This window comes from Arctopsyche grandis, chromosome 5 (genome assembly GCF_051622035.1).
Source record: "Arctopsyche grandis isolate Sample6627 chromosome 5, ASM5162203v2, whole genome shotgun sequence".
NCBI lineage: Eukaryota > Metazoa > Arthropoda > Insecta > Trichoptera > Hydropsychidae > Arctopsyche > Arctopsyche grandis.
In genome coordinates, this window is record NC_135359.1 from 5,598,509 (window position 1) to 6,141,730 (window position 543,222).

The 543,222-nt window shown below is 34.9% G+C and overlaps 24 protein-coding genes and 3 long non-coding RNA genes across 32 annotated transcripts; 12 read left to right on the plus strand and 15 right to left on the minus strand.

Annotated features, from left to right (window-relative positions):
* Positions 1-1,284: 1,284 nt before the first annotated feature.
* LOC143912273 (uncharacterized) lies at positions 1,285-5,809 on the minus strand. The gene is made up of 3 exons (XM_077431556.1): positions 5,512-5,809; positions 5,159-5,277; positions 1,285-2,367 (listed from the first exon to the last, which is right to left on the minus strand). Exons 1-3 carry the CDS (start codon positions 5,807-5,809, stop codon positions 1,285-1,287), a joined length of 1,500 nt encoding a protein of 499 aa, XP_077287682.1.
* A 52,584-nt stretch (positions 5,810-58,393) lies between these two features.
* LOC143912274 (uncharacterized) lies at positions 58,394-71,536 on the minus strand. The gene is made up of 15 exons (XM_077431557.1): positions 71,406-71,536; positions 65,333-65,393; positions 65,095-65,203; positions 64,756-65,026; positions 64,596-64,692; positions 64,429-64,530; positions 64,268-64,356; positions 59,702-60,138; positions 59,495-59,593; positions 59,167-59,419; positions 59,008-59,104; positions 58,838-58,939; positions 58,671-58,759; positions 58,531-58,597; positions 58,394-58,456 (listed from the first exon to the last, which is right to left on the minus strand). Exons 1-15 carry the CDS (start codon positions 71,534-71,536, stop codon positions 58,394-58,396), a joined length of 2,067 nt encoding a protein of 688 aa, XP_077287683.1.
* A 110,946-nt stretch (positions 71,537-182,482) lies between these two features.
* Positions 182,483-440,869, minus strand: LOC143912468 (uncharacterized). Its single transcript, XR_013260640.1, has 2 exons — positions 440,135-440,869; positions 182,483-182,699 (listed from the first exon to the last, which is right to left on the minus strand). It is a non-coding gene; the product is annotated as an uncharacterized LOC143912468 (long non-coding RNA).
* Positions 189,030-194,159, plus strand: ric8a (ric8 guanine nucleotide exchange factor A). 2 transcript variants are annotated; one of them, XR_013260607.1, is made up of 9 exons: positions 189,045-189,263; positions 189,348-189,487; positions 189,759-190,224; positions 190,296-190,498; positions 190,573-190,717; positions 192,081-192,327; positions 192,399-192,625; positions 192,739-193,049; positions 193,891-194,159. XR_013260607.1 is itself a non-coding variant. In XM_077431372.1 (8 exons), the coding sequence occupies exons 1-8, from the start codon at positions 189,186-189,188 to the stop codon at positions 192,904-192,906; spliced, it is 1,674 nt and encodes a 557-aa protein (XP_077287498.1). In that variant the 5' UTR covers positions 189,030-189,185; the 3' UTR covers positions 192,907-194,159. The 2 variants fall into 2 exon arrangements, 1 of the variants encoding a protein (XP_077287498.1); XM_077431372.1 differs by having other exon boundaries at positions 189,030-189,263; positions 192,739-194,159.
* On the minus strand, positions 193,896-197,615 carry ND-39 (NADH:ubiquinone oxidoreductase subunit 39). Its single transcript, XM_077431374.1, has 7 exons — positions 197,389-197,615; positions 196,813-197,012; positions 196,520-196,743; positions 195,109-195,312; positions 194,852-195,013; positions 194,594-194,780; positions 193,896-194,528 (listed from the first exon to the last, which is right to left on the minus strand). The coding sequence occupies exons 1-7, from the start codon at positions 197,450-197,452 to the stop codon at positions 194,340-194,342; spliced, it is 1,230 nt and encodes a 409-aa protein (XP_077287500.1). The 5' UTR covers positions 197,453-197,615; the 3' UTR covers positions 193,896-194,339.
* Positions 199,108-200,122, plus strand: LOC143911763 (small ribosomal subunit protein eS10-like). Its single transcript, XM_077430784.1, has 4 exons — positions 199,108-199,190; positions 199,414-199,614; positions 199,701-199,941; positions 200,015-200,122. Exons 2-4 carry the CDS (start codon positions 199,415-199,417, stop codon positions 200,048-200,050), a joined length of 477 nt encoding a protein of 158 aa, XP_077286910.1. The 5' UTR covers positions 199,108-199,190; position 199,414; the 3' UTR covers positions 200,051-200,122.
* trsn (translin) lies at positions 201,164-203,585 on the minus strand. The gene is made up of 7 exons (XM_077430837.1): positions 203,462-203,585; positions 203,233-203,320; positions 203,067-203,163; positions 202,884-202,999; positions 202,724-202,806; positions 202,566-202,657; positions 201,164-202,494 (listed from the first exon to the last, which is right to left on the minus strand). Exons 1-7 carry the CDS (start codon positions 203,528-203,530, stop codon positions 202,365-202,367), a joined length of 675 nt encoding a protein of 224 aa, XP_077286963.1. The 5' UTR covers positions 203,531-203,585; the 3' UTR covers positions 201,164-202,364.
* On the minus strand, positions 204,831-208,374 carry Tsr1 (Tsr1 ribosome assembly factor). Its single transcript, XM_077431749.1, has 12 exons — positions 208,170-208,374; positions 207,794-208,064; positions 207,150-207,719; positions 206,906-207,071; positions 206,549-206,659; positions 206,204-206,472; positions 206,008-206,131; positions 205,658-205,933; positions 205,496-205,585; positions 205,316-205,423; positions 205,122-205,242; positions 204,831-205,049 (listed from the first exon to the last, which is right to left on the minus strand). Exons 1-12 carry the CDS (start codon positions 208,300-208,302, stop codon positions 204,892-204,894), a joined length of 2,397 nt encoding a protein of 798 aa, XP_077287875.1. The 5' UTR covers positions 208,303-208,374; the 3' UTR covers positions 204,831-204,891.
* Sec61alpha (SEC61 translocon subunit alpha) lies at positions 218,791-222,784 on the plus strand. 2 transcript variants are annotated; one of them, XM_077431758.1, is made up of 10 exons: positions 218,791-219,030; positions 219,195-219,262; positions 220,217-220,282; positions 220,362-220,572; positions 220,646-220,807; positions 220,883-220,978; positions 221,050-221,216; positions 221,292-221,432; positions 221,518-221,766; positions 221,847-222,784. In XM_077431758.1, the coding sequence occupies exons 1-10, from the start codon at positions 219,024-219,026 to the stop codon at positions 222,102-222,104; spliced, it is 1,425 nt and encodes a 474-aa protein (XP_077287884.1). In that variant the 5' UTR covers positions 218,791-219,023; the 3' UTR covers positions 222,105-222,784. The 2 variants fall into 2 exon arrangements, with proteins under 2 accessions (XP_077287884.1, XP_077287885.1); XM_077431759.1 differs by lacking the exon at positions 218,791-219,030 and having other exon boundaries at positions 219,188-219,262; positions 221,847-222,781.
* On the minus strand, positions 224,552-235,849 carry stx (ubiquitin-like domain-containing protein stuxnet). Its single transcript, XM_077431745.1, has 5 exons — positions 235,384-235,849; positions 232,158-232,245; positions 230,299-232,085; positions 227,044-227,188; positions 224,552-226,964 (listed from the first exon to the last, which is right to left on the minus strand). The coding sequence occupies exons 1-5, from the start codon at positions 235,584-235,586 to the stop codon at positions 226,407-226,409; spliced, it is 2,781 nt and encodes a 926-aa protein (XP_077287871.1). The 5' UTR covers positions 235,587-235,849; the 3' UTR covers positions 224,552-226,406.
* Positions 240,781-257,453, minus strand: Abcd3 (ATP binding cassette subfamily D member Pmp70). The gene is made up of 15 exons (XM_077431750.1): positions 257,264-257,453; positions 246,580-246,837; positions 246,443-246,512; positions 246,278-246,375; positions 246,015-246,195; positions 245,719-245,788; positions 244,663-244,757; positions 244,461-244,578; positions 244,272-244,369; positions 243,978-244,185; positions 243,770-243,902; positions 243,502-243,676; positions 243,257-243,430; positions 242,225-242,329; positions 240,781-242,138 (listed from the first exon to the last, which is right to left on the minus strand). The coding sequence occupies exons 1-15, from the start codon at positions 257,392-257,394 to the stop codon at positions 242,004-242,006; spliced, it is 2,049 nt and encodes a 682-aa protein (XP_077287876.1). The 5' UTR covers positions 257,395-257,453; the 3' UTR covers positions 240,781-242,003.
* On the minus strand, positions 259,978-293,550 carry LOC143911596 (uncharacterized). The gene is made up of 3 exons (XM_077430551.1): positions 293,423-293,550; positions 267,620-267,706; positions 259,978-261,587 (listed from the first exon to the last, which is right to left on the minus strand). Exon 3 carries the CDS (start codon positions 261,517-261,519, stop codon positions 260,920-260,922), a length of 600 nt encoding a protein of 199 aa, XP_077286677.1. The 5' UTR covers positions 261,520-261,587; positions 267,620-267,706; positions 293,423-293,550; the 3' UTR covers positions 259,978-260,919.
* Positions 297,576-301,813, minus strand: Calr (calreticulin). Its single transcript, XM_077430847.1, has 7 exons — positions 301,403-301,813; positions 299,580-299,681; positions 299,056-299,489; positions 298,767-298,976; positions 298,470-298,682; positions 298,253-298,396; positions 297,576-298,166 (listed from the first exon to the last, which is right to left on the minus strand). The coding sequence occupies exons 1-7, from the start codon at positions 301,485-301,487 to the stop codon at positions 298,149-298,151; spliced, it is 1,206 nt and encodes a 401-aa protein (XP_077286973.1). The 5' UTR covers positions 301,488-301,813; the 3' UTR covers positions 297,576-298,148.
* On the minus strand, positions 305,467-308,202 carry Ns1 (Nucleostemin 1). Its single transcript, XM_077431395.1, has 8 exons — positions 307,986-308,202; positions 307,446-307,744; positions 307,165-307,351; positions 306,851-307,084; positions 306,588-306,771; positions 306,291-306,516; positions 305,936-306,211; positions 305,467-305,858 (listed from the first exon to the last, which is right to left on the minus strand). The coding sequence occupies exons 1-8, from the start codon at positions 308,002-308,004 to the stop codon at positions 305,502-305,504; spliced, it is 1,782 nt and encodes a 593-aa protein (XP_077287521.1). The 5' UTR covers positions 308,005-308,202; the 3' UTR covers positions 305,467-305,501.
* On the plus strand, positions 313,616-340,151 carry LOC143911663 (uncharacterized). Its single transcript, XM_077430652.1, has 4 exons — positions 313,616-314,348; positions 339,135-339,193; positions 339,317-339,517; positions 339,603-340,151. The coding sequence occupies exons 1-4, from the start codon at positions 313,796-313,798 to the stop codon at positions 339,792-339,794; spliced, it is 1,005 nt and encodes a 334-aa protein (XP_077286778.1). The 5' UTR covers positions 313,616-313,795; the 3' UTR covers positions 339,795-340,151.
* Positions 341,848-342,411, plus strand: LOC143911949 (DNA polymerase epsilon subunit 4-like). Its single transcript, XM_077431049.1, has 2 exons — positions 341,848-342,129; positions 342,206-342,411. Exons 1-2 carry the CDS (start codon positions 341,944-341,946, stop codon positions 342,347-342,349), a joined length of 330 nt encoding a protein of 109 aa, XP_077287175.1. The 5' UTR covers positions 341,848-341,943; the 3' UTR covers positions 342,350-342,411.
* On the minus strand, positions 344,285-347,670 carry LOC143912275 (maltase A1-like). Its single transcript, XM_077431558.1, has 10 exons — positions 347,517-347,670; positions 346,859-347,038; positions 346,041-346,204; positions 345,844-345,969; positions 345,319-345,774; positions 345,137-345,244; positions 344,813-345,061; positions 344,639-344,736; positions 344,423-344,563; positions 344,285-344,348 (listed from the first exon to the last, which is right to left on the minus strand). The coding sequence occupies exons 1-10, from the start codon at positions 347,668-347,670 to the stop codon at positions 344,285-344,287; spliced, it is 1,740 nt and encodes a 579-aa protein (XP_077287684.1).
* LOC143911448 (uncharacterized) lies at positions 348,366-354,229 on the minus strand. The gene is made up of 10 exons (XM_077430315.1): positions 354,083-354,229; positions 353,625-354,006; positions 353,469-353,552; positions 353,304-353,393; positions 352,446-352,911; positions 350,504-350,721; positions 349,681-349,814; positions 349,290-349,403; positions 349,153-349,215; positions 348,366-349,079 (listed from the first exon to the last, which is right to left on the minus strand). The coding sequence occupies exons 2-10, from the start codon at positions 353,858-353,860 to the stop codon at positions 348,862-348,864; spliced, it is 1,623 nt and encodes a 540-aa protein (XP_077286441.1). The 5' UTR covers positions 353,861-354,006; positions 354,083-354,229; the 3' UTR covers positions 348,366-348,861.
* On the plus strand, positions 358,768-376,570 carry pcm (5'-3' exoribonuclease pacman). 2 transcript variants are annotated; one of them, XR_013260638.1, is made up of 30 exons: positions 358,768-359,005; positions 361,159-361,385; positions 361,530-361,743; positions 361,816-361,980; positions 362,059-362,341; positions 362,435-362,595; positions 364,111-364,230; positions 364,309-364,381; positions 364,462-364,537; positions 364,671-364,863; positions 365,698-365,871; positions 365,946-366,236; positions 366,317-366,483; positions 366,573-366,731; positions 367,638-367,705; positions 367,790-368,001; positions 368,082-368,220; positions 370,895-371,019; positions 371,094-371,266; positions 371,862-372,060; positions 372,139-372,231; positions 372,311-372,483; positions 372,567-372,633; positions 372,716-372,852; positions 372,931-373,201; positions 373,283-373,474; positions 374,705-374,835; positions 374,901-375,009; positions 375,092-375,241; positions 375,604-376,568. XR_013260638.1 is itself a non-coding variant. In XM_077431744.1 (29 exons), the coding sequence occupies exons 1-29, from the start codon at positions 358,928-358,930 to the stop codon at positions 375,185-375,187; spliced, it is 4,566 nt and encodes a 1,521-aa protein (XP_077287870.1). In that variant the 5' UTR covers positions 358,768-358,927; the 3' UTR covers positions 375,188-376,570. The 2 variants fall into 2 exon arrangements, 1 of the variants encoding a protein (XP_077287870.1); XM_077431744.1 differs by having other exon boundaries at positions 375,092-376,570.
* Positions 378,676-381,464, plus strand: LOC143911707 (maltase A1-like). The gene is made up of 10 exons (XM_077430712.1): positions 378,676-378,829; positions 378,947-379,126; positions 379,200-379,363; positions 379,446-379,571; positions 379,645-380,100; positions 380,170-380,277; positions 380,351-380,599; positions 380,673-380,770; positions 380,993-381,136; positions 381,215-381,464. The coding sequence occupies exons 1-10, from the start codon at positions 378,679-378,681 to the stop codon at positions 381,282-381,284; spliced, it is 1,746 nt and encodes a 581-aa protein (XP_077286838.1). The 5' UTR covers positions 378,676-378,678; the 3' UTR covers positions 381,285-381,464.
* Positions 383,352-390,178, plus strand: LOC143912467 (uncharacterized). Of its 2 annotated transcripts, XM_077431764.1 has the most exons (7): positions 383,352-383,462; positions 384,404-384,500; positions 384,570-384,700; positions 386,217-386,426; positions 386,502-386,571; positions 387,830-389,293; positions 389,655-390,178. In XM_077431764.1, the coding sequence occupies exons 1-6, from the start codon at positions 383,460-383,462 to the stop codon at positions 387,925-387,927; spliced, it is 609 nt and encodes a 202-aa protein (XP_077287890.1). In that variant the 5' UTR covers positions 383,352-383,459; the 3' UTR covers positions 387,928-389,293; positions 389,655-390,178. The 2 variants fall into 2 exon arrangements, with proteins under 2 accessions (XP_077287890.1, XP_077287891.1); XM_077431765.1 differs by lacking the exon at positions 389,655-390,178 and having other exon boundaries at positions 383,361-383,462; positions 386,502-386,642; positions 387,830-389,223.
* Positions 390,191-393,962, minus strand: LOC143912460 (ATP-binding cassette sub-family G member 5). The gene is made up of 13 exons (XM_077431752.1): positions 393,711-393,962; positions 393,422-393,539; positions 393,164-393,348; positions 393,022-393,084; positions 392,869-392,950; positions 392,667-392,798; positions 392,447-392,587; positions 392,168-392,375; positions 391,375-391,492; positions 391,211-391,304; positions 390,999-391,137; positions 390,745-390,930; positions 390,191-390,675 (listed from the first exon to the last, which is right to left on the minus strand). Exons 1-13 carry the CDS (start codon positions 393,762-393,764, stop codon positions 390,279-390,281), a joined length of 1,917 nt encoding a protein of 638 aa, XP_077287878.1. The 5' UTR covers positions 393,765-393,962; the 3' UTR covers positions 390,191-390,278.
* On the plus strand, positions 396,415-451,490 carry LOC143912456 (ATP-binding cassette sub-family G member 8). Of its 2 annotated transcripts, none has more exons than XM_077431746.1 (15): positions 396,415-396,767; positions 443,716-443,853; positions 443,956-444,087; positions 444,173-444,313; positions 444,394-444,538; positions 445,344-445,543; positions 445,614-445,770; positions 445,973-446,128; positions 446,206-446,397; positions 446,475-446,862; positions 448,412-448,616; positions 448,698-448,986; positions 449,058-449,178; positions 449,260-449,537; positions 450,681-451,490. In XM_077431746.1, the coding sequence occupies exons 2-15, from the start codon at positions 443,738-443,740 to the stop codon at positions 450,936-450,938; spliced, it is 2,778 nt and encodes a 925-aa protein (XP_077287872.1). In that variant the 5' UTR covers positions 396,415-396,767; positions 443,716-443,737; the 3' UTR covers positions 450,939-451,490. The 2 variants fall into 2 exon arrangements, with proteins under 2 accessions (XP_077287872.1, XP_077287873.1); XM_077431747.1 differs by lacking the exon at positions 396,415-396,767 and adding an exon at positions 440,626-440,981 and having other exon boundaries at positions 450,681-451,484.
* Positions 451,491-453,353: 1,863 nt separating this feature from the next.
* Positions 453,354-466,187, plus strand: LOC143912276 (sodium channel protein Nach-like). The gene is made up of 11 exons (XM_077431559.1): positions 453,354-453,544; positions 453,627-453,724; positions 453,803-453,905; positions 455,197-455,254; positions 455,313-455,425; positions 461,464-461,566; positions 461,650-461,786; positions 461,866-462,005; positions 464,651-464,789; positions 465,639-465,754; positions 465,832-466,187. Exons 1-11 carry the CDS (start codon positions 453,354-453,356, stop codon positions 466,185-466,187), a joined length of 1,554 nt encoding a protein of 517 aa, XP_077287685.1.
* A 34,071-nt stretch (positions 466,188-500,258) lies between these two features.
* On the plus strand, positions 500,259-501,727 carry LOC143912244 (uncharacterized). Its single transcript, XR_013260619.1, has 2 exons — positions 500,259-501,544; positions 501,594-501,727. It is a non-coding gene; the product is annotated as an uncharacterized LOC143912244 (long non-coding RNA).
* Positions 501,728-513,717: 11,990 nt separating this feature from the next.
* LOC143912277 (uncharacterized) lies at positions 513,718-515,464 on the plus strand. The gene is made up of 2 exons (XM_077431560.1): positions 513,718-513,856; positions 514,128-515,464. Exons 1-2 carry the CDS (start codon positions 513,718-513,720, stop codon positions 515,462-515,464), a joined length of 1,476 nt encoding a protein of 491 aa, XP_077287686.1.
* Positions 515,465-528,010: 12,546 nt separating this feature from the next.
* On the minus strand, positions 528,011-535,329 carry LOC143911505 (uncharacterized). Its single transcript, XR_013260577.1, has 5 exons — positions 535,181-535,329; positions 534,975-535,100; positions 534,790-534,901; positions 529,507-529,740; positions 528,011-529,402 (listed from the first exon to the last, which is right to left on the minus strand). It is a non-coding gene; the product is annotated as an uncharacterized LOC143911505 (long non-coding RNA).
* Positions 535,330-543,222: the final 7,893 nt, after the last annotated feature.

Sequence of the window (543,222 nt, forward strand, 5' to 3'; positions counted from 1 at the left end):
TTCAAACGAATTGTGGCAATACTATCATATTATATTATATTATACATATATATAAAAATCTTAATCCGTATTATTATAATATATATTATTTTATATGTAATAATTCACCGCTGATTCTGCGATCGTATACTTATATGTAAATATGTTTTTAATTTTTCAATCGTATATCCATTTTTGAACACAGCATATATACTTATAATATAGTATAACAACAATTCTTGTGTAACATTATATACCAAGCGGAGAGTTGATTAAACATTTTTTTATTTTCTCGTTACGTTACAGGTACAAAGCACAATTATGAATTTTTGGTTTTATACAATATACGCAGTGAGCGAAAAAAACAACACCCGTTTCGTAGAAAATTTGTATCTCGTGTATCAACAATGCTATGTATGTGAATAAAATGTATATCATTTTATTTCCGAAAATTATATGTAAAAAAATAATTTCCGTGAAATGTACATACATATCTCGATTTTTCTATTGGGCCAAGGTGGTTCGCAAAATAGGATAAATAAAAACTCTGAATTGGAATTGGACGGGATTTGATTGGACGGAAGATGGACGAATGAAATCTTCAAATGGTACCCGTGAGATTTTGAGGATTCCAACTGGCAATCTGTGGAATATAATGGATAAAAGTTGTCAAGAAAGAAAAATTTTCGATTCAAAAATGAAGTGGTTAAAATAAGCTTTCAAATTATATCTATGAGGATGTAATAAACAGGAAAAACACTGGATCTAATTAAAAGCATTTTCAAGCTGATAAAGAAAATTTAAGAATTAATATTTGGGTGAGAAAAATAATGGATGGAATAAAGCAGCTAAGATAAGCCTTTAGTAGAGTTTTAGATGGGAAATATTGTGAGAAAAGTCAAAGTAACTCTTCAAATAGTATCTAAAAGAATATATTATTTAATTTTAAGACATATCTGGAATACTATGGAGGCAAGCTTCACAAGAAAGAGGAACTCGCCGAAGAGAGGAATTGTAGAGGGCACGACAATGAAAGGGTTATCGTGATTGTGGACGGGAAATGTGATTGAAATGGACTAACCAAGTAAAGCAAATACGAAAAATAACTATAAAAAAGCAAGAATGTTGTAATATGAGTATAATAGAAGACTATTTATATACATAGAATAGAATGATGGCGATTTTATTTTCATATGTATTTCACTATTGTAGCACTCTTGTATGAAAAAATATGAGCTTTCCAAAAACGGGCATAGTTTTTTTCGCCTACTGTGTATGCACTATATTGAAAATGGAAATTTATAATCAGCTGTAGAATAACGTTAACGTAACGTTAATTAAAATTATGCTGAAGAGTAACGAGCGTGCTGAGACGTGCGAAGCTTTGGCCGCAAGCTCTCCAGGTCCTTGACCGCTCACAATTTTCGCATCGCATCCTTTCGAGAAATCCTTCTCCATATCCTTCATCCTCCTGCCGCGAACCTCCATCGGCGAAATACAGAAATTCCTCTCTAAAAAGTCCCCAGAGGTGGCATTGCCGAACGGACCATCGGCAATCCCCCTGGCTTTGCAATCGCACGGAAAGTGATTGGCCGTGACCACCAATCTCGTAACACCCTCTATGATAACAGCTTCAGGATTGGGATTCTCCAACAAATGGTTCCCGTGGAATCGTATAGCTTTCACGCTGTTATTATACGATACGTTGAATTCTCTGATGGCGTCAATTTTGTTATTGAACATGTTCAACAGCCCCACGTAGCTCAATCCTTCAAAAGCGCCATACTCCAGAACACCCAAATCGGACTCCTGTATGGAGAGGACGTTCACGTGCAACAATCCTCTGAACGTGTACCTTTTCATCGTCGACAGATCCATGAAAGCTAGCTTTATAGTATTTACGGAGACTAGACCGGAGAAAGCGTCTATCTCTATGTTTTTAATACCGGATGGGAACACAAGATGGTCGACGTTGCTCAGACCGGAAAATGCATTCGTTTCTATTGTTTGCATTGGATTGTTGTTCAAACGTAAGTGTTTTATGTTTGAGGTGCCAGCAAAGGCATATCCTTCGATCCTTTTGATCCTGTTGTGGCCCAGAAGTATGGACGTGATGTTCTGGAGTCCGGCGAATGTAAATTGAGCTATGGTGTCCAAAGTTGAGTGTTGGATCGACAGCTCTTTCAAACGGGGTAGACCGCGAAATGCGAAAGGGCGAAGGGCGGAAATTGCATTTCCGTCCATGGATAGCCTCTTGAGGGCTCTCAGACCTGCGAAAGCCTCGCTCCTTATCACCGGAAAGTCATTTTTTGACAAGGAAAGCTGCTCCACGGTGGGTGGTAGGTATTTTATAGGTATGTCGACGAGACCGCCATTGTTGCACATCACCTGAAATTTTTAACATTGTAAATATCCATTCTTTAAAAATCTATTTTTACATAAAGAAAGAGCTAAGCTTTTATTCACAAAACAAAATACGCTTAAAATCAAAGGATGATAATTAATCATAGAGTTAAATTTTAGTATCTTTATTTAGTTTGAAGCTAAGCGGTAGATATTATATCATATTATAGATCATATTGTACTATGTATGTATGTATTATATAATATATATAACTTGATTGCGTGTGATCTGACGTACTAAAAAATTAAATGTCAAGAGTATTTCAAATTCAAATGTAAATTCGTACACGTTTTTGCTATTTTTAAACACCATTAGCTTAATTATTTTGTGTTTTATTTTGTCTGCTTTGCATTATATTATTTATTTTGGGAAATTATTGCTATGTTTCATTTTAAATATTAATTCTGGTTATTTAAGCTATTGATTTTTTAAACCTATACATGCCAAATAAAATAGGATATTGTATCAGTTCCACAACATAATGTCACTGGACAAAACGGCGAACGACACAACGTCACCGACGAAATGATAACGCGATATAATGTCTACGTCAGCGGTTTCCAAACTTTATGCTACTACGCCTCCCTAAAAAAAAATTTTTTTTCCACGCCTCCCTACCTTTTATTTTTTAATAGATATAATAATATAGACACGTTTTAAATAATAAACCTTTATTTAAAAAAAAATACTGAACACTAAAATAGACAGAATAATACAAAGGTTTTGGTATAACATAAATTTCTTCGAATACGTATATTTTTATTTTTATATTAAATTACTAGTTAAAATACACCTAACACATTAAAATTTAATGCGAATGATGTTGTTGTTTATTGGCACAATGTTTATCAAATCTTGGGGGCAATATGGAAAGTGCCACTCGTAACTCCTTTTCGACTATTAACCTGGCCCGATATTTAGTTTTCATTGCAGCTAGTGCCAATAAGCTCGTTTCGCATAAATAATACTTTACCAACGGTAGAAGCACTTGCATTGCTTTACAATACAAAGATTCATACTCTCCACCATGGTTTATCCAAAATTTAATTATGGTTTCATTTTGAAACTTTTGTTTTAGTAAGCTATCGCATGATAATTCTATCAATTTTTCTTTTTCGTCTTCTTCAATGTAGTCAAATAGATTCTGTATCCACAAACACTTTGAGTAATCAAGGTCTTCGAAATAATTGGAAAAATGCAGCACTAAGCCATCCAAGTGGTCAGTAAAAAGATTTTTACTTGCTTCAATATTGGCTGTGGCCCAGAAATCTTTGGAAAGTGAAAACATATCCAACTCATTATTTTAATATAATTTTTAATATATTAAGATAGGATTATTTTTTATAGGAATTAAATGTATATATATAAAGATGAAAGAAAAATAAAAATAAACATCCATGCATTGAATTTTTACTATTAAGCTACGATATGAAGTTTTATTTATTTGTAGATATTATGGTATGAAATTTTTTTTTTTATTAATAAGTTTTGGTGCCTCCCCTGGCAATAGTCCGCGCCTCCCAGTTTGGAAACCGCTGGCCTACGTACAAAATTATAACGCGGCATATGTTATGTCTACGGACAAAATTATAATGTGACAAAATATGATACTCATATGTGACAATAAAGTTTAACAATAAATAAAGTGAAATAATTAATGTTTCCTTATTAGTACGAAGAATTTGAAAGTTCTTACAATAGAGTTTGATATTTACGATGAAATTTCGATTAAATTATCTTATCTTATATGTATTTATTTAACATGTCAAACGACGTGTATAGATTTTCATCTTCACACATTATCATTTTATCGGCGACGTTGTGTCGCTCACCGTTTTGTCCAGGGACGTTTTGTCGTGACATATATATTTATCTTATTAAAATGCAAATATCATATAAGTGAATTCTACAAATTATAAAAGTTATCTATTTTGAAAAGACTTCCTAAATTAATTAACTAAATAAAAGATTTTTTGATTCAACTTCTATTTAAAACAGAAAGCTATTGAGTAGATTCCGATGAAAAAATGTATATTTTATATAATATATCTATATATGTAGGTAAAAAAGTAGATCAATAAAAGATGGAGATATCAAATATGCAATTTTTTTCCCAGAACATCTTAATTTTATCATTAATTACACAATACACATATTTTCAAATAATCATAGATATACTCGTTTTAAGTTGAACTTACAATTTATCAATAGCTTAGCTTTATAGGGATTAAAAAGCTTATTTTTTACCAGGCTTTTTTACTATGTTTCACTTCGCAAACGATTGATCCAAAATTCCTAATGTCTTCCGATCATTTTAAACTTTGCCATTTTGTGCGGTTTGGCTAACGTTGGAAATTTCAATTGATTTTTTATAGTTCGATAGTAAAAAAATAATCGTAATAAACATTTCTAAATTTTCGAAATTTTTGAAGACGGTGACATTTAATAGATAGTAGTAACCTTAGATGTTTGAATTTCTGCCACTCACTCGTCTTGTCAGATTTTAATTTTTCAAACGCCTATAAAACGCCTATATCTTATAAAATTTGCATTATAGGCTCTCATTATCTCTCATAATATATATTTTTACTTTACTCATAGGTTATATAATGAATGTTAAAATGTTTATACTATAACGGTGATTCGATGTGTTTGTTACTTAAGGAGCCTACTGCATAGTATAATGTGGTTTTGAAATTAGGGTAATTTGCAATGTGAATAAATATTTAAAAAATATATTTGTGTATATATTTAAATAAAAATCTGTATTTATACCTGAGTCTGAGACAGGCAAATGCACTGTTCCGGACAAATCGGCAATGTTAAATTTTGAGGTGTGCTTGTTGCCGCACTCAGCAAGCTGATCGTCACCAGAAGCCACATTCCGTCACCTTCTACAACAACAACAAAAATAAACAAAGTTAAATAAGGATGATAAATAACAAAAAAAGTTTATTTTAATTGTCCGCATATAGTGGTGGGCTTTTATTTCGTGGCATAGAGAGGTTGGCTTTGAAGCGGCGCGCTCTTCGCAGGTGCCGGCTTTTCTCTATTGTTTGTGAATTGATTTACACCCCTGTTAAACCTTCTCCGGAGAATTTACTTTTCTATTTGTTGTGTCGACTAGCTGTTCCACCCCGTTGCCACCCTTTTCTTCCCCGAAGCTTGAAATTCTCGCCACCTTTTCCTTTCCTCATCCCATCGGTTGAAGGTAAGAACGACAGGCCTTCTCAACTCCCACCAGTTTAAGTGAATCGATATGTTGGAATTTGGATGATTAATTGACGGAGAGGACTTTGCGGTCGTCTTGTGAATTGATCTCATTTTAAAATTTAAATTTGCACAACAACCTGCGAGGCAATTGGCAAATGGATAACCGAACATACGACAATGAAGCAATTGTCTCGAGAATTGCCTGTTTTGCATCCTGGTATAGTCAAATATCTATTTGAATTACAAACATGTCGACCTTTTGAATATTTCTTTGGCTGTCTGGTTGATTTTCATTATTTTTATGACAATTTATCTCATTTTACTATCGAGATGGTTATGAATCATCATCAAACATTTTAAATTAAATACTTCAGTATTTATTTTATTATAATTAAAAGTGATGTAATGTCACAGCAACTTGTGTTAATACTAACCACCGAGAGATTGCCAGGTTTTTGATTTTTGATTTTTAAATGCTTTTTATTATTACGAAATTATGTTCACAATACATCTTATATCTATTTTAATAGCTACTGATATACTGATCATTTTCTATTTTACAATTTTAATTTAATTTGGTTAGTAATCACAGTATTATATTATTCTAATGTTAATCTAAAGCATAATAGGAAAAAGAGCTCAAAAACCTATTTACAATCCTCATAAATGTTTATAATACATCTAATACATACATAATATTAATTAAAGACTCTGTAAAGTCGATGACCTAAAGCAGATTGTGTTTAGGTAATCTGTGTTTATACCTGAAGGGTATAGACATTTTGTTGTAATCACCGAGACTCTTCACAAGTGTGTTAGTATGGTTATTAGTGATTCTGTCATAGAATCTACTGGTTAGTTTGTTAGTAATGTCTGTAACAAACGGAATATTATATATGGCATGCAGTTTTTTCAGGTAAGTATATATGGGTGTATTATAAATTATTTTTAGGGATTTATTTTGTATTACTTGGAGCTTGGAAAGGTTAGTATTCGAGGCGTTATTCCATACAGGTGAAGCATAGGTTAATAATGGTAATATGAGCGCGCGATATAATTTTATTTTATTTAGCGTTGATAAAGAACTATGGCGATTAAATATTGGATATATTGAGGATATACCCCGCATCGCCTTGCATTTCGCTGCCTCAATGTGAGGTGCCCATCTCATTCTTTTATCAAACGTTACTCCTAAATATTTTATTACTGACTGCCATTTTAGACTTTCTCCAGAAGGGATTTTCAGATCTGAACTTGGCTTATGCTTTCTAACACTAAAGAATATGGCGTCTGTTTTGGTTTGATTTATTTGAATTTTCCACTTAGTGAAGTGTTCGGTCATTGTTTTAATTGCAAATTCAAGATTTTTAAGAATAGTGTCTGGTTTTTTGCTACTTGTGAAGCAAGCTGTATCATCTGCATATAGGGTTATGTGACAGTTTTTTGGAATAGGTATGTCATTTATATATATGGAGAACAAGAGTGGGCCAAGCAAGGTCCCCTGCGGAACGCCAGCTGCGATTATTTTTGGAGACGATAATTCATTATTTACTAGCTATAACTATAACTACTAGCTTTCTACGAGCTAATGTTTGTATATACATGTACATATATATTAAGAGAAATATTGTTCACTGTGTACTACATAATTTAAAAATTAATTGTAATTTTTGAATTAATTCAAATGAAATCGTAATGAATCACGTCACATTCAAAAGAGTAAAAAAAACTGAAACATTTTTTGTTCCGAGTCCGTGTCCTCGTATTTTCAAGGGTGACATCAAAAGAATTAATTCTATTCAACTGGGATTTTCAGAAGTCACCACTCAAAAAAAGAAAAGAGAATTTCAATACTTAATATAATACACAGACGCGTTTTAAGTTTTCCGCGAAATTAAAATTCCTCTTGGGGAAATACGACGCGAAAATTTTCATGAACATCAAAACGAGGCTTAAGTCGACGACCAAATTTTCAACTTTTACGCATTTTTTTCCTATGTTAACACACCTAATAATCTAGGTCATAAATCAGCCTTGGCCAAAAACTTTTTAACGCAAAATTAACATCGCGGATTCAAATGTTTCGACCGACCGACCGAACTCGAAACTCGCAAAATGAAGAAAGTTAACCCCAATTTTTTAAACAAAAATATATATAAAAGCACTCGATCACTCTTATAATAACCAAACATATGATAGCCAGCAGTATGGCTTAATGGTAGCGTGTATGTTTAGCACCAAGTGATCAGTGGGTTCGATCCGCCATACTACTGGTTAGATTTGGGGTATTTGTGACTCTGAATAGATCTTTTCTTATCAGAGTTTGCCAATTTTATCTGATCATTGTTGAAACGGTTTCTTAAATTGGCAAAAAAAATGCTTTCCTGTTGTCACAAATCTTCTGTATTTATTGTGTGTATAATTTGTAAAAAATATGCATAAAATCTAAATCCATAGATGTCTCAATGGATTAATTCTGTAATTAATTAATTAATTAATTCTTATTTCGTGTTCTTCAGTTTCTGGAAATTCAGTAATTTATGTAATTATAAAATGCTGCATTGTTTGTAATTAATTGTCCAGGAAGGCGTATTGGGGTCTTCCTGCTTGCTCAAAATCATGCTACCCGCTGTCGCAGATATCTGAATTTGATTTGGGTACAATATTTAAAAATTTATGTACAAGTCTAAATCCATAGATATCTCTATGGATTAATTGATTGATAATTTCATGTTCTTCGGCCTCTAAAAATACAGCAATAATAATGGCAGACGATACATTAACGTATATTGATGACCAAAATGAGCAATATGGCAAAGTATGAAAACGATCGGATAAGAGATAAGAGATATAAAAAATTACCACTAACACGAAAACCATGTGAACTGTATAAGAGGTATGTAAAAATGCTGCAATTTTTGTAATTAATTTTCTAGAAGGCAAATGTATTTTATTCATTTAATATGAATTTTATTTATTAAATATGTATTTTGTGAAGTAACGATTATTAGATCGGAATAACTTAAATATAATGTAAAGGTCTCTCAAACATATTATAAAACTCTTAGACTAATTGAACATTTTCAAGCAGTACTTTAAACGTTTACTCATTTTGAAATAAAAAATCTGATGACATAGTCTGTAATTTAGTCTGTAAATTAATATCTGGAAAACCGAGCTTCATTCGTTGAAGGAGGCACAGGACAAAATTTTAAATAATAATTTAAGGTTTAATTGCCCACTATGCAAATTACAGTTTTCATTTCAGAATCCATAAATTTGGTGTACTATCTCATAAAATATATAGATCTTAGATAGTTTTTGAAAATGGTCCAAAGGCCCTCATACAAAATCTTCTGAAACAGTTAATTTTTTTTCCAACCGGCATGTTGATCAATTTGTATAATTTAAATATATTTAATATAACTAAAATATAACCTTCATTTGTAGGATAACATGTCCAAAAATAAATATTGTTTAAAGTTTCACATTTTTAAACTTTTCGCGCGTGCATTTTCCAAGCACGGATATTAATTTAATCCAAATTTATCAGGACTAAGGCAAGACACTCGAACCGTGTACTATTAAGGATGACTAAGTGAAAATATATCCGAGTAGTGGCGTGACTTTCCGAAAAGTTGTCCATTATTCAAAGGAAAGCGCCCGTGTCATAGACATTAGCTTACAAAGTCGCGTGTCTGCTATTCAATCCGTTGCCCATCAAAATGATTGATTTATCCCCTAAAAAGTGTACGTTGTTCGATCAACGCGGCCAAAAGGTAAAGTAGCCTAATTCAAACTATAATAGAACCTGAATCACGCACAAACTCTCACCGAAGAAAAATCAACGAAACTTCAACATAATCACAGTTTACATATATTATACTGATAATTAATTAATATTATAAATTGAATATGACGGCGTGCATCCTAAAGGTAAAATAAACGAAGCGGGCATAGAAATAAATACATAATGAAAATATCGACTATGTATATTCACTTCGAAAGATTGCCTCTTAATAAGTTCTTGCTGAAGAATTTTTCCGACGTGAAAAACTCCACGGGAGATGGAAAAACCCCCGACAACTTTATTTTGAACTAAAATATTGAAAACACGCTCTGATGCTTATGAAAACTAGTTGAAATTCAGTTGGTGTTCGTCACACGGAAAATTCTGATAGAGTACACTTGAGCTTGAAAGTTTTCAACTGAAAGCCGTTCATTAATTTGTTGCAACTGTCAATGATAGTTTGAAAGTACTTAAACTAACAGTTTGTATTATTATTTTCTGTGTGTTAATGATAGAAATTTGGAAAATTCAGCAAAGATATTTTTATTAAATATCATAAGGAAATAGTTACCGTTTTTCCCCAAAAATACGACCTACCCCGAAAATAAGCCTTACCATGATGTTAAAGGATTTTATTTTTTGATTTTGAAATGCTTTTTATTATTACGAAATTATGTTCACAATACATCTTATACCTTTTTTAATAGCTACTGATCTACTGATCATTTTCTATTTTACAATTTAATTTAATTTGGTTAGTAATCATACTATTATATTATTCTAATGTTAATCTACAGCATAATAGGAAAAATAGCTCAAAAACCTATTTACAATCCTTATAAATGTTCATAATACATCTAATACATAATATTAATTAAAGACTATCTAAAGTCGATGACCTAAAGCAGATTGTGTTTAGGTAATCTGTGTTTATACCTGAAGGGTATAGACATTTTGTTGTAATCACCGAGACTCTTCACAAGTGTGTTAGTATGGTTAAAGTATTTGATAAGAAACTGTTTGTACATATGTATTTAAATGTATGAAGACTTATTATAAGACCAAGTCTTATATTCGGAGGAATCCGGTATTAGTTGAAAAAAATATATTTTGTATAACACTATAATATACACTGCTAGTTTACAGTGCAAGCAGTGTAATAAAACTTACAAAACTTGAATACAATAAAAAAAAAACAATACTTTTGTTTGGAAACCGGAAAACAGAACACTTGATCTGTCATATTATAATTCAGTCGCCATGCAAATATTTACATACATCTGAAGCTGCACGTTTGCACGTTTTTCAAATCAATCATATGGTAGATTGGATTCAATTCACTATGCCATATTGTTATCAAAATTAATTGTTGTCAAAATCAATTATTTTTGGTATGATTTCCCATTCAAATAAATTATTTTCAAGAGTCTAAAATTTACCATATGATTGATAATTGGATTATAAATGTAGTTTTATTCAATATACATGTATGATACATGCTGTGAAGCGACTTTGGCCTTTTCTTTGGATCCTCTACCTTGGATATTTTTAGCAAATGTACAATGTTTATGGTCAGGAAAGCGCATTGGGGTGATCCGTTAGGCCTTCGTGGTATAAATTAAAAATAAATATATCATGCTTAGAATAGTAAAGCCTTGTTATTAACTCAGGTCCAGAAAAAATACCAATTATAATTGGTATTTTTTCTGGACCTTATAGGAGCTTATACGAGACAGACCGACAGACAAAGAGACAAACAAACATTCAATTATATATATATATATATATATATATATATATATATATATATATATATATATATATATATATATATATATATATATATATATATATATAGATATAGATGTATTACATATATATAATAAATAGTTGTATGAAGTTAACATTCAGATGAACGTCGTAAACATATCGCAGTCTTTCTAAAATTTAACCAAACAAAGCAAAACATCGCCGTTGACACGATTCGAACGAGATAAAAAAAAGAATAGTTTCGATTTACGAGTCCCGACGGGTCGCGAAACAAATCCAAAACTTTAATATATCGATCAACTCAACTAATATATACATTTCATTCGAATACGTACCACATGTGTATGAACCCGTGTTCGGAATCTGTCCAGTCGGAAAATATATATCCGGGTTCTGTGCAGACTCTGTCGGCTCTAGGCTGCGCTAAAGGATAGCGAAAAAAAAAACAAAAACAAAATAAAATAAACAAAAATAAATTTTGTTTGCGTTGCGAAAGTTTTCCGCGAATCTGATTTCGGGGATACCCCCACCCCATCCCCCGTCGTTGGCATACCCATACTTCACTTTTCCATTGTAAAAACATGAAGATTTTTCGAAGGGGACATTTTTCCGATTGCGAATTCCTTCAAACATATTTTCCACCTTTATTTTTCAGCGATTGCCTTAAGGATCCAGGGCCGGCTTTATTTATATTTAAGAGGGGCGAGGGCCCCGCCGCGTGACTTGCGTCGCAAAAACTCTCCCACAGCCACCCACTTTCCATCCACCCATTCCACGTGTGAACTTCCTCCAACATCACAATGCGATTGAGTTTTCGAATACCTCAACCTTGTTTTCCCTTACGTTTAAAGAGCGACAAACAAATCGTTTCCAAAACGCAAAAACCATATCTCTGAAAATACTCACTTTTTGTAGCTATATAAATGTATAGCAAACATATAATAATATGTACATATGTATATATATATATATATATATATATATATATATATATATATATATATATATATATATATATATATATTTATTTATTTATTTATTGAAAAATCAACAGGTCTCAGATGTAGAAATTCATAAAAACAAATAATAAGTATAACAAAATAACATTTGAGCCCAATTATAGATTTCTACAAAATATATAATACATCTAGTAAACAAATGAAAAAAAAAATAAAAACTAAAATGTGACTAAGTAGGACAATGCATAATCTAATATATAATTTCGAAAGAGACTTTGTATATATGTATGTATTTAACCTTTGTTCGTTCGTAGATGACACGTTCGATTTATTTTGTTTTCGATTCATAGGTGCTGGTTCGATTTTTTTCGATTCAAAGAATTCGAAGTCCCCGGGGGCGAAGGCGCCGCCGGGAACGAAGGCGCCGCCGTGGGCAAAGGCTCTGCTGGGGGCGAAGGCTCCGGGGGCGTAGGCGCCGGATTCTGGTATACATATAATTTCGAAAGAGACAGTATATATGTTTGTTTGTTCGTGACAGACAATTTAATAAAAAAAACAAATGAATATTCAAATAAATTTATATAAAATAAAACTATTCAAATAAATTTAATAAAATGTTTACTATTAGATTAGTCATGTTTAAGCGGTTTATATTACAAATACCGAGCGAAGCCGGGTAAAACCACTAGTTAAACATAAAGTGATGTTATATAATTAGACAAAGAATATAATATATTAGAAATTGAAATATAAATGGATCAATCGGTCAAGACTCTTCTGATGGCAGTCCTGAATTGATGTAAAGAAATACCTTATATATAAAGTATGTATGTATATATGTATAATATATAATGTATAACAAACATATAAAAGATGATAAAATTATAAGTGTATATTTACGAAATCAAACGCATAGTTTTTCAATGAATTTATCAGTTTGATTTGAGTAAATTATTTTACAAAAGAAAAAATTTCAAATTGAATCACTTTTATATAGTTTTAATAAAAATTAATTACATTGTGTAGTATCATTCTTTTACTTTACTTAACTTCCATTAAAGTACTTGTATTCGTTTAAAAAGGGAAATTAATTATTAAAAGGTTTTCTATAAGTAATTCATCATTGATTCTTATAAGTAACTCGTTTATGCGCATTAAAGTATTTATAAACTTTATTTAACGACTTGTGCAAGATTAATTTTATCTTCGGAAAGATTAACTTGAAGGCATGGATTTGATATTTAAAATACAATTAAGTTGTTTTGTATTTTAAAGGAAATCAACAAATGAATACAGCTTATACTACTTTTACTTACTTACAAATGAATACAGCTTATAATACTTTCTTAGAAATTGTAAAATATTATATATAAAAATATAATCAAATTTTATCCACCAAATTTTATCCACCAAATTTTATCCACCAAATTTTATGCACCAAATTTTATAATAATATACTTCATTTAATGGTACAATTCTTTACGATTGTACGGATGATTGCCCTTATTTGTTCTCTAATTTTATCAGTACTTTTAGGGCGAAGAAGCAAATATTTGGTTGATTGTAATTTTTGTTTTAGTTATATTTACGTTATGTTAATGTTTTTGTAAATTTTTGTTCTTATTATATTACTATGCGGTGCTCAATTTAATAGGAATTTAATTATTTTCTTTTATATTTATTTCTTTTTTCGCTATATTTCTCTTTTATTGTATTTTAATTCTCTATGTGTACCATTATATTTAAAATAAAAATAAATAATCTCAATCAGTATGAAGATAAAATGTAGGCTATAAATTCAACTTTGGATTTCGTTTTCTCTAACTTTTCATTTAAATGACTTTATTCCTTAAAATACAAATGAGATAGTATCCTTTTCGTGGAAATGTTTATACATATTTTTATGTACTCGCTTATCAATGTAGTCGACTAACCAGTAGAGATAATACACACGATTGATTTGTGGCACACCTAATTTAATAAGTAGCACCATTGGTCTGTGGCACACCTAATTTAATAAGTAACACCATTGATGTGTGGCACACCTAATTTAATAAGTAACACCATTGATTTATAGCACACCTTAAACACTGACTAATCAAAATTGTACGACACGTATCTTCAACACTTTATTGTTTTAAAGAAGAGTATATACGCTCATTACTGTTAGAATTTAAGTTAATCATAACCATCGAGACTCCGAGAGTAGTAGTCATCACCATCGAGACACTGAGAGTAGCAGTCAACACATCAGCAGCAGAACAAAGTTCTACGTATATCATTTAAATTATCCGTTCCATAATTAAATTCTATCAATAAGATAAATGCAACGCTTTAATAATAATAAAGAAATCTTGGTTAGTTAATCAAGTAGTTTTAAAAAAGAAAAATTATTTAATCTTTCATTGGAACGTAACAAAATGTATGTACCTTTTCTAGATGTATTATTTTTAAAATGTGATCTACTATTTATAACAGTTCTGAAATCAATGATTTTATTCTCAAATGGAAATTTAAATCTATATGTGAAGTTGTCCTCCTATAATATCAATATGTGATATTTTCAAAAATGATAAGAAATATAGAAAAAATGATAGGAAAAACCATAAAAAATAATATATTTGAAATAAATGTATCTATGAGATATTTTAGCCAGTATTGAACTGATAGTCCGACATAAACACTACTTCCTGACAGGGTGCGTTATAAATCGGAATGTTTTCATGAAATTTTTCTTCACCCTTCGTTCAAAATTCAAGGCCACAGAGTGGAGTGTAAATTAGCCAATTTATTCAGTATCCGCCTATCGGATGCTGGGGAGGGAGCCCGCCAACTCTGGGGGGGTGTCAAGTAAATCTTCTCCTGAATGGGAACCGGCACCGATCACCAGACGACGACGTGAGGAGAGGGGGTGAAATGGGGAGGGTTTCAAGGGTGGGCCCGTCGCCACGTGAAAAAATCTCGTAGAAAGCTCCCAAAGATCACTGGAGCTTTACGCAGAGGGAAAGCGGTGATGGGGTGGTGGCGGGTGAAATTGGGGTGTTTTCCGTCACTCAATGGGAAAACTCCCCGCTTTCCCGCTCCCGGAAAAAGCCGATACTCAAAAGAAATTATTGGGTGGTGGCAAAATAACCGACGTCGATCGCTGGCGAGACGACTCGTGGCTTTGTAACTTTAATTAAAACGTGTCTACAACTCACTTTGACTTGATTTCATTCGGAAAATCTAAATAATCGAGATTTTATCGCATTTTTTTCAATTATGAATTCATGATTCTTAAAGCGGCATACTTTGTTCAATTTTTCAATTGACGTATATAAAATAGTCAGTTATCAAAACAATTCACAATAGAAGAAATATTCATAAACTAAAACCTTGCCTATTGATATATCAAAGGGGCGCTCTGGAATAGAATCAACAACTGATTTAAAATTAAAATTTTGATTATTTTAGGGAGTCAATTTCTCTGTCACCCATACAATTTATATCTAAGTAAAGTCGATTAGTTTATTTTGGATGCATAGATGCGTATGCAATAATATTATATTAAATTTATTACTATATAATATTCAATTAAAAAGCATATAGCATTCGCCATATAAAATTTTATTACATTTTAAAATGTGATGCATCCATAATATGAATAAAGACGTTAAAATAAAAGTTATTTCAGAACGTAGCACGTAATAGCAGTTTGAGGCACGTTTTCCTTATAAACTATCCACTAAAAGTTTCACGGTTAAACTTGCACCCTTAAAAACTCAATTAATGGGACGCGTCTTATAAACTATATCATCATCATATCAATAAATAATATGTCGTATTATATATGTATATGTATATACTAAAATTATTATATTCATCTTACATATTAATAAGATTATAAATTGAATTTTTCTTCGTTTAATTTTTTTTTCTCAAAACGAAGACCAAACCGTTATTATTAGATAACTTTTTTTTAATCAAACTTTAATTACATATTAATAGACGTCATGATTCCTGCAAAGTTTTATTTAATATAAAGCAGCATATTTATGGCTTCGCACAGGCCAAAATCATTACGAATCTTTTTATGAATATTAAAAAAAATGTTTTATATAAATATGTATATGATATTTTTTATAAATATAAATATAGGATTTTATTTCGTAAAATTTAATATTTAAGATACACGTTTACAAGTCTAACAATAATAATTGTTTTAAAAAAAATGCTTTCGATGTACAAATTCTATCCAAAACCCTATCAACTCTATAGATAGTACATTAAATACACTAACAAAATACTCGATACGATTAGTACTGTGGAAAATTCATGTAATATCAGCAATTTTGACTTTTCCAAGAAGAAATAATCTGACTTCCGGCACATCAAATTCATTATTATTTTTATCTATACAAGAAACATACTTGAATTCTCTCATGAAGAATACAAACACTTAAAACTTTACAACGTATAACTCTATTAATTTAACCCTAACAACCCAATCTTAAATGAATAGGGCCAATCCTTACCTAACCTAACCTATCCTAACCCTTAAATAATACCAACCCTAAAAATCTAATCTTAAATGAATAAAACCAACCCGGAATATGAAATTGCTTCATTATGATTTCAATGAAGCGTCAGTGAATATATATTTTCACTTGAAATATAATTTCACTGTGACATATACATATATCCGAAGCTTATTAGAATCAAAAATGATTATTTTTTTAATTTTTATTTTAAATTTATAACAGCAAAGCTTAACAGGTAACCCCAATGTACCTTACTAACGAGAAAAATTATACATTTGATAAAAGGATTATTAGTATTATACAAAGCAAATACATATCAATTATCATCCACGCAGACATTTATGATCAACTTTGTAAATTTGCAGCATTTTTAAACAATTCAGTAAATATATACATATCGATTAACATCCACAGAGACATTTATGGTCAAATTTGTAAATTTTCAGCGTTTAATACAATTCAGCGAAATTCGAGATTGCTGAAAAGTTGAGATTTGATAGAAAATGGGTAAGGCTGCCAATTTTTTGGAACCGTTTCAATGAAAATCAGATAAATTGGCAAACTCTAATAGGAAACGATCGCACTTGAGTCACAAATCTAAAGTCTAGCCTGCAGAAACCTGATTAAATTTATTTTAAAAGAAAAGTGCATACATACATAGCGCTCCGCTAATGACGCGGCTTACTTTTGTCTCAATTTTTGCCTTTTTAAACTTGCCAGAAAGATCCAACTCAATTTTAATAATTGCCATTCATCAATGCACATCGAAATGTCATCTGCGCAACCCAATGAATATGAATGTCTTTCGTACATACTAAAATTAACCTTTCTAGGACGGAGCGTCGAGATCCAACGAGTGTCCCTAACCGGGGTTGAGTAAGACCCCAGTATTTTTTAATCAAAATACAGCTTTTCTCAATACAAATGTGTTCAATATATATTATTAATCATTTTATACATCAAAATAAAAAAGTTTTAGTCCTATAGCATGTTTTTGACTATTTTTATATTAAAAAATAACGATGAGTATCGACATGCAAACGCACATACATAGGTAAGGCCAACAGGCGACTGCATGACTCAATAGCCACGCACCAAAAGCGACAAAAAAAATAGCTTACGAAAATAAAGCTGTCTCTTTCTCTCGCATTGATTCATCGATCAACAAGAATATGCAAGCGAAAAGTCAAAAACATGACTTATCGCTACCGCCTTTAAATCATACTTTGGAACGTAGAAATGTATAAATGTATTTTTTTACGATGTACCCCTTTTCTAAATCATACAAAATCCATTAAAATAAATTTCTTGTAGTTCATTGTAGAAATACTAGAAATGTAAGGTGTATACATAGCTTTGAAAACCACATAGTTATTACGAAAAACGTAAAAATTGGAGCACTTACATATGTACATATTGTCACGTTCCAGGGAGATATTTATTTAATTTTTATTTACTACTTGGTTAACCAACCAAGTTTCTTTATTATTATTAAAATGTTACATTTATCTTATATTATAGATATATTCGAAAAACGATAGATTATGGAACGATGACTTTTATAATAGGAGACACGTAGAACTATTTCACTATAACTTTAACTTTCGTTCACTTTATTCTGCTGCTGTGCTGATCGTTATTTGCGGACGCGTTCTCGGAGTCTTTATGATGACGACTGTCACTCTCAGAGTCGATGATGATGACTGTCCGTCACTGCGGAGTCGATGTTGATGACTGTCTCTCTCGGAGTCGATGGTGATGACTGCTCTCTCGGAGTCGATGGTGAAGACTGACTAATGCGATCGAATGGCGATCTATATAAATGATTTGTTATCTTATGGGCTGGGCACATTCCTGTGTTATCTGAATATCCTATTACAGGAATTTTTATAGTTTTGTTATTCACGTATATGAGCGTGTGAAAAGTACATTTGATATTGTGGGAACTAGAGTGATAAGCGGGGTACATAACAATATATACCCCACTTCGGTGAGGGATGGTTAAAACAGTTGCGAATTTCGTCGAGATGTCAAATATCGAAATGCAACCGCGTCGTTTGCAGCGATTTGTAGCAAACCCTTACATAGATATATAAAAATAAATACATAGACTGTTTATAAAATGGCATTCGCAAAGGTGGCCGTCAGCGTAGCACAAAGACTTACTCTTTGACAAAAATCTTACTCTTTGATCTTGGATAAGATATGCGGGTATATCATTCTTAAAACCGACGACAATCCTACAATATGTATGTATTCATCTAAATACATATCAGATTCAAAGTTCTATCAAATCGAGCGTTCATTTGGTATTCAACGGTCGCGTTTCATTGGCTTGGACAATTATTTTCAAACAAAATAGCAAATTGTATTTGACCACCGCGTGCAGCATCCCACGGGCAATCAGACCCATTTTCATTTAATGCCCTCTACGATGAGTCCCGTTTCGCTCATTATACAGTACGCACACGCACATACGCACCCTTGTATATAAACAAAGCCCAAAATGTCCGCATTATAAATTTCATTAACCATTGTCGTACCTACGAGTATGGCCTAACAAGCATCGAACACTTTCAAGTCATTTTTTTTGTCCTTACATGCTAAGTACTACATATAAAATAATATTTTTCATACTATATTATAATGGTGGTACGATTAGGATGCTCTAGGGACGTTTTCATCATCGTCCGGTTACAGCTCTTGTGCGAAAAAATAAAAGGATTTGCGCCGAGCGGTTGGTTGGCAGCGCTGCCAACTTTTTAATTTGCAAATTTCAAATTTAAAATGCAAAATGGCGGCCGAAGCAAATAAATATCCCTCTCGACGTCTTTTTTTTCGCACGTTCGCCCGTCCCTTCTTAAGTTTGGCGGCGGTTTCAAAAAAAAAATCTAAATAGGCGGTAATAAGCGGCGGATTACGCATAACATATCGCCTCAGCGAAATAAAAAAAAAACCGGAAAATTACAAAAGCAGTTATGCAAAATAAGCGTAATAAACGGAAGGGGGGGGGAACCGCTTCAGTAACGGGAAAATTTTCTTCTCCCCTTTTTCAACCCATGCTGTGTTATAGATAAATTGGAAAATTCTATTAGTATCTTTAAGCTTTATATTATACTATAACGTGGGAACATGATAGATAGTATACATAATTCGCTCGCGAATGTAATGTTCCTCTATGAAATAATTGTCACATTTCTTTGTATTTCCATTGCGCAAGCGTTTGGATTTAAATGCGATTCGTTTGAATCGCATTATTTTTAATGCTGTACATTTTTCTGGTGCTCCATCACTTTACGTGACTGTATAAAATTTTCTAATACTGTAACACATTCGAAATCATGTTACTTAGTAACCTAACAACTACGAATCCGTTTAGGTTGTTGGCGTTTCGGGCATCCGTTATTCGGGCTAAAAATACGATATTCGAAACGGTTGTAAATGTCCGTGTACAGAATCTCAATCATTAATAGTGTGTTTTAATTTTTATATTAAAAATAAAGTCATTTTTAAAAAAAGTGCAGTGATTTTTCAAGTCTAAGAAAATCATAAGGGAATTTTTATTGTGAAAAATCGTTAAAATATTTTCATTTGTTTTTTATTTGAAAATAATTAAACAGTTCGTACGTCAAATTATATATGGAATATGAACAAAAATTATAAGTTTTTCCGGGTTTTTGTGTTTGTTTGCCAATCAATCATTGTGAATTCAAAAATACAACGTCTTGCTATGATGACTTCCTGCAACAGCCTGCAGCCCCAAATCACAAAAATGAGAGCTGAAGATAAAGTATTAAAAGTATGTACGTTAAATTGTTCAAAATATTTTGTAACCGATCAATTATGATCAAAATTATCGTTTTTTAAAATATAGCACAAATTTATAGCATTTTTTTAATGTACTGTAACGTGGGAACATGGGAGAGAGTATTCACTGTCTAAGTGCATTCGTGGGTGAACAATAGAGACCCCCAAATTAGGCTAACGGGACTCGTAAGTGAGTGCCCGAACAAAGGATACGCTAGAGTTCTCATACACTCATACTCAGGTGAGTTCAGGATCAAATTGAAAGGCCAAATTCAACGATTCCAGAGGTTCAAACGAGACCACCGCTCACTTCAGAGTAATCTGATCTGCCGTGTGTACCTTCTTATAAAAGACAAGTTGCACAGCATAGCTTCCCCGATCCATTAATGTGTCTATTGTCTTGGCACGTAGTCTACCCTGGTGATTTACACGCACTCGCCCGGGTCTATAAGAACTCCAGCGTATCCTTTATTCGAGCACTTACTGAGTCCCATTAGCCTAATCCGGGGGTCTCTATTATTCACCCACAAATGCACTTAGACAATGGATGCTATCTCTCATGTTCCCAGGTTACAACACGATCTTGAATTTTATCATTATTCATATAATCAAGAGACGGAACTATCTTAGATTGGGCGTTGTACTTGTAGTCGCATTATATTATAATTAAACTGAAATGTATATTTCTTATTTAGAAATGATTTTATTGTTTTTAAATTACTAGTTGTTTTACCTACCCGGCTTCCCTCAGTATTTGTAATATAAACAGCGTAAACATGGCGAATCTGATAGTAAATATTCATTTGTTCTTTTATTAAATTTATTTGAATAAAAAAAAATATAATATTCAACCAATTGAATGTTGTCATAGAAACTTTGTTTTGTTTTCGAAATTCCCAACCAAAGACACTTACAAACTTACATACTTACATACTTACACAATTACATACATACAAAGTCTCTTTTGAAATTATATGTATATTAGATGCTGATAATACATTTTATGTCTATTATAATAGTTTTTGATTTACTGATCATTTCCTTTATAACAAACTGTTTTTTTTTTTTTTTACCAGCAACAGCTGAATGCTTAGCATATAATGCTTTCAACTGAGGGGTAATGGGTTCATTCCCTCACCCAGTGTTGCTGGCCAGATCTTGGTTATCTGTGACTTCAGGTCAATCGTTTCCTACCAAAAATTTACCAATGTATCTGATTTCATTGTTGAAACGGTTCCACTAAATTGGCAACCAATCTCTGTTTCTCACAAAATCGAATTTCTAGCATCTCGAATTTGTTAAAATTCTATCCGAAAGCAATTAGCAAATTTTAGATTTACATCAATGGACCTAGTGGAAAATTTCAATAAGGGTGTTTATTACCTGCTAAATTTGTATGTACACATGTAAATACATACATACATATATACATATATGATGGTTGACGCCAAAAAATTTAGCTTACGCAATGACGAACTAACCGACATACAGATTGACAGACGGACGTTGACATAATAATGTAGTATGTATTATAAATACGTAAATGAGAAGGCATATATTATATATAATAATAAACGTAGCGCAGCTTTATAACATTGCAAACACGAAACAGACATGTATACATGTAATTGCATATTTATATAAAAATAATCTGGAAAAACGATTTCAAACACAAGGTATACATATATAGTGTATACATACATATGTATATTATGGATTAGTATTATTAGAGCTAAAATTAGATGTGCGAAATCGGTCACCTAAAATCACACTGGGCCTAGTTTCAACCCTTAACATGTATAAATTATAAGTTAATCAAAAAAAATATTAAAATTTTGGATTTAAAGCATGACACAATATAGATAGATATATCACAAAGTTCAAAAGATTTTTTTTTTCATTATTATTAAGTTCTTATACTGAGGACGAGTAATAGATATTTTGACAAAGGATCCACAGAATGTATGAGGTTGAAACTCCCAACCTACATATGTTATAAACCAGCTATTGAAACCCACAGTTGCATTATTTCTGGCTTGTCAAAATCTTCAACGAGAATACTACACTATCATGTTTCTCCAAACCAACGTCGTACAGTTGCGAACACAAATTTACATACATATTCATTCAAGTTTCGAAAACAACTCGCTTTTTCGGACACGGAGCAAAAATCGAAACGACTTCGCCCAACATTATGCAAAACTTTGATTCGCAAGATTTGGACTGAAACCTCCCCAACACCATTCTGACCACATATGTACATATGTAGATATATGTAGACAAACTAGTGTTTCAAAAACTGTGGTTTGCGTTTTTGAAGGGGTGGAGGCAAGATTTGAAAGAGTCTTATCCAATCTCTCCTAGTGTCATATCATATTTCCAATGATGACTGAAACACTGCAGTGGTATTTTGGTTGAACTATTGCATCTGGTTTTTCAGCCAAGATGCACTTCTTCTTCCGGGGCCTCGCCTTCCGTAGATATTTCCTTGAATAATGAGATGCAGGAGTTGATGTGTCTCATTACGTGATCAAAGTATTCAAGTTTTCGTCTCTTGATGGTGTTGACAATTTCTTTTGTTTTATTCGTTCGAGACATTTTTAACTTTATCTGTATCCTTATCTGTCTCATTTGTAACCTTATCTGTCCAGCTTATACGTAGCATTCTTATGTAGATCCACATTTCAAATGCTCCTATTTTTTCATAATAACCAGCGGCGTGTACTGGTGGTTAGCATATTATGCTTTCGAGCAGATTGGTCACGGGTTCGAGTCATACTAGAGTTCCACTGCTGACCAGAACTTGATTTGTTGCTCCTGGTCGATCGTTTCTTATCAGAGTTTGACAATTTTTCTGATTTTTATTGACAAATTGGCATCTCCTTTTCCTATCTCAAGTTATTCAGCGTCTTGAGGTTCACTAATTTGATTATAAAAATGCTGCAAAAACTTCTCCATGATATAATTGTGGATGTTATCTATGGAGAATATAATAAATGCTTATGTAAATATATTGATTGTATTGTATCTGTATAAGCGATCTGTAAAGGCGACTCGTTCACATTATATTAAATTAAATAAATAAAAGTATAATAGTTTCAGTGAGGGTAGTATGTAGTTTCACCCTTCCACTCCGTATAAGAGAATTTAGAACTCATACTATCTAACTATCTTTATACGGATTTTCAGGGATAATTCACGGCCACGTATGATTTTTTTAGCCGAATAAAAGTCGTCCTAGCTTTCTCTATTCGTCATCTTATTTCAGTCGTGTGATCCCACTTGTCATTTAAGCACTATCACTCATTCGACTTCGCATGTCAATCCATCAGATGGGTGTATTCATGTCATGTTTAATTTTTATATTTAATTTTAAGCCGAATTTATTACACGATTCGGTCACTCTGTTAATGAGTATCTGCAATCCATACGGTACGGTATTCATCTCCATAACGCACGCTAATAACAAGCTCCTCTTTGGTTTCTGTCAATGCTTCTTCATATATTTTTTCAGAATATAGAAATTTGTCTTACCCCCTTTGGTATGTCGATGTATTCTGTCATTTTTTCGTCTATTGTGACAGCAGTTTTTTGTTGCCAGTATAGATTCGCGACGATTCGGAGATTTTTATCGTCTATATCCGTAATTTTTAGTATCTGTATCGTTTTTTTTATGTTGAACACTATCAAACGTCTTGTTGAATTCTACAAAACATATGTAAGTAAACAGCCCCATGAAAAAATACGTACGAAAAAATCCCAAATGAAAATACGTACTTTTGACCTTTTTTTTTAAACAATATTTCATTATTTTATTTTGACCTTTTAAATTATTTTTATTTTCTTGATATTTAATGTGTATAATACAAGTAGTGATTTTAAGTAATAGAAAAAAATTGAACAAAATTCGACAATCGGAAGTAGAACTGTTGTCTTGTACAAGTTTCCATACATTTGCGCTCAATTTGTATCGAAAATGCTGTCTTAGCCACTAGTATTTCATAATGCTGCCGGTATGTGTGAATGTGTCTATACGGTTCAATATAGAATTTTGTTTTGTGACTTTCTTATATTCCTCAAATACATAAATAATGTCATGGGTTGGTCATACCCAATTTTTTAAAAGTAAAATCTGCATATGTTTAAGTTTGGGAAGCAGTGGTATATATATATATATATATATATATATATATATATATATATATATATATATATATATATATATATATAGATACATGTACATATGTATGCATGCATGTACAATACACGCTAGTATGCATATTGCGGTTAGTGTGGACGTAATAATTGCCACGAATCCCCGATAATCAGCAAGTAACTGGCTGCGGCGCTATCTGGGTATTCGACGGCATATTATTACCCGCTTGGGACTTTGGGGAGACCCTTGATTTACTTTTCTTAATGACGTGTCACGTTTCAAATGGGCCTCCCTCCATCCCCCTTCCTACCTCCAAACCTCTCTATTTTATCGGTCCTCCCCCTCGCCGACCTGCCACCCCCACCCCATCGTCCGATCATTTGTCCTCATAGGGCTTTTTTTTGGCCTCGCCAAATCGCCAGGTGGGAGATTCTAGAAAGAGCAATTTTCTACCGCCAATACAAACGCCTAACTCAATTTCGGAAAGGTTCCTTATACACTTATACGTTTCATTGACCGAAATACTTTCGTCTAGATTTTGTTTTTATTATGTGGACTCGATCTGGGCATAGGTGGATCAGCTCCGGTGTTAGGTTGGATTTTCACACTTTTTTTTCTTTTATTTATTAGCTAAAGAAAAAGCACTACAACCTTATATTGTATGTATGTACATAGTTCTTATAGAAAATTAATTAATTAAGCATCTATGTAAATCTTTCAAATCATTCATGGCTTAAATCTTTTCTGATATTTTTATCGTTCCTCTGAAATTTATCGTTCCATTGCATTGCGACCAGGCTTGTTTTTTCTACATCCTCTTGGGTACCATTCGAATAAATCCCTCGTTCATCTTCATGTCAATCTCTCCACTCACTTTACTTTAGATGTACTCTTCACCTTGTATATCTTTTTTTTTTCGTCGTATCCTTATACCAATTATTACTTCAGAACGCTGACTCGTTCAAATTTTTTATCATTTTTATGAAGGAAAATTTATTAATTCTGATCAACTTAAAGTTTAGCTAAGACACTGGCATTAATTAGTCAAGTTATTGTGCGCTCAAAAGTGGTATTGTGTTACTTTTTTTATTGATAGTTTGATTGTGTATTTTTTCTATAAGAAATTAGAAATACATAAATATAAAACAAAAGAATTATTAAAGAAAACGATTTTTTTTTTAACATAATTGATTTAAAGAAAAATATATATACATATTGCTGCTTTTATTAAAAGATTCAGCTTAAGGACCACTCAAATGGTCAGCCAATTCTGGCCAAACTTTTGATAAATCCAGGACCAAAATTCAATGATCGTAATTTTTTATAAAAAATGGCACTTTTGCTAGAAAACCAGTAGCATAGATCAAAAGTTAGCATGTAATGCTTTTAATTGTGTGGTCACGTATTCTATCTGTAGTGTGTGCTGCTGTCCATATCTTGGATATGTGATCGATCGTTCCCTATCAGAGTTTGCTAATTTATCTGATTTCATTGAAACGGTTCCAACAAATTGGCATATTCATCATCTCGATTTTCGCTGATTTGTATAAATGCTGCAAATTTGTCCATAGATATCTCTGTGGCTGTTAATCGTTGTTTGTATTTGTCTTGTATAATACTTACAATACTTCTGTGTAATATTTTTTCCAAAGATGTCGTGTTTAATTTAAATATGTATTTAATAAGTATGTATATATAATTATTAATTATGTATGATATGTAATAGTTATGTATAATATATAATAAGTGATTCGTCACTTTGGAGCAATCTGATTGACGGTTGTGCATGATTGATTGAATAAAATAAAATATGCAATTTTATTCGTTCAAAAATATTCCATTCTATGTAAGGTTTCATTTTTTATTTATGTGAAAATCAGGATGAATAAAAATTATGAAAAATACCCGAGCTAATTTATGTACTCCGAGTTACTCCTTAATTTGATTCAATGAATACGAATCAAATCCAAAAATAATAAAATCATTTTTTTATATAAAAAATATCAGCATACATATGTATGTATATATATATACATATACTTCCAAATACGTATCCACACATGTACGTATATTGTAAACTCAAAGATTTATTTTACTCATAGTAGAAAAGTTTATTCACGTTTGAATTTCTCTGCGTGTTTCGTAGAATTTTACGTTTTCCATCAAACTGCAATACATCAGAAGTTCGATTAATTCTCAACAATTCTATATAACTATACTATAGTAGAGAATTTCCATCAATGTAACGGCAAACTGTAAGCTCACGTTAACGGTTCAATCGGGACGATTGATCCTCACGCCTAGACTGTCGTCTGCGAGTTAGAAAAATGCTATTTTCACCCTCATCCCATTGTCCCCGTTCCTTTTGAAGTACACCGAGTCACGGTTAAACAATCCAATATTGACTCCGCAGCAGTCAGACTCACCCCCATCCACCCATCCCTTGAATGCTGAATAGGGGGGGGGGGTCTGAATCGTCTAAAATTTCACCCAAAACAAATAAGCGTCTGCAATGGACGGATTGACGCTGTGAGACGGGAATAAATCAAACGTCAACAAGATACAAAAGTGTTTGAACAGACCCTGATATTCTTGCCCTCTCCTCATTACGCCTTGTCTGCTTGCTATTGACGTCGGATACGCCTTTTGTGAAATTTGACTATGTTCATTTAATTTTAAACGATCGTGGAAATACATACACATGTACATATGCACCTCCTACTGAATCGATCAACTTATTCATTTTTTCTATGGATGCACATTTGTACCTAGATATACACATATTCTAATGTTCAATAACTATTTTATGCCTGATAGCATCACAATAGATGATAAAATAGTAGAAGTCGTTGATACTTATTTGTATTTAGGACACATAATAGACATGTCCGATATTAATGAAGAATAAATAGACTAATGGAATAAGGATGGAGTGTATTTGGACGAATAAATAGGGTTTTAAAATCAAAAATGCCACTTTTTCTAAAGAAAAAAAACCTTCGATGCCAGCGATGACGTATGGATGTAAAACACCAATATATTGAACACCAAGATGCTACACAAAGCAAGTCCAAGTCCAATGCACTCAAAGAAGTATGGATCATGGTATGCTTGGCATAACGTAAAAATACAAGAAACGGAATACGTGGGTGCGAAGTATGACAAGGGTAGTGGATATAGTGGATAGAGTAAAGAGATTGAAATGGTAATTGGCGGGCCACGTGGCTAGAAAAATTGACGAAAAGTGGACAAAGGAAATGCTACCCGAGAGAATGGAAAAGGGTAAAAGGAAGACCACAGGGAAGATGGGTAGACGAAATTAGACGGTAGACGTACTGGAGAGACCGTCATCCAGCATTTTGACCGTCACCAGATAAATACTAAACGTATAATTAAGTTCCATTTGACTTTTATAATCGTATAACCTACATAAGAGCCATAAAGTACATATTTATCAGAGTTGTGGAGTCGGTTCAAAATTTACCGACTCCGACTCCGACTTTTTATGATTCAAATCCAACTCCAAGTTGTTAAGAACGATTTTGGCAAGATCGATTTTTCTTGATAAAATTATTGATAATAAAAATAATAGCGATTTTCAAAATACGAAAAATAAAAGTAATTTTAAAAAATACTAATAATTGACATGTAACCCAATTTATTGGATTATAGGTAATTAATTGGATATAAATAAAAATTAAGCACATTTACTATGTATGTGTATGAATTTCATACACAAACAAATCAATTTGATAAAAGAAAAAGAGTAAAAATGAGGATAAAAAAGTATGAGACGAATGAAACAATCCGTTTTGGCCAGAGCATATCAAAATACCTATTTGTGTAACTCAACAATTTCATTCATAATTTATGATTTTTTAAAAATAAATTATTAAATTTAAATTTAATAGTTGATTTACTTCAATAAAATTGGACACTCCTGTTGACGCAAACCATAATACTAAATTTAAAAAAAATAGTAAAAAGGATTCGGAGTAGGTTGATTTTTCTGGTTGACTCTGGCTCCACAGCTGTGGTATTTATGTATAACTAAAATGTATCAATCCTTTTGTGGCAAGTATATCATTTACATACTTTTTATTTGAAAATATGTTGGTTATTTATTCATTCTAATTTATCATAAATATAAAAAAAGCCTTTTCATTTCTTAACGTAAAATCTTATATGTATATGTGAACATGTACATATTTGTATTTCCCATAGAGATGTAAGTCACGTACACACAAACCTACGGCAATATGCTTTGCTCCTCGCAAATGATCGAATTCTATGAATTTGTAACCTAGACTAGAAGTTGTAACGTAGACTAGTTGAAAATAAATAATACTACCTTCATTATTGAATCGTTAAACATTTGCTCGGTTACATACGTATGTACATACATTCATAGGTACTATTCATACAATTTGTTTCGGAATTAGACCAACACGCGCCACCGCCTTTGATTCGCACGGCGTTCTCGCACTCGCGAAAATTAATTTTCCATGTATAAACATGAAAAGGGCCGCTTTTGCCGGTTGCGTTTGCATTTTCATTACGTCAAAGAAATATGAAACACGTTCGGGGACAGACAGACAGACGGACGAACGAACGGCCGGGACATTATTCATGCCGAAGAGAAAGAGAGAGGGGAATTGGATTAAGAGACGAGGAGGACTCCTTATACATCACTCCATTATCATCAAAGACAAGGCGATCCGAACAAAATCTGAAGATGCGAGTGAGCTTTCGGAGCAAGGGGGTGAGATTGGTGGGCGGGAGCTCTCGTCTAATGAATATGTAATGAAAGGCTCCCGCACAAAAGGTGATGAGCCAAAGGGAGGGGCGTCGGTCCGAGCGGTTGCGGCTACGGTTGAATTTTACGGGGAATTACGTGAGAATTACGACAGAGACCTTAAAAACCCTCACTGAGGTCGTTACCAATCCCCCTCTGGGGGAGGTTCACTATCTGAGCCGTTTCGCCAGCTATTCTTAATCAGCCTCCTACGCCGTACAATTTCCGCTAATGTATTTGGAGGACACTCGTCTGCTTTATGTTTTATTTATAATTGACGTACTTACATGTGTAATTTATATTTTTTAGTAAAAATACAAATTTATAGAAGCGTGGCAAGGTATAAGACGAAATTGGATGAAGATCTCTTGGGTGAGATACACAGTCATAATGACTGATGTAAGATGGTGAGGGTATTGCAGATGCATAAAGAAAGTTCTTAAATGGTACACAGGAGAATAAATATGTAGGTAGAAGAACGCTTGGCTGTAGGCAGATGAACTAAAGAAATAAGGAATTGAGAATTGGGAAAAATGGCTCAAACATTTATTTTCAAAAGCTTACATATGTATTTAGGCGGTCTCCGTGACGAGCGGGAATGTGAAATTACCGAAAACGCAAATATCGGAAGGCAAAGATCGAAAATCGAAATATCTTAAGTTGACAGATCAAAAAAAAGGTGCATGGTAAACGGTACATACTGAAAATCTCCCGAACAGGCATCATCGAAACGATAACCGATCAGCTGGAATATACCTCGAATTATTACCATGGCTTTTTGGTAATCGTTCAAATTTTTATATTTCTCTTTCCACATTATGATACTATGTATCCAAACTCGATATGCATATTTCTTTTAATTTTTTTCGTTTATATATGTAATTTTTATCATTCACGCACTTCTCAAACTGTGGCTGTTATTATATTTTCGGCAAATTCTTCTTCTTCTAAATGCCGTGCCCAACCACCGAGCCATACTCCAGGCTATATATATTATACGAGTCTCCGTAACGTGCCAGAATGTTAAATTGCAGAAAACGCAAATATCGGAAGACAAAGATCGAAAATCGAAAGATCTTAAGTCGAAAGATCAAAAAAAAGGGTGCATGGTAAACGGTACATACTCACTTAATTTGCGCGAGCAGGATACAACAGGAACAAGAGGAACAGGCTTTTCCTCACGTATTAATGTGCGCGCGCAGAATACGGAAGGAAAAGCCTGTTCCTCTTGTTCCTGTTGTATCCTGCTCGCGCAAATTAAGTGAGTGTGTACCGTTTACCATGCACCCTTTTTTTATCTTTCGATTTAAGATCTTTCGATTTTCGATCTTTGCTTTCCGATATTTGCGTTTTCGGTAATTTCACATTCCGGCCCGTGAGGTAGACCCGTATTTAGGCCGTACAATTTTCACTAATATATTTGAAGGACACTCGTCTGTTTTAAGTTTAATTTATAAATTTCGTAATTATGTACATGTGTAATTTAAATTCTTATGTAAAAATATATGTTCATAGCAGCGTGGGAAGGTATTTGAAATAATTAGTAGAAATTGGATGAAGATCTCTTGGGTGAGATACACAGTCATGGTGACTAATGTAAGATGGTAAGGATATTGCAGATGCATAAAGAACGATCTTAAATGGTACCCAGGAGAATAAATATGTATTGTATGTAGGTGGAAGAAAGCTTGACTGTAGGTAGACGAAATAGAGAAATATGGAATTGTGAATTGGAAAAATGGCTCTAACATTTATTTTCAAACGCATAAATATGTACATACATATGTACGCTGTACAATTTTCACTAATGTATAATATTTGAAGGACATTCGCAGAACTCTTGGGTGAAGTGCACAGTCAAGGAAGCCGCCGAACGGACACTAGGCCGACACTTTTGGATATTAATGAAGTTGAGGTAATTTCTGAATTATATAATTTTTGTCATTGAGTAATTTTGATACACAATTGGCCAAACGTCCATCGTTCAAGTGTCCATTCGGCCAAAAATCCGCACTCGAATGGTACCCAAGAGGATCTGTAGAAGTAGAAGGAAGCCTGACTGCAGGCAAACGAAATACAATGTGTAGAATTTTGAATTGAAAAAGTGGCTCTAACATGTGCAATGCGCACGGACGAACTTGGACACGCAAGGCGCGCGTGGGCGAACAAAGACACACGAGATGTTTCATCATGTTCTGTAAGGGATATTCACCCATACTTTTCGGGGTTTTTCTAATCGCATTCTGTCTTAATTTGAATGGGCCTTTGGGGTGGTTCTTACTTTTTAGATTTTTTTATACTAATTTAGTTTTATAAGTCCTGCAATAAACTTTTTTTATTTTAAAGATTAATTAGGTACAATAAAATATTAAAAAAAAATGCATCTTGACCTTAAAATGGATGTTAGTTTTATTGTGATTTTCAAAAAAAGCCAAATAAAACCACTCAAATAGACTAATATAAAATGATTATCAGATTCGTAGGGGGAATATCTCGTGTTGAAGATTTTATAATAAACCTCTTTATCATCTAGAGACGAATATAGTAGTAATATTACATCTAATGACTTACATGTACATTCATATATATGTGTAAGCGATGCTCTAAATTTCTGTGAATATTTTTCAGTATATGATTAATCCATATTAATTGAATTCATAGTTTAATTTTAGAAATATTTTAATAGAAACGTATTTTTTATATTATCGATTATATTGATATAATTGATTGTACTACGTATGTATATATGCCTACACGTGAAAAATGTTAAACATGAATTTTCATCGATAATTTCAATGAAATGAATATATATATATATATATATATATATATATATATATATATATATATATATGTGTGTGTGTGTATTAAAACGATTTTGAACTTAAAATACACATGTAAAAGTAATTTCCAATAAAAAATGTTCAATGCAATATCTACACATTTATGCATGCGTACATTATATTGAAAAATAAATAAGCGCATTAATTTTCCAACGAAACAGACCATTTTCAATCGCTTTTCCAGCGTTATTCGTGCATTTTTCTCATTTCCGTTGAAATTGAAATGTCGCTGCGCTTTTGCATCCAAAGTTTTACAGGAAGTACAAAATATATTATAGGTACATTCGAAAATAGAACGCTTCGTGCGGATCGATGGAACGTTTCATTTCCGATACATCACATACATAGATGTGAGCTTTTTTCAGATTAGCCGGTTAATTTAATCTTAGACGAAGATTAGACATCGCTTGCAGCAAGCTGGAAATATCCAATGTCGAATAACGACGATATATACCTGTATATTCTAGCCAACGATTCGTATATAATCCCATCTAATACACGTCAATATTACACGACACAAAAAGTATAACCAATTATAATCAAACGAATTTGCACGTTCCTTATATATTATTAAACGAATCAATATAAAGAACATGTACATAAATAATATACATACATATTGTATATATACGAATAGTTTACGTAAAATACTAATTTTCTTATCAAAACTACATATCACGTTCAATAATCACCCACATTTACTGTACGTGCTAAACTACTCCAAAAATAAATATAAAATACTTTTAAGATTTATATATGTAAATCGATAGTGTTTTTTTTGTATGAAATATAATTTAAAGTGAATAGCGTTATAAATATAATTCTATCAACAAAATTTTCAAAATTACTCAACAGATAATGGTTATACACGTGCGTATGTAGAATCAGCAACTTTGATATAAAAATAGACTTTTTTAAATAAAAAAAGGTATTTAAACTTATGTAAATATGTGTAGTGAAAATTTTATGTAGAAAAAATCATCATTTTTTATGTAAAATAATGCTTACATTCGACGATCTTAACGACTATAATTTTTGATACGATCGGCGTTTTGGGGTCCGCGAATAATTACAGCTATGCACGAATTTGCATACTTAATTTTTTCCATTGGGCGCATGCATCTTAAAAACTAGAATAAATTAAAAATATAACTTACATAATTTCACACTGACGGATTAAAAGCATTTATAGTCGTGGTGTGGTGCCTCAAATACTCCAATCTACAATTTGAAATGTATGTTTATATGTATATGAATCGATTAGATGCATTTGAGCGTGATATCTATGTATGTACATGGAAACTTTGCGATATATTTTTTAATTGAAAATGTTTATAAATACCTTGTTTTCATGTTTTTTTCAGCAGTGTCTGGATAATCCGGCTCAGTGTTCTAATTCCGAACGAACAACTCTCTCTCTCTCTGACTACGAACGAAACTTTGTCACGCCGTTAAATTTCGCGGTTAAACGCATCGTACGTGTTCGCGTAACGAATTCTTCGTTAAGAGGGGGATAAAAAGCTCCTAAAGAGTAGCGGGTTGGATAGCGGTTCGTTCGGCCACTTGCCGGGTACTGAAGCCTGAAAATGTACCGGTATCAAGGAGGCTGATAAAAGAGCGCATGCGCTCCCTTGGACCATCTGCTTGAAACTCAGGATTTACGATAAATTACCACTCGGAAAATCCTCCCCCCCCCCACCCACCGATAGATCCTCGATAAATATCCACCGACTCGCTAAATCACCGACGATACAAATCATCAATCTAATTAGCCACACGAATCGGGCGATGAAAGTCCAAAGTCCGTGCAAACATCCTTCGTTGCCGTTTGCTGTGTATTTTTTTATAGTTTAAGTTTGTGTTTGAATTTATAATGTTTACGCGGCGTCGAAAGTCAACGTCTTGCCTCTCGCTCGCACTAATTTGATGTAAATTTGCGATTCGGTTTTCCGTCTCGCTCTGCTTGCAGGGCATGCGTAGTGTTCCGTGTGTTGGAAAATCGCGCTTTTCCGCGTATGAAATCAAAACACAGATATAAATATCGATTTTGTATTCGTTCTAATTAATTAATGTAGTCACTTTGTAAAGGTTTCGTTTCGTTAATTGCATGTGTGAATTGTTATGCGTGTTGTTAATGTTTTCGTTGTTGTTTTTTTTGGGGATTTATATCGTATCGTGTTAGTTGGCGCAGTGAGTTTCGTGGAATATGTTAATTTTCTCACACAAAGTGTTTGGAGTTATTCAGATATATTATGAATGAGATTTTTATCTAAAAATTCCACAATGTTTTCTTGTACGATGATTATGCTGGGGAAATGCACGTGATTATATTCAATTAATTATACCGATAGATGCATCTATGTAGTTTGAATCTAATATATAATTTCGAAAGAAACTTTTTACATAAATAGTTATGTATGTAGTAGACATATGTATATGCATATACATATACCAGCAGCATAGCTCGGTCGTTAAGAGGGCTGTACACCCGAAACCTTAATTTTGTTACCGTTCCTTTCTTCGATATATATATTGAGTGTATGTATATATTGAGTGAATGCGACAATATATATATTGAGTGAATGCGACAGTTGCGCTTTGACCAGATAAAACGTGTTTTAAATTGACAAAATCGAGGGTTCATATTCTACTATTTTCTCCTCCAAAACTGGACCAATTTTTAAAAAAATTTCATCATCGGTATGAGAAAGATATTTTCTGTGCATCTATTGGCGTATTTTTTTAAAAATCGACCGTTTAATAACCACGCTAGACTCTTTTCGTGGGTGTAAAAAAGAGGCGATTTTATAGATGTTTGGCGGCTCCTAGCTTCTATAAGAAATAATTCATTAAAAAAAATAAAACGATAGATGCACCCCAATGGTGGATATCCATAGCATATTAAAAAATATTTTTTCTAGTGCCATAATTGAGGTAGGGAGAAGTATAGTACGTTTGTATGGACAAGGCGCTGCTGTCCAGCCCTCTTAAGCTTCTGCTTCGAGGCGGCGGGTTCGATCCCTGAGCCCGGGCCTCGAATGGAAATGAATTATCCAGAGTATGCTGTTGGTTAGACCTGGATTTGTGACTTCAGGTTGATCGTTTCCTATCAGAGTTTGCCAATTTTCTCTGATTTCATTGTTGAAACGGTTCCCGGAAAAAAAATTGGCAAAAAATCCCTCCTATATACGATATGTCACCTATAATTTGTTATTAATTAATGTACAATAAATAAGTTTGTGTACAAATTAATATGTAGATGTCTCATTGATTTACGAGTTTTACAGTGTCTCGTAATTCAGTGATTTATATAAAAAAAATGCTGAATTGTAATTTGTAAATTTATAATTGGCCAGGAAGGCGCATTGGGGTTTACCTGTAAGGCCTTCCTGGTATATTTGTAAAAAATAAATAAATATATGTAACATTGGTTGGAAATTCGTAAACAATACATTCGATTTTTTTTTCGATTCATAGGCGCCGATTCGATTTTTTTTCGATTCAAAGGATTTGAAGGCCCCGGGGGCGGAATCCCGAAGAACGCCGGGGGGGGGGGGGGGGCACCGGATTCTGGTATACAAATAATTTCGAAAGAGACTTAGTATATAAGTATGTTTGTTTGTTCGTGACAGTCAATTTAATAAAAAAAAAAACAAATGAATATTCAAATAAATTTATATAAAATACAACTATTCGAATAAATTTACCGAATTAAAATAAATACCGAGGGAAGCTGGGTAAAACCACTAGTTATTTATATACCTAAATAACTAATCAGAATAGTAACAAATTTTAATAACTATTATACTACCTACATAATAGTAAATGCTATCCATCATATTGATATGTAAATGTAAATGATTCTATAATACTTCTAGCATTCAATATCTAAAATTTATATCTTAATCAACAATCATAATTGATACATATAACAACTTTGATCTGTAAATAATTTAAATCTAATGACAAAAGAATATCATAAATTAACTTAGTTTTCCATCTCATTAGTCTGGGGTTAAATTTTAACTGTCTCATTTAGGGGTATTTTTTCAACACCACTTCTAAGATATAAACCGTGGATATGTTCAGTTTTTCCCACTGTATCGCCAATTGAACCCCCCTTATCCTTTCTAAGTCACCCTAGTGGCCAATTTCCTTTTGAAATGGCCTATTTTCTTTTTGGAAGCATTCTTTCGTTAATCCGCAAGATATATCTTAACTTACATATGTAATTGAGAAATTTTAATAAATTCACGTTCTGATTCCTTCATTGATTATTCTAAACACTGGCTTAAAAAGATGAAGCCAAGATGCTAAAAATAATATTCTATATATGTCCTCGAATGTATGTTTAATTTATTCTAGATCTAATAATCAATTTCATCTACAGCCACTCACCATTAGAGTTTAGTGTTTATCAGATAGAGTTAAATACATTATTGAACATATTAAAAAGGATACTAATATTAAAAAAAGCAGAAATGAATCAACTTATTCAGTTCCTGTATTTTGCTTATATTTTATGCATAGTTAAATATTGATCTAAAAAATGTATAGCTATCTATAATATATGTATCATGATCATTATCTGCAGCCATTCTCCATCCAAAATGATGGATTAAAACCTCTCCAAAACGCTTCCACTCGTCTCTGGTTTGCGCAACTCTCATCCATCTCGTCCCACACATTTTCCTAATTCCATCTACCCATCTTCCCTGCGGGCTCCCTTTTGCATTCTCTCATGTACCATTCTAGCACTTCTTTTGTCTACTTTTTGTCCATTCTTCCAACCACGTGGCTCGAGTATTTCCATTTCAATCTATTTACTCTATTCACTATATCCGCTACCCTTGTCATACTTCTCACCCACGTATTCCGTTCCTGTCTTGTCACGTTATGCCAATCATACAATGATCCATAAATCTTTTAGTGCATTGGACTTTGTGTAGCATCTTGGCGTTCAATGTCCAAGTTTCACATCCATACGTCATCACTGGAAAAACGCATTGATCGAAGAAACTTTCTCCAGGAGAGTGGCATTTTTGATTTAAAAAAAATATTCATTCGTCCAAATGCACCCCATCCTAATTTCATACGTCCCTTGACAAATCAATCGATGTGACAAATTATTCACAAATTAGTATGACTTCTTCTAAAAACAAGTTGATTAGTATTTTATTTTTATTTTATTTTAAAAAGAAAACCAACAGTCTTAAATCAAAACAGAACAAATAATAAAATTTTATTTTATTTTAATTTTTTTTAATTTTTTATTTAATTTACACCAAGAAGGCCTAACAGGTAAACCTAATGCGTCTTCCTGGCCAAAGACAATTATACAAACATATACAATGTACACCATCCATATATACACAAATACTTACACGTATACACAAATACACATACAAACATACATATGTAAATATAAAAATACACATATATACATAAACATACATACACACCTACACATATAAACATATATTCACATATACATATATGTATATGAAAATAAAAAATAGCATACATATATATAAATAAAGATAAAACCAAAATACATACTCATTATACTAAATAATAAAATTACAAAATGTAAACAACATGTGTAAATATGTAAATACATTACAAAAGACCAATTATAGGTTTCCGCTGGTAGTAATAAACTAAATGGTAAACATACACGTAGCCATAAATAAAATTTCGAAATTAACATAAGAAAAAACAGTTATGATGGTTTAAAATTCTCAGCCATAGTTGGATGCTGTTTTATGATTATTTTACTTAACGAATACTTGGAAACGGTTTAACCGTATATGCAAACCAATCTCGAGCCGCAAAATAAAGTCACTCAAGATTTAACTGAGTGAACTTTTACGATTTTGAATAATTATTTTAGGTATTTATTAATTTGAATCGCGTCTCTCCGTTGAAAATTCTGTAATCCCGTGACAAACTTTCCGACAGTACGAGTGAGAGAACGATGCCGTTTTAATCGAACGCTCGTAATTAGCGTTGAAACTTTTACCGCGACCGAAACTCGCTCTAAATATAAACAGACACCGGCCATATAATCGGCAATTCTGTTAGCTGCGAATCATGAATAGTTAAATTTAAATTTGCCGCTCTCATCTCGGCGATTCCGTGCAAGGGAAAATTCGGGCTGATGAGATTCGGGCGAGACGTCGTCAGCTCGCACCGAGCGAAGTTTTATGTAAATAAATACACTTTATTTTGGCTTCAAATACACGGTGTGTAACGGGCCAAATCCGTTTTGATGGGTGTCATCTTGAATTATGCATATTTTTCGCAGAGAAAATGTATCCTGATTAGGCATTAAGAAAAGAAGACATCTGCATTAAATTCTGTAACATCTTAAATATTGTACATCCTCACTGGAGACAACGCTCTGTATGATGAATTTTGTGGACTTTTTTAAACGACTATAATCGTCGGACAATAATGACGCTCTTTTGATCAGGTTAGCTGAAGTGGGTTTTTCAACGCGTCTTCTTAAACTCTTTGCTTCTTATCTTAGTGATAGGAAGCAATTTGTTAAATATGGTATTTATGAATCTCCTTCATTTTTTACTCGATCTGGTGTTACTCAGGGGTCCACTTTAGGCCCATTACTATTTACAATTCTTATTAATAACCTCCTTAGAGTTTTATGTAATGCATCATGTCTCTTGTTTGCTGACGACGTTAAATTATTTTTTGCTGTCAAGGATGAGAGGCAAGCCTCTCTCCTTCAAGCTGATATTAACGCTGTCTTGGAGTTCAGTTCTAGTTTAGGCCTTGAACTTAATTTAAATAAATGTGCAATTATGAGCTATGGACGTGCACATTCTCTCTATTGTCACGAATATTCCATTAGATCCGTCTTGTTGAAGCGTGTGGAATATATGGTCGATTTGGGTATCACTTTTGATCCTCAACTCACCTTTCACAACCATATCAAGAAAGTCGCTGACGTTTCCTTTCGTCGACTTGGATTTGTTTTGAGATATGCAAGATTATTCTCCAATCCTTTGTCTTCTCGCTTACTTTTCAATTCGCTTGTGAGAAGTAAGCTAGAGTATAATGCGATTTTGTGGAATCCGCATGAAGCAAATTACTCTCTGATGATTGAGAAAGTGCAAAAAGCATTTCTTTTTTCCTATATAGGAAAGAATATGGGTATTACCCATATCTCTACCCCACTCCTTTCCTTTTGGGCATGCTTGGGTATAATTCCCTTGAACTTTGGAGAAACTTCTCATTAATTCGTTTCGTTCTCCTGCTCTTACGTGGTAATACGTCATGCCCGTTGTTGCTCGAGCAGTTGGGACTTTATGTCCCTAATCACTATGTGCGTGGTAGACATCATCATTTGCTGGCTGTACCTCCTGCCCGCACAGTCCTTTTTCGAATGGCTCCTATTCCAAGAACTATTCGACTTCTTAATGAAGTCGTTGCTGCCGAGACTGAATGTGATATTTTGCACCTTAGTGAGCGTAAATTGTCGGAAATTACTCTAACCCATTTATCTGGTAGTCTGCGCTCATCATTGTTTTCATGATTGATTATGATTTATGAGTGAAATTTTGATTAACTCTCTTCCATTTGGGCCTTACAGGGATGTTTTGTATTTGTAGTTGTTTCTTACATATTTATTGAAACTGCCTGTAGGTGCAAGGCATTCCTTATGCTATATTTTTTTTTATTTGATATTTTTACTTTATCTGTTATTATTAAATGCTATTTTTTATGTTTATATATGGATGTATTTATGTTTATGTTCAAATGTATTTTTTTTTATGTATTATTTTATAAAATAAATAAAATAAATAAAATAAATAAAATAAATAAAATAAATAAAATAAATAAAATAAATAAAATAAATAAAATAAATAAAATAAATAAAATAAATAAAATAAATAAAATAAATAAAATAAATAAAACAAAGAAAATAAATAAATAATATTGAAAGATACTTTGTACGTCACTATGTAAGGTTAAGGTGGTAAAATTAAAAAAAACCTGTATATATACATATGTATATATTGTTTGCTATCGAGTATTTAGGGCCATCTATTGAAAATTAATTTAATTTTAGTAAATTATTTTTTCTATTGCTGTTTTATATTGTTTATATTATACTAGTGTAGGGCCCGTTGATTTCAACGGGTGGTTTCGAAAAGAAATTGAAACTCGAATAAAAATAAAGTTAAAGATATGGAATCGACTGGTTTCGGAAAGACAAAGGCACAAAAAAAATTAAAATTATGAAAAAAATGAATAATATGAAAATAATGAAAAATATGAAAAAAAAGAAAAAAATGAAAAATATGAAAAAAATGAAAAAAAATGAAAAAACTGAAAATAATGAAAAAAAAATGAAAAAAATGAAAAAACTGAAAATAATAAAAATATGAAAAAAATGAAAAATATGAAGAAAAAAAAATTTGTTCCCCATACTGGTTGATGGTTGATCATAAGAAATCGGAAATCGAAAAAGATTGTCGACGAAATCCGAAGATACGCGAATGATTGGTTCCCCATACTTCTATAGGATAATCGAATATTAAGTAATTTTAGAGCGTTTCTTCTGTCGAGGCTGTAGTCTAATGGCTAGCGACCTGTTCTGGGCGAGGGGGCCTTAGTTCGATTCCGTGATTTGGAATTAATTTTATTTTTCAAATATCGCTAAAATATAAATGAATTTCAATTAAAAATATATATTTAATTGTTTTATATGAAAAGAAAAAAAAATGTTTCAAAACCTCGCTAAATGAAATTATTAAAATTACGTATTTTTATATGGCGACAAGGAATATTTCAATTAATGTTTAAAAAAAAAAGGCGAAATGAAAAAATGGATTTGGCGTGATGTCCGAGACCATTAGCTCAATTTAGACCCATATTCAGGCTATTTGGGGTGATCGGTTCGAGTCGCGACAAAGTCGTCTCGTCGAAAAATGAATTAATCGATTTTTATCGATTCGTTCATTATGTTCGGCGAGAGTTAGGACACACACACACACACACCCACACACACACACACACAGATTACCGTCTTTATATATATGATGTATGCAGTTAGGTATATTTATAATACACCCGATGAATTTGTCATCGGGTCTATCGCTAATATATTTATGTATATAAATAACCAGCGGCGTTGACTAGTGTTTAGCATATTATGTTTTCGAGCAGAGTAGTCACGGGTTTGAATCTCTCTCTCTGAGTCCTGCTGCTGCCCAGACCTCGGTTTGTGACTAGATCGTTTCTTATTAGAGTTTGCCAATTTTTCTGATTTTCATTGAAATGGTTCCTGTCAAAATTGGCATCTCCTTTCCTAACTCTCTTGCTTATCTCAAGTTATTCAGCATCTTGAGGTTTGCTAATTTGATTATAAAAATGCTGGAAAAATTTATCTATGTATACATATATGTATGTCACTGTGGATGTTTGTATGAATTCGCATTGTATAAAAATTATTATGTATATTGACTGTATTGTATCTGTTTAAGTGCATTCGTCGCTTTGGAGCGATCTGTAAAGTCGAGTGTTCATGTTATATGAAATAAATTAAAATAAAATATTGCTCATTTCATAATCATTTAATATTATATTGAACTACTACTTTTATACGGTATTTGTAATATAAACCGTTGAAACACAGCTAAGCTAATAATAAACATTTTATTAAATTTATTTGAAGATTTATTTTATTTAAATTTATTTGAATATTCATTTGTTTTTTTTATTAAATTTAACGTCACGGATTCTACGAACCAAATCTTACATACATACATACAAAGTCTCTTTTGAAATTATGTATAAGATTAAATGTAAATATTGTACTTTTAATTCAGGAGACTCGGTATGGACAAAAAAATATATTTCTGAATTATAATAATCTAAGAAATATCCCTAAATATAGCCCTAACTTTCTTAATAATATCTTGTTTATCGTCAAAACTTAATCTTGTGAATCAATCGATTGAGAATGAAACATTCCAAGGTTTTTATTTCTTAAACGAGAGAAAGACAACAAAAATCAGTGTCATTTATGAATTTAGTATTTCAAACAAACGTAAAGATTTATAAGTTTCTGCTTCGGTACTTTTTTTTTGTTGCTCAGTGTTACATATTAGTGAATAGAAGTGTAAATTATAGAGTATGATTATCATTGTTATAAAAGTTAATTTTAAATGTATCACATCTCCCGAGATTTTCACCATAAAAATTTAAGCTGGTGGTTTTTACTTGCATTTTTGTTCAAGATAATATTTTTTCACAATCGCTGAAAGGAATCGCAAAAGCAGTCCGTCGGAATACCGGTAGTACATATAATAGATGGAAACAGTGCAGGACGCCATAACGGTGAACTTTTTTCAATGGAAGGCAAAGCTTTAAATTTACATTTATATTTGGCGACTTTATCCACTGCAAAGTTTTACCGCAACGTTGTTATTCGAGCTTCGCCTGCGGCCATTGTTTTATTGTCGACTATGATAATAGATTTTGAAATGTCGTTCTCTTTAAATATTCCACCTGTTCTCATTGAAATTCACAGCGCAGATCTTGCCAAACGTGAACAAGGTATTCTTTCTTCTCCAAAGTAATTATTTCTATACGTGATGCTTTAAATCAAACGTAAAATTTCATATAATATTTATTTTTCAAAGGTCACTCATTCTATTCTGACACAAAATATACCTATACACATGAATTTACATATGTATAGATTATTTCTATATTTTATAAGGTGATTTTTCGACACCTTGACTGACGCTAAATTTAACAATAATCATATAATATGTATGTAGAAACTTTTAAATTCAAATTATTTTATGTACACACACTCATCATCCGCTAATATTTAATGTTGAACTTTTGTATTAAAAATTAAACAAAAAGCTCTAGGGTGTATACAAGCTCAAGAATTTGATTCCTGAAATGAACTTCACATATATTCAGTTTAATCTGATTCAGAGCAGTTTCTACAAGTCATTAAGTTAATCATAAACTTTTTATTGAAATAGAATGTCAACAACAGCCATTCTATATTCACATTCTATTCATTTTAAACCTAGTTTTAAAATAATCTGCATATCTGCATAACTGAACATCTTTCTAGATATCATTTTATTACTAGTATATACATATGTACATACATGCATATGTATGTAGCCCACCACGATGACTCCAGAAAATTCATCGAAAGTTCTTCGAAAATTGAATTATTGGTTCGTCTTTATATTGTATGTATATCCAGAAGATTATCAATACATGTAGGTACATCGAAATCCACTTCCTATTATTATTACTTACCCTTCTTGGCAAAATCAAACACTCGGATCTATCTAGTTCAGCTACTGTGAAAAGCGTCCCATCGAATATTTAAACATACGTGACCCAGAATAAGTATATGCCGAATAAAAATCGTCGTTTTGTCTTGCCGGTTTAAGGATTGTCTTTCATTATAACGAGAAGGTGGCGGAAGGGAGGCTGGTTAACCCTCAACGTGCGTGCTCTCCGCAGTCGGCCTTTTCCACGTGTCCTCGTTAAATAATTTGCTGGAAACGCTGCCGAAAAGTGATGAGGGTTTTAAGCCATAATTCCACTGGAAACAAAACCACACTAATTATTCAGGGGTGCGCGCATAAATCACTTATTGCGACGAGTGGACCCTCTCCTCTCTTTCTCGCTCCGAATTGCTTAGTTTTACCGTTGTTGGGGTGCGAGACTCGTGGAGGGAGGGGAAAGGGGTGGCCAGGTGGTAATTGCAGCCGGTTCGGTCGTCATTACCAATAGGTACAGGTACAGGTGAGATGAGGGGGTAGGATGCCGTTCTGAGGTCATAAATCTCGTCCCGGGTCAACCGTGTAATACTCTGCCGCTGGCAAATAAATTAGCCTTTATTTTGTTGTTGTGCGAACAACCCTCCGAGGTTGGTTCTATGAGTGAAGAGACTCACCTCCTCCCACCCCATAATGGCACTCCGTTTTCGTAGCTATTAATCGAGAATGGCCAATTCAATTTGATCGTATTAGTGGCTTAAGAAAACCTCGAGGGCTGTTGTACTCCATATTTCCACCTCGTTCTTCTATTGTCGTGTCGTTGAAAATTCATTGTAATTTTCAGCCAAAGATAAAATCGTCGATATGTTTGTTAAAATATGCTGTAATTATATATAGTTCAAATCAATTCAAATTTAAGAATCACATTCATACATATTTCATTTCAGATTTCAGATTCAATTTAATATGTAAAGGTGAATGTTCGTATGTACATATGTATGTCTGTTATACAAATTTAGAACCAATATAATAGGAATATTTTATATTATGGCACTTTAGCATATGTAAATCATAGATACATGGTTTTTAGAAGGGATTTGATACCAGGATCGAGAGACATCAATTTTTTCTTTTCTCAAAATTTTCTGAAAAATCAAACCCACCCACTAGTGATAAGCCCGATGAATTGTCATCGCATGAGTTATGCCATATTAAATTATGCAATAAAAATAATTTAATAAAATAATAAAACCCGAAGTCTAAATCGGAATCGTGAATTGGAATCTAAATTGAATAATATAAAAAAAAAATGTAGTAAAAAAATTGTTTTTTTCAGGTGGAAAAAGTGTATAAATATTACAACTTTCTATACAATTGAATGTTTTGAATTTTACTAATAACTTTGCGAATTTAAAATAAGCTGACTGGAGTAGTAGTAAAAAATCCAGAATGCGTAGTACGTAAAATTAATTAGAAGAAAATAACGATGAAAGGTTGAATATTTAATGCTTTCATTATTGTAGAAAATTTTTAGTTATTTAGTTAGAAAATGATAATAAACTAGTGATTAATATATGAGTCGTTATATTTGAAAGTGGCAAAAGTCCAATTTTCTTCATTTCGAGAATTTATTTGCAAAACTTTTAATATAATGTTTAACATTTAACAATATTTAAAAATACTGATCGCCTGTAATACGTTTATTCTGCTTTGCTGAGATTCTAAACATATGGAATTAAAATTTGTAAATTATGTCAAGCACAAATAGTGATTTTGGAACTGAATATATATAAATACATATATTATATATAGATTTTCTCATAAAATTTGCTGAAAATTTCTAAGCATACATATATGGATAGAAATAAATCATATCTACAAAGTAAATACAATCCTAATTGGAGCAACACAACGCGACACAAATAAACGATAAAATATCCAGTGGCTTCAATATAAATACGACTTCATAAAATTCACATTAATATTTCACAGAAGTCAATTTTTCCTCGTGAAAAGTAGAACACATCATACTGCAACGTCCGGTGGAGAATTAAGCTGAATTATTACCTATCTGCGATTGTTTTCCGCTTGCTAAAAAAGAAAACGTGGCTTGGGGAAAATTCGCTTTCACCGCGGCCTAAAACCCCACGGAGCCTCTTTCAGTGTAATGGTGCGATAGCCGTGAATTCCATCAATGGGAAACGCTTTCGAAAGTGTCGGGACCGCGTTACCCCCGCTGTATACACCCTGCTGTATACACTCTTTAGCATTTTAATGGAAATGAAAGTCATACTGCCCGATTCATACGTACCCGCAAAGATATATACGTATAGTATAGTGCAGACATCTCCAACCTTCTTTACCTCTTGACAGACCATTTCTAAAAATTGTACCCCTCATATTAGAATTTTTCATAATTTTATAAGCCTTCAAACATCCTCCTTACATATTTAATGTTATTAAATGAGCTTGTATGCTTGTATTTAAATTAGTCTAAAAGTTTTGATGAAACTTTTCATTTTGCCTAATTTTGGCCGAACAATTTCAATGAACATGGTAGTGAATTTACTGAATTCAAACAACGTATAAGCTGTTGCATTGTAAGTTAAACTTAATACATAGGATTCCACTTAATTGGGCCACATCAGGCCAAAAAAAATGATACCAAATAGGTGACTGGCTCCAATAAGGTAAATATCTAAATATCCGATATATAAATTTTCCGTTACCGTAGACAAATTTTTGAAATAAATGAATTATATAAAAATTTTTAATTTAATTTTTCTACACATGTATAGGAAAAGCCCTAACAGGAAAACCACAGTACGCCTACCTGGCCATAAAAATCGATAAACAATTTATAGAATATTTTTAAATAGCATCATAAAGACATCAATGGGTAAATTTTGCAGCATTTTATTGTATGTATATATCAGTGAATTCGATATAATGAAAACATGAAATATGACAAGGTTGCCAATTTCTTGGAGTCGTATCAATGAAATCATATAAGTTGGCAAATTCTGAATGGAAACGATCGATTTTGATTCACATATTCAAGGTCTGGCCAAGAGTACCGGGCGGTGATTGAACCCGTGACCACTCGGTTGAAAATACTACATGCTAACAACTAATCTATGATGCTGGTGAAATAAATTAAATTCCATGTATTTAAATTGAATAAGATAATATATGGGGATTTAATAGACAAATCAATATTACTAATTTTCAATGTCCATAAATTTTAAAGAATTCTTCTGGAATTATGCAAGTTTATTCATCCAGTGTCTTATCTATTTCTATATTTAATTCATTTTTCATATTTAGTATTATATAGATAGAACGATTAGTGTACGCTGCCCAAACAACGTGCGGCATTCATCGTCCAACGAGAGAGCCCGACTCATCGACCAATCGGAGAGCTCGGCTCATCGACTAATGAGCGAGCTCGACTAAACGACCAAACCCGCACGGCTTACAAGCATGTATAAAAGCTGACGGGTTGGCTTCAGTATTCATTCGGAGCCCGGTTTCTACCAGATGAGCATCTATTGCAAATCTGAAACCTACCTGATTGTTTTCTTATTCCTAACGCATGTACGCCATTATGTGTTCATGCGATGTTGTTTATTTTGTACTGCAGGTATTTACCGTGTGGTTTTATGTATAGAACAGTGATGTGCGGTTGTTCTTGTGCAATATTGCTGGACAACTGTCTTGTTCGCTGACTGTATTCGTTGGGGGGAGGTGGCCTCATGTTGAGGGCTTTAAGGGTTGAATTCTTTGACCTTTAAAGCGGTCTTTAAATACCCCGACTTGAATAGTCTTTCCTCTGAATATAAAATAGCTATGTATCATGCAACGTTTGGAAAAATAGACAAAATAATCAATAATCACAATATTTTTATGATTATTAATTAACAACTCTAGATGGTACGCGTACTCCCAATTGGAAATCACTGGTATAGTTTATAGAGCACAGTTCGTCCAGAGATAGAAACACTTTTCAGATAAATTGACACTGGTGTTGGGAAGATGTTGGAAACAATTTGCGCGTTTTCTGCGAGAGCTCTCGTTCCTCTCGCTTAAATCTGGCATTATTGTTGTTGTCGCACGTTTTGTGTAACGTGTGAAGAAAAATTTTAATGATGTTGCTCGTTCGAGTGTCGTCGCTGAACATTTACGGTCTGGGTGAAGCTAAATCATCCACTTCTTGTGTGCGCAATTTCTAATGATGCTCTCGACACACGAGAACCTTCGCCGTAATCACTCATACATTTAATGCGACTGTTTTCTTTTCTTTCGTGTAAAATATGCACTCCAGATCGGCACCTAAAGCTTTTTTGTCGACTTTTTTATTTAATAAATTAAATTAAATAATTACGATTGAAGGGTTTCCCACTTCGAGAAGAAGATTCAATCGACCCAAGGTTGGAACCCTCCCAGTCGTGGATGTGGTTTTATTAATATCACTCCTCGAGACAAACCTAACTTGTTTCCGATCTGATATGCATGTAAATTTTGCTTACATGTGGTGAAAAATATACGATCGATTTTTTTGTTGTTTTTGCTTATAAAAAAGCGGATTTTTTTCTTTTTGAAACAGTCCTAAGTGAACTCAAAAATCTGGAATTGAAATGAATGTATGCGGTTGTTGTTGGGTGTGCGAGCTCGATGACACCCCGGGGGCCCCGGACCGCAGCCCCCTGCGCCCCCGTAGACCGCAGCCCCCGCCTCTGTCAACCGACGACACGAGCCCTCATCTCTCGGGAATGCAACTCTGACCACATCGCTATTTTTTACGCGGAATACCTTTCAACGACAATTATTTCGATTTGAAAAGCCGCAATCTTGTTAAATATGCAATATGAAACTCTGTAATGCTCGCTACCTTCATACTTGCATTATGCAATCGGCAACAAAATAGTTAAAACTTCTTCAATTGCCCAAAGTTTACGATTCAGATTTCTAGTTATACATATTTGTTACAATGTGGATGATCGGTATTACAGTGTACACTCTACAGGTTGATTCAAATTGAAATAGAAAAAAATTAAATGAAAAGTAGTCCACAGGTCATTTTCAATATACGATACATTTTTACTATTCTTATACGACTCGACTTTTTTGGTAGAAAATTATTTGATAATTTTAAATTTCAAAAATGTTTATTAACTCGTTTCTACTTATTACGAATGTGACATAGGAGTTAATCTGTTATTTTTTAGTTTTAAAATTTTTTTCTTAATTTTTAGTGGTAATTTTTAATTTCTTAATGCTATCATAAATGTTGTACGCGAATTGCATTCTGGATTCTAAGAATTCTGAAAATCTTTTATTGAACAAAAATTCTTTAATGAACAACTTAATTTTGATTAATTCGTTTCAATCCAAACACTATGTTTTGTAATTTTATTTAATGCATTTAAAAGCTTTATTCTGAGAAGTTACTTTGGCTTGAATTTAACTACCAAAAACATAAATCGAAAAAAAATCAACGAGCTCTGATCTATGTAGAGATGAATTGAAGGATTTATACCATAAAACTTACATATGATAATTAACTTAATTGAGTTTGCACCAATGTGGCATTGCAGGATTCCCTAATGAGCCACAATGGTCCAAAATATTAGAGAAAAAAATGTTTATAGACAAAAATACACTTACATAATACATAAATAAAGCCTTGTAAAAACGATAGATCAAGCAAAAATATCAAATAAACAATTATGTACATAGTAGGGAATGTCTTGCATCTACAGCCAGCATGAATATACAAGAATCAGCCGTAAATACAAAACATCCCCACGAGGCACGAATGGAAGAGAAAAGATCAAAATCCCACTCATACAACACATCAAATTATTAAAATAATGATGAGCGCAGGCTACCAGACAAACAGGCTAAAATAATCTCTAATAACGCTCACTGATCTGGAAAATATTACATTCAGACCGTCTTCGACCAGCAACGACTTCATTATTTGGTATTCGGATAGCTCTTAGTAGAGGAGCCATCGGATAAAAAAAACTGCGCGGGCATGAGGCACAATCATGATGACTACCACGCACATAATTAATAATAATAATCAACAAAACCATACAAAAGTTGGATTATATTATTTATTGTTATGTGCATACATGTCTATATATTTCTATGTACATATTTATATAAAACGTTTTGGACTCAAATAAGTATGGAACGCTGTATGCTCGGCATAACGAAGAGAGATAGGAAACGTAAAATGTAGGGGAAAAGTATGACAAAGGTAGTGGATACATTGAATAGATTGAAAGGTGAACAAAATAGTAAAAAAAGGGCTAGAATGTTACCCAGTATAATGTAAAATGTGTGAAAGGAAAAGAAAATGGATTGACAAACTTAGAAAAAATGTTTATAGTGACGAGAGTTGCGCAAAATAAAGACGAATGGAAGCGTATTGGTGAGGTATTCATCCACCAGTAGGTAATTGATGTTATAAAACGCTTATATCGTCACACTGTATAGACATTACACAGACAATGCGCAGTTTTTTGAAAATTGCTCACTTTTTATCAAATGCACAAACTCGTGCACCTGGATACTGATATTATATAATACTAGTGTTGTATCCAATGACCAGAGATAGGCGCATAAGAGTGCCCCATTGTCCATTTCTATTGTCAAGCTTTTTTTTTTGCTTTCTCGCTTTGTAGTTTGTCTTCTTTCCTGGAAAAGCACCCTCATGCGCCTGTCTCCGCCAATGACATACCATCGAATGGGTGTTGGCATATTAAGTTATTAAATAAAAAAATGTATCATCGGTCATGAGTTCAATCCCCCCACGGTCTAATTTTTTTCAAATATCTTTTAAATATATTTAATTTAATATTTATATTTAATTGTTTAATATGAAAAAAAAATGGTAAAAACTACGTACCTACCTACCGTAACGATCAATGAAAAAGTGTCGGTATACTTTTTTAGGGGGCTGGGGATTTATGCAAAGCCCTTTTATTTTATGAATATATATAAGTCAGCTTAGCCGTGACTTTCGGCTCATACTCATCGTCCCCATGATGATATACATATAAACAACATAAAACACCGATTGAAAAAATAATTAATTTATTATATTTTCAATCGATGGCGGCATATTATTTATAAATTAATTCATTCTACTTTCCTAGCAGAAACATTCGCATTGAACAGTATATATATATATATATATATATATATATATATATATATACTGTTATATATATATATATATATATATATATATATATATATATATATATATATATATATATATATATATATATATATATATATATATACATATATATATATATATATATATATATATATATATATATATATATATATATATAAAATATATATATACTTTTTTTCTTTTGTTATTATTCATATTATATTCGTAAGTAAATAAAATATATTTATCAGGCGAACTACCTAGCGATTGGTTACAATCCATATTTATCCCATTGCCCAAAAAGAGTAACGCGAGGACGTGTAGCGACTTCAGAATAATTAGCCTAATGAGTCACACATTGAAGATCCTACTAAACATAATACAGGGCAGAATTTACTCACGGTGTGAAGAGGCGATTAGCAGAGAGCAGTTTGGGTTCAGACAAGGCTTGGGTACCCGAGAGGCCCTTTTCTGTATGAAAACACTACTCCAAAGATGCAGAGAAGTCCGTAAACCTGTGTACAACTGCTTTATAGACTTTGAAAAGGCCTTTGACCGTGTCCAACACGCTCGCCTGATGGAAACATTAAAAAATATTGGCCTGGATGACAGAGATTTCAGATTGCTACGAAATATTTATTGGAATCAGACTGCAGTAGTACGTGTCGATGATCAATTCACTGATGAGATTCCTATAGAACGGGGCGTCAGGCAAGGATGCATCCTATCACCTACTCTTTTTAACACCTACACCGAATCCATCTTCCACGATGCTCTCCAAGAGGCGGAGGGCATCAAGGTGGGTGGCGAGACGATCACCAATATAAGATATGCTGATGACACGGCACTAGTCGCTGAAAATTTAGCAGACCTGCAAAGATCTCTAGACCGTGTACATCAAGAAAGCAATCGAAGAGGTCTGCGCATAAATCTAAAGAAGACAAAATTTATGATGGTAGATAGAATGCAAACAGACACCGGGAATCTAACCTTGGATGGAGAGGTGATAGAAAGAGTAAAAAGATTCAAATACCTGGGTACCTGGCTGAATGAAGAGATAGACCCAGATGAAGATCTAAGAATCCGCATCGAGATGGCTAGAACAGCATTTGTAAAAATGAAGGCGGCGCTTACAAACAAGCATCTCAATCTTCATACGCGGTTGAGATTCGCGAAGAGCTACGTCTGGACAGCATTACTACACGGATGTGAGACGTGGACTCTGAAAACCAAGATGATCAGCCGCATTGAAGCTTTTGAGATGTGGGTCTATAGGCGTATGCTGAAGATTCAGTGGACCAAAAAGATATCAAACGAAGCTGTCCTCGGCATGATGGGGAGAGGCAGGGAACTTGTTTCTGTCATCAAGCGGAGAAAGATGGAGTACCACGGACACATGATACGGGGTTCAAAATACGAATTTCTCCGTTTGATAACCAAGGGGAAAATAGAAGGTAAAAAATGGATTGGCAGGAAAAAGTTTTCATGGCTTCGAAACATGCGCATGTGGACCGATATGAGCGCCGAAGAGCTGTTCCGAGCCGCTGAAGACCGATGCGGATATATTCAAATAATCGACGAGGTGGTCGCCAACGTCCGGATGCGGACAAGGCATTAACAAGAAGAAGAATTCGTAAGTCGTTTTGTTGAAAGCGATATAGCTTACGTACACTTGTATGTCGAATCGAAACGACTATTATAGTACGGTGAGCGTTATCTCAGACACACAGACGTAATAGCAAAATTATATATATATAATGTACATATATAAATTTCACAGTAGTTATTCGATAAGTATGTATATATAGTGGTGACATTTTTATACACAAAAACCGAACTAAATCAGCCTGTACACATGCACAACATTGAAAAATAGCCCCTCTGCGTTGATAGCCGTAATAATATCGCGGCAACACAGAACGGCGCACTTCCGGTAACTTTTCTAACACCAGCACGCTTTATCGCCAGCTAATTGATACATAGCCGCCCTCGTCTTATCTACAGCACAGCATGTAAAGATCGCTTTCTTTGCAAAGGGCGATAAATCCACTCTCTAGCAAAAAAAAAATAAAAATAAAAATAAAAAACAATAAAAGAGAAACGAGTGGGGCCGAACACGCGATCCGCCTATCTCTTTTCGCGAAAACATACCCAGTAGTGCTTTGCATGATTTAGCGACGCGCATTATTGCCGTGCAATTTAACGGGCTATAAAGCACACCGGCTCGCGACCCCTCGTCGGTATGGTGAGGGCCCCATGAATCAATCATGGGCCCCCTCGTCTCGTCCCGAATAAGTTACGGTCTGTCCGCAAACCGGCCACTATCGATAATACCGGATTTGCAGGGGGAGAAACACGCCAAAATCGCTTTATTGCTTTCTTGCTGATTTTCACCTCTGTAGTGAGTTCGTTCCGGTCAAATTGGACTATCGCTGGGGGGGGGGGGGTAGGCGTGGTGCACTCCATTAGAACTAGTGGACATACCAGTGGGTTGATTTGGTTTGATTATATTTTTTACTAGTTGTTTTACCCGGCTTCGCTCAGTATTTGTAATATAAACAGCTTAAACATGGCGAATCTAATAGTAAATATTGATTTGTTTTTTTATTAAATTTATTTGAATCGAAAAAAATATTATATTCAACCAATTGAATTGTCGTCATCGGAACTTTGTTTTGTTTGTTTTGTTTATGAAGTCCCCAAGATACTTACATATACATATACATACTTACATACAAAGTCTTTTTCGAAATTATACATATATATTTGATGATTATAAATTGAGTACTTTAATATATGTACTTATTGTTGTCGTTTCTGAGAGACATTAATTCTTTCAGATTAAAGAGGTATTCAATGAAGGCCTCTGATACTGAAGACAACTTTTGATTTTATCTTCTCCAAAAGCCAATGCTACATATTTGCGTTGCGCGATTTCGTCCCGTGCGGACATACATATGTATATGTATTTATGTCATCATCATCATCATCATCTACAGCCGCTCACCATCTACTGCTGGATGAAAACCTCTCCAACACGCTTCCACTCACCTATGTTTTGCGCAACTCTAATCCATCTCACCCCACACATTTTCCTAATTTCGTCTACCCATCTTCCCTGCGGTCTTCCCTTTACCCTATTGCATTCTCTCTGGTAAAATTCTAGCACTGATTTTGTCCACCTGTCTTCCATTCTTTCATCCATGCTGCCCGCTCATTGCCATTTCAATCTCTTTACTGTATCCACTATGTCCACTACCCTTTTCATACTTGTCACCCACGTGTTCCGCTTCCTGTCTTTCCTCGTTATACCCATCATATAGCGTTCCATTCTTCTTTGAATAAATTGGACTTTGTGTAGCATCTTGGCATTCAATGTCCAAGTTTTACATCCATACGTTATCACTGGCAAAACGCATTGATCTTCTTTTTCAGGAGAGTGAAAGATCTTTTTCTTCATGAGAGTGACATTTTTGATTTAAAAACAACATTCATTTGTCCAAATGCACTCCTGATTTCATACGTCTCTTTATTTCTTCTTCTTTACTTCCGGACACGTCTATTATTTGACCAAAATATAAATAATTATTTACTACTTCCACTATTTTATTATCTATATCAGGCATTTATATCAGGCATGCAATAACTATTGAACATTAGATATACATACATATGTATATATTTTACAATATATATGTGTATACATATATACATATATGTGTGAATACAGATATTAAAATTATATAAGATAAAATAAATAACTTATTATTAAATAAAAAATTCCAGCCCATCTTTAAATCAAGTCAAAGGACAAAGTACATATGTATGTACATCACACCCCACTGGGAATACAAATTTTACTCCTGCCATTTGATGCAACCATTTTAAAATGTCAAAATATACACAAAAAAAAGATAAAATTGCACACGAGTGCATTAATATCATCTAGCAAACACACATAGGCTTGACATTACTTCATAGTACAGTAAGGCACACACAAATGTCAAAGCTCAGCTAAGAAATATTTTAACAGTAGAAAGATTGTGATTGATGATTAAGTACTATGTACTTCTATCAATGCTGGATCTGGATGGTTATTAAAATTCAGATCGATTTTAATAACTACTATATGTTTGCCAATTAATGTAGCTTAATTGATATGTTGATTCCAATAAAATTGGCATCACCGACTTGCCAGATTGTTTCCATTGTTGCAAAGCATACATATGCAGATTTGTAATTAGCGTCCATATGCCTTCATTATATAATATTTATTTATGTATTTACATATTTATGCATATTTGTCACTATTACCAAACATATAGCCAGCAGTATGGCTCGTGTATTTTTAGCACCGAGTGATTATTGGGTTCGATCCCGCTATACTGCTGGTTAGATTTGAATTTTTTTGACTCCAAGTCGATCGTTTCATATCAGAGTTTGCCAATTTTATCTGATCATTGTTGAAACGGCAAAAATTATATACAAATTTAAATCCATAGTCTCATGTCTCAATAGATTAATTTTAATTAATTAATTGTTAATTTGATTTTTTCAGCTTTTCGAAATATAGTGATTTATGTTATAAAAATGATGCATTCTTTGTAATTAATTGTCTAGGAAGGTGCAGTGTGGTCTTCAATTCATTAAAATAAAATGAAATGAAATAAAATATGAGCATTATACAAATATATTATATATATGTATATATATATATATATATATATATATATATATATATATATATATATATATATATATATATATGTATACAAGGATAAAGACATATGTATAAGCATACATAATACAAATACTATAATATATGTACATACATATATACGAATAAGCGAGACATTTACTTGTGTTATTGAAAATACATTTTTGAAATCATATTCAAATATTGGTGACTTAGTGGGTAGGATGGTTTTTGCCAATTTGAAGGAGGAACCACTTCAACAATGAAAACAGATAAATTGACCAATTCTGATAAGAAACAATCGACTTGGAGTCACAATTATTTAAGTCTGACCAACAGCATTAAAGATTATACTCAAAATAAACTATTTTCAATCGAGATCAGCTCACAGGATCAAACTCGGTAACTTTTTGGTGCTTAGTATCAACACAAATACCGAGCCACGCTGCTGGCTAATTTGTTTGCATTTAGCCGTAGTGTCGATTTAAGGTGACCTGACATGGCACTAATAAAATATAAAATTAAAGGTTGGGTGTGCCCTTTGTGCAGCAAGTGCATAGATTGCACATTGCAGAAGTTGTCCGGAAACTGTGGCCGGTAATTGCGGTGTTGGCCGTGAAACGTGCCTCGGTCGGCCATTGCCAGTCGACGTCATTACCGTGTCCGACGCTGTGTCAAATGTTTTACAACTAACCCAGAACCAACTAACCAAGTCCACCGAAAGCAAACTTTGTCCAAAGTGTGGCCGTTTGTGATTCAAAGCCATCCCTCTGTGCCATATTCAAATGGCGTGATAATTTTTACAAAAAAACTTCGATTCGATGTGCTTTATATGTATAGAGAATGTCTTCTACTTGTGACATGGATTTCATGACTATGTCTGTCATCAGGATTAATAGTGGTAGATATGTAATACAAGTGCCGTTATTAAATGTGTGATATAAAATGCAACTTTAATGTTATAATTATGCGTTTTGGGTCAGTGTAATACGGGGTGGAATCTTAACAGCGGATATTGATAACACTGAGCAACAAAAAAAAATAACAGAGTGGAGACTAATCAATCTTTCCTAAGTTTGACCCACTAAATTTGAATATGATAATGATTTTTGTTGGTTCGCGATCGTTTACGGGATATGAGCGTTAAAAAAAATGCGCAATTTTTACAGTTTTTTGGCTTTTGCGGTCTTTATCTCAAAATTTAGTATTGATGTGCTCAAAGTGAGTATTGCAATCAATAGTCAGATGTTTTTCCTATTGATTGTGATATTTTATTGCGTTAAAATACTTATAATTAATTGTCTAGCGAATTTTAAAAGTCAAAAATATATTATTTTTTACAGATTTTTTCTCTGTGCTATTTTGTGTTTATTTGGCCAGTCTTTTATTTCACCACGTTTATAAGGATTGGTTTTCTATCTCAATATTTTTTTATCTAAACGTACTAACTCGAGTGGTAATTGCGATAGAGAGGCTTTCGTTGTGACGCTGATAGCGTTGGTGCAAGCGAGATGGCATGTAGTCCACCTCACAGAGCACAGCGGTCAGACTACATGTCATCTCTATAATATTTACAAGTTTTATACCATTGGTGTCGCTCAGGGTCAGCCTGTAATAGCATCATTGAAAAATATATATTTTTTAATTTGTTTAATATTTTTTTTAATTTGAAAAAAAGGAATGAACAAAATAAAACAAAAAAATCACTACAAACAATTTTTATAATTATTTTGACTATAGTGTAATTGCTTTAATAAAAAAAAAAGTATAAAACGACCAATTGTCCGTCGAGCAAACATCTGTCCGAGAGCCCTAAAAAATATTTTATTGACTGCAATAATATTTAATTGCATTCAATATTTTGTCATTATCATTTTACAATATCAATAAATATTTTATTGAATGAGATAATTTAAAAAAAAATATGATTTCATTTTGTGACAGAAATTTGATCGTAGAAAACAATTCCATATATTTTTGAATAATATTTTTAGTATCTAATAAATCTGCTACCCACAAAACTACTTTTAAAACTATGTATGTACCAAACCACGCAAAATGGCAAAGATATAAACCAATCGGAAGAATATGGGAATATTGCCTAACCGATTAGCAAAGTTGAGCTAATAATAGCCTTGTAAAAAAAATTACATAAGAGTAACGATGCTTGCTTCTGCTTGTGATGCAAACTCTTTGACCAATTCCACGAACACGACGACGATGGAATCAATAACGGTTACCTGTTATATACATATGTATGTATGTATGTATGTAGCTTATCAAAATATTACATACATATATGTATGTAGGTCTACAGTCTTGCTTAAAAGAGCTTTTGAAAGACTTGGAGCTGTGGGAATAGAAATGGTGATGTAATTAATAAATATTATATAATATCTACCCGAACTGTGGATCACACTGTACGTGCAGTCGAATATTCTAGTTAATGTGAGTCTTCTCTGAAATTATGCCTCGAACGAGCTTTTATTACGAAAGAGATGGTTTGCTCCTTCAAGAAATCTAATTACATTAAAAACTATTGCTACATCGTAAGACTTAAGTATACGACATATGTATCTTGGACCTAAGCGAAAGGAAAACTATTTTAATATAATATTATTAGCAGACGAAATGTGACATGGCTTTTATAGCTATAACGACATTACATACATATATAAAATACTAACATATATTCCCGTATATGTAACGTTCTAGGTTGATATATATATATATATATATATATATATATATATATATATATATATATATATATATATATATATATATATATATATATATATATATTAACTAAACAATTAAATATAAATATTTAATTTAAGTACCGACACATTTTTTTAATTATTTTTTTATTTAATACACACATGCGATGACATTTCATTGGGCACAACACTAATATACATGTAATATGTTGTATATATTTCTATTAAGAATTTCATACATTTAGTAAATAAATTTATGTTTTATTTGTTCGGTTCGTATATTGTTTTCAATAGTGTAAAGTATGACCATGATGTACTCATCACCTGTAAAAATAAAGTAATAAATAGTTAGTTTATCATTTTTCAATTAATTGTTGATAAATTAAAAAAACAATTACCATTGTAAATGATTTTAAAGAAACAACGTAAAATCTTGAAGCTGAAAATTTTAACGGTTTTTGTGACCTGAAACAAAGAATAATAAATATGCATACGTTTCAATTACAGATTGATATGACAGTAGATTTATTTTATTAACCTGGACATCATTATTAAAAGTGTAGTTTTTACAGATTTTCCAGTCATATACCAATACGAATTAAATGCCGCTGAACTCAATTCCGAACTCTTGAATGTAAAAAAAATTATTATTTTAATTAAATTATATTTTAATAAAATATTAAAGTATGTATGTATAGTGCTTACTGTTTCAATGAGGTTGTTTCCAAACCAACATAAAAAGAATATTTGTGTAAAAGACGCGAAAAAAAATAGCAAAAATAAAACAAGGCGTACACTGCTCAGCTCCTAAACGATGAAGAACATATTTAAATTCAATATATTTATATTTAATATAATAAACAAAAATATCTTACGGTAAAATTGAATCCCACAAGACATATCAAAATTGCACTAACGCAGAAATTATAGAGATTTGCAGCTGAAAATACTCCATCCATATTTTCACTCAATCTAAAAACGAAATTGTTTCATAACTCGTTTAAATATGATTAAAAGAAAATTAAATATTATACCTGATGAGTTTTTGGTGTGTCTGAATATATTCGCGTAATTTTTTTTCAATCTTACGATTATCAATTTGAACATAATTTATTTTCCAATTATTGCAATTCGCGTTTGTAATATTGTTCTTAAAATCGTCATTAAGTTGGTCGTCAACCACCGTTTGAATTTTGTACGCCAATATTTTGAATTGTACACAAATATGAGAAACAACAGTATAATACATCCATTCACATATACTATTGCCAATATTTGCCAGGAAACCTTTGAAGAAATTATTCGAAAACATATCATTTTCATATTATTACATATTATGTATAAAATTTATTGAAATCTCACCTGAATGAAATTGATATACGAGAAGAGAAAACCAGACGTAAATGTTTTGATAATCGAAAGGATACCAAACTTCGTATGGCAACATGAAAGTTGTTGTACCTTTTGTATATTTTTCATAAAGCATTACCCATACTGAAAAGAAATTGAAACTCCAAATCACCGGCAAACTCGACAAGATTGTCCACTTCATTAGCGCGTATAGGAAACCCATGAATTCGTCTATATATTTTTGTTCCATTTTCCCGATAGGTGCTTTGGGGTACATGGCTTCTAAGGTGTCGAATGCTTCTTTTAAATCACGCCTTTTGAAAAAGATCACCGAGAACTTCGAAAATGCTAATGTGCAGTAGCAAAGACACGGAGCGAGCTCGCTGACTTCTAGGAAACTGGAGAACGTTAAGGCTTTCAGGATGAAAATTATTTCGCCCATGATAGTCACCAAAAATAGAAGCAGATGCAAAAAATAGCAGGAGTAGGCTTTCAAAATCGACGGAAAATCTCCCGAACAGGCATCATCGAAACGATAACCGATCAGCTTGAATATACCTCGAATTATTACCATGGCTTTTTGGTAATCGTTCAAATTTTTATATTTCTCTTTCCACATTATGATACCTATGTATCCAAACTCGATATGCATATTTCTTTTAATTTTTTTCGTTTATATATGTCATTTTTATCATTCACGCACTTCTCAAACTGTGGCAGTTATTATATTTTCGGCAAATTATTTTTCTTCTAAATGCCGTGCCCAACCACCGAGCCATACTTCTGGCTATATATGTATATATTATACCGGTCTCCGTGACGAGCCAGAATGTTAAATTACAGAAAACGCAAATATCGGAAGGCAAAGATCGAAAATCGAAAGATCTTAAGTCGAAAGATCAAAAAAAAGGGTGCATGATAAACGGTACATACTCAATTAATTTGCGCGAGCAGGATACAACAGGAACAAGAGGAACAGGCTTTTCCTCTCGTATTAATGTGCGCGCGCAGAATACATTCTGGCTCGTCACGTAGACCCATATTATACCCACCTAAAAAGTCATTACTTACTGGTCAAAAATTTTGCCCCCCTGGGAAAAGCTGAAATAACTACCCCTGCTGATAGGAAACGATCGACTTGGAATCACAAATATCCAAGTCTGGCCAGCAGCATTAATGATTATACTATAACGTAGAGATTACATGAGTGGCGCTCGTGGACCGATGGTTTACTAGCGCAGATCACCTGATCTCTCGTTCCAGCCAAAACTTATGAATTTGCCGTATGCAACGGCCAATGGGATCGTCTGACTCATCGACCAATAGTTTTTGAGCCCAAACATGTATAAATATGGGGCGCTCTCGAATTGGAAACTATTTCGACCTGGAGCGCTGACTTCTGCAACACTTTTACTTCTTTCTCTCCGATCCTGGAAACCCCCTCTTCACGTCCACGCAACAATACTCTGAATTAATTCTTCAATCGGTCAGCTCACGGGATCGAAAACGGCGATCTCTCGGTGCTTAGTATCAAACGCAACCACCGAGCCATGCTGCTGGCTAATATCTTCTTCTTCTTCTCAATGCCCTGTTCACATCCGGATGTTGGCGACCACCTCATCGATTATTTGAATATATCCGCATCGGTCTTCAGCGGCTCGGAACAGCTCTTCGGCGCTCATATCGGTCCACATGCGCATGTTTCGAAGCCATGAAAACTTTTTCCTGCCAATCCATTTTTTACCTTCTATTTTCCCCTTGGTTATCAAACGGAGAAATTCGTATTTTGAACCCCGTATCATGTGTCCGTGGTACTCCATCTTTCTCCGCTTGATGACAGAAACAAGTTCCCTGCCTCTCCCCATCATGCCGAGGACAGCTTCATTTGATATTTTTTTGGTCCACGGGATCTTCAGCATACGCCTGTAGACCCACATCTCAAAAGCTTCGATGCGGCTGATGATCCTGGTCTTCAGAGTCCACGTCTCACATCCATGGAGTAATACTGTCTAGACGTAGCTCTTCGCGAATCTCAACCGCTTACGAAGATTGAGATGCTTGTTTGTAAGCGCCGCCTTCATTTTGATAAATGTTGTTCTAGCCATCTCGATGCGGATTCTTAGATCTCCATCTGGTTCCATCCCTTCATTCAGCCAGGTACCCAGGTATTTTAATCTTTTTACTCTTTCTAACACCTCTCAATCCAACGTTTGATCACCGGTGTCTGTTTGCATTCTATCTACTATCATAAATTTCGTCTTCTTTTAGCAAATTGAGTAAGTAAAATTCTTCCTGCTTTTATGTAGCTGTACATATTAGCATCGTTGAATTTTACAATTGTATCAAATCATAAAATTGATGTTTTTCTCACATAAATCATCATGGTTTGTACTATTTGTGTTTTAATATTAATTGTAAGTTCACACAGTTTAAGTGCATTCGATCGTGTGGATTAAATATTCATTACGTTTGACATTTAAAAACCTTTGATCCTACAAATTAGTATAAACTGTCAAATTATTCACCTAGTATCGTATAAACTGTCGAATTATTCACCTATGTAGTATCGTATAAACTGTCGAATTATTAACACATGTTTCTATTAATTACAACAGCCAATTATTTTCTATCGCCACTTTACTGAATTTTTTATACTGTAATGACATGTATAATTTATGATCAAATTAAATGTCATTTTGAAACATTTAACGCTTGATAGTCTTTTTAAATAGTAGTATGATCAAAGAAAAACAAAAATTTACATTATCCAGCAAATAATAAACTTTTTATATGAATAATATTTGTATTAAAATCTATCTTCGTAGTTGTGATGATCTGTCTTACAAATATACCCAAAATCATTAATAAAACGTGCGTAAATACTCCACAGCACTGCTTAAAGTAAAATATTAACCGCTTGAAGTAAAAATCTTATAAACTGCTTAAAACTAAAATCTCCCTTTAAATTTATTTTATTTTAAATACATATATAAAGCCCATGGCGCCTTCCTGGCCAGTTAAAAACATCGATAAGCAATTATAGAAGTAATTTTACAGAGCATCATAGAGACATACATGTGTACATAAATATATGGATAAATTTTTAACAAATTTGCATTTTTAAAACATTTATTTTTTATAAATCTCGACTTTGGAGATGCTGAAAAACTTGAGATTTGCAGACATCTATGGAAAAATTTGCAGCATTTTTATAAATCAGCGAATTCGATATGCTCTAAACTTAAATTTTGTGCGAAACAGGACAGGGTTGAACAGAAACAGGACACAACAATTTAACTGTTTCAATGAAATCAGATAAATTGGCATATTCTGACCTTGGAGTCACATATCCAAGGTTTGGCTAGCAGCGCAGTCAAGGATTGAACCTGAGGCCACACAATTGAAAGCATCACACGCCAACTAATCAAGGTGTAACCTCTTTTAAAAAAAACTCAGTGGCAGAAAACGAAAAGGCCTTGCTATACATATTTATATTAAATAATATTTTATATATAAAATTGGAAGGAATGCGTGTTTATGTACATATGTATGTATTTTTGTTATGTATGGAGATTTCAAAAAATAAATATTACAATTATCAGAAGTTTATAAGAATGCAGTGAACATTGAATAGAACTCATATACACATTATCTCGCAAATAAAACCCAGTGAAGAGATATACTTTTAGCCGTGAAATGTCAAATCTGACATATTTGGCCAAAAATCAATTTACTTTCTCCGTTTTAAAAACAATATGGCAAAGTATGAAAATGATCGGATAAGAGATAAAAATGACCACTGACACGAAAGCCATGTGAAACGTAAAGGAGGTATGGAAAAAGCACATATTTACATTCACATTGCGGGGATGGAATGAAGGGACAGCGTGGGGATGGAGATAAGGGGCGTCAAACATTTTTCAACAGTTATATCAATTTAAATCTACCAATGAAAATATGGTAAACTGTGGAAAAAATTTCGAAAATCACGAAATCAATTTATTCAAATCAAATTTTTCATAAAAGTTTTATAAAAAAAAACAAACAACGTGTTTATAAAATTCAGTTTTCAATTTATTTTTATTTTTTAATATATACAGTGCAAATTCTTTACTACATAAATGCATTGTAACGACTATGTCTTTACCATTTTACAATTTATATTCATTTAATTCATATTATTCCGACGACTATTCGAAAATAAATTGTGCTTAAGTACATACGTACCAAGATAAAATATTAAAATTCTATTGTAATTGCCATCTGTCTTTCTTGTGATTTGAGATTATAAAGTCTTTTGTGTATACATAAAATACAACATACATAAGTACATATAATATGTACTATAAAATATATAACAAGTGTAGTAAGTAAATACATATTTGTCGATTTATGTGTCTTGTTGGTAAATTTTTCTAAGTAATGTAAAGTATGACCAAGATGAACTCATTACCTGTAATGTACATAAATATTAAACAATGATTTCATTTTAACTTTATATCACATAATTTGCACAAACATATGTATTTATGAAAACTTACCCTACCGAATGACTTCAAGGAAACAACATAAAATTTTAGCCCTGTAAATTGTAAAGGCTTTTGTGCTCTGTATCATAAAACAATCATGATTATATATATATATATATATATATATATATATATATATATATATATATATATATATATATATATATATATATATATATATATATATATATATATATATATATATATATATATATATATATATATTCTGTTGATTATATGTATGTACTATAATTACCTTAACATCATTATTAGAAGCGTAGTTTTTACAGTTTTTCCAGTCATATACCAATACGAATTAAACACTGCTGAACTCAATTCCGTACTCTTAAATATTACATTTAACATACAATTATTATTAAGTTTATTTAGTATTATATAGAATTGCTTATTGATTACCGTTTCAATGATGCTATTTCCGAACCAACACAAAAAGAATATTTGTATTAGAACAACGAGGAAAAATAAGAGAAATAAAACAAGACGCACACTACTCAGCCCCTAAATAATTAAAAAATAAATAAAAACCAATTTATTGTTATTATATTTAAATAAGAAAATCTTACTAAGAAATTGAACCCCACAAGACATATTAGTATTGCGCTGATGCAAAAATTATAAAAATTGGCTGCCGAAAATACTTTATTCATATTTTCACACAATCTAAAAATAAAATTGTTTTATAACTCATATGTATGTAAAGATGGAAAATAATATTAACTATACCTGATGAGTTTTTGATGCGTTTGAACATATTCGAACAATTTTTCTTGAATTTTATGGTCGTCAATTGGATCGTCAATGTTATTTATTTTCCAATTATTATCGGTTGATGACTCGTCGGAATCTACAATTTTTCTGTTCGAATCGTCACCAAGTTGATCGTCAACCATTGTTTGTATTTTGTATGCCAATATTTTGAATTGTATACAAATGTGAGAAACAATCGTATAAAATATCCATTCGCAAATATTGTTTCCAATACTTGCAATAATACCTTAAAAAAAACCATTTTAAAACACATAACGCTCTCACAATTTTAAACTGAATAAAATGAAATCTTACCTGAATGAAATTGATATAGAAGAAGTGAAAGCCAAACGTAAACATTTTGATAATCAAAAGGATACCAAGCATCATACGGTAATATAAAAGTTGTTGTGCCGATTGTATACTTTTCGTATACCATTAACCATAACGAAAATATATTAAAGCACCAAATTAAAATAAAATTTATAATCAATGTCCACTTAATTAACAAATATGAAAAACCCATATATTCGTCTAGGTATTTTTGTTCCACTTCTGTCGGCTCTTTAGGATACATATCTTCGAAAGTTTCGAGTGTGTCTCTCAAAACACGTCTATTCAAAAATATCACCAATAATTTGATAAAGCTTACTGAACAGTAACACAAACATGGAGCAAGCTCACTGACTTCCAAAAAAGTGGAATATTTCAAAGCTTTCAAAATAAAAATGAACTCACACACGATTGTTACCCAAAACATGAAGAGATTTAAAAAAAAGTAAGAGTAAGCTTTCGAAGTTGATAGAAACCCCCCCAAATAAGCATCCTCGAAACTAAACCCTATTAACTTTAATATATATCGAACGATTTCCGTAGACTTTTGGTGATAGCTCAAGTTTTTAAAATTTTCTCTCCACATTGTGACACTGCGTGTTTCCGACTCGATTTATTTTATTCCGAGTCTGTTCGTTATAAATTTTCCGTTATTTATATATCAAACTTTCACCGTTCACGTATTTCCCAAACTGTGGCTGTCAGTTGCGGCGAATTGAGTAGATAAAATTCGAATAAATCTTCTCAGTCATATCGAAATTCGACACAAAAAAATAAACCGTAGACATTACGTGAAATAAAGAATTTGGCTTCAAATTCGACAATTTTAATAATAAACTCATAACAGAGCCGTCGAACTAAAAAAATATATTTCGAGGCTAAAAATCATATTTAAATGCTATTATGAAAATTATTCGGTACACAAAAGTATTCGGCTTTGATTTGAAAATTCCAGAATATTTTGTTAATTGAAAATTACATCTAAAAGGCATTTGTAACAAAATATATTTCTCCAATATTTATTTAGAGATTAATTTTTGTTCTGGGAATCAAATTATTACATTCCTAGATTAAATACATTTTGAAATTAATCTTAAAATTCACTCAAACGTATATTTTAAGTGTCTTTGTTCGAATTAATAAAACATTCACAGCTTTCGACAGTGAAATTTTAAAAACATTTGCTCTCATTGATTTTGACAACTTAATAGAAGGTGTCAAGTAATGAAATGAAGTTGCTATTAATTACTTCAAACCATTTATGCCTGATTGACACCTTATTGAATTTTCGATATTATAATTACAAACGCCTTTGGAGATCAAATGAAATGTCATTTTGATACCTTTATACTTTAGACCTTGAAGATAAATACACTCAACTCACATTTATTCAGATATGTACTATAATATAAATTAAATACTTGAAAAGAGACTTTCCAGAACAGTATCTAGCACATACATACATATTATACAAATGTATATATGTATATAAATTATTTGTTTTATTATATATGTATGTACATATGATGAATGTATGCTTTTCTGACCGCTACGCAAATCTACAGATTTCAATTTTGATCCACCAAATTTGGTATACAATGTCATTATATTAATTTATAAAATGAATCAGAGGGTCAAAGTGTACCAAATTTTAAAGAAAAGTTTAGTTTTTTCCACAACTTTAACTATCTGGGCTACGCCGGGCAATCCAGCTATGTATGTACATTTATGTATAGTACTCTGACTGATTCAAACTTTGTCTCAGGCTCAAACTTTAGTTGCGATTATGATTTCAACAACGTCCATTACTACCGTTTTCCTACCAACGCCAATACTACTGTTCCCGATATTTTAAAAATCCTATCCTTTAACAATATTTCTGTCAGGCGACGAATCACTGATGCCACATTCTTTTTTAAGCTCCTAATTAATGGTTTCTTTGATTGTTCCGATTTACTGAGTAAGGTTGGTTTCAGGATCCCAGATACATAGGTATCCTAGACACGTTGCACTCTTTTCACTTAATCATTTCAAAACCAATTCCCTAAAATAATCCTATCTACAGCGTGTTTATCGTGTGCTTAACGGGAAGCTGAATGAGGTTGACCTATTCGTTATTTCCATACATCAATTCAAGACTGCCATCAGGAGAATCCATTGATTGAATTATACATTTCTATTATATATTTTTTATCCAATTATATTATGTTTATTTAATTACATTATATCACTTAATGTTTAATTATGGATTGTCCTATTTAGTCATATTTTAGTTTTTATTCTTTTCTTTTTCATTTGTTTGTCTACATATATTTTATTTTTATTTTTTACATACATATGTACATATATACAAATATACCAGGAAAGCTTAACAGGTAAACCTCAAATGCGCCTTCCTGGTCCACATAATTATTACATAGATACATGTAAATCTAAACAATATCTGACATATATTGTCAGATATTACAAACATCGTATGAATACGATAAATAACGATGAATAACTTTCATGTAACAATACGAATTTTTATATTCGATAAACAACCACAAAGACATCTATAGTGAGGACTATGGCGAAACCTAAGATATAATAATAACTAAAGGCTTGAAACAGGAAATTGGGAAGGAAACGCCAATTTTTACAGGAACCGTTTCAATGAAAATCATAAAAATTGGCAAATTCTGATAAGAAACGATCAACCTCGACAAACCAAGGTCTGGCCAACAACGAGAATTAGCGGGAATCGAACTCCTAACATCAAGTACGAAATAATTCAACATTCACCACTAGACCACGCTGCTGGTTAATATATTTTATTTATTTTATTTTATTTTATTTTTTTTACATATATACCAGGAAGGCCTTACAGGTAAATCCCAATGCGCCTTCCTGGCCAATTACAAATACAAATGCAGCATTTTTTTATTATAAGTCGTTGAATTGCGAGACACTGAAAAAACTCGCAAATTAACGAGACATCTATGAATTGTACATAAATTTTTATTGTACATCCATCAAATTTCAAATAGTGGTGACATAGTAGGTAGGAAGGATTTTTTAGCCAATTTTTTTTTCCGGGAACCGTTTCAACAATGAAATCAGAGAAAATTGGCAAACTCTGATAGGAAACGATCAACCTGGAGTCACAAATCCAGGTCTGACCAACAGCATACTCTGAAAAATTCATTTTCATTCAGGGATAGAACCCGGCACCTTCTTGACGGTAAGCAGAAGCTTAACGTCCGAGCTATGCTGCTGGCTATGTACATATGTATGTACTAGATGGGTCTACGTGACGAGCCAGATTGTTAAATTACAGAAAACACAAATATCGGAAGGCAAAGATCGAAAATCGAAAGATCTTAAGTCGAAAGATCAAAAAATAAGGCTGCATGGTAAACGGAACATACTCACGTACATACTCACTTAATTTGCGCGAGCAGGGTACAACAGGAACAAGAGGGACAGGCTTTTCCTCCCTTATTCTGCGCGCGCACATTAATACGGGAGGAAAAGCCTGTTCCTCTTGTTTCTGTTGCATCCTGCTCGCGCAATTTAAGTGAGTATGTACCGTTTACCATGCACCCTTTTTTTTGATCTTTCGACTTAATATCTTTCGATTTTTGATCTTTGCCTTCCGATATTTGCGTTTTCTGTAATTTAACATTCTGGCTCGTCACGGAGACTGGTACTAGATATATTGTGTATTTTGAAAAAAACTATAATTGGGCTCAAATGTTATTTTGTTATATTTATTCTTTATTTTTATAAATTTCTACATCTGTTGCCTGATGATTTTTCAATAAATAAATTCTGATACCTATTACAATCCCCACTTTACCAAATATATAGAAATTTTAAAGCTCTACTTTTAAGTACATGTGTAGTTGGTCTTGAAGAGCACTTATGTGCATACATACATGCATATGTTCATGGGTCGTTGTGATACACAGAATTCTGGTTAATATTTGAGGATAAGTTAGAAGCGTGTCATTAGTTTTGAGCGCATTCGCATTTTGAAAGTTAGCCGTTGTCGTTGGGCTCGTATTAAAAATATAAAGTGGTCGAAAGTTGGAGCTGGCTGTGTACTAGCGGGATGGGAAATAGTTGTGCGTTCTTACCGTAATTGGAGAGATCTATTTAAAAGTTTTGTACGGAGAGCTAGCCCGCGTGCACCTCGTTAACAGCTCGTCCCGAAATCCCGACAAACTGTGGTTCTCAAACCGTGAGACGGCACTTATTGCGAACACTCATCAAGCTATATGCCACGCTCGACCCGAAGAAGATATTTCATTTTATTTGAAAACTTTTCTCTTCCACTTTGGCCATCGTTTCCGACCTGGACGATACTTGCACAAATCTCATGTTTGTGTGTATGTACATATGTTGTATATTATGTGAAAACTTTTGTTTCCGCTCTTATGTGATGTTCATTGTATGACTTTTTATTTCACAACAAATATATCTGATATGGCGATAGGTGCTAAAATACATATGTAGGTATGTACATATGTACATATGTACATACATAGACAGCAGCATAGCTCGGTTGTTAAGCTTATGCTTAGCGTTGAGAGGCGGCGGGTTCGATCCCTGGGCCCGAGCCTCGAATGAAAATGATTTTTTCAGAGTATGCTGTTGGTTAGACCTGGATTTGTGACTTCAGGTTGATCGTTTCCTATCAGAGTTTGCCAATTTTCTCTGATTTCATTGTTGAAATGGTTCCCGGAAAAAAAAATTGGCTAAAAATCCCTCCTATACGATATGTCACCTATAATTTGTTATTAATTAATGTACAATAAATAAGTTTATGTAGAAATTAATAGATGTCTCATTGATTTGCGAGTTTTACAGTGTCTCGTAATTCAGTGATTTATATAAAAAAAAATGCTGAATTATAATTTGTAAATTTGTAATTGGCCAGGGAGGCGCATTGGGGTTTACCTGTAAGGCCTTCCTGGTATATAAGTAAAAAAAATAAATATATATATATATATATATATGTATGTGTATAATAACCTATTATACTGTTCGACACGAAAAATGGTTCAGAGACGAGATATGACTTTTCTTATAGATCTATGCCCATTAAACACGAATCTGGTAATAAAAATGTTGATTGGCTGGAGATTCGGAGATATATGTGTTTTTTAAATCGCGCGATTTTTCTATATCTTCGTGTTGTTCGTTCGATGTCTCAAAATTTGTCAATTTTCTATTCAAAATGAATATTTAAATCTATATTCAGGTATTTTATCTTTCATTTGTAGTACTTTTCAGCTTTCAAAGTAGTCGTCCAGTTCAAATCAAAAGTCAAAAGTACGTATTTTCACTTGGGATTTTTTCCCACTGTTAATACTATTTTATATCAAGTATTTTCTATTAAAACATGTTTATTGGAATAGTATTCTGGCCACTTTTTTGTTTAAAAAGGTTAATTAGATGTGTGCTAATTTTTAAATTGGTAAAATTTAGAGCTAAAATCTCGTACTATTGGAGCACGGTTTTGTATTTTGGACGAGTCTGAGAGCATGACCTTTCAAATTAGTGTTTTTGTTATTTCTATGAGCAGTTAATTTTTATAGCTCTTAAACTTGACCAAAAACAAATAGGATATTGGAGAACATCTTCATCTCCATAATCATATAAATTGGGCTATATATATGCTAACTATGCTTTTTAGAAGTATTTTAAATTTGTAATTAAAAAAAAGCTTGATGTACAATAGTTAAACGTTTAAATTTAGATATTAATACTGTGAATCTACTCGAGATATTTAAATAAAGATAATGTAATAACTTCAAAGAAATGTTAATTTATTTTAATTAATTCACTGTAGTAAAACTTTCAATATTTGCATACAATTAATTTTTATATTATTATTCATAAAAAGAAAAACAATTGTTTTCAGATTACAGACTTGCTCTATATCAATCATTCCTAAATCTATATAAAATATTTATTCCACAAAACTTAATTAATTAAACAAAATGCAATAGATTTAACAGTAAGACAACGTTCTATTGTTGAACTATGTAGTAAATCAAACCCAAAATACCACTCATATGATGGTTATAAAATGAAACATATAAACACTGAGATTTGTAGAAGTACATATATCATATACAAAAGCGATCAATATTTTGGGCAATGCTGTTTTCGATTCACATATGTACATACATATATATCTGTCTTAACTCTCATTCTCACTTAATACGATTTTTCAAAAATGTTCCGTACGAGTATATGTACTCTCGTCAGTATATAATGTACCCATATATACATACAGTTACCCAATAAAAGGAAAACAAAATCGGCGTATACATTTGAGTGAATTTCCGCATGAGCGACACAATTGGCCGTGCGTTATTACTTGAGCGTCGTTGAAGCAACCGCACACAGTTGAACTTATAAGCGACGCCATAGTAAATCTTGTCAGAAACCCGCATAAAGCCAAAAATGACAACCCTCACGGGACCGAACCGGGACCCTCTTCAAAGCATGTGTTATCCTCGACCGGGACAAACCCCAACCCACCCCGTCCCGGTCTCGGCCGCCTCCCGTTTCCCGTCCCACGTCGGGGACAAAAACAAAGTACGGTTAAAAGCGTCTCTTTTCTGTTTTTCTTTTTTTATCGACGAAACCAACTAAGAGCCGTATCCCACTGTGTGCCGAAATAAAAAATAAATAAACAAAATTCATCGTTGATGTTGCTAATTACAGCGTCGAAATGCGCAACCCTTTGTAGGTCGTTTGCTTTGTAGCTATTGTACATATATTGTTGTTATTGCAAAAATTTTGAATTTTGAGAGGATTCAGTTTTTATTATGAAAATGGGTTCGGTTGTTTGTTTTGAATGGAGTATCGTATAACCTGACACGTGTTCGGTGCAGTCCATAATATCAAAGGTTATTATAACATTTTTATCAACATTTCGAATAACGATTTTAACCATCTTGACGTCTTATGGTAAGTAGCCTTATGTATTGCCTTTCTCTCGTTTTGTCAGATTTTAATTATTTAAAGGCCTATAACTTTTTCTTTTTCACATTATATCTTTTAAATTTGCATTATAGGCTCTCATTATCTCTCATATATTTTTACTTCACTAATAGGTTATACATATATTAAATGTTATTCCTATTGTGCCGTACATTAACATTAAGTAATATCTAATCTATAATTTGGAAAGAGACTTTGTATGTATCCTTGGTCGTCGTTTTCGTCGTCGTCGTCCGTAGATCGGTGACGTCATCGAACACGTGATTCGATTTTTTTTTGTTTCGATCCATGGGCGCCGATTTGTTTTTTTCGTTTCAATGGATTCACCCCCGCGGGGGCGCAAGGCGAGTAGCTTCATGGGGCCCCGCCAGGGGCGCCACAAGGGGCGCAGCCCCGTGGGGCCCCGAAGGGGGCCCGGGGGGCCCAGCCTCATGGGGCGCAGCCCCATGGGGCTCAAAAGGGGGCGCCACGAGGGGCGCAGCCCCGTGGGGCCCCGGGGGGGCCCAGCCTCATGGGGCGCAGCCCCATGGGGCTCAAAAGGGGGCGCCACGAGGGGCGCAGCCCCGTGGGGCCCCGGGGGGGCCCAGCCTCATGGGGCGCAGCCCCATGGGGCTCAAAAGGGGGCGCCACAAGGGGCGCAGCCCCGTGGGGCCCCGTGGGGCCCCGAAGGGGGCCCGGGGGGCCCAGCCTCATGGGGCGCAGCCCCATGGGGCTCAAAAGGGGGCGCCACATGGGGCGCAGCCCCGTGGGGCCCCGAAGGGGGCCCGGGGGGCCCAGCCTCATGGGGCGCAGCCCCATGGGGCTCAAAAGGGGGCGCCACAAGGGGCACAGCCCCGTGGGGCCCCGAATGGGGGCCCGGGGGGCCCAGCCTCATGGGGCGCAGCCCCATGGGGCTCAAAAGGGGGCGCCACAAGGGGCGCAGCCCCGTGGGGCCCCGAAGGGGGCCCGGGGGGCCCAGCCTCATGGGGCGCAAGCCCTAATAGGCATTAACTAAGGGGGGCGAAGCCCTAGACGGCAATTAATCATGGGGGCGCGGAGGGGCGAAGCCCTAAAAGGCAACTGATCATGGGGGCGAAGCCTTAGACGGCATTTAATCGTGGGGGCGCGGAGGGGCGAAGCCCTAAAAGGCATTAACTAAGGGGGGCGAAGCCCTAAACGGCAATTAATCTTGGGGGCGCGGGGGGCGAAGCCCTAAAAGGCATTAACTAAGGGGGGCGAAGCCCTAGACGGCTTTGAATCATGGGGGCGCGGAGGGGCGAAGCCCTAAAAGGCAACTGATCATGGGGGCGAAGCCCTAAACGGCAATTGCTCATGGGGCGTGGAGGGGCGAAGCCCTAGAAGGCAAAGGCTCAGGGGGGTGCCGAGGGCGAAGCCCTAGAAGGCAAAAAAAAAAATTTTGATTTTTTTTTTTGATTTTTTTAAATTTTTTTTTTGATTTTTTTTTTTATTTTTTTTTTGATTTTTTTTTTTATTTTTTTTTATTTTTTTTTTTATTTTTTTTTTAAATTTTTTTTTTTTTTTTTAATTAAATTAGCTTAGTCATGTTTAAGCGGTTTATATTATAAACACTGAGCGAAGCCGGGTAATACAGCTAGTAATACTATAATTATACCAACAAAAAAATGATAAAATAGAAAATGATCAGTAGATCAGTAGCTATTAAAATATATATAGGATGTCTTGTGAACATACGTATATTTATTAATAATAAAAAGCATTTAAAAATCAAACGTTCTACATATAAAAATTGGGTCTACCTCACGGGCCGGAATGTGAAATTACTGAAAACGCAAATATCGGAAGGCAAAGATCGAAAATCGAAAGATCAAAAAAAGGGTGCATGGTAAACGGTACATACTCACGTACATACTCACTTAATTTGCGTGAGCAGGATACAACAGGAACAAGAGGAACAGGCTTTTCCTCCCGTATTCTGCGCGCGCACATTAATACGCGAGGAAAAGCCTGTTCCTCTTGTTCCTGTTATATCCTGCTCGCGCAAATTAAGTGAGTATGTACGTGAGTATGTACAGTTTACCATGCATCCTTTTTTTTTGATCTTTCGACTTAAGATCTTTCGATTTTCGATCTTTGCTTTCCGATATTTTCGTTTTCGGTAATTTCACATTCCGACCCGTGAGGTAGACCCCATTTTTATATGTAGAACGTTTGATTTTTAAATGCTTTTTATTATTAATATATGTATGTTCACAAGACATCCTATTTATATTTTAATAGCTACTGATCTACTGATCATTTTCTATTTTATCATTTTTTTGTTGGTATAATTATATTTTTATATTAGTCTAATGTTTATGTACGGCACAATAGAAATAACATTTAATATATGTATAACCTATTAGTGAAGTAAAATATATGAGAGATAATGAGAGCCTATAATGCAAATTTAAAAGATATAATGTGAAAAAGAAAAAGTTATGGGGCTTTAAATAATTAAAATCTGACAAAACGAGAGGAAGGCAATACATAAGGGTACTTACCATAAGACGTCAAGATGGTTAAAATTGTTATTCGATATGTTGATTATTTTTCACCATCCTACTGGCGGAACTGATTTGATTATCAATTATTGACCAAACTGCGCAAAATGGCGCAAAAGTTTCAAAGTGATCGGAAGAATATATAATATAAAATGTTGTCAGACCAATGAATGAAATGAAATATAGAAGAGCCTTGTAAAAAGAGCTCGAAAACCTATTTACAATTCTTATAAATGTTCATAATTAATTTTATTTTATACATAATATTTACTGTTTTATTTGGTTAATTATAGTATTATATTATTCTAATGTTAATGTACAGCATAATAAGAAAAAGAGCTCAAAAACCTATTTACAATTCTTATAAATGCTAATAATACATCTAATACATAATATTAATTAAAGACTCTCTAAATTCGATGACCTAAAGCAGATTGTGTTTAGGTAATCTGTGTTTATACCTGAAGGGTATAGACATTTGTTGTAATCACCGAGACACTTCACAAGTGTGTTAGTATGGTTATTAGTGATTCTGTCATAGAATCTACTGGTTAGTTTGTTAGTAATGCCTATAACAAACGGAATATTATATATGGCATTCAGTTTTTTCAAGTTAGTATACAGACATAGGTGTGCTATAAATTATTTTTAGGGATTTATTTTGTATTATTTGAAGCTTGGAAAGGTTAGTATTAGAAGCATTATTCCATACAGGCGCAGCATATGAAGTAAACAAATTACATTCAATGTGTGAAATAGCGAGTATTCCGAAAAAAATATTTTTTATGCCATTAAGCATTTATTTTAAAGCCCGCTTTTAAGGTCCATTTATTTTAAAGCCCGCTTAAAAGAACGAGACGGTTGTCCATTAACATTGCACAATAACAACCACATATCACTGACTGCTATATACAAAAAAAAAACACTATATACATAACCTAGTACAAAATAAACAACAACGCATGAACACATAAAGGCGTACATGCGTTAGGAATTAATAATTGAAATGTAAATGCACACTTATTTATTTTACTTTTAATTATTTTTACATAGATATATACCAGGAAGGCTTGACAGGAAGACCCCAATGCGCCTTTCTGGACAATTAATTACAAACAATGCAGAATTTTATTATTACATAAATCACTATATTTCCAGAAGCTGTCTATCATCAGAATATTTAAATTTGGCAACCTGATTTTGGCAATTAAATGAATGTTCATATAGCCAGCAGTGTGGCTTAATGGTAGCGTGTATGTTTAGCACCAAGTGATTAATGAGTTCGATCCGCCATACTGCTGGTTAGATTTGGGGGTATTTGTAACTCCAAATCGATCGTTTCTTATCAGAATTTGCCAATTTTATCTGATCATTGTTGAAACGGTTCCTCAAAATTGGCAAAAAATCATCTTTTCTATTGTCACAAATCTTCTGTATTTATTGTGTGTATAATTTGTAAAAAATATATACAAAATCTAAATCCATAGATGTCTCAATGGATTAATTCTGTAATTAATTAATTAATTAATTGTAATTTCGTGTTCTGCAGCTTCTGGAAATACAGTGATTTATGTATTAATAAAATGCTGCATTGTTTTAATTAATTGTCCAGGAAGGCGCATTGGGGTCTTCCTGTCAATCCTTCCTGGTACATATTTTGATATTTATCGATTTCAATCAGATTTAACCATTAAAAGTAGCACTCAATGTTTATTTAAATAATTATTATAATAATAATAAATTTTTGGTTAAGAGATGAAAGTAATTTTTCTAATTGATCAATCAAAGTAACTTTATCGAGGCGTCAGTTATCCGATCAGGCCCGAAATATCAGTGTGTAATAATGAAGGGCGACCCTCTCACACATGAGAGGGTTCCGTGAAAGCTTCAGTTCCCGATTTTATCTTGAAGGGCTTCTTCTCCTTCCAGAGGGACGGACGCTTTGTGGTGTCCGTCCGAAACCGGAATCGGATATCGGTGGACAATGCCGGACCCACGACGGATATGCCAATATCCGCCCTTCACATCCACTCTTTTGTCCTCGGCCCTTATATAAAAATATGGATTGATTAGCCGCAACGTTCATTGTTTCTACATACGTAATAATAGAATCAATCAGATTTTTTTCCCATTTCTAATTTACTTTATTCATTTCATTTCCTATTGACGAAAAATACTTCTATTCGCGGAGGTAACAATTGACAGTAGCCGCAACACGAAGAAAAGTCGCATTCAAAATCGCTATAAATCCGAGACATTCTCTTACATAGCAATAATATTACCATTGAGTAGAACAGATAAATGATCGAACAGAAAGATGGTTTATAAAATAATTAATTAACCTAACTAAATAATGGGCTAAGTTTTGCAACAAATGTATCATATCAAATGACTTCACAAAACAAATTCACAATACAATGGTATAACAATAATATATACAAACGAATCTTTGAAAAAGATTTAACTCCGGCTATTTGCTTATATGTATATTCACTCTATAAATAGTAATAATGGTAACTTTAATTTAACGTTAAGAATAATCTCAAGGGAAATTCATCTTATTAAATTATTTTCTCGGCATAGATGCTGCATCCACTGATATATACACAAAGCTCTTACTATATTAAATTCAATATATAAGTGTATAGAATTATAAATTTTAAACAATTTGGGTTTTTCAATTCAGGACTGAGCCTATTTTTATATTGAGGAACATGATTATATATGTATATACAATTAATTAATAAATCATTTAAAGTGTCTTTCGATTCTAGGTCAATGTTGTCATTTAAAAACAACTAATTTGTAAGATTTAATTGATTCACAATTTCATAGTAATCAGTTCTATGAAAATCAAAAATATTTTGTAAAGGTACATCAACAAATTTATTTACAGTAATGTTAATATCTAGAGGTGGATGATGACCATCCACTGAAAAAAAAACATCTAATGATTTCTAACATCGATACTTTTGAGATTGGATAAAACCAAATCTTAAACAAGACCGTTCAAATTGCAAATATGTAGTATTAAATTGCTTAAGACCTAAATTTAAAGATAAATTGATAATTTCCTGATAAATTGACGAATTTTCGTTTGATTTGCGATGTTTTCTTAATCCAAATTTGCCAAATTAAAATCGCCCGTAATTTTAATCCTATTTTCATCTAATTAATTCAATATTTTTTATGAAATTATTATATACCGTAACTTCAGAGGATGGAGAGATGTGAATACAACCATAGAGGAATGTAAATATAACTTACTGTATATTAGGAATTTCTTTGTTGTCATCATTATTGTTGCCGGCTTCAATGATCTCGAATATTATTACATTATTTTTTCTATCTTCGAAGTCATCAATAAGTTCGAGTGTCGATTCAAGAGTATTGTACCATATGCTCAAAGGAGCCGCCGTTATAATTGGTTTTCGAGGATTATATCCAGGCTTAAGTGCTGTCGGCTAACAATGGAGACCCCCGAATGGACTGAGTGGTCGGTAACGGCACCCAGCCACTTCCCACTAGAGTTCTCAGAACTGACAGCGTAAAAGCGTGGGACTGCATATCTGGTACGTGACTATAACAATAGGTAAACAAACGTGTCGAGGAAGATGCACTGAGTGACCTGACCTTTATAAACAGGTACTTAGGCCATACCAAGGATTCTGGACGGAGCACTAGCAGTGCATGGATCTCCTTATCACCCAATAAATGCTATGAAGCTACTTTGTCCTTTTATTTGGATCCTCCACCCACCCCTATGTAACAGTTTAATATAGGTGTCTCTTTACCCATTTATTTTTTTGTTGCAGAGAGTTCGCCTTCTAACATTGCAACATTGCATGATATTTCACCTACTTGCTTCGAGATTTCAGAGGTTAATGGCATTAGTTTGGCCATTTGGTCCTTACTAAATTTGTTAAAAGGATCCATAAGGATTTGGAAATGTTGTTTATGATTTTATAAATGTAATATATTTGAATGCGATTATGAAACATGTTTATTAAAATTGATGATCTGTAATGAATTGTATTGACTATACATATGTATATTAGGATCACGTGTTAATATTGTATGTATGTTGGGTTTGTGGTGTTTTAAATAAAACGCGAAAGGGTAAATTTGGAAATGACAGCCCTTAAGGTGTATGCAAAGGTCGCAGTGCTACGGTTCAGTTGTATGCTTTGTCTAATTTTAATCATTTATTAGCATTACTATGCCGGTTATGAAATACGGCACACAGCAGTCGTTGGCACCAAGATGGAGATGGACACATTTTTCACGTCAGATTAAATGAGTTTCTTAATTTCCCAGAAGAGCCTCTGCGAACATTATGAGAGAAACCCACTCGCTCAGGAAACATTAAGCAACCCACTTTTTACGGACGCAATTATAAAACTTTTGTGCCGTTTTCGATTCGGTCTCTCTTTTGGCAAAGAGGTGAATATTGTGCGATGTTCATAATTTTCTTAAATAATATATGTATGAACCGTTTCTTTAATCGACTCGGATAAGTTTTCCTTGGTAATTTAATTTGAATAACATGGAAAATTGGTATTTAAGACTTTTCTTAACTTTTCATATTCAAACAAACAATTTCGATGCCTCTTATAATGAGAGAGTCAATAGAAAAAACTTCTCAAAATAGGTTTTCGATATATTTAAAATGAAAGGGCAGTCAATTGTTGAGTACAAATTTTCTAACTATTTTTTCATAAGACCATGTTTAAATACTTGACTAGGCGCTTAACTTATTCGATAATTTTCCGAACATTTTTCATGATCGATTAACGAACAAAACTTTTTCGCTTCACATTGTTTTGAAAATATTATAAAGTTTGTAAAAATATCGATGTTTTAGCACTGTAAAAGCTTCATAGCCAACAAAATATATTATATACATACAACCCGCATTTTCATAATAATTAATTTTGTAAATTGTTTCTCGAATATCTTCTTAAATTCCATAATTAAATATTTGCTCTAATAATAAGAATCCTTTCATTTGAAATATGACCCATGACACTTAATTTTAATTGGGAAATTTCATCAGAATTTCCCAGGCTTTGCTGACAAATCATACCGCGGAATATACATACATATGTATATATTACAAACCGAATATATGCAAACGGTGTAAAAATAACCGTACATCAAATATTATTCCATTTTTTTCGGATTGATCGAACGCTTTGCATGTGTCGCGCTTTTCATTCGGAAAATCCGGCGGTTAATACGTTCTTCCGGTGTGGTTTCCCTACAAAAGAATTACCCACACCCAAATTGATAATAAAAGTTCATCGGAGCGCTCAATATGTGATATACAGGCCCGAGAAGCGCTATAAATCATATCCGTCATAAATACGAAATATACCAGTGCAAGAGGGGCGGGAGAGAGGAGGACCATATAAAAAACGATCCCTCCCATACTCACCCTCCACTTTTCCGACGCGATAAATAGCATTTGCAATGCTATTCGGTACTTCTAAAGTGCCATCCGAACCTACATATGTACGTTTGTATATACATACAAGTTATTTTACATACACAGGACGTTACAAAAAATATTAAAAATTCATAGCAAAAGAAATGTTAAAATTCCCAAGTGTATGTAATTTTCTTCTACAACAATAAAGTTGAAAATTTCCAACAATTTTCTGATATGTACAATTTTCTGACATGTAAATTTAAAAAACTATTGCCAAATATAAGCAATTTTGAAAGATAATGCCTATGATGTCTATGAATTAAAAAAATAAATGCCACGGTTTGTTCTCCTCTCCTGTGGCAAGGACCAATTTGGTGAAATTGTCACTTATTGCAAGGGATATTAAGCTTTTCAGTCAGATTTATTTATTTATTTATTTTATTTTATTTTATTTAAATAGGCACACATACAGAATAAAATATAAAAAGAAAGTTGTATAATGAGACAAAAAATAATAATAAACATAAATAAAAATATAATATTCCATTTACAGTGAGCACCACATGGTGATTTCTGTTAACTTGGTTTTGTTTATTTTAAAATATGCTGATCTGGTTGAGGCATTGTTTAATTTAAGACCGCAAACGTGTTCTAATATTGTGTCAAGCATGTATGTACATATACCCTTACGTTTTATTTTATTCTTACATACATACATACAAAATATGTATATGCCATAACAGGAATTACCACATAGAGTTAGATTATCTTTTGTAAATACATGGGTGCTAACAATTTTTCAAACATAACAGTACATATGTAGAATACAAATAGAGACATCTATAGACAATCAACAAATTTTTAATGTACAGGAAATAGCGAGGAATACAATATGTCGGTAGCATTTATAAGATTTAACGAATTCAAACCTTTAACGCTTTAACCACCCATCAACAATCGTTGGCAATTTGATTCTATAAATTTATAAAATACCTACGTATTTTTGACTTAAAATTGGATAAAAGTCAGCAAGAGTAGTGCCATTATACATTTGCTTATCTTAAGCCCAGTCTATATATTGTAGGTGTACACGGACACTTAAACAACGGCTGAAATTACAAAAAATACAAATGCATGTATAGATATAAGCCCACTTTAAAGGTCAATGAAGTAGACCAATAAAGTCCTCTACATGAGGCCAACCCCCTCTCAACAAATACAGTCTGAAATACAGCACTAGAACTGCACATTACTGCCCAAAAAACTGTAATTTACTGGTTGCATTATAATCTTATCTACAGCGTATTTATTGTACGCTCAACGGGGAACTACATATATGAGGTTGATCTATTCGGTATTTCCTTACATAATTTCAGGACTGCCATCAGGAGAGTCTTTGTTTTATTTATTTATTTTTATTTTTATTCTAAACAGACCATTTTGGCATAACAGGAATTCCTAAAGCGCCACAATGGTCCAAAAATATAACACAAAAAAAAAACAAAATAACAATTAAACATAAACATAAATACATCCATACATAAACATAAAAAATAGCATTTAATAATAACAGATAAAGTAAAAATATCAAATAAAATATAGCATAAGGAATGCCTTGCACCTACAGCCAGTTTCAATAAATATGTAAGAAACAACTACAAATACAAAACATCCCTGTAAGGCCCAAATGGAAGAGAGTTAATCAAAATTTCACTCATAAATCACAATCAATCATGAAAACAATGATGAGCGCAGACTACCAGATAAATGGGTTAGAGTAATTTCCGACAATTTACGCTCACTAGTCTTGACTGATTGATCCATTTCTATTTATATTTCTATTATATATTTTTTTGTCCAATTGTATTATATCACTTTATGTTTAATTATGCATTGTCCTATTTAGTCATATTTTAGTTTTTATTATTTTCTTTTTCATTTGTTTGTCTATATGTACTAGATATATTATGTATCAGGTCAGTCCATAAGTTCGTGCGCATTTTCAGGAAATGTTTAAATAGTGAAATGACGGACAGGAAATGTTTAAATGAAAAATGACGAAAAACTATTCCATGAGATGAATACATCCTTTATGCGATCTGATCCACTGTTAATTGTGGCTCTGACGTCCTGAACGACATAAATGCTGCTTTTTCCAACTTTAAACTTTCTGGACAGTCCTTACACTGATAGTATTTTCACCATGTACACTATTAACTTTTATCGCTGCAGATCTGGCAGATTCGCCACACGAAAAAAGAATAAAACAGCACGTTTGTCAATATTAATTTTTGTGGGTACTAATATGCGTCCGATGTTTACGAAAATTGGTGACCGACTGACTAATACATTAGTCAAGCGATGACAAATTTCGACAGGTTCGACATCTTTTGGTTTAGTAATGATTCATCGCGAATTCTGTGCATATTGAAAATGCGCACGAACTTATGGACTGACTTAATATTTTGTAAAAATCTATAATTGGGTTCAGTTGTTATTTTGTTATATTTATTCTTTGCTTTTATGAATTTCTACATCTGAGGCCTGTTGATTTTTAATAGAAATTTGATAGAAATAATATTTTAAAGGTGCATTAGTGGTTGATTATAGTGAAATTGGTATTGAAACATCCTGTGTATTGCAGCGTGTGGAAAACTTTACGCGGTTTTTCAGAGAGCGAGCAATAAAGTGGGCGCACGTATTGAAAAGTGGAATTCCCTCGCGAATGTAATGTCCCTCTATGAAATAAATGTCACATTTCTTTGTATTTCCATTGCGCAAGCGTTTGGATTTAAATAGGATTCGTTTGAGTCGAACTATTTTTATTGCTGTACATTTTTCTGGTGCTCCATCACTCTACGTGACTGTATAAAATTTTCTAATACTGTAACACATTCGAAATCATGTTACTTAGTAACCTAACAACTACGTATCCGTTTAGGCTGTTGGGGTTTCGGTCATCCATTATTCGGGCTAAAAATACGATATTCTAAACGGTTATAAATGTCGGTGTGCTAAATTTCAATCATTCGTAGTGCGTTTTAATTTTTATATTAAAAATGTGGTCGTTTTTAAAGAAAGTGCAGTGATTTCTCAAGTCTAAGAAAATCATAACGGAATTTTTATTGTGAAAAATAGTTAAAATATTTTCATTTGTTTTTTATTTGAAAATAATTATACAGTTTCATATATAATTATATACGAAATATGAACAAAATTTATAAGTTTTTCAGTGTTTTTGTGTTTGTTTGTCAATCAATCATTGTGAATTCAAGAATACAACGTATTGCAATGATGTCTTCCTGCAACAGCCTGCAGCCCCAAATCACAAAAATGAGAGCTGAAGATATATTATTAAAAGTATGTACTTCAAATTGTTCAAAATATTTTTTAATCGATCATTTATGAACAAAATTTTCTTTTTTACGAATATAGCACAAATTTATAACATTTTTTTAACGTACTGTAATGTGAGAACATGGGAGAAAGTATCCACTGTCTACGTGTATTCGTGGGTGAACATTAGAGACCCCGGATTAGGCTAACGGAACTCTAAGAATACGCTGGAGTTCTCACAGAACGGGGCGAGTGCGGGTAGATCTACGTGCCTAGACAATAGACACGCCAACGGATCGGGGATGCTATGCTGGGCAATTCGTCCTTTATATGGAGGTATACCCGGTAGATCTAGCATTCTGGAGTGAGTGGTGGTTACATGTGGACCTCCTGAATCGTTGAATCAATCAGCGATTTTGGCTTTTCATTTGGATCCTGGACCCACCCTTACGCAACAGTACGATATTCAAATTCCTTATAAAGTACAACATATTAGGGACAAATTTATTTTTAAATCTAGCATTTTACATAAAAAAGTTCTGTCAGAAATTCAAAAAAAATTTTCACGAAATACATTCATATCAACAACGAACGATTTTTTCATTGCGATTCTTTTTGATTCCGAAATTTGTTAAATAACATTAAAAAATATATTTTTTTAATTTGAAATTTGGACCTCTGGTATAATATATAAATAAACGTTTACCATTTTTCGATTTTAAATATTAAACTTTTCGTAGGTACCGATTAAACTTACGCCTTCTGCGGTCGTCCTTTTTGATTAAAAATTTATACAGTTTGAATTTCATTTTTACGTATCGCGAAGAAAATTATGCATACTTGAAATCAGCTATAAATATTTGATAAAAACCTGACGAAGGATCGACAAACACGGATGCCCGTCACATTTTCTTCTGCCATAGCTGTCAATCTCCTGTGAAAAAATCCCTATGCTTGAAAGTTTTGTGAAAGCAAACAATGATAATATGTATAAAATATACATCTATGCTCATCACATTTAGTATATTCTGTATATTGGAATCTGTAAGCATTCTGTAAGAAATTGGTTTATTTATTAAAATATTCGCAACATACAAATCAATAATTAAGTTCCCTTTATATTTTGACAATTTTTCGGTATTTTTTTATTTTTATTTTATTTATTCAATCGAACATGTACACTCGTCTATACATACAAATCGCTCAAAAGCGACGAGTGTACTAGTACAGATCAAGAAACACTAAATTATATATAAATACATAATTATTATTATATACTAGTGTTGTGCCCGTTGATTTCCACCGGTGGTTTCGGAAAGGAATTGATACCAGAATTAAATTAAAGTTATATGTTATATATAAATATAATGTAAAGTAATTTATAGGCACGCGCACGTATTAATTGTAAAATGTTGAGTGCGCGCATTACACGCTCGCCGATTCAACCCATTCACCCGTTCGAAATGATGAATGCATGCGTGTGTGTGTGTGTGTTTCTTGTGGAAGTCTGTATGTGTGTACGCTTCCGTGCAGCACATCTGACGCTGACGTCACCCGTTCCAAGTCAGGTGCTCCTAAATATCAGGAAAATATGTCAGACGCTCCATACCCCCCTACTTTCCTACTACCCCACTTCCCTGCGTGTCCTCGACACGATAGGTCGTCACGCCACATCCCTATAGCGAATGCTTAACACGATGGCGGCCGCTGACTCATATTTGTATCATGTTGGGTGCACAACGCTTAGTGGCCGCTGGTACATACATATATGATTTACGACTGCGCGAACAGTATCAGTCCACTGATATATTTTTGTATCACGTTTGCGTCAATCATTTGTAGCCAATGATACAATTTTGTATCACGTTTTCGTTTATGACGAAAACGTGATACAAATATATATCAGCGGACTGAAAAATATATTCTGCACGAAAATTATATTCGCGCAGTCGTGAATCATATATGTATCAGCGGCCAGTAAGCGTTGTGCACCCAACATGATACAAATATGAGTCAGCGGCCAACATAGTGTTAAAATACACACATTGCTTGGAATGCATCGTCGTTGCTCTTATTGGTCAAACGTTTAAGTCCACTTCACGCTGATTGGTTGTGCACACAGTTCGCGTGTATTTATTTTATTTAATATCTCTAGGCACATCATATACTCCTGCCATTTTAAAATTTGTTTTTTTGAAATCTCCATACTAGTCAACGCATCCGCCACATACTCACATACCCACATACATACATACATCGCGTATTTTTTAATATACATTGTTTTTATATTACATGCATATATACGACATCTATGGTCAAACATTGCAAAGAAGCATTGCAAGCATTTCTACAATACGATTAATACAAGTATTTATACAATGCGAATTCATAAAAACATCATCCACAGAGATATCTATGGAGTGTTTTTTGCAGCGTTTTATTATATAAATCGGCGAACCTCGCGACACTGAATATTTTTTTTAAATTACAAGAGAGATGGGAAAGGAGATGCCAATTTTACAGGAACTGTTTCAATGAAAATCAGAAAAATTGACAAACTCTGGTAGAATATTATACAGCTGAAGTCAAAATACAAGATCTGGCATCGAAAACATGTATGAGTCAAAATACAACTTATGTATCTGTTACAAACAAAAACATGTATCTGGTATCTGTTAATTATGTGCTACATGAAAAAGGGTTGCCACTCTCTGATACAATTTAATATGCTGACATTTAAAATCATTTGAAAATCTCATATTAATATGACACGATCAAATCGGTTTCGTTCGAATTTGGATTGACAAGTTTTATATTGATTCTTCGTTGTACGCATTCAATGTTGAATATTTGTTTTTGTATTGTTTGAGAAAAAAATGTAAGGAGACGATTTTTTTTTTCTTTTATATTGTCTTCAATTTCAATTTACATCTGTACCCGTTTATCTCTCTTAAGTCTGTCAATGACAATCTGTCACATTGTAGACTTCCCCTTTTTCTTATTTAAATTTTTCCTCTGCCCTTCCCATCTCCTCGAAGCGTCCTTATCGAATACGTCTTCGCTTTTGTAATCATTTAACCCCTCTCTTTTATTGAAATGAAAATATATATCTACACAGTGCGCGACGCACATTTCGAAATCTTCTTTTTAGACAGCGCGGAGGGGAGGGGTGTGGGGTTAATCCGATCAAAAGGTGTGTTTTCCGAAAGAGACGTGCGTTTTTTTATGAATATTAAAGCTCATTTTCGCCCGGTGACAGTCGTATTAGTACACGTCGCGAATTTTCCACACGTCAAACTCGTCCGACGTTCGTTTTTGGAAAATTGTCGGTTTTTCGTTTTCGGGTGTCTAAAAGGGTGACGTTATTTGACGTTTTCAGTTTGTTTCGTAAATTTCGCGCTGGAGGATCAATTAAGCGCCGCATTCGGCTTTAAAGCCGCGAAAGCTCGTCAGTGCGCGAATTTGCTCGTGGAGACCACGAGCTTTAAGCTCTGAACTTTTGTCAAGTTTTAATGTCGTTGGTTACGACACCCCAGGGCAGTCTCCATCCGAGCTGATGAAGCATCCATTCGCTTTGTTTATTCGCCGGCTGGAGATGTGTATGTACCCGACGCATAAACAATGTCACTTAAAGTGTACATAAATTTCTAAGGACCTGTGTGTGTGTGTGTGTGTGTGTGTTTGCAAAATAGAGGCCCACGATTGGTAATTTTCCAAGCTATCTCTAGGTACTTCTTTTCATATTGACTTGGTTTTTCGTAATAAATTTCGCTAAAAATTGTAAATAGGTTTTTGAGCTCTTTTTCCTATTTATTTATTTATTTATTTATTTATTTTAATATACAAATATACCACAGAGTCTTTACAGGTCACCCCAATATGACACTGTGGCCAGACAATACATAAAAGATCAAATACATAAGAAAAAATAAAACAACAATAATAGAAAAACAAATAAAATAAAACATTTAAAAAATTGTACATAAAAATTAAAAAAAAAAAAAAATTAAAAATTACAAATTGAAAATAATAAACAAAAAAAAAACACATATATAAATAGTTTAAATTGAATTAAAAGTAAAAAACAGTAAAAATACGGATAGATTATCCGGTGAAATATTGAAAATATCAATGTGATTGCTGACCAAATTCAAGCAGCGTAAGACTCGAGCGATTGGTGAAAAAGCAAGAACATTAGTTCTTGCTTTAATTGTTTGGAACAATGGACGCAATCGATAATCCATGAGGCGAGATGGAACCCAAAATTTCATTTCTTCCAATATAGTTGGGTTGTAAATATCACCTCTTAATAATTTGAAGAAATGACACACAAGATGCATATCCCGCCGATGAGATAGGGAACTATAGCCAACAGAACCTTGTACAAAAGCACTAGGAAACAGTTTAGGGTAGTATCCAAACTCCCTCATATATAGATAGCGGAGGAACTTCCTTTGAACTCTTTCAATTTTTAGAAAGTGAGTTAATTCACTTAATTATTATGTTAATTATTATGCTGTACATTCACATTAGAATAAGATAATACTATGTTTACTAACAAAAATAAATTAAATTTGTAAAATAGAAAATGATCAGTAGATCAGTAGCTATTAAAATTGATATAAAATGTATTGTGAACATAATTTCGTAATAATAAAAGCATTCAAAAATCAAAAAAAATATTATAAATTTCGCTGTAACTAGGTTATTGCTATACACAAGAAATTCTTGATTCACTGATTCTGCGCGCGCACATTAATACGCGAGGAAAAGCCTGTTCCTCTTGTTCCTGTTGTATCCTGCTCGCGCAAATTAAGTGAGTATGTACGTGAGTATGTACCGTTTACCATGCATCCTTTTTTTTTGATCTTTCGACTTAAGATCTTTCGATTTTCGATCTTTGCCTTCCGATATTTGCGTTTTCTGTCATTTAACATTCTATCTCGTCACGGAGATCGAAACGTGATGTTACCAACCAACATTACATTCTCACATACTCACATACTCACATACTCACATACAAAGTCTCTTTCGAAATTATATATTAGAAATGTATCTCCACAATACGTACGTATGGTATTGGCAGACAGCAATTTCATTACATAATTGAGAAATTATATGAGACTGTTTTCAAATTCAGTAAGTTCTACTGCATGTCAAATATTCTTACAATAATGTTGTTTTGCATTCGTTACACGTTTATTATATGTTTGTTTATTTATTTGCATGGTTCAAACAATGAAGTTTAGCTTCGGTGTAGTAATTTTTAAATAGTGCCATCTTCCGCAACATCGAACCCAAACATAGCGGTGGACTTTTCGGCCCGGTGAACATCATTGTTTCGAAAAGTGACTAATGGTCCCGCCGACGATGGCGTCGTTGTCGTTTTTTTAATTTATTTTTCTTGTTATTTTTAATTTTCGGCCGTTTTTGCAGGGCGTGTAGGCGAGCGTGTTAAATTGATGGCGGCTAACGGGTGAAACGAAAGGGCAAAAGCCGCCCTACCTACCCCTTCGCTTTTCGATGCCCGCAACGTTATCTCACTTTCGACACTGTCTGTAACAAATTGTCGGACGAAACGTTGGTTTAACGGGGTATGCATCCGTACACGGGCCGTACTTCATCCTCCAACTATCAGGTCAGTTCACATATGTATGTACATATGTTTGTATAGTAAGTTCGGACATATTTTTGAAAAGCTTCGAAACAAGGCAAATAAATTACGTATATAATATGTATATACGCACTCTCGTACATATGTATGTACATTCTCGTATATGTACTGTTATGTGGTATGATCTTACAAACTACATATGTATGTATGTATAATATAATTAGCCAGCAGCATAGCTCGGTCGTTAAGCTTCTGTTTAGCGTCGAGAGTCGCCGAGTTCGATCCCATGAGCTGACCTCGATTAAAAGCAATTTTTATTAGTATATTTGTGGTGCTGCTGATCAGACCTGGATATTTGTGACTCCAGGTCGATCGTTTCCTATCACAGTTTGCCAATTTTCTCCGATTTCATTGTTGAAACGGTTCCCGGTAAAATTGACTAAATATCCTTCCTACCTACTATGTCACTACTATTTGAGATTGATTAATGTTCAATAAAATTTATGTAAAATTCATAGATGTCTCGTTAATTTGCGAGTTTTTCAGTGTCTCGTAATTCAGCGACTTGTATAATAAAAAAAATGCTAATAATGTTTGTAATTGGCCAGGAAGGCGCATTGGGGTTACCTGTAAGGCCTTCCTGTATATGTATATGTAAAAAATAAATAAATACTCTTTTACCTCAAGTATTGTCTAATCTTAACTGTTTGAACGTACTCTTCATTTTCAACATATTTTCTCTTAGAGCTACATATCTCTCATTATTTATGAGACTTTTGAGACTTATTCCGTTCAATTCTATCTACTACAATTTATACGAGTTTCTAATACAATTTTTACATAAGACAATATAGTCAATGACCTGTTGAAATCCAAAGTATTGTTTTTAACAATCTTTATTGCTATAGCTGCATTTTGTCTCACGACACATGTAACCCTCAAATATTATTATCACTCTTTATCTGTATGATTAGTTATGTGTATCTACTCAATAATGTCTTGATACTGTCTTACACGCGGATGCTGCTTATATCTTAATCACTTTATTATTTTACCAAAATTCTGTCATTGGTTAAAACTTATCATTCTTTTTGTATAAATACTCATGTTAGATCTATTGAACCTCACTTGTGATTAAATCGTTTAACAAGTAACTACCTAGTCACTTGTGATTAAACTTACCATATCAAAAACTTGCGATTGAACTGTCTAACTACATAGTATTACATATTAAAGACTTGTGATTTAACTGCCGAACTGGTAACTTGTATCTGTAAATAGAAATTTGTGTTCGAGACTTGCATCATGCATCTCAAAACATGTGTGCATAGATCTCGCTAACACAAACTGCTTCTTTTGGGAAATAAAATATAAACATAAAATTGTTCATAAATTATACCATCTTCTACTCGTTCCCGTAACAGTATACGTATATGTACGTATGTAAACTTAGACAAATCAATAATGATTCAGCAACGATTGAAATAAAATCAACAATTATAAATAAGGGGATTTAAAATTTAAATTATAAATAGGGGGATTTATTCCAATTTTTTTAACGAATGTATTTGGTCGATGTCTTTTTCTAGTACGTTTGAATGTTATGTCAATAACATTCCATGAAGTTAGGTGTTTAATATACTCGGTAACAACGTGTGAATCATGGATTGGAACTATGGTGTGGGATTAGTTTTAGGTCGGAATAAATTTAATGAAGTATAAATGATGTATATATGTATGTTGATACTCGAATCGTAACCAATTACTTTATGTACACATTACAGCCGTGGACAAATTTATTAAAAAACTTGTCAATAAAAAAAAAGGCCTGCCCTGGCCAAAACGGGATGTGTGGTCACCCCAACTACAGTACAAATATATGATTGAAGAAATTAAATAAATATGTCCATTGAAGAAATTAAATAAATATGAGAAAAAACTCAATAAATGCGTTTACAATGTCTTACTAAAATAAAAAAATTCGGGTGTGACCAACCCATGACTTTATCTATGTATTTGAGGAATATAAGAAGGTTACAAAACAAAATTCGATATTGAACTGATGACTATGATAGCGATACAAATTGAGCGCAAATGTATGGAAACTTGCACAAAACAAAAGTTCTACTTCCGGCTGTCAGATTTTGTTCAAATTTTTTCAATCACTAAAAATCACTATCAGTATTATACTCATTAAATATCAAGAAAATAAAAATAATTTTAAAGGTCAAAATAAAATAATGAAATATTGTTTTAAAAAAAAATACTACTTCCGGTTTACAAATTCTGACCAAAACCCTACCAGCTATAAGTTAGTACATAAAGAATAGAAATATAAATTTTCAGCTTAATACGTTCAGGGGTGTGGACAGAGTAGTGGGCACAACATTTTTGACCTTTCTACGAGGAAAAAAATCCCACTTCCGGTTCATTAAATTAAGTAATTTTTTATTTATTTTTACTTAAAATCACTATCTTTATTATACTCAATAAATATCAAGAAGCTTAAAACAATTTAAAAGGTCAAAATAAAATAATGAAATATTGTTTTTAAAAAAAATACTACTTCCAGTTTACGAATTATGACCAAAGTCCTACCAGCTCTAAGTTAGTACATAAAAGATAGAAATATAAATTTTCAGCTTAATACGTTCACGGGTGTGGACAGAGTAGTGGGCACAACATTTTCAACCTTTCTAAGTGAAAAAAATCCCACTTCCGGTTTATAAAATTTAATATTTGTTTTTATTTTCATTACATTGCTACAAGAATTATACTTGAATTTTTTTGTGACGAACACACATGTTGAAAAATTGAACAAGAGTAAACTGCCACTTCCGGTTGACAAATACTTACTAAATTTTATATATAACTTGGTATTAAGCTTAAACTTTTAGATATGAAATTTCAGTTCAATAAACCACAAGGTTTCTGAGAAAAACATAAAAAACCTCGATTCTTAGAGTAAAAGTACTACTTCCGGTTCAGATAGAAATATTTAAAAAATATAATGTTTTAAAAATTATTATTTCTATCATATTTAAAAAATCAGTCTGATTCAGTTAGTGGTTTGGGAGATAATTGAATTCAAAAACTTAAAAAAAAGACGACACCTATAAGGGGAGGTACCATTTCCGGTCAACTTAAAAATTTGAAAAAAAATTACGACGTGTCGATAAGAAATTCATTAACCGATACTAAGTTTCATTTCGATAGGACTATCGGTGTCAAAAATATCCCCAAAATACACACACACACACACACACACATTTTTTTCTAGATCATGAAAACGTGATCAGTGATCGATTCTGAGTTCGAATCACTCAAAATCACAAAATCAGTCAAGATCACAAAACTTCATCTATTGTTACTACGTACATAGATAAAGTAAAAATAGACTTGAGCTTGCGGCGAGACTCGATAGTAGCAAAGCGGGTCGATATTTTTCAGTGGCGACTTCCGTTTGACAATATAAAACGAAACAAACCCGATTTCTCCAATAAGTGTGGTAGGAAGAAGAAAACAATTGTTGGCTTCGCCGCTGCCCGTTTTGATTCAGCTGAAAGTTTGAATGGAGGTTGTTGATTCGTTTGGTTTTATTGCCGCCGCTGTTGGCGAAATTCTCCCCATTAAAGTGGGGTAGACGTTGCAGCGGTTTAAGGACTCTTTGTTTCTATTGCACGCTTGAGACGAAATATGACACTTTCAGGCGCCCAGGACGACAACCTTTTTTGTCCTTAAAAAATTTATGATCTATGATCCATTGTTAGGACGAGTATTTTCTTGCTACGAGCTTTTTATTAGTATGTACATCGTTTTACACCAGAATATATCATAATATATCAATTGCCAAGCGTAGCGCATTGGTAGAGCTATTGCATACCAGACATATGTATATACATATATATCTACATACATATATGTATATAAAACTGCCAGCAGTTTGGCTTAATGATAGCGTATATGTTTAGCACCATGCGATCACTGGTTCGATCCGCCAAAACTGCTGGTTAGATTTAGGGGTTTTGTGACTCCAAATCGATCGTTTCTCTATCAGAGTTTGCCAATTTTATCTGATCATTGTTGAAACGGTTCCTCAAATTGGCAAATAAATCCTTTCCTGTTGTCAAAAAAAAATACTATGTATAATTTGTAAAAAATATGCAAAAAATTTAAATCTATTGATGTCTCAATGGATTAATTCTGTACTTAATTAATTGTTAAAATTAATTCAATGGTCCTTGCGGCCGTATATGTATATACATAAAATAAAAATGTCTGGCCGTATATTTCATATATGGTTTCGAATTATGTAATGATTATGTATTAAAAACATATATATATATATATATATATATATATATATATATATATATATATATATATATATATATATATATATATATATATATATATATATATATATATATATATATATATATATATATATATATATATATATATATATATATATATATATATATATATATATATATATATATATATATATATATATATAGTCACCAGAATGCTGGAGGCAAGGTGAGCGAGGGGACGGTCTCCCAAGCGATGGTCTGACCAAGTCAAATAACTAACGGGATCATCCCTTAACGCTGCCTTTTACTTGGATTTAAAGTGAATCGTCGATCAAATTCAAGATTACGCCAATGACCACGACGCTCAGCATTGATCAAACGAGAAAGAAGAATATATTTATTTATTTATTTACATATTAGCCACAGTGACATTACAGAATACACTAACGCGTCACTTTGACCAGACATATAAGCATAATACAAATACTATACATATATAATAAAATTAGCGAGACATCTATGTTATTGATAATACGTTTTTATATAATATTCAAATAGTGATGATATAGTAGGTAGGATGGTTTTTGCCAATTTGATGAAAGAGCCGATTAAACCATGAAATCGAATAAATTGGCAAACTCTGATAGGAAACGATCAACTTGGATCAGAAATATCCAAGTCTGACCAGCAATATTAAGGATTATACTCAGAATAAATTATTTTCAATCGCGGTCAGCTCACGGGATCTACTGCATATCAGTAGGAAGGTCGTAGGTTCAAATCCTGACCAAATCAGATAAATTGGCAAACTCTGATAAAAAACGATCAACTTAGAGTCACAAATATCCAATAAGGAGAATAGGTTATTTTCAATCGCGGTCAGCTCATGGGATCCAACCCGGTAACCTTTCGGTGCTTAGATCAACGCAACAACGAAGCTATGCTGCTGGCTAATATGTATGTATGTATGTACATACATGCATAGGAAAATTGGTGTTTTTACTAGCCTCTTCTTACTTCGCTTTCGATTCTTTCGTCTGATTTCGTCTGACGAAATTTGGGTTCTTATCCGATCGTATTCAAACTTTGCCATTTTGCTCGGTTTAGTCATCAATATACATACATATGTGGAAATAAAATCCGCCATTACGATGGTGAAAAATAATCGTAATAGACACGTTTGAAAATACATTATCGTTTTTGATGACGTCTATTTGCCGTATTTATATCCACGTTGCCGGATTTATCCACACTGTTCCAATCGTTTTTTTCCCTTTTCGCCACCCTCTCACTATGTCAGATTTTAATAAACGCCTATAATTTTTTTCTTTTTTCACTCTATATTTTATTTTAATAGATCAATGCTGTGCCGTATTGCTGGACAACCGTCTCGTTCTCCGACGAAAGGGTCTCTCAGACTATATTCGTTGGGGGGGGGGGTGGCCTCATGTAGAGGGCTTTATTGGTCAACTTCATTAAATTGGTCGACTTCATTAAATTAGACGACTTCATTAAAGTGGGCATGTATATGAATTTTGTTCGGATTTAAGCCGTTGTGTGTCCGTATACATACACTTAAATTATGTATGTAGACTGGGCTTAAGATAAGCAAACGTAGGGCTTCCAAGCCGGTTTAAACCGAAACCGAAAAGACGGCTTTTTGACCATTTTTCAAAAAACTGAAAACCGGCTTTTTTGCTCGATCAACCGACTTTTTAAGGTTTTCTTTAATTAATATTTTTTTCCTCAAAATTAACAATTATGAATTTAAAATTTCTATGAAAGATCAAAATAAATGTGTATAAACGCTCTTAGGTAATAGGCGTATATTTATTTGAACAAAAAAAAAAAGCTACATTACTTTCTTTCTTGAGCGGTTTCTTTTAGATTTAGTAATGGACCAGGTCATAACCCAATAAAATATTATTGAAAGTTTGTAGTTTCAATGACCTACCCAACTTCAGGTATAGAAAGTATCCTTATCTATCGCAAATCCCACACTATCGCAAATCCTTGTACTTGAAAACATCAAAAAAAGTAGTCAAATGATTTATGAATTTCCGTAGTAGCAAAATGCATAGGAATTTCCGAAATATAATTGATTTTTCTTCGAAGGAATTGCCCTTTAAATATTGAGGCCACATACCTACTTTTATTGTGGATTTAAAATGTTCGTGATCAAATGAATTTGTTTCCGAAATTTGCAACGGTTGCTTTTGGATTTTTTAAGCTAAAACAGATGCGTAAAAACAACTTTGAAATCTCTTTATCTATAATATATCTTTGAATCTCAACAGTTCTTAATATTAAGTTCACGATTCCACAATTATACTTTTTCCGCGAGGTTACACATTATTTTTTAAATTATATATTCTTGATAGTAGCTTATTTAAATCATTTAATTATATGTGCGTATTTAGGATCTGCCATTTTACGACTGTGATATATGTACATATAATACAAATTGTATTATTTGTAATATTTGTAATAATAATATAAATTAATGATCTTATGAAAGTTCATAATGTTTATAACTTAATTTAATTTATAAAAAACTATTTTTTTGCATAATATAGATATATATATTATGCAAATATATACATATTTACATTTTTTTTTTCGATATAAAAATTTTAAACATAAAAAAATCGTATTTTTTTAAAACCGGTGAAAGCCGGCCAACCGGCTTTTTATTTGTAACAAAAACCGAAAACCGGCTTTTTATTTCGGGCGGTTTTTTGGAACCCCTAAAGCAAACGTATATTGCTGACTTTTATCAGATTTTATGTCAAAAATAGATTTAAAAATAACACGAACAAAATTTAAAAAATAAACTTACCTAAATAAAATAGATAGGTATTTTATAAATTCATAGAATCGAGTTGCCAACGGTTGTCGATGGGTGGTTAAAGCTTGGCGAGATAAGCCTGTTGCCTCGGGCGATTCACCAAAGTTAAACCATTACCTCGGAGGTGGTGAGGCCGGGATTCTTATTGCGAAACTTGCCCCGTTTTTCAGGAAATATACCGGGCTTTAATCGCGCAACGTTTGATGGAGACCGCGTTTAACGTTTCGCCGCACCACCACCACCAGCATCATCCTTAAACCAACCCCCCCCCCATACACCATCTACCATGACGTCGAAACGAAAAACTTCACAATGTAACGGCATTTCTCACCGTAAACTAATAACGACCTTGTCGAGCAAGATTGAAACACATAAAGGAAACACTGGAAATGACCCTTTCGCCTCTCGGTGTGGAACGAGCTCATCGCGTGCACTGCGATCTCGCCGCATATTCCCATACAAGTTTCATAAGCTCGTACCGTCTGTTCATTTCCACCTCGCTTGAAACGTAATGAATTTCTCATTGCTTTGAAGATTCCACTTTTTCAGAATATAAAATATTATACGCGGTCTGATTATCTAGCCAGTGATAATGCAAGCATCTACATACTTGATTGTTAACTCATACTCATACGTTATACCGATCTCGATATTAATTAATAACAATTGTGATTTTCAAAATAATTATTATTTCCATATCTATATATACATATATATATAATTGAATGTCTGTCTGTCTGTCTGTCTCATATAGGCCTCTAAACCACTCAACTGATTACGATGGAACTTTCAGGATATGTTGTATGCATGTCCGGGAAGCTTACTGTGAAAAAAAAACGGGAGAAAACCTCTTAATAATAATATTCGTAATTACGATTTTACCGGCGCGAAAGATTGAAGCGCCATTGTGTAGTCAAGGAAATGTGTTCATTGGTAACCACGTTACCAGTTGGTTTATGACGACACGGCGTTGAAGAGATGTTGTTGAGTTCCAACCATCACTTGAAACGGAAACAGGAAAAGGGATCGCAACGAGAATGGGAATTGCATGCCTCATTCTGTCATTACAACGCATGCCGGGTTCAGCTAGTTTAAAATAAAATATAAAAAATTATCAAATATACATATTAGTTGCAAAGCGTGTCGGAGAGGAAAATTTAAAATTCTTTTGGAAGAAGTTGAGACACGTTTGCAGATTCACAATGAAATAAAGTGGTAGATCAAATGGTATATTTTTGTTAGTTTTTGAGAAATTTTTCCTAAAATAGCAACATTTTTAATTGAAAGAAATGATAATAATGCGAACCATCTACAAATAGAATATAGTGTGAACATATAAAGTTATAGGTGTTTAAACAATTAATATCTGACAAAACGAGTGGGTGGCGGAAAGTCAGACAAACAAGGCTCAAAAAATCAAAAATCAAAAAAAACAAACAAGGTCAAAAAAACGAAAATGCTCTAACGCGTCACTGTAACCAGATATATAAGCATAATACAAACACTATAAATAAGAAAATTAGCGAGACATCTATGTTAAAGAAAATTTATTTTTGAAATCATATTCAAACAGTGGTGACATAGTGGGTAGGATGATTTTTGCTAATTTGATGGCAAAAACCTCTTCAACAATAAAATCAGATAAATTGGCAAACTCTGAGAGTAAGCGACCGACTTGGAGTCACAAATATCCAAGTCTGACCAGCAGCATTTGAGATTATACTCACAATAAATGCTTTTCAATCGAGGTCTGCCCACGGGATCGAACCCGGTGACCTATTAATATCAACAAAAACACCGAGTCACTAAAAGTCACTCAAATCACTATAACGAACATCTGGCAGCTGAAAAGTCCATCATACTAACGGGAACTCAAGTGCCAAATATTCCGTATTCGCGATTCTCATAGCAAAATTTTTCTTTTGGGCGATTGAAATGTGCGCAATAATCCAATTACCGAATAAATCGACGTTTCTATTTAAATTTTTGTCAAGTTTTTTTTTCATTTAGATAGCAATGAGGTGAGAGGCAGAAAGAATCGCTTTCTTATGCACCACTTGGAACAATATAAAAGCTATCAACGGCGAAAGTTCTGATCTTTAAGCTCATCCTTCCTCTTCCGAGACCATGATAAATAACCATCGGTTAAAATTTAAGCATAAATCGACAACAGTCAACGATCAAGCGCACCACTTCGCGAAGAGTAAACAGTGGCGCGTCTCAGCAGGAGGCGGGGCAGTAAAAATGTTCGAAGTGAGAAAGTATCCGAAAACCCGTTAAAGTATAACAAGATAAGCGCCAGTTGTACGGGGCTGTAGGGTGGGTGGGGGTCGGAGACGGGCCGGCGGTAAGATTGGGGTGGTTTTCGGTGGTCGAGTGTCAGGTGGGGTAGTCTAATCCCCTATACTTAGTGAAGCGGCCTGTAAAACAAGATTGCTTAATCGCCCCTCGGCCGCCAACACCGACAAGATTTATATGCAAATTGATATATTATTCAAGGCGACGCGGAGGGCCACTTCGCGACAAAGCCGCCATAATCCAGCATTTTTATGCTGCGAAAGGGACCCCTCTCCTTGGCCCAGCCTTGCAACTTCCGGTGAGAGAAATCGGCCGAGGAATCGCGATCTTGACGATTTGCTAACTATGTGTTGCAGTCGAATCTTCACATGGTATGTTAAACATGCACATAGATGGAAAAGATCTACATATTTAGCCAGCAGCATAGCTCGGTCGTTAAGCTTCTGCCTAGCACCAAGAGGCGCCGAGTTCGATCCCATGAGCTGACCTCGATTAAAAAGAATTATTATCTGTAGTGCTGCTGGTCAGGCTTGAATATTTGTTGACTCCAGGTCGATCGATTCCTATCAGAGTTTGTCAATTTTTCTGATTTCATTGGCGATTAAATTGGCTAAAAACCTTCCTACATACTATGTCACCACTATTTGAATATGATTAATGTACAATAAAATTTATGTATAATTCATAGATGTCTCCTTAGTTACGAGTTTTCAGTGTCTCGTGATTCATTGACTTGTGTAATAAAAAAATGCCGTTTGTAATTGGTCAGGAAGGCGCATTTAGGTTTACCTGTAAGGCCCTCCTGGTATATATGTAAATAAATAAATAAATATGTTTCATTTGGCATTTTGTCCGCGCTGTTTATTACTAGCCTCTTATTAGCTCGCTTTCGATTTTTTCGTCTGACAAAATTTGGGTTATCATCCGATCGTTTTCAAACTTTGCCATTTTGCTAGGTTTGGTCATCAATATATGTGGAAATCAAATCCGCTATTACGATGGTGAAAAATAATCGTTATAGACACGTTTGAAAATACTCCATTATCGTTCTCGGTGACGTCTATTATTCACATTGCCGTATTTATCCACACTCTTCCGATCGTTTTTTTTTCTTTTTCGCCACCCTCTCGCTATGTCAGATTTTAATTATTTAAACGCCTATAACTTTTTATTTTTTCACTCTATATTTTATAAAATTTGCATTATATGCTCTCTTTATTTCTCTTATATATTTTTACTTCACTCGTAGGTTATATAATGATTGTTAAAATGAATGTTAGATCGCTTGGTGCTAATTCGAATAGCGTGGTGTATCGGCCAAAAGTGACACACCACGTTTGAAGAATGACGTTTATGAAATGACAGATCCTAATCAGGTCACTTCATACAAGTTTACATATAATTAGTTATACTAAATTACATATCACCAAATACGATGGTCTTTTTGGACAGTACGGTTTTTTTTGTTATATTCCCTGGGGTACTATTGCAGAACATATTCAACTTACTGCAAGTTTAATAAAATTGTGCAATTGCTTTTTTCATTTCTGCATTTATTAAACTTTTCTATGGTGCATTTATGTACACGATATAAGACCATCATCCTTATATTCTACAATTTTATACCATTCAAATACGTACTGTTTGTACATATTTACTCGTCTCTCATTCATTCTTCAACCGTTTCTCCGTAAGATGAAGAGTTCTATTATATAATGTTTTATTCTATGTTTTTTTTTCATCTTCAACATATGAGCCGTTATAATTATGTGAAAGTAGCAAAAGTCCACTTTTCTTCATTTCTAGAAATATTTCACAAAACATTAAATACATTGTTTTACGTTTAACAATATTTAAAAATACTGGTGGCCTGTAATATATTTATTCAACTTTTCCGAGATTCTGGACATATCGAATTGAAAGAAATTATGACAATTTGTGAATTAAGTCAAACAGAAATAGTGTGTTTGGAAGTGAAAATTGAATTTCCGCCACTTTCAAATATAACGGCTCATATTTTTTATTTTATTTTACATAACTATATACAAGGAAGGCCTAACAGGTAGAACCCAATGCGCCTTCCTAGACAATTAATTACAAATATTTCAGAATTTTTATTACTTAAATCGCTGTATTTTGACAGGCTGAAGAACATGAAATTAGCAATTTATTAATTAATTCGTTCATTCATAGAGACATCTATGGATTTAGACTTGTGTGTGCATATTTATACAGCTTTCATACAATGCATATTATTTATTTTCCTTATTTCGTACGTAATGAGTTCTGCTTTCTTGGGTATCATTTTAACCGGGTCTACGTGACGAGCCAGAATGTTAAATTACAGAAAACACAAATATCGGAAGGCAAAGATCAAAAATCGAAAGATCTTAAGTCGAAAGATCAAAAAAGAAGGGTGCATGGTAAACGGAACACACTTACGTACATACTCACTTAATTTGCGCGAGCAGGGTACAACAGGAACAAGAGGAACAGGCTTTTCCTCCCGTATTGTGCGCGCGCACATTAATACGGGAGGAAAAGCCTGTTCCTCTTGTTCCTGTTGTATCCTGCTCGCGCAAATTAAGTGAGTGTGTACCGTTTACCATGCACCCTTTTTTATTTTTCGACTTAAGATCTTTCGATTTTCGATCTTTGCCTTCCGATATTTGCGTTTTCTGTAATTTAACATTCTGGCTCGTCACGGAGACCGCATTTTAACCATATTTACCAATCTGTCATCCGTATAAAAAAACATGATTACTCTAAAAGATACTCAAATACTTTTCAGTGACATTTTAGTCATTTGTTTTGTCCAAATGATTTGTAACTGTTAAACTTTCAAAATCATCTTCTAGTTCCGATTATTTCTTATGATTTTTAAAAAAAAGCTTATTGATTGAGATTTTATACATTTCGTTTACTCAATATATGTACATACATATGTGCTTTGACTTTCCTAGCCTTCTTATACATGATCCTATATAACATTTGAAAGCTTCCTTTATGCAGTTGTTACTCTTACGTATGTTCACATATCTCATTGCCACTTCAGGTCCAGGTCCTTATTTACGTTCTCGCATTTTGAGTCCTTTTCTTTGCTCCATGTAGATTTATTTGCCATAGGCGTATGTGTATACACTTTTAATATTTGTATACTACGTGTATTATGTAATATTTCTCGAAATGCTACATTATGATAAATACATTGCATGCACAAGTTTTCTACACTAGTTGTGCATAATAAGAAAATAACTGTTGCAACTTCTCCCGCACGCTTTTCCACCCGTCTAAAAGTTCTAACGTGTTCTTCTCCGAAAGCGACATTTAATCGAGATTCAGTGCACTCGAGCACTTGCAATGAAAATTTTAATCCATTCAAAGTGAAATTTCCAACATGAGAAATTTCGCAAGACTCGTCGTAAAACACGCCGATATCGGTTCGATTCGTTGAAAATTTATGGGTCCCATTCAACGATGGCGTTTTCCAGGAGGCTGAGGGGAGGCCAGGATTTGTTTAATTTTTTTTTTTGCTCCCCGTACGCATTATATTTATTTATAATGGGTTCGCAAAACGAGAAATGTGTACGTTGTAAGACCTCCTTTCAGCATTTGTATGCAGACGACGTCGTAAAATTCATATTTCATCCTTAAATCCGCCCACCCGAACCGTACAGGGAATATTGAAAAACACTTGGAACACGGCAGGTTGTAGTCGAGACTCGGGGGGTGGCGAGGGTTTAAGCGATATTCATAATAATTGAATATTTTCCTGTCAAAGGATATGGGAGAGGTGTCCTATTAGGGTAATTGATGGCTTTATTTGAGGCCATTCGGCTTAATTTATTGAAGGACTCGCCCTAGCGCGCTGCCTCATTTCCTTTTATGCTCCTTAAAGGTGAGAGATAAATTTAAAGTTTCCGTTTTATGTAAAAGAAGCCGATAATGGTCCTAGAAGCTACGGTATCCCTTATCTATCGATTTTATTTATTTTTTGTATCGTCCTTGCGCGCCTTGCAACAAATACGATACAAACTGCCGCAAAATCTTATTTAATGTTTTTTTGCAACAACCATTTTCATAATTATGTACATAGTACATACATGGATATATGTATTATATATTACTATGTAGTTAGCCTATTAATATATGGGGTTAATTCTATTTAAAAATGTAAAAAAACATATTTCAAAATTGAGCATTATACAGAATGTTTAAAACTAAAATTCTTTATTTATTTTTCCTCTTATTGAAAAGCTTATTATATATTTATTCTTTTAAGAATTAAATTAAGAGTATAAAAATATGGAATTAATTTATTAATTATGAAATAAATGTTTATGAATATCCTACCGTAATTTAGAAACAAAAATGTTAATCCTAAAATAGTATTTTTTTCACACCCATCATAAGGCTTTAAATTGTATAGATAAATTTTGTTAACATTGACCCGTACTTTAAACACTGGATTTCTACTTATAAAATCCCCAATATATGTATGTTTATACATTCATATATGTATGTATATTATGTCTTGACAAAACCGCGCGGTACAAAATTGCTCAATAGCGTGTCAACAAAATCACGCAACGCCTATTAAACAAATAAAACAATAATTAAATTAAATAATTAAATATAAAAACAAGTAATAAATTTATTAATATCATGTCTAATGTATAAGAAAAATCCGATAGAATACAATAATGATAAAATAAGAATCGTTTATCAATGTTGAAAGTGTACTTTTGAACTTATTCTCGCTTTATTGAAACTTGAATAGCTAGAATAAACATACAGTGTACTGTCGATTATCCGAGGGCGGATTATCCGGTTTGCGAATTATCTGGTTTGCGGATTATCCGTGCTTGAAAAATATATATATATTTTTTTTTTAATTTATTTAATTTTGTTCTTATATGATAATGAGACGTACCGATTGATTGCGTTTAAACATGCGCACCGATTAAACATGCGTGTTATTTGAAACAAATTATTTCACACAGAAATGTTTTTCGTCCCCTTTTTAAATGTATTTTACTATTGCATCAATTCTTTCAGTCGATTTTGATCATTGAAGAAGTAACAAGTGCGTGTATTAATAACAGATTTTTTCGAACATACCTATGTTTAATTATCATCAATTATAATACTTTATGTGTGAAATTATTTTCTTTGCTATTAACTCGAAAATATTTCAGACTTACATACCAGTTCGAAATATAGTTAAACAAAAAATAAGTTAGAGGCGTTCACGAGAGATTGTGATAATTCTGCAGGTCCTTCGAAACGAAAAAGTATGAAAATGTCAAGATACGAAGATTTGGTTAAAACTACATATACTCATATAGTTAAATCGAAAATGAGCAGAAGGAATACTAATTAGCGGTCAAATGTGTAAGGAAACAGTCAAGTTTTTCCATGAAAAATTAGGATTAAAAGACAACTTCAATTCTTTGACTGGCTGGTTCACTAGATTTTTTTTTATATTTTAGCAACAGTAGTACTAACTATAGGTACTAACGGCCACACATCTGCTTAACTATAAGCCTTTTTCTTAATAAATAATGAGTATTAAAATTATGAAACTAATGAAAATTTTGTGTTGTTAATATGATATTATATTATGTATACTCGAAACCAAGTCAAAATTTGATGATTCGGATTATCCGTGTTTTTCAATTATCCGTGCCTTCCCTCCCCAGCATTAGCCTGGATAATCGAGAGTTTACTGTATAAAATATAATTATATGTCCTACATTTAAAATAATATCGAAGGATCAGCACAAATTTAAAAGTACAATATCAAAATAAATAAATAAGCGGCTACGTACATTTATACACATTGCTACCAATATTGATGCCTATATGATGAAATAGCCATCATATTTGAAAGTCCAATTTTCAATACCAAAAACACTATTTCTATTTGACTTAATTCACAAATTTGTATCACTCATTTGAATTCTATATGTCCAGAATCTCGGAAAAGCAGAATAAACGTAATACAGTGAATATTTTTAAACGCAAAACATTATGTTTAATGTTTTGCGAAATATTTCCCGAAATAAAAAAAAAGTGGATTTATGCCGTTTTCAAATATAATGGCTCATTTCATCATTATATAGATAACATACCGCATACATACAAATTAAATTTAAATCGTACCCCTACTTCTAAAAATATACATATATGTATTAATATTTATAACCAGAAACATGACAATGATACATAATGAGTAATCAAAATCTAAAAGGCCGAATCTATAACCTCCATGAGTGACACAACTAAGGTTAAATTAACATACACTTGCATAATGGTGATGATGCAATTTGGGAAACGTATACAGTACACACAGTGGATTGTTCACACGTCGTGCGCTGCATTGTAGTGCATGATCATGGAGGTAAATTGTTGCCTGATTGCCATGTTTCCAGCACACCACTAAATCATATCCGATAAGCATACGCTGAAGGATACTTATAGCTGAAAATGATACATTATCCGACTCATAGTCAAACGGGACATTGACCGCTCGTTTTCACCTCGTCGTGTGTGGTGGGGAGGGAAGGGGGAGGGTTAATCGAATTAATTTTATAACGATAAAAGCTTATCTCGATTAAGTGCCGAGACTAATCAACAACCCCTGCCGGAAAACCCTTTCGGCAAAGTTAGCAACGATAAGCCTAAATCGAACGATTAATTTGTCTTCGTACTATTATTATGTGAGTGTGTGTGTGTGTGTGTGTTTGGATTGCTATTGCATTTTGGGAAATTTAAGTAGACCGCTTCCGAAATAATCCTTTGTAATTATTCAGGATAAGTAGAGATCAGGCACGGTGTCATTGTCCTTGTTTACTCGGGTCGCTATTATCCTCTTCTTTGTGTCGTTTGAACGTCTCGAAGCGTTTTTCTCGACTTTATTAATGTCTATTATATTATTCCGTTCGTGCTTTGTAAGGTTCGTGGCTAAGCGCTATTGGAAAGTTCATTCATATATGTAAATAAAATTTGTGCATAATATACACCTATAATTCATGGTCAATTCATATAGAGAAGATAAATGGAATTATCATATGGACTTTGAATAGTTGACTCAAGCTTTTAAAAAATGTTTGGAATACGCTGTTAGAAAAATTCATTCAAGTCTAACTAAATCGTTAGAAGTTAGGTCAATGTACAATATATAATATATAAGTTCAATTAATTTCAATGTGAGCTCAATGTTAATTTAATGTTGGATCAAAGTCACTACTATGTCATCTCAACGTCAGATTAACTTCATATTAAAGTCAAATTGACCGTCAAAACCGCTGTTGAAAATCACAATCAAGGTGGCTGGTGTTATATCATCAGACAAGTTACATTGACAGATTATCTAATTTTTTTAATCTGTCAATGTAACTAAGCTTTGATAGTGAAATTGCACTCATGAAAATATTGATATGAAATATTCGTATAAATATTTTATATTATATATATATTACTGAACTATTTAAAAAAAAGCACAGATATTAAGAAGATACATTTTAATAAATAGTTGAAATATATTACTATTAGAAGTAAATAAATCTAGAAGGTATCAAAAGATGGTGGAGAAATGCTAACTAAGTAGTATTGAATTTGAAAATATATATTTGATTTTAAATGCTTTTTATTATTACTAAATTATGTTGATAATACATCTTGTATTTATTTTAATAGCTACTGATCCACTGATCAGTTTCTATTTTAAATTTTATTTTATTTGTGTTGGTAATTATGGTATTATATTATTCTAATGTTAATAAAGATACATATGTATATATGTACATAGATTTTGATGGGGAAATAAAAGTGCTTAAAATTATTTATGTATGTATGTAGATTAACTAAAAGAGACCAAATGAACAAAAGTACTCGATGTAACAATGTCTAAAAAGATATACATATACATATGTATGTATGTATGTATGTATTTATATACATAGATACGGATGTATGTTGAGGAATTAATAATAGACACAACTTTGTGGATAAATATCTTCATATATTATGTTCTCTTTACAATTATAATAATCTAATATATAATTTCGAAAGAGACTTTGTATGTAACATTAGTTGGTTGGTTCGTTCGTGTCTCAAGCCTCTGGGGGTGAAGCTCTAGGGGGCAAATCCCTCGGGGTCGAAGCCTCCGGGGGCAAAGGCTCTAAGGGCGCAACCACCGGGTTCTGGTATACATATAATTTTGAAAGAGACAGTCTATATGTTTTTTTGTTCGTGACAGTCAATTTAATAAAGAAAAATGAGTATTCAAATAAATTTATATAAAATAAAACTTTTCAAATAAATTTAATAAAATGTTTACTATTAGATTATTCATGTTTAAGCGGTTTATATTACTAATACCAAGCGAAGTCGGGTAAAACCACTAGTTATTTATAAAGATAAAAAAAAAATAATTTTAGAAATGAAGTAAAGAAAATGTAGGTTTACTACTAGATTAAATAAATGACATGTACATATAATATGACATAAGCGAGAATTAAGTCGATTAGAATCCTGTAAAAAATTATATTGTAGAGTTTTATTCTTGTGTGTATATTCTTTGTGAATATACGAATATTTGAAGATTAGTATGTGTATACGCTGAAACTTTTCGCTTTACACATCGGCCGCAAATTGCCAAGTTTTCCGTGGATTTTCCGGATGAATATTTTCCAGGCATGGCCGCTGCTATTCGTAAAGTGGTGCCGGTGAAGTCAATAAATAAAATAATTGGCACCGAGTTCCAGGAAAGCCTCCATTGTCGTTGCACATTTTTCATGTCGGCACATCCGCAACGCAGCCATTTAACGCTCGGCTCGAAAACCAACGATTTTGCACCAACGGCTTTTGAGTGCGCTTTTACCGCACAACACAATAAAACGCCGAATCGAATTACTCATCGCCGAAAAAATGTATTTATTATATTTATTTTTAAGCCCTTCTTGTCTTAGAGTTTGAAATTAATATTGGAAAATTGCAGTCTTATAATAAACGGACAAAATATCCAAGTAGAGATTATCCCTGTTATAAAGGGAATGCAGACTATCCTTTGTAACGTGACTATTGTCTTACGTCAAAGAACACTGGGTTATTATAATCTTCATATTTAACTTGAAAGGCTTCTTTCATATAATTTGCATAGCGAAATTTATAATGTTTCTCGTTATATTATTTAATTTCATTATTTTATTTATTTTTTTATTTAATTTACACCAAGAAGGCCTAACAGGTAAACCCAATGCACCTTCCTGGCCAAAGACAATTATATAAACATATATGATTAAAATTGCTTATCGATATTATAATATTTACTATCATGTAATATCTTCATATTGAAATTTTATGTGCTTATCTGCATATTTGCAAAATGTTTGCGTCATTGGGAAATTATATTTATGAAACCACTTATATTTCTCAAATTGCATATAATATATGTACATAAGTCATGGTCGCATCCAATATTTTTTTACTTTATTTAAGTGTTTCTGAACAATACACAATTATTTTATTTTTAGAATATACACATACTGATAAACTAACTAAAAGGTCAACACTTTTATTATTCAACCGCTATTTGAAAATTGAATTGTCATACAAAGCAATAAAGCAAAAGTCTTGTGGGGTTAGTATTAGTATTCATTGCAATTATTTACTATCAAAAAATGCAAGAACAATGTCAATTTCTTTACTGGAAGTCGTTCTTTATTCGTCAAAAAAAAAGTTGTACGACCTAAAAAATCCCGCGTGACCTTAATATGTTGTCCCCAAAGCTCAAAAAAGAACAAACCAACTCTATTATACGGAACAACATTTCCTTATTTCCTATCGATAAATATATACTAAAGCATATAATAAAAACTATCACCCGTTAAGTCTACTATCTGCAGTCTATAAAATTTTCCCAGAAATATTTACAAAAAAGGTAACATTTACTTTAACCCCTAGATTCTATTTTCCCATTATCCTTGTCCCCTTTCCCATTATTTCCTATTATCTGAACGATATCATTTTTCTTCAAAATTTTTATCCGCTGAAAATTATACATACTTCCTATTATAAGTCATCTTTATATTCTGTTTTTTCCTTGCGAAAATTTCTCACCTACTAAATTATGAGATAATAAACTTACACATATATATGTATATATATATATATATATATATATATATATATATATATATATATATATATATATATATATTTATATATATATATATATATATATATATAGACTGCTGCTCTATAATACAAAGTGTAAAGTTATATTAAAATTCAATATTTTACTTTGTACATATTAAATATTTAAATAAATTAAACAGTATCGAAAAAAAATATTTTTTGATATCGATCACTAGAAAGAAAAAGCCCCCACATATATAAACTTCACATCTGAGATAACAACAACCCAGCGGCAATGCTGGTAATAGAGATTTCAATTGATGGTGAATCATAATCGTAATGGAAACGTTTAAGAATCCAAATATTTTGGAGAAAATGACAGCTCACTCATAGCTAATAAATAGCCAGTAGCCTTGTTTGTTTGATTTTCCACCCCCCACTCGTTTCGTTAAAGTTTAATTGTTCAAACGCCAATAACTTTATCATTTTCACACTATCCAATATATAATTTCGAAAGAGACTTTGCATGTATGTAAGTATCTCTGGTTGAGAACTTCGGAAACAAAACATAGTTTCTATGACGACAATTCAATTGGTTGAATATTACCTTTATTTCGATTCAATAAATTTATTAAAAAAACAAATGAATATTTACTATTAGATTCGCCATGTTTACGCTGTTTATATTACAAATAATGAGCGAAGCCGGGTAAAACAACTAGTATTTTATAGAATTTAAATTATAGGCTATCTCTCATATATATTTTTTTTTCACTAAATAGGCTATATTATAAGTTATAAAAATATCTACATATATAAAATTGAATGTCCGTTTGTCGTGTTGTATTAAAAATCTAATGACATTCTTAAGTTCATAAATGAAAATTGTTTTCGAGGATATTTTATTCTAGAAACAGTAAACTTTTTTTGGCTGCGGGTCAAAATCAAACAAAACATGACTACTAAGATGTTTCTATTAAGGTACTTCTGGTATCCGGACATGAACCCCTTGGACTCATACCCCCTGGACATATACCCCCGGCCTAAAACCCCCTGTTCAAAATACCCCCGTGCAAATAGCCCCATGGAAAAAAATTAATAATCTATATACATATGTATATAAAATGAATGTTTGTCTGTCTTTCTGTCTGTCTGTCTCGTATATGTTTTTGTTTTTCTCCCTTGCTTAAAAATACAAAACAAAAGTTGTATTCGCAGATACAAAGGCGCGTAGTCGCGGGCAATGGCGTCGTGTTAAATGACCGGTCAAACTTATTGTGCGCAGCCGGCGGTCGTGAAAAGTAGGCTAAATTGTTTCGCTTTTTGTTGTATTTTATTTGTATTATTTTTATTTTAACGTCGTTTTCTCCTTCCGGATGAAATTCGCATCCTGAATCGTTTTTGTTGCACGTCGTTCCGGGACCATCGCTTTTTTATTCGCGGGGCGCAAACTAACCGTTTCACGGTCTTGCGGACACCATCATAGGGGTGGGTAAAGAACCGGGCGAAACAATTACCCGGTAATTTATTATAATGCACGCGTTAATAAAAACGAATAATACGCGTAAATTTCGCCGCCGCGCCGATGGAATAATGAATTTTAAAAGTTGGAAGTAAATTTCCTGCGGAAAAGTTTTCGGCGGTGGGGGTGAAAAATTCCGCGGAACAAAAGAGCTGCGAGATGTTGAAAGCCATTATCGTTTTAGCGCGGAAAACCCACTGGCGGCGATTCATTTTCCTGACATCGATTCTAATTAGAAGCCGAAGTTGGGGACGAGTTGGGCTCGTGGTCCAGACAGCCACCACTAATCCTCGACAACATCATGCTCGTCCCTCGACAAAATTAGACAAAAATAATTAATTGTCAGGTCAAAGGAAGACAACGATAAAATTGGCCATTATGTTCAACGCATTTTCTTTCACCACTTCATTAAAATGGTTCTGTTTTGTGTGCCTACAGAATTTATAAATTACGCATAAAACACACACATATGTATGTATATTTATCAATATCATTAGTTAGTAACCTAGTCATGTCTAATTTCTTTAGTTATTATTTTGTTTATTTTCTGTTATATTTTTGACCATTTTGGCGCATTAGGAATTCCTGTAATGCTACAATGGTCCAAACTTTAAATAAATAATTATTTATTTATTTATTTATTCTAAACAGACCATTGTGGCATAACAGGAATTCCTAAAGCGCCACAATGGTCAAAAAATATAACACAAAAAAAAAAATAACAATTTAACATAAATTAATACATAACGAAAATAATATACTCATCAATTATACATAAAAAATACATTTGAACATAAACATAAATACATCCATACATAAACATAAAAAATAGCATTTAATAATAACAGATAAAGTAAAAATATCAAATAAAAAATATAGCATAAGGAATGCCTTGCACCTACAGCCAGTTTCAATAAATATGTAAGAAACAACTACAAATACAAAACATCCCTGTAAGGCCCAAATGGAAGAGAGTTAATCAAAATTTCACTCATAAATCACAATAAATCATGAAAACAATGATGAGCGCAGACTACCAGATAAATGGGTTAGAGTAATTTCCGACAATTTCCGCTCACTAAGGTGGAAAATATGTATATTGTGTAAATTATGTACATATATCTCTATTCCTAAATATATGATTATTAAAATAGGGTAATTTATTTATTTTTTTATTAATAGTTTTAGACCATTGTGGCATTACTGGAAGAACTTAGTAAAATTAGTAAAAAACAGAAAAATTAAAAAGCAGAAAACATGGTAAAATAAAATAATAATAAAAAAGTAACAAAAGGAAAATAATAATACAATTAAAATAGTTAATAAATATTAAAATTAAAAAGTAAAATAAATAAAACAAAATATGAATAAAAAATAAAATCACAGCGAGGCCCAAATGGAAGAGAGTAGATTAAGATTCCACTCCTACATCAAATTCAAATTAAGAAAGTAATAATGAGTGCAGGTAACCAGATAAATATGTTGAAATAATATCCGATAATCTACTCTCACCGAGGTGGAAAATATCGCATTCAGGGACGGCAGCAACGATTTTATTGAGAAGTCGAATAGCTCTAGGTATAGGAGGCATTCGAAAAAGAACTGTGCGAGCAGGAGGTACAACCATTAAATTATGATATCTACCACGCACATAATTATTAGGTACATAAAGTCCCAACTGTTCCAGCAACAACGGGCATGACGTATTACCACGCAGTAGCTGGAGAACGAAACGAATTAACGAGAAGTTTCTCCGAATATCAAGGGAATTATACCCAAGCATGCCCAAAAGGAAAGGAGTAGGATAGGAGATATGGGTAATACCCAAACTCTTTCTTATATAGAAAACGAAGAAATGCTTTTTGCACTTTTTCGATAATAAGAGAGTAGTTTTCTTCATGCGGATTCCACACGATCGCATTATACTCTAATAGGTAATAGATTATTATCTAGCTTATTTGGGTGCTAGATTCTTATCTAGCTTATATAAAAATTTTAAAGTGCTTAATTTAAGACTATTTCTAATATCCAACCATTTCAATTCATCTAACATACTAGGCAACCTTTCAAACTTTAATTTCAACTTTGTATTATTATACTTATCTACGTTTAGCATAATGTCCTTATTTCATTGGATAAGAATGCCTTTTTTGATTTTTGATATTATGGATATGAAAAAAAGGTTGAAAATCCCTTAGATCAATATTAAATTTTTACCAAGCAATTATTGGTAGTCTACTCGTATAAAGCGAAATAGTACTCTGCGATTGACGCGTCGTAATTACATTTTTCAGCAGATGGCATCCATTGCATGAAATTGTTTTGCAGAGTGCTGCTGCAGGCCTTAATGCAATTAGCCGGTGCGCATTATACTTAATTCAATTGTCGTCATCCTCCAGCCCTCCCCAAGTTTCTTGTCGGCCACTCTACATGCTAATTGCAACTTGGCTCAAAAGCCATCGTCTTTGCAGAAACTCCCATGAACCGACCGTGGGTTGGTAAGACGTTCCTGTCGCAACGCGCTGTGAAATCACGATTTTCAAACTGCATATATAATATTATGATAGATGGAAAATTATAAAATTTTAATTACATTCTGTGATTACAAATCTCCCTATAACTGTAATGAGATTTTGCCTATTATGAAGAGATAGCCATAATCGATTTAGTTCAACCGCTTTACCGTATAATCGCTTCCTGCATGTATGCATACACTTACAAACATATGTACCAGTGGCGTGCGGTGACTTTTCAACCAGAGGATGCTGTCCAAAACACGATTAGTTTATTTTTACTTTATCTATGTACGTAGTAACAATAGATGAAGTTTTGTGATCATGCGAAAATTCGAACTCGAGATTTTGACTGATTCTAATTCAGAATCGATTACTGATCACGTTTTTATGATCTAGAAAAAATGTGTGTGTGTAATTTGGGGGATTTTTTTGAACACCATTAGTCCTATCAAACCGAAACTTAGTATCGGTTACTGAAATTCTTATCGACACGACGTAAATTTTGGTATGAAATGATACCTCCCCTTATAGGTGTCCTCTTTTTTTTAAGTTTTTGAATTCAATTATCTCCCAAACTGCCAACTTAACTTTATCGGATTAAATCTTTTTTATTTTAAATTTTATTTTATTCTTCCAAACATTGTCATATTTATATTTATTAAAATGTCTTTGATATGATTTCGTTTATGAATGAAAATTCAATATTGGTGTGAGTTTTGGGCTCTTGAAAATAATCTCTTTTTCATTATATGGTAGAGAAGCAAATGTTCTTTTTAATATATTTTTAACTAAACAATTGCAATTATTATTAACAATGGCGATAGATCCACTTGCATTGTTACTTTGGTTATTTATATTTCGAGTCATAAATAAATAATAATTTAGGACGTAATAAATTACAATAAAATAATAAAAGTAAGTAACTTAGGACGTAATGTACGTAATATCAATCAAAGAATCAAGCGAAAGTCCATACATAAAAAGCGAATCAAGTCAAGAGATTTTGCTTCCAGAGCAAGTTTCGCGCAAGTGAGACGGCTGTAGAGTCGTCTCACTCATGCGCATACACAAGAGTGACAGCTCACAAATAAACCTTTTAACTAGAAAAAAATATATATTTTAGGGGCCGGGAATTAATTCATTCAGATTTAGGGGGCCGTGACATGAAAGTAATTGGGAAACACCGATGCGCCATTGTGGCGCATTAGGTTCTTCCTGTAATGCCACAACGGTCCTAAACTTTTAAATAAATAAATATTCCAACTAGTCAAAATATATTATAACTGAAAATATATTAAACTAGTGGCTTTACCCGGCTTCGCTTGGTATTTGTAATATAAACCGCTTAAACATGACTAATCTTATAGTAAACATTTTATTAAATTTATTTGAATTGCTTTATTTTATATAAATTTATTTGAATATTCGTTTGTTTTTTTTTATTAAATTGACTGTCAAGAAAAAAAAACATATACCAAGTCTTTTTCGAAATTATATGTATACCAGAATCCGGTGCCTGCGCCTTGGGGGCGAAGGCCCGTCCCCCGTCCCCATGTCGTCATGGATACTTTGACTTGTTTACAAAGTTCACAACGAATGTTACATAATACATACAAACAAAGTCTCTTTCGAAATATTAGATTGAAAACTTATCCAAATTACTTTATCGATTTTTATTTCCGCATTGTAGCCCACTGTGCATCAAATTATATTCTGTGCAACTTCATATGTATATATATATATATATATATATATATATATATATATATATATATATATATATATATATATATATATATATACATACATACAATCATAGCTTTGAGATATTCCTATGTAATAGTGTTATAAAATTCCGAAACTTGGACCAGTCTTCAAGTAAACAAATCAAATTGAGATATAGCTCTGACCTCGACGTGAAACTGCCATCACAAAGGGTCAACATTTTCGTAGGCGAGTCACGCTTTCCCTACACAGAGAGACAAGTCGGACTTTAGACCTCGGCTCTAATTAATTAATTCAAATTTGCATCATCGCGAAATGGACGTCAACGTTGATAACAAATGTGCTGATTGTCATGTATTATGTATATAACATACGTATATACATTTTAACAATAGATTTCTGGAAATTATTATTACTCAAATGAAAACCACATATTTACATATTACTGAGATGTAAATTAAATATATGAGTTATTATTTTAAGACTTCTAGGAATTTATTACAATATTTATATACGCTTTAACTGCTGTAGTACAACAGTAAAAGGTAATTTCCATTAAAACAGTGTGGGTTTGTTTTTCCACAGTATTTTTAGAATTTGATTATCTTTTCGCAAATTTTATGTATTTGGAACATACATATCTTATATTCGGGTACGGTTTTTACATAAAGTTAACGTTTGACATACCTGTCTAAATTCGGATCAATAAACGAGAATTTGGATTGAAATTTAAACGCAAAGGAACTCATTTTCACTTATTTTCTTTTGACTTTTCACTTATTGGTTAGCCTTGTGATGGCTTCGGTGACAAAGGATACACTCGATAGGGTTTCCAAGTATTGTGTGTCAAACAATGGAACAACGTGTTCGTGTAAAGAAAGGAAATTTTTCACGGTTTAACATTCAAGCTGACCTCTAAACAGTTTTTATTTCGACACAACAATACACGAGTGTACATATATTTCATCTTATCGTTGCTAAAAATCGCTTCGAAATTAAAACTTCTTTCACTTGAAGTCGTAAAAGAATTTTCTGCATATGAATGAATGCATGCGATACATATCGCATCCATTGATCAATACCCACATTGATTAATACACTTTTTTTTGCAACAGCAATTTAGCAATGCAAAAAGTTTTAATTTTAACTTCAAAACACTAGTACAAATAAAAGTGTACCGTTTATCGGCCCGGCAAAAAAGCCCTATTTCCAGACAAATTAGGTATTTATCACGAAATGATATACAAATGACCATCTTTAAAACATTTCGTTAGCAAACAAACTTGTTTTAAAGATGACCATATTTTAAACAAGTTTATGTTAAAGGTTCATCGACAGCTTTTTCATAATGAATTTAGTGCATTTTTATGCATTGGTGCATTTGGTAAGTTTTGTTGGGCTTATTGAACTTCTTAAGTAGTGTTTTATTTATTTTAATTTGGGAACAACTTCTTTAGACAACAACGTTCCCACTATCTTTAGAGATAGGGAGTGTCAATAAAATTCTCAGAGCTACAACTGTATTTGGGATTATTTTGGATTATTTTGGCACAAATAATTTAAAATATCTTAAGGTTTCATAGAAAATGGTAGCATTCTGGATATATCACGTAGTTCTTCTTGAAGTTCATTTGCATTTATATCTGATTCATTTTCGACCGATAGTATTGACTGAGGACTGGTACAATATTTTTCTACCGTTTTTACATACATATGTACATACATATAAGATTGAGTTTTAAAATACCATATAAAAACGGACATATTTTGCTATATACCTACTTGAAAAAGTTTATTTTAAATTTATTCTCATCTGCTAAAGTTTCATTGACAACTTTTTCATAATCAATTTGGTGCATTTTCCTTCTGGCTGTTACTTCAGTTTCGACAGGAAACTCTGTACTGCATTCAAGATTCTGTTGCTATTGATTAGCAGAAATGTTCATGTAATCATGTCTGTCTTTAACTTTTCCAGACTGTCTATAACTTTTCACTTTTTGTATGTTTTATGATAACACAATCTGACAAATTTATAGTCACAGATTTTAATAGCTTCGAGACTGAATTTATTTCAATTAAAAAAAATGTCAAAGAATTACTCCGCATAACAACTTGTAATTTCTATACTTTGATAATCCTCTTGTTAAACTTCCCTTAACTTAGGTGTCTGAATCATTGTTGTCGTTTTTTATTAGATAGATTTATTTTTTCTCTGAAAGTAAAATTATGTATTAAAATTATCTTGTTTATATTCAGTCATCCGATTTTTTGTAATCTCTAAAACTTTGTTTTGTAATCTCTTGATTAATTGACCCTTATAAACATACATATCTCCATTATGCTCCAAGTTCGAATTTTCATTGTTGATAAAAACTTTGAAAAGGCAACCTATTCAAGGTCTGAAACAAAGCCTACAGCAGTATAATGAAAAATTCGGCTACTTTTCATCGATGGAACTTCAGGATTGTTGATTTGATTTATAAGTGAATAAAATAGATAGACGGTCTACTTCCTCCTGCGTGTGATTTACCCATTGATTTTGCATTGTTTTTCCGCCGTATGTGGAAATTCCTAGGAAAAGCGGCTTTGGCGTCGATAAACAAAGTATGGCTGGGGTGGAATGCGCGCCCCTGGCGTAAACACAACCCCCATTTGTTTTGTCTTGCGACGGAAGCCGACAATGCTCAAGGCGAAACGGGAATTCCACAAGAAGACGTCACGCGAATCGCTCCAGGTGAAAAATATTTCAAGATTTCCCCTCGAACTAAATAAATGCCCCGCGCAAGTTGCCAGTCACACGATTTGGCGAGAAGGCGGGAAATTTCAACACGAAAAGAGCGACAGGTCGAATGAGGGGGTTTGCTGAATGGGGCAGATTGTGGCGGTCAGCTCGCCCAATGAAATATCAATAAAATGCGGAAATGAGCCGAGTCTAAAACCAACTTTTGGGTTAAGCGGTCGGGCAACAACTTAAATTGCTTTTTAAAGTTAGGGCGTCTGTTGGGCGCGGCTGAGTGACGGTTGAGGGTTTTCTTTCCAGCGCCACGTCAATACAATATCACTCGGAAAATTCGACTTTGCGGAAACGCCGCTGGGAGCATTTCCTATCCATCATTTTTACTTCTTTCGCTCCGCATGAAAAAAAATATGTACAGAAAACATTGCAAATCCTTTGATATTTTTTTATTGAGAGGAATGTGTGCTTCAATTTATTTGCATATTTTCCAACCCATGAAGATATAAAATATTATATATCTATATCGCACATTTTTCTACAATAAACCAAAAAAATTAAAAAGCTTTGGTTAAATTAAAGAGGTCGGAAAATAAGCATAGCTATCTTTATACTATCAAACTTTTATTCATTGAAATTCTTACAAGTTAATGGCACTTCGGAACCATTACAAGTTTCACAAACAACTTATTGCACTATTTTATTTTTATTTTATTTTATTTTATTAATTGAAAAATCAACAGACAGGATGTACATAGATATGTATAAAAAAAACAAATAGTAAATAAATAATATATGTAACATCCGAGTCCAATAATAGATTGTTACAAAAATGAAAAAGATAAATATAAGGAAAACAAATTAAAAAGTAAAGAATAAAGGCATGACAAAATATGTAGAACATTGCATAATTAAACTATAGTATTAAAATATTTGGAAAAGGTTATAAAATAGAATATAAGAAGAAATTGTAATTTACAAATATAAAACAAATGAAAAAGGTAAATACAAAATAAACAAATGAAAAGGAAAAGATGCTATCGTATATTTAAAATATTGTTGCATGGGGGTGGGTGGAGGATCCAAATGAAAGGCCAAAGTCGCTTCACAGCATTTATTGGGTGATTAAGGAGATCCACGCACTGCCAGTGCTCCGTCCAGAATACCTTGGTATGGCCTAAGTACCTGCTTATAAAGGGCAGGTCGCTCAGTGCATCTTCCTCGACACGTTTGTTTACCTATTGTTATAGTCATGTACCAGATATGCAGTCCCACGGTTGTGCGCTGTCAGTTCTGAAAACTCTAGCGGGAAGTGGCTGGGTGCCGTTACCAACCACTAAGTCCATTCGGGGGTCTCTATTGTTAGCCGACAGCACTTAAGCCTGGAGATAATCCTCGAAAACCAATGATAACGACGGCTCTTTTTAGCATATACTACAATATTTTTAAATAATTTAATTGTATCATATTAAAAACAAGCGATAGTGACAGTTTTATTCAACAATTAAACAAAACTTAAGTGTTTTTCAATTGATAATTCGCATCAATAATCTCAAAATTTTTGCAAGAAAGCCTGTTTGTCTTTCTTTGACTGTTTGATTGTCATTGATAGAATATGTGTAAGACTTTTTTGGTTGATTTGATTGAAGCTTCAGCATTATTGAGTTTGGCCATTAATATAAAATGATTCGTAAATTGATTAATATGTAATAAATAAATGAAGTGATTAATATATTATTCATATATATAAATATAATAAACAAATAGAGTATATGAATATATGTGCATACATATACATATTTTCTTTGGTTCTTTTATGTCAGGTATAATGTATGTACATAGAAGATATCTTATTTTTCTCGAAAACTCGAGCTTATAAGCAAATCAAATTTGCTGATATTATAAAATTCTACCCACTCTGTCTATATGATACTGTACATATAATTGTTTATAATTGGCGAGAAGAGCGCATTGGGGTTTACCTTTTAGGCTTTCCTGGTATATATGTATATGAATAAAATATAAATAAAATAAAATACAATACTTCCTGTTATTTTTTGATCAACAGATCTGAACTTTGATCATAAATACGTACATTCATACATAATTTTGTACAATATTAACAATGAACCGAAAATAATTTAATGGAAAAAAGAAAATATTCAAGTTATTTTGATAAAATCAATTTATATGTATGTTCGTATATGAACAAAATGATTGCCCAATCTTTTCTGCTATTTGATATTATTTATTTTTTGAAAATATTATTTTCATTAAATCAAATTGTTAGAATTATTATTATTACTATTATTATTCATTTAGATTGTTTCATGATTTCATCGTTAAATGGTTATTGTTCGCTCTTTCGCATCAAATAGATGGAAATAGCCGAGGTTTATCTATTGTGAAATTTTTGTCCATTTTTTATACAATATAATACATACGTATGTATATACATATATGGTATTGTAACGTTACATAGAGAGACGCCCCGTAGACCGGTGACGTCATGGTGACGCCGACCAATGGTGGAGTCGGGCGTTGCGGCCAATGGCTGCACCCGACTCCTTGACCAATGATAATACGTGTATGCGCTGAGCGCTCTATGATATAAGAATGGTACGCTCTCGATCGGGGGATTCGGATCCTGACCTCCACCGGACGAGCAGCAATAAAGACTTGGAACCTGCCTGCGTGTTTTCTTGTACCTCGACCTGACTCCACTTACCTCTGAATACTCTTCAGTATTATTAAAATTAAATGTATTTTATTAATTATTGCCTTCAATGAAATATATATAGAACAAGGATTTTTCATATAAGATACATACATATATTTAATCGAAAGCGTACATTAATATGTTTGTTAGACTAATTGTAGGCAATAATTCCATATCGCTTTATTGCCTATAATATGTATATACATACCTATATTTTGAGCAATTTGCTTTATCAAAATTTAGGAATACCATCTAGTTACTATGTTGACTTGTATATAATTGCTCTAATGAGAATATTAAATCTCCTAAGTCGGAACTACTGACGAAACCGCATTCGTTGCTCAAACGCTTTGACTAATATCGCAAAGTCTACAGATAATACATACATATGTACATTTACATTCAATACCTTTGATTCAATTAATTTACCTAAATAATTTACTATAGATCTTGTATCATACATATGCACATACGAAAGTCGAATGATTTCAAAATATCTATAGCAAATGTATTCGTCTTCGATTTCATTCGATTTGTATCCTATTTAAAATTAAAAATTTACCTTCATACATTTGAAATATGAATATCAATTCATTGTTGGTATGTGGAAATACTACAATCGGAATAAAAATGCGAAGTTTTCCTCGAAGCACTTAAAACTTTATTTTTCCTCATATTTTAAGTCGATTCCAGCGTCCGACGAATGTCTTATTTCAACTTGAACGACTTAGACGAAACCTATTAAAAGAAAAACGGATATATGTATTACGTACGGAGAAATACGAAGTTTGATACAAATGTCTTTTGATGGAAAATGGAAGATATATTTTCATGCGGAAAATTGACATACACACACACACTTATACACAAGGGCAAAATAGAACTACATATATTCTGAAAATAATGATAAAATAAAATTTTCTTTTCTTTTTCTTTATCGATAAACTGTTTTTGATTGAACTACATATTATATTTGTGTCAGTATTAATTTCAATCGCAGAATATACCAATTCTAGCACACCGTGTAGAAATATGTTAACGTTTCTGTACGTATTATATCGTGTGATTATAATATGTATGTGTATATTGTATGTGGCATTTTGCGGTTTTGATGAATTTGAATTGACGATACGACAAAGCTAATAAATCAAGTCTCTATATAATTATATGGGAAATTCCACAGGATTACGGTGATTGACTAATCCATGCTATGGTGGATGGATTCACATAATCAGCTTACAAAAGACCGTATTCGAGAGCCCGCATTCACTTGTAACCAATATAACGTAAGCCTCCTGTTATTATAATTCTAATCTGCATCCACCAAACTCCCATCGTCACCGCAATAACATCAAATATAATACATACATTACTTTGCCCCACCGAGAAGGCTTAGGAGCAACCGCCTTCCAAAACCCATCATAGGTAAATATTATACATTGTATGTTATATAATATCATAATCGCCCCGTGGTATTCTAAAGGTTTTTCTTTTTCTTAATTAGTCTCGCGATAATGTGAGCTCTTAAAAAAGAAAGTCTCGAAATTAAGCGGGGCGAGATAAGAAAATTCTCGAGTCTCGGACCCAGCGCCACTTTCTGGCGCGAATTAACTTTATCGACTTAACCCAGTTTTCTTTAGGTTCATCGACAAATGGGTTCAAATCCAACCGGTGAAAAAGTGGGTGCATTGCATTTTTTCGTAAGAAGTTCGTTCATCAAACGAAAAATAATTATGATCGTGGAAAATTCGCTTGACATCGCTATATATGTGTATTATTTGGTAGGTGTGGTGTTAGGCACCCCGTGACCCAGGCAAGTGTGAATAGCTAGATATGAACTTTATCCAGAGTTTCATTGTAGGGAACAGTCGACGTAGAAGCTTTATCGGCGACCACCTAACCGGAAGTCAGCTAATTCCTCAAATTCAAAATTGAAATCTATTCATTTTCGCCATAGTGAATTTGGGCGCGTTAGCAAATTGCCAGGTCTCGAATGAACTGCGACGATTTGACCGAAATAAGAAAATTTACATGGTTAAACTTTGAGTTGGAGATTCGAAAGCTTTGTATTATAATAAAACTAAAAAAATCGTATTTTATGCTTCGATAGATTTAAAATTCCCCGCAATACTAGATATAATTTACTCTGATGGCAACGCTTCATAGCAATTTTCAGTGCATGCAAAGCTTGTCTTACAAAAGATTTTGACAATTCGTTTATTTTATCGAGGTAAGCCAGTTATCAATAGAATTTTTGTTATTAATCCGCAAGAATAGTCGAAATATGATTTTTCGAAGTGGAATTTTATTTAATTCTCATATAAAGACAATTTAATATATTATCCTTATTAATTCAATTCAGATTCGTGTAATTACGAGTAAACACTGGTACGAGCTTTTTGCTCGCAATTTTACCGATTAAATAAAGTTCAGCACACTTCCAATTAACCCTTTTAAACAAAAACAAAAATAGTGTGGTCAGAACACTATCTCAATAAACATTTTTCAATAGAAAATAGTATTAACAGTGGGAAAAAATCCCAAGTGAAAATACGAGAGATTTGAAAGCAGAAAAGTACTACAAATAAAAGATAAAATACCCGACTATAGATTCCAATATTCATTTTGAACAGAAAATTGACAGATTTAAAGACATCGACCAAACAACACCAAGATATAGAAAAATCGGGCGATTTAAAAAACACATGCATCTCCGAATCTCGAGCCAATCAACATTTTTTATTACCAGATTCGTGTTCACTGGGCATATTTCTAGAGAAGCCATATCTTGTCTCTGAACCAAAATAAAGTCATCATTTGTCGATCAGTGCTATTTAAATAACCAAATAATTTAATCCGTTGAACGAAAAGTTTAATTATAACCTAATTTATTGTTAAAGGTCAATCATTTTGTGTTTTAAAAGTGATACATTTACATACTACCACTCTTCAAAATAAAATACGTTATTGACGTTAACTATAATTATGAAGCGTTTGTTTCTTATATAAAATATGCATCAGCAGTGAGACTTTTTTGCAGCAACATCTTTCCAATATTTAAATATTTAAATTTTGTTTTCTCAACGGAGGATGTTTCCAATTTTTCGGATAAATTGCGTAATAATTAAATTACTAATAAAGATACGATAGTATAAATTTGATGGAAATGAGAATATATTTTCCTCTCCTTGTACATAGGGCAGGCATCAGCACCAAGTGATCTCTATGACAACGTCAACTAACCCACTTGAATATTTTAAAATTGACAATTTAAGTTTAGAAATGATTGATTTTAAAAGTTCAAAGTTGTGGACGGATAAATTCAAGACATTGTAGAAATTTTTTGAAAAAATGTAAGATAATCAGCTTCTCATCGTATCAATGTGTTGAACATTACTTTCTACACAGTTTTCATTCTTTCAAAAATAGATTTTGCCGTTTTTTCCGTGTTCGTTTTCGTATAAATGCGTATAAATATGAACAAATATTTTCACAAATGAAATTTATTTTAAGTTCAAATAGGAGTAGTTCAACTATCGAAAATTCATACGCTTCTATTTTCATGACTAAATATAATTAACTTAATTAAGTTACTGTCACAATTTTAGATTCGGGGGAATTATTGATAACAAAAAGAGCTTTCATAAAATGAACTAAATTTATAATTATTTTTAAAATACGTAGAATTTTAATTTTAGTTTTAAAGTTCCAAATATTTTAATTATTTTCTTAATAAAATTCATCTTTTCAGTCACTGAAAGACTATTTTTAAATGAAAACCCTAACGTACCCGTACCCTTAGTATTACCGGTTCTAAGACACTTACCCCCTGGACACATACCCCTCGATCAAAAACCCCTGGACATTAACCCCCCGTGCAAATAACCCCCCCCCCCTCCGTCAAGGATAAAAATATTTTATAAAAATTGACAGTTTCTTTAATTAAAAGCCATATTGGCCATACTGATTTTTTATAAATTCAATAATTAAATATCAGTAATCAATAATAATAATTTAAAATATACAAAACTCCAAAATCGATTTTATATTAATCTCTTTTTCTTTTCCTTTTCTCGATTTTACAAATTCCATCATGAATAGTCAAAAAATATTTAAAATATAATAATAATAATATATACTTTTATTAAAATTTACTTTCAATACCACGGAACGCAAACGCTAACTGGTGACTAAAAGTCTTTTAAATTGATATTTATTCTATTTACAACAATAAATTAAAATAAATTGAAATTATGTATATATTGTATATAAATTGCAATTCAATATGCTCTACCACACTTAATTTATTCTTATTTATTATAACAATTTTTATCCATGTTGGGGGCTATTTGCACGTGGGTTTTTTACACGGGGGTATTTTGCACGGGGGGCTAATTTCCAGGGGGTTTTTGGCTGGGGATATATGTCCAGGGGGTAAAAAAAGTTTGCTGTTTCTAGAATAAAATATCCTCGAAAACAATTTTCAATTATGAAACTTAGAATGCCATTACATTTTTAATACAACACGATAACCATTTCTACATAGTTTATTTAGTAAATAAAATGGCATAGTTTGAATTGTATCTACGTAGTTTGTTAATCTCGACTATGTATGTTAGGCATTTATCGCGCGTGCGTTCTTACACCAAAGCAAATTTATCGGTATCTCGTCTGCTTTTAAAATCTCCACGCCAAATGCGAAACGAAAGCTTGTCAAAACGCAATTTAAATATTTGTTTATCAGCGCGAAAAGTGTTAATGTCATTTCGTTGTAGGCGCGTCGCAACGCTTCCGCAGACGAGACAAAAACGTCAAGACCGACAAGTTTGCCCAAAGTCCGCACGAGACAACCCTCCAAAACACCCCCTCCCACCCACCCATTGAGTCCACCTCCTGGAATTAATTTCCTCCTTGCGAATTTAAATAAGAAATATTCAAAATGATCTGCTGTCATTCGCGGACGGCTGTCGACGCGCCGTAATTGAATGCGAATTATGTCGCCGTAGGTAAGCGGGCGGGGCCGTCTCGTTTTTGTTTTGTTTCCATTTATGCACAAAAGAAGATTCGTTTTGAAATTCGCGCTCATTTCGCGCCTAGTCTGGGCCTCTCGTATCGTATCTTTTCATCTTAATTACCGCTTCGGGAACATATTTCCGAGGGCTCGAGAGACGCGCCGCGCAAACCGGATTACTATTTATTGCACGCACGGCATTAGAACGTTCGAGTAAACAAGGAAAAACGATCGTCGCCGAAAACGAAACGAAACTGTTTATATTATTTAGAGGACTTAAGCACGCGAACCGTTCACAGCCGTGAAAATTAAAGTGCGATGGGATTTTGCATGCGGGGGTGTGTGTGTGTGTGCGCTTGTAATACGGTCAGGCGACAGAATCAGTTCGTGGAAAACGTTGAATTTTCCGTACTACGTTTCCTTATATCCGTATTTTCTTTTTCAAAGACCGTCACTGTGTTAAGGTGGTTGAAGAATTCCAATTGTCTGGTTCAGTGTTTCTTAATCTACTTCAGTTCACGGTTCTCTATTAAAACCAATAGTAAAATGTATTGTTCAATTTCATTAATTTCTCAACATTTCTGTCGTTTAATGTTTACTATATTAAAAATAATGAATATATTCATGTCGTCAATTAATTAATCTTTAACTAAACTTGCAATACATCTATTTTTGTTTTATTTTATTTCAATCGAACATGTACACACTTTTTGTTTTATTTTATTTCAATCGAACATGTACGATCGAGGTTCAGGAACGTATCTCCGTCGTAAGTCTAGGAATACCTGTATATGTGTTTATGTGTATGTGTATGTATATAAATGTATGTATGTATATATGTATGTGTATTTTGATTATTTTTGTATGTATGTGCCTGTGTATGTATGTGTATTTGTGTATACGTGTATATATTTTGTATACATATATAGATAAAGTATATGGTGATGTAATTGTTTTTGGCCAGGAAGGCGCATTGGGTTTACCTGTTAGACCTTCCTGGTATAAATAAAATTTTATTTTTATTGTTACAATTCAATATACACTCGTCATTACAGATCGCTCCAATGCGACGGGTGTACGTTTAACGAAATACAGAATACATACACAATCATAAATCAGAAATACAGTAATACATATACAATCAGGATATATAGCATATAACCATTAATCAGAAATAATAATCATAGAGACATCTATGGATTATTTTTAGATTTTTTTGTGTACATTTTTTATACATATAAGAAATACGAAATCATAGAGATATCTATAGAGATATCTGTGCTAACTGTGCATAATTATTACAAATTATACACAGGCAGATTTTTGTGACAACAGGAAGTTTCAGGAACCGTTTCAGCAATGATCAGGAACCAATACCAATTTTCAGGAACCGTTTCAGCAATGATCAGATAAAATTGGCAAACTCTGATAGAGAAACGATCGATTTGGAGTCACAAAACCCCCAAATCTAACCAGCAGTTTGACGAGGACTCGAACCTTCGACCTCAGTGGTGCTAAATATATACGCTACCATTAAGCCAAACTGCTGGCTGTTTAAAAATAAAATAAAATATGTAGGTAAAAAAAATCTTTGTATTTAACGTAGTTACATATCTAATGAGAAGAATATATTATGTAAGCTTTTTGGCATAAATTGGTCCAAAAATTTGGTAATTAAATTTGTCTCAGACGGTCTTATGAAATAATTTTCAAGTGTGGATATACTTGCATACATAATTCAAGTACACTGTTGAATAAAGACTCTGGTATTCAAACCGGACCATTTTCCCATTATTTTTGTTTTTTCCTTTTTCATGTCTTATTTCAAGTAGTCGACGATTGAGGGCGATCTGGACCGCAGAGGTACATATACACCGTTCCGACTTATATCCAACAAGTGGTTCGTTCACCATTTCTATTGCATTTTTCCCTTTTTCTTTCCATTTCGTTTTCCAGATAACGGCGTTCATAATTTAGCGTGCGCTGGCGAATGCACGGGAATGCTCTTGTTCACTGGCCGCTCCAGGCTTTTACAATCTCATCTCCTCGAGCCACGAGTACAACTTGATCGAACGGTCTACTGCTGAGACTTTTTCCTAGAATGGTATAATCCGTTGATAAAATATTCAAGAAGTGGCTTTCACTCAATATATTTGATTATTTTTTTGAACGTTCATTTGAACGTTTTGATTGCAATTCAAAACGACCGTCTGATCACATTTACTACGATTTGGCTAGTCTGTATTCCCAGGAATTGATCAATTTAAATTTATCATTTAATACTGAAAATCTAATCCACAATACGCCATTTGCATCGTTTTGAATGTAATCTAGTGAAATAATATGCCTGTAGGTGGTAATTGGATTATAAGTCACATTTCGATCGCCCAAAAGATAATTTTTGCCATGAAAATCACCCATACAGAATATTTGGCACTCGAGTTCTCGTTAGTGTGATAGTTATCGTTAGTATGATGGACTTTTCGGCTGCCAGATGTTCCGTTATAGAGATTTTAGTGAGTTTTGGGCGAGCGCTTTGTGACCAACAATCACCGAATATATGGTAAAGGTACTTAGTTTGCATTAAATGAATTTCCAGTAATTGCCGATGGCGAAATTTTGCCGATTTACCGACATACCAGTGTACCGGTATACCGGTATCTTTATCCGATCCTTATTTCAAACCTATCCTAAGCACATTCTGAAACGTATTATTTCTACATTGCGAGAATAATAAGAATTATTGAAAATTTTTATATACGAGAGTAATGAGTTTTGAAAATTCTAAGAATTCTTTATGATAAAAAATCTTTATTATGAGAGTTCTTAGAATTCTTAATAATGAAAATTCTCAGAATTCAATTATAATAATTGCGAGAAATGGGTCAAGTTTGCCAATTTGTTGAAAATGTTTGAATGAAAATCAAATAAATTGGCAAACTCTGATCGGAAACGATCGACCTGGAGTCATAAACCAATGTCTGGCCAGCAGCAACCAATGGGACTCAAACCCGTGAACACTATGTTCGAAAGCATATATGCTAACCACTAATTCACGCTGCTGGTTTTTACAAACTTAATAATATCTCGAGACTCGTTTACTCAACATTTCGTCTGCTCAAACAGGAAACAAAAAACATTTTTGTGTTCATATACATATATAATATTTTCAATATACAAGACATATTGTAACCATTCATTTTTTAACTATTAGCACACCTTTAAAATATAAAAATAATAGGTTTTTGAGCTTTTTTTCCTATTATGCTGTACATTAACATTAGAATAATATAATACTATGATTACTAACAAAATTAAATTAAAATTGTAAAATAGAAAATGATCAGTGGAACAGTAGCTATTAAAATAGATATAAGATGTATTGTGAACATAATTTAGTAATAATAAAAAGCATTTAAAAATCAAAAAAATATAAAAATACGTTTAAAAATCAATTCTTACTACATATATTATTTTATTACATAATGTTTAACATTTTCGTATATGTACATATATACAAACTCGACGATGAAATACACTGAAAAAGTTGGGAAAATGAGTCTTGAGATATTGCAAATTATCTCATACCAGGGCAGACACTGTAAAAGGGTCTCGAGAAGAATTCCACCACTCTAACCCCAACCCCAAATTAGAGGTTTTAATTTGAAATGGCCGTGAATTGTCTTGTGAGCAGACGATGTCTTAATTTCGGCAGTGCAAAGTGAGTGAGTAAATCAAACTTTTCTCGAGTGCAAAATTAATGAGCGTCGTCAACGGTTTAACGGCGCGTCAAAGCCGCGCGATTAAAACGTCCCCCCGTTATAAAGGGCGATAACAGCGTTATTAACGGCGCGATATCGACGCCAATTATTCAAACAAAGGGCGAGAGAGACGTCTCTAATACGAGGTGAATGAAAGCCCTTCAAAATGCGGTCTTCTCTGTGGTCTTTCGCCGCCAACCGACCGGGAATCAATACGCTATTCCAAACGGGCTTTGTCGACTCCCCGACTCCGCTTTGTGACTTTTGAATTTTCGCATTTAATTCTGCAGCAACTCTAACGAAGTCTGGCTCTGATTTATATATTGATGTACGTACATACATATAATATTTTGGATATTTTTCCTCGTATTGGATATCAACGTTGCCCAGACGCTTGATTGATATGCTTCGAGGTGTTCGTATCTATTGCGTTGCAGGACACGGAGAACGTGACCGAATGACGTTGGGAATTTTCCAGTAGCGTCCCTCAAGCTATATTTAAATTTTAATTTAATTATTTTAATTTAAAAATATGTTTCGATTTTTATACGGTTTAGATTTCATTTGACGTCGTGATTAGAGTAAAGCCTTTAGCTTTTATCGATTAATACACGAGCCGTTCTATTTGAAAGTGGCGGAAGTCCAATTTTCAGTTCCAAAAACACTATTTCTGATTTACAAATTGTTATCACTTATTTTAATGCGATATGTCCAGAATCTTGATAAAGCAGAATAAAAGTATTACAGGCCACCAGTATTTTGAAATATTGATGTAAAACACTATATTTAATGTTTTGCGAGATATTTCTCGAAATGAAGAAAAGTGGACTTCAACAAATTCCAACAAATTGACAATTTTGAGTTTTTTTTTGTAATTGAATTTGAATTTAAGTTGACAGCATCCAAAATTCGCTGTTTTTTTCCATAGAAGTCTCTATGATTGTTATTTACAATACTCATTTTTATTTATTTTCAATCCAACATGTACGCTCGCCTTTACTGATCGCTTCAAAGCGACGAGTGTTCTAATACAGATACAATACAATAATACAATTAATACAAGCATGTTTAACCAATGCAAATACATAGAAACATCATCCACAGTGACATCTATGGAGAAATTTTTGCAGCATTTTATTATACAGATATTGGGGAACCTCAAGACACTGAATAACTTGACATTTTCAAGAGAGATTGGAATGAAAATGCCAATTTACAGAAATCGTTTCAATAAAATTCAGTTCGTTTCAATAAAATTTACTTTTTGGCCATATGTGTCGTGTGAAATAAAATAAATATCTGTAATATCGTTTACACCCAACATAATAATAATTTTTTAGAAACGTAAAATTTAAATTTACAAAATATATATGTATTTACAACCAACAATACGTTTTTATAAAATATGTTGGATGGATCTTGTCCTCTTGATATTATATACAAACTTTTAGAGTCGTCATTTTATCAGCATTGTATGTATAAGTCTTTTAAAACCATAGTAATATTTGTCAAATATTCTTATGACTATAAGACTATTATAAATTTATGCCATATAAAAATAAACTGTTTAATTAACATCAGATGTCTTTTAAAGTATTGTGTAATTTTTTAAAACAATTATCAATTCCTTGCTAAAACACTAGTCGACTATAATTTCGAAGGTTTTCTTTACTTTCAACTTACATGTATGTACATTAGCCAGCAGTGTGGCTCGTTGGTTGTGTTTATGTTTAGCACCGATAGGTTAACGAGTTCGATCCGGTGATAATATGTAATGCTGCTAGTCAGACTTGTATATTTGTGACTCCAAGTCGATCGTTTCCTATCAGAGTTTGCCAATTTATCTGATTTCATTGTTGAAACGGTTCCTCCATCAAATTGGCAAAAAACCATACTACCCACTATATCACAAATATCTGAATTTGATTTATGTACAATAAATGTAAAAAATTATGTACAAGTCTAAATCCATAGATGTCCCTATGGATTAATTCATTAATTAATTCATTGTTAATTTCGTGTTCTTCAGCCTCTGGAAATACAACGATTTATGTAATAAAAAATTTATTTGTATTTAATTGTTTAAGAATTGGGGTTTACCTGTTAGGCCTTCCTGGCATACATATTTTATTTTACATATCTATGTAAAATAAAATATGTATATTATAAAATAAAATAAAATATGTATATTATAAAATAAAATAAAATAAGATTGTATATAACTGCAACTATGATTACAAATTCGATTATGAATTGAGATTCAACTTGACTTTGTTTATCACTACCATTGCCATTTCCTATTATCTAAAAAAAATTGATTAATATAATAAAAGGCCCTCAGAGATGCGTGAAGCTTTGTATTAAAAAAAGGCCTACCTGGTAGATATATATGTCAATATAATCACTATGTGCGTGGTAGACATCATCATTTGCTGGCTGTACCTCCTGCCCGCACAGTCCTTTTTCGAATGGCTGCTATTCCAAGAGCTATTCGACTTCTTAATGAAATCGTTGCTGCCGAGACTGAATGTGATATTTTCCACCTTAGTGAGCGTAAATTGTCGGAAATTACTCTAACCCATTTATCTGGTAGTCTGCGCTCATCATTGTTTTCATGATTGATTGTGATTTATGAGTGAAATTTTGATTAACTCTCTTCCATTTGGGCCTTACAGGGATGTTTTGTATTTGTAGTTGTTTCTTACATATTTATTGAAACTGGCTGTAGGAGCAAAGCATTCCTTATGCTATATTTTATTTGATATTTTTACTTTATCTGTTATTATTAAATGCTATTTTTTATGTTTATGTATGGATGTATTTATGTTTATGTTTAATTGTTATTTTATTTTTTTTTTTTTTTGTGTTATATTTTTTGACCATTGTGGCGCTTTAGGAATCCCTGTTATGCCACAATGGTCTGTTTAGAATAAATAAATAAATAAATAAATATGTAAAAATAAAACAAATAAAAAATTAAATTAAATAAATAAAGTCACGCGATATAATATTCCGTATATATTATCGGTTCAGACGAGAGAGATCTCACATGCTGGTTATGCAATGTCAAACTACATTTTTGCACAGTATTAGATTTTGCTCGAACTGATCACCGTAATAAGACGTTGTCAGAGCGAGTCATCCCTGGGGGATGCATTTCCCGAGACGAGCTGCGATACAATGCGCTTGCATCGAGTTTCCACCCACCCTCCCCCTGCACCACCCAACGCCCATAATCTCGCCCACTCCACCCCCCCCCCCTCCCGGTCACGAAGGTGGCCAACTGGTAACCCACCTGCTTCAGCTCCTGGAGCACCTCTGCAATTTGACCCGAATCAGATAACTACTCGATGCATTTAAATTAGATGTTTCCTGCGAGAGAGTGGCGGTTCGTTATGTTAACGTGGCGAAAAACGATCGCCATTTTTTTACCACTCGCATCACGAACCAATCGTGCTTTCGATTTGTTCACTTGTTATTATTTATTTATTTATTTAAGTTTAAATTTTTACCATTGTGGCATTACATGAGTCCCAAATGCGCCACAATGACCGAAAAAATACAGAGAGATGAGAAAAATACAAAATATATTATATACACAGACAAAAATAAATTTATACATAATCGTAAAAAACTATGGCATTGTAATAATAGCAGATAAAGTAAAAATATGAAATAATAAAATACAAAGTAGGGAATGTCTTGCATCTACAGCCAGCACCAATACATATGTATGTGCATATAAATACCAGCCGTAAATACAATACATCCCTGCGAGGCTCAAATAGAAGAGAAAACATCAAAAATACAGTTATCATATAATAATTATATATTAAAGTGGTCAAGTTTTTATATAATATTTAAATATATGTACATACAAAAATTATGTAAAAGTGATATTTGTATAGTGTATAAAAAATTTAAATTATTATAAAAAAAAGTTTTTTAAAACATACCTCTTCTATAATTTGTACATAAAATTATTATTTTGAATAAAAATAGCATTACTTTATTTTACTACCGCCATCTATGTTTAAAACTAATAAACAAACGGTGGATAGATGTCAATGACTATCTCGCCGGGCAGATTTACAAAGGTTCTTACATGATATTTTTGCACCATCGTAATGGCGGAGGATCTATTTACTTATTGATGACCAAAATGAGCAATATGGCAAAGTATGAAAACGATCGGATAAGAGGCAAACTTTTTTTTGTAATCGTAAGTGAAACGTAAAGGAGGTATGTAAAAAATAGGCTATTCATTTTAATAACTTATAAAACTCCTTATTTCAGGTCTACTGCTCGTTTATGAAACTGTCAATATATCCGCCGATTTCATAAAATATGTATGTTCTTATTCCACAAATTTAGAAAATTTCTGTGATTTTTCCAGAACTCAACTCTATTCAAATATAAAATTTTCATGTAGTAAAAATACAAATAAACATACGTACATTTTTTAAAAAACAACAAAAACGAAATCAGTAATCGGTATTGAGTACAAATTATAGCTTGGTGTTTGCGTTAATGCTAACCACGAGAGGTTGCCGGATTCGATCTGTAGGTTGATCTCAATTTAAAATAATTTATTCCGTGTATTTCTGTAGTGTTGCTGGTCAGGCTTGTATATTTGTGACTCCAAGTCTATCGCTTCTTATCAGAGTTTTCCAATTTATTGTTATGATTTAATTGTTGAAACGGTTCCTCATCAAATTGACAAAAACCAAGAATATGATTTTAAAAATTTATAATCTATAAATTTATATACATGTGTACAAGTTTAACACCACAAATGTCTCTCAGGGATAACCTGAAATTGGCAGCATGGGAAAATATAAAATTGAGTCCATTGGCTATGCCACCTTTCTCAAGTATTAAATTATAAATAAACAAAAAAAGTCAATATCTCGTCAAAGTCAAATTTTATGACGGTCACAATACTTCATCAACTCATACTTTTTTTAATATAGAAAAATTAAAAATTATTTATCATTTTAAAATAATTCTTATTTATTGTGACAACCTCCTATGTATGACTCCCGAGTTTTTCAATCTTTTTCTAATACAGTAAAAAAATTCAGTCCATCTTTCTAGTATCGTTGTTAATAACTTTTGATATGAAAACCTATATTACATAAAATTGGTTCGGTTTCTGATACAAAGTTGAAGTTAGTTTTTTCAATTTTACGAAGTGGAAGTGGGAAAGTATAATAGTTATTCATTTGTAACATGCTCACGAACATATTCTTGGTATCTCATAACTTGTTCTTTAGGATTATTGAAGCACTATGTAGTATTGTGTTGCTTCCCTATGCAACTGGCATTGAATGTTCAATTAATTTAAATATATAAATCATATTAACATTAACAATTTTTCCTTTCCCTTTACATCCTCTTCGAAAGGCGGTGAATATCACTGGGAAATACATTTCCCATGACGCTTCATTTAATAGCAATTTTCAAAATCGTTCATCACGATGAAGCAGCAACCCTCTAAATCCCATAGAAATAAAAGAAAATAAAATTATAAAAATAATTCACAGCCATTTGAAGAAATTGATTGTTAGAAAGAATACGCCGTTATCGCATTATCCCATCGGCGATAAATTTAATGTAAATCTGAAATCTTATAATAAAAGCTCGCCTCCCCATTCATCCCCGACTCCCAGTGAGCTCCCTGCGAAAATATGTAGGAGGAGAGGGGACATAAAAATTGAATCGGCGATTTTTTTCAAAGTAAGGATATTTAATTCGGCGTTCGCAAAAGTGTAATTATTCGTGGGATGAGAGACCGGGAGGGGAGGCTCTGGGATGCTCCTTCTAGCAGAACTAATGGAAAAACGTAAGGAACAGGACCCGGTCCGCGAATAAGCGCTTGAGGGGGGTTTCAGAAGGAGATGGCGGATGGCCATCCAGCAACACACAACCGAGAAATTGTGATAATAAAAAATAATGAAGCATCTCACGGTGGGCCCATCGCCATCCAACTTTCCCGTAAGGGTATCCTCCCCTATCCTCCTCCCCCTCCTTTTCCGCGATTTTATAAGAGGGTCGTGTGAGACTGTCCTCGTTCCGTTTATCCACGTTGGTGAAAGTGAATTTTCTTTCAGGTTGTAATAAGCAATTTCGAGCGCGATCCGATTTGTGTACGAGTCAATTTTAAAATCGGATACACCTGAGGTAATGCGCTTTGATGCATTTTTCTCATCTGAATTAAAGTGTTCGAAGATTTATTTGATTGTATTTAAAATCTATATATTAGCCGTTATATTGGACGTGCGAATTCGCCCTATTGTCACGGATATTCCATTGGATCCGTATTGTTGAAGCGTGTGGAATCTATGGTCGACTTGGGTATCACTTTTGATCCTCAATTCACCTTTCACAACCACATCAAGACAGTCGCTGACGTTTCCTTTCGTCGACTTGGATTTGTCTTGAGATATGCTAGATTATTCTCCAACCCCTTGTCTTCTCGCTTGCATTTCAACTCGCTTGTTAGAAATAAGCTAGAGTATAATGCGATTGTGTGGAATCCGCACGAAGCAAACTACTCTCTTATTATCGAAAAAGTGCAAAAAGCATGTCTTCGCTTTCTATATAAGAAAGAGTTTGGGTATTACCCATATCTCTATCCTACTCCTTTCCTTTTGGGCATGCTTGGGTATAATTCCCTTGAACCTCGGAGAAACTTCTCATTAATTCGTTTCGTTCTCCAGCTACTGCGTGGTAATACGTCATGCCCGTTGTTGCTGAAACAGTTGGGACTTTATGTTCCTAACAATTATGTGCGTGGTAGATATCATCATTTAATGGTTGAACCTCCTGCTCGCACAGTTCTTTTTCGAATGGCTCCTATACCAAGTGCTATTCGACTTATCAATAAAATCGTTGCTGCCGTCCCTGAATGCGATATTTTCCACCTCGGTGAGCGTAGATTATTGGATATTATTTTAACATATTTATCTGGTAACCTGCACTCATCATTACTTTCTTAATTTGAATTTGATGTATGAGTGGAATCTTAATCTACTCTCTTCCATTTGGGCCTCGCTGTGATTTTATTTTTTATTCATATTTTGTTTTATTTTATTTTACTTTTTCTTTCTCCTTTGTACATTTTTATGTACTATATCAATTTTGCTCAATGTAAACAAATAATGGGATTTATAGATTTTATTTTTGATTTTTACACTTGTTCACTTTTTTTTTCTTCTGATGTATGTATTATTTTCCTTTTTTACTTTTTTTTTATTATTATTTTATTTTACCATGTTTTTCACTTTTTCTTATTTTTACTAATTGTACTTGTTTTTATATATTTATCAAATGTAGGCCATTGTGGCGCATTAGGTTCTTCCTGTAATGCCACAATGGTCTAAAACTATTAATAAATAAATATTTGAATGTGGCATAAGTGCACTTTTCTTCATTCCGAGAACTACTTCGCAAAACATTAAATATAATGGTAGCCAGCAGCCAGCATTATGGCTTAATGGTAGCGTGTATGTTTAGCACCAAGTGATCAGTGGATTCGATCCGCTATACTGCTGGTTCGATTTGGGGGTATTTGTGACTCAAAATTGATCGTTTCTTATCAGAGTTTGCCAATTTGATCTGATCATTGTTGAAACGGTTCCTCAAAATTGGCAAAAAATCATCTTTCCTGTTATCACAAATCTTCTGTATTTATTGTGTGTATAATTTGTAAAAATTATGTACAAAATCTAAATCCATAGATGTCTCAATGGATTAATTATGTAATTAATTAATTAATTCATTTTTATTTCGTGTTCTTCAGCTTCTGGAAATACATAATAAATTTAATAATAAAGTGATTTGTGTAATAATAAAATGCTGCATTATTTGTAACTAATTTTCCAGGAAGGAGCTTTGGGGTCTTCCTGTCAAGCCTTCCTGGTATCTATGTTAAAATAAAATAAAATAATATAATGCTTTGCGTTTAGCAATATTTAAAAATACTGATGGCCTGTAATACGTTTATTCTGCTTTTCTGAGATTCTGGACATATCGAATTAAAACCAGCAGCGTGGACTAGTGGTTAGCATATATGGTTTCCAACATATTAGTCATGGATTCGAGCCCCAATGGTTGCTGCTGGCCAGTATCGTTTCTAATCAGTGTTTGCCAATTTATCTGATTTCCATTGAAACGATTTCAACAGATTGGCAACCTTTACCCATTTATCGCAATTTTCGAGTTTTCAGCATCTCGAATTTCGCTGATTCGAATAAAAATCTGCATATTTGTCCAAAAAAGTGTCCATTTACTCGAGTAAATGTTAATTTATTTTAAGTATTAATCCTTTTGAATAATATTTTGATCTCTTGATCTTTATGAAGAATTACATGACCCTTATGATTATTTAATTTTTTTCTAGAACCTTCTTAGTGATCTTCACCCTTATGATGAATCACATTCATTGGTCATTGTTAGAATGAATCACATTTTGCTTAAAACCAGGGCTGTGGAGTCGATTCAAAATTAAACGATTTACAGTGTAATTTAAATTCACGGTTTTTATAGGGAAATTATTCAATTTCATTTTATTAGTGGTATTACTTTAATAAAATCGGAGACTCTAGTTGACACATAGCATTTTATAGAAAATAATAATAATAAGGAGTCGGTTGATTTCGACTCCGACTCCGCTTGAAATGCTCCGACTCTACAACTCCAACTGCTTAAAACACACAACCCTTATAACGAATCCCATCATTCTTAGGATTTACCATAAAATGAGATTCATTTAGCCAACGTATAATTGCATACTTATATGTAAAAAAAAAAAGAATTTAAGCAATTATGTAAATTTCAAATCAGTTTTGAATCATATGAAAAATTTTAGCGATTTTTTTAAACCCACCACTGAATACATTATTCCGAACCACGTACGAAAACGTGGAAACGGGGGCGCTTAAACCTGCGCAGCTGGATCAACTTTTCTTAATCCGACTCTCCTTATTTTTATGCATATCATCCGTAGGACAAAAAAATAATACGACTTCTCTCGAACCGCGACTGAAAAGTAAATAAAATGTCTTTTTTGCACGCGCGCGCGCCGCTTTGAGTTAAACAACGTCCAATTAGGTCGTGGTTTTTAAAAGCACGATTGTAATATAATATAATATACCTGCTCGCTATTTTACGATAATGTTCATCAACGGTCGGGAGCTCCGGGGCCCGAGCGTGCGCCCCCCGAGCCCCCATTTTCCCGCTGCATGCACGCAAATAAAACGCAACACTTATCTTGTTTTTGTCGAGCGCGACATAAATTTACCGTGTGCACTTTTTTGCATCCGACTTTTGATATGCACTATTGGATATGGGATATTTATTTTAAACGTGGACGAATCGGTAGCATTTTATAATATAAACACACCGTTTTTACCGCACATATGTATACATATATTCCATATATTCGACAAAGTGTACTGTTGAGCCCCGACTCTCCACAAATAGCAACACTATATACCAAAGACTCAAAAAATGATCCGCAAAACACTAAATTCCGTGAAGATGTAATAACCAGCAGCACGGAGTAGTGGTTAGCCAGCATTGTGACTCGGTGGTTGCGTTTATGTTTAGCACTGAGAGGCTACCGGGTTCGATCCCGTGCTAATCTTTAATACTGCTGGTCAGAATTGGATTCCAAGACGATCGTTTCTTATCAGAGTTTGCCAATTTATGTGATTTCATTGTTGAACCGATTCTTCCATCAAATTGACAAAAATCATCCTACCCGCTATCACAAATATATGAATTTGATTTATCTACAATATATAAAAATTTATGTACAATTCTAAATTCATAGATGCCTCAATTAATTGTTAGTTTCATGTTCTTCAGCCTCTCGAAATACAGCGATTTATGTAATTTGTTTATTTATTTATTTTAAAGTTCAGACCATTGTGGCATTACAGGAATTCCTAATGCGCCACAATGGTCAAAAAATAGAACACAAAAAAAAAACAAAATAATAATTAAACATAAATTAATACATAACGAAAATAATATAATCAATTATACATAAAAAGTATGCATTTATAAATACATTTAAACATAAACATAAATACATCCATACATAAACATAAAAAACAATAGCATTTAATAATAACAGATAACGTAAAAATATCAAATGTCAAAAATAAATAAATAAAAATATCAAAAATAAATATATACATATATATACACACAGATAAAAATACATTTATACATAATCATAAAAAACAATAGCATTATTTAACATTCTGGCTCGTCACGTAGACCCCATTTAATAATAGCAGATAACGTAAAAATATCAAATAATAAAATATAACATACGGAATGTCTTGCAACTACTGCCAGTTTCAATAAATAAGAACTAACTCCAAATTCAAAACAACCCTGTGAGGCCCAAATAGAAGAGAATAAATCAAAATTCCGCTCATAAATCACAATCAATCATGAAAACAATGATGAGCGCAGACTACCAGTTAAAGGGGTTAGAGTTATATCCGACAATTTACGCTCACTAAGGTGGAAAATAAAAATGCAATAATGTTTGTAATTAATTGTCTAGAAAGGCGCATTGGGGTCTACCTGTTAGGCTTTCCAGGTATATATGTATCTATGTAAAATAAAATATAAAAAATAGCATTTTTCCCACTTATTGTTGCTGGCCAGACATTATATACAGATATAAACCCTTTTATTTTATTTTACACGACATATATGGCCAAACATTATATACTAACCAACAGCGAGGACTGGTGATTAGCTTATTATAATATGTTTTCGAGCTTAGTAGTCACGATTCGATTCCTAATAGTAACTGTTGGCTAGACCTTGGTTTATGACTCCAAGTCGATCATTTCTTTTCAGATTTTGCCAATTTTTCTGATTTTCATTGAAACAGTTCCTACAAAAATTGGCATTCCATCCCCTATCTCTCTCGCAAATCTTGAATTAGTCTTGAAGTTTGCTGGTCTGTAGAAAAATGCTGCAAAAAAATTCTCCATATATGTGAATTGTGAATAATGATAGTATAAATTCGTATTGTATAAATGCTTGTATTGATCGTATTGTATAAAATTCTTGCAATGGACTACAATGTGTGACCATATACATATGTCGTGCATAATCTAAAAATATATAATACAATTGTCGCATTGAAGCGATCTGTAAGACGAATGTATATGATTAATTAAATAAAAATAAAAATATTTCAATAAAAATGACCTAACCTATAAAATTTTTGAATCGTGAAGTGTTCTGTGGAAGAAAACGTTCGAGATAATTTGATATATACCGATCAGTGTGCACTAAATTGTTTCAGACTACATAGACGGGAATGCAATTAAGAGAAATTTGATTATCATCAATTTCAATATATGATTCATGAAACGCTTTGTCGGCAAAGTTGCAGAAAATTCATACGTGGAAATCTGAAGCACGTTGTTTCGTACGTTTCAATTACTAGAATTAAAAATAAAACTTTTATATGTACGTGTTCTAGTTGGAATGTTTCGGATGTTCAGTGCAAAATTAATTTAATGGAATATTTAGCCGAAATTGGATACGTATGGGAAATTTCATTCGACGAGTATCAAAGTTTTCCGGTGCGCGTCCAGAGTTTCCGCTTATACAATATATATGGCGTTTCTATTTAGGTAAAGATAAATTTCTAACCGCACTCAGGATATGGGAGAGTTCCAAAACCTCGTCCAATTTATGAAATTCAGTCTCGAAATATTATACTTAAATTTCGTAACATAATAATACGAACACTGTATACATATATAGGTATAAACGTAAATACGTACATACATAAGTACTTTGTGTGGATTATGTTAACGTTCATCAAATCGAACGCTTCGTTAGCCCAAAAAGAATCCCCTTTTCCTGATCGGGATTGAATCTGCAAAATAAATAGTAAGTTAAAAGTACATAAATGCGATCTCGCATCACATTGAACATTAGCGGAAATTTTACGCTGAATTTCAGTAGGAAATTAGCGAATTCGATCTACAACAGGGATTCTTGACCTTTTTATAGACCGATATGTACATACATTGTTTCAGACGTAATGAAATTGTTTCAGAAGTAATGAAGTTGATTTAAAAACAATCAACATTTTCATAGCCATATAATCAACCTAATTATAATACATTTTTTTGGGCTATCGGCAAACCTTCCTTCTAATTTCAAAAAAATGGTCTATATAAAGATATTCCACTGCATATTTTACTTTACTGTAACCAAATTTACACACAATTTAATTCAATTCAATGGAATTCAATATACATATGAGCCGTTATATTTGAAAGTGGCGGACGTCCAAATTGGACGTCCAATTTTCAGTTTCAAAAACACTATTTCTGTTTGTCTTAATTCACAAATTGATATCACTTCGTTTAATTCGGTATGTCCAGAATCTTGAAAGAGCAGAACAAAGGAATTGCAGGTCACCAGTATTTTAAAATATTATTAAACGCAAAATATTATATTTAATATTTTGGGAAATATTTCTCGAAATGAAGAAAAGTGGACTTATGCCAAGTTCAAATATAATACATATAAAGGTATAAGAATTGTAAATAGGTTTTTGAGCTCTTTTTTCTCTTATGCTATACATTAAGATTAGAATAATATAATACTATGATTACTAACAAAATTAAATTAAAATTGTAAAATAGAAAATGATCAGTAGCTATTAAAATAGATATAAGATGTATTGTTAACATAATTTAGTAATAGTAAAAAGCATTTAAAAATCAAAAATATATAGGTATATGAACATACAAAAATTCCAGGACCACTTGTTACTAACCCCTGATCTGTCGTCACACATCCATACATACAAGATCTTGCATTTGCTCATATTCGGCATTGAAATGTTTGCTTTTGAATTTTATGAATGATTTAAATACATTTCTGAAAGGTTTTCCTTCGAGATGTCTAAAGAAAGCTCTTTGATATATGCAACTACCATAAATAAACTAAAAGATAGACTGCATTCAACACATACTCTTTAGATGCATCTTGAGAGCTTTTATCCGAATTTCTCAGCGTGCAAATTTATAATTATTGGAATCTAACCGATCAAACCATATTAATCCCGACGAAGATGTGGAGGTAGGTATGTAGGTGAAAGCTGCTTTTACAGACTAATCGACCGCCAATGTCGAGACTGAAGTCTAAGCCTATTTTCAAAATATTCTCGGGAAACGTTTTGAATATATTCAATTTGTATAGCATCGTTCTTGTAGGATGCCTCAAGCCGCCGCTAGACATAAACAAAGGTATATTTGAGGGAATTTAGCGGGAGAGCCGAGGGTTTGCGAGCTGATCCTGTTCAGGGTATGGCTACCAAGGGGCGAAACGCATAAATAGTTTAAATCCATTCTAATCTCTCCTGCGAATTCGCATAAAAGGTTCAACCGTGTAACAGAGCTCAGTTAATGTTGCGTAATGAAATTGTTCACTGTGCGCCGCATTTAATTCTAACATTTCACGTATACTCTTATGTATATGCTAAATTTACATATATTATTTACTTACATATGTGCATACGGTATGTAGCTCGAGTCAATAGAGCATTGAACTCGTGGATCGATTCCCGGCGCAGTCGAAATATTATTCGATTTTGAATTTTTAACTAAAAATTAAGATCAATCAATCTTATCTAAGAAACTTCTTTGAAAATTTTGATAAATCTCAACAATTTATTTATTTATTTATTTATTTATTTATTTATTTATTTGGAAAATTTACAGTTTATTAAGTTACATAGATTGATAGTAAAAAAAATATAATTATGTTAAGTAAACCATTAATAATTTTCACATATAGGTAAAAAAAAGAAAAGCTCAAACATTTAAAATAAGAAAAGAGTAGGAAAATAAAGCACATGGAAATAAGGAACATGAAAAGTACACAGAATAAAATATAGCAATGTAATAAAAATAAGATAAATTGTAAAACGTAAATAGAATTGGCAATTGATGAGTACGTAGTGATAGACGTGTAGATATCCAGAAGCATAAATATCAGCAGTTATGTGTATATGAATATAAATATACACGTACATACTTGCATCCATAGAAGCGATACGGAATTACCGAGCAAACCATCACTCGTGATACCAATTGAGTTAAAATAAAATTAATAAAGCGAATTATATAGTTTTTTGGCAAGTATTTGTTCATAATATAATAATAAACAATGATTTAGATGACAATTGACGATAGAATTGAAAATAAAGTGCGTTTAGAAATATAAGAAAGAACCAATAATTAATAATGAAAACAAAAACCATAATATATGGGCAGAATTGATAGAGTGCGTAAAGATAGACGTATAAGCCTACATGCGTAGGTAAGCATAGACATATGTATACAAATGAACATGCATCAATAATTATAAACAAAGATATAGAACTATTGTTCAAATAATAATCATTGATGGTAGTAAATGAATCTGAACATATATTAACAAAGTGAAATATGGAATTAACTAGTTTATATTCTTTAACAATAATATTAATATTAAGACAATAATCAATAATAGAAGTGAAACTATAGTTATAAATAGAGCAAAAAGTATGGAAGAAATTACAGTAAAAAATGTAATTGCATGTACAAGTATATGTAATTATAAATGAAGATATAGAATCAATTATCAAACAACAATTATTGATGATAGCAATTGAATTGAAATAAGTATTAGTAAAATAAAATATGGAATTAGTTAGTGTATATTCTTTGATAATAATATTTATATTAAAATAATTATTATTAATAAAAGTGAAAATATAGTAAAAAATATGGTGGAAAATACAGTAAAAAATAAAGTAAGAAATGTAGATATAAAATATAGAGAAGAGAATAACAGGATCGGTTAATATAATTATCACATAAAAGAGAAGGTAAGAAAAATATAAATAAAAAATTAGAATTGATTGCTTATTCATTGAAAAAATATTTATATAATCTTTTTTAGGTCGTCCAAAGTCTTTATGTGTAGAATCTTTGAAGTGGAGTTTTTTCTTAAAAGTATGTTTGAATTTCTTACCCAGACGTATTGAAACCCCTTATCTTTAGCATAGGATTTTGTTTTGGTCAAAAGTTGTTTATTGGCAATGGTTAATTGATCATTTATGTAGATTTTGGTATTATCAACACCAACACCTATATCATTAACTGTGAGATTCTTGTGTTTACGGGTAGTCGCAACAAAGTCTTCTTTAATATATCTATTGATGAAGCTCACTACAAGTAGTTTATCCGAAGTGCGGGTGGGAACTCTTGTGATATAATTAATTTCTGATTTTGGAATATTACAATTTACAGTTTTGGAGATCGAGTCAAAAATATTAAAGACGTTTTCATTATTTTTACAAGGGATTCCTTTTATTTCAACATTGTTGAGCCTTAATCTCTGTTCATTGCTTGCGATTTTATTTTGTAATACATCAACAATATTCTGAAGTGACTCGATGTCTTTCACTTTATCCTCTACTGCACTTATCCTACTTTCGGCCTCAATAATCTTTGAACTGTTAAATTCACATGTTGCTTTGAGGTCGCTAATATCAGTTTTTATCGTTTTTATGTCCTCTGCAAGCGACGGCAGGCATGATATGTTACGTTTGATATCAAGGATCTCCTTAAGTAGTGTACCCAATGACGGCGAAGGTGACTCAGTCAAGTCAGACTGAGGACTTTGTGGATTACGGCATCGTGGACACTTCCATGTAGCCTTTTTAGTAGCTCCCAATCTATTGTAGCCGCCTTCAGTAATTTTGGCACAATTAAAATCGTAATGCCTCTTACAATTAGCACATTGAACACCATTAGAAAATTGCGTTTCACAAGATGCACAACACTGCATGATTGCCAAGTTGAATTGAACTAAAGGTTGACAATCTATGAAATTCACTCTGCGAACGAGAATGTATGGACTACCCACTTGAAACTTTAATTTATATTTTTTGTAATTATTATGAGTATATTGAGTATATTTTATAAGTACGAATTAAAAATAGCACAACAGGAACAAACTTTGTTTACAGATTTTTTTATTTTTTATTTTTTAAGACCGTTTAGGTACTTTAATTAAATATTATTTATGGAAGAGCTAATAACGGTGCGAATGCGTCATCGATCGACAACGAACGACGGCGGAGTGATTAAATTTTAATTCAAAATGTTACTATAATAAGAACTAGTCTGATGATAAACTAATAGGAGTAATTTTTAATGTGAATTGATTTATCTGTCGTAAAGATTATACCGTTTTATATATGAATGTGGCGAAAGTCCAATTTTCAGTTCCAAAAACACTATTTCTGTTTGACCTAATTCACAAATTGTTATCCTTTTTGTTAATTTGAAATGTCCAGAATCTCGTAAAAGCAGAATAAACATATATAGGCACAAGTATTTTTAAATATTGTTAAACGCAAAACATTATATGAATGTACACACATCTAAATTATTTAATGTTTTACGAGATATTTCTCGAAATGAAGAAAAGTGGACTTATGCCACTTTCAATTACATATATGTATATGTACATAAATATATATTTGTACTGTAGTGGATAGTTTGTAACAGCACTTTTCACCCAATTTTATTTTTCAGTAATTATTTTCTGTCTCTTTTGTCAAATATAATTTTGAAATCACACATATTGAAATCACATATAAAGCACCGAGAGGTCACCGGTTTCAATCCCGTGCGTTGACCGCGATTAAAAAGAAGCTATTGTGAGTATAATCTTAAATTCTGCTGGTCAAACTTGGATATTTGTGACTACAAGTCAATCATTACTTATCAAAATTTCTCAATTTATCTGATTTCATTTTTGAAGTGGTTCTACCATCAAATTGGTAAAAAGCATCCTACCCACTATGTCACCACTATCTGAATATGATTTCAAAAAATTATTATCTATAACAGGTGTTTCGCTAATTTTCTTATATATAGTGTTTGTATTATGCTTATAGGTATTATAATTATGTGCGTGGTAGACATCATCATTTGATGGTGGTACCTCCTGCTCGTACAGTTCTTTTTCGAATGGCTTCTATTCCAAGACCTATTCGACTTCTTAATGAAATCGTTGATTAAGAAGTTTACATTCACTTAAGTGAATGTAAATTGTCGGATATTATTGAAACCTATTTGTCTGGTAGTCTGCGCTCATCATTGTTTTCATGATTGATTGTGATTTATGAGTGGAATTTTGATTTACTCTCTTCCATTTAGGCCTCACAGGGATGTTTTGTATTTGCAGTTGGTTCTTATTTATTGGAACAAGAATTTGTAAATAGGTTTTTAAGATCTTTTTACATACCTCTTATACAGTTTTTATACACATGGTTTTTTCCTATTATGCTGTACATTAACATTAGAAAAATATAATATTATGATTACTAACCAAATTAAATTAAAATTGTAAAATAGAAAATTATCAGTAGATCAGTAGCTATTAAAATAGATATAAGATGAATTGTGAACATAATTTCGTAATAATAAAAAGCATTTAAAAATTAAAATCAAATTTATTGGAACTGGCTGTGCAAGACATTCCTTATGTTATATTTTATTATTTGATATTTTTACGTTATCTGCTATTATTAAATGCTATTGTTTTTTATGATATCTTTAAATGTATTTTTGTCTGTGTATATACATACATATGTACATATATGTATATTTATTTTTCTTGCTCTATTTTTCTTTTCATAATATATGTATTTTTTATGATTATGTTAAATGTGTTGGTTGTGTATATGTATATATGTTTTGTTTTTATATGTCTTTCTATATGTTTTTATATGTCTTTTTATATGTTTTTCTTTTCTGTTATATTTTTGACCATTGTGGCGCATTAGAAATTCCTGTAATGCTACAATGGTCCAAACTTTAAATAAATAAATGTGTGGTCACAGTGGTGCGTTAGAATATTATGTAATTTCACTGTGGCTAATGTGTAAATAAATAAATAATTATCATATAAACAAAGAAAATCTTTTATAAATAAAGTCTTTGTCAAATTGAGATTATATCGAGTATACCATTTCAATGAGAAAATGGAATGCATCACACATACATTGTGCATTGTGAGATTGCGTTTCCAATTTGAATTCTTCCGAGAAATCCACAAAGGGTCGTACAACAAAAGCTTTTTCTTGTTGCTTCGATTGTTCGAATCTCGCACGAAATCAGAAAAGAAAGAACGAGTGTGTCCGATTGTTCAATGCTCCTAACCGACTTACAGAATCCGGAACGGAGGAGGGATAATTTAGTTAAATGTGTCAATTAGACTTTAATAGGTCCATACGTCTTTGTGCAAGTACTCCCTTACTTTAGAGGCGGTTGCCTCCACCCCCGTCTGCGATGAAAGGTTTTATGGGAAACCTGAGCTAAATTATCCCTCGGGGAAAATCGGTCGATACAATACGACATATCCCCATGTACATATAATGGCCGCTCCCCAAATAGTCACTTTTCACAATTTCAATATGAATTCTACATTGCCGGAACACTATTCAACATTTCACACGAGAAAAAGAAGCCTATAACACTTCAACGGAATCATTGTGCGTTTATTTTACACAGACGTGCTGCGAAATTGCATCATGAGCGAATATTCGCGAGACCGTTTGGCCGGGCCGTTAGATAAATACTATCCCAAAACGGGGAGTTGCGACCCTCACTACGTGAAAAGAAATGGAAAATTGTATGTGAAATTGGAGTGAATGTGGATGCTGGTAGATCTAATCGTCTGTTTAGTGGTCTCGAACTGATTCGTTGTTATCCACGTTGAGATGGTTGAGGAAGACTGGTGCAAATGCAATCTTCATGTCGGCAATTAGTTCGTAACCAGATCGGAGATCCGCAATGTGTATGAGTATGGTATGTTCAGTAACAACCACGAGTTCAGATCAATCGTCAGTAATGACGGATTATGCCCACCACAAATTCCATTGTCAAAGGGGTTCGATTTGACAATGTATATACACTAAAAATCTCTTTGATATCGCGCTAACATAGCACTAATTGAGACAAAGAGATTTTCCAATTTAAATATATGTACATATACTATCCAAAATTATTATATATGTTTATTAGAAACAGTCAAAAGATTCAAATACCTGGGTACCTGGTTAAATGAAGAGATGGACCCAGATGAAGATCTAAGAATCCACATCGAGATGGCTAAAATAGCGTTTATCAAAATGAAGGCGGCGCTTGCAAACAAGCATCTCAATCTTCGTACGCTGTTGAGATTCAAGAAGAGCTACGTCTGGACAGTGTTACTACATGGACGTGAAACATGGACTCTGAAGACCAGGATGATCTTCAGAGTCCTGGCTAGGCCTAAACAACAGACACGCCAACGGATCGGGGATGCTATGGTGGGCAACTTGTCCTATATAAGGAGGCACACACGTGAGATCAGATTATTCTCGAGTGATCTATGACAGACCTCTTAAATCATTGAATAAATGCTGTGAAACGACTTTGGCCTTTCATTTTGATCTTTAAACCCACCCCTTCACAGCAGTACTTTATAGGTGCAGAAATATATGTAAAAACTATTAGATAGGTAGGTGTACGAGGACTCTGAAGACCAGGATGATCAGCCCCATCCCGTGGACCAAAAAAATATCAAATGAAGCTGTCCTCGGCATGATAGGAAGATTCAGGGAACTTGTTTCTGTCATCAAGCGGAGAAAGATGGAATACCTCGGACACATGATACGAGGTCCAAAATACGAATTTCTCCGTTGGCAGGAACAAGTTGTCTTGGCTTCGAAGCATGCGCATGTGGACCGATATGATCGCCGAAGAGCTATTCCGAGCCACTGAAGACCAAACGATATCTTCAAATAATCAACGAGGTGGTCGCCAACGTCCGGATGCGGACAGGGCATTGAGAAGAAGAAGAAGATATTATCCAGCAGCATGGCTCGGTGATTGCGTTTGATACTTAGCACCGAGAGGTAACCGTGGTCGATCCCAATCGACCTCGATTGAAAAGAATTTATTCCGAGTATTTTCTGTAATGCTGCTGGTCAGATTTGGATATTTGTGACTCCAGGTCGATCGTTTCCTATCAGATTTTGCCAATTTATCTGATTTCATTGTCGAAAAGGTTCCTCCATCAAATTGGCAAAAACCATCCTACCCACTATGTCACCAATATTTGAAGTTGAAATCCATAGATGTCTCCTTAATTTCGAGTTTTGCAGCATTTCGAAAGTTATCAATTTATGTAATAAAAAAAGCTGCAATGTTTTTAATTGGCCAGGAAGGCACATTGGGGTTTATCTATTAGGCCTTCCTAGTATACATATATATATATGTATATATATATATATATATATATATATATATATATATATATATATATATATATATATATATATATATATATATATATATATATATGTGTGTGTGTGTGTAACGCGTTCCGGCACCTTTTTGTCTCAGCATTTTTTATGTTTCAAACGAATTTTTTGTATAATATAATTTGAATATCATCTTTTCCAATAAATAAACTTGACAAGAAGTGAGTTCCGGGACATTATTTTTTTTTCAAAAAAAAGCTTGAACCATCTCTTTCATACACAAATTGATCTCCGTGTCTTCTCAATTATTCTTTTCAATATAAATATTGTATTTTATAAAATTTGAACTCCGTTCATTTATCGAATTATTAATCGTTCGAAGATATTTTTTCAAAACCGAAACTTTTCTCTTAAATAATTAATTAAGTTGAGCACACAATAATAGCAGACTTGACATCGTTTTAATAATTTAATTTTGAGTAGTCAAATTTCGCTCTACCAACCAGTTTGCATGGCGTAAAAATGTAATGCGGGGAAATTTTCATCACAGCAGATTTATTATGCACATGCATACATACACACTTATATTATATGTATGTATATACATTTTCATGTACTTTAACCCTTTGACTGCTACAACAACGATAAATCGTTGTTTTGAAATCGGCGAAGATTGCTACGACGATCGTTGTTGACGTCATTAATTGTCGTATTTCGATACTTTCTTTGAGCCACCAGCGCATCAGTGGCACGAAACATTTTTTTTATATACGTATTTATATTTATTTTTCAATCAAGCTTTATAAATATTTATCAATTTTTTAAATAAAAGCTCTTCAATTTCGGGTTCATCATCAAAGTAAATTTCGGGTTCGTTGTCAATGTCATATAAGGAGTTATTACTTGGGAATTGATTATTATCGATAAATTCATTTTCAGAATCAGTAGAGCTGCTGATTTGTCGAGTTCCTCGGCGAGGAGCTATTATTTCGCTTTCATCACTTTCACTGTCCGATATCATTTTGCAGAGTTAAAATAAATGGCAAAAAACAATAGAAATCCGCTTTCAATTATATAGGTCACGAGACGTCACGAATTCATGCAATCAATCAAATGCAACTGAAATGCATACAAAATGTTTATGATACATGTTGAAAAATTATTTGATTATTAGAAACTTCGCATCCTTGTGTGTCTCGCTCATACGTACACAATTAAAACCAAGAAAGAAAGAGAGAGAGACCGCTAACTGTTTCGAATATATCGCATGTTGTAAGGATACATCGATATCTAAAAATAGATTATTGAAAAGAATAAAGCCTCGGAAAACAATCGTCAAAACTTATTTAGTGTATATATGTAGGTATCTCTTTCGCACGCACGCATGTAAAAGCAAGACAGAAAGAGAGAGCACGAGTCCACGACTGCTTCTTAAAAATGTATATAAAGTATTATAAAAATTACGAGTGTTCGGCGAAGTAAGTATGTAAAAAAAAATATTATATTAATTTTTTTCAAAATAATTACAAATGTTAGCATTTTTCGCTTGGACATTGAAAAACCTCGTAGCAGCCAAAGGGTTAAACACAGACGGTTGTAGTACTTTTTAACGTCTGTCGCTACTCTTGTTTTATGAGGGATTTTTCTTCGGTTCTTTTTTTCTACCTGTACTTTTAAAATCACGTTACAGTGTGAAGACGCGAACCAAACGTTCTTCACTTTACGAGGCAAACTTTTCCCGTTGAAAACCGAGACGAGTGCAACCGCAACGTTTACACCTTTTAGTTGTGAAAGTCGTAAAGACTGACACTCGGCTTGCATATTCACATGCTTGCATTTTGCAACATTGAAAATTGTGCACATCCCCATTAAGAACGCTTTTGAGCTCATCTGCGATTTAAATTTATATACCCCGCTTGCGTTGATCTCACTCACGCGTATTAGATAGTCGGAATTTCGATTTCGTTTGTGTATATACATGCGTATGCATGTAAGTATGTTATATAATAATTTTATATTTGAAATATGATCTAAAAAATACGTTGGGATATCATAAACATTTCGAGCCAGTTGTGCCATAAAAACTGATAAATGAGATTGAGAGGTAACAGGTGTATACGAGAAAAGGATAATGGACGTGAAAAATATATTTGACTTACCAACCATTATGCACTCAAATATATCAATGTGTACGTGCGCGTTCGTACAGATAAGTATAGCTTGACCTTTTGCCCCGAAGTAAAAAATAAAAAGTTACATAATAGATTTTGGTCACGCTTCGCCCAATGTAATCATTGAAAATTGGAATATTGCACTATAATCTATTACTATCAAACATAATTTTGATAAAATTTGCGTATTGATTACTATGTTCATCATTTACTATATGGTAAAAAAATGTTGTATAATTAAAGAAACGATTCAACTGTTCTAGTTCTGGTAGCTACGAGTTGATCGGTATTAAATTACAGTCATACAATTCACGATCGCATTGGTGGCAGCAGTGGGATCAATATCACAATACTTGTACTTTTGAAACGAAGGTTTTAGTAAATATTTCAACGATCTTGTTAAAAACGATATGGATACAGTTGAAAAAAGTATTCTTTTTTTGTTACAGTTTTTATAACCTAATACTAAAAAAGAGCCTTGTAATAAAACTAATATCTGGGCCAACGCAGCATTTAAATTTGCTGGATAAAATTGAAACTGATCAAAGCAATCAGAAACTGTAGAAACAGATCTATTTACAAATTTGAGGTTATGTATTCGCCGATGACTGTCAAACGTAATTGAAATGGTTTTTTTCCAACACGACATCCAAAATATCAATATCAAAAGGAATTTTAAGCAAAATTATAATATGCATATGTCAGTATTTGAAATATCACATCGATTTGACGATCGGAAGTGGTACCTTGTACAACACAGTCATACTAAGTAAAAACACTTAAAAGCTAGTAATATATAAATTATAATATAAAATATCGCAGTTTGGATTAGACACTATAAGTCCAAAATCAAGCCAAAAAGTCTAAATCAGAGTTGAAAACAAAACTAAACTAGTCCAAGCAGACTTCTGTTAAAACCTAGCATGCTCGCATTTGCTAGCATAATAATATAAACATTAAATCAGCATAATAATGAACAGTTTATCATTCATTATATAATCTATTAGTGAAGCAAAAATATAAATGAGAGGTAATAAGAGCCTATAATGCAAATTTTATAAGAAATAGTGTGAAAAAAAAAAGTTATACGCGTTTAAACAATTAAAATCTGACAAAACGAGTGGGAGGCGGAAAGTCAAACAGATGTATAAGGCTAATGGCAAAGGGTTAGCTGTCACCAACTTCAAAATTTTGGAATTTTTAATGATGTTTATTACGATAATTATCATTATCGACACACTTGAAATCTCTATCGGGGGCCAAACCTCGCAAAATAGCAAAGTTTCAAATCGATCGGAAGAATTTTGGAAGGAATATCTTGGGAACAAACAAGGTGAAACTAATAAAAACCTAAAAAATGAATTGATCGTATTTTGAATATTTTTATATATAATAGAAGTGAACAAAAAAATGGCATGCAGTTTGAAATTGTTACATTCACGAAATTTTATCTACTCAATATTATAGTGGTGATACAAATCAAAATAATAATATTTATACAGCAATTTAAAAATGATACGCTTTTGAAATGTGGATCTGAAAGAAAAATTTTAATATGCTTTGTTCGTAACCACGCTCAAAGAAGTCCTACATAAGTTAATTGAAGATCATAAACAGACTCTCTGTGATCTATGATTCTACCCATCTGCTTCCAGTGAAGCGACAGCTTCAACTGTAATATAATTTTCATACTTTGCATATTGCAAAATATCAAAAAGAAGCTTTTTAGCCCGATATATATGTATGTACTTATGTACATCGTCATAAATTAACTATAGTAGTTAAATTCAAACATTCCCATTTCAAATTTCACCGAAAAGTTATATAATGTATCGAATGAGAAACGTGCGGATTTTACACAAACGAAAATGATCTATGTAATTACGTATGTGTCACATCATTTTCCAGGGGTTTATTTTATTGACTGCTAAACTAAGTCACGAATAGCATAACCGCAAACAATTTTCATCAGTTTGTTTATTCGTGCGAGGTGTACAATCAAACTTTGGCACACCGATACTGTTTGTTAAACACGACGTGCAAACAATACATACATATGTACATACGCATACAAACAATGTCGTAAAAGTACTTTATTGTTGTCAAAGTTTACCCTTCGACTTGTTGTTTAGCCATTTATTAAAATTAACGCTCTCTTTATGTACCTATGTACATACATTTGTAGTACATACGCATACAGTGAAAAATGTACCAAATATGCTATACGTACATATGTATGTATGCATACCTCATGGAGATTTACGAGTGTCGTAATTAAATTGCAAAAAAGTTCCAACGAACTAGTTGCATAAAGTTCGAATATAGAGCTCAGTGAAAGTTCACATTGAAATATGATACATATATGTATTATATATGTATAGGTACATATATAGTTTATATTTTAACCTACATATGTATGTACATACAGTCACATTCCAGGGGTAGTTTATGTTTTTAAAAAGTTGATGCGGATGATGACGAATCAATCAGAAAATCCCAATCAATATGTCTATATTTTTATTTAATTTATAATTTTAATGTTCTAATACAATTTTAAATGAAAGAGATTCGGTCTGATGTTCTGAAAGAGACTCGGTCTGATGTTCGAACTATACCGTATTTGGCTGTGGATGGATTCTTTTTGCACAATAAAATGGTTCATTATCATTCATTTCTTTAAAAAACCATGCTTTTTTGCTTTCTTACTTTGAACACTAATGGATCGGTCTATTTTTATTTGCAAAAGCAACCGCAAAAAGTAGAGTATAAGCATAAGTATAAGAATGAATTCTTATAAAAAACTAAACTGAACTTGTTGAGTCGAATGTTATGACTAACTTTCGCATCGAAGTGCGGTTTATATAGTCGATTCTTATTGACTTGTTTATGACCAATGTCGGACATTGTCTTACCGCAAAATCTTATTGAATTTTTTTTTATATATTCGTTATTTCACGTATGACCGTGTAAAGATGAAATAAGAGTAGAAGAGCTTGAGATATCAACGATATATATAAAAATTAGGGATTGCAATACGGATAAACCGGTTTATCAGTATATCGACAAATTTTCGCCATCGGTAAATACCGGTAAATTTTAAAATTTACCGGTATTCACCATTAACTATTTTATCGCAAATTAAGTACATATACAGGCATTTTATTACTTAATATATTACATTAATTCGATGCAAATGGCGTAGTGTAGATTAGGTTGTCTGGAATTTGTTTATTTTCAGTATTAAATGAAGCAATTTCAAATTGCTAAATTCACTGGCAATACAGACTAACTATGTAAGTCATATTAAATTCGCTCAAACCGTAGTTTCAATTATGATCAAAACTTTCATATGGTCCAGACTTTAAATAAATAAATATGATTGGTTAAAGATTAAAAATTAAACTTATTCATTGTTACGAATTTATTTTAATGCATTTATATCACATTATACACCTGAGATTTATTTTGAATTATTTACGATTCAATCTAGATTAATGTTTTTAAAAAAAATTAACAACATACAGTTATCTAATCCACGAAAATTTAATTTACCGGTAAATACCGGTATACCGGTTGTGGAAAGAATCATTTACCGTTTACCGCTTTATGAAATTTGACGGTAAATTTCAATATCTAATAAAAAAAAAAATATATATATATATATATATATATATATATATATATATATATATATATATATACATATATATATATATATATATATATATATATATATATATATATATATATTGTACATATACATAATATATTCCCCTAAGCAATAATATTAGATTGTGAAACTTGCAAAAATAATTTTTCTTACATATACATATATGTATATCGGGAAAACAAAAAATATATTTAAAAAATTGACTAAGGACCAACCTGGTATGTTGTTGTTTATATCTATGTATCTATGTATATATGTATACATATATAGATATATAAAATTGAATATCTGTCTGTCTGTCTCGTATAGGCTCCTAAACCACTCAACCGATTACGATGGAACTTTCAGGATTTGTTGTATGCATGTCTGGAAAGCTTACTGTAAAAAAAACGGGAAAAATCCTCTTAATAATAATATTCGTAATTACGATTTTACCAACGCGAAAGTTTGAAGCGCCATTGTGTAGTCAAGGAAATGTGTACGTTGGTAACCACGTCACTAATTGGTTTATGACGACACGGCGTTGAAGAGACGTTAGTAGAGCTCCAACCATCGCTTGAAACGGGAACGGGAACGGGAACGCAACGGGAACGGGAATTGCATGCCTTATTCTGGCATTACAACGCATGCCGGGTTCAGCTAGTATATTATAATTTATTCCTTTGTCTTAAAAGCCCCAGGCGTCTCCAGAGCTAAAATTGATAGGTTATTACTATTAAACTTGCGTTACATGTACAAATATTATATATGATAAACCTTCTTTCAAGCCTTGCATTTTACATAAAATTATCATTTAATTCGTCAGGATCAAAGGGAAAATTGTTTGGTCAAGTCAAAATTCAAACAAATCGGTACAATTTTTAGACGCATCATGTCATTGTGCACTCAGGCAGCGCCGAGTATTTATCTGTCGTATTATATAATACATATATACTACATATGTAAATTGTATGTATGTACTGACGTATTATGCCTGAAACGTCTCAACAAAACTAATTTGGGTTTTAGATTAACATGCACCGATCGGAAAGTCCTTGTTCGACTATAATAATAGAACTTATCGTGGGTTGAAGTTATTAAACTCGTGATCATACTTATAATACATTGTTTAGTATGTGAAAGGTTTAATTAATGGAGTTGTTGCTCACGTTTTGTGACGTTTTAACTAATAATATATTTTAAAAGAAATTATAAATACTGAAAATATAGTATTTACATATACATAAATGTAAAACAAGCAATTAATATCAGGCTATTTTTCGATTTAGGTCATACTATGTAGTACCATCGATTATATCATGTGTAATTCAAAATATAACGATATAGATGATGATTTGTTTTAGAAGTTGTTCAAACGATTGTGTAAGGAGTGCCAAATTAAAAGAAAATTTGTGTTTTTTCACTGATATCATGGGGTTTCTTAGATCATTGCACGTTGTTGGTATGTACATATATATTGGTACATATGTAGATGAAAATGGCATTAAGGGATTGAGATTGGCGATTTTTTTTTGTGGTTTGAATCAGGGAGCTTTGGGCACTACATAGTTTAACACAGTAAATACAGATTAAATACATAAAGTGAGTAATATATGAAATAAAATGTATCGAAACACAGTTTTACTCGTATCTCGAAAGAATTCATCATTTTATATACATATGTACGTATAAATTAAATTAAATATAATAAAATTGGGACATTGATAGCGTCATTTTTTTCACCTAATATTTCAAATAGATTTTTCAGAGAATGAATTTTAATTTAAATTTTACACCGCCTAAAATTACTTTTTACTTTTATTTTTTCAATGTCCCAAAAAAAGCATTATACGAAAAAATTTTCAGTACGGTTCATAAGAATTTACGATCGTTACGGTCCGCTTTTACTTCTCGCGTTCGTTTTTCTCGTTTTTTTTTTCCTCCTTGTTTGTTTTTGAATTTTATTCATTTGAGGGATTGTATGCAATTAACTGGACTGCGGTATATTGCTCACTTTTATGTCGACCATTTTACCGCACAAAGTTGCAGATAAAGCTGCGTTTTGTATTTCTATTTTGTGTTTTTCTTCTCAACGACTTCACTAACAATTCCAACGAAACGATAGTTACGCTAATAAACTAACGAGACTAAACACACCCTTGTCCTATATTACAAACTAATCATTGATAGCATCTAAAGTACACACAAACAAGAAAGAATATTTATTTAAATACAAACAATGATTTAATATTTATTTAAATTTAAAATGATTTAAGAATCATTTTAAAATTTCATATCTAAAAGTTTAGGCTTAATACCAAGCTAAATATAAAATGTCAGTTTACTGTTCGATTGTTCTTCCTCTAATTTTTTCGACCCTTTATATTGTATGTGTGTGCTCTTCACGAAAAAATTCAAATATAATTCTTGTATCAATGTGATGAAAATAAAAAAAAAATCATTAAATTTAACTAACCGGAAGTGGAATTTTTTCCTCTTAGAAAAGTCAAACATGTTGTAACCACACGATTTTTTCCAAATCACTGAACCTAGCAAGCTGAAAATTTATATTTGTATTTTTTGTGTACTAACTTAGAGTTGATAAGGTTTTGGCTAGAATTCGTAAGCCGGAAGTAGTAATTATTTTTAAAAAAATATTTCATTATTTTATATTGATCTTTAAAATTTAATGAAATTTAATATTTATAATATTTAGAGTAATGTTAAGTAATTAAAAAGCCGGAAGTAGAACTCTTGTCTTGTGTAAATTTCCCTACATTTGTGCTCAATTTGTATCGAAAATGCTCCATAACCGGTATGTGTGAACTTGAATGTATGCTTCACTATCGAATTTTGTTTTTTATACTTCTTATATTCCTTAAATATAAGTAGATTAAGTTATGGGTTAGTCAAATCCGATTTATTTTTATTCAAAGCAAGATTTTATACACATAATATTTTATTCTTCAGTTGGCCTTGTCCAAAATCGGTTCAATGCTATGACCTGGTGCCTCCAAATACTCCCACCTTACCTTCTGATATCCTTTACCTTCTATTTACCTACTACTGTACTGTGCAAAAAGTATTATAAATTTAACATCATGAGTACTTTCCTTGCCATCTTATTAGAAATACTTCTTGATTTCCCATTATCAAAATACTGGGTCACAAACTAGTTCTTCCAATGTATATGTATTTACATATAAATATATTCTGCTACTACAGAAACCTGCCCCCATTTAAGTACCAACTTTTCACAAATTAAACTCATCCGCTTGTGTCAACTTCTACTGGGTCATCCCGCAAATATTTCACCACTGCTATAAATTGTACGTAACAATAACAAATAAAATCTTACGTAGTTCCAATCATAATTAATATCTCGATTCAAAACAATCTACAAGTCGACTACAAAAAAATTAAATTAAATAGTACATGGGAACTATGCGTGCTATCCAAAACCATATGATTAGTGGTTTTATTGTCGTACGAAACCTTTGTTTACACAAAACACTTTCCGAAACCACTTAAAGCGACGTAATTGAGTATGCAGAACTTTTAAACGGCAGAGCATAATTACTTATCAAATTTGTATACGTATCTACATATATAAATGACGACACTTACTCTGTGTGCTCTCCGGCTTTATAATGCTACGATCATAGCACTAATTGTAGCTCCAACTAAATGTATGTACGTACATTATCAAGTCATTACGAACGTAGTTTGTGTTATATTATGTTCAAATATGTAGTGGGTATGTGTGTTAGACTGACTGTGTCAAGGGACCCTCATTATGACTTCATCTATTTACCATTATATTACCATGAGGGATGAATTAGGCACGTAGATTGCACGTCGACATGTGTCTACGTGTTTCATATCGTATGTTTATGTCGTAACTTGACACAAACGTACAGTAAGTATACTAAAGTTTGATTGCATTGCTTTATATCGAGGTTGGGTTATATCATGTTATACATACAAACACTCGGCAACATATTGTTGTATTGATATGCACTCGGTTATCAGATTTTTCTGCTCAAAGGAGATGAAACACTTACACAATAGAACGATGACATTCATATATAGGTACTGTTGCGAAGGGGTGGGTGGAGGATCTAAATAAAAGTCCAAAGTCGCTTCACAGCATTTATTGAGTAATTAAGGAGATCCACGCACTGCCAGTGCTCCGTCCAGAATGTCTTGATATGGCCTAAGTACCTGCTTAAAAAAGGGCAGGTCGCTCAATGCATCTTCGACGTTCGTTTACTTTCCCATTATTTAGGCACGGTAACATCAGTTCTGAGAACTCTAGTGGGAAGCGACCGAGTACCGTTACTGACCACTTAGTCAATGTGGGGGTCTCTATTGTTAGTTGACTTTCATTTAAGCCTGGAGTTAATCTTCAAAACCAATTAAAAAGACGGCTCTGACGTGACGTGACACTCTGCACGAAAGCATAAGATGCTAACCAATACGCCACGCTACTGGTTATAAGCATAATACAAATACTATATGCATATAAGAATCAGTGAGACATATATGTCATCTACAGACAAGGTGTCTCAAAAGAAAGTTTATATTTAGTGGATCGATTAAAAAAAAAGTAAGCCGTGTATCGAAAAAATGTTTATTAATTATTAAAGTACACAATTTGGGAATTTATTTCTTAAAAATAATACCGTCCAAATGTAGACCCTCGCGTTCGCGGTACTCATTTAATCGAACAGTAAAATTACTTATGACGGCTCGGCAGTTGGACTCGGTGATGGCTGCCATTTCGTGACGGATATTTTCTTTCAAATGCGCCAGGGAAGTCGGTTTATTGACGTAAACTTTAGATTTAAGATAGCCCCATAGGAAAAAGTCCATAGGGGTTAAATCAGGACTGCGTGGAGGCCAATTTATGTCACCTCTCCTGGAGATCAATTTGCCTGAGATAATTTCACGAACTCGTGGCAGAGACGTATTGGACGTGTATGACGTTGCTCCGTCCTGCTGGAACCATGTTCTTTGGTTATAGCCAGGAAAGATTTGCAGTTCAGGCACCAAGAAGTCGTCTAACATCTCCACATAACGCTCTGAATTCAATTATAAACTTTCTTTTGAGACATCCTGTATAATACATTTTTGAAATCATATTCAAATAGTGGTGACATAGTGGGTAGGATAGTTTTTGCCAATTTGATAGAGGAACCGTTTCAACAATGAAATAAAATTTGGACAACTCTGATAGTAAACGATTGACTTGGAGTCACAAATATACAAGTCTGACCAGCAGCATTTGAGATTATACTCTGAATAAATTATTTTCGAATCGAACCCGGAGACCTCTCAGTGCTTAATAATAAACGCAACCACCGATCCACGCTGCTAGAATCTTTATTGAGCGTAGATTATCGGAGAATATTTTAATCTATCTGTCTGGTAGACTGCGCTCATTTTTATTTTCATAATTGAATGTGATGTATGAGTGTAATTTTGATCTTCTCTCTTCCATTTGGGCCTTACAGGGATGTTTTGTATTTATAGCTGGCTCTTATATGTATATTGGTGCTGGCTTTCGGTGTAAGACATTCCCTACTTTGTATTTTATTACTTGATATTTTTACTTTATTTGCTACTATTAGATAGCTTCAGTTTTTTTATCATGTATTAATGTATTTTCGTCTGTGAATGTGTATGTATATATTTTTATTTTTTATCATCTCTCTATATTTTTCGACCATTGTGGCCCATTAGGGATACCTGTAATGCCACAATAGTCCAAACTTAAACTTAAATAAAAGGGTTAACGATCTAATTATTTTCTTATGCCTTAAAGATACATATTCTCAATAGTGTGCTAATTTATAGCTTTTTTTCTTTTGTAAGCGAAGTTTGCACATACATAAGTAGGGGAAACACTACAGTTCAAAGTAAAGCTATGGAATCGAACTTTGTCAAGAGTTATTTATATTGCCTACACACATATTATGATCCTCTAAATTTCATTTTATAAGACTGCGGTTATTGTATAGTGCGAAAAATTATTTTCAAAAATTAAGTGTATATTTTTGAATGGAGATCCGCATTCAAATACATCGTTCGAATTGAAAATGAAGTCTAATTTATCACAATGATAACATTAATAGGCCTCGGGCCATAATTTATACACATGAAACTTTCAAAGCTGATAAGACATTCGCCAAGTTCAGTTACACGCTGCCAATATCTGAAGAAACTTTCGTGAAACCGAGTCTCACAAATTTGTACTTTCGCATTGTGAAGGGCTCGATTCGCGAATGTGTCTCAGTGTTTCGCAACAATTTAACGATCTTTCACAGCTAATACATATGAAGATGTGTATATGAGCCGTTATATTTTAAAGTGGCGTAAGTCCAATTTTCAGTTTCAAAAACACTATTTCTGTTTGATTCAATTCACAAATTGTTATAGCTTATTTTAATTCAATATATCTGGAATCTTAGAAAAGCAGAATAAACGTATTATAAGCCGACAGTATTTTTTTTTTTTAATATTGTTAAACACAAAACATTATACATATATTTAATGTTTTGCGAGATATTTCTCGAAATGAGGAAAAGTGGACTTTCACCTTTCATATATCGGTTTATATTTTTAGCTGTAATCGCAAAAGTAGTATCAAGTCCTTATTCATAAATATTACTTAACAATGAGTTCGTAAAAAAACCGACTTGTGTATCTATTTCAAAACATGTTGATAAAATCATAATAATCAATATAAACACGAGTGCAAAAACAACCATATCAAGGAACGTTTATCCGTCAACATATGCATAGGATCATGGAATATCTCCAAGTTCCCTTATATCGTCTATAATGTGAAATTATAAATAAATATTCTTACTAGACACGTGTCTACTATCAAAACCATTATTCAAATATGGGTATACATTGATTTTAAATAAATGAAAGTGAAAAAAGCAACTTTGACCACTGCCTAAGTGAGTTGTGAAGGGGCGGTAGAAAGCCGCGTTTGGATAGCCAGCTATCATCGCTCCATTCTGACACAAGATTCCGATGTATATTTTAATGATTCCTCTTGCTTTATGTCGATTAAATGTTACTTAAATGCTAGCTAACCACCGTATATCGGTAGTGGAAATGGTTCAAAATTGAATCACAATTTTTTGACGAGCAGAAATGTCTCAAAACTAACAGAATAAAGCTAATAAAAAACTTGTAAAAATTAAAATAGGTAGATGTATTTATATAACTCATTACTGACACTACAAGTAATGGATATTGCGAGGAATGTTGTCAGCTCTTTAAATCTCTATTTAGCACTAACTGTCCCTTATTGTGTTGAAAAAAACCACTAGCCACTGTGCTGGACGCTAAGCGTCCAGTTAAAAATTTGTGTTTTAAGTCAAAATAATTCAAAATCTGGGAGGTTAATTATTTTAATTAGATATAAAAATCATTGTATCAAATTTATATTAAACGTCGAATGATATAAAATAATTGCAAGAAACGAAAAAATAGCAGCTGAAGCAGAGCCGTCCGTCGAAGGCGGATATCAATTTCTCACTGCACGTTATGTGCGATACGTACTAAATTCCCTTTCTCTCTCTCGCATCTGTGAGGCACGTGTACAAGAGGCTTCCCGCGAAAATAATTATTGCTGTTGATATTGATCAATGTTTTTATTTCGTAATGACATAATTCATATCATTGAGGTTTTGATGAGGAATACATAAATTTAGCCAGCAGTATGGCTCAATGGTAGCGTGTATGTATAGCACCAAGTGATCAGTTGGTTCGATCCGCTATACTGCTGGTTAGATTTGGGGGTATTTGTGACTCCAAATCAATCGTTTCTAATCAGAGTTTGCCAACTTTACCTGATCATTGTTGAAACGGTTCCTCAAAATTGGCAAAAAATCATCTTTCCTATTGTCACAAAATCTTCTGTATTTATTGTATGTACAATTTATAAATATTATGTACAAATCTAAAATCCATAGATGTCTCAATGCATTAATTATTTAATTAATTAACTAATTTTAATTTCGTGTTCTTCAGCTTCTGGAAATACAGGGATTTGTGTAATAATAAAATGCTGCATTTTTTGTAATTAATTGTCCAGGAAGGCGCATTGGGGTCTTCCTGTCAAGCCTTCCTGGTATACTTAAAGAAATAAAATAAAAAAAGTCCTGGTCACTCGATATCCATCACAGTGCAGCAAGTGTTAAATGTCTTAAACTTCCTTTAAATAGTATATTTTAATTTGTGTGTGTATTCGAGTCGTATAAAATATAATAAATTATTTGAACGGTTAGTGCGAAAGGAGGACAAGGGAACTTATGTAGAGGGGGGATATGTAAGTAAAAGAAAATTGATTTCCATCCGTTGCGGAGGTTTTCTTTTTCTCGCCGCTCGTTAACACATGTAAAAGTGTTGCCACATATAAAGATTATTTATGTGGCCTATTATACTAAACGGTTTTCGGAGCGGGCGCTCCGCCCTTCTGCCTTAGCCCTCTGCCCTTCCCTCCCGCTCCAACCCCTCCATGCGCCCCCCACCCCTCCCGACTTGGTGGGGCCAGCTCGTTTACATTTATTGCATCATTATCTTTCTTACAGTAACATGAAGCTGGAAAATTACGTTAACATCCGAGCTCCTCCCACTTCCGGATATCTGGTCTATATCTCGGTAGGCGATCTAGGCTGGATCGACCCGAATTAAAGATCCCGTCTGATAAAAAGAGTCCTGCCGCTAAATAAGAGGACCGACGTTTTGAATTTATTTTAACTGCAGATTAACCTCTAAATTCCTGCAACCATATCGTCAAATCAATTTCAATCAATACAAACTTTAATTTTTTTTTAATTCAAGGCTCACGCATTTCTGAAGCCTTTCGCTTTTTATTATATTAATCATTTTTTTTAGATAATAAGAAATGGTAATGGTAGTGATAACCAAAGTCAAGTTGAATCAACCCATAATCGAATTTGTAATCATAATTCCAGTTATATATGTACATACATACAATCTTATTTTATTTACATATTTATTTTAATATGTAAATAATAATTGTCAAACTTGTATATATGCGACCCCAAGTCGATCGTTTCAGAATTTCGTCAATTTATCTGAGGAAAATATATTTGAGACCATCGGCTATGCCGCCTTTTCCAAGTAAAAATAAATAAATAAGTTGATAATTTCACAAAAAAATTTAAGTTCTGCATGATGCCAAATATTCTGCCTATGGTTGAGAGGTCTTGAATTTGAAAAATTAGTAGGACTTTATCGATATTTTTTTATTTATTTATTTATTTATTTATTCAAATAGCAAAAGTGCTAATACATACAATACAAAATAACAAAATAACAACAAAAAATTATAAATCATCTTCCACAAAGGTATCCATTAACACCCTTCAAGAAAGCAGAAATGTAATTAGTAGTCACCGGAGCCTGAGGGGGCCGTGTATTGTTCAAAGGTTGTAAATGCATTGTTAAAGGTTTGCCGAACAATGGATAGCACTGTGACTATCCTACCTCTAGTTATTAGAACTTCTAATGCCTTCAGGAAGGGCATTATACATTTGAACACCTCTGTGAAAAACTTTTGTGCAGTTTTAGCTTTCTTAACTCTACCTATAATTAATTTATTCCTATTTCTCGTTTTATAATTATGTATATCTCTATTCCTAACTATATGATTATTATTATTTTTAAGTAATTATCATAATCATGCAGATGGAAAATGGTTCTACCAAGTTATATTCTCAACTCCATAAAGAATGCAGTGGGATACGAACCTTTCTAAGACATATGTATGTACATACATATGACAGACAATAGACAAGAGTAAATTTATTGCTCTTTTCAGCGATACATTTTTTCTGTTAGACTCCATTTAAGCATAAACGTACATATGTACGCATTGTACATATATTATATGATATTTCGTTGTACACTTCCGCGCGTAAGGCATAAATATATTTTCGATTTTCCCTTTTGGTCCGTGTCGTTTCCCTTTCATACTTCCCTTCTCGGTGCCATAAATTTGAGCTCAGCATTTTACATAAAAGCACCTGACGTGGTTTGGTATCTCTTTGTATTTTCAGAATTCCAATACGCCTAATAGATATTCTCGTTATACGCTATGCTCTCTCAATTTTTACTTTTTTTTGTTATTATTTGAACGCGAACTGTACCTCATTTTACTCTCAAATTAATAATAAAAAAAGAGAAATACTTATTACATGTACGCCGTAAAAGCTTTCGAATATTATTGCAAGTCAAATATGATGAATATATTTTAGGGGGATTTTTTTGCTAAAGATTAAAACATTTTAAAAAGAAATATTTTGCTTAAATTAAGCTTAACATTTGTTTATCCTTCGTCTTCTCGGGAACAAAGGCGGATTATTCAACTTTTGAAGGATCTCTGAATATTAAAACGATATTTCAACTTCTTCTGCTTGTTCCTTTTTTATTTTTATAAGTTAATTGTCACCACCAATAATTCCTCCTTCTAAAATTTCAAATGTATAATCCAATTGTCAAAGTTATTATACAAAATATTCCGTAGTTGCAATACTATGTATATTTACATGCATACGCATTAAAAAATAATATACGATGTATTTTATAATTTACAAAATTTATTTTATGGATTTATTTAAATAAATAAATAAATCATGTAATGTAATGCCACAATGGTCCAAACTTAAATTTAAATAAATTTAAGTTTGGACCATTGTGGCAATGCAGGAGTGCCAAATGTGCCACAATGGTAGAAAATACACAAAAAGGAGAAATATATATATACATACATATGTATACATACATACATATGTACAGACATACAGATAAAAATACTGTAGCATGTGCAAAAAGGAGACGCCGTTTTATTTGGTTTTCGAAGATTATCTCCAGGCTTAAGTGCAGTCGGCTAACAATGAAGACCCCCGAATTGACATAGTGGTCAGTAAGGGCATTCTGTCACTTCCTGCTAGAGTTATCAGAACTGACAGCGCAAAAGCGTGGGACTGCATGCCGAGACCGTGGGTGCGTATCTAGTACGTGACTATGACAATATGTAGGTAAACAAACACGTCGGAGAAGATGCAGTGAGCGACCTGCCTTTTATAAGCAGGTACTTAGGCCATTTGAAGGCATTCTGGACGGAGCACTGGCAGTGCGTGGATCTCCTTAATCACCCGATAAATGCTGTGGTGCGACTTGGGCATTTTATTTGGATCCTCCACCCACCCCTACGCAACAATACTTTTATACATAATCATAAAAAAACAATAGCATTATTATAATAGCAGGAAAAGTAAAAATTAAATAAACTTTTAAAACCCCATCTTCCACTTCATTATAATACTGATTAAATAAGTCTTGGTAAAAACATACTAAAAAAATGTTTAGCGAAATAAATACTATACACATTCCGTCACCACTTCCGTAGCGATCTTATTTTTGATTTTTTTTCTATGATACCATTAGTGCAAAGTTCGAGCCCAATTTACTGAAATCAATCAAAGATTACTCGATGACATATAATGCGTCAAGGGATGCGAAACTTACAAAGAGGATTTTAGTAGGGGGGGGTAGTTTTTCGTGCCCCCCCCCTATCTACTCCTCCCTGCGTTGCAAGTTTCTCCTGACTGACAGTTACTGACGAGGCGCACTCTCCAGCTGAGATGTGCTTGCAAACTTGGTCCGTTTAGTTAAATTGAACCGCGTTAATTAATTATCAAGTTTAAGACAAGTCTTCATCCATTACGAGAAGAGGCGCGCACGCGCTCGCGAATGAGAAATCCGTTGTTTTGAATCTAATCCAGGGCAAATCTTGCACCTTCCCTCTCATCCCTCTCTCGCCTCCCTCAGAGATAAACTTAATGCAAAATCGAATACAATTTGTAAACAGGACAGTCTGTCATTGATGATAACAAAAATTTTCGCTCGACAACTACAACAATTACATTTTAACAATTCTGAACAAAATATTGAAGAATTCACTTGAATAATCATCATGAAACTTTTCAATAAAAATGTAACTATACAATTGATTTAATAATGCACTCACCGTCTTTGATTTTTATTCTCAATACTATGTATAACGTAACAAATAGGTGATTGACGCTCGTCAACCAATGGTTTACTGGCGCTGATCACCTGATCTCGCGTTCGTGCCAAAAAGGTCTCGGCATATGAAAGAGCCGTATACAACAACCAATAAGGTCTCGCGACATATCGACCAATGATCTCTCTGTGCAGAGTACCGCTTGAGTATAAATATTGGGCGACTTTGGACCGTGAGTCATTTGGAGCTAGCAGGCCGACGGGTGAACAACAATAAACTATCTCAACCACTGTTCTACGGCAAAACTAATTAATATTAAATTGATTATAATGAGTTTTGTCGTGGACAAAACATAATATTTTTAAATTTTTATTATTAAAAATTCATCAAAACATAAACTTGGCAGAGTGTAAAAAAGCAGACAAGCGTAAAGCTGCGTCCAGTTTAGACGCGCAGAGACAAAAACGGACACACAAGCCGTTCCATTATTAAAAGTATACTAAAATATAAGTTTAGCATAATATATATAGACAGGGTGGGTCAATGTCTCCTGGCTTATTCAACCTTTACATGGATGAACTTTCACATCGCCTTCGACAGACTGGAGTTGGTTGCCACATAGGAGGAATATGCAGTAACCACATCAGCTATGCGGACGACATGGTGATCTTGGCGCCTTCTCCGTCAGCTCTGAATCGCCTCCTGGAAGTTTGCTCGAGTTATGCTGCAGAACATAATATGCGGTATAATGCGAGTAAATCCATGGTATTGATTTTCCGATACGGTCGAGGTCCTCATTTCGTCCCCAACATTATTTTAGATGGGCGTAATCTTGAAACTGTTAGGGAAGTCAAGTATCTGGGACACTTGCTGACGGAGGATCTATCTGATGACCGTGACATCGAAAGACAAAGAAGAGCCATTTGTGTAAGGGCAAATATGCTGGCTAGACGATTTTTCCACTCCAGTGTAGAGGTTAAGAGACAATTATTTATGTCCTTTTGTACTAGCCTCTATACTGGTGAATTATGGACCAGATACAAGCGGGAGACGATGAGGAAGATAAAGGTACAATACAACAACTGTTACCGTGCTCTTTTCGGGTTACCTAGGAGCTGTAGCGCGTCGCAAATGTTTGTAGAAGGGCATGTGCCTCATTTTGAAGCCATTCTCAGGATGAGAGCGGCCTCTCTACGTCTTCGTATATTTTTATCGCCTAATTGTTTTCTTGCTGCTGCATCTTCTCATTTGCATTCTTCATTGTATGTTCGATGGATGGAACTGCTACACCGACCGCCTTGAATAGACATAAAATTATTATTATTTATTATTATTAGACTTATTTATTATTATTTATTTATTATAATTATTATTATTATTATTTATTATTATTATTATTTATTATTATTATTATTTATTATCAGTAATATTTATATATTTACTTATGTATTTATTTATTTATTTTTTGTTTACTATTTTTCAATACTTTTTTTTTATTATCTATATATTATTTATATGGGCGTTGGGGATTGCACTATTCTCCTCATCGTCTGGAATAAAAGCTATTATTATTATTATTATAACATAAAGAAGCAAACGGACAAACACGAGCACACACAAACACGGACACGAAAGGTGTACGCGGAGGAATGAAAGCAAAAACACACTAAGCGGGACGTGGTACGTGTTTTTTTTTTTTTTTTGATACTTTCAAACATGCGAAAAAAACGCAGCACACATTCATGGTATTTAGTCCCTGGAGTGTTTTCGGTGATATTTTATCCTCGCTTGACAGTGATCGATAATAGTGAATCCCATATTTGAAGATATGTAGGAGAAACTTGTCGGTTGCATATACATAGATATGCATACACGTTCGACCTATTAAGTAATTTTACTATTATTTCAATTCAAGTAGACTACTTGAATTGAAAGTGTACATCGCTCGATGCACAAATCCAATGATTATAATTAGATGAATACAAATTCTCCGGCATCTCATGCGGTGTTTTTTTGTTTTTTTTTTTTGTTCGTTTTAATTGTCGCTTGGCGTACGACGGCGGCGGTGGTAGCGTTTAATAGATCACAATAATGTGTGCATATTTCACGGGGAGGTTTTACAGTGCGGCCCTGTGAGCGGGTCGAATGTGGTCCTGGTTATTTATGTGCGGCGAAGCGGACGCGCCTGTACGTCAGCGGCCTGCCCTATTTATAGGCCGCACCATCTACTGCATACAGATGGGACCTACAAAAGACAAAAACCTACAGACAATTCGACATTGTCTCCATTTGCCCTATGTCCTTTCGGTTTTGTTTCAAAGCCGCATATTGCAGCGGAGTGGTCGAAGTACGGTGATATTGTTGCATGATATCGTAAATTGAATCTAAAGTTTTCAAAAAACTTTACGCGACAGAACGCTCACGTGCAAAAAGCACTGTTACACGCTAATAACACTGTTCGACACGAAAATTGGTTCAGAGACGAGATATGACTTTTCTTATAGATCTATGCCTAGTAAACACGAATCTGGTAATAAAAAATTAATTAATTAAGATTAATAACAAAAATTCTATTGATAACTGGCTCACCTCGATAAAATAAACGAATTTTTGTTGTTAAGTGGGCTGTACACCCGAAACCTTAATTTTGTTACCGTTCCTTTCTTCGATATATACATTGAGTGTATGTATATATTGAGTGAATGCGACAATATATATCAATATATATGTTACACCGAATCCGTGAAATTGTCTATTACACGCATTCGGCAAGAGAATTGCCGAATGCGTGAAAAATGCAAGCACGTTGCCCAGTTCACGGATTTGGCAAATTCTTTGGCGAATGCGTGTATTCGGCAAGAATTTGTTTGCTCAAAGCATGGAGTCGGCAAATAGACAGCAGCGCTCCGGTGTTGTTTTTTAGAACTGGACAGCGTGGACAAATGTCAAAGTGACAGCTGAATGAGGATGTTTAATTTACATATTATTATGTATAATATGACTACATACATATGTTTAGATCATCTCATATGACTTATACATAAATTAATGCCATTTTTATACATTTTGATCAATATTTGAACAGTGAAACATATGTATGTAGTCATATTATACATAATAATATGTAAATTAAACATCCTTATTCAGCTGTCACTTTGACACATGGTTATAATATAACACGCTGTCCAGTTCACGCATTCGGACAAGAATTTACGGAATCCGTGAACTGGGCAACGTGCTTGCATTTTTCACGCATTCGGCAATTCTCTTGCCGAATGCTTGTAATAGACAATTTCATGGATTCGGTGTAACATATATATTGAGTGAATGCGACAGTTGCGCTTCGACCAGATAAAACGTATTTTAAATTGACAAAATCGAGGTTTCGTATTCTCTCCTCCAAACTATTTTCTCCTCCAAAACTGGACCAATTTTTAAAAAAATTTCATCATCGGTATGAGAAAGATACTTTCTGTGCATCTATCGGCGTATTTTTTTTAAAATCGACCGTTAAATAAGCACGCTGGACTCGTTTCGTGGGTGTAAAAAAGAGGCGATTTTATAGATTTTTGGCGGCTCCTAGCTCCTTTAAAAAATAATTAATCAAAAAAATAAAACGATAAATGCACCCCAATGGTGGATATCCATAGCATATTAAAAAATAATTTCTCTAGTGCCATAATTGAGGAAGGGAGAAGTATAGTACGTTTGTATGGACAAGGTGCTGCTGTCCAGCCCTCTTAATCCACAAAAATAGCCAAAATATGATTTTTCTTAGAGGAATTTTATTTAATTCTCATATAAAGACAATTTAATGTATTATCCCTATTAATTCAATTCAGATTCGTGTAAATACGAGTAAATAATAGTACGAGCTTTTAGCTCGTAATTTTACCGATTTAAAATTCAGCACACTTCCAATTAACCCTTTTAAACGAAAATAAAAAATAATATGGCCAGAACACTATCTCAATAAACATTTTTCAATAGAAAATACTCAATATAAAATAGTATTAACAGTGGGAAAAAATCCGAAGTGAAAATACCTACTTTTGACTTTTGATTTGAACTGGACGACTACTTAGAGAAATTTGCAAGCTGAAAAGTACTACAAATAAAAGATAAAGTACCCGACTATAGATTCCAATATTCATTTTGAACAGGAAATTGACAGATTTTGAGACATCGACCGAACAACACCAAGATATACATATAGAAAAATCGCGTGATTTAAAAAACACATATATCTCCGAATTTCGAGCCAATCAACATTTTTTATTACCAGATTCATGTTCACTGGGCATATATCTATAAGAAAAGTCATATATCGTCTCTGAACCAATAAAAAGTCGTCATTTTTCGAACAGTGTAACTAATTATAACTAAAAAAACCTCCAAAGAACTTGTCATTGTTCGATAACTGCTTCAATCTTGAATCGATCATGCACAGCATCTCATATAGAACCATAGATATCTCATCGATGAATAGAAACTGAATATCTTTCCACTATTATTTATTTATTATTTAATTAAACTCGTACTCATACATTCATACTTAGCTGCACACGAGTCTCCAAAATCCTCTTTCTCTGTCAATTGTTTATTTCTATCAAATATCATATTTGAAGAAATGGAGGAGACCAACCACAGCAGGGAGCCATGCACACAATGTGCCGGTCATCGCTGTGTGTTTTCGCCCTACAGTTCGAGAGCGCCCAATATTTAAAGTGAAATCACACAGCGTCGGATGCGGGACGTGGTTTTGTTTTAGATAGTTTTAAACTTAAAGAAAAACTGTGGCATCCGCGGTACCATACCTGGTACAAACGAAACATTTGAGCTGCTTCGGTGAAATCTATAGTAGTGTTTATCCTTGCCTTTAATGTAGAGGTATTGAGTCAAAAACCAAGGTCCAAGGGACTCGAACCCGTGACCACTATGTTTGTAAGCATATATGCTAACCAGTAATCCATTCTGCTGGTTTAAATCAAGTAAGTTGCACGTAGATCCAGCTTTCAGTAAGATGAAAACATAAGATTTAGAGATTTTTCTTTACAACAAGAAAACTTTAAAATTTAGAGCTAGGGTTTATGAGTCGCAAACCTCAAAATATGTGATTCCTATTGGTTATTACATAGATCTAAGCGACCAAAGAAAATGGCGTATTTTTTCCCTACTGCAAACAGCCGTGAATTTATATATGTACTAGTGGTTTTACCCGGCTTCGCTCGGTATTTGTAATATAAACCACTTAAACATGAATAATCTAATAGTAAACATTTTATTAAATTTATTTGAATAGTTTTATTTTATATAAATTTATTTGAATACTCGTTTTTTTTTTTTTTTATTAAATTGACTGTCACGAACAAACAAACATATGTATTTACTAAGTATCTTTCGAAATTATATGTATACCAGAATCCGGCGCCTGCGCCCTCGGGGACTTCAAATCCTTTAAATCGAAATAAATCGAATCGGCGTCTATGAATCGAAAACAAAAATCGAATGTGTTGTCTACCAATCAACCAACTAAGGTTACATATATGCAAAGTCTCTTTCGAAATTATATATTAGATATAAATGTATTTTAAATTAGATGGGAAGATGAATGTGCGAAGAAATGCAACTCTCCTATGCGCTTTTCTTCTAAGACTGTACATTCTTCATTCCAAGAATTGAAAATAAAAGCAACTTGGTTTCATTTCATAGCTGGAAAACACAGATATGTTAATTAGAAACAGCGTTGAGTCACTTTGGGCAATCATCCAAGTTAGGGGTTCCAAAAAACTGCCCGAAATAAAAAGCAGGTTTTCGGTTTTTTTTCAAATAAAAGCCGGTTGGCCGGCTTTCACCGGTTTTAGAAAAATACGTTTTTTTTTAAGTTTAAAATTTTTATATCGAAAAAAAAATGTCAATATATACTATATATTTGCATAATATATATCTATATTATGCAAAAAAAATAGTTTTTTTATAAATTAAATTAAGTTATAAACATTATGAACTTTCATAAGATCATTACTTTATATTATTATTACAAATATTACAAATAATACAATTTGTATTATATGTACATATATCACAGTCGTAAAATGGCAGATCCTTAATACGCACATATAAATAAATGATTTAAATAAGCTACTATCAAGAATATATTATTTAAAAAATAATGTGTAACCTCGCAGAAAAACTATAATTGTGGAATTGTGAACTTAATATTAAGAACTGCTGAGATTCAAAGATATATTATAGATAAAGAGATTTCAAAGTTGTTTTTACGCATCTGTTTTAGCTTAAAAAATCCAAAAGCAATCGTTGCAAATTTCGGAAACAAATTCATTTGAAACGGCAAATTCATTTGATCACGAACATTTCAAATCCATAATAAAAGTAGGTATGTGGCCTCAATATTTAAAGGGCAATTCCTTCTAAGAAAAATCAATTATATTTCGGAAATTCCTATGCATTTTGCCATAAATCATTTGACTACTTTTTTTGATGTTTTCAAGTACAAGGATTTGCGATAGATAAGGATGCTTTCTATACCTGAACTTGGGTAGGTCATTGAAACTACATACTTTCAATAATATTTTATTGGTTTATGACCTGGTCCATTACTAAATCTCAAAGAAACCGCTCAAGAAAGAAATTAATGTAGCTTTTTTTTTTTTGTTCAAAGAAATATACGCCTATTAGTAATAGGCTATTTATTACCTAAGAGCGTTTATACACATTTATTTTGATCTTTCATAGAAATTTAAAATTCATAATTGTTAATTTTGAGGAAAAAAACATTAATTAAAGAAAACCTTAAAAAGCCGGTTTTCGGTTTTTTGAAAAATGGTCAAAAAGCCGGCTTTTCGGTTTCGGTTTAAACCGGCTTGGAAGCCCTACATCCAAGTAAATATTATTGGTACAACTGACTCCAGCCTGAAGCGAACATAATATCGTTGAAAATAGAGAAGGCTACAGTGTTTTTGTCGCAGACAACCGTTTTTAATGCATAACGTAACCTCGTGGCGAGGCTTTGCGGCAACCTCGTGAGCTTTAAAGCTTTCAGGACAAAGCTTTAAAGCTCGACAAAAGGAGAGAGCAGAGGTTGCTGAGTGACGTGGAATCACGAATCGAACTCGTTCGATTCCATCAAATTAACATTTTAATTCAAAGACATTCACCAACACCCATCAAATCCTCTGGATACCTCTGGATAAATTTTGTATTGATCCAATCAACAGAGTGCACTTTATAGTATATATGTATATATACATATGTGTGTATGTACATATATTATATATGTATTGTCAACAGAAAAGTTTTGTCTGTTTCGCTGCTATTTTTTTTTAATCAACGTAGATGAAAACGATTTTGATAAAAATTTCAATATTTTTCAATTGCAATACTATGTGAATGTAGCGTGTGATATAAAAAGTTATGGCCAAATAAAATACGTAGCATCTCACCTCTCTCGTTTTGGTGCAATGTAAAATGGTGATATTTATAGTGTGAGGTATATTTTGCTTTTTCCTGTGTATATTTACGTTTTTCCTTTCATTTTATTTATCATCTTTTTTCTTAAAAAATAGACGCTTAATAGTGCATTTCACTGCCAGGCAAACGAAGGTTTTATCGTACGGCTGCACATTTTTGCAACATAATTGAAAATTCCACACCAGCACTCATTTTTATTTTGTATTAAAAATAAGCAAAAACATTTTTAATTATATGAAATAAGTTGATTTATAAATATTTGATATTAAAAGTAAAAATTAAAAAAAAATGATGATGCAATCTTGATCCAGAATTCGAGTGCCGAAATATTTAATTGAATTTTATTTATTTTCCATATAAAACTAAGTAAATTTTGAAATGTACATATGTGGTTGTATTACTGGTCCTTTTTTTTAAATAAAAGTATAAAAGTTGTATTATAATGTTCATACATACATTAAAGTTGATTAAAAACACAAACTTTCACTAAACGTTATTATAAAATATTGAATAAAAAAACACCACTTTTATTTAAATTTCAGACCCGTTGGGTATGTTTACATACATTTTGTCTGGAAAATAAATAAACGCCAATGTTTTAAAGCACAGTTTTGTAACATCAATTTTTATGTTAATTATGAAAATACGTATGTATAAAAGTCATGTAATTTTGGTAAAATCTGATAACATTTTCCAAGTCAGAATCTTTTTTTATTGAAAAACGTTTAAATTTAAATAATTATCATATGTTAATACATTTCAATGTTGGTTTTAGCATACAAAATACTATAAGGTTCTCAAAATATCAGAAAAAAATTTCATTAATGTGGGATTCAGTTTTCTAGCCTATGTAGAAGAGTGCATGTATGAATGATTATTTTGGTATGCATGGTTGAAGAATGGTCGAGTTGCCATCTTGTACATACATATAACGCGTCAAACGATTTAGACCGTTGCGGCGCTCCGCCGATTAAACAATGTTTTAAACCGCTCAACGAGTCTCATTTTACTGTACCGTCTAACAATCAGATACTACATTATTAATCAATAAATTTTTGATCTAATAAATTAAGTGATTTTTTTTTACTTAAATACGTATGAATTGTCTATGGAAAAATAATATCGACTTAGCTCGAGTGAGTCAAAAAATTAGGGGATAATATTTTTGGCACGGCTGTAAAATAAATTACATGAAAAATGTCAAAACGAAACATTTAATGTCAAATTAACATCTCTAAAATAGCTCGCACGATAGAATTGGCATTCGCCCGGCAAATCAAAAGTCAAACGTGTTTGCCAGTAACAAAAATAAAATTTGACGTTTCAGTGAAATCATAACCAGTTACATTTTCACTGGGTAATCGTTATATCTTAGCAGCCAACATATGTAAGGGTAAGGTTAGGTTAGGTTAAGTTAGGGTTGGCCCTATTAATTCAAGATCAGGTTGTTAGGGTCGGTATTTATTTTTGTTACTGGCAACCCATTTGAAAACCGAATCTGTCGTGCGAGTTATTTTAAAGAGGGGCATTCTTTTTATTTTCGGGGCTGATAAATGGTACCCAAAATTATTAAATGATACTTGACGGTATATATGTACTTATATTTGATGGTTTTAAATTGAATACCGTAGATTTGCATATCGTCCACCTTGTTTTTATCCAACGAAGGTATCCAGCTCGTCTAAACTTCATAAATAATAAATTCACTTCGACAGATTGTGGCGTAAAGTGGAATTGTAACGAATGTTGGATTTCATACTAAAAGGGTTTACTTACACAATCACACAGTTAGGTTGACAGTTCAAGATTCTGACAGTGGCAACTTGGCGGAATTATGAATTAATTGAATTTTGCGATTAATTTGAACGTTTAAAAATATAACCGGTCAAAATTTCCTATTTCAAGCAGTATGGCTTAATGGTAGTGTGTATGTTGAGCACCAAGTGATCAGTGGGTTCGATCCGCCATACTGCCGGTTAGGTTTGGGGGTATTTGTGACCCCAAATCGATCGTTTCTTATCAGAGTTTGCCAATTTTATCTGATCATTGTTGAAACAGTTCCTCAAAATTGGCAAAAAATCATCTTTTCTGTTGTCACAAATCTTCTGTATTTATTGTGTGTATAATTTGTAAAAATTATGTACAAAATCTAAATCCATAGATGTCTCAATGGATTAATTCTGTAATTAATTAATTAATCAATTTTTATTTCGTGTTCTTCAACTTCTGGAAATACAGTGACTTACATGTGTAATAATAAAATGCTGCATTGTTTGTAATTAATTGTCCAGGAAGGAGCATTAGGGTCTTCCTGTCAAGCCTTCCTGGTATATATGTAAAATAAAATAAAAAATGCTATGCGTTGTAGTAGTACGTTCATTCTGCTTTTCTGAGATTCTGGACATATCGAATTAAAACCAGCGGCGTGGACTAGTGGTTAGCATATATGCTTTCGAACATAGTGATCATGGGTTCGAGCCCCTCTGGTTGCTGCTGGCCAGAACTTGTTTTGTGGCTCCAGGTCGATCGTTTCTTATCAGAGTTTGCCAATTTATCTGATTTTTATTGAAACGATTTCAACAGATTGGCAACCTTTACCCATTTCTCGCAAATTTCCAGTTTTCAGCATCTCGATTTTCGCTGATTCGAATAAAAATGCTACAAATTTGTCCAAAAATGTCTATCAAATTTTCGAGTTTTTCAACATCTCCAAATTTCAAGATTTATATGAAAAAAATGCTCCGAAAATATAAGTTTATCAAAAATGTATCCGTAGATGTCTCTAAGATGCTTTGTCATAATTAAATGTAAATTTAATGTAAAAATATAAATAAATAAAATAAAATTTGTAAATAAAATAATTTAATAAATAAAAAAAGATTTAATATTATGCGTACATATTTATGTACATCAAAACAAAAATAGGCCGGTTTCGATCTACCTCGATTGTTTTTTTTTATTTTTTCCTCGAAATTTATGATATTAAAATTGCTTTGGGGAAATATAATAAATAAAAAATTGCTCTCGCGAATTAATCCATTCTGTGTCGAATTTCAAACGATTAAACTTTCAACCTGGACGGTTTGCGGCCGGGGGTGGGTCATATTTAATTAGTGTTTTAACGGGACCCACAATGTGATATTTAAAAATTAATAGCGTTCACCACCCCTAATTACGTTCCGCTTCTTTTTCACCCTTTCTGCTGTTGCCATCTCGCTCGCACGAGCACTCTTGGCCGTATTGCCCTCTCTGTCTATCCGCCAACCGCTAATTGCGTTTCACATTACACCTCGACCTTATCTAATATGTAAAGTTGAATAATCCCAGCCCGCTTAAGCCGCCGCAATCTTTATGCAATGCTAATGCAGATATTACCAACCGCTAATGCATGCCTCAAACTGATTAAAAATATATAATAAATCTCGAAAATATTCACCAGCAACCTGATGACCTCGGAAAAGCCTCGAAAATTGAAATTATTTGAAAATTATGCTGTTTTTATTAAATTAATAACGATACAATCATGCTGAAGGCAAGTACTTAAACATTGTTTGAATTGTTTCTATGGCTGTTCATACATACATATGTACATGGGCTATTCATATGGGCACGGTTTTTGATTCTGATTTTTAAATTCTTTTTATTATTACGAAATTATGTTCACAATACATCTTATATCTATTTTAATAGCTACTGATCTACTGATCATTTTCTATTTTACAATTTAATTTAATTTGTTTAGTAATCATAGTATTATATTATTCTAATGTTAATCTACAGCATAATAGGAAAAAGTGCTCAAAAACCTATTTACAATCCTTATAAATGTTCATAATACATCTAATACATAATATTAATTAAAGACTCTCTAAAGTCGATGACTTAAAGCAGATTTTGTTTATACCTGAAGGGTATAGACATTTTTTTGTAATCACCGAGACTCTTCACAAGTGTGTTAGTATGGTTATTAGTGATTCTGTCATAGAATCTACTGGTTAGTTTGTTAGTAATGTCTGGGCACGGTTGAACTGTTCAAACAGGGAATGTTCATATGAGAACTTTTCATTCTGCTTCACTGAATTGTGATGTTTGGTAATATTAGAAACAGGTGAAAACCCAAACCTTTGTTGGAATCTGAAGTCTCAGTACACAATAGAATCATATCTGCAAGACATCAAATGTTGGTTTATTTTATTCTTTATAGAAAAAATTATATATATATATATATATATATATATATATATATATATATATATATATATATATATATATATATATATATAAAACAGCAGCATGGACTCTTGGTTAGCATATTATGCTTTTGAGCGGAGTGGTCGCGGTTCGATTCCCAATAGTGGCTGTTAACCAGACCTTGGTTTGTGACTCCAGGTCGACCGTTTCCTTTCAAAGTTTGCCAATTTTTCTGATTTTCATTCAGACGGCTTCTATAAAAATTGGCATTTCCTATATCTCTTGCTAATCTCAAGTTACTCAAGTCTTGAGGTTGGCCAATTTCTGTATAATAAAATGCTGCATATTTTATACAAGCGTATTGTTGGTTGTACATTGGTTGGTTTTATTTATTATATACATATATACATATATACACCCATTTATTTTATTTTACACGACACATATGGCCAAAAATTGTATATTAACCAGCAGCGTGGATTAGTGGTTAGCATATTAAGTTATCGAATAGAGTGGTCACGGTTCGATTCTCACTAGTAGCTGTTGACCAAACCTTGGTTTGTGACTCCAGGTCGATCGTTTCCTATAATTTTTCTGAATTTTATTGTAATTGTTCCTGTAAATTGGCATTCATTTTCAAATCTCTCTTGAAAATCTCGAGTTATTCAGCGTCTTGAGGTTCGCCAATTTCTGAATAATAAAATGCTGCAAAAATCTCTCCATAGATGTCACTGTGGATGATGTTTGTATGAATTTGCATTAAAATAAAAATGTTTATATTAATTGTATTGTTTTATTGTATATGTATTAGTACACTCGTCGCTTTAGAGCGATCTGTAAAGGCGTGTGAACATATTCGATTGAAATAAAATAAAATATTACCTATGTATGTATGTATGTATGTGTAATACCATGATGAATATCTCTTCTCTAACCGACTGGAAAATGGTATTTTAGTTTTTCATCAGCAAAACCTTATGGGTAGAGACCGCTCTGGAGAAAATTGGTCTGTTTCCGTTCGACCGAAGCAGTTAAAACTTATCGAAAACGGAGTTTAAGTAAATTAAGCGATTTCTCTGATAGTTTGAAGCATTTACGTCCTCCCCACAAATTGCGCCATTGTCCACACTCGAGAAGATTCCGTGCTTTTTCACTGCGAAGCAAATTTGCAAAAAAAGAAACCGTTGAAATTTTACATTTTGTGGCCAGTAGAAATGTTTAACAGATTCGGAATAGAGAAAATTCCGTTTATTTCGCTTAGTTAGTTGTAACATACATAAACACTTCTTGAAAGTTGTTAATGCGCAGCTCGTTATCCCGTCCACTGTTGAAATCCTCTCCCACAGACGTTAACAACGGAATGCGAAGGGGTAGCTCCTGAAGAATCTGCGAGGTCAAAGAGACCCTCGTCCACATAAATTCGAATTAAGCGAACGAGCTGAACTTTCAACCCAAGTATTTTTCTATGCATCGGAAATGAACTGTTGAAAAGTACAGCGCAAGACGTGGAACTTTCTCACCCCGTGAATTACGAATCGGTTAGTCAATCCAATACAACTTCTATAAATTCCATATTTCTGATCTTTCAACACTTGAAATGTTCACTAAAGACTCCATATTTCAAAACGGCGTATTAAAAACTAATAAAATACTTAAAGGTGTGTTTATATGTATCCAACCTCGTGCGTTAGTGAGTCTCCGCTATTATATAAGATTATGTTATCTGAACCTTCATTAATAGCACTGAGCAACCAAAAATCACGTTTTTGAGTTACCAGAGCGGAGACTAACCAATATTTACTAAGTTTGACCCACTGAATTCGAATATGATAATTTTGTTGGTTAGTGAGCATTTAAAAAAACGCGCGATTTTAATAGTTTTCTGGATTTTGCGATCTTTAACTCAAAATCTAGTATTGATGTGCTCAAAGTAAGTATTGGAATCAATAGTCAGATGTTTTTTCTATTGATTGTGATTTTTTATTGTTTAAAATACTTATAATCAATTGTCTAGCGAATTTTAAAAGTCAAAAATATATATTTTTTTACGGATTTTTTCTCCGTGCTATTTTGCGTTTATTTGGCCAGTTTTTTTATTTCACCACGTTCATAAGGGTTGTTTTTCTATCTCAATATTTTTTATTCTTAAAAAACCAAAACATTTAGTTCTGAACAGGACCAAATGACAAGAGAGACTGAACGTTTTCAAGTTTATTCATGAAAATATAGTGTTTTTACCCCCAAATCCCACATCTAGGACATTGTTCTTTCGATGACCAACCAATACTCAACATCCTTGAAGGAATACATCTGGCAGTGGCAATGATAATAGAACATGAAAGACTTATGTAGCTCTATGCGGACCAAAACTATACCTGCTATCCCGACATTTCCCCAAATTATAATTCAGGTGTGTTAAAAGTTGTAATTTGCAACATAAATCCACAAGTATACAACAAGACAACCTAAATGCATTTTAGAAAGTATGATATCTTGTTTCTTATTTTTTAAGTAATATAATTTTTTCGACTCTCATTTATTTCAACCGCCTTTATATTTCAGCTGACTGTGTGCGTTGTACACATTTGTACATATGGTAGGTCCCGATTAATACTAATTCCATTTGAGAGATTGAAAGAATCCAAGTTTAAGCTTATTTATAATTGGAAATACTAATGATTACAGAGAAGACTTATTAGTTATTAGCATATAATTTTTATACGTAAGTCTTGAAACCGAACCTTTTGGGTAATTCCATTATATAATAGAACGACTGCGGAGACTGAGATAGTTCCTCCAATATTAAACACTGCCTCACTTTAATTACCGTGCTCACGTTTAAGTCTACAACATAATTAATGCCTCTTTGAAGGCTTTATCATTTCGCAACCTCCAATCTATGTACGTATAATCCGTTTCCACCCCGTTTCCTGGCCGATAATCTCCTGCACTTAAAAATATCGATTACATTAATTTAAAAACGGAAATGCGGGAAGAATGCCCAAGTCTTCCGGTTAAGTGTCAAAGCCCAACGTGACCCAGCAAAATCTTGAAATTTTATGTTGAGCATGAGCAGATTCCATAAAGGTCCTTTGAGTCGAGATCGACTAATCAGGACAGACTTTTTGCTTTCAAACCTCGTCTACGGACGCACGTGACACGCTTCCATAATTTATACGCTTGATATTAATGCCAAATCTATAAGATGGATGGCGAAATTATCAACTCATTAATATATAAATAGCACTATACGGACTATTGTAGAAAGTAGCAGGTATGTTAATATTTTATTTATTTTTACATATATACCAGGAAGGCCTTACAGGTAAATCCCAATGCGCCTTCCTGTCCAATTACAAATTACAATTACAAATGCAGCATTTTTATTACAAGTCGTTGAATTACGAGACACTGAAAAACTCGCAAATTAACGAGACATCTATGAATTGTACATAAAATTGTACATCAATCATACTTCAAATAATGGTGACATAGTAGTGTTACGTACGCCGCGGATTAAGCGAATAGAATCCCAGAGACTATGTGACCGTTCAAGGGTTATCTGTTATCGGATTAACTAAGTGCTTGCACTTAGACCAACGGATATCTGTTAACGGATTAACTAAGTGCTTGCACTTACTTCCAGGATTATATCTGGACTCTAAGTGCATTTAGGCTAAACAATGACCGTTATTAGTCCTTTCTCAGAATCGGTACGGGGAGACCCAATGTCGTGGAAATACATATCCGAATACGTGACTATACAACAGGTAAACAGATTAGGCGTCCTGAGAGATCTACCCTTTATAAGGCGGTACGTGGGCGATATCATGTCATTCTGGACTGAGCACTGCCAGTGCGTGTATCTCCTTAATCATCAATAAATGCTGTGAAACGAATGTTGGCCTTTTACTTGGATCCTCCACCCACCCCTACGCAACAGTAGGTAGGAAGGATTTTTAGCCAATTTTTTTCCGGGAACCGTTTCAACAATGAAATTAGATAAAATTGGCAAACTCTGATAGGAAACGATCAACCTGGAGTCACAAATCCAGGTCTGACCAACAGCATACTCTGAAAAATTCATTTTCATTCGAGGCCCAGACCCAGGGATCGAACCCGGCGCCTCTCGACGCTAAGCAGAAGCTTAACAACCGAGCTATGCTTAACATATGAATATTTGTATGCTTTGAAGTGGCTAATTTGACTAAACACTTTTGAACACACACTAAATAGTGCTTATTACCGTAATAGCAATGTCTGAATGTACGAATTCAAAAAATTAAGCACTAATTGACTAATTTCGTTCGGGGGTTTAAATTAAAGTTGACAATTGACATGGGGCGGCCATTTTAATTTCAACGGTGTTGGGTTAAAACCGTTGTCAATTTTAATTTGGCCATAATCTCACATTGAAATACATTTCTTTAAAGTTCACTTTTTAAAGAGGGTATGATGAATAAATCGCATCCCATTTTAGATAACGACACTTTTTTTATATATTTTATTTATTATAGATTTGCTCCAATGCGACGGGTTTACGTTAACGAAATACAGAATACATAAACAATCAGAAATCAGAAATACAGTAATACATACATATACAAGAATATATAGCATATAATAATTAATCAGAAATAATAATCATAGAGACATCTATGGATTATTTTTAGATTTTTTTTTTGTATACAATTTTTATACATATAATAAATACGGAATTATAGAGATGTCTATAGAGATATCTATAGATTTCAGATTACTGTGTATAATTATTACAAATTATACACAGGCAGATTTTGTGACAACAGGATTAGATATAATACCAATTTTCAGGAACCGTTTCAGCAATGATCAGATAAAATCGGCAAACTCTGATAGAGAAACGATCGATTTGGAGTCACAAAACCCCCAAATCTAACCAGCAGTGGCGAGGACTCGAACCTTTGACCTCAGTGGTGCTAAATATATATGCTACCACTAAGCTATGTATGTACATACATATATCGCTTCTAATCAATGTCGCAACGTTTGAGCCGGAGCTGTATTCGTGTATGAATGTATTAAAATAATGAATATATTTTCTTTTAAAAAGTGTACCGATATAATATCCTTTGCCATATAGGAATTAATTATACGTCTTTTATTTTCCAGTCCGTCGAATTTTGAAAACGACTGCTCAAGTTATATTTCTAATGGGTTGCGAATAAGGGAAGATTTCGAGGAAACTACCCATAGCCAGTCAGCCGGAGCGATGAAGAGGATCCCTTTCGACCCTGCCGTTCAGATTTGATAACTTTCTTCGTTATAAACTAAACTTTTCCCTTTTCGCGTGAAGTTATATGTACATTTTACGCAGTTGAAAACACCTACGATTTCCCTTTTGGTTGCGCAACTACAGTGATGTTCGTCCGTTTTTATCATTCTATTGAAAACGGCTCTTTTGCTCGCAAACCCACCTACTATTCTGTTTTTCAATTTAGCTAATGCGTCAATGGGTATGTAATACCTTAATATTATTTTATTACTGAAATTAAACAATTTGTTTTACTTTAAAATATTACTTTTTAGTTTCACAGTTACACAGATACAACTAGACATACTACATGCTCATATATTGCTACTTAACGCGAATCTGACACATGTTCTATTGAGATTCTTTTATTGTTATATTTGTTTTGTTTCTTCTTCACTAGTTTTCCCGGGTGACTTAGAAAGGTCGCGTGCCCTTTTTCCGGCTTGGGTCCCTCCTCATAATCAAGTGTATAATAATTGACAGTTCTGTCGCGCAGATTAATGGCGGATTTCTGCTGATAAATGACTTTGCTTGCGTGACGATATATGCTAGTCTTGCAAAATCAATACCTTTCATGACAAAGCTCCTCATATTTCTCTTTTTCGGCTCACTTTTTTTTCTACTCTTCGCTGTTAAATCTTTCGTTTTCAGTTCCGTATTTTCAGCAATAAAAATAAACCGTACCATTGATTTTCTATGACCATTTTCGTGCTATAAAACTGATGGCATTCGCGACATTTACGAAGTTCACTTTTATCGACTGTTAATGGATTCAGTTCTTCTACTCTTTTTCTCTTATTGTTCTATTTGTTTCGTCTTTTGAATGCGAAGCTTATTCCAATACAATTTATAAAAGTGATACTGAACATGTCGGAACTATCAAACTATATTATGTCATATAAACATATACCTACAGTAATAAAAATAATATTTGACTATTAAAATGCTAAAAAAAATTACTTATTTTCATAACAGCGTCATTACGCAACCGCTACATCAAGTTTATTGATCAAAAAGTCAAATTACAATTTTTAACATTGATTTAACATAATTAACTAAGTTTCGACTTAATCAACTGATTTTGTCCAATAAAAGTGCCAATACAGACGATGCATATTTAAAGGAAAGTGAAGTGACCCGAGTAGAGAATGGAACCTGCAAAATGGATCACAAAAGCATCCCCGTCCACCCTTCCCTACGACCGCCGCCCCCTTATTGGAAAACTTTGTTGCTAAACTTTGACGAGGCAAGCTTTGACCCCTTGCAACTGGCCCTTTGATTACGAATTTGCGTCGGATCGAAATTGCATTTTAAACTTTTCCAACTTGTTACTTCCGAGCCACATTTGCCACTATGAGTATGTCGTTCAGTTCGTCGGTAAACAAAATTGAAGACAAGGAGTTTCTCTTGTCGACAAGGAAGGAGTTTCACAGATTACGTACTCTCCTACTTGAACCAAGGACTATCCATGAATGGCTACATACGTACACGTACATATACTACATAGAATATTCAAAAAACAGAAAAAAAAAGAAATGAAAAAATTGCTAAATTTAGTAAACCAAATCTAATTAAGAGGGCTGGACACCAGCGCCTTTTCCATACAAACGTATTAGACTTCTCCCTTCCTCAATTATGGCACTAGAGAAATTGTTTTTTAATAAGTTATGGATATCCACTATTGAGTTGCATCTATCATTTTATTTTTTTGATTAGTTATTTTTTATAGGAGCTAGGAGCCGCCAAACATCAATAAAATCGCCTCTTTTTACACCCACGAAAAGAGTCCAGCGTGCTTATTTAACGGTCGATTTTATAAAAAAAAAAAATACGCACATAGTTGCACAGAAAATATCTTTCTCATATCGTTCATGAATTTTTTTTATATTGGTCCAGTTTCGGAGGAGAAAATAGGAGAATACGAAACCTCGATTTTGTCAATTTAAAATACGTTTTATCTGGTCGAAGCGCAACTGTCGCATTCACTCAATATATACATATATTGATATATATTGTCGCATTCACTCAATATATACATTCACTCAATATATACATTTACTAAATATATGTATACATTCACTCAATATATACATTCACTCAATATATACATTCACTCAATATATACATTCACTCAATATATACATTCACTTAATATATACATTCACTCAATATATATATCGAAGAAAGGAACGGCAACAAAATTAAGTTTTCGGGTGTACAGCCCTCTTAATGTCGCATTTATATAACACATGCATAAACCTTGTTGGCCAAATTAATTTCCGACTTGGTCGTAACACATCGATAAACGCGCCGCGCACTTCAAGATTTTTACTTTATTTAATCTATCAGTGAAGTGAAAATGTATACTATATGAGAAAGTGTTAAATCAGTACTAATATCCTGTGGATTTTAGAGTATTGTACCTATTTCGATTAAATTTCAATTTACAATATGCAAACTTAAAATACAAAAACTTAAAAATCCACAATACAAATAAAGCCTCGTGGGATCACATTTTATGACAATGGAGTTAAATAATTAAACAACTGAAACGATACCAGACTCAACCTACATAGTATTCTTGACTAATGCAACAAAATATACATAATATTCGATTTCACCGTAGAAACTTGCAAGACTGTAGCACACACGTGTAATTATTACATTAAAACGGGCTTATATGAGGCGAGAGTTTTGTTATTAGCTCGTTGTACCTAATTAGTTATGATCTTCGTGCTATTAGGCTCTAGCCAAAGATGTTATTTGTATATTACTCCCTCGTTGCTCAGATCCTGACTCAATTAGTTGTAAACGCGTGATTTAATTAATTTAACGACAGAGTTGTAGTCGACCCAGCGCGTAAACTTACATCACACAAAATGATGATGCCGATGTTAAAAATATATCAAAATTTGTAAATATAATATTAAAATTTCATGATAATATTTTTAATTTCATTTAAATTGTATGTGAAAGAGAAAGTAACCATTTTTGTACGCAAATAGGTGACAAATTATAAATAGGACCTAAGTCACATAATTGTGATCAGTAATTAACTGACGATCAGTAGTTAAACTACGATATACATACATATATAATACGATATATTAGATGATACGATCAGTATTTAACTGACGGATAATTCCGTCAGTTAACTACTGATCGTCTGGTAAGATGACGACCCATTACAGCAAAGGTAAATAAATTATCATTAAATTAATGTTATACAAATTCTAAATACAGATGTTAAATATTGGCATTTTGACTTTACCTTCAATTATTGATTTGAAACAATGAACAAAATGATCCCGATAATAATTAAAATAACTCGTATTTCAGAAACATAAAATAAAATAAATTAGATCTCTCTTGTTTGCGTGAACCATTTGCGTTTCAATTCATTTGACTTTGTCATTCAATAAAGCTTCTCAACACACATCATAAGATACATATTCAGGATTTGACAATTTTGGGCAAATATGTACAATAGTAGCTGATCAATATGGCTCGGTGATTATTCCGCAAAAAGCGATCTCGCGCACGCCACTAAAATCACGATCACGGAACATCTGGCACCTAAAAACTCCATCAATCGAAAACTACACACGCGAAATATTGTACTAACGAGAACTCGAGTGCCAGATATTCCGTATTGGCGATTTTTGTGGCAACGATTGTCGTGCGCGATATCAATTTGCGCAATAATCCGTTTACCAATCAATATATAATTATTGGTTAATTCAAATAAAACAATATAATTAATTAAAATATATAACATTAAGCACTATCAATCAGTAGTGAACATGATTATTATTTGGAACATAAGGGGTTCTCAATAATATCACAGAATTCTTGTTCTTTAAATCTTAAATCTAGGTGGCCAAAAACTATTGCACATCCTTTTCCTTTTTCTTGTTGTTTACTTACCTATTTTATTTTTAAGCTTAAAATTTATTTCTCCTTTTCATAATATTTTACGTCCAATTAACCAATTTGATAACAGAATTACGGTTCGGTGACTATTCTGCAAAAAGCGATCTCGCGCACGCCACTAAAATCACGATCACGGAACATCTGGCACCCAAAAACTCCATCGATCGAAAACTACCCACGTGAAATATTGTACTAACGAGGAACTCGAATGCCAGATATTCCGTATTGGCGATTTTTGTGACAACGATTGTCGTGCGCGCGATATCAATTTGCGCAATAATCCGTTTACCGATCAATATATAATTATTGGTCACTTGAAATAAAACAATATAATTAATTAAAATATAAAACATTAAAACTATCAATCAGCAGTGAACATGATTATTATTTCGAACATAAAGGGTTCTCAATATTATCACAGAATGCTTGTTCTTTAAATATTAAATCTAGGTGGCCAAAAACTATTGCACATCCTTTTCCTTTTTCTTGATGTTTTATTTTTAAGCTTAAAATTTATTTCTCCTTTTCATAATATTTTACGTCCAATTAAGTCAACCAATTTGATAACAGAATTACGGTTCGGTGATTATTCTGCAAAAAGCGATCCCACACAAGTCACTAATATCTCAGTCACGGAACATCTGGCACCCAAAAACTCCATCAATCGAAAACTACGCACGTGAAATATTGTACTAACGAGGAACTCCTGTGCCAGATATTCCGTATTCACGATTTTTGTGGGAACAATTGTCGTGCGCGCGATATCAATTTGCGCAATAATCCGTTTACCGATCAATATATAATTATTAGTCACTTGAAATAAAACAATATAATTAATTAAAATATAAAACATTAAAACTATCAATCAGCAGTGAACATGATTATTATTTGGAACTTAAGGGGTTCTCAATAATATCACAGAATTCTTAAATCTAGGTGGCCAAAAACTATTGCACATCCTTTTCCTTTTTCTTGGTGTTTTATTTTTAAGCTTAAAATTTATTTCTCCTTTTCATAATATTTTACGTCCAATTAAGTCAACCAATTTGATAACAGAATTACGGTTCGGTGATTATTCTGCAAAATGCGATCCCACGCACGTCATAAACCCAAAAACTCGAAATATTCTACTAATGAGAACTCAAGTGGCAGATGTTCCGTGATCGAGATTTTAGTGACATCCGCAAGATCGCTGTTTGCGAAATAATCCGTTTACCTACAATTACAAAGATGTGTGCACGGAAAATGTTTTTTAATTTATTTACGTTGGTCGTCTATGTGTCGAATTAGCAACTGGCAACACTGATCGTACAAATGTCATGAGTGTTTATGGTCAACTCGGTCCTGTCAATAAATAGTGTTAATAATCGTGCACAGCTTATTAATTCGAAATTAAACGACAATAATACTTTATATCATCAAAAATGGATGACAAAATCAACGTATTATTAAGCGGTGACATTTCAGCAGCAACGCCCATACTTGAGAAATTGATCCAATTAGTAATCAAATGCATTGGAAACACGTATATTATAGATAAGTGTATATTTCATTTATGTATAATGTATAAATTTAATCTATTACAGAATAATGGATCGTTTAAATTCCCCGAATTGGATGTTGACAACCTCAGGCCTCAATTGTGGTGCGCTCTATTTGATTACCTTAAAAATCCAAAAATGACAAATGTTCATCAATTATGCCTATCTAATATCAGGATCTTAAGGTATTATTCAATCTTTTAGCATACCTATGCTTTAAAAATCAATGCTATTCCATAAAATTGTACACGAGAATCATCCACTTTTGTATTCAATTGGTTAAGTAGTGGCCTTAGAAGCTTTGTAAAGTATTGTTTTATTCATACATGAAAGCTTCATTCGTTTTCTTGACACTTCATTTGACAATGGTTCATACAAAGCCATTCAAACTAGTACAAAAGTTGATGATTACCTGATTATATGTATTCCTCATACTAAAGTCTTCTTTAATTTCAGTCGAGAAAAAACGCAATTAGACGATATCGTTTGCGAAAGTTGGATCAACATTTTGTTAGAAATGAGCGGATTGTATCAACTAACGGTCGTAGAAGATGACGAATCCCACGCCGATCAAACGCCTAGTGACAATATTATAATAGAATCGCTCAAGTGTCTTTGCAATCTTGTATTCAACAGCAAAGCCGTTCAAGATTTATGCCAAAAGAATTGCATGAACGAAGGAATCATCTGTCGGCTGCGAACGTACAGAGAGAGAAACATTCCCCACGAAATCAAATACTTCGATATGAAGCTGCTTTTCGCCATAACCGCTCTTTGTCCCGCAGTCAGAGAAAAGGTCAAAAATGAATATCACGGATTCGCCTACTTGATCGAAAGCCTAGATGAATTACTAAAAGATCTACTACCGTTAACGCCGGCTTTTCAAAACACACAATCCAGAGATCATCCGTATTTCATCAACGTAATCACGCTTATACTTTATAAACACTATAAATCTATACTTAAATTTAATCAAAATTAAACACTCAACAGGACACCGAGTTAGATCTATCGTGTGAAATTCTCAAGACTCTCTTCAATCTTATACTTCAAAATAAAAACTCCAATTTTGATGAAGATGACGAGACGTACATTTTGCGGCTTATGATAATATGTCATTCCTTACTCTTGTGCAAGACTTCATCGAATGATAAGAAAAATGAACTTCACAGTAACATTGTTAATTTCTTCACCGGGTATTTTCCTATGTTATATTATTACATATGTACTTATATTGTGCATTTAAAATGTCTTTTAATATAATTTACAGTGTGCCCAATTCTTGCTACGACGAGCTGGCTCCGTTGGTCGCCAATTTCAAAACCTACAGTAAAGATTATGAGTTTGAAGGAAGAAACATGAAAGCCGTTCACACTTTAATCGAATTTCTTCAACACAAACTGTCGACTATTCAGGTTTATATATTTTCAACTTATATCAAAATTCACTCCAATATAAAAAAAAGGAATATTTTCTTCAATATATAAGAATCTTACAATTATTGGCCATCGAATCAGTTAATAGTTTCCATGCTGAAAATTGCTTAGTATTACAAATACATATCCACGACTTGAAGGTAATAAAATGCAGTGCTATTTAATGCACGACTGTTTAGTATGACGGCCGAGAAAGAAGTAAAGTGATAGCCACCAACATGATTGAATCGGTCCTAAACCCTTGAATGCTGACCAACGCCGATCGGCGTTTTGACAACAAGTCCATAGGCTTCAAAAACGCCGATAGGCGTTGTATTTTGAGCATGTACAAAGTAAGCAAGAATACTACCCGCTAAGCCTTTCCAGATAGCATTGAACATGGGTTGTGTAATCCGTGTCATTCATATGTCAACGTTTATAAAGACTGGTTTACACCAGAATTTCTGAATTTATAACCATAGCAGAATTTTCCGATGGAAACCCTAGCTGCTGAGTATTTTAAATGTGGCTTGGCATTTAGATTGTGAGCATTACATTTTAAAAATGAACCAAAGGGAAGTAGTTTTGTAAAAATACATTCATTGAGACTTATTTTGCTTACTTTGTAGTGACCTAGGATTTGTTTTGATTACCTACAATTTTTATACCTGCTTTCTATTGGATTTCAAAATAATTCTGGTTGGAAATGTGGGCGAAATTTTCAGCGTGGCGGGCTTTCAACAGAAAATACGTCAGCACTCAAAAGGTTAACTCACAGGATGACGACCCAAACTGGACCATGTTCCAAACACATTTTATTTTATTTCATAGAACATAAAACACTCACCTTTATAGATCGCTCCAAAGCGACAAGTACAATCAATATACATAAGCATTTTATACAATTCGAATTCATACAAACATCCACAGTGACATCTATGGAGAAATTTTTGCAGCATTTCATAATCAAATTGGCGAACCTCAAGATGCTGAACAACTTGAGATTTGCCAAATAGATAGGAAAGGATATGCCAATTTTTACAGAAACCGTTTCAAAGAAAAATTGGCAAACTCTGATAAGAAACGATCGACCTGGAGTCACAAACCAAGATTTGGCCAGCAGTGGGACTCTAGTAGGACTCGAACCCATAACCACTTTGCTCGAGAAAGCATAATATGCTAACCACTAGTCCTCACCGCTCGTTCTACGTAAATAGCATTTCAAAATTGAATACCAATTGACAAAAAAACATTAAATTCCGTATTGTTGATCGTTTTGGTTGTAATTAGTGAATCGGATTTTATATTCAAAACTACATATGTATAATAAAAATAGCTCCAAGTTGAATTAAATGTTATACAGAACGTGGCTACGTGGCAATATGAAAATCTATCGCCCATTTTGAGCGTCATGCACAAAGCAGCCAGCGGTTCTCGATATTTGCGCAAGTATTTGCGCTCCGTAATATTACCACCACTCACAGACGTTCACACCCGCCCTGAAGAAGGCGACAGCATCAGAAGTCAGCTCTGTCGTTTGCTTACAACTCCCGTCACCCACGTGCGAGACCTGACTGCCGAGTTCTTACTCATCCTATGCAAAGAAAACGGTCCGTATAACTTGAACAACTTACTAACCATTTATCGTGTATGTATAAAGGAAAATATGATTTCGCTTCAGTTGGAAGAATGATCAAGTATACCGGTTATGGAAATGCCGCCGGTCATTTTGCCAATAGAGGACTGCTGGGCCCCAATAGACAGAGCGGAGGAGAGTCCCAGTATTCATCCGACAGTGAAGATAGCGATACAGAAGAATATCTCGCTATGAGACATACCGTCAATCCCGTCACGGGTTGTTACGAACCGCCTCGGATCGATCCAATGGCTGGTTGTACGGAAGAGCAGGTATAATCTAAAAATCATCTTGCAATGCACATACATAATAGACCCAATCATGCCAAATTTGGACATGATATTGGAGACGCAACCGTTTTCAATTTGATTTGTGTGTATTGCAGAAAGAGTACGAGGCGATGAAGCTCGTTAATTTGATGGATCAGCTAAGTAGGGCCGGAGTGATTCAACCGTGTCGGGTAGGTCCTGATGGGCGTCCGGAACCCGTCGAACACGTACTGCAATTACAGGAAGATCTCCCGAATCAACAGGTCCAGAACCAAAAGTCGTAAAATATCAAAATGATTGATTTAATCACTCATTACAAAACCATATGAACATATTCCATTGTGTTATCGCTTTAAATATTAACAAATATAAATGTTTTTGTCATAAAAAATATATACGCAGCATGTTATGTTTCTGTAGTATTAACGTCTGCAAATACTAGTCTTTATACATTTATTATATTATAATAAAAATTGTATTATACCGTCAAACGCTCGTTTAACGAACGTATTTGTATTTATTGGAATGCTTCTTTTTACGAACAAATAACACTGAGCATCAGAAAAACTGACCGGAGCAGAGACTAATCAATCTTTACTAAGTTTGACCCACTGAATTCGAATTTGACAGTGATTTTTGTTGGTTTCCTCTCGTTTATGAGATGAGCTTTTAAAAAACTAAGAATAGCCTTATAAAAAATGCACAACTTTTACAGATTTTTGCCTTTTGCAACCTTTAAACTCAAAATAAAGTATTGCTGTGCCAAAATTGAATATTGGAATCAATAGTCAGATGTTCTTTCTCTTAATTGTGATTTTTTATTGCTTTAAATACTTAAGAATACGAATTTTAAGTCTAAAATAATTTTTTTTCAAGCTATCGTGCATTTATTTCACAAGGTTTACAATAATTGATTTTCAATCTCAATATATTTTATCTGAACGTACTAATTCAAGCGGTAAATATTTTTTTGTTTTTTTCAAATGCTCATATATCAAACGGTTCGGTGATTATTCTTACACACGTCAATAAAATCTCGATCACGGAACATCTCGCACCTGAAAATTCCATCCATCGAGAGGTACTTACGCGAACTATCATACTAACAAGATCTCGAGTACCAGATATTCCGCATTCACGACTTTCGTGGCAATGATTGTCATCACAATGTGCGAAATAATCCGTTTACCCTCATAAACGAGAGGAACACAACAAAAATCATTGTCATATTCGAATTCGGTAGGTTCAACTTAATAAAGATTGATAAGTCTCTGCTCCGGTAAGTAAAAAATGTTATTTTTTGTTACATAGTATAATTTACAAACCACTGTTTATTATACTTTCTTGCTCTACATACATATATAGCGAACTTTATAACAGCGTTTCTCAAAATATAAAAGTATATAATTCTACAATTACATATATCCAAGGAATTGTTGCCAGCGATTCTCCAGATATAATAAGCTAATCTGAATATTTTTTTTTACTTGTCAATTTCAGTACACTTCAATAAATATAATATACATCATTTACTACTACTCCCATTCTTTTATTATTTACAAAATAACAAAGTCATCCAGTATGTTTTCAACATATTTTTACTCCATATATTAGAATTTATACATTTAAGAGTTTAAAAAATTAGTGCTTGTCCGACTACGTTTGAATAATGATAAATTCAATTTAGATTCATACAATAAATAACACTGTCTGTTTTTTAATTAATCGGAATAGTTGGAGGAGGCACCGGCTTAGTGAATTCGTGATCCCCCAAAATATCATTGTAATAAGCAAAGGCTCTGTGGGGTTTCAACAGCCAAGGGACAATGTCTTCCATTTGCGTTAAGGTAACTCCAAGATCGTCCAAAGTCGGCACTCCAGGCGTTACATCATCACTAGTCGCTTCCTATAATTCAACAAAAGTTAATAACATTTCCTCTCAATAATGTACACATGTAATTTTTCAATTACCCTTTCAATTCCTTCCCAATGCAAATAACCAATAGGATACGCTGGAGATAGTACATCATTTAAAGACACCCTAATTTGGAAAAATGGATCGTAGCGCATGTCGTATCGCACATAGCCCCATTCAGAATCCCTACGCATGGTCACGAAGAACCAATCTACGAGATCGTCCAGCTTGTACCGTTTCGGTCTGAAAATATTCAATCATATCGAATTATTTTCACATACGAGCATATTACATCGCTGTTCAACACGACTTACCCAACGGCCAGGTAGGTTTTGCCGATGGTATCGGATTCTTTAGCAGCATTTACTAGACCCTGCGCAACATCAGATACGTACACGGGCTGTTTTTGAGTATCCTCACCGTTATGCCACAGTGGCATGAAGTGGAACTGTCTACGCACAGGACTTGCGAACGCTCTAATAAAGAAATCAAATTAAATTATATACATATATATATATATATATATATTCATAAATATGCACTCATTAAAATAGTAAAATAATATAAATACTCTATGAATCGATCGGCAGTGCCATAAATATCTGACGCTTTAAGAATAGTCACATCGGGAAATTCATTTCGTATCGCTTGCTCCCCCCGCCATTTTGAGATTTTAAAACCACTAGGTTTTTTCATTGCAAGTGGTTCGGGATCCTCGGCAGAATTGAGATAAGAAAGGTGAATCAATCTCTCGACGCCAGCTTTTTTGCACGCTCTAAAAAAATACGATTTTCAGTACAAAAAATTCCTAAAATGTGACCAACCCATGACTTTATCTATATATTTGAGGAATATAAAAGGGTCACAAAACAAAATTCGATAATTAAACATACATACACATTCACACATACAAGTTATGAGAGCATTTTCGAAGCAAATTAAGCGCAAATGTAGGGAAACTTAGACAAGACAAAAGTTCTATTTCCGATTGTCGGATTTTGTTCGAATATTTTTTATTACTTAAAATCACTATAATCATTATACACATTAAATATCAAGAAAATAAAAATAATTTAAAAGGTCAAAAAAAAATAATGAAATATTGTTTTAAAAAAATTGACTACTTCCGGTTTACGAATTCTGTCCAAAACCTTATCAGCTCTAAGTTAGTACATAAAGAATACAAATATCAATTTTCAGCTTGATACGTTCAGGGGTGTGGAAAAAATCGTGTGGTTACAACATTTTTGACTTTTCTAAGTGGAAAAAAATCCCACTTCCGGTTTATTAAATTTAGTGATTTTTTTTTTATTTTCATCACATTGATACAAGAATCATACTTGAATTTTTTCGTGAAGACCAGACATGTTTAAGGGGTCGAAAAAAATAGTGGAAGAAAAATCGAACAAGAATAAACTGCCACTTCCAATTGACGTATGCTTACCAAATTTTATACATAACTTGGTATTAAGCTTAAACTTCTAGATATGAAATTTCAGTTCAATAAATCAAAAGGTTACTGAGAAAAACAAAAAAAAACCTTGATTCTCTAGAGTAAAAGTACTACTTCCTCTTCAGGTAAAAATATTAGGTATTAAAATCTATATTTTCTATTACATGTAAAAAAAATTCAGTCTGATTCGGTTAGCAGTTTGGGAGATAATTGAATTCAAAAACTTAAAAAAAAGAGAACATCTATAAGGGGATGTACCATTTCCGGTCAACTTAAAATTTTTTATCGTATCAATAAGAATTTCAGTAACCGATACTAAGTTTCAGTTCGATAGGATTAATGGTGTTCAAAAACCGTAAGTTTTTGTGAAACGGAGGTTTGTAAAAATCCCTAAAATACAAACAGACACATTATCAGTGATCGATTTTGAGTTCGAATTTTCGCATGATCACAAAAACTTCATCCATTGTTACTACACACATAGATAAAGTAAAAATATTTATAATCCAAAAAAATACATATTTTATACCTTGCAATTGTAACAGCGCTCTTGACGTGAACATCGTCGTAGCTAAAATTTTTGGTCTCATAATCGCGACCAATAAGGTTGAATACGACGTTTGAGTATTTGACTGCCCTTTCGACACTCTCCTGATCTCTGATGTCGAACTGCTGGAAGAGTACCTGACCCAAATCTCCGACGCCCTTCAGACGCATGCAGTCATAATGGTCACATCTGTATGGCAAGATTAGCTGCAATTTCACATTGAAATATTTAGATATGAACTACAATCAGTTATATCGCGTAATAGGGAACATTACTTGTGTTCCGATTTTTCCCAGCCTGTTGCATAAGGTTCGGCCGACCAAACCGGTACATCCGAACACAGTAGCCACAACGCCGTTGAAACTGGACCGACCACCCGTACCCCTCTTCCAAGCAGATACATTTATTTTCTTTACATCTGTACTATAACTGGAGTTTTGCACGTAGACGACACTACAACTTCCGACTTGATTCTCTAAAATATCACGATTTATTACTTCACATAAAAAGTTCCAGAATTACTTTAAAATACGATTATATAGAATGAATACACTGTTGTTTATTTTAAATACTCTCATTAAAAACAATATTTATATATTCATCTAGGTAGACTTTTAAGAATTTGTTAAGTTACCATAACCTTATATTTAATCATCACACATTTAAAGTATCGAAAATAAGTAACGTATTTGAAGACGTCGAGGTTCAAAAAAAAACAGTTGAGGGTTCCATATATATCAGGATGAACGTTTTGCTACATTATGTAACTGGTAGTGGAAGGATGGAAGTACGTAGTGGAGGGTGTGGAATTGAATAGGAGTGTGATTGAAATGAAGAGATGAAGACGAGACCTATGGCACGGCGCAAAGGCGCCCGCAGCACCGACACCGAGGTGAACATGCCAGCACCAGACATCCTTCACTGACGCACTGACAGCTGATACAGGATGTCAATAGCTGGCCTAAGTGCTCTTAGCGCGCTAATTTGCGTCCATGCGCTCTTTCAAAATCAAATATACTGCACAATTTTTCTAAGGTTCGGTGATTACTGGTCACAAATTACTCATCACAAAGTCACTAAAATCTCTATAACGGAACATCTGGCAGCCGAAAAGTCCATCATACTAACGAAAACTATCATAGTAACGAGAACTTGAGTGCCAAATATTGTGTATTCGCGATTTTCATGGCAAAAATTGTCTTTGTGACCACCCCAATGTGACGAATAGTCCAATTACCTTTTTCTAATTCATATGGTATTTTATATTATAGAATATAAAGAAGGAAATCTATAACAAAACACACAATAATAAATTTTCAAAGTAGATACCAAGGTAAAAATTTGGTAATACCCAATCCATTGATGATCTGAATTCGAAAAATGAATGTTTTCGACGGTAATTGTTCGTCTTTATTATTTGTCACATTGCTGTGGTCACAAGGTTCGGTTATTACTAGTCAAATGTGAACCGGTCGCTCTAGATCGGTCACATGTGATCACCCGTCACACTAAAACTGGTCACGAGAAAACTGGTCACATCCTAAAATCGGTCAACCAGTTTTCTCGTGACCAATTTTAGGGTGTGACCAGTTTTAGTGTGACGGGTGATCACGTGTGACCGATCTAGAGCGACCGGTTGTCCTGTGACTGGTTCACATATGACTAGTAGTCCGTTTACCGGTCACAAAGACAATTTTTGCAATGAAAATCGTGAATACACAATATTTAGCACTCAAGTTCTTGTTAGTATGATGGACTTTTAGGCTGCCAGATGTTCCGTTATAGAGATTTTAGTGACTGTGACGAGTAATCACCGAACCGTTTTCGACAATCGTTACAATCGTATGATAGTTTGCGTTGTAAATCTCGGCGTTTGGAATTTTCAGGTGCCAGATGTTCCGTGATTGAAATTTTAGTGACGTGTACAAGATCACCTTGTGCTGAATAATAACGGAACCGTTTACGACAATGCTAATTCAATTAAATTCTATACACAATGTCTATTGTATTTTCCTTCAGTTTTTTAAATCTAAATAACTAATTTATTTTATTTTTTTGAAGAGATATTTGTGAAATGCTATTATGTACTTGAATATTCAATCCGGATTGAAGTATAACTTTTTCCAAGGGGGGAGGCGCAAAAGTTGGTCAGCTTGTGGTTATTTTTTCATAATAATTTTTTTTTTTTTTTAAGTTTTTATTCGACATAAACTTTAAAACCAGTTGCGGCTAATTTAAACTTTTAATAACGAATAATCGATTTCATTATGATTTATAATTGCATAAAATGATATGCATATTTCTGACCTGGATAAATCTAAGTGGAGCATATGTCGCCCTAAATCTGATTTTGATATTTATAATCTCTATACTAATATAGATTAGTATGTAAATCAACTTGAAAAAAATACATTTTATCAAAAACACATTTTTTTATATTTTAAATAAATCTAAACGTAAATAAATAGTCTTGAAATAATCTTTAATAATTAATGCAAGTGTAAGAGAACACAAACTTCTAATAATTTCGCTTTACAATAAAAAAAAAATGCTGCCACAACTGCGAATATTCGAGCGCTCTCTCTCCTACGCTAGCAACACCATTCGGCCATTTGTTTCTTTCCGGTACGCGCGCTGCTGATATCGCCGCCAGGTATGTGTCATCTATCCAAATCTTGGCTGGAGTCAGCCATCCACCCGAAATAAAGTCATCCAAACTCCACAATTGTATCCCAGAGACGAAATCGCTTCCCTTGAGGGTCTGAATACCAGGCTGATCACCCATCTGAGCACTCCCTAACCTAACCTCTTCTGTCAGTTGCGAACGGTAATGAATGCGCCCACTTCACTACATACGAACCTCGAATTGATTTCAGGATGTTGATGCCAAAGCAGAGTCGCGTCTCCATCTATGAGTACCTCTTCAAGGAGGGTGTCATGGTCGCCAAGAAGGACTTCCATGCCCCTAAGCACCCTGAGTTGGAGCAAATCCCAAACTTGCATGTAATCAAGGCCATGCAATCACTCAAGTCCAGGGGATACGTTAAGGAACAGTTTGCGTGGAGGCATTTCTACTGGTTAGTTTATTTATCTATATATGAACATTGCTAACACGAGTAACTAATTCTTCTCATACTACATATGTTTTTATTTTTACTTTTAGGTATTTGACCAATGAAGGTATTGAATACTTGAGAACTTATTTGCATTTACCTGCCGAAATTGTACCAGCTACCCTTAAAAAACAAACCCGCCCTGAGTTGACCCGAGCCAGGCCCGCTGGTGGACCCCGTCAAGAAGGTGGCCGAATGGGTGAAGATCCAAGAGCTTACCGTCGCGCTCCCATGGCTCCTTCACAAGACAAAAAGGCAGATGTTGGCCCCGGAACTGCTGATCTTGAATTCGTATGTCGTTTTCACTCTTTAAATATTAATTTAGGTTTTCAACCGACTAATTGTTTCATTCTTACGTTTTCAGAGAGGTGGATATGGAAGAGGCCGACCCACATCATAAACTGTTCATCTTTTTTATATAAATTAAGTGAATAAATGTAATCTTATTTTAAACAAGACACATCAAAAACTCTTCCTGGTTTTTTTTTTCAACGTCATTACTTTTGGATTTAACAACATAAAATGGTTAAAGGTAATAATACCATGAAGATAACCCTTCATTGATTATTATATATTCTTGTGTGATTACATTTATATATTGATTGGGTCAGGTGTTGACAAATTTATAAACCACATTGAATGATCTTTCATACCGTTAACCTATTGAGTTAAATTGGGAATACTTTATCGTTTGAGCTTTACTGAAAATATATAATGGATTCAGGGCAAAGTAGAGATCACATAATCCTGCTTTGAAAACAGTTGAAATCAAATTTATATGTGTGAATAATTTTTTTTCTTTTTAAACTTTGAAATCTAAGCAGCTTAAGACTGAAACTTTTCTATTGGAAGATATACTATTACTTCAAATAGAAGATAAAAAAAACTGATTTCGTCAATACCTTGACAAGATTCTAGAATGTAATGCTAAATTATACACATTTTCAAATCTTATTTTTCGTTAAATTCCTTTTTAAATACTTGTAAATGATTCAATCAAACAATAAAACTTAATATCGTGAAAAAAAATCATCTTTAACCCTTTGAATGATAGGCAACGATATATCGTTTATGAAAACGGCGAGGATTGCTAACGATCGTTTTAACGTCATATTTGAATGATTACTTATGAGCCAGTGCATCATTGATATGAAACATTTTATATGTATATATATATATTAATTTATTATTATGTATTTATATCAACGCAAACTTTTTCTTTGTACTATGGTAGCTTTCTAATTCCACCATTTTGTATCTTTAATCATATATAATAGTGACCTTAGAAGTAGAATGCATAGAATGGTCATTGTTAACAAAAGTATTGTCTAAAAGCGAGCCATCGAAGAGAGGAAGAGAGAAGTTTAGCAAACAATGAACAAACTCTGCCGCGCAGAGTTTTTGTAGCAACATTTTTCGAGGCTGAGGCGATTCTATGCATTCTACTTCAATAAAACTTAATATCGTGAAAAAAAATCATCTTTAACCCTTTGAATGATAAGCAACGATATATCGAGGTTTGCTAACGATCGTTTTAATGTCATATTTGAATGATTACTTATGAGCCAGTGCATCATTGATATGAAACATTTTATATGTATATTAATTTATTATTATGTATTTATGTCAACGCAAACTTTTTCTTTGTACTATGGTATCTTTAATAATATAGAATAATGACCATAGAAGTAGAATGCATAGAATGGTCATTGTTAACAAAAGTATTGTCTAAAAGCGAGCCATCGAAGAGAGACGAAATTTAGCAAACAATGAACAAACTCTGCCGTGCAGAATTTTTCTAGCAACAGTTTTGGAGACAGTGATTCTATGATAATGACAAAACAATAGAAAATCGATTTCTATTATAGAGGTCACGAGCTATTAAATGCACATCAAATGTTTACAAATACTTTCATGAAAGAGAAAGAGCTACCAAAGACCCGCTTCTAATACAATGCATAATAAAATATGGCACACTCGGCCGATTAAGTATGTTAATAAATAATACATTTGTTTTTTCTTCAAAAAAATTATAAATGTTAGCATTTCTCGTTAGGATTTTAAACAAACATTGTATCAGCAAAGGGTTAAATCTAATCTACATTGAAGTTTGCATTTTCGGTTCGAAACCCTGTTTCCAATATACTTTTAAAAAAAAGCTTATTTGAATAAATGGTCGCGAATAGGACTCACAAAATACTGCTTTCAAAATTTGAAGTAGATTTCTGATTAGCTGACATGAAATTAACATACTGAAGCGACTTATCCGATCACGAAAATTTTGCACAAAGGAACTAATCGCTGTGAATTATAGGCACGGAAAAAGCTAACAATATCTTTTACTGAGCGTTTTTCAGCCTAAAAAATGTTCCAGATTTGGATTTTTTCTATATTTGCTATTACTTATAAAATCATCGACCAGTATTTAATTGATTCCTATTGATATAAGGACTGTTTTTGAATTTCCATTATGTAATAATTCGATTGACTATTGTCGATATTTACCAACTGCATATTTGTAAGGCGTGTTTGCAATTTTCATGATCAGTTTTATCCGATCACCCATTGAAGATATCAAACATACTCGCAACTGTTAAATATCCAGCTAGCATACATTCCGGGCCAATTTGAAACAAAAACATTATTTAGGAATCCATAATCATAACAAAATCAATTCAAAAGGGTACACATTCTTTATTAAAATACAGATGCATTTAATCGGATTGTGGCTTCGGTATTAAATTTCTCACGCTCAAATCGTAAACAACTTCCTCGATCTTTTTCACGTCGTACTTCAACACATCAAATCGCCTTCTCAACGCATCATTCTTAAGGTTCAGCAATCTGAAACACAAACATAACATTCAAATGCACTTATCATATTGATACTAATCCGAAGAATGCGAATATTATACCTGAAACCAGCACTCAAATCGGAAATGAAATGAGAAATCTGCATTGGCGTACTGTAATCCCCATGCGTTACCGAATTAACAGCATATCGTGCCTGAAAAGATTTGATTATCAGCAAATGATGGGATTAAATTTTACATTTAATGTATAAAATATTCACCAGCTCCGACGACAGTTCCAGAAGACCCATTAAAAAATCTTCAATGTCCAAATGAAAGACTCCATCACTCTCCTTGTCAGCAACTGTTTAATGTAGTTTGAAAACGCATTGTAAATGAAAGATCGTACTTAATTCAAGTTTTTAAGTAAATTTTACTTACTTCCCAAAATGGAAGCTGCCGTTTCCCGTGATATGAGAATTCCCACCTCGAGCCAAACTATTAAGGCAGCGCAATAACACAATCGCTGTGTTGAATATTTCCAAATGTCATGATATCTGCGCATTAATATTTTAAATTAAACAATAATTTCTTAATATGTAAATTCGATATTATGTACAATACCTATAAAAATCACATAATGGGAATGATCCTGCGAGGGTTACAAACTTCTTTCTAACATCTTCGAATTGTACTCGTGCTGAGCTGCATGCTTCTATTTCTAATTAGAAAAGTATGATTAATATATATGGGAGTCTTCTATTGAGGCAATTTTTACACTTCCACCTACTTTTATGATCGCCCTGATGTATGACTTGCAATGTTATCACAATTTGACGAGCTGTACTGTCGAGGTCGCTTACGATAGCTTTTATTCCCTGAAATAAAAATTATATTTTTCATGCGCAATATTTTCACGATATTCAATAATAATAAATTAAGTTGTTTGATGAATTGAATCGTCAAATTAAAAATATAAATTGTATTTTTGAGCCGGGGTGTATATAATAATATATTACGTCGACTACTCCTTGTTCTTTGTCTAAATGTTTTTGAAAATCCAAGAACAGAGACGAAAACTTCGACATGATAAAAAATCCACTGCAAACAGTCAAACACCGGTTTGACACTGTTTTGGCCGTAAAATGTCACTTAACAACCATTCAAATATTTATCTCGCACTCTAAAAAACAACATTTTAAATATTGAAATAGCGATTTTACTCACTATTTTATTATACCAATAAAAATAAATATTAACTTAGGAATCAAAAAGAAAATTTTGAAATTATATCCAATTCTATTCTTAAAAGTTATTACGAATAATTACATCAAATATTCCATCTACGACAAGCTAAATATTTCTCAACCTGTTTTACTTTTATACATGCCTAAGATTTCAGCTATTAATCTACACACTTTTCTATGTCATTATAATCTAAGAGTTGAAATCAGTCACACGTATGCTACAATTGATTGTGTATGAGAATTTCACCTTGAAAATTTGGACATGAAAATCCACTAGTCAATCACTATATTAGTACATTCAGTAAACGGACGATATCACACAAGATAATCGCGAATAAGGAATATCTGGCCCTCGAATTCTCATTAGTGTGATAGTTTGCGTGTTTAACTCTTGGTGGGTGGAATTTTCGAGTGCCAGATATTCTTATATATTATTGTGCGAAATATTCACCGAACTGTACTAACATATATATACAAGGCCGCGCCTAGGATTTCGGCCGCCTGTATGTAAACTTAAATCTTTAATTTTATCAGTATTTTTATAAATCATATTAATAATATATTTTTTTAAATGAAGTGCTTGCGAATAGTGCAGAAGTCTTTCCTTGTGAGAAAGTGTTGAAAATTTTTATCACAATAAAAATTAACCAGAATCCAAAACGTTTAGTTCTGAACAGGACAAGATGATAAGAGACTGAACGATTTAAGTTCATTCATGAAAATAGTGTTTTTACTCCTAATCCCACATATAGGACATTGTTCTTTCGATGACCAACCAATACTCAAAATCCTGGAATAAATACATCTGGCAGTGGCAATGATAATAGAACATGAAACACCTATGTAGCTCTATGCGGACCAAAACTATACCTGCTATCCCGACATTTCCCCAAATTATAATTCAGGTGTGTTAAAAGTTGTAATTTGCAACAGCAATCCACAAGTATACATAAAAACAACCAAAACGCATTTTAAAAAGTACGTCTTGTCTCGTATTTTTAAGGAATATAATTTTTTCGACTCATTTCTTTCAGCCGCCTTTATATTTCGGCCGCCTGTGTGCGTTGCACACATTTGTAAACATGGTAGGGCGCGGCACTGTATGTATATCACATCACCAAATATTATTAAAAGTCAAATTAATATGAATATTTTTATTTTATTTAAATTATGTATAATTTACAAAATAAGCAAACGTTAATTTACATTTGCATTACATCTGTAGATCCAGTTATTTGAGGTGTAATAACCCAATCGTCGTACATCCACTTAGGAAACACTCTCTTATACAAACTGAGTAAAATTGTATCTTGAGATTTCAATTGAGAATCGAACACACACTTCATATGACCATGAGTACCTACAAAAAAAAAAAATACAATATTAATAAAAATAAAAAAACAAAACAACATAAACAAGTATTGAAACCTACCGAGTGGTTCTTTGATGTGTCCCGACCGACCGTACTTAGTCCGCAATTTACAAGGCTTGAAATACAACACATCATCACGATTGAAGAACATGAACCTAATTACGGCAGATCGTTTATGCACCTATATTTAACATAAAAAATATTAGACCTCAAATACAAATAATGCAAATTATGAAAATGAAAATACAGCATACCTTCAAAGGATGACCTGACAATACAATTCGTTTGATTATAAGTCTGTCGGGATTGCACGAAAGTACGCAACCAGTGGCTATTAAATTGGTTGGTTTTTCATTTTTAATCTGAAAAAAATTCAATTTTTATATTAAATAACGTAATAAGATATAACTATTCATATAAAATGTATAAATTACCTGATAGCACAATATCGGTAGTGGATTGAATTGAATCGGCGCAAAGAATGTAGCGATACAAGTCGAAGCCGGTTGAAAGAATCGTTCATACTGTAAAATGATAATGTTAGCATAAGAATTTTACATTCTATACACTGCAAAATTTAATAGCAGATAACCGACCTTGTGTTTGCTTCCGTTAGTGTGCTGACTGAATATAGGCGAAACAATATATCGTCTGAACCCGGACTGCATAAGTAATCTTTCTTTACTTTTGATAGGCTCATTGCTTACGCCCGTCCGTTTCAACACAACATTTACAACGGACATTTTATGTTCATGAGGCAGTAATCCACAAAGAACCATGGCTCCCTTTGAAGTGTAGCTTTTAGAGGTTGTGTACGAAGTCCATGTGACTTTGGGAACTTTGACAATGAGCAATGTGACATACCATCCAGGCTGTAAACATTAAACGATGATTTTAATGACATTTATCGACCTACATATACCCATGTCTCGAAAATAAAACAAACCATTGCACCCGTTGCGTCTTCAGATTCCTTCAATACTCTCTTGCGAGTGTGGTCGAAATTTTTGAATTGAAATATACGTGCGTAATCCAAAGGGAGGTTTTCTTTTGTATCCCAAGCCGACGTTCTGTAAATAAACATTGATTGTAATCAAACATTACATTTACTTTACAAAAATTTCAATATTTTGCCGCCATACCTGAAGGATTCTAATCCTCTATATTTTTGGAACCTTTCTCTGGCAGGTACGTTGTCTGGAGTATCAATTTCATCAGGAAACATTTGATCGCTTCGAGCTGCTTTCATTTTTTCAAGCATATCATGCTCTTCTAATTCATCTACTGTTTGATCGTACTTATCGTCGGCAACCGCCACTTCGGATTCTACCACTGAACCAAAGTCGTCATCCTTATTTGGATCCTCCCCGTCAGAGTTTTCATCATCGCATGACATGAAATTGTCTTGATCCTGGTTAAATAAGATGGAAATTTGTATTCGATTACAAAAATGAAGACATAATAAAAATATAGGCAGTATAAAATACCTCATCACCACTGAAATCATCATCCGAATCATCATTTTCGTTGTCAGAGTCTACAATCCAAGTAGCTTGATAATCAGACATTCCTTTGGGGATTTTTTTAGTTTGTTTTGTCTAAAAAATAAAGCATACGTATGTAAGTACAGCATGATTAAACTAATTTATAAACAAAATAATGTTTTGGAACTATTCCTGTAAAAGTAGTGAATACAAAGTTGGAAAAACGATACAATATAAAGATTGATAAAACAGTCTTTATGATCTCTTGAAAAAATATAATTTACATGGTTTACAAGTTAGTGTGACGATATACATACAGATATATAATTTCGAAGCTATAATTTATGTAAAAAAATATACCTCAGCTTGAGCTTTTACGATTTCTTCTTCGTTGGGCCAAGTTTGTTCTGCATCCATAGGATCAGGAATATTTTCCGATAAGAGACTAACTTGTACAGAAGGATTTGCTGTTTCTAATACTTTAACTTCATTATCATTCATTTCGATATCTTTTGCATCGTTACTTCTGGAAAATAAAAATAATAAGTATTCAAATTTAAACTTTCTTTTTAATTTTAGTGTATATTAGAAAAAAATGTAATACCTATTTTTTTCCAATGGGTGAGGATCATTTGGTGAAAGTATATGAGACATTTGAAAATCTCCTAAATATGGTATATGTACTAAACCATTTACACTTAAAGGTGTTCCTTTCAAATAACCAGTAACTCTCAAAGTTCCCAAATCGCCTTCAGAACCAGGTATATATTCATAATGTTCTGCCAGCATGTAAGGTCGCTTTTCACGATAGTGCAAATACTTTCGTTTCTGATTACCGATACGTCTCAATAAGTTTAAAGCATCTGAATTTTTGTCTAATTGAAATATCTTTTCCTCTGGAAGCCATTTAGAGATAAGTTTTTGGACGTTTTGTTTTTCGTGTGTTCTCTTTTTGGGATTCAAACTTTCAATATCCATCACAGCTACAGTCGGCGAAGGTAAACCTTGTCCAATTGAAGAAGCTAATATTTTCTCACCCCAATCGTCTATAGGCGTATCTACAGCTGACGTCAAAAATAAAACGGAATCTGATACTTTTAATGCGTCTAGTGTTTCAAATTCGTTTTCTAATTCCGGACAGATGAAAGAAAATCTTTGTTTGAATAATGAAAGACTGAAAATAAGAAAAGCAATGAGAATATTTACATAACGAATAATTCAAAATGGCTTTGAAGAATTATGAAATACCTTATATGAGTGACACCATTCGGTGAAATAGTTTGCACAGCCTCATCGTGACATGTACTGAGCATTGCAATAGCAGTTTTACAGTCGAGTTGAGCATTCAGAGGAATGACACACGTAAGGAATGGTGCACTCTTTCCACTGCCGATACCTCTCTTTTTGGCGATGATATCTTCCCATTTAGTACGACGAAGTTGAACGGCTTGATGTCTCCGTTCATCTCGTCCTAATTGTACTCGACGTCTTTTAGAAACTGATTTAATACCAATTCTGCCTTGAATTCCGAAAAGAAATAAAAAAAGTCTATCAAATCATTGTCCTGATGTTTATAAATATTGATGATGAAGTGGTGGTAGAGGTTATGTGCACACGTGTTTACCTTTGTCGCTGAGCGTACGCGCCCGATGTCGACCACCTTTGTGTGATTTGTTGGTTTGTTTGAGAGCTCCCGGTCTGTGGGTTTGCATTCCTGCTCCTGCACCAGCTCCCGCTCCACCCTGCATCCCGACCATCACGAATGTCGCGCTCTTCTCAATTGACACATGTCATAACACATCGAAGTTTGGCCAAATAAATTTACGATTGATGAACTTTTAATTTTAGAACATACTTAATTTTCTACTCAAAACTAATAACAAAAAGGAATTATTTTTGGCAGGGGATTAAAATCAAAAAGCTCAGCCATGCGATGTCATCTAATTTTTATAACAATAGATTTCCAACAAAAAATTCTTACAATTCAATCTTCTTCTTTTTTATTCCTCTCCTCGTAGGAGGTTGGATATCATGATATATATCTTCTCTCTATCCATGGTTGCCATGCTTCGTACATTGTTCGGACTTCCATGTTGCTAATTTCATGATTGACCCGGAGATTCTTAGCACCTTCTGACCATCTAAGGCCTGCCGGGGACTGAGGGCAGAGGCTTTTGTCAATCATGATATTTACTTGGAACATTTAATGTGGTGGTTTTCCGTTGCCTTCCACATCGCAGTTACACAGCCGTACCGTTGATTCAATTCAATCACTAAATAAAAATAAATTCATTTTTTTTTCATACGTATTTACCAATTTTTAATAGTTTTGTATATGAAAACCATATATAATTTGACCAAAGCTTAAAAAAAGAGAAAAAAAGCCACACTTCAATGCAAAGTTCTGCGTTATTTTCAGGGTTTGGTGATAACTAGTCAAATGTGAACCGGTCACAGGACAACCGGTCACTCTAGATCGGTTACACGGGATCACCCGTCACACTAAAACTGGTCACACCCTAAAATCGGTCACGAGAAAACTGGTTGACCGATTTTAGGGTGTGACCAGTTTTCTCGTGACCAGTTTTAGTGTGACGGGTGATCACGTGTGACCGATCTAGAGCGACCAGTTGTCCTGTGACTGGTTCACATATGATTAGTAGTCCGTTTACCATTTTCAGCTTTATTTTTTTTTCATTTCCATTTTAAATAATCTTCATTCGCCGATATTATGCATTTGGAAGAAGGTTTTTCCAGACAGTTTTTTACAGTTACGTTAATCAGCTAAGCAAGTAATTATTGATTACCAAATATAATATATTTTTGGTATGACAATTACTTACAAATGTCTCGTATTTTTCAAAATGTTTGTCTAAAATATGACGAAAAAGTTTAAATGAGTGTATAAAAATCGAGATAGAAAAAATTTAGAAAATTTAATATGGGAAGATTAGTAAGGTGCCAGTTTACTATTTTTAAAATTTCCCTATCAACGTTGAGATAAATAAATGGGAATCAAGTGCCTTAAAATGAAAGGATTTTATTGAAAACACTGATTTAATTGAACATATTGTTGTGTAGAGGTGGGTTCAGGATCCAAATGAAAGGCCAAAGTCACTTCACAACATTTATTCAACAATTCGGGAGGTCCACACGAGATCACCGCTTGCTCTAGAATAATCTGATCTGCCATGTTTACTTCCTTTTAAAGAACAGGTTGCCCAGCATAGCATCCCCGATCCGTTGGCGTGTCTATTGTGTAGGCACCCGCACTCGCCCCGTTCTGTGAGAACTCAATTACTGAGTATCGTTAGCAAGGCCGCTCTAATGGGTGATTTGAGGGTGCTGTTCGAGCCAAAAGCCCACGTGGCCGTGTTTTTGGCTCTTACGGGCTGCGCGCTCTGCTGCCGACGCGCGCCACCTGTCAAACCAGACGCTCACGAGCTATCAACCAAGGCGGTTGATGGGGCTGGTCCACCCTTCCTGACCAGCCAGCGCTCTCATCCACAGCCCCGCCATCAAGGGGCAGAGGCGCCGAGCAACTCCCCGACTCGGCCATTCAAGCTCAATAAACGAAGTCGTAACTAAACTGACATTTCTAATTCCCCCACCCCGCACCGTTCCAGAACGTGCTCGACGAGAGAGAGGACGACGACCATCACACATAAACAGCCGCTGGTCATCTCCAAACAGACACATACACACATACAGCCCCTGCAGCTATTGAAACAGGTGCAGAAAGGGCGCCAAACTCCACGAAAGTAAAAATTATATCGACGATTTTCGTTAAACAAACGTTTCGTGTGCAAAAGTGTGGAAAAAAGCAGCGATGGCAAAAATGTAATGAACATTGACATGTGTACACGTTCAATAACTAATATCAGATAAAAATTAGATCGAAAGTAAAATTAAATTGTCAATAATTTAAGTCTTTATTGAGTTTCATCAGTTAATAGGTATATTCAGCCCTTTTTTTGAAAAACAAAGGTGCCGGAACTCACTTGTCGAGTTTTTTTATTGGAAAAGATTATACGCACCGCTTCCTCAATTACGGGGATTGCGACCAACTGGAACAGTTAATCGTTGACAATTTTAACTGTAGACTGCTGTTTTGTCTGCTGTTAGCTGCTTGAAAGAATTTTTATGTCATGTACATTGTTTTTTGTTTTTTAGATATTTTTTATGTTTGTAACGAACGTGTTTACGCAGGTATAACGGCTCTCACTATGGGAGGCCAGAGGGGCGTACAGGAACACGTTTATCGTTCTTCCAGGTGCGTTCGTTCCGTGGTGGTGGTCAAAGGGAACAGATTGACTGACCTGGGCTGTCGTGTATTTGTCGTAAGGTTCCTGGTCGGTGCTCTCGTCCAGATGGACGCAGCTATGGTGAAACTGGTCTATCTTATTAATAACCTCCCTAGTCATTAATAACCTCCCAAAAGTACTACGCAATGCTTCATGTCTCTTGTTTGCTGACGACGTTAAACTATTCTTTGCTGTTAAGGATGAGAGGCAAGCCTCTCTCCTTCAAGCTGATATTAACGCTGTTTTAGAGTTCAGTTCCAGTTTAGGTCTTGAACTGAATACTAGTAAATGTGCTATTATGAGTTATGGACGTGCAAATTCGCTCTATTGTCACGGATATTCCATTGGATCCGTATTGTTGAAGCGCGTGGAATCAATGGTCGACTTGGGTATCACTTTTGATCCTCAATTCACCTTTCACAACCACATCAAGACAATCGCTGACGTTTCCTTTCGTCGACTTGGATTTGTCTTGAGATATGCTAGATTATTCTCCAACCCCTTGTCTTCTCGCTTGCTTTTCAACTCGCTTGTTAGAAGTAAGCTAGAGTATAATGCAATTGTGTGGAATCCGCATGAAGCAAACTACTCTCTTATTATAGAAAAAGTGCAAAAAGCATTTCTTCGTTTTCTTTATAAGAAAGAGTATGGGTACTACCCATATCTCTATCCTACTCCTTTCCTTTTGGGCATGCTTGGGTATAATTCCCTTGAACTTCGGAGAAACTTCTCGTTAATTCGTTTCGTTCTCCAGCTATTGCGTGGTAATACGTCATGCCCGTTGTTGCTGGAACAGTTGGGACTTTATGTCCCTAATAATTATGTGCGTGGTAGACATCATCATTTAATGGTTGTACCTGCTGCTCGCACAGTTCTTTTTCGAATGGCTCCTATTCCAAGAGCTATTCGACTTCTCAATGAAATCGTTGCTGCTGTCCCTGAATGTGATATTTTCCACCTTGGGGAGCGTAGATTATCGGATATTATCTTAACATATTTATCTGGTAACCTGCGCTCATCATTACTTTCTTAATTTGAATGTGATGAATGTGTGGAATCTTAATCTACTCTCTTCCATTTGGGCCTCGCTGTGATTTTATTTTTTATTCATATTTTGTTTTATTTTATTTTATTTTTTCTTTCTCCTTTGTACATTTTTATATACTATTTTAATTTTGCTCAGTGTAAACAAAGAATGGGATTTATGGATTTTATTTTTAATTTTTACACTTTTGTTATTTTTTTTTCTCTCTGAATGATGTATTATTTTCCTTTTGTTACTTTTTTTTTATTATTTTATTTTACCGTGTTTTCTGCTTTTGCTTTTTTCCTTTATTTACAGTTTACTTGTTTTTATATCTTTTTCAAATGTAGGCCATTGTGGCGCATTAGGTTCTTCCTGTAATGCCACAATGGTCCAAAACTATTAAATAAATAAATCTTCCAGCGGCTGATGCTTCTAGGAACCTTCCGGAGCCGGTGGCTACCACGGAAAGTTTAACCCGCGCGTGGGTAGGAAGCTGCATGGAGAGACCGGAGACGGGAGCCGAGCTCTATACTGCCTCGTGTGACGATCTGGTTGGAGCTCAGGGGAGGGAGTGATGAATCATCACTGATGATACTCAACCGTCCCGCGGCTCAGCAACATCAAACAAGATGGCGAACTCTCCGTGCTTCGCGAGAGTTGCTGGGGGCATCTGGTCCCTTGACGATCGGAGTGCGAGAGACTGGCTCTTGTCTGCGTTCCCGCTTTAGGAGAACGCGTTAGGAGTGCGCTGCCAACTGACGGGACGATTGGAAGGACGTCACGTTACATGTTTAATATGTTTCTAGATCTGTTAAAAGTACACTTGTCGCTTTGGATGAAATTTGTTAGACGAGTGTACATACACGATTAATTGAAAATATTCAAATTATATTATATAGAATATTTGTTTGAAACATAAAAAATGCTGAGACAAAAAGATGCCGGAATGCCGTTTCACCGCGTTACATTGCAAAAAAATCCCTGGTATATTACTTTAAGATATAATTATGGGGGATGAACGAATGAGACGACTGGCATGTTAATGCACGTGTTTATTATATGACAGCTGAAGACAGAGTGGGTAGTGGCTCTCCGAACCCAGCCGGGCTGGTCCCCACTCGCAGGAAGGCAACCAAACTCGACCATGTCGTATAAGCGAGCCGCCACATAATCATATATATAAAGACGGTAATCTGTGTGTGTGTGTGTGTGTGTGTGTGTGTGTGTGTGTGTGTGTGTGTGTGTCCTAACTCTCGCCGAACATAATGAACGAATCGATAAAAATCGATTAATTCATTTTTCGACGAGACGACTTTGTCGCGACTCGAACCGATCACCCCAAATAGCCTGAATATGGGTCTAAATTGAGCTAATGGTCTCGGACATCACGCCAAATCCAATTTTTCATTTCGCCTTTTTTTTTTAAACATTAATTGAAATATTCCTTGTCGCCATATAAAAATACGTAATTTTAATAATTTCATTTAGCGAGGTTTTGAACCATTTTTTTTTCTTTTCATATAAAACAATTAAATATATATTTTTAATTGAAATTATTGAAATTAATTTATATTTTAGCGATATTTGAAAAATAAAATTAATTCCAAATCACGGAATCGAACTAAGGCCCCCTCGCCCAGAACAGGTCGCTAGCCATTAGACTACAGCCTCGACAGAAAAAAACGCTCTAAAATTACTTAATATTCGATTATCCTATTGAAGTATGGGGAACCAATCATTCGCGTATCTTCGGCTTTCGTCGACAATCTTTTTCGATTTTCGATTTCTTATGATCAACCATCAACCAGTATGGGGAAGAATTTTTTTTTTTTTCATATTTTTCATTTTTTTCATATTTTTATTATTTTCAGTTTTTTCATTTTTTTCAAATTTTTCATCTTTTTCATTATTTCCATTTTTTTCATTATTTTCAGTTTTTTCATTTTTTTTTTCATTTTTTTCATATTTTTCATTTTTTTCATTATTTTCATATTTTTCATTTTTTTCATAATTTTCATTTTTTTGTGCCTTTGTCTTTCCGAAACCAGTCGATTCCATATCTTTAACTTTATTTTTAGTCGAGTTTCAATTTCTTTTCGAAACCACCCGTTGAAATCAACGGGCCCTACACTAGTATAAATATAATTACGAAAGGCCTTCAATTTTGAATAATAAGTTGAAATTTTAGGAATAGATCGTATAAGAGGCGCACAACAATATACCCATAAAAAATATATATACATACAGTGGCGGACTGGCCATACAAGCGTACATGCCCGATGGCACGTGTGTAAAAATTTATAGGATATTGCACTTTGGGACTTAGAGTTTGGGTATTTCAACAAAACAAATTTCTTACGATATACAAAAACAACTAATACCTGCTTTAACAGCCCAAGGATCGGTTAACTTTTTTTATTAGACTCGAAATGTAAGTTTCAACATTTGCGTGGGCCCCTTTACCGGGCCCATTTCCAACCTAAAGATTATGCATATACCAATACCTATCTAACAACTACCTACTGAAATTAAAATGGGAATAAACAAATTTCCGTGAATCATATAAACTGAATTGCTTAAAACAATTTTGATAGGACGATTCATCATCAACCAGCGATTTAAATTTACTTCATACATACTTTTAAAATAACATTTGATATAGTAAGATTTAAATACACAATTTTAAACAGTTTCCGAATATAAAATCTATTCCTAATCTAGACACATCCATGTATATAGAAACATAGGATAGGGGCCCCCTCCCCAAAATCCCGATTTTCGATTAACATTAATTGAAAATATTATGCACTTTTTGTTTTCAGGGACGTAATTTGGGGGGGCACTCGCCCCCCCTAAATTAAGGAATAGTGTGAATTTAGAAAATATTATGCATTTAATGATTAATGAGATACTATGGATCTATGAATGATGCGTTTATTTCTTATGTATGTTACTTTTGGGTAACTAATAAAATAATCGCTGCTATGTGCTTTGAAAAAAAAAGATTTTATTATATTGAAGCAAGTATATTTTGGTTTTTAAGTGGTATGCCTTGGGTAACATTCTTAGAAATTGTTTATCCCATGGAGCGAATCGTTAGAAAGGTCCCCTTTACTTTATTTTGTCTCAAAAACAGATGTGTATCGTTTATCGATACATTTTGATGGTCTATTTTTGCTAACCATGTGAAGATTTTTGGAAAAAAATTTTCGTCTGCGGCGCTTTTTTGATTTTTTACATAATATTTTTTTATAATAATTTTTTCAAAAATAAGCTTATTTTTTTCATATTTTATATTTTCCATTTTTATTCCGATACAAAAAAGATTTTTTGATTCAATTTAAAAAAAAAATCGTCTCTAATTGTTTTCTACCGAAAGTAAAAGCCGCTTCTATGCCGCATTCTTTTATGATGCATTCTATTTACCTAGGACAAGGATTAAAACGAAATATACAATGTAATTTATGTATCTATTTTGCGTTTGCCATTTTTCTTGTACCTAAATTTGTTTATTCCCATTTTTGAAAATCTAATTTATTTTTTGCACTTGATTTTTAGCGTGATGGAAAGAAGAAAATTTTGTTATATGGGGGGGGGGGACAATTTTTTTTAACCCTGGGTGGGCCCCCCTTTGACTCCTGGCATGCACTGATTTCAGTCCCAGTCTGCCACTGTATACATATATATTCTGATGATAAACGAGGTGATCGACAATCTTTGATTTTTATTATTTTTTGGGGGGGTGCAAATTTTGGATTTGCACCCGGTCGCCAACTACCCTTAGAGCGGCCCTGATCGTCAGTCTAATCCAGGGTTTCTATTGTTTACCCAGACAGTGGACACTCTCTTCCATGTTCCTGCGTTACAATATTAATTCACAAATAAACTTACCGATGGAGTTTTTGGGTGCCAGACGTTCCGTGATCGAGATATTAGTGACTTGCACGAGATCACTTTTTACGAAATAATCACCGAACCGTATTTTTATATCACACTTGATAAACTGATTTTTTATTTCAACAAACAGAATATAAAAAAAAAATCAGAGCAATGAAGAAAAGTATAAATGTCAAAAATGAGTGTAAATGACTGCTGCATTTCTTAATTTTTTATTGAAAGTCCGTCATTACTAAAAGTAATCGAATATCTGTATATATTTGAAACTTTTTTAACATGCGAGGAATCATAAGAATGAAATTCTACACGTGTCACAATTCAAGCATATCCAACATACACAATATACGCCAGTATACGCATCTACTCCAAGCAGGTTACTCAATTATTCCAAAGAAGTTAGGCAACTTATTTACACTACACTCCTTCACTAAAATTTGTATTTATCAAAAAATAAACAACTTTGTCCCAATTCAACTGAATTTTTTATTGAATCCAGAACCTTTCCAGTACACAAATATCTTCTTCTCGCAACTGGCAGCAGAATATATGCATATGGATATGGTTCGATGATCATTGGTCACAAAATTCACTAAAATCTCCATAATGGAACATCTGGCAGCCGAAAAGTCCATCATACTAACAATAATTATCATATCGACCATTAACGACCGAGCCAGCAGCGTGGCTCGGTCGTTAAGCTTCTGCTTAACACTGAGAGGCGCCGAGTTCGATCCCTTGAGCTGACCTCGATTGAAAAGAATTTTTCTGAGTATATCTGTAATGCTGCTGGTCAGACCAGGATTTGTGACTCCTGGTTGATCGTTTCCTATCAGAGTTTGCCAATTTTCTCTGATTTCATTGTTGAAACGATTCCCGATTAAAAATTGGCTAAAAATCCTTCCTACCCACTATTTGAGTATGATTAATGTAAATATTACAATAAAAATGTATGTACAATTCATAGATGTCTCGTTAATTGTCGAGTTTAAGTCAGTGTCTCGTAATTTAGCGACTTATATAATAAAAAAATGCTGTATTGTTTGTAATTTGGCCAGGAAGGCGCATTGGGATTTACCTGTAATCCCTTCCTGGTATGAAATAAAAAAAAAATAAAAATAAAAATAAATATTATACTAACGAAAACTCGAGTGCCAAATATTCCACATTCGCGGTTTTCATAGCAAAAGTTGTCTTTGTGACCATCGCAATGTGACTAATAATCCAATTACCTATGAATATATCCCCAAAAATCCGCCAAAGAATAATAAATGAGAGAGTCATATTTAGATTTATATTATAAACTAAATAACATAGAAGTAGAATGCATAGAATCGCCTCAGCCTCGAAAAATGTTGCTACAAAAACTTTGCGCGGCAGAGTTTGTTCATTGTTTGCTAAACTTCGTCTCTCTTTTGACTCTCCGTCTCTCTTCGATGGCTCGCTTTTAGACAATACTTTTGTTAAAAATGACCATTCTATGCATTCTACTTTTAAGGTCATTATTATATATTATTAAAGATACAAAATGGTGGAATTAGAAAGCTACCATAGTACACAGAAAAAGTTTGCGTTGATATAAATACATAATAATAAATTAATACATATGTACATATAAAATGTTTCATGTCAATGATGCACTGGCTCATAAGTAATCATTCAAATATGACGTTAAAACGATCGTTAGCAATCCTCGCCGTTTTCATAAACGATATATCGTTGCCTATCATTCAAAGGGTTAAAGATGATTTTTTTCCACGATATTAAGTTTTATTGTTTGATTGAATCATTTACAAGTCTTTAAAAAGGAATTTAACGAAAAATAAGATTTGAAAATGTGTATAATTTGTCATGACATTTCAGAATCTTGTCAAGGTATTGACGAAATCAGTTTCTTTTATATCTTCTATTTGAAGTAATGGTATATCTTCTAATAGAAAAGTTTCAGTCTTAGGGCGTCTGCACACTTGCCGGATCGGCCGGTGCGGACCGGCCGCAGCGGTTAGCCTCAATACAAATGAGCGGTAGCCGCAAGTCCGTCAGTGTGGCGGCTATCGCTCATTTATATGAAAGCGGACGTACTGGCACACGCAACGGGCTAGCCGCAACGAACGGTCCGGCAAGTGTGCAGACGCCCTTAAGCTGCTTAGATTTCAAAGTTTAAAAAGAAAAAAAAAAAAAGTCTCTCTCTCTTGTCTCTCTTCTGACTTTCCACCTCTCTCTTCGATGCCTCGCTTTTAGACGATACTTTTGTTAACAATGACCATTCTATGCATTCTACTTCTAATGCTAAATAATAAAAAGTAAAAATATATTTATATCTCAAAATAATTTAAATCATTGAGAAAACGAGAGAGCTATGTAAGACAGGGAAGGTATGTTGACCGTATTCCGGTCTAACGAAACACGTGTTGTGTAGTTTGAAAGAGGATCGTTTATTTGCGTTCAATTTGGTACAATGGTTATTGTATGTACGAAGAGGTTTCTTCGGAGATGTGATCTAGTTGAACTCTAGAGGCTCACTCTGCCGGTGGAGGTTGCTGCGTTGCTTTATAAACGTTTTGGGTTGAAGTGTGTCGTGTGCACATCTTTTGTTGTTGGTACTCGCGAGCGTGGTTTTATGGGTTCATACGCCTGGACGTAGTTCGTGGTTTTTATGGGTTCAGTGTGTTCTTCCTTTGTTTCCCAGATACGTGTATTTTTCCCAGAAACACGTGTCGACCTTTTGACGAGGCGAGCGTGTGCCATGCGTTAATGACTTTCCTAGATATGTGTCGCAGTGACCTGATGAGATCATTTCAGTTGTACTATATGCCTACAGTTACATATAGATTTATTTAATAAAGTACGGAATACTAAACGAGAGAGTCCAACTTCACAAATTTCCCAACGTATAAAAACAAAATCCTACGAAATGCAATCGAGGCTTAAACCCAAACTCGGAAGTGATAGACGCACCCGTATAATAATATTAAAAAGGTACGATGGTCGATTTACATGGAGCCCAGTGTTGAAAAAATGCAGACGCGACATGGCCGTGGAGAGAGGCGTCACGTCCACCTCCAGCTCGGCGGTCACGTGACGTGACGTGGGGACGTGTCACTGCCGCGCCGACCGCCGGCCAGCTTGTCCGTCGTCGGTTGTGGCTGCGCGCGCACGCATTCCGGCCGGACGTTCACTCAATCGCTGCTGACATCACTCGTCTCACCACCGCTCGCCACTCCTATCGCATCGGACACCTCCAGCCGCCACTATGGGCAGTGAGTAGCCCCTCCACCCTTTCATTTCATTTATCCCAGCAACCCAAACCCCAACCCCAACCCCAACCCCACCGCGAACGCGTCTGACAGCGCGTCCTCCCCGTCACCCCGACAACCCCAATGCAATCGCTCATCACTCACAAAGCGCCCGCTCTCTGTTTCAGTCAAGTTCCTCGAGGTGATCAAGCCTTTCTGCAGCATCCTGCCGGAGATCGCCAAGCCCGAGAGAAAGGTGAGTGACGCCCCCGCGTCGGGCTGCGCCCCGTTTCCGTTTCGCCCCCTCCCTCCCGAGCTCCATACGTGTCAACTTCGGTGCACTTTCACTCATCAAACGTGACGACTCTTAGCCAACTCCAAGCCACGCGTCTGCCCTCGATTCGACATCTGTTCCATTTCCCCATCTGTCTTTCCTCATCTTTTCTATTAAAATTCGCTCACTCGACCCTCAAATCTGCGTCCCGGATTCGACTTTGAACTTTCACTTAGCCGAGTCTAAGTAGAGTCGCCCTTCGTACCTTTCTAAAAGGGTCGACTTTCTTTTGAAGTCTCACACTACTTACTACCTCTTACAGTGTATTTGGGAATACATTTTGCACAATTTTTCACATATTATTAAAATTACTCAAATATATAAAAAAATTCGTACATAATTGCTAGATAAAGATCTCATTTTTATAAGATAGCAAATTGATCGTCTTATAAATAACAATAATATGATTTTTTCAACATTTTCTTAGATATTTCATACATAACCTCAAAAAAAAAAGAAAGGTCAATGTCGAGTATCATTTTATATATCCGTCAAATGTAACATGATTATGCAATGTTAAAAAATTATAGCTCATTAATTTTCGACAAACTTGAAATATCATTTTTATCTTGAACGAATTTGATTCTCTTCTATTTCGTTTTTAAATCATAAAATAGCAAATAATGAAAAAAAGCATACATATAATTTTATCTCGAAAAACGAGAAAAGGCATGTAGTCTCATTCTAATAACCAAATAATCAACGATGAAATTCGTCTATATATAATATGTTAGGCTCATAATGAGGTATCGTAAAATAAATCTAACAAACATGTAAAAAATGTGCAAAAAATTGAACAATTTTTTCAATGTCCAATCCGAACATTAAATGTACTAGAAAAACACACATAAATTAATATAATATTATTATTTTCAGATCCAATTCCGGGAAAAAGTACTATGGACAGCTATAACGTTATTTATTTTCTTAGTATGTTGTCAGGTAATGTTCGATTTTATATTTATTTTCAATTTGAATTTCATATTATATATTTATTAACTTCTCTCGTCGTCTTTGACAGATCCCCCTATTCGGTATAATGTCCTCGGACAGTGCGGATCCCTTTTACTGGATCCGAGTGATATTGGCTTCAAATAGAGGAACTTTAATGGAATTGGGTATTTCACCCATCGTCACGTCAGGTTTAATCATGCAACTGTTGGCCGGCGCTAAGATCATCGAAGTCGGCGATACGCCGAAAGATCGAGCGCTTTTCAACGGAGCACAAAAACGTACGCAGCTTTTCTCAATATCATTAATATATATATATAAGACTGTCTTCTTATGGTAAATTTATTTTTACAGTATTCGGCATGGTCATAACGGTAGGACAAGCTATCGTTTACGTCATGACCGGAATGTACGGCGAACCGAGCGAAATCGGAGCCGGTGTTTGCCTCCTGATTATTATCCAATTGTTTGTCGCCGGTCTTATCGTACTTTTGTTAGATGAATTATTACAAAAAGGTAACCCATTTCGTTTTTTTACATTGTAGGTATATAGTTTTTTGGATGTGTGATTTTGATTGATTCTTTTCGCAGGATATGGTCTGGGATCTGGTATCTCACTGTTTATTGCAACTAATATCTGCGAAACAATTGTATGGAAAGCGTTCTCTCCGGCTACCGTCAACACTGGTAATTACACTTCTATAATATATACAATATCATATTGAAAAGTTTACTTCAATCTTGTGTTCGTATCGTAGGTCGTGGTACTGAATTCGAAGGTGCCGTCATCGCTCTGTTCCACTTGTTGGCTACAAGACAAGACAAAGTTCGGGCTCTCCGTGAAGCCTTCTACAGGCAAAACTTGCCCAATTTGATGAACCTTCTCGCTACCGTCCTCGTCTTTGCTATAGTAATATACTTCCAAGTAAGTTACATCGTACAGTTTTGAAACTATCGTTCGTCGTATGTATCCTTATATTAATTTCGTAAAATTTTTCAGGGATTCCGCGTCGATCTACCGATCAAATCAGCTCGTTACAGAGGACAGTATTCATCGTATCCGATCAAACTCTTCTACACGTCCAACATTCCTATCATTCTTCAGAGTGCGCTGGTTTCCAATCTCTACGTCATATCTCAGGTGGCTTTCTAACTCTGATTTCACTAAGCTAAATTGAATTTCAGCAACGGTTTTAATCACATATATATATATAAAATGCTTTCAGATGTTAGCCGTCAAATTTAGTGGGAACTTCCTAGTTAACATGTTAGGAGTGTGGGCCGACGTCGGAGGCGGCGGTCCAGCTCGCGCCTATCCTGTCGGTGGGCTTTGTTATTACTTCAGTCCGCCCGAGTCTTTAGGTCACATAGCTCAAGATCCCGTCCACGCCGTGCTCTACATCATATTCATGTTGGGATCTTGCGCATTCTTCTCGAAGACTTGGATCGACGTATCAGGATCTTCAGCTAAAGATGTAATATTCTTTAAATACGTGTTTGGGTCTATTTGTGAGAATGATTGGTGTTTTACATGTGTTTTTTACGTTTGTTTTAGGTTGCTAAGCAATTGAAAGAACAGCAGATGGTGATGAGGGGACACAGAGACAACTCTATGATCCACGAGTTGAACAGATATATCCCGACCGCGGCTGCTTTTGGCGGTCTATGTATAGGTGCACTTTCAGTTTTAGCAGATTTTCTAGGTGCTATCGGTTCGGGCACGGGTATCTTGCTCGCCGTTACAATTATATACCAATACTTCGAAATCTTCGTCAAAGAACAGTCAGAAATGGGCGGCACCCTTCTTTTCTAAAGATGTTAATAAAAATGTGTACATTTGTTAAATACATGGCGATGTGACACAAACTTTGTGGGGTTGTGACTGAGAAGTGTATTTATATATCATTATAAAAAAATGGCAGAAGAAACAGTGGTGTTTATTTTTTATTGTGGCACTTGTGCAGTTGTGAATCAGGGTCAATGGAAAACTCATTAATGATGTGATATGATTTTTGATGTTTCGTCGGTTTCTTCATTTTTTTTTTTTGTTTTATAATATTTTAGCGATTCGTGTTTTATTATTATTAGTTTGTACTTCAAAAATTTTCATCCGCTTGTATACATTTTTTTCTATTGTAAATTCGTAGGCATTTATGTATGCATCTCTACGTATGTATGTAAGTGTACATACAAACTCGCATTTCCTTGTACCGTGTTCAGTTCTGTGCTGTGTTCATTGTTTAAATGTTTTATTTATGACAAAAAAAGTAATAAATGTTCACATTGTTAACAGAACGAGCGAACAATGACTTTCTAGAGAAGTTATTTTGATAAACGATAACTTTATCTTCGTCATTAATGTTAAAAATATTTATAAGAATTTTGTAATAAGATGAAACATTACTTTAGATGTGTAAACTTAACTATTTTGTTAAGAGAAACATGAAAATTGAATAAAAAATAAAATATAACACTTTATTTATTTGAATAATCCCTTGGTTTGAATTTTTACATTATTATTATTTTTATTATAAGACTGAAGATATATAATTATATACAATATAATTAGATATATTGAAAAACTGATATAAAAAGAAATCGGTATCATAATTTTTGTACCAAAACAAATTTAATAACTTTCTTAACACTTTTTTCCGGATGCGGTGCATCCATTCTAAAATCGCCAGACAGATTAACGGACGGCTGCTTTAAATGCAATTCTCGTCTTCTCGAATGATAGATTGCACATCAGATGACGGGTAACCTTTCGATGTGCACAGATGCAATTATTAAAATTGAGTTCGATCTTTCAGGCGAGTTTCGATAAGTTCCGAATCTTGCCTTATTAAACTCGCCAGAAAGGTCCAACTCAATTTTAATAATTGTATCTGTGCACATCGAAAGGTTACCCGTCATCTGATGTGCAATCTATCATTCGAGAAAACGAGAATTACGTTTAAAGCTGCCGTTCGTTTGTCTGGCGATTTTAGAGCGGATGCACCAAACCCCCTTTTTCCACTTTTAAACGGTTTTAATCTGGATTTTCCTTCATATTATGAAAAAATAAGCAAATTCTAATTATTAACGGTGAAATTCTCTGCAAACAATCAAGCTTTACTGATTCCATTCCAAAACGTTCTAAATTACAAAAGGATAGCAGTATTTAGTCAGCACATTTTAGTAAAAGTACAAATTCAAATAACTTTAAAAGACTTCTCAAACCTTTGAAATAAATTCTACCCAATGAAAGTTGTGCAAACTTTGGAATTGCCGTTATTTTTATACAACGAGGACAACACTGGAATTCAATTTACCCACAAACATAAGCGTATTCAATTATAATTCGCATCAAGAGATAATTGCAATTAATAATGCATATTTTAATACTTAACAGACCAATCGGAGCTTACCTGAATAATGAAAGTCTCATTTTCAACGCAATATACATATGTATAACATCTACAAACTGTAAATATGTAACAGCGGAAACAATATGCAAAGGATTACACACACACACACACACAGAAAATGATAAAATAAAGCGGGAAGATTTTTATTTTCAACATTTTTCATGATTAATTACATTTTGCATGTATGCATATATATATATATATATATATATATATATATATATATATATATATATATAGGCAGTACATAACGTATGCACACAATTCACCATTTGCACTTATTACAAAGCCACTTACAATCTGGTTTTTTTTTTTTTTATTATTTTAATATCAAAAAGAAAGAAAAAATTTCTAAGAAGCCACTTTTTTCTGTTATACGCAAAAATCTTTAAAATACAATTCGTAAATGAACCGAGCACTGGACATATTGACGAGAGAAAACGGAAAGGAAAAAACACTGATTTGGTCCCACGATTAAAACTATTGCTATTTTGTGCATAATAACACACTCACCAGACGGGCCGTCTTCACATCGCCGGCCATTTATATATAATAATATAAAAAATTTGTGGAGTAAAAAAATCTGTGATAATAATACATATGTATGTATGTATATTTTGTAAATATATATAATTTATTCGTATTTAAAAATCCCGTTCGCGTGAAACAATGCCGAATAAGTTGATAAAAAAAAAAATTGTGCTATTCGCTAATTATCGCATCACATAGTCGACGCCTATGTGTATATAAATAATATATATATAATTTAAATTAATATTTTGCATGAAATTGAGCATGCGAGCTAAAAGTGTATTATTTTTTACTTGTTTTTTTTTTTTTTTTTTGGTATATAACCGTACACGGGGAGTATGCTAAGATACAAAGTATTGCTTTTTATGAATAATCAACATTTGTAACATGTAGAGCAACAAAATATTAAAGTTTTTTTTTTAACATGTATATATATACAGGAAAATTCATCTAACCTAAATTTAAATATTACGTTTGTATGTTGATTTCACTTTAATTTTATCTAAAATTATCACGAATAGTGTGAAATAACGTTCTACAATTAATATTTAGAATGTAATCTGCATAAGAAGTAAACGTTTACATTATCATTAAATTTAGAATTCATATTGCGAAATCGATAACATAAAATATAATAAACATCGTAAGTTGGTAACTAAATGGAATAAAATATGACAATAAAATAGGTTTTAATATAACAAGGTGCTAATCGCATATTTAATTCGACACAATATAATAATAAAGAAAAATTACCCAAATAATAGCGACACAAATAAAAATCAGAACATAATTCATTTAACGGAGAAGAATTTCTAAGTAAAGATCCATCATTATATCCGGAAAAACAATAATCATCGAGGTTCAATATTTAAATTATCAATGGTAAAAATAAATTCATATTCTGTTGTAATCAATGTATAATATGAATAATATTAGCAGCCCCGGCTCGAGGGTACACGGCATCCCTAGGCAGATTGGTTTTCAGCCCCCACCCCCGCCATTAATATTTTTACATACAAGTCTGGTTTGCTTTTAATATTTTCGTTGAATTCATTCTAAATATTTCATTTAACGTCACATTTCAGTAGTATTTTATTAAAATATAATTAGTACCAAAGACAGTTTATTGTTTTACTAGTTTTCTGCGTGAGTCATTGACATTTGACAGTCAACTTCCTGCGTTCCTCGTAAATTATAATATTTTATAGTCAGTATTGTTACTTTGAGTAGAAAAATTAAATACAATTAATCAATTTTATAATTAAAAAAAAGACAAAATTAAGGGAGGGTCTCATGGCGCCCCTTAGCTATAGCGCCTGTAGGCACGTGCCTAGTCTACTTCCCCTTTGAGCCGGCCCTGAATGTTAGTAACGTTATTATTAATTTTAAATGTTCTTATTGCAATCATAGTGTTTTTAATTAAAAAAAAAAGTCATTCCATCAACGCTATGATAGTAACCGTTAAAAATTAACTGGAAAAATATTGCTTTGATTTATAATAGGAATAACAATTTGTTGAAAAATTGATAGTTTTTTATCTGTTCTCTAATTACAATTTCAATTTTTAACTCATCTTCCAACGTAACAGTGACTATTCTTCAAGATATAACGGCAGATCTCTACCAATATGTACGACAGACTGAAACGTGAAAATTATCATGAATGTACTCTAATCTTTAAAAGAAATACTTTATTTCATACATTTAATTGACTAGAAGAATTTTTTCTTGAGCACAAAATGATTGCTTTCTAGATATGTAAAAATAAAAATAAAAAAAAAGAAAAGAAATACATACATATAATATTAAAAATCTTACGTATTTAAAATAAACGATAAAACAATTTTGGACATTACCATAAAAGAAAAAAAAAACTATATTAAAAACTACAGCAGTGCCATTTCGCTCCTACTCAGTTCACGACAGATGCCAATATCAATGACAACAATCCAATACTTACAGAGATATAAACCCATCACAATTATCGCCACCATTACCGAAAAAACAAATGCTATTAAACCGTATTTAATACCACACACGACAATTCATTCAATTCAATTAATCTAGTAAATTTTGAGATTACAAACTAATTTTTTTAATGTACACATGACTTAACAAAAATATCATATAACACTGTAAATTATGATTATGCGTGTCGACGTTCTGAGATCAATGTTATGCTACCGTCTCGATTTCCTCCGTGATGACACTCGGCTGATCAGTCTGCGTGATATTTACATTATTGGCCGTACTAGCTGGATACGGCGCCGCCTTCATCTTCCTCGCCTCGCGCCTCTGCTTCTTCTGCTGCATCACCAGACGCAGCTGGTCCAGTTTGCACTTGGTCTTCGAGTTGTCCAACGCGAGCGTGTTGGCCGTGTTGCATTTCCTACAGTTCTTGTTCAAACTCCGATCGAAGCCGTCGTCTTTGTCCTTGTCACAGACGTGGCATTTTTTCACCGGCGTTTTGTTGCAAGTCACCCCCTCCGAGGACATGCACGAGCACGAAGCTTCTACCGGTGAGACGCTGTCGTCGGTGGCGTCTCTGCTCTTGCACATGCAGGTGTCTAGCGGGGCGAGGATGTTGTCGGAGGACGGCGTCGGGGACGAGTAATGACCGTTGCACTCTCCGTACGGACACATGTTGAGCGTGTTGGTGCACTTATTGCATCCGCATTCGTCCGAGCCGCTCTGTTCGGCGGCGCAGTTGAACGACGGATTCCGAAGCTCTCTCTGAAAGCGTTAAAAAATCGAACGTAAGAAAGGAAACGGTTTCAATTACGCTTATTCCATCTCGATTATTCAATCAAACCTGTCTGGTGCGGACTGTCGACTGAGTGTTGTGCGTCGGTTCAAAGGTAATTCGAGCTCCACGTCTGTACTGAGGCGGAGTTGCGCATAATAAATCATTTAAAATGTGGATTATAGTTGATATATCACGTTTCGGTCGTCCGAATCTGTCAAAGAAACATTTGTTTATTAATTCAATCATATATAAAAGCTTTCATGTATATACATGTACATACTAGAGTGAAAAATTGCGTAGAAAAAATACTATACGAAAAAATTGGAAACACTGAGCAACAAAAAAATCACGTTTCTTACTTTCCAGAGCGGAGTTTCAATATTTACTAAAGTTGACCCCAACTGAATTCAAATATGACGATGATTTTTGTTGGTTTCCTCTCGTTTATGAGATATAAGCGTTTTAAAAAATACGCAATATTGACCAACTGAATTTAAATATGACAATGATTTTTGTTGGTTTCCTCTCGTTTATGAGATATAAGCGTTTTAAAAAATACGCTATATTTACAGATGTTTGGCTTTTGCAGTCTTTAAATCAAAATCTAGTATTGCTGTGCCAAAAGTGAGTATTGGAATTATTAGTCAGATGTTTTTTCTATTGATTGTGAATGTTTTTTCTTGAACTATAATTAATTTATTCAAGAATGCTCGGGTGAGGCGGCAAAGCCGATGATCATACAGTAGTATGTACATAGTTAAAAACAGAGAAATTTAATATTAATAGAAGTGGATTTAGGTGTTCTTTTGTTGTCAAGTGACATTCTGCCTACAGACAGATCCAAATAATTTTAGCATCAGTCGTATTTGACGCTTGGTGCTCGACTTATGTCCGATAAAAACTTCTCTGTTTGTTTATATTACTCGCAAGATGGGCAAGTGCATCGGTAAAAATTGCACAATACATTCAAAAACACACAATAAACAACATGGGATACATTTTTATAAGTAAATTGATCCGATTGTATTCTGTGCGATGTAGCGTATTTATAGAGACGTACCGCGTAAAATTGACAACAATTATTTATTCGTAAGGGCCCCTCTATTCTTAATACATCTCTCTGGTTAAAAATATTAAATAAGATAAAAAAAAAAACAAATAAAAATCAAGAAAGAAAATATTAATTAATAGATGAAAATCATTATAATAAAACTTAATTGGACCAGTTTTATTACCACGTTTACAAGCGTTGGTTTTAAATGTCAATATTTTATTTTTTTATCTGAGCATACTAATTCGAGCGATAAATGATTATAATTTTTATAGCTTTAAAATATGTACGTATGATTAATTATCTAGCGAATTTTGAAAGTCAAATATATATTTTTTTCTCGAACTACAATATTATGTATCCCTTGGGCCAGTTTTATATTTCACTGCATCTACAAGGATTGGTTTTCATTGGCGGATGATACCTTTACTTATATTGATGACCAAAATGAGCAATATGGCAAAGTATGAAAACGATCGGATAAGAGGCAAAATTTTAGCTGAATTGTAATCGTAAGTGAAACGTAAAAGAGGATGGCGTCACATATCATAAGTGAGAATAAATATAATTTCATCAATTATAATAGTATTTTAACATTATTGAGATATTAGCGCGACGAATGTACAGATGTTACAATAGTGGTGAGCAACCTGTGCCACTAGATGCACACGGAATGTCTTGTTGGCACTGGAAAGGAAATCAACATTAAGTTGAAAACATTTGTAGTTTAATATATGTAGTGTGTATAGGCAAATATTTTTTCTTAATTTGGCTTTATTAGTTTGATTTAGTGGCACGCAGAGTATCCAATAAAAAAGTTATGGAGAACTTCAGTGTTGCCGATTACTGCCAATACTGAGTGTTTTTTGCGTTCTTTCCTTTTTTTTCATCACTTCCCCGCTTAGTTAAACCCCCCGCGCACCTCAGTTAGTGACGACACTTTCTCCAGGAAAAATTGTATGTAATGCCTCATCTATGTTATTCTATATCTATGAATAAAAAATTAGAATCAATTGAAAAAACATCTGACTATAGATTACAATATTCACTTTAGGTATAACAATACCGGGTCTGAGTTAGACATTTTCTTAAACGCTCATATATCATAAACAAGAGAAAACTAACAAATATCATTGTCATATTTGAATTCAGTGAGTCAAACTGCGCTCTGGTAGTTTTTTTTTGTTGCTCATTGAAATCAAAGCAGTCAATAAGAATTTGTAACGCGACGTTCTCCCCATCGTCCCATAGGGCAACACTCGCCCTTTATTTCGAGTGGCCACACAGAAAAGCGCGCCATATAGGCACGCTCCCTTCGAGATTAGCTCTCTCACCCGCCATCCACCGAGGAAGAAAGATCTCTCCTGTGCACGTCTCCAGGGGGAGACGGGGCCCAGAGATCCACCATCTTGCTGAAGAACCACTGTGAGGTCGAGTGCAGCATCACTCCCTCCCAAGAGTACCAGCCCAACGTCCCCTGTATTCCTCACGCCGTTTCCGGAGAAACATCAGCCGTGGGAGGACCGCAGAGCCAGCTTCCCGACCACGAGGAAGCTGTTATCAACGAGACGATTTGCAGTCAGGAACCTCCCCGACTATATAAACTGTATCCCAAGTTTAGTTCACGTTTCCATATAACCCGACCCTTGGAAGAAGAACGACGTAAACGCCCTCTGCATCACCCACCGCGAGATCAGATAAGCGCGCGTAAAACCGTTCGTTACAAATTCTAAATTAATTATCTGTATATATTTTCAAGTAAAAGACTGAAGGTGAAGATTCTGATTTTAACCGTTCATATTGAACCAGGTGCCAGACCAAGGCTGCCACAATAGACTAACAGTTCATCCCCACAAAAAATATATGTATATAAATATAATCATACTCAATATACATAGTATGGAAAGGGCGAAAACACACTGAGTGGTACGTGTTTTTTTTAGATACTTTTAAACATGCGAAAAAACACAGCACCCCTAGCCCATACACATGGTAAACAGTCCAAAAAAATCACCCCATGGAGTGTTTTCGGTGATATTTTATACTTGCTTGACAGTGATCGACAACGGTGAGTCCCATATTTGAAGAAATGTAAGTGAAACATATGCACTCTGCACATGCAACTACACCCGAATTCGGTTTGGGGAACACCCACTGTCACAGCGAGGGACGTTCCGTACTATTCAGTGTGTTTTCGCCCTAATGATCTCAAGATAGCTCACATAACGACTTTGTATACTCAAATAGTTAAAAACATCTACGATAAATACCTATCCTGTAGTGCTGGATTCAAAGTGCCCGAAAATGTGCCAGAGTATATTCCTTTGCCGTGATGCTTCATCGATTCGATCACAGCGCCCTGACCTATCTTCGGCCGCGATGTTTCCTCGTTGGTCAAGTCGACTTTACTTGTGAGCACTTCCTTGGACAACTTTTTCAAGGTTTGCGTTAAATTCTTGGACGCCTCCACGAGCGAATTGGTGTCTGAAATTTGGGGCGACTGCGAGTCCGTTTTCGTTGTTGAGCTGGTCGAGGACGTAGCCGGGGCGGAAAAGTTCATGGCGTCGTCTTCGTAGTTGGTTCGAGGCGTCGGCACCTCGTCCAAGTTCTCGAAGTGGTTGCTGACGGGACAAGAGTTTTGAATAGCGTCTATTTTAGACGTCGACGGTCGAACTAGATCGCTCGAATCTGAACTGTTTACGCACTGCTGCATCTTTTTCTTGAGGTGTTTGTTAACTAATGATTGCATGAACGCTTTGGGTTTGTTTTGAATGGTTTGACTGCCCGGTTTCGACGTCTTGTGCAGGAGATAGTGCAGTCTTTTATTCTTTAGCGGTTTCGGTGATTGTTCTGTCGCCGGGTGATCAGACTCTTTGCTTGGACTGTCTTGCGATTTTTCCGGTGAGCTCGTGCTGTCGCCGCTCTCCAGAGATTTACCTTTTGATAATTTTTTATTGGAGACAGTTTCGGAAGCATTCCACGTGTCCATGTTCTCGTCGCAAAGATTGTCGGCCGCAAAGTTATCATCGTCGTCTTTATTCATCGATATGGTAGCATCTTCTACTTTTGAGGTGTGAACGGTGGGGTGACAATTACTAGCACAAATATAATCTGGATTGAAAGACGAACACAAACAAGACGTTAGATTTGCAGCTATTGGATCAGTTATCACAGGGCATTCGGTTTGAAGATCAGGTTTTTCTACTTTGACGTCTTTCTGACCTCCGACTAATTCACTAATTAAATTATTTTTAAGAGAACTAGGTAAAGGGACGTATTTAGGAGGTGGTTTGTCTTCTTTTTGAAGAGTATTGCTATTATCACTAATTGGAATCGAAATAGGGGGATATGTAGACGTGAGGGAAGTTTTGAGAGGACTGGAAACGAGGTTCGACAAGGATTTGATAGGCGACTGATCTTCAAAGTCGGAATTATTTGTTGAACCACTTTCATTGCTACAATTATATTTTGAGGTATTCGGTTCACTCTTACTAGCATCGCACGACAAATCGTCCGATTCTTTACTAATGTCCTCTTGCATTTCAGCGAGAGATTTAAATATTTCGAAAGCATTCTGCAAAGTTTCTATATCCTGTTTACATAAAAACGATTTAAAATCCTCGACACTCTCCGGCTCACTGGCGGATCCTATTTTAATATCGGACGCGTCTATGGAAGCCTTCGAAGCGGGATCTGAAGAGGTACTAGGCATGTTTACGGACGAACTGGAGCTTTGTTTCGCTTCGTTTGTAGATTTTCCTAAGACTATCGTCGGCTTCGTCGTCGGTGTCTTCAAGAGCGGCTCATTCGGTTTGACGGTCGGAATCGTAGACTTAACGGGCGTGCGATGTGAAGCGGTAGAGCTACGAGTCTTGCTACCAGACGCCGTGCTACCACTTCCACCGGGAAAAGTGGACAGTTGCAACTGTATGAGCATCATGTGATCACCGAGACGCATCGTAAGGTTCAAAGGCGACTTCCCACTCAGAAAATCATTGACTTGCGAATCATTCAACGATTCTAACGCTTGCATTACGGAATTTTCAGGACGTTGAGTCTGCAAAACAAACATTTACAAATCAATTTCAAAACAATACTAATCAATCACAATCATTGCAACGATTATTACCAATAATCCTGTTTCGACGCTAGGCAATAGTATAATCCTCGATCCATCAATAAGGCCATTATCTTCTAAAGTACCGTCTCTCAATTGTCTGAAACGAATAAAAAAAAAAAAAATAACAAATATCCAGGAAGTAAAGAGAAATAAATAGCACACATATACTACTAGTAGTAGACAAATAAGCGCTATCATATGAAAATAAAAAAAGAAAGATAAGGAAACATTAATAAACAATTACGTGGAACGTTTGGGTGAATACATTTCGTTATAATAAAAATCCACATCATCATCAGCAACGGTTGGTAATTGAGTTTCTGTCTGATATGTAGATAAGGAGGGTGATAAATTTCCCGATTGACAATTCAATGTGCCGATAGATAGCCGAGTCCCATTCGTCTGAATTTCGGATTAGAAGAAAATGGAGGATAGCGAGTCATAAGGTCACCGCTGATAAACAGACCCAAGAGGCTAAATATACATGAAATTCAACTAGAGCGATTTCCAATCGTCTTCAGAGACTTTTTGAAGAACCAAAGCGAACATATACGAAAGTAATGAGCATATAAAGTGCATAGTGCAAACAGCCAAGGATGGTTCATACCCAAAGGTGACCTGAAGACTGTTTTATAACATTGCGAATGAAAGTGAAGTCTAATAAGTATGCAGTTTGAACTATGTATGTGCAGATACCAAAGTTAAAAGTTCAGTGAACTGTTTAATCGCCTACAAATACTGTTATGAATTAGAACAGAAACGATTATAGTATGATAGTATTAGTGAAAATAGCAAAAAATTGGAAATTTTATCCGATTCCAGGTATAAATAGCACATTCATGAATCACTGATGGCTTTGAAACAATATCACTCCCTTCATGACTACTTTTTTATAAATACGGTTGCAGTTTGAAGACAATTCGTCTGGAATACATCTGTTTTTGAGTGTTTACAAGGTTTTGAACCATTTAACACGCTTATTTAATGTCAAAACAATTACGAAATGAATTATACTAAGAAAAAGCTCATATTTGATTTACAAGTGCTATTTCTCGGAAGGTAAAAATATGTTGATAAGAATGTTTATTTTTTTTGCAAATTTGGTGCTGTTTAACCAGTCGGAAATTATGATCTTTTTGTCAAAATTTATTTGCCAAATTAGTTGACTTATGAAAAATGATTCAACGAAGAAGACCATCAAATCCGATACGATGAAAGTTTTGCTCCACTTTTAGAATGTAAACAAAATATTTAACAGTGAGGAAATGATATCGAATACAAAAAAAGAATAAACAAAAAACAGGAAGCAGTATTATTTATGTCTCCTAACGAGTCATATAAACGACATTTGACAAAATAAACAGTTACTCATAGGATTCTATCCATTATTCAAAATATAATTGTTGTTCATATTAATGTTTATTAATATCTTTCCGAACCGATTTAGGTTCTTACATATTGGAAGCCCTACATTTGATATCATTACAGTAATTAGTGTACCACGTCAATTGCAATATATAATAACTGTATTATTAAATCGAAGGACAAAATGCTACTCTTTATTATATAATAATAGATAACAACATGGTATGATGTATGTGAGAGTATTTTATCCGATCGTCTAGAAATCAAGCGAGACTTTTCATATAAGCATATCTTTTATTTAAGGTTAAAATTTCTGCATTCGAATTACAACATTATACATAGATAATTGGCTCGGTAGAAATTTATCGCTTTCCGTAGCATGTTTACGTACGTATACATTTGTAAGCCAAACTTTGCAAATAATCAATACCAATAAAGTTTCGTTTCACGAGAAGCTTTCCACGCCAATATTCTAGCAAGAGCCACCAAAAACCATTGAATATTTAATCATTTCGCTAAATAGCCGACAATATGATCTTCGACGTGTATATACAGGCAGCAGTAAATTATTTATTTATTTTATTCTAAACAGACCATTGTGGCATAACAGGAATTCCTAAAGCGCCACAATGGTCAAAAAATATAACACAAAAAAAAAACAAAATAACAATTAAATATAAACATAAATACATCCATACATAAACATAAAAAATAGCATTTAATAATAACAGATAAAGTAAAAATATCAAATAAAAAATATAGCATAAGGAATGCCTTGCACCTACAGCCAGTTTCAATAAATATGTAAGAAACAACTACAAATACAAAACATCCCTGTAAGGCCCAAATGGAAAAGAGTTAATCAAAATTTCACTCATAAATCACAATCAATCATGAAAACAGTGATGAGCGCAGACTACCAGATAAATGGGTTGAAGTAATTTCCGACAATTTACGCTCACTAAGGTGGAAAATATCACATTCAGTCTCGGCAGCAACGATTTTATTAAGAAGTCGAATAGCTCTTGGAATAGGAGCCATTCGAAAAAGGACTGTGCGGGCAGGAGGTACAGCCAGCAAATGATGATGTCTACCACGCACATAGTGATTAGGGACATAAAGTCCCAACTGCTCCAGCAACAACGGGCATGACGTATTACCATGTAAGAGCAGGAGAACGAAACGAATTAAAGAGAAGTTTCTCCGAAGTTCAAGGGAATTATACCCAAGCATGCCCAAAAGGAAAGGAGTGGGGTAGAGATATGGGTAATACCCATATTCTTTCCTATATAGGAAACGAAGAAATGCTTTTTGCACTTTCTCAATCATCAGAGAGTAATTTGCCTCATGCGGATTCCACACAATCGCATTATACTCTAGCTTACTTCTCACAACTTCATCATTATACGTAGAAGATAATGATGTGATGGTTGTAACTCGTTTAAGATCATTCAATGTTTATCAATTTAACAGTAGGTATATATATAATTTATATTGAACAAGTTGGATTGACCTAGAAGCATATTAATAAAAAATTAGTAGACGGGTCCGTTTGAAAGAACCTGGCCCTGACCCAATTGTGGATATATAGAAAAAATCGATGGATCAACACACAATCGGGTGGTAAAAATGATACAATTTATGTAATTAATATTTGAGCTGACACGTTCGAACCTACTGTAGTGTTGGATCATTTCATATATTTACAGGATTATATGTAGAGGTGATGTTTGGCTTTGAGACATGAGGAGCTTGGGAGTGAAGAGTCAGATTAGGAGGAGAGAGACGTTGAGGGTGTCAAGTGGGTGTGAGGAAATGGTTAGGGGGGGGGGGGCGTGGTCGTGGTTTGACAGTAGTGAGTGAGTGTTACCTCTCCCTGTGCAGCAGACAGATGCGCTCTTTGGGAACTTTGAGCCTGCGAGAGACGAGCTTCTTGAGGTGGTCGACGGAGGCGCGGGCGTCGGCCGTGAGCGCGAAGGTGCCCCCCGTGGTGGTGTGCACGTCCAGCGTCAGCCGCCGCCCCCGGCCCTCGCCCTCGCCGCCCCCCCCGCACTCGGCGCCCGCTCGGGCCATCCCCACACCTCACCACACCTCTCCTCTCCAGCACGGCCACGGCCACTCCCACTCCCACTCCCACCGCACCCGCTCCCGGGAGCCCCGCGAGCTCAGCTGATGCAGCTGAGGAGCGACGGGTGACGAGCCAGGGGCCAGGGGCCAGGGTTCAGGGGCGAGGGGTGAGGCCACACTTGAAGTGACGCGAGTCACGATCACGAGCGTGTGAGTGCGAGTAGCAGTGCGCGTGCGAGTGCGAGTGCGAGTGGTAGTGCCAGTGCTGTGCGAGTAGTTTGAGGCCCCCGTCCCCACCCCCGCCCACACGCCAACACACAACACCTGTTTCACGCTTTTCAGCCAGCTACCCACTACCCCCTTTTACGGTTCGGTGATTACTAGTCAAATGTGAACCGGTCGCTCTAGATCGGTCACACGTGATCACCCGTCACACTAAAACTGGTCACACCATAGATGCAGTGGCGGATTATCGAACAGCAAAATTGGCGCATATCTGTGGTCTCTAAATTTAGGGGGTCTCCAAATCGTTCGGAGAAAAATTATAATTCGGAAATTCCTATTGTAACGCGACGTTTTCTCATCGTCCTGTGGCGGCTCGCTTATACGACATGGTCGAGTTTGGTTGCCTTCCTGCGAGTGGGAACCAACTCGGCTGGGTTCGGAGAGCTACTACTCACTCTGTCTTCAGCTGTCATATAATAAACACGTGCATTAACATGCCAGTCGTCTCATTCGTTCATCCTCCATAGTCCCATAGGGCAACACTCGCCCTTTATTTCGAGTGGCCACCCAGGGAAAAGCTTTATAGGCGCGCTCTCTCACCCGCGTTCTCCCGTCGAAGAAAGATCTCTCCTGTGCACGTCTCCAGGGGGAGACGGGGCCCAGAGATCCATCACCATCCGTGCTGAAGAACCGCCGCGAGGTCGAGTGTAGCATCACTCCCTCCCCTGAGTTCCAGCACAACGTCCCCTGCATTCCTCATGCCGTTTCCGGAGAAACCTCAGCCGTGAGAGGACCCGACCAGAGGACCGCCGACCCTCTCTACAGCCAGCCGCCATCCGGGAAAGACCTACCTCCAGCATCTCCGCCGAGCGTCTTCAGAGATCGCCATCTTGTGTCCACACGAGGCAGTACGGAGTTTGTCTCCTGTCTCCCCCCTCCCGCTGATGTGACCCGACCAGCGGTGCTTCAACGAGAAGGCGACCGCAGAGCCAGTTTCCCGAGCCAGGAAGCTATTATCAACGCAGACGACTTGCAGTCAGGAACCTCCCCGACTATATACTTATATATATATATAACTATCCCAAGGTTAGTCCACGTTTCTATATAACTCGACTCTTGGAAGAATAACGACGTATCACGCCCTCTGCATAAAGACGCGCGTAAATCCGTTCATTACACTGTGTATTTTGCCATAAAATATTGGAGTTTACGACAACTTTTTTTTTGTAAAGTACAAAGCTTTGCGATAATTGCTCTCGCCGGCGTTGATTATTTGACCTTTCTAGATAAATTTCACTGCTACAAAAGAATTCGCTAACTAATTACATTAAAAATAGCAGAATATCGAAACATCTTGAAGAACAGTCTTCTGAAAGGAACGAAGACCAACCACTGGAAAGGATCGAAAAGCAGCCCTGTAGAAGAACTGATGAAGATCCCTTTGGAAAAATTAATGAGCAGCATCAAACAACGTCTGAATAACAGACTCCTAGAAGGACTGAAGAACAGTTTTCTGAAAAAGAAAATGAGGAAGAACGTAAAGGTGAAAATGATACTGCAATAGCTCCCAATGAGTATGGATTTAGCATTGTGGCCAGAGTACCAATTTAAAATGTTTTCCTTATTTTCTTGATTGTTTGTATAAGTTTGTAAATACATAGATGTTTGTTTATATTATTGTAAATATACTATATATTTTTTGTTTGTATAAGTTTGTAAATATTATATATTTATATTATTTAATTAACAATTGTAAATATAAAGTTTTTTTATAATTTACATACCTACAATTCACAATTGAAAAAAAAATCACTTTATGATTAGTGGAGGAGGGGGGGGCTTTAAATTACGTTGCGCCTGTGGCCTCCGAAACGTTTAATCCGCCACTGCATAGATGTATAATACGGGTCTACGAGACGAGACAGAATGTTAAATTACAGAAAACACAAATATCGGAAGGCAAAGATCGAAAATCGAAAGATCTTAAATCGAGAGATCAAAAAAAAAGGGTGCATGGTAAACGGTACATACTCATTTAATTTGCGCGAGCAGGGTACAAGATTACCATGCACCATTTTTTTTTTGATCTTTTGACTTAAGATCTTTCGATTTTCAATCTTTGCCTTCCGATATTTGCGTTTTCTGTAATTTAACATTCTGTCTCGTCACGGAGACCGGTATAATACATAGATCCGCCCTCACACTTTATACTGGTCTCCCTTTTGGCGCATGCAAAATACATGGCGCATGCACACTTTCTCTCAGTAGGTAGTTAGCTTCTAAGTAGGAAAGGTCGATTGCGGAGATCTTGTCGATAGATATGCGAAGATGTCGTCACTAACTGAGCGATGCGGGGGGTTTAACTAGCGGGGAAGTGAAAATAACGCCGACCGCTGCGTCGTAGGGAAAAAAAGCTTTTTTCCCCAACTTCCCCGCTAGTTAAATCCCCCGCACCCATCAGTTAGTGACGACAAGATCTCCGACCAAAATCACGCGTCAGGGCCCATCTATGTGTATTATATATCTATGGGCCACATCCTAAAATCGGTCAACCAGTTTTCTCAAACTATTTTCACTTAGGTTTCCTTTACTTTTTTGTACAAATTGGTGTTTTTAAACGTACTGTACTTATTTTAGACGAATCAAATTTATGTGATATGAAACTTTAGGATCTCTACTTTCATTTCAGTAAAAACAAAGTTTACACAAATTTGCACTTAAAAAAATTAATCAATAATAACACTGAGCAACAAAAAATCACGTTTTTGAGTTACCAGAGCAGAGACTAACCAATCTTTACTAAATTCGAATATGATAATGATTTTTGTTGTTTGGGTCTCCTTTACGAGATAAGTGCGCATTTTTTTAAACGCTCATATCTCGCAAAGGAGACCCAAACAACAAAAATCATTATCATATTCGAATTCAGTGGGTCAAACTTAGTAAAGATTGGTTAGTCTCCGCTCTGGTAATTTTTTTTTTGTTGCTAAGTGTAATTAAGCGTATCTTGGAACTTCAATTTTCTACTTATTTTCATTCTTTATTTATATTCCAGTATCTGAGGATTCTGTCATATCTATGAACCGGAAGCATCTACACGATATAATAAGAGAAAGCACCGAAAGGCTTTTTATTCAAAAATTCAAAGATTTAAAAGAAAAAAACTAGTAATTGTTACAAATTGCTCTCCTGCAAAACTTGATGAATTTGGAAAAATTGTCAACAATTTTAAGATTGTTTAAAATCGTCAATTAATCGCATTTGATAGTACAAAAAACTGTTTTCTGGGAAAAAAAATTTGCCCAGGTTTTCAGGCCAAATACCACTCTGTGCGATGAGTGCAGACCAATAAACCACTTCTACAACACTATTGCGTCTTTCTCTCCAATCCTGGAAAGCCCTCTTTACGTCCTCGCAACAATACTAACGAGAACTCGAGTGCCAGATACTCCGTATTCGCGATTATCGTAGAAACGATTGTCGTGTGCACAATCGCAAAGTGCGAAATAATCCATTTCCGATAGTAACGATGTAAGTTTAAAGTTTTATTATTATGAGAAAATTCAACTTCAAGATTTTGGCTGATCGTATTAAAATAACTTACTTAATTTTTTAATTCACAAGTTATAAAAGGCAATGATTTTTTCAAATTAATATAGAATAAATAATTACTGACAAACAATGAAAGCAGCAATGATGAAACTCGGCGTTCAAATTTTTAAAAATATGTACATACATGCATCGTATTGATAATGTTACGTACGCCGTGGATTGAGCGAATTGTACTTAGACCAACGGATACCTGTTATCGGTTAACTAAATGCATGCACTTACTTCCAAAGATTATATCTGGACTCTAAGTGCATTTAGGCTAAACAATGACCGTTATTAGTTAGTTCTCAGAATCGATACGGGAAGACCCAATGTCTTGGAAATACATATCCGAATACGTGACTATACAACAGGTAAACAGATTAGGCGTCCTGAGAGATCTACCCTTTATAAGGCGGTACGTAGGCGATATAATGCATTCTGGACGGAGCAGTGACAGTGTGTGTAACTCCTTAATCATCAATAAATGCTGTGAAACGACTGTTGGCTTTTACTTGGATCCTCCACCCACCCTTACGCAACAATAATATTCAAAACGAACTTAATAAACATGTATGTATGTATATAAAATTTTTAATGATACATAAAAGTTCGTAAGCCGTTCCATACTTTCATGTTTCAAAACTAATTTCATTGTTATTAAACTTTTCTCAAAATTCAAAACTCAAAAGTCATAAAATTAAAGTATATACAACATCCAGAGTTGTCAAACAGGATTATCGCCGTTTTTAATTCTAAAATAAAATTGATGTAATTTAATATTTTTGATTTTTTCAGGGAGGGGGGGGGATGAGGGGTAAATAAATAAAAGTGATAAATGTTTACCCTATTTAGAATTATTTGGTAAGTAAAGCGTAAAAATAATTAAATTTTAAAACAATGAAGCTAATAAATATCTTGTAGATAGAAAAGAAATTGCCACTCTTTGTTAAGTTTAAGTTTATCTTTTTAATGTATGTATGTATAGGTATGTACATATGTACTTGGAATGCAAATGTGATATACGAATTTATTGCATTTCTTATAGAATGCACAGTTAAACCTCCAATTAACGATTTTTAATTATGTAGGTAATCGTTCAGTCTTTTCATTTAGAGAAATGTAACAATAATAGAAGTGACTTTAGGCGTGTTTTAAAATTGCGGTATGGCTATCGCCATACTTAATTAGTTTCCGCCACTTCTATTATTATTATTACATTTCTGTTTTCATTGCAAAATTTTACCAGTTTAACGTGGGTATGGTTGTAATTTTAACTGTTTATTCCTCCATTTACTCAATTAGCAGAGCCAAATTCAAATTTCATTCACTTACTTTCAAAAACCTGTATTATTTAAGTAAACGATGAAATAAAACGCTAATTTATGTTAAAGCATTATGTATTAAATATAGATATGCACATAAATATATATATCGTAAACCCTTCAAGTAAATAACTACATACATTAACTATATTATCATTTTATTACAAAAAACTTGTACAATACCACAATAATATAATATCATTATAAAAGTCCAGCACCAGTATCACGACAATGTTGAAATTTGAGTAGAATTCAACTTACAATAAATTCATTCTACATTATTTCAAATCACAACATTTTCACACATTAGACAAGGGTATAACGAAAATAGACATTTAATAACAATTTAACACTTGATGAAAATAAGGATTTTATGCAAAAACAAAACAAAACATTTTAATAAAAAGGCAAGAAATCAGTGTCACAATATTTGATAAAAATGCAATCTTTTGCTAATAAAATTAATAAATGTATATGTATGTAACGCAATATTATATTAACACAAGACAGAATCGTATGTTTAATATATACAAAAGGTATTAATTACATATAAATAATTCCCTCCACTTAAAATTGATATGCATTATAAAATCTTTACGCTAGCTTCTTCATGTTTACTTAAAATATAAAATTTAATTGGTTTTACTCAGAATTTTGTACATATTATGAATATTTTACATGTGATGAATAATCTGTAGTGTGAATGGATTAAAATAATTCCACGCAAGCAAAATTTGCAAGTTTTCAATTTTTGAACTTTTCCATTGCAGCGAACGTACGTACATATAAGTTAAATAGAAAATGTGCAATCAAATGAAATGAAATCAAATTAGCTGCAATCAATTTTGAAAAAACATATAAATTCATAAACAGGAATGTTTTTTCAGCTTAAAATAAATACGTTTAAACATACTCTTTAAAACAATTTGTTCATAAGCTACTTAAATATACAAAAGTAATCAAACTAACAAAATATTACATGTAAGAATTAACAAAAACAAGCATTTTTACTAATATCCCGCCCTATCCCATAAATTAAAACTTACCCAAATATTATCGTACGAATATTTGGATAAATAACTCGAATGTCGATGTTACGAATCATTCAACATTGATGTCAGTACATCCTGACATTGTTCTTATAAAGGTATACACATCACATTGGCATGAAGGTAATACGTTGATTTTGTGTGTAATGTATACACAAGTATACATATTTAAATATAGTATAATATATGACATATATATTGAGCAACATGATATTTGTATAGATTCAATCCAATCACGACCCGAATTCTTCCGTGGCGTCCAATATTAGACCGAATTTGATATCACCTCTGCCATCCATCTTTAAATAGTGGTCATGATGAGTCCACAGTGATTTTCTGTGCGATACCGTGAATAGTGAAATTCCAACCTGAAATAAACCGAATTTAAATTTTTAACATATTGAAATGAATGACTAATAAATAATAGTGGATGAAAATTTGTAAATTTATTAACCTCTTTACAATACTGGTACATTGAACCTTCGACGTCTACCGATACAGCACTCGTGCATTCGTCCAAAATAGCAAATTGAGGTGCGTGATAGAACAATCTGGCCATCTGTAAACAATTATTAGCATGCACATTAAAAACAGAAATTTAAAATGGCGTTTTTATAACATCAAAAAAAAGGGCAATATTGGAAAATTAAATAAAAAAACTGTATTGTGAAAAAATAATTGGTTTCAAAGTGCAAACCAGGGCAGGCTCAAAGGTGCAGCAGAAATAATTTGGCTTTCTTTGAACTTATAAAATATTCTATATTCAACTTAATTTTTCTACTCGAAGTAACAATAGTAATTGTAAAATATTATAATTTACGAGGAACGCAGGAAGTTGACTGTCAAACATCAACGACTCACGAATAAAACTTGTAAAACAGCAAACTGTCGTCGGTACAAATGGTAATTTAGAATTGAATTTGAAACATATGTATATACATTTATATCAGGGATGAATTTGCTTCACGAAATTAAATATCTTAACCAATTATATTCGAAAGAAGAAATGTCACTCTATAAAATCCCTCAATTCATTGTTGAATATAAATTAATATCCTCATTACCGAATTCATTCATAATTATCCGTATTTCATTCATTTTTATACACAAAACGTGCCTATTTTGAATAAAAATTTTAAATTTATTTTTGTTTTTGTCTTAATATATTTTTCTTCAACATAAAATTTCATGAAATTTATTGTTTAAAAATTTAAGAGGGAGGGGGCGCTGAAAACAATCTGCCATATACCCTCGGGCCGGGCCTGGTGCAAACTATGTTACATTTGACTTTTATAAAAAGTGAATCAATATGAATGTTATGATGCAATCACTAGTTTTACCAGTCTAAATTTAACATTATGATATACTCATTGCCCAACTATCATGATACATAGTCAAGCTGTTTCATTCTCATTGAAGATAGACATACACATATACAAGAGCAATATGAACCCACTTCGGACAATAAATAAAATGATATATTTACAGCTATTCGTTGTTTTTCTCCTCCGGAAAGAACGTCCATCCAATCAGCAATGGCATCCCATCCACCTTCTCTCGACACTAAATATGACAGTTGAACCAGCTCCATATATTTAATCAGCTCGTCGTCGCTTCGACCACGTCGCAACATTTCGCTACGAGTGTGAGGATATATAACCTAAATATAACACACGTATTAAGATCGACAGGCATTTTTCTATTCACACTATCATATGTGAACTATCATACTTGATCCCTTAACGTTCCGAGGGTCATATAAGGACGCTGAGGTATATAGAAGAGTTTCCCTCGCGGTGGTTTCGTAAGAGTGCCACCGAACATCGGCCACAATTCACCCAGGATACGGAAGAGGCTGGATTTTCCACATCCATTAGGGCCACAGACCAATACATTCATACCTGACCTAAAGTAAAACGCATATAAGTCGTTACAACACAACCAGATTTGGATTGCGAGCATAAATTTGTAATAATTGTGAAATTAGAAATTCTCTTACCTAACTTCAAAGGACAGATCGTTTATTAGCACATCACCGTTGGGTGTGACCAAAGGTACTTTATCGAATTTGATAATATTATCTTGGAATATCACCTTTCCAGATCCCGGCACTAAGGGAATTCGGGATTGATCTGAAATGCATTTAATGTTGTAAGATTACAGTGCATCCTAGATTTTTATTAAGTCGTATTTTACTCCAATAAAACCTGTATTTTCGTTAGCGCCAAGGTTCAGCAGTGATCCGTCCACCATGGTCCTTTCGTATCGACCTTGGTTGAGGTCTTTAAGGACATTGATGAGTTCGGTCACTCTGGAAGTGTATCCAGCCAATTTGGTGAGCTCTCGGCCGGCTAAGACCAGGCGACCGATAGCTTCTGCCAATTTTACTAACATTCTACCGTAAGTGTAATAATGCTAAAATTTTTAACAATATCAATCGTTAATATATTAAAAAAAGAAGTATTTTGATAATAAGTGTGCCATTTATAAAATATAATTACGCTAAATCGGCTTCCTTTAGATGCGTCCGACAATAATGGATGATTTGGTACAAAAAATGGTAATGAGACGGCATAGAAACCAACAACAGTAGCGATATCTAAAAAAGGAGTTAAATAAAGTTATTTTTTGATGCTTTTGGTGATTTTTTTGGATGAATTTAGATTTCTTTATATACAATTAAAACTTACATTTTGCAACGATGTTGTCAATAACACCCATAAATACTCTGAACTCTAAGAATTTTCGTAAATGGTTGGTCAGTTTGTTGAAGCTCGCTAACAAAGTCAGTTTTTCTCTATTGTTGCCCTAAGATGATTACAAAATATATTTAATTAAATTAGAAAACTTCAAATATGTACATATGAATGTTGAAAACAATAAATAAAATACCTGATAGAAAGCGATTTCTTCAGAATTTGTAATTAATCTAGAATTAATGTACCTAAATTCTCCTTCTAATTTTTGTTCTGTTACAGTCATACGAGCTATAAAAAAAATTAGAAAATTAATATGCATACTTTTTAAATGAACAAAAATGAAAATGAAAAAATCATAGCAATTTGTAATTGAAGAATAAAAAAATAAAAAATAAATTTTTATGCCTTGATTATTCTAAGCATTCATACTTTATAACCAACTTGGGTAGTCAAAATATTACACACGAGAGTTGGATCCATATTGCAAAAGTGTAATTACACTGTTCGACACGAAAAATGGTCCAGAGACGAGATATGACTTTTCTTATAGATCTATGCCCAGTAAACACGATTCCGGTAGTAAAAAATGTTGATTGGCTCGAGAATCGGAGATATATGTGCTTTTTTAAATCGCGCGATTTTTCTATATCTTCGTGTTATTCGGTCGATGTTTCAAAATCTGTCAATTTCCTGTTCAAAATGAATATTGAAATCTATAGTCAGGTATTTTATCTTTCATTTGTAGTACTTTTCAGCTTTCAAATCTCTCTAAGTAGTCGTCCAGTTCAAATCAAAAGTACGTATTTTTACTCGGGGTTTTATCATACTGTTAATACTATGTTATATTGAGTATTATCTATTGAAACACGTTTATTGGGATAGTGTTCTGGCCACAATATTTTTTGTTTTCGTTTTAAAGGGTTAATTGGGAGTGTACTGAATTTTAAATCGGTAAAATTGCGAGCTAAAAGCTCGTACTAGTATTTACACGAATCTGAATTGAATCAATATGGATAATATATTAAATTGTCATTATATGAGAATTAAATAAAATTCCACTTAGAAAAATCATATTTAGACAATTCTTGTGGATTAATAACAAAAATTCTATTGATAACTGGCTTACCTCGATAAAATAAACGAATTTTTCAACCATTCTCATGTATTTGAAATTATCAAATTTATATAATAATACAAATTGCTTTTACTTTTTTTTATAATTTAACTTTAAATTCGACAATGAATGTACCTGTAGGTTTTCTGAGGCTCGTCAAGAAAAATCCTGATATCAATAAATACCCCATCATAACAGCAGGTGTCTGGAATTAAAACACATACATATGTTAAGTGTAAAAATATTACTATTCGAATAAATAAATGCAAATCGCGTCACGGCTCACATATATTTATCATAGAAAGAAAGAAAAGGAAATAATTTGCATACATTATTATTCGAAACAAAGATCAATTATTCATACATTACAAAAGCGTTGCTTTCAATTTATATTCTTAAAATAATGATCATGAAATGCATCGGGCATTTACCTGGCCTCCAAGATTCATGGTGAGACGATAGACATATATGAATATATCGAGGATAGGTTTCGAAATATTACTATAGAAATCGGTTACAGTATCGCAAAACTTGTCTAGATCTGCCGTGAGCAATTGATCTGGATTCGAGATTCTGTTGTCTAAGTTGGACATTTTGTAATATGTGAATCCCCTAAAAATAAAAATAAAAACATAAACAATGTTTAAATCACAAAGAAGGGTTGGAAATATAGAAAAAAAAGAACAAAACCCACTTAAGATACTGCTCATATAAATTATGAGTCATATTTGTCCTTAGGTGAAGTTTCAACTCTCCAATACTCCATTTCATAACATTGTTAACAATGGATATCTAAAAAATTAAATTGAATTAACCATCTCATTACAAAGCTATGTTTGTTTATAAAATATGTACTAACTATAGGCATTGCATAGAAAAATCTTATAAGTCGTCGGAAAAACAGCGGCCTGTCCATGTTGATGATTGCACTGAAATAATTCATTATTGTTAGTTATCAAAGGCTTACACGTATATTAAACTAATTCTGAAGAATACCTTTCGACTAGAGTTCCGTTTTGAATCATCCACAGGTCGCACAGCGTTCGTGCTACCAAAGATCCAGCAACTAAGAAGAGGAAACCGCTCTCCTTTGACCATAATCCCGGTATCATAATATGCAAGAGTGCTCTCAACTGTCGGAAGAATTTGGCATCCACTTGAGGTTTAGGCCCTTTGCGTGACCTCTCGACAATCATATATTGAACTTCCTCTTCCGGTTTGAGCTTTTCGGGTTTACGTCGATTCCCATACGCGCTGAAAATCATTCGGTTATTTTATTTTACATAGACATATGTATACCAGGAAGGCCTAACAGATAAACTCCAATACGCCTTCCCAGACAATTGACAATTAGCCAGCAATTAGCTTGACAATTAGCCAGCAGCATAGCTCAGTCGTTAGCTTCTGCCTAACACCGAGAGGCGCCGGGTTCGATCCCATGAGCTGACCTCGATTGAAAAGAATTTTTCTGAGTATATCTGTAGTGCTGCTGATCAGACTTGGATATTTGTTGACTCCAGGTCGATCGTTTCCTATCAGAGTTTGCCAATTTTTCTGATTTCATTGTTGAAACGGTTCCCGGTTAAATTGGCTAAAAACCTTCCTACTTACTATGTCACCACTATTTGAATATGATTAATGTACAATAAAATTTATGTATAATTCATAGATGTCTCCTTAATTACGAGTTTTCACTGTCCTTGATTGGAAAGAATTATTATCTGTAGTGCTGCTGATCAGACTTGGATATTTGTTGACTCCAGGTCGATCGTTTCCTATCAGAGTTTGCCAATTTTTCTGATTTCATTGTTGAAACGGTTCCCGATTAAATTGGCTAAAAACCTTCCTACTTACTATGTCACCACTATTTGAATATGATTAATGTACAATAAAATTTATGTATAATTCATAGATGTCTCCTTAATTACGAGTTTTCACTGTCCTTGATTGGAAAGAATTATTATCTGTAGTGCTGCTGATCAGACTTGGATATTTGTTGACTCCAGGTCGATCGTTTCCTATCAGAGTTTGCCAATTTTTCTGATTTACTGATTGTTGAATCGGTTCCCGATTAAATTGGCCAAAAACCTTCCTATCTACTATGCCACCACTATTTGAGTATGATTAATGTACAATAAAATGTATGTACAATTCATAGATGTCTCCTTAATTACCAGTTTTTCATGTCACATAATTCATTGACTTGTGTAAATAAAAATGCTGCATTGTTTGTAATTGGCCAGGAAGGCGCATTGGGGTTTACCTGTAAGGCCTTCCTGGTATATATGTATGTAAAAAATAAAAAAATAATTACAAACATTGCACCATTTTTTATTACATTTCACTTACAATTACAATTCAGGAAAAAGTTTGCCTATTATCCGATCGTTTTCATACTTTGCCATATTGCTCATTTTGGTCATCAATATAAGTAAATGGATCCTCCGCCATTACGATGGTGCAAAAATATCGTGTAAGACGCGTTTGAAATCAGCCCGGCGAGATAGTCGTTGACGTTTATTATGACATTAATCGCCGTATTTCGAGAGGCTACGTATAATTAACAATTAATTAATTAATGATTTAATCCATAGAGACATCTGTGGATTTAGACTTGTAAATATTTTTTTACATATTGTACATAAATCAAATTCAGATATTTGTGACATAGCGGGTAGGGTGGTTTCTTTTGCCAATTTAATGGAGGAACCGTTTCAACCAGAGAAATTTGATATTAATAGAAGTGGCTTGAGGCGTCATATTGTTGTCAAGTGACGATTGTCCACAGACAATCCTAAATAATTTTAGCATCAGTCGTATTTGATGCTTGGTGCTCGATGTATGTCCGATAAAAACTTCTCTGTTTGTTTATATTACTCGCATGATAGGCAAGCATCGGTAAAAATTTGCACAATGCATTCAAAAACACACAATAAACAACATGGGATACATTTTTGTAAGTAAATTGATCCGATTGTATTCCGTGCGTTGTAGCGTATTTATAGAGACGTACCGCGTAATATTGACAGCAATTATTTATTCGTAAAGGCCCTTCTATTATTTCCACATTTCTCTGGTTTCAACAATGAAATCAGATTGTCAAACTCTGATTGGAAACGATCGCTTTGGAGTCACAAATATCCAAGTCTGACCAGCAGTATTAGAGATTAGCACGGAATCGAACCCGGTAACCTCTCGGTGCTAAACATAAATGCAACCACTGGGCCATACTGCTGGGTAAAATACTTGCAAAAATTTAAAGGAAATGTTAATCTTAATGTATCGCTAGCTCCATACGAAACCAGCTCATTAGTATGTACTAAGGTCAAGGTTATAGACAGTTTGATTATGCATTCATATATTCATATTATATAAATACAGTTGAATATGTGATTTAATATGCATTATTATTTTTAGTTTTATTTAAGTTATGTCCCAATACTTCAGTCTCACTGATGTATGATAGAATTTTCGTTAAATTGGATATATGTATGTATGTATGTATGTATATCAAAATATACGGTGTGAAAAATGAATTGGAGTAATTGAGCAAAGTTCACAATTATAGATAACGATTGTAATTATGGCGAATTTTCATTAACATTCAGCTAGAACTGTTACTGAAAAAAAAAATGCTAAAACAAAGTGAAAAATGTTGAGTCACTGAATTTTCATACACGGGTTTTGTAAGTTCAGTAAAAAAATGTAGAATATTTAACTTTTTTTGGAATTAATTTGACAGGTACTAACACAAGAGTTAACAAACGTTTGGCATTGAAAAGTGAAAATTAAATTTGCACCTTTTATAATGCAACTAAAGAAAATTAGAATCCGATCACTTTTCTTGGAAAAATTTTCATCATCATATCATATCATCATATATATATAATATCGATATTCTGTCTGTCTGAGATAACGCTCGCTATACTATGTATAATATTTAGTTTTTTCGATTCGACATACATATGTACAGCTGAAATGTATACGAAGATATAATAACTAAAGAAAAAAACTTCTATATATACTAATCGATGCAGAGAAATGTTATATTAGTAGAAATGGCTTTAGGCGTCATATTGTTGTCAAGTGACGATTGTCCACAGACAATCCTAAATAATTTTAGCATCAGTCGTATTTGATGTTTGGTGGGCAACGTAACAGTTGGGCTGAAAAGTTCATAGGCTAGCATAGAAAAAATCTTTTTTTTGTTAGAATTTGATTTTATTATTCAATATAGTTGCCTTCGAGGGCGATACAACGATTATAGCGGTTATACAATTTTTCGATACCATTTTTATAGTACGATTTGTCTTTAGCCTCAAAATAGGCTTCAGTTTCGGCGATTAGCTCTTCATCGGCGCAAAATTTCTGTCCAGCGAGCATTCTCTTGAGGTCTGAGAACAGGAAAAAGAGAATACGGTGGATGCAGAAGCAATTCGAAGCCCAATTCATGCAATTTTGCCATTGTTTTCATTGATTTGTGACACGGTGCATTGTCTTGATGAAACAGCACTTTCTTCTTCTTCAAATGGGGCCGTTTTTCCACGATTTCGTCCTTCAAACGCTCCAATAACGCTACGTAATAGTCGCTGTTTATGGTTTAGTCTTCTTTAGTTCCCTTTTTAAGATAGTCGATGAATATTATACCATGCGCATCCCAAAATACTGATGCCATAACCTTGCCAGCCGACTTTTGCATCTTTCCACGCTTTGGAGTCACTTCATCACGTGCAGTCCACTCGGCTGACTGTCGGTCGATTGGACTCCGGTGTGAAATGATGGAGCCATGTTTCATCCATTGTCACATATCGACGCAAAAATTCGGGTTTATTACAATTGAACAGCTCCAAACACTGCTCAGAATCATCAATTCGTTGTTGTTTTTGGTCGATTGTGAGCTCGCGCGGCACCCACTTTGAACAGAGCTTTCGCATACCCAAATATTCATTCACGATATGTCCAACACGTTCCTTTGATATCTTTAGGGTCTCAGCTATGTCAATCAATTTCACTTTACGGTTATCCAAAGTTATGTTGTGGACTTTTTTGATGTTTTCGTCGGTAACAGCCTCTTTGGGGCGTCCACTGCGTGCATCGTCCTCGGTTCTCTTTTCGCCTCGTTTAAACTTAGCAAACCACTTCTCAATGGTTGATTTTCCCGGTGCAAGGTCCGAATAATATTTATCAAGCCAAGCCTTGGCTTCAATAGTATTTTTTTTCGCCAAAAAGCAACGCTTTTTTTACACACGAAATTCCTTTTTATCCATTTTTTCAAATTAATAAAAGTTGCTTCACTCAAAATGCTATAACTCACAAACTAATAGTACGACAGCTGTCAAATTTATACACGTGTCTTTTTAAGGTTGGGGCTAACTAAAAATCATATGGATTTAATACTAGTAGCGCTATCTATGTGTAAGCCTACGAACTTTTCAGCCCACCTAATATAAGGGGTCTACGTGACGAGCCAGAATTTTAAATTACAGATAACACAAATATCGGAAGGCAAAGATCGAAAATCGAAAGATCTTAAGTCGAAAGATAAAAAAAGGGTAAACGGTATATACTCACTTAATTTGCGCGAGCAGGATACAACAGGAACAAGAGGAACAGGCTTTTCCTCCCGAATTAATGTGCGCGCGCAGAATACGGGAGGAAAAGCCTGTTCCTCTTGTTCCTGTTGTACCCTGCTCGCGCAAATTAAATGAGTATGCACCGTTTACCATGCACCTTTTTTTTGATCTTTCGATTTAAGATCTTTCGATTTTCGATATTTGCCTTCCGATATTTGTGTTTTCTGTAATTTAACAGAAACATTATTCGGACCTTGCACCAGGAAAATCAACCATTGAGAAGTGGTTTGCTAAGTTTAAACGAGGCGAAAAGAGAACCGAGGACGATGCACGCAGTGGACGCCCCAAAGAGGCTGTTACCGACGAAAACATCAAAAAAGTCCACAGCATAACTTTGGATAACCGTAAAGTGAAATTGATTGAGATAGCTGAGACCCTAAAGATATCAAAGGAACGTGTTGGACATATCGTGAATGAATATTTGGGTATGCGAAAGCTCTGTTCAAAGTGGGTGCCGCGTGAGCTCACAATCGACCAAAAACAACAACGAATTGATAATTCCGAGCCGTGTTTGGAGCTGTTCAATTGTAATAAACCCGAATTTTTGCGTCGATATGTGACAATGGATGAAACATGGCTCCATCATTTCACACCGGAGTCCAATCGACCGACAGTCAGCCGAGTGGACTGCACGTGATGAAGTGACTCCAAAGCGTGGAAAGACGCAAAACTCGGCTGGCAAGGTTATGGCATCAGTATTCTGGGATGCGCATGGTATAATATTCATCGACTATCTTAAAAAGGGAACTAAAGAAGACTAAACCATAAACAGCGACTATTACGTAGCGTTATTGGAGCGTTTGAAGGACGAAATCGTGGAAAAACGGCCCCATTTGAAGAAGAAGAAAGTGCTGTTTCATCAAGACAATGCACCGTGTCACAAATCAATGAAAACAATGGCAAAATTGCATGAATTGGGCTTCGAATTGCTTCTGCATCCACCGTATTCTCTTTTTCCTGTTCTCAGACCTCAAGAGAATGCTCGCTGGACAGAAATTTTGCGCCGATGAAGAGCTAATCGCCGAAACTGAAGCCTATTTTGAGGCTAAAGACAAATCGTACTATAAAAATGGTATCGAAAAATTGTATAACCGCAATAATCGTTGTATCCCCCTCGAAGGTAACTATATTGAATAATAAAATCAAATTCTAACAAAAAAAAGATTTTTTCTATGCTAGCCTACGAACTTTTCAGCCCAACTGTTAGATCTATGGCTAGTAAACACGAATCTGGTAATAAAAAATGTTCTATACCGATCTATGTATGAGAAAAGTAATATTTCGTCTCTGAACCAAAAAAAAGTCGTCATTTGTCGAACAGTGATATTAATCTTCGTCAAAGAGGTGTAGAATAAAAAACAAAATATTGAATATAATCTAATAATCTAATCAAATCAACATAGTTTTTTACCATTTTACAAAACTTTGTACTGCTGGATGAAGACAACACCTTATAAATTTTCTGTATTTTATCCACTCGTCCATTCAAATGGTCTTCCTTGCGTCCATTTACAGATTTTTGGGTAACATTTGAGCATTCCTTCTGCCCCTGTCTGATCTTCTAACCACATGTTTCACCTAGTATTGGCGATTCGATCTTTTAATGGGTTCCATTGTGTAATGCTGCGTACGGACCAAACCAACGACGAATTTGGTCCAACGATTTAACCAGCAGGATTAAACCAGTAGCGTACAAAATATCGAAATAAAAATTAAATTTAAAAATTGAAATTAAATATCAAAATTAAAAATATTATTATTATATTAAAATTAAATTCAAATATCAAAATAAAATTATAATCAATATATTAAAATTAAAATAAAATATTGAAAGTTAAAACAGAACATGCCCAATTTAAATAAATTTTCGAGATTGACCTAAAATTAGATCATCAACAATCACATACAGATAATCCTCGACTTTTGTTTGTCGAAGATGTTTTGACTTACGTAGATACGCACTAAGTTCGAAAAAAAAATCAAAGAATTATTATTTTTACTTCCCCGTAATGCGCTGTTACTGAGCATATATCATGTGTTAGTATGGGTGACCGAGTTATTGTTTTCAACCCGAGACGTTGTCGGTTTTATCAAAGGAAATTTTTTTGTCTTCAATTGTTTCTCTCGTCGAAATAAATCAATTAATTAAATCATTTCAGAGGTAAATTTTATCGGATAATGTCTTCAATTGTTTCTCTCGTCGAAATAAATCAAATAATTAAATCCATCTCAGAGGTAAAATTTATCGGATAATGTGTGATTATTAATTTTATTTCGACGAAAGAAAAAAAAACCCTTTGACAAATCACCGACATTTTTTTTGTTAAATATTTCATCGACGGCGAAACACATTGGTGTATCGTGACGACTTATAAGAAACAATAACAAGGTTTTTTTCGCTCGTAATTATAATATTTCTCTGGTTGTAATGCATAATATAAGCATTTTCTATCAAAATGTACGAGGCCTTAAATCTAAACTGGATGAATTAGGTTCTAACTCGGCTATTCAATGTGCTGACATCCTGGTACTAACGGAAACCTGGCTTGACGACTCTGTGCATGATTCTTTTTAATTTACATTAATGACATCTCAAAAATAATTAAGTATTCAGACTATCTTTTATTCGCCGATGACCTTAAGCTTTTTAAGACAGTTAAGTCTCATAGTGACGCAGCCCTTCTCCAATTGGACTTAGATGCGCTGTCAAGTTGGTCTGTCGATAATAAATTATTTTTTAGCATTCAAAAATGCTGTGTTCTCAATGTGACAAGATCTTCAAATCGCTTGATTTATCCATATCGCCTAAGTGGTGTTGAATTAAAGTTTGTAGATGAATATTGTGATTTGGGGGTCTTGTTCTCGAATAATTTTCAATTTAAACGACACATAGACAATATTTGTTTGCGTGCAACAAAAATGCTGGGATTCTTACTAAGAGTTAGCAAACCTTTCCAGAGTACGTTGGTGCTTAAAATTCTTTATGAATCTTTAGTACGTAGTATTCTAGAATTTTCTTCTATTATATGGAATCCTACCCATATAACTCATTCATTGAAGATTGAGAGAATCCAAAAACGGTTTCTCAGATATCTTTATTTGAAACAGTATGATTATTATCCTTGGCTATATCCTAGTGCATTCCTATTAGGGGCGTTAGGTTTCAACTCATTGGAGTCTCGTCGGAATATGTTACTGGGAAGACACTTTTTTAAGCTGTTGAATGGGATAATACACAATCCTCAGGTTCTAAAGGAATTTAGGTTTAATGCACCTTGTAAATTCAGGGACTTGAGAAATCGTGATTTGTTTGTTCCTCCTGTGGCTCGCACAAATATGTTGTCAACGGCTCCTATATCTAGAGCGATATATCTGCTTAACAGGATTTCTGGTGAAATTGACCTCTTCGATATAAAATATACTAATCTGGTTGAGTGGTTGTTGAGGAATGCCAGTGGTTGATTTTGCCTATTATAAATATTAATGATTGTTATTACTTTATCTATGTTTTTTCTTTTTTTTATGATTTTATGATTTTAATGATGTTGTGTTAATATTGTTATTATTATAAGTTATTATTACTGTTATCATGTTATTATTACTGAATGACCGGCCACAGCGACGCGTTGGAGATCTCTGTAATGTCACTGTGGCTAATATGTTAAATAAATAAATAAAAAATTAAAAAAATATCGTTGTAATTCAAAACATCAACGATGATCTAATTTTAGCTCAATCTCGCTCGTTAGCTTAATTTTGATATTTAATTTCAATTTTTTTATTTCATTTTTATTTCGATATTTTGTACGCTACTGGTTTTAAAAGTTGGCCCAAAATCTTCGTTGGTTAAATATTTCCGAAGGGGGAAACACAGTAGTGTATCGTGACGACTTATAAGAAACAATAACAAGGTTTTTTTCGCTCGTAATTATAATATTTCTCTGGTTGTAATGCGTTTTGTCGTAATTCAAAACATTGTTGTAATTCAAAACATCAACGATGATCTAATTTTAGCTCAATCTCGCTCGTTAGCTTAATTTTGATATTTAATTTCAATTTTTTTATTTAATTTTTATTTCGATATTTTGTACGCTACTGGTTTTAAAAGTTGGCCCAAAATCGTCGTTGGTTTGGTGCGTACGGACCATTAACTACACATTTACGCACAGGTGGAGGCGTTCGCCTTATGGCCCCTGGCCGAACGGGGGCCCTAGCATTTTTTTAAATTAATTTTTGATGAATTATTATACCAATCTAATACGACATCGTGAAAGTTGAATCACTTTCTGAAGAAAAATAATGAGCGTTTGCTATTTTTCCAAGTTCATTAAATTTCTGAGAAGCTACATATTTGCACTCTTGGCTGGAACTTACTTAAAGCAGGAATATAGCATCGCCGTGAACGGTGTACAAATATCGTTATATTTTTGTTTGCTTAAAATATTTCAAACGATAATATAAGTCAATTTAAAGGCGTATCTGCGCGCACGTACGCATTTCCGAATGTGCAATACGCACGGATTTCGTCTTCATTCGGTAATCAATAGAAATTTTTTAATCCGCGATTGACGGTTGAAAATCGGACATTCGAATGCAACTAGTGTTGTGCCCGTTGATATTTCAACGGTGGTCTTTGATCTGATGATTTCAAATTTCAGGGTGTATTATAAGTAAAAACTACCTACCTACCTACATATAAACAATATAAAACACTAATAGAAAAATTAAATAATTCATTTTCAATAGATGCTCTTGAAACTATTTTCCTAGAGGAAATATTGATAGGAAACATTATATATACAGGTTTTTACTTGATTGGCGAACGTTTTCGCCAATTTGATGAGGAATTTTTACAAATATGTAACACGCCTATTTGTATACCATTTACTTTTTGTCTCATTGTTATATCAACATACAATTTTCCATAATTCAATAAGTGTATTGGAATATTAATACTAAATGCCAAAGTCCGACATTCATTCGTCATCACATTTTAATGCTATTAAATTGAGTTAATACAATTTTCCAGGACTAATTTAACTATACATTACTAATATTTCAATTTGAAACATATCCTACATATAACAAGCTCCTTTAAATATATATAGTTCTTGTATGAAAATTGTACAATTGTCATGTTTACTAAAAGGTAAATATTGCATAAATTTACATAATAAGTTATTTTTTTTACTCCACAGTTATAAGATTTACAAATATACGATTATAAGATTGTCTTAATCTCAAATCTATTCCACTATACAGATGTTCAGGTAAAATTTCAACGAGTCACATTCCACATAACAGAAGGAAGTAGAGAACCTGTCTTGAATCGTTAGCCCCTTTTAATAATGCAAATATTATAACACATTTTATTTAGCTTGGCTTTTAGGAAACTTTAGATACGATCACTTTTAGTCGACGAGCTACAATCGGTCAAACAACTTGAATAAACAATACGAATCGTGGATCTTTCTTATTGCTGCTAAGTTAACTGAAACGAGATATAATATTCTAATAACTAGCCTTGCGGTTTCACTTCAAATTGCCAATTACCCCTTCAATGACGATTTGCATCATAAAACTTTTAGAATGGTATCGTGAAATAATACTTGTATGAAATCTTTTACTTCTAATATAATACATATCTGCGATAAGTGACAAATGGCCAAATAGTGTCTGATAAGATATATCATGTACAATGGTGATTTGATGTGTATCTGAGATGGTACCAACGGCAGACTGAGAAATGGAGATCGAGCCGAAACGAGTTTACATTGGCGTGACAGCTTCGGCGTTTTATTGGCTCGTTATGGCAATTCTAAAACGGAGTAAACAATCCAATTGGAGTGTGCAAAACGAGCCGAGAGGAGATTCATCTGGAGAATGATGTCGATTATTGATAGATTGTAGGCGAGTGGTTGAGTGGGAAGAGAACGAAAGACATGGTGAGAGAGTGAGTAGTGAGTGACCAGTGAGGCAACAAACGTGATATATTCGTACGTATGTGAGTGGGTATGGGTATATGGGGTAAAGGGTCAGCAGTTCACCTGCGAGGGGCGCGCGACCGGAAGTGGGCGGTGGCGAGGGCGGCCAGGGCTGCCAACGCCGCGGCCGTCGCCACCACCGGAAGTCGTTGTCCATTCGCGCTGTCAATTAATTTGCTGAGATGGTGAGCCATGACCGGTGTGGTGCGGCGCGATAACACACGACACGTGATCAACCGGCAGCAGGCGCTGCGCTACTGACATCGCTGTAGCTTCGCATATATTATGCGAACCCGTCGCCGAGTGCGCGCGCTCTGCAATTTTGCCATTGCGGTCGTGTGGTCATTGTCACGGGTGACCGTGAAAAAGTCGAAAATATTCGTTTATCATGCATACATATGAAAAACGGTTAGTATATATATATATATATATATATATATATATATATATATATATATATATATATATATATATATATATATATCAGCGGCGTGCGGTAAAATTCTCTCTCCCCCCTTCGTACATCCTCACTTGATTTGCGCGAGCAGGATACAACAGGAACAAGAGGAACAGGCTTTTCCTCCTGTATCCTGCGTGCGCACATTAAACAAGGCAATATGACAAAAAGAGAGATAATTTCACCGCATGCCACTGATATATATATATATATATATATATATATATATATATATATATATATATATATATACATATATATATATATATATATATATATATATATATATATATATATATATATATATATATATATATTATATACATAGTACCGTTTAGCATGCACCCTTTTTTTTGATCTTTCGACTTAAGATCTTTCGATTTTCGATCTTTGCCTTCCGATATTTGCTTTTTCGACCATTTCACTTTCGGTCCCTTGAGGTAGACCCCATTGTCACATTCACGTTTTTATAATGTTATAAATTGCTCCAAGTTAACACAGGTCCAATTGAATTTTAGAGTCCTTATTATTATGGTTTTGTAGGAATATATATGTAATCAAAACCAGTGATCTCATCATCGATCCTGTACAAACATGCATAACTCAAGGGCAACGTCCCCTTCGACCATTCCAGAAGAAAGAGTTCATCGCTCGATCGTAAAACGAACGAAACCCAACAGTGATGTCATCAAGCAACCGCGACACATGTCCTGAAAATCGTTTACACGCGTCAGTCGTTAACGCGTGGCACAAGCTGCATTCTTAAACGAACGACGTCTTGGCGCTGACCCCACAGCTATAAAGCACGCGCCTCGAAAATAGGTCAACACGTGTCCCCAACACACGTGTCCTGGAAACGAAGACAAAGCATCTGCACGCGGCACGCTTCAAGCCAGAACGTATATAAAGCGACGCACCAGCTCCCAACACCAAAGTGAACCTCTGGAGTTCGACCACATCCCTTCTCCGAAGCCCAACCTCTTCATAAATACAATAACTATTGTAACAATTGAACAAAAATAAACGATCCTCTTCCAAATTACACAACATGTGTTTCGTTAGGCCGGGATACGGTCAACATACCTTCCCTGCCTTACAGTTTTATATTGTTAGCACTAGATTATTCAATAGTTCGATGTTTCGTTGAGTTTTAATCTCTTGTACTTTTAAAATGTATGACTTGTACATGCAGAAAATGATAGGGAGACGACGAGCTTTGACGACGATAATACTTTTAGATGAAGCATCAACTTCATAAGAAATGAAAAATGAAAATATCTGGCTTCTAATAATATTGCTCTGATTCTGCGGTGGTGTGCTGGTCAGCATTTGATTAAAAATACAATGACGTGTGCTAATTGTTAGCAATTTTGCACACTCCACAACTACATACATATAAGATATAACGAAGGAATGAGGTTAGAGATGCCAACTTAAAAAGCCAGACGCTAAAATCCTATTTTATCTAACATTTTTTCATATCATATGGTATAGTGGCATGATAAGTCACCTTAAATCGAAACTATGGCTAGCTGTGTATATATCCACATTATAGAATTTAGGTGTAGATATATTAATTAGAAACACAACACGACAATTAAGCTAAATAAATTGGCTGCACTTGATATATATTATATTAAACTGAACAAATATATGTATGTATTATTTTTGTTTTGCTGATTTCTGACATAAATACAAAGAATGATTGATAATGCAGCATTTAAATATTGCGGATGACTACTTACCTTTATTTGGAAATCATCATTAATTTTTCTTAAATAAAAACTATCTTTAAAATAATTTATATGGCAACCCTATTTTTTCAAAAATCTCAAATAAAATTTAAAAGGGCACGTTTCATAAACCACGTTTATATTTATGTTCGTCCATAATTTGATGATAATTTCTCTTTCAATCTCGCAAAACAATTCTTAAAATTCAAATTTCAACATTGAATTTTATACTCGTTTTAATGTGTGCTTACTGAACACATTACGACCTTCTAAATTGCTTAATAAATGTTGGTAAATGGTATCAAATGTAGCTAGTAAACTCGTTTCGCAGAATTGACGCAAGTCGGATAAATAACTGTGTTTTTATAAAACTCGTTTCTAATGCATTGCCACTTTTTTTTATTGATCTTGACCATTTTTATATATATGATAGCTTTGTGACGATGGTATATGAATTTATACAATTCCAATGTCACACGAGGAAATTCAATATTGTTGACATTTTTATATTATATGTATTTAACGAACAAACCACAAAAGCTCATAATGGGATTGAATTAATGATATGTAAAAACAAAACGTTCAATGTAAATATAACATAAAATTTATTACTACATAAAAATCAATACATAATCAATATCTATTGCATATTTAATACCTTCGCAGGTATATATTACATCATTTTTAATACAGTCGAATACCATAGTCAACTCGTATAATATCATATTATAACATTTATTTTTATCACAAATTGTGTTTGCATTTTAAATAATTGAAATATCACCGCAAACAAATAACTTAATTTTAACGTTTAGGAAATATTGCTATTTGGCAAATTAACAACAAGCACACGGGTTTTCAAGTCTTTTCCTTCTACATATTGTAGCGATCCTTAAAATATAATATAATACATATTATTTCAACATCATAAATATAAGTAAAGGACGGTACTACATTGTAGCTAATTTTGAACCGTAAAAAGTATGTCATACATATTCCATCACTTGCTTGAACTAGTGCTTGAAATACTGGGAACTATGTAGAAACTATTGACAAAGAAAATGGTTATAATTAAAATTATATAATATATTTTAAGTGTATAGAATAGGGGGCCATAATCACTAGGAAGGTATGTGAGAAATATGCAAATAATATACATATTTATCTGATATTTTGGCGCCATTATAGATAGCGTTGTAACAAAAAAATCTCATGATACAAATATCGTACTATTATTAATTCTTTAACTGTTTATAAAGAATATACATAGCAAGTTAATTGGGAAATATTCGTATATTGAACATACATGTATATTTTTGTATTAATAATTATGCTTTATTATATAATTATATTTAAAATTATTGTTTTGTTTTAAATTTAAGGGAAAATTTTCAATGCTTCAAACAAAAATAAAGGCTGGGTGACAGAATTTCTGTGAGTGAATACTATTTGGGGTACAAAACCTTTACCGGCCTCTACATACAAGTACGTGCTTAGGATTGTTTTAACAAGCACACCGTGTGCTTATCTTATCTTTTGTTCTTGTTCTTCATTGTGAATCTTTTCCAGAAGCTAGTCTTTTCCCCTACACCTTGAGCACCAGCTTCTTCTGGGTTATCGGGATCACTTTTACCTAGAGCACTGTATTCGCAGTCGTCCTTAGAAGTGCTTTTCGCCCCTTTCGTATCGCCCCTGAGCATGTCCAAGAAGTTGGAGTCTTCTCCCCTCTTCCTGTTGTGCTTCTCTCCGAACTTCATCGCTTCGGCGCTCAGCTCGGCCTTCAACTGCTCTGGCGTGGAGTCCTCAATCTTGAACTCGTTAGGATCTTCAACGAACGCTTGCGACAAATCTCTCATTATCTTCTTTCTGATGGTTTTCTTCATGCTGAGATGCCTCTCGAGCGTTTTCACGTCGCCGTTAGTCAGCGTCTTGTAATTGTCTTTGCTTTTCGCCTTTTTGCTGGTTTTCTTCGTCGACTTCTTGTTCTCGTTGACGGTGTCGTTGAAGTTGTCCAAGTTTTTTGGGTTCGCATAGCTGCTGATTTCGCTGTAGCCCGAGTGCTGGTGGAAAGGCTGTCCACCCAGACTGAAGATGTCCCTCAGATGGGGTATACTGCGTTCAGAAGTCATTTTCCGGTGTGTGAACGCGCGAATTCGCTGACACACAATTATCTATTCACGTGAGCATCTTACACGATCTGTAAAGAGACAAACGGCATATTAAAATTCACAGTTATATTTATAATACAGCGCAAAACCACCAACAATGACAACGCCGACAGATATTCTACGACGACGTTTTTCTATACATAATACGATAGGTATTTAACGTTTCAGTATAATATATTTTATATAAAGCATATCATGCTATTATCATTCTATTGGGTATACAGTAAACGAATGAGTGACTTTGTCTCCTACGACATTCCTCTTGACTCCATTTATAATTACACATTATATATTACTATCAGGTAATTTCTCAACAGAAATCTTTATATTGAATCGATATAAGAATATATACGAAAGAATTTGATGAAGTTTTCAGGAGTTAGGACGTTAAATCATTAGTATTTCACACGAATTTAAAATTATAAATATTGGTACCATGGAAACCTCCTGTTTTCAAGATACAGGGAAACTATGTGACGTTATGCCGAGTCCCCCTTGTATCCTGCTTGCGCACACGTAATTAAGGATGTGCAATAAAAACAGGGATATTTCTACGGAACGCATCTGGACTGCATACATATGTAGAAGCAACTTTAAAAACCCTGAAGGAATTTCTACCACATTGTCAATCTTTGTTTAATTGTACAAATGGGATATCATACTTTGATTCAAAGTCTCGACTAATCAAAGGAATTCAGATTCTGATTCCCACTATTGAAAGAGCTGGACCCCAGCGCCTTGTCCATACAAACGTATTACACTTTTCCCTTCCTAAATTATGGCACCAGAGAAATTATTTTTTAATATGTTATTTATATCCACCATAGGCATGTTTCAATTATTTTTATTTTTTTGATTAATCAAATAAATCAAAAATCAATTAATTATAACGTTTGTATGGACAAGGCGCTGGGGTCCAGCCCTCTTAAGATCAAGCTCAAAAAATATCTTAATGAAATCATTTTCAAGTATGTATGTACATACATACATATGTACATGTATATATAAGTAATCACGGGAATTAAGTAACATAATCCGAGGAAAATTGCTAAAAAAAGTTCAAAATAATAATAAAATAGCGCTGCTTTCATACAAATAAAATAAAATTGAATTGTGGACGTTTGAAATTTGAGTTATTATATTTGAAAGTGGCGAAAGTCCAATTTTCACAAATTGTTATCACTTATTTAAATTCGATATGTCCAGAACATATTACAGGCCACCATTATTTTTGAATATTGTTAAACCATCTTATAGTAACCCAAATTCTAATAGCTTCCCCCCCCCCCTAATATATGTATATATTTTCACATTTTATCTGAACATATTGTATTCATTAATTTTTATTTATTTCCAATTGATCTAACACATTTTTGATCCTGTTATTATCATTTATGGCGATATGGATTTAGACTTAAGTTTCAAATGTTAATACAAAAAAAAAAGAATTAAAAGTCATGGGAAATTTAGTGGTAGAAATTGATTCAGTGTTTGCGAAATGAAGAAAAATGGACTTAAAAATATAATGGCTCATTTATATGAATTGAAGGGCAGAACCCTTCGAATCAAGGAGTTTGTGGATCTGATCAACCCTGATGTATTGAAAATGTTAGCCTAAGCCTAACCTAACCTATCCTTACTCGCTTTACAAATATCGATAAACTGCAGATAAATTAATAAATTAACCAACTGTTTGCCTCTTAATGTCTCCAAGTGCAAGGTTATGTGTTACTCCAGATCCAGATTCACCCCCGATCGTACCTTTCCATATCTTGTTGGTAACTTTTTATTGACATGGATCGATTCAACTGTTGATCTTGGGGTTGCATTCCAGAGTGACCTAAATTTCTCTGTTCATATCGACTCTGTGTGTTCCTCTGCCTCACGAATGCTTGGGTTTGTCTTTCGTAATTCTCGACACTACCATAATCCCGCTGTTTTGAGATTGCTGTACAATGCTCTAGTTAGGAGTATCTTGGAATACGCCTCTATGATCTGGAATCCTTACACTAAGTCTCTATCTGTGAAGCTTGAACTTGTCCAAAGACGATTTCTCAGACTGCTTTATAAGGAGCAATATGGGATTTACCCATACATATTTCCTTCAAAATTCGTCATGGGTATGGTCGGCTACACTTCTCTTGACCACAGGAGGAGTGTTGCCCTCATGAAGTTCTTGTTTTCCATATTTAGAGGCTGTATCTCCTGTCCGTCTATCCTGGCTGAGTTGGGCCTTCATGCTCCAGAGAGTGTGATATAGACCCGCCATCGTCCCCTTTTTCACACTCCTTTGGCTAGAACTGTGGCATTTAGATATTCTCCCATTCCTCGCGGCCTCCGTTTCTTAAATTCACTGGATGGTGCCACCACTTCCTAAGTTATGGAGGTCGCGACCATTTAGAAAGGTTGAGTTAGTGTTTTTAATTATGATTTTATTATGATTTCATGTTTTATTTAGTTATCCTTTCCTTTTTAATTTGTATATTTGTATATATAATTTGTTTTTTTTTAACTTGTATTTTTTCCTTTTGTACTTCTTAATCTTTTTAGCACACTCGTCGCTTTGAAGCAATCTGTTAGACGAGTGTGCTTGATTATTTGATTTTGTAAAATAAAATAAAAAATAAAGACCACAGGTTAAGAACATTGATTGTGTATTTTTCGTAATTGAGATTTAACTACTTGTTTTGACCCGCATATAATAAAGATTATTATTAGTCTGTTTCAAATGGCTATAATTTAGAAAATTCGTAAAACACAATATAATTACATTTTGACGTTTTTCGTGAAAGCCATTCTTATCTTAGCGTACATCACCTGCATATCTAGAGGTCAATTTCAATCGGTTTTTCGCAGGCGAACGAAAATTTTCGAAGCATTTTCGCTTATGGTCGTTTCCGTTCGCAGACAATTTACATTCTTACGTAAAATCTGTTCGATAGTGTGGCCGACAAAGCGTGACGACTCCTTTTCAATTTTTTTACGTTTTTTTCTATTTCACCGACTCATTCATTATCTTGTTTCTATGTTTATCGTACCGGCAAACGGATCTCTCGCAGGAAACGTAGTGGAGGCTATATTACTCTAAAAAGAACTAACCGACAGCTAATACTCGTACATTTTAATAAACAGAATTCAAACGGACAAAAGGGCAAGACTTCAAAGTCAACGGACTAATAGCACCGATGACAATATTGTTCCAATACACACAATTTATCCAAGTGTTGTTAATGTGAATAATTAGCCAGCAGGTCGAATTTAACATTTTAAATATAAATTGACCGAAATTAACAACTGTACAAACATCCGCGCACATTAATACAAATAATTGCCTGTAATGAATATTTCAATCGATAATAAAACTTGTATTGATTCGCGTGTGACCTTTTCATGGCGAGTACAAAAAAAAAATAACAATATTATTAGACAGAACTGATATTATCTTAAATGGTTATACGATAGTAATAATTAACCATCCGTTTCAAGAGAATTTTATACAATGTGAACTTGCGTTGCATGTACTAGTTTTTTTTTCGCCTAATATATATTATAATATGATGTCGAGAACGAAAGCGTTACGGATTTGTGAGCATTTTCAAATATTTATTTATTTACACGTATTTAAGCGAATTCTAATTCAAAATACATATGACGTACGGTTTTAATTGCACGTTACGTGAAAGTAAAATTTCATTTTTTCTATGTTCTCTCGTAATAAATCGATGCAAACGTGCCACGAACAGGTGAAATAATGACGGGTTTTTACAATTCATTTGCACTTAATTGATATTTCATATCGCAAGATCAGAATTCATTATGAATGCGTTTAGCAGTCCATTTTAAATATTCATTTTATATCAAATAACAAAAAAAACGTACACAGATAAAGTAAATATTGTCATCTAATTTACTCAATTTATCTCTTATTAAATATATTTATATACTCATAGACTTTCTATTAAATTTACCAATATGCATATTAAGTAGGTAAATATATATATTTAATTGAAAATGTACCAAATGACTGACAAAAATTACAGAATAAGCATTTATTCAATTAAATAGGCATTCATTTTCTTTATGTTTATGATTCAATCAAAGAAGAAGTTAAATTCAAAAATTGGTTCAAGTTTAATTAGGTTTTTTTTATACATATGTAGATACATTATATAAGACAATATTTACTATCAAAATTGACTAAGTTGATGACACTTAATACCCCTTAATTCTCGCAATTTAACATTTTTTTCATGTTTCCATGTATGAATCTTTGACTTATATTATGATTCCGGTTCGATTGATTTCTTTCTATCCTTTCAAATGCATTTCTCGCACTTCAGAATAGCTCTGTTTTAATAGTTCAAAGATTAAGAAAGTATTATAAAGTGAATGAGCATCACTTTAAGTCATGTAATATATTAATTAACCTAATTTCAAAAGAAATGTTTAAATACAATAAAATAAATATAGTGTATAAATTTCTAGCTGTTAGCCCTGGATAAATAACTAGACCGTCTCAATGTTTACTCGATTGCACTTGCTCTGTTGTAAAAACGTGGGTTTTAACAACGCAACATTGTGGAGCCTACCGTGTCACCGTTAGTTGCAACATATTCTATCTCTCACACAGAAGAAGAAGGTCTTTTTTTCCGTGCCATTTTCTAGATTGCCATTTGCCAAGTTTCACGCAATGCACGACTGCTCCTTTCTAAGGCGAAATTGGACCAAAACCCAAAGCAAAGGCGATCTGAAAGGCCGCTTTGGCGATCGTGAAAGTCATTCGAAATCGGAGAAAGACACATAGAACGTAGATATATTGTATAAAACTAGACACTATGTACGTATTTGCGTAGGATCGAGTTTCATGCAACTATGTATTTATATAAGTATCAGTCGGAATTGCACCAGCAGTTTGTATGCAAAATTGTGAAGACAAATGAATTGACATTTTGAATTGTCCGAAGCAGAAGAGCGAAGAGACTTTTCAGCGTGATTATTTTGTATTACGTAACGTGCACTTATTATTATCCGTCATAACGAGTAATTTTATGTGAAAAATATTTCCGGTAAAAGTTAGCGCAGATGCAATTTCAATGCAAGAAGTATAATAAACAACGGCAACAAACCAGAATAGGAAAAAATACCACCAACAACAATAAGAGTGATTTTCTCAGTTCATCGCTGAAATTTCACTATTCATTATCAAATTCAATTTTTGAACTATCCGCGCGTAATTCGAATTAACTTTCTAAAAAGCGATTATTGTTCTCATAGGCAAACGTTGTATAATAACAATAATAAATAACGCATTCGTACGGAAATTTACGATCTTGAATAAACTTCGCGAAATGGCAACTGCGAAAAAACGTATTCGAGATAGAATTATAATATTTGACGTATGTATAACGGTAGTTAGTAGTAGTTTATATGCATTTAAGAGTATGTTTTCCAAAAGATATCATAAATTAATGAAGTATAAAAAAACAATTCTTTGAAAACAACGATAATAATTGAATATTGCAACTGATAATTTAAGGAAAAACCAAAGACAAACACGCGATCATTAATTAAAACCACTACATCCAAACAAGAATTGGCTATGATGTTGTAAGAGGAGGTAAAATATACTGAAAATAATATAAAGTAACATTTTAAAAGACATTTTCCATTGAATTTCCATTCAAGTCATTTAAAATCATTTTTCAACAGTTGGCAATACGTGCATCACATTGCAACAATAAATTGAATCAATTTTAGATGTAGCAAACTGCGTTATAATCATCTGCGTGACGATTCAATACCGATACAATTACTAATTAGACACGAGTCATCACCATATCCAGACACATCGATTGATTGATTACCTATCAAAATCATGTCGGACAAACTGAATTGTTGAACGTAAACTAAATATATTAAACAGAAGTCTGGGCGAGGAGTTTCTTATATAAAAGGTTCAGAAGGAATTGTCATAATATTATTCGTATGCGTTGGAACTTTTCTATAAAACTACGTGAAAGTTAAAATCTATTACACCACACTTGATTACAAACATACGTACATTTCAAAGGTTTGGGTTTGGATTGACACCATTCGTCGATGTCTCCTTGTGGTAAATCAAATTTTCTTCGTTAAATTCTTGTATTATCTGAAAACAAAAGAACATTATTTTAATTTTAATTTCAATACAAACAGGCAGCCATTTTGGAATCGTTACGAACGCATCAATAAAAATCGCATTATGAGTTTCGACGGACCCATTACACACATCAGCATTGTTTTTCGACGACCCATATGACATCAACGAGCATTAAAGAAATCTTTCCACATACGATTCTATTTATAAGATCAACGTAGGTAATACCAGTTTGACATTTCGAACCGAACGACAAATCAAATATCGCTTACGTTGCGGTTTACTTTAGTCATACATTGAATAATAAACATCTCTTGTTTCGTGCATCAAGGTTTTGCACAAAACGAGGGAATATTCCCTGTATATTAATATACTGGACTACAGTGACACAAATACTAATCACGAATATAATAAATAATTTTTCAAGAAATGGACAAATTTTTTTCCATTTTTTAGTATTAAAATTAGTTCTCTAAGTTGTAAATATTAGTAACTCTACTATGTGTGATCAAAATAAGTATTGCAATCGATAAAAAAACATTTTGTCTTTTAATTTTCACAAACTTTAATTTAAAAATATTTATAATCACTTGTTAAAATCAATTCAGATATCCAGAGAAATCATTTAAAATAAAATAAACAAAAATATTAGTAACCGTAATTAAAATCATTTAGAAATCAATAACTAGTATGCGTATTATTAGATCATTTTGAGCTAGATACATAGTAAACATTTTAAAATGACAAATAAACCGAACAGATGAATAATCAACAGTAGATTTTTTCCCTACATCAGTATTATATGTATGTAGATCCAAATTATAAAAAGCTTTTACTTGGTTTGGCATGTATCTGGTATTCGTCTCCTTTTCAATAAAATCACTTCCAATTTTCAATTCGAACTGTAATTTCGCATGTGTATATTTTTGTCTATGAATCTTTTGACAATGATATTTTACATTCTAAAAATGCAATGCAATACGTATTACATATATACATATTTAAATCTTACTCCTATTACCGGTGGGTATGAATATTATTCGAGAAAAGTTTGCACTAGTAATTTAATTAGAAAGTGAATTGATTTTTAGAATATACACTATTAATTAATTAACCTGTGGGTCCTCGTTGTGGGACAGACGGGTGCGAATAACGCCGACCTGTGTGCTCTGTTGTTGTTTGTTTCGGTTTTATCCGGTTGCACAACAGCACGGTGAATAATGAAAGTTTCCACCGGTTTTTGAGCGTCTTTTTTTGTTTTAGCACCAATTTGAATATGATTTAGAAACGTGCGTCGGACGTTGGGCGCCCAGAACCGTTTCGCCCTGATTAACCTGCGAACACACCGACAGTCTCCCAAATGGACGATGCAAATATGCATATATGGATGTATAGCACCTTTTTTTTGTAGTAAATATGTTAATTCATACATAATTATTACCACGCGGTGAATGTTCGGGCGTGTCTATATGGTTTCGGATCTGTCAGATGTTTGTATAGTTTTTTTTTTTATCTTTGGGTTGGATTTTCAGTTCGTTGACACGTTTCACTCGGACAATTATCGGCAGGATACATAAAAAACAATCAGCAGTATTTTATCGGAAATAGTTGCTAAATAAAAAGACAGTTAAATTCATTTAAAGTCGGAAGGAAAGTTGCATGTATGTACGTTATACTGGAAAAAAGTAAAATTTTATTTGGCAAATGTGAAAGGATAAGTACATGTATTTATCACACGAAGAGAAATTTCTCGATTGTTCACTACAAAAATACAAAACAACTGAATTAAGATCGTTTTGTTGGATATCGGCTTAAGTTATTTAAAAAAAATGCAATAGATTAGGACATCTTCTAGGACAATCTTGGATTAATTTCATCAACAGATTGCTCTTTATATGGTACTAAAAAACATCTAAAGTCACCCTAACCACACACTCACTGATATATGACAGTATGTAATTGATGCAAAAAATAGGGGTTGATTAAAAATATTAATAAATCTTTTTAACTTCAGAATAAGCGAAGACTGACTGAACCACTGAGAAAATGGGAATTTTCCAGCAGGTCGTCTCAGTCTCGGTCTCAGTTTTTCATTTCGTGTCATAATTTGAGGCTTCTGGTCTATAGTCGTGAGAATTACGAGAAACGAGTATGCTATCGCATCCGTACAAAGTTTTGTAGCATTGAAGGACGTAAAATAATTTAATTATTTCTTATTTTAACCATATAATATTACTGTAAGTCTTATATAATATTAATGTAAGTTTTGCTGTCCATAACATGACGTTGACAATTACTTTTATCGTCTAAAAAATATAAATTTCCATTAATATAAAATACTAGTGGTTTTACCCGGCTTCGGTCGGTATTTGTAATATACATAAACCGCTTAAACGTCACTAATCTAATAGTACACATTTTATTAAATTTATTTAAATAGTTTTATTTTATATAAATGTATTTGAATACTCATTTCTTTTTTTATTACATTGACTGTCACGAACAAACAAACTCTCTTTTGAAATTATATGTATACCAGAATCTGGCACCCAGGGCTTCGCCCTCGGCACCTTTAGCCCCGGAGACTTCAAATCCTTTGAACCGAAAAAAATAGAATCGGCGCCTATGTAAAAAAAAAAATCTGTAAAAAAAACATCGCCCAAAAACGGGAACGGAAACGGGAAAAACGGGAATGAGTGGCGTTGCAACGTAATAATTTGAAATGTTTTCGCGTTTCCACCTGCGTTGTTAAGGTAAAATAAACAAACAATTGAATAATTTCAAATGTGTTCGCCAATTGCGTTTTTCCGACAGATGGGAACGGGAATTTCATGCGTTATTGTGACATTGCAACGCATGCCAGATTCAGCTGGTTTAAGTATAAAAAAAAGACTATTAAACATTAAATAAAGTTTAACATTTACTCCCACTTTACACTACTATCTGTTTGTCTGACTGTCTCGTATAGACTTCTAAACTACTCAACCGATTAATGTAACTTTCAGGATTTGTTGTATGCATGTCCGGGATGCTTACTGTGAAAAAAAAACCTCTTAATAATAATATTCGTAATTACGATTTTACCGACGCGAAAGCTTGAAGCGCCATAGTGTAGTCAAGGAAACGTGTTCGTTGGTAACCACGTTACCAGTTGGTTTATGACAACACGGCGTTGAAGACACGTTAGTAGAGCTCCAACCATCACTTGAAACGGGAACGGGAATTGCATGCCTTATTCTGGCATTGCAACGCATGCCGGGATCAGCTAGTCATTAAATAAATTTAAATTTCGCTTTGTATGTATCGTTTTAAAGAATTATGTGTACGCATTACGCACAATATTAATTCAACAACGATGATGATAAAACTACACAAATTTTACCTTTTAGCACATACACACACACACACACATACAGTGACCATTTGAAAACTTAAGACACGGACAAAGAGCTCACGATTTAAACCAGTTGCGTCACATCAGCTATGAACAATTTCAAAAGTGACTTTTTCGAAACACACACACGTTTCATTTCGTGCTCATATTGTACGGAAGAGGAGAAGATGAACAAAAAAAATGGAAGATCGAGCCAATAAATAAATTCGTCTCGCCGAAGCTACAGTTCGACAGGCGACGACCGTGAGTACGAAAGTGTGGCACAAATGGCGCGTTTTCAGCGAAAAACCATATATTCAAGAATCGTCGGAGACGTTGACTTTCATAAGAAACGATCCAAGGTGCGATCGGTGAAGGATCGTCTTTTTTGTATGCTGACTGTTGAATAGTGCACGTCATCCTGTTGCATCACTGTTTTTCAAGGTAATTTATACGCTGTTAACGAAGTGGCAATGTGCACTTGTACATATATCCAATTAAAAGGGTGATAAAGACTGTATCTACCTCTGTTAACGTGAAGGCGTTCGTTAATTGCGACGCAACGGTAAATTTCATTATTTCAAATGAATTTTGAATTTATTCATGATCGATTTTGTTCGAAAAACAACCTCAAATATTGATGTTTAATATGAAAAAAAAATAATCAAAAATGGCCAAAGTTCGAAAGATATTAAGGTTTGTAAATATGTATATGTATACTTGAACAAAAAATTTAATCAGTTTTGTCTTTGTATAAAACTCAAATGTGGACTTTTATATAATACAAATAGCAATCTTTTACACGTCGTCTTGTTTACAGGCAAGATTCATGGAATCTGCTGATTAGTATTCTGTCATGCCAAAATCATCTTTGAAGATGATTCTTAAGATGGTCATTCACCTAAAGATTCGCAGATATGTATGTAAGTTCCTCGTAGGTTCTACGACATTTGTCATAACTAAAGACGCTATGACAGGCATATTTTTCGAGTATGTTATGCTGAATAAAGTGCAATTTGAGAATCATATTATAGTGATAAAAAAAATCGTAGAACTCGTTGTTAAAAAAGGTTTGTTCGGTCAATTATTTTATAATATTTTGAGTTCTCGAAAGAGCACAGCAACTAAAACAACTAGTTGTATTGTGTTGTGAATTACATATGTATATTAGAACCTTATACATATGTATATTATAACCTTATACATATGTATATTATAACCTTATACATATGTATATTAGAAGACAACTTGTTAGTCTACGAGAAATCGGACAAATTTGCTAATCTTTAGGTACACTGTTTATAAATAATACTCGATAACAAATGATAGTTATATAAATAATACTCAATAATAAATGATAGTGATATAAATAATAATAATAAATGATAGTGATATAAATCATAAATGATAGTGGTAAGACGATTCTTGCTAAACAGATTGTCAACATTGTAACGATATATTTCGCAATCCTCCTCGTAAAGTACACGTGTATATTAATAATATACTGCTATATAAATAATACGTAGATTAAATTGGCAATATTGCAATAATCAATAAATTTGACCTTTCCGCTTCACTAACAAGAAAAGTGCTTAAATTTGATTTCTAGTAAATTATTATTCAATACAATACCATATCTATTACTATACATAGGTCAACCACTACATCCTGGAAATACCTAAGCATTAACGAAACAGATCATTTTTAATATACGCAATCTTGTCAAAAAAATGTATCTATTTACGTACATATGTATGTTACCGTCAAAGTGTATTTTCAGTTGTTATATATTCCAACTGGCGTTTTAGGTCATTCATATTCGAATACAATTCAACTAGTAAATGATAGATATCTCTACAAGCGTAAATACACTTTCAACAATGTACGCCAGTTGTAATATAACAGTCGAGTTTTGACAGCTCTGATGTTTTCACGAATGCTGTAGAATTCAATAAAGCATTTATATTTGCTAGATATTACGTATAAAGGTAATGAGTACCGTATTACGATAAATCTAAGAATGCGTTCAAAACAAAAATGTGAATAGATTCCAACTAGTTACGACTGAAACATATTACAACTGAAAATACACTATATAACTATTACGGTATTTGGAACCAGGTTAGATGGAATATATTACGACTAGTCGAAATATATTACAACTGAAAATACACTTTAACTATTACGGTATTTGGTACCAGGTTACATGGAATATATTACAACTAGTCAAAATATATTACAACTGAAAATACACTTAAACTATAACGGTATTTGATACCAGGTTAGATGGAATATATTCCAAATAGTTCAAATATATGTATTACAACTGAAAATGCACTTCAACCATAACGGTAGTTGGTACCAGGTTAGATGGAATATATTCCAACTAGTCGAAATACATTACAACTGAAAATACACTTTAACTATTACGGTATTTGGTACCAGATTAGATGGAATATATTACAACTGAAAATACACTTTAACTATTACGGTATTTGATACCAGGTTACATGGAATATATTACAACTAGTCAAAATATATTGCAACTGAAAATACACTTAAACTATAACGGTATTTGATACCAGGTTAGATGGAATATATTCCAAATAGTTCAAATATATGTATTACAACTGAAAATGCACTTCAACCATAACGGTAGTTGGTACCAGGTTAGATGGAATATATTCCAACTAGTCGAAATACATTACAACTGAAAATACACTTTAACTATTACGGTATTTGGTACCAGATTAGATGGAATATATTACAACTGAAAATACACTTTAACTATTACGGTATTTGATACCAGGTTACATGGAATATATTACAACTAGTCAAAATATATAACAACTGAAAATACACTTAAACTATAACGGTATTTGATACCAGGTTAGATGGAATATATTCCAAATAGTTCAAATATATGTATTACAACTGAAAATGCACTTCAACCATAACGGTAGTTGGTACCAGGTTAGATGGAATATATTCCAACTAGTCGAAATACATTACAACTGAAAATACACTTTAACTATTACGGTATTTGGTACCAGATTAGATGGAATATATTACAACTGAAAATACACTTTAACTATTACGGTATTTGATACCAGGTTACATGGAATATATTACAACTAGTCAAAATATATTACAACTGAAAATACACTTAAACTATAACGGTATTTGATACCAGGTTAGATGGAATATATTCCAAACAGTTCAAATATATGTATTACAACTGAAAATGCACTTCAACCATAACGGTAGTTGGTACCAGGTTAGATGGAATATATTCCAACTAGTCGAAATACATTACAACTGAAAATACACTTTAACTATTACGGTATTTGGTACCAGATTAGATGGAATATATTACAACTGAAAATACACTTCAACTATAACGGTATTTGGTACCAGGTTAGATTAAATACATTCCAACAAGTCATAACATATAACAACTGAAAATACACTTCAACCATAACGGTATTTGATACCAGGTTAGATGGAATATATTCCGTCTAGCCAAAATATATTACAACTGAAAATAAATTTCAACCATGACGGCATTTGATACCAGGTTAGATGGAATATATTCCAACTAGTTCAAACATATAACAACTGAAAATACACTTCAACCATAACGGTATTTGATACCAGGTTAGATGGAATATATTCCGTCTAGTCAAAATATATTACAACTGAAAATAAATTTCAACCATGACGGCAATTGATACCAGGTAAGATGGAATATATTCCAACTAGTTCAAATATATAACAACTGAAAATACACTTCAACCATAACGGTATTTGATACCAGGTTAGATGGAATATATTCCGTCTAGTCAAAATATATTACAACTGAAAATAAATTTCAACCGTGACGGCATTTGATACCAGGTTAGATGGAATATATTCCAACTAGTCAAAATATATTACAACTGAGAATACACTTTAAACATGACGGTATTTGGTACCAGGTTAAATGGAATATATTCCAACTAGTCAACATATATTGCAAATGAAAATACACTTCAACGATGACGGTATTTGGTACCAGGTTAGATGGAATATATTCCAACTAGTCCAAATAAATTGCAACTGGAAATACACTTCAACCATTTCGGTATTTGGTACCAGGTGAGATGGAATATATTCCAACTAGTCAAAATATATTTCAACTGGAAGATACACTTCAATTATAACACATACATAGATAAAGTAAAAAAAGTCTAGGAAATAACCAACGAATAAGTCGAGCGATATTCATGACAGGTGAGCGTGTTGCAATGGACATAAAGATAGATTACATTTTTGGCTACAATGGCATATCTACACCTCCAGTATCGAGTTTAAATTAGCTCTCGAAAGTCATTAGTCAAGGATATGTGACCCATTTAACAGCGTGGAAAAGTTGCCACCTCGTTTGAAAAATGTTGCACACTGCTGTCATACAACGTTCGTGCGTTCGTACTCAGTTTTTTTTTGTGGATTTTGGAATAATTTCAGGCACTTTCAACGGTGGTGTAATGGCGTGTGCAACAACATTGCAATTTTTTGAATGGCAGCGAAAACGACGATCCAGCTTTTGAACTTTTGGCAGCGTGGGCCGCCGACCAAGGCTAACAACTTTTGTATTGAAAACACACGACACAAATCTAGATCTATAAGTCCGAAGGTTTTGCGGTTTCGTTGTAACAATCGTGTCCGCTAGTATTATATTATTATATATGCGAAGGTGTGAAACTGACTTTTCCTGTTGAGAGTCAATACTAGTTTTCGATAGGCAAAGTTTCGCCTGAAATTGAAACATCGCTACACGCCATGCTCTCTGTTGACCCCGTGGTCGATGTGTATGTATGTTTGTTGATCTATCGCTTTTTTTTTCAAATTTTCAGGTGTGCAAAAAATCGTGAGCGGTCTTTGGATTCTGCGAAAAAAGTATATTAGAAATTATTTGAATGTCTACTGTGAATACTCCCATATAATAATAACACTTCGATAGAAATAATGTCTTTATACAGACAGACAGGACCATTAATTTTTAAAACGGATTGCTTTTTTTTAACACATTCGAAGAAATATTACAGGAAAACAACAAACCAACTTATAAAAGTGGACGAATTCGTTTTAATATATAATAATAAAATTTTCTTAAGAAGATGAATTGTACTACAGAATGCCAATAGCGAATGTCTTTTCTGGTGTAGTATAGAACTCAGTGTGAGAAAGTTTGAAAGTCAGTCTTTAAATATGGGCATGAATACTAGATGCTTATTGAAAGAGAAGAAGCACGAATTCAGACAATTGGAATTAAGTAAGTAGTACATACATAAGTACATCCGTGGAGTAATACGCTTATTACAGTATTAATTGTTGAACCTATAACTTAATAGATTTAAAAATCCTAGTTGATTTGGTTATGGCATGTGTTGAAATCTAGAAGAATGTATTCTGGAAAAAAGTATTCGATATGGAATTAGTTGGTAAAAGAACCGCGTGGAGGTAGAAGATGTTTCTGAATTAGGACCTATTTTACATATGTACATAAAACCAGGGCTTTTTTCCCCATGTAACGCAGTGGAACGGCGTTCCGGCACCTTTTTGTTTCAGCATTTATGTTTCAAACGAATATTCTACATAATATAATCTTTTCCAATAAAAAAACTTAACAAAAAGTGAGTTCCTTCACCTTTTTTTTTCAAAAAAAATCCCTGCATAAAACCATAGCATCTTTCATTCCAAATGGATCCGAACTGAAGCTAGGCCTTAGTCCTCATCTTCTTCATGTGCCATGTCTTCCTAGAACGTTAGCAACTAGAAATCTGTCTACGGCTGCTCTGAATTTTTCCGAAGATTGTTCAACCATGATACTTTCCACGGCCCCAACTGCGTTTTCCTACGATCTTTCCCTGGATTACTAAGCCCGGGAGATCGTGTTTCTGGTTCGGCATCACATGTCCAAGATATTCTAGTTTGCGCTTTTTCACAATGTTAAGTACTTCGACGTGTTTTCCCATCAGGGTCAGTACCTCGGCATTGGTTCAACTCGCCATCCATGAGATTCTCAGCATCCTTATGTATGTATGTCCACGTCTCAAAAGCCTGCAGCTTTTTATACAGGGCATTTGTCAGGGTCCATGCTTCTGTCTCATACATAAGGATGATGAAAACGTTGCATCGTACATTCCGGAGTGGTATACTCGGTGCCGGCCTTACACCCGATGGCGCCCACGGGCAATTTTTTCTTAACACCCTTAGAAAAAACTTTCGCCTTTGGCGCTCTAATCTAAAATTTTGAATGGCTTTTGGCGCTCTAATTTTAAATTTTAAAGCGCTTTTGGCGCATCGTTCGGCGCCCTAACTTATTTGGCGCCCTCAGGCGCCGCCCGACCTAGCCCCTCCTAAAACCGGCACTGGGTATACTGAGATCACATGTGGTTAGGAAATTTTTAGTCCTTAATCAGATCAAGTTTCTTTTATAGTACATATTTTATTTTGATTTTATTCAATCATCAATTTAATTATACTCGTCATTACAGATCGCTCCAATGCGACGAGTGTACTATACAGATAAAAAAACACACCAAATTATATATTAATACAAATTATTACATAATTCGAAATTATAGAAGACATCTATGATCAAACATAGAAAAGTGCATTGAAAATATCGTATTCAATACGATCAACAAATATTTATACAACAATACGAATTTTATACAATTATCATCCACAGAGACGGCTATGAAGAGAAACCCGGCGAACCTTAAGATATAACATAATAACTCAAGATTTTGCGAGATAAATTGGGAGGGAAAGCCAATTTTGCAGGAATCGTTTCAATGAAAATCAGAAAAATTGGAAAACTCTGATAGGAAACGACCGACCTGGTCACAAACCAAGGTCTGGCCAGCAGCAACCAGTGTGACTCAAACTTGTAACCACACTGACCACAGCAAGATATGCTAACTACTAATCCATGCTGCTGGTTAATATAATAAGTATATCTAATAGTGACAGAAAGTTGTATTGTAGGACAGAAAAATAGATTGCACGGTATAAGAATACTAATTTCATTTGCAAAATTGTACGCTAGTAAGTGCGCAGTTCTAACCACAATGGCCTCATAATTATTTGGTGCCTTCATTGTCAAAATTGATTTAATTTTTGGTTTTGTTCGAACATGGCAACTCGTACTTAACTAAACCACTCAATCGGAGAAAAATTTTAGCAATGGCATCATTCATGTATGTGTCTAATATATATGTAATTTCGAAAAATAATTTTGTAAGGTTGTAAGGTTTGGTTGGGAGCTTCAAAACCAAATCAAAGTTACTATGAGGATGGTTGGATATATTTTTTTTTCGATTCAAATAAATTTTATAAAAAAACAAATGAATGTTTACTATTAGATTAACCATGTTTAAGCGGTTTATATTTCAAATTATATTACAAATACCGAGCGAAGCCGGGTTAAACCACTGTTGTATGATAATAAAAAAGTCGATCAACACACATGTCATTTCATTCATTTGTAGAACTGCACCACATAACATATGGGCAATTGATCAAACTCGGAAGATATGTGGGAAACGTAGCAGTCCTTTCACAATGCAACTTTTTTTGCCGATAATAACTACCTAGGTACGGTAAGGTCGTAAATTCACCGCGATCCAATCGCGCTTGAAATCTCAGATCGAATCTTGTGAATGAAGCATGAGAAACCAAAATCGAAACAGTTTCATCCGCCTCTTCAATTCTTGTCATTATTGTTAAGTGCTTTCAAACCAACTACGCGTATTTCGAACAAAATGGTTCAACATGGGGACATCCCATGAAGGAAGATGAGATTACGTGTACATTTGCACGACATGATGCGACGCAACACGATTTAATCAAACAAAGACTCTAAAGATGTCACATGACAACTATCTAGAGAGGAACTGTTGATGTTTACTGATACTATCTTGACGACAGTTCGTTAATTGAGACTATCAAAGACCGTTCCTATTCAGACCAATAGATCATACACAGTGCCGGCCTTGTACCTAATGGCACCCTCCGGAAATTTCTTTTAAACACACTTAGAAAAAAATTTCACCTTTACCACTCTAATCTAAAATTTTGTATGACTTTTGGCGCTCTAATTTTAAATTTTAGAGCGTCTTTGGCGCATCATGTGGCGCCCTAACTTATTTGGCGCCCTTGGGCGCCGCCCGACCCAACCCCCCCTAAAACTGGCACTGATCATACATAACCAGCAGCGTGGTCTAGTGATGAATGTTGAATTATTTCGTATTTGATGTTACGAGTTCGATTCCCGCTAAGTCTCGCTGTTGGCAAGACCTTGGTTTGTCGAGGTCGATCGTTTCTTATCAGAATTTGCCAATTTTTCTGATTTTCATTGAAACGATTCCTGTAGAATTGGCGTTTCCTTCCCAATTTTCTGTTGCGAACCTTTAGTTATTGTTATATCTTAGGTTTCGCCATATTGCTCACCATAGATGTCTCTGTGGTTGTTTATCGAATATAAAATTCGTATTGTTACATGAAAGTTATTCATCGTTATTTATCGTATTAATACGATGTTTGTAATATCTGACCATAGATGTCAGATATTGTTTAGATTTACATGTATCCATGTAATAATTATGTGGACCAGGAAGGCGCATTTGGGGTTTACCTGTTAAGCCTTCCTGGTATATTTATATATATATGTATGTATGTATATATGATAATGTTCAGGGATTCCCTTACTGGAAAATAATCTGAAATGTATCCTACAGGTGCAATTTATGCACAGGTGAGAAAAATTGCGTGCACTACGGTCGTTTTGGTTTTCAATCGTTATGAAATTGATTAATAACACATTATGTACATTGTACGAAATTTCCATTCAATGAAGTTGCGGCAACAATGCCGGGCTACAAGTCGAATCGAATAATTAAAAGCAAACAACTATCCGTGTATCTATTATTATTTATATTCGTTTCATAAAAGGCGTTGGTTAATTCAGAAGAGCTGTGTGAAAAATACTACATTATTCGCCATGTTATTTTATTTACCCTTGGAAATATCATAATGGATTTCAACATTGAACTCGTTACGACTCGAACAAAACAAAAAATGCATTTGTTATAAACGACAGAACGCAATGCCAAAACGCTACCATTTGTCTTATCTATGAAACCATAATGCAAATACATAAAACAATAACTAATACGAGCCATAAAACCGTGGTTTATATCGTTGAATAACTATGTTTGCAATGTATGCTGTTAAAACCCACGCCGATGATACAATATGTCTAGTCCTTAACAATGAATGATCTAACATTGTTTAAGTTATTTATTCATTTACATGTACGACGATCTAATTTTGACTATGGAAATAATTTACCTCGAACAGAGTTAACTTATGATCGTATCAATAATTTAATCTTTAAATTGACACTTCAAATGATGTTTTTCAAACAATGGATCGATCAATACACGTTTACATCACAGAACCTTATTTTCTTACAGAGTCGTTGTTTACATATGTCATCTAAACAAGCAAACGTGTGCTATAATTATGAGGTCAAACAAGCTTGGAATGATGACAAGAGTTCGGAAAAACCAAATAATAACACTAAGCAACAAAAAATAACGATTTTCACTTACCAAAGCTGAGACTAATCAATCGTTACTAAGTTTGACACATTGAATTCAAATAAGGTTATAATTGTTGTTTGTGTATTCTCGTTTATGCGATATGAGCGTTTTAAAAATGTGTGAAAACATGTTTACTATTGATTTTTTTAATTTTCGATGGCATGTCCATACGTTATAATTCGCCAATTCCGTGAAGGGAACAGAATTAAGACGGCGATTCCGTGCAAGCAAACGACGCGGTGGACCATACCATAACAATTCAGTATCACTACCTCAGGTAAAGATAAATGATTATAAGTATTTTAAACCAATAAGAAAACAGAATCAATAGAAAAAACCTTTGACTGTTAATTACCATACTTAATTTTTGCACAGCAATACTAGATTTTGAGTTAAAGACTGCGAAAGCCAAAATTCTGTGAAAATTGAACATTTTTTTAAACGCTTATATCTCATAAACGGGAGAAAGCTTACAAAAATCATTGTCATATTCGAATTAAGTGGGTTCAACTCAGTGAAGAATGATTAGTCTCCGTTGCGGTAACTCAATATAATTAGGACAAAAGTTTCTAATGTAGAAAAAAGTTTGAAATAGGTGGAATTGCAGTGGATAAGACATGGTTGGAAGATGAATAGTGAAAGTGGTAGAATGGTAGCAAATTAGTATAAAATATAATGAACGGGCCTAGAAATTAGACCCAATCATAAATGAAAACATATGTTAAATAGAACTCAAATCGATGGCGACTTCTTGAAGTGAACTACATAAATTGAACTATTCATCACTCAAGCATTCATATCTCAGAGTAATTTCGTCAGCTGTCGGATTGAGTCCCATTGAAAGTGGGTCTGAATTTCGTGACTCGAACGGACAAATCAACCAGGCAAATCTCTAAATATAACAGATGAAAGTCACAAAAGACCCAGGATATGAATTGAAGATGATTTCTCCGTTCAAAAATGAAACGGTGAACCCAGAGAAATTTTCGGAGTGTGAAAAGTTCAGACCGATCGCAGTTGATGATCAGGGTCGAGGCGAAAATGATACGGTGATTTCAACAAAGTAATCATTGTAATACAGTCGGGCGAACAATGCGCGACACGATCAATAATACATAATTATGGATTATGGTTGCGTGAGCGTATTGCGCAACCTCGTTATATGTATTAAACGCGTAACACAATTGCAGTTTTTCTCGTTATAACGACACAAGACATTATGGCGAAAGCCAACCAAAAAAAAAATCGACCAAATGACAAACTCGTCACCAGTAACGATGACACTGAAACATATTATCGGTTGTATTTATTTATACGTGGCTTTTCCGGTCATTTGCGCGCGGGCAATATCGCACTGACAACTTCTAGATATGAAATGTCAGTTCAATACACTAAAAGTTTTCTGAGAAAAACATAAAAAACCTCGACTCTCTAAAGTAAAAGTAATACTTTCGGTTGGAGTAAAAATATTTAAAAATAATGTATGAAATTTATAATTTCTACTACATGAAAAAAATTCAGTCTGAGCTGTCTGAGCGGTTTGGGAGATAATTGGATCAAAAAACAAAGAAGAGAATGACTATAAGGGGAGGTACTTTTTCCAGTCAACTTAAAATTAAAAAAAAAAACGTATTGATAAGCATTTTAGTAACCGATAATATATTTCAGTTCGATAGGACTAACGGTGTTCAAAAAATCCCCAAAATACACATACACATATACAAACAGACACACATATTTTCTAGATCATGAAAATGTGATCAGTGATCGATTCTGAGTTCGAATCAGTCAAAATATCGAGTTCGAATTTTCGCATGATCACAAAACTTCATCTATTGTTACTACGTATGTACATACATAGATAAAGTAAAAAATAAAAACAGAATTAGTATGCTGTCAACTATCGAGTATATTGTCAACTATTGAATAATCCAAACTACTTATTAAATAGAGATTCTGTGTTCGAGACTTGATTAGAGGTCGATTGAAAAGCAAGAATTAACCAGCAACAAACATCAGTGGTTAATATGTACAGGTCATGTTATGATTTTTTTTATTCTATGTCTACATTTGTACCATGAAATAAAACTGAACAATATTTACTGCTGGCTAAACGATGTTTCTGCCTTTACACAATTTACACGTATTCGTTTCCAATACATATGTACACAAATTTTGATAGATAAGACTTCGTGAGCTAAAAGATCTGTGATGCTTTGGAATATAAGGTCACGAGTTCTATCCCTGGTTTTGCTGCTGGCCAGACCTTGTTTGGACAAGTCAATTGTTTTCTTTCAGAGTTTACTGATTTCATAGAATAGGTTCCAGCAAATTGCCAACCCTGTCCTATTTCTCGGATAATTCAAGTTTAAAGCATCTCATGATTAATTAATATTTAAATAGCTGCCAAAATTGTCCATATATGTATGTCTTATGACGATTGTAATATTTCATGATCAATGTTTGTGATTGACCTTCAATAAAATTTATTTAATATACTTGGGGAAGGCGGCAAAACTGATAGACCTATGTAGGGGGTTTGAATTATACTTATACTTATACAAATATTGACCATAGATGTCGTGTTCATAAAAATGGGTATACATATACCTCTATAAATAAATAATTAAATAATCGCACGTTGTATGTATTTTTTTGACGGATTCGGATATTTGCGAGTCCATCGTTTCTTATCAGATATTGCCAATTTATCTGTTTTAATTGTTGAAACGGTTCCTCACAAATTTATTACGTATCTACCTTCTATTTGTTACCACTGTCTGATTGAAAACAATACAATACATGTAGAAGTTTGGCCATAAATTTGGAATAAAAATCTATTTGTAGCAAACTGTCCGTGGCATTATGGTAAAAATTACATAAAAAATAAAATTAATCTAATAAATCGTTATGATAGTTGTTTACGGGTGTATAGTTGATATTTGATGTGTTATTATTTTTAATTCGTTCAATATAAACCGGAAATTCAATCAAAACCAGGCAAAAATTTGCCAAGGTCGATAATAGTACACGAAAAACGTATATTTTTTTAACATTTTAACTGAGACTAGACGAAAATAATATTTACTATGTTTTTTAGGCCTTTGATTATAAACATATATTATGGTATTTTAATTATCATTCATTATAGTAAAACTTGATTGATTATGAGACGACTAAGACTGCAAAGTGGCGTAACACGAAAAACTTAAGCAGTAGTCAAAAATATTAGGCATTCAAAAAATACGTCACTATAGGGATATATGTATGTATACTTCCATAGATATCATATGAGGAAATATAAATATTATCCCTATTTATTTCCCACTGCCTTTTCACAAGGTATGCTAGGCTTTGACTCACTATGTTCGAGAAGAATTATTGCCATTTCCAAATATTTCTTTGGAGTATTAAAGGGAAGAATTGACAACCCTTCGATTTTATTGGAATTTAAATTTTCAGCGCCTGAATGTGGTAGAGCTTTGCGTCATCATTTACTTTTCCAACCTATTCCTGCGAAAAAGTGTGCTTTCAATAACTCGTCTCTTGTAAAGGCTTTCCGGTTCCTTAATGTGATAGATGAGTATTTGGACCTGTTCAATTGTCATGTTAATGAGCTGGTCAGTTTCATGAGATTCAACACAAGTCTATTTGAATGAGATGAATGATTGGTAATTTTTATTGTTCTTTTCTTTGTTATTTTCTTTTTTTGTGACTGGTTTGACACTTTGGGGCAACCTGTCAGGTCACATTGGTCATATTATTGTTATTATTATTATAAATAATATATGTATTGGATTCGACTCATAATTATGTGCACGGACAACTAGAATCTTTGGAAGCTTAGTTGGGCAATTTAACAGAACATAAGCGACAATACTAATAGATAGTAGGTAGCAGGTATTTCAAGGACTGAAAATATTACGTAAAAATTGACTCTAGCTTTTTGCCTGCAAAAAATATATATGAATTATCCAATTGTAAAATCGCTAGGCACAATACAATATCGTAAACAGCGATCTCTACAACAGACAAATCGCTTCGTCACTAGGCCTTATACACTCTCCACGTAGCTTAAGATACAGATCTACCATTATAAATTGTAACATACACACTGGAAATGCGTTACAGACTATGAACGAAGAGGTTGAATTGCCAATACAGCTATGTATGTATGTATACATATATTATGTATTTATTTAGTCTTTAATTTATACCAGGAAGGCCTAACAGATAACCCCAATGCCCCTTCCTGGCCAGAAACATTGTGCATTTGATACAAATATTATTAGTATTATATGTACAAAGTTAATAAATACATATCAATTAATATCCACAGAGACATATATGGTCAAATTAGTAAATTTGCATCATTTTATACAATTCAGCCAAATTTGAGATTGCTGAAAACTCGAGATTTTGCAAGAAAATGGGTAAGGTTGCCAATTTGTTGGAACCGTTTCAACGTAAATTAGATAAATTGGCAAACTCTGACAGGAAACGATCGACCCGGAGTCACAAATCCAAGGTTTGAACCCGTGACCACTCTGTTCGATGCATTATATGCTAATCACTAGTCTATTCTGCTGGTTACGATTTTGATTGGATGAAAGGCGCATGAGGGAGATACTAGAATGGTACCCAAGATAATGTAAACGGAAGCAAATTGAACAGCAAATAAATGGATGGTGCACGAATGATAATGATGTTGATTGTGATCTACGATTTACACACGTATGTAAAAAGGTACGCAACGGAATGAGGGAATGAGCCACATTTTACTTTCGATTATAAACTCATTTTAATTACATAAAATGAGTGAAAACCATAAACTATCCAACGGATTTATCCAACGCGTGTGCATTGTGTGTTTCTGCTTTTAAGAAATAAATAAGTAAATGATGTTTTGGCTCACATTCGCTAGGCAAGATACAGATATTATACATATACAAACACCGCGTAGTCGTTCAAAGGCCACATCGTGGTCTTCGAGTTTCGCAGGTCCTTTGAGACGAGAAGTCACGAAGTTTCGAGGCTCGAAATTGAGATTTTCCGAAGAAAAAATTGTGAGTTATTGCGACATTAACCCGCGGTATTGTCGTTGCAAAACGATGGTAATTAGTGCGTCTGTTGAATGGTCGTCCGTCTGAAGAGAGGAGTCGTTGACTTCTTCGGGCCTCGTCTCGCATCAAATATCGTACAAGACAACTTGGTGGTGATGATGACCTCGGAAATGGCGTCAACGTGTTATTGCTTTGTATGAATAATATATGTATATCGGGTTTGGAGCATAAATTATGATGAATTTTTCTGCATTTTAGATGAATCCGCACACGTATGAGTCAAGGTGTTGGAGGAGTGAAGTTCAGGGTGGCTAGCGATGATGATTTCATTGTTTTTATAGCTATATATATATATATATATATATATATATGTACATATATGTATGTCACCATGAAGACGTGCAACGCAAGGCTTTTAAAACAATGATTCTACACGTATAACAAAGAAAAACATCTGATCTTGAAAGTCAACAAACATACATATATACATATGTGGAGTCGGATCAAAATTTACCGACCCTGACTCCGACACCAAGCTCCGACTCAGTGCCGGTTTTAGGGGGGGGGCTAGATCGGGTGGCGCCAAATAATTTAGGGCGCCGAACGATGCGCCGAAGGCGCTTTTTTTAAATTAGAGCGCCAAAAGCCATTCAAAATTTTAGATTAGAGCGCCAAAGGCGAAAGTTCTTTCTAAGGGTGTATAGAAAAAATTGAACGAGGGCGCCATCGGGTGTAAGGCCGGCACTGCCCCTAGCAACAGGTGACGAAACCATAAAATTGGTGCGTGCCACAGAAGAAGAACACAAAGTGCGGCATCCAATGTATCTGATTTGGCTGAGAATATTAAAGCTTCAGAGTGAAATTGCTTGAAGTTAAACCAACCAGTATATATATGTACTATTACAGTATAAATAATTTTAGTAAGATTGACTTTTCTTGCCGATGTATACAATTGTTAGTTATAAAAATAATAGAAATTTTCAATATATAATATAAAAAATTAAAGGAATTAAAAATTGATATGTAACCCAATTTATTGAATTTTTTGGTAATGAAATAGGTATAAATAAAAAGCAAGCAGATTAATAGTGAATGTGTATGAATTTCATACATAAATAAATTAATGCGAAAAATGAGAGCAAAAATCAGAATAAAATAAGTATGAGACGAAGGTAACAATCGGTTTTGGCCACAACACATCAAAATAACGATTCTATTTATAATTTAATTTGAATTCATGATTTTTATAAAGAGATCATTAAATTTAAATTTATTAGTGGATTTACTTCAATAAAATTGGAGACTATAGTTGAACATAATACTATTAATTAAAGAAAATCGGATTCGGTTGATTTTTACGACTCTAACTTCGACTCCACAGCCCTAATTTTTACTTGAATTCAAATTTAGTACAGTATTAAGAGGGCTGGACAGCAGCGCCTTGTCCATACAAACGTACTATACTTCTCCCTACCTCAATTATGGCACTAGAGAAATTATTTTTTAATATGCTATGGATATCCACCATTGGGGTGCATCTATCGTTTTCTTTTTTTGATTAATTATTTTTTATAGGAGTTAGGAGCCGCCAAACATCTATAAAATCGCCTCTTTTTTACACCCACGAAAAGAGTCTAGCGTGCTTATTTAACGGTCGATTTAAAAAAAAATACGCCAATAGATGCACAGAAAATATCTTTCTCATACCGATGATGATTTTTTTTTATAAATTGGTCCAGTTTTGGAGGAGAAAATAGTAGAATACGAAACCTCGATTTTGTCAATTTAAAACACGTTTTATCTGGTCGAAGCGAAACTGTCGCATTCACTCAATATATATATTGTCGCATTCACTCAACATATACATACACTCAATATATATATCGAAGAAAGGAACTGTAACAAAATTAAGGTTTCGGGTGTACAGCCCTCTTAAAGCAATTTTATATCTCAGGCGTATTCCAGAAGATTTTGGAAAGATAACAAACTCTTTAAATAAACACACAGATTTTCTTCCTCTTGATAAGATATCTCAAGCTATATGTACAATAAAATGTAATAGTACGTTCAAAATCTTCAACGGAGACCCAGACGAATTAGCCTCGTTTTCTACTATGACGTAAATAAAAGTAAAAGTAATTAAAACCGTGTAAAATTGCACACATTTCAGCAGACTAATCAAATATTGCGATTGTCTTTCAGAACCCTCTCTATTTACAGTGGCACTGGTTTTATCGTCGCTTGAACTGAAAAACACTGAAATATTTCATATCGGGTTATTCAAAGTGCAAGTGACCTCAAGTGTTAAATTTACATCCAAAACACGATTGCATATATTAGATCAATGAAAAACAATTACGGTAAATGTCACACGAGATGGGACAAATTGGTACGACATGATATGACTACTCGAGCATTATTGACGTTCCAAATCAAATCCAACTAATCAATTCATTAGAATTATGCAAATTTGGCAACGAAGCATGGAGTATTGAACTCGGTAGCTTGAAATTCGCACCAGCCAATCGCAGAATAAATCCAACGGAAAAACTGCCACCACTTCGTGTCTATGGCAAAAACTCATAGCAAGTGACTAATGGGAAAAACGACCGGTTAAAGTAAGTATACGGAAGTTAAATAACATATAAAATGCATCCACTTTAACCTGAAGAAGTTTCTCTCAGACCGCACGTACTTTACTAGGTACCTATTCTAGTGCAATAACCAGGTACTTACATATATATATATTATAAATGTATACAGTGCGATGAATCATCGTGGGGATGATGATTCAATGCACATTTGAAATGATTCATAGAGGAAACTCGCACTTCCATTGACTCTGTCCGACAAGAAATCGATGGGGAAAAAACGAATCGAATATCACGCGCCATTGGTCAAATTTGTCGACACAAAAGTAAATGCACTTTCGTATGATCGGTTTTTAGATTTATGCTCTATTTAATCATAGTTTTCTATTCAAATCTTAAAGATTAGCTTCGGAAAACGCAATTTACTTGCGGAAAGTCAAAAATTTGTGTGTTGTTTTTCATATGAGAAGTCATGCATTTTCATTAGAATATGTGCAGGTGTGGTTTGACCTATAGCCTTTTAATTCTAAATTTAGGATTGGTTTGAATTTCATCGTTGAGCTGGAAGTAAGACTAATTTCCAGTCGATGATTTTGCAAAAAAATATATTGAATGAACTATGAATATGAAGTTATACAGTTAGCTTGGTATAACTTGGGTAAGCGTGCTAAATTTTCTAGCAGTTTTCTTTGTTAAGATTGGTATAAGCAAATTGGATTCATAAATAAGTAATGAGCAGACATAGTTGTGTATGTATGTCTATATATGTATATGTATAAGTATGCTACAGTTCAAGTGTTCACTCTGGTTCGTTCATGAACATACTACATAGTTTGTTCATACACCATATATTAGTTTTAGTTTAAGTGCTAACAGTCAAAAGCTTCAAATAGACACATCAAATTTTTGAGCTGTCAAAACGCCAAGTATTTAAAATGGAAATCCTTCGGAAAACACACTGTAACGTTGCTATAATTCCCGTTTCTGCTAATTTTAAAATAAAAATGTTGCAACCCGGGTTAAGCATATGTATATACATAGGATGGGACAAACGATTGAGAACACTTCAACTTATGCCTGATAGTTTGTGCATGAACTTGTTCGTTTGTCAGTTTATTATTTTGTGTATAGTATAACTACCCAGATTGGTTCGTGTATGAACACACTAGTATGAACGAACGAACGTGATGTACACTTGGACTGCAACATATGTGCATACATACATATATATGAACCCGAAATATACATATCATATTTCTATCATACTTTCTACCACCACTTTTACCACTTATTTTAGCTCGCGAGTTGCAAAGGGGTGGTAGAAAGCTGGGTTTGGAGCTGTTATCGCTTCGATCTGATACACAATTTCGATGTGATTTTTAGTGAGTTTATTCATTGTTAAATTCCTCCAGCTTCATGTCGGATATTACATTGGTTTACTTCAATGTTAGCTAACACCCGTATGTCGGTAAAATATCAAAGCAATCTAAAGAGTGGAAATGGTTCAAAATCAGATCAAAAACTTTTGAACGGCACGAATTTCATGAAACTAACAGAGTAAAACTAATAATAAAAAAAGACTATCTTACAATAATCCACATACAATAATTCAAATGAAGCCGTTCTAATGGAGAGCACTACGGAAATATTATGGCACTGAAAACGACTAACTATATACATATATTTGTGATAATTTCTAAATAACATACTTTTAGAAGTTGCCTTGATTTTTTTTCGTGTAGAGAGAATATTGACAGTGGAAGCCTCTCAGTCAGGGATATTTATATAATATATAAGCCATTATATTTGAATGTGGCGGAAGTCCAATTTTCAGTTATGAAAACACTATCTCTGTTTGACTTAATTCACAAATTGTTATTACTTCTTAATTCGATGTGTCCAGAATCTTGGAAAAGCAGAATTAACGTATTACAGGCCAACAGTACTTTAAAATATTGTTAATGACAAAAGATTATATTTAAATGTTTTGTGAAATATTTCTCGAAATGAAGAAAAGCAAATATAAGCTCACTTAAAACTGAAGACTATTTATTTGCGTTTGCTGAAATAATTTTCGAATAATTTAATTACACAAACACTTCCTTGTTTTTTTAATAAATTTAAATCAATTCTTGCGAAAAATAGCATTCACATTATTTTTAAACGAAAAACAACATTGAATTAAATTAATCGCGAAATTAGCCAGCCAATTACAGACCAGTTGACGTCAATGTCGTAACTTTGGATATAAAAATGTCATAATTCAAAAATCAAACTTTTAAATGAAAATATATGTAGCTTTTGTTTTTCAAATTTAAAAAAAATCTTATTTTAAGCACGAACTATTTATACATATGAGATCCTTTTTGATGGCTTCTTCATGCTTAATTTTTAGGATAGATCGTATAATTTGTACATAAATATGTAAAAAAATATGCTTGGAACCGTTTGATTCGATTGTGCACTCTCTAATTGAAAATATAACAGAATGTACACCATTTCATAGCATAATTACACTGCAAACCGTAACCAATCGAAATACACTGTGATGCGGCACTCAAGATGCAATTTTCATCGCAAAATAAAATAAAACAACACGCCACAATTTAACGGACTTCGAATTCGGGAAGCGTTGAGCAATTCAGATTGCTCAATCGAATCGTATGCAAAATTGCAATTAAGCACGGGCTAGTTTTTACACCGGATTTAATATTGATAACGGATTTTAACGAAGCAACTATGCTATGGTCGGTAGCCCTTTCGTCATTACCATCGTCAGTTTTTCAGCACGTCTTCCGTTTGCATCATCAGCTCGAGCCGGATGAAAGAAGGGTCGTGTCACATGATTGCTGGCACATTCATACATATATAGGTATCTATATATATACGGGTCTTTAGAACCGGTTGTTGACTGACAAGACACAATGGACGATGCGATATGATTAACGCACTGTCCTACTACACCCGGATGCACTTCTATGCACTGCCTTCTCGTTTCGCATCTGAAATGCATACGCCGTGATGCAAAACATTTTTTTTTTCATTTTTTTAATTGAAAACCAGCGTATTCTATTCAATCCGGTGCGCTCTAAACGGTCCATTGTTATTCTCTTTGAGGCAATCGAAACACTTGTGTACACTACACAGAGAACAACCCGTGTACAACTTTACATTTGTACATATTTTCACCATCTACTGATACAATGAAATGTTTTCAACTAAACCTATACTTTTCAACGTATTTTTTGCTTATAATATATTAATTATATCATCTTCATTTTGTATAAATCAGCTACATATACAGCAAGATGTATCTAAGTACTTAGTACAGGAATTAGGAATTGCAAATATTCGAATACATTCAAATATCGAATAGTAGATTTAAATTATTTATTTATTTATCAATAGGTTTTGAGCTCTTTTTCCTATTATGCTGTAGATTAACATTAGAATAATATAATACTATGATTACTAACCAAATTAAATCAAATTGTAAAATAGAAAATGATCAGTAGATCAGTAGCTATTAAAATAGATATAAGATGTATTGTGAACATAATTTCGTAATAATAAAAAGCATTTAAAAATCAAAATAAAATTATTTATTTGTAGTTTTAAAAAGGTCAAACTATTATTAAAATTTTAAGAGAATTATAATCTGGAACAGCAAATAGAACTAAATGTGCTCTAGATTGAAAATAAAAAAAATAAGTTCGTATAAAAAGTATTTGAATATTCTGATTTGAAACCCCTACATACATATGTACGATCTTAGTAAATATTGTATTAAAGAAACGGCCTAAATAATCTGATAGCAATTGTGTACACGTTTAACTTGCCTAGAGATTGCCTAGAAATGCTTTAAAATACGACATTTAGAAGTTTGTATCTGAGGTTTTAAATTGTGACCCGTAAAATCAGCCCGTGTTTAAAATCAGGGTTACCAATTTAGTCAAAATTGTAACTTTGACGTGAAAGTTTTAATTTAAAGTTAAATAAAAGTAGGAAAAACATATTATATGAAGGCGTTGTCAATTATAATAAGTTACCAGATGAAATTAGGAACATAAACAATATATTGTTAGATTCCTGGTAGCTCTAAAATATATAATAGTATATTGATACTTCTACAAATTACTTACTGAGCTATTGCTTAAATGAAATAAATATCTAAATAAATACCCGTTGTAATTTACAGCAATCTATGTATGTACATATAGATTGTATGAAAATCTGATTATTTTTTTTTAATTCTAACATAAAACTAGACAACCCTGTATGGGACACAATAGCCGAAAAGTGTCAACATGTAACATATTTCCAGCAGGTATAAAATAAGAAGCAGTAGCGAGGACACCGGAAAAACACACTACTACATAATTCATATTTGTGGGAAGCCTCTTATGATATGTCGAAACCCAAATCATCCACCTACTTCACCATCTTCTAAAAACAATGTACGAAACGACTTGTATAAGAACAATTGAACACATTTCAGTACAAAAAATTACGACATTGAAATTTCTTATAAGAATCCAATCAATTTTCCGGAAAATCGACACCTAATGAAGCGTCCACACTGCTATATTTTTTAAATACACACAAAAACAACGTCCTCGATTTATTGACGTGCACTTATCAAACACAATGATTCGGCAATAATAATTATATTTCGATTTTACGACTGCAAACGTACCCAGATAAATCACCTTGCGCAAATACCATTGTAACCTTTTCGGAAGCGTCGGTCGTTTTTCGAATGTTTCAAGGAGACGCACAAATCTATATGTACTAATAATACGATCACAGAATCCTTTGTGCTTGTAAAATGCACTTTCGATGCACTTTTGTTTCACTTTCGCAGCATTGCAGGCACATCAAACCCGGCGCAGTTCGAAAACGTTCAACGACCAACCGACCGACTAACTGTACTTTTATGAACTGAAAAAAAATCACTTTTTTTGATCGAATTGGTGATTTGGTTTTTTTTTTTTATAAATTTGATTGGTTCTAGTGTTGGTTTTTTTTTTATCAATTTTAGGACTTACCTATTCGAAGTGTTGTTGTGAGGGTGTTGGAGACGACAATGAATGCAGGTCAGCTGGCGTCAGTCCGAGTGTCGGTTCTGGTTGTGACTCAGCTGCGGCAGCTCCCACCAGCTCACTGCTTTTTTGTTACTCCGACAGACAACAGACAATAGGGTCATCAACTACTGATGTTGCTCTGTCGGTGTTACAAGTTATACTGCTCTGATTCAGCTTCGTATTGATGTGGCATCTCGTTAATTTTGAAAGCTCGTCAAAAATGTATATTGCTAGGGTGTCGTCATACGTTTTTGTTGATCCCCCTTTCCATTTGGTTACGAACTATTTTACCCCTTGTCTTAATTAAGCCACAGCGCAGTTCACTGTTTAACGATTTTTTACCAGTAGATAAGTAATGGATTCCCATTTCCACTTGGTAAAAAAATATTTTAGCCCTTGTCTTAATTGCTGAAGTCTTTTCTGTTGAAAGCCCGCCACGCTGAAATTTCCAACTAGAATTATTTAGAAATCCAATAGAAGGCAGGCATAAAAATTGTAGCTAATCCAAACAAACCCCAGATAACTACCGCCGAGGTTTTCGAGTTTTGTAAAGGTATGTTTAGACTCTCTAATATATCTTGCAACAATCTAATATATAATTTGGAAAGAGATTTTGTATATACGTATGTATGTTTGTATGTATGTATGTATGTATCTATGTATGTATGTTTGTATGTATATATGTATGTATGTATATATGTATGTACATATACTTCGTTCGTAGCAATCCGTGACGTCATCGAACAAATAATTCGCTTTTTTCCGATTCAAAGGATTCAAAGTTCCCGGAGGAGTAGGCGCCGAGGGCGAAGCCCTAGGGGGCGCAGACCTAGGGGGCGCCCTTGGGGGAGCCCTAGGGGGCGCAGACACCGGGGGCGTACATATAATTTTTATAAGAGACTTACTACATATATGTATAAGTTTGTTTGTTCGTGACAGTCAATTTAATAAAAAAAACAAATGAGTATTCAAATAAATTTATATAAAATAAAGCTATTCAAATAAATGTAATAAAATGTTTACTATTAGATTTGTCATGTTTAAACGGATTATATTACAAATGCCGAGCGAAGCCGGGTAATACAGCTAGTATAAAATAAACAAAAGAAGTCTATTAATGAATGTATTTTTCCAAAACTAGTTCCATCTTCTTCATTGTTGTTAAAATGTAATGCTCACAATCTTAATACCAAGCCACAATCCTAAATACTCAGCAGTTAGGGATTTCCATTGGGAAATTCTGCTATGGTTATAAATTCAGAAATTCCAGTGTAAACTAGTCCTTATAAACGTTGACAAATTAATAATACGGATTACACGACCTATGTTCAATGCATTTTTTCAATGCTACCTGGAATGTCGTAGCGGGTAGTATTCTTGTTTACTTTGTACATGCTCAAAATACATCGCCTATCGACGTTTTTCAGGCCCATGGACTTGTTTGCAAAACGCCAATCGGTGTTGGTCAGCATTCAAAGGGTTAAGCCACAGCGCAGTTCACTGGTTAATGTTTGTTTGCCAATAGATAATTTGTGGGAAAAATTAGATATGTAATTGTATGTCTTGTAAGATCTTGATAGTTATTAAATCCATATCGAGCGTCTCATGTTAGATTTTGCCAATTTTTTCAACTTAATAGTTTTTGCAATTTACCGTCAAATTTCATAAACTGGTGAACGGTAAATGATTTTTCCTACTATCTATATATCGATATTTGCCGGTACTAAAAATTGCAATGTTTTTCTCACACATTTAGAATAATCTACATATAAATGTAGTTTGAATTTTGCCATTATTACAATCCTGCTTGTAGTAAGAGTTTCTCGATTAGTATACGATTTGAGTACCTACATACATATGTAGAAATGCACTTATCAATTTTTTATACAAATAAGCCCGTATTAAATTATGTAAGAATGTATGTATGTTCATACTGCATGTATTAATTATCAATTTATATTTAAAGATAAATCCAGTCACATGAGGGTGGCAAGCGTAGAAAAATTGAGTATCGATTGGAAAATCCTGTCATTCTACTTTTCAAGATTTGGGATGTTTCGACGTTGACATTGAGATCAACGCTACATGTGTACATTTAACACAATCTAATCTGATCAAAAAATCGCGCAATGGCGTATGTGGCAACCCTGTACAATTTCGTGATGAATTATGTATGGATCCAACGATTGTAAAACTTTTACATATTCTAAAATTTATATTTTTATGAACGAACTTCTAATATCAGCAATTACCATATTTTTAAAATGAAATTACCACGGTTTTGATTTTTTTACATTTATTAAAATATTGATTTTGAACATCAACTGAACGACAACACATTTCAGAAGTACTGAAATGGAGAGACCTTTCATTATTCTCTTACAAGGATCCATGATCATATGTAGTAACAGATCAAGAGCATAAAATTTAAAATTCGTTATTTGTAAGGATTGCAATTTACCGTCAAATTTCATAAACCGGTAAACGGTAAATGATTTTTACTAACCTCTTCTTATTTTCCTACTACCGAGTACCGGTATTCCGGTATTTACCGGTAAGTGAGTAAAGTTATTTTTTGTCGATTAGATAACTGTATGTTACTTTTTCTAAAGTCGTCAACCTAGATTGAATCGTAAATAATTAAAAATAAATCTCAGTTGAATAATGTCATACAAACGCATTTAAATAAATTCGTAATACTAAATAACATTTATTTTTAACCATATTTATTTATTTAAAGTTTGGACCATTTGAAAGTTTCCATCATAATTCAAAACAACCGTCTGATCGCATTTATGACGATTTGGTTGGTTTGTGTTGCCAGTGAATATATTAATTTGAAATTGCCATATGTAATACTGAAAATAAACGAATTCCAGCCAACCTAATCCACAATACGACATTTATGTCAATTATTAATGTAATATTATGCAATTATATGCCTATAAATATATATATACGCACTAAATTCGCGAAAAAACAGTTCGGGTAATTACCGGTAACATTTAAAAATGACCGGTATTTACTGTTTGTGAAATTGTCGTTTTAAGGTCCGTTCATACCTAGTCAGCACGTACCGACTTCAGCAGGTATCCGGCCGTACGAAAAGTATTCTTTGGTACATTTTGTATGGGTATATTCATACCAACCGTCACGTTTACGCCACGGCAGGCTTACAGCAGTACCCGACATTTCCTGTTCATACCTTACAGCAACATCCGTCAACGTATCGTATCCGTTTTTTTGGCCATCGTGGAAATATACACGCGAATTACGTGCCATGAGTCTGCCGCTTTGCTGTTTTGGACCAATTATCGATAGTGACAGTTGACAGCTGTTCAATCTATCGACATGGTTTTGGCGCAAATATTTAAAAAAAATTTTGTCCATCATCCACAAGCTCCTTATACAGTGTCCAAAACTCTCCTTCGGTTTTTCTATTTTTTAACATGGGATGCACATTAAAACGCCTCCGTGCTTTTTTATTGCCTTCTTGAGCTTCTTCTTCCAACAACAACGTGATTATGCATAATTTTTCGTTCGATAAACGCCGAAACATTTTTGCTGACTTGTATTCTGACGCGTAGCTACGAATGCACGTGTATGCATTCATATTGTAAGTACTCGACAATACGACGTAAACAATATTGCGCCGTATCGTCATGGCCTGTAATGTATAAGTAAGCCGATTTTGCCTTGCACTCGGCCAAAGTGCCGTGAACGTGACGTGACCGCGACGTGTAAGCAGATATGAATAGAAATGTAATAAAATGACATATTTGATACGGAGTCGTGCAGTGCCGTTAAGTATGAACAGACTTTTACCGGTATTGGCAATCCCTAGTTATTTGTTAAAAAGAATCAAAATTTATTCAATTCAAACATATTCTCTGACAGATTGCTTGGAAAGTTTTTAAATAAAATATATAATATTTGTCCAATTTAATTAAACATTATCCAGTACTGAGTTGTACTAAGCTAACAAAATTGTTCCATTTCAAACCTGCATCTGTTCTCAAAAATACTTACATACAATGCAAATATTTAAATATTGCAAGATACACAATCAGTTCAGCTGCATAAATAAATATGTGTCTCCATAAAATTGAAAACAACAGACATAATAATATTTTATTCAGAATATCAGGGATAAATAAAAAGACAAAATTAGGATTTTCCTTTTATTTTAACAAACACATACAAACTTTTATCATCAGTCGTGAAATCAATACACAAAGGTGGAATTAAAAATAAAATAAAAAAACATCTGTATTACAATCGAAATATATAAGCTACAGACGGAAGTTGTGGTATTATAGAATGGCAAAAATTAAACACATCTCATATATCCAAAATATTAATGTCACTTGGAGAATTGAGTAACGTTATTATCATATCTTATCAGTATACTCTGCTTGCGAAAATGAAACAGAACATGACTAAACTTACGCCGAATGTCACAGACGCTTAAAACAACCTTTCACACGATTGCACCAATACGAGAAATCGAGAATGTATCTATTTTAAATAGATCTATTTTAAATGCACAAATAAAACGGTGAACAGAAAAAGTAAAAAAACAAAAATATATTAGGAATATGGAATAAGCATTGTATGCGACGAAAACACGTGCACATTACAACACTAAAAGTCTTTGCACTTGACAGCTGTCTGTCCACACACTAGACGTCTAAAGCTCGTCGTGGTCCTGAAAGATACAAACAAAAACGATTAGTTTATTAACATTAAAACCACAACAGTTTTGAGTATATTTTCCACTATGCAAACACTTACTTCTGAGCTTGGTGAACTGCTAAAGTCCTCGCTGTCTTCATCATCAAGGTCCTCATCGTCATCTGTTGCCGTTGAATCGCTTTCTTTTTCATTAGCAGCCTGTGCAGCTGAGTCTTCTTCGGCTTTCATTTTCTTTTCAGCTTCCTTTTAACATGAATAAAATTATGAAAAACACATGCAAATCTTTTTGATTTCCAATTAATGACAATTAAAATACCTGTAGTGTTTTGATTTCTTCGCCTACTGCCTTGGCGGCTTCCAAATCATCAGTGATAAGGAAATTATCGAAGATTGTTCCAGCTTTCACTTGCCAAAGATCCAAACCAACAGTGCAAATCTCTTTACGTGAATATAGATTATCATCAGGTTCGTATTCAGGATTATCGATTTCAGGATGAATCCATACACCTTTGTAATTTGGATTTTTAATCTAAAATAAACAACATACATATATTATAATGTTTATATAATGAAATACATTGAATTTGACTGGAATGTGCTGTTTGTATTTTACCTGTTTAGGAGTCCATTCGCCCTTGTATTCAGGATTATCGATCATTGGAGGTTCCCATTCGCCATCCATTTCTTCGTCCCAATCTTCGGGTGTCACTGCATTTGGATCAGGAACGTGTTCTGCTTTGTCCCAATCCTCGGGTTTGGTGTCTTCTGGGTCGGGAATCATCTCTTTGTCATCCCAGTCTTCGGGTTTTTTAGCAGCAGGATCCTAACACAATAAATAATGATTAGAACAAAACAAAAACATCGAAAAGTTCAATTAAAACTCAGCATATATTGATTATTACCTTGATTTTTTTAGGTGCCAAGAAGTCCCAGTCAGCCTCGAGAGAGCCAGATTCGACCTTTTCATTGTCGATGAGAACTTCATATGTGTTGTCGGTGTTTACGACCAATGTGTATAAATGGGTGAACACGTCATCTTTGCATCTGATGTCTTTGTTAATCAAAAGGTTCTTTCCTTTGTAACTGAAGATGACGTGCACCTTCTTGGTTCCGGGACCGCATATATCAGGTCCGAACATAATCTCATAGGGGCTCTCTCCATGCATATCTTTCTGATTCAACTTGCAGTCAAACACTTTAACATAACCGCCACCGCAGTCAATATCCTGCTCGTGTTTAACCGAGAATTGAACAATCATTTGTTTACCGGCATTTGAGAATGGTTTGAATTTTCTCGACAAGGCATAGAATCGAGCATCCTGAGATGTTTTCAAGCCTGAAACACACACACATATGTGAATGAAAATTTTGCACTAATTACCGTACTATACAATTTTACAGCAAAAGAAATCATAGAAAGCAATACCTTTGTCATTTTCATCATTATAGAATTTTCCAGCAGTCCAAATGAACTTTCCGAATTCCTTTCCGGGATGTTCGCTGTAAACCCAATTTTTCTCCCAGGATTCTGAAATCAAACGGAGAACATTTAATCGAATTTTCTAGACGTTTTCGCTCGACATAAGATAAAAAATCAAGACTTATTATAATATTAGTATACGTGGGATATATAACGACACATATGTATAGATATGACAAGTCATAAAAGCTTATCTGTAATCTATTTTAAATGAATATCAATATATATGTACATATATATACATATGTATTTAATCAAATAGCTCTGTGAAAGTTTTATAAGATTTCTTAAGAAAAAATTCACATATATGTACATAATTATATACATAAATCCAATGATTAACCCTTTGAGTGCTGACGTCTTTTCTGTTGAAATCCCGCCACGCTGAAAAATTTCACCAACATTTCCAACTAGAATTATTTAGAAATCCAATAGAAAGCAGGTATAAAAATTATATCCAATCCAAACAAACTATAGATAACTACCACCGAGGATTTCGAATTAAGTAAAGGCGAGTTTAGACTCTCTAATATATCTTGCAACAATATAAAACAAATAAAATAAGTATATTAATGAATGTATTTCTCCAAAACTAGTTCCATCTTCTTCATTGTTGCTAAAATATAATACTCACAATCCAAATTCCAAGCTACAATGTAAAAAATGTTAAGGATTTCCATCGGGTAATTCTGCTATGGTTATAAATTCAGAAACTCCGATGTAAACGAGTCTTTATAAACATTTTAAATGCTACCTAGAAAGGCTTAGTGGGTAGTATTCTTGTTTATTTTTTGCATACTTAAAAAACAACGACTATCGGCGCATTTCAAACTCATGAACTCGTCAGCAAAACTCCAATCGGCGTCGGTCAGCATTCAAAGGGTTAATATAGTACGAGAATAAGTTTCAGATTTATCTTTTATATACCTATTATTTATTTTTAAATAAAGCCCACTTTAATTAAAGGTCAAAAAATTCGACCCTTAAAGCCCTCAACATAAGGCCACCCCCCCCCCCCCCCAAACGAATACAGTCTAACCCTTTCACTAAAGTTATTTTTTTAATATAAATTACTTTATAATAAATAATGTAAAAGAATCGACCTTCATTATAAAATAAAACAATGATTCAATGCATTTCTAAATAAAAAATGACTCCCACTAAAATTTACCACGTACGCAAATTTACTCTATAAAATGAAATATATACGTAAATATTTATTCATACAATTACATACATATATACATTTCTTCAATACCATTAACTTTCCATTAACAAAATCGACTTCCTATATACATATAATGCTACATAATTCACATTTAATTATACAACATTAAAATTGCAAAAAATAAACCGGACATTATATCTAGCAAATCATGTGCAACGTTTGATTTGAGATGTTATCTATGATCTATGATATACATATAGTATCATAAAACTTATCGATACATGACGTGTCTCATATTATATAAAAAAAAAAAAAAAAAAAAATGAAAGCAATAGTATAATCATATAGAAGCTGTGCATATTAAATCAGCGTCTTTTGCACAATACTTGCAGTGATTCTTATAGGATTCTATGAATGAAATCCATGTTATAATGAATGGCTGAAATATAGCACATGGAGAAAGGTGAATGAGACGAGCATCAAGCATGGGGCATGAGGCATGAGGCATGAGGCGCCAGGTGGTGGGCAGAAAGAGGGTGTGCCCGGAGCGAGCTGGACCAAACCTGAGGAAGTGAATCAATTGATCGTGAAGAACACTCACCATCGGAGAAGTTGTCCTGGAAGAAGAGTTCAGCAGTGGCGCAGGCCAGCAGCGCTACCGCGACGAACACAGAGAGAGCCCTCATGACTGGAGCCGAGTGACGACTTGCAACTGTCGACGAAGCTCGACTGCAACTGCCGGCAAAGCGCAACGCACCAACACCTCTTCTCGTCTCTCTCTATTCGCCTATATAGAGCGAGATAACGATAACCACTGACGTGTACGAACGCCGATTTGCCGGCTGCTCTTTCTCTCTCGCTCGCGTGCCCGTCCGCCGGTGCGAGAGGGATGCGAGATCTCGAAGCGTGTGTGCGAGTGCCAGCGAATAGTTTACAGCTGGAGAGCGGCGATTGGTCGCGCGTCGGCCAATGGCAGTGCTACACCGCTGTCGGTGACGTACCGTTCGAATGCGGGTCGCAAGGCAAAGTTTCCCCGCCATGACCGGAATGAGGAGAAAAGCGATTCGAGTGAATAAAAAATTGATTTGAATATTGTGCGTGGAGTCTTGATTAAATTCCGTACTGTCTTTAATCTAACGCATGCGCGATTTATGTACTTATGCGTTATTGTTTATATTGTACTTGTGGTTTTTTTTATTAGAACAGTGATGTGCGATATTCATGAACAACCGTCTCGTTCTCCGACGAAAGGGTCTCTTAGACTAGTGCTTCCCAATTACTTTCATGTCACGACCCCCTAAATTTGAAATTATGAATTCCCGGCCCCTAAAAAAAATACACATATTTATATTCACTACAAAATTATAGGAACTTGCTTAAAAACATTTTTTTTTAAATAAAAACTACATATACACACATGAAACAATTTAATGCGATAGATGAGGTCGCATGTTTTTACATAACAAATCGATATCAGGTTCAATGTTGGAAATGCTAACTCGCAAAGCATCTTCCAAAGTCTCCGTGGAAAGGCATGACCTTTGCTTATTTTTTAATATAAGTAATGACGAAAATGCTGTTTCGCATAGATACGTAGTCGCGAAAGGAATAAGAGTTACCAGGGCTTCTTTTCCAATAGTAGGATATTCTTGCTGTCGCCTTAACCAAAATTCTGAAATACTTTTTTCATTAAATTCCACTTCAAGCAAATTATCTGATCTGATATCGGTCAACTCTTCTTGGGCTGTCCACGTAATATGATCATATTTTAAGGACTTGGCAAATTGTGTTCTTATCCAATTGTTCCTTTCATCTTCATTCAAATTTGGGAAATATTTCCTTAAATACATATATACATTTCCTAATAGTGGAAAATATTCATAAATGAATATTTGTACTTTCTATTGAATATTTTCGCGGCCCCCGCGAGAAATCCTACGGCCCCCCAGGGGGTCGCGACCCCCAATTTGGGAAGCACTATCTTAGACAGTAGCGTAACTGCTATGTAGCGGGATTAAGCAATGCTTACACGAAGATAGGGGGCCATAAATTGACAAAATAACTGTTCAAATTACGACACGTTTTTGCGGGAATGCAGGTAGTGAAGAACTATTTCGGTTTTCTTGAACCTAGGAAAATTATTAATATGCCGGAAAAAGATATTCCAGACCATTGTTTGAATCTCAGAAAAAATATCCAGAAGTTTTCTCAGATTAATTCGAATCTCAATTTACACGTGTACTTTTATTAATAAAGAAAGATCTTACTGAAACAATAACGATAAGGCAATTTTCAGAATTACTTATTACCAAGTACAGTTGATTGGGGAGTGATTTTTCAGAAGTATATACCACATTCATGTTATTGTTTACTCTTCCGGTAGCTGTGGCTATTGTAGAAAGAACATTCAATAAATTAAAACTAATTAAAGATTACAAAATAAATTCGATCGGTCAAACCAGACTTAATGAACTATCTTTGCTTACAATGGAGCACATAGAAGCAGCAAAAATGGACCACAAACAACTACATAATTCATGATTTTGCAAACAATAAGATTCGAAAGAAGAAATTTTAAAATAGGTGAGTTAAATCAAAAAAATGATATTATGTACATACATATTAACAATAATTATATTTATATTAACACTGCGTTGCGAAACCAAAAATTTGGTATTTTGATTTAAAAATTCGATGGGGGGGGGGGGGTGATTTTTTGATCGATGATTTTTGCTTATGGGCCCAAAATTCCTAGTTACGCCACTGCTCTTAGACTGTATTCGTTGGGGGGGTGGTGGTCTCATGTTGAGGGCTTTAAGGGTCAAATTCCTTGACCTTAAAGTGGGCTTAGTATCTTTAATTATATTTAAGGTGACCATTTTTTCAGATTCAAAACCAAGACATTATTTTCAAAGAAATATTTCTACATATATGTAATGTATGCAGTGGTGTCACCCTAATGGTTTCCATGGGTTTCCGGAAACCCGTTGTTAAGAATCAAAAGTTTCCAGAAACCCATTATTTAATCTAAAAAATCATATAATTTTTGTCAAAAATTGAAAATTACAAATACAAATTTTGAAAATTTAGTAAACTTTCATGTAATAGTACTTCGGACAAAAAAATATACATATTTTCAAAATATATTTTTGGTAAAAATAATTTGGAAACCCGTTGTTCCAAAATTGGGGTGACACCACTGGATGTATGTATGTATGTATGTATATTTCTATTTTTAAATAGAAACATTGTATAATCATGGACGCACAATTACAAAAGAAAACATTTTCTCGAATGCTCTTATAAAACCCTACACAAGTCTGGATAAAAGCTATATTTAATGACCATACGTCATTTATTTCATTGCCCTGTCCTTTAGATTTATTTATATCCTATAATTACTCTTTTGTCCTATATTTTGTAATATCGAATATCGCTAAAAATATTATTATTATTTGTCACCGTAGTAATAAGCAAAAATTTTAAAGTTTCAACATTTAGTTGCATTTTATCACTGGACCACATGGTTCGGTGATTACATCCCAAATGTGAATCGCTACCAGGATAACCACCGCTACAAAAAACGCTCGTGCGGATCTCCTGTCGCACAGGAAAATTGCCGTACAGAAAACTGTCCAAATATTACTCAAAAATGCCCAAATCTTGTAATAAAAAGTACTTGCTGAGCAATATTTGGGCAGTTTTCTGTACGGCAATTTTTATGCGCGACGAATTTTCGTGCGACAAGAATCGCGCGAGCGATTTTTGTAGCAGCGGTTATCCTGGTAGGGATTCACATCTGGGATGTAACCCGTTTACCGGACCACATATTGTTCATCAAAGAAAATTCGATCAGCAGGTGCATTTGTTCCTGGTAAACAGAGACAATATTCAACTAATTTGCCAATATTTTTGTAGGAGACTGAAGGCTTTAAATATTTAAATCCATCTATTCTATAAAAAAAGTTTTTACATAAAATTTACTGGGTCTATCTCAAGGCTTACCAGGACAAATACCCAAAAAAACCAGTACTGTACTGGTAAAACCAGCACGAATAGTCACCTTATTTAATGTTTGTCACAAGTTGAAATAAATTAAGATTGTGGAAATGTGGATTCTTAATCATTCAAGAGTAGGAATGGCGAAAACGGCGATGGTCAGTTTGATAACAAAATGGCAATATTTCAAAACGATCGGAAGTTTATAGGAAAAGATACTAAATACTAAATTGCATTCCAAATTTCGAGAAAAAAGAATTACTTAGTCGAATAAATTTAGCACTTTTATTAGGTGAAATCATTATTCTGTTCTTATTACGGATGATTTTCAAATGCAAGACGTGAAGCGTAATGAATTTTAGTCGTCCGAAGTCGCAAAATTACTTGTTTATTAAATTCCGTACTATCTTTAATGTTTGTTACAAGTTGCAATAAATTAAGATTGAGAAAATGTGGATTCTTAATCATTTTGTCGAATAAATTTAGCATTTATATTAGTTGAAATCATTTTTTTTCTTATTATGGATGATCTTCACATACAAGACGTGAAGTGTAATAAATTATAGTCATGCAAAATGCACATTAATAATATGAAATGATTTTATACAATGGGTACTTATTCAGGGTTGATCATATGATGTTATCATAGTTGAATAAAACAAGCAAGTGTGGAATAAATACTAATATATTTAGTATGTAATTTATTCGGTTACAGTAAAATGTTCATTAAAATCGTAATTATCATCAGCGGTGTCACCGATTTCGATGACTTCCAAAGCGCCGACTAAAGAGTTTGTTTTCTTTTCCAATCGTACTTTTTGCTTCCGCTTCCTTTTAATGTCCTTCTTCTGTCTTTTTACGTTTTGCGTATTTCCTTCGAGTGTCATTTCTGGATCGACTTTGCGCTTCCTACCCGGATCTTGCTCGCTCGTATCTTTCCCCTTTCTTTTATTCTTCGACGACTGTATGTTGACCGATGAAGAAATTAAAGTATTTATATCGTCAAGTTGCATCTCATCATCTTCCCAACCAGCTTTGACGGGACCAGTGCTAGAAATCTGAAATTAAAATCCATATATAATATATGAAATGTCAACATTATTTCACTCAAATTGTAAAAGAAATCAGTGTATACTTGTGTTGCAAGATCTGCATTTGGATTACTGAGTTGGCCTAATATTTCAGTTTCCATGGCCTCGAATTTATTCAAGTCAAATTCTTCAGCAAAGCTGGACACGATTGTAGCTCCAGTGTGTTCACCATTTTCTATCAAATTTTCCGGTGGTAACGTGTAATACTTCACTTTACCGGTATTCCAATCCTCTAACAAAATTCTGGCTGCTGCAAATTGATCAGGGATGCCTCCCCTTTTATACCGTCCCATTCTTGACGCCAACTGAGCGAAAAAGTCCTGAAATTCAAATTGAATTGATTAAAGAAAAATACGTAAGGGCAAAATGATATCGATTCATTCAATGTTGAATTATTACTTGTGGAGATTCATAATTATGTAAATTATACAATTCCATGACCGTGTTTTTATTTGCTCTTTGTAATATGGCTGAAGCCGGAGTAATAGGGTCTTTAATATTTCCCACTTTAACAGCATTTTTCAACACCACTGCACTATCGCTGTCTTGTGAATTATTTGAAAATACAATTCCGGGACTATCTAGCAGTTTTATTTTCGAATCTAGTTGTACCACTTGCATACGTCTGAAATTAAACATTCAAATAAGAAAAATTGGATCATATTAAAAGAATAATATTTAAAAATGAATATTTACTTGGTTATTCCAGGAGTGCTTCCCACACCACAAGCCCTTTGTCTTTTGAGACTGTTTATAATAGAACTTTTACCAACATTGGGCAAACCTACTACACCCACTGTGATGGATGTTTTGATACCTTTATTGCGGCAGTAATTACCCAATAAAGACATCAATAAATCTGCTCCGACGCAAGCTGAACCTATAAAATAATAGGAAACATTTTTATAAGAATAAATTTTATACGTTGGAATTTTTCAAGTATAATAATAATAAATCACCTTTCATAATCTTCTCGTCTTTTTTTCCTTTAGACATTTTTTTATGTCCCAATCGATTCTGTTGATCTTGAGTGGAGGCTTTAAATGCAACAGCAGGTATTGATTTTCGCAAATATTTCAACCATTCGTCTAAGTTTGCTCGAGGTATCAAATCAGCTTTGTTTAAAATCATCACTAATCTCTTATTACCTGACGCTTCTTTAACGGCTTGTTCCACTTGTTCACATCTTGTTCCTAAAAGTAATCAAATACAATTATTAATATTAAGAATTAAACAACATATATATTATTAGTTCATTTGAAAACTGTGATACCTAATGGATCTCTTGCATCGACAACTTCTAAGATTACATCGGCTGATTGTAAAACCTTTTTAAATTCCTTATAGTAGGCTTTCAATGAATTTTCCTGTTTCTTGTCGTCTGTTCCATACTCGTCAGTCTTCTGTTTTTTTGATTCGAAAGCTTCGTGGATTCTTCCCCGCATGTCTGCATTGTCGACCTATCAATATTTAATTGTTTAAAATTTGATAATGAGAATGGGTTGAAAAATCAATAAAGCATTCAGTCAGTAACGATAAAAATAATATTTATACCAATTGTTCTACACCACCAGATTTCTTGATTTCATTAGTGGCTTCTTTTTGTTTTTCCCTTTCATCTGCAAGTTCTTGTTTTTTTAATTGCTTTTCTGCAATTTTTTGTTGTTTCATGGCTTCAACTTCTTTTAGAATATCATCTTTGAAAGGGCAAATATTCGGTATGATGACGGGCTTTTGTTTTTTTCCCTTTTTGGGATTCTTCTTTGCTTCTCTTTTGAGTTTTCTGTTGTGTTGCCTCACCTTCTTTTCGACTTTATATCGTAAAGCAGCTTTAACTCGCTTCGACTTTTTGTCTGAAATTATATCAAAAAATATATAAATTTTCGTTTAAAATATCCAATAACCAATTATTTGAACTTGGAATCAAATATTTATAGTTTTAACTAATTAAAAGCTTGTATAAATAAAAGGCACATCGCGTAAAACAAACTTTGAAACATAACCTAAAATATTTTGCAATTTCATATACTCAATTTGAGAATATTTACACGACCATAAAATTTTATAATCACAATTATATATATAAATACGTACTTAGGCAAAATTTTGCCATTGTAGAACATATAATTCAATGGCAAAATAGAAACAGATTATCAAAAGCACGTGGGTACCGCGAGTCAAACGTCAAATGAATCGTATTAGATTTTGGCCATAAGCACTTTCATTACAACTTTTATAATTTATCGAATACGCCACACATCGCTATGTACAAAAAAATGACATTATTGTAAAACGATTCCGCACAAAACGCACGTCACTAAAACCTGAACATCTAAGACCTGAAAATTCCATCCATCGAGATTTATCCACGTGAAATATCATATTAACGAGAACTCGAGTGCCAGATAATCCGTATTTGCGATTTTCGTGGCAAATATTGTTTGTGCGATCGCAATGTGCGAAATAATCCATTTACCTGTAAAATATACCATATTTATGAACGAATAGTTACTTTCCATAATAAAAAAAATCAAACGCTTTTAAATTCATAGTTGATATGCGTAAGGTGGAATAAAAGAAAAATATATGTTTCGGTATTTTTTTAATTGTCTTATTATACAATTTTAGAAATGTTAAATAAATTAGGCTTATAAATCAAATACACCGTAATTTTCGAATAACAATACTTTATGTTTTTCGTATAGGCAGGGGCGTCATTTGGGGGGAGAGGGGGGGGCAACTGCCCCCCCCCCCTAGATTTGAACGGGAATTTTATTCGATAAACAACCACAGAGACATCTATGGTGAGCAATATGGCGAAACCTAAGATATAACAATAACTAAAGGTTCGCAACAGAAAATTGGGAAGGAAACGCCAATTTTACAGGAATCGTTTCAATGAAAATTAAAAAAAATTAGCAAATTCTGATAAGAAACGATCGACCTAGACAAATCAAGGTCTGGCCAACAGCGAGACTTAGCGGGGAATCGAACTCGTAACATCAAGTACGAAATAATTCAACATTCACCACTAGACCACGCTGCTGGTTTTGATTATGAATTTGAATACTAAATTCTAAGCCAACAAAAATGGAATATTGAAATTCTTTTATATTATATAATAGGTATTGCAAATAAAATGATATTATAATAATAACATTATAGTTTTCAACATTTATTTAATGCTAATTTTATATTTTTTAGTTTAAAAAAACGTTCAATGTATTTTCAGGAGATAATTTTGTACTTTAAAATATGCGTTTATACCCAAATCTCGTAATAGATTCTTTAAAATTATTTTAATAAAATAATTTTATTGATAAAAAATGATTAAAATAAATAGTTAAAATTCATATAAACTCACTTTTTTATAAAATACACCCCCCCCCCCCCCTATCTAGAAAGTCATTCCTAACTGGTAAAAAATTTTGCCCCTTGACGCCTTGTGCATATGTATGTATGTATGTTGTTTTGAGTTCATTGACGATACCACCATTATTACACTATACATTCGATAATAAATACATATGTGTATTTATAATAAACTGTGGTTTTGTGTGTGTTAGATTTAATTTGAAAAGGTTGGCGTAAATTTTTAAACGACTCGCGTGGGAATATGTCACTCAACATATGAGAAAAGTTTCATTCAGTCGATATCGAAGGTTCGGCATATGTGATCTCGTATGTAATAGTAGTACATAACTATCTTTACGGTTGACCGCCCAACCTTCTACGGTTATATGTATGAGAATCACCATTTGGTAGACCGACCGGTATTACTAGCGACAGGGTCGAACTATTCAGACAATAAATGAACCTAGCTATTCGATTTCAAAAATAAATTTATCGGGCACAACATATATTTTTGATAAAAATTCAATTACACCCATTAATTGGCTGAATGAATTATATTAGCGCTTTAATTTCCACGATTTCAATAAATTAATTCTTTGTAAATGTTGATAACGATTTCGATAAAAATAATCAGCACTTCCATGCATTGTATTGACGTAATTTGTAATTTATGTACATGCTTACACTAATTATCAAGAGATTCGTGAAATGGGTCCACTCTACAGCACAAACTCAAAGTTGATGACCACCCGAAAAATGAACTCATCGTCAAAATGTTCCCTTTAAATGACGGTGTGTACAAGCCCTAAGATTACGAGTGGGGGTAGACGATTTCGTCGGCCCTTCCCATGAATCTCACGTATACACGTGTACATTTTTAATTTAATTTTTGGGTCTTCATCAACTCGGAGTTTATGCCGTAGGGGCCCACCTTCTAAAAATTAAGTATACATATTTTATTTTATTATACATATATACCAGGAAGGCTTGACAGGAAGACCCCAATGCGCCTTCCTGGCTAAATAAAATGTAGCATTTTTATATATCACTGTATTTCGTAACTCTGTAACATAAATCACTGTATTTCGAGAAGCTGAAAAATACGAAATTAACAATTAATTAATTAATTAGAGAATTAATCCATTGAGACATCTGTGGATTTTAGACTTGTACATAAATGTTTACGAATTGTATATACACATAATACAAAAGATTTGTGGCAGCAGGTAGGTTGATTTTTTTTTTGCCAATTTTAAGGAACCATTTCAACAGATCAGATAAAATTGGCAAACTCTGCTAAGAAACGATTGACTTGGACCCAAGTCTGACCAGCATTATAGCGGGCTCGAACCCAATAATCACTTGGTGCTAAACGGTAATTGGATTATTAGTCACATCACTATCGCCCAAAAGACAATTTTTGCCATGAAAATCGCGAATACGGAATATTTGGCACTCGAGTTCTCGTTAATATGACTTTTCGGCTACCAGATGTTCCGTTATACAGATATTAATGACTAGAGGTAGGATAGTCACAGTGCTATCCATTGTTCGGCAAACCTTTAACAATGCATTTACAACCTTTGAACAATACACGGCCCCCTCAGGCTCCGGTGACTATTAATGACTTTTGGGCGAGCGCTTTGTGACCAATAATCACCAAACCGTGCCAAACATACACGCTACCACTGAGCCATACTACTGGCTATATATTCATGCAGGGATCTGGAGCGGAGCGTGGAGCTGGAGCGCGGAACAATGGAGCAACGAGTTTTAGCACGGAGCCGGAGCACAAAAATTTATAGTGCTCTACTGCTCCGATATTTAGTTTTTATATATTAGAATTTCTTTCAGAATTTAAAAATAAATGCTTTGTTTCATTTATTTTTCAATTTATAGTGTCGTATAGTTATATTATTTGTATTTAATATGTATCTACATATGTATGTATTTTCATGATATATATTAAATATTTTAATAATAAATAAATTATCTTTAAATAAACTTTTATAATTTTTTATCATATATGAATAAAATTAATAAATTAAATAAATAAAGATGATTTTGATTTGATTTTTAAATGCTTTTTATTATTACGAAATTATGTTCACAATACATCTTATATCTATTTTAATAGCTACTGATCATTTTCTATTTTACAATTTAGTTTAATTTGGTTAGTAATCATAGTATTATATTATTCTAATGTTTATCTACAGCATAATAGAAAAAAGAGCTCAAAAACCTATTTACAATCCTTATAAATGCTCATAGCACATCTAATACATAATATTAATTAAAAACTCTCGATGACGAAAAGTCGATGACCTAAAGCAGATTGAGTTTAGGTAATCAGTGTAAAATAAAAATGATAAATAATATTCATTTATTTATTTTACAAAATCAATTAATCAAGCACACTCGTATAACAGATTGCTCCAAAGCGTCGAGTGTGCTAAAAAGATTAAGAAGTACAAAAAGAAAAAATACAAGTTAAATAAACAAATTATATATATACAAATATACAAATTAAATAAGGAAGAAATAACTAAATAAAACATGAAATCATAATTAAAAACACTAACTCAACCTTTCTAAATGGTCGCGACCTCCATAACTTAGGAAGTGGTGCAGAGAATGAAGAGAGACGTGACAAATGTCAATGGCACCATCCGGTGAATTTAAGAAACGGAGGCCGCGAGGAATGGGAGAAGAACTAAATGCCACAGTTCTAGCCAAAGGAGTGTGAAAAGGGGGACGATGGCAGGTCCATATCACACTCTCTGGAGCATGAAGGCCCAACTCAGCCAGGATAGACATATATATGATTGAATATGATTGCTATTAAAACTATTCGGAGCACGGAGCGGAGCTGGAGCGCATTTGGAGTAAGTACTTAGGTGTCGGAGCGGAGCTGGAGCAGAGCAACTCAAAAATGTAGTTGCTCCAGATCTCTATATTCATGTTCATATATTTTCAAATTTTATTTTTTTTATTTTTATTTTTTATTTAATTTACACCAAGAAGGCCTAACAGGTAAACCCAATGCGCCTTCCTGGCCAAAGACAATTATATAAACATATATGTACACCATTCATATATACACAAATACTTCCACGTATACACAAATACACATTCATACATACATAAATATAATAAATACACATATATACATATACATACATACACACCTACACATATATATATTCACATATACATACATATACATATATATATATATATACATATACACATACACATACAATACATACATCCATATACATACAAACATTATACATGCATATACACATAAATCATTACAATTAGTTATTGAGTTCAATTGACTCATATTAAATAGTTCTGACATAAAAATTAATTCATTAGGAACAAAATTCAAACTCCTAGGATTAAAATCACCCAAGATCATGACTTTCCTGCCAGCCAAAACATTAAAATTATTTTGCAAATTTGAAAAAAATTAATTTATAATTCGGAGGAGATTCATTCGGAGAAAAATACAGTACACATATTAAAATAGAAAAATTCTTTAAGCGAAGTTCAACCCAAATATGTTCACCGATGGTATTGAGCTGATCAAAAAGGCGAACAGATTGAAAACTAGCAGCTCGTACAGTGAGAAGTACTCCCCCGCCTCTGCTGCAACGATCCCTCCGAAAAACTAAATAGCGGTAAATGTATGTAGCTTGACAGTTTTCATAACATCAAATGACAGTTTTCGAATATTAGGAATATTTTATAGGAAACAAAAATAATTTATAATACACCCATATATACTAACCTGAAAAAACTGCATGCTATATATAATATTCCGTTTGTTACAGACATTACTAACAAACTAACCAGTAGATTCTATGAAAGAATCACTAATAACCATACTAACACACTTGTGAAGAGTCTCGGTGATTACAACAAAATGTCTATACCCTTCAGGTATAAACACAGATTACCTAAACACAATCTGCTTTAAGTCATCGACTTTAGATAGTCTTTAATTAATATTATGTATTAGATGTATTATGAACATTTATAAGGATTGTAAATAGGTTTTTGAGCTCTTTTTCCTATTATGCTTTAGATTAACATTAGAATAATATAATACTGTGATTACTAACCAAATTAAATTAAAATTGTAAAATAGTAAATGATCAGTAGATCAGTAGCTATTAAAATAGATATAAGATGTATTGTGAACATAATTTCGTAATAATAAAAAGCATTTAAAAATCAAAAATCAATAGGAAACAAAAATAATTATATTTTTAGGGCTATAGGAACATGAGATACGGCACTGGAATTCACACGGTGCGTACCTGACCAGGTAGAGAGAGAATCAACAGGTCTGGAGTCGCGTCAGTGTGAGTTTGGTGGGGCAGGTGATCGTACTTATCGCGGCTCACGGTGTTCTTGGCAGTTGGGACAGAACAACAGTTGGACCGAGAACTCGTAACGGAACGGTCGCGATATGAATTTGCTGCGAAAATAATCATCAGAACGAGATTAGAGAGCCTGTGGTGAGTCGGTGGGTGAAAATGTTGGCCAATCGACAGCCACTTCTGGCCAACAACGGACCGTGGCGAACGGAGGCAGACAATAACAACTGGAGGCACCTGGAGACAGGTGCAGGTGTGAGCCGCGGCACAAAGCAACCGAACCAATACCTGACGATGGCCGACGAGGAACGCACCAGCCAAGGTCCTTTCGTCTTCGGCGTCCACGGTCCTTGCCAGTTCTCGGCCAGGAGTCGCTACCCGGCCGACTACGCTGACTACACCACCGCCTACGACGATGCCGATCAAAACTCTGTGATAGACAACAACGAGTCAAACAACCTGTACTGTGATAGAAATAGGGTCTGCGTTAAGCCCATGGGGTCGAGATCTAGAAAGGGCATGTTCAACATTAAGGATAACAGGGACAAAAGGTCGGCCAAGGTGAAGGACAACGGCTCTTGCAAGGGCAAGAACGGGATCAAGTGCGTGCTAGTAGGTGATGTAGCCGTAGGCAAGACTTCGCTGATCACATCCTACGCCCAAAATCTCTTCCAACACGACTACAAGCCGACCACTTTCGATAATTACAATGGTAAGTTTCAATAACATCTATGTACATGTTTATTGTGAGCAATTGCTTTTAATTTAACTTCTGGGATTGTGTCAAAATTCAGTGGCGAAACTAGAAAAATCGGTCGCGCATGCAAATGCTAGCAAAAGGCCCCCTTTAGAATTTTTACTTAAAATTAATTTATATATATTTTTTCACAAATTCTGTAATCACATCTTAAGACATTTTAGAAGCTTCTTCATGTACAATCGATAATATTGCTAATTCACTGAGCCTGAGTTGACTCATCGATATTTTTTTATAGTCTTTTATTAATTTGAAAAAAAACTATAATAAATAACGTTATCGAATTTTTCAATTGAATTAAAAGAGGTATCTGGAAATTTCAAACGATATCAAATACGAGAACGTAATTCACAATATACAAATGAAACGAAAGTATTTTACTAACCATTATTTTTAAAAATTTAACATGGGTTTATAGATCATTTTAGACAATTAATATAACGAAAAAATATTAAATATCCTGCTAATGAGTACAAAATCATGAAAGTTCGACACGCAATTTGAAGTATAAATTTTAACTAGTCTAATGAATAATTTTAAGAGAATTTTTATTTGAGGCCTGCATGCACCGCATGCCCGTGCGCCATGTTTTGTGTCGGCTGTGTTAAATGTATCTCAGATAAAGTACCATAAACTTGTGATAAATCCTAAGTAAATGTTAATATGATATTTGGAAAATGTTTTATTTGAGAAACGCCCCAATGATTATGATAAATTGAACGTTATCGTTAATTTAACTTCAAGCCGGAACGATTGATATGAAAATCTGAACCTTTAGAATCAACAATGTGAATTTACGTAATGGAAAATGTGAATTATCACTTCTTTGGGGAGAAAGTGACAATGTATTAGCGCATTTACGATGACTTACAAGAAGTGTTCAACAGAGTTGCCAATGTTGTAATCGCATTGATAAAAGATGATAATTTCGCATATATTATTATACATACATATGTAGGTGCGGGCTCTAGTAGGGTCAGTCCTATGTGCAGTTTATCTATGTACTTGTATTGTTTCCTAAGTCGTTGGCAAATATAATTTTGACGCCTTTGGCAAATATCAAATAAGCGCCCCTCTATGTCTTTGTTTTAAAAGCTAGATGGCAAAAACACAATTACAGAAATAATTTTACTATGAAAATTATTTATTGTTCATATTATATATGCGTCTATAGTTTTCATTGTCCCGCTTTTAAATTAGCAAATTCATTAATGCTGTCACATTTGAAATCACTCACTAGTTTATGTAATATTGATAAAAGGCTTAAATCAGACGTGCGGTCTTGACTACTTACAGGTCTCAAATAATTTAATTATTAATTAATTAATTAATATTATTCTTAATTTACGGAAACTTATTTCGGCCATGATTATTGTGGCTGGCATTGTCAGAAATATGCGCATAGCTTGTATGTACATCCATATAATACTTGAATAAGATTCTTGTAAATCCCACTCGCTCAGTACATTCAAAAGATATCTATGATAAATAATTGCGTTTTTTTTTTAATAGAGCAGTGATGTGCAATTGTTCTAGTGCATTCTCTCAGATTGTATATTTGGGGGAGGGGGGGGGGTGGCCTCATATAGAGGGCTTTATTAGTCGAATTCATTGACCTTTAAGGTGGGTTTACATTTATTTATATATGATAAATAGTGCTAGGATCTATATTTTCCAATATATTTTCTATATTTTTTTCAATACACAGCGTATTCAAATAAGCTTTTAACCCTCACGAAAAGTAGGTATAATTAACTAAAATCACTATTGTCAGATTTAGGCTTTTCTTTGAGTTAACAAAAGCCACAGTTAAAAAAAATAGCATGCATGAATGGGTACTCATCAACTAACGATCCTTTAAGTCTAAGATTTTAAATGAAACCTTTAATAAATGTAATGTTTTGTATTTTTCGTCGTAAGAAAGTTTTGCTTCACGCTCCGAGGGCCCTTCAGATTTTTGCGCCCTTGGCAAGTGTCTCGTTGCCAATGCCTTTATACGGTTCTGTACATATGCATTTTTTTTCCTAACTAATAACATTTTTGCTATAGCTAATAACTAAAGCCCGGACCCAGAGGGTGCCGCGTATTGTTCAAATGTTGTAAATGCATTGTTTAAGTTTCGCCGAACCTTTTTTCAAAGGATTTACAACAATGGAAGAATGAGCGGCACCTTGGCTATCCTACCTCTACTAATAACGTTTGTGCGTTGGGACCCCTTTTTTACAAAGATTTTTATTAGTTTCTTTAACTTATTTGGCTCATTTATATTGCATCCTTGTCAGATGTTTGCCCTTAGTATAATTAACTACTTAAAATCAATAATACTTAAAGGCGACACCCCTAATTGAGACATACATTAATACACATTATGAACAGTTCTATTGTATGGAACTAGAGGTAGGACCGGAAGCGTCATTTTTCCAGGAAACAGGGCAAACTACAAAGCTAGAGAGTATAAAAAAGGTTCATAACGGCGCAAAGTTGGTCCGCTCTTTATATAGAACTAGCCCACTGGGGTAGTTTTTTTGACGCTTGTAACTCAGTTATATTCAAATGTATTCACAAAAACGTTACAAATGTTAAAAAAAAATCTTTGTGAGATAGTTCCACCTTTTTAATAATCATTTTCCCATTAACCACAATTATGGCTTAGTACAGCGTACATAAATACGTCATTTAACAGTGAAATTGTACCCGTTTCGATTAATATTGATTATGAAAGATAACAATTACCCAGAATTTTTTCCAACATGTTCTAGTTGAGTATGGATTAAAAAAATGTTTTCGCAAAGGATCTTGAATATCGTCTTAAAACTCTAATCACAAAAAAATTCAGCAGTTTCGTCGAAACATTCAAGTGCCGTCGATTCTTATCATTAACGATAATAATGCGAACATGAAAAACCAAGTTCCTGCACATTTTCCAGCTTTCGCCAGACTCGGAACACCTGCCTCTCGATTCGCATGCCATGTGGGTCCCGAGCAGACATCTGCCGATGAAATTCTTCCTTTTTTCTATAAAATTTGAGCCTTTCAAGCACTTTTATACTGCTTCGCGTGCGCCAAAACGATAACGCAGATAACATCGACAGATCTAAATGACTAATGCTAAATGGCAACCGCATTGATAATTTATTCGTTGTTTTTTTTTTATATTTCAATCCACCATACATAGATGGAATTAAGACCCAAGATGGATTACTAAGTCACTCGGCATGTCCGATTTGATAATATGAGGTCACGACGATCTTCCATGTATCGGAACCGTTTAACTAGTTAAGTGTGGCCGCGACTCCTGATCCATATACAACTGGGGGGGCCTTTGAAAAGGAATAAATAGAAATATTTAAAAAAAAAACATAGCAACAAAGCAAGGACAAGCAAAGCAAACTCGTGTCCATTGTCGAATGCTAATATTAGTTTTCGAATTCTTCTGATGTCGCTATACATTTCCGCTCTTTATCGGCGTTATCGATACTAAAATGGCAATGCAATAAAAATCCGACAGAAATGGTGCATACGAAAATTCTCGAGAGGATACGATTGATTTAATGAAGTATTTTTATCGCGTGTATCCACGTCTGTATTCCTTATCCGTTTTAGAAAAATTCCTACTGAAGCCGAAAACTGTGTGCTCGTTGATCTATCGGATAATCTGTTGGGTGTTTTATCGAGCGATAAACTATGTACATATGTATATAGTAAAATAGTAGGTAGTAGGTAGCAAGTCTTTCAATGACTCAGAATATTACTTAACAATAGTCGTTTTTGTTATATATGATAAAACATCATTCTTATCAGCAAGTTTTGGTTTTTTAATATTTCAAAATTTCATTTGATAAAAGCTTTTTTTCAGATAAATGAATTATACCATTTTGACACGATGTGAGTAGCTTGGACGAGTAACTTGGACGTCCAAAATGTTCTAAAACATTGGATCACCTGTTGCCACGCTGCGAGTAACCTGCAAAGCTACTTGCATCGTATCAACTCGGTATTACTCAATCAAATTTGAATGGTGATACCTAGAGGTAGGACCGGAAGCGTGCCGTTCTTTGTTTATTGTTCGTTGTGCATTGTTCATTTTTATGATGAACCTTTGTTAAAGGTTCGCCGAACCTTTTTTTATTGCACTCTAGCTTTGTGACTAAGACCCAAAACGCCGTGTTTCCTGGAAAAAGCACGCTCTCTATCCGCCCTTTAGTGATACCTCTAAGGTAAGATATCTACAGATCTTTACGACTTTTCGCAGTTTTTTACAAATCGTTTCATCTGTGGCAGAAAACTCTTAGCGCCTCATTCCTAGATTTTAGTAAAAAAAAGTTTTTTAAAAACATATCTCTTCTATAATTTGTATATAAAATTATTATTTTGAATAAAGATACCAATAATTTTATTTTACTACCGCCATCTATGTTTAAAACTAAAAACTGGATAGACCTCAGGCACTTATCAGAAATTCAAATTGCAAACGCGTCTTACACGATATTTTTGCACTATCGTAATGGCGGAGGATCCATTTACTTATATTGATGACCAAAATGAGCAATATGGCAAAGTATGAAAACGATCGGATAAGAAGCAAATTTTTTCCTGAATTGTAATCGTAAGTGAAACGTAAAGGAGGTATGTAATAAAAAATATTTTTCAACCAAAGTCTAGGTGTGATCAGTGCTGGCCTTACACCCAATGGTGCCCTCGGGCAATTTTTTCTAAATACCCTAGAAAAAAATTTCGCCTTTGGCTCTTAAATTTAAAATTTCGTATGGCTTTTGACGGTCTAATTTTAATTTTAAATCGCCTTTGGCGCGTCGAGCGGCGCCCTAACTTATTTGGCGCCATCAGGCGCCGCCCGACCCAGCCCCCCCCTAAAACCGGCACTGGGTGTGATGTTTACTTTTAAATAATTGCATTGTCCTGAGAATTGGGAGCTGTTACCCGAATTTTACCATTGATTTCATCATTGGATTTGACATGTGCATATGTACATACCCGGCTTTGTCGTAGGATTCTGGTCGATATGAACTCCTTTATCCGTTTTTTTAGGACATGAGGGTTTGCAGGTTGCGGTCAGTTGTTACACTCGAAAGTACCCGGACTTGAAAGGATTTAATTTGAAAATTATAACGGGTTTATGCGGCAGTTTGGAATTCTTGAACCGCAGCCATCATTACGGCCAACCGCTTGCTACACATCTTGCATCGGTTCACTCTCTTTACGTACGCATACATTGAATTATTGACGAATAAAATGATGAAATGTGTGCATTTTCAATGGACATGTTGCGCAATAGATAACCAGCATAATTCTGGATAAAGCAAACACTTGAAATATAAAATAATACGGCTGGAATTCTTACCATTCGTTATTATGCCTATGTATGTATGCCTCTTCTCCTACATTTGCCTCTTCTCCTACATCTGCCTGCTCAAATGGTCCTGATAGTCGTGATGCTGTTGTGACTGTGTTGGCTTCTTCTTCTGCTTCCTCTTCCGTTTCGTCTCCGTTGGCTCAATCAAAACTGCCATTTCTTGTCTCAAAGAAAGTCACGCGCCAAACTGGGAAACCGAAAATTGGTAATTTATTACCAAAATGTACGAGGTCTCAGGACAAAGCTGGCTGCGTTTAATTCAGCCGTTTCTACTATTTGTGATGATATGGTAGCACTATCGGAAACATGGTTGACTTCATCATTTTTTGATGCTGAACTTTTTGATTCTTCCTGGAGGGTGCATCGTCGCGATAGAGTTGATCGACGTGGTGGTGGTGTATTATTTGCTTGTCGTGATTGGTTTCGGTCAGTCCGGATGACAAATTTTGAAACTCTATCTGGTGAGGACTTATGGGTGAGAGTTGATTTTATATTTTTGAGAATGTTTATATGTGTGGTTTACATTCCGCCTGCTGCGAAAGAGGACGTATACGAGTTATTGTTTGTGAATATGATGAATGTGCGTGATTTTATGAATGAACGTGATATATTGTTAATAATGGGTGATTTTAATCTACCTAGTGCTAATATTCATGTCCGCAATAAATTTAATTTTGTGATTTCCTATTGCGACATAATACAGATTGGTTCACCCATTAATCCAAGTATGCTTGATATTATGTTAGTGAATGAATGTAATGTGTCAGCAACGATGATCCAATGCCCAAAAGGAACTGCGATCATCCCTGAGGACCTATATCATGATGCATTACATATTGAGCTTTTGTTTATTTCTTCTGTGAGAGCTGCTTCAGCTTGTTCATCGGTTGGGGTTTCCTCACTGCGATGGAATTTTGCTCGTGTTGATTCTGAATTGGTTTATAATGAGGTTCGTTCAATTGACTGGCGCCAAATGTACCTCATGAATACTGGTGATGCTGTTGAATATTTGTATTATACACTTTATAATATTTTTGACAGTCATGTTCCTCGGTTCATCAGTTATCCTAATTCGGAACAACATCGGCGGGTATTTCCGCCGTGGTTTGGGTGCAAACTTATAGCTGATGTTCGTGCAAAATGGTTGTCTCATAGAAGATGGAAACGTAGCCAATCATTTTGTGACTATGAGAAATTCCGGACTCTTAGGAAGATCGTGAAACGTGGTGTGAGTGAGCGATATACTGTCTATCTTAATGAGATGGAGAGTGCTATTGCGGTTAATCCTAACCACTTTTTCAGATTTATTAAGAGTAAGCATATTTCACATGGTCTTGAGCATTCATTCTCATTTGGTAATAAAAGTTTTGACGGTCCTGAGATCGCCAATGCTTTTGCTTCATTTTTTAGCTCTGTCTTTGACCAGAGAAAACCATCCCTTAATGCTAGTTTGGCTTCACAAATTGGTACTGAGGGTGTCGGTATAGACATTCCGCGGGTATCGCTGGGAGATGTTAGGATGGCTATTATGAAGCTGAAGGGGTGTGTTGGGCCTGACGGTGTGCCCCCTGACGTATTAAAGGTATGCTGTAATTCGCTTTTAGAGCCTCTTCAGTTTATTTTTAACCTTATTCTTGCTTCTGGTAATTATCCTGAAAAATGGAAATTATCTAGAGTCATTCCTATTCATAAGAGTGGCTCTAAAAATGAGGTTGAAAATTATAGACCTATTGCTATTATCTCGGCTATTCCCAAAATTTTTGACATCATCCTTCACCGTTTGATTCTTGCGCAGTTTAAAAGATTATTGTGTGATGAGCAACATGGTTTTACACCCTGTCGTTCCACTACCACTAATCTCGCCTGCTTCACACATTTGATCATGTCTAAAGTTGACGTTGGTCAACAAGTTGATGTAGCCTACTTTGACTTTCGTAAAGCCTTTGATCAAGTCAATAATGACGCTCTTTTGATCAGGTTAGCTGAAGTGGGTTTTTCAACGCGTCTTCTTAAACTCTTTGCTTCTTATCTTAGTGATAGGAAGCAATTTGTTAGATATGGTCTTTATGAATCTCCTTCATTTTTTACTCGATCTGGTGTTACTCAGGGGTCCACTTTAGGCCCATTACTATTTACAATTCTTATTAATAACCTCCCTAGAGTTTTATGTAATGCATCATGTCTCTTGTTTGCTGACGACGTTAAATTATTTTTTGCTGTCAAGGATGAGAGGCAAGCCTCTCTCCTTCAAGCTGATATTAACGCTGTCTTGGAGTTCAGTTCTAGTTTAGGCCTTGAACTTAATTTAAACAAATGTGCAATTATGAGCTATGGACGTGCACATTCACTCTATTGTCACGGATATTCCATTAGATCCGTCTTGTTGAAGCGTGTGGAATCTATTGTCGATTTGGGTATCACTTTTGATCCTCAGCTCACCTTTCACAACCATATCAAAAAAGTCGCTGACGTTTCCTTTCGTCGACTTGGATTTGTTTTGAGATATGCAAGATTATTCTCCAATCCTTTGTCTTCTCGCTTGCTTTTCAATTCGCTTGTGAGAAGTAAGCTAGAGTATAATGCGATTGTGTGGAACCCGCATGAAGCAAATTACTCTCTGATGATTGAGAAAGTGCAAAAAGCATTTCTTCGTTTCCTATATAGGAAAGAATATGGGTATTACCCATATCTCTACCCCACTCCTTTCCTTTTGGGCATGCTTGGGTATAATTCCCTTGAACTTCGGAGAAACTTCTCATTAATTCGTTTCGTTCTCCTGCTCTTACGTGGTAATACGTCATGCCCGTTGTTGCTGGAGCAGTTGGGGCTTTATGTCCCTAATCACTATGTGCGTGGTAGACATCATCATTTGCTGGCTGTACCTCCTGCCCGCACAGTCCTTTTTCGAATGGCTCCTATTCCAAGAGCTATCCGACTTCTTAATGAAATCGTTGCTGCCGAGACTGAATGTGATATTTTCCACCTTAGTGAGCGTAAATTGTCGGAAATTACTCTAACCCATTTATCTGGTAGTCTGCGCTCATCATTGTTTTCATGATTGATTGTGATTTATGAGTGAAATTTTGATTAACTCTCTTCCATTTGGGCCTTACAGGGATGTTTTGTATTTGTAGTTGTTTCTTACATATTTATTGAAACTGGCTGTAGGTGCAAGGCATTCCTTATGCTATATTTTTTTTGATATTTTTACTTTATCTGTTATTATTAAATGCTATTTTTTATGTATGTATGGATGTATTTATGTTATGTTTAATTGTTATTTTGTTTTTTTTCTTTTTTGTGTTATATTTTTTGACCATTGTGGCGCTTTAGGAATTCCTGTTATGCCACAATGGTCTGTTTAAAATAAATAAATAAATAAATAAATATATTATCGTGTATATTGTTGCAATGAATATTCTGAGAATTGTCTCGTATCATATTACAGTTTCGGTCATTTTTTCCGATTATCAGCCGTCATTAGTAGAGGTAGGATAGTCACAGTGCTATCCTTTGTTCCATTGTTGTAAATCCTAAAAAAGGTTCGGCAAACCTTTAACAATGCATTTACAACGCGGCACCTTCTGGGTCCGGTGACTAGTCATTAGTCATCTGAATTGATAACGAGAAATGTTCATTAGCGTTATTTTGATCAAAGGTAATTTATCAGTTCAAATTTGATTGCTTATCCAATCTGATTTGTAATCTCTACCAGTGCCGGGCTTAGAGGGGGCTGGGTCGGGCGGCGCCCGAGGGCGCCAAGTAAGTTAGGGCGCCGCTCGATGCGCCAAAAGCGCTTTAAAATTAAAATTAGAGCGCCAAAGGCCCTACATTTGTATTCGGCAAATTCTATTCAATGATCTTATCAATTTAAAAGCCTTTCACTCATTGTATTAAATTTTATAAAACAGCACAATTTACAAGAATTATGTATATCCAAACATTTGGGTTTCTATGCTTTTGCTGACACTGTCTGAAACTGTAGCAAGGTCCCAAGGACGGGAAAAAGGAGGATGGTAATCCAGTTTTTTATATATTTTTTCAAAGGGTGTTTAGGAAAAATTGCCCGAGGGTGCCATTGGGTGTAGGGCCGGCACTGATCTCTACGTACTATATTTGTACTCTCATATGCTCTCAATTTACATATATTGTATTTATGTACATATTATGTGCGTGTTCTCAATTATTATTTATTTACAGTTGCCATCGTAATTGTCAATGATAACAATGAAACAATAACTGGCATGAAACTTTCCATTCAAATTATAAGTCTATTGTTTAAATTTGTGTTAAAAAGTGTGTGATTTCATGTGCAATGTTCTTCATATACCGTTTGAAGATTCGTAGTTGATGAAAGTTGACAGCCTGTAAGAATTGTAGGTAATTGATTAAAATAAGTGTTTGATCTTACAAATGTATACGATTCTATTTTTAAGATTGTTGATTGGCGATTGTTGTTGTATATGTATATTGCGTCACCTGTGATGGCAACATGATAGAATTTGATATGATATGCGTGTATTTTTCTTTTAATTTATTTTTCTAATTTTTCAAATTTTTCTTTTAATTTATTTTTTAGATGCTTTTCTAAAAGTCACCTTCTGATGAGTCTATTTGGGATTATGGAACTCAAATCTTGTATTTTTCATGACATAAATATATATCGTAAATTTATCTACTAAGCAAAAATAGAACTCTTCAATGTTTGGTCTTCAATCATTATTATAGATACATACTTAAGTTTTTATAATGCAATCATCGAATTATTTAATCAACCCTCCTCAAATCCTTGAACTCTAGGTGTAATACAAGTATGTAGTTTTATTTACTATTTTCAAGTGTAATATTAAACAAAATAAGATATTACACAAAAGGGATGACTTAATCTTAATTTAAATGGGGGATGGTTGATAAGTGACTTATATATTAAAAACACTTTATATTTATAATATGTAAAACATGAGTAAACATATTTTAAAGATTAGAATATCAACATTTAATTAGTATTCTTATTCAATTTGCTCAATAAAAAAAGCATGCGCTGCAGGTAATTTTTTTTCGGATGTTTGAGAAGACCTGGTATAGAATATGATCTGAATTGGTCATTTTTTGAAGACAAGTACCCTAAGAGTAATGGATTGACACCTTCGTGTGTGATAAGCCAGGGTTTCTCAAATTAATCATTACCGATTAACTGATTTCTGAATACAAATAATGCATATATTCACTCTAATGTGTACATAATCAGCATTTTTGTTACGGAAATGGAATTTATAAACTTACAAAAGTCACATGTTCTTAAAAGTCATTGACTTGATCAATTCAGCGCCCTTTATATCGATCACCTGATACAAGTGCCTCGCTCGCCTAATTCTCGTACCGACCCTGTACAGTACATAAGCCTTAATTACTTATTAGTCGAGGCTTACGATGACTAGACTTAGGCTTAGCTCAATTGCCTTTCACACAAAAACTGGTTGATTATTCTGAATTTCTTAGAAAAAAAATGCTTTTTTGCTATCTTGCTTTTAACACTATTGGAACAGTGTATTATTATTTGCAAAATCACCGGCTTCTAACCGCCCTTTTAATGATGACTATAAATCAAAAGTTACATGTTACGTACCTATGTTTTTCTTTATTCTTGTTGATAAATTTTGATAAAGATATATTGAGTAACAATGAATTTTATACGCAGAAGTAATGATATAAAAATGTGCCGCAGGCTTAATTTTTCCCCGAATTCGAGTGTTGTAAGTTTGTAACATTCCATTATTTGAGTCTAATCATTTAAAAATCGGATCCGGCGCACTTTCGTATTAATTTCGCAAAGTGTGCCGATTGGCCATAAGATTATGCACCTGCGCTCAACACTAGTGCATTGCTTATCATCATCATCATCACCATACATATGTGCGTTCGTCTCGTACGAATTGAATTTTCAACAAATCAACACATATGTAGGTACATGCATAGATGTTTTGAGTCACGACGTTTAATTATTTTCGACCTCGAAAACGAAAATGTACACTAATCGTGCTCATGAATCACGTTCGAACTTCACATTTGCTAAAAAATTTGTACGACTATTGTACATTGCGTTATTTCGCATGATGTGGAATTGATGTAATTCATAATCAGTTCTTTGGAAAATCTATCGTGAAAACACCTGTGTATATATAGATATTTCTGAATGCGATGAGGAAAAATCGACAGTATTTTTTCCAATCAAAGATTCGATTATCCGCCATTCGTTCAACCGCAAATCCGGCCGAATCCGTTCTAATGACAGAACACTTTTGATGCTCGAGAACAAATCTTATTCTATACTAGCGAGTATTGATTTTATTCGTATTATAATGCCTTTTTAAATTTGTATTACCTTTTCTGTATCTGTTATGGTTATTTGAGAGGTTTTAATATATGTATGTACATACATACGATATGATATGATAAAAATGCTAATGTCCATTGCATTTATTTACCTTCGTATTAATTTTTCCCAGGTTTCAATTGATAATGAATGATCAGCCTTCGCTGTTTGAGTTTAATTGCACGTTTCGATTTAACTAGTTCTTGATTTTAAAATAATGCGTTAGACATAACCCTGAAGTTATCCATTGCCATTAATTATTCAATAAAACTAGGAAAAAATGTAGCTCATTGAAGTCGTGGGCAATGAGTTCAAATGCGTCGATATCGACCTATTGATTTTCCAATTATGGTTGCAAGTGATTTAAAATTTTACGCAGATCATTTTTATATAATTAGACGTAGGATTTTGCAATGTGATTGAAATTAAAAATAATGATTGGATTGGATTGGAAACAAACGTGTTGGATTTTTTATTTTTAATTGTTCAGGTGTGAGATTTGTTTTCAATGTATACAATTTCTACGTATGTATGTATACAGGGAATAAAAAATTGTATATTTTTGATGACTCGTCAAGAGTCATATAGTGCTTCTTTATCCCGCTCACCACGCGATGAGTTGAACCGGTTCGTAATTCAGTTCGAGGCAGTCGTTTTTCTGCCGCGATCCCGTGGTCGCCAACTTCGGTTTGTCACTACTTTGTCACTACTTTGTACTACTCTGGCACTTAATGTGGTACTGTGTCACAGTCACAGCGTAAATATCAGAGAAAAATGATCCTTATTTCCGTATACAGAGAGTGGCTTTTCGTTGCCAGCGTAAAGGTCTCTTTGAGGCAGAATACACCAGCCCCCCTTCGTATATATTTTCTTACGATTACGATTCGAAATTTCAACTTTGCAAGGTGTACTTAAATTGTAAATCACAATACGTCAATTTTTTCATTTTTATCATTAAATATTTTTTTATTAATTACATTTTTGCTTTTTACAACACATAATGAACGAAGTTGATAAATAATGCATTTTCCTTGTTACTAAAATATATTAAGTTTGATTTTTTGGAAAAAATATACTATACGTAGTAGGGGGCGGCTTTAGCTTTTGCACCACATAATTTAAGCCGCCCCTATATATGAGACAATCCAAATTCAAAAACGGTTCATAATAAGAAAGTCTTGGTTTTCCTCTCTGAAAATCAGACTTGTCTATATCTGTCATATATGTATATGATTGATGAAGTGAAAATAGTTGAAATGACAATGATTAGGACACGTGATTTAAAGAATAGATGTAAGATGAATGAGGGAGATACAGAAATGATAACGATAAAATAATTTTGATAAAAATAGGCATGCAGACCATGATTGTGTTGAGATGTTGCAGTTATACAATACGTATATATGTAGATAAGTGAATGTATTCCCGATGAGGAAATATTGGATTTCATTTAGCAACGAATGACGAATTGTTTATGAATACAGGATAAAAAAATGGAAATATTATTGAGAAACGTTGAGAATCTCGGAAAAGGTGTACGGCTAACGTGTCAATCAGCAACATCGCGAGTTTCAGGTAAACTTATTACCTGTCGTTTTCAAAAGAAATCGTTTCCACCTTTTCCAAAACATCAATGCTACGGAACGGTCGTATGTTTAAGAAGACAAATTGTCGGCGTTTGTCGGGTTTTTATTTTTTTGCCGGTGAATTTGTCTAAGATTCGCCAACTTCCTTTTTTTTCAACAACTTCGAGCTCCGTATAATTGTGGCGAATACCCATTGTCGTACCAGTGGCCGTCAAAGTGTGCGGATAACGGTGCGATATCGGCACACTTAAAACCTCGATTTAAAACATTTAACAAAAAGACACTTTTATTAAGCCACGCGACTTTCTAAACTAATCTAATCGTGTCGACCGACGACGAATAATGTTGCATGTGTAGTGGAAATTGTGCATTTCACACTATGTACACGCTGATATGGGGAATGATTCAACAATGCAAATATGTATGTGTAAAATTTATTACAATGCCAATCGATAAGTTTCGAGGCTATCATTGCAATATGGAATCCTTGTTTTTCAATGTAATTAGCCTAGATATAAGTAAAATTATGTGTATGTGTTTGTGCCTTGTTTTATCTGTCATGTCTCATTTTAAGCGTGGCACGTTATGTATCAATGGATTCATGATGATCCCGGAAAGTCATTAATAATAATATATGGAGGAAAATTTCGACTTTTTAGTATAAATTATTATGATAACATTATTACCCGATAATGAGCTATATGTATTATGTTGTTGTTTATTATTTGGTCGTAACAATCAGTAGATATAACCAAGCTGAAATATTATTCGCAAAGGATTATTATTATTCTAATTTCGAATAAATTTTATGTATTCGCCGTATCAAAATGACATGTTTTCAGGTTGAATGGTCAATTTTGTTCAATAAAAGGTCAATAACTTTAACAGTAATTCAGAATCCACTGCGTACTATATAAATAATAATAAATGTTAATTGCTCCGTTTTTTTTTTATTGATATTTTATGACAAATACACAGTTATCATACTGATAGTATTATATAATACAATTTATGACCTTAACCAAATTAAGCAAGCCTGCTGACAGATCAATTGTTTATATTTTAGCGTATTGACATTTCTACTAGTAATATAATAATAATCTATAATAAATGGGATGTTTGTGGGTTTCAAAAAAAAAACTTCAATTCCAATTCCCGATTCCTATTTCAGTTCCGATTCCCGATTCATATTTCAGTTCCGGTTCCGATTTCGGTTTCGCCTTTGGTTGTGACTTCAATTCCGACTTCGGTTCCGACTTTACGATTATGCCGACAATTATTGTTTGTTATTATTATTATACATATTATATCTTTATATTAGTTATTTTTCCGAAACCACCCGTTGGAATATTAACGGACACGACACTAGTAATATACGTATATAAATATATATAAAAAACGAAAGGGTTGTATATATATATATGTATGTTTTTTGCATGGAAAAGTAAGGAGATTTCAAAAATAAATATTATACTAATATATAATATAATAATAATATAATTAATAGTCATATTACACAATTATCATAAGTTGATACGAATGCAGGCGATCACACCTTAACTACTAACGAAGACACATACATACACATGCTCATTTGTACGTGGACGACCGGGCATGCGTGCGGGGATGAAATGAAGGGGCAGCACGGGGGGGGGGGAGTAAGTGGGCGGTGCGTGAGAGCAACAATAAATAACATATTATATAGCGTAGATACAATATACGAATTGACCCCACATGTATGCTAAAACCATAACGACAATATCCTCGGGTTTAGTTCAAGTATTAATTCCATTACAAAACTATCCGTTGAAATATCAACGGGCAAAACACGACACAACACATAGATATGGTTTGTACCCATATTTTGGTTAATAAATTGATTTTAAATAAAATACACAATATGCTTCCGGTTCAAATTAATTTTACTGTTTTCAATGTTAGAATTATGAAAATCACTTTTAAACGTATTCATTTACATCAATTTTAGTGAGTAAATTGATTGGAATTTGATTTATGTACATAGCTTTAAGGTTGATTTGGTAATATGCGTTGATATAATACGAACGCACTCGGACCGAGTCCGTTAATTTGGTCATTCGGACGCTACTTGTAACGAGATAATGTACGAGTGGCCAAATTAGCCGACTGGATCCGAGTACACTCGCATAGTGTCAGCCCGGTATACGAAAACGTCACCGTATTTGGATCTTAGAATAATGAAATAATCGAAATAATCGAAAATGTTATAGGCGTTTAAACAATTGAAATTTGACAATACGAGAGGTTGGCGGAAAGGAAAATATATAAGACTACTTACCATAATACGTCAAGATGGTCAAGATTGTAGATTTTTCAAACGTGTCTATTTCGATTATTTTTCACCATCGTATTGGCTGAATTTATTTGAATATCAATTTTTGAACAAACCGCGCAAAATGGCAAAGTTTCAAAACGATCGGAAGAATGTAGGATATAATACAATATGTTGTCAGACCAATGAACGAAGTGAAATATATGTACATAGAAGAGCCTTGTAATAAAAAGTTTTAAAATAGGAAAATTTCCATTTGAATTTCCTTTGAAAAATGATCATAAGACTAAATGATCATTGAAAATAAAAATGGCGGCATTATGTACCTACTCTAATACGACTAATCTCTTTTTCGATAATATTTGAAGTACCTACGATACATAATAAATAGATAAAGGAATGCAGCGGTGCAATAATTCGAACTCGTTTTATTTATTGGTTCGATTCGGATAACCCTAGTTCAAAATCGAACAAGTCAATTGTGTCAGTAATGATAGTACATATGGATATACATAGCAATTGTTTAAATATTACACACATCATTGCAAAAAAGCTTGACTTTTCCTTGTCGATAATATGACCCATGGCATGTGGGGAATTTCGCGAAAAATAAATCTTTGGCGAGTGCAGACGTGCGCGTGTGTGTGCGTAATTAAGTGCACAATTATCTGAATGTGCGGCCTCGTTTCTCTTTTCGAACGAAACACTCGAATAATTCACTTTTCAGCGTTTCTCAAAGTCAAAGTCGCGCATCAATTGAAACAGACCTCATTGTTGATAATGATAACAGTGAAATCTATTCAAATAGTCGTCTCCATTGTCCATTGAAACGCTTCACATAGCCGTTTTGCAAAAAGTATCTACACATACATACATATAATCGTTATTGCACATTGTTATAATATTTCTTTAGAACAGATTTGACTAAGCCGAAAACGGTTTTTTTTTACAGACTTTTGTTACTTTCCAAGTAATCACGTGCAGTGAGTTTCATAATCTTCGTTGACTATTAAAAATCATTTCGGGTGATTTTACAATATACGATTGCGATTGTGCAGCTTTGTGCTCGTTTGTAAAACTCATCATAGGTATTAACAGTAAAACCGTTGAATATCTGCATTTACATAAGTTGCCAATCAAATTCAATAGGCTAGATTTGGCTGTTGATGTTGTCATTAAAGATTATTTTTAATTTATACCAGGAAGGCCTAAAAAGTAACCCCAATGCACCTCCCTAGCCAGAAACACTGTACATTTGGTACAGGTATTATACAAAGTAAATACATATCAATTAATATCCACATAGACATCTATGTTCAAATTTGTAAATTTGCAGCATTTTATGCAATTCAGCGAAATTCGAGATTGCTGAAAACTCGAAATTTTACAAGGAAATGGGTAAGGTTGCCAATTTGTTGGAACCATTTCAATGAAATTCGGATAAATTGACGAAACTGATAGGAAATGATCGACCTGTAGTTACAAATCCAAGGTTTGGCCAACATAAATCAGTGGGATTTGAACCCGTGACCATTTTGGTCAAAGCATTATATGCTAACCACTAGTCTATTCTGCTGGTTGTTTAGCCTTCTACTGTTGCTATTTAACCTTTACATTTCATTTTTAAAAGTCCAATTTCAACTTGATGTTTTTACTTGTGTCGTGTGTAAGTTCTATATAAAGCTTCGGGGCTATTGACATTACTTTACCGTAAAGAGTGAACAAGTCATATAAAAAAGTAAACGAAAGCAGAAGAACTCGCCTTTAAAATTGCTAATATTTTTATGTCGTATGGAAGTTTTTGCACTTTGTCACTACAATCAGTTGGGATTCGTTGTAGCAGGCAGATAGTAGGTCTATCAAGGATTCAAAATATTATTGATCAATGAACCAATCGGATCAGCTTTATTAAAGTCAATTTTTGTTCCTATATTATCTCAAAATTACATTCGACAGAATAATTCCACCTACAATGCGACTATCGTAGATAGAGATGTCTACGCCAGACAAATGGACCCTTTAAGGGCGTAGACACACAGAGCTAGCATCCCCGACATATACTATGGCAATCTAGGCCAAAACTCACTCCCTGGAGTGTTTTTGGCGATATTTTATCCTTGTATTGACAGGTTTGACAGTGATCGGTAACGGTGATTCCCATATTTGAAGAAATGTTGGAGAAACTTATCGAAATAATAAGATCGTACGAATTAACAATGAGCTCGGAAAGCTCTTCCTTGACTGGAAGCCTCGAAGACGAGCCGTGACGTTCCCTTCAGTGTGTTTTCGCCTTAAGCGTTTCGGGATGATCATTTAGTATGTAAAATTACATTACAAAATCGAGCTTGACAGTTCCCCAGCTCATATACCTGTCATTAACAATGACATGAGGATACGCCCATCATAGCTGGAGTTTACCTAAGCATGCCATTTTGTACCATTTAGTGTGTCTACGCTGTTAACACTTAAGCGACCGCGGGCGCCAAGTTGGCGTCCTACCGTTGCTTCGTTCACACAACCGCGGACGCCAATGTGGCGTCCTCAGATATGAACGTACAATTTTTTGCGAAAGAATGTGCAGTTTTTGGCGCAAGTTTTCGCGAGATTAGTTCTGTCGGTAAAGTGCCAAGATTAATTGAACATAGTGCCTCTGCAAATGACATTCAGTACAGATTACTAAGCATCATTGCTGCTCTAGGACATCCTATAATCAAGACTAATGTTTTGACTCGAGATATGTACATGTGGGCGAGTAATACATCCAAAGGTCGAATGGCTAATTGCAGGTGAGCGTTCTGATATGTGTCAATAGATTCGGCGCCAACGTGTCGGACGAATTTCTCGAAATTAAATTTAAAAGCACGAAGGAACAATCTTGTCGCGTTAAATATAATATGCTTTTCACGGAACACTGTCTCATCGATTCCAGCATTACTCACACGCGGTACAAGTTTAGATATTTATTTTATTTTTATTTAGAGCGTTGTTGATCTCTTTGCATGTTTACTTATATGTTTATCCATACATTCCGAACCCGATATATACATATATATATATTTTTTTTTTGATTTTTCATACGTTCATATGTAGTATATAATGCGATACTATCTCCAAAGCGATATTTAGATAAGGCAAACCGTTGTGTGAGTGATTGTATGTATTTTTGATATTTATTTTGAAACTCTTAGCTCGGTGTGTTCTATATGTGGTCAGTGACGTGTTCTTGATTACACCAGTACCCAATAAGACACGCTTAATTGTTTTCTCTCTTTGTATTTCGCGACAGGGATCGTCAACTGATTAAAATTGATTGAAATAGTTTTAAGTGCGTAGTAGGAGGCTGGTTGATTTTGAAATGACCGTTCGCAAGGTGCCGGAATTCATGCGTAGCATTGAAAATTTCATGAGTGATTTTTATGTAATTTTTTTTCGTATGTATTCCATGAATTCCATAGCAACTGCATTTTATCAATGAAAAGCGTGCTCATTCTATCATATATGTATATCTGTAAAAAATCTGCTAAAATTTATCGTCTGCCGATAAGATATTTTTTAGATTATATATGGCGCTAGGGTGTTAGATAAGAAAGAAATTTTTATTTTTTTATTTTTTTATTTTATTTCATACCAGGAAGGCATTACAGGTAAACCCCAATGCGCCTTCCTGGCCAAATTACAAACAATACAGCATTTTTTATTATATAAGTCGCTAAATTACGAGACACTGACTTAAACTCGACAATTAACGAGACATCTATGAATTGTACATACATTTTTATTGTAATATTTACATTAATCATACTCAAATAGTGGTGACATAGTGGGTAGGAAGGATTTTTAGCCAATTTTTAATCGGGAATCGTTTCAACAATGAAATCAGAGAAAATTGGCAAACTCTGATAGGAAACGATCAACCAGGAGTCACAAATCCTGGTCTGACCAGCAGCATTACAGATATACTCAGAAAAATTCTTTTCAATCGAGGTCAGCTCAAGGGATCGAACTCGGCGCCTCTCAGTGTTAAGCAGAAGCTTAACGACCGAGCCACGCTGCTGGCTAATTTTTAAGTGCTATTACCTATTTACTTACATATTTATGAATGAATGATTTTATTTTTTTATATTTAATAGCAGTCTATCTATTCCAAAATTTCCTACTAGCAGATATCTTCATTTTCAAGCGCAGTCACATTTCATTTAACTAGGCATAGAGAGAATTATAAGATATAGTGTGAAAAAGAAAAAGTTATAGGCGTTAAAACAATTAAAATCTGACAAACGAGAGCGTGGCGGAAAGGAAAACATATAAGACTACTTACCATAAGACGTCAAGATGGTTAAAATTGTTGCAATTTTTAAATGTCTCTATTACGATTATTTTTCACTATCGTATTGGAGGAATTAATTTGAATATCTATTGTTGACCAAACCACGCAAAATGGCAAAGTTTCAAAATGATCGGAAGAATGTAGGATATAATATAAAATATGTTGTCAGATCAATGAGGGAAGCGAAACATAGAAGAGCCTTGTAAAAATATGCGACTCCTATCGATAAGGTAAGATATTTTGACCAATTAGAATTGAACTCTAGAGTTTGCATACATATTGCCACGGTAAATGAAAAAATCTCGAAGTCGAACTTTTACATGATCATAAAACTTTATCTATTGTTACTACTGTAGGATCTGGTTGCCAAGAGACATAGGCGGTAGGGTAAATGAGACTTGTTAAGCGGTTTTAAACATTGACCACAACGACCTAATCGTTCGCCGCGTTACATGCTCCAGATGACAACTTAACCATTCTTCAACTCATTAATGCCAACCTAACCATTCATACATACAATCCTCTAGGTTAGAAAACTAAATCCCACACTAAGTACATAGATTAAGTAATAACGAACAGTCCCGGAAGATGTATGTATCTATCCAGTAGTTATTTTCTCTCCTGGAAGTAAATATTTGTTACCATATATTTGCTCGTATAATATGATATGTTAGTAGAGCCAAATCTACCTTGAGTTTGTTTACAGTAATAGATATCCTTATCTTATTTATTGTACCTACATACATACTTACATATTTACTTCAATTGGATCACTGATTTTCTTGTTGTATAGTTTTGACACAGTTCAATTATGGTGGCATTGTTTTCTATCAGGTCACTTGTAGTACTTCTACCCAAAAGCTGACCAAAATGCATGAACTACATATGTCTGTCGGATCAGACTCACAATTGTTTATGGGGTGAGTATTGATCCTATGTACTGAATCATTTCTCATTACATATTTTCTTATCTGCGCCTTTGACCCACCATATATCTTATCTGAAGATGTTCAAACGTAGAATTTAACTTGCATAAATTGAATCGCTCTAACCGGGTCGGAGCTTGACCGTGAATTAATGACGACGCTCGCCTACACAAGGACGATTTAGGTAGGAAATCGAGTGCAAGCAATCATATTTTCGAGTCGATTAACCCATCAAGGTCTCTGAAACGAATGATGGGCCCAATAGCTGCCGCCCGACCACAAATAATAAAGCTCGTTCAAAACGAACAATTAGAAAGTTCTTCAGTGGCCCAAACGCATGACGAAACCGAACACGCTGACTTAGTGGTTTCCTTGGATAATACAGACGCGTTGTTATGAAATAGTTGCGTTTTGTTTCTTTTTAGATGTACATATCTTCGAACCGCGAATGGAAAGGGCCAGAGGGGAGGCGTGGATTTCCCAGTATGTATGTCGTTATGGAAAAGAAACAAGCACAAAGCAAAAGAGTCTCAGTTGGTGGGTTGTACATACAGAGTTTTGCTTGTCATCGAGAAAGTTCAGATCCTAGTACAATCAGTTCAGATTCAAGTTCAATAACTATTTCATTTTTACATACCTCCTTTACGTTTTACTTATGATTACAATTCAGGAAAAAATTTGCCTCTTATCCAATCGTTTTCATACTTTGCCATATTGCTCGTTTTGGTCATCAATATAAGTAAATGGATCCTCCGCCATTACGATGGTGCAAAAATATCGTGTAAGACGCTTTTGAAATTTGAATTTCTGAAAAGTGCCTGACGTCTATCCAGTTTTTAGTTTTAAACATAGATGGCGGTAGTAAAATAAAATTATTGGTATTTTTATTCAAAATAATATATACAAATTAGAGTTATGTTTTTAAAAAACTTTTTTTTTATAATATAATTTCATTTATTGAAGTATTTTTATAGCTACTTCTAATATACATACACATGAATTGTATTTTTTATTTTTACATACATATATGTATGTACTAGGAAGGCCTAACAGATAAACCCCAATGCAACTTCCTGCTCAATTACAAACATCGATATACAATTTTAAGAAAGCATTATAGAAACATCTATAGATAAATTTTGACAAATTTCGGAGCATTTTTTTTTATCTAAATCGTCAAATTTTGAGATGTTTAGAAACTTGAAATTTGCGAGACATTTATGGACAAATTTGCACCGTTTTTATACGAATCAGTGAAATTCGACTGCTTATAACTCGAAATTTGCGAGAAATGGGTAAAGGTAGCCAATTTGTTGGTTCCGTTTCAATGAAAATCATATAAATTGGCAAACTCTGATAGGAAACGATCGATCTAGAGTCACAAATCAAGGTCTGGCCAGCAGCAACTAATGAGACCAGTCCCGGCCTTAGAAAAAACTTTCGCCTTTGGCCGTCTAATCTAAAATTTTGTATGGCTTTTGGCGCTCTAATTTTAAATTTTAAAGCGCCTTTGGCGCATCGTGCGGCGCCCTAACTTATTTGACCCAACCCTCCCCCCCCCTTAAAACCGGCACTGAATGAGACTCGAACCCGTGACCACTATGTTCGAAAGCATATATGCTAACCACTAATCCAAACTGCTGGTTGATATTAAAATCAGACCAGTTTTCTCCTGTCTGGATTTGTCATTTGACTGATTTCATATCCTGAATTGTGGTCTCCTCTGTAGTCCAGTCAGCCTCTGTTTCGATTCGTTCTGGTAGGTCGCGAGTTTTAGACGACTTCCAACAATTCCAAAGCGAGAAGTTCGCCGACTTAACTGAAGTAACAGTAATTTTCATCGCGATATAAGCGATGAGGCACTGAAGTGGAATACGGAGGCGGTTAAGCGTGGAAAAAATGAAGTGTTCAGCGGAGAACAAAGGCCGTCGTCGGCCAGTCCTAAATGGAGACAACCATTTGTTAATTATATTGTAAATTGTGACTTAGAACAAACCTGTTCTGATTTATATCACCGCTCGTTAAAATCAACGGCCGCCTGTTGGGTTGGTTAAATTCATGGTCGATCTGCAATACAATAGCCACAATTGAAAATTTTAAGTGATATATTATAAGAAATATGTCATAGCAGCGTATTTATTGCCTGTGGCCAAACAACGGCTTGTTTTCATATTCACTGTTCAGTATCGTGAGACGCGTACTCGATACTTTATCTACACATGTGCGTAGTAACAATAAATTAAGTTTTGTGATCATGCAAAAATTCGAACCCGAGATTTTGACTGATTCGAACTCAGAATCGATCACTGATCACGTTTTCATGATCTAGAAAAAAACGTGTCTGTGTATTTTTTGAACACCGTTAGTCCTATCGAACTGAAATTTAGTATCAGTTACTAAAATGCTTATCGATACGTTGATAATTTTTTTCCAAATTTTTAAGTTGACCGAAAATGGTACCTCTCCTTATAGGTATCCTTTTTTTATTCAATTATCTCCCAAACCGCTCAGACAGCTCAGACTGAATTTTTTTACATGTATTTTTGCATATTTTTATCTCAACCGAAAGTAGTACTTTTTCTCTAGAGAATGGAGGTTTTTTATGTTTTTCTCAGAAACCTTTTAGTATATCGAACCGAAATTTCATATCTAGAAGTTTAGGCTTAATACCAAGTAATGTATAAAATTTAGTGAGTACTCGTCAACCGGTAGCGGCAGTTTACTCTTATTGTTTTTCTTCCACTATTTTTTTCGGCCCTATAAATATGTGTGCTCTACACGAGAAAATTCGAGTATTTTCCATGTATCAATGTGTTGAACATAAAAAAAAATCATCAAATTGAATAAACTGGAAGAGGGATTTTTTCCTCTAAGAAAAGTCAAAAATGTTATGATCACACAATTTTTTCCACACCACTAAACCTATTAAGAGGGCTGTACACCTGAAACCTTAATTTTGTTACCGTTCCTTTCTTCGATATACATATATATTGAGTGTATGTATATATTGAGTGAATGCGACAATATATATCAATATATATATTGAGTGAATGCGACAGTTGCGCTTCGACCAGATAAAACGTATTTTAAATTGACAAAATCGAGGTTTCGTATTCTACTATTTTCTCTTCCAAAATTCGCTAGACAATTAATTAGAAGTATTTTAAAGCAATGAAATATAAAAACTAATAGGAAAAATATCTGACTATCGATTCCAATACTCACTTTGATCGTAACAATCCTAAATTTTGAGTTAAAGACCGCAAAAGCTAAAAAACTGTAAAAATCACGGATTTTTTTAAACGCTCATATCTCGTAAACGATCATCCACCAACAAAAATCAATATCATATTCCAATTCAGCGGGTCAAACTTAGTAAAGATTGGCTGTTCTCCGCTCTGGTAACTCAAAAACGTGATTTTTTGTTGCTCAGTGTAATTGGCAACAGATAAATTCAGTAATTTTGTACAATGAATCATATTTTTGATAAAAATCTATGAAGTCCCTGATTATTATTATTGCTAAGACATGTCGCTTTTATATAAGCCTTATCGCAAAATTGCATTTGAAATGACTTTCGATTAACTAATTCATATTTGTCATCTTTTTAATGCAATGATTGCACTCATTGTAAAATAAGAAATTTTATAAAATTAGCAAAATTTCATTGTTCCATTAGGATTAGACAAACAGAGATTATCTACTGCAACACGCAATGCATTGTCCACATATAATATATATATACATACTGTGTATGTTATTTATCATTCGACTGATGATTAGATAAGCTTTTATTATTTTACTAAAATTAATATATTCTAAATGTTCTTTTTTTTATGATTTTCAGTTGTGGTGCAAGTCGATGACAGGCCGATTAGTATGGAAATCTGCGATACCGCTGGACAGGTAATGCAATTATTACTTTATCACATAGGTATTACATTACCAAAGTTGCCTTACGCGATTTGTTTTTTTCTGATGGCTCGATGTTATGAATCATTTCTGATAATATTTTTAATTTTATTTTAGGACTCTGTAGAAGGACTTCGAGAGTTGTGCTACCCAGGAACTGATGTGATAATCTTATGTTTTTCGGTCGTCAAACCAGATAGCTTTCGATCTATTGTAAATAGATGGGCGCCTGGTGTGGCTGCCATCAAGGCCCCTTTGATATTAGTTGGTACTCAGTGTGACTTAAGAGATAACTATAGAATTATTAGCGACTTAAGGGTAAGTTATTTAAGCATCTAGAATACGAAATGGTGTTTAATATCGATGATACATATCATATTTACGAATGTGTTTTAATTTGCAGCTTCAAGGTGAAAATCCAGTGACTGAATCAAATGCAAAGTTATTGGCGGAAAAACTCAGAGCTCCGTATATAGAAACTTCGTCCAAAACGAAAAGTCGCTTGAAAGATGCCTTTGACGCCGCCATAGTGGCCACCCTGCCCGTTGGAAAGAAAAAGAAACCTCTCTGGAAGCAATTGCTTTGTCTCTCTTGAAATAATGAATCTGCCTCTTTGTGCACGATGCGAAGACTGTTAATATTTAACTTGAATATACTCGAAGCCTTTACAGCTACATGTGTGTTATATTTACTTTATGTAAATTTAATTTTTTTTTTTTTGTATATAATGACTGTGCGACGTAGTGTAATTTTAGGTATTAAAAATACTATTTAATCTTATTTTATAATTTAGCGTTTATATTGATTTGTAATATCGATTAAAATATACATAATTCACTATATAAGAGTTTTTTTAAACATATGTACATATTTATTGTTCCCTTTATTGTCTTCTTAGTTTATAGAATGTATGCAGTACCATTGCGATAATGTGTTTAATAAACAGTTTTTGAAAAATCATATTTCAAACATTTATTCTGTAAAGAATGGTAATTGCTTATGCTTGAAGCTCAATTAATGTGATGTTGGATAAACAAATCTATTATATCAAACCATTTCTTTCATGAGATTTAAGGTCTGTTCATACCTATCCAGCACGACCCGTATCCTGCAGGTTTCATGCAAGTCCGGATAGTATTCTTTGGTACATTATATGGACGTATTCATACTCCATTCGCGCATGCGCATTTACGCATTCATGCGCGTCCATATAGAATGTACCAAAGAATACTATCCGCACTGGCATGACACCTGCAGGATAAAGGTCGTGCTGGATGGGTATGAACAGACCTTTAAATGTAATGTTTTCATGATCGTTGCGCACTTGCATTAAAATTTAGGGTTGCCAGATTTCTTCCAAATCAAACCGCCCCCCCTCCCCCCACCCGAAAAAATCAACAATATTAAACCACGTAGTTTTTTTCTCTCCCCGAGATTTTGGCTCGCTTGGGCTGCCATGTAGCTTCTACTTCATTTTTAATTTATATTACATAAGAAAATAAAATCAACAAATTTTAACATTAAGTATTTATTAATTGGAACAAGAACAGTGTATTTGTTGTTGTAATCGTGTTGGCGTTGTTTATAGTTACGTATCGTCGAGCGCCCAACGATCGAGCGCGGTTTTAGTAAGCGATCTGGTTACCAATTTTGATATAATACCAGTTTATAATACATAGAACAATCAGAGCTGGCTCGTGAATATTTGTGCCTGTGTGCAAGCGCCTTTGGCGCATAAGAAAAATATTCAAATTCACAATAAAATACAAAAAGAAATGCAATACAAAATAATAATACACAAAGGCAAATAGAAATCTAAAAAAATGGTTTCTAAATATAATATATCAGATCGTTATTCTGATACAAGGCGAAAGCATGACAGTTTATGAGAATTTTTATATCGAAATATTTATAACATTTTTCGAAATATTTTGACCGCCCCTTCTTCTATGGCGCCTGTGTGTGCCATACACTTCGCACACGCCACGAGCCGGCTCTGAGAACAATACATACCATATTTTGACAAAAGAAATATTGTTCTCTAGATCGGCATAATATGGATCGGTAGTTAACAATATTATTATTGTTGGTACCAGTAGCGGCTCGTGAGATTTCATAGTGGGGGGGCTGCAGAGATTATTCAGGCTGTAGTAGCTTGTTAACCAAACCGGTGATCGAATGAAAACAAAAATAGCACGAATATGTACTATACTGTGAGGTCTGCAGCCCCGCAGCCCTTGTAGACGAAAAAAATAGCATGCATTTGTACTGTATTGGAAGGACTGCAGCCCTGCAGCCCATATGGACGAGCCGCCACTGGTTGGTACATACATATATAAGTAGGATTCAATCATTTTGTTAATAAATGGTTAGTGATAAATCAGCCAAAATCTAAAGGTTAAATTTTTTCACGATTTACTATGTGTGATTAAGGACTAAATATTTAAAAATGATAATCTTGACTAGCTTATACATAGGTTCAATTGGTATACATTCAATTGGTAAACATAATCAAAATTTTGGGTTTTATTACTAAAACAATACCCTTATAAAACTCTTTTATTTATTTTAAATAACTATATATTAATTGTTGGTCATATTTTATGGCGTTAAAGTTTGGTCATATTTTATGGCGTTACGGTCGCCTTTGTTACATACGCGCGAATTGTTGGCTGTCAAATATATTGTCTGACACCGCTTTGAGGTTATTTTTTTGCCATCGCTAATTTAATTTTTAAAGAAACATGTCAGAAGAGAGTGTCAATATAGAAGAACAGCCTTGCAATACAAATGTAGAGGAATCACCAGCGGTGGCCGCCACTCCCAAGCAAACCAAATTGCCAATGGCCAAAATTAAAAATATTATGAAATGTGACCCGGACGCCAACATTGTGAGCAACGAAGCTGTTTTTATAACCGCTAAAGCTACAGTAAGTAATCTGTGTTTCATCCTATCAAAATTTATTCGTTGTGTGTCGTATTTAATCAATATGATTTTATTTATAGGAATTCTTTATTGACGCAATAGCTAAAGAGACATATTCAATAACGGCGAAAGGAAAGAGAAAAACCGTCACTAAAAAGGATTTGCAAACTATTTTAGATACACTAGATTGTCTGTGCTTCATGGAAGGCACAATAGACATATAAACGCATAACCTAACTAGTTTATTTATTTATTAATTTTTTATTCAAATATATTTTATATTACTCTTACATTTTTTTTTGTTTTATTTCATCGTAGTTATTTTATTATAGAGAACACGTTCTCGATATTTCAATTAGAAATCGTACTAATAAATCTATACAACCAACTTTTTAGACAACTCAAAATGAGGTTTTCGACTTTTCGTCTACTTGAACAGGAATTTGTATATAGTATACAATTTTTTTTTTCGTGTACTTGTATGTAATATCTTCAAAACGTATGAAACATATAGTGATTATTCATAGATTTTTAAACTATTGTTACGTAGGGGTGGGTTCAGGATCCAAATGAAAGTCCAAAGTCGCTTCGCAGCATTTATTCAACGATTCAGGTGATCCACTCCTTATAAAGGACAAGTTGTCCAGCATAGCATCTCCGATCTGTTGGTTCGTCTATTGGGTGCCACCTAAGTATGCGGTCTACCTTCACATATCTACTTTAGTATGCGATCTACCTTCATGTTTTTACTTCAATATGAGGTCTCACTGTCTCAGATCTCGCGTGTGACAGTGAGACTGAATAATACCGACCCTAATAACCTAATCTTAAATGAATAGGGCCAACCCTAACTTAACCTAACCCTTAAATAAATAGGTGTTGGCTGCTAAGATATGTTTTGTTTGTGGAAATATTGATGAAATAAAACTAAAAAAAAAAACATATCTTAGCAGCCAACACCTATTTATCTAAGGGTCAGGTTAGGTTAGGTTAAATTAGGGTTGGCCCTATTCATTTAAGATTAGGTTTTTAGGGTCGGTATTTTCTTCGCTGCTGAAGATATTTTGATAGAAATGCTTCCAACGACATTATGGGGCTGCAGGAAAAAACAAAAATTATAATAAACAGGTCGTTGCTACGATACAAATAAAAAAATATAGTCGACTGCGATTCAAAGGTAGACCGCATACTAAAGTAGCACCGTCTATTGTCTAGGCACGTAGTCTACGCAATCGCCCAGGTTTATAAGAAATCCAGCGTATCCTTTGTTCGGGCACTTAATGAGTCCCGTTAGCCTAACCTGGGGGTCTCTATTGTTGACAGTGGATACTCTCAAATATTCCCATGTTACATTATTAACTCATTAAATTTTCACAATCAAATGTAGGCCATTGTGGCGCATTAGGTTCTTCCTGTAAAGCCACAATGGTCCAAAACTACTATAAATAAATAAATAAACACCATTTAAAAACATTTAAAAATCATTTCTTACTATATTTTTTTAATAGTTAATGTTAACATCGTAAAATAAGTATTTCAGTATTTTAAACATTTTTTTACAGATACACCAAAAGGTCGAAAAATTTCAGGACGTTGAAATAGAGTAGACCCCTCAAAGTGTAAACCAATTCTACGTTATATATGAAATTTATTGTACATATACATTCATTTTAAATAAAAATTTACCAGTTGATTCTCAGTGAAAAGTAAGTGAGGAATAAGATATTTGAAGGCCAGAAGTCTTATCATTGCAGTATTTTCCATGAAGCATTTTTATTTAAAGTTAATTATGCTTCAGTTATCGATAAATACGTTTTAACGAAGAAGAATGTGTGTGTATTCTTAAGGCTGTTAAGTGTTTTGACATATTTTATACACTCAAGTGCATATGAAGTGTTTATGTTAATGTACATTATCCATAATATTTTTAAATGGCACTCCTAGGTAGAAAATATCCACTAAATTCTTGTGTATATTAGTCAACAGAAAGATAAAGGTAATTTGTATGTACTTGAAATTTTTATATAAGATAAAAGATTTACACTATGTTTATATAATACAGAAAAAGAACAATTATGTAATGATTATTATTATTTTTTATAGAATATAATACTATAATCTAAATTATCTATTACTACAATTATCATGTTTCAATAGGTCTACGTAGACAAGACGATCGCATCATACGGTGATAATGTCAAGTTGGATGTTTGAACAGTCGAACTGCAACATAAAAAAAAGATATTAATTGCATTCTGACATAAACTGCAATCGCATAATCGATTGAAATTACTTACCCTTTCTCAAATTTGGAATTTAAACTAGACGCGTATACTTTCATTGTAGAAGGCAAAACACGGAAAGAGTCCAAACTGATGGTTGAATCTTTCGGTGAAAGATTAGCAATAGCGACTACCGTTTTTTCATTCGGAAGATACCTAAATATATTGTAACATTAGGAAAACATAGCTTCGAAAGAAACATACAAACAAACATATATTGAATTAACACACCTCATAAGTGCTAGAACATCATTTGTTAGCGCTTTACTTTCAAGATCACCTTCTACTAACACTTTTTCCTTTTTCAATGCGACTATATCTTTGTAAAACTAAAATATATACATACATATGTAATTAACGGATACATTAGATTCAATTTTTATTTTTATAATGCTAGTTTTCAACCTTGTAGTGACTTTTTGGTGCTGCAATTTGAACTTTCAAATTAAGCTCCTTGTAATTTTTAGCAAGTGGTAACCAGGTGAAGTTGCCGGTTGTGAAACCAGCATTCGCACTATCGTCCCAATGGAAAGGAGTCCTGGCCGGGTCTCGTGATGATTTATAATAATTTATCGGGTCGTTAGTATTGCAGGCTGCAGGATCTTTAGTTTCCTCCCAAGTCAATTCTCCATCAGTCATTGCCAATTCTTCACCCTAAAAACATACATACATATTAGAATGAATATTGATTCCGTAAATATAGCTTCAAATAGTGTCACGAGTTTTCACCTGATAGGTTAAAGCAACTCCCGGTAAAACAAGAGCTAACATATTCATAATATCGGCCCTCTCGATTCCATGTCTAGACGCCATCCTGTTGTTATCATGATTTCCATTCTGATTGAATTCGTTAAAGTTTAATGTAAAAATATTGTAAAGGCATTTCATTGCTTAGATTATTTTATACGTACGACCCAATTTGCCGTTCTTCCTAGAGGCATGTATGTCATCCATTTGTCGATGATAAACTTGATATCTCTAGCATCAGAATCTTTGGTAATACCTCTTAAGAATTCAAAGTTAAACGGCAGGTGAGAGCCATTGTGAGTGGCATTTCCGTAATATCTCATTGTGAGCTTAACGGGAGTATATGCTTCCGTTAACATAACTCTTGGCATACCATCTTTTTTCTCGTAGCTATCCAGCAAATCTCTCCATTGATAAACCATGTCGTAGGTAGGCTCTTGATTCTGGGTATATATGTGATCCAAATAATCGAATTCTTCCGGTACTTTATCGATAAAATTTGCCCTTGGTTCATCGGGGTATTTGCCTCCAAAGTCTTTGGGATCGATTTCAAACAAATGGGGAATTGCATCCACCCTAAAACCAGCCACGCCTTTATCCAGCCAAAAACGCAGAACATTCTGAAAGAATTCTCAAATTATTATTTAAATCATCTTATAATGTGTGTATTTAATCGTCGGTTTTCATACCTTCATCTCCTCAACGAGTAAAGGATCTCTGTAATTTAAGTCTGGTTGAGCTATGGCGAATTGATGGAAATAAAATTGTTTTCTAATAGCATTGTATTCCCATCCACTCCCACGAAAAGCACTCAACTGAAAGATTAATGTTTATTAATTCCATACATAATACAATCTTAAGTTATCCATATATAAGATATAATTACCCAATTGCTTGGAGGTAATACTTTATTCGGATTGTTTGGATCTGGCTTTCCGTCAGCCCAAATAAAATAGTTTTCGTACCCTCTAGTTCTATTAGCAGACAGATCAAACCAATCGCTTTCATTACTACCGTGATTCGGAACAAAATCTAATACCACACGTATACCTAAACACAAAATTACAAGCACAACTTTACTAAGCCGCAAATTATGTACAGTTTAACCCCTTTGTGTCGAAAGCCCACCACGCTGAAAATTTCGCCAACATTTCCAACTAGAATTATTTAGAAATCCAATAGCAAGCAGGTATAAAATTGTAGCTAATCCAAACAAACCCTAGATAACTATCGCCGAGGATTTCGAGTTTTGTAAAGGTGTGTTTAGACTCTCTAATATATCTTGCAACAATATAAAATAAACAAAAGAAGTCTATTAATGAATGTATTTTCTCAAAACTAGTTCCATCTTCTTCATTGATGTTAAAATGTAATGCTCACAATCTAAATGCCAAGCCACAATCTAAGATACTCAGCAGTTAGGGATTTCCATCGAGAAATTCTGCTATGGTTATAAATTCAGAAAATCCGGTGTAAACTAGTCTTTACAAACATTGACACGGATTACACGACCTGTATTTTCAGTGTATTTTTTTCAATGCTATCTGGAAAGGCTTGGCGGGTAGTATTCTTTTTTAATTTTTACATACTCAAAAAAACAACGCCCATCGGCCTATTTCAGGCTCATGGACTTGTTGGCAAAACGCCAATCGGCGTTGGTCAGCCTTCAAAGGGTTAAAAAGTAAACTTGATATAAATATTTACCCAGTCTCTTGGATTCTGTCATGAGATTATCGAAATCTTGCATTGTCCCATACTCTGGCTGTATCTCTTTGAAATTTGAAATATCATATCCAAAATCATACATGGGAGATTTATAAATAGGCGACAGCCAAATTGTTTCAATTCCAGCGTCTTTTACGTGCTGCAAACCTTGAGTGATTCCTGTAATATAAACAGTGCACAAGAATTTAATCCTGATATAACAACATATGCAGTAGCGTCGCTAGGCACTTGCAGGGAGTGCAAGTGCCGACTCGGTCTGCACCGAGTGATACCAAATTGTTCAAATTGAAAAACGCATATTCGACATATTTGTTGTAAGACGGATCTCCAGCAGCTACACGCTCATTGCAATTTCTGTATATATACAGCTTTCTGTAGTTATACAGCTACCGCGAAATCCGTCTGGTGCGGTTATGTATATATATAGCATCAAATATGAGCTATGATTGGCTTTTGTTCGAATTTCTGAGAAATCAATGTATGTACCTAAAGGTAAGAAGGTTAACGGATTCAGTCAGACAGAGACACAATCCAGAAACTTAATAAAAATATTTTTTAGTTGACACCACCCCTAGCGACGCCACTGAACATATGTTTTTTAAATGTTTAATGTTTAATATGTTTCAAAATTTATTACCATTGAGATCCCCGATTCCGTCGCCGTTGCTATCTTTGAAAGACCTTGGGTATATTTGATAAATGACTGCTTTTTGCCACCATTGTTTGTCGCAAAAAGCGATTGTTGTTAGACAAACGAGGAACAAAACGCCCGCACAACAGAAGGTCCGCATTGTAATTGGAATGCATTGAATAAAGCACACCGGTTTATATACAGTGTTGAAAATGAAGTGTATTTTTTAATATTACCATTAAAAATGTTTTATCAAAGAGACAAAAGGTATTTTCAAGATTGCTATTTTATACATAAGTGCTCTTAACAACTGTAAGTGTTATAAATCTATGGTGATTTAGAATAACAAGCATTTTTATATTACACAGACGACGGCTTTAGAAGTGTAACTATACGTGAGAATTTTACTATATTTAATGAGTGATGATAAATGGAAGGATTCTGATGATGACCGGCTTAGAACGTCATCATTCCGATATATTCTAATCAGTGTGATTTCTCACAACTACTAAACCTAACTCAGTTTTAGTTTATTCCGATGAAATATTGGTAAATGGATTATTTCGCACATTGTGATCGCGTACACGGCATGCGCTGCCATGAAAATCGCGAATACGGAATATCTGGAACTCGTATTCTCGTTAGTATGATAGTTCGCGTGCGTAACTCTCGATTAGTGGAATTTTTAGGTGCCAGACGTTGTGATTGATATTTTGGTGACGTGTGCGAGATTGCTTTGTGCGGAATAATCACCGAACCGAAATACCATGTCTCGGATTGCAAGATTACACACTTTCCAGTCTGCTAAACATGGTTCATATTATAAATTTAATTGAATGAATAAAGTAGACCTTTGTTTAAAAAAATATTATTTAAATACATAAATATATCATCATAATTCATAATTCAAGATCATTCATGTATAAAATATTATAAAATAGTGTTTTTACCAGGATTCGCTCGGTATTTGTAATAAAAAATGCTAAAACATGGCCAATCTAATAGTAAACATTTTATGACTTTTATTTGAATAGTTTTTATTTTATTTAAATTTATTTGAATATTCATTTGTTCGATGACGTCACGGATTTACGAACCAACATTACAAATTTTCTTACATACTTACAAAGTCTCTATATATTAGATTACGAAATTAAATATTAGATCACATGATTTATTATGTTCGGAGCGACTTTAACTATTACAATTTTATAAGCCCACTTTAGATGTCAAAGAAGTCAACCAATAAAGCCCTCTACAAGAGGCCTTCACACCAAATTAATTGATTAATCTGTACCGATGACCTGATAATACCAATGCATTGTACCAATCTATGAAGTATTTACATTCTTTATTGACAGCTAGACGAACTAGTTCCGACGTAACTCTGATTCGTAAAAAGTCTTCTTTTGGGTTGCTTTTTCTCAAAAGCCCATTGCACTGAATCGTCGAGTAAAACGTCGGAATCTGAATAGTGATGATAATCTGTTAAGTTATCCGGCGGTTTGTTCGTAGCAGGTATTTTTTTAAAAGTCAATCGCAACGGCAAAATTTGTTTTTTTCCCTTAGCTAAAAACGTAACATTCATTATAAACGACGCAAATACGAATTAATCAATGGTAAATTTTAAAAACAACATTACGCAGCTCTTTTGTAGCCTTTTTATCGATGACCCATCCAAAATTTTCGCTATGTTTGATGCACCCTGAAATTTGAAAATAAATTAGTCTCACTTGGATGCATTTAGAAATGTCAATTTGGAACAAAAATAATTTGAACCTTTATGTACGCCTTTTTTGATCCTCATTTCATCATCGTTAGACAGTGAGTAGTCTCTCAAACGGAATAGAATTACTTTCAGAAATCGATTACGCATGCTTTGCCACGTTCGACCTAAAACACTTCACGCGTGTCAACATTGTATTAACCTTTCCCTTACGGTGCCAAAAACATCCGCGCGCCCCGATGATATGTATTTTGTATACATAAATTGATGTAATTCGTAATTATATTACAGAGGAATACAAAAATTCTGAACCTCGTATCTATTTGAACATTTCATATCGATATTCCCATTATTAGAGTCGAGTTGTAGTAAATACATATCACAGGGGAGGAAAGGTTAAAACAAACTGTACCTACTTACGAAATAAATTAATATTTATAATACCTGTTATCATTTCATTACTGGCTTCGAATTTTTTCCACACATTATTTCCGTTTACTAAATGTGTATGATTGTTTTTTAAGATCCAATCTATGATACACATATCTTCATCAATCGAATAATTCCTTGAAATTGGCCTATTTAAATAAATCCGACATTATTATTCATTTATTTACAATAAAAAAACTTACATACAATAAAAAAAATAACAAAATTAAATTAATAACTATAATAATATAAGCTATATATGAATTTTAACTTAATTACATCTTCCACAGAGTATGCATTAACACCTTTCTAGAAGGCACTAATTTTTTATAGCACCTCTAATATTTTCAGGAAGAGCATTAAAGATTTTAACACCCCTGTAGGAAACACCTGCAGTTCTTGCTTTCTTAACTCTACCTATAATTTATTTATTTTTAACTAAAAAGCTTTGAACAAAGTGGTCACGGGTTCAAATCCCACTGGTTTCTGCTGGCCAGACCTTAGATTTGTGTCTCCAGGTCGATCGTTTCCTATCAGAGTTTGCCAATTTATCTGATTTTCATTGAAACGGTTCCAACAAATTGGCAACCTTTCCCATTTTATCGCAAATCTCGAGTTTTCAGCAATCACTGAATTGTATAAAATGCTGTAAAATTCATAAATTTGACTCTGTGGGTGTTAATTGATATGTAATTACTTTGTAAAATACAAATAATACTCGTATCAAATGTACAATGCTTCTGGCCAGGAAGGAGCATTGGGGTTACCTGTTAGGCCTTTCTAGTATATATTTTTTTTCAGACATTATATTTTTATTGCAGTATAACATAATACATACACATTTTTCCCAGGCAGACGCTTTGGAGAATGACTATTGCTAGTGGTCGGTTCCGCAGAGGGTTTCTGAAGTATTTTATTGTGGTTAAGCATTGGCTTTTTTTTAAATGTCCAACCCTTCAATACTGTAAAAGGGTCTGAAGGTTTATTACTTTGGTTTGGCTCTTTTTTGTTTGAATTGCTTAGTACTTTTGGTTTTGAATTCCCAGCATTCAATATCTAAAATGAAATTGTGAGTTTTAATAAGTTTAAAAGTACCATATATAAAGATGTCGTTGAAATTTATAGCATTTTATTTTGACACAAGTTTTGTAAATGCATCTAATGATACAAACTAATATTAATAGTTTAAAAACAACGAATAATTATTGGTTATACATAACATTAATTATACACATTTACACTAATACATATGTAAATACACGGTAGTTACAAGACTGGCATCAAGGTGTCGCAAACAGTTATAGTAAAGTGACAGTATACAATATCGTTTTCCTTTCTAAATTGTTTTTATTGGCATGGCATTCAGCAGTATGGCTTGATGGTTGCGTTTATATTTAGCACCGAGAGGTTACCGGGTTCGATCCCGTGCTAATCTTTAATACTGCTGGTCAGACTTGGATATTTGTGACTACAAGTCGATAGTTTCTTATCAAAGTTTGCCAATTTTTTCTGATTTCATTGTTGAAACGGTTCCTCCATCAAATTGGCAAAAATCATCCGACCCGCCGTCACAAATATCTGAATTTGATTTATGTACAATATGTAAAAATGTATGTACAAGTCTAAATCCACAGATGTCGCCATGAATTAATCCATTAAGTAATTAATTGCTAATTTGTGTTCTTCAGCCTCTCGAAATACAGCGATTTATGTAATAAAAATTCTGCAATGTTTGTAATTAATTGTCTAGGAAGGCGCATTGGGGTCTATCTGTTAGGCCTTACTGGTATATATCTATGTAAAATAAAATATTGTAGCGTATGCTAAAAGGAGCCGCCGTTATAATTGGTTTCGAGGATTATCTCTAGGCTTAAGTGCAAGTCGGTTAAACAATGAGAGACCCCCGAATGCACTTAGCGGCACTTGGTCGCATTCCCGTGGAGTTCTTAGAACTGACAACGCCAAAGCGTGGGACTGCACATCCGAGTACGTGACTAAACAATGGGGAAGTAACCGGACGTCGAAGATGCCCTGAGCGACCTGTCCTGTATAAGGAGGTACTTAGACCATATCAAGACATTCAGCACGGAGCACTGCCAGTGTGTGTATCTCCTTAATCAGCAATAAATGCTGTGAAACGACTTTGGTCTTTTACTTGGATCCTCCACCCACAACATATGAAATTTATATGTCTATGAATTTCATATATGTTTTGCTGGAGACTAGTATTGCCTCATTGCACAGAAAATGTCTTCAAATAGACTTCGGTTTCGTATTAAATGCCGCCATATAAACTCATCAAAATAACTTTCCGTGTGCTGACAAGGCATACCATGATGTAACTTCAATCAATTTGAAAACTTGATTTGTGTACTGTCACTTTACTCAAACTACACACATATATACATAGAGGTCGTTCATGTAACTGTAGTGTATTTGTATACTCTATGCTCGGATGCACCCGTATAACCAACAAGTACCAAAAAACGGCTTTGAAGAACAATATATAAATGTATTTTGTCTGTGTATATATGTATGTATGGATATATTTTTATTTTTCTCATCTCTCTATATTTTTTCGACCATTGTGGCGAATTAGGGACTCCTGTAATGCCATAATGGTCCAAACTTAAACTTAAAATAAATAAATAATATAATATAAAACATATGTACTCGAAAAATCCAATATTTGTGTATGTGTTTATAAACGTTATATTTGATGAGAAATTAACTGAGTAATAAATCGTGAAATATAAACATGATATTGAAGTTTTACTTACTTTTGTGGTGTCGATTTTTTCTACATTTTGGGTAGCGTGACTCTCGAGTCCCAGAGAGTGCATAAAATCTTTTTTAGTGTAATTATTTGCTTTTTCAACAAGATTATTCAAGTTATTTGAATGTTCTATCCGGACAACAGGATTGAGGGCATTTAAAACATTATGAAAAACTTCTTCATTTTCATTACAAATCAAAGTCACAACACAATTATTATTTTTATAAAACCATTTTTTAATTAATTTTAAAGAGTCTGAACTCATAGGGGGGGTTTTATCACTGTATTTGTTGTTCAATCCAGAGCTAAGATTGTCACCATTCTTTCTTGAATAACACGAATTGCCATTATCTACATTAGTCTGTTTTTCACAATCGGAAGATAAAAAGGTCGAACTACTATCGTTATCTTGTATATTATTTTTAATTGGCGATTTTTTTAGATTTCCATTGTTTCCTGCATCTAAAATGCTACCAAAATAAATCAATTAGTGTATGCATGAAAAAAATAATCAAAATATGTAATCCTTTAACATTTAATTTTTGAAAAATTACAACTTTTCAATCAAGATCATATATGAAAGTGATTTTCATAAAAAAAAGATCAGAAGTGATTCGGCAGACTATAAATAGATGATTCATAATTTCGGGTCATATATTGTATATATAGAGCCTATAAGTTAGGTTGAAAATTAAAATAATTCATTGCTATGGTGATTTTCAAATAAGTGTAGAAGAAAAGGTATTGAATGAAATTTTGAAGAAAAGCTAAAACTTTTGAAGGCAATAAAATTATCAGGGTGAAATGTTTATATATTAATTGCAGTTTGGTGGATTAGTTAAATATATAATAGAATAGATACCAATCTTTTGGACACATTTGACGTTTTGGACTTTGTGGTACTTCTGCTTCAGAATCATCTGATGAATCCAATAACATTTGTGTGGACGATCTTAAATAAAAAAAAAATAATGATTCTTAATGATCACGTTATACATATATATATAATTAAAAATGACCCAAATACCGTTTTCTCGCTATCGTTTGCTGTTTTGAATTTGAATGTGTTTTAGATTCAAAACTTGTCAACGGATGTGGGGGTGATTTTGAACTGTAAAAAGTAAATATTAAAATTAATAAGGGAATAGATATCAGCACAAAATAATAAAATCTCTATACATACGTGGCAGAAGACCTGTGATGGTTTTTACGTTGTTGATAGATTTTTAACTTGGCACTGTTTATGTTGCATTTTAATGCATCCAATGCTCGGTCGTAGGAAAGGTGAGTCAGTTTATCATTAGCAGATAAGTAAAAGAATTCCATATCTTTTAGCAAGCCGCTGCGGTCGACGAGACCGTCTGTAAAATCTGTGAAAGTGCCGTTTTCTCTTCGGAGATAGCATCGCACTTCGTCCATAGTACTTTGCAAATGATCCACGATGAATTAAAAGTCGAGCTCGACATTAAAGTCGAGCAAATATATGTTTTATGTTAATATAAAATATGCTTAACCTCTCTACACGTCACAGTGACAACCCGCCTAAACTAGCAAAACACAATAACCTAAAAACATAGCAGTAATATTATTGACCATAATATATTACATTTTGAATTATATATAAATTGGGAACAACACTACAATTGTAAGCCAAACAATATTCTTTGTCGAATTCAAATATGTAATGAGCCAAGTCATTGCTCTGTGCTGTCACTGTTCTGATTGAACAGCACATGTTCAATTGGTTCGGTGATTATTCCGGTTCGGTGATTACTGGTCACAGTCACTAAAATCTCTATAACGGAACATCTGGCAGCCGAAAAGTCCATCATACTAACGATAACTATCATAGTAGCGAGAACTTGAGTGCCAAATATTGTGTATTCGCGATTTTCATGGCAAAAATTGTCTTTGTGACCACCCCAATGTGACGAATAGTCCAATTACCGATTATTCCACACGAACAAGGACGGATCTAAAGGGGGGGGGGGGGGCGACAGGAGTAATCCCCTCCACCCCCTAAATTTCGTCGCAGTTTGAAAATTCTATATTGTTTTAAAATATTTTTGTCACGGCTTACAAAATGGTTGTCTTTTTGTTACCTACAGCTGGACTGTCAATGCGCCAAACAGCTGTTATTTGTCAGATGTCGGGTACAACCTGGGTGATTCTCAGATTCTAGGAAGTAAGAGCGACAAGGACGGAAACGGATTCTCGATAGTATTAAAAAAAGTGAATCGATACATCGTTTTTAATATTAATTTCTATTTTTATATTTTCATTGTGTTCATTGGATTTTAATTGCATTTTTTCTTATCGCCCCCCCCCTGGATCCGTCCTTGCACATGTCACTAAAAACCCGATAACAGAACATTTGACACGTGAAAATTCCGGTAATTGGACTATTCGTCACATTGGGGTGGTCACAAAAACAACTTTTGCCATGAAAATCGCGAATACACAATATTTGGCACTCAAGTTCTCGTTACTATGATTGTTATCATTAGTATGATGGTCTTTTCGGCTGCCAGATGTTCCGTTATAGAGATTTTAGTGACTTTGTGACGAGTAATTTGTGACCAGTAATCACCGAACCGAAAATTCCATCCATCGAGTTACACACGCAAACTATCATACTATTGAGAACTCGAGTGCCATATTATTATATTACTGTTGCGTAGGGAAAGGGTTCAGGATCGAATGAAAGGCCAAAGTCGCTTCACAGCCTTTATTCAATGATTCAGGAGGTTCACACGAGATAACTGCTCGCTCCAGAATAATTTGATTTACCGTGTGTACCTCCTTATAAAGGCTGTACAGACTCCAGGGATGTTCAACTCGAGAGCACCCCGGAAGTCGGTTTCGTAGAAGCTCGTGGTAAGCGTGGGCGGGGCTGGTTTCCTCCAAGGGATCTACAGGTCGTCGTCTGCGGTCTGGTCTCTGCTGCTGTCGGCTCGGCTCGATGTATATCTCTCTCTCTCTCGTACAGTGTGCGTAAGGGAGGGTGATACGGGACAAAGGCGGGAAATTGAATAGTAATGAAAACAGGTTATAATTCTGTTTGTATGGTGACTGTATTTTATATATATATGTATATACAGAGATCAAGCAGGGGGGACAGAAAAAGGGGGGGGGGGGAGTCCGACTTGAAATTAGCGCGCACGTGTTCAAGAGGTTATGGTAACCTCACTCAACCACGTGGCTACGTGATCTGACTTCGACGAAGAGAGACCAGGAATTCCTCACTTCTCACCGGACGTATACTGAAGCTGTACTTCCAGTATCGTCTGCCGATCAAGGCTGAGCTGATCGGGACTCGGTGGTGGGAACCAACTCGGTAGCGAACAGAGATGTTCACTCGACCGAAGCGGAAAACGAATAGGGGGCGGGTACGCGCGCTCGGCGCCGATCTCCCTCCAAAACGGCTCCTTTGGTCGTAACGCCACGAAAGCTGACCATGAAGACTTGGTCGGAACAAAGGCCACTTACACAGCATAGCTTCCCCGATCCAATAATGTATCTATCGTCTAGGCCAGAGAATCGCAACCTTTTCACGCATCTCGCTCGCACGCGTTAGATCTATATGGTGTTATACGCTTCTACGCTGCCGCGGAAATTTTACAGAAATTACCATTAGAATTTTTAAGGTAATTATTTTACATAGGTATAAATCTTACGATGCATTGTCACTGGTCAATTCTATTTGAACTGATATAGAAAAATATTATGTAAACAAGTATTCAGATTGTGCTCACGGTAGAATTGATAAAAATATGTTTCTTTTGCAATTTCAATTTGTACTTAAAGAAAGAAATGATCCCTGAATGAAACTGTCCACGTTCGAGGAGATATTTTATCACCGTCACCGTCCGAGCATTATATTGGCACTCCAACATGGGGTCCCCTTCATCATCGTCCGACAGAGAGAGAGAAAACGTGTATTATAGTTTAGTAGTCGGTGGTCACCAATTTAGTACGCGGGACAGATGTGTTGACCGTGTCCCGGTCTAAGAAAACACCGTTTGTGTTTGTAAGAGGATCGTTTATTTTTGTTCAATTGTTACAATGGTTATTGTATGTACGAAGAGGTTGAGCTTCGGAGAAGTGAGCTGGTTGAACTCGAGAGGTTCACTCTGGTGTTGGGAGCTAGTGCATCGCTTTATATACGTTCTGGCTTGAAGCGTGCCGTGTGCAGATGCTTTGTTTTCGTTTCCAGGACACGTGTTGACCTGTTTTCGAGGCGAGTGTTTTATAGCTATGGGGTCAGCGCCAGGACGTTGTTCGTTTAAGAATACGGTCGTGTGCCACGTGTAAACGCGTGCCTCGTGTAAACGCATGCCACGTGTAAACGCGTGCCTCGTGTAAACGACTTTTTAGGACACGTGTTAAGGTCTGTTCATACTTAACAGCACTGCACGGCTTCAGCGCTGCACGACTCCGTTTCAAATATGTCATTTTATTATATTTCTATTCATATCTACCTACACGTCGCGGTCACGTCACGTTTACAGCAATTTGGCCGAGGGCAAGGCAAAATCGGCTTACTTATACATTAGAGGCCATGACGATACGGCGCAATATTGCTTACGTCATATTGTCGAGTACTTGCAATGTGAATGCATACACGTGCATTCGTAGCTACGCGTCAGAATACAAGTCAGCAAAAATGTTTCGACGTTTATCGAACGAAAAATTATGTATAATCGCGCTGTTGTTGGAAGAAGAAGCTCAAGAAGGCAATAAAAAAGCACGGAGGCGTTTTGATGTGCATCCCATGTTAAAAAAACAGAAAAACCGAAGGAGAGTTTTGGACACTGTATAAGGAGCTTGTGGATGATTAACAACATTTTTTTTAAATATTTCCGTAAAAAATTTAATTTTTTTTAAAATATTTGCGCCAATACCATGTCGAAAGATTGAACAGCTGTCAACTGTCACTATCGATAATTGGTCCAAAACAGCAAAGCGGCAGACTCATGGCACGTAATTCGCGTGTATATTTCCACGATGGCCAAAAAAACGGATACGATACGTTGACGGATGTTGCTGTAAGGTATGAACAGGAAATGTCGGGTACTGCTGTAAGCCTGTCGTGGCGTAAACGTGACGGTTGGTGAACGATAGCTGCAGCAGCTGTAATGTGTGTATATGTATGGGTGACCAGCGGCTGTGTGTGTGTCATCGTCTCTCGTTCAGCTCGCTCTGGAGCACGTGCTGGAACAGGGCGGGGTGGGGAATTAGATACGTCAAGTCGGTTTATCCTCGTTTATTATTGATGAATAGATGGCGCGCCGGGGAGTTTCTCGGCGCCTGTGCCCCTTTATGGCGGAGGCTGTGGATTGAGTAGGCTGTGCTGGTCAGGAAGGGTAGACCAGTATGGGGGATGAACGAATGAGACGACTGGCATGTTAATGCACGTGTTTATTATATGACAGCTAAAGGCAGAGTGAGTAGTGGCTCTCCGAACCCAGCCGAGTTGGTTCCCACTCGCAGGAAGGCAACCAAACTCGACCATGTCGTAAAAGCGAGCCGCCACACCAGCCACGCCAAGACCTTCTCGGTCGGAGTCTCACGAGCGTCTGAGAGCTCGCCGTGTTCGAGGCTTGGGTCGAACACGTGGTCGAGTATAGTCGGTAGACATAGTCGGTGAGGCACGACTATGGAAGAAGCCATACTCCTTCTATTATGGAGGGCTTCTATGATGCCAATGAGCGCTCGCTGTGATCGCTTGGGTGGATCACGGGGCCAGCCTGCCTTAGTTCGAGGCCGGCTTTTACGAGGGACGCTGCATCTGGCGGTCCGCGCCGGGATCACCGGGCGCCGGACCCACGGGAGAATCTAGCACGACTGACAGATGATCAGAGTAAAAGAGAGAAAACAAAAGCCGAAGCCGTAAGAGGACAACCAACGGCCATGAGGGTTTTTGGCTCGGACAGTTGGTATGAATATACCCATACAAAATGTACCAAAGAATACCTTTCGTACGGCCGGATACCTGCTGAAGTCGGTACGTGCTGACTAGGTATGAACAGACCTTTACAGTTTCCTGATGACATCACTGTTGGGTTTCGTTCGTTTTACGATCGAGCGATGAACTCTTTCTTTTGGAATGGTCGAAGGGGACGTCGCCCTTGAGTTATGCATGTTTGTACAGGAGCGACGATGATCGGTGTGAAATGTATGAGATCACAGGTTTTGATTCGTAATAGCACAAGTTGTGGTAGATTCCTACAATAGAAAGCGGGGTTGTATGGTAAATGGGTAAATGCTATTGTGCAATCAATTAGTGGTTTTGTTATTTGAAGGGCAGTTGGCAGCTCGTTGGTAGGTCACGGTCGCAGTCGGGTCGCGGGTTGGCAGCCTGACGATCGGCTCTCGTCGTTGTCGTCCAGTGATCGTGTGGTGTTTGAGGTGTGAGGTGTGAGGCGTGAGGCGTGAGGCGTTCCGCGTCCACTGTTCGGTGCGCTCCACCGGAACGTTTGCGCAATGGGAGTCCCCAAGTTCTTCCGCTTCATCAGCGAGCGCTATCCTTGCATCAGCGAGCTGCTGCCCAAGGACGCGCACGTAATACCACTACTACACATTATATATCTCTATACTATACTATACACTACACTACACTTCTTGCACCACGCATCCATATTGCACCACACTCTGTTTACCTTCATACATTTTTATTTTCGTCTTATTTCGCCAATGTCAAATTTTCACTTCACAGTGTCACATCATGTTTTTATCTTTGATCTGCATACGTATACGTGTATTGATTTCGCGCAGTGTGTATATCGCGTGAATGTAAACAGTTATTACTGTATTTCAGTGCAATGTACGATGCCACCACTGTCATGTTTGTTTTGGTTTTTTTTATTATTTTCGTATGTCTTTCAATTGGCGTCGGTTTCATTGTAATTTGGTAAATTGCTATTTAATGTTTATCGATTCGAACAATCTTACCAGTTGGAAAATGTCTTGTTGTCATTAACTCCATATATAAGATTTACATATATAATTACCCAATTGCTTGGAGGTAATACTTTATTGTAATACTTGGAGGTAATACCTGGGTACCTGGCTGAATGAAGAGATGGACCCAGATGAAGATTTAAGAATCCGCATCGAGATGGCTAGAACGGCATTTGTAAAAATGAAGGCGGCGCTTACAAACAAGCATCTCAATCTTCATACGCGGTTGAGATTCGCGAAGAGCTACGTCTGGACAGTATTACTACACGGATGTGAGACGTGGACCAAGATGATCAGCCGCATTGAAGCTTTTGAGATGTGGGTCTATAGGCGTATGCTGAAGATTCCGTGGACCAAAAAGATATCAAACGAAGCTGTCCTCGGCATGATGGGGAGAGGCAGGGAACTTGTTTCTGTCATCGAGCGGAGAAAGATGGAGTACCTCGGACACATGATACGGGGTCCAAAATACGAATTTCTCCGTTTGATAACCATGGGGAAAATAGAAGGAAAAAAATGGATTGGCAGGAAAAAGTTATCTTGGCTTCGAAACATGCGCATGTGGACCGATATGAGCGCCGAAGAGCTGTTCCGAGCCGCTGAAGACCGATGCGGATATATTCAAATAATCGACGAGGTGGTCGCCAACGTCCGGATGCGGACAAGGCATTAACAAGAAGAAGAAGAATACTTTATTCGGATTGTTTGGATCTGGCTTTCCATCAGCTCAAATAAAATAGTTTTCGTACCCTCTAGTTCTATTGGCAGACAGATCAGACCAATCGCTTTCATTACTACCGTGATTCGGAACAAAATCTAATACCATACGTATACCTAAACACAAAATTACAAGCGCAACTTTACTAAGCCGCAAATTATGTATAATTTAAACCTTTGAGTATTGACGTCTTTTCTGTTGAAAGCCCGCCACGCTGAAAACTTCATCAACATTTCCAACTAGAATTATTTAGAAATCCAATAGCAAGCAGGTATAAAATTGTAGCTAATCAAAGCAAACCCTAGATAACTACTGCGGAGGATTTCGAGTTTTGTAAAAGTGTGTTTAGACTCTCTAATATATCTTGCAACAATATAAAACAAATAAAAGAAGTCTATTAATGAATGTATTTTTCTAAAACTATTTCAATCTTCTTCATTGTTAGAATGTAATGCTCACAATCTAAAATACTCAGCAGTTTCGTCAGGTAATTCTGCATTCTGTAAACTTGTCAGCAAAATGCTTATCGGCGTTGGTCAGCATTCAAAGGGTTTTAAGCGATAGGCCAATCAATATCTTTCTGATAAATTGCGAGTCTCGTCTCATTTACTCTTGTATATTGTCAGCAAAACGACGATTGGCGTTGGTCAACCTTCAAAGGGTTAACTACCAAATGTTATCATTTTGCTCATTGCTTTTTATTAGTAATAGCCAAACTTATTTGCTGTTACATTACATAGAAAAGGTTACAGAAATTTTGACATCAGGTTGTACTGTTTCGATAATATTGGCCCTTTTGCTATATTTTGTTGCCTGATTTCATCTATATAATCTGGGTGTGTATCAAAATGCAAAGAATAACAGTATTTTGAATTGTGCAAATGCGGAATATTCGAATTTGGCATAAGGTTTCTAAGGAAGAAGAACCAAAAACAGCCAATCTACCCACAATCAATACACACTAATTCCTTGATATGAGTGAACGCTGAATTCCTTACATTTTTTAAATATAACTGTGTTTATTTTGCCCTTTCAGAATTGCGAATTTGATAATTTATACTTGGACATGAATGGAATCGTTCATATGTGCTCTCATCCAGATGATAACAATCCTCACTTTCGGGTCTCCGAAGAGAAAATGTTCCGAGACATTTTTCATTACGTATCATATCTCTTCCAAATCATCAACCCGAAAAAGTTGTTCTACATGGCCATCGATGGTGTCGCACCTCGTGCCAAAATGAACCAACAGAGATGCCGCAGGTGATTATTTATATATGTATATACTATGAAATTCAGCAATCCTATATATGTATTTACTTTAAATGCAACAATAATTTTAAAGCTTTCATAGAAAAGTTTTGTCTATTGCCTAGTATAAAAATATAATGTGTGCTTTAATGATAGATTTCAATCGGCACGCGAAGCACAGGAAGCTTTAAACAAGGCGGTGTCGAAAGGAGAAATATTGCCGGATACAAAACGATTCGATAGCAATTGTATTACTCCGGGAACGGTATTTATGGTTCGATTGCACGAACAGTTGCGATACTTCATCAAGCATAAAATAACCACAGATCATTCGTGGGCCAAATGCAGAGTTATTTTATCTGGTCACGAGGTAAAGTGTTAGAAAAAAAATGCATTCAGTGCATCCCGTCGTGTAATTAATTGGCTTCTATCGATGTTTTAGACTCCGGGTGAAGGAGAGCATAAAATAATGGACCATATACGATATCTCAAATCGCAACCGGACCACGATCCAAACACCCGACATTGTTTATACGGTTTGGACGCGGATCTCATCATGCTCGGATTTTGCACACACGAGCCTAATTTTTCAATATTACGTGAAGAGGTTCGTAGAAAAAAGACAGTGTGATGAAATTTTTAGATTTGAACCGGTGATGTGAGTGTAATTTTTATTTTATTTCAGGTCATATTCAAGAAAAATGTATCCAGACCGACTTCACCCGATTTAAATAATTTTTATTTATTACATTTATCTCTGTTAAAGGATTATATAGAATTAGAATTTTTTTCTTTGAAAGACGAACTGTCGTTTCCATTCGATATGGATAAGTTAATTGATGATTGGATTTTAATGGGATTCCTTGTTGGTAACGATTTTATACCCCATTTGCCCAATATAATGATTCAAAAAAATGCTTTGCCGCAATTGTACGATGTTTACAAAGCGGTTTTACCCACTTTAGATGGTGAGCTATTTTTTTGGTTTTATCTTTTTGCTTAACGCATGCATGCTTCTTGAATCGTTGCTCATGCATACGGTTCGTTTGTTTATTTTTTAGGTTATCTCAATGAAAATGGGATATTAAATTTGCGACGGTTTGAAGTTTATTTGAAAAAATTGGCGGACATAGACAGGCAACAGTTTGAAGAAGTCTTTGCAGATTTAAAATATTTAGAAAGCAAATCTGAAAGAAAAATGTATAGACAGGGGCTGATATCAGTAAGCAGCTAATTACATTGGGTCTACTCCGTTTCATTGACTCGAAATATCTCGACCCTCGTTTTCTCGAATTTTTTGGTGTATTTCGTCGTTTTGTTTGTACATATATTTGTTAGTCAAAGTGTATTTTCAGTTTTAATATATTCAAACTGGTGTTTTAGGTCATTCATATTCGAATACGATTCAAATAGCAAATAATATCTCTACAAGCGCAAATATACTTTCAACAATGTGCGCCAGTAGTAATATAACATTTGATTTTAACAGCTCTGATGTTTTTACGAATGCCTTAGAATTCAATAATGCATTGATATTTGCTAGGTATTACGAATAATTTGGTGTATTTCGTCGTTTAGTTTGTACGTTTGTTAGTCAAAGTGTATTTTCAGTTTTAATATATTCAAACTGGTGTTTTAGGTCATTCATATTCGAATACAATTCAAATAGCAAATTATATCTCTACAAGCGCAAATACACTTTCAACAATGTGCGCCAGTAGTAATATAACATTTGATTTTAACAGCTCTGATGTTTTTACGAATGCCTTAGAATTCAATAATGCATTGATATTTGCTAGGTATTACGAATAATTTGGTGTATTTCGTCGTTTAGTTTGTACGTTTGTTAGTCAAAGTGTATTTTCAGTTTTAATATATTCAAACTGGTGTTTTAGGTCATTCATATTCGAATACAATTCAAATAGCAAATTATATCTCTACAAGCGCAAATATACTTTCAACAATGTGCGCCAGTAGTAATATAACATTTGATTTTAACAGCTCTGATGTTTTTACGAATGCCTTAGAATTCAATGATGCATTCATATTTGCTAGGTATTACGAATAAAGGTTAATGAGTACCGTATATGATAACTCTAAGAATATGTTCAAAGCAGAAATGCAGTTTTCCGTCGAGTGACGTTTTAATGAAAACCTAATCTGTTACCAACTTACAGTTGAACTGTATTTCCAGTTGTAATATATTTTGATCAGTTGGAATGTAATTCGCCAAATGGATTAACCTATGTGGGTTAGATGGAATATATTCCAACTAATCAAAATATATTACAACTGGAAGATACACTTCAACTGTAAAATATATACGTGACTGCGCACGCGACTATTGTTGCCACGAAAATCGCGAATTGGGAATATCTGGCATGCGAATTCTGGTTATTTTGATAATTCGCGTGGTCGTGATTGAGAGTTTAGTGACGTGTGCGAGATCTCTTTGTGCAAAATAATCACAAAACACATATGTATGTTTAAAAAGATGTTTTATATAGTGAAATACTTATTTTTCGATCTAAATATGGACTATTAAAAAATATATAATAAGAATTTCGCTGTTAATTTGTATTAAATATACAAACTCCTGCTCAAACAGACGAAATGTCGGTAAAACGAATGTCGAGAAGCTTCTAGTATGTGGAACGGAGTGCACCGAATTTAATTTTGTATGTTACGATAATTATAACGAACCAAGATCGTTAATATATCGTATTTTTTATTTTAGAGTAATCATGTTCCTGATGATAATGAAACATTTGGAGTAGATGTGGAAGAAATTAAGAAAATGTCTACGTCTGGTTTTCAAAATGATTTACAAAATTTGATCAAATCTACAAATAATATGGTATTTTATTTCTAAATCGTTTTTATATTCGATACTGTTTTTAAATTATTCACTCTCTATTTTTTTTTTTGATATAAGGTTATGGAATCCGACGACGATGATCTCATTGACTTTGGCGGTTCTGATGACGATGCAAGAATGAGTGACAATGGTATTCAATCATTCAATAAAAAAAATTCAATACCTTCAAATGATTTTCTTTAAACAATCTCTTATGTATTATCGTTTTAGATTTATTTGAAACTGAATTTGTTTTACACAAACGAGATTATTATATGAAAAAACTAGACTTCGCTATAGTTACAGAGTAAGTTGCATTACAATCTATAAAAAACGCAATTCTATTGCGGAAAGAAACGCAATTCTATTCTGTTTATTGTTTAATTTGGTTATTTTAAGTTATTCTCATCCTCGATAATGTAATTTATATAATTTTTTAGGGATGTGATAAGATTGCAAGCTGAAGGATATATTCGCGCTATTCAGTGGATTCTAAATTACTACTATCAAGGTTGTTGCAGTTGGTCTTGGTTTTTTCCACATCATTATGCGCCGTTTTTATCAGACTTAGTTAATTTTTCTAATTTGGATATACAATTTGAATTTGGCAAGCCATTTGCACCGTTCGAACAGGTATTTAGAATTTTTTATTTAATATACATGTGTACATTCATATATACCATTGTAATCTTTTATATATACTAGTGTTTTTACCCGGCTTCGCTCGGTATTTGTAATATAAACAGCTTAACCCTTTGCCTGTGGCAATAAATATAGCGAACAAGCCCTGCACGCGGCACCTTTTTCGCGAATTTGGCAATCGAGTTTTCGACTTTAAATACAGATTTTAAGATTTACTCAAGTAACCAGATATGTTAAGTAACACATAAAGCATTATTTTAAACAATAAAATATATAATATATCTCGTAGTTTTGGCTTAATTGTCAAATAATCATTCTTCATACAATTGAGACGTATCGTCGCCATTGTGTTCAACAGACGTGACGTCACATAAACGAGGTTTCAGTATGGTTCCACAAAAAACCAATTTTGACTGGTATATATTCATTTTAAGCTAATTGAATAGGTGGCATTCAACTCTCAGTAATATATTCAACCAATTATGAACCTTAAAACAGTTGAAATAGGTGCATATAAGGCTCAAAATCCCGTGCAAAGTTCAGAAATTCTATGGAAGACAGCCGCTCTATAGACTTGTCGCTCAAAGCTTCCATAGAAGACGGCCGCGGGCAAACATGGCAAAACAATCTAATAGTAAACATTTGTTTGTCTTTTTATTTAATTTATTTGTATCGAAAAAAAAATATATTTAACGATGTCGATATTGTCGTCATATCTAGAAACTTTGATTTGTTTTCGATGTTACCAATAAACCTTACATACTTACATAGTTACAAAGTCTCTTTCGAAATTATATATAAGGTGTGTTTATTTGTTAAATTTAGCTCTTGGCCGTTCTTCCCGCCGCCAGCAAGGATTTACTTCCGGAAGCGTATCACAATTTAATGACATCACCAGATTCTCCGATATATCACTATTATCCGACTGAATTTGAGACTGATTTGAACGGAAAAATACAACAGTGGGAAGCTGTCGTTCTTATACCGTTCATCGTTGAGGTTTGTCCGGAGAATTCATCTGATAATGTGTTTTATTTTGATTCGATATGGTCAAGTGTATGCTTTTGCTTTAGGAAGAATTATTATCGGCCATGAAGACGTGCTACGATCTTCTTACCGACGAAGAGAAACAAAGAAATATTCATGGTCCGGCGCTCGTCTATGAATTCACAGCTCAAGAAATGGGTATGTGTCAGGCGCCTGCGTATTTCCCCGCCATACACGAATGTCATTCTATAGAACTACCGATGTGGAACAAGGATATAATGTTAGATCCGAGTAAAGTAATCCGAGGCGCTCTTCCGAATAAATACCGGAACGCATTCTTCCCAGGTGTACCGACTCTGAAACATATAGACTTTAAGGTGAATACATTTCTCGGTGAATTTTTGCATCTCGCATCTATTTCTGCGGTGAATAAAATGTGTGAATAATATTTTTCTAGCTGTCGATTTCAAAAGCTAGGGTCAAGATTTTCGAATTTCCTTCTCGGAATGATAATTTTGTTTTGGACATTGAACCACTCGCTGAAAATCCATCCATAGAATCGTTGGCGTCTAAATTCCTCGGAAAAATAGTCTGGGTGGGATGGCCGTACATCATAGAGGCAAAGTTAGTAAATTAATTTGTTAAAAAAACCTTCGTTTGAATGTGTGTATTAAATAACAGTTATAAATAAATTCAATGTTGTTTTTTTTTAGGGTTTTGACAATAACTAATAACGAGTATCAAGTGTCATATGCTACAACTTCAAGTAATAATACGTTGACGGCAGACGAAATTACTTCAATGTCAAAAGTTCCTTTGACCGAAAAATTGAAATTACAATGGGAAGGTGAAAAATCCCACGTCAATAGACAGTGAGTATAATATTTTCAATTAATATGTGTGTAAACCATAGATGTAGAATAACCTAGATATGCCATTACATACAAATTTCGTTGAAGATCTTATCGCTACTAACTGAGGGGTGCGGGGGGTTTAACTAGCGAGGAAGTGGTGAAAAAAAAGGAAGGACGCAGCGGTCGGCAGTGGTCAGCAACCAGTTTATGTATATGTACATGCACTGAAGTTTTATTTAATTTATAACTTTTATTGGACACTCCGCGTGACAGTAAACCAAACTAATAAAGCCATATTAAGAAAAAAATATTTAGCTATACACACTATATTAAACTACAAATGTATGTTACTATAATAAAACCATCATTAACTATTACATTATTTAAACATTGGTAACTTCCACAAGGATCAATTTTAAAGCTGACACGTTAATATTTAGTTCATTGTTTGTAGTTTTAAACTTAATGTCGATTTCTGAATTTCCTTCAGTGCTAACAAGATATACGCGTGCATTTAGTGACACCTGTGGAAGAGGTTGTCGACCGCTGTTCAATCACTGCATACAACACTGCATACATCGCGCCGATATTTCATTATATGTTAAAATACTACTATAATTGAAGACATTATATATTAACTCTTACTTATGATATGTGATGCCATCCGCCTTTTTATGTTTTCTTGAGTAATTGTAACACAATTTCACTGAACACGTTGGCATTTTCGAAAAATGTCAATCGACCTTCCTACTTAGAAGCTAACTAGCTAACGAGAGAGAGTGTGCATGATCTGTACTTTTTTTTGTGTGTGCATGGTCCAACAGGGTGATCAGCTTAGAGCGTCAGGGCGTATCTATGGTATTCTATATCTATGGTGTTAACATAAAATGACGGATGATTTCATATGAATTTATTTATTTTCAGTTACGTTTCACGATTAGGTATTAATACAGGAGACGTTGATATCACGATACATGCTGTAAACGTTAAAGGTAATTATATACAAAACATACGCAAGTATTTTCAAATAAAATCGTTGAGTTGTATTTAATTTATATATACGATGGATATTCCAGGCTACAAATATACTAGTAGCACTGAGGGACAATTATTGCACAGTGTAGAGTGGTGTACAGTTCCCGTCCTGTATCCGATACAAACTGTTTTGACCAATATAGAAGTGGCTCCGATCGCCCGTCCCAAAATGTACAAAACGATAGAGGAAGCTTTCCCCATCGGAGATTCTGCTTTCATAATCGTCGGCCCGTTTTACGGCAGCATGGCAGAAGTATTTCGTTGTTTATATACTTTGGATGTTTCAAAATCAACTGAAGAATGATTTTCAATTTATTTATTATGTTTTTATAGATTGTTGATCTTGTAGAGATCGCTAAAACCGGCCGAATCAAAGTCAACGTGATCACGGAGCCGGAGCCTGATATTACTTTGCCGGATATGATTGCCATACATTCTTATGTACCGTTGCGAGGTGCCGCTGCCAAGTGTGGTAAGTATTGTTTTTATTATTTTTTATTACATACCTCCTTTACGTTTCACTTACGATTACAATTCAGGAAAAAGTTTGCCTCTTATTCGATCGGTTTCATACTTTGCCACATTTCGGTCATCAATATAAGTAAACTATTGTAGGGCCCGTTGATTTCAACGGGTGGTTTCGAAAAAAAATTGAAACTCGAATAAAAATAAAGTTAAAGATATGGAATCGACTGGTTTCGGAAAGACAAAGGCACAAAAAAATGAAAATTATGAAAAAAATGAAAAATATGAAAATAATGAAAAATATGAAAAAAATTAAAAAAATGAAAAAACTGAAAATAATGAAAAAAAATGAAAAAAATGGAAATAATGAAAAAGATGAAAAATTTGAAAAAAATGAAAAAAAATGAAAAAACTGAAAATAATGAAAAATATGAAAAAAATAAAAAAAAAAATTTTTTTCGATTGTCGACGAAAGCCGAAGTCGATTGTCGATTATCGACGAAAGCCGAAGATACGCGAATGATTGGTTCCCCATACTTGTAAAGGGTAATCGAATATTATGTACGTAATTTAGAGCATTTTTTCCATCGAGACCGTAGTCTAATGGTTAGCGTGAATGTTCTGAGCCCAAGAACCCCAGCTCGACCCCGCGATCTGGAATTAATTTTATTTTTCAAATATCGCTAAAATATAAATTAATTTCAATTCAATAATTTCAATTAAAAATATATATTTAATTGTTTTATATGAAAAGAAAAAAAATGGTTCAAAACCTCGCTAAATAAAATTATTATAATTACGTATTTTTATATGGCGAGAACGAATATTTCAATTAATGTTTAAAAAAAAAAGGCGAAATGAAGAATTGGATTTGGCGTGATGCACGTGACCATTAGCTCAATTTAGACCCATATTCAGGCTATTTGGGGGGATCGGTTCGAGTCGCGACAAAGTCGTCTCGTCGAAAAATGAATTAATCGATTTTTATCGATTCATTCATTATGTTCGGCGAGAGTTAGGACACACACACACACAGATTACCGTCTTTATATATATGATGGCTCCTCCGCCATTACGATGGTACCAAAATATCGTGTAAGACGCGTTTGATATCTGCCCGGCGAGATAGTCGTTGACGTTTATCCGCCGTTTGTTTATTAGTTTTAAACATTAGATGGCGGTAGTAAAATAATAAAATTATTGGTATTTTTATTCAAAATAATAATTTTAAATGCAAATTATAGAAGAGGTATGTTTTTAAAAAACTTTTTTTGAAATTTATGAAATTATGATGAATTGGGTTCAAACCTCCAGCTGGTTGTTGATGCATATGTCACAGTGAAAATATATTTTCAATGACGTTTCAGTGAAATCATAATCAGTTACATTTTTATTACAAACCTCCTTTACGTTTCACTTACGATTACAATTCAGGAAAAAATTTGCCTCTTATCCGATTGTTTTCATACTTTGCCATATTGCTCATTTCGGTCATCAATATAAGTAAATGGCTCCTCCGCCATTACGATAGAGATAAAATATCGTTTGAGACGCGTTATTAGTTTGTAAATTTGAAAGCTGGGTGACGTCTATGTAGTCTTTAGTTTTATACATAGATGGCGGTAGTAAAATATAATTATTGGTATTTTTATTCAAAATAATAATTTATATATCTTAATATTATATACAAAACTAAAAAAGAGGTTTGTTTTTGAAAACTTTTTTTTATAATATATTTATATTTACTGGCCCCTATCAGTGAAATTATAAATTTTGAAAGTTGGATGACATTCTGATCCATTCCCACTCTCCTCATGGTCCACTATCTGTTTCGATTTGGCTTTTTTTAAGCCGCATGTGTGGGGCTGGATGCGGAAGCAAACACATCGTAATATCTTTGCAGCCAACACTTATTTATTTAAGGTTAGGTTAGGTTAAGTTAAGTTAGGGTTGGTTTTATTCATTTAAGAGTAGTTTGTTCGGGTTTGTTAAATTCATTGTTTGATACATTTTCATTGCTTGAATTGGTGAAAATATATTTTCACTTGAAATATGCTATCGCTGCAACATATAAATACATATATATATATATATATATATATATATATATATATATATATATATATATATATATATATATATATATATATATATATATATATATATATATATATATATATATATATATATATATATATATATATATATATATATATATATATATATATATATATATATATATATATATATATATATATATATATATATATATATATATATATATATATATATATATATATATATATATATATATATAAATATATATATATATATATATATATATATATATATATATATATATATATATATATATATATATATATATATATATATATATATATATATATATATAAATATATATATATATATATATATATATATATATATATATATATATATATATATATATATATATATATATATATATATATATATATATATATATATATATATATATATATATATATATATATATATATATATATATATATATATATGTGTGTATATAGTCCTTTATTGTCTTGTGCTTTGTTCCAATTTATCATATTTTTTTTACTGTTTTAGCTGTCATAATTGTTTCTTTTTTACTTAATGATATGTTTTGTATTAAATATTTTCAGGAATATCTTCACTTTTATTTACCAGAATAACGTCAAGTATGTATGTTGTTCCGAGAGAGAAAGAAGGCTCTAAGAAAAATGAGAGAAACATTAATATAGGTCTTGGTCTCAAATTTACGAAAACTGTAGGTTACTTTGGGCATGTCAAATATTGATTAGATTTCTTATTTATTATTAAATTGTTTTTTAATTTTTTTAGGAAGAAGAAGTTGTAGGATACTGTCATAAAATAGAAAAAAACTGGCAATATTCATTGAGATGTATATCTCTTGTAACCGATTATGTTTGCCGATTTTATGAAATGTTCCAAAAATTGGAAAGGTTTATCGCAATGGAAAATATTAATGAGCACGACATCTTCACAGAACAGGAGTAAGTCCTATTTATCTATACGTATATGTACATATTTTGTGTTGTCCAAGTTCAGTGTTGCTGTACGGATGCGAAATGTGAACTAGATAGTGTCCTTTGGAATGTGGTGCTAAAGATATGAAGGAATGAGGATGTGAGGAACGACATGGTCGACACTGGGAGAGCTTCTTGACACGGTAAAGTGCCATAAAATGGGATATTTTGGATACATTATTTGTGGCCCCAAGTATCGCCTTGTACAAACAATAATAGAGGTGAAAGTAGTAGGCAAATGTTTGCTTGGGAGAAGAGGCTCTCTTGGCTCCGGAACATCAGGTCATGGATGGGAGTCGGGAGTCGAAAAATTGTTTCAGCTTGCCCATGGTAGTCACCTACGTCTGCATATGAACTTGGCATAAGTACATAGGAGATGAATATATTACGTTTGCGAAAAATTCGCTCGATTCAATTGCAACCTTGTATTAAAAATTAAAATAAGATGGGTTTATCTTTTCTGCCATTTAATAGTCATTTAGTTTATTTCCTTTTATTTGATGTCTTCTTTTAACTGAACTATGTATATGTATAAACATTAATTTTCCAATTTAAATTTTAGCGAATACACGATAAATGACGTACTCGAATGGATCGGTGCTCAATCTTTCAAAAACTATCCCATCAGAAAGTGCTCGACGATCGGCCTCGATCCGGAGGAGATGCGATTCATTCACGATACCGTTGATGCTCAGTTTGGCGATATCCTCAGTCAAAAGAAAAAACTCGGCTTAAAAGTTAAACCACACGTATTATTTAAGGTAAATAATTCGACGATAATTCAACAAACGTTATTTCAATACCTGAATATTGTGTATTATGTTGTTATTTAATTATAGGCTGATCTCAGAGTTGGAAACATTCCTCCAGATTTTTCCATCACTAGGTTTAGACTCTTCGACAGAATTGTAAACGTCAGTCCTCAATGTTCGGTAAGCTTTTATTCCCCGGTTGATTCATACTGTTTTATTGTCTGTGTGATTATTTTTTATTTAATATTGTAAATTGCAGGTTCCTTTGGGATATAAAGGCACAGTCGTTTCCATTATTAAACACAATGACATCACTAACTCTGTCAAATTGACCGACAATTTAAACAGTGATCCGTCATATTTGGTGCAATTCGATAGAGCTTTTCCTAATGGCACCACACTGGAAGGTGTACCTGGAAATAGACTATATGTGTAAATATATATATATTTTTTAATATTATTTATTGTGTTTATTTGTTGATATTATATTTCATTGATTTTTCTTTTTAATCCAGAATGCGTGGATTTAATATGTTAAATATAACTGCTGGTTGTCAAGCGCATAATAAAACGAACAATAAGGTACATATATATATATAATTCTTGTTTATTTAATATTATTTTTAAGTATTTTTTTTTTTTTTATTATTTTTTATTATTTTAGGTACAGATTAATAATACTAAAACGGTAGGAAACGGTAAAATGCCATTCACTCCTGAAAAAATGCCAGCTCTTCCGAGTCATTTCCATAATTTGAGGACTAACGATGGCCACAATTCAGCCTTTGCGAATTATGCCAAGTACATACGATTTGTTTTTAATAGTAGTCGTATTCAACGCTACGTTTGATTTAATGCGATTTTATTTTTTACTTTTAGTCCTGTAAAAGCGCAGCAGAGTACGCCTCCGTACACGAAAATTCTGCCAAGACCGGTTAAATTTGAAGTTCCTCCGTTTCAAGTGAACATGTTTTCCCTGTTGTCGAATCAAAATCAAGGCATGCAAGAGAGATGCATAAATCAGGATAAACAAAACATTGTAATGTCGTTGCCTAATCCTAATTTCCAGTCGTCTCCGAACGTTTCGGCCAATCAGTCCCCTATGGCTATCAAAACTGCAGGGCCCATGCAAAACAATGGCTTTTTAAATGTATCTTTACTTTTATTTGACGTTTAATGGTAGATAAATAAAACTTAGCAGCGTACTTTATGTTTATAAATGAAATTATAGGATCAACTGAATGCGAACAACGATAGTGGAACGCGGCTTCTTAGATCTCTGTTGAAGATTAACGATGCACCTAATAATGAAAGGACGCCTGAGAAACCCAAAAGCCATGAACCGATTAAAACTCAAGAGTTTTATAGGAGTCCTCCAAGCAAAACGCAACTTCCGTTTCCGGTTAAATTAATAGATGACTGTGTAAGTATTGTTGTATTTAATGAAATGAGATGCTGAACGGATTCAATCAGATCATTCTAATACTAGCATATTTGAGATGTTTTGCTTTTGAGTGCTCATTTTTTTTAAGCAAATTGCAATAAATATTGTTGCATAGGGGTGGGTGGGTTCAGGATCCAAATGAAAGGCCAAAGTCGCTTCACAGCATTTATTTATTGATTCAGGAGGTCCACACGTAACCAGCGCTCGCTCCATAATAAATCTGATATGGTATATGTACCTCCTTATAAAGGACAAATTGCTCACCACAGCTTCCCCAAATCCATTTATGTATCTATTGTCCAGTCGCGTTATTTCCGTACGCTGCCCAACCGTCCGAAATTATATGCAGTATATGTCGGAGTATTTCATCAGGTAAAAGTCAAGTTAATTCAGGGCACGGCAATACTAGAGTAGTCGCAAAGAGCAACCAATGACAGGAAGGAGCGGGTCGACCGAGGCTCGCTTCCGAGCCTAGAAGGTCTGCCTTGTCGAGAATTCCGACTTTTACCTATTGTTTACTTTGTACATGCTCAAAATACAACGGCTATCGGCGTTTTTCAGGCTCATAGACTTGTTAGCAAAACGCCGATCGGCGTTGGTCAGTATTCAAAGGGTTAACTGTTTGCCCGCGGCCGTCTTCTATGGAAGCTTTGGGCGACAAGTCTGTAGCGCGGCTGTCTTCCATAGAATTTCTGAACTTTGCACGGGATTTTGAGGCTTATAAGCGCCTATTTCAACTGTTTTAAGGTTCAAAATTGGTTGAATACATTACTGAGAGTTGAATGCCATCTATTCAATTTGCTTAAAATGAATATATACCAGTCAAAAATTAGTTTTTTGTGGAACCATACTGAAACCTCGTTTAAGTGACGTCACGTCTTCATACAATTATGAAGAATGATTATTTGACAATTAATCCATAACTACGAGATATATTATGTATTTTATTGTTTAAAATAATACTTTATGTGTTAATTAACATATCTGGTTACTTGAGTAAATATTAAAATTTGTATTTAAGGTCGAAAACTCGATTGCCAAATTCGCGAAAAAGGTACAGGCCTTGTTCGCTATATTTATTGCCGCGGGCAAGGGGTGAAAAGCGATCGGTCAATTAGTATTTTTCTGATAAATTACGAGTCTCGTCTCATTTCATCTTATATACTAATAATTATTTTTTAAAAATGTTTTATTTTTTTTTTATTTTAGTCAAAGCCTTTAGTATATAATCAACAAAATAATTTTGTTGCAACGACTCCACCCAGGATGACTGATAACAATAAGCCTTCAGGTTACGTTATATCGACACCTTTCGTTCCGCTACAAGTGACGAAAAAGAAGTATGTTCTTTCAAGTCTGTTCATTGAATGTATTATACATATAAAAACGTTTTTATTTATTTCAGAGTGTATACAAACACGGAAACTTCTAATGTGAACGTGAAAACAAAACCTGTTTCGACAGAGGTAAATTCAGACAATGTCAATCGTGCTGAACTCGTACAAAAGTCCCAGGTTAATATTCTATTTGATGACAGTTAATATACATATGTATTATATATAATAAAATTTATAATGTTCATTTGTGAAATTCCAGGCCGATGTTAAACCTGTTCAAAATTCTGTCAAGAAGAAAAACCGTAGGCGACCCAAATCTCGCATCGCTGCAAATTTCGACAATTTAAATAATTAAAATTTCAATTGTTTTGTTTAATTATACACATATGACGGATTGAAAACCAGACTGGTACAAGTGACATTTAAAAAAAAAATCTGGTTTAATCTGAGCTTTTTTTTTAAATGTCACTTGTACCAGTCTGGTTTGCAGTCCGTCATATTATTTCTTTTTTTTTTAAATATTTTTGTGATTGTGTAATAAGCGGTCTCCGTGGCGAGACAGAATGTTAAATTACAGAAAACGCAAATATCGGAAGGCAAAGATCGAAAATCGAAAGATCTTAAGTCGAAGGATCAAAAAAAAAGGGTGCATGGTAAACGGTACATACTCACGTACATACTCACTTATTTTGCGCGAGCAGGATAAAACAGGAACAAGAGGAATAGGCTTTTCCTCCCGTGTACCATGTACCATTCTGTCTCGTCACGTAGACCCTGTAATAAGAGCCCACAGTGGACATATACATAAATATTAAATAATAAATAAACGGGATACTTCAAACTATATGTATATAGTAGTTGCCATCAATCATTGAAAGTTCCATGTTGTTGTGATGTTCATGTTTATTTTATGATGATTTAATTAGTCAATAATTGAATTGAGTACAACCGAATTTTAATAAAAATATATTAATTACATAAATTAGTTAAAAAATCTTATCTTCTAGAGTCATTATCATATCAGTTGAAATTATTTAATTAATATTATGTGTGTACTTTAACGCAGTGATATCTTGATTGGAAAAAAAAATGGTGTTGCATGTTCTAGAGTTTATTACACTGCACATGTTAACAATAGTGATCAATTGATAAGTGAGTCGCCAGATTCAAGTAGAGATAACATTTGAAAAGGTTATTCTATGAACTCTTATATATATATATATATATGTACCTTATACTTACTTCCATTTTGAAATTGTTCATATATTATGAATGTATATTTATTAGTTAATTCTATAGAGAATATTTTTGAATCAATATACCTATATGAATTATATAATATTCCCCAGCTTTATAATTTTATTGTAGAATATGGTGGAAACCTCTCATGATTTTCATTTTTCATTTGGTCATGATTTTGCATCGTTGGACAGTTTATTTAATATTAATAAGCACATGAATTTTGAAATATCTTGAAATCACTGCCTTAACGTGTTTTTTTTTTCAAAATATCGCTGGTTTAAACGGGTCAAATACAAAACATAATTGACTGCGTCGAATCAACGATATTCGCAATATTTGTATGTATATGTAAATACTTTGTCTTGGACAAAAGACTGATATATTTTTGTCTTTTTTTCCTATTCACCTATATCGACAGATGTATCATAATTTTATATTTTATTGATATGTTTTACAGTGGAAATATATTTTTATAAATAAATGTGACACCACAGTGATTATATTTTTATTTCAATGCCTTTAATCTTTCCTGTTCCCACACTTTTTTGACATTGATGGAATATTAAATCACACTTTATGTAAATATTTCACAACAGCTTTTCAAACAAATTGTGCATTATTAAAAATCATATTCACAGATAGGACTTCCTGCTATTAAATATCTGCACAATTATTTCAATGTTGAACATTGTTATAATAAAAATAAATGTTTAGGTGGTAAACGGGTGGCTGAGTTTATTTTGTCCTTGTTTTTAATTTATTTTTATTTGCAAAAAAAATATATTTAGATAAAATTGTGAATGTTAAGTAGTTTTTAGCGTCAAAAACGTTTGAGATAAGAAATGAAGTATTTACACTAATAATACTTGTATGTATTGTTTTCGAGTTAACTAGTATTTTGATTTTTCACTTTAATTATCCACATATGTATATACTTCAAGCAACAGCTTTTTTTTAATATTTCAGCTATAAAAAAAAAATATTTTATATATGTACTAAGGCTTCCAATCCCGGGATCCCGGTGTTTTCTGGTACCGTGAATCCCGGTGCTGAAACTAGTCTGAATACCGGAATTACGGTGCTGGCAAAATTTCTTTAAAAATATTAGTTTTACAAATATAATAAAGAAAAAACATAAAACAACATAATATAATGAACAATGGTGGGATGAGCAATGACAGTGATAATCCATTTGTTTTCTCTGACCCGTTTTGGCGCCGGCTTGCCGTTCCCACGAAATGGTATCGACGGCCTGTATTCTGTCGCTGATTTTGTGCTCAACTGCAATGATATTTGTAGCATATTTTGACTGATTCGAACTCAGAATCGATCATTGATCACGTTTTCACGTGTGTGTATATGTTTCTGTACGTCAACGTATTTTGGGGATTTTTTGAACACCGTTTGTCCTATCGAACTGAAACTTAGTATCGGTTACTGAACTTATTATCGATACGACGTAAATTTTTTTCAAATTTTCAAATTGACATGAAATGGTACCTCCCATTATACGTGTTCTCTTTTTTACTAACCTCTTTTCAGCTTGCTTTCGATTTTTTCTTCTGACAATATTTGGGTTCTTATTCATCACACTCTTTCGTTTCGATGAATAATTACAAGACGGTACAAACTATTTGTAAAAAACGAATCAATGAATCAAAGTGATGTTTTTTACTTGATTTGATTACATTAAAGGACGTCTTTTATTTAATCTTAGAAATCTAGAAATGGATGTGAACCTAAAATTTAAAGAATGTAGCCACACTCTCAAAACAAGAACGCCAATATGAGGATTATTTTTTGCGTGAAACGTCGGGAGAGTTTGCAAAATGCAATTGAACATTTTTTTTGTTATACATTTGATTTCCCGGTGCTAGCACCGGGATCCCGGGATTGGAAATTCCTAGCACAGCAATCCTGATGCTGAAGTAATCTTCCGGGATTGGAAGCACTAATATGTACATACGTTATATGAATAGAAAATAAATTAATATATCGTTACCTTATTTTGAAAGGGTTCTAACTGTTAGTTAGAACCTTTTTAATGCAAGGTATCGATATATCTATCTAAATATAACCATAAAAAGAAAGTCCATGTCCATTTGGATTATTTAAAGTTTAAACGGTAGGTAAATATATAAATTGTAGAAGCCTTGTGTGCCTGCAATAGTGCTCTTGTTCACTATTAACCAATTTCAGTATATGAATTTTGAACCTACTACATATATGTCATATACCAATTACCATGCCTTCCCTTAGTTAGATATATTTGGGACTATGTATGCAGATATTCCTATGGTAGTAATTAGTTCCATGGAAGCAATGTATGAATTGAACCAGGAAATCATGGTACATATTTTGAAATACAGTCAATCCTATGTATATTCTTGGGTATTCCCTATTTCAAATAATATATAATTCGAAATTAAATATTCAACTGTATTATAGCGTCTTTTCAAGTGGAGGAATTACTCAATATATTTTTTATCTGTAAAAATTCATAACTCGGCTCTCTCGGTATGTAATAAACAAGTCCTCGAAAGATAATATGCCGCACAATTATATATATAAAGCCTGCACAACAATTGCATCGTTACCATCAACATGTTGCAACTACGGTGGTTTGTTCTGTGGGCGACTTATTGCATTGCAATTGTCACTTGTGATAAAAAATGGTGGCAGACGTCGGTCATCTACCAAATATATCCCAGATCATTCAAAGACAGCAACAGTGATGGCATTGGAGATTTAAATGGTAGCGTATTATTATAATCATTATATAATACTGGCTGGTTAGTTCATACAACGGACGATGTTTAATTATTTTATCATTTTTGAAAACTTAACTACTAATACTTAATCTTATTTTCAGGAATCACTGAAAGCTTGTGGCACATTAAAGAAGCTGGAATTGAAACCATTTGGTTGTCGCCCATTTACAAATCGCCTATGTACGATTTTGGGTATGACATTGCCGACTTTAAGGAAATTCAACCTGAATATGGTACAATGCAAGACTTCGAAAATCTTATACGAGAAGCTAATAGCCTTGGTATGTATGATTATTAACTATAGTTTCAAATTTGCACTGGATGAATCTATTTTTATGGTTGTTTTATTTCAAGATATACGAGTGGTGTTAGATTTTGTCCCGAATCATAGCAGCAACGAAAGCGAATGGTTCCAACTCTCTGCCAATAGAACTGCTGGATATGAAAACTATTTTGTCTGGGCCGATGGAACCCCTGATCCAAATAATCCTGGAAAATTACTCCCACCGAGTAATTGGGTCAGTTGTAATAAATAGTATAGTAGAAATAAACCAGTTGGTTTTTTTGTTGTTGTATTATTTATTTATATTTTCATTACAGATAAGCGTATTCCGTAAAAGTGCATGGGAATACAATCCGGTGAGGAAACAATTCTTTTTGCATCAGTTCGTCATCGGACAACCTGATTTGAACTACCGAGAACCTCGGGTTGTAGAGGAAATGAAGGTATTTGAATGAATTTATAATCTGTTTTATTGCTAATTTGTATTAAATGCTTACGATTCGCGTATTGTTTTAGAATGTCATTCGTTTTTGGTTAGACAAAGGAGTGTCTGGATTTAGGGTGGATGCCGTTCCATTTTTATTCGAATCCAGGCCCGAAGATCACGGTGGAAAATATCCAGATGAGCCCCGAGCTAATATCTTAGAAACAACTCCAGATGACTATGAATATTTGAACCATCTGTACACGATGAACCAAGATGAAACTTACGATATGATTTATCAATGGAGGGATATCTTAGACGAGTACGAAAGCAAAGATGGCAAACCGAGAGTGATGCTGACAGAAGGGTATGCCGATATTAAATATGTAATGAGATATTATGGCAACGGAACACACGACGGCTCTCATCTACCATTCAACTTTGAGTTTTTGAATAATATCAATAACCAATCGGATGCTAGGGATATGAAGTTCATCATTGATAAGTGGATGACGTATATGCCCATTGGAAGAACAGCCAATTGGGTTGTACGTATGTTTGAATCGATTGTATTGTATGATATGAAAGCGTGTTACTTGATTGGGATTATTTTGTAGAATGGAAATCATGATAACAAAAGGATGGCTTCGAGACAAGGTATTGACAGGGCTGATGCTATGAATATGTTAGTTCTTCTACTGCCGGGAGTTGCTCTGACTTATCAAGTAATGTGTTGTGAATGTAAATGGCTCATTAACATTTAAAAAAAAGTATCAAATTAATCACATTGTTCTTTAGGGTGAAGAATTGGCAATGACCGATGGTAAAGTAAGCTGGGAAGAAACGAAAGATCCCGCTGCCTGTAATACGGATGATCCAATAAATTATAACAAGTTTTCCAGAGATCCAGCCAGAACTCCATATCATTGGGATGACTCCAACTACGCTGGTTTTACATCTGGTAATAAAACTTGGTTGCCTGTTGCTGACAATTACAAAGAAGTGAATCTGAAAGCTCAAATGGCCGCTGCCAAAAGTCATTACAAAGTAAGAAGGATTCCATTAAATTTTTTTCAAAAATAAATCATCCATATATAGAAAATATATTTTTTTATTTTAGTTTTATAAAGACATTGTAGCTCTCAGAAAAACGAATACAATAATTAATGGAGATTTGGAAGTGAAAGTTATATCGGAACCAGTACTAGCTGTAATGAGGTATGATTTCTTGAATTATTTTATATAGATAATTCAAGTAAAATATATTTTTACTGATTAACAAGCTATTCTTGTATTTCTTTATACACACATATTTGTCGATTTTATCCTGATGAGTCATTTAATGGATTTAAATGATCAGATTCAACTGCCTTTGAACTTTTGTCCTTGTTGTCCAGATAGTAATAATTTATGACGTACTTCTCATATATTTCATTTCAGATACCTACCAAATGAACCGATAGTTTTGGCTATTACTAATTTATCGTCAAGTGAGCACACGGTTAATCTATTGGAATTTTTCCGTGTACTGCCAGAAAACATGACGGTTTATGCATCGAGCATTGCTGCAAAATTACAAAAAGGGTATGTTATTCACAGTATTTGTATTGAAATAGGATTTAAATGAATAAAAACAATTCCAATCATATTTATGTTTTGCAGAGAACGCATATCAACATCGCGACTTGTGTTATCTCCGCATGATGCTATTGTACTCGTCTCATCCGCATGAAATACGTAAAACGGACTAATATTGAATGTTATCAATGAAGTTGTATATATATACTGAAATTGTGTAACTTAATTCTTGATTTTTTCTTATTATTTTTCTTCTTTTTCATATATTTAAATTGATATAATGTAATATGTAATATGTAATGATTATATTTGAATAAAAAAGTGCTTTATATCGAATTATTGCGTTTATTATATTATATTATATAATTAAATCAAAAATATTAATAAATATTTAAAAATATATATATTTCAATTAATATAACAAAATATTATTGCATTTTTTATTTTGCTTAGCTTATTTTTGATTTTTAAATGCTTTTTATTATTACGAAATTATGTTCACAATGCACAATCTTATATCTATTTTAATAGCTACTGATCTACTGATCATTTTCTATTTTACAATTTTAATTTAATTTTGTTAGTAATCATAGTATTATATTATTCTAATGTTAATGTACAGCATAATAGGAAAAAGAGCTCAAAAACCTATTTACAATTTTGCTTAGCTTATGAAATATGATTATTACACAAGTAATTTCTAGAAAAAGTGGCATAACTAGTACTATGGCGCGGAGCTATGCGGTACATATGGGCTCTTGAAGTCAGAAGGGGGGGGGGGGGAGGATTTTTAAATATTAACACATATTTTAAAGAAAAATAAATAGTCTATGAAACAGTTTACAGAAACAGAAAACGATGTCTATGAAACAGTTTTCATACTTGGTAATTTCACAAAATACAATTGTATGGAAAGGAAATTCTCTAGTGATAGGAAGTGTATACGATCTTCATACTATTTTTGTCATTGCTAGCTACTGTCGTTAGTGTAGAATGTATATTTAACAAATTAAAGATAGTAAAAGATTATGGAGGGTGTATAGAGTGAAACGACGTAATTGTTAAGACATGACTATTTAATGTGACGGGCGGGAAGGAAGTAAAGTAGCGACTAACCAACATGGCTGAGTTGGTCCCAACTATGTATGTCATAGAGCCGCCACATGACTATATAAAAAATTCAATCATCCAAAGCAATCGTTCTATTCACACTTAATAAACTTGTAATATAAATCAAATTGGGGACTTCTTTGTAGGAATCTAGCATGACTTGTGCCATTACATCAAAACCAGTGATATCATCATCGATCCTGTACAAACATGCATAACTCAAGGGCAACGTCCCCTTCGATCATTCCAGAAGAAAGAGTTCATAGCTTGATCGCAAAACGAACGAAACCCAACAGCGATGTCATCAGGTGACCGTAACACATGCCTGAGTCGTTTACGCGTGGCACGTGGCACGACCCCATTCTCAAACGAACGACGCCCTGGCGCTGACCCCATAGCTATAAACCACACGTATACTATAAAGCACGCGCCCCGAAAATGGGTCAACAAGAAACGAAGACAAAGCATCTGCACACGGCACGCTACAAGCCAGAACGTATATAAAGCGACGCACCTGCTCCCAACACCAGAGTGAACCTCTGGAGTTCAACCAGCCCACTTCTCCGAAGCTCAACCTCTTCATATATACAATAACCATTGTAATAATTGAACAAAAATAAACGATCCTCTTACAAACACAAACGGTGTTTTCTTAGACCGGGGCACGGTCAACACATCTGTCCCGTGTACTAAACCTTGACAACTATTGTATGCGGAGCGAATTTTTTTACCGACTAGCATTGGTTAACGGATTATTGCGCAAATTGCGATCGCGCGCACGACAATCGTTTCCCCAAAAATTTCGAATACGGAATATCTCGTTAGTACAATATTTCGCGTGGGTGTTTTTGGGTGCCAGGTGTTCTGTGATCAAGATTTTAGTGACGTGCGCGAAATCGCTTTTTACGGAATAATCACCGAAACCTAGCATTATTTTGTTGCTTTAGTCCAGGCAGCCAATAATTGTAACAATCAATTGTAGCGTTTCACCTTTTACTTTTAATGATTTATTTTCACATACAAAAGGATTCTCGCTCGCTCATATTATTTACCTAGTCAGAATGGGAATATTCTTTTTAGATTTTATGAAATTTATCGCGTTAATATATACGTTGGTAGCACTGTGTCACACTCGCAACTGAACTGTCAGTGTCGGAATACTATAGTTGCGATCTTCGCATCTTCTTTGTCATCTCGTCTCGTATTTAAAACCTTTTTTATGGTAAGATTTAATTATTCGATCATCACACTTGGTTGAATTGTTTATTTAGCTTCGTACACTATTTTCGAAAGAATGTTCTTTACCAATGACAAGAAAGACATGAACAAACGGTGCTGTCATCCACAAAGTTTCCAAGGGTTTCCTATTACACATTAGTACAAAATTTAAAAAATCTGCAAGCTGTTGTTAAATTTCATAAATAAACTTTCGCGTGTCAGTAATGTGTATGAATGGAATAAAGAAATATTTTTGAGAAAACATATATAGCAAATCAAATACTCCGAAACGATTTCTATGCAGCCTTTATGATTATAGTTATGTTTATAGGAACGTCATTGAATAATATCCTTACAAATATTGCTAAGGTTATTTCGATATTATAATATATTTAACCCTTTGCCCGCGGCAATAAATATAGCGAACAAGCCGAATTTTCGCGAATTTGGCAATCGAGTTTTCGACTTTAAATACAGATTTTAATATTTACTCAAGTAACCAGATATGTTAATTAACACATAAAGTATTATTTTAAACAATAAAATACATAATATATCTCGTAGTTTTGGATCAATTGTCAAATAATCATTCTTCATAATTGTATGAAGACGTGACGTCACGTAAACGAGGTTTCAGTATGGTTCCACAAAAAACTAATTTTTGGCTGGTATATATTCATTTTAAGCAAATTGAATAGATGGCATTCAACTCTCAGTAATATATTCAAACAATTTTGAACTTTAAAACAGTTGAAATAGGCGCATATTAGCCTCAAAATCCCGTGCAAAGTTCAGAAATTCTATGGAAGACAGCTTTGCTATAGACAAAGCTTCCATAGAAGACGGCCGCGGGCAAACGGTTAAAAAGTCTTATGATTTTTAATTTGTTATCGTATTCTTTGTATGCTAGTCCATAGTGTGTTTTATTAATAAAAATTTAAATAGTTTTCAGCCATGGAAAACAGTGAGAGTGGAGACGAGGTGTCTCATGGATTTCTAAGTGGAGATCAACCGTATATACTTAGCAATGACGAAGTTCTCGGTGATTAATGTTTCAAGTTCTGTATAATATGTACATGTTTAAAATTATAATTTTATATTTGTTTATCAGAGCCGGGTGACAACACAGACGATTCCAGCCACGATCAGTATAAAAATGTGCCGTTGAGAGAACAAGATAGGTTTTTACCTATTGCTAATATTGCAAAAATTATGAAAAGAGCCATACCTGATAATGGAAAGGTATATATTAACTATAGTTTTTTTTATATGTTTGTATGCTCTTTATACTACATTGGTGCGCAGTTTTCTTGAATCTGGCTCGGCCATATGGAGTCCTAATCATTTGAAGTACACGCTCATGTTAGAGAGAGTGCAAAGAAAATGTCTGCGCTATCTCTATATGAGAGAGTTTGGGCGCTATCCCTACTTATTTCCTAGTAAGTTTGTCATGGGCTCCTTGGGCTTTGACTCCTTAGCTTCACGTAGAAACAATCAACTTGGTAAGCTTTTTCTAAAAATTCTAAGGGGTGAATGTCATCTTCCTGAAGTTCTGTGTAACCTTAAACTTAGGGTACCTGAGAAACTGAGAGAATCTCGCTCCATAACTCTATTTCTGCCTATTCGGGCCAGAACTAATGTCCTCGATGACTCACCCCTTTCAAGAGCCATTCGATTACTTAACCTGCTTTCTGGGAGCTTTGATGTTTTTAATGCATCATACAGTTCTGTCAGGCAGCATATTTTAAATGGCTTCTAGCTACATATTTACACATGTTGTTTTCATTTTGTAATATTTTTATTTAGCATAATGTGTATGTATGTTGGTTTTATCTTTATTTATATATGTATGATATTTTTTATTTTTATATATGTATATGTTACACCGAATCCATGAAATTGTCTATTACAAGCATTCGGCAAGAGAATTGCCGAATGCGTGAAAAATGCAAGCACGTTGCCCAGTTCAGGGATTCCGTAAATTCTTTGCCGAATGCGTGAACTGGACAGCGTGTTATATTATAACCAAGTGTCAAAGTGACAGCTGAATAAGGATGTTTAATTTAGTTTAATTTACATATTATTATGTATAATATGACTACATACATATGTTTCACTGTTAAAATATTGATCAAAATGTATAAAAATGGCATTAATTTATGTATAAGTCATATGAGATGATCGAAACATATGTATGTAGTCATATTATACATAATAATATGTAAATTAAACTAAATTAAACATCCTCATTCAGCTGTCACTTTGATACTTGTCCACGCTGTCCAGTTCTAAAAAACAACACCGAAGCACTGCTGTCTATTTGCCGACTCCATGCTTTGAGCAGACAAATTCTTGCCGAATACACGCATTCGCCAAAAAATTTGCCAAATCTGTGAACTGGGCAACATGCTTGCATTTTTCACGCATTCGGCAATTCTCTTGCCGAATGCGTGTAATAGACAATTTCACGGATTCGGTGTAACATATACATATGTATATGAGTAATTTATCTTTATTTATGTGTATATGCATGTATAATGTGTGTATGTATATGTATATATGTATTTGTATGTGTGTGTATATATATATTTATGTATGTATTTATGCTTTGTGTATGCGTGTAAGTATTTGTGTATATATGGATGGTGTACATATATGTTTGTATAATTGTCTTTGGCCAGGAAGGCGCATTGGGTTTATCTGTTAGGCCTTCCTGGTATAAATTAAATAAAAATAAATAAAATATATGTATTTTCAGATTGCTAAAGATGCTAGAGAAATTCTCCAAGAATGCGTTTCAGAATTCATATCTTTCGTTACAAGTGAAGCCAGTGATAGATGTCGTTTCGAAAAACGTAAGACAATCAACGGAGAAGATATCCTTTTTGCAATGACGACGTTAGGATTTGATAATTATGTTGAGCCTTTAAAAGTATACCTTCAGAAATATCGGGAAATGACGTTAAATGTCAGTGTTTTTTTGTAATTCTTCCTCAATTGTGTATTTGAGTGTGAATTTGTGTTGATTTATGTAATTTTTCAGACTGCGAGAATCGAAAAACAGGTCGGAAGTGGAATTGCATATGCAGAAATCTCCGATGAAAGATATGAAAGTAAGATACAATAACAGTTCAAATTATATTATTTTACCGGGTATCCTGGTGTTTACGTTTAGACATTACAGGCAAGTGATGTAGTTGTATCACGTTTGAGTTGATCTTTCATCACCTTATTATCTATACCCATTATTAGAGACTCGTATTTTGGGCATCTATTTTTGTCAATTTTAGCATTTTCATTTTGCATTTTAGCGCTTTAGGGCATTGAGAAAAATTCAAAAATATTTTGAAATTAAAATTACAATAAAAAAAACATGAATATTAAAAATACAAAGACAAAAAATATGAATATAAAAATATAATACCAATTAAAATTGATTAAAACTTAACATGGAGCATATTTCTACAGATTCTTTTTTGAGATTCGTGCGACGATCGGTAACAATTTTATTGTATTTACTAAAATAACTTTCAGCATCCGCACTATTAACGGGACACCAAATAGATTTTAGAGCGGCACAACCAAACTCTTCATATTTAATTTTTATTGCCATCAATAATAGCAATATATCCGGCGTGGATTCACTTTTTATATTCTCTATTAATTGTCTAAAAAGTGCTGATATTCTTCCAGACATTGAGCCTCTGTTAATACATTAAACAATGGCAGGTTTCTAAAAAACAAAACTGTTTCTTTAACATTAATATTAGATTTTGAACCTGCCACAGATGGATTGAATAGTTTACTCAATGTTCGGAGGAATAGATTTGTCTCATTTAGTCTTGAGTGCGAGTCTAGTTTTAAAACGCTTTTTTGAGCAGCCTTTTGGATGCACAGCTCCAACTGTCGTCTTTTATTTACAGTAGTAGACAAAAGCAGTTGCTTGGTTTCGACAGGAAAAACACCGTCTATGGTAAAATGCAAACTCTGTTTTAACCCCTCAATTTCTTCACATAATAAATGGGCAAAGGGATAGGAAGACCCCCTTCTAAATTGTCTATTAATTTTATAAATTTTATGCAAATTTCACTTTTGTTTGTTATTTTAGCATCTATTCGCATATTTTACGAATTTAGCATCATGTCCAAAATACGGGTCTCTACCCATTATTTATATGTACCTTCCTAAAGTAATGCATTCATCATTTGTATTATTCGAACGATCGAATCCGACATCTTTATCATATTTGAATCATAAATGAAATATCCTACAGCATGAATGTTTACTTTCAAAAAATCATCTACATATTTAGATTTGAGTTTGTACATTTTACGATATATATTTGATGTAATTTGATGTTTTTTGTCGCAGATGCTCAAGTCCAACTATTAGCGGAAAGAGGCCAGCAAACCGACACGGTTATATACACGGCATATCCTAGTAATATAAGTGAATTTCAGTTACAGTGATTTCACTAGATGATGGTTAAAAATGACTGATTTGAACAAATCAATGACAATCAATGCGGCATTTTTTAATTTTGATAACAGTGCATGTATATATTTGTATTTTAATTAAGTATTTCTGCAACTATGTACTTTCAACTGTACGCAACGCAGATAATCGTGACTACATTTGGCAGTTTCGTAACCAATATCAGGCGCTTGTGTCAACTTCTAATGAATGTACTTTTGATATAGACCTGTATTGTTTACGAATTCACTGTTTGGATGATAAATGCTGATTGGAAAATATACACTGCCTATATGTATACATATGTACCATGATATGTAATAGTTAATTTGGATATTATTTTTCATTGAAGTAAACTAGACATAAATTCTTATAAATATATTGGTATTATTTTATTTTGTTTTTTGCAACAAATGTATTTTAAAATATGTAAAATATACTTTTAAAAGTGCATTAATTTTTGTATTTTATTATTTTATTGAAATAGTATAAATTTCGCATTAGTTCTTCATACATATCACATTTTACAAAGTTAATTTATTATAACTGGAGGTAGGATTGTAGAGTTTGCGATGTGAAAGTTTTTGTTTATTTGATAATAATATATTAGATAATTCCTGGTAGTTTATTAATCACGATGGTGTTACCAATAAAATAGTGACCGATAGAATAGTGAGAAGTTGAAAATTGTAAGCTTTACAACAGTTTTTAATTTGTCCTTTTTACTTTATCTACATATGTATGTAGTAACAATAGATGAAGTTTTGTGATCATGCGAAAATTCTAACTCGAGATTTTGATTGATTCGAACTCAGAATCGATTATTGATAGTATCGGTCACTGAAATTCTTATCAATATGACGTTAATTTTTTTTTAATTTCTAAGTTGACCAGAAACGGTGCCTCACCTTATAGGTATCCTCCTTTTGTTTTTGAATTCAATTATCTACCAAACCGCTAACCGAATGAGACTGAAATTTTTTTACACGTAATAGAAATTATAAATTTTATATCCTTATAATTTTAAAATATTTTTACCTCAACCGGAATTAGTACTTTTACTCTAGAGAATCGAGGTTTTTCTCAGAAACCCTTTGGTTTATTGAACTGAAATTTCATATCTAGAAGTTTTAACCTAACATTCAAGTAATATATAAAAATTGGTGAGCATCTGTCAACCGGAAGTGGCAGTTTACTCTTGTTCGATTTTTCTTCCACTATTTTTTTCGACCCCTTAAACATGTGTGCTCTTCGCGAGAAAATTCAAGTATAATCCTTGTATTAATGTGATGAAAATAAAAAAAAAAATCACTAAATTTAATAAACCGGAAGTGAGATTTTTTCCTTTTAACACGATGGCGGGCGCATGTTGGGTACACAACACTTAGTGGCCGCTGGTACATATTGATTTACTACTGCGTGAACTGTTTCAGTCCGCTGATATATTTTTGTATCACGTTTGCGTCAATCGTTTGTGGCCGATGATTCAATTTTGTATCACATTTTCGTCATAAACGAAAACGTGATACATATATGATTCACGACTGCGCAGTCCGCTGATATAAGTATATTTGTATCACGTTTTCGTCATAAACGAAAACGTGATACAAAATTGTATCATCGGCCACAAACGATTGACGCAAACGTGATACAAATATATATCAGCGGACCGAAATATATATTCGCGCAGTTGTGAATCATATGTGTATCTGCGGCCAGTAAGCGTTGTGCACTCAACATGATACAAATATGAGTCAGCGGCCACCATAGTGTTAAGCAAGTAAATGTTGTGATTACACCCATGAACATATTAAGCTGAAAAAGTATTCTTTATGTACTAACTTAGAGTTGATAAGGTTTTGGTCAGAATTCGTAAACCGGAAGTATTCATTTTTTTAAAACACTATTTCATTATTTTATTTTGACCTTTAAATTATTTTGAATTTATTGATATTTAATGTGTATAATATTTATAGTGATTTTAAGTTATAAAATAAATTTGAACAAAATCTGACAACCGGAAGTAGAAGTTTTGTCTTGTTTTTACTGGAGTGTGATATTTCATGCAAATATAAAATATTGATTTATTATCAGACGGGATTTATTATCCTATATTAATGGTTGAAAAGCGGACTCAATATCCTATCTCTAGTTATAACTAAACTATATTCCTTTTTATTTGTTAATATATTTGTATTATGTAGAAAATGGTGTAATATTGAATAAAACAAATGATGATTAATTTTATATTTTGTTTTTATTTAAATATACGTCATACTTATTGATCGATATATATGTATAGTTAAAAAAATATTGTTTATAATTTTCATTGTGTAATTGTAAAATTTTACTCCCTAAATTTAGCTTTTAAAAACGAAGGAAGCGGCATCAAATAAAACAGCTTATTAACGACGATACTTCCGACGGCGAATGCAAACGAAATGCCAAGATTAAATTCCAGGTTGAATTCACCAATTAAGTATATATCAGGTGATGAATACTTGTGTCCGAACCTTTCCATCAAAAAAGCTTTTCCATTCCTGAAAAGACAGTTCGCATTGCCCGCATCTTGCAAAGAGCTTTGAGTCAAAACACTAGAATCGGTGCAATTTTGCAACCTGCTACTCGGAAGACCGTTGAAAATATCCTGGCTGAATATTTTGCGTTGTAAAAACGAGGACGTGTAACGTGTCTGAGTGGCATACGTCAGATAATACAACCAATCTTCCAGTCCATTGTACGATCTGTAAAGTATACGTTTAAATTAAAGCACGAATTTATGATTGTGAATGATTTTGTTTCGATATATTTACCTTAAAATACCGGACGAGAGCATTATGTATACGCAAGTTATGCATATACTTATGGTAGATGCAAGTATTGAGCATTTGATCAGCATAAGAATGGCCATCGTCTGCTGTTCGGCGAATATATAGCAAGCCCACAATGCTAATACGATGTATAAATAATCTAATGCTTCCGTAATATCACCTACTAATCTGTGGTGTGAAATCAAATCGTTATTACTCTGTATAAATATATTAACATAAGTATATTACTTGCTTACGGATATATTATGGCTGTGGAAGCGGCGATGGATATGAATGAAAATGGCAAAGATACTAAATTACACGATAGTAATAACGAGGCTCCGCTGTAAAGTCCTTCTTGTGCTTCTTGATAGTATCTTGTACGATATGGGGCATCTGTATGTGTACATTTACAATTAGATTAATATTATGAATTCATAGAATTATAATACAATTGAGCCTGGCTTACATGTTAGTATGGTGTTTACAATGCTGATGAAGTAAACTCCGACCATGCAATTAAATAGTAAGCCACTTCTTGTTATAAAAGTTCGCTGATAGTCCTATAAGAAGTTTAATTGAGGATTAGTTTTTTTTTTTTTTTGTTGCATATGAATTTTGATAAATGCATACCTTTAGGTCGTTATAAAAAAGCCATAAAATAAAGAAATATATTGGCATCGTAAATAGACGCAAAAATATTTGTTTCATTCCAGATTGCTTGAAACTAAATATAGACGCCAGCATTCTTCTACAAATCAATAAAATTAAAATTAATAACTTATATTATACATACATAGTATTGTAGGAATCTAGCACAGCTTGTGCTAATACGAATCAAAACCAGTGATCGCATCATCTATCCTGTACAAACATGCATAACTCAAGGGCAACGACCCCTTCGACCATTCCAGAAGAAAGAGTTCATCGCTCGATCGTAAACGAACGAAACCCAACAGTGATGTCATCAGGCAGCCACAACACATGTCCTGAAAAGTCGTAAACACGTGGCAGTCATTTACGCGTGGCATACGCCCGCATTCTCCAAACGAACGACGTCCTGACGCTGACCCCATAAACCACACGTGTACCGAGCACGCGCCTCGAAAATAGGTCAACACGTGTCTCTAACACACGTATCCTGGAAACGAAGATAAAGCATCTACGTGCGGCACGCTCCAACCCAGAACGTATATAAAGCGACGCAGCAGCTCCCAACACCAGAGTGAACCTCTGGAGTTCAACCAGATCACTTCTCCGAAGCTCAACCTCTTCGTACATACAATAACCATTGTAACAATTGAACAAAAATAAACGATCCTCTTACAAACACAAACGGTGTTTTCTTAGACCGGGACACATCTGTCCCGCGTACTAAATTGGTGACCACCGACTACTAAAATAGTATTATAATATTTTCACATACATATATAGCAACCAAACAACTCTCAATTCACTGGGTTTGCCATAGGAGAGTTGCATTTTATTCGGGTTCATCATTCTATGCGGTTCATTGCTGCTGCTCTGTATAATCGCATGACCTTCCATTTTAAACTTCTCGACGAGGGCCGCAATCTGATGGTTGGATTCGATGAACCTTTCACGCGACCGTCTATCCACAGTTGATAAGCACACTAAAATACACTAAAAATCAGTATGAATTCAAATTTAAATTAAAACTCATAAACATGGAGCATCGTCTTACAGTAATACATTAATGGATTTTCAAGCTGAGGACAGGGAAATCCTATACTGCCGAAATAATCCAACAGAGTCCTAGTTGGTCCAGCGTATACGACATCTCCGAGGCATAAATATACCACTCGATCGAGGAATGGGAATACATCTGTAATATAAATAGCGACTATGAAGTGTGATTGATATTATTATGCTGATTCAATGTATGAATTGTGGTAATTTTGAACCTGAACGTGGTTTTTCCATTGTTAGTATTATGGCAGCTCCATATTTTTTTGCAGCATTGGATAAAATCGATACAACTAGGTAGGTATTTAACGGATCCAAGTCCCACGTTGGTTCGTCGAGTAGCAGAATAACTGTATCATATAGTTTATTATATAACGTGAAATAAATAAAACGTATGCTTATAAATTGAATGATAAATACCCGGATCTCTAATTAATTGTACGCCAATCATCAATCGCCGATATTCACTTTTTGATAGATTCTCCACACATCGATTTGCAACCTGCAATTATTCAATATCATGTATAATCCAAATTGTTGCTGAATCACCCACCATTTGAGTTAAATTACTACCTGTGATAGAGCGAGATCTGCTAAGACTTGTTTGACTTTGGATGACTTGAGATAGCCGCTCAGCTGAAATTAAATTAATTTATTGTTAATTTAATACATAAACACTTTCTTAAATTTAATATTTGCTAGATTTGATGACAACCTTTACTGCAGTGTAATTTAAAGTTTGCTGAACTGTCAGCCCAGGAATGAAGTCGCATGAGTGCTGAACGTATCCACAAGAGCTTCGAAACTGAGATAGACTCAACGGAGAACCGTTCAGAAGCACTTGTCCTCGGGACGACACACGTCTCGCTATCACATCCAGTAGGGCTCTTTTTCCACTTCCTACAAATGTTTGACATTGGTTTCAATACATTATAAATAAACTGTTGCTATAATTTGTAACGTTAAACAGTACCCTTAGATCCAAGAACAGCAACAACTTCTCCATTATAGACAGTGAGAGATACATCTTTCAATATAACTCCAGTTTTTATATTTCCTGTAAGCTTCTGTGTACAACTTCCTGGTTCAACCTTAAATCAGAAGAATTATTTTTTTGAAAAAACTATGAAATAAAATACTGGAGACTTCAACGAAATAGTGTTGATGAAACCCAAATATTGGCTTTTTTCGAGATAAGAGTTTATTCTCAACTATATATGTAATATGTATAAGTCATAGAAGTCAGTAAAAGGATAACCTACCTGTCCAGAATGAAAAATATTGCACAATTCCAATGTATATTCACTGGCGATCATTTTACTACCGTTCAATAGATCACGGACTACTTTTGGGTATACGGTTTAAACAAAAAAGTATGTTTGTATACAAATGTAACGTTTAACACATTTCTTCTACAACAAACATATTAACGGCAAAGACTACAGTCCACAACACTGATTCAGGTATTACTAAACAATGAGACACCTCTGGTGAATACCCCCACTCAACGCTGCAAAGGTAGGACGACCACACGTTGTGCATCGAATCAACAGGTAGTTTCAAATCATTCAAATAAAATTGAAAGTATGTGGAATTTAATCCATGTGTCTTTTAGTATGAATAGAATTGAATATTTGAAGACTTGGGTTAAATGCTAAATATATTTATTTTTGACATTGAATGTAACCTTTGATTTCTGACAATATTTTGACATAAAATACGAAAGATTCAACAAAAATCGTTGTGCTAATTATTCTTTACATCGATTAATATAAGTTTAATTCAATTCTGGTCACTCTAATTGGAAAGAGAAAAAACAAATGACTACAGAATGAATGACTGAGAGAGAAATACATTCAACGCTATGTATAGTCAACTGTAAATAAATTGTTTTACCTCTTTTTCACCTGGGTAAAAAGCACCGACTCTCAAACTACATTATTTTTCCACAAATTATACAGATCATTTCAGAAAATTTATTACACTTTTAAACTGGCAGTAAATATAATTTCGTTCTTTTTAAAATGAAAAACCACATTTAGTCAGTCAGTCTACTAAAATTAAACCAGCAAAATAGACTAGTGGTTAGCCATTAATGCTTTGAATAATGTGGTCATGGGTTCAAATCCCACTGGTTTCTGTTGGCCAGACCTTGGATTTGTGACTCCAAGTCGATTGTTTCCTATCAGAGTTTGCCAATTTATCTGGTTTTCATTGAAACGATTCCAACAAATGGGCAACCTTAACTATTTTCTCACAAATTTTCAATCCTGAATTTCGCAGAATTGTATAAAATGCTGCAAATTTACAAATTTGACCATATTATCAAATGTACAATGTTTCTGGCTAGGAAAGCGCATTGGGGTTACCTGTTAGGCTTCCTGGTATATATTAAAAAAAAATACTAATAACCCAAAATAATATCGACATTACTAGAGTCCAGAATCTGAAGGGGTTGTTTATTGTTCAAAGATTGTAAATGCATTGTTAAAGGTTTGCCGAACCTTTTTTACAAAGCATTTACAACAATTGAACAATAGGCGGCACGTTTCCGGCCCCTTCAGATTCCGACCTCTAGACATTACTATAAATTTGCAGTAAAAAGGAGCAACATGCAGTGCATGCAGTGGCGTAGCTACCGCACCCGCAGACCCCGCAACGAGGGGGGGGGGCGCCGATACCTGGGGGGCGCCACTAAGCGCGCCTTATTTCACTGATTTTTTAATCAGTTCCGTAACTTTTTTAAGAACTTCTTCTCTTATTTTTCAACCTATTAGTACTATATGTGTATGTACTATATGTATTTACATACATTATTATACATATTTTGAATTCATCCTCATTGTGTAATTGATCTATGCCAATAGGGCTAGAAGACTGCCGTCTTTTTCCATCTTTTGAACGTCAATGCCACTTTTCAACCTATTTGCTAAGAATTATCTCTTATTCTTGTATATGCTTTTTCAATGTGTAAACAATAAAACAAAATTTATAAATTTTTCACTGTCACCATTAACAGGTGGGAAGTTTTTAAGGAAAATTCATCATCAGTTACTTTAAACAGATTGTGCACTTTTTGGTTGTCCAGATTAAACTATTGTTGCGTAGGGGTGTGCTGGAGGATCCAAGTAAAAAGGCCAACAGTCGTTTCACAGCATTTATTGATGATTCAGGAGATACACGCAGTGTCACTGCTAAGTCCAGAATGCCCTGATATCGCCTACGTACCGCCTTATAAAGGGTAGATCTCTCAGGACGCCTAATCTGTTTACCTGTTGTATAGTCACGTATTCGGATATGTATTTCCCCGATATTGGGTCTCCCCGTACCGATTCTGAGAAATAACTAATATCGGTCATTGTTTAGCCTAAATGCACTTAGAGTCCAGATATAATCTTTGGAAGTAAGTGCATGCATTTAGTTAATCCGATAACAGATATCCGTTGGTCTAAGTACAATTCGCTCAATCCACGGCGTACGTAACACTATTAATGCACTTCGATATATAGGTACATATACCGATACGTTAAAAAGGTATAAACGATTAATTTGGAAAGTTATTTTGCTGTAAGTAAATAATATGAATATATGGGGGGGCGCCTTAAAATATTTTGCGGGGGGGCACCAGGAATTCACGCTACACCACTGAGTGCATGAAAGGTTTTCAATAATGCCATGATATTCCTATTCATAAGCATCTAGCGTTTTCTTTACTGTATACTAGTCAGTTTTAAATTTTTCTTATTCTTCAACCTTCTGTTCTTGATAATCCATTATGTACGTAACAATATTTAAGTAATTGTAATGCAACAATCATTTGTGTTTATCCAAATACTGGATAGCTACTTACATATGATGCTAAATTCGTTACGGTTGGATATATTTGTATTTGATTATGGTTTTAGTGTTTCCAATAGCAGTTGGGAACAATCGGTGTATCGAACCTCAGGTACTTCTGTACCGATGGAGTTTTGAGAATCGCGGTTCAATCGGCGACGCTCGACTCACCTGGGGGCCGCATACGTATCTGCAGCTCGCTCTTTCACTCTTCAGGAGTCGGAAAGAGAGGAGACGAGGTGTGCTCACTTGGCGAGGTCGTTGTTGGCAGTTCAGCTCGCGCTGATGCAGTTCAGCGCGAGCCTCAGTTTGGAGTCGGTGCTTCGCGGTCACCAAAATGCCGAATTGATCTATCGCTGATCTCCGAAGTGCCAATCGTCTTCACCCGTTCGTTCACCAGATCGTCGACAGTTTGGATTTTTAGTGGATATGCGGTCATCGAACACGTCCAATCCTCCGCCTACAGCTTGATGGTTAACCGCGTAAGTTTAACTTGAATTTGTGCATTATTTTGAATTGGATTTTCTTCGGTATCTAGTTCATATTTCAAGTTTCGCATTTAGAATCGTTGACATTCTAACTATGTACATAGTTGCCCTTTCAGGGTTGGCATTTAAATGCATACGGTGAATGATTTATTTGTTTGATCGATCCAAAAACCACGATCACAAATCAGCTAGCAGTACGTTTATGACCGCTATAAGTCCTTTGAATTCCTCCAAAGCAATATACATATATACATATGTATGCATTATATGCTACGGGTCGAACAGGTAGACAGGTATACATACATACATATACATATGTTCCAGGAAAAATAGGAATTGAATTGAATTTTATATACAAAATTAAATTATAATTCAAATTTACAACATTGTTGATAACTATTTTTTTTAATAAAACCTTATTCCACTACGTATAACTTGTTCTCTTCTCTCTTTTCTCTTATTTTTTTAATCTGGTGATTCATTAATACATTTAAGTTATTTGATAATGAAATTCTATGTGCGATATGCAGTTATTAGAAAAAAAATCATGTGTAGTGCATTTCGTATATATTGAAGTTAGATATTGAATTTGATTGTTGATTTTTAAATGCCTTTTATTATTACTAAATTATGTTCACAATGCATTTTATATCTATTTGAATAGCTATTGATCTACTGATCATTTTCTATTTTACAATTTTATTTTATTTTTGCTAGTAATTATAGTATTTTATTATTCTAATGTTAATGTACAGCATAATAGGAAAATAGTTCAAAAACCTATTTACAATTCTTATAAATGCTCTCTAAAGTCGACGATATAAAGTACATATAGAGTGAAACTAATATAAACCTTGTAAAAATATCGCCCAGTTTTCAAAACCTTTAATAATTCATATCCTGAAATCACCAAATATAATATAAAAGTGAGGGAGGTAGAGAGGAAAGTATTTAATTTATCTAGTATTATTAAAGTATCACATTACATAAATTAAATTATTTTATAATACATATGATACAGTGAATACAAAGATTTGCGCATCGAAAACAGCAATTAATAAAATTTGATAATTTCATAGCAGTAATACTGATACATATACTGTTTTCCTTATTAACATACATATATTATATGTAGTTTCTTGTAACTTAACAAATTCTATTCATTAACTTATTCAAATGTCAATTTTGTGAGTTGGATCCTCTTTGCAATATATACAAACATATATGTGAGGGGTATAATGATTAGGATAATTAATTGGCATTCTCTGAGAGTGATATGTCAGCATAAGTAATGTTGTAATTACATACATATATTCATTATATGAATACTTTGTTAAGTGCCCCATCACTTAATCAGATAAAAGAGGGATTTGTTCGCGTGTCTTGAGGATATTGTGTTTTTATATTGTGCCTATCTATGTACATATCCATGTATGCTTGGCTATAATACATTGTAGGTATAAGTTTGTCTACCTGTGTCATGTTGATGACTCAGAAAGGTGAAGGAATACATTCACACAGGAAACGAGACAATCCAACTGAATTTTTATGTAAAGTAATTTTCATCTATGTATGTATATGTACATACACATATTTTTTGTTTTCAATATCCATATTCGTCACTTGTGCAAAAAGAAGAAGTCCCACTTTTACTTAAATTCAGTCGAGTTCAAAAAAAAAAAGTGTGATCATTATGTCGGTCACATTTGAATACCTGTTCGTCCCGCTCCCTCTTCTCCAACAGACTATTTTCGCATTAATTTTCGCGCAAATCACCGTTTATAACTGTTGATTATTATTTAGCTGCACACGCAACGATAATTCCCTCTCGCTTAAAATTAACCGGGCGTTCGTCATTAATAAATCAGTCGGTAAAATAATTTTACGTTACAAAATATCTATAAATGCACTATGAAGATGTTTCAATAATATTAGCCTGTACAATATTTTGAAGCGTCTTAGAGGTTGGAAAATTTGGATTTCCCTATACTTTTGGAAAGGACAGTGCAGATTGAATCAGAAGGGGATTAACTACTTAAATAAAACTTAAATGAAAAATATATAATATGTATTATGAAGTTTGCATTTTGAACATCGTTTTCATGAAAAAAAAAATTAAACAATGTATTTTTTATAAAATGCCCCGCAGATATAGTTTTTTCAAAAAATAAAATAAAAAATGTGAATTGCAGCACATTTTATTAATTGTATATGCTACAAGTCCAAGTGTATATTTCATTCATTCACGGACATACTAGTTTGTTCATACACGAACTAATCTAGCCAGTTTTAGTGTACATACGCATAAATAATGAATTGAAAAACCAACTATATACATAGTTTGTTCATGCACAAACTATTATGCATAAGTATTTTCAATCGTTCTCTCCCAATCGTCTCATCCTCTATCTACAAATGTATGCTTAACCTGAGTTGTAATATTTTTAATATTAGCGGAAACGGGAATTATGACAACGTTGCAATATGGTTGAATGAATTGATAGCTCAAAAGTTTTGACAGCTAAAAGTTTCATGCGATACCTGGTGAGTGTATTTAAAGATAACTTTTGACTGTTAGCACTTTAACTGAAACCAATAGTTCGTGTATGAACGAACGAACCGGAGTGAGCACTTGGACTGTAACGTAAATATGTACATACACACATACATATGTAGAAATGTATATAAAATTGTATACGTAGGTGTAAGTTATATTATATCAATTCATATTTTTCAAGGGGAATGCCAGGTGTATCTGCCAATACTGACTGCTGCTAAATAATAAATACTTTTAGTAAAAATCTTTTTCGATGCCGTTTTTATGTAAATCAGAAATTCCACTCTGCTTGAAAAAGATCTTCGATCAATGTGTTTTGCCAGTGATGATGTATAAATGTGAAACTTGGACATTGAACGCCAAGATGCTACTCAAAGTCCAATGCACTTAAAAAGTATGGAAAGCTGTATGCTTGGTATTACGAGGGAACATAGAAAATGGGTGGGTGAGAACTATGACAAGGGTAGTGGATATATATGTAGTGAATAGAGTGAAGAGATTGAAATGGCAATGGGTAGGCCATGTGGCTAGAATAATGGACGAAAGGTGGATAAAAAAAGTGCTAGAATGCTACCCGAGGAAGACCGTAATTAGTAAGATGGGTAGACGAAATTAGGAAAACGTGTGGGGTGAGATGGATGAGAGTTGCGCAAAATAAAGACGAGTAGAAGCATGTTGGAGAGGCTTTAATCCAACAGGGGATGGTGAATGACTGTAAATGACGATGACGATGATGTTAATTAACCCTTTGAGTGCTGATGTCTTTTCTGTTGAAAGCCCACCACGCTGAAAATTTCCAACTAGAATTATTTAGAAATCAGGTATAAAAATTGTAGCCAAACAAACCCTATGTAAATAACTACCGCCGAGGATTTCGAGTTTTGTAAAGGTGTGTTTAGACTCACTAATATATCTTGCAATAATATTAAATAAGCAAAAGAAGTCTATTAGTGAATGTAGTTTTCCAAAAGTAGTCTTCTACATTGTTGTTAAAATGTAATGCTCACAATGCCAAGCCATAATCTAAAATACTCAGCAGTTAGAGATTTCCGATTTCCAATTCTACTATGGTTATAAATTCAGAAGTTCCGGTGTAAAACCAGTCTTTATAAACTTTGAAACATGAATGACATGAACCCATTTTTAATGCTACCTTGAAAGGCTTAGCGGCTAGTATTCTTGTTTATTTTTTATATACTCAAAATACAATGCCTATCGTCGTTTTTCATGGACTTGTTGGCAAAACGCCGATCGGCGTTGTTCCCCATTCAAATGGTTAAATAAAATCGCAGAATTTTTCTAACTTTGAACTTCGCATCTTTCATTAGTGAATTCGACGCCCTATAGACTGATAAACGCGTTGCCTTTGAAGTTTAACAAATACCGAAACGGCATTTGGGTCATTGTTAATAAAATGCAACAAAAGTGCGGTAACACGTTACGCAATCAAGAAATGGATAAACTCGTGTTAATTAGGTGGCAGTTAACCATAACACTGCATGCACGCTGACCACGTAGAGTTTATCGTACGAAAACGATCACATTGTTCTCCGAACAAATAATATGCGAAAACCCATAAAGGGCAGAGCGAGATTTCACACCGAAAATACACATAATGTACCGAAAAATCCACCTGTCGATTCACCCACCATCATCATCGCGGTACATTCGAACGGTGCGATGATCCAAGTAATGATAGTTTTTTCTGTTACCTGCCCCCATGTGTTCGATTTCACCGTAGTCACCGAGCATAAAGTGCACATTGTGTCACGCGTGCGATAGTGACGTTCCCTTCTCCCCTCGATGGAAGAAAATGGCCATTGTTATCTGGCAAATTGTGCGTAAAAACGTTTGACTGCATTGGTATATTCGATTGCCGCAACAATTTATCTGTATGTTGGAAATGAGCGCGGTGCAGCCGAAAAACGCATTCAATACTTACATACATATATGGCCGGTTATGGATATCCGGTGTGGAATGATTGTATGCATTTAATTCGTAGAAGATTGCCTTTTCAAAATGGCCGATCGGAACGAAAGCGCACTCGACGAAATGATGGTTCAAGATTTGATCCCAAAACTCTGCTTTTCAAAATCCCAGCCTAATAGAAGTAGCATCATTATACAGATGACAGTTATTTTTTTGTATTTAATATAGAAGATATGTAATTTGGTATGAAACAACGTACATATGTGCCGTTATCAGGGGAGGGGGGGAGACCGGGCATTTGCCCAGGGGCGGCAGATTTGAGGGGCGGCAAAAATTGTCCCTCAAATCTTAGTTTTTTTCATGTAATTGATGTCAGAATTAGGATGTTCCCCAATCAGTCATCACTAGTCACCGGAGCCTGAGGGGGCCGTGTATTGTTCAAAGGTTGTAAATGCATTGTTAAAGGTTTGCCGAACAGTGGATAGCACTGTGATTATCCTACCTCTAGTCATCACAATAAATATTTTGACTTTCTTTATAATATGTATATATAATATAAATTAAGATGTCTAAGACGAACCTTTTTAAGCATTGCAAAGATTTGTAAATTATTTTGACAGATGGGGAGTCATCTGATATAAATGCAATGGACCTTTCAGACGAGTTGTCAGTTTTGTGCACATTAATAGAAAAAAATGTCCCCAAGGAAAGTATCATTTATAAAAAATAATACAATATACTTAACCCTTTGACTGCTACAACAACGATAAATCGTTGTTTTGAAATCGGCGAAGATTGCTACGACGATCGTTGTTGACGTCATTAATTGTCGTATTTCAATACTTTCTTTGAGCCACCAGCGCATCAGTGGCACGAAACATTTTTTTTATATACGTATTTATATTTATTTTTCAATCAAGCTTTATAAATATTTATCAATTTTTTAAATAAAAGCTCTTCAATTTCGGGTTCATCATCAAAGTAAATTTCGGGTTCGTTGTCAATGTCATATAAGGAGTTATTACTTGGGAATTGATTATTGTCGATAAATTCATTTTCAGAATCAGTAGAGCTGCTGATTTGTCGAGTTCCTCGGCGAGGAGCTATTATTTCGCTTTCATCACTTTCACTGTCCGATATCATTTTGCAGAGTTAAAATAAATGGCAATAAACAATAGAAATCCGCTTTCAATTATATAGGTCACGAGACGTCACGAATTCATGCAATCAATCAAATGCAACTGAAATGCATACAAAATGTTTATGATACATGTTGAAAAATTATTTGATTATTAGAAACTTCGCATCCTTGTGTGTCTCGCTCACACGTACACAATTAAAACCAAGAAAGAAAGAGAGAAAGACCGCTACCTGTTTCGAATATATCGCATGTTGTAAGGATACATCGATATCTAAAAATAGATTATTGAAAAGAATAAAGCGTCGGAAAAAAATCGTCAAAACTTATTTAGTGTATATATGTAGGTATCTCTTTCGCACGCACGCATGTAAAAGCAAGACAGAAAGAGAGAGCACGAGTCCACGACTGCTTCTTAAAAATGTATATAAAGTATTATAAAAATTACGAGTGTTCGGCGAAGTAAGTATGTAAAAAAAAATATTATATTTTTTTTTTTTTCAAAATAATTACAAATGTTAGCATTTTTCGCTTGGACATTGAAAAACCTCGTAGCAGCCAAAGGGTTAATATTGTATTATTTGTTATTATTTTATATATATACATATATATATATATATATATTTTTTAATAAGATTTTTATTTTTTAAAAATACCTACAAAGTTCGATGTTAGAAAATTATGATTTTATGTAATAATAAATAAGGGGCGGCTAAAATAAATTTTGTTCAGGGCGTCGAGAAAGCTGGATCAGAGCCTGGCCGTTATAATTGAAAGTGGCATAAGTCCACTTTTCTTCATTTCGAGAAATATCTCGCAATGCATTAAATTTATTTATTTATTTATTTAATAGTTTTGGACCATTGTGGCATTACAGGAAGAACCTAATGCGCCACAATGGCCTACATTTTAAAAAGATATAAAAACAAGTAAACTGTAAATAAAGGAAAAAAGCAAAAGCAGAAAACATGGTAAAATAAAATAATAAAAAAAAGTAACAAAAGGAAAATAATACATCATTCAGAGAGAAAAAAAAAATAACAAAAGTGTAAAAATTAAAAATAAAATCCATAAATCCCATTCTTTGTCTACACTGAACAAAATTAAAATAGTATATAAAAATATACAAAGGAGAAAGAAAAAGTAAAATAAAATAAAACAAAATATGAATAAAAAATAAAATCACAGCGAGGCCCAAATGGAAGAGAGTAGATTAAGATTCCACTCATTCATCACATTCAAATTAAGAAAGTAATGATGAGCGCAGGCTACCAGATAAATATGTTAAGATAATATCCGATAATCTACGCTCCCCAAGGTGGAAAATATCACATTCAGGGACAGCAGCAACGATTTCATTGAGAAGTCGAATAGCTCTTGGAATAGGAGCCATTCGAAAAAGAACTGTGCGAGCAGCAGGTACAACCATCAAATGATGATGTCTACCACGCACATAATTATTAGGGACTTAAAGTCCCAACTGTTCCAGCAACAACGGGCATGACGTATTACCACGCAATAGCTGGAGAACGAAACGAATTAACGAGAAGTTTCTCCGAAGTTCAAGGGAATTATACCCAAGCATGCCCAAAAGGAAAGGAGTAGGATAGAGATATGGGTAGTACCCATACTCTTTCTTATAAAGAAAACGAAGAAATGCTTTTTGCACTTTTTCTATATTAAGAGAGTAGTTTGCTTCATGCGAATTCCACACAATTGCATTATACTCTAGCTTACTTCTAACAAGCGAGTTGAAAAGCAAGCGAGAAGACAAGGGGTTGGAGAATAATCTAGCATTTCTCAAGACAAATCCAAGTCGACGAAAGGAAACGTCAGCGATTGTTAATATAAATATAATGTTTTGCGATTAACAATATTTAAAAAAAATACTGGTGGCCTGTAATAGGTTTATTCTGCTTTTCCGGGATATGTACATAGAATTCAAAGAAGTGATAACAATTTACGATTTAAGTCAAACAGAAATAGTCTTTTTGAAATTGAAAATTGGACTACCGAAACTTTCAAATATAACGGCTCATATGTTTCATAAACTAAACAATCTGTCAAGCAACCAGTTGTGCAATTTATAATAGAAACTGTAATAATAGATTATAATAAAGTAGCAGATCTTTCAAGGACTCAAAATATGATCAAACAATAGACCAGATGTTTGGCTTTATTACAGTTAATTTTATGCATATATTTTTAACTGTAGACTAGTTTTTTTTAGCATTGTTTCAAAATTGAATTTCTGATTGAAAATCCTTCGGAACGATTTACCTGACTAAAGTTAGGCGATTTGGCGTGGTAAAATTACTAATTGAAATACAAAAATCGTAGGCAGAAATTTGCACGACATACATATGTTTATCTGTAAATCCGAGGATAAATAAATAGGTTCATCTGTGGAGCCTACAATATTTAGGAAGGTTAGCTTGTACACTAAGTTTTAGGTATAGTGAGTCATGTTATTCAAGTGTGTACTATATACTGTGTGAATTTGTTCAGATTTTAATTTAATCAGTATTTGAATCCAAAATCTTTCAATCTTTGGACTAGTACGTCTCCATTATAAAAAGGGTGTAATCTTTAGATCTTTCTTTAGGACCCAAATTTGCCCGCAAAGTTTATACCCGAAGCAATGTTGTGCTAGTTTTTATATATGTATATCACACTTGCTTAAATATTTTAATCTATTAGTTTGTTTCGACTAAATATACATACATAGTAATAATGAAAATATATGTATGTACACTATATAAATAATGATATATCCTCATAAATTCATTGATTCATCGGTGAAAGTTTCAAAGTGTAAGTGTTTGTAAGTGTAAGTTTCAAATCTTTGAAAAAATTATCTATAATTTCCTTTTCTCCAATTTCAAAAACTACATTATACCTGAACAACATGGTTTTTTTAAGGGGAGATCGGTAGAGACTAACCTGCTTAATTTCACTAGTACTCTCACATCTTATATGGACAAACGAATCCAAATAGACGTCGTTTATACGGATTTCTCTAAAGCTTTTGATAAAATCAATCACAACCTTTTACTCAATAAACTTTGGTCCCTCGGAATCCGAGGAAATTTATTTCGTTGGATCTCTTCGTATATACTAAATCGTCACCAAATCATAATTCTCAATGGTTTTAGATCATCACTTAGACATATTCCTTCCGGTGTCCCACAAGGGTCGCATTTAGGTCCCTTATTCTTTTTACTCTATATTAATGATATCTCATACATCTTCAAACATTCCTTTATACTTCTTTACGCTGATGATTTAAAAATTTACAAACCTATATACACCATAGACGATTGTCATAAGATACAAGAAGATCTAGATAGATTCTCTATATATTGTTTAAATAATGATCTTTTTATTAATCTAGAAAAATGCTCTATTTTAAATTTCACTAGAAATAAGTCAATTATTACTAATCAATATCAATTAAATCATTCAATCCTTAACACGTCATCTTCTATTAAGGATCTTGGTGTAATACTCAATGATAAACTAGATTTCTCTGAACATATTTCTTTTATTACCAACAAAGCATTTAAATCTCTTGGATTCCTACTCCGCTCAACAAAACCCTTTAATGATCCTTACGTACTAAAATTACTTTATTTTTCCTTTGTAAGGTCTCACCTTGAATTTGCCTCAATTATCTGGTCACCTTTTTATTTATCCCATATTAATTGTATTGAGAAAGTTCAACTTAAATTTATTAAATCCTTACGCTACCTTTTTCCTACCTATACCCATTCTACTGTTTCCGACATTTTAAAAATCCTTTCTTTTAACAATCTTTCTGTCAGGCGACGACATTCTGATGCTATATTCTTCTTTAAGCTCATAAATGGTTTCCTTGATTGTTCTGATTTACTGAATAAGGTTAATTTCAGAATCCCAGTTCGATACCCTAGACGCGTTGCACTCTTTTCACTTGATCCTTTCAATACTAATTCCCAAAAATATTTTTATCTGCAGCGCGTTTATCGTATGTTTAACGGAGAGCTGAATGAGGTTGATCTGTTTGGTATTTCCCTACATCAATTCAGGTCTAACATCAAGAGAATCTTGACCGATTGATTCATTTTTTCTTCTATTCTATTTTTCCAATATTTCCATTATTTTTATACTTTAGTTTAGTTATGTAATGTGCTATTTAATCATATTATAGCTTTCATTCCTTTCCATTTCATTTGTTTATTTTGTATTTACCTTTTTCATTTGTTTTTTATATTTGTAAATTTCAATTTCTTCTTATATTCTATCTTATAACCTTTTCCAAATATTTTAATACTATAGTTTAATTATGCAATGTACTACATATTTTGTCATGCCTTTATTCTTTACTTTTTAATTTGTTTTCCTTATATTTATCTTTTTCATTTTTGTAAAAATCTATTATTGGACTCGGGTGTTACATATATTATTTATTTACTTTTTGTGTTTTTTATACCTATCTCTGTACATCCTGTCTGTTGATTTTTCAATTAATAAAATAAAATAAAATAAAAATAAAGTGTATCGGATAATGTACATAATTTTCAGCTGTGTCTCTTTGTGTCGTCAGTATTGGAAAAAATAAGTGAAATTACGTATTGTCATCATACAAATGTCACGATTTCACATTTCTTTGAGATGCTGCCGATATCATTGCGTGAGTCTCGATAATGATAATAATTTTTCGATACTCTTTCACTTGCATAATTGCTATGTAATTGCCAAGCTCACACAACTAATGCATCGTTATACAATTGGAGCAATTATAAACGTGTTAAATTTAAATTAAAGACTCCGAGAGATACGCGTGTACATTTTTTTCGTCAAATATTATAATGAAATGAAAATCTTTTTACGTGAAAGCAATAGATTGTACTTCAATGGTATATCATTGTATCATACCTATTGTTACGATTTTATATCGATTCGTTTACAACCTAATTTATATGCATCACGTTTCGGAGGTTTGCTTGTCATTCAACGTTTCCTGACCACCAACCAGAATGCGCCGACATTGTTTTGCTTTTGTCCTCCAAATAATAATAAAAAAAATAGTGCTATACTCGCACATGCGCTAAATTCAGTTTTTTTACCTTTTACCTATTTATAGGTATTTGACGTCCAACTTATGTGACCTACAGATGAAGTCTGTCGTAGAAATCAAGTACCTACATACTACGATATTTGTAAATCGCTCAAATTTCATTGGACAAAAAATTATTTTATCATATGCAATTTTGATTAAAAGTGAGGTTGTATTTTAAAATCAGCACAAATTGGACATTAGTTCTGACTCATAGTTTATTTTATTTTATTTTACATACTCATATTTTTAATTAATTTAATTTAATTTTATTTTTAAAAAATCAATACCACAGAGACTTGACAGGTTGCCCCAAAGCGTCAATGTGATTATAATACAAATAATAAAAATCATAAAAAAATAATAAAATAATAAATAAAAAAAAACATCATAAAAAAATAATAAAAATCAAGTAAGAAATATGTACACAAAATAAAAACAAAGAAATAAGATTGAAAAATTATATCGTGCTATTTAGGATGTGTTCCACTAACTCAACATAACTCGCATCGAAGAGGTCCAAGTGATGTGCCAGTAAGTTAAGGAGTCGAACAGCTCTCGAGAGGAGGGAGTTCATGAGCACGTTTGATTTAGCCCTAATTGGCAAAAATATATCATGTTTTCGTAAAACTCTTTGATTTTCCGGGGCCCAGAATTTTAGTCTCTCCAGGATAGCGGGATTGTGAATCTCTCCTCTAAGTAATTTTACGAAATGTTTCCCAAGAAATAAATCTCTTCTCTTTGCCAGGGAGTTGAAATCCAAAGATCCCAAGACAAAAAAATATATGTATGTACATATATACCAGGAAGACCTAACAGGTAAACCCCTATGCGCCTTCCTGGCCAATTACAAACACCGATATACAATTAATAGAATAATTTTAACAGAGCAACATAGAGACAACTATGGATAAATTTTTGGTGTCACGACAAATCACTCACGGACTTTACACTCAATATAAAGCATTGTCAAAAAAACGAATATGGATAATACACTCTTTTGTCGTCACTAGGGATTACAATACCGATACTGGTGGTATCGGTATTTGACCGAAAACAAGTTTTTGGTACTACCGGTACTATAAACTAAATAAAAGCTTTTGAAAATCCGCAGATTTATCAAAATAATTGATCTGACTTTTACAAACGATTGCAGTGATCATAATGTACACGTTAATTTGAACTCTATATGATTTGATACATGTGTCATTGCATCGATCAAAAACTATAAACCGTTGAGTGTACAGTCCGTGAGTGATTTGTCGCGGAGCCTAAATTTTTGATAAACTTACATTTTCGGGGCATCCTTTAAAAAAAACCCAAGGAAAGTGGACAGATGATCTAGTGTAACCATAAAGAGATTATTGTGATCGGAAAGTAAGTTTAGAAGACTTAGAGAAGTTAATTTATATGAGTAGCTAATGTTAACTGATCAGTATGTGCTCAAATAGCTAATGTTAACTGATCAGCATGTGTTCGAAGCTCAAGTCTATGATTTACTTCTTCCTTTACGTCCCTCCATATATTAAATTTAATTAGTATCAAAATTCATCATAACTTAACAAAATTCATCATAAGTCCTTGATATGACTCTCGCCCATTCATTTGACTTATGAATGAATTCATTTGATTTAGAATATGAATATATGGACTGTAAAATAATAGAGAACTCAGATTAGGAATCTTAATCGATACATACAATTTAAGTTATTTTTAATTCATATATTGAAATCTTTTGAGTGTATCAATTTCATGAAAGTTTAAGATATCTTATGTGTTACATCTGTATAGTTTTGTAGTTTTCTCATGAAAATTTACAAAAAATTGATTTGATCTTTTCAATTTGGCTCTCGTTTGGCGTTCCTGCAGATATGCATCTTTGTATTTTGTTTTTAAAATCAAAAAACTAGGTGGTGATTTATCGTCAGATGCGATTGATGCAACGGCGCGCGCGAAGGAAAAGTGATGCAATCCAGATAACTCGTCATAAATTATTTATGATGGGTTCGTTTTCCTAGAAGACGTTTCCCTATTTTTCTATTGTGTGTAACGCCAATTACGGTCGTCGGGTTTCCTTCAATTTGATACGATTTATATGTATCAAGAGATAAGAAAAACCGAAAGTTTCGACAGCTTCCGCAAGGCCGGTGCCATTGTTGCGTCGCCATACGCGCGTTTTTATTTTTTTTAAATAAAACAACAATGTCGCAAATCCCTCACGGTCAAAATATTTATTATTATAGACCGGGCTATGGTGTAAATAACTCGCAAAAAAATAATCGAAAAAAGATAAAAATTCGATGATAAAAAAATTGCCGATTTCCATTCATTAGTTTTTCGCTAGACTTGTAGTTCTGTTGTAAAGTGACTCTCGACGTGTCAAATTAAAAAATGACGTTACAGTTTCGTGTGCGAAATTTAACCAACTTGACATTACTGTCAGCTTTGAATGGAATCAGATTGTGTTCTAAAAATTATGCAATATGATATTTTTGAAAAATAAATTGAAAACTACACATTTTTGCGTGAGAAAAAAAATACGCGTTCTACATAGATATGTTTATACTTATATACGAATATGTGTGGGCAGATTAAAATAAACATTTAAATAAAAGTGTAGTAATCAATTGTATGGACAAATTTGAAATTTAACATTAAATCTATTTCAAGGACGTCTGCTTTTTTCACTCCATACTTTAAAGTTAGCGTCTCTCATGAAAGGATATGTAAATCCTGCTGCTAAAATATGCGATTGATTTTTTTTCAATTATTATTAAAAATATTAATGGTGAGTGCACACCAAAAATTTGAAACAGATTCGATTTTGTATAGAACGCCGACTCATCAATTATTATCAAAGGAGAACTATTTTATTAATTCTACTTGTTATTGACTAAATAAAAATTCACTTATGATTATTTTAGACCATTGTTGAAAAGAATATCACGGTTGTTTCAAATTCGGATTTTATGTCATACAAAAAGTGTTTCCAGTTCGCGCTCGTTACTTTTTTGCAAATTGTTGGTGAAAATCTATGACGCAATTTTAATTAAAATGTTAAAATTTGAAGTCACAAAAAATGTAGCCTTCTACATAGATAAATACGATTTCCGTGCTTTGATGAATTCTTATGCAATTTTGATTGATAGCTTGATGTGATTAATTATGCGTTTAGATTTAGCGTCAAGATAAATTTTGATTTGTTTTTTAAATTAGCACTGTTGTTTTCTTTTACAAGCATTTTTAAGGTCACAGGAAAGCATGAAGTACGTCTGATTCTGAATACCAATTAAAAATGATTTGAAAATCGTTCTAAATAAAGCGTCTGGAAGCCTTTTATTTAAGTAAAATATTAGTGCAGACGGTTCGGTTCATTTGAAAACATGTCTTCTTTTAACTTGTAGGTACACATTGACCACTTTAGATTTGCAATCCGGTCGAAAGGTTCGCAATGCAGAATCGAACCCAAAGCCTTGAGATTCTTGAACTTTAACAACAAACCGGATTCTCGGTCAGCTGTCGACGATGGTGATTCATCGCTCGGTCGGACACCAGAGATCTCTTTCTCTCCCCGGTCAAATTTGCTTCAGATTCATCGACGATGATGACGAAAAAACCCGTCATGATTCATAATACAGATGCAACCTTCGCATTATTGAAACATAATTGATGTCATAATACAATGCAACCGAGAGGTTGCATTGTTTAAAACTTTTCAAATGCCAATGCACTTTTTGCTGTAGTTTTAGTGACACAAATTGAATTAAATAACGGCGGAATGTCGGGATTTGAAACAATGACTTCATTCTTCCGCGGGCGATGGTCGCAAATTGCCGGCTCTTGTGACCTTTTCGCGCGTCGCTTCAAATTTCGTCTAATTTGCGGCGACGTTTTCAAGATCCGCAATTGTTTTGTTTTGGAAATAAACGTCGAAAAAAGACAAACAGTCTTCCTCGTCGGTGTGGGCCAATGACACACGTCTTCTCACACTACGATGCGTTTCTCACATTTTGAAGGAAAATCCGCCATTATGTAATGGCCGGCCTGTCGTGTCGTTCAATGTCGTGGCGTTAACAATCGCCATGGTTTTGAGGCGAACTTGTACACGAAAAAAAGTCTATGAGTGTATATTATATTATAGTCACGATATCGCAGTCTTTCTTAGCGGCCGCCATGTTTGATTCGATGACAGCTGTCAAGCGAGAGACATAACCTTCAAATCATGCGTTTGTCGGACATCTTGAAAGATCTATGCAATGAGGATAGAATCTTTTGCTACTGAATCGTTCAAATTGACAAGTACATATTAGAAATGTGAACTAACCGTCTTATGATTCAACTTCACGCATGTGGGTAAACGTGAGACGCAAGAGCTGCGGTTTCATTGGTGGGTTATGACAATAGTAAACATATTCAAGGTGCGTTATTGTCGTTTTGGAGTAAGCTTACTGATTGTCATTCTTCAAAACCAGTTTTGTGGCGTAACTGACGCCGACTAAGATTCTTGTGTCATTGGGTGTGAGTTTACTTGCGCAAATCCTTTTTGTATCACGGAATAAGAATGTCGCGCAGCTTCTCAACGGATTTCGTGATTTCTATTTTTTTTCTGAATGGAGAGGCGTCCAACCTTTCTCAATTTACTGACTCTACAGAGTCAGGAGAAAGGCATGGCAGTATTCCAACAGCTCGTGTGTTTCATTTAACATTTAATCAGTTTTATATATATATGATGATCCAAGCCACTTGGTAAATATTGAATAACATTAACACTACACATATTCACATTGAATAAAATGTTATGATCGAAATATTTATCACTAGTCACCGGACCCAGAAGGTGCCGCGTATTGTTCAAAGGTTGTAAATGCATTGTTAAAGGTTTGCCGAACCTTTTTTACAAAGGATTTACAACAATGGAACAATGGATAGCACTGTGACTATCCTACCTCTATTTATCAATAGTGTTTTTCCCGGCTTCGCTCGGTTTTTGTTATATAAACCGCTTAAACATGGCGAATCTAATAGTAAATATTTTATTAAATTTATTTGATTAGTTTTATTTTATTTAAATTGAACGTCACGGATTTTATGGACCAAACAAACATACATACATACATACAAAGTCTCTTTCGAAATTATATACATATTATAAGATTAATAAGCAGTATAATATTAGCTAAATAACAAAACACTAAAATTATATAATATTAAATTTATTTGAATAGTTTTATTTTATTTAAATTCATTTGTTTTTTTACGAACCAACAATAGTTACATGCAAAGTCTCTTTCGAAATTATATATATTAGATGTTTGGATTCTTTTTGCAGATTTATAACAAGATCAGATGATCTTTAAAAATATTTCATTGAATTAAAATGCGCTGAGGGTGGATTTTTTTTATATTACTCCACTATTTTTATGTCGATATGGCGCTCAAAAAAGTACATTATTTAAGTTGTCAGGATTTTTTCCAACTGTTTTGATTTTGTCAACTGTTGCTTAGTATTATATTAATGATTAATCTAACCCAGTGGTTGCCACGCGGGCTTTATTCGGGCGAAGTTCATTTTTCCAGTATTATCCTATATTTTTTTATCTATATATGGACAGGGGTTTTCATTATAAAATATCTTATGTATTTTAATAAAATAAATCAATAACAATGTAAATATTTTAGATAAAATACGTGGTTTCCTTCTTCTCTTTGTTTTCTCGTACATTTAACGACATCCGTCCGTCCGTCCGTAGTAAAAATTATTCCCCTTTTATTATTATTTTAATTTTTAAATAAAATGAACATCCGGCTGCCAACTACATAAATAACGTCTTGGTTACAAAAAAAGTATTGATTTAACAGTAATTTCATACAAAAGTAGTCTCAATGAACGGGCATAGCAGGTACTACATAATATACCATAAGTATTAATTGCAGTTATTTATTTTCAAAATATGCGAGGCTAATATCAATTTCTTGACTGGTATTAGTCTGAAGAAAAAGGTTCACGCCCAAAATATAAATTGTGCCCAAAAAAAGCCCACGTGGCGACCACTGATCTAACCCAACCTATAAAACACTTTTCTTTTCCTGGTAAGTCTTCTATCAAAGTAAAATTTATTAAATCAATAATATTGAGATTTATTTTCTATCTTAGTCTGCTATCAAACCTCTCCGGAGTAGCCACGGGTCTTTGTATTAAAAAAAACGACATCTAAATTAATACCACTACTTCGAAGTAGGTAGAATTAGTTTCAATTGTCAATCATCGTTTACAAATTATAGCTAGCTAACAAGCAATTTATAATAAAAAAAATCCATTTAGAAATTCTGATCGATTGCTAAACACGCTTGAAGGATTAGTGGGCCGCGAAACCGTCAATTTGAGGCAGGCCATGAAAACTTCGATTGAAAAGATGATGTAAATGCTTTGTCATCATCATTCATATATCATCACACGGGAAGTGACGACTCCTACCATATATACCTATGTATGTACGTATCGACCTTGCCGATGATGCACGTAACGAGAGAATCTCGCAATTTTATTGATTGCCGGGTCTCGAAGGCGTGCGCGGGTGTTGGAAAAAAGCGAATTTCACACGATGATGATTTTCCGTTGGCACGGAAGGTTGAGAGCCTGTGGAAGACGCCGAAGAAATCTGCAGGGTCAACGGCAGCATTCGATGGAAGCACGCACGTGCCAAGAGCTTTATGATCTGTGGGTAATTTTAGAAATTTCAGGGATTTCTACATGGGTATTATATTATATATATGAACCTAATAAACATGAAATTTTCTTTAAGATGACGTTTATCGGCGTCATAATAAAGGATAACGTAATAATGATAACGGGTTTCGGATAGAATGCCGGAAAAGTTTTGCAGTGTTATGCATTTTACAAAAATAAAATTATTGCTGATCATCTATCATTATTATAAGTAGTCATTAAATATGAAATAATCTATATATATATATATACATATATATATATATATATATATATATATATATATATATATATATATATATATATATATATATATATATATATATATATATATATATGTATGTATATCTATTATATATAATATATAAAAATTAATGTCTGTGTGTGTGTCTCGAATATGCTCCTAAACCACTAAACCGATTACGATGGAACTTTCAGGATTTGTTGTATGCATGTCCGGGAAGATAACTGTGAAAAAAAAACGGGAAAAAACGGGAACGGGAACTGGAAAAACGGGAATGGATGTTAATGTAACGCTATAATTTCAAATGTTTTCGCGTCGCGACCAACGTGTTCGCTGCCTGCGTTTTTCCGACAAATGGGAACGGGAAAAGGAACGAGAACGGGAACGGGAACGGTAACGGGAACGGGAACGGGAACGGGAACGGGAACGGGAACGGGAACGGGAACGGGAACGGGAACGGTAATTGCATGCGTTATTATGGCGTTGCAACGCATGCGGGGTTCAGCTAGTTTAGTATTAATTTAAAAAGTTTCAAAATTGAGGATAAAAACTGACCACGAGGAAATGCAAAATGATAACTTGTGAGTGTGTCATTACTACATTTTATTTATCATTCTTATTACATAATGAAATATGTGTATTGCGTCCTGTATAATTTTCTATTCGACATAAACTTCTACGATTTAAGTACATAATTGAATAACTGAAGTAATGCATCGTTGTTCTTATTATTCTATTATTAATTGATGAAGTATGTACGCTTTGTTTCTCAGCAAACACTTGCCTACTATGTACATACATATGTATGTACAATATATACATATGTTACAGTTGAAGCGTATGTATCTTCCAGTTGTAATATATTTCGGCTAGTTGAAATATATCCCATCTAAACTGGTACCAACTACCGTTATAGTTGAAGTGTAATTTCAGTTGCAATATATTCAAACTGGTCAAAATATATTACAACTGATAATACAGCTCAATTATAATTTGGTACGGAGTTAGGTTTTCATGAAAACATCACTCGACTCGTAAATTGAGTTGGAAAGTCACATTTTTTTTATTTTAACACATTCTTAGAGTTATCGTAATACGATACTTAATACCATAATTGGTAATACTTAGCGAATATTAATGCATTCGTAAAAACATAAGAACTGTCAAAACTCAACTGTTATTAACAACTGGCGCACATTGTTGAAAGTGTATTTGCGCTTGTAGAGTTATAATTCACTAGTTGATTTGTATTCGAATATGAATTACCTTAGGCGTCAGTTGGAATATATAATATTACAACTGAAAATAAACTTTGTATGGCTGTAAAATATACAAAACATATTTGGGTTATAGAGTTGCTAGACGGTTCCACCATGTTTTATTTTAATGTGTAAAGACGTATTTTTCGATACGTATTTTAAACTAGCATATGAAATATGTCATCTTCTTCTAAAGATTATACGTATGTATGGATAGGCACAACGATATGTTGGGTAATTTATCGCAGGGACAAACAAGTAAATCAATAAACTATTTAAGTATGTTTGTAGGTGGTTAGACTTTCAAGGACTTCAAATATTATTCAACAGTTAATTAATATAAGCCTTAGCTTTATTGCGGTCAATATCACAATAAATCTCTTGTCAAGTACAATAGTCTAGTTTCTTTTTAATATTGTCTCAAAATTGCATTAAACAAAAGAACTTTTTTTTTCATACAAATTACACAAACAAAAATGTCCTGGGACGAACAATTTTCAAGTGCAACTTAAGTTTTCATAAATTTCTTCACCTGCCATTTAATTTTAGAAAAAGTGATAGAACCATGTTTATTATTACATGGCTTTTATATACCTTGGCGATGTTGTAAGCTGACATCACGATTCTTGCAATCTTTGACCTGATTATATCCGGCCAATTTTCTTGACATTGTGCTGATATAAAAATTCCTAATTAATCTTATTAAATGGTATCTATTTACTTGGTTACTATATCAATCAATCAACATTATAGCTTGTGAATATGTTGTGCTTTCCAACGGTCGAGAGGTGGAAAATGTGACAATTCAAACTGTGTAGATTAAAAATATATTTTTTATATGATATAATTCATACATATGTAAGTGTAATTTTGAAAAAATACTTAATTTGATGTTTATACTCTGTTTCCGTTTACAATATGAATCATTCGCGACCTTAACGCTTTTTTTCCTTTTTCATCAGTAGCTTGACTTATATTGAATAGCCGGATGCCACTTAATTCCTCAACTGCAACTATTATACCCGTAAGAGGCAACATTAAGCTGTCATTGTGGCATTGGCATTTGTGCGACGATTTTTATATATATATGTATATACATATAATACGGTACCCCGACTTTAGCGCGAGAGACAAAAGCGCCCCGACGTAACCGCGAGAGATAAAACCTCGCGGCGACAAAACAGCCCCGACAAAACCGCGCCAGAATATATGAAAAAAATTAAATATCAATTTTGACTTCACTTTAGACTTCGATTTCGACTTAATTTGTAGCTTTTGTGTACTTTCCAAGCTAAGCAATGCACCGAGCCACCTTGTAGATACATACATACATACATTTGTACATATGTACATCGGGGGCGAAAATTCATTCGAAGAAAGATTTTATCTTGAACATTCCCGCGAAACTCGCCAAAAAGGATTACGGTTTGCTACTGTTTTCTTATTTTTATCAAACTAGATCGATCATGCGATCTTTCTAGGGATGCGGTGCATCCGCTCTAAAATCGCCAGACAAATTGAACGACAGATTAACGGACGGCTGCTTTAAATGCAATTCTCGTCTTCTCGAATGATATATTGCACATCAGATGACGGGTAACCTTTCGATGTGCACAGATGCAGTTATTAAAATGGTAATTATTAAAATTGAGTTGGATCTTTCAGGCGAGTTTAATAAGGCAAGATTCGGAACTTATCGAATCTTGCCTTATTAAACTCGCCTGAAAGATCCAACTCAATTTTAATAATTACCATTTTAATAATTGCATCTGTGCACATCGAAAGGTTACTCGTCATCTGATGTGCAATCTATCATTCGAGAAAACGAGAATTACGTTTAAAGCTGCCGTTCTGTTAATCTGTCGTTCGTTTATCTGGCGATTTTAGAGCGGATGCACCAAACCCCTTTCTAGATAGAAATTTTGTTAAAAAATTAAATTATATGCCACTATAATGACTATAAAAAAACGTTTTAAAGTTAGTTTATGTAAGTAAACTTGTACCTATGTACATAAGATCAAGTATAAAAAAGCAGTCATAGACCCCAAACCTTTTGTGGCTAGTCTCATGGGTATGTTTAAAATATTTTTTTTCTTCGAAAGAATAGTCGCCCTAAATGTATGTATGTATGTATAAAGCGGCCTAATGCGTTGTTTAGCGTTGAAAGTGGTAAATCCCACATTAATTAATGGATTTAGGCTTCAGCTGAAATCAATGGCGGGATTTTGTCACGGAGTGCTTTTTGCTGGGGCGGTTTTGTCGGCGCGTTGTTTTGTCTCTCGCGGTTATGTCGGGGCGCTTTTGTACCTAGCGCTTTTGACGGGTGACCGTCACCGCACCGAATGTTAAAAAATCAAAAAATGTTCGTTTACCATGCATAAATATGAAAAACGGTTCGTATATATGTATATCAGTGGCATGCGGTAAAACTCTCTCTCTCCCCGTCGTACATCCTCACTTAATTTATGCGAGCAGGATACAATAGGAACAGGTGCTTTCTCCCGTATCCTGCGCGCGCACTTTGAACAAGGCTGTATGACAAAAAGAGAGATAATTTCACCGCATGCCACTGATATATATTACGAGTATATACATATACATAGTACCGTTTACTATGCATCATTTTTTTTGATCTTTCGATTTTCGATCTTTGCCTTCCGATATTTGCTTTTTCGATCTTTTGACTTTCGGTGCCGTGAGGTAGAACTGATTTTGACTGGACACCCCATAATATGTACAGTCCTTGGTCGTATGATATTCGTATTATATACAGAAATGCAATCTTCTAATAATACGAACCGTGTGTAATTTGATTTCAGACGTATGATTGCTTCCGATTACATATCTGGTACAACTGTTAATTTACTCTCGCTCATTTTTAATTGCAGTTCATTGCACACTGTAGAAAAATGCGCTCGTCATAACTTTACAAGGAAAACAGTGTGTTTATATTATATCAATTATACACTCGGAAATATGCGGTCATCGTGTTTGTTTTGTCGATTTTCACCATTTCGTAAACATCGTATGTGCCCAAAACATTCTTTTTTTTCAACACGATTTTCTCAATGCGTTCTGGACATGATCTGAATTTTAATTTAACGCGTGCGTATGATATATCTTTGCGATTGAAAAATGGCGACTGGCATATATCGAGAGAGAAAGTGGAACCGATAAGTAATACGCTATTGTTTCACAACGATTAAAATGGCTCTAGTGTTTCGTTCGAATGACAGCCTATGTATTACTTTTGTTTTTTATTTGCACCAATATCTCAACTTCTAAGCCTTATCTAAGTTTTATGACTTACGGGACCGGTCGTAATGACGCTCGAAGGCTTTTCCATTCCTCGGCCGAAAATTGTCATTAACCTTTGAACTCATTAAAGTTTTTCTCATTAACTCTAAAATCTTAACTTTACTCTCAAAATGTAATAAACAGCCGTGACTTTCGGTTCACTTTCTCATTTCCCTTGGTTTATTACCGTCGATTAAAACGATCTAAAGAAATAGACTACATACAAAGTATTTGTTATTATTAAATCGTTTGATATGCTAGTGAGAATGAGTTAAAATAGTGGAACGAATTCAAACGACGTAACGTTTGTAGAAGAGAAAAAATTGCACATATGTAAAGTAAATTGGTAATAAATATGTATAAAAAAAATAGCTGTGAATCTGTAGTAATGACACATTTTGAAAACCGGAATGGTTGTGTATAAATTTGTGTTAAATATTTTTTTATGAAGAATTTAACTCGTTTTAAAACCAAATTATTAAGTTATTGAGGTCTATGAATTTGAATAATTGTGTATATATTATTATTATTGGATATCTATACTGATTCCATGTGCTAGTTAGAGAAGTACGTATGTTCACACAGTATATGTATTTGACAACTTTTCTCGATATACATTTTTGTTTATTTTTTAATTATATGTATTTTCCCATGATGCCATTACGTGTTGCCTGAACGACACATATGGTATTAAACTTTAACAAATATAAATTTATAGATTATAAAGTTTTACTTATATTAAAAAAATATGGATGGTTTTGCCAATTTGATGTAGAACAACAACGAAATCTGATACACTGGCAAACTTTAACTGGAAAAGATAGCCTTGGAGTCAAATATTCAAGTCTGATCAGCAGCACTACTTGATACTTGCGAATAAATTATTTTCAATCGAGGTCAACCCAGGGGTTGAACCCGGGAATCTATCGGTGGTTAGCATTAACACAAACCCCAAGTTATATATGTATAATATTTCAAGTACTTTTAAGATGTTAAAAAAAGTATACAACAAATTTTTAAAATAATGTATTATCAAAAAATACGGGAAAAAGTTGATATTAAAGTCTGTTAAATTTACAATTGTATATAAATGGCACTGTCAAGTTTTATATTTAATTTATTATTTAACATCAATTTTTAAATCATAATTTTTTTATCCTTCTCTTTCAGTAGAGCTGTTTTATTATTTATTTTAAAGTACAGAAACAAACAGCATTATATATGTACAACGTATATAACATTGCATCAAAAACGTTTCAAAAGATTAACAAGAACAATGAAAAATACAATAAAACAAATAAGAAAAGCATTGAAAAAAGGTATATATACATATGTGCACAGTGGCGGACTGGCCATACAAGCGAACATGCCCGATGGCATGTGGGCCCCACTATCTGTTAGAAAATATGGGCCCTCAGTAAAATTAAATAACTTTTTATATTTCACGTATGTAAAAAATTATAGGTCTTTGGGACCTAAAGTTTGGGTATTTCAACAAAATAAATTTCTTACGATATACACAAACAACTAATACCTGCTTTAACAGCCCAAGGATCGGTTAACTTTTTTTATTAGGCTCGAAATGTAAGTTGCGTGGGCCCTTTTGTCGGGCCCATTTCCAACCTCAATATTATGTATATTCCAATACCTATGTAACAACTACCTACTGAAATAAAAATGGGTATAAACTAATTTTCGTGAATAATATAAACTGAATTGCTTAAAACAATTTCGATAGGAAGATTCATCATCAACCAGCGATTTAAATTTACTTCATACTTTCAAAATAACATTTGATTATGCTTCGACGATATATAATAGTAAGATAATTAATAATAATACACAATTTTAAACAGTTTCCGAATATAAAATCTATTCCTAATCTAGACACATCCATGTATATAGAAATATAGGATAGGGGCCCCCTCCCCAAAATCCCGATTTTCGATTAATATTAATTGAAAATATTATGCATTTTTTTCAGGGGCGTAATTTGGGGGGGCAAAGGGGGGCACTCGCCCCCCTAAATTAAGGAATAGTGTGAATTTAGAAAATATTATGAATTAATGATTAATGAGATACTATGGATCTATGAATGCTACGTTTATTTCTTATGTATGTTACTTTTGGGTAACTAATAAAATAATCGCTGCTGTGTTTTGAAAAAAAAAGATTTTATTATTTCGAAACAAGTATATTTTGGTTTTTAAGTGGTATGCCTTGGGTAAAATTCTTTGAAATTGTTCATCCTATGGAGCGAATCGTTAGAAAGGTCCCCTTTACTTTATTTTGTCTCAAAAACAGATGTGTAACGTTTATTTTTCCCAAAGATCGTATATTTTTTGTTTTCAAGAAAGGTTTTAAATTAGTATTTTACTGAATTGGTTCAATCACAAATGATTTTATTTCTCGAAATTTTATTTTATTTGCAGACGTCCATTCTCTCACAAAACAACGAATAAGATGAATTTAAACTTTATGAGTAACGAATTCGGTCAAAAAAAAGTTTTAGTTATTTAATAAAATTGCTTTTATTATATTTAATTAATTATTAATTAGTTATTAATTATATAAAATTATATTTATTTTTTACCCTTGATTTTTAGCGTGATGGAAAGAAGAAAATTTTGTTATATGGGGGGGGGGGACAAATTTTTTTAACCCTGGTTGGGCCCCCTTTGACTCCTGGCATGCACTGATTTCAGTCCCAGTCCGCCACTGTATGTGCATATGTATTACTAGGAAAATTATCAAACAATATAAATTTAAAGCAAGAAAATGAACAAAAAGGAAAATTATCGTAAAAGAACGGCAAGATCTATGCACACATATAAAAATAAATTACAAAACAGAGATTAATGTGAAGTAATGAAAAATTACGGATGGATCTGATTGGACATTGGAAAAGGATCTTACTTAATAAATGAGGAATATCAATTATCTAATTCAAAAGCTTAAACAAAACAAAAATCATTAATTTTCTTCATAGATTGTATGAAAATAAAACGATCATTGTGAACTAATTGAAATAAAACGATCATAGTAACTGGAATTGCAGTAGGAATGGAGTGTTTTATTTATGCGATCTAAATTATTAATACATAATCCATAGAAAGGATTCCAAACAAATTCCAGATGACTTCTTACAAATTACTGTATTTGAAATAATCACAATCTCTGAGATCTTCAGTGTATTTTCAGTACGTGTTATTAATTTTCCTCAGTTGTTATGTTTCTCGGTTCCCGAGAACAGTTAATTTAATTGATACGTTTCAATTATGAAGATTTACAGATGTTGTTGTATAATCCATTCTCTAATTATTATTCTCTCGAAAATTCAATTATGAGTGTTTAAAATTTAAATCCATCAGTATGCATTTGTCTTTAAGAATTTTGAACACATTTACATATTATCAGAGCTGTTCTGTTTTTCACCACAATTTGATAGTAGAGTGCATTTTCTTTCCGGTTTGATCGATTGATTACGCTAAATAACATTGAATTATAGTCAATTTGATATTAGACGTTAACAAATGCCGAAGTTTTCACGTAAAATGTATTTTTATCGCATGTAGAGGGCAATGCACGCAATGTGCATACAAATGTGTATACATACTTACTCACATGTGCAATTGTGCAATGTAGCGGTCATCCTCAATTTGCATAATAAAATATAGCCCGTAAGCGAGTCTAAATGCCAATTTAAAAATTATTATCAACGTTGTTTTCCCCTCCTATGTTAACGGAACGTTGAATTTGACGGACTTTAACGAGCTGAGGTCGTTGCGTTTGTATTATTTTTCACGCGACTTATTATCAGAATGCTGCTGCATGAGGTGAAGGTTGCCATGGTGTCTATTGTGAGGAATACATGGGAAAAATCAATTGGTTTTATATAGCAAATAATGAAACTCGACGTGGATGTACAAGTACGCAATTCTCACGCATCAATCATTGTTCTCATCATAATCAACTTTCATATTCTGCAACTCGGCATAGTTGATTTGTTATTTCGAATGAATTACTCTCGCTTATTGATCTTGTCTTTATTGTACATATATGTATGTAAATATATATGGAAATTAATTGTGCTCCATTTCAAAATTCGACAAATACCCACACTCTCTGATTGCTTGATGGAAAACGTAGTTTTTCTGCTATATATGTATGTTGAGTATTTGAACACGTTTATCACATATTATTTTATATGTGTTGTAGATTTCAATAATATTTAGTAAAAGTGCTTTAAAAATGTGACATGTACGAGAAAAACCATGTTTTCCACTACTTACGACACCAACCCAACGTGGATTTATGAATTTTTATTTATTTATACTCGTATTTTTTCCACATATCCTCCAAAAGTCAACGATACATTTACTATATTATGAAGTAAAAAGTGAAAAATTTAATGTAAGTTTCCATGGAATTTTCTTATAGAGTATGGCGCATTTCAGATTGGTCTTTTGTCCTCAGTCAGATAGTTATGGTGTTTAATTTTATATCAAGCAAGTGATGAATAAATGCTATTTTAATTGATGTAATTTATATATTGTAGTTGTAATGGAGAGGTGGAATACAAGGTTCAAAACATCAGGGTCTTCGTTGTTGTTTTGAATACCGTGTGACAAAAATTCCGAAGCAACTCATAGCTAGGAAAATGTAGTTTAAATAGAGGTTTTGTTTAATTGACAGCATTGAGCAACAAAAACAAATCTAATGGAACGGAATCTAATCAATGTTTACTAAGGTTGACCCGCTGATATTGAATATGACAATATTTTTTGTTGGCTCAATCTTGTCTAAGAGATATCAGCGTTTTAATTTTTGCAGATTTTTGGCTTTTGCGGTCTTTAATTCAAAATCTAGTATTGCTTTGCCAAAAGTGAGTATTGGAATCAATAGTCACATGTTTTTTTCTATTGATTGTTATTTATTGATATGAAATAATTATTTAGTCAATTTTAAAAGTTAAAAATATACTTTTTTTACACATTTTTTGTTTTATCGAAACGTACTAATTCAAGCGGTAAATGATTTTAAATTGAGTTAGAAAGTGCTCTTGTTTAAAGACTGCATGGATAATGCAAGAGCGAGATGGAGAATGGAGAGCGCATCACTCCATCTCACTCGTTCACGAGCAATGAGCATCCCGACTAAAACATTTCATATTGTAATTGAGATTGAACACCAACCCTCATAAACGTGGTTAAGTGAAAGATTAGCGAAATTAGTTGATAATATTACGAAAAAAAAACCTAATTAATAATTTGAAAATTCGCAAATTCAAAAAAAAAATTATACATATTTTAAGGTAATAAAAATAACAATCAATAGAAAAAACTATTGACTGTTCATTCAAATACTCACTTTTGTCACAGCATTACTAGATTTTGAATTAAATACTGCAAAAACCAAAAATCTGCATAAAATGCACATTTTTTAAACGCTGATATCATTTTTTAAACGCTGATTTCTTATCAACTATACATATTTTATTTTTTATTTTATTTAAAAAAAATCAATACCACAGAGACTTGACAGGTTGCCCCAAAGCGTCAATGTGATTATAATACAAATAATAAAAATCATAAAAAAACATCATAAAAAAATAATAAAAATCAAGTAAGAAATATGTACACAAAATAAAAACAAAGAAATAAGATTGAAAAATTTATATCGTGCTATTTAGGATGTGTTCCACCAACTCAACATAACTGGCATCGAAGTAATGTGCCAGTAAGTTAATGAGTCGAACAGCTCTCGAGAGGGGGGAGTTCATGAGGACGTTTGATTTAGCCCTAATTGGCAAAATATATCATGTTTTCGTAAAACTCTTTGATTTTCCGGGGCCCAGAATTTTAGTCTCTCCAGGATAGCGGGATTGTGAATCTCTCCTCTAAGTAATTTCACGAAATGTTTCCCAAGAAATAAATCTCTTCTCTTTGCCAGGGAGTTGAAATCCAAAGATCCCAAGACAAAGGCACTAGGGAACAGATATGGATAAAATCCAAATGTCTTCAGATATAAAAATCTAAGGAATTTCCTTTGGACTCGTTCCAACATTAGAGAGTAACGAAGTTGATAGGGAGACCATATAATGGTCAATATAAGAGACGAATGGCAGTGAGCCCTAGTTCGGACGAATTCCGGATTACGAATCCAAGGATTTTTGTTGCCCTATCACAGATATTCTCAATGTGGATGTTGAAACTCCAACTATTTTCGAAGACTATTCCCAGATCAGATATAAATAATTCCCTCTGAAGAAGAGAATCATGAAATTTATACGGATATTTAATAGGAGAACGAGAACGAGAGTAAGAAATGACCCGAAAATTTAAGGTATTGAAGGGAAGTTTATTAACATTAGCCCATTCAAAAATAGAATTCAAATCCTCTTGCAAATAAAGAGCGTCAGGTAAATCAATTATTCTCTTATAGATTTTTAAGTCATCCGCATATAATAAAAACTTAGAATGGTGAAATTTAGAATATGTATTTCCAAGATCTATCATTATATACATATATATCTCGTCAATCGCCAAGCCAGTCTGTATGATACGCCCGTGAAAAGGAAATCTTTCCATCCAACGATTACCGTTTTTTCTGAATATAATAATAATGGATCTATACTAAAGTTTTCCCAGTTTTCCCAGGCGTTCGTCCGCCTCGTTCAATTTCACCGGCTAGCTCCGTGTTCGAAAGTTATCGTTTCCCGTTTCTCGTTTTGTATGGTAATCGTGGAAAATCGTATTGTCTGATTGCGTAAACCGTGTGCTGCTAATTATACAGATGCTGCTTGGATGTCTGCTAATTTCAAACCAAACAATGTCCCAGAGCTCGTACACCGTCGGTAATGTTCCTCTGATTCTTGCATGTACATATAATAAAGAACGACCGTGCTATCATCAACGGCTGTTAGAAACGTTTCTTTCCTACATAAATACATAAGTGTCATAAATGCATATGAGATATGTAGAAACATGAACTGAAAAGACACGACCGTATATTACAATAGTCGTCAATTGTATCTGTGGCATTACAACATTGGCCTATTGAAAGTGATCTTACGTTAGGTATTCCTTTGTATATGTGATATTTTAATGTTCAGAGAAGTGCATATTTCATAGCATTGATTCCTTTTATCTATCAATTCTTTGTTGAGTCATACGAGCCAGCAAAATGGCTCGGTTGTTGGGTTTATGTTTAGCAATGAGAGATTGCTGGGTTCGATCCCGTGCTAATCTTTAATTCTGCTGGTTAGACATGGATATTTGTGACTTCAAGTCGATCGTTTCTTATCAGAGTTTGCCAATTTATCTGATTTTCATTGTTGAAACGGTTCCCGAATTGGAAAAAATCATCCTACATACATCAAATTACATTTATGTACAAGTCTAAATCCATAGATGTCTCAATGGATTAATTAATTAATTAATTAATAGTTCATTTCGTGTTCTTCAGCCTCTTGTAATACAGTCATTTATGTAATGAAAATGCTGCAATGTTTGTAATTAACCCTTTGACTGCTAACGTCTTTTTTGTTGAAAGCATTTCCAACTCGAATTATTTAGAAATTCAATAGCAAGCCGGTATAAAAATTGTAGCTAATTCAAACAAGCCCTGGATAACTAGCGCCGAGAATTTCGACCTTTGTAAAGGTGTGTTTAGACTTTAATATATCTTGCAACAATATAAAATACACAAAAGAAGTCTATTAATGAATGTATTTTTCCAAAACTAGTTCCATCTTCTATACTGTTATTAAAATGTAATGCTCACAATCAAAAATACTCAACAGTTAGAGATTTCCCTCGGGAAACTCTGCTATGGTTATAAATTCAGAAATTCCGGTGTAAACCATAAACATTGGCACGGATTACACGACCCATGTTCAATGCATTTTTTTTCAATGCTACCTGGAAAGACTTAGCGGGTAGTATTCTTGTTTATTTTTTACATACTTAAAAAACAACGCCTATCGGCGTATTTCAGGCTCATGAAATTGTTGGCAAAACGCCGATAGGCGTTGGTCAGCATTCAAAGAGTTAATTGTCTAGGCGCATTGGGGCTACCTATCAGGCATTCCTGGTATGTATATCTATGTATATACAAAATAAAATTTCTTTGGTATGAAACAGGAAAGATTACAAATTTTGTCTCATGAGTGTAATTTGCAGAATCGTGAATGAATGCCAAAATCAAACGAAAGCAATTAAAATTGCATCAACTCTTCTTCGGTTTTGAAGCACACGAAGAGTCTAATCCCAGCAACACAAATCTTACACAGGACACGATTCTTAAATATGTGAGTTGTCATTACGCCACTTGGCACGAGCAAAATGGTAGCTGTAATTTTTGAAGCACTGTCTGAGCCAATTTCTGTCGGCAATCTTCGACATCCACAATCCACAGCGAGGATTGGCATTTAATTACAGTATTCAGAACAAGCAGAGGAAGGTTTGAGTTGCTAAATTAATTACCCGCTGACGGTTCACGTAGTCTCGAAAACCCCAACATTAACAGATTCACCATGGTCAAAATCAAAACTACCATCAATCAAAATGGTACAAAGATGAATGGTGTCTAATCAATTCGGCGTCGTTCATTCGTTTCATCGCCTTTTCTTTTCTAGCATATTTGTTTCTTCTTTATATGTATTTGTCGGCGGTAACAGCAGACGTGCTTCTCGCTAAGTACGTGGTCTATTCGTTGCGTGAATGGTTTGGTTTTCATGTTCCGCTAGGTGTTTTTTTTTTACGTTTTTATTTGAATAGGAGCATCTGGAGTACGCTGCGTTTTACCGGTACGAACAAGAAGTTCGAAGTAATAATGGTCAATAATAAACTTTTACCGAAGAGTGATCTTTCGACACCGCAACGGTTCGCGAAGCTCAAAAACTGGGTCTCGGTGAACAGAGATGTAACAGATTACTATAACGCATAGCGAATCGAAATGGCGTAAGTAAAATTAATGACCTGTCATCGCATGGCCATCATTTGCAGTCCTTGCGTTTCGATATTGTAGTCAAAATAGTAAATTTGGAAGGAAGGAAGGTTTGTTCCAGAATTTTGGTCTAATCACGCCTGGCTTGGGGCATATGACAATACGGGCTGGGAAAAATGTTTAAATTTTGATTAATTTTTCAATTTATCAACAAATCCGTACTTGTGACAGTAATAAGGAAGGTAGGCTGATTTTGTATGGAACTATCTAGTCGAATAAAATTTGAAAAGTAGCCAATAGGAGACGGTCAATTTTGATTTTTATTCAATCAGTCATATACACTTGTATTGACAGATTACTCCAATGCGACAGGGTATGCTGTACAGATTAAGAATTATTATTTATTCTATATAAGGCATATATGAGTTATCACGGGTTCGAGTCCCACTAGAGTCTGCTGCTCGCCAGACCTTGGTTTATGACTCTAGGTTGATCGTTTCTTATCAGAGTTTGCCAAATTTTCTGCTTTTCTTTGAAACGGTTCCTGTAAAATTGACTTCTCCTTCCTATTACAAGTTATTCATCGTCTTTAGGCTCGCCAATTTGATTATAAAATGCTGTAAAAATTTCTCCATAGATGTCACTGGATATTTTTATGAATTCGCATTGTATAAAATGCTTATGTATGTACATATATTGATAGTATTGATTAATTGTATTGTATCTCTTTAAGTGCACTCGTCGCTTTGGAGAGTCGCTTTGTAAAGGCAAGTGTTCATGTTTTGTGAAATAAAAAAAATGTAATTATTAATTATATTTTTACATTAAACGCGACATCAATGTATGGTCAAATATTGTACAGAAGTATTGTAAGGTTTATACAAGGCAAATACAAACAACGACTAACATCCACAGAGACATCTATGGACGAATTTGCAGCTTTTGTACAGAAATCAGCCAAAATCGAGGTGCTGAGTAACTCGAATTTTTGCGAGAGATATGATAGGGATGCTGATAGGAAACGATCGACCTTGGAGTCACATATCCAAGGTCTGGCCCAACTAATTACTTACTAATTCTATAAGGCTTACCTAAGGCGCAGACATACATAATCGTAAGGCACGGCGTGTCTAGGTAGACTCCAGCTGTGAATGGGCGTCTCTTGTATCATAACAATGACACAATAGACGCCCATTCACAGCTGGAGTCGTACGATCTTATTATTTCGACAAGTTTCTTCTACATTTCTTCAAATATGGGAAACGCCGTTGTCGATCACTGTCAAACCTATGGGCTGGGCCGCACCGTGCGACTTGCGAGCGACTTGGTAGAGGGCGACCAGACCAATGCATGCAGGTAGATGCCACACCCGTCAACTTGTTTGTCGCACACATTTCCATACATTTTTTCGTGTCGCTGACTAGTCGGCCGACAAAGTTGCACGGTGCGGCCCGGCCTTATGTCAATACATGGAAAATATGTCACCGAAAATACTCCAGAGGATGAGCTTTGGCCAGGTGTGCTAGCGTTTTTTGTACATGTGAAAAACTATCTAAAAAAACACGTGCCACGTACCACTGTGTGTGTCTGCGCCCTTAGTCTTATCTTAGGATCAAACGTAGTGGCAGATTGAAAATCATATATACATAGTATGAAAAATACTCATTTCAGTGCCTTTCTAAACGAAATTCAGTGTATTTGGGTCTGGTTATTGAAGATAACAGGCATGTCGGATATATCCAGGACAAATTATATATGTAATTGTGACATTTCGTTCAAATAAAAAGTGCATATTTTGACAGGTTGTTGGATAACTTTGATTTGATATGATCAGCTGTTTATAAATCGTGATTGATCTATTTGGGCAGTTAAAATGTGTATAATCAAATTTCTAAAGTTTATTTGGAAGACTTTCGCTCGTATTACTTTTTGTTCGAATATATATTTTAAAAAAAATGCAATAATACAATGTATATATATACATATATATGCATATCGATTCTGTTAAAATTTTGAAAGTTGACCGCATTGTGTGGAATTTTTATGTTTTTTTCTTATCAATACCAAATTTGAGGTTATGTTGCGTACGATTTCTACTTTCGATGCATGAATTTCGTACTTGGGATGCTTTTTGCCAGCATTGAAAAGAAACGCTAATTTTATGATTTCCCAATGAACTGTAACGGTTTTGCTTCGCTCTAAAATCATATCGGATGCTATGTATGTATGTATTTCATCCATTTTAAAAATACTTTTCGTATAAATTTACAGCAATACATAATGATGGATATTTTAACTGCATTCGTTGCCCATTCTACTCATTGTTTCATAGCAGTTTATAAAAAAAAAATCAATTCAAAAGTCACCTTCGACTTATTCAGATGTGTGACGTCACCGAAGAAAAATCTCAACCCGTGTTTAATTAACTCTTTGAATTCCATCGGCGTTCAAGAATGCTTTGTGCGTCTCCATTTTGTTGTAACGCATTTGTACATTTGTGAAAAGCTCTTATGAGGCCGTTCTTGATTTTTCCTCCTAATTCCATACATAAAACGAGATACAGAGACTGGAACGCGTCGCATGATATCTCGGATTACTGTTATCCAGTCACTGTTTTAAAGACCGGTACTAATAAACCCGCAACTGCAACGACCTAGTGCAATAAAATCGATAAATTTCCTGCGATATGCATTTTTTTTATTATATGATCACTTTTAACCAGCGAGTGCTGACGTCTTTTCTGTGGAAACCCCACTATGCTGAAAATTTCGCCAACATTTCCAACTAGAATTATTTAGAAATCCAATAGAAAGCAGGTATAAAAATTGTAGCTAATCCAAACAAACCCTAGATAACTACCGCTGAGGATTTCAACCTTTGTAAAGGTGTGTTTAGACTCACTAATATATCTTGCAACAGTATAAAATAAGCAAAAGAAGTCTATTAACGAATGTATTTTCTCAAAACTAGTTCTATCTTCTTCATTGTTTTTAAAATGTAATGCTCACAATCTATTCTGCTGGTTATTACTCGATGGATTATATACTGTTTGCTATTATTTGGTCTCTACAATTGCTGTTAGTTCAATATTTGAAACCAACTAGTATTTTATTCTATATTGTAACACCATTATTGAACTAAGTCATTCATTTAAGCTAATTAAACTTTTGCATTTATCCAAAGTCTGCCACGCTGAAAATTTCACCAATATTTCCAACTAGAATTATTTAGAAATCCAATAGCAAACAGGTATAAAAATTTTAGCTAATCTAAACAAACTAGATCACTACCCTAGATAACCACCGCCGAGGATTTCGAGTTTTGTAAAGGTGTGTTTAGACTCACTAATATATATATATATCTTGCAACAATATAAAATACACAAAAGAAGCCTATTAATGAATTTATTTTGCCAAAACTAGTTCCATCTTCTTCATTATTGTTAAAATGTAATGCTCACAATCTAAATGCCAAGCCACAATCTAAAATACTCAGCAGCTAGGGATTTCCATCGGGAAATTCTGCTAATTCTGTAAATGACGATGACGATGATGTCAATTAACCCTTTGAGTGCTGATGTCTTTTCTGTTGAAAGCCCACCACGTTGAAAATTTCCAACAAGAATTATTTAGAAATCCAATAGGAATTAGGTATAAAAATTGTAGCTAATCCAAACAAACCCTAGATAACTACCACCGAGGATTTCGACCTTTGTAAAGGTGTGTTTAGACTAACTAATATATTTTACACCAGTATAAAATAAGCAAAAGAAGTCTATTAACGAATGTATTCTCTCAAAACTAGTTCTATCTTCTTCATTGTTGTTAAAATGTAATGCTCACAATCTAAAATACTCAGCAGTTAGAGATTTCCATCAGGAAACTCTGCTATGGTTATCTTGCCACAATATAAAATACACAAAAGAAGTCTATTAACGAATGTATTTTTCCAATACTAGTTCCATCTTCTTCACTGTTGTTAAAATGCAATGCTCACAATCTAAATGCCAAGCCACAATCTAAAATATTCAGCAGCTAGGGATTTCCATCGGGAAACTCTGCTATGGTTCCAGTTCCTTATGAAAACCAGTCGTTATAAACGTTGACAAACGAATGAGATGGATTACACGACCCATGTTCAATGCATTTATTTTTCAATGCTACCTGGAAAGGCTTAGCTTGTAGTATTCTTGTTGACTTTGTACATGCTAAAATACAACGCCCATCGGCGTTTTTCAAGCTCATGGACTTATTGGCAAAACGCCGATCGGCGTTGGTCAGCATTCAAAGGGTTAAGTATGATCGCTCATGACATTGAAAATCGAGATTGCGTACTTTGAAAGTTCGTGATGCGTTATTCGTCATGCTGAAAATTCGATCGAGTTCAAATTTGCAGCAAAAAATGGACAATGGAAATGAGACTGGTCGTTGGGAATTGATCGATTTGGTTTGAATCACGATTCACTTTGAAGCAGTTCGGTGACTTTGTAACATTTTTTGTCGCTGTGTTCACACGTGTATCGCACTTTTTATTATATTACGATTATATAAACCTGGGAGGGAAATAAATATAAATTGACGTTGTATCGTATGATACGAAATATTAAACGTGCGTGAGAAGATGGCGACCCTAACTACAAATTACTGTGCGTGTCATTCAGTGTGAATCTGTGAGAACATTTTGAATCGAATTACCGGTTTCGATTACAGACCTGACTGAATTCAATTATTGCTATAATATCGTAATTATATTATTTTCATCATATCATATATCTGAAAAGAGGTAATTTAAAATACCGAGAACTGTATATGTATGATGGAAACAGAAAGACTTATATGTAATTGAGGAAGTTGTCTTTTCGGAGAAGAAGTTGACTGTTCCAAGAAAGGGGGGTGACATACCAGAACCTTGTATAGATATCGTTCTTGTGGTGCTGTTTTCTTTATATAATGGCAATAACACACTCAAAAGTGCGGCACGGGACGTGTACGTGGACTCCAACTGTGAGAGAAGTATCTTCATGTCATTATTGAGGGCGAAAACACACTGAGTGGGGTGTGGTACGTGTTTTTATTTAGATACTTTCAAACATGCGAAAACACCGTAGCACCCCTAGCCCATATTCATAGTACACAGTCCCAAAATTCACCCCCTGTTCAGTTTGAATTTGTTAAATCTGACTCAAACTTCAACTGAATGCCAGTTTAAGTGACAAAGTTACATCAAAGTCACAGAATGTATGTTGTATTCATAAGAATGTATTATTCACTCATCCTCGTATTGTCTAATGGGATATTCTGGCTGTGACTAGGGATACCAATACCGGTTATAAGGGGTTATTGTCAAAATTTGACATTCGGTACTACCGGTAGTACAAAAAAATTGAAATCATCATTTCAATTTTATATCACTGAACTTTTTTAGAATTTACTTTTTAATTTTTATTAAACGTTGTATCGATTAGTCGTTAGTTTGTGTCGATTAGTCGAAGAATGAGTCATCAATGAACACTCAACATCGTTTTTGACCTGCTATTCAAAGGAGCCGTTAAGTTTATCATACATTTAAAAATAAAGATGCATGCCGAAAATATCGTACCTGACACTATTTCCGAATACATAAATAGATATTTATTAATTTAATAATAGCAGATAATAATAAAAATATCAAATAACAGAATATATACAAAGGAAAGACTTACATCCACAGACAGCACCAACATATGTATAAGAACCAGCCAAAAATACATAGCATCCCTGCGAAGCCCAAATGGAAGGGAGGAGATCAAAATACCACTCTAACATCATTTACAATTAAAACAAGTTTCGTCAGACGAAAAAATTGAAAGTGAAGTAAGAAGAGGCTAGTAAAAATAATGATAAGCGCAGGCTACCAGAGAAATAGGTTAAAATAATCTCCGATAACCTACGCTCAATGAGGCGGTAAATATCACATCCCGGCTCAGCAGCAATGATTTCGTAGAGAAGTCAGATAGCTCTTGGAATATGAGCCATCCGATAAAGAACTGTGCGGGCAGGAGGAAGAACCATCAAATGATGATGTCTACCACGCACATACCTATTATGGACATAAAGTCCCAACTGTTCCAGCAACAACGGGCATAACAACGTAGAAGCTGGAGAACAAAACGAAGATATCGATGGCTTGGTGCACATATATTGTATGTCCATTTTTGAATTTGTATCGAATTTTGGGTTTGTAGGTGCTGGAATAATTAATAACAATGTTCGACAAATGATGACTTTTGTTTTGGTTCAGAGACGAGATATGACTTTTCTTATATATGTAGATATATGTCCAGTGAACACGAATCTGGTAATAAAAATGTTGATTGGGTCGAGATTCGGAGATATATGTGTTTTTAAATCACGCGATTTTTATATATCTTGATGTTGTTCGATCGATGTCTCAAAATATGTCAATTTTATGTTCAAAATATATATTGGAATCTATAGTCGGGTATTTTATCTTTCATTTTTAGTCATTTTCAGCTTTCAAATCTCTCTGAGTAGTCGTCCAGTTCAAATCAAAAGTCAGAAATACGTATTTTTACTTGGGATTTTTTCCCACTGTTAATAATATTTTATATTGAGTTTTTTCTATTGAAACATATTTATTGGGATAGTGTTCTGACCACACTATTTTTTGTTTTCGTTTAAAAGGGTTAATTGGAAGTGTGCTGAACTTTAAATCGGTAAAATTGCGAGCTAAAAGCTCATACTAGTATTCACTCGTATTATCACGAATCTGAATTGAATTGAATAGGAATAATATATTAAATTGTCTTTGAAATGGGAATTAAATAAAATTCTACTTATAAAAATCATATTTCGACTATTCTTGTGGATTAATAACAAAAATTCTATTGATTCGATAAAGTAAACGGATTAACAATTACCCTGAAAGGAAAACCTAAATTATTCCAGCATCTACAAACTTGAAATTCGATACAAAATCAAAAAGGTACAATATCTGCGCACAAAGTCATCGATATATTGATTTATAACTAACTTTCAACAATGGAAAGCCTCGTTGCCTGAAAATCATTTGAAAACCTATACATATAATATTTATACGCCAAAACCACCCCTTTTTATAATTTTTCTATTTTTGGAATCCTTAGCAGCGTCCCATCTTTTCGCATACAAACATATGTATCTAAATATGATGTGCTATTTTACTCAATTTCAAGCAATTCTTCAGCTGAATCATTTCGAAAATTCTTAAATATAAAAATTCGTCTACATATTCATTTGATTCTCACACTTTTGACATATGAGATTTTATTTATGTTTATTTTTTTTGTGAAATTCTACCAGCACTCATGAAGATAACCTCCACTAATCAATCAAACCATATTGTAAATGCACACACTTTAGCGTTCGCAATCGAAAGAAATGCACTATACGTGTCACAAACAGAGTGAAATCATATCTTGTGTGAAATCAAATTCGCCATTACAATATTACGCCGAGTTACGCCACACGATGATGTTTTGTATTTTCGCACGCGAATATTTCGATGAGCATATTGCAACGATAACATAATTTAATAATCGTTCAGTTTCGTTTCGTGGCGATTATTGTGCATTTTTCAGCGAGAAATTTATTCAGCGTCACAGATACGCAAATTTGAATCTCTACAAATCGAATACAAATTACGCGAATTGTGGAATCTTTATAATTAGCATATCGAATTGAATCGCGTCCATTAATTACGTTCTTATTCGTAATACGCAGTTAACTTTTTGTTATTATGGTAATGTTCAGACACACCTCGGTTGCTTTGGAAATTATCTTATAACTATATTGCACACAAAAGTGATAAATGATAATTTAGACCGTACTTTTATTTAAATTTATAATTACAAGCTTTTGAATTTGTGTACAGTGCGAATTTCCATCAACGATCTGCAGATTCGAATTTTGTATGAATCAAGTGGATATTTTTATTTAGTTGTTTTAATGTTGCCATAGTGAAATTAGTTAAGTTAGAGTCGTCAATGTGACTGAACAAAAAAATAATAAAAATGATACAATAATAAAGATATAAACAAATACAATAATAGAACATGTTATGGTCTCAAATTAAACAATTCCTCAAACATATCAGCAAATTTTAGATTTAAAAAATCCAAGTATAGATAAATCTGGTTGAGGAGCTTGGTAATAAAATTGGTACGTGCCACAGAAGAAGAACACAAAGTGCGGCATCCAATGTATCTGATTTGGCTGAGAATATTAAAGCTCAATTCAGCAAGAATTTTAAAGATTGCTTAAAGTGAAACCAACCAGTATATATGTAAACTATTATAGTATAAAACCTTTTATAAATCGCTCTCGCGGTTAAAAGTAAAAAATGTTATTCTTTCAGAAAGTTTTGTAGTATACGGTTTAAGTATCGTGAGATGGTAATCCAAATTTGATGGTTTTTAATTGAAACATGTTTATTTTTACGGCGAAACACTTTATGTATAGGTAGTAAAAGTCATTAAACGGAAGAAAATATTTTATTATTCTACGGTATTGTCGTTATAAACATAAAATGCTTACCTTTTATAGAATAAAAGTCATCTGTGGACAAACGTATGTATGTATATAGTTACCGTTCCTTTCCCATCATTGTTTCTGATCTATGGCGTGTGTGATTCATGACTAATCTTAATTACTTATTTTATGATTCAGTTTTCGAATAGTTTCAAGTGAAATTGTGTATAGTCAATAAAGTGACTAACGAATAGGTAAATTATCTGTAATCTAAAAACATCTAATAATTGATGGGTTTCTAAATCATTCCGATGAAAATGACTCATTTCGGGTCAAATTCACTTCAACAGTGATCGAATAAAACTGCACAAAAAAAATTTCCTGTGATTTTTAGTTTTAAACTTACAGTTTTTACACTTCAAATTCGTCAATTTACAAATCAAATTTGTCGTTTTACATAAAAATCGAATTCGTCTTTTTACAAATCGAATTCGTCATTTTACAAATCAAATTTGTCGTTTTACAAATCGAATTCGTCGTTTTACAAATCAAATTCGTCATGTTGCAAATCAAATTAAACAATTGGATGATTTTTTTTTAAATTCATTTTATTATACATAGGGAACTATATAGAGAAAAAGAGAACATTTAATACAATATGTATGTATAGAGAATATATTATACATGTATTATTTATAATTTATGAAGGTTCATTTGCTGCAGCTGCAGGCAATTTCAGACTTTTCATTTATTAATTAATTAATTAATAAATAAATAATCGTATTTATTAATTCCATTATTAATTTCATACTTTTATTAAGTACGAAAAAGTATAATTAAGTATTAAATTATATTATTATAATAAATAATATATTATTTATTATATAGTATTATAATAAATAACATAATTTCATAATCAAGTATGAAATTAATAATGGTATTGTAGTTTAAGTATAAAGGTCTGATTAAAAACGAATTTAATTTGTTTTTTATAACATACATACATTCAATTGTTTTATTTGATTTGCAACATGACGAATTTGATTTGTAAAATGACGAATTTGATTTTTAAAACGACGAACTGATTTGTAAAACGACGAATTTGATTTATAAAATGACAAATTCGATTTGTGAAACGACAAATTTGATTTGTAAAATGACGAATTTGAAGTGTAAAAACTGTAAGCTTAAAACTAAAAAATCACAGGAAAATTTATTTTGTGCCGTTTTAATCCGATCACCGTTGTAGTGAATTTGACCCCAAACGAGTCATTTTCATCGGAATGATTTAGAAACCCATCACTTAATAGATCTTTTTAGATTACAGATAATTTACCTAGTGTAAATACTGTATATGTAAATAACACAACCTCCAAGCTCATGTTTTCTGTTGAATTGTATACATTTGAATTATACAATACATTGAATATATTACTGTTTAAAATCAGACAGATTTCAAAATGGAACACTTCTCTTTAAGAGGAATCTTACGCAGTTAATAGATAGGGTTGAGGAGGATGATTTCGTTTTTTAATGCGATTTCTTTGTTGTACATTTGAGAGATTTTTAATGGGTGTCCTCGAAAAACCAACGCATTTGAATATGTACTGTTTTAATTTGTGTTGGGTAATCTCGCGATATAATCGACGCCCGCCCGTTTTAAAATCTCTTCAACCGGTCTTGGATGTATCCATTGTTTTGCCCGTGTTTTACCCACGCAGGACAATTGCACGCAACAACCTCAAGATTGCCCCCGCCAACTGGAATCAGCGAAACTCGCAATCAAATTACTCTCGTGTGTCTCCCTATCTAAGAGCTTTGTGCACTTTGTTGGCCACTTTAATCGGCAGCTATATTTAAATGGCTATTGCTTTTTAAATGCTCGCGTCCGCTAACATCTACAAAACTGGGCAATTAAGATTTTTAGCACTCATTGAAGAACTTGTGGAAATCTATTTCAAGTTTGTGTTCATGAAGGTCATATGTAGTGCATGTACTAATAGGTTAGAAACATTTTTTTTTATCGATTATTCGATAGAACAAAAGCTCCCTCGGAATACGTCATCATACGTTAAGTTTCACTATGTACATTTATTTATTTGTTTATACAGGTATATACCCATTTTTTATATTAAAATTTATGATCAAACATAGGCGGTTCGTTTTTAAGGGCAACCAGGGCACTGTCTCACACACATTTCTCCTAGACAAGAAATAAATTTTGTATATTGTTGACGATTCGTCAGGAGTCAACAATTGTTTCTTTATCCCACTCATTACAGTTTGGGGCATTCGCTCATCTGTCGTGGTCCATTCAGTTTACTTGCTACTTTGGCACTTGCTAGTGGTACTGTGTATAATGTGTGGGGTTCCCGGAAAGATGCATTAATTTGCACTGAATAGTACCAAGACATCCTAATTTTCAAAGGCACTCGAAAAGAACTTCCGCAATATAATTCCACAAAAAAATGTTAGCATTCTCAGATAACATACAGATACCCCTTGACGCTTTTTTGTGGAATTCTATTGCGTTAGTTCCCGTTGAGCCTCTTTGTAAGTTAGGATGTCTCGAGAGTGCAACTATCTCGAGTGCATTTTTCCGGTCACCAAAGTGTGGACAGTCAATCGAGACAATTTGTAAAAATGTACATATGTACAAGTCTAAATCCATATATGTCTCAATGGATTAATTAATTGTTAATTTCGTGTTCATCAACTTATCGAAATACATTGATTTATGTAATAAAAATGCTACATTGTTTGTAATTAATTGTCTAGGAAAGCGTATTGGGGTCTTCCTGTAAAGCCTTCTTGGTATATATCTGTGTAAAATAAAAATTTATGATTGGCTGTCATTAATTTTTTTTTCGTTTCAAATAAATTTAGTAAAAAAACAAATGAATGTTTACTATTAAATTAGCCATGTTTAAGCGGTTTATATTACAAATACCGAGCGAAGCCGGGTAAAACCACTAGTACAATTTATTTTAAAAGCTTCACAATGCAGATAAAAAATAACAAATACAATTTCTAATTATTATATTATATGAACTAGAAGTACATTATTAATAAAAAAAAGTTTTTTAAAAACATACCTCCTATAATTTGTATATAAAATTATTATTTTGAATAAAAATACCATTATTTTATTTTGCTACCACCATCTATGTTTAAAACTAATAAACAAACGGTGGATAGACGTCAACGACTATCTCGTCGGGCAGATTTAAAACGCATCTTACACGATATTTTTGCACCATCGTAATGGCGGAGGATCCATTTACTTATATTGATGACCAAAATGAGCAATATGGCAAAGTATGAAAACGATCGGATAAGAGGCAAACTTTTTCTTGAATTGTAATCGTAAGTGAAACGTAAGTAAGGAGGTATGTAAAAATACAGTTAGATGATTCGTCAAATACCCTTCCGATCAAACGATCCACTTTTTATCTGTCCCTTTAAACAGACAACCGCGTTGTCTAACACTAGATTGAACTAGCTAGAACTGAAATGGGAAACGGAAATCGGAACTGAAATTGGAACCGGGAATTGAAACTGAAACCGGAATCGGGAATCGGAATCGAAATCTAAATCCATATCGATATCGTCGTCATAGAAAATTATTTTTTTTCGATAACGTGACGGATTCTACCACCCAAACCTTACATACAAAGTCTCTTTCGAAGTTATATATTAGATGTAGATAGAATTTGTATTGGAATGAATTCTTAATTCTTCAATTAGAAGAACATCAGTGCAATATGTGTAGAAAAATTATAACTGTAGCTTGAGGTAAAAGTATTTTGATTGAGTAATGCTGTTTTAATAGTTAGCTCTTGGCTTGCTAACGACGTCTCTTTTCTGCACAGTTGGACCGAAGTTCTTCAATGGCAACTGGCTCAAAAAAGTCCTTCATTAGTGTGTCGACGAGTGGCTCGGTCGATTTTACTGGAACGGGATAAAATGGTACAGGTCGGGCAGAACTAGACCAAGAATCTTGAACGTAACTGTAACGACACAGATGGCACTTTGAAGAGATGAGAAGACCAGGCGATGAAGAAGTGGCGCTTTGGCGAAACCGAGCACACATTCGAGCGAGTGACTAACAGGACAGGCATTTCTAGGCAATTGTGCACGGCGATTGTTCATCGGTTTCTTGGTTGAACGCCGTCGTTGTCGCAACACTTCCACTGCTGGGCCTTCGGCGTTTCCTCTCTTGCACATTACCATTATTGTGTGTTTGCGTTCGCAACAGTCCACCGTCTAATTATATTGAATAGCCCTCCTGGAGCCGATGGCTCGCTTAGTTTTGGTGGTACAGTTGTGCAATTCGATCGTGCTGCCCCAAAACATTGCCAAACGACGGCCGTACTACATATAACTTCGGTCGTCTGCTGTTCAAATAAAAACATTCCTCGATATACACATACATACATAGATTGAATTGAATTGAAAAAGTAACATTGAAAACATGCGTGTGTGTACTTTTGGAATTCCATGTAAGTTAGCCATTTTTAGGTATTTTCTTCCTGTTAGTAGGTGTACATACATATAAGCTTTTTATGACAGTTAAGTCTCATAGTGACGCAGCCCTTCTCCAATTGGACTTAGATGCGCTGTCAAGTTGGTCTGTCGATAATAAATTATTTTTTAGCATTAAAAAATGCTGTGTTCTCAATGTGACAAGATCTTCAAATCGCTTGATTTATCCATATCGCCTAAGTGGTGTTGAATTAAAGTTTGTAGATGAATATTGTGATTTGGGGGTCTTGTTCTCGAATAATTTTCAATTTAAACGACACATAGACAATATTTGTTTGCGTGCAACAAAAATGCTGGGATTCTTACTAAGAGTTAGCAAACCTTTCCAGAATACGTTGGTGCTTAAAATTCTTTATGAATCTTTAGTACGTAGTATTCTAGAATTTTCTTCTATTATATGAAATCCTACCCATATAACTCATTCATTGAAGATTGAGAGAATCCAAAAACGGTTTCTCAGATATCTTTATTTGAAACAGTATGGTTATTATCCTTGGCTATATCCTAGTGCATTCCTATTAGGGGCGTTAGGTTTCAACTCATTGGAGTCTCGTCGGAATATGTTACTGGGAAGACACTTTTTTAAGCTGTTGAATGGGATAATACACAATCCTCAGGTTCTAAAGGAATCTAGGTTTAATGCACCTTGTAAATTCAGGGACTTGAGAAATCGTGATTTGTTTGTTCCTCCTGTGGCTCGCACAAATATGTTGTCAACGGCTCCTATATCTAGAGCGATATATCTGCTTAACAGGATTTCTGGTGAAATTGACCTCTTCAATATAAAATATACTAATCTGGTTGAGTGGTTATTGAGGAATGCCAGTGGTTGATTTTGCCTATTATAAATATTAATGATTGTTATTACTTTATCTATGTTTTTTCTTTTTTTATGATTTTATGATTTTAATGATGTTGTGTTAATATTGTTATTATTATAAGTTATTATTACTGTTATCATGTTATTATTACTGAATGACCGGCCACAGCGACGCGTTGGAGATCTCTGTAATGTCACTGTGGCTAATATGTTAAATAAATAAATAAATAAATAAATATGTAGCTCTCTCAATGCCGGATAAACTTCCCACAATAGATGACATTGTAATTTTTTTTATATAATTTGCATATACATATTTTTTGCATGATTTGAGTTATTTACTGAAAACTCCATATATATGTAGACTGGAACATGTGGGCCGATACGAAAACAAAACGTCAAACTGAAAAGTTAACAAGTTACTTTGCAGTAGCGGCTCGTGAGATTTCATAGTGGGGGGACTGCAGAGATTATTCAGGCTGTAGTAGCTCGCTTACCAAACCGTTGATCGAATGAAAACAAAAATTGCTTGAATATGTACTATACTGGGAGGTCTGCAGCCCCGCAGTCCATGTGGACGACAAAAATAGTATGCATTTGTACTGTATTGGGAGGCTGCAGCCCTGCAGCCCATATGCACGAGCCGCCACTGGTACTTTATTAGTTAACCCTTTGAATGCTGACCAACGCCAATCAGCGTATTGCTAACTAGTCTATAGGCCTAATAAACGCCGATAGGCATTGTATTTTGAGCATGTACAAAGTAAACAAGAATACTACCCGCTAAGCCTTTCCAGGTAGCATTGAAAAAAAAATGCATTGAACATGGGTCGTGTAATCCGTCTCATTAATTTGTCAACGTTTATAAAGACTGGTTTTCACCGGAATTTCTGAATTTATAACCATAGCAGAATTTCCTGATGGAAATCTCTAACTGCTGAAATCTCTAACTGGCATTTAGATTGTGAACATTACATTTTAACAACAATGAAGAAGATGGAACTAGTATTGGAAAAATACATTCGTTAATAGACTTCTTTTGTGTATTTTATATTGTTGCAAGATATATTAGTGAGTCTAAACACACCTTTACAAAACTCGAAATCCTCGGCGGTGGTTATCTAGGGTAGTGATCTAGTTTGTTTAGATTATTTTTAAAATTTTTAAAATAAATTTTATAATAGGTATAAAAATTTTACAATTTTTATACCTGTTTGCTATTGGATTTCTAAATAATTCTAGTTGGAAATATTGGCGAAATTTTCAGCGTGGCAGACTTTGGATAAATGCAAAAGTTTAATTAGCTTAAATGAGTGACTTAGTTCAATTATGGTGTTACAATATAGAATAAAATACTAGTTGGTTTCAAATATTGAACTAACAGCAATTGTAGAGACCAAATAATAACAAACAGTATATAATCCATCGAGTAATAACCAGCAGAATAGACTAGTGGTTAGCATATATAATGCTTTGAACAGAGTGGTTGCGGGTTCGAATCCCACTGGTTTCTGCTGGCCAGACCTTGGATTTGTGACTTCAGGACGATCGTTTCCTATCTTAGTTTACCAATTTATCTGATTTTCATTGAAGCGGTTCCAACAAATTGGCAACCTTACCCGTTTTCTCACAAATCTCGAGTTTTCGGCAATCTCGGTCTTCTAATTTTTACAAATTAGGAAATGCATTCCTGGAAAGCCATATACCATCAAACAACGAAAGTCCCACAAAATGTTTGCGAAATGCTTTCACACCTTTATGTTGTTCGAATAATATTATAATTATTATTATATAATATATAAGTGTATTTTAGCATAAGCGGTAATAATATACGACCTAAATGTATTAAATCTAATTATTTTCTTTCACAGATGTGATTAATCACAAAACATCATGTCGGTAACGGGACCATATGGTCCGGAGAGACGTTATTCTGTACCATCAAATCCTTTCATGCACGATCCCCGTGGTATGCAATCGGAAGATTTACATGCTTGGTCCATATACAGGTAATAAACCATTTTAAAATTCACTTTCAATGAAAGTTGGAATTCACTTTCATTGAAAGTTTGAAGATTGAAAGTTTTCATTTTAACAACTTTCTTTTTTAGGCAAAATCTGAACTCAGATTTTACAGACAGTGCATTGGGCAGTACTGATAAGAGCCCCTTACCTTACGGTAACTTTCAATTAAGAGATACTACAGTACAGTCTATCCTGTCTCATCCAAGATATGGACCTAAGTGAGTTATTCATACATACATATATTTTATTTATTTCATTCTTTATATATTGTATACTTACTCATATTTTGTTTGAATTTTTTAGATCTGCTCTTGGATCTAATATGTATACGTATCTGAAATTTGGGCTACCTCGCGTGTTTCCTCCGAACCACAACGGTTCTCAAAGATCTGGTACTCCCAAACCAAAAACATCAATCGGAAGCGGTATGAAACCTGTTCCGAGGTAGAATTAAAAGTTTTTATTTTTATTTTTACATGCCACAGTTGAATTTTATTATTATAAATACGGTTGCCTGCTTACAGAGTTTCTAGACCTATGAGAGGCATGAGAGAAAATTCTTCTGGTTATGACAGTTCAGATAATGAAACATCCCAGAATTACAAACACAATAGAAAGTATAGATCTGATCCTGATTTTCGAATGCAAAATGTTCACCCGTCATATCAGGTAATTTTTTTCTTTTAAAAGAGGACAGAATTCTTCGATTATTTCTGTAGTTGTTAAATTTGTACTGAATCCAAATCAGCAATCTCTATATGTAGATAAAATTTGCAGATGTCTGATTTAGTTATTGCGATGGTTCTGTATAAAATGACATCGCTGTTTATAATCGTAGTTATGATTCTTAGATACATATGTTGAACTCCACGCCAAACCCTCCAGAAGATAATGGAAAATTCTATTCTTTAAGAGGGGTGTACACCCAAAACCTTAATTTTGTTGCCGTTCCTTTCTTCGATATATATATATATATATATATATATATTGAGTGAATGCGACAATATATATCAATATATTTATATTGAATGAATGCGACAGTTGCGCTTCGACCAGATAAAACGTATTTTAAATCGACAAAATCGAGGTTTCGTATTCTCCTATTTTCTCCTCCGAAACTGGACCAATTTAAAAAAATTTCATCAACGGTATGAGAAAGATATTTTCTGTGCAACTATGCGCGTATTTTTTTTTAAATCAACCGTTAAATAAGCACGCTGGACTCTTTTCGTGGGTGTAAAAAAGAGGCGATTTTATAGATGTTTGGCGGCTCCTAGCTCCTATAAAATAACTAATCAAAAAAATAAAACGATAGATACATCCCAATGGTAGATATTCATAGCATATTAAAAAATAATTTCTCTAGTGCCATAATTGAGGAAGGGAGAAGTGTAATACGTTTGTATGGACAAGGCGCTGATGTCCAGCCCTCTTAAGAAGGAAACTAAGATTTCTAATTACATTTGATTTTTAGTCTAATGGTATACCGCTGGTTGCAATGTATCAAGCTGGTATTCGAGGACCAGGTTCACAGCATGGACAATGGACAAATTCCAGAAATAAATCTGTCAGTGAGGCAAATCTATTAGCTATGGACTCCAGAAATTATAGCTCGAGACAATCATATAATAGGAGAAATAGTGTTGCAGAATTTGGAGCGGATGGTGATCATAGGTAATGATAATATTATATTGTATTTAATCTTTATTTTTTCTTTAATAACTTATTAATTTGATGATTTCAGTATATTAATTCCTTCAAGTCAATTGGGTCATCCTATGTCAAAAGCTGAAAGTCACCTATCGCTGATGCAGTCTAGAAAGGGTCATCCGTCAATAATGAGGGATGATTATGTAGACGGACATGCTCCACATACGGCTTATATTTATCCCAATTTACAGGTTTGATTTTATTTTAAATATGAAGATAAAAATAAATTTATATATACCTAATACATATGTAGTGGTATAGAAGAACAACAATATGAACAAGACTCGAAGTGATGTTATTTTTTTACTATAAAATCCAACTAATATATGTAGATCAGGACTGATATGATTTTAGAAAAATTCGAAGTGAAATAAAAGCATTATACCATTTCAGATAAAAAATCTTGAAATAGCATCCAATGAAAATCCATCAATGCTACTCGTATCGGGCATAAGTTGTGAAGTTAAAGCCGGAGAAATCTTAGCAATAATGGCAACAGCAGATGGAGAAGCTTCAGGATTATTAAACGTATTCGCTGGTATTGATAAGGTAATAAATCTAAATATACAGTTTTCTCAATTGAGTTATATAATTGTAACTAGGTTAAATGATTATTTGTTTTGTAGAAATTAGCTGGTGATATCATATTGAATGGTCAACCAGTTTCTAAATCAACTCTAAAAAGTACTACAGCATACGTGAGAAACAATATTGATTTATGTCCTGATATGACTGTTGTTCAAACCCTTAAGTTTCATTCTCAACTGAAATGGCCAGATTCAAAACTATCTCAAATCAAAGTGGACGCTAAAGATAGGGTAGGTCCTGCTCTGTATTTATCAAAATATCAATCAACTTTTAATACATTTAGTGATAAGATTAATTATCATTTCAGATAAATATTCTCATAGAAGAATTAGGACTAGAACAAGTTAGGCTCACTAATGTAGGAAGACTCACTAGATCAGAGCTACGTCGTTTGAACGTAGCATGTCATATGCTTTTAGACACGGTAATATTAGCTTTAGACCAACCGACAAAAGAAATGGATATTTTTGACACATTCTTCTTGATTGAATACTTGAAAAATTGGGCAAGCTCGGGCAGAATAGTGATTATGACACTTCATCCGCCGACTTATGAAATTTTCGCCATGTTAACGAAGGTCGTTCTCATATCTGCCGGCAGGACAATGTACAGTGGATATAGAAGAGACTTAATACCATACTTTGCTTCGATAGATTATCCGTGTCCAGCATTCAAAAATCCTTCTGATTATTATTGTAAGTGAAAATATATCTTAACAGTATACTGTACAAGGTGGGACTGAAAAAATTAGACAGTCAATAAATTGAAAATGAACACTTTAATTGAAAAGTAAATATTTACTAAATATAAAAGCAAACTACATAGGATTGAATTTTACATGTCAGTCAAATGAGTTCTACCAGACTTTAAATTATTTACCTACTGGACAGTGCCGGCCCTACACCCAATGGCGTCCTCGGGCAATATTTTCTAAGCACCCTTTGAAAAAACTGGATTACCATTCTCCTTTTTCCCGGCCTTGGGACCTTGCTACAGTTTCAGGGCAGTGTCAGCAAAAGCATAGTATAGGACGGGTTAAAGGTGTCGACCGTTTCCCGGCCTATGGAAACTCAGTTGAGTTTGAAAGAGGATCGTTTATTTTTGTTCAATTGTTACAATGGTTATGGTATGTACGAAGAGGTTGAGCTTCGGAGAAGTGGGCTGGTTGAACTCCAGAGGTTCACTCTGGTGTTGGGAGCTGGTGCGTCGCTTTATATACGTTCTGGCTTAAAGCATGCCCTGTGCAGATGCTTTGTCTTCGTTTCCAGGACACGTGTTGACCTATTTTCGAGGCGCGTGCTCGGTACACGTGTGGTTTATAGCTATGGGTTCAGTGTCAGGACGTCGTTCGTTTGAGAATGCGGACATGTGCCACGCGTTAATGACTTTTCAGACACGTGTTAGGGTATCCTGATGACATCACTGTTGGGTTTCGTTCGTTTTACGATCGAGCGATGAACTCTTTCTCTGGAATGGTCGAAGGGGTCGTTGCTCTTGAGTTATGCATGTTTGTACAAGATCGATGATGAGATCACTGGTTTTGATTCGTAATAGCACAAGTCGTGCTATATTCCTACAATAGAAACCCAAATGTTTGGATATAATTCTTGTAAATTGTGCCGTTTTATAAAATTTAATACAATGAGTGAAAGGCTTTAAAATTGATAAGTTCATTCGAAGATTGGCTTTTTCCAGTAGATTATTTGAATAGAATTTGCCGAGTACAAATGTAGGGCCTTTGGCGCTCTAATATTAATTTTAAAGCGCATTTGGCGCATCGAGCGGCGCCCTAACTTATAACCGGCACTGCTACTGGACATCGTCAGACATAGTCCGTCTGTCTTAATTGTTGGAATTTCTAGAATGGTTCGATGCCAACAGGTTGGAGGGGACAACTAAATGGATGCACACAGTACAAAATTTCATTCAAGCTGTCCGAGAAATGATCTGCAACATATTATTTCTTGTTTTTGAGCTGTAGTTAGGTCTGATTTCTTATATTGATATATTCATCGATCTCAAAATATCCAAGAGTTGAAGAATAATAACAGAACGGAAAATCAACGAATTTCAAAGCTTAAGAAAGTGAAAGACTTACCTAAGTGACATTAATTCAGTTAAACATCATTAAACACCATGTAATTCAGTTCTTAAAATGTTCATTTTCAGTTTATTAATTTTCTAATTTTTTCTGCCCCACTCAATATTGTAAAAAAATGTAAAAATTGATGTATTATATTCAAGTGGATCTTGTGACGTTGGATGATTTATCTGCTGCTGCCATGTTGGAGTCTTCAGGACGCATAGAACAATTAGCTGAAATATTTAGAAGCACCCAAGCACGTGTCCGGGGCGAAACGGATAGTCATATTCCATTAGTTCCACCAATTCCTTTACCTAGTGCCACTTGTACAGCAAATCCCATAAAACAATGGTGGATGCTCCTTAAGTAAGCATATTATACTGATGTCTTTCGTAATAAATAATATAAAGAGCGCATAAAGAACTTTTTCATGTACACATTTTACAGGAAAACGATAATATACACTCAACCAAACACGTTAATAAATTGGATAACACATCTCATCATAGCTGCAGTTTTATCACTGATAATGGGTGCAATATTTTGGGATCTTCCGTCCAGTGATTCTCAATTTACTCACAACGATAGACTCGGATATCATTATTCAGCCATGTGCTTCACCGTGTGGCCGCTTTTGCTGCTTGTGTGCATAAAACCGATACATTCGTCAAGACGATACATTGAGAGAGACATCGATATTGGCTTATATGGACGAACTGTTTGGATAATATCTGAAGTAAGATGAATATAATGCTTTAAAATCACATTGTATTCTCAAATACATTACATTTACATTGTATAATGCAGGTTTTGGCCGGAATCATTCCATCAATTTGTATTTGGTTGGCTTATCTGATACCGAGCTATGCCATGACCGGTTTGTACATGCAGGGATTCGACAATTATAATGGATTTTATTTGTATCTTGGTATTTATTATTTAATTTTTTCCCTATGAAATTAAAATGAATGTACATATATACATTTTTAAAGATAATTATGTATTTCAGGTTATATGGCATTTTATTTATGCTGTATTCAAATGTTTATGAAAGCCATTGCATATTTGATACCACCGTATAAAGTATCTCTTTATATAAACACAATACTTTTAACGATTCTGTTTATTGCGAGTGGTTATACGATTCATCAGCTGGATATGACAATGTATACAAAGTGGTTAGAGTACATTTCTCCGGCAAGATGGGTTATTACACTCTTAGCAGCGAAAGAGTACAGCCCTGAAGCCGTTCAATCGAATCTGCTTGCGACTTGCAAGAACAAACAGGTAAATTTAAATTTGAATCTGTTCAATTTGATTTGATTTTTAAATGCTTTTTATTATTACGAAATTATGTTCACAATACATCATATATCTATTTTAATAGCTACTGATCTACTGATCTTTTTCTATTTTACAATATTATTTTATTTGGTTAGTAATCATAGTATTATATTATTCTAATGTTAATGTACAGCATAATAGGAAAAAGAGCTCAAAAACCAATTTACAATCCTTATAAATGCTCATAATAATCTAATACATAATATTAATTAAAGACTCTCTAAAGTCGATGACCTAAAGCAGATTGTGTTTAGGTAATCTGTGTTTATACCTGAAGGGTATAGACATTTTGTTGGAATCACCGAGACTCTTCACAAGTGTGTTAGTATGGTTATTAGTGATTCTATCATAGAATCTACGGGTTAGTTTTTTAGTAATGTCTGTAACAAACGGAATATTATATATGGCATGCAGTTTTTTCAAGTTAGTATATATGGGTGTATTATAAATTATTTTTAGGGATTTATTTTGTATTACTTGGAGCTTGGAAAGGTTAGTATTCGAGGCGTTATTCCATACAGGTGAAGCATAGGTTAATAATGGTAATATGTATAAGCGCGATATAATTTTATTTTATTTTGAATTGATAAAGAACTATGGCGATTAAATATTGGATATATTGAGGATATACCCCGCATCGCCTTGCATTTCGCTGCCTCAATGTGAGGTGCCCATCTCATTCTTTTATCGAACGTTACTCCTAAATATTTTATTACTGACTGCCATTTCAGACTTTCTCCAGAGGGGATTTTCAGATCTGAACTTGGCTTATGCTTTCTAGCACTAAAGAATATGGCGTCTGTTTTGGTTTGATTAATTTGAATTTTCCACTTAGTGAAGTATTCAGTCATTTTTTTAATTGCAAATTCAAGATTTTTAAGAATAGTGTCTGGTTTTTTGCTACTTGTGAAGCAAGCGGTATCATCTGCATAAGTTCAATTTGAAAACACTAGCTTCCACATCCCTTTACATCTCGGTTAAAAGACTTTTTGATATGCTGGCTCTATTCATCTTCATTTATCAATATTTTGTTGTTCGTTTGATGAGTTGTGGAGTTGAATTACTCACTTATTTTTCATATTGCAGATCCAACGTCAAGATATTATAGTTCAAGTGTCATGCCCGACACCGAATGGTACACATATTCTTTCGAATGCTGGATTGACGAGATCTAATTATATTTGGGAACAGTCAGATGAGAGTACATTGATCGCATTGCTTGCGTTCTGGATCATATGCTTTTTCGTAGTATGTGTAGCTTTTGTAATTGATTGCTGTAGATATGGTAGAAAATTGACAAAAAGCTCGGGAAAAAGAAATAAGAGTACTCCAAACACACCATAATAAAATCAAACGACTGAAAAAGACTACGGGATTTTTAATATAAGAAATACCATATAAATAATTTTAACTATAATATATAGTATTTGACTACCCAATATATGACATATTGAGAAATCTCATTATTATGACATGGTATTTTGAAAATCGATTAATTGTTTTCATTTGTTTTACTGAAAATATATAAATTGATAGAGAATTATTGAAGTGTGCACGGAATACGGAGTATACAATTATATATGTAGAGACTAAAATTTGATGTTTTAATTTAGGGAATTAATAACAATCGCCATTTGAAATGAAGAAGAGTGCAATAGTTATAGTTTTTATACAATACATTTATGTTAAATTTATTTCTATCCTAGTTATACGAATGATTCAATAAAATAACTGTACAAACTCCATAAAACACTGTGTATAAATAATAAAGTTAGTTGTGCGTAATTTTAAAGTGCATTTAATTAATTATTATATGATATTATGTATATGTATAATAACTTTATAGAAACTGATACATGTCGCCATGAAATAAATTAATAATGAATGATAAACGTTTTTTTTTCTATGAAATATCCAGCGTTTACACGTTCAATTCTGCAAAAATCAATAATAGCATTACATGTACAGAATGTGTCACTAAATAGGAAATCGTTGATTTGGAAAATATGTAGTAAAAATCAATTTTATCTAAAAAAAATAAACAATCAAGTTGGTTTATCTAAAAACTTATTGTATAATTAATACACCCCATGAATTTGGTAAAAATAAAAAGCTTAAAAAAAGAATCATGAAGTAAGCGTCAACATCAACCATACATATTTTAGATTTAACAAATCCAAGTTAACAGAAATCTGGTTTGATTTTTTGATTTTTAAATGCTTTTTATTATTACGAAATTATGTTCACAATACATCTTATATATATTTTAATAGCTACTGATCTACTGATCATTTTGTATTTTACAATTTTATTTTATTTGGTTAGTAATCATAGTATTATATTATTCTAATGTTAATGTACAGCATAATAGGAAAAAGAGCTCAAAGAAATCTGATTGAGAAGCTTGAAACCCATCAAAACAGGTAACGAAGACATTAAATTGGTACGTGCCACAGGAAGAGAGAACAAACGGCGGCATCTAATGCATATACCCGAGTTGGCTGAGAACATTGAATCTCAATTCTGCAAGAATTTGAGGATTGCTTACTAAAACAACCAGTAAATTGAAAGCGTATATTATTTATGAATTCATATTTTCGCATGACGACAATATGAATTGCCCCTGAGCGACACCTATGGTATTAAACTTGTACATATTATATAAATTTATAGATTATAAATTTGGAATCATATTCAGCCAGCAACATAGCTCGGTTGTTAAGCTTCTGCTTGGCGTCGTGAGGTGCCGGGTTCGATCCCAGGGCCGGGCCTCGAGTGAAAATGAATTTCTCAGAGTATGCTGCTGGTTAGACCTGGATTTGTGACTCCAGGTTGATCGTTTCCTATCAGAGTTTGCAAATTTTCTCTGATTTCATTGTTGAAACGGTTCCCGGTAAAAATTGGTCAAAATCCTTCCTATATATACCACCAATGTCACCAATAATTTTTGTTTGATTATTGTGCAATAAATAAGTTTGTGTACGATTTGATAGATGTCTCATTGATTTGCGAGTTTTTCAGTGTCTCGTAATTCAGTTACTTATATAATGAATAAAAATGCTGCAATATTTGTAATTGGCCAGGAAGGCGCATTGGGGTTGCCTGTAATGCCTTCCTGGTATGTGTTGTCATAAAAAATAAAATAAAAATAATGGTGACATAGAAGGTAGGATGGTTTTGGCAATTTTATGAGGAACCGTTTCAAAAATGAAATCAAATATATTGGGAAACTAAGAAACGATCGATCAGCAGCACTAGATAAATACTTCCGAATATTTTTTTTCAATCGAGGTCAACCTAGTGCTTGAGCCCAGGAGCCTCTCGATGGTTAGCTTTAACGCAACTACCGAGCTATGCTGCTGGCTGTAAATTGTTACTCAATTTCCATTGATTTATTTAGTAAACTTTGAATTAATTTGTGTCGATTTCAATACAAAAACTTCATTTTTAACATTATTAAAATTGTACAAATCAACGTTCAGAGGTAGATCCAATATATTTTCGTTTATCGTTAAAATTACTCGTAATGAAAACTAAAATAATTCATAGAACACACTGTACATGCAATTACGTGTCACGAATCAGATACAGTTTATGGCATGAAATTGATTTACAATTTTCAACAAAGGAATAAAATAGATAACATCACTTTCATTTGTGACTCATTTCACATAATCATATAGGAAATAAACTCATTCATCGTAGAAACTTAGCTTAGAGCTTGTGTTTAGCTATTTTTTTCAAGTCAAAATTAAAAAAATGTATTATACAGATATTAAAAGCAGCAAATTGATAACAAGTAAAGCCAATACCAATATACCTGTTAATGCAGTCGGTAAGGTAGAACTCTTGGGCACGAGCTGGCGTCACCAAACCAGAGAATTTTTTGACAATTCTACGCTACACGGAGTGCGTTACATAGCTGAAAAAGGAAGACCCTTTTGTGAAAGGTGCAATTCTACTGCAGTTAATCAATTCGTTTTATCTTTCACATGCTATAACTATTTTTAAATTATTTATTAATATACATAGATTTATGTGGTTTTGCTTTACATCTGTCGGAGCCGTAGCAACTTGTATCATTATAGTAAGCTTGTGGGAAAAATTTCAAACCAACCCTACTATAACGGGTGATTATAAAAACATTATGTAAGTATGTCTATATGTACATGCATGGGTATGTTCATATTTCAATAACAAATTTTTAGGATTGGATACAGATTTTCATAATTGGGATGTCCTTTTCCCCGCTATCACGGTGTGTGACCGAGCTCCAAATAATCCCGATTCTGTGGACGAATATATTAATAAGTAAGTAAGATAACACTGTTCGACGCGAAAAATGGTTCAGAGACGAGATATGAATTTTCTTATAATTATCTTGTTACGTATACTAAAAACAGCCGCCGAGTAATTGCGATCGGATTAGGCCGGGTAGCGTCCTGAGAGACCGTGTGACCGGTGTAAGTGGTTTTAAGGATTAGCGACAAGCTAAGTGCATGTAGGCTAAACAATGGCGACCGAGTTGGCTGGTATTGGTCCTTTCGCAGAATTGACCTGTACCGTGTCGTGGGAATGTTGTGGGAAGACATATCCGTACGTGACCATAACAATAGGTAAACAAATTAGACGTCGAAGATGTCCTGAGAGATCTATCCCTTATAAGGCGATATCAGGTCATTCTGGACTGAGCACTGCCAGTGCGTGTATCTCCTTAATCATCAATAAATGCTAGGAGACGACTTTTGGCCTTTTACTTGGATCCTCCACCCACCCCTACGCAACAATATGTAATAAATAATGTTGATTGGCTCGAGATTTAGAGATGTGTTTTTGAAATCGCGTGATTTTTCTATATCTTGGTGTTGTTCGGTCGATGTCTCAAAATCTGTCAATTTCCTGTTCAAAATGAATATTGGAATCTACAGTCGGTTATTTTATCTTTCATTTGTTATACTTTTTAGCTTTCAAATCTAAGTAGTCGTCCAGTTCAAATCAAAAGTCAAAAGTATGTATTTTCATTTGGGATTTTTTCCCACTGTTAATACTATTTTATATTGAGTATTTTCTATTGAAACATGTTTATTGGAATAGTGTTCTGGCCACACTATTTTTTGTTTTCGTTGTTGATTGGAAGTGTGCTGAATTTTAAATCGGTAAAATTGCGAGCTAAATGCTCGTACTAGTATTTACTCGTATGTATTCACACGAATCTGAATTGATTTAATAGGGATAATATATTAAATTGTCTTTATATGAGAATTAAATAAAATTCCAATTAGAAAAATCATATTTCGACTATTCTTGTGGATTAATAACAAAAATTGTATTGATAACTGGCTTACCTCGATAAATAAGTCGTCATTTGTCGAACAGTGTAATTAATGTTTTAAATCTGAATCGCTTTCGAAACGATTTCTATACAAAACTTTTATAATGGGTTACAACAGAACATGGCCTGAAGCCACTAGTCAAGATAGACAGAAGTATGAGGATTTTTTACAATTTTTATCGACATTGAATTATAAAAATATCAAATCGGTAGCAGCCAATTATGCTGGAGACAGTAAACTGACAGTCATTGGAACCGACCTTCGTGCAGTTGTCTTCGATGTGAGTATTCTTTGTATCATGAAATACTTTTAGCGATCTTAAAAACGGTTAATAATTTGTGAAAAATGAAAGGTTGTGTTCCATTGTGAGGATTTTCTTTCGGAGTGTGCCTTCAAGGCAGATTCTGAAGATTGTTGTGAGCTCTTCATGCCTATGATCACTGAAAATGGTTTTTGTTACGCCTTCAATTCGAGACATATTGAAAAAACTTGGCCTTGGTAAGTTAAAACATACATATTATACTAACAAACACATTTGGAAAGTTTTCTACTAAATTATCCAAAATTACTTATTACTAGATTTTCATGCTTATTTCCAGACCAAACAATTTACCAATAATATATGTGGTACTTATTGGTTATACGGACGCACTTACACTAACACATACAAATAAGCAGCTATTACAGGTTAAAATAATTCGTATCGATTAGCAAACATTTTAACATTCAGTATTGCGTTTTATCACTGGACCACATATTGTTCATCGAAAAAAAGTCATTCGGCAGATGAATATGTTCCTTATAAACAAAGAAAATATTTGACTAATTTGTCAATATTTTCGCTTAAGGCTTTTTATGTATATTTAAATTCATCTATTAGATAAATATGTGTACTAGTTTTACCTCACGACTTTCCAGGACAGATACTCAAAAAACCAGAACATACTGTACTGGCAAAAACAGTACCTTATCTAAGTGTGTATACTCTGTGCTTGGGTGTGCCCGTATAACCAATAAGTATGAAAAATATAGATATGTTTTTAATTCAAAATACATTCGTACTTTAATCTGGAATACTACAATTGATTATTTCTAACTATGATCTATCTAAGAAAATGTACATACTCTATTTCGAAGTAAATTTCGAAATTATATATTAGAAGATTAATAAGCAGTATAATATTAGCTAAATAACAAAACAATACAATTATATAATATGTATGCACTTGTATCTGCACATTTACAAAAGGTTTGATTTTAATTCTATTTATAATCGTTAAAAACTAAATTATGTAATGTAGCGTTGCATAGGGAGACGCCCCGTGGACCGGTGACGTCATGGTGACGCCGACCAATGGTGGAGTCGGGCGTTGTGGCCAATGGCTACACCCGACTCCTTGACCAATGACTGTACTTGTTGACGTGTCATAAACGTGTATGCGCTGAGCGCTCTATGATATAAGAACGGTACGCTCTCGATCGGTGGCATTCGGATCCTGACCTCCACCGGACGAGCAGCAATAAAGAACTGGAACCTGCCTGCGTGTTTTCTTGTACCTCGACCTGACTCCACTTACCTTTGAATACTCTTCACTGGTGTCAGAAGTGGGATCTACATGGTTGAGACAAGGAGCCACAAAGGTGCGGATTCGGGGTCTTCATCGCTGCCGGAAGAAATGGAGCCGAATCGAGAACAAAGCCCTGGGGAGCCGAGCAACGGAGGACGGAGACGGGAGGAGCAGAGCCGGGTGTCGAGGAGCCGGGTGCCAAGGACACCGGAACCGAGCTACAAGGAGCTAAGCCAGGGAATGGCGAGCTGCCAAGAGCAGGTCCAGTCCCTGCAAAACACCTTCGCCACGTTTTTGCAGTCCTGGGAGAAGTCTGCGACACCAACGCAGCCGAAAGCCGACGTACATCCAGAACCACCGAGGAGATCAGAGGTATGTTACGAGGACAGGCGGACCACACAGCGAGACACGTACGGGGTGCGGCAACATTCCCACCGGTACGAATACACCACGTTCGACGGTACTGAACGGTGGAAGGACTTCCTCAACCACTTCGAGTTTGCTGCACGGCTGAACAAGGAGACGACGAACCTGGAGGACCGACTGTGCTGCCAACTCCGAGGTGCGGCCGCCATTTTCGCCAGTCAGCTGCCATCGACGCTGAGCTACGACGAATTGACGGAAGAGCTGGCACAACGTTTCAGAAGACAGGGCACACCGATTGCATGCCATGCGGCAGCGGAACAGAGAAGATGGAGTGCGGAAGAACCAGCCGCGGACCACGTAGACGCGATACGAGCCCTCTGCGAAGACATGCTGGAGGGCGTCCACACGAACGCCGAAGCAGTCGAACGCATGACCGTGTGCATAGCGGCGAACTCCTTCACGTACCCCAGTCTACGGGCCAAACTTGGCGCGCTCCGGATCACCCCGACTACAGCGGACGTGATAACCAGAGCCGACGCAACACGACAAGCCGTCATCTTCGAAGCGAAGGAACAACGGTCGGCACAACCAACGTCGAGAACAGTACGTCCCGACGCGGGAGCGTTCAGACCATCTCGACCGGCCGTGCGACCCCCACGATGGGTGTCATCGGACCAGACAGCGCGACCAGCCACTACCACTCCAACGTGTTGGAACTGCGGACAAACGGGACACATTAGCCGGTTGTGCCGCAAGAAGAGGGTCCGGAAGCTAGAGCCAACGAACGACGAGGATGAAGACGACGAGGAGGAGGCGGCTTCGGGAAACGAGCAGTGATCGGCCTGTTACGGGTCAGACCGATCACCGGTGCACGCAAAACACCCGGAGTGAAAAAACTGGACGGCAGCGGCACGGCCGGCTCGTTTGTCGTGAAAGGAGAGATCGGAGGCGTGCCGTGTCGAATGGTGGGGGACACCGGGGCGTGCATCACGGTGATCAACCCGGAACTGTTCGCGAAGATCTCTCCTAAAGATTACACCGTCGTGAAGGGCCATTACAGCAGAGCGCGGCAAGCGGCGGGCCAAACCATCAAGATCCACCGATGGATACGGGTGACCCTTAATCTGCAGGGCGAAAAGTTTCCGTGGAACGTAGCGGTGGCGGATATCCAGGATCCCATATTGTTGGGACTGGACGCACTGAGACATGTCCGAGCTACGTTCGAGTTGGGCGGAGAGGAGAAGTGTATCATCAGGGGCGTGCAACGCGAGAAAGGCAAGAAAAACGCACCTGCTGTCAAGAGCATCCGCGGGGAAGTACCCCACCCGAAGATCACGGCGTTACTCGAGAGGGCCGATATTCTGCCAGAAGAGAAACGGCGCCTCGAGACCATGATTCGGGAAAATCGGAAAGCGTTCGCCCGGGACGAGAAGGACCAAGGAAGGACCACCAAGGCGGTCCACACCATCGACGTGGGAGACGCGAAGCCGATGAAACAGCCGCCGAGAAGGATACCGCTAGCACGGAAAGAGGAAGTACGCGCTATGATCGACGACTTACTGAAGCAGGGCGCGATAGAACCGGGGCACGGGCCGTGGGCGTCACCGGTAGTTCCGGTCGCCAAAAAGGACGGGTCGCTAAGGATGTGCGTGGACTACCGGAAACTGAACACCGTCACCAAAATAGATTCACACCCCATCCCGAGGATCGACGACACTTTCGACCAGTTGAACGGAGCGAGCTATTTCAGCACACTGGATCTGCAGAGCGGATTCTGGCAGGTACCGGTCGCCCCGGAAGACCGCGAGAAGACAGCGTTCGTAACAGAGTTCGGTCTGTTTCAGTTCAAAGTGATGCCATTCGGGTTGTGTAACGCGCCAGCGACGTTCGTACGGTTAATGACAAAAGTGGTCGGTGACATAAGCAATGTCCTCGTGTATCTAGACGACATTATCGTGCACAGCAAAACTTACGACGAACACTTGGTGCATTTAAACAATGTGTTCGAACGGATACAGGCAGCCGGCCTTAAATTGAATGCAGACAAGTGTCGATTGTGCTGCCGCGAGGTCGAATTTCTGGGACACCGAGTGTCAGCCGAAGGAATTTCGACAGATCCGAAGAAAGTCCAAACCGTGCGGGACTGGACGACTCCGAAAACACAAACCCAAATGCGCAGCTTCCTGGGACTGGCCACGTACTACCGAAAATTTGTGCGCAATTTCGCCGAGATCGCGAAACCACTCCATCAGCTAACGGAAAAAGGGCGCGAGTTCAAGTGGACACCGACGTGCGAACAAGCGTTCGAAAAGTTGAAAGAAGCGCTGACTACCACGCCAATTATGTCGTATCCCCAGCCGGGAGAGCGATATGTGTTGGACACCGACGCCAGTCAACATAGCATCGGTGCAGTTTTGTCTCAAGTTCAAGGGGGGGTGGAGAAAGTGATCGGGTATTTCAGCCGGACAATGAACAAACCCGAACAAAACTATTGCGTGACCCGAAAAGAACTATTGGCGGCAATTAAAGCCATTCAACACTTCCACCACTACCTATCGGGCTCGAAGTTCACGTTACGAACCGACCACTCAGCGTTAACGTGGCTGAAGAACTTCAAAAGACCGGAGGGCCAGTTGGCGAGGTGGCTGGAAATTCTGGGCCAGTACAACGTGACCATCATTCATCGACCGGGGATAAAGCACGGGAACGCGGACGCACTATCGCGAAGGCCGTGTACGGAAGAGTGTCCCAAATGCTCACGCGCAGAGACAACCGATCAAGAAAACGACTCGGCCCGAACGGAACCAGTAGAACCCGCAGAACCGGAAGCACGAGTAGCCCTCGTAGGGATCTTGCCCAACGAGATGACAAACTCGACGATCGACAAAATCGTCGAGTGGAAGAACGCCGGAACGAGACCACCGTGGGAAACAGTATCTGCTGAGGAGCAGGAACTGAAAATACTGTGGACCCAATGGGACGCATTGGAGGTGGAAGGCGGTAAGCTGTACCGGAGATGGGAGAACACCGCGGGAACACGTCACACAAAGCAGCTGGTGGTGCCGACTGAGAAGATACCCGAAATCATGTGGGAGATGCACAACGCGCCCACGGGGGGCCACTTCGGTATCAATAAAACGTACCGAAACGTGCGCCAAAAATATTACTGGCCGACGTGTCGAATCGACGTCACCCAGTGGTGCGAACGATGCGCACAGTGCGGGGCCCACAACGGACCACACCGAAGGAATCGCGGGGCACTTCAACCGTACCTTTCGGGGACGCCACTACAACGAATGGCAGTCGACATTCTGGGTCCACTCCCGGCCACCGAACGAGGAAACCGATACATACTGGTGGCCATGGACTACTTCACGAAGTGGCCGGAAGCGATTCCACTACCGAACCAGGAGGCAGAGACCGTAGCAGACGCCCTGGTAGAACAAGTGTTCACGCGGCTAGGCGTCCCGAACGAGCTGCACTCTGACCAGGGACGAAACTTCGAGTCGAAGTTGTTCCGTCAGGCACTGGACCGGCTGGGCGTACACAAAACGAGAACAACACCATACCGACCTCAGTCCGATGGAATGGTCGAGCGACTCAATCGAACCATGCGGGCGCACTTGACGAAGTTCGTCAACGACGAGCAGGACGACTGGGACACGCTGGTTCCGCACTTCCTCATGGCATATAGAGCGGCCCAACACGATGCGACAGGAGCATCACCAGCAGCCATGATGTACGGACGAGAACTGCGCATGCCGGCGGACCTACTATATGGGGGCCCTCCACCAGACAGCGAACCTCAAGATCCACACCGATATACCACGAAGTTGACCGAAGGCATGGCCAAGGTACATCGGTTCGCCAGAGCCCACCTCCGGATGCAGAATAGCCGTATGAAGACGCGATACGACGTCCGCAGAACCGAACCGGCGTACGAAACAGGTGACCGAGTATGGCTGTACAACCCTGCCAAGACTCCAGGGCTTTCACCAAAGCTGCAATCGTTGTGGGAAGGACCGTACACCATAGTGACTAAACTTAGTGACGTAGTATATAGGATACGCAGGGAATTCGACGGCTCAAACCGATTAATGGTGGTGCACCTGGATAGACTCGCAAGGTATAAGGCCGTCGAATATTGACTGTAATTGTATGTAGCTGTTTTGTAATTGTAAATTAATGTGTAAATTAATGTGTAAATTAATGTGTAAATTAATGTGTAAATTAAGGTGTAAATTGGTGGGTCGATCGGGACGATCTCTCTTAAGAGGGGGGTTGTGTAGCGTTGCATAGGGAGACGCCCCGTGGACCGGTGACGTCATGGTGACGCCGACCAATGGTGGAGTCGGGCGTTGTGGCCAATGGCTACACCCGACTCCTTGACCAATGACTGTACTTGTTGACGTGTCATAAACGTGTATGCGCTGAGCGCTCTATGATATAAGAACGGTACGCTCTCGATCGGTGGCATTCGGATCCTGACCTCCACCGGACGAGCAGCAATAAAGAACTGGAACCTGCCTGCGTGTTTTCTTGTACCTCGACCTGACTCCACTTACCTTTGAATACTCTTCAGTAATATTTCATTTATTTCAGGTTATCTAAAACATTGGAACCCTATTTAGAACAATATATTCACGAAACAGATACAAAATGGTCATTTGTTTTTGATTCTACTCATAAAGATACTCTCAATAATGTAAAAAAAAAAAACAAACATAAATATGTATCCATTAAATTAGTATTTAACAATATAAATTAAACATTAATTATTACTTGTAGATATACATACATTCGACGGACGAAATGCCAGGAATGGATTCAAATCCGCAGCACGTTTGGGATAGACGAGTTGAGAAAATATCATTTTCAGTCAAGCAGACCTATACAACACCAGACGCCCGTCAACTGTCTATTAAGTATATCGATCGTATTATGTATTAGAGAACTTTCATAAAAGAGAAAATGCATAAACTTTACCATTCTATTTTCTTATAGACAAAGAAGATGCGTGTTTGCAGACGAGATAAGTTTAGTGACAGATTCCATTTATACGTACTCAGCTTGTACCCGTCAATGTCGAATGATGCTGGCGAGACAATTTTGCGGATGTGTACCACACTTTTATCCCCAAATTGGTAATTCATTTAACTTCAACAGTTAAAACAGGCTTTCTCTTAAACGTCACAACCAATTAAGGTCTATTCATACTGGCACAGCATAGGCCAGCAACTGCATGTAAACACCAGTACAAAAAGTATTCTTTGGTACATTCTATTATATTGTTGCGTGGACGTGAAGAGGGGGCTTCCAAAATCGGAGAAAAAGACGCAGGAGGGTTGTAGAAGGTGTTTATTCGTGTGCTCTCGTCGGCGCTCCAGGTCGGAATGGTTTCCAGGCTGAGAGCGCTGCATATTTATACCCGTTGGGTACAACACACATACATACATACACATGTTAACTATTGGTCGATGAGTGGGGCGATGCCATTGGCCGTTACATACGGCTTATTCATTCGGCGAGGGCATTTTGGCGCGAACGAGAGATCAGGTGATTAGCGCTCGTAAGCCATCGATCCACGAGCGCCACCCACCTAATCTCTGCGTTACAATATCATTATCATCATCTACAGCCGCTCACCATCCACTGCTGGATGAAGGCCTCTCCAACACGCTCCCACTCGTCTGTTTTGTGCAACTCTCATTCATCTCACCCCACACATTTTCCTAATTTCGTTTACCGATCTTTCCTGTGGTCCTCTTTTTACCCTTTTGCATTTTCTCGGGTACCATTCTAGCACTTATTTTATCCAGTTTCGTCCTTTCTTTTAGACACGTGGCCTGCCTATTGCCATTTCAATCTCTTCACTCTATCCACTACTCTTGTCATACTTCTCACCCACATATTCCGCTTCCTGTCTTTCCTCGTTATGCCGAGTTGATTGGACTTTTAACATCCATACATAATCACTGGCAAAACGCATTGATCGAAGATCTTTTTTTCTTCAGGCAGAGTGGCATTTTTTTTATTTAAAGACAACATTCATTCGTCCAAATGCACTCCATCCCAATATCATACGTCTCTTTATTTCTTCTTCTTTGCTACTGGACATGTTTAATATTTGACTTAAATATTATTAATTATTTATGTACTAATTCTACTATTTTGTCATCTAATTATATGCTATCAGGCTTGCAATTACTATTGAACAATAGTTTGGTCTTACCTACGTTAATTTTTAATCTTATTTTCCCTGTCCAGCTGTGTCAGTCTGTTAAGTAAGTCAGCTGGATCGCGAGCTATTGAAACGATATCGTCTGTGAACCGAAGATGACTCAAAAAGCGATCGTTGATGCTTAATCCTGCTGTGTCCCATTCCAGGTTCCTGAAAACGCCCTCAAGCACCGCATTGAATAGTTTAGGAGAGATGGTGTCTCCATGCCTTACTTATTATACACTATTTGTTTTACCCGGCTTCGCTCAGTATTTGTAATATAAACAGCTTAAACATGGCGAATCTAATAGTAAATATTCATTCATTAATTTTATTTAATTTATTTGAATCGAAAAAAATATAATATTCAACAAAGATACTTACATACATACAAAGTCTCTTCCGAAATTATATATTAGATATATTGACACAATAATATTTTCCATAGTGTATGCGGCGTAGACGTAAGTGTAGCTGACGAAATCTATTTAACCAGCAGCATCGATCAATGGTTAGCATATAATGCTTTCAATTGTGTGGTCACGGGTTCTATCCCTGGTGTGTGCTGCTGGCCAGACCTTGGATATGTGACCCAAGGTCGATCGTTTCCTATCACAGTTTGCCAATTTATCTGATTTTATTGAAACGTTTCCAGCAAATTGGCGTCCTTGTCCCATCTCTCTAGCAAAAATTCGAGTTATTTAGCATCTCGGTTTTCATTGATTTGTATAAATGCTGCTAATTAGCCCATAGATGTCTATGTGGATTTTAATCGTTGTTCGTATTTGCCTTGTATAATACTTACAATACTTCTGTACAATTTTTGAACTTAGATGTGGTGTTTAATGTAAATATATAATTGATGATTCTTAATCTGTATACATAGCACACTTGTGGCGTAGAAGCAATCTGTTAGACGAGTGTGCATGATTGAATGAATAAAATAAAATATTATACATCAGGACATGCCACCTTAAGCCGATTTTGTCTTGCATTCTGCCAAAACTTGTCTGGTCGCATGCTGCTGTATAGTATGAATAGAAGCAGTCTTTTACGTGCAATGTTGTCCCAGCTGTTACCTTGCAGTGCTGAGTAATATGAATAGACCTTTAATGGTTTGAGTCTGATTTAACATGTTTTCGTCTGGAATTATGGGCGAAAACACACAGCACAGAACGTGGCACATGGAACGTCGACAAGTTCTCCTACATTTCTTCAAATGTGCGTGCTGGGCGTTCCATGAATATGTGCAAGGCAAAGCCCATTTTTTTCGCATGTTTTAAAGTATCTAAAAAGACCACGTGCTACATGCATCGCTGTGTGTTTTCGCCCTAAGGGCCGGGCCGTACCGTGCAACTTTGTCGGCCGACTAGTTGCGCGACACGAAAAAATGTATGGAAATGTGTGCGACAAACAAGTTGACAGGTGTGGCATGTCCCATCTACCTGCATGTATTGGTCTGGTCGCCCTCAACCAAGTGGCTCGCAAGTCGCACGGTGCGGCCCGGCCCTAAGTGTGTCATCCTCTTTTCTTACAAAGAACCGAATCTAATGAGGTTTAAATTTTCAGAAAAATTCCGATATTGCACTCTAGTCGAATTGAGATGTATTGCAGAGCATGTTGATAAAATTACAAACATAGACAAATGCAATTGTGAACTGGGTTGTTCGAATACGGTATACGAAGTAGAAAAACTTACCGAGCAAGAGTATGAGTGTTTCCTATTTACATATATACACCAGCAGTCACATAAAACGGAACGCTTGTCAATGTTGCGACATACGTGTTTGTTCTAATCATCACTTCGTTATTTGTAACTTTATCTTAGTTATTTCTTCTGCATATTGGTAAAAAAACGTAATTCTTTTAAACTATATACAAAATACAGTTATCTTGTATATATGCAAAATAAAACAGACTTAGGTTCAAAAAACCCGTAATATACCTGCTAAGGGTACGCCTTTGTTCATTGTGCGGCAAATGCTTTCAAACATTGAAAAGATCATGCTCAGCTGAGACCTTTTGCTGTATGATTGTTCTAAGGGTAATTAGGGGTTTAATAGTTTTTATTTTATAAAATTGATGGATTTAATATTTAATTTTGAATTTTTAAATTAACAATATCGATTCTTCAGAAATTGGTCGCTGTAGGGATATTTCCACCGAAAAAAAACTTTGATTGCTGCGTATTTGAAAGCGAAGAAGGTTTCCATGCGAAAAATTGCCGGAAAAGAGTGTTTCGGTAAACACAGTTCCGAGAATTTCGAAAAAAATGGAAAAGAATCTCTCCAAAACAACTAACCGTTGGAAGAATTGTGGTAGAAATAAGGAAACTACCCCAAAATTATTTCTCAAGCAATGGAATACTGCATGAATCTGATCAAGCTTTAAAATTGAGATTCGAAAATAAAGATATCGAGATATCTTCGTCGACAGTTAAGAGTCGGTGCTCCAACGCAAGCTCCGTTGTTCCGCAAGTTCCGTTTTATGTGACTGCTGGTGTATATATTATAACAGTCAAAAGTTTAAGTGTGTAAAATGAGATTTTTAATGCCAGCCCAACTAGAGGTGATGACGCAGATGCTGGAGATAGACCTCTGGAAATTGAATTCGTATCTTGGCCTATGGTAAGGTATAAAAGAGAGGTACTTTTCGGTTGGGTTGATTTGTTAGGTACGAAATATAATTATAAACATATATTTCAATAGATGCATGTTAAAGTTTCATTATATAATAGTATCATTTCACAGTATCGTTCGGCGGTATAGCTGGTTTGTTTCTGGGATTTTCCCTTCTGTCTGGGGTTGAGATAATCTATTATTTTACACTGAGAGCTTGCTGTATGTTCCATCGCGATAAGGACGAGCTGAAGCGATTGAATCACGAGTACTCGCAGAGAGATAGGCCGCCTTTCGATCTCGGTCTGAAGGTATGGAAGAAGCCACCCACGGCGAGCTTGAAAGGAGCAAAGGCTGTGTTGAAGCAAAGTGCAACTCGTCGCAGCAACGCAGTCCAACCTCAGAAGATCGTCGTTAAGGAAGCGTCGCAGTACACCAGACCTCCTAGTTATTCTCCACCACCTGTTTACATGGAGTACTTGCCGTAAATTTATTTATTACTAGTGGTTTTACCCGGCTTCGCTCGGTATTTGTAATATAAACCGCTTTAACATGGCAGATCTAATAGTAAACATTTTATTAAATTTGAATACGCATTTGTTTGATGACGTCATGGATTTTACGAAGCAAACAAAGTATCTTTCGAAATTATATGTTAGATATTTGTTGGTAAGTTGGTGTATTATCTGAAAAAAATAGTACATAATTGTGTACATAGATACTTGCCTATTTTATGTATGTATAACTTTGCACAATAATAATTCGTTCAAATGTTTATTATTGAATAAATCATATTAAAACATTTTTGATTCTCATTGCATACATATATTACACAATAATAAAGAATCTTGATACATGCTGGAAGTAAAAAATATAATGCTGGATGATTTTTTGAAGTTTGAATTGAATCAAAATAATAAACAAACCGGCTGTTTGCCGTATAAATCGATATGATTACATAAATAGGCCTTATATGAATGTATATGTTACAGTTGAAGTGTATATTTTTCCAGTTGTAATATGTTTCATCTAACCTGGTACAAACTACCGTTATAGTTGAAGTGTATTTTCAGTTGTAATATATTTTGACTAGTTGGTATATAATCCGTCTAACCCACGTAAGTTGATTCATATGGAGGTTTCGTGACGTCACTCGACTAGTAAACTGAGTTAAAAAGTCACATTTTTGTTTCGAACACATTCTTACAGTATTCATTACCTTTATTCGTAATACCTATCAAATATTAACGCATTACTGAATTCTAAAAACATCAGAGCTGTCAGAACTCAATTGTTATATTACAACTGGCGCACATGGTTGAAAGCGTATTTGCTTTTGTAGAGTTATCTTTTAGTAGTTGAATTGTATTCGAATATGAAAAACCTAATACGCCAGTTGGAATATATTACAACTAAAAATACACTTCGACTGAAACGTATACATTACCTGTAAGTAGTTGTATCATAATAATGGTGTATTTAATAGTGGAGCAAGTAGAGAAAACTTTGATTGTGTATTTGAGAGCATTTCACATACTTCTTGAATCAGTCAAGTTACATGAGAATCACAATGAAATTTTTGCTGTAAGATCAAGAAAGTATAAATGAATAAAAAAACTTGTTTATATGTTGGTACATTTAAATCATTTATTACAAAATTGTGATACAATACATGGCATTGAACAACAAAATCTATTACATGTGTATGTACATACTTTTATTTTATAAAACTTTCTTTAGTCACCATTTTCATTCAATGGCAGTTCTGTGACATTTCAAATAATGAAGGATATTAACAAGGTTCTAATTAAGTTTAAGAATAACTAAAAATGTTTTAAAAACATGCACAAGCATTATAATATAACAAGACAAAAAATACAAAGGTGAGGAAATTAAAATGTCAATATTCCAAATCCAAAAGATTACATTCCAATTTAGCAGTACATTTGTTTTAAAACAAAACAGTATCCTACTTTACCGACCGACTGGTTCCATCGAAACCAAAATGGCGCGTACGCTTGTCGAACATATATGATATTTATAAAGGCTCGACAATATATTAATTATTATGAAGAAGATATTAATGTCTTTCAAAAATCATTATATTTGTACTGGATTTTAATAATGCGTCAGTTAAGACGTGAAACCAGCGCATTTTAGACTCTTTATGATTTCAAATTAGGTTAGGTGCTCTAATGGTGGACCAATTTTGTAAACCAAATTTTTCGACAATGAAATCAACAACCCATAAATTTAAATATCACTCAGCAAAAAATAATGACTCAACAATATGAAGCCAGGGTTATGATGGAGCAAGTATTATTCACAGTCATGTCTAGTATAATTCCATTGTTGTAACTTATATGTATGTTTTGAATAGTGTACTTTCACAGTCATGTCTAATATAATCCCATTGTTGTAACTTCTATGTTTTGATTAGCGTACTTTCACAGTCAGGTCTAGTATAATTCCATTAGTGTAACTTGTATGTTTGATCAGCGTATTTCTACAGTTACACCTAATATAATTCCATTTTTTGTAATTTATACGTTGTGATCAGCGTACTTTTACAGTCATGCCTAATATAATTCCATTGTGGTAAATATTGTAATTTTTGCAACGTTGTCACTGGAGGGGGAGTACTGTGGAGGCTTGCCGAGCCAGCGGTCTTGGGGGTTGCCACACCGGCTTTTATGCAGGTTGGCAACACCGGGACAAGCGCGGTTCGGCGCGTCTGACAGACTCGGCGCCCCACTCGGTGTACGACAACCCAATAAACAACACACGCTCCAAGCACGCTCTATTATTTCAACACCCCCATTACAACGAACACGACAGTACTTTTCCATTACCAAAAATGGGAAATCCCTAGATAAGCATCTAGCGCTTCATCTGTATGCTGCCTGCTATCCGAATAAGCGCTGTACATTAACGTAATAAAACTTAAGAACCATTCGAATCGAGTGCGTCGAATAATAGTAATAATGTCACATAGAACACTATAAACAATCAAAGAGTCATTTTTCTTTTAAGAAGAGAAGCGATATTTTTAAATAATATGAGTGTGCTTATGAAATCAAGCGATGGATCATTTTCTATCATGGTTGTAGACTTCATTAATGAGACGTGCTCACAAGACCAGAGACATTGTCCACCAGAGACATCGTCTTTATTGACAGCACGGCATCTTGTGACACAGCAAACATTTAAATTTTACCATTACCAGGGCCGGTGCTTTTCCTTTTGCTGTTTTTATTACCATTGTATAAGATAACAATGTTATAAAATGAGTTTTGGAGTCCCACTGAAATTAAATTTTCTCTCTTGATAGAAAGAGTTCAAAAAAAGTTTGTTTAGATGCCTTTATATGAGGAAATATAAATATTACCCTTATTTATTTCCCACTGCCTTTTTACAAGGTATGCTAGGCTTTGACTCACTATCTTCGAGAAGAACTATTTCAATTTCCGTTAACTTTTTCATAAGGGTCGAAATGTACAATCTGAAAGTTTTTTGCTGAACATCCATTTCAGTCTGTAAGTGATCTGCCATTTGATGCTCGATTATATGAGAGAAATACTATGAATGATTCAGTCCCAAGAAAATGGCTAACATATAACAAAGAAAATAAGTGCTTGTAACGCGACGTTCTCCCATCGTCCCATAGGGCAACACTCGCCCTTTATTTCGAGTGGCCACACAGGGAAAAGCCTTATAGGCGCGCGCGCATGTAGAGCGCTCTCTCTCACCCGCGATCGCCCGTCGAAGAGAGATCTCTCCTGTGCACGTCTCCAGGGGGAGACGGGGCCCAGAGATCCACCAGCAGTGCTGAAGAACCGCTTTGAGGTCGAGTGTAACATCACTCCCTCCCCTGAGTTCCAGCACAACGTCCCCTGCATTCCTCACGCCGTTTCCGGAGAAACCTCAGCCGTGAGAGGACCGCAGAGCCTCTTCTCTCTACAGCCAGCCGTCAGCCGGGAAGGACCTCCCGGCTGACGGCTGAAGCATCTCCGCCGAGCGTCTTCAGAGACGCCCAGAGATCGCCATCTTGTGTCCACACGGAGGCAGTACGGAGTTTGTCTCCTGCCTCCCCCTCCCGCTGCTGTGACCCGACCAGCGGTGCTTCAACGAGAAGACGACCGCAGAGCCAGCTCCCCAACCACGAGGAAGCTGTGATCAACGAAAACGATTTGCAGTCAGGAACCTCCCCGACTATATACAGTGAGCGACAAAAATAGGTACGCACATAGATTTCGGACAAAAAGCGCGAAACAAACCTCTCTACCTGCCTTAAACAATGAGACCCCGACCTTTTTTTTTTTTTACACAACTCTATGTACCGTTGGTACAAAGATTTATAAAGCTGATGGTCAATTCCTTATTTAGTTTCGCGTTAACTTTGGTTGCAATAACATCGCATCAGAAAAATGTCGTCCGCACGCCAAATGTCGATCGATGAAAAAGCGGTAATTTTGGCTCTTACGAAAGAGCGAATCGCGTATCGAGAGATTGCTCGTCGGGTGGGGTTCAGTGAAGGTTCTGTGAGAAAATTCATCAAAAAATACAGTGATACAGGATTAATAACAAGGGCTCCAGGAGCTGGAAGGAAGCCAAAACTCTCAATTCGAGAACATCGAATAATTAAAAGGTCTGTTATTCAAAATCGGTTCGCTACTGCATCTGAAATAAGGGACGAAGTGTACGCTTCAACATCAACATCAGTTCATACGCGTACGATCCAAAGGGAGCTTAATAAAATTGGATTTCGAGCAATGAAACCCGCGAAAAAGCCACTTTTGACTGCTCGAATGAAAAAAAACAGACTGGAATGGGCCAAGGATAAAAAAAATTGGACACCGGAGGATTGGTGCAGGGTGGTGTTCTCCGATGAGTCCAAGTTTAACCTCTTTGGATCAGATGGGAAGACCACAGTTCGCCGTAGAAGTGGAGAACGATTCCGAGAAGACTGCTGTTCACCAACAGTGAAGCATTCCCCGTATGTCATGATATGGGGGTGCATAACAGGATATGGAATTGGGGCGCTAGAGTTCGTCCGAGGGTCCATGAATGCCATCCAATACGAAAACACGATACGGGAATGTGTTTTACCCACCATCGAAGCACTCACAGAATACGTCACTGAACCAATATTTCAGGACGACTCTGCCCCTTGTCATCGAGCTCGTTCTGTAACAACAACCAACACACCACCAACAAATCGACAAACCGCAAGCGAACAACAATGGCTGATACCGGAAACACAACTCAAACCGATAGACAACCAGGGGTTTACAAGGGTAAACCAGAAAATAGAAGGAACCCAAACGCGATCCAAGCACCAAGATCGGACGCACGACCCCAGCCATCAGCAAGCAAGCAGTCGAGACCGCCACTCCCTAAGACCATCCCCAAGGGAGGCATGGCGCAACGGGGGCCCCCCCCCACACGAGATGAGATCGTAGAGAAGTCAACCGCTCTCGAGACGTCAGCATTCCAACGGAATCAAGTCGTTAAGGAAGTGAACATCAACGTGACTTTCACCCCCTCTCTCGCCGCATTTCCCGAATTAGTACGCATGACGTACAGGGAAATCATGATTGATGAGCCAAACCTCGCGAAGGAATGGACGTACGAAACGTTCACTTACTACGCGACCGCCCTCCTCTGGCTTAGAATCATCGCACTGAAATCGAAATTTCAGCAAGACTTAGCCCAGGTCGAACTCGATCTCCAAGCTAAGTACGAAGGCATGCCTCTAGCGGTCCCTGAACCGTTACGCTTGTACTTCAACGCCTTGGGTAAAACCAAGACCGTAGCAGGACAGACGCTCTACCCAAGCTTCCCTCCGCTACCAACAACAGTGATAGCAGGTCTGCCAGCCACGTTCGGGCCGATCATTAACGCTAATCACAACCTCTACGAGGAAATCCCCTGTCTGGGTATTCCGATACTTCAGATAAGAGCTTCTTTCAACGAGGTTAACCCGTTTCCACAACCGGTGTACCCAATGGTACCACCGCACTTCGACCCGTCCCCAAACCTTTTATGGTACAGGACACAACGAAGACCGCGCGCAGAAGCGCTCGCCCAACTTGACGGAGCCAGGATTGACGCAAACAACTTTCCAAACTCTCCGCAGAACACCGGGTTCAACGTGACACTACTGAAGATAGTGTCAAATACAATTACGAAGACGAAGACTTTTAAAGTCACCGAAGCTGACATATTTAGTCAGTCGGAAGCAGGATCAGTGGCACAGACCATTATTCTGCGACCATCGCCTATCAACGGACTAGATGTCAGAAACATCGACTGTGAGGCTACCCCCACAGCACTCAACGCGGAATCCACCTCCGCATTCGGAATCGCGACAGCATTCAGCTTCCAACTAATGAAGGAAGCCTTCGAGGACTCTCACCTTAACTGGTACTGCCTCGAGCCACAGCCAGACAGACATGTACCGCCTGGCGCCATCGCAAATCGCAACCAGCGACGCGACCTACCGGAACAATACGACGTAGTGGTCTTTAGATCACTAACCCAATCGATGCAAGACTTTCGCATCCAGATCATTTTGATTCGAATCATGGTAATTTTTTGGCTTCTGTGCAGTTGATGGCAAAATATGACACCATTATATAGTTGTTTATTGAATGTAAAAATTCATATTGTTATCGAAAAATGTTATTAATCGTATTTAAACAATGTTTATAATATCTGACCATAGATGTCAGGTATTGTTTCGATAACAAATAAATATATGGTGTTATGCCCATGTTTTAAATTCAGCAGTTTCTTTTTTTAATTTGCTTCAAAATTTAGCAACTTTTATAAAAGCATCATACAAGAGAATGTCCGTGTGGATAGGCGTTGTTCAAAAACAACTGGGACAAGAAAAGATGAAACGATTAAAACTAATCGGTGAAACCAGGCGGTTGGGAAAATCTAATGCAGCAACAATATTTGAACATTCTAATGATCCCACTGCTAGTACTTTTGTAAATCTACTGACATGCTTATCAATGATACATGATTAAGACAAGTTTGATGCGAAAACAAAGCACGAAGCCACTTATTTACTCCAGTCTTCAAAAGTTTGAAAGCATATTGACAGCATTCACTTACTTGTATATATTTGAAACCACTCCAATCAAGTCAACTAATTATATGGGACGAATGTACTATAGCGCACAAAAAAGCATTAGAAGCGCTTCATTGTACATTAAAAGATTTGATAGGAAATGAACAGCTCTTCGGTGGTGCACTCATTTTATTGTCTGGTTATTCCACGTTCAACAGCCGCTGATGAACTTAATGCATGTCTCAAATCATCAGTTTTATGGCGACACGTACAGAAATTGACTTTGTAAACTAATATGACTGTAAAACTACAACATGATGCAAGACCCTAATTATGACTCGGTTCCTGTGTCTGCTACAAATACTAATTTTTCGGCTTCAACTCCTAGAAATAGACCGTTTATGCGTGGTTCAGGAGCACCACATGCCAATCTTCAAGTAACGAAAATTAGAAAGCATCTACATATTTTCCACCTTACGAACGATTGTACTGTGGAGGCTGTTAAAGAATATGTGTCAAATAAACTGGGACATAATAACGTTATAGTGGATCAATTAAGAAAGACTTCTTTCAGTACGTCATTCAAAATTACTGTGGATATGGATAATTTTAAATGCTGCAGACCGAATACATCGCGGCGAGGAAGGCCACAAAGCCGTTCAATGCACGAACGAGTCACACCGCCAGGACTGCGAGGCTATTGTTTTTGAAACCACTGTATGAAACAAAACCAAAAAAAGACGAACAAGATAATACAGACGTTAATGAAATTGTAAACATTGAGGATGGTATTAATGATGACAATAATAGTAATGATGCTTCTGATATTTCTGTTCACACAACTAAGCCTAGCACGTCAGGAAACAGCTGACATACATGCGCGTGACTACCTGCCCCCATACGCGAGAGACGTAACATCATTACATGCACAGCTGATTCTTAGACCAGCTGACCACAACAAACGACACATCGTGGATTATCTGCTGATATGAATGTCCATTTACTTTATCTGTCATTATAAATGCTATTCTTCATGTTTATGTATGAATGTATTTATGTTTATGTTTAATTGGTATTTTGTTTTTTTCTTTTTTGTTTTTTTCTTTTTTGTGTTATATTTTTTTGACCAGTGTGGCACTTTAGGCTTTAGCGCTACAGGAATTCCTGTTAAGCCACAATGGTCTGTTTAAAATAAATAAATAAATAAATGAATGACAATGAGCAACGAAAAGCCACAGCAACAAATTATGGATCCAATAAACAGAATAAAAGTGGAAATGGACATGCTCGTGGAGTTTGTGTCAAACGTCAAAAACACGAAGGAAAACATTAAAACCCAAATTAGCCTAGTACGCAGATTAGTGACAAGCCTAGCCGAGGAAGAGCAGAAAAAGAATAAAATCAACAAAACTGCATCTAAAGCTTCCGACGCGAGCACGGCGACAGAGACGACAGAGAAAAACACTCAGACCGAGACCGAAGAGTGGAAGACCCAACGGAAACAGCAGCGGAAGCAAAAGTGGAAGCCCCAGAAGCCGCTACAGAAACAACAGGTACAGGAGCAAGCGCAACAGGAAGAAAAACAGCAGCAGCGCCCACAGCCGTATCCATATCCACAGCCGCAGACGCAGCAGCAACGACAACAACAAAACAAGGTCCAGCAGAAAAAACCCAAACTGACTATACCGCGCCCAAAAACCGAAGCGATAACACTGAAGCGAAGCGAAAGTAATAACAACACGTACGCGGATATTCTCAAAAAAATAAGAACCACCGTAGACATCGCTGCAACTGGATGCCAGGTGGACCGCATCAGAAAAACCCGGAACGGTATGATCCTAATGGAACTGGAAAGGAACGGCGGCAACCCCACAACGCTAGCAGACGCCATTAAAACAGCACTAGGTGACGACACAACGGTCAGGAGATTAACGACGATGGTGAAGATAGAGGTGCGGGACCTGGATGAAGGAGAAGAGCGCCAAGATGTGATGGACGCCCTCAAACCAGTACTGGGAACGCTTACAGTCGAGGAGGCTGAAGTGGTCAGCCTATTCAACACTTACAACGGAACAAGAGTCGCAGTTGTAAAGATGGCAAGCGACAAAGCACGTACAATCCTAAAAAAAGGTAAGCTTCGCGTAGGATGGGTAAACTGCCGCGTACGACAGCACATAGAAGCGGTCCGCTGTTACAAGTGCCAGGAGTACGGACACTTGGCAGCCACCTGCAGCGGAAGTGACAGGTCCCAACTGTGTCGCCGATGTGGTAAAGGAGGCCACATAGCGGCCAAATGCGAGAACAGTCTGTGCTGCATTGTCTGCAAAGACCGCGGCACGGACACACAGCACATGGCAGGGACACCCAAGTGTCCTGCATACAAAACCGAACTGGAGAGACAGAGGAAGGGGAAGACACAAACATAATGGCTGCAAATGGAAAAATAAGAGTCCTCCAGGTAAACCTTAACCATTGCAGGGCTGCGCAGGACCTCCTCCTGCAGACCATCTATGAGAAAAAAATTGACATCACAATAATAAGCGAACAACATCGCCCATTAAATGGAGATTGGTTCGCCGACACAACCCAGCGCTCGGCGATCTACATCTCACGCGGAAGCGGGATAATCACAGAGGCAGGAACACCACAGGTAGGTGCAGTCTGGGTTCGGGTGCGGGGCGTGCGGTTCTACAGCTGTTACTGTTCGCCGAACGCCTCGGTCTCGGACTTCGTACTGTTTTTGCACGAATTGGAGGCGAGCGTCAGCAGGAGCACAGGACGAGTGGTCGTTGCCGGAGACTTCAATGCAAAGTCTACAGAGTGGGAATCACCTATCACCGATGAGCGCGGTCGCCTACTAGCTGACACAATGGCCAGACTAAACCTGCATGTCCTGAACACCGGAAGTGCAAATACCTTTGTCAGAGGAAGCACTGGCTCCATAGTCGACGTCGCTTTCGCGGACGAGGACACCATTGGCCGCATTACCAACTGGGAGGTGCTCAGCGACACAACACTAAGCGACCACCAATACATCTCATACGAGCTAAGAGACACAAGAACGACCGATTCGACCCCGCATAAGACCGAGCCGACAAGGTGGGCCGTCGGCAAGCTAGACACTAAAACGTGCGAAGAGACGCTCAAGTTCGAGTGTGGCCGTATTCAAGATACCACAACTGGAACAGAACTTTGCAAAGAGACAACGGCAGCGATCGCTCGGGCTTGCGAGGCCTCGATGCCGAAGAAGGGTGGAGTGGGACGGAAACCACAATATTGGTGGAACGACGAAATTGCAGAGCTGCGAAGAACCTGCACAAGAAAACGAAGAGAGCACTGTCGGACTGAACGAAGACACAGATCAGGCCACGAAGACGACCAAACGGCCATCGAAACCGCAAGCGAAGCCCACAAAGAAGCAAGAAGAGCAGTCACCTACGCAATCAGGAGGAGTAAAAAGTTGATGTGGGAACAACTCATAGCGACGGTGGACCTGGACCCATGGGGCCAAGCGTATCGTATGGTCCGTGGTAAGCTGTCCGGCCACCGCCAAATTCCCTTCTTAAACAGAGATGGAAATTTGGAAACGATAGTTTCACACCTTTTCCCTACACACAAAGAGACGACACCACAAGCGTGGATCATAGAGCCCGAAGACATCCCAGAGTTTACACTGGGTGAACTATACTCGGCAACAAAACGGCTGTCCACTGACAAATCACCTGGACCTGACGGAATACCGAATGAAATTCTCCGCATATCGGCTAAAGTCTGCCCGAAAACATTGCTGCGGACATTCAACAGCTGCCTCAAGAGCGGAGAATTCCCAAAAATATGGAAAAGGCAGAAACTCGTGCTCATACCCAAGGGCAACAAACCACCGGAGGAGCCGTCGTCATACCGGCCACTGTGCATGTTGGACGGATTGGGCAAACTCCTCGAGCGCCTCATATTACAGAGAGTAGCGAAGACGACGGAGACGGAAGGCGGGTTATGTTCGCAGCAATACGGGTTCAGACCCGGTCGGTCCACGGTAGACGCAATAGCCGAGGTCATAAAGACAATAAAAGACGCTCATAGTGGAACATTAAAAACGAGCAGTCACTGCATAATGGTGACACTGGACGTTAAAAATGCTTTTAATTCTGCCAGATGGGATAAAATAATGTCGGCTCTATCGGAGCTCGGTGGAATACCAGACTACCTTGTAAGAATAATAGGAAGTTACCTGTCGGAGAGGGTTCTGATCACAAGACTGGCAGAACGCAAGATCTCCTCTGGTGTTCCACAGGGCTCTGTCATGGGACCAACATTATGGAACATAATGTACGACTCACTTCTTAAATTAAGACTTCCAGGAGGAGCGAAGCTGGTGGGTTTTGCAGACGACGTAGCTATCATTGTTGTGGCTAGGAAAATAACGGACCTCGAGACCGCCACAAACGACACTCTCGACCTGGTGAACGACTGGATGACGGAAGCCGGACTACAGCTTGCACCACAAAAAACCGAGGCGGTTTTGTTCACCAGAAAAAGAAAAATCGAACCCCCGAAAATCACCATTTCGGGATACGACGTGAGACTAAAAAGGTATTTGACTTATCTTGGAATAATTCTAGATGACAAATTAACCTTTAAGAAACAAGCTGAGCATGCCGCGGAGAAAGCGGCAAGAGCTGTCAACAACATCGGACGACTAATGCCCAACATCGGAGGGCCCAAACCATGCCGAAGAAAACTACTCAACAGCGTAGTGCACTCGGTGATCCTATACGGTGCACCAATATGGGCGCCCAGCATGGCAGTGGAGAGAACCAGGAAATACCTCGCAAGAGTACAACGCAGGGGCGTACTGAGAATCGTATCGGCATATACAACAGTATCCGAGTGCGCAGTACTGGTTATTGCTGGAGTACCACCCATCGACCTACTGGCACATGAAAGAAAGAAGGTATACGAGGGAAGAAAGGAGGGAACGAAAAAAGTAAGAGCGACGGCACGGGCGGAGCTCATGACGGAATGGCAGGTCCGCTGGGACGGCGCAGACAAAGGTAGATGGACACATCGACTGATCCCATCAATCGCAGCCTGGACAAGGAGGAAAAGCGCAAAACCGGACTACCACACAACCCAGCTACTAACCAGCCATGGGTGTTTCGGAGCATTCCTCAACCGCATCGGAAAGGAAACGACAGCAGGATGTCACCACTGTGCATCAATCAGAGATGACGCAGAACATACACTCCTCGTATGCCCTGCATGGGAATCTGAAAGAGCGACACTCGAAGAAAGCACCCCGGTCAACACTGAAGACATAGCACAGAACATCACTAAAGACGTAGCCTCTTGGGAAGCATTCGCAGAGTTCGCAAGGAGCGTCATGAAGCAGAAGGAGGAGGCCGAACGGCTAAGGAAAGCGGAAAGACTTATAGAAGGAAATGAATAGATGTCAACCCATAGATATAGATATACTATTACCAGCCTATGATTAATACTGCAAATGAATGTTTTTCAGGAAACAGAAACCAAGCGGGTCAACTAGATGAACTGGAAAGGAGGGATCCGCACAAAAAGGAGAAGCCAACAAGGACGAAATCAGCCCCTGCGGAAGCAATCCACCAACGAGTGGGGTCCCCAAAGGGGTGAGGTGAGTCGGGGGAGTTTTTTAGTCAGTAAAAATCTGACACTTCCCTCTAGTGCGGACTAGAGGGAGTCTTATTGAAGATTTTCTCCTCCCACGCATAGGAAAAAAAAAAAAAAAAAAAAAAAAAAAAAAAAAAAAAAAAAAAAAAAACACGTCAGGAAAAAGAAAATATGAAGAAAATTTATTCAAAATCTTAGCAGATAATGTTATAAATAAAAGAACAAGAAATATGGAAACAGGTGACAATGATCCTGACAAACAATTTTTGTTATCATTACTGCCAGATTTAAAAAATATGGATCAGATCACAAAATTTGATATAATGAGTGTTATGAAGAGATATAAAGATTATAATAAGTTATATTCAGAATACGGATATCGGACAGGCGCTATCTTCAGCACATGTGCTTTTTCTTGAGTCCTTATGCTCTAACCCTGATTTGAATATATTTAAAAATACATCAAAAGTGCTCAAAGACATTCTGAAGTAATTTTTGAATCGTTTAGAATCATTTCGCAGTTCTGGGTAAAGTGTATTAAACTGACCGGTTGAGTCATGGTGCACCTATCGGTGACACCCAGCATCTTTTTCGTCTTCTTCGACGGCGAATACGTACGAATAAGTACGAAAATATTAATATTTCAAGATGCTATAAATGTTTTGGATACAACCATAAGGCTGCGGTATGCACAAACAAAAAAGTTTGCAGGAAATGTGGTTCTTGCGACCACATCATGATAGATTGTAAGGAGATGCCTAAATGTACTTATTCAGTCATATAAGGCACGAAAAATTCATTATTCATTCTCAAAAATTCCAAATGTAAGATATCTCTCCAGCACATTAAGCGTTAAAGAGATGCACAGAATGTTCTTAAACGAATATTATATAGGCATTTTATACGATACATATTATCGTATTTTCAATTCAAAATACAATTTATCTTTTGGTGCACCTCGCAGTGTCAAATAAATTAAAATTGGCAGATCTCCCGAAGACGAAAGAACTAAATTAAACAACGAACATAAACTTCACCTACTACAAGCACAAAAATTTACGAATAAGAAGAAATTTAAAAGCAAAAGCTTGTATTTCTACAGATTTTAGTCATTTCGTTCGATTTTATGCAAAATTTGCCCCTTCCCAACAAATGCAGTTTTTTATGCTCGCCAATTATCTCTGGCATTTCATGACCTGGCTAAAAATCATGTTGTGACGTATACTTATCATGAAGGTCAAGCCAGATGCGGGCAAAATGATGTTACATTCCTTTTACTGCATTGGATCAACCGCTATCTTCCGGAAGGAACTAAAACCCTGATGTGCAGGGCAGAACAAAAATCTTGTGATGATATGGTTTTGGTGTTTTGTTGTTCATGTTCTCGTTAATTCACAAAAGTTGAACGTTAATTCACATTTTTCCGATTTTCTGGGCACTGATATCTGCCAAATGACACCGATTTTCACTTATTTACTCATAGACGGACAGTTCTTGCGGACATACCCCAAGATTGGGATAGGGGTGTTTTAAAAGCTAGGATAAATCCAAGTCCGCATATCTTAGAAAAACCGTTTTTATGAAAAACGTTTATCTTAGAAAGTCCGTTTATCTATGAAAAACAGTTAAAAAATTTTTATGACTTGAAAAGTAGTTTAGGTTTATATTTTAAGGCTTCTATGGGATATTTTTTTAAAATGAGGCCAATTCGCATGTACAAAATTTAACAGGCAACATCGTCAAAGAACCTTCGAAATTTACGATCCGATTGCAAATCTGTAGACAGCATTCACCAAACTACTGAAACCTGCGGTTGGAATCTGTCTGTTGTTTCCAAAATAAACTACTTTGTATGGGTGAGTTTTTTTATATAACTCAATTTGAATTAATATATCTTAAATGTAGAATACATGTGTTCGAGTCAAAAGCCCTCATCACTGTTGGCTGTGCTCTTACGACCTAGACCACGGCGAGAGCGCATACACGCCTCGAGCTGCAACCTCAGCCATAAGGGGCAGAGGTGCCGAGCGTACTTCCTAATCATACGGACAATAAAGCAGTCATAACCCAAACCTGACTGCATTTTACTAAACCACCCATCCCTCACAATTCCAGAACGAGCTGAAAGAGCGACGAGAGAGACGACGACGACGACGACGAACTGACGATCCATCAGCCACGCTGATTATTCCATCCCCCCCGCAGCTAGTGAACAATAGCGTTGATTCTGATTAATTATCAGATTAAGACGTGGCGGAAAGACGCGTCTAAGTGATGTTTGGGAATATTACGACAAAGGGAAAACTTGGAAAGCTGCAAAAAGTCTAAGCAGAGGGAGAAATTTCATCGCCACATATCATTGAAATGAAATTGCTGACGTTTAAGATCCTCTTCTAAATATGCCGAAGTAACACCCAAATTTTCTATTATGCCAAATTCTTCTTGACCCTTGTCAAGAAGAATTTGGGATGTTAATAAATTAATGGTAAATGGTAGATTCAACCCAAAAAAATGAAGATCCTTTCACTCTTTGTAAATGATTATGACTACATTGATGGAAAGAGCTTCAAAATTAACCTCAACGACAGCAGAAATCATTTAAATTGACTCAACTTCATGCGATCGGCACCAAAATACCATCACATTAGAAGCTCTTTAAAAAAATCAAAAATATTTTTAAAACGTAGTTTCCTTGATATAACAAAGATATTTTGCCCTTGTTTGAATCCAATATAGATATACGGTTTAGCTTCGTATATAATTAATTATATTGCAAAAGTAGAATCAGGACATTCAAAATTATTGAGAGTTAGTTGCCTTTGTCCAAAATGAGTAGGCGGAGTGTTTTCATAAATAAAAGTCCGTTTACAGAACGTGTTTGTATGCTGAAGCTGAATAAAGACTTAGATTCAGATTCCGTAGATATTTATTCAAAAAATATTATTATGAAATATGCGAATAGGCTGCAATCGAATAGCAAATATGCGAATAGCCTGAAATAGTCAATATAATTTAATGACGTTATATACTCGGACAAATGACGAGATAAAATTAGCCATTGAAAAGACATGGTTTTTTTTTGCCTATGCCCTCATTTGTCCAATGAGGGCGTATGCGTTTGGTTAGTCCCTCCAATTAAAAGCGCTGGCATCGCGGTTTATCCGCGAACAGCTCTTGAAGCCTCTAAGATGGCATGTTCAACCTCTTCCAATAATAATTTAAGGGTAAGGACCTCGGTACCTTCCGCCAGGAAACCGCGTATAGAGATATTGGATGTTCCAAGCGATATGTCTGACGGCGACATGGTCTCGGAGCTCGGAGAAAAAATTAAAGGTTTTTTTAAACAATTATTTAAAAAAAATATATTTTCTTGCATTATACAGAATGGAAGAAGCCAATAAGCTGAATATGTGAGGTAAGGTCCGCTCGTTGGGCCCATGAGATTCAGACGGACAGGAGGTTGGCCCAGAACTGGGCCTACGAAACAACAGGAGTTTGATCCCACAAGAGTGCTCTCACCAGACATTGGAGCAAAGGGAAGAGGTCAAGCGCCTCCGAAGAAATGGACCAATGTTCAATCCTGGTCAACCATTGCAGTGCCTCTGTTAACGGAGTCACCCCGCACGAATGAGCCACTTGATCTTTTGGAGGACAGCCATTGTCAGAACTTTGACGTGGTTGGCTTTATCCCGCTGGTTGAAGAGACGTACGAGAAGCTGGGGATGCTGGACCCATGTCTAAAAAAACGTTACAGTTTTTGAATTTTCCAAAATTGCTCACGTGCTTTTCATATTTCGCAAGCAATAAACATGGAATTTTAATAGGGTACAGGCAATTATTATACAATTGCAAAAATGGGATAAAATGTCCTCAATTGAAGACATCATTTTGCTTTTAGACTTGTATCAAGAGAAGCCGTGTCTTTAGAAACCGTCACGACCGGTGTCACCGACATAAAAAAAAAAGTCACTTGCCGTCCACATTGATGATCCCCTTCCTTGTAACCAATACAATCGAGCAATTTAGCGATTGACTCTCATTGTCGATAATGATTTAACGTTATCCTGCATTTGAAGAATTGTTATGTATGTAGTATGAACACTCTTCTATTATCAAACATCTTAGATTTGAAGCCTAGTTGTTTCACGGCTTTCCATGAGGTCTATTTACATTCGTTAAAACTTGTCTTTTTGTAAGTTTCCGAACATATTCATTAGTGTTAACGATTCGTTTTAAGCTGTGCTATATTTGTGTAAGCATTTTTCACAATTTTGTGATCAATTCAGCAGGAATATGTATACATTATACCTAGTCAAGCCAAAAGTTGTTACAAAGGTTTGGGATCGCTTTATTCATCAATATGAATTTCCAGTATTTTATTTTTTTAGCTTTCTATTGGGGGTGTATCCGTGCATTAAAAACTTAAAATTTCACGAATGTTTGTACACCGAACAATCAACAAATTTCACCACATCCCGTAATTATTTGACGTCAAAAGAAGTGGCCGTCCGAGATCAATTCGAACGTCTAGTGCAATTCATGCAGCTCAAGAACGAATACGAATAAATCCCCTTACAAAATGAAAGCAGACCGGCTTAATTGGTCCAAAAGTTAGTGATAGTGTACTGAGAATTGAGAGGGAGTTAAACATTTTAAAAAGTGGTGTAAATGATTACTTTTGACCAATTTACTTAATTAACCTTACGATTACGAGCGTAATCGTATGGTAATATGGTTCGCAACCACGAAACTCCACCCGTATCATTTAAACCCCTAATACGTTTGCTTTTGAGCAAATCATCACTGTTATCACAAATTATCACAAATTATCCTCATTTCAAGTAGCATTTATGAAGCCGAAATAGCTTACAAAATGAAAGCAGACCGGCTTAATTGGGCCAAAAGTAATCGGACACGTATTTAACAGATACGTGTTCCAACAATGAATTTTTTAAAAAAATCTTTATCGAACTATCGAACCAGCGATAAAAAAACTGGATAAGGAATACCATTTTCCAAAATGGTTGGACGGACTTGTGTTCCTTATGACCCATTCCCCCTCCACATATGTAATGTAATGCTTGATAAATTACTGTGCGCACACACAATCAGAGTAGACACGTGAAATCAGTCAAGTAATATACTACTCGGAGGGAGTAGTGAATTGGTCCAAAAGTAATGGGACACGTATTTAACAGATACGTGTTCCAACAATGAATTTTTTAAAAAAATCTTTATCGAACTATCGAACCAGCGATAAAAAAACTGTCCAAATATACATAGTAACTTGTAATCTCAACATGTAACTTGTATCTTCGAATATAATGTAACTATCTTGAATCTCAAAAAATGTCAACATAAAATTTTGTTAACACAAAACCGCTACTAAAGCGGGCTCTTCACTCGCATTGTGTGGGCCGCGAACACCGTGTGTTTGAGTGGAAATGTGAGTGTGTGCGTTCAAAGTGCAATAAATACACGAGAATTATTTAAAAAATACTTTGTGAATGAAGGAAAATTAGAATCCTTGTAAATGCTCATAATACATCTAAAACATAACATTAATTAAAGACTCTCTAAAGTCGATGACCTAAAGCAGATTGAGTTTAGGTAATCTGTGTTTATACCTGAAGGGTATAGACATTTTGAGCTTATTTAGAATTTGCGTATTCCTAAAGCATATATTCTGTTCAAACCAAGTCTTCATGGTCAGCTTTGATTGCGCTTAAAAACGCACGACAAAGGATTCGAAGTAAATTAACTTGGAACGCGAATCAATTGGGGGACAATGTGAGCATCATCGAGCTCAAAGCTAGACTCGAAACAATCAGACCATTACTGTCTGAGTTTGAAGCCGTCCAAGCTCAGATAGACGAGCTGGACCAAGAAGAGGCGCAGGCCTCCGAGTCCGTCGTGGACGTATTTGATAGAGAGCATATGGCCGCCTTCGTGCGATGCACCGAAGCAATCAATTTACGGGAGCCGCAATTGAACGTTCCGCCATTAGATGTCGCTACATCCGCTGTCACACCTGTGCCACAATCACCCATACCGCAATCAAATAGCCCCAGTTGGAGTTGCCCACGTTTGAGGGCAACATCCAAAATAGGCCCCAATTCGCACAACGCTTCTTGACCGCTATGGCTGGCGAGAGTTCGCAAATCGCCCGTTTCCATACTTGTTGGCAGTCCTGAAAGGAGAGCCAAATCGCGTAGTCAGTGGCCTAGAGTTAGCTGACGATGCCTTCTCCCGCGCGTGGTCCATTTTGGATCAACGCTATAACAACAAAAAAATTGTTATTCAACATCATCTTCAGGCATTATTTGAAGCCGAGCCAGTCGCGAGCAACCATCACGTCAGTTTGCGTCGTCTCATAGATGATGCCAACATGCATGTACGTGCGCTCGTTAACTTGGGCCTCTGGGTCGTGACCTGGAACGAATCCCCCACTTGCTGATCTCCCACTTGCTGATCCGTCATTTGATTCTCCCGGTACGGTTGATATGGTGATGGGGAGCGACATCTATCATGTCATATTGCGCAACGGAAGGCGCACCATTTCCATTCCCTCACGCGGTGACAGACGAGGAAGCATAACCATGCTAAACACCGCGTATAGTTGGATTTTAGGTGGTTCGATTAATATTCTCCACTTATATTCATCGTTCCAGAACCTGGCCATGCAGGAGCGCACCAGCTTCGTCTGTAAGCTTAATCTGTGCTTTAACTGTCTGCGTCCTGGCCATAAGGCTCCAGCATGCAGGCTCCAAACGCGTTGGTCCCATTTAGGATTTTACGAATTGAAAAAACATTCAGCAGAAGTATAGACGAATCAAATAATGGGAGTTATTAAGAAACATGAATATCCCTCTTGAAAAATGTTACGATGGGACTAGTGTAATGAGTGATGTACAAACAAGGATTAAAAGTATCCGATCAAATGCGGAATATGTGCATTGTACCAGTCATAATTTAAATTTAGCGATTAGCGACACTATTATGATCGCCACGAAGATGGCATCAACACAATATATATTGAATAAGAACAACATTTATGCCCCCTACACATGGGCGATAAATCGCAACTATTTTAAGCCGAATCGGCCGAATATCGCCTCGCAAATCCAAAGCAAGTCAGATTAGCCGATATATTGTCTGTGTGTAGGGGGCTTGGATAATACATACCCAGTGTAAATACATGTAAGTAATTATTATTATAAAGAAGCAACCAGTTCTCAGATCAGGAGCATGATCGGAAACATGGGAGTCAACGTGGCAATATTTTAACTTAATTTCATTCATGAAAAACGAAGTAACCCCTGCTTCATCTACAGGCAATTTAACCGTAAAGAAACTGAAAATACGCCAAGTGATACTGATATCGTTGAGTCTGTGTCATCCCCGGGATCATATCAGTTTTTTATACTCGCCAATTATAGTATTGTGTTTGGCATTCATGACCTGGCTAAAAATCATGTTGTGATGTATACTTATCATGAAGGTCAAGCCAGACGCGGGCAAAATGATGTTACATCCCTTTTACTGCATTGGATCAACCGCTATCTTACGGAAGGAACTAAACTAAACCCTGTACATTTTGAGTCATGGATGTGCAGGGCAGAACAAAAATCTTGTGATGATATGGTTTTGATATTTTGTTGTTCATGTTCTCGTTAATTCACAAAAGTTGAACGTTAATTCACATTTTTCCGATTTTCTGGGCACTGATTTCTGCTAAAAAAACACCGATTTTCACTTATTTAGTTCTCATAGAAGGACAGTTCTTGCGGACATACCCCAAGATTGGGATAATGTGGTTTTAAAAAGCTAGGATAAATCCAAGTCCGTTTATCTTAGAAAAACCGGTGACAGAAAATTTTTATGACTTGAAAAGTAGTTTAGGTTTATATTTTAAGGCTTCTATGGGAATTTTTTTTAAAATGAGGCCAATTCGCATGTACAAAATTTAACAGGCAAGTGTAAAACGAAATACCTCCAAAATCCATTAAATTAATATTTCTCTTAAAATTTAAAATCTGAGGGTGACATTACAGCATCAGTTACAGATTACATAGAACAGGATAGTGAAGGTATCAGCTCAGATGAGTAATAGGGTCCCAAATTGGTCGCCAATTTATTTATTTTTATTTTTTATGTGCATTTTGTGGCGAGAGCACATACACGCCTCGAGCTGCAACCTCAGCCATAAGGGGCAGAGGTGCAGAGCGTACTTCCTAATCATACGGACAATAAAACAGTCATAACCCAAACCTGACTGCATTTTACTAAACCACCCACCCCTCACAATTCCAGAACGAGCTGAAAGAGCGACGAGAGAGACGACGACGACGAACTGACGATCCATCAGCCACGCTGATTATTCCATCCCCTGATGGCAACTCCAGTAGACGGCGCGTTGCTGATGGAGCACCTGGTAGCTTCCAACACCGCATCTGTTTCCCCCCCGTCATTCTACCTGCCCCGGTCGCGGCGGGAAATTTCGCGAGTTGCAAATCTCGGTTTGCTGGCGACTCATCGGAATCAGTAGAATCTTTTATTGATGCCATTGAGATATATAAACACTGTTGCCGAATCCCAGACGAGGACGCGCTTCGAGGTTTGCCGATGCTACTCGATAGAGACGCAGCGATTTGGTGGATTGGTATGAAACCTTCCATCCCCACCTGGTCCATGGCGCTAGAGGCGCTGCGAAGCAGTTACGGCGAACGTAGACCAGCTTACAGACTATTCCTCGACATTAGCGCTACGAGACAACAGGAAAAAGAATAACGACGTATAACGGAGGTAGGTCTGTCCCGGCTGACGGCTGGATGTAGAGAGTTGTAAATCTCGGTTTGCTGGCGACTCATCCGAATCAGTAGAATCTTTTATTGATGCCATTGAGATATATAGCCCATTTTATGAGGTCCGAGGTTCGGAACTTGTTAACTGGACAAACACGAGTCATTACGATTCACGTACCACGCAACAACCAACAACAACCAACACACCACCAACAAATCGACAAACCGCAAGCGAACAACAATGGCTGATACCGGAAACACAACTCAAACCGATAGACAACCAGGGGTTTACAAGGGTAAACCAGAAAATAGAAGGAACCCAAACGCGATCCAAGCACCAAGATCGGACGCACGACCCCAGCCATCAGCAAGCAAGCAGTCGAGACCGCCACTCCCTAAGACCATCCCCAAGGGAGGCATGGCGCAACGGGGGCCCCCCCCCCACACGAGATGAGATCGTAGAGAAGTCAACCGCTCTCGAGACGTCAGCATTCCAACGGAATCAAGTCGTTAAGGAAGTGAACATCAACGTGACTTTCACCCCCTCTCTCGCCGCATTTCCCGAATTAGTACGCATGACGTACAGGGAAATCATGATTGATGAGCCAAACCTCGCGAAGGAATGGACGTACGAAACGTTCACTTACTACGCGACCGCCCTCCTCTGGCTTAGAATCATCGCACTGAAATCGAAATTTCAGCAAGACTTAGCCCAGGTCGAACTCGATCTCCAAGCTAAGTACGAAGGCATGCCTCTAGCGGTCCCTGAACCGTTACGCTTGTACTTCAACGCCTTGGGTAAAACCAAGACCGTAGCAGGACAGACGCTCTACCCAAGCTTCCCTCCGCTACCAACAACAGTGATAGCAGGTCTGCCAGCCACGTTCGGGCCGATCATTAACGCTAATCACAACCTCTACGAGGAAATCCCCTGTCTGGGTATTCCGATACTTCAGATAAGAGCTTCTTTCAACGAGGTTAACCCGTTTCCACAACCGGTGTACCCAATGGTACCACCGCACTTCGACCCGTCCCCAAACCTTTTATGGTACAGGACACAACGAAGACCGCGCGCAGAAGCGCTCGCCCAACTTGACGGAGCCAGGATTGACGCAAACAACTTTCCAAACTCTCCGCAGAACACCGGGTTCAACGTGACACTACTGAAGATAGTGTCAAATACAATTACGAAGACAAAGACTTTTAAAGTCACCGAAGCTGACATATTTAGTCAGTCGGAAGCAGGATCAGTGGCACAGACCATTATTCTGCGACCATCGCCTATCAACGGACTAGATGTCAGAAACATCGACTGTGAGGCTACCCCCACAGCACTCAACGCGGAATCCACCTCCGCATTCGGAATCGCGACAGCATTCAGCTTCCAACTAATGAAGGAAGCCTTCGAGGACTCTCACCTTAACTGGTACTGCCTCGAGCCACAGCCAGACAGACATGTACCGCCTGGCGCCATCGCAAATCGCAACCAGCGACGCGACCTACCGGAACAATACGACGTAGTGGTCTTTAGATCACTAACCCAATCGATGCAAGACTTTCACATCCAGATCATTTTGATTCGAATCATGGTAATTTTTTGGCTTCTGTGCAGTTGATGGCAAAATATGACACCATTATATAGTTGTTTATTGAATGTAAAAATTCATATTGTTATCGAAAAATGTTATTAATCGTATTTAAACAATGTTTATAATATCTGACCATAGATGTCAGGTATTGTTTCGATAACAAATAAATATATGGTGTTATGCCCATGTTTTAAATTCAGCAGTTTCTTTTTTTAATTTGCTTCAAAATTTAGCAACTTTTATAAAAGCATCATACAAGAGAATGTCCGTGTGGATAGGCGTTGTTCAAAAACAACTGGGACAAGAAAAGATGAAACGATTAAAACTAATCGGTGAAACCAGGCGGTTGGGAAAATCTAATGCAGCAACAATATTTGGACATTCTAATGATCCCACTGCTAGTACTTTTGTAAATCTACTGACATGCTTATCAATGATACATGATTAAGACAAGTTTGATGCGAAAACAAAGCACGAAGCCACTTATTTACTCCAGTCTTCAAAAGTTTGAAAGCATATTGACAGCATTCACTTACTTGTATATATTTGAAACCACTCCAATCAAGTCAACTAATTATATGGGACGAATGTACTATAGCGCACAAAAAAGCATTAGAAGCGCTTCATTGTACATTAAAAGATTTGATAGGAAATGAACAGCTCTTCGGTGGTGCACTCATTTTATTGTCTGGTTATTCCACGTTCAACAGCCGCTGATGAACTTAATGCATGTCTCAAATCATCAGTTTTATGGCGACACGTACAGAAATTGACTTTGTAAACTAATATGACTGTAAAACTACAACATGATGCAAGACCCTAATTATGACTCGGTTCCTGTGTCTGCTACAAATACTAATTTTTCGGCTTCAACTCCTAGAAATAGACCGTTTATGCGTGGTTCAGGAGCACCACATGCCAATCTTCAAGTAACGAAAATTAGAAAGCATCTACATATTTTCCACCTTACGAACGATTGTACTGTGGAGGCTGTTAAAGAATATGTGTCAAATAAACTGGGACATAATAACGTTATAGTGGATCAATTAAGAAAGACTTCTTTCAGTACGTCATTCAAAATTACTGTGGATATGGATAATTTTAAATGCTGCAGACCGAATACATCGCGGCGAGGAAGGCCACAAAGCCGTTCAATGCACGAACGAGTCACACCGCCAGGACTGCGAGGCTATTGTTTTTGAAACCACTGTATGAAACAAAACCAAAAAAAGACGAACAAGATAATACAGACGTTAATGAAATTGTAAACATTGAGGATGGTATTAATGATGACAATAATAGTAATGATGCTTCTGATATTTCTGTTCACACAACTAAGCCTAGCACGTCAGGAAAAAGAAAATATGAAGAAAATTTATTCAAAATCTTAGCAGATAATGTTATAAATAAAAGAACAAGAAATATGGAAACAGGTGACAATGATCCTGACAAACAATTTTTGTTATCATTACTGCCAGATTTAAAAAATATGGATCAGATCACAAAATTTGATATAATGAGTGTTATGAAGAGATATAAAGATTATAATAAGTTATATTCAGAATACGGATATCGGACAGGCGCTATCTTCAGCACATGTGCTTTTTCTTGAGTCCTTATGCTCTAACCCTGATTTGAATATATTTAACAATACATCAAAAGTGCTCAAAGACATTCTGAAGTAATTTTTGAATCGTTTAGAATCATTTCGCAGTTCTGGGTAAAGTGTATTAAACTGACCGGTTGAGTCATGGTGCACCTATCGGTGACACCCAGCATCTTTTTCGTCTTCTTCGACGGCGAATACGTACGAATAAGTACGAAAATATTAATATTTCAAGATGCTATAAATGTTTTGGATACAACCATAAGGCTGCGGTATGCACAAACAAAAAAGTTTGCAGGAAATGTGGTTCTTGCGACCACATCATGATAGATTGTAAGGAGATGCCTAAATGTACTTATTCAGTCATATAAGGCACGAAAAATTCATTATTCATTCTCAAAAATTCCAAATGTAAGATATCTCTCCAGCACATTAAGCGTTAAGGAGATGCACAGAATGTTCTTAAACGAATATTATATAGGCATTTTATACGATACATATTATCGTATTTTCAATTCAAAATACAATTTATCTTTTGGTGCACCTCGCAGTGTCAAATAAATTAAAATTGGCAGATCTCCCGAAGACGAAAGAACTAAATTAAACAACGAACATAAACTTCACCTACTACAAGCACAAAAATTTACGAATAAGAAGAAATTTAAAAGCAAAAGCTTGTATTTCTACAGATTTTAGTCATTTCGTTCGATTTTATGCAAAATTTGCCCCTTCCCAACAAATGCAGTTTTTTATGCTCGCCAATTATCTCTGGCATTTCATGACCTGGCTAAAAATCATGTTGTGATGTATACTTATCATGAAGGTCAAGCCAGACGCGGGCAAAATGATGTTACATCCCTTTTACTGCATTGGATCAACCGCTATCTTCCGGAAGGAACTAAAACCCTGATGTGCAGGGCAGAACAAAAATCTTGTGATGATATGGTTTTGGTATTTTGTTGTTCATGTTCTCGTTAATTCACAAAAGTTGAACGTTAATTCACATTTTTCCGATTTTCTGGGCACTGATATCTGCCAAATGACACCGATTTTCACTTATTTAGTTCTCATAGACGGACAGTTCTTGCGGACATACCCCAAGATTGGGATAGTGTGGTTTTAAAAGCTAGGATAAATCCAAGTCCGTTTATCTTAGAAAAACCGTTTTTATGAAAAACGTTTATCTTAGAAAGTCCGTTTATCTATGAAAAACAGTTGAAAAAATTTTATGACTTGAAAAGTAGTTTAGGTTTATATTTTAAGGCTTCTATGGGATATTTTTTTAAAATGAGGCCAATTCGCATGTACAAAATTTAACAGGCAACATCGTCAAAGAACCTTCGAAATTTACGATCCGATTGCAAATCTGTAGACAGCATTCACCAAACTACTGAAACCTGCAGTTGGAATCTGTCTGTTGTTTCCAAAATAAACTACTTTGTATGGGTGAGTTTTTTTATATAACTCAATTTGAATTAATATATCTTAAATGTAGAATACATGTGTTCGAGTCAAAAGCCCTCATCACTGTTGGCTGTGCTCTTACGACCTAGACCACGGCGAGAGCGCATACACGCCTCGAGCTGCAACCTCAGCCATAAGGGGCAGAGGTGCCGAGCGTACTTCCTAATCATACGGACAATAAAGCAGTCATAACCCAAACCTGACTGCATTTTACTAAACCACCCATCCCTCACAATTCCAGAATGAGCTGAAAGAGCGACGAGAGAGACGACGACGACGAACTGACGATCCATCAGCCACGCTGATTATTCCATCCCCCCCGCAGCTAGTGAACAATAGCGTTGATTCTGATTAATTATCAGATTAAGACGTGGCGGAAAGACGCGTCTAAGTGATGTTTGGGAATATTACGACAAAGGGAAAACTTGGAAAGCTGCAAAAAGTCTAAGCAGAGGGAGAAATTTCATCGCCACATATCATTGAAATGAAATTGCTGACGTTTAAGATCCTCTTCTAAATATTCCGAAGTAACACCCAAATTTTCTATTATGCCAAATTCTTCTTGACCCTTGTCAAGAAGAATTTGGGATGTTAATAAATTAATGGTTAAATGGTAGATTGAACCAAAAAAAAATTAAGTAATTTCCCCCTTTGTAAATGATTATGACTACATTGATGGAAAGAGCTTCAAAATTAACCTCAACGACAGCAGAAATCATTTAAATTGACTCAACTTCATCATGTGATCGGCACCAAAATACCATCACATTAGAAGCTCTTTAAAAAAATCAAAAATATTTTTAAAACGTAGTTTCCTTGATATAACAAAGATAATTTGCCCTTGTTTGAATCCAATATACAGACGTTACTCATCGAAGTTCATACAGCGGTCCGAAAAGCGTATTTTATGTACCTGCGCCTGTTATGAATGAGATTTTAGGTTCCTTTTTTTTTAAAGGATGCATAGTATCCTATTGTATTAGTCTACAAAACATTTTGTGCAGTATTGTTCATACAAATATTTTAAAACCCAATTGAGTGTAAAAGCTCACTTGGTGTCCGAAATCCGGTCAGCAGAGACGTTTGCTTCCTTCCGAAAAAAAAGTGTTTGTGAAGATTGAATCGAAGATATTTTTTTATCCTGCATTTCTACGGTATTTTCCAAGTAAGTTAAAGTGTTTATACTTTTAAAATAAATTTATTATTAGTTTAAAATTGCTTGTAAAACTCCCCCTCTGTGTTGTTGTTTTTGTTTTTAGATGGTGGGGAATAAAGATTTATCGAAAGAGAAAATCAGCAGTGTTGTGGCACTATTAAAGACTGGACAGTTTTCTCTTCGGTCTATTGCCAAAAAAGAGCAGATAAGTCATGGTTCTGTGCATAAAATCAGCATCAGGCTGAAAAATAATGATGACCCCACCGTCACCCGGCGGACGAATTGTCGTGGCATTCGAAAATTCAGTCCCCGAATTGATCGAAAAATCGTCGGGGTCGTAAATAGTGATCGGTTTATTACAGCAAGAGGGATAAAAACATCTTTGGGGGAATCGAATATTGATATTTCGGTCAGTACGATCCGACGCCGAAGCTGGGTTAAACAGTCGACGTCCAGTAAAAAAACCACTGTTAACCCAAAAAATGCGAAAAGCGAGATTAAATTGGGCTCAACTTCATCAACACTTCACCCTTGACGATTGGAAAACGGTAATTTAATTGGAATAAAATTATTTCTTTACTTTTTTGAATGTACTATAAATTAATCGATTTGTTTCATTTTTTAAGGTTCACTTCTCTGACGAATCGTCGATCTGTATGATGACACGGACTCACCAATATGTACGTCGACTACCTGATGAGAAGTACAAAGCATCCTGTATCCAAACAAGGGTGAAACATCCGCCTTCATTAATGATTTGGGCCTCCATTAGCGCCCAGGGTCCAGGCCCATTGTATTTTGTTGAAGGGTCTATGAATGCTTTGCAGTACATTAAAGTATTGCAAGACACTTTTTTGCCCTCGATACAAGATAAAATCAACAATGGGGATGCACTTTATTACATGCAGGACAATGCCCCTTGCCATACAGCAAAAAAAGTAAAAAAATTCATGTCCGATCACAATTTACCACTCCTTCCTTGGCCCGGCAATTCCCCTGACCTAAATCCTATTGAAAATGTTTGGAATGTCCTTAAAACTAAATTAAATAAACTCCCTTGTACCAATAAATCAATCCTTAAAGAAAATATAATTTCTGTGTGGCAGGGGGATCCTGAAATAAAATCAACCATTGCGTCTTGTATCGAGAGTATGCCCAAGAGAATAGCAATGTGTCTAAACAATAAGGGTGGACATACAAAATATTAATTATTTTATATATTTTTTGTAATAATATGATAAATAAACGATGTATCATCATTTTAAACACATATTTGTTTTAATTTCACGAACCTACTTCTCACAATAAAGCGATGAATTTAGAATTTGCGTAATCCGCGCGGTGTCCATACTTCGATGAGTAACGTCTGTAGATATACGGTTTAGCTTCGTATATAATTAATTATATTGCAAAAGTAGAATCAGGACATTCAAAATTATTGAGAGTTAGTTGCCTTTGTCCAAAATGAGTAGGCGGAGTGTTTTCATAAATAAAAGTCCGTTTACAGAACGTGTTTGTATGCTGAAGCTGAATAAAGACTTAGATTCAGATTCCGTAGATATTTATTCAAAAAATATTATTATGAAATATGCGAATAGGCTGCAATCGAATAGCAAATATGCGAATAGCCTGAAATAGTCAATATAATTTAATGACGTTATATACTCGGACAAATGACGAGATAAAATTAGCCATTGAAAAGACATGGTTTTTTTTTGCCTATGCCCTCATTTGTCCAATGAGGGCGTATGCGTTTGGTTAGTCCCTCCAATTAAAAGCGCTGGCATCGCGGTTTATCCGCGAACAGCTCTTGAAGCCTCTAAGATGGCATGTTCAACCTCTTCCAATAATAATTTAAGGGTAAGGACCTCGGTACCTTCCGCCAGGAAACCGCGTATAGAGATATTGGATGTTCCAAGCGATATGTCTGACGGCGACATGGTCTCGGAGCTCGGAGAAAAAATTAAAGGTTTTTTTAAACAATTATTTAAAAAAAATATATTTTCTTGCATTATACAGAATGGAAGAAGCCAATAAGCTGAATATGTGAGGTAAGGTCCGCTCGTTGGGCCCATGAGATTCAGACGGACAGGAGGTTGGCCCAGAACTGGGCCTACGAAACAACAGGAGTTTGATCCCACAAGAGTGCTCTCACCAGACATTGGAGCAAAGGGAAGAGGTCAAGCGCCTCCGAAGAAATGGACCAATGTTCAATCCTGGTCAACCATTGCAGTGCCTCTGTTAACGGAGTCACCCCGCACGAATGAGCCACTTGATCTTTTGGAGGACAGCCATTGTCAGAACTTTGACGTGGTTGGCTTTATCCCGCTGGTTGAAGAGACGTACGAGAAGCTGGGGATGCTGGACCCATGTCTAAAAAAACGTTACAGTTTTTGAATTTTCCAAAATTGCTCACGTGCTTTTCATATTTCGCAAGCAATAAACATGGAATTTTAATAGGGTACAGGCAATTATTATACAATTGCAAAAATGGGATAAAATGTCCTCAATTGAAGACATCATTTTGCTTTTAGACTTGTATCAAGAGAAGCCGTGTCTTTAGAAACCGTCACGACCGGTGTCACCGACATAAAAAAAAAAGTCACTTGCCGTCCACATTGATGATCCCCTTCCTTGTAACCAATACAATCGAGCAATTTAGCGATTGACTCTCATTGTCGATAATGATTTAACGTTATCCTGCATTTGAAGAATTGTTATGTATGTAGTATGAACACTCTTCTATTATCAAACATCTTAGATTTGAAGCCTAGTTGTTTCACGGCTTTCCATGAGGTCTATTTACATTCGTTAAAACTTGTCTTTTTGTAAGTTTCCGAACATATTCATTAGTGTTAACGATTCGTTTTAAGCTGTGCTATATTTGTGTAAGCATTTTTCACAATTTTGTGATCAATTCAGCAGGAATATGTATACATTATACCTAGTCAAGCCAAAAGTTGTTACAAAGGTTTGGGATCGCTTTATTCATCAATATGAATTTCCAGTATTTTATTTTTTTAGCTTTCTATTGGGGGTGTATCCGTGCATTAAAAACTTAAAATTTCACGAATGTTTGTACACCGAACAATCAACAAATTTCACCACATCCCGTAATTATTTGACGTCAAAAGAAGTGGCCGTCCGAGATCAATTCGAACGTCTAGTGCAATTCATGCAGCTCAAGAACGAATACGAATAAATCCCCTTACAAAATGAAAGCAGACCGGCTTAATTGGTCCAAAAGTTAGTGATAGTGTACTGAGAATTGAGAGGGAGTTAAACATTTTAAAAAGTGGTGTAAATGATTACTTTTGACCAATTTACTTAATTAACCTTACGATTACGAGCGTAATCGTATGGTAATATGGTTCGCAACCACGAAACTCCACCCGTATCATTTAAACCCCTAATACGTTTGCTTTTGAGCAAATCATCACTGTTATCACAAATTATCACAAATTATCCTCATTTCAAGTAGCATTTATGAAGCCGAAATAGCTTACAAAATGAAAGCAGACCGGCTTAATTGGGCCAAAAGTAATCGGACACGTATTTAACAGATACGTGTTCCAACAATGAATTTTTTAAAAAAATCTTTATCGAACTATCGAACCAGCGATAAAAAAACTGGATAAGGAATACCATTTTCCAAAATGGTTGGACGGACTTGTGTTCCTTATGACCCATTCCCCCTCCACATATGTAATGTAATGCTTGATAAATTACTGTGCGCACACACAATCAGAGTAGACACGTGAAATCAGTCAAGTAATATACTACTCGGAGGGAGTAGTGAATTGGTCCAAAAGTAATGGGACACGTATTTAACAGATACGTGTTCCAACAATGAATTTTTTAAAAAAATCTTTATCGAACTATCGAACCAGCGATAAAAAAACTGGATAAGGAAAACCATTTTCCAAAATGGTTTTTCTCGCAAACTTTGTTATTTGTGAGAAATGTAACTAATGTTACTTTTTACCAATTTACCAATTTAACCATACGATTACGAGCGTAATCGTATGGTAATTGGGTTCACCATAATGAAACTCCACCCGTATCATTTATACCACTAATACGTTTGCTTTTGAGCAATTTGGAGGTGGCTCTGCGATATTAAACAATTATTATACAAATTATTTAAAAATATCCTCAATTCAAGTAATCGGACACGTATTTAACAGATACGTGTTCCAACAATGAATTTTTTAAAAAAATCTTTATCGAACTATCGAACCAGCGATAAAAAACTGTCCAAATATACATAGTAACTTGTAATCTCAACATGTAACTTGTATCTTCGAATATAATGTAACTATCTTGAATCTCAAAAAATGTCAACATAAAATTTTGTTAACACAAAACCGCTACTAAAGCGGGCTCTTCACTCGCATTGTGTGGGCCGCGAACACCGTGTGTTTGAGTGGAAATGTGAGTGTGTGCGTTCAAAGTGCAATAAATACACGAGAATTATTTAAAAAATACTTTGTGAATGAAGGAAAATTAGAATCCATGTAAATGTTCATAATACATCTAAAACATAACATTAATTAAAGACTCTCTAAAGTCGATGACCTAAAGCAGATTGAGTTTAGGTAATCTGTGTTTATACCTGAAGGGTATAGACATTTTGAGCTTATTTAGAATTTGCGTATTCCTAAAGCATATATTCTGTTCAAACCAAGTCTTCATGGTCAGCTTTGATTGCGCTTAAAAACGCACGACAAAGGATTCGAAGTAAATTAACTTGGAACGCGAATCAATTGGGGGACAATGTGAGCATCATCGAGCTCAAAGCTAGACTCGAAACAATCAGACCATTACTGTCTGAGTTTGAAGCCGTCCACGCTCAGATAGACGAGCTGGACCAAGAAGAGGCGCAGGCCTCCGAGTCCGTCGTGGACGTATTTGATAGAGAGCATATGGCCGCCTTCGTGCGATGCACCGAAGCAATCAATTTACGGGAGCCGCAATTGAACGTTCCGCCATTAGATGTCGCTACATCCGCTGTCACACCTGTGCCACAATCACCCATACCGCAATCAAATAGCCCCAGTTGGAGTTGCCCACGTTTGAGGGCAACATCCAAAATAGGCCCCAATTCGCACAACGCTTCTTGACCGCTATGGCCGGCGAGAGTTCGCAAATCGCCCGTTTCCATACTTGTTGGCAGTCCTGAAAGGAGAGCCAAATCGCGTAGTCAGTGGCCTAGAGTTAGCTGACGATGCCTTCTCCCGCGCGTGGTCCATTTTGGATCAACGCTATAACAACAAAAAAATTGTTATTCAACATCATCTTCAGGCATTATTTGAAGCCGAGCCAGTCGCGAGCAACCATCACGTCATTTTGCGTCGTCTCATAGATGATGCCAACATGCATGTACGTGCGCTCGTTAACTTGGGCCTCTGGGTCGTGACCTGGAACGAATCCCCCACTTGCTGATCTCCCACTTGCTGATCCGTCATTTGATTCTCCCGGTACGGTTGATATGGTGATGGGTAGCGACATCTATCATGTCATATTGCGCAACGGAAGGCGCACCATTTCCATTCCCTCACGCGGTGACAGACGAGGAAGCATAACCATGCAAAACACCGCGTATGGTTGGATTTTAGGTGGTTCGATTAATATTCTCCACTTATATTCATCGTTCCAGAACCTGGCCATGCAGGAGCGCACCAGCTTCGTCTGTAAGCTTAATCTGTGCTTTAACTGTCTGCGTCCTGGCCATAAGGCTCCAGCATGCAGGCTCCAAACGCGTTGATCCCATTTAGGATTTTACGAATTGAAAAAACATTCAGCAGAAGTAATGACGAATCAAATAATGGGAGTTATTAAGAAACATGAATATCCCTCTTGAAAAATGTTACGATGGGACTAGTGTAATGAGTGATGTACAAACAAGGATTAAAAGTATCCGATCAAATGCGGAATATGTGCATTGTACCAGTCATAATTTAAATTTAGCGATTAGCGACACTATTATGATCGCCACGAATATGGCATCAACACAATATATATTGAATAAGAACAACATTTATGCCCCCTACACATGGGCGATAAATCGCAACTATTTTAAGCCGAATCGGCCGAATATCGCCTCGCAAATCCAAAGCAAGTCAGATTAGCCGATATATTGTCTGTGTGTAGGGGGCTTGGATAATACATACCCAGTGTAAATACATGTAAGTAATTATTATTATTATATTTTTTACAGAAGATGCATTAAAAAAACGCTGGAAACACTTGAAAGACCAGTATAGAAAGGAGATAAAGAAGCAACCAGTTCTCAGATCAGGAGCAGAATCGGAAACATGGGAGTCAACGTGGCAATATTTTAACTTAATTTCATTCATGAAAAACGAAGTAACCCCTGCTTCATCTACAGGCAATTTAACCGTAAAGAAACTGAAAATACGCCAAGTGATACTGATATCGTTGAGTCTGTGTCATCCCCGGGATCATATCAGTTTTTTATACTCGCCAATTATAGTATTGTGTTTGGCATTCATGACCTGGCTAAAAATCATGTTGTGATGTATACTTATCATGAAGGTCAAGCCAGACGCGGGCAAAATGATGTTACATCCCTTTTACTGCATTGGATCAACCGCTATCTTACGGAAGGAACTAAACTAAACCCTGTACATTTTGAGTCATGGATGTGCAGGGCAGAACAAAAATCTTGTGATGATATGGTTTTGATATTTTGTTGTTCATGTTCTCGTTAATTCACAAAAGTTGAACGTTAATTCACATTTTTCCGATTTTCTGGGCACTGATTTCTGCTAAAAAAACACCGATTTTCACTTATTTAGTTCTCATAGAAGGACAGTTCTTGCGGACATACCCCAAGATTGGGATAATGTGGTTTTAAAAAGCTAGGATAAATCCAAGTCCGTTTATCTTAGAAAAACCGGTGACAGAAAATTTTTATGACTTGAAAAGTAGTTTAGGTTTATATTTTAAGGCTTCTATGGGAATTTTTTTTAAAATGAGGCCAATTCGCATGTACAAAATTTAACAGGCAAGTGTAAAACGAAATACCTCCAAAATCCATTAAATTAATATTTCTCTTAAAATTTAAAATCTGAGGGTGACATTACAGCATCAGTTACAGATTACATAGAACAGGATAGTGAAGGTATCAGCTCAGATGAGTAATAGGGTCCCAAATTGGTCGCCAATTTATTTATTTTTATTTTTTATGTGCATTTTGTGGCGAGAGCACATACACGCCTCGAGCTGCAACCTCAGCCATAAGGGGCAGAGGTGCAGAGCGTACTTCCTAATCATACGGACAATAAAACAGTCATAACCCAAACCTGACTGCATTTTACTAAACCACCCACCCCTCACAATTCCAGAACGAGCTGAAAGAGCGACGAGAGAGACGACGACGACGAACTGACGATCCATCAGCCACGCTGATTATTCCATCCCCCCCCCCCCCCCCCCCCGCAGCTGGTGAACAATAGTGTTGATTCTGATTAATTATCAGATTAAGACGTGGCGGAAAGACGCGTCTAAGTGATGTTTGGGAATATTACGACAAAGGGAAAACTTGGAAAGCTGCAAAAAGTCTAAGCAGAGGGAGAAATTTCGTCGCAACATATCATTGAAATTAAATTGCTGACATTTAAGATCCACTTGTAAATATACCAAAGTAACACCCAAATTTTCTATTATGCCAAATTCTTCTTGACAAGGGTCAAGAAGAATTTGGGATGTTAATAAATTAATGGTTAAATGGTAGATTGAACCAAAAAAAAATTAAGATCCTTTCCCCCTATGTAAATGATTATGACTACATTGATGGAAAGAGCTTCAAAATTAACCTCAACGAAATCATTTTCATTGACTCAACTTCATCATGCGATCTGCACCAAATCACCATCACATTTGTTTCAACTGAAAATGTGGTAGGTGCTATGCTGTTAGCGGTCATAATTATCAAAGGGCAAACGATTACCGAATATCTATCGATATTTACTCATAGCTCGATTTAGAGCAGAAGGTAGACCAATGTACACTACCTTCTACTATTATGATGACATACGAAAATTTCATAGTACTACAAAATAGATTAAAACCATTTTCAGTATTGAGATGAATTAACTGGGCTAAGGCAAAATATGGAAGATACAGATTCGGAATTAGAGGCCAGTGAAAATGAAGACGAAGAAGAAGTGTATACATCGAATCATGGATTTCAATGGAATTCATTACCACCATCATCCTCAAGACGTAGAGAGTGCAATATTGTCACCGAAAATTCAGGACTTATAAATGGTAGCAAGTACGGCGTATTCCATTGGTTAGCATGCAAAATGTAAAATGCTGCCGCAGTCGGAGAACCGCGCGCGGAATTGAAAAATTCGCAGAGGTGTGCGGTTCGCACGACAGACTTGCGGACCGCGCGCTTAGTCTGGCGTACGCAACCAGAAATCCGCAGCGGGCGCTCCGGCAAGTGTGCCGAGGTCTCAATACAAATGAGCGGTAGCCGCAAGTCCGTCAGTGTGGCGGCTATCGCTCATTTATATGAAAGCGGACGTACTGGCATACGCAACGGGCTAGCCGCAACGAACGGTCCGGCAAGTATGCAGACGCCCTCAAAGTTGCGAATCCAAACGGTCAATTAAAATTTAATGATTTGTTAAATATTGCAAAAATTCTGGATTGAAGATAAAGAATCTTCACAAACTGACGAATCCATGGACATCCTCTACCATCTACATCCTCTGCGCCTTCAACATCAAGTACATCTACATAGTAAGGACAAGCATGGAAAATAAACGCCTGAAGAGAAAATGTAAAGTTTGTGCATCACACAAAATTCTTAAAGAAACTGCATATATCTGCAAACAGTGTAAAGTTCCATTGCACATTGGAGAATGTTTTTCAGTTTTCCATTAAAAAAAGAAAAATATATTTTAAGCTAAAAAATAACGTTGGCTTCTACGTTTGGAGCAGAAGAAAAACTAAACGAAATACTGAATTATCTTTACTCCACATATATAGGACCAACTGGGAGAGCCACTATATTTCCGATAAATTTGTGGAACCAGTACGAGGCTGCGTTGGAAAATCAACCAAAAACAACGAATTGTTGTGAAGGCTTTCACAATGCCCTAAATTCGATTTTCTATTGCAGCCATCCGAGTGTGTGGGTATTATTTATGAGAGAAATATGTGAACAAACGATCACATCCCATGTATCGAAAAACGAGAAAATGGACCAAAAAGGTTGTTTTGTATTTATTTAATTGTGGACTTTTCAATTCATTCGAAACATTCAGGGTGATGAAGCATTTGCGTTGCATAAAAACCTAATGCGACCATATCCGAGCAAAAATTTAGATACAGAAAAACGCACTTTTAATTACCGTCTGAACCGAGCGAGAAGGTGTGTTGAATGCGCATTCGGTATATTAGCCAATAAATGGAGAGTACTTCACAAGAGCATTCTTACGGAACCTGACTTTACTACACTGATCGTAAAAACAACATGTTCTCCATAATTTTGTTCGCAGGAGAGATGGAATTAATTTTCAAGACGAATTGCTTGTTTCTGAACTACCAGCATTGGCACCAACAAGTACATTGAGAGTTCAAAGTGCAATAAATACACGAGAATTATTTAAAAAATACTTTGTGAATGAAGGAAAATTAGAATCCTTATAAATGTTCATAATACATCTTAAACATAATATTAATTAAAGACTCTCTAAAGTCGATGACCTAAAGCAGATTGTGTTTAGGTAATCTGTGTTTATACCTGAAGGGTATAGACATTTTGAGCTTATTTAGAATTTGCGTATTTCTAAAGCATATATTCTGTTCAAACCAAGTCTTCATGGTCAGCTTTGATTGCGCTTAAAAACGCACGACAAAGGATTCGAAGTAAATTAACTTGGAACGCGAATCAATTGGGGGACAATGTGAGCATCATCGAGCTCAAAGCTAGACTCGAAACAATCAGACCATTACTGTCTGAGTTTGAAGCCGTCCAAGCTCAGATAGACGAGCTGGACCAAGAAGAGGCGCAGGCCTCCGAGTCCGTCGTGGACGTATTTGATAGAGAGCATATGGCCGCCTTCGTGCGATGCACCGAAGCAATCAATTTACGGGAGCCGCAATTGAACGTTCCGCCATTAGATGTCGCTACATCCGCTGTCACACCTGTGCCACAATCACCCATACCGCAATCAAATAGCCCCAGTTGGAGTTGCCCACGTTTGAGGCAGACAGTCACCAAATTTCTATCTCCCTCACCACGCCGTTTCCAAAGAAAGCAGCCTCACTACAAAGCTACGCGTAGTGTTTGACGGGTCGGCAAAGTCATCTTCGGGAACATCTCTAAACGACGTTCTCCATGTCGGTCCACGAGTTCAGGACGACATATTCGACATTTTATTACGTTTTCGGCAGCACTCAGTTGCAGTGACTGTGGACATCGAAAAGATGTACCAACAAATCAGGGTACATCCAGATGACCAACCATTTCAACGCATTATCTGGGGTTTGGGTAAAGGGGCGCGAATTATCAGCTAAACACTGTGACGTACGGCACTGCCTGTGCTTCATTCTTGGCAACCCGTCGTTTGAGGGCCTTAGCCGATGAACATAGGGCGGAATTTCCCGAAGCTTCCACAGTGTTAAGCAGAGACTTTTACGTCGATGACTTGCTCTCGGGTGCCAGTAGCGTCCAGGAACTCACAAAACTGGCCGAGCAGATTAACAATATTCTCGCTCGGGCTGGTCTCCCTCTTCGAAAATGGGCTTCCAACACCACTGGACCCATTTCCATAATACCCGCTTCCGATCAGGACACCGATCACTGCCATGTGATCAGCAAGGACGAGACATCCACTCTCGGCTTGAACTGGCACACCAAATGTGACACGTTCGCTTTCCCCATCAACCTGAATACAAATGCGCAATTCACGAAATGGAACATACTGGCCCAAATAGCGCGACTGTTTGACCAACTGGGCTTATTGGGCCCTACCATCAGTTAATGCAAGAACTATTCCGCGGGGGCCTCAATTGGGACGAGGCTATTCCCGAGAGATTAGCGTCCCAATGGGAGATTTTCATATCACAATTGCCCAAATTGAGGGACATAATGATTCCCAGACATGTTTTATTACCTAACCCGGTGAGCATTACGCTACTCGTGTTTTGCGATGCATCGCAAAAGGCATACGGCGCATGCATTTATGCACTTTCCACTGACCGATTGGGACATCGCGTCTGTAGATTGTTTTGCGCAAAATCTCGAGTCGCTCCCTTAAAGACTTTGACTATTCCCAGATTGGAACTATGCGGCGCCCATTTACTTCACACATTGGTAGAGCGAGTTCGCAATCACCGTTCAGATTGACGAGGTGATTTTATGGACTGATTCTACCATCGTGTTAGCTTGGCTCAAGGGTGAATCCTCACGTTGGACGACCTTTGTGTCCCATAGGGTAGCCAAAATCCATTCAATGGGTGGAAAGCATTCCTGGAACCATATAAGTTCCCAGGACAATCCCGCTGATTCTTTGTCTTGAGGATTCATGCCCTGTGAATTACAAACCATGTCATTGTGGTGGAATGGACCCAAATGGATCCTCCAGGACAGGAACACATGGCCAAAGGGCCAGGTTCCCATTGAAGAGCCTCAAATAGAGGCTAAAGGGACGCGTGTAGCTCTAGTCGCTAGTACTAGTGACTGGGAATTATTATCCCGATACTCTTCGTGGCACACGTTGACCAGAATTATTGCCTACGATTTATCGCGGCGTTAAGAAGAAGGGGGCCCATTAGTGGTCCACTATCGCGTACCGAACTAATCGCCGCGGAAACTAGAATCATAAAGCACGTTCAGTCGCGATTTTACAAAAGGGAAATTGCCCTACTCGAATCAGCGTTGCCAATTCCCAACAATCGCCTGAAGGCCTTAAGACCTTTTTTGGATCCAGAAGGTGCCCTACGTGTGGGAGGGCGATTGAGCCACACTAATTGGCAGTTTGAGCGCAAACACCCGCTGATTGTTCCAGCTAAAGCCCATATTACGGAGTAGCTAGTTAGAGCCGCTCATGAACAATTACTCCATGCAGGCACACAATTGGTGTCCGCCCACCTTCGAGAAAGGTATTGGCTGATCGGGGGGAGAAACACCGTTAGTCGCGAAATTCAAAGGTGCGTACGTTGCTCCTGGGTCATACCCAGACTTCAGCAACCCATAATGGGAGACTTGCCAGCATTACGCACTGCCCCGGCACGTCCGTTCCTTAATTGTGGCGTAGATTACGCCGACCCGATCCTCATCAAGGAGAAAGCCTACATCTGCATATTCGTTTGCCTCGCTTCCAAGGCTGTTCATTTAGAGGTAGTGCAGAGTTTAACGTCCAGGGCATTTATCGGCGCACTGAAGAGATTCATATCCCGGGGGGGGCTTGTGGCTGAGATCTGGTCCGATAACGCCACTAACTTCGTAGGAACCGATAGAATTTTGACTAAACTGCTAGCATCAACCGCTCATGAACAATCGCTACATTCATTTTGTTCTGAAAAGGGAATAAACTGGCGCTTCATTCCACCACGGGCTCCGCACTTTGGTGGGCTGTGGGAGGCCGCCGTAAAGTCAATGAAGCGCCACTTAAAACGCGTCATGGGTAGTACAACCGTAACTTACGAGTCTTTGAATACTCTAATAACGCAAATAGAAGCCGTATTGAACTCGCGACCTTTGACCCCGTTGTCATCTGATCCGTCCGACCTAATTCCCCTCACTCCTGGTCAATGGCTATAGTGGGCCACTGATTGCGCTACCTCAGGAAAATCTGGTCGATTAACCGTTAGCGAGGGTGTCAACTTACAAGCACCTGCAGCAGATGTTGCAGCATTTCTGGAAGAGATGGGCCCGAGAGTACGTCACGCTACAAGAGTGGCTCCAGGGAGTCACCCAACTTGCAGCCGGGGGACATAGTGATAGTCGCCGAAGAAAACGCACCCCCCTTGGAATGGCCCATGGGACGGGTCCTCGCCGTTCACACTGATTGTGTTAGTAAGAGGATCCTTTATTTATGTTCACTTGTTACAATAGTAATTATATGTAAAAAAGAAGGTCGTTTTGTTTTCTCAGCTTCGGAGCCAATGGGACGTTGCCGGAGATTCATTCTGCATGTTTTGTACAAGAGCGATGATTATGCCATCGGCTTCATCTTTAATATGGACGGTATCTACAAGTGAATTCGTCATTTTATAATGAACTTGTTACATCTTATCTACATAAATAAATCGTCGGTAACATTATTTGTTTATCTTTGTTACATTGTAAAACATTTTCTATGTCATCTATATATTCAATTGTAAATAGGTTTTTGAGCTCTTTCTCCTACTATGCTGTGCATTAACATTATAATAATATAATACTATGATTACTAACCAAATAAAATAAAATTGCAAAATAGAAAATGATCAGTAGATCAGTAGCTATTAAAATATGTAGATATAAGATGTATTGTGAACATAATTTCGTAATAGTAAAAAGCATTTAAAAATCAAACCAAATAATATATATTCAAGAATATGTTTATGTATAATGTGTTGAAAACGGATAATCGTGGTTCTATTATAATATCTATGATAATTGGTAGAATTGGTACAATTCTATAGGGAAAGGTGGAGTTCGTCCCCCAATGCCTCCAATATAGGTCGTAAAAAAATATGTCGCGACATCTTGATAAATGGCCTCGTCTGGAAACTCCCCTTGAAGCATCGAAAAAATTGTATTCACTTCGTCAGGTGGGTAGAATTGTGGAACCAACACTCGGCAGCCATTGATGGATCGCCCAAAACAACGAATTGTTGCGAGGGTTTTCACAATGCGTTGAACGCGATTTTTAATTGCAGCCACCACAGCATGTGGATTTTGTTGGATGGGCTGAAAAGGGATATGGCATGCCATAGGCTGACATTAGCCAATGTAAGATTTGGCCAAATTGAACCAGTAAATGCCAAGTACGAGAGACTGTATAGAGCCGTATCTGGTGTCGTAAGTAATTATCACCAGATACCAGACAAATTATTTTTTCTTTTTTATGTACTTTTGTTTCGTGCTTAATTGTTTATTTTATTTATACGCCTTCTCGGATGCGAGCGATGCGAACGTCAGATGGGCTGACAGATACCCGCGAACTCCTCGCGAAGACCACAAACAACGGCCACGTGGGCCTTTGGCTCGAACATACAGTCGTATGACAACGAATTACTAACACCCGCGTATTTACCCTATTTTGTGTACCTGCGCCGTCTTTAGTAACATTTTGGGTTGGTTTTTTTTGTAGACCATTCATTGTATCCTATTTTATGTATTTAGAGAAGGATAGGATGAGTAGTGTTTATACAAATAGTTTAAAAACCGAACAAGTGCAAATACACAGTTTGGCTTTGAAATTCGTTTGGTGTAGACGTGTGCTTTCACTGGGAGAAAAGTTAGTTTTGAAGAGATTTTTGCTTTCCTGTATATTATCGATATCATTGAAGTAAGTTAAAGTGTTTAAATTTTTTAAATGTGACTTAATTATTTGTTTAAATTGCTTGTGAAAAAAACCCCTTTCCTTTTTAGATGGGAAGAAATAAATATTTATCTATGGAGAAAATCGCCAATATTTCCACATTATTAAATACTGGGAAGTATTCTATACGATATATTGCTAAAGATCAGGGGGTTAGAGTTTTCAGTGTGCATAAAATTAGCACCCAACTAAAAAGAGGTGAAAATCCTACGGTCACCAAGCGTAAGAATTGTTGTGGCACTCGAAAATACGGTCCTCGAGTCGATCGATATATTATAAATACTGTTGAGAAGGATCGGTTTGCCACAAATAAAAAAATCCAGACAAATTTACGGGAGCGGAACCGAAATATCGACTCGGACAATATAACGCCGTTTCGCAGACGCGGGGATGAATGGCAGACAACTACTTAAAAAAACGCTTTTGACGCCAAAAATGAAGAAAGCCAGGCTCAATTTGGCTAATGAGCATCGCCACTTCACCCTCGACGATTGGAAAGGGGTAATTTAATTGAAATTAAATTATTTGTTTAATTTTTTTTGAATGAATTGAATTAATCGATGTTTTTAACATTTTTAAGGTTCACTTCTCTGACGAGTCGTCAATTCAATTGATGACACCGACTCACCAATACGTACGTAGGCGAGTCGGCAAGCGGTATAATGAGTCCTGTGTCATAAAAAATGTGAAACACCCGCTGTCACTCATGATTTGGGGCTCAATTAGTGCGGAAGGTCGGGGGCCATTGTATTTTGTAGAAGGGATGATGAATGCTTCGCAATATATAACGGTATTGCGATACACCCTATTGCACTCTATACAAAACAAAATTGACAAAAGGGATTGCCTGCACTTATTGCAATATTTTTGCACCCTGCCATAAAGCCAAAATTGTGAAAAAAATCATGTCCGACCACAATTTACCGCTCCTTCACTGGCCCGGTAATTCTCCCGATCTAAATCCTAAAGAAAATGTCCGGCATACCCTTAAAATGAAATTAAATAAGCTCCAATGTACCAATAAAAATATCCTAAAACAAAACATAATTTCTGTGTGGCAGGGAGATCCTGAGATAAAGTCAACCATTGCGTCTTGTATTGAGAGTATGCCCAAAAGAATAGCATCGTGTCTCCGAAATAAGGGTGGACATACAAAATATTAATAATATATATATATGTTGTATTAATATTGTAAATAAACTATGTATAATCATTATAAACACATCTTTGTTTTAATTTTACGAACCTACTCTTCAATATATAGCTCTAAACATAGAATTTGCAAAATCCGCATGGTGTTAGTAATTCGCTGTCATGGGACTGTATGTCTAGTCGATAATAATAAAAATTTCGTAAATAAAAAGTATTTGAGAATATTTTTGTTTGTGTGACCAATTTTAAATTTTTGGGTGTGACTAGTTTTCTCGTGACCAGTTTTAGCGTGTGACTAGTTTTCTCGTGACCAGTTTTAGCGTGTGACTAGTTTTCCCGTGACCAGTTTTAGCGTGACGGATGATCGCGAGTGACCGATCTAGAGCGACCAGTTGTCCTGTGACAGGTTCACATTTGACTATTAGTCCCTTTACCCATTAAAGTTGGCGTGTTTTTTGTATCTGTTTTGTGGATTTAGTTTATGTTTTTTAATTTAAGTTTTGGGTTGTTTTCTTTTTTGCTTCTCTTGTTTGTCGATTGGTGCTGGTAATGGAGCTATCAAGATATATTGGGATATGTAACGGTTGAACAATATTGTTACCTAGCATTGGTGTTGGTTCTTTGTTGGTGTTTTGTTTGTTTGTTTGTTTCTTGCTGGCTTAGTCAGCTCATTATGTAGGATGGGATAATTGACGGTGGATTTATGTTATTTTTTTTTTGATGACTGGGTTTTTTTTTTGTTGTGTTGTTTCTATTCTGCTTATTTGCTTGTTTTTTATGTATCTCATTGTCATGTTTCATTAGTCTCTTGTGCACTATTGATTCGTTTGTTTTGGAATCCGATCCTCTGGCTTCCAACGGGGGGGAGTATGTTCAGACCAAATCTTCATGGTCAGCTTTCGTGGCGTTACGACCAAAGGAGCCTTTTTGGAGGGAGATCGGCGCCGAGCGCGCTTCCCCGCTTTTCATTCGTTTTCCGCGTCGGTCGAGTGAACATTGCTGTTCGCTACCGATTTTGTTCCCACCACCGAGTCCCGATCAGCTCAGCCTTGATCGGCAGACGATACTGGAAGTACAGCTTCAGTATACGTCCGGTGAGAAGTGAGGAAACCCTGGTCTCTCTTCGTCGAAGTCAGATCACGTAGTGTAGCAGAGGTTATCATAACCTCTTGAACACGTGCGCGCTAATTTTAATACGGACTCCCCCCCCCCCTTTGCCCCCTGCTTGATCTCTGTATAATTTATATATATAAAATACAGTCGCCATACGAACAGACTTACAACCTGTTGTTATTATATAATCCCCGCCCTTTTTCCACATCACGCACACTACGAAAGAGAGATATACATACATCGAGCCGAGCCGACATCAGCAGAGACCAGACCGCAGACGACGACCGGCAGATCCCGTGGAGGAGACAACGCGCCGCGCTTTACCACTGAGCAACATCACAAAACCGACCTCAGGTGGCTTTCGATTGAGAGCCCCCTGGCGTTCGTTCATATTCCATAAAAAAATATTAGAAATAGAACTCAAACAAAATTCTGTATTAGAAGCAAATGTTGTGGCCTACAACACAATGGAATTATTAAATTAATATTCAATGACTGATTTATGTATGATTGAAAACATTATTCAATTTTGATGAATTGAAAATCGTGACTCAAGGAGAGTTCAATACATTAAACCGAAAAGTAGACGACCTGACAACGATGATGGGACGTTTACTGCAAACAAGTGAGGCGAATCGGAAGGAATCAAGGCTATCACACTCCCCAGCGAGGAGCCGACGCTGGCAACCACCACTAGAGCATTAAATGCCCACACTATACCAGATAGGTATCCAGTACCACACATAGAAGATTTCGCAAGTACTTTATACGGCAAGAAGTTGTTTTCTACGATTGATCTTGTGCGCGCATACCACCAAATTCCAGTACACAACGAAGACATCCAAAAAACAGCAATTTCCACCCCATCCGGGTTATTTGAATTCCCGTTCATGTCCTTCGGACTAAGAAATGCAGCACAGACCTTCTAGCGGTTTATGGACGAAATCCTAAGGCTGGAAACAGTGCTCGACCGTACGCGCGTACGGTCGGTCGAGCCGTCGGTCGACGGATGAGCTGTGACATTTAATTAAAAATACAAGTATCTTGCCACGGTACACTACCAACAGGAGAAACGAAATAGTTGGAAAATTTGTCCCTTATTGCGTCACCTGATCTGCTATTACTGTTCGTATTAAGAATAAGGTCGTCAAAGCCTACAACAGTTAGTGTATACTGTATTCTGTACCCGTCTCTTTCTCGAATGTAGTTATGTAAAAGGCAACAAGCCTTTATTATTGCTATTGTATTCGGTAAGGAAGTATTCATTGGTCTGTGATATATCTTAAATTTATTACTCATTATTCCCAATGTAGACTCAATATACCTTCTAGCACGGCTTAATCGATAATTAAATATTTTTTTCTTATGTGTCAGATTACTTCGTGCATAAGGTCTTAAAATTTTGTAAAGGAAGACATAAGTTTATTTTGAGTTTATGCAATTTCTCGATAATAAACGAGAATTGAATACAGAGGATTCAATTTTGCCAAATGAGGAGCCAAACCAAAATGAAACTGCTGGAAACGAAGGAGCTATCGTATCTCACCCTACCGGAAACGAAGGAGCTGTCGTATCTCAACCTACCGGAAACCAAGGAACTGTTGAACCTCAACCTTCAACTTCCGATGATTCCAACATTAATCAAAACAGCCAAAGACCTGCCTTTAACCGTGGACGAAAATTCACGCGAACACAACGTCAAAAAAATCGCAATGAAGATGAGTTTGACAGAGAAATGCTGACTTTCTTTAAAGAGAATGCAAAACAATAATATGGCGTTTTCCAGTTCACTGTTGCCTATTACTAATACTTTTTCTATCGAGCAAAAATTAATATTTCGTCAAGAGGTGCTACAAAAAGACTTGGAAATTTCAAGGCTCGGCTTAGACCGCCCAGGAACATCGCATTCTTTTACTTCATCAGATTCGCAACATACTAATTCTGTGACTTTGTACCCAGTAGTACAATCTCCTATTCAAACACTGCCCGGTCAGTCAAATATCCAACTGTCCTATTTGGTACAGGAACCCTCTTCTAATATCGAACAGTCGTATTTGGTAGAGGAACGGCCCTCTTCACAGCAGATTTATATACAGACAAATGATTCATCCAATCAAAACTGTGTTATAAACGATTTTCTCACTTTCAATAAAAACATGTAATTTTTTTATAGAAATATAGTGGAAAAACCAAGAATCGTACATGAGTACAATCAAGGAAAAGCGGCTGTTGATTTATCTGACCAAATGACATCATACTGTAGTTCTTTACGGAAAACGGTAAAGTGGTACAGGAAACTAGCAATGGAACTACTTTTGAATACGGCAGTGTTCAAAGTAAAAAAAAACATTACTATTGTGGAATTTCGAAAACAATTAGCATTATATCTTACCAGCTGCGTATTTCTAATCAACCATCAACATCAACACCAATCCAAAGAGCACATCATGAACTTTTAAAAAAAGAGGTTCAAGTACGAAAGGTATATTGATGAAACATATATACATTCTACTCATCTAAAATCAATGGCATGGGTATATTCATCCAGAAGTGAAATGAAAATCCCAGCATCCAAAGACTCAGATTTATAATTGTTCACGCCAGTACTGAATGAGGCTTTATACCAAATGCTCTTCTGATAAATAAATCTCACCAGACAAGTGGAGACTGTCATCACGACATGAATTTTGAAAATTATTCAAAATGGTTACAAAGTGTTCATTCCCAATTTGGAATCGAATTCTGTTGTGGTGGTAGATAATGCATCATATCACAATAAAATATTTGAACCTGCACCGACGTCAAATTCTAAGAAAGAAACTATGAGGCAATGGTTGACAGAAAGAAATATTTATCCTAATTTTTCTCATTTTTTAAAAGCAGAACTTTATGCATTAATACAACATAAATGCAGGCATAAAAAATTTATTATAGATAAAATATTTGAACAACATGAGCACACAGTTTTCAGGTTACCCCCATATCACTCGGAACTGAATCCATTTGAAAAAAATTTGGGCTATACTGAAAAATTATGTTGCTTCTAGAAACATCGGAATGACCATGGCCACGGTTGAAAATCTTGTACGTCAAAAAGTTTCTCTTATTAAAGAGTGGAAAAATGTCTGTGTCTGTGATCACGTTAAAAAAATTTAAGCAGCTTTTTGAAAGTGACAAAATAATGGACAAAATGATGACGATTCTTTGGGTTTCAGTGTTAATGACAATTCTACAGTAGTGGGCGATGAAAGGTGTCCATCCACCCATAGAAAAGGGACAAAAGCTTGTGTACATTTTTTTTGCATGTCAGATGTTCAGGTAAAAGACCTTTTTTTGTTGAAAAGGATCCTTATCTTTAGGTATTCAAACAGTTGACCACTGTTTTTCGAAGGATTAGCACGTTTTAAAGTGATTTTGTGTATATGGCAGGTGTAAAACAATTAACGGAAGCGAATAAAGCGATAATTCTAACTCTGGCTGAAGAAAAAATTAGTTCTCGCTACATCGCTCAGAAAGTAGGATGTAGTAAGACCTCTGTGCTTAATTGCATAAGAAAATATAAAAATTCAGCATCCCTAGAGAGGAAAAAGGATCGGGAAAGCCCAGAAAGACCAACTCCACCGAAGATAGACTCTTAAAAAGAATGTGTCTACAAAACCGGTTCAACAGTGTTGTGCAAATTTAATCGGAGTTTATAGCAGCTGGGGGAAAAGAAATCAGCGTCGCCTTAAAGAATACGGTTTAGTTGCCAGGATACCGGCGAAAAAACCATTTTTGACCAAGAAAATGAGAATGCAATGACTGAATTGGGCCAAAAAAGTTATTAATTGGACGGAAATGGACTGGAGGCGTGTTATCTTCTCGGACGAAAGTAAATTCAATTTGTTTGGGTCCGATGGCATCCACTACGTTCGACGAAGATCTGGCGAACGTTTGAGTGACAAATGTATTCAGCCTACGGTCAAACATCCTGCGGGCCAGATGGTCTGGGGATGTTTTTCCTTCCTTGGGGTGGGTCCATTGGCCATATTTGATTGGACAGTTAACGCCGAAACATATTAAAAAAAATTAAAAGAACATTTGATACCAGCAATAGAAATGCACTATGCGTGGGAATCTGAATGCATTTTTCAAGACGATTCTGCACCATGTGATCATGCCAAAACTGTAAGGAATCTTTTTTTTTATTGCCATGTATCCTAATCAACAAATAAAAAACGCGCAACGGCAGCAACGCGCCTCTTAAGGAACGTTCAGCGAAACAGCTATAAAAGAGTGTTCGTTGCTGGAGTCCGGACGGCCTGTCCCGATTAATCCCATTGGAGTCCTGAAGCCGTTCCTCGATCAGGACGGACTGATTCGGGTTGGTGGACGTCTGAGCCATGCTGGGTTGCGGTTCGAAAAGACGCACCCGGTGCTAGTGCCGTCGATATCGCACTTGGCCGAATTGCTAATACGGGCTACCCACGAGCAGTTGTTGCACGCTGGGCCCCAAGCGGTATCGGCGCAGTTGCGCGACCGCTATTGGCTCCCTGGCGGTAAAGGCGCCGTCGCCCGCGTCATCCGCCGTTGTGTGATCTGCGCAAAGGCGCACCCACGTCCCCCCTTCCCACTAATGGGCGATTTGCCCACAGTTCGAGTCACTCCTGCCCGTCCATTCTACAGTTGCGGTGTCGACTACGCCGGGCCTATAACCATTAAGGAGAGGGCTCATAAGAATCGTACCTTCCTCAAGGCGTACATTTGCGTCTTTGTCTGCCTTGCCACCAAGGCGGTTCATCTGGAGGTGGTGCAAAGTCTCACCTCCAACGCCTTCATCGACGCCTTGAAACGTTTTGTTTCCCGGAGGGGATTGGTTGCCGAGGTTTGGTCCGACAACGGGACAAACTTCGTTGGTGGGGAAAGAGCCCTACGGCAACTAGTTTCCTCTAAACAGTTCAAAAACGCCGCCATGAACTTTTCGACAGCACACCACATTAAGTGGCGTTTTATTCCACCCCGCTCGCCGCACTTCGGCGGCCTTTGGGAAGCGGCTGTAAAGACAATGAAGCGCCATTTAACTCGCATTGCCGGCAACGTATCACTCACCTACGAGGCTCTTAACACCTTGGTCATTCAGATTGAAACGGTTATGAACTCGCGCCCCCTAACACCCATGTCGTCCGATCCTGGTGACCTAATTCCCCTGACTCCTGGACATTTTTTGGTTGGCGGGCCATTACTGGCGTTTCCTCAGGAGAATTTAGCCGACATATCGGCAAATAGGCTGTCTCGTTACAGACAACTACAACAGATGCTGCAGCACTTCTGGAGGCGATGGTCACGGGAGTACATCACACTCCAACAACGTCACCGTCGAGGTGCCAAGGAGGCGCCAAACTTGCAGCCGGGAGACCTAGTGGTGGTAGCGGAGGACAGCCTGCCGCCGCTGGCCTGGCCCATGGGACGAGTCACGCAGGTGCATCCAGGACATGACGGCGTAGTGCGGATCGTCACCCTGCGCACTCAAAAGGGTGTCATAAAAAGGGCATCTCGGCGGGTCGCCCGTCTGCCCATTGATCAACAAACTCAACCCGCCGACTAGGAGCGGGAGCATATGCTGTTCTCCCTCCCCCATATAATTTTGTGTTTTGTGTTTTGTTCTGTGGTGATGGTAAAATTTATGACAAAAATGCCATTGCCGGTGTAGTAGTGGTTTGGTTGTGGTGCGCTAATTGACGCTTTAGCTTTTAAGTTTGTTTTGTTTTCTTATGTACTGCTTATACGCATGTACTGCAATGCACTCATTTATAATTTTAAATAATTGAATAAAATTTGAAATGTTTGTTACCACTGCTCGGAGCTCAACGTGGATGTTACCACTGCTCGGAGCTCAACGTGGATGTTACCACTGCTCGGAGCTCAACGTGGATGTTACCACTGCTCGGAGCTCAACATATTGGCTGTAGGTGCAAGGCATTCCTTATGCTATATTTTATTTGATATTTTTACTTTATCTGTTATTATTAAATGCTATTTTTTATGTTTATGTATGGATGTATTTATGTTTATGTTTAATTGTTATTTTGTTTTGTATTATATTTTTTGACCATTGTGGCGCTTTAGGAATTCCTGTTATGCCACAATGGTCTGTTTAGAATAAATAAATAAATAAATATTAGCTTTGCAAATGATTGCAAAGACCTCTTTATCTGTATCATTTAAATTGTTTTGTGTTGATTTTTGAAATATTTGTGTATATTCCAACCCCGGGGAGTATGTCCGAGCCAAAAAACCCACATGGCCGTGTTTTGGGCTCTTACGGGCGCGCACTCATTTTACGAGGCGCGCTCATCTGTCAAAACAGACGCCCGCCATCCGCCGGCCGAGACGGCACTGGCGTGGCTGGTCTACCTTGCCTGACCAGCCAGCGTACTCATCCACAGCCCCCACCATAAAGGGGCACAGGCGAAACTCCCCGGCTCGCCATCTACAATAAACAAGGATAACCTGACTTAACGTCTCTAATTTCCCACCCCGCCCTGTTCCAGCACGTGCTCCAGAGCGAGCTGAACGAGAGACGACGACACACACACACACAGCCGCCGGTCACCCCATACATACACATACAGCTGCTGAAGCTATCGTTCACTGTTCGTTCAGCACAAGAAGATCCAACAGAAAAGTTATTGGAAATGTGATAAATATGGTAAATTCAAGTGCCGCGCAAGGGTGATAACTTCCGACGATCAATTTTTTGGTACAAAGATGACCGTAACCACCTTTGTGATGCTGCAAAACTACAGGCAAACAAAGTAATGCATGACGTCAGAGATTTGGCAGAGAACACCAGGGATCCACCCAGTGTTTCCTGCTGTCTCAAGCTTTTCCTGGCGTGGAAAATGCAGTGGCCCCGTGTCATACGGCTAGATCACCAGATCTCAATCCGGTTGCTGGACCCTCCTAAATACAATAGTATATAGCAGTCCTAATCCAACTTTGAATGCGTTAAAAGAAAATATTTAACATGCGTCGTTAAATCAAAGAATGAATGAAATGATTAATAACCTGTATAGAAAGTATGCCTAGTAGGATTGGGGCAGTTATCAGTCAAAAGGGTGGTGTAACTAATTTTTTTTTTGTAATTGTTATTTAAATAATTTTTTTCCTATTATAAATATGTAGTTTTATTTGTTTAACCTTTTGTTTTATAATTAAAAACATGAAATCTCGAAAAATAGTGTATTGTTCCATACGTTTTGTCACACCTCTGTATATTGGATTTATATACTGCGGAGACGGAACAGAAACAACTGATGAACGCGGGCTAGGTGTGTCGGGAGTGGTTATTATTACTCTACTCAAGGACTACATTAGTAAAGGTCATAGTCTTTGGGTAGACAATTGGTACACCAGTTCCAACTTATTTAGCCACTTACATAGACAAAAGGCAAACGCATGCAGTACCATACGTAATTATAGAAAACGAATGCCTAAATTTTAAAAACTTAAAAATAAAAGGTCAGACTGAATCACAACACAGTGGACCTTTACTAGCCCTAAAGTGGCATGACAAACGAGACGTACACATGCTCACTAACATTCATGACGACAAATTTTTACCGACTGGCAAAACAAACAGACAAACAGGGGAAGCCATACAGAAACCAAACTGTGTGGTGGACTACAACAAAAACATGGGGGCTGTTGACAAGACTGACATGATGCTTTCAAGCTTAAATTGCTTGAGGAAAACAGTGAAATGGTTTAAAAAAGTGGTATTTCATATATTCGACTTATACTTACTGAACACCCATAGTATACAGTCCCCTGACAGCGAATTATGAACACGTTTGTGCGTTTTCTTTTATCTCCAGATGAATTGCGATTGTAGTGTTTACACAAAATTTCAAAAACTCGAACAAGTGTAAAAAGTCAGTTTGACTCCAAAATTCGGTGAGCGTAGTTTTGTGTTCTTTTGGAGAAATTTTGAAGATAAAAGGATATATTTGTAATATTCTGTATATTGGAAACATTTCTGAAGTAAGTTCAAGTGTTTAAATTAAATCAATATTATTTTTATTTTTGTTTTAAGTGTTTATAATTTTTTTTTAGATGGGAAAGTGTAAAGATCTATCAGTTGAAAAAATTAGTAGTGTAATGGCATTATTGAAAACTGGACACTATTCAATTAGATATATTGCCAAAAATCAAAATATTAGCATTGGTTCTGTGTTTAAAATTAACCCTCGACTCGAAGCAAGGCGAAAATCCGACTGCCACACGGCGTGCGAATTGTCAAGGCATTCGTAAATTTGGTCCTCGAGTCGATCGACAGATCGTAAATATTGTTAATAATCGGTTCGTCACAAATAAAGACATCCAGAGGAGTTTAAGTCAGAGTAATGTAGATATATCGATACGAACAATACAGCGTCGTCTCGGCGAAACTGGGTTGAAAGTTAGGCGGCCAGCTATTAACCAAAAAAGCCACTATTAACACAAAAAATTAATAAATCGAGGTTGGACTGGGCCAAGCAGTATCGTCACTTTACCCTCGATGATTGGAAAACAGTAATTTAGTTGAAATACTTATATAAGTATTTTTTAAATTTTGAATGCACTAAATTGATCGATGTTTTTACATTTTTAATGTTCACTTTTCTGACGAATCTTCCATTCGGTTAACAACAGAAACCCACCAATACGTTCGTAGGCGTGAAGGAGAGAAATACAATGAGTCCTGCGTCGAAAAAAGTTAAACACCCCCCCCCCCCCCTCCTTAATGGTTTGGGCTTCGATTAGTGCGGAAGGACCAGGACCATTATATTTTGTAGAAGGGACCATGAAAGCTTCACAGTACATAACGGTACTACGAGACACTTTATTGCCATCAATTCAAAATAAAATTGACAATGGGGATAGCCTTTATTTTATGCAGGACAATGCACCCTGCCATACGGCCAAAGTTGTGAAAAAATTTATGTTAGACAATAATTTACCTCTTCTTCCCTGGCCCGGTAATTCACCTGATCTTAATCCTATCGAAAATGTCTGGCAAAATTAATAAACTCCCATGTTCCAATATCCATATTCTAAAACTAAATATTATATCGGTGTGGCAGGGAGACCCTGACATAAAATCAATCATTGCGTCGTGTATAGAGTATGCCCAGTAGAATAGAGGCATGCCTTTCTAAAAAGGGGGGACACACAAAATACTAATTTTTAATTCTTTTTTTGTAATAATATTGTAAATAAAAGGTATATAATCATCTGAAAAACATTTTTGTTTCATTTTCATTAACCGATTTTTTAATATAAAGCTCTAAACATAGAATTTGCGAAATCTGCGCGGTGTTCATAATTCGCTGTCAGGGGACTGTACTTACTGAATACCCATATACGGAAAAAAGACCGGTTTGGCTAGTTTCCAGCTAAATATTCTGAAGCAGTCACTGGAAAAATACAGAAATTCACCAACCTTTCTACTACAGTCAACCCCTTCTTCTCCCCGCCACGCATAATGTCATGTGATTTGGCGAGACATATGCCGGATTTTGGGGATCAAAACATAGAGATGGCATTGTGAATCAAAACATAAAATTTTAAAAGAGAACCGACCAATTTATTCAGGAAAAACCATAACACAGACTCAAAAAGCCTTTGAATTCCTAGTAAAACACGACGAATCAAAAGAATCTCCAAATTGGATAAAATGTATAAAGAAATATTGGGAACAACGAGAAAGTTGGTGCATGGCTTTCCGTGATAGTAGAATCAGACTAATAATTTCGCAGAAATAACCGTTAGAATGTTAATGGATATTGTGTTACAGATATACAAATCCTACAATGGTGTATTGTCGATTCTATTTTTGTACCAATATGGTAAACATTATGAAGATAAATATACAGATAATGCTCACGGTAGAATCGACAAAGGGAAGCTCCATTTACAATTTGAATTTGATAAAGCAAAATATCTGAAGAAAAATATAATAGTAAAATTGGATGATACAAGTTATGTGACTCAATCAAGCGCTATCTATCAGAAGGGAATATTCTCTCCAAATCCAGAATTGCTGACATCTTGGAGGCCACCTCCCAAATTATCTGTTGCACGAGAGGAAGAAGAGGTCTCCTCACGGGCGCCTGACTCTCAAGTGATCCGACATCAAACTGGCGGTGGATAGCTTAGTTAAAGATTCCCGTGACTTCAAACTGTTCTTCGTCGATTCCTTGCGTACTCTGGCTGCTCAGATTGAGGCGGTCAAGATGATTGCAGTCCCACCCACTCCGACTGTTGCAATAATTCGCCCGATGGCTTAGGCCTGTCGCACACAGCCACTCGCCACCGCCATAAGCTGCAGAATGCATTTCTCATAGTTCGTATGGGAAAGAATAAAACAAAAATATGTTTTAAGAGCGGGGCTGCAGCATCTGGCAGAAAACAATACATGTACTTTCATCAGCTGTCTTTCTTGTCGGTTTTAGCGGAATCTAAACCAGATATTCTAAATAGTCTAGGACATTACCAAATGAGACCAGTTAAGCGTTATTGTACGACATGTACATGTTAGTCGGGACGAAAATCAACAACCCATTTTTAGGATTTTGACGAATCAAATAATGGAGTTTGTAATGTGGACACTCTCCCGAATACTCACCCCACAAGTATTTTTGTAAGCATATGTCTATTTGAAACACACGTCTTTACAAATTTTAACATTATTCTATTTTCTACGAATGATAATTGTCAACCCCACAGAGGTCTTTATTGCCAACGTATGTTTCTATCCAGATTTCAAGTAAGTATTGTCTTAGCCCCACGCACATTATTGCAACAATGTGTCTATACGAACCACACGTCTTTACAATTCTCAATGTTTTTCTATATCTTAAAGTAGTGATAATACTTCTTCAACACGTACAAATACTACTTCATCGTAGATCCGAACAAAATCCAGCAGCAAGCAGTACACAAAGAGTTTAGCTTCGTATATAATTAATTATATTGCAAAAGTAGAATCAGGACATTCAAAATTATTGATAGTTAGTTGCCTTTGTCCAAAATGAGTAGGCGGAGTGTTTTCATAAATACAAGTCCGTTTACAGAACGTGTTTGTATGCTGACCAGCCAGCGTACTATTCGAAACACACGTCTTTACAATTCTCAATGTTGTTCTATATCTTTAAGTAGTGATAATACTACTTCAACACGTACAAATACTACTTCATCGTATGTTTCTATCCAGATTTCAAGTTATTATTGTCTTAACCCCACGCACATTATTGTAACAATGTGTCTATCGAAAAACACGTCTTTACAATTCTCAATGTGTTTCTATATCTTAAAGCAGTGATAATACTACTTCAACACGTACAAATACTACTTCATCGTAGATCCGAACAAAATCCAGCAGCAAGCAGTACACAAAGAGTTTAGCTTCGTATATAATTAATTATATTGCAAAAGTAGAATCAGGACATTCAAAATTATTGAGTGTTAGTTGCCTTTGTCCAAAATGAGTAGGCGGAGTGTTTTCATAAATACAAGTCCGTTTACAGAACGTGTTTGTATGCTGACCAGCCAGCGTACTGTTCGAAACACACGTCTTTACAATTCTCAATGTTTTTCTATATCTTAAAGTAGTGATAATACTACTTCAACACGTATAAATACTACTTCATCGTATGTTTCTATCCAGATTTCAAGTTATTATTGTCTTAACCCCACGCACATTATTGTAACAATGTGTCTATCGAAAAACACGTCTTTACAATTCTCAATGTTTTTCTATATCTTAAAGTAGTGATAATACTACTTCAACACGTACAAATACTACTTCATCGTAGATCCGAACAAAATCCAGCAGCAAGCAGTACACAAAGAGTTTAGCTTCGTATATAATTAATTATATTGCAAAAGTAGAATCAGGACATTCAAAATTATTGAGAATTAGTTGCCTTTGTCCAAAATGAGTAGGCTGAGTGTTTTCATAAATACAAGTCCGTTTACAGAACGTGTTTGTATGCTGACCAGCCAGCGTACTGTTCGAAACACACGTCTTTACAATTCTCAATGTTTTTCTATATCTTAAAGTAGTGATAATACTACTTCAACACGTAAAAATACTACTTCATCGTATGTTTCTATCCAGATTTCAAGTTATTATTGTCTTAACCCCACGCACATTATTGTAACAATGTGTCTATTCGAAACACGCGTCTTTACAATTCTCAATGTTTTTCTATATCTTAAAGCAGTGATAATACTACTTCAACACGTACAAATACTACTCCTTCAATAAGCAACCTTCGATAGGAATGTAAATTATTTATTGTAAATTGTTTATTTTAGCCCAAATTATGAAAGAATATTCTGATGTCTGGAGTTATTATAAAAGAAACGGCGATGAGGCTACATGCACACCGTGTCCAAAAATATTGGGACGTAAAGCATCATCAACAACAGGTTTACTGGCATTTACAAAAAATTCATAATATGGAACGCGTATCACAAGAAACATTAGCTTTAACTGTTCCCGCAAGTATTTCTAAGCAGCAGAAACTAGAAGAAACGTCGAATCTTATTTCGTCCAGTCGTAAAATTACCCTTGAAAAAATCGTTTCTAAATTGACTGCTAAAGATGGCATACGTATATTTACCATATGCAAAAGTGAATTTATACGCAATAGTTTGAAGTTGCAAAATTTTAAATTACCAAAGCAGCCATCAGACGTTCAACCTCACGCATTAAATGCGAGCGTGGTCAGTGTAGGCTGTCGGAAAAAAACACAGATTTCCCAAGGCGTAGTCCTGCGCATTGCTCCTCGGGGGTCAAAGAGCAATGCCAAAGTTGAGGAATTAGATTTCCTCATAATCCCCGAACTAACCAAGAATCTCCCATCACGAGATGTGTCGGAGCTAAGACTGAGTCTGCCTTAGCACATTAACCTCGCTGACCCCAAATTCGATTCCCCGGGTGCAGTCAACATGGTCCTCGGTTGCCTGGCTTTCCATAGATTCCTCAAAAACGGTAGGAGGAACATGTCAATTCCTCCATCACTCGCCAGCGAACGAGGCTCTACCATTCTTCTGTTGAACACTTCGTTCGGCTGGGTTGTTAAGTGGGGAACACGATTCTAATCTTTTACGTCCATGTAGAGAAGAATCGGTAATTGCAGCCGAACTTCCTGGTAGAATCGCTATGATAAAAGAATTATCTTTACAAGCATTTGTCAGGAGTAATACCCCAATATAGATTACTTTTGAAAGTCCGTTGTCCTAAACGTATGAGGAGGCATCCGAAATCGCGATAGAAGAAAAATCGCTAAAATACAATCAGAAAAATTTAGAACTTCTTCTAATTCAGTAATAATTCCACTTCTCGGCATAATAACTCTTTTCGAAAGAATGGTAACAATAATTTCCCAAAAAATAATTCTTTCTCGAATCAGAGTTCTCAAAATAATCTTTTCCAAAGAATAATTTTTCATCGAATCACAATAATTCTTTTCCAAGATATAATTCTTCATTGAATCACAATAATTCTTTTCCAAAGAATAATCAAAACGGTAACAACCATTCTTTGTCGCGAAATATTTATCACTTTCCTCAATCTACAAACAATCATTTCACCCAATCGCGCAATTATAAAGTCCAAACCAAAATATGCGCCTACTGTAAGAAAGAAGGGCACCTTATTAAAGATTGTCGGAAAGCAAATCAGAATCGACATTTAAACCTCGAATCCTCGAATGTCTGCCGCGTCGGGGACCCTGAACAAACTGAAGGCAGAATTCTAAACTCAAAATCAAATACGTATGTAGAATTTAAAACACCAACATCAGAATCGGGAAAGCTTAAACTTTTAATAGACACGGGAGCTAATGTATCGTTAATAAAAAATTATGTAGGCTTAACCGGGAACACATCATAAATCATTATTTATGTAAATCCAAATTAAAATAAATTTCTGTAAAATTGCCTAAATTCCACGAACTCAACGATTCATTAACACAAATCATTGGTCATTGCGATATCGGCTCAAATACTAATCCTAGGTCAAGACGTGGTCTTATAAACAGTATCGGATCCATCGCGAAAACATTATTTGGAACATTAGATGCTGACGATGCTATTCGCTTTGACAAAGCTATAAATAAAATTAATTCAGATGAAACTGATTTGCTTCACCTGACAAAGGAACAAACCATTTTGACCTCAACGATAACTAATTTTAACCAGACTTTAATCTCATTAAAAACTAGCGAGAATCAATTCAATAAGAACTTAGATAAAATCGGTACGTTCAAAGTGGTACCGTCATGTTCTGAGTAGTTATACACAATCCACAGCTTAGAAAACAATGTGGCTATCCCATTATTACCCAAAACTGAGCAGACATACGCCACATTGTTTAAAGAAGTTAAAAAATTACTTCCTGGCTCAAATCCGTCACCAAGATCAATCATGACTGATTTTGAAGTAGCAGTCATAAATGCCGTCCGATCTGAGCTACCACTCACTGTGCATCGTGGCTGCTTCTTCCATTTCAGTCAATGTATATACCGACCTATACAGGAAAATGGCTTACACAGTCGAGAAATTAGATTTCCTAGTAATCCCCAAAATAAAAAAGAATCTCCCATCACGAGATGGTTCGGAAATAAGGTTAGGTTTGCCCCAGCAGATTAACCTTGCTGACCCCACATTCGATTCCCCGGGTGCAGTTGATATGGTCCTCGGTTGCATGGCATTTCATTGGTCCCTCAAGAACGGTACGAGGAATATTTCAATTCCTCCTTCACTCGCCAGCAAACGGAGCTCAACGATTCACCTGCTGAGCACTTCGTTCGGCTGGGTTGTTAGTGGGGAACTGAGCTCAATCTCCAACACCAACATCTCCGGGGGCTGTCATCTTTCACTAGTCAAATCAATTCAGGCTTTCTGGGAATTGGAGGAACCTTCATCAAACAATTAAGCCCTGGACGAGGTGGACCCAGCCGAGCGTTTGTTCCGCAGCAGCACAACCCAGGACGAGTCGGGCCAATTCGTGGTGAGATTACCCTTCCTCGGGAATTTTTTTCAACAATGTAAGAGTATAGGTATAATACGGTCGTGCATGATATAGTGGTGCGGCATGTGCACTCCAGTATTTCCCTCAGCCAAAACCAGATAATAATCCAAAAATACCCGTCAATTCCGTTTCAAAAATCCAGAAAAATTACTTATTTCAATAATTGACAAAATTACTACTTTTAAGCTTACCACTACATCACCGCGCTCGATTGTATATCGTATAATAAAACTAATTTTTTTAAAACACTTTTTAGATAAATGGAGAGACCGTCCAAAATTGGAACTGGAAAGGCTTTCAGTAGTCAATCAAAAGAATTATTATTAAACGGATATATGTGGTTTTTGTCTACATATGTATCTAATAATCCCACAATTGATGTAGTTGCAGAAGCCCTAAAGATTTCAAAAACAACTATTAAGATTTTTGACCCGGCGCCAACTTCAAATTCCAAAAAAGTCGTTATGAAACATTGGTTAGTAAAAAACGGTATTTACTTTGAGCCGCAGTTTAAAACCAGAGCTGTACAAACTAATATTAGAACATAAGACTAGACATAAAAAAATTGTCATACTCTATTTTCGAAAAAAATGGTCACAAGGTGCTAAGATTACCTCCATATCATCCAGAACTCATCTGACTCATCAATCAACTGAACATCATCGCCAATGACCTGCGGCAGCGGTTGAACGTCCAACCGCATGCATTGAATGCACGCATGGTCGGGGTAGGCTGTCAGGAAACGCCAATCTCCCAGGGCGTAGTCCTGCACATTGCTCCTCGGGGGTCGAGGAGCCATGCCAAAATAAAGGAGATGGAATTCTTGGTAATCCCCAAGATTACGAACAATATTCCATCCAGAGACGTGTCTGAATTACGGTTGGGGTTGCCCCGACGCACTTACCATGCTGACTTATGACTTATAAAATGGTCAAACGAAAAATTGATCCCTAATTTGGAACCAAATTCTGTGGTAGTGATAGATAATGCATCTTACCACAACAAGATTTTTGACTTGGCGCCGACTTCAAAATTTACGCTCGAAATTTAATTAATAATCTCCACGAAACATTAAAATATGTAGGAAAAAATTGCGATCCCATTTTCTACAATTTTAGAAAACGCTAAAATTATAGCTAACTCACTTAACATAGAGATTGATGTTCCAAGACATAGGAAACGGCAATAAGACAATAGTGTTTATTCTTGGACACTTGTTGTCCACATTGATCCCCTTCCCTATAACCAATACAATCGAGCAATTTAGCTATCAACTCTCATTGACGATAATGATTTAACGTTATCCTGCATTTGAAGAATTGTTATGTATGTAGTATGAACACTCTTCTATTATCAAACATCTTAGATTTGAAGCCTAGTTGTTTCACGGCTTTCCATGAGGTCTATTTACATTCGTTAAAACTTGTCTTTTTGTAAGTTTCCGAACATATTCATTAGTGTTAACGATTCGTTTTAAGCTGTGCTATATTTGTGTAAGCATTTTTCACAATTTTGTGATCAATTCAGCAGGAATATGTATACATTATACCTAGTCAAGCCAAAAGTTGTTACAAAGGTTTGGGATCGCTTTATTCATAAATATGAATTTCCAGTATTTTATTTTTTTAGCTTTCTATTGGGGGTGTATCCGTGCATTAAAAACTTAAAATTTCACGAATGTTTGTACACCGAACAATCAACAAATTTCACCACATCCCGTAATTATTTGACGTCAAAAGAAGTGGCCGTCCGAGATCAATTCGAACGTCTAGTGCAATTCATGCAGCTCAAGAACGAATACGAATAAATCCCCTTACAAAATGAAAGCAGACCGGCTTAATTGGTCCAAAAGATAGTGATAGTGTACTGAGAATTGAGAGGGAGTTAAACATTTTAAAAAGTGGTGTAAATGATTACTTTTGACCAATTTACGTAATTAACCTTACGATTACGAGCGTAATCGTATGATAATGTGGTTCGCAACCACAAAACTCCACCCATATCATTTATACCCCTAATACGTTTGCTTTTGAGCAAATCATCACTGTTATCACAAATTATCACAATTATCCTCATTTCAAGTAGCATTTATGAAGCCGAAATAGCTTACAAAATGAAAGCAGACCGGCTTAATTGGGCCAAAAGTAATCGGACACGTATTTAACAGATACGTGTTCCAACAATGAATTTTTTAAAAAAATCTTTATCGAACTATCGAACCAGCGATAAAAAAACTGTCTAAATATACATAGTCACTTGTAATTGTAACTTGTATCTTCAAATATAATTTGAAACTTGTATCTTGTATCTCAAAAAATGTTAACACAAAACTGCTCAAAATCAAAAAGTATTTTAGCAGTCGGAACAATTAGAGTGAGAAAAAATCCATAGATATATTATACGCTCGAAATTTAATTAATAATCTCCACGAAACATTAAAATATGTAGAAAAAAATTGCGATTCTATTTTCTACAACTTTAGAAAACCCTAAAATTATAGCTAAATCACTTAACATAGAGATTGATGTTCCAAGACATAGGAAACGACAATTAGACAATAGTGTTTATTCCTGGACACTTGTTGTCCACATTGATCCCCTTCCCTGTAACCAATACAATCGAGCAATTTAGCTATCAACTCATAAAAAAAAAAGTCACTTGCCGTCCACATTGATGATCCCCTTCCTTGTAACCAATACAATTTAGCGATTGACTCTCATTGACGATAATGATTTAACGGTATCCTGCATTTGAAGAATTGTTATGTATGTAGTATGAACACTCTTCTATTATCAAACATCTTAGATTTGAAGCCTAGTTGTTTCACAGCTTTCCATAAGGTCTATTTACATTCGTTAAAACTTGTCTTTTTGTAAGTTTCCGAACATATTCATTAGTGTTAACGATTCGTTTTAAGCTGTGCTATATTTGTGTAAGCATTTTTCACAATTTTGTGATCAATTCAACAGGAATATGTATACATTATACCTAGTCCAGCCAAAAGTTGTTACATAGGTTTGCGATAGCTTTATTCATAAATATGAATTTCCAGTATTTTATTTTTTTAGCTTTCTATTGGGGGTGTATCGGTGCATTAAAAACTTAAAATTTCACGAATGTTTGTACACCGAACAATCAAAAGATTCACCACATCCCGTAATTATTTGACGTCAAAAGGAGTGGCCGTCTGAGATCAATTCGAACGTCAAGTGCAATTCATGCAGCTCAAGAACGAATGTGAATAAATCCCCTTCGAAAACAGAAAATCTTAGCATGAGAAATGGGAATATCACCGAGATCAATGTCTAGGATAATTAAAAGTGAGCTTGGTCTCGGTGCTTATAAACGACGCACAGGTCATCTGCTTACTAAGTCTCTGAAGACAATGAGACTCATTAAATCAAAAGAGCTCATTCGTAATCACGGGGCTGGAAGCTACCGAAAAATTTTGTTTACTGATGAAAACATTTTCACAATAGAAGAAAAATTCCTCGGACACATGGTCACGGAGAAAGCAGTAACACTGCCCGCAGAAAAAATAGAGGTAATAAACAATTTCCCCCGCCCCAAAACGGTTCAGGAAGTGCGACGGTACCTGGGCATGATCAATTTCTGCCGACGGTTCATGCCCACATCAGCAGAGCCGCAGCACAGCTTCCACTACAAGCGGTCACTGACACATCAAAGTTATTTAAGAATAACGCTTGGAATATTACTTCATTTTAAAATCCTCACATTTAAACAATTTAAAAATATACATACTCAATAATATAATAGCATATATTAAAATAGAACCTTCATGTTCGATGTCACAGAACAATCATATTTTCAAAAGATGCGTATTATACCAGAAATTAATACACAATCTTAGATGGTATATATAAATGTATGTAAATTATATACACAAATGCACATTAAAAATTTTTAAATTACATTGATTGCCTTTAATACAAAAAAAAACCTCTGGATAACCAAATGAAATATAATTTCAATACCATCCAAATTAACACTTTGCAAGTAGGTCATGAGAATTTCTGACATGCCTGTAACTCGATAACTTATATAAATGTAAGATGTAACTTCATCTATATGTAAATGACAAATTAGGAATCTGTTCTATATATGTATATATTTTCTCGTGGAATCATTTAAACTAGTAACATGTATTTGATATATATTCCCGTGTTTCTTCCTATTTCACTCCAAAATGAAATTCAGATGTAGTTTTTCGTGAGACATACAGATTTTCGGTACTTTTGTGAATTTTAATTAATCCTATACGAATTTTAGCGAGTTTCTGTGATATCACGAAAATATGCCGCATTCGCCTATCAGTTGGCCGCACGACCTACCCACTTGCAAAGTGTTAATAAGTTAAGTATCCTATGCAAGAAAATCTGACAAATTCAATCAGATAATTCAATTTGTACATACTTAAAAATTAATGATGATATTATGCTATACAATCCATCTTTTTACTAAATCATTATAAAACTGGTTAAAATCACGATCAAAATGACGATATGCATCTGAGTTTTTTCAATTTTCAATGAAAATCGTACATCAAAGGCAAAATGGATGCCTAGTTATAAATGTAATTTTCATATATGAAAACTTACATAGCCGAACAATACAATTATTGCAATCAAACCTTGTGCACCATATTAAATCGCACCCTCCAAGAATGATATGATGTTGTCGTCTTCTGTAACACTGCCATATACAATAGGATGTGAATCTGTCGAAAATCACATCCAGATGCAATTCCATGTCGAATCATTTTTGTAGATGGTTTTCTAAAACAAAAAAAAAAAAGACAGCATGATGAATATTGAATACTAGTGTTTTTATCTGGCTTTGCTCGGTATTTGTAATATAAACCGCTTAAACATGGCCAATCTAATAGTAAACACTTTATTGAATGTATTTGAATACTCATATTACACTATCAGTGTTCAAAGCAAGGGGGCAAAAAACTTGTAATAAAAGCTCTTAATAACATGTCCTATCTAAGAAATCGACAATGGAGAGTGTAACAGAAACCTCTGAAAGCAGATCTCTGTTCATATTAAATATTAAACTAAAAACTTTAATTTGTGTTTACTACCGTTGTTTGAAGTCCCCTATGTTTAAAATTGAAAAGATGAAGAAAAATTCTGTTGTCGATTTCTAGATTTATGACTTCATAAATTGATAGAATATAAAGATCAGTTGCACTCAAATTTTGGCATAGGCAAAACCGCATCTTTTGCAGCTTCTTAGAACTGGGATACATCAAGCGGCTTGGTCTCAACTCGGGAGACCAAAAGCAACCAAGAATCCACTCAATATGTGACGATGTAGCCACATCTAATATATAATTTGGAAAGAGACTTTGTATATATGTATCCTTGGTTCGTTTGTTCGTAGATCTGTGACGTCATCGAACATTTTTTTTTCGATTCAAAGGATTCAAAGTCCCCGCAGGGGGGGAGCGCAACCCCATGAGGCCCCGCTGGCCAGCCGCATGGGGAGCCACCGGATTCTAGACTTAATATATTTTTTAATAAAATGTTTACTATAGATTAGTCGTGTTTAAGTGGTTTATATTACAAATAACGGGCGAAGCCGGGTAATACAGCTAGTGTGCTAATAAAACCATTGACATATATGGCTGCATCATCACATATTGAGTGGAATCTTTGTTGCTTTTGGTGTCCCAAGTTCAGACCCAGAGCCACCAAGTCGACCCAAGCCACACACGGGGCGACTTGGCCACAATCAAATAAAAATCCTCGCTCGCTTACATTTATTTGGTCTGGTCGCGTAACTAGTCCTCGCAAATCGTCAGACTCTTAACACACAGGATACCGTGCGCACAAATTTGTGCGTTTGAAAAACTTCCTTTGGCTACCGTGTGCACAAATTTGTGCGTTGCGTCACTCCTACTTCATATAAAGAAAAAACACGTTGAACCTCGTATTTCTTGTAATGTATTCATATCGGGACTTAGTAAAAGATGTCGTTGGTGATATTTAACTAAAATAATTTAAAAAAGTCGATATTGAAAAATCCAGAAGGTTAGAAACTGGACTATAGCAAATGTCCTAAACATTTCTTTAAATTTACCAAATATTTCTTTGGTTATGCCGAAGATGTCTCAAATTTTATTTTATTTAACTAAAGCGTATAGGAGGTTTGTAAAAATAATAGAACAGATCTTCATCGACCTTCTCAGAGGTTCGAAACCAGCGAAAATTTCATTAGTGTATGAATTTCATATTGTGTTTAAATGACGTGTGTGTGTGTAAATAATAAAAATATGTAATACTATCAAAAACCATTAAGTGAGTTTATCGATAATATATTATAATATAAAGGAAACTTTTAAATAAATATTGTGTAAATATCTACCAATCAATCAAATGTGAATATCTACATAAGGGGTGCAGTTTGCTGGGTGAATGCTTTTTTTGTGTTTTTAGTTGAATAAATATGTTTGATTTTTTTATATTCATGTTCTGAAGAAAATATCACCATTGTTTACTATGTGCCCTTTTATATTTCTTCGGTAATTTATTGCCTACACTTGACTCCTGGTTACTAACCACTGCACTAGGCAATAAACACATTTTGGGGGGACCTTTTTTTTTCTCACATCTGTTTTATGTTCCTCTTAGATTTTGCGGATGTCCTAAAATTCTCTCACTGATATTGTTATTTATGACGAAAGAGGATTAACCTTGTTCGATGTCGGCATTTCCAAAGCGCATATGGAATTGCATCTGACTGCATTGTATTTATAGGTTTCAAATAACGACATTTGTTGTTTTTTGTTCACAAAGGTTCACTGCTGCTAGATTTTTTTTTGTTTATTTATAAAATACTAGCTGTATTACCCGGCTTCGCTCAGTATTTATAATATAAACCGCTTAAACATGACTAAGCTAATAGTAAACATTTAATTTAAAAAAAAAAATTTTAAATTTAAAAAAAAATCAATTTTTTTTTTGCGTTCTAGGGCTTCGCCCTTGGCGCCTCCCTGAGCCTTTGCCTTCTAGGGCTTCACCCCTCCACGCCCCCATGAGCAATTGCCGTTTAGGGCTTCGCCCCCATGATCAGTTGCCTTTTAGGGCTTCGCCCCTCCGCGCCCCCATGATTAATTGCCGTCTAGGGCTTCGCCCCCCTTAGTTAATGCCTATTAGGGCTTCACCCCTCCGCGCACCCATGATTGAATGCCGTCTAGGGCTTCGCCCCCCTTAGTTAATGCCTATTAGGGCTTCGCCCCTCTGCGCCCCCATGATTGAATGCCGTCTAGGGCTTTGCCCCCATGATCAGTTGCCGTTTAGGGCTTCGTCTCATAAGGCTGTGCCCCCTTCGGGGCCCCATGCGGCTGAGCTCCATAAGGCGGCGCCCCATAAGGCTGCGCCCCATTTGGGGCCCCATAAGGCTGTGGCGCCCCTGGCGGGGTCCCATGAAACTACTCGCCTTGCGCCCCCGCGGGGGTAAATCCATTGAATCGAAAAAAACAAATCGGCGCCTATGGATCGAAAAAAAAAAAATCGAATCACGTGTTCGATGACGTCACCGATCTACGGACGACGAACGAAGGATACATATGAAGGCATATAGTACAACTGAAATGATCTCATCAGGTCACTGCGACAGGTCATTAGCGCATGGCACACGCTCGCCTCGTCAAAAGGTCGACACGTGTTTCTATACACGTATCTGGGAAACAAAGGAAGAACACACTGAACCCATAAAAACCACGAACTACGTCCAGGCGTATGAACCCATAAAACCACGCTCGCGAGTACCAACAACAAAAGATGTGCACACGACACACTTCAACCCAAAACGTTTATAAAGCAACGCAGCAACCTCCACCGGCAGGGTGAGCCTCTAGAGTTCAACTAGATCACATCTCCGAAGAAACCTCTTCGTACATACAATAACCATTGTACCAATTGAACGCAAATAAACGATCCTCTTTCAAACTACACAACACGTGTTTCGTTAGACCGGGATACGGTCAACATACCTTCCCTGTCTTACACTGATGACCGCCGACTACTAAATTGGCGATCTTACACATACATACATATATACAAAGTCTCTTTCCAAATTATATATTAGAAGAAGAGAAGATGTATATTTGCCATATTTATACACATTTTAATTATTTATTTTATTAGTACGCGACTCACAGTTTGACTTTTACTGATTTTACAATTACGAAATTTTAAGATGGTCCATACGAAACTGCATTTCAAATTTCACTTTTATACGTTTACTGGTAAAAGAGATATGACATTTTAAACAGTTACAGTTTTATGCAAAGATTAGCGCAAATTCTCCCCGCCGCACGCCTGTTTCTTTAGCAATAGCCCGTGGTATCCTATGTGTTAATAGACTTATTTTGTTTATTTTAAATTGTTGCAAGATATATTAGAGTCTAAGCACACCTTTACAAAACTCGAGATCCTCGGCGGTAGTTATCAAGGTTTTGTTTGGATTAAATTTTTATACCTGCTTTCTATTGGATTTCTAAATAATCGTAATTGGAAATGTTGGCGATATTTTTAGTATGGCGGGCTTTCAACAGAAAAGACGTCAGCTCCCAATTAATTTTAAATTTGTCCCATAAATTTGCCCGCGGCAATAAATATAGTGAGCAAGCCCTGTACGCGGCACCTTTTTCGCGAATATGGCAATCGAGTTTCCGAACTTAAATACAGATTTTAATATTTACCCAAGTAACCAGATATGTTAATTAACACAAAGTATTATGTTAAATAATAAAATACATAATATATTTCGTAGTTTTTGGCTTAATTGTCAAATAATCATTCTTCATACAATTGAAACGTATCGTCTCAATTGTATGAAGACGTGACGTCACATAGACGAGGTTTCAGTATGGTTCCACAAAAAAAAACTAATTTTAACTGGTATGTATTCATTTTAAGCAAATTGAATAGATGGCATTCAACTCTCAGTAATATATTCAACCAATTTTGAACTTTAAAACAGTTGAAATAGGCGCATATAAGCCTCAAAATCCCGTGCAAAGTTCAGAAATTCTATGGAAGACAGCCGCGCTACAAAGCTTCCATAGAAGACGGCCGCAGGCAAACGGTTAAGAGTATACCAATGATAAAAATTACACCTATGAATGTATACGTTGCAAAAAATACATCTGTAAGAAGTTTTTTTATAATACGCCACTCATAGCGGGTTTGAAATAAAAATTTGTTCCATTATTTTGCTGATGCATGATTCTTTAGTTATAATTTTATCTCGGCGTAAATTTGCAATGCAAACTCGACACTGTAAATTTGATCCGTTGCTTTACTTTGGTGTTTTGTTACTATTTCTTTCTCAGGGTACTTATTTTTGTATACATTGCTCATATAAAATATCACAAGCTAGCTAATTTGAAATTTAGTTAATAATAAAAAAAAAAAATATATATATATATATATATTGATTTACAGCCGCTTTCCATTCACTGATGGAAAAAGGTTTCTTCAATACACTTTCATTCGTCTCTGTTTCGAGCAACTCTCATCCATCTCACTCCACACGTTGCAAATTTCGTCTACTCATCATTCTTTCAACCATTTTACATTATCTCGGGTACCATTCTATCGATTTATTTATATCACTAAGTAAATAATAATAAAAAATATTTCTGAATATGAACCCTGCTTCTTGGATATATCTTCGATTATTAGCTGGTCCAATGTAAAATGCTAGTGAAAAAAATCAGACAATAATCCTATTCCGTCGTTAACCACCAAACTATGAAAACACGTTTCCAATCAGTCGATAAAATAGGTATGTGAACATTGTGAACTCACATATATAGATTCAGGATGATGTAAAGGTGAGGATTGAAGTAAGTGGCTATTCTTTTTTGTTCTTCTTCAGGCTGCACAGCTCAGTTGTAATCGGAGCTCGTCTATGCAGAGTCTGTAGGGTTAAAGCATTAGTGAGATTAGAATAAAAAATGAGGAGTCTTGTGGCGACTGCGAAGACGGCCTACCTATACATATCAGGTCGACGCAGGCTGGATCGTCAGCACGTCCTATCAGCAGGCTATCCAAGATATCCAAGATCTCCGAGCAGCCGACATCTCGCTCGTTCCGACAATGAATGATCCACGCGAGATCTGTGCGAACAATGGTCAGTACAAAATGTCGCCAAATCACATACACGAGTGTAAGCTCAAGTAAATAATGTTTCGCTCACCGCATCGTGGCCAATGAGGATTCAACTGCCTACCGTTGATTCTCTCCGAGATGAAAATGGGGGAGAGAAAGCGGCCATCTTGGCGCCAAATACCCGGGCAGCGGCAGCAACAGCGGGCGTCAACACACGGCCATGCGGCCGGCGCGAGTGCTGCGATCGATCGTTGCGTCTACAGAGCTACCAACTAACCGGTGTCATTTTCGGTTCCCGAAAGAATGCCACTGTATTGTACTGAATAATCGAAAAATTAGTTTAATAAGTTTCGAAAATTTAAAAAGCACTCAAGAAGAACTTACGCAATAGAATTCCACAAAAAAGGGTTAGCACCCTCGGATAATAAACGAATACCCCTTGACGCTTTTTGTGGAATTCGATTGCGTTAGTTCTTCTCGAGCATTTTTGAAAATTTGGATGTCAATACGGATCGTAATTTAAGTATAGTGGATTTCAATCATTGATGTATAATACACATAGATGGGCCCTGACGTGTGATTTTGGTCGGAGATCTTGTCTTCACTAACTGAGGGGTGCGGGGGGTTTAACTAGGGAAAAAATGGTTTTGTGGTGGCTCGCTTATACGACATGGTCGAGTTTGGTTGCTTTCCTGCGAGTGGGAACCAACTCGGCTGGGTTCGGAGAGCCACTACCACTCTGCCTTTAGCTGTCATATAATAAACACGTGCATTAACATGCCCGTCGTCTCATTCGTTCATCCCCCATACTGGTGACCCCCGACATCGAGCGACGCAGCCTCGATCAATTTCAACATGCCGCTCATCCCTGCCTCGCCGAGCCAGGCGGGAAAGCTACCCGCCGCGCCCCCATCGCCATCAACACAGCACGCCGCGGCCCGCGGGTGACAATAAACGAGCAGACACGGCTACCTACCTACCTACCTACCTATCGACATGAGTCCAGCCACAACGTCGATGACAGGTGCTTAAAAAAATGGGGGAGCGAATGAGACGACGATCTTGACAGCTGGATGTGGAGTCATGCGCGATCCAGTACACATAGAACGGTCATCCAGCACCACAAGATTCATCACACACCACCTCAGCACCATCATCATCATCATCAAGGCCCCGTCCATCCCCACGAGCGTCGTCACGCCGAGACGGGCGGTAGCGCTACAACACCTCCACGAGCCACAACGACTCACGGTCCAGCTCGGAGTATCATCAACCACATCGATGCCCCTGCCGCCCCCGCCGCCCCACCAACCGACATCAGCCTCGGAAGAGCGGCGCCGCCGCAGCATCGCATCGGCGCGACCATCGGACCAGCCACCGTTCTGCTCGCGACGTCACCGCCCTCGAATGTACCGACCATTCAGGGCGGTACACCTACACAGCGGATGACCCACGTCAACATTTTTTTTCTTCCCACTCAATAATTTTTTTTCTCTTTGTGTAACAATAATTTTTTTCTTTTGTAAAATTTGTTTCTTTGTAATTTTGGTATCGCTGATGCTGGGGGGGGAGTAATGTGGCGGCTCGCTTATACGACATGGTCGAGTTTGGTTGCCTTCCTGCGAGTGGGAACCAACTCGGCTGGGTTCGGAGAGCCACTACCACTCTGCCTTTAGCTGTCATATAATAAACACGTGCATTAACATGCCCGTCGTCTCATTCGTTCATCCCCCATAGTTTTTTTCCCTACGACGCAGCGGTACCTACCTACCTACCGAGAGAAACTGTGCATGCGCCATGTATTTTGCATAGGGAGACCAGTATAAAGGGCGCCATAGACGCCCCGGATTATCGGACCGGAATTCGTTGCGAGAAATCGTGCAATTTTTCGTACGATCGAACTGAAATGGTAGGGACCCATACACGCTCCGGCCGCGTATTCGGAATGCGTGCGATGTTACGACTTTAACATAAATTCTCAGTGGTGATTGTGCGGTGCGATCAGCGGCATGGCGACAACGACAGCAGACGACGCTCTCGCTATTGTCGGTTTAGTGGTAGCTCTGAGGTACACCAAAGAAAAAACCCATCGAAAAATTTGGTCTAAAGAATGGTTACTAAAAAGAAAAAAGTATTCACATATAAACTTGATGAATGAACTTAGATTCATGCCAAAAGATTGGCATAATTATATGAGGATGGACGAGGATACTTACCTAAAGCTTTTATCGTTAGTGGTAATCATTGAGAAGAAAGACACCATAATGAGAACAGCAATTTCACCTCACGAAAGATTAAGCGCCACGTTGCGATTTCTAGCTACAGGAAGAAGTTACGAATATTTGAAATTTTCAACTATTATATCACCTCAGTCTCTCGGCTCTATTGTTCCAGAAACCTGTGACGCTATTTACAGAGTTTCATAGAAGGTCAGCAACAACAATATGTAGTAAAAAAAAGAGGTATGTAATACTGGCTGAGGCTGGGCTGGGAGAGGAGGTATCCACAGTCCGGCGACAATACAGAATTTCGCTCGACGTCCGGCCAGCTGAAAAAGTTTCAATCTGACAATTAATTCACATACAACGTTCCGGCCTGCGTCGACATCGATCGCCGGATCGACGGCCAGTCCAATAATCCGGAGCGTCTATGGCAGCCTTAAGACGTGAGGTCGGATCTAGTGTATTATACATCAATGATTTCAATACTTTTTTAAATATTCTGTGGAGGCTTGCCGAGCCAGCGGTCTTGGGTGCTGCCACACCGGCTTAAATGCAGGTTGGCAGCGCTGGAACGCGGGCGGTTCGGCCCGTCTGATGCTGCGTACGGACCAAACCAACGACGATTTTGGTCCAACGTTTTAACCAGCAGGATAAAACCAGTAGCGTACAAAATATCGAAATAAAAATAAAAATTAAAAATTAAAATTAAATATCAAAATTAAAAATATTATTATTATATTAAAATTAAATTCAAATATCAAAATAAAATTATAATCAATATATTCAAATTAAAATAAAATATTGAAAGTTAAAACAGAACATGCCCAATTTAAATAAATTTTCGAGATTGACCTAAAATTAGATCATCAACAATCACATACAGGTAATCCTCGACTTTTGTTTGTCTAATATGTTTTGACTTACACACTAAGATCGAAAAAAAAATCAAAGAATTATTATTTTTACTTCCCCGTAATGCGCAGTTACTGAGAATATCTCATGTATAAGTATGGGTGACCGAGCGATGGTCCCAACCCGGTATGTTGTCGGTTTATCAAACGAAATTTTTTTAGTTTTCAATTGTTTCTCTCGTCAAAATAAATCAATTAATTAAATCATTTCAGAGGTAAATTTTATCGGATAATGTGTGATTATTAATTTTATTTCGACGAAAGAAAAAAAACCCTTTGAAAAATCACCGACATCCGACACCGCGTTTTTTTATGAATTATTTTTTTTATCGATCGTCGAAGCTAGAAATACAGTAACATCTTGTGGCGACTTTAACAATATTTTTTTTTCGCTCGTAAGCGGAGAAATTATAATATTTCTCTGGTTTTAAATGCGCATCGTCGTAATTCAAAACATTGTTGTTATTCAAAACATCAACGATGATCTAATTTTAGCTCAATCTCGCTCTTTAGCTTGATTTTGATATTTCATTTCAATTTTAAAATTTAATTTTTATTTCGATATTTTGTACGCTACTGCTTGTTAAAAAGTTGGCCCAAAATCGTCGTTGGTTTAGTCCGTAAGCACCATGACAGAAGCGCCCCACTCGGTGTAACGCCACGAAATAAACAACACACGCTCTTAGCACGCTCTATTATTTCAACACCCCCGATACATAGCATCGACAATTCTATTAAAAATCGGAATTAAATCATGGGCCGCTGTTACCTACAGTCACTGCCTTTTGCCAAAAATGAAATGGCGCTCACTGGCGAGGTACTATTGTAGAGATGGGCAAAAATGTGAATTTTTAACGAACGGGAAATAAAAACCGGGAACTTTGGGAAAATTGTAAGGCAAGGAAGGTATCTTGACCGTATCCCGGCCTAACGAAACACATGTTGTGTAGTTTGTAAGAAGATCTTTTATTTTTGTTCAATTGTTACAATGGTTATTGTATGTACGAAGAGGTTGAGCTTCGGAGGAGTGAGCTGGTTGAACTCCAGAGGTTCACTCTGGTGTTGGGAGCTGGTGCGTCACTTTATATACGTTCTGGCTTCAAGCGTGCCGTGTGCAGATGCTTTGTCTTCGTTTCCAGAACACGTGTTTTAAGGACACGTGTTGACCTGTTTTCGGGGCGCGTGTCTTATAGTTATGGGGTCAGCGCCAGGACGTCGTTCATGTAAGTATGTAGTCGTGTGCCACGTGTAAACGCGTGCCACATGTAAACGACTTTCAGGACATATGTTACGGTTGCCTGATGACATCACTGTTGGGTTTCGTTCGTTTTACGATCGAGCGATAAACTCTTTCTTCTGGAATGGTCAAAGGGGACCTTGACCTTGAGTTATGCATGTTTGTACAGGATCGATGATGAGATCACTGGTTTTGATTCGTAATAGCACAAGTTGTGCTATATTCCTACAAAATTGGAGTTTTTTTTACATAAAACTGTATTTTTTTTAATTGAGAATGACCAAAATAATACAACATAGGTAATTATTAAGGAAATGTCACATTTATTTAAACAGGAGTTTTTATAAAATTATTTGAATATGACTTGATTTAGTTTAGAAAGCCGTCAAGATTTAGAAAGCCGTCATGTCTCCAATCGTTAGAACCAGCTTTTGCCAAAGCAAATTCACCTTTACTAAATATTTTGCAACGAAAACAGAACACTTGATCTAATTCGGATGAATAAACAAGCCATGTTTTATGCACTATTTCACCATTTGCTGTTCTTCGTTGGAAATGTATATTGTTAAAGGTCGAATTATTTGAACCTTAAAGCGGGCTTTGAATGCTTCGCTTAGAGTTTTTGAAAGGTTCGTGGAATGTTTCGGGAATCTTTGTTCCCCTGGACGCTCCACGTAATTAGCATGAGTTTTTATGAATCTGTGTATGTATGTATCGTGATGTCGGATCGACGCGTGATAGTTGTGTAGGAATCTCGTCACCGCAATCGAAACATCTATTCCGACGGAGGATAAATTTCTCACGCTCAACCATTGACGTCATCTTAAATCGAGAAACTTCCACCCCAACAAATCAAGCGGAACGACGCGAAGTCGAAGAACACCTGCATCCATTAAAAGTGCAGCTGTACAAACAACAACTACATTGTAACCCATTGAACATCCAGACTCACTGGAACAAAGGGTGATAAAAACTAAATCGAGTGGAACGACGCCACATATTCGAGAAACTTCCACTATCTCGACAAAACTATACAAGAACAGCCTAATACGAGAGTGTAGTGAACATATTCGTTAAGTCCCGCCTATATTCATGCGGTCTCCATTTCGTGGCGGTATTTCGGACCCGGATCAAAGGGCTCTCGTGTACTTTTGTGTTCGCGCGAGACCCTCCCTCCATACTCCCGTCGCGTCAGTCGGCCGGCAGTAACCGTACTGCGCGCTCGTCAATTTTATTAACAAAAATGCCTACGAATTGGACGTACGATCTCGAACTAACATTTATGGAAATATACCAGTGTCATCCAATTATATGGGATCCTAAACATCGGGACCATAAAGACAGAAACAAAGTACACGATGCGTGTAATAAAATAAGTGAAATAATGAATATACCTCTCAAAGAATTGAAAAGCAAGAAAGACTACCTTATGACAACTTATAGGATGCATAAGCGAAGAATAAAAGCATTGGAACATTCAGGCGCCGGAACTGATGATATATATACGCCGATATGGTTCGCTTTTACCGTGATGGATTCTTTTTTGGGGGTTATCAATTTATCATGGATGGAAACAGTAATAAAACATTCCAACGTCTCTTAATAACTTTTTTTTCTCGAATTAATAAAAAATTGTAATATGCTATTGCACATAATGCTACAGCGACAGACATTTCTAATACGTCCACCTTGTATGACTAACGAACAGACAAATGCGCGAGCGAGAATGTGGAGAGCTACTTTCGGTCTCGTGTTGTCTCGCCGGACCCGAGACCGAGATGTCTCGACGAGAATGTGGAGCCCGTTTAACAAATCAAACGGAACGAACCGCATTCCTTGCATACCTTGCACGGGTCTACGTGACGAGCCAGAATGTTAAATTACAGAAAACACAGATATCGGAAGGCAAAGATCGAAAATCGAAAGATCTTAAGTCGAAAGATCAAAAAAAAGGGTGCATACTAAACGGTACATACTCACTTAATTTGCGCGAGCAGGGTACAAGAGGAACAGGCTTTTCCTCCCGTATTCTGCGCGCGCACATTAATACGGGAGGAAAAGCCTGTTCCTCTTGTTCGTGTTGTATCCTGCTCGCGCAAATTAAGTGAGTATGTATCGTTTACCATGTACCCTTTTTTTTGATCTTACGACTTAAGATCTTTCGATTTTCGATCTTTGCCTTCCGATATTTGCGTTTTCTGTAATTTAACATTCTGGCTCGTCACGGAGACCGCCCTTGCACATCCCTTGCTCAACAGTGAGTCAACAGCCAGCAGCAGACCATGCTATACCAACAACCAGTCAGCTAGAAGCAGCCGACCAGCAACAGAGCCAGACTCACTCAACCTGCAACAACCAACATGGAAGAACCGCTCCAGAACACAGCCGCTTCGAGAACTTCCAGAACATACCCGCTTCACCGACATAACCTTTTATACACTTGTATACCCAAACTATATAATGTAGGAATCTTGTCACCGCAATCGAAACTATCGAAATCTATTGCGACGGAGAATACATTTCTCACGCTCAACCATTGACGTCATCTCAAGTCGAAGAACACCTGCATTCATTAAACTAAATCGAGTGGAACGACGCCAAACATTCGAGAAACGTCCACCCTAAACAACAAACCACTTTCCTCGCATAACTCGAACACGTAAACACCAACTGCGGTTCTCAGAATCGATCGCCAGTAAAGTCACGTGGATCCCCAAAAACAATATAAAAGGAGGTCCACCCCAAACAACTTCAGTCGACCCACAGCAACAAGAGTCGACACACAGCAGCGGACCAGTCGACATCCAGCATCTGAACAGCTACCACTACACTACCCTACAATGGAAGAACGCTTGCAACTCAGCTGAATGCCGAGCCAGCAACACACTGCCATATCCAGAGACCTTCTGAACATAGCCGAATGCCGAGCCAGCAACTCACTGCCATATCCAGAGACATCTGAACATAGCCGGATCCAGAGCAACGACACATTGCAGATCCAGCGGCCCACACGACACCAAGTCAACAGCCAATAGCCGTCTCGAGAACACTACGATTCCAGCCGCTTCAACAACATATTTATACACTTGTATATTCAAACAATAAAGTACTGTAGGATATTAATATAAAATTATTATAATTATGTATAATGATGTGGCTCATGCCGAACAGTTGGTATTATGCACTGTATGTATTAATGTTAAGGTTGGTACTACCGAACCGTGTGCGGTAGCGACAGTAGTAGGCGTCGCGCCTTGACGCGCTGGTTGCGTACGCGCATCGATTACCTATTGTTCTAAATAAACATAAGATTGAATTGAGATCGCTTTTACTTGTCTCTCTCTCCTGCAATCCTCCCTACTATCCAGTGGACTTCCTATAGTACTATGGGGGATGAACGAATGAGACGATTGGCATGTTAATGCACGTGTTTATTATATGACAGCTAAAGGCAGAGTGAGTAGTGGCTCTCCGAACCCAGCCGAGTTGGTTCCCACTCGCAGGAAGGCAACCAAACTCGACCATGTCGTATAAGCGAGCCGCCACAGTTCCTTATTCAAACAAACAGCAGTATTAACTACTAAAACACAGACGAACTCGTCTTTAGTACATGGCGGACTGGTGGTGAAGAACACCTTCACAACTAGATCAGTCCCCATAATAATAAAAATAAATTATTCAAACTGTAGGCATATAGTACAACTGAAATGATCTCATCAGGTCACTGCGACACATATCCAGGAAAGTCATTAACGCATGG

What these genes read in the sequence shown, in the direction of transcription:
- LOC143912273 (XM_077431556.1), bottom strand. Translation starts at nt 5,809, where the DNA reads ATGCAAAACAGGCAATTCTCGAGACAATTGCTTCATTGTCGTATGTTC. An exon ending in GGTGGCAACGGGGTGGAACA is followed by an intron (nt 5,278 to 5,511) that starts GCTAGTCGACAC and finishes TTGTTGTTGTAG; the next exon opens with AAGGTGACGGAATGTGGCTT. An exon ending in TTTGCCTGTCTCAGACTCAG is followed by an intron (nt 2,368 to 5,158) that starts GTATAAATACAG and finishes TAAAAATTTCAG; the next exon opens with GTGATGTGCAACAATGGCGG.
- LOC143912274 (XM_077431557.1), bottom strand. Translation starts at nt 71,536, where the DNA reads ATGGCGTCGCTTATAAGTTCAACTGTGTGCGGTTGCTTCAACGACGCT. An exon ending in ATCCTAAAGAGCCGACAGAA is followed by an intron (nt 65,204 to 65,332) that starts GTGGAACAAAAA and finishes GTATACGAAAAG; the next exon opens with TATACAATCGGCACAACAAC. An exon ending in GAAACAACCTCATTGAAACA is followed by an intron (nt 58,760 to 58,837) that starts GTAAGCACTATA and finishes TTTACATTCAAG; the next exon opens with AGTTCGGAATTGAGTTCAGC.
- LOC143912277 (XM_077431560.1), top strand. Translation starts at nt 513,718, where the DNA reads ATGGACTGGAGGCGTGTTATCTTCTCGGACGAAAGTAAATTCAATTTG. An exon ending in TACGGTCAAACATCCTGCGG is followed by an intron (nt 513,857 to 514,127) that starts GCCAGATGGTCT and finishes GCGCCTCTTAAG; the next exon opens with GAACGTTCAGCGAAACAGCT.
- LOC143911663 (XM_077430652.1), top strand. Translation starts at nt 313,796, where the DNA reads ATGTTGGCCAATCGACAGCCACTTCTGGCCAACAACGGACCGTGGCGA. An exon ending in CACTTTCGATAATTACAATG is followed by an intron (nt 314,349 to 339,134) that starts GTAAGTTTCAAT and finishes TATGATTTTCAG; the next exon opens with TTGTGGTGCAAGTCGATGAC. An exon ending in GAATTATTAGCGACTTAAGG is followed by an intron (nt 339,518 to 339,602) that starts GTAAGTTATTTA and finishes TTTAATTTGCAG; the next exon opens with CTTCAAGGTGAAAATCCAGT.
- Ns1 (XM_077431395.1), bottom strand. An exon ending in AGACGAGAAGATTATGAAAG is followed by an intron (nt 306,772 to 306,850) that starts GTGATTTATTAT and finishes ATTATTTTATAG; the next exon opens with GTTCAGCTTGCGTCGGAGCA. An exon ending in ATGCAGATCTTGCAACACAA is followed by an intron (nt 305,859 to 305,935) that starts GTATACACTGAT and finishes TTTTAATTTCAG; the next exon opens with ATTTCTAGCACTGGTCCCGT.
- LOC143911448 (XM_077430315.1), bottom strand. Translation starts at nt 353,860, where the DNA reads ATGGACGAAGTGCGATGCTATCTCCGAAGAGAAAACGGCACTTTCACA. An exon ending in CGTCTGCCTGGGAAAAATGT is followed by an intron (nt 349,815 to 350,503) that starts GTATGTATTATG and finishes TTATTTAAATAG; the next exon opens with GCCAATTTCAAGGAATTATT. An exon ending in AAAGGCTACAAAAGAGCTGC is followed by an intron (nt 349,080 to 349,152) that starts GTAATGTTGTTT and finishes TTACGTTTTTAG; the next exon opens with CTAAGGGAAAAAAACAAATT.
- LOC143911949 (XM_077431049.1), top strand. Translation starts at nt 341,944, where the DNA reads ATGTCAGAAGAGAGTGTCAATATAGAAGAACAGCCTTGCAATACAAAT. An exon ending in TTATAACCGCTAAAGCTACA is followed by an intron (nt 342,130 to 342,205) that starts GTAAGTAATCTG and finishes TTTTATTTATAG; the next exon opens with GAATTCTTTATTGACGCAAT.
- ric8a (XM_077431372.1), top strand. Translation starts at nt 189,186, where the DNA reads ATGGATGACAAAATCAACGTATTATTAAGCGGTGACATTTCAGCAGCA. An exon ending in TCTAATATCAGGATCTTAAG is followed by an intron (nt 189,488 to 189,758) that starts GTATTATTCAAT and finishes CTTTAATTTCAG; the next exon opens with TCGAGAAAAAACGCAATTAG. An exon ending in ACAAACTGTCGACTATTCAG is followed by an intron (nt 190,718 to 192,080) that starts GTTTATATATTT and finishes AATGTTATACAG; the next exon opens with AACGTGGCTACGTGGCAATA.
- LOC143911707 (XM_077430712.1), top strand. Translation starts at nt 378,679, where the DNA reads ATGTTGCAACTACGGTGGTTTGTTCTGTGGGCGACTTATTGCATTGCA. An exon ending in TGGCATTGGAGATTTAAATG is followed by an intron (nt 378,830 to 378,946) that starts GTAGCGTATTAT and finishes TCTTATTTTCAG; the next exon opens with GAATCACTGAAAGCTTGTGG. An exon ending in ACGAGAAGCTAATAGCCTTG is followed by an intron (nt 379,127 to 379,199) that starts GTATGTATGATT and finishes TTTTATTTCAAG; the next exon opens with ATATACGAGTGGTGTTAGAT.
- Abcd3 (XM_077431750.1), bottom strand. Translation starts at nt 257,394, where the DNA reads ATGGCTCACCATCTCAGCAAATTAATTGACAGCGCGAATGGACAACGA. An exon ending in TGACAACATCGTTGCAAAAT is followed by an intron (nt 244,370 to 244,460) that starts GTAAGTTTTAAT and finishes CTCCTTTTTTAG; the next exon opens with ATATCGCTACTGTTGTTGGT. An exon ending in TGTACCAGTATTGTAAAGAG is followed by an intron (nt 242,139 to 242,224) that starts GTTAATAAATTT and finishes GGTTTATTTCAG; the next exon opens with GTTGGAATTTCACTATTCAC.
- LOC143912467 (XM_077431764.1), top strand. An exon ending in CCATACCTGATAATGGAAAG is followed by an intron (nt 384,701 to 386,216) that starts GTATATATTAAC and finishes ATGTATTTTCAG; the next exon opens with ATTGCTAAAGATGCTAGAGA. An exon ending in CTCCGATGAAAGATATGAAA is followed by an intron (nt 386,572 to 387,829) that starts GTAAGATACAAT and finishes TTTTTGTCGCAG; the next exon opens with ATGCTCAAGTCCAACTATTA.
- LOC143912460 (XM_077431752.1), bottom strand. Translation starts at nt 393,764, where the DNA reads ATGATCGCCAGTGAATATACATTGGAATTGTGCAATATTTTTCATTCT. An exon ending in AATGGAAAAACCACGTTCAG is followed by an intron (nt 392,588 to 392,666) that starts GTTCAAAATTAC and finishes TTTATATTACAG; the next exon opens with ATGTATTCCCATTCCTCGAT. An exon ending in AAATCCATTAATGTATTACT is followed by an intron (nt 392,376 to 392,446) that starts GTAAGACGATGC and finishes AGTGTATTTTAG; the next exon opens with TGTGCTTATCAACTGTGGAT.
- trsn (XM_077430837.1), bottom strand. Translation starts at nt 203,530, where the DNA reads ATGTCGAAGTTTTCGTCTCTGTTCTTGGATTTTCAAAAACATTTAGAC. An exon ending in GGCAGCTTCCATTTTGGGAA is followed by an intron (nt 202,807 to 202,883) that starts GTAAGTAAAATT and finishes TACATTAAACAG; the next exon opens with TTGCTGACAAGGAGAGTGAT. An exon ending in GATTTGAGTGCTGGTTTCAG is followed by an intron (nt 202,495 to 202,565) that starts GTATAATATTCG and finishes TTTGTGTTTCAG; the next exon opens with ATTGCTGAACCTTAAGAATG.
- Calr (XM_077430847.1), bottom strand. Translation starts at nt 301,487, where the DNA reads ATGAGGGCTCTCTCTGTGTTCGTCGCGGTAGCGCTGCTGGCCTGCGCC. An exon ending in GCGAATGGACTCCTAAACAG is followed by an intron (nt 298,683 to 298,766) that starts GTAAAATACAAA and finishes TGTTTATTTTAG; the next exon opens with ATTAAAAATCCAAATTACAA. An exon ending in AAGAAATCAAAACACTACAG is followed by an intron (nt 298,397 to 298,469) that starts GTATTTTAATTG and finishes TCATGTTAAAAG; the next exon opens with GAAGCTGAAAAGAAAATGAA.
- LOC143911763 (XM_077430784.1), top strand. Translation starts at nt 199,415, where the DNA reads ATGTTGATGCCAAAGCAGAGTCGCGTCTCCATCTATGAGTACCTCTTC. An exon ending in GCGTGGAGGCATTTCTACTG is followed by an intron (nt 199,615 to 199,700) that starts GTTAGTTTATTT and finishes TTTTACTTTTAG; the next exon opens with GTATTTGACCAATGAAGGTA. An exon ending in GAACTGCTGATCTTGAATTC is followed by an intron (nt 199,942 to 200,014) that starts GTATGTCGTTTT and finishes TTACGTTTTCAG; the next exon opens with AGAGGTGGATATGGAAGAGG.
- LOC143911596 (XM_077430551.1), bottom strand. Translation starts at nt 261,519, where the DNA reads ATGACTTCTGAACGCAGTATACCCCATCTGAGGGACATCTTCAGTCTG.
- Tsr1 (XM_077431749.1), bottom strand. Translation starts at nt 208,302, where the DNA reads ATGGTCGGGATGCAGGGTGGAGCGGGAGCTGGTGCAGGAGCAGGAATG. An exon ending in ATGATTTCAGTGGTGATGAG is followed by an intron (nt 206,473 to 206,548) that starts GTATTTTATACT and finishes TTATTTAACCAG; the next exon opens with GATCAAGACAATTTCATGTC. An exon ending in CTAACGGAAGCAAACACAAG is followed by an intron (nt 205,586 to 205,657) that starts GTCGGTTATCTG and finishes ATCATTTTACAG; the next exon opens with TATGAACGATTCTTTCAACC.
- LOC143912276 (XM_077431559.1), top strand. Translation starts at nt 453,354, where the DNA reads ATGTATTATACAGATATTAAAAGCAGCAAATTGATAACAAGTAAAGCC. An exon ending in GTGGACGAATATATTAATAA is followed by an intron (nt 453,906 to 455,196) that starts GTAAGTAAGATA and finishes ACCTTCGTGCAG; the next exon opens with TTGTCTTCGATGTGAGTATT. An exon ending in ATTGAAAAAACTTGGCCTTG is followed by an intron (nt 455,426 to 461,463) that starts GTAAGTTAAAAC and finishes CATTTATTTCAG; the next exon opens with GTTATCTAAAACATTGGAAC.
- LOC143912456 (XM_077431746.1), top strand. Translation starts at nt 443,738, where the DNA reads ATGTCGGTAACGGGACCATATGGTCCGGAGAGACGTTATTCTGTACCA. An exon ending in TATTCGCTGGTATTGATAAG is followed by an intron (nt 446,129 to 446,205) that starts GTAATAAATCTA and finishes TTTGTTTTGTAG; the next exon opens with AAATTAGCTGGTGATATCAT. An exon ending in AAGTGGACGCTAAAGATAGG is followed by an intron (nt 446,398 to 446,474) that starts GTAGGTCCTGCT and finishes TTATCATTTCAG; the next exon opens with ATAAATATTCTCATAGAAGA.
- ND-39 (XM_077431374.1), bottom strand. Translation starts at nt 197,452, where the DNA reads ATGTCTGGTGCTGGCATGTTCACCTCGGTGTCGGTGCTGCGGGCGCCT. An exon ending in AAAACCTACCTGGCCGTTGG is followed by an intron (nt 194,781 to 194,851) that starts GTAAGTCGTGTT and finishes GAATATTTTCAG; the next exon opens with ACCGAAACGGTACAAGCTGG. An exon ending in ATTGGGAAGGAATTGAAAGG is followed by an intron (nt 194,529 to 194,593) that starts GTAATTGAAAAA and finishes GTTGAATTATAG; the next exon opens with GAAGCGACTAGTGATGATGT.
- pcm (XM_077431744.1), top strand. Translation starts at nt 358,928, where the DNA reads ATGGGAGTCCCCAAGTTCTTCCGCTTCATCAGCGAGCGCTATCCTTGC. An exon ending in TGCTGCCCAAGGACGCGCAC is followed by an intron (nt 359,006 to 361,158) that starts GTAATACCACTA and finishes TTGCCCTTTCAG; the next exon opens with AATTGCGAATTTGATAATTT. An exon ending in GGTTTTACCCACTTTAGATG is followed by an intron (nt 362,342 to 362,434) that starts GTGAGCTATTTT and finishes TTTATTTTTTAG; the next exon opens with GTTATCTCAATGAAAATGGG.
- stx (XM_077431745.1), bottom strand. Translation starts at nt 235,586, where the DNA reads ATGGCCCGAGCGGGCGCCGAGTGCGGGGGGGGCGGCGAGGGCGAGGGC. An exon ending in TGTCTGCTGCACAGGGAGAG is followed by an intron (nt 232,246 to 235,383) that starts GTAACACTCACT and finishes TATTCGTTTCAG; the next exon opens with ACAATTGAGAGACGGTACTT. An exon ending in CGACAGTCCGCACCAGACAG is followed by an intron (nt 226,965 to 227,043) that starts GTTTGATTGAAT and finishes TAACGCTTTCAG; the next exon opens with AGAGAGCTTCGGAATCCGTC.
- LOC143912275 (XM_077431558.1), bottom strand. Translation starts at nt 347,670, where the DNA reads ATGCGGACCTTCTGTTGTGCGGGCGTTTTGTTCCTCGTTTGTCTAACA. An exon ending in TACTCGTTGAGGAGATGAAG is followed by an intron (nt 345,775 to 345,843) that starts GTATGAAAACCG and finishes GAATTCTTTCAG; the next exon opens with AATGTTCTGCGTTTTTGGCT. An exon ending in CACCAAAAAGTCACTACAAG is followed by an intron (nt 344,737 to 344,812) that starts GTTGAAAACTAG and finishes TATATATTTTAG; the next exon opens with TTTTACAAAGATATAGTCGC.
- Sec61alpha (XM_077431758.1), top strand. An exon ending in TCGCCAAGCCCGAGAGAAAG is followed by an intron (nt 219,263 to 220,216) that starts GTGAGTGACGCC and finishes TATTATTTTCAG; the next exon opens with ATCCAATTCCGGGAAAAAGT. An exon ending in TTTCAACGGAGCACAAAAAC is followed by an intron (nt 220,573 to 220,645) that starts GTACGCAGCTTT and finishes TTATTTTTACAG; the next exon opens with TATTCGGCATGGTCATAACG.